Source organism: Strigops habroptila, chromosome 3, assembly GCF_004027225.2.
Source record: "Strigops habroptila isolate Jane chromosome 3, bStrHab1.2.pri, whole genome shotgun sequence".
Lineage (NCBI taxonomy): Eukaryota > Metazoa > Chordata > Aves > Psittaciformes > Psittacidae > Strigops > Strigops habroptila.
In genome coordinates this window covers 68,963,938-69,384,204 of record NC_044279.2, presented here as the reverse complement: position 1 = coordinate 69,384,204, position 420,267 = coordinate 68,963,938, and the positions used below count along the sequence as shown (strand labels likewise).

Sequence of the window (420,267 nt, the reverse complement as noted above, 5' to 3'; positions counted from 1 at the left end):
AACCTTGCAACCTCCCTGCCTGCCCTGCTTTGCCCACCAGTAGGCAGGGATGGAGGCCATCACCTGCAAGATCTTATTGTGAAGGCGACTAAGGAAGTGCTGCTACGAATGTTGAAGCATAGTCCCAGTTTGTACTGAACAGTCCCTTTTCGCCATTTTGCCAGTAGCAACCAATTAATTTTCACCAGCCTTGTGACTTCTCCGCAGAGCTAGATCCAAATCACACATATGTTAGGCACATGCTCATCTATTCTTGAACACCGAGTGTGCCCCTGCAGCACGAGAGCTTGCAGGACTCGCTAACAGGGGTGCAGGAGGCTGTGCACCAGGATCACTGCCCAGTGAGCGTGGGGAGAGAGGAGAAGGCAGAGGGGAGCGGTGCTGTACCCCAGGCAGTGCCGGGGTGGTTGCCAGCGCTTGGCTTCCGGGCAGTGTTCCCAGCAGGCACTGTGGATGGCTCGTGATTGTCCTGTCAGACCTTCACTGACAAGTACTTAAAGTGAGTGAGTTCATCCCATAAAATTTAAGGAAAAAGCGGGAGGACAGAGGAATGAAAAGCAACGTGGTTTTCTTTTAGCATCTCGCTTTTTCTCATTTTCTCCTGAGGTGTCAGCACCTTTTACTGCCCCCCTGCTGCCTGCGTCCAGTCACAAATAGCGAGGTCAAGGCCAAGGTCCTCACTAGCCAGCTCTGCCCTCAAGGGTGTCACCTCTGTGCAGAGCCCTTCACTCGCCTTCCTCTCTCATTTCTCCTTTGCTGTCACATTTGCTCCTGCCAGCTCAGAAAGCACTCGCCTTTTGCTTCCAGAGATCAGAGGAGGTTGAGGGCAAACCCAGTTCCCAAGGTCTGCTGTTTTAGCTTCCATCCTACCAAGAGAACGGCCAGGAGGAACCACACCACTAATTTCCAGTTTCTCACAGCGCACCTCCAAACTGTGAACCACGCTGAGAGCTGGCAAGGTATCGCTCTGCCCCTGCTTCTTCCTGCAGCCCCGAGGAGGGTTGGATAGAAAGGGGTATCCTACAATTCTGCTTCCTGGGGAGCCCCCATTAAGCAGTGTGAGGGTGTTGGAGGTAGGCCGGAATGAACATTAAGTATAAATGTAGAGTTGATAAAAATAGTGAAGTTGGATGAGGATGTTTTTGATGTACCCAGAGAGGAAGCAGTCACAAATGTTTCCGTCAGGTGTGCAATGTACCCATAAAATGTTCCAAATATATTTTCATGCGTTTGCAGCTGGACAAAAAAAAAAACAAACGAAAAAGCCTTACATTTGTCAGCAGTTATTTTACCAGTGAGAAAAATGATGATCTGTTGTTGGACTAGACAGTATGGAGCAAAGCTAGAGAGGGGAATGGTTTTGATACATGTTCAAGTGGCTCTGTGCAGGTGTAACAGAGCTAAATATAACCTGGCACGGCCGATAGGCAGCAACAGCTTGAAAAATCTTGCCATCTGCTCGTCATGAATGCATTTCCATTTACTTCCACGAGCTGAGGATCAGGCCCTGAACCTTTTAAATTCTGATGGCTCAGAACACCTCTGAGTTTCTGCTTCATTCAATGCAACATCAGGAGATGCTGCATGTCAAGAAGAAAGCGATGGCTTCCTGGTCCGATGCAAGACCATCCAGTATGCCACCTGGAAGCATCTGACCAAGAGATGTCAGATCATTGTCACAGAGCTCAGCTTCACTGTGTCTCCGGCAGGGCTGGCTTGTGTAGGGACTGGTGTTTGCCATGGGAATCCAGCTCACATGGGAAAGGCTCCATGACCATTTCTGGTCCTGACTGTGCCACTTTGAGGTGACCAGGTCACCTAAAATGCCCAGACTCTACAAAAGAGCCCTGTAATTGAAATAGGATTTTCTTGAGCTGTTTAAACCTTTCTCAGAAAATAATTGGCAAAAAGTTATGAGAACAATCTGCTCCAGAATTATCCATCATTCACTGAGATTCGAACTTAATTTGATTGCTATTAGTGTATGTATTTTTATTGTCCTCTGTTTGCTTAATGAATGTTGCAGTTGTAGTAATAAGATTATTGGTAATATGAAACAGATTTGCTGAATGAAGAGACGATAATTAGATGATACCTTGAGGGTGATTTCTGTTTAAGACACAGTAACTGTGTCACAGAGTAAATAAACTTGGTGAGGGAAAATATCGATGGCTATTAACCTGAGATACAATTATTCCCAAATTAGCAGGATACACATTTCATTATGGTGAAATACCTGGTGACTGATGCTTAGTCCAGGCTCTTCCATCCACCTGTGAGGCTGTGGGACAAAGCCTTTCCCAGGCAAGCAGGCAAGCAGCCGTGGTTCCCCACAGCCCAGGGTGGGACTCAGCACCCACACCTGAGACAACCCAGCATATTAACAGGATTCCTGTAAATACATTGGGTCATGAACTGTGAAGTTTTGACAAGTCCAAGGGATCAAACTGTGCCTGGCTTTCGAGAGCTCCGCCTTACATCTTGTCCAGCTCCCATTGCCCATGTGTAACACAACAAAAACCTGACAGCACAGCAGTGACAGGGGTGCTTGGCCATCAAAGTCGTAGTCTTACGACCACACTTTCCTTCCTAAATTGATGCTTAGCGACATTTCAGCATAAGCATTACTGGAAGGAATCTGCTGCTGCTTGGATCTGTGATGCTGGCTTGGGACAAAGCAGTTGCATAGTTATGAACCTGCAGATGCTGAGGCTGCCCACCCCGTCCCAGATGAAACAACAGACTCATTGCACCCTTCCTCCCCCCCCTTCTTGGATTTGGAGATGATCACATAACTAATCGTGTGCTGGAGGTGACAAGCCCTGGTGTCATGTGCAGCTGCTTGTGTCCCACTGTTTTAATAAAGCAATGGCAGCTACTGTACACGCACAGAGCACATACAAAGCTCTGCAGCTTGCCCTCCTTCATCCAAATGAACCAGCTAAATTGCTTGCATTTTCAGTATATATGGTGAGTTTCACCAGCTTCCTCGGTGCCTTTAATGGTCTGAGGAATATTTTCCTGCATCTTTGCTTAGATTTTTCAGTCCCTGAAGGACTTTCACACATCCATTTTGATCCTAACTAACGAGAGTTTCTACACAATTTTGAATAGTAATTCTGCTAATAACATTGTCTTCTCTATAGTGTCTCTCTCAGCTATATCTCTGCCAATCACAGTCTGTCTTTTGTTCAAGGTTGGACAAAAATCTGGATATTTAGTTGGCTGTTTTTCTAAGTCAGATCATTAGCCACCAAATCTAATTCTAAGCTGCACCTACTGCATTTGCACATAGGTATCTGTGAGTGGGTCTGGGCCCCCCAAATGCCTACCAGCTGTGCACGTAACTGCAAACAGCAATTCCTGTGAGGAAGTGGCTTGAGTGAGTGTGACATGGCCAATTTCAGCAAGCATTCTTTTCTGTGAATTGAAGCCAAAATCTTTTTATTTACCAGAACATGCCAAAATCACATTTTACTGGCACAGTCGTCATTGTTTCTCAGCTTTGAGCATAGCTTTGCAGCACCACTAACAGTATCTTTGGAGAAATAAGTGCATAACTTAACTCTTGTGCTGTGAACCAGTGAAACAGAGTCCCCTAATCAACTCCTTCAGTTTCTCAGACTGTATTAATACTGACATTGCGCATCCATTAAACATCACTGCACAGCAGTGCTCCAGGTGTTTGCTGCAAGCAGCTAGATTAAGGGCAAATGTCTCTGTGTAATCTACCTTCCCAATGAATTTATATATTTTCCTCATCCGTGCGGACAGGCCCTCCTCTGTCATCTCACCCACAATCTACTCACTTGACTTTTTCAGTTAATGTCATTTATTCATACATTATTTGCATTGCCTAGAATTTTCCATTTTGATTGCCTAGCTTTGTCCTAGCAAGTCTGGCACTAGAAGACACTGTGTTTTGTCCCTACAAAGAAGAACGTGACTGTACCTGTTGTAACATCCTCCGTCCAGTGATCCTACTAACATCGCCTCTTTGCCTCTGATTTAAGGGTAATTTTCCTAAAGACAGTAATTGCAGGGAGGAGGTAGTAGCATGAGGCTAAAGGAGAGAGACTTTTCCAGGTCTGCTCTGTATTCAATTGGGATCTTTCCTGGGTCAGTTTTACAAATGATGCCTTTTCCAATATATTTCCCAGTTTCCAATATATTTTCCAGTTTTGTTCACATACTTCTTAGTCCTTATTAAGCTTATCACTGTCCATTCTGGTTTCTATATTTACTTTCTGCTATGTCTGACTCTCCTACAAGTGTCTTCTAAAAGTATTTCTGGCAACACATTTGCTTCTGTAAAACAGTTAAAAAATAAATGTCCTATTTACTTCCACTTACGCAATTTCATCTTTGGCTGCTATGTTGTACATTTTTACTATATAATTTTCCTCTAAGCAAGCAGTGCTGTCCTTGTTTTCCTTACCCATCCTATATATTCCTTCTGTTTGTATTCATATAATTTTGTAAAGCAATGTAATCCTTAGTATTCCTTGCATCTTTCATCATATAATGGACATTGTCCCAACTTATGTTACCTGCTCCATTGCGCATAAACTGTTTTATATGTTTGACATCTTAAATCTCCTCTTTTCTATGACCTGAGATTCTCCATGTATCTGTAATGTCAGAGCCCTGCCCATCCTCTGCAAGATTCAGTCTGAACTAAGTGGTTTCTGTCTCTTGGCAAAGGATATCTTCTCTGTTAATTCTTAATTGTAAATCTCCTCTTAGAGCTTTAACTGCTTCATTCTTGCACTTATGGTATTTCCTTAATTTACTTTACTCCAGGTACCTTATGGTATTCAGTACTTAAATTACTCTTCCCATCTGTTCTTCGAAAAAGCAAGCAAGAAAACAAAGCAAGCAAAGATGTCACATAAATGGAGTCAGTAACGCCTGTGCATTTTGAGAGCATGGATAGCAGGTTTGTAACTGTGGCTCAAACTGCTTTCGTTTAATGTAAAATACAAGGCTGTTCCAACTTAGCCTAGTTCAGTCCCAGAGTCTTACACTGCCCCCAGCATCATCTTATCATAGATCCTTACAGCAGCATATTAAGTGAAAAGAATGTCTAACCAGTGCAAAAAGCAAAGCCAACCTTTGACCTGACACCAGATCACAATGTGATATGAATTCAAAGAAAATACGCTCTATGCAGTGAAAGAAACTATATGGAATTCAAAAGCAATGTTTGTGTCATAATTAGAATGTCAATTAATAACACATGAATAACAACAATAACATAACAATTTTTAAAACCATATCTCTTGGTAACTTTCTGGCAGTTAAATGCAATGTAAAGCTGTACAAAACCCAAACTAGCTACAGAGCTCATTGAAATACATTTGCTGAAAATGCTTATACAGAGTTTATATAGAAAACATGTTTGGAAGAACTCTAATGTCTTGCAAAACCTAAGGAAGCATTATGTATGACAGGATCTATACCTCCAGCAACTTTTTCCTCACAAGAAGCGTAAAAGGTAGCCTTTGAAATAGTTGAAAGCTGGGAGACAATGAAAAATCTGAATATCAGATTTTATTCTAATTTAACCATTTTAAAAGAAAAAACAAAGTACAGTTATGCATTCACCAACACCTGAAAATATCAAGACCTTTATTTCAAAGACCAATGAAATGGCCAGTAACAATTCATGAACAATGTTCATTGCCAGTATTAGATGTGGGATATATCTTTTGGCAGGGATTGAAGTAGACCAATCTATAGTAACTCAGCAGGATTATACTCTTCCTAAGTGGCCATATTTTGTGCTCCAAAATCCACGATAAATTAATCTTTTAGCTTCTACAAAGATATTTTGCTGGTGAAGAGGCATGGGACTGGTTCATTATTACAGTGATGGATCTTCTCAGCCTACCTTTGCCTGTGACTGATTCTGTTGCTCCCCCAACTCCACCTAAGTAAAAGGATAAACCAACTTGCCACCACAGAGCACTGCCACTGACTTTGGAAGAAGTGAAACTTTGAGCAAACACAGTAATGTGCTGGGTATGCAACCTAAGATGTCAGCCAGATGTGTTCAGTGGGCCGTGGTGATGCACACGATTGAGTCAAAACAAAACGAAAATAGAAGCATTTAATAGGAAACCAACTGGGAATCCTTCTTTCCTTCAAACCGTGGCTGTTGCTCTTTGATTACAATTGCCCAAGGCCCCACTCCATCTGGTCCATGGATTAGGCTGTCACTGCATCAGTGAAAAATGAATCATTGCTACAGATGTAACAGTAGTTTTCGGGAACTCTTCTGAATACAGGATCACCTGGCTATAGGATGTAACCAGGATGGCATATAGCAGCAGCTGGATTTTCAGGTAGGTGATACCTTAATGTAAAACAGGTAAGTAGTATGCAACATCACATTTCTGGACAGACAGAAATCAAGAAACAGTATAAAAGCCTTAAATTTTTACACGCTGTCTCATCCCACTGTACAACAGGGATAAATGGAGAGAATACAACATTTATTTTGGTTATTAAACAATGAGCATTAATCTCTGCCAGAATCAAAATGCTGGAGTGGAGATTCTCATGGTTTAAATCACTCAGATTCTGTCTGCAGAAGTGAAAATACCTGCTTGCAGGTGTGAGCCCAGGAGAGGTTAGGTGTTACCAGCATGCTGGTTGATGGCTACCTCCCTTCCAAAGAGATGTTGCTTAGAGTGGCACACACATTCCATGAGCATGTCTGCACTATGCATCTGATCTCTTTCACTCTCGCTCCCTGTATTGTACTATTTGCTATGCAGTCCTTTAATATGTAGCAGCACCATAGTAACAGCATGAGCTCAGAGATGAGTGGCCTTAGCCTGCATCAGCAGGACTTTCTTAAGGGTCATTTTGTCTGTCGCCCTGCTACATTTAAAACTTAGAGTCCAGGGCTGCTCACCCTAACCACGGAATCACAAAATGGTTTGGGGTGGAAGGGACCTCAACGATCATACAGTTCCAACCCACTGCCATGGGCAGGAACACATTCCACTAGACACTTCCACAATGGCACCTGCATTTACTGAATCCAAATAGGCTGGGAGTGAGTGCAGAGCCTTTTGAAACCCGTCTGTGCTAAAGGAACAAGTTCCTGACAAGATTGCCACAGTGCAATTTAATGGGTTTCTGCGGCTGTTCAAAAGCTGTGAATATCTCTATTCATTCCCTTGGAAAAAAGGTTAATAAACTCTGAGAATCGGGGAATATTTCTATGTAATAGCTCAGCCGTGGGAAGAGGGGGCAGGGCGTAAAGGTGGTGCTTTTTGCTGCAGAAATATGCTAGACACAGACCTGAATTTCCTTCTAGGGAGGATGAAGCTCATGTTGTGTTCTGCGTACAGGAGAGCCAAGGAAAAGCATGGAGGGGAAGGAAGGGGAGAGATTATTCTTGTGCAGAGTCTCTCTGAGTTACCCAACCAAAACCCCCGCCAGTGTGATTCAGGTCTTTCTCCAAGCCAGTGGAGCAGGCACTAACTGCGGACATGACTACCCCAGGGACTCACATCTCCAGGCAGAGCTGGAAATGAGGGCAAGAGAATCCATCATGAACTTTTTCTGCTCTCACAGGTAAGAAGTTTCTCTGATTAGCTTCAGTGGCTGCAGCATTCCCCTCTTTACAAAGGATGGTGGCCAGGGGTGGAACGGAGCAACAGCTCTGTCTGCAGCCAACCTGTGCCCATGGCTTGTGGGGAAAGAAAATCTGGAGGGTGATGTACCTGCAAGGCTGGAGCTCCCATCCCACAGCCTGATCTGGAGAGACAGGCCTGCTGCCATCCTCCAAGGAAAAGGGCTCTTCCCACCTTAAATCATGCTTGGTGTTCAGGTGCTGTAGAATTAAAGCAAAGCAAATTATATCCTCTCTCGCTGGGCCAGAGAGGAGCGATTTAGAGCCTGGGTTTTTTCTCATCAGCTGCACAGACGCTTTACACTGATATTAATCATGTGTAGAAAGAGGACGGGCAGACTACAATCAGAAACAACCCTGCCTTGGTCTGGCAGGAACACAGGCTTACATTGGTGTGACAAACACGCAGCTTCTACACAGCAATAAATTTGGTCACTTTGCAATACCAGCAGCTATTTGCATTTTACTTGTACAGAAGCACCTGAATACATACGACCTCCTTCATGGCAGGAGGTGTGAATGACAGCACTGCTATTTTATACCCTCAGCCCATCCTTAGCTGAGTCACAAACACCAGAATAACCAGCAGGCAGAGGGATCTCAATTCTTCATTGCTGTAAGGACGACAGAATGACTACACTGTCCCTTTCTTTTGTGCATACACAGGCATATGTCCTGCATGCTACCATCATGCAAAAACTCTTCTCTGCGCTTGTACAGTGCTGATACAGGACTTAGTGGAGATGCAAATGGGGTCATCCAGTTCAGCCATATGAAGCTTACATATAGACCATGTGGCTAGAATTAGCTTTCAGACCATGAATTTGAATAAAGTCCCACTGGTACTAAGTGGTGACTGTGAACAGGACTTCTGTTCCCGATCTTGAAGCTCCCACACAAAACTACATATCAAATGATGAAACCAGTGACTTCAGTAAAATGATTACCTATGTTCAATCCCATTCCCAGAGAAAAAACGACAAGAGAAAAACAGCAGTCCAGATGAGTTAGCTGAGGTGAGGACCTGAGGGACAGATTCTGCTGGATAGAAAAGAAGACTAAATCATTCTCTGGCCTGGTCAATTGTAGGTTATTGCCAAGGAATAGATAAAAATCTTTCTATTATTTCACCCATATTCTCTGGCTTAGAATTGAAATGAGATAGTTGAGCATGTGGCTTTCCTAAAGTTACAAACAAGTATGTCCCTGAAGCACAGTCATGTATTGAGGCTTCTTCTGGCAACAGGCTTGGCACTGGTGGTAGAGACAGGATGACATTTTTGCTCTTCAAAAATGGGTTAGACCTGAGCAACATGGATGAGGTACTCACCTGTCTTCACACACAATTTGTGTGATAATTTTAGGTGACACATCACCAGTCAAGTATTAGAGCTGCAGAAGAGCTTTTTGAATGACTTTTTTTCCCCACAAACCACCTAGCAATCAGAAGAAAACAAAACACATACTCTAGCCTCCTCTGAGCAGTTTTCTGAAAAAGGTAGCAGTCATTTTAATTGGCCTACAATACAAAATACAGTATATAATCTAGAGGATGTTCGAGATAAACACTTTATCTTCTCATTTTCTATTGCACATACTCTAATACCTGCATCTATTGATATGACATGCAGAAAACTAGGACAGCTAAAAGAGAAGTACCTGGTACACGCAGCAGCATGGCAGGTGTGATCTACCTTGAGGGTGATCAGACAGCCACAACCAAGAACTAGGACATACGCGTTTGCCAGGAGGGATTTTGGAATGGATGCTGCATCCTAAGTAAAGCCAAGTAATGAGACAAGTGCACAATCTGTCATTGTTGTCTGTAGTGTTCCTGCCTTCTAAAGGCAGTTCTCTTAAAAAAGCCCCATCTCAAAACCACCACTCCAAATTCTCAGATAACATCACACGGTCCCAGAATGGTAGAGGTGGGGCAGGACCTCTGGAGCTCATCCAGTCCAGCCACCCTGCGCAGAGCAGGGTCAAGTCCCTCTGCTACGGATGTTGAAAGACATACATCAATTTGAGCTAAAAGCTCTCATTTACACTAACCCTGATGTGCTTTCACCCATATGAACGTAGGAACATTTCCATTCAAACATCTTAGAGATATTCAGGTCTTTCATACATTTAAGCATTTTTCTGACTGCTCCGAACATGTATTGGCATACTAAAGAGTATTTATTTTAAAAATTCAAGCTTGTTTTGGAAGCATCATTAATAAACACAACTGTACTCAGCAGACTTGGTTGCAAAATAGGAAGTTATAGATGCTTGTAAATTATTTATGGCACCTCATGAGAATTATGAATTTGAAAAGTATTTATTGGCACATAGTATTTTCATAAGCTAAGGAAAGAAGGACGAGAGTACTAGTATCTGTTGCTGTTGTTGCTGTTAGCAGTTGACCACATCACCCGAATCCTCACAAAAAGTAGGACATTTAATCACTCCACATCACCTGGAACATTCAGCAGCACATCAAGCACACATACCCAGCACACTGAGATGCACAGGACAGATGAACCTGGAATATTTAAGGGGGGAGTGATGGCTACTGAATGGGGGTGTGCCTGAAATATTCATCAAGAGCCGATCATTTTATGTTTTTCTTAGAAAAACAAATCCCAAATCTTCTACTCTACAAAATGAAGGGAAAAGAAAACCCAAAACATCATAGGGAAACTAATCCATAGGGTTTAATCTGCTTTCCTTATCACTAACAGCAGAGTGTCTCCTGGGCCATCTTCTGCATCAACTTGACTTTTGTAGAACAGACTTTTGCATACCCATAGTCCCTAATCTGGCCCCAAGCAGCCCCCTTATGGTACCACTCACATCCCATCTGGACAGCATGAAGCAGAAGGATTTGGGCAAGCTTTTTACAGAAAATCCATTTTATTGACTTTCACATTTTTGTAAATGTTGAAAACTGCATTTGGCAAAAGGGAAAAGCATTCTGAAAAAAGAATCTTCTGTCCAGTTCTATGTTCATTCCCCTGACCTGCTGGTCCCTCACAGACTGCATCCTCATTGTCCTGTGCCCTCAAGCCCAGGGCTTTGTCAAGAGGAGGGCTGTGGTCTATAAAAGCAGCGTTGCTTCCTCACCCCACTTGTTTAGCCAGTGGTTCATTCTGAATGGCCCAACATCTCTCTTCCTTTCCCGCAGGACAGGGTCTCTCTGGCTATCAGCCACACATGCCTCCGCTCAGCACTGCTGTGAAATCTCTGAGGCTGCTCACCATTATTTAGGCATCATGGGAAGACACAGCCCGAGTTAATGCTAGAAGAGGTCACCACCACTAGGTTGTCCCAGACTGAGCTCAGGTCACACAGAATCATGCAGAATCATCGAACGGTTGGAAGAGATCTTAGAGATCATCTAGTTCCAACCCCCCTGCCACAGGGGTCTTCTACTAGACCAGGTTGCTCAAAGCCCCATCCAACCTGGCCTCGAACACTTCATCCAGCACCCCTGGAGCCGGTCTTGCCACTTGGTTGCGTTTCCACCTTTCCCTGGCAGGATGTTCATGCCGTACAAAGCTGCACGGCATCCTTGCAAGGATGGTCTGTTTTGGAGACATTTCTCCTGGTGCCTTTGGTCATCCCCTTGGCGCGGCTTAAAAAGCAAACCCCAGGTACTCCCTAGCCAACATTTCTTTAGCTGAATCTTCTGAAATGTTTCTTGGGGAGCTTTTTTTGGGGGGATATATCATGGATATTTCTTATCAGTGTGAAAAAAACACCTATTCACTTTTGCCTTCAGCTACACAGAAAGTCTCCTGCTCCCCTTGCTCCTGGCGGTGGCAGGACCCTGCTCCATGGCTGCGGGTCACATCATGTGCTGGAGGACAGCCACACAGCGAGGCTCGCTGAGAGGACCGGGACACAGGCAGGTGTGAAAACGCTTCTCCTTGGTATCTGAGTGTTGTTTATTTTTAAATTGAGGTAGGGTGCCAGGGCCGCATTTGGGGGCACTCAGGGCCCAAGGCTGGGGCACCATAACATGGATGCGGGATGAGATCTCAGCCCTGCACTCGATGGGGGGGGGGGCAGGTTGGCCAAAGACCCCCCAGTGCCGGGGTCCGGAGCCCCGCCGGGCAGCGACGGCGTCTCTGCGCGGAACGCCGGAGCCGAGGGAGCCGTTTCCAGCCGAGCCGCGCCGGGCTGGGCACCGGGAGCGGCGGCGCGGCGGTTCCCGCCGGCCCTTCCTGAGGGGCGGCCGGTGTGCCCCGGGGCTGGGCGGCATGGCCGCGGCGACGAAAGTGTTGGCGACGCTGAGGACTCACTGGAAGAAAACCACGTTCGGGGTCTGCCTGCTGAGCTGGGGCGGGAACTGGCTCTACGGCAAGCACTGGTAACTGCCGCCCAGGGCCCCGCCGGGGCGGAGCGGGCTGGGGGGCGGGAGAGCGGAGCCGCCGGGCCGGTGCGTGCCCGCGGGCTGCCTTAAGCGGCCGGCCCCGCTGCCGCGTTCGGCTCGGTGCCCGGGCTGCCGGCCCGCTCCGGCGTTCCGGAGGTCTGCCCTCAGAGGGGCTCCGGCACCTTGGGGGGATGGCTCTCCCTCCCCCTCAGCAGCCGTGAGCTGTGGAAGGCTTGGTGCCTTTTTGTGACTTCCTGCCTTAGCCCTGTTGTAAGTTTGGGGTGGTAGTTTTAAACAGAGGCGTTGTCACGGTGGCTTGAGTAGTTTTGGAGCCTGTTGGAGAGGCGAAAGATGTCTCTTTTCCAGTTTAAATGCAGTCAACCAAGTGTGTGTCGTTGCGTTGAACCAATATTATAAGAATGAATGAAACCAGAGGTCCTACACTTGCACATGGTGCCACTGGTACCAGCTGATGGGAATCATGGAAACACAGAATGGTTTGGGTTGGAAGGGACCTTAAAGCTCATCCAGTTCCAACCCCCTGCCATGGGCAGGGACACCTTCCACTAGACCAGGTTGCTCCAGGCCTGTCCAGCCTAGCCTTGAACACTGCCAGGGATGGGCAGGGAAGGTGTGCAGAGCATGGCATCACAGCATAGTGGTCTTGAGCCTGTGGGTTTTCCCTCTTCCATTTTTCTTTTCATGGTGCCATGCACCTCATGAATGATGCCAGATTTGGGCTGCATCAGCACTTGTGCCTTTCTTGAGGCCTGGTACTGGCAGCAGCCACCGTGCACTGTGCCTCCATGGTGTGCCTGCTTTGCTGTTGTCACCCACCTAGTCAGAAGGAGCCTGTCAGCTGCTGTATGAGTTATACCTAGCAGGGTGTCATTTCCACTGTCTGTAGACAACATGTTCTTTATAGTAAGCAAAATCCTCTTGCAATTTTTGAATAGCCAGGCTTATTTTTAATCCCTGTACTTTAAGATTATGGTTAATACATTTCACTAAAATGCAAGTATAGCCAAATTATTTTTAAAACCTTTTGGTTATTTTTGGTGCTGTTCATTCTGTCACTGTCTTAATGTCTGTTTAATTATTACGTCATGATTTTAGCAGCGTTCTTTTCTGCTTATATTAAAATGCTGCCAAAGCCTCAGTGGAAAACTTAGGAAAATAAATCAGTTTATGTTGTTTGCTATACTTTCATTCTTTGCTTCCTTTTGCCTGGAGACTTTTGCATTAAATCAGTCTTTGTTTTGAATGGTACATCTGCTTTAGTTGCTTACTTCTTACCAGAAGCACTAAGGCTTGGTTGGCTGCAGGGCAATCAGCAAATAAACCTCTCCCTCTATACCTTTTTCCTTAAAATTGCTGATTGTAAGGCAGGCTGTGGTAGGATGGAGAATAACTGTGTGAAAGTGGTGGTAACAAGGTCATGGTTTCAGGTGTATGTCTACATGGACCCACAGACAGAGAAGTAGTACATAGTATACTGCTGCGTTGTAAGCAGAAGTACCTGTGCTACACAGGTTGGGGGGTTTTGATGCCTTTATGTAATGTCAGTGGACCCTTGAGCTTGCATTCCACTTTGACCACTTGAACTTTGGACTCCCATAAAATAGCAAAATTTAAATGAGTAATTATGTGAAGGCCTATCATTCTATGTACCTTTTAGCCCAAAGAATAAACTTAATGTACAAAATGAGGAGGAAGAAATTGCTCAGTGGCATTCACATGAAGAGCTGGCTGGTGCGGCAGAGCAGCCTGTGACCTTCCCAGGTACCCTGCTGATGTGAGTGGCTTCTTTGCTGGTCTTCTGTTGCTACAGATACAAATGACAGCAGAGTGCATGTCAAGGTCTGGGTGCTACAGAGAGCTACTGAAATAGAGCATTGAGATGACGACTATATCTGCTCCTTGTGCATATGGAGAGTAGGCACTTGAGGAGGCCTAGGAGCAGCGTTACACAATCAGTCTATCCTTTATGCCTGTTGTTTCTGGGAATTCATGTGCCTGTGTACTGTTGGTTTCAGCTGTATTGATTTCCTGTGCAGTAACTCTGAAAGAATACTATGATCATGGAGAATGTGAAGCGTACCATAGGTGGCTTGGTGGTGAATAAGGAGGAAAATATAAAAGACAAACAAACAAAAGGGAAGCTTTTGGTATCTAAATTTCAGTGCTTGGGGCTTATTTGCACCAAGTTGTAGGCATGGTGCCTTAACCCATACAATGCAGTGGGGGAATTAAAAATGTTTACACATCCCATTATTCAATCTCCCCTCATATTTGAAAGGGAAAAAACAGCAAAAATTGGAAATGCAAGGTAGGAAATCCTGTGGTGACAAATTGCGCTGGGTGACTTTGATGTAGACTGAAGCACAGCTGTAAAGTATTGCTTTCAGAGATTTAAATACTGTTTGGAAAAAGTGATAACCACTTATCTGGAGGATTGTTTTAGCCAGGGAATAGAAAAAACGAGGAGTGACAGAAGAACCTGATGGCAAGAGTGTAAAAATTCAGAGGTGGTCTCAGCAGCCCTATCGTGTGTGGTACGCTATGCACAGTGAAGACCTTACCTTTAGGACAGCAGGGAATAGGCCAGGCTCCCTCACTGCAGCTTGTTGTGCCTCCAGATGTGATAATGGCTTTTGGTTTTTGGGGCTTTTTTTGTACATTCCCTCTTCCCAGTTTTTTTATGTACCGTTTGTGTGGGGAGCATGAGAGGTGCCTTTTGCTCCATGCACAAACTGCTGCAGGCAATACTTGAAGAGGTTAACGGGGGAACCATGTATGGGCTATTTTGGCCCTGAGGCTTGCTGTTACTGACATCAGAGGCCAAATTACTATGCATGAGGCATACTTGCTTAGACTTGTACTTGCCCCTTTTAGAACAGATTAAAGGTTTAGTGAAGTCTTGTGCTTCAGTTTCTGGCATCACTGGAGTGTCTGATGAAGGGGCTTGCTTTTAGCACATCATCAGTTCAGATTAGCCTCTGACTTCTTGGAATTAACTGTCTGAGTTGTTGCTCATTTATTGGCAGCTGAGGAAAATTTTTGTTTCTCAGCCTGCATCCGTCTTCTTCCCTTTTCCATCCTCATGGTTTTCTAAGATATTTCTCTTGCAAGGAAACGATCATTTGCTTTTTTGGCTTCTCAAGGTTCATTCCCCTTTTTGTGTGCAGAGGCTATGATGCCTGCATAAAGTGGAGCTATTGTAAATAACAATGTGTCCTGCAAATAAATGGCAACTCTTCTATAGTTGGTCTCTATGTGCCCATAGGGACAGAAGAGCTCTGGAGTATCTATAAGACTTTATAGGATGCTATGTGGACAAATATGGACAAAAAGAATGTTACCTTTTCCAGACTTGTTCCCCATGACTCTTTCCTGCCTGGAAATGGACCTGGGTGTATCCCTCCTGCAGACTATGCTTTGGGGTCTCATGTGGACATCCTTGTGCTCCATCGCTGTAGAGGAAAGAAGGGCACTGGTGTGTAATGTTCATCACCGGGTTAGTCTAAAGGTTGTGGATGACGATAACTGTAAAGGTCGAGGAGTTTCTTAGTCCAGTCTTGTATGATACTTTCTTCATGTAGCATTTAGTTTCTGGCCTTTAGTGTGTTGGCCTTTCATCTTTGGAGGTGTCTGTTCAAATACTGACTGATTTAAAAATGAAGGGGTTTTGGATGAATGGGAAGAGTAAGAGGGAACCTTCTGCTGATTCCCCCTCCCCCATTTGTGATTCAGCTCTTCAAAGTATGTAGTAGGACAGAAGGTGCCTCCTCAACAGAGACATCGACTGGGAGGTGGCAAAGGTTTTTCATGTGTAAAATGCTTGGTTTTATGTCTGGTTGAACTACTGTTAGCTAAGATCCTATTGCTACCCTTACAAAACCTTAGTGAGTCTTAAAATTCCTTTATTCCTCATAAACAAATATGGTTTAAAAATCCATTGTCTTGCATTTAGGATAGCAAATACTCTTGCAGCATTGGAGAAGTAAGAGGATAAGTCTGTCACATGTAAGATTGTCTCCCTTTAATTTCTCTGTATTGCATGAATTTATGTGTTAGCATCATTTTAATCTATAGTGTATCATACTACAGGTACGAGAGACACTAATGTTCTAGATCAAAACTTAGAGGGTGTGCAGATTGTCAGATATGTGCTCACTCACATAATGTGCTTCTGTTTAACATACACATGTGGGGTTGATTACAGATAAAGGTACTGTATGATTGTTTCAAAATCTCCACCAAATTTGGAAGCCCCTCTCACCTTTGTGTCCTGCGTCACCTTTCCTGAACTGAGCTGCTGCTGTTCCTTGTATGTCCAAGTGGTGCAGTGAGTCACCAGCTGCGTCAAAGCAGCAGAAATTTAATCTCTGACGTGATGGACATCAGCTTAACTGATTGTCAGGTTTGGCCAGACTGTCACAGTGGTGTCACTGGGTGAGTGATCATCACTTTGCCACAGTGGGGAGGGACCCTTGATACTGCGCTGAGGTGGTGGACTCATCAGATACTCAGTTTTGCTCTGCAGATGTTGAAGTATTGACTTCCTCTGTAGAAAATGCTGGCAAGGCATCTGGGCCTTTGACTGCTTGCCAGTAATCTGAGTGTTATTGTTATCTATAATTTGGATGTTAGTCTCTTCTGCCTGTTTGCCAACTGATAACTCACTTTGTCACCTTTTTGCATGTAGTTCCTGAGCGGCTGACTTTATTTCATCAAAACTTTGGCAAAAAAACAGTATAAATTCTGAGTCTTGGGTAAAGCTGATGAGAACGAAGATTTGTCTTTCATTCCCTTCCAAAGCCAAGCTGGAAATAAATGCTAATATCCAGTGAAGAGGATGCTGTGCTCTTGCCATATTGGAAGCAGCCAAAAAGCTCTCTGCTAAGATAAAATCTCTTTTAGGATTTCTGTTACAGCTCTTGAGGAGCGATCCTATATGCACAGCTTTAGTCATGTTTCTCCTCACAAAACTTTGTGTTTTGAGGCAGACGCTGAACATGGGACTTTTTAGTCTGCTTCTTGCTTGAACATACCTAATAGTCTTAGCTTTAATGCTGATAATCTGTTTGAAATGGGATCTCACACATGAGCTTCTTTATACATTTGTATTATGGTCAGTTTTAAGTTGCTTTTGTTGTCTGTAAGACCAAGGCTTACCCTTGATGCAGCTGTGGGCCTCAAACAGCTTCTTTGGTTCAGGTTTGCTGTCTTCTCCTTGCTGAGTTCATTGCTTCTCTGGCTGACTTTTCATGATGGGAACCGACCTTTCAGCCCTGGTCCCTCCTGGCACTTGGGCAGAGGATGCAGCCTCAGCTGGAGGAGCACACGTACTCAACTGTGTGTATCTTCGTGCTTGTATGTAAGAGTGTTGATTCCCTATTCTAGCTGAAAATACCTAGGACAGGAGCAGCGGCCACCAGTCCTGTGCCAGGGATGTTGCAGACAAATCAGAGCAGCCCCTGTTTAAGCAGATTGTACAGATGTCGTGCTCTCATAGCCTGGTGTGTCCTGGCAGCCCGACATGGCTGGCACGTGGTGAGCTCTGGACAGTTGCTCTTTCTTTGTTTCTGTATTGGTTCCTTGCTTTGGCATAAGCCTGCTCTGTTCTCCAAAGACCCTGCACTGCAGTGGCTGCCAGCCTTGCAGGATTGTCTTTATCTTTGTTGAACCAGTTAAAGTTCTGCCTGTGGGTTCAATTTAGGACATCCTCTTTCTTTCATACCCACTGCTACCGCTTGTTCCCCTCTGTCTCCCAGTCTTTTACTGCTTAAGCAAGTTGGCTGGGCTATAAGATGTGTGACCCTTAATTCTCACAGCGGGAAGGCAGCCCTGGGTTGGCCAGCAAATACACTCTGTGTTCGTTTGCTTTAAGGCTGGAGTTGTGTCTGTAAGACCTTAGGGGAAGCATTAAGTAAAAATTGATTTTTAGTTTGCTGTGGATATGGTGCAAGTCAGAAGAAATCTCTTTGTGTTCTTTCAGGCAGTGCAGCAATTTCCCTCAGCCTCCACCTGCTCATGTTCTAGTATGGTTGAAGAGGCTTTGTTACTACCTAATATTAGTCAACAAAGTACAAAAAATCAACAGAATCTTATGTTTATTATTAAAGTCTCTTCTCTGGGTGCTGGTATGCAGCCAGAGAATAATCTAATCTATATTATAGATTATTTTGATAATCTATAATCTAATACATACCAAGAGAGAAGACATTAAGTTACCTTTTTTGCTATTTTTACATTTTTCTAGCTGTATTTATTAATTGGTATGACTTGCAGAGGACTTCCAGTTTCACTTAAGGTACTTTAAGTGAGCCGTATGAGATGAGTGAAAGCAAGAGCCCAATACAGGAGGAGGACTGCTGCTTTCGCAGATACACTCCTGTGAGTGCACATGTGCTATTTTTATTGAAGTGTGAAGATATTTTAAGGAAATAAAAATTTTCCTATTACATGGCACCTTTAGGCCAAACTTGGGACATCTTTAAGCCAAACTCAGATGACTTTGAAATATATGTCCTAGTTGAATCAGTGGAAATGCTTTGAGTATGGCCGGGGCGGCATGGGATTCTGGGTGCTATGCTGCTGGAGAGGTGAGACAAATCACCTGTGAATTACTGGACAGGTTCTTCTCGTCTCAGAACCTAAACTTTTCTTTTTGACACCAAAATGATATATGTCAGGGTAGACTTCTGTTTCTGTAGATGCTTCAGTGCAGGAGAACATAAGCATCTAAGTCTAAGTTTTATGGTTAAAACTCTGATGACTTGAATCAAGCTTGCATCCTTGACATTTGTTTTAAGGGTCTTTGCAGGTTGGGTCAGATAGCACAGTATCTTTTGCTTGCGTTTGAAAAGATGTGCTGGATTCCATTTTAAAGGTGGTTAACACTGCAGCATAAGGTTGCAGGCACCAGGAAAATGTACTGGCTGGCGATGTGACACAGCTTGACTTCTGAACAAAATGACATCAGTGTGAAGTAAACAGATAACATGGATTTGGCTAGAATTTGTTAGTAAGGTTAGGACAGCAATTGTCAACTGTGCAGCCAGCATTTGAGAGTGGGTTTTTCTTGATACCCAGTAATATTTCAACTTCACATACTGAAATTGCAATTGCTTTGTGTTTGCTCTGGCCTCACATAGTCGCAGGTGGAAAAGAAGTCCCTATATGAGGGCTTGTACCCTCAGTAGCACAGTATGGACCTAAGCCTGTCATGCGGTCTTGATTGAACCTGAATTAGCTGTGACAGTGTTGTTTAGCTTGGAATACAAAACCTTCTCAGAGGTAGTTATTGTAACTACTGTGCTTTCATTATATTACTGCAACCAAAACCGAGTCTGTTGTTCCTCTAAGTAATATTTCAGGTGCCTAATACAAATGACTTACTCCTTTTGTTTTAGGGAGCAAAATGATAGTTAAGAGCATTCCTCTGAAGAATTTGTGTTTTTAGCCACTCCAGTTACTTGTTATCCTGTTGAGGTATTATTCACATATTTTCTTTTTCTATGCTTGAATTCTTCCTTTGTCTTTCTATTAGTGCCAGGATAAATCTGTGGCTTTTTTGAGGTAGAGTTATTTTTTCAGAACTGAGGTTTGTATCTCACATGAAGTCACCCTGCTTCTCCTTTTATGGCATTGCAGCATCTTTTGGTGACGCCAGAAAGACCAGCTTGTATAGCTCCAGAAACAGATAAATACCATGAACTCATGGAGCTGAATAGATCACGCTCGTGTTTGGGTCGAGAGGTCTGACCAAGGCCTTGCGTTCTGCCATTCCCATTGCAGGATTTGGCCTGGTGAGCCACACTTTGCGGCAGGAGTGTTCTGCTTTCCGAGTCACTTGTTTTTCCTGGTTGGCCTTGAATCCTTTTAATTGGTGTATTCAATTTGATATGCTGACTGTAATTGGGTTTCTTTTGTACTAGATATTTTTGAGACAATAATATACCGTCTTGCCAATTATTGACAAGGGCATGCTGAAGGAGTTCTTTGGTTTTAGCAAGGAGGGGGAGTGTCTGCTATCTAGAGGACCAGTGAGACTTTGAGCAGTGCAGAACAGGACTCCCTGTTTTGTCTGCAAGGGCATTTTGTGGTCTGGGGAAGAATGGAATTTTGTAGCTCTATCTCCAGTTTGCTTGCCAACTGTTCCCTGCTTGCCACCTTGCTAGTGTGGTCTGTCACCGATGGCAAGCACAAGGATTAGCCTGGAATTTATTTCTGAAATGACCGTCAGTGACATTGCTAATACTTACCTTTTCTTCTTTGTTTTTAAACTTCACTTAGGTGAATTGAGTGATTTTTCACCTGAGTTACTGCTTTGGGCCATGCTCAGACCTGGGTGGGTGGTAGATGCTGCGTTAACATGTGTTCAGCTTACAAAGGAGCAAATGGAGAGGGGAGTTCGCAATTACATTGCACAAAGATTTAAGTCCATGGACTTAAGCACACTTAAGTCTACTCTAAATCCCTTCTATGCTGCCAGAATAGTATGTACCTTCAGTGCAAATAACAGGCAGTATTAACATTGAAAAAATACACACCTTAGATCTGGAGAACAGTGATGTATTGATTTAAAGAATAAATCACACAGTTATACCGTATCTTGTAGCTTATGTAATCTCAGCACACTGGCATCCTGGTCTTTGTTTTCATAGACTCACAGAATCAGAGAATGGTTTGGCTTGGAAGGGATTTGGTTTGAGTTGGTTAAAGATTGCGGGCAGGGACACCTTCCACTAGACCAGGTTGCTCCAAGCCCCATCCAGCCTGGCCTTGAGCACTGCCAGGGATGGGGCAGCCACAATTCCTCTGAGCAGCCTGTGCCAGTGCCTCACCACCCTTGCAGTAAAGAATTTCTTCCTAATATCTAATGTAAATCTACCTTCTTTCAGCCTGAAGCCATTCCCTGTTGTCCTGTCACTACCCGCCCTTGTAAAAAGTCCCTCTCCAGGTTTCTTGTAGGCACTGGAAGCTGCTCTAAGGTCTCTCCAGAGCCGCCTCTTCTCCAGGCTGAACAAGCCCAGCTCTCTCAGCCTGTATCCATAGCAGAGGTGCTCCAGCCCTCTGAGCATCTTCGTGGCCTCCTCTGGACTCACTCCATAAGAAGGTCCATGTCCTTCTTATGGATGTTTTCTGCTTTTCTTTACTATAGAAAGGGTGTTTGTGTGCACATGCAGAAAGAGAATACACATGTGTGCTTAAATGGGTGTGTTTCATCCTTAAAATGTGTTAAATAAGTCTTAACCTGTTTGTTTGTTTGTTTTTGGTTTTAGTGCTCAAAGCGTGTGTAAAATGGGTATGTACCTTCATTTAGAAATGAGCAAACTGTTTTAAGCTTACACAACCTAATGTCCACTTTCTTTTCTGTCTTAATAGCGATAACCTGCTACGAAGAGCTGCATGCCAAGAAGCTGAGGTAATACCGTTTAAAGTGGTAAAATTAGATTAAAATCTCCCTCTTATCTTGGTTGTGCAGGGCTCCTGAGATTTTTCCCAGTGGGCCTTCTCTACATGACAAGCTTTGTAATGGTGCCATCTGTGTTCTTTTGCTGAAGTGCCAAAGGGCGGATGAGGCCTCCGGCCTGCAGCTGGGTACTGTACGTTTTGTGTCCTGACTGCTGTTGCGATGGATGGTGCAGTGTTATCATTGGGGTAATCTTAGTTACTGCTGTAGCTACCCAGACCTCCATTTCTGCAGGTGTATTCTGTTCTGTAACATTGTGGTATGAAGATAATTTGTTGATAAAACGGGAGACTGAAATCTACACTACGATGGGTGTAGTCTGGGCAGAAGCAGTGCAAACTGCTTCAGGTTAGTGCTCAGCTGGAGAGACCTTGCCCTTGTCAATTTGATCCTGAGTGACTTTATCAAGGATACTAATTGTGATGGCTGACCTAGCGCTTTTGAAAGCCCTGCACTGGAACCTTAATGGAGACAACCCATTTGCCGATTACTGACAAGAAAGCTAGTATTCAGAGAGAGTTATTCTCTGAGTATACTGACTGTGGCATTTTGTAGTTTGTCACCTGCATGGGCAACCAGCAATGAACAAATTCCCATACCGTAGTATTCCCATAAATAAATCTTGTCCTTAATAAGCAGTCTTTCAGGGGCACAAGTACTGCTGCCCATGGATGACATTACTTGCTCTGGTTACCTCGGTGGTGTGCTGCAGGGTTTTAGGAGTCTTTCTACCTCCCAGAAATAAAGTTTATTCTAAACTTGCTTCTCCATGCCAGATCTTGGAGATTGGCAGGGTATAACACTGCTCCCATCATGGCTACATACTGGGGCCTGAGAACAACAGTGAAAATTAATTTTCTCATTAAAGAACTTCTACTGAGATTATCCTGCTTCTGTGGTGCACCTGAATAATCCCAGTTTTAGCCTGCCTGCTGTTGAGGGAAAGAGATTCACAGCAACTTAATGTGGGCAGTGGAACTTCATGCCAGAATAGATGTAAGAAAGTCTCATGAAAGAATAAGAAGAATATTTCCCTGATAGTACTGCTTTCATAAAGGGAACTTACAGCTTCAGAATCAAAAGCATTTCCAGTTGTTCTTGACTTATGTTTTCGATATTCATTTTTATTGCATAATAGCAAAGTGATAGAAGTTTTTTATATCACCAAATATAGCAGTTAATACCTTAGTATTTGAAGCATGCTGGCCAAATTAAAAAATTATACAAAAAAAAAGAGGGATTGATGAGATGGTATATAAGGAGAAGTTAAAAATCCTAAGTCAAAAAGGTGTAACTGCTGAGGAAAGACTGTTACAGGAAGATAATTTTGTTGTGGAAATTTTGGCTTTCCTGTTTCTTAATTCCAGCCATTAAGCGATGGGATCTATTCCACTATGGCTTATTTTCATAAGTGAAAGTGCAAAAGCACTGTCAGTAGAGCTTCCTGCAGTTTCAGTGGTTGAAGCCTGGGAAAATATCCTGCAGAAGACTCCTGCATTAGACAGGAATGAATCAGAAAGCCTAGTAATCAATTCTTGCGGTAATTTCCATTCTCACTGATGTGTCAGGGCCTAATACTGCTTGAAAACACAGAGCAATACAGCAGTAAGGCATTAAATGTCTGATATGTTCTTCAGAGGAACAACGATCTGTAATCGTTTGAAAAATGCTACTTGCTTTATAGTGCTGTGTAAGTATTGGGGGAAAAATAGAGGCAGACTCACCCAAGAAAAGGTTTGGTCTGAGTGAAGCATGGGGGGGTGGGGTGGGTGTTCTCTATTATTTTACATCAGATTTCTAAGTTTTTAAGCCTGTTAAAATACCGAATTAATGAGGCACCCACCTTCCTGCTGCAGTATCCTCTATAGCAGTATTTCATGCAGCGATTCCACCATGCATGTCTGAATTAAAATATCAGTTTATGGTGACAGCCTTGGGATGCCAGATGATCACAGAAAGATTCTATAATAAAGAACCCATTTATCATATCTTAAACCTTTTCCACCTCGTTCTGTGGAATAAGCCGGTGTCAGCCGACTGTGGACTTCCTCTGCAAATGTGGCCTCGCTGATTGACCTTGTTGGTGCCAAACTCTGGGCATGTGTTAAAGAGGTCCTGTTTAGCTGGCAATTAATTCGCTCTCTGAAGCAGGGACAGTTTCCTTTAAAGGAATGTAGTTTTCAGAAGGCATTATGCATGCTAACATAAAAAATGCTAACAAAAAGCCTTTGAATAAAGGGGTTTTCATAGTTGCAGAATAGTGATTGTCATCTTAACAGTCCAGAATACAATACCTGGAAGTGTGCATTTGACAAAGAAGTGAAAAAGACATTGACTTTCCAAAATTATACCTTCATATATAGATTTAATAACCATTTTGAATGCCTGGCATTAAGTTGTCTTTCCTTATGTTGTGTTCGGGGGGGGGGAGGATTTCTAGAATGTTACATTATTATTTTTTTATTTCCTGTCTTAAAAATCAGCATTTGCTTTAGCAGTGCCCCTGTATGTAACATAAATGTCTAAGTATATTACATAAAGAGGTGATTATGTCATTACTCATAAATTCTTTATGAGCCTTCTTAGGCTGTTTAAAGCAAGCAAATACAGCACATTGTCCCCCCCAGCAAATAATTAGTTGTTTCTAGCAGCTGTAACATGCTAGAGGGACCCCTATATTTCCCAATTCCTGCCTAATAATTGCAATAAAAGAAGTTGGTCTATTTTTGAGCTGATTTTTGGGTAAAGCTTAAGAGTTACTGATTTGTTTCCCTTTCTTTGAAGATTCCTTTTCTTTCAGCAACATCTCTCATCCTTTTCCTTTCTTGAAGAAGAAATTTGAACATTTTAAGCAACATGGCCACCTTCATGCTTCTTTTAATTGAGGTTTCCTGAGCAAAGTTGGCAAGTGGAATTGATCATAAATTTAAACAGCTGGCAACCACTAAAATCTACTGTGCTTTGCGTACAATGTCTATCTCCTTCAAAGTAAAAATTCCTGCTAGTGGGATAAATTTTCAAGATAAAGGGGAAAATACCCAGGGACAGTTGACTGTGTCTTAGTTCTGTGTCTTAGTTCAGCGCAGTAATCTTTTGTTCCTACTTTATTTCTGGGGCTTCTGGGTGGTACTGCGGAATACGTTGTCATCATTGCACTCAAAACCAGTTTTGGTGTGAAGGCGAGGATGACTTTAGGTGACTTCAAAGAGGTTTACTTTTTCTGGTAATTGTCTTTCGTATCTTCAAAAACTTAAGCATAGAAAATACAAAAATGAGCAAAAGAGATAGAAGAAGTGAAGTACAGAAGTGGAAAAAGATGCAGAAAGAAGGTGGCAGGCAGGTGTATGAGAATTACATAAGGAAGGAAAATCAAGTAACCTTCAAGTCAAGGATAGCTCCCTGGATCTGTGCCCGTGGCAGAAAACCAGAGGTCGACAAAAACGAAATGTTGGTGGATTTGTAAAAATGAGCTGAAGAGTACTTGTGACAGTGGTGTGAGCTGTTGATAAGAGTGCAGGTCTTTGAGTAGGAGACCTGTACAATGGCTAAAGACGGAAGTCATTTGAATGTCATGAGGCTTGAAAGCCCATTGGCATTTGTAGAGATGCATTCTTTTGAAATGTTTTACCAATTACCAAGGTAAATTGAACTGTGCTCTTCTTCTCTTATTTAGGTTTTTGGCAACCAGCTGATCCCTTCCAGTATGCCATTGAAGAAAGCAACAGTGTTCCTAAACCTGGCAGCTTGCAAAGGGTAAAATTCCCCCTTCCCTACTCTCATACGTGAGGCCCTCTTTCTGTATTTTTGCTCTGCCATCCACTATAAAAAACAGCCAGATTTTTGAGCTCATTTTTACCTCCCTCTGATGCCAAGCTGGTGCTGTGTAACTATGCCAAACTTTATTTCACTGAAAATATTGGGATGAGAAATAGAACTAGATGCTTGAAGTGAAAGAGTGATTTCTAAACCCATGTATATATTTAATTTTTCTTTTATCCTGTGTTTTGGCCTTTGTCATTCCTTCATGTGTGGAATTCCCTCGTATTCCTTCCAAACTTCTGTATGTGATGCATTTCCATCCTCAAAAACTATAGAAATAGAGATGACCTTGGTTGCTTCAAGACTTGAAGTTAGCCAGCAGTGATCTTACTTCTTTGGGAACCTGTCCTTGAAAAGGGATGTGTCCACAAACTCAGAGGCTAAATATGGGCTCAGAGCAAGACTCCTGGAAGAGGTCGGCTGCTGTTTTTGCATGCTCATTAGCAAAAAACCAGTAATCTTGGATATGCTGTGTGTCTGTTTCTGCTGATCAGCTAAGCTTCGTATCGCTTGCATCTTGGGGGAGAGGCAGGGAGTTGTTAGTAATAATATGAAAGAAATAATATATCTGACATGGAAGTGCTTGGACTTACGTGCTTGTGTTCAAAACACCCATGAGTGGAAAATGCAAGGTGTTCATAAATTAAGTCTCTGGCTTCTAGACTCATGTTTGCTTGTAAGCAATTTACAGTTAACGGCATAATTAGTTTATTATGCAGTTACAGGCAGAAAATGTATCAGTCCTTTAACAAAAGAAGGTCACATAAGATTTTGCTTCCAAACTTACAATATTCAACAGTAAATATTCTTTAAAAAATGTTTCTGAAAACCTAAAATGGGCTCTCTTTGTGTTTTTGAAGCCTGATGCTCTGAAAGGCATTAATTTTCTAATAAATTTCTTTCTGGAGATCTTGTTTTGTTTTATTGGGTTTTTCATATTATTTTTGGAGAAAGCTAGATAACCTGTTCTGCATTTATTAAAACTCCAATAAAAACCTGGCATCTGAGAGATGAGTCTAGAAATGTAATACATTTGAACCAAATGAAATCTCATCTTCCCTGGCTGGCAGGTTGAGTGACTGATTGTGTAGATTATATGCTCATTTTTAAGTAGATTTTGTGTTCTTATTCATTTGTTTCTTTCCTTTTTAATTTTTTTAGCTACCGGACTAATGGGATGTTTTTTACTCTGTTATTTCTAGCAAAGCCAGAAACCTTTTTGAAACAAATGCTGCTCCAATTTTGCACTTATCTGGCTTGGATGTAACTGTAGTTAAGGTAAGAACTGATAGGTTCTGCTTATATTGATATATTGTCTGCTCTGCTTTCTTCTCTTGAAGAATTGAAATTAAATTCTGGATTCATTTGAAGTTCTCAGTTGTCCTGTAGGCATCTCGTGGGAAGAAATAAATACCGAGTTATTAAGCGAGTACTTAATCTTTTTCTTTTTAATTCACACTTAATTTACAAACTGTGTACTGAGTTTTTAATTTTCAGCTAAAGCAGTACATTTACTTATCTGTCTGTCTAAAGCAGCCCTTGTATAATTCATGTTTGAGAGAAAACTCTCTAAATATTTGAGTGCTGGCTAGTGGTGTGTGCCCATCACTGTTGAAATCGTGAATTCTGCCTGAACTTGCAGAATTCAGAAGTGAGGAACTTTGATGTGCAGTGGACCTGTTTGGAATAATAAAAAATAACCTTTTATTTTTACAATGAAAATATAATTAAATAATTTAACATTCCCACGATGAAGGCAGACCACTGAGCTCTAAATGGTGTGAATTAGCAGGGAGGTTTTCTTTGGAAAGAGAAGAACAAGTAAACATGAAGGATTGTGATGTTTTTGCAGGTTTTTGAGACTGTGATATGTGGATTGTTTAATTGTCGCTGTGTCCTAGCAGTGAAGTACGCTAATACATATCTTTCCATCTTGGAATCTTTTTCACAAGGTTTAATGTTTAAATGATGGTTTTATTAATGCCTTTCTCTGATCATTGAAAATACATAATCCCACTCTAAGAGAAAAAATTATTTTGCAAGACTTACTTAAACCTAATGCTTTGTAGCTCCAGACCTGACAAGTTAGCAAAGCAGAGCTGGGCTGGTAACTGAGGCTGAGGTGTCCCTGTAAAAGTCATTGATCTTGCAGAAAACGTTTTTGATGGTTTCAAAAGTCAGTATACTCTTTACTGATAAACCCCTTGTCAACAGCTTGCTGTTGGGAAGTAGCCTTTTATGTAGTTAATGCTGAGTTTCAGGAGGCACACTTGAGCACTTCAGCTGCTAGAGCATCGGTTGCTTCTGGTTTTGTTGCAATGCAAAACTACCTGGAAATATGATTATGGCTTCAATATTCTATTGAATGAGATTTACTCTGATGTTTCATTTAGCCTTTATATGTGTATATTTGCTTGCACATATTGTATTAGGCAGCAGACTTATTTTGTAAGTTGAAGAAATGTCAGTGATTGTAAGTAATGTACAGTATTGTGTGCCTATATGAGAATAACTATTAAGCAAATGGATAGATGATTCTTTTTTTTCTGTAGAAGAGAAATCCTAGAAATAGTCACTTGAGTTCTCATGTTTGGATTTCTGTTTCTTCAGACTGATTATGAGGGACAAGCAAAAAAGCTGCTGGAATTGATGGAAAACACAGATCTGATCATTATTGCAGGAGGAGATGGCACAGTGCAAGAGGTACTGCAGGAGCCTTGTCCTGGTTTGTTGAGAATCCTAGGCTGAGGGTGCGAAGGTTGAGTCTGTTTCGTGTAGCAACATCATAAGAAGTATTACTAGAGATTTGTCCATTTTAGTATATGTGTTTTCAGTCAACAGTTACAGTTAGCTACAGTTTTATGGGAACAAGGAAACTCTGCCAGTTATTAGTCTAAAAGTGATGATGGGAGTGGGGGCAAAAAGAGTGTGTGACATAACTATCTTCCAGAATTTTATTATAGAATGAGAAAATTATTTGGGGAGATATGATTTCTGTGTAAGACTTTCTGTGCAACGTACCTGTAATGGTTTAAATTTCAACATTCATTCCTATCTGTACTTCCCAAGAGGAATGCATGTTTTGCTACGTGGGAATCAAATAATTTAAAAATTACAAGGGATTGATAACAAAGCATGGTATGTACTTAATAAATGCCCGTTGTCAAGAAGATGAATGACAGGAGCAAACTGAGATACTCTATTTTTCGGTGAAGGCTGGGGGATACTGCATTTTTCAATGAAGGCTGTATTTTATGAAAGCATTTCCTGGGGTGGTAACTACTGGCTTCGTAAGGCAATGGCTAAATGAAATGCAGTAGCCTTAAGAGAAAATGGTCAGAATACATCTGCAAGTTTCTCCTGGCCTTAGAATTGATTGTTGTTAATTGCCCACTGACCAGTATTGCATTATGCAGAGCATTGTTCAGTGTTAAAACATTTACACTGGCATTGGTTGTGGTGCCAGCATATACTCCTGTGCATTCATAACCCTGCTATTTCTACCATGTTCATACATTGAACGTGCCTCCTTTCTCATGTAAGCAACTGTAGTACCTTCCAAAAGAGAAGCTGCTGCTTAAATCTTTTCCGAGTAAATGTGGGTATGAATTTTATAGCTTTCTGCTGTAACTGAAAAACAGAGTTCTCAGAGCTGAGCATTTCCCCTGTTTTTCAGGTCATAACTGGGCTTCTCCGCAGAGCAGATGAGGTGAGGAAGTGTCATTTTAAAAATGTTGTTTATTTCTTAGAGGAAGTGTCATGTGCATCTGTTGTGATCTTTTGGCCTCAGCTGTGTCCTACAGATAGGTTGCTTACTTACCTGGAGCCAGCTTGCCGGGTAGTTGGGTCAGCCATGTCAGTGTCCTGCAATCCTGCCCGTTGTTCTTCATTCCCTTTCTCAGGGAGTGCAATGGTTCCCAAGCCATGGCTTTGGGAAGTTTCCAGCATCAGACCAGGGAGAAGCCAACTGCACAACTTTCAGAGATCCATGGACCAGCTGTGTATGCTGCTTTGTTTGGCAGAAGCATCCGGCGAAAGTACATGTTTTTCTTGTACAGGCTTGAAGCAGAATTCAGTTATGGCCATGCTCCTGTTGCTTTATGATTGCTTTGCTGTTTTTTCTGAGGGGTGAACATCTACCTATGCAGATGGCTGCAGAAAGTAAATTTTAACCTCTCAAGGTGGATCACTCCAAATGGAAATGAGATTTTTCTTTTTGAAGAGGGAGGACAGTGTTATTGAAGAAAGGAGGGAATCATTGTTCCCAAAACCTTCTGGCAGAAGCTGGCAAAAACTCAATTAAATGATCCAGACAAGATTATGATGATATCCTTGGCAGCTAGAATTGTATCTGTTTAGGCAGTCGCTTTGTCTGAATGTGACAAGAAAAACTCTGCAACCAAGCCAGAATGTTTAAAGGGGCGCTGGCTGTATCAATTCTGAGACATCAAGATTTTAAATTTAATATTATTGTAGTTGGCTCCTAAGACTTCTGTAATCTAAAGATCTGGAAGAAAAGTTTTAGAGGTTTTACTGGCTAGTTTTTCTTCTGTATTTTTTTGACTTTTCTTGGATGTAGCTTGGGTTGATTTGCCATGGCGTAGAAAATTCTGCAGCCGGCACTATTTTGGGTGGAATACTTGTATTGTAGTATTGCCACTGTGTAACTTTATGTCTTTGGCCAAGGAGTTCTTCTTGTCCTTCATATCACTTTGTCCTAGGAGTAGGGATCTGCAGTTCAGCCCCCTCACTCTGGCTCTCCTTCCCTTTTGGCTTGGGTATGTCATGCTGCTGTTGCCTGGATAAGAAGAGCCTGTGCAAAAAACGCTGTTCCTAGCAGCCAGGGGAGCAGAGCATGACTGCATGAGCTGCAAACAGCCTGTCATCTGCACACTGTAAAACTATTCTGAAGAAGATGAGAGAGGGGTGTTTGAGATGTGTGAAGACTTGCAGGTGACACAGAGATAGCAAGGGTGAGCATGAAGTGAGGGGGGTATTACTTATTCAGTGCAGATTTGCAGTATCATCGTGCTGCTAGCAGCAGTACCCAGGAGGGAGATGGTACATTGTGATATATGGTAGTGTACATTGATTTGCTGACACGCTTCAAGAAGCACAGCTTATTATGAGGTACAGTATAATAACTTGGTCCTTCAACAAGCCCTTTTGCTGAACTATGGTACAGAAAAATAAAATGGTCAGTGACTTCTGAAAATTAGACCTTCTGCTGCTTCATGATTTGGATGCCAGAGGAATCAATTAATTTCCTTTCCTTAACTGGGAAAATCTCTTTACCATGCAAGGTTATTCTATCAGAGGGGGATTTCTGCAGTGGTAAATGAGATTCAGAGCTTGTGGTGCCACTGTCAGTATTATGAAAGATTGTGGATTGCTGACAGAATCCATGCATTAGTTAGGACGTGGCTGCCAACCTTCATGTAACAATGCTCTTAATGGTTACAGAGAGCTCCTTTGTACCCAGTTGGCAGTGGTGGGTTCACAGATTCAGATGCCATGTTCTGAGTCATTATGTATTACTGCCTCATTTAAGGAAGTGCCTGGCTGCTTAGTGCCAACGGGGTGATACCAGACACAGCTGTGATCTCCACACAGAAAGCTTCGTTCAGCTGATGCAAATGTTAATTTACTCTCCTCATGTGTCCAGGCTGCCTTCAGTAAGATTCCTATAGGATTCATACCTCTTGGAAAGACCTGCACCCTGAGCCATACGCTCTACCCTGAGAGCACAAACCAAGTCGAGTAAGTATTACATGTTTCTGAAAGGGGGCTTTTTTTGGTTTGTTTTCGAGGAGCAGAGCTCCTTGGTAGGTTGATACTTTTTCTTCTATGTTACAAAGAAGTTGACAATCTCTGGGCAGAGCCTGATGATTCTCTGGACTGGCCTGAGTTAATGACTTCCAAAAACTGACTAAAAATTAAAAGAAGGAAATGTATGTATTATTAGAACATGAAATAATTTGCTGTGGCTAATATCTATGTGATTGTGTGATGCTCAGATTGAAAAAAAAATCTAAAAAGATTAAGCCTCTTAGGAATAGTCAAAAAGGATGTTGACAAGGTTTTTGACAAGGATACAGCAAGGATACAACAAAACAAAACAAAAAGAAGTCCTCTTTCCATTCCTTCTCTAGTTTGAGAATTCTGGAAACCAGTCTGCATATAACCTGTTTAGTGCCTGCAAAGTAAGGCATATGGGAATACCTTTTATGGGAAAGGCTGGATCCCATTACTGACTTTTTCAGGGTTTCTTGTTCATCCCTCTGATGGGACTGATGCTGGCAACTCTGCAGCAACCTGAATCTTCTCTATCAGCATCCTGGGTATCATCCAGTCTGGCAGTAATTGCTGCCTGCATTTCAGTTTGTTGTAAGATTGTTTTGTCCACTTCTAAAGTAAAAAGGCTAGTCAACTAATCTTTTCCCTGCATTTCATTTCTTTTCAATTTTTCCCTTCCTCTCCTCCCATACTAATGAATGTATTTCTCCTTGCTCCTGAAATCTGTTCGCTCTGCTTCTCCCAATAACTCATTAACATTCTTCTTTGCGGAACCCTTGCTGGTATCCATCATACGTAAAACCCACGAGTCAACTGGTATACCATCCTTCATTAAGACTACCAGAGTCCTCTGAAGCTTGGCAAGATGGACAAGACTGTAATCAGTAGCTAAGATTAAAATAATAATTTATGTTTGGGTTTTAAAGAAGCAGTTTGAAATGAATGATCTTCTTGTCCCAAGGTAATGAACTGTGCAGGTGAGACTGCAGCATATTGGTGAAGTTGAAAGGAATTTAGTCAATAGACTGCTTAACAACCCACACCAATAACAGAACCAGACTTAAGTGCAGAAGTGATATCGTAACAATAAATATTTGGGGTGTGTTTCCTTCAGCATTATCTTATCTTTGAAGTGTAGGAATTGTACAGGTCTTGCAGAAGGTCAAGAGCTAGGAGAAAAGAAGAGCTGAGGGAAGAACAGCTTCCTCCTCTTGCCTTAGTATTCTATTCCTGAAGAAGTTACGGGCAAATTCTCTCACATGAATATGAGACTGGATCTGAAAGCTGCATGTATTTTTTGGGGGATTTTGGTTTGTTTGGGTTTTTTTCCCCTGTCCAGCTGAGACACTGGAAATGTGTGCAATCTGGAATCTAAATTTTACTGAACTTTGAAAACAGGGAAGGAGTTTTAAGGAAATATATGCCTCAAGGTCTGAACATAGACTTCTTTATAAACTTGTAGTTACAAAATTTTTAGTGCCATGCTTTATGACTTGAAATGAGAAAGTGCCTTAGCTTTGGTCTGCAACCTTATGGAGACCAAAACCACAGGAGCGCTGCTGATAGGTAGATTTATCTTGATTAAAAACTTCAAAACAAATTCACATACTCAGGCAGTTCAGTCCCAGACACGTGAATCGAGACCAGTCTCATGACCATTCCCTTGTTTCCCAGGTTGTTACACTTGCCACCAGTAAAAATAAAACCATTGTTTGGGTCCTTAGTGTGTTAAGTATCCACAATGGCAAATGACAGAGTTGGCACATGATCTGCCACATTAGCTGAAGAAAGAGGAATTTCTGAAAAGCTTAGGTGGATAATTTCCTTTTGCTGTTCAGGTCTGTTGCTGTTCATCATGTGTTGCAGCCACCCAGTTTGCTGTCTGATTTCAGGGAAGTGCTTTGTCAGAGTGCCTTCTCTGGGGTTGTTGTGATTGCGGCAAAAAAGACCCACCTGGACTCATAGTGGGGTTTGCTGGAAAAAAAAGTGTAATTTTAAAGCTTATTATTTTCCTTCTTATTTGTTTTCCTTTGCTTCTTTCCTGATTGTTTTGCAGACATATTACTAATGCTACATTGGCCATTTTGAAGGGAGAGACGATTCCACTTGATGTCTTGCAGATCAAGGTAAAAGCATCTGCTTATTTGGCACGCAGCGTTCCTAAAACTTTCCTGTTCTATATTCTGTTTAGGTGGACTGCTTTTCCTCTGTGTAATGCTGTCATGAATTTTGGTTGATGATATTAGCAGTTCTGATGGCAGTAACTTCTGCACTCTATGCAATGATATCAGATAGTCTAAAACGGAGAAAACCCTAGAATGCCTGAAAATCTTTTTTAGAGGGACAGGGAGTATTGATGAATACAAAACTTACTAACACTGGTATTTCTGTAGAAATGGTGAGAGATAACAATAGCTGTCTGAGCTGATTTAATGCATTCATATGTATTGTGAAGTTAATAGCTTTCTTTTACAAACTGAAAAATACAAAATGGGAAAACCTTTTACTATGCCTGTATGGTTTTTGAATATTATTTTTCTGTTATATTGTAAAACGGACACTTCTGCAGCAAGAACTTAGTGTCACTGTGCAGAGCTCCTTGCTTTTGACTGACGGTATCTACAAAGTGAAATGGCTGTTACTGGATGCACAGTCAAACTCAAATCAGCCTCCTCAAAACTTCATCTCTTATATTCCTCTCTGGGACCAGATGGAATGTATAATGCTTAAATTCTGCTTAGCATTATTGTTCTTAGCTACTTATCATACCTGGTCTGTGAAATTTCATTTTTAGGATTAATCAGAAATCAGTTTTTGTATCGGAATGATATTTTTCTAGCTGTGAAAAACAAAGGTGGAAAGAAAAGAAAGCCATTTTGCAATGTTTATTTTTCTTTACAGGGAGAAAAGGAACAGCCTGTGTTTGCAGTGACTGGTTTAAGATGGGGATCTTACAGAGATGCAGGAGTTAAAGCTAGCAAGTAAGAAAATGCTGGGTTTTGAAACTCTACCTTTTTTTAGCATCTGCTTCCTAAAAAGACATATCCCCTCTCATAAAGAAGTCTTTTTTGAGTGTAGGCACTTGACAGGCAGAGGCACTCACTCTTGTTAGGTCTTGCATTACACACATGGGTGTGTAAGACATTTCAGTTTTTTCGTCATTTGAAATAAGCACTTCTTTAGTGCTGACCTGTTTTTTTTAAGCATTTACTTTCCGCTTGCCTTGTGGTGCCCACTTCTGGAACTTTATACAGGTTGTATAAGTGGAAAAAGCTCTCCCTTGAGTAAAGTCTAAGTAAAGTAATTGGCCATTGTTTTTCATCAGCTGCCAATGAAAAGATGCACGCAGACTCTGTAACTCGATTCCAACAAGGGACATCAGATGCAGTAGAAATGCCCTTCAGTTCCTGCCAGAAATGGCATGGACCGTGCTGTTTGATGGCTGTTCTCTGAATGCTAAACTAATAATTGTTGGGCTTTCTCCAAATGGACATTTAATATGCCGCTGTCTGTGTATCAAATGACTAGCTTTATCTGGTGAAGGAGCAGCAGAGCCAAAGCAGTTCACTTCTCAAACTGTTATGGAGGAACTGCAGCACATGCCTCTGCTGTGCAGCAATACCATGTGTTTTGTAAATGAGCTGCCTTTGTCAGAAAGCAAGAGGTACCAGATCTGGCAAATCTTTGACTAGGCTTGTGAGGTGATGTGGGGTGGGGGAGTAAATGGTCAGAGTGTTTGTCCATGGGAAGCAAGAGACATTCTTGGTAGCTTGTGTAGGTGCTGACTTGGCTGTGCTGCAGGCTCTCCTGCTAGTTACAGCCCCAAGATAAGGAAGTGCACTTCTCTTCCCTCTGCACTCTTACAGCTTTTCTGCCCATACCCTGTTTTTGCCTGGTGTCAGCCTTCACATCTTTTTCTGCAGCAGTTCCCTTTCCATAAGAGTCCTTTGGCTTTGGTCCTGGAGACATGACAGCACCTTTTGTATGTGGGGCAGCACGCACATCCTCAAACCTCATTTTCTTCCATGAATGTTTTCAAACGCACAGAAAACGTGCCCAGCTGGGAAAGCATTTCAGCCACAAATGAAGGGGTGCTCAGAGTGTGCCTGGGACAAGAACCGTGTGTGCTTGCCCTGTTTTTATATTTCTGCACTTCACCTGCTTTTGGTACCCATGAGAGATGGGTTATCGGGCTAAATAAACTAAACATTTGGTGTGTTCCGGTACAATTGATCTTACTCTGAAGAGAAGGCACCTATTACAAAGGGAGTTAAGCCATAAGCCAGAGTTACAGAAATTTGTCTGACCATCCCTCTGCTGAGCACTGTCCTTATGGAGACGTGCTGCTGGTTTACATTTTTGAGGTTTTATTAGTTTACAGACAATTTCATAGCTTGATGGGAGGGATGTGACAGTTGCCTGCCTTAGTAATTAATGATATACTTAGATCTGCAGTACTGTGTAAGCTGATAGTGTTTAATGTGCTTTGTTGACCTTCTTTGGTGGAAGACAGTGATCAAAATGTGTGCCAAGCCTGCCTAAATATAGTCACATCTTTAGATTCTATACAATGCTGTAAGACTGGCAGGATTTTTGTTTTGTAAAACATTCATTTGTCCCAAAGGATTCTCAGATCAAAATCAATATTTGCTGGCTCTGTTCTTTTGTCACTGAAGCTGTTGATTTTTGTTTGTTTGTTTCCTCCAACCTCGTTCTTTATTGCATATTGTGGAGGTGCATCCCATCAGCAGTTAGACAACAGACCTCTAAATCATTTCCAATTGTATCACATAACTAGGTAAAATCCTGCTACTGAGATGTCGTGCTGCCTGTAGTGAAGACTGTATACTGCATTTTGGTGATCTGCAACTTGAGAAAGGGACGTCACTGCTAAGCTGTTGGTAATATGTAGAAACCATCTTACAGTGTCACAAAGCTAAAGGTTGTAGGGGAGCACTGACTTCAGAGGCAAAAAAGTCTGTGAGATCTGACTTCATGCAAGATTAATCCCTTTCCCAATAACAACCCCTGGATATCTTAAAAGTAATATTTATGTTCTTTACTTTAGGTACTGGTACCTTGGGCCTCTGAAAACCAAAGCAGCTCACTTCTTCAGTACATTTAAGGTAAAGAGTAATTGCAAGGAAAGTGTTTCTGTAGTTCGGAAATGAAAAGGCTGACTATGCTTTGTATAATTTATCTGCAAGTTTTTGGGAAGGATTCTGGTAACAATATAAAGTGGGAGTGAAATTCAACTTGTTAAAAACCTACCAATTGACAGACTTAACTTCTGAAAAGATGAAGGGGAGGAGAAATACTTAAAAAAAAAAAAAAAATCGTTTCTTTACTGAGAATCTGTTGCTGGAAGATCACCAGGGGGAGCCAGTAACCACCTTTGAAACTGGAAAGTGGTGGTGGTGAAGGTAACCATTAAGTGCTCTGTCACTTTTCTCAACAGTCTTCCTTATGATAACATTTCATTCTGATTTATTAATCTGGCAGAAGTGTCTATAATTAGACTGCTAAAGCATGTTGATAATCAGGCTTCCATGTTTAATAAAGTGAACATGAAGATTAACAGCTTATATCTCACCTTAAATTTCTCTATTGCTTAAAATTGGTCCTGGAAGGATTAAAATTTGACCTGCATGAAAGGTGAGGCATTTTCGTTCCCATGCTTTTCCTGTTCTCTGAACATACAAGGAGCTTCATGAAAGGCTGTGGAAGAACCGAGGAGCTGGGATGGTAGCTCAGACTGCAGTCCAGCCGTGCTGTCTGTGACAGTGCCAATGCTTCCTTTATAGGAAGCTCCTGTAAAGGGGAGTTAGATTGTAATGCATTCATTAAAGATATTTTTTTTTCCCCCATCCCCAGGAAATTTGGGATAATGATTCTGTGTGCTGGCATTCTAGGTAGGAACCCATTCCTCACTTATTTCCAGCCCCTTTCTCACTTGTGGTGAGTCCTTAGCCTCAGTTAGTGGCTGTAATAGTGGCTTTCACTGGTGAGCTATTCATGGTACACTAAAAAGATCTGTTTAGGCTGCTGAAGGTTAAAGAGAAGTGCCCACTTTTTCTGCTGTCAAGATAAAAAAAGTTTCTGCCTGATCTCCCCTGGTTGTGTTATTCATTGCTTTATGTGCTTCTATGTTACCATTGTATTAATTTCTATGAGAAATGGCTTCAACCTGTTGAGATTAATTTCTTCCTGGCTTTCTTTGCTGCTGTGCACTTCATCTTTTCTGGTTTTACTGTAGCTGTCCTTTGAAACAGGATGACCTGTAGCCAAAAACAGTGTAAGAGCAAAATGCTCACTCCTGATATTGGTAGAGACATTGTTATGCTGCTTTTCCCTTAAATCATTAAAACTTATTGTGTATTGCCCTACTGAGTCACCCTCTGTTTGTCCTGTTTATTATGTAAGTGTGAGAGTGGAGTCTTTCCTTGCTCTCAGAGGTGTGAGGTGAATTTGCTTAACAACCTGTACTATATGATCCAAATCTACTTCTAAAGTTCTGTGTGTAGAAAAAGAATCGTATTGAGTGCATGTGGGCTCTTGGCTGTGTTGTTTTAGTATCTACATTTAAAAAACAATCATACTTTTCCCTCTATAAGTCCCTTGTTTTGAGCATTTCAGAAATTATTTTTAAAACTAGATGAGAGGATATAAACTTTGTCAGCACCTGTGTTTTAGGAGCTAAGCCCATCAGTTTCTGGCACGGGAATCTGAAATATCACAGAGAATAATGTGTTACTTCCCCACCCCCCATCCCAGATGCCTTATAAAGCTCACCTGACTTGCCTTAGGACCTGTTGTATTGCTGTCTATAAGCACCTGACTATAAGGTCAGATCTTGATTGTTTGAGTTGTTGGAGAACAAAGGCCTGCCAGGTTTTAGTGCCCCTTGGCTGCGCACGGCACTGTAGTATTTGTTTGCACTAGACCCTGCTGTGTAGTTCTCTTTGAGGTTGCCTTGTGCCATGCAGAAACCAATTGTGCTTTCAAACATTAATGTTGACTTTGCCCGTTTAGGTTGTTCCCTCCAGCCCCAGCAGCTGTGTCACCCTGCCACATATCAGCAGCAAGAAAAACATCCCTTTACCTTCTGCTTAGAGAGAGGAAAATACCTCACTTCTGTGTGGGGAAGGAATAGATTAGTAGACTTGGGAACTGTGGGTAATATTTTCAAGTTGCAAAAAATGTCATCTCATGTATGAATCTGGAGGCTGAAGAGCCATGAAGTAGGCTGAGGCAGTGGTGGGATCTGGGTAGCTCTGCAGGAGTACTTGAGAACACAGAATAAATAGGCTAAAGGACTAAACAGAATAAACAGGTAGGTGCTAAACAAAAGGCTCTTTATCTTCTGTCTTTCCTTTCCATGTAAATCCAAGGAATGGCCTCAGAAACATCAGGCTGCTCTCATGTATCTGGGTCCAACTGAGAGACCTCCAGAAGAGCCAGAGGAGAAACCGTCCAGACCTCCATTGTATGTGAGGCTTTACAGACGGCTTCGGTTATACTGGTCATCTCCTTCAAAAGGTGAGGTGTGTCTAGTTGGGCATAAACTTACAGGCAGGCTTTACTCTTAATAGATCAGAGGAGGAAGGGTTTATGCTTTACTTTTCTGCTCTCTCATTTTTATACTTATTATGATTGTTGTTGTTGTTGTTATTATTATTTAAAACTGTGACTTTTTCAAGATAGTTACAGTGTTACCTGCCAGAAATGGAGCAGATAGGTCCTGCCACTGCTTCTGGTCTCATAAACAAAAGTGCATTTGTAAAGAACCCAGGGTGTTTCCTAGGCTCACAGTTGCTTGTCATTGCCGTGGAAGCCTCCACAGGTGATACTTGGCACTTACGAGTGAGCTGCTTGAAATCTTCCTCCCACAGAATGACTTCTTAGTGAGCTGTTGAGAGGAGCAGCCCTTGTTTTCCAGGGTGAAAGAGTTGCAGACACAGAGTAACAAATGTTACTTAAAATAGAACAATAAAACTTGGGCCATGCAGAAGCCTGAAGTGTCTCTTAGTACATCAAATTTCTTTCTGTTCCATAAATTTTCTTCTGTGTGCTCTGGCAGCCTCTCTTGAGTTGAGTTTTCAGCTAGGCAGTGCGTGTGACACTGCAGAAGGAAAGGAGCGTGTATTTTGCATAATCTGGTGTGATGCAAAGTCCTTCTCATTCCTTCTTGGCTAGCAGAGGTGATTTAAATGGAAGCATGGACTAAGTGACCTGTATATGAGAACTGAACTGTGGAGTTGCCTCCTATAGAAAATACATGTTACCGCTGCATCCTGAACATTGGATTCTGTTTGGTTTTGTTAGAAGCACTTCATGCGTTTTCTAAATGTTCCTGTAATACTAGCCCAGGAGTCCTGGGTTAATCCCTGGGCATAAGGACTCACAGGGCTGCTATATAACGTGCTTAATATTCTTTTCTGCTACTGTGTGAATGCTGGTGCTATTTTTTTTCTTCAGTGCTCCCAAGCTCCTTTTTTAAAGATTTTGATGTTTGAAAGAAACAGCACCAGTGGTCACAATGGGTCAGAGTGATTTTTTGCAGCCGGCATTGATGTTTCATGCTTCATAGCAGTGAAATAATGATCTGTGTAATTAAATTCCACTTAACCATATCTTCTCTTCTTGATTTGCAGAAATCCCCCAGGAGGTAGCCCCGGAGGACTGGGAAGAGCTGAAGCTGTCCACCGTTGAGCTTTCCATTGCAACTCGGAACAGGCAGCTTGATCTGACAGTAAGACCATAGTATAACTGGATTCCAAGTGCTGCCTGCCCACACAGTTTTCCTTTCTTGCCCAAGTCCCATTCTTGTGTCTGTATAAACAAAACTTACTACCCCATGCAAGGAGGGGTCCATGACTGAATCCAGGAATGGGCAAGTTTCAGAGCCAGTGAAAAAGCACTGGAGACCCATGTAAAATGGAGATGGAAGAATTGCACAACGAGGAGGTTCCACTAGCCAAACAGAAGCTTAGGATTGCTGTGAAAGCTATTTGGATAGATGTCAGTCTTTAATTTTACTGCAAAATGCTAACACTGATCCTGTAGTGGTGAGCTGCTCTTCATGTCTTCCTCAAGGCTGCAGGAAGCCACTGCACCACATTAAGAGAAGGTGCTGAACTTACTGAAACACCAAGGTCCTAGTAATGGTAGAAGACAGAGATTAGTATTGGTTTTTTTAGTGTTTTCTAGATGGCACTTGAACAGAACAGTTTTGGTCGCCAGCTTGGATTGGAGTCAGTGATGTGAAGTAAAAACAGACCTACCAAGAAATGGAACAGTATCTCATTGCCACAGACTAGCCCTTACATCCTTTTATTTTACCTTTATGCCTTCAAGATACCCTTTAATACTGGTATTGAACAAAGAAGCGATGTAGGGTTCTGTCAGGTCTCTTGCATAGCCTAGAGAAATGGACAAGTTTATTTTAGGGACGTTGTACTTTTCTGTTTCTAGAGCTGGAAGTACCTTGATGCTGTATCTTTTTTTCTACACATGTGGACTCCTTATAACTCTCACTTGTGAAGCCATTGTCCCTGTAGCTGTTTAAGCTGAACAACAGCTTTCTGATCGATACCAGGGCATGTCTGCTGAGTATTGTCAGCCACTCCTGCCTTTCTGTCTCACCTCAGATTCGTTACTAGGCTGCCCTATTGAAGAGAAGCTGATAAAGGCATACAGGTGCAGCTCACGCAGTGCCAAGCCTACCTCTGCAGATACAGCAAAGAAATAAAACAAGTGCATTTACTCTTACTTCTGTCATTTGATTGCATCTGCACTGGGACTTTTGCCAGGACAGAAATGTTAAAATAAATAAAAAATGAATTGCATCTTAATCTGAGTTTGCTTTCCTGGCAAAAGCATTACTGTATACTTGGCTTACGGACAGGTTGTAAATTGAAAAGAAGCTAAGTAAGGAGTTTAAAGGAATGATATCAAGAACACTTTGACTTCCAATTTGTATTGTTTAAAATTCTCTTACTGTTGTGTTTAGTGGCAAAATGTTGCATCATTGTACTATTGCTTAAATTCATGAAAGACCCGTTGATTAGAAATCTTTGTGAACAGAAGTTAACCCAAGTGATGTGCTATTTACTGTCTTTGATAAGTGTGAAGTGTAACAAGAAACCAAATGTGTGAATCATCATTTCACTTGCGGTATTTATTGTTGAATAGTCATCAATGAGAAATGACTACTTGTGATTTATAACCCGAATCTCAAGATGAGAATGGAAAAAAGCATGAAATGCAGAAATGCATCTTCTGCTTCCTGTTGTGGGACAAAGGACTGGGCATTGTGTGAGCATATTGCAGTATCATGGGTGTGGCACTTTGAAATGTTAACTGCTTGATTTCTGAATGTGTTTTCTTTGCACAGCGCACAGAAGACTTCATGGATATTTGCATTGAAGCGGATACTGTCAGCAAAGGGCAGTTTGTAAGCAGAGGGTGAGTATGGGAAGGCTGCAAAAGGATGACACAATCTCTGTATGACTCGGAACACTAATTCTAGGAAGTGTGCTGGTTTTCTCTGGTCTTGTGCTGCAAAATTCAGAAGCAGAGGACTACAAAGGACACCCGTCAGTAATGCTTCATGGGCATTACTGAGTCTGTTCTTTAAAATTCTTACTAATTTTCTCTTTCTGGAAACAAGGCAGAGCAGTCTGCCTGGAGTTAGTTCTTCCTCACTTCCGAGTTTGCTATACCTTTAATCTTTTTCCCCATTGCTATTGATCAGTGCTACTTGGATAACACTGTCATAACCGAGTTTTATAGAAAGCCATACAGACTTGTCCCCACCATCCGTTAGCCTTAGCTGCTCAGTGGATTGAGAGGTGAGTCACAGAGCTGATATATTTGTACTAGTGGTGCCTGGAATTTTGAACTACGATTAGACAGTCCCCGCTTCTAAGCGAACTGCTCCCTTGATTCGTAACCCTTGTGAGAAATTAGGTCTGAGCTGGAAGAACTTTAGGAAGATATGAATTTAAACAGAGACTTTAAGCAAATATATTGGTACTGCTTGTATATGGAATAAGAAGGCTGCAGGTATGAAGCGGTAGAATGTAGAGAAAGAAAAAGTGAACATGTATAGCTTCCTTTGTGCTTGGATGTTGACTCATAGTGCACTTCTTCCCCCTGCTCTCACCAGACACAAATATGAGCTGCTTTTTCAAGCTCCTCTCTACAGTCCCCCTAGCAAATACATTGCATATTCAATGCAGTTTTTACCAGCACCAGATTTTCCTACTAAATCAGAGTGCTCTTTTGCATGTTACCTTTTTATTTGCTAATACCGTTTTCTAATCCTAGAGCTCCCTCTAGTGAAAAATCAACGGAAAGATTTCACCACAGTTTTACCTGTTTGTGATCACCCTGATAATTCTGCATTTATATCCTGTATATGATGTTGATAGCAACAGCAGGCTTCTCATTGAGCATCCCATGAGCCTCAGTGGGTATAGGATCTTCTGACCTATGCATACCCAATAGGTCATGTTACCACCTGCAACTGCTTTTAAATTGCATGAGCCATGTGGGCCAAGGTTACTTGGAACTAAAATTTTTGCTTTGAAGGCCAGAGAAGGAAAGGAGGAGATTTCCCACTAGCAGGAATCTGGCTTCTTAAAGGAGGAAGACATAGGAGGTGCTATGCTGGGATGTGGATGAATCTGTGGGATTTAAGGGAAGGGTATTTGAGTGTACACTCACTGTAAAGAATGTCTCCTGTGTGGACTGGACATGCTTCATGCAGTAGTATGTCACATTTTCTGGCTGGAATTGCACTGTCATGCAGAAAAAAGCCTCTGATGAGGGTTAACGTGCCCTTCTGGCTGGAGCTAATTAGAGGCAGTACCAAAAGCTTTGAGCTGCCATTCATGCAAAGTTCAAAGAAACAAGCTCTTTTGATTAAATAGTGCCCAAAAATGTATTGATAACAAAGAAAGAGAAAGAGGGGTGTATGGGTTGGGGAGCAGCAGGAGGGGCCGGTTAGTCCTGCAGTGAGGGCTCGGAATGCACCCTGGTTTTGCATGGCAAAATCAGGGTGTTCAGAGAAGCTCTTCACCACACAATGCCCTTGGGCAGCTGGGTTTGAATCAAGCCCATTGTGAGAGGCTTCCCATTGCTTAGCACCAAGTTTGTCTTTGGAAATGTGTGAAGAAGCTCTTTATTTTTTTCTCCTTTTAAAATGCATAAACACCACCAGAATTTGGGGGGGTTGAAAAGGTTTTTAGGGAAAATGCCTTATCAGTGCAGATATTGAGGTTTGGGGTTTTTTATATTGAAGAGAGCACTGACACAAGCTGATCAGAACTGATGATCACAGATGGGAAACAACATACCCCACAGGAAGCTACTGTGCAGTGTGTGTGTGTGGGGATGCATCAGAGTGCTGGAGAACAACTGCTGTTGGATTTCAAAGAAGGGAGTAGATCATCCCACGTGTATAGAAGTGCCCTCAGGCTGTGGATCAGGTTTGTGTGAACAAAAGCATCTGCAGCTGGGGTGGAGCTGATGTTTAATATAAGGTGGGGGAAGAACAGGTATTGTCAGGCGTTGGTGGTATAGTGGTTAGCATAGCTGCCTTCCAAGCAGTTGACCCGGGTTCGATTCCCGGCCAACGCAGAGCTCTGTTTTTTTTTCCACTGGATTGGATCATCCTAACTGAGATCATAAAACACATGCAGGAAAACGGGGTGATCGGGCCCAGTCAGCATGGGTTCATGAATGGCAGGTCCTGCTTGACCAACCTGATCTCCTTCTACAAGAAGGTGACCCACCCAGTTGATGAGGGAAAGGCTGTGGACATTGTCTATTTGGATTTAAGAAAAGCATTTGACACTGTCTCCTACAGCGTCCTCCTGGAGAAATGGGCTGCTCATGGCCTGGATAGATGTGTTCTTCTCTGGGCTGGAAACTGGCTGGATGGCCGAGCCCAAAGACTGGTGGTAAATGGTATCACATCTAGTTGGTGACCGGTCACTAGTGGTGTCCCTCAGGGCTTGGTGTTAGGGCCAGCATTGTTTAGTACCTTCATTGATGATCTGGATGAGGGGATTGAGTGCACCCTCAGTAAATTTGCAGTTGACACCAAGTTGGGCAGGAGCGTTGATCTGCTGGAGGATAGGGAAGCTCTGCAGAGGGATCTGGACAGGCTGGATCGATGCTGTGGCCAGTGGTATGAGGCTCAACAAGGCAAAGTGCCGGGTCCTGCATTTGGGCCACAACGACCCCATGCTCCGCTACAGGCTGGGGGAAGAGTGGCTGGAAAGCTGGTGGGCGGAAAATGCCTTGAACACTGCCAGGGATGGGGCAGCCACAACTTCTCTGGGCAGCCTGTTCCAGTGTCTCCCCACCTTCATAGTAAAGAATCAAATGGAAACAAAAGAATCAAATGGAAATTATTTCTGATCTTTTTGTACTGGGTCACTAGAGAGGCAATCACTGCAAGTGGAGTTGTGTCTATTTGCTGCTACCAGCTTTCTCCTTTGGCTGATCTTTAACTCCACGTCTTGTGGTTTTGAGCTTACCTTGATGCTATAATTGCATCTGTATAGAGCCTTACTAACCTTCATGAACCAAACCCATCTACTGCTCACCAAAGGGCAATATGAAAGACCTTGTTTGTTAAACTTTGAGTAGGTTAAACTTTAAGTGGGGAATCTTGCTGCTTGTTTGTACAGCACTGTATAAACTGACAATATTGCATGCCATCAATGATTTATAATTTATATTGCCAGGAGGATGTTTAATGCCCTCACATTCACTCATTAATCTTTTACTATATATGTATTTGATTAAAACCAAACTTTCCACACTTAATACTGCTTCCGTCCTTCTCTGCCCTTTCCTTTGGTATCTTAACCTTTCTTCCTTTGTCTTTGTTTATCATCTCCTGCTTCAACCCTCTCTTCTCATGTTGTTTCTCTGGGATTTTCTTTAAGGGGTGCTTGCATTCCTCAGGGCATAGGCAACTTGGTGTATAGAGAGAGTCTCACATGTTTTTGTGACTTCTTTTCTTGGGCAATATTTATGTTCTTTTGTATCAGTCTACAGAATACACAGAAAAGTTGGGGACAGCTGTTGGAAAAATATTTGTAGTAATTCAGCCGTGCTTGAGAGCTGTGATTGTATTAATGCTGTAACTCTGCTGTCCCCTTTGGTACTACTTGTTTGCTGCTGTGTTTTGGGAGAGGGGCCCAAGGTGAAGGGTTACTGCCTGGGGTGTGGTGTCCCCTTTGTCAAAGGTCAGTAAAAAGGTTATGTGTGTTTTCAGTCAGGAGGCCGGAGGCAGGTCAGCATACCCAAGAGCTTGTGCTTACTCTGCAGCAGCACACGTTGGGAAAAGGAATTGCAACACGCTGTTCTTTAACAGTGACAGGACAGCAACCTAAGTCTTGAAAAAGACCATGTGGCACTTGCACCACCAGCTTTCTAAGACAGGCATCTGCCTTTGTGCTTCCATTTGACATCTGCAGAAGTAGGAGAGTAGCACTTCTCTCAGTACATAAATAAGAATTTCACAGGCACCAGAAGAGAGTGAGTCAAAAACAAAACCAGATATATTATTTGGAATGGATAAAATTATGATGTTCTGGGGTTTCTTCACAAGAATGATATAAAAGCAGCTCGTAAGAAATGTTGTGATGACTGGTGTTGATGTGAGATGAGGGTTCTTTGGTTTTTATATGGTAATTTAGTGGTTCAATTTAACTATAATTCTATCCGTGTTTTTTGGCTTAGGATTGTTTAGGTTGCTGGTAAGTGATGTGGCTGCATGGGATATGAGGAGATGGTAGTCACTGCAGGAATTGCAGAGTTCAGCATGTAAGTGAGGAATGCAAACTGTGCTGTATGTTCAAATATACAAAACTCTATGTTCAAATATATTCAGTGAGTCTCAGAGCAGAAGCAGGTTGGAGGCTGTCAGTGCATACTGATATGTATTGACTGCACCAGAAGAGAGAATGTCTATTTTCCCTTCTCACATTTAAACCCACAAATATTTGTATATATGCATAACCTCCAAGTTTACCAAACCACAATGACATGTGATCCCTAAAGATGGCTGTTTCCAAGAGAAACATCTCCTAACCTTACCTCTCTTTTGGTTTGAACAGAAGTCAAAAGATGCGTGACCCACATACGTGCCCTGAAGGGAGTCAATGTATCCAAGCCAGCAGATGCATCTTGCAACTTCCAGAGGTGAGAAGCTGAGGGAGCTGGAAAACTGTCACTTTATTTCCTCATACCAGTTGATGCTACACATTAAGAAATCCTTACTCCAATCTGGGAGGTTCATTTCACTGCCAGTAAGACACTCGGTTCCTCAGCACAGCATCTAAGTCTCTGGCCAGGAGACACATACTGCAATTTCCCAAGTGGTCTGTAAACCCGAGAGGGAGCTTCATTCTGCCAGTGAGTAGTGGCAGACCTTAGACAGCGGTGGTGGTTGTGAAGGGTTTTTTACTCAGGTGTATTGTATATGCACACCTTCTTGTTAGTATTGAAGATGATGTGTACATTTTACCCTAGAAGGGATTGTGCTGTAGAGAAGATAAACATTAGAAGCTTTATGGAGAGGGTGAAACAAGGCAGTGGGGCTCAGATCACTATAGGGAAGTGTCTCAAAACTTTGAACAGATGAGGCTGAAAAAGAGGCCAAAACTGTGTCCGTCTGTGTAATTTAGGTGAGTCTTTTGTTGCCTCTTAGAAAGAAAAGGCTTGGCATGGTGGGGAGAGGCAGTTTCTTGTTTTTACAAGAATGTGAAATCAATTTCTTAGATTTCTTCAGGTGCTCTATCATTCGGCAATATAATTCCTTATTAAGGGAGAGTAGAACGTGCCAAAAGGTGAAAAATTCTCTCACTACCAAGTGAAAATCATGAATTACGATATTATGACTAGCCAGCACCCTCATACTTGCATCAAACTCTTACCATGACAATTTTGTGATTCTGAGACAATACTCTGGAGTGCTGGGTTAAGTACAGCTGAGCCATCAGTAAGGGTTGTGATATAAAATGAGCTGTTCATACTGGTAGCTGCTGCTAAATCTTCAAGAGTGCGTGTGCATGGCACAAAGCAGTGCTGTTCGACTCCGTGACCTAGCTCTGATGAAGGAGCTCTCACCAGCTTTGCAGAGAAGCGGAATATTGATGCAGGTGGACTGCTGTACCTACGCCACTTTCTCTAACCTGTGCTGTTCTAGTGTCTGAGTTCACTTGGAGCTAGTTGAGTATCCACGTAACACAGGCCCTACCATTGAGCCAAGTGCGTGCAAAGCAGTCACCAGATTTGTTCTAGGTAACATCAACCTGCCATTTTTGACAAATGGTTTTTAATCATGGTGACTTCATCAGCATTAAAGAAAAGCTTACGGAAATTCTACTGCTGAGTAATTCCTGAGCCATGAATTACTTTGCATCTCATGTTTCAGATCAATATAGTAAAACAATACTAAAAGATGTTTGGTAACATGGGTTTAATAGGAGTTATTTAACAGGCACTTCTGCAGATTAACTTGTGCCACCACTGGCAGACCAAGATCTAAGTGCATATAATTGTGGTTCCAATAGCAAAGAATCCTTCAGTATAAAAAATGTGGGTCATTAAGGCTCCCTAGCATTTAATTACCACCCATTAGCAACTAACTGAGGTAACATCTTACACAACAGATTCTGAATATATTACGTGAAGGGTAGCTCTCACTGTGTTCCTGGGACCAAATGTTGCTGGAAGGCATAGGGAGGGGGTCATTTCGGTTAACACTCAGCTAGTTATTCAACTAGTAAAACCAGGTTCAGCATACCACATTGCTGAAATAATGTTTGATGTTTAACACTGCTCATACTGTTATCTGTACACAGGGCACTGAGGGATCCTTTGGCATTGATAATGAGGAGTATGAAGCTATGCCTGTGGAGGTGAAGCTATTACCCCGGAAACTCCGGTTCATCTGTGATCCCAGAATGAGAGAGCAGATGCTCCATGCAACAGTACAATGAGAATTCATGTCAAAGGGGCCATGTTTACCAGTCTTATCGGGGTCTCTTCAAGGCACACAAGACCTTGCTAACTTAATTACCCCCACCAGATTAATAAGTCTATTTGTCTACATAGTCATTTGGCTGTTTTTATGTGGGAGGTACTTCCATTGGAAGTGGCTGATGTGGCTGGTCTTAGAGGGGTAAAAATGCAAATGAAAATTCTGAGAAATGCATGTTAACTTGATGGCACCTTTTCTTTTTTTTCCCCAAAGAAGCCATCAGCAGTCATTTACAGCACTGCAGGCTGAGTGCTGTGTGCCAGATGCTACTGCTTTAATGCAATTGTATATTAAAGTAAAATGAAAGCACACTTGTCCTTGTTTTAAGAGGTGAAGTCTACTTTAGTTACCTGTGTATAAATCTTGCAAAACTTGGGATCTTGGAAAAATTATTTTGGGGAGTAATGCTAAGGAAGTCTATGAAATGTTGGAATTGCTACATTCAAACAGGTGATTGGTTATCTACTCTTGTCACAAAATAAATTGGAAATTGATTAGTGATCCAGAGCTTCAGAGGAAGTTAAAAAATCCCCCTGTGTACCTGGGTAAGATATGTTATTTTTCTTCCATCTTGCCAGATACAACAGCACGGCATTCCAGTTAATAATATAGTAGAAATCTATTCCTCTGATCAAGTTTAGCTACATTACAGAGCAGCAAATTGGAAAATGTCATCATTGACCCAAAGCTGTATGAAGTACATGTTTTAACAAGCCAAATGAGTCTTTTTTTTGTAAGTATTCCTTTTATTCCTGTAGTAGAATAACACAAATAAGGGCATCCAAATAACTTTTATTGTTCATTGTGTCTGGTTGCTATTCTCTAATGTAAACAGTGCTCACCACTCCTTACAGAGTCTACGTTCCCTTGAGTCTCAGTACTGTAATTAGTTTTGTTGCTTTTCTGAGCTTTTGTTTATAGCTTTGCTTTAATTGCTGAAAGGAAATATTACTGACTTAGGCAAGGTTATCTGTTGCCCTTCTTATTATAACTTACAAGTTTACATGATTCTGCCTTGCTTACTGGAAGAAGAAGAAAAATGGATTCTTACTTTTCTGATGTGACTGTTGCTTGTACGTAGTCCCTGTGTTACGCTGTGATCTAGTCTAACTTCATCTGTTGATTCTTTGCTGTAATCAAAATAAGGACATTAGTGAATTGCAGCTTTGTTAGACTGCATCCTGAGTGCTACAGCAGCATCCTCTGCTGGAGACTTGCTGAAGGAAAAATGTTTTGTGAGGGGAAGTAGGGTTGATTTTCCACAGGATGCTAGAACCAAACTGAATGCTGTCCTTTCCTTGGCTATACGGTGGAAAAACTAATTACCTCAGCTATTGGGCAAGCACTCATCTCTTTCTTAAGATCCAAGAGGGTAGAAGCCTACTAGTTCCTTTTATGAGTTATGCTGGTGATACGGCCCGAGTTGTGCTCTCTTTTTTTTGATCTGCAACAATTAAGGGTGCTCAGTGGACCCCTGGGTCACTCTCCAAGGAACGTACTGGCTGTGCCACAGAGACACGTGGAAGGTTGCTCTGCAGCCACTGAGTCCTTCAGAGTCAGGGGCAGTTCTCACCCTACTGAATTTTTCCTCAAGCTGATGGTTCTCTAATGAAATCAGCAATGTTGGTTTTCCTTCTGTCAAGTGGCAGGACAGACACAGCACCAGCCATTTCCAAAAGGTACACTTTAATTGCATTAAAAAATACCCATGGTTTAGTAAGCAGTTTCTCTTCACAGCCGCAGGCCTATGGGAGCAGCCACACATCTGCAAGATGCAGACAACATCAGAGCTGTTAGAACTACAACCAGCCTGCTGCAAGAGGTGAGATGGTAAGAACTAGCTTCTGGTTCATCTCTGTCATTTTACAGGGAAAACAACTAATTCTCTTCCATAGGATCAGACGCATGGCTCCCATTGCAGTGTTGATTCCTTGCTTGAGGATAACCAAGAGCTCCCTTCAGAATTGGTATTGTAAATGCTGTTCTCATGTTAAAGTACCAAAGATCACCTGAGACACAGGCTGATAATTAGATATTCAGATCAACGTAGGTTGAGTAGCTTGTATAAATACCATTCAAGTAATTTTTCCCCCCCTCCTCTATAGCTCAGAGGCCTTCCACTATGGGGTGGTTCTAGACCTCTGAATTGCAACATTCGGGGGGTGAGTGTGAGGCCAAACATTAAATAAGCAGGGTCCTGAACCTGCTATCTGCAGTGCTGAGGAAAGGGCTCACTTCTCATGTTTCTGTCTGACAGCAAGACAACTTTGTATAAACTCCAAGACAGGAAGGAGAATAGAATCCTAGGTCGCACTCTTGACAATGCTTTATCCTGGCTTCAACTTACAGTCCATTGTAGAAGGGCTTTTGAATTAAACTGCTAACGCTAAATAAAAAGGAAGGATAACAACTTAAGGATGGACAGCCCAAGGCACCTGTTTATTTTAACCACAATTAAACACTCCCATTTGAACGGCATGTTGCATTAACCAGGACATGAAATCCTGGCCCACAGGCATTTAATACCCTCTGGTTTAGAGAGACATATCATTCTGTTAAGTCAGTACATCCCAGTCCCTTGCAAAAGACATTTATGTTGTCTTCTAACATAATCACTAGACCACTAGATTTGGCAGGGGTGGAAAGGAGACAGCAACTAACTTTGAAGTAAGAGCTAGGATGAGAGAATTTGGTTGGTGTGCATGCTTTGTACCTAGACTTCTGCATTAGGACAGCATGCTCTTGCTCTGCAATTCCAGAAACTGATGCTTTTCCACATCTTGGGGCAAAGCATGCCCTGTCCCTTGTATAGTCTGTCCCCAGGAAGGCCACAGCTACTCCTACCTTTTTGCCCGTTAACTTTGGCAGTTTTTAAAATTGGAAGCAGTATCACAGTAACTGCTTTACAGAATAAGCTGTAGAATAAGCTTTCTCTTGAAAAGGTGATGGAACTTTCTTCTGCCCTTAAGGATGCTGGATAGGTGAACTTATCTCCTGTGACAGACATGACCATTGGCTCTAACATACATTGGAATAATTACTTCATATATGCTAGAAAAGAAGTCTCTAAGCCAAATCTAAACTCTTAATTCAGTAAAATGCCTTTCTCCTAGTATCTATTATAGTTCTTAGTTGTAATTGGCTCTAAGCAGCTTGTCCTAACCTTGCAGAGAGGTCTTCTGCATGATTTCAGTGTCTGGTATGGTATCCCTTGTTCAGATTGAAAATCTAGCTTTTATTTCTCTCACGCTTTACGCTCCAATTGAGATAGTACAAGTAGTAATAATTCATTATTTCTTATGATACATTTCTAGTGCAACTTGAGTTAAGACACAGTTATGAAGCTCTTGCTCTCCTGTTTAAACTCAAGTGAGTACCAACTGAGAACCTGCAATGGCTATACTATGCCTTGGGTGTTAGAAAGGAACATTCCAGATTCTGTCTACCAGGGCACAGGATATACCTGATTACTGTAACCACCATTCAGCCTGGGCTCTGATCACAAGCAACTGACCAGAGGCATCACACCACAGAAACTAAAGGCACCACTGTAAAGGCAAAGTATGGAGAAGAGGATTTTATGGTAATCAGCAATACCCTACCTTATGCCACACTCTTCTGCCTCTTTTAATTCAAAATACACTAAGTAACTACCTCCCTTCCAGCTGCTAGTATTCAAAAAAGCAACTATTAAGTGCCAAGGAGCGGATTTTAAATGTCTCCACTTAACTGTTTTACCTTGAATTATGTCATCTCCTGGAAGGATAAGATTCAGTTAAATTGGTTCCAAACAAAACCAGCCTGCTGAACAAGCCACCATGTCCCAAGCTGTAGCCATTTGTTTGTATTGTGTACCCATTTATCAAGGATTTTCCACATGTGACACCACCAATAGCAGTGTCTGTTAGAAAAGGAGAGAGCAGGTGGAAAGTTCTGCAGTGAATCAAACAAGGAAGGATGAGGAGAGAGAAATCATCTTGTTCTGTTTTCTGTCTGGCAACTTCCTGACTTTCGTAGCGGTCACTTGCCAAGAGAGGCTGTAGAGAAGCAGTATTATAAGGAAGAACAAAACAGGCTGTAACCATCCGGCAGGGATGTAGCACGGATGCTACTTTTACAATAACCTGCTTGGTTTGATGCTTCTGCACCCGCACTCCTGCTGGCAACTGAAGACCTAGTTTCTGGAAAGCAGAAGTTTAATAAATGTCAAATAGTAATTTCAGGAGGTTCTGTCAGTAGGCTCTTAGCAGTGCTGTCTAGTAGATCTGATGTTCTGACAGCTTGTGAACAGAATGCTCTAATGCAAGGTGTTAGAAAGCCTCCAGCTGCAGAGGCTGTAAAATTTCAATGACAAAGGTTTGTTTCTAGTTAGGTCAGCAAAAGAAGACTGGCATCAAAGAGAATAGAAAGTCATTAATAGCTGACCACAGCTCAACTATGTAGCAAACCTTCAAGAAAGTGAGAGGAAGAATTGCTAGAGACTAGTTTCAGTTCCTTTTTTTTGTATCTGAAGGAAGTGACAGCTACACTTCCTCAGGGATCTTCACTGCAGACAGCATGTTACAACTGAAGTGGAGGTTAGGAAAAACCATGGAGACTGTGGCTCACTTTTATACTAGAGATGCCAATTTAGAACCAAAGCCCTTTCTTAAGGACAAGAGACTGGTCTTTGCATTAAATGATACTCAGCTCTGTTTTTAACTCTTTCTCCCTTTTCGCCCCAACCTTCTAAGGCTGATAACACTACAGTTGTGAGCAACTGGCATTACAAGCAGCAGCACGTTTTCTCCTGTAGCACCCAAAAACATCCGAAGCCCTAAAAAAGCTGGCAGCGGAGTGACTGCTCAGAGACAGGCAGATCACAGGAACAGAATATGCTGAAACTCATACCAAGGAACTGTGCAAATAAGCCTTGTGAGGCCCCCGATTCCACTCCGCGCTAAAACCTCTGAATCCACAGCAAGCAAAACTATCCCTTGGCTGCTGATAGCCTTCAAGAAAAAACAGGCCATGCCAGCCTCCTTCCTTCCATAGGGAGACAAGCCACAGAGGGTCTACTGGGGGAACACTTGCTCCACCTGGTTTAAAAAGAATTAGTAGGTGAGACTTACGCTTGAGGCTCTGTCTCATCCTACAAAATGGTAGGATAAATGGATACGTCAGCTATAGTTTGCATTCCTACAAACCACTGAAAGCCTCCAAGGATGCTGAAATCTATTATGGTAGAAGCAGCAGCTAATTAGCTATAGCCATAGTTCAGGAAGAACAGTTAGCTTAAAGCTGATGCTACTACTGACTAAAGGATTTGGGGCACAGCAATATGTCACACCTAGAACCCACAGTACCATTCTTGGATTTCACACGGCAAAGGGCTTACTCTTTACTGGGATAGCCTTCGTGGAGGTAACCACTGGTCCTGCATGAACTGAATCCTACTCTTTCCACAGCAGAAGAAGAAAACACTGTTCATCTGGTTCTACAGCTTCGCTACCCAGGAAAAAAAAAGGCTTGCTGTTAGACATTGCTTCTAGCAGCTGTGCTAGTTAAGAACACCAAACTCAAAGGGAACCTCCTGCAAACTGCGAAGCCATTCTGCCTCACACTGAAAGCCAGGGACAGCTGCAGGCAGTGCTGAAGGTTGCTCGACAAAAAGAGGATCAGCAGACAATGTTAAAGCAAAGGAGTGACAAGTACCATCTGCTAAAAAGGAAGGTGACATTAGTTAAAGCATACTTGGTCAACCCAATCTGGCCTAGCACCCTCCGAACTGAGGCTGGAGAACATACTGACTGCAAGGTGGCTCAGTGATGTTGGTCCCTGTTAAACGGGAGACCATCTTGCTGGTTTGAAGGTTTTAAACCGAAGCAGCAGGTGTGATGCAACTGAAGACCAGAGGAAGTGGTAGGAGGGATCATGTAGAGATGGTGCTCTTCTCCAGCTCTGAGATGGGTAGGTGTGGTCTTTGCCAGTTTATACCACCTCAAATGCTGGAAGTGAAACCGTGCCACTCTGGCAAGCAAAGTCATAAGGTCCTGTAGCACCCCCTTATTCCAAACTTGCTTCTGCCACTGATGAGGAAGGGTGGCTTTATTCCAACTCAGCTGCTAGAAGCTGGGTGAGGAGTGCTTAAAGGAGTCCTAGTTTTTTATCATTGGCTTAACTGTCCCCACCAATAAACATGGTAGGACAGATGTTTTGTGAGACTGAGTTGTGCTGAAGCTCTCTTCAGTCCCCAGGTGGAAAAGCGGATGATAGGAGGGTTTTCCAGTCAAGTCTTGAGAGCTCAGTTACAGCATTTCACATTGGTCCCTATCAGACAAAGTGCTTTCCTGAAGCCTTAAGCCCTCAGGTATCCAGGCTAGGCCAAAACCTAGCTATCACTGGCAACAGCAACGATTGCTGCAAATGTGCCACTGGTCCTATCTAAACAAAACAAAAAAAACCACAGATGAAAGAGAAAGGAAAACAAAACCAACTGACCAAACAAAAAGGAACCTGGAGCAAGTACTCATTGGGAGGGAGAGAAAATCGCATTTTGTTTTAAAATTATAAATACTCTCCCTTTAACATTATTTAGTAACTGTGGCTGTGGTGAGTTCCAGTGATCCTCCTAAGCAATGTCTGGTAGTCTTTAAAAAGTGATCTTTGCTCCCCATCTCTTGCCCTTGGTTTAAGTGCAGCAGGGGTTGTCAATGACTAGCATAACATCAATGCCATATACTTCCAGCAGGTCCAAAAGGAAACTTCGATCTCCTTGGGGATCCAGGCCCATGCCTCGTGCGTGGTCAGCTGTCAGTGTCTTGTCCTGGCTGGCCGACACCTCCATCAGTGTCTGAAATATGCGGTTGTTCTGTTCCATGAAAAACCTATAGGATAAAGTCGCTAAGATGATGGCATTGGACCCCCAAAAAGACAGCGTATTTACCAAACAGGCAGCAGAGCCCCAGAACTGCGTTTAACCCCCTTTAATCATAGATCCCACCTTCTTAGAGCGTCACGCTCTAGTAGTTCTCCACCCACCCTATGCATGACCCAGAATAAACAAAGATAAAGAAGTAACTTTTAATTTACAGCAGTGCTTCTGTCGGGCTGATTTACGGTAGGCATTTGACTCTTGAGAAGCAAGCCACATTATCAGTTAATGTGTACTTTGTGGTAGCGAAGTGGGTACACAAGACCCATAGCTCCCCTAATGCAAAGGAGGAAACAGTGTTGTCATCCATTAGTAAGCCACTGGGTAAATAAATTCTCCATTACTGGTGCAGAACACAGCAGTGAGAGCTACTTCTGACCTAGTACTTTCCTAGGAACGTGCAAGGCTGTTCAGAAAGAGCTCTGACTGTATCTGCACAGTTCAACCGTCAGAGCTCTGCCCCGACAGCCCTTCACACAGCTTCATCCCATTACTTCCCTCCTGCTGCAGACTCTGAACAATAGCAACAGGCATTGAAGGGCTTCAGAGGTGGTAGAGGTGTGGTTTCATCTAATTCCGTACCTCAAACTCTATGCGCAGTTCTGGTTCCTCTGTTTGCCAAGTACAAAGCCAGCCACATCAATGGGCCAATCCTTCACATGCGCTCTTATCTCCACAGTGTACCTCCCCCAGCACAGTACAGTGCCTGCTTCCCACACTCTCCTTTCCTGAACCAAATGTTCTGGCATGAAAGGTCCTATAGTGCTTCAGTTTTAAAAAATGGGAGGAGATTCTTGCATTTCTAATTGTGTTTTTAAAATTCCCTTCTCCCTCCCAGCACTTAAGAGGCTCCAGTGGAGACTTATATGGCTGCATGTGGCTTCTCAAATTGAAAGGAAGACGATCTGAAGAGGAAGGGTCAGTTTGCTTCTTGGATCCCTTGAGGAAGAGAGCTGACTATGGCATTATGTTAACCATGATGTTTCATAATATGCCAAACCAGCGCAACATGAAATCAGTGAAAGAGGCTCCCTGAACCTAACGGAGACCAACTAAGTATTAGAGGTAGCTACTCACAAGATGAAAAGGTCCTCTTCACAGGAGTTACAATCATCACCCACTTCCTGAGAATACATTAACATCTGCCTGAAATAAGGGAGCCAGATTAATTGCACATACCTACAATGAACCTTGAAGCATTATGAGACGACAAGGAGTACAACTGAAAACATCACATCCATTTCTTGGAGACCAATCAGACTGACACTCTTGCCCCAATACCTGAGGCAACAGCATGGTCTTTATAAGGCATTAGACTCAAAAGCAGGCTGTTTTCGGTTGTGGTACTGATCATTGGTGAACGAATGGTGAGTCACAACCTCTGCTTCAATTCCTGCCCTCTGCCTGCTCTATCAGCTCACTGGTGCAGTGACTGTGTGTATGCAGAGTGCCCAAGGGCTCTCATACCAGTCAGCTACAATGGAACCAAAGAGATGAGCTGAAGCAGTGCACAACTCTGAAAATACAAAGTACAAAGGAGCAGTGTCTTCTTTATCCCACATCACACTGCTGTCCTATCAGGACCACCCAGATGTTCATTGTTACCTCTGGTCATTGAGCCGCCTGTACTTCTCCTTGTCAGCATTATTAATTTTCAGGAGTGGTTGCAGATGCTCATGATGCGTCTTCACATTCTGGTTGTCCACATAGACATCATAGAGATCCCGTTTCTCCTCAAAGATCTTTTCTGTTGTGCCTGCCAAAATCAGAGAAGATTTTCAGAGCAGCTTGTTGCTTTCCCAGCAGACCAACTGTTCTCTCCTCCTTTCATAGTTAGTCATTCCACGCACATCCAATTTCTCATCAGTTTTATTCCACAGTCTGGTGTCTCAAGACACTTTACAGCCTGAAGTTAAAAACTTCACACCTAATCCATCATACTTACAGGCCACATAGGATACTTCTGTCTCCAGCATTTCTATGTCTGCCACATTCACATAGAAGAATGGTTTGGACTCTGGGACAGTTCCTCCAAGACCAGGCAGAGAAACATTGGCAAGGCAACAGCAGCAGTAGACTGCAGACAAGAGAAGTACATCCTGAGATGCTTTCACTATTCCCTCAAGGGCATTCTGAACCCCACTTACACAGTTCTCCCCCACGCTTCTCTGAAAACAATGGTTAGAGCTTAATGCCTCTGAACATCTCAATGCCTTGGAACTTCTCAAGTGGAGACATCCTGTTTTGGATAGGTAATAATCAGTTCTCCCACAGGAATCATAGAATGTTTTGAGTTGAAAGGGACCTTAAAGATCATCTAGTTCAAGCCCCCTGCCATGGGTAGGGACACCTTCAAGTAGACCAGGTTGCTCAATGCCCCATCCAACCTGGCCTTGAACACTTAATCCCATGTTCTAGATTCCACAAATTCATTCAGCACAATATTGTCCTCTGCTGACAGGAACTGTGTTCAACAGAGCCAGGTATGTCCTTACCCAAAAGACCTGAAGTAAAGCATTTTGTAGGAAATGGGTAAATGCAGGCTGAATGGTATCTTCACAGGGAATAGTTGCAATGGACACCTGCAGGATGTCTATCCCCTCAGTACCCACAGGCATTTCTGCAATGCTTCAGCCTGCTAGATCAGAGCTCTGCAGTGTCCCTGGAAACATACCTCTATAGCAGACAACTCCAACTGGGGGTGGTGAAAATATCAATATGCGCTTGCGCAGCAGGGCAAACTTCCAGAGGACAAGGATCTGCTCACCGAAGAATTTGATGAACTGAGACATACAGCCAGCAGGGTGTGTGATCTGCAGGTGGAGGGAAAGAGAAGAAAACAGCTCAGAGGTGAAACAGGGACACATGCACAGATGCTAAGTCTAAATGTGGGAGCAAGACCAGCACACAGCAATGACAGAGAACTGCAGCTTTTAACAGTCCAAGTAACAAAATCTTAAAGCAGCCCACAAAGTGCTGGAGTCACTGCTTACATAAAGAAGTATGAGACACCGGCAAGGAGCAGGAGCACACTGGCCATTCCTGCAAGCCTCAGAGCACCTGCCTCACCTTCATCTCTGGGTACATATATCTGTGGATGGATGGCAGCCAGTGGACAGGTTGCTGAGAGTTGGAGGTGCCCTTGCTACCAGGGAGAACTCCTTTCTTGTCATCATAGAATGCCTCTAGATGGGAGTAGTGCCCTGGCATCTCCAACTGGTGTCTGGAAAAGAAAGGAAAAAAGGGGGGATCTGTAGTGTCTCCAGTCTCTACTTATTCAGCGTCTTGCCACCCAGCTAGCAAACGAGCCCTGGGTGTCTCAGCTGCACAGACTTATCCAGGAGGGCAGCTGAAGAGTCGGGAGTAACACCAGCTTTCAGAGCAGCCAGACTGAAGCAGACAACGAGCTGATGTATGCATAGTACTGATCCTGTTTTAAATATGCTTAAGTAGGAAGAGGTTTCCCTTCAACCATCACCATTTCCCCTGCCAGGTCCACTCAACGCAGCTGAAGCACACAGCTACCCAGGATCACCACTGCAGATTTAGAAGCCTTTTGTGAGCCCTTAGTAAAATGGTTTTCAGAAGAACAGTGAAACTTCTTGTCCTCTCAACTCTCCCCGACACTTATATCCACACAAAGTAAGGTTTGGAATGCATCTGACTAGCCCGCTAGCAATGAAGAGGCTGCTGCTAATCAGTTCCTTGTCTCCTTCCCATTGTGAACAAGTAACTCATTTGAAAGAAGTAATCATGCAAGGAAATCACAGCTCAGCGTTGCAGTCAAATTCTCACTCATGCCTAAAACTGCTCTCCATCGAGGCAACTTCACCTCTCCCTGGCCGGTCCCATTCCCAAGGGAACTTACCTGACCTGGTTCTCCAGGAAGTGCATGTACCTATACAGCAGGGTGTAGGAAGGGGACAGAATCCCCACGGACTTCATGCGGGCACCACGCTCTAACTCACTCTCTACAGGCATGTTGGCAAAGCAGGCCAGGCCAAAACAGAGCCCTTTCCGGAAATAACTGGAAACAAATGTTTGACAAAAGGGTTAATGTTAACAAAAAGAGGGAAAAGGAAGAAAGAAAGCTAACTGACCCCTAAAATACTGATTTAGGAACGTAGTTCCTTCTTTAAGGAATGCCCTTAAATCCCACTGTGCTGTCTGAAGGGCTGAGGACAGACGCTGGGTGTCCTAGTCTTCTCAAGAACAAGACAGGATATTCAACGCAGTTCCCTTCTTCCAAGGAAGAAAAGCCTGCAGTGCATCAAGTCTGGAGTATAGTCTAGCTAGCTAGTCATATTTTGGGTGCCAGCACATTGAAGCATGCTCTAGCTGAGTGCAAATGTCCAGTTCACGTGCCTTTGAGAAAGTAACTGTTACTCCTGACCAAAAGGAACTGTGACACTGCAGTTCATTCCAAAACGTTGCTGCATTGCAATACTGGGTTAGTAAAAGGATGGGAACGAAGAAAATTCCAAGCTTATATCTTTCCACTGAAGGAAGGAGCTATCAAAGAAGAAAGTGAGCAAGGACATAGCACAACATTTAAAGGAACCAAAAGCACTGGCAGAACTAAGAACCTTTATCTAAGTCCAGTTCCTGTAAAATCCTTCCCATTTCAGTTCTGCCACTCTTTCCCCTTCTTCCTAGGCCGCTGCTGACAGTCCAAAAAGTGTGGCAGTGAGTATGATCTGCCCGATATGCATTAAACTTTGCACGCCACTGCAAAGCTGCCCTGCCCACGCACGAGTTGGCCTCCACAGCCAAAGCTGTCATACAGCAGATCCTCACAGCTAGCTGGTACTTCATATGATGTTGAGAGTACCTGAAGAGTATCTTTAGCTCAGCTGGATACAGTTTAGCAGCACTTTTATGCAGGACTTAACTTCAGAGGTGTAATTTTTCTTGCATGTTCTGAATTAAGGGATGGTGGTATAGATGTAGAGCTAGGAGAAAGAAGTAATTTAGGTCAGACGTACTCACATGAAATCCGACTGGATTTTGTGGGACCCGCTTGCCATCGATTTGAATTCCACACCTTCCAAATCAATATCTTGGGGTAAACACCACTCCACCATGTTGCCTGCAGTGAAGCACAATTAGGTAAACTTGAACACCGTACTCATTTCCAGAGGGCAAACACCAACAAGTTGCTGCTTTTGCATCACCATTAACAGCGCACTAATGCAACTCCTTAACTCCTAAATTGTCACAGGCAGTAGCTGACATACTATACTCCACACATCTCTTGCGAATGTTACTTATTGCAGCACAACACCCAGATATTGCAGGACTTTTAGAGCCATTTCTGAAGCTAGTGCTATTTTGTGGGTTTATGCTTTATAAGCTTAATCACAGAGCAGCTACAATTTTACCTGACAGTGGATAAGCTCTGGTATTAGTGCTGTTCCTTGCAGGCTGTCTGCATGAGTATCTGATACAGAAAGCATCCGGAGTATAGGCTGCTGTTCTTTAGGAGGAGTTTCTGTGAGAGCTCATACCACCATCAGTATTGTCCTTTGGCTGTGCTTGGCAGGGCTGGTCAAACAGGAACCCCTAAGCTAGCATCCCAGTCACCACTACTTCCCTGGAATTTCTCACATTTTGTTTAGGAAAGGAGGAGTCAGCTGAACTTTATATGGAGGCTGAGGTGATCTGAGTACTGCAACATGTTTGTGCATGCTAGAATGACCAAACAAAAAAGCACATAAATTATAAGCTACATCAAGATTGGGAAACATCTGTCACCTGCCAACCCGGCCAGAAAGCACGCTGTTGTTCAGGGGAAAAGGCCACCCGAGGAGCCTGATCCTGGAACAGATGATATCAAAGAAGTCACAAGGAGTCCCTAAAGCCACTGAAGTCCTGTCCTGCCACTGGCAAGCTTACCACGGTCAAAAAAGGGGGACTTCTCATGATTTCCCATGCCAGCACTCTGGAGCCTAACCTGCTCTCTGGACACTCCCACTGCACCGAGGATGTGTTCCAGGTTACACACAGAGTTTCTGTCCTCTGCCAGCCCGCCCATAGCAACAGCATTTGAAGTAACGTGGCTTAGTTTTAAAAACAATGTAAACAAATGTTCTTCAGCATAATGAAATAGCAGATGCAGCGTGAAGATACATTATACAGGTACTGTCCTTCCCCTGGCCTTTGGGATAAGCATCCCATGGACTGGACATTTGGAGAGCCTTACACCCAGCTGGAAGACTTTTAGAGATATTTAAATATGAGGCCTCATTTCTGAAGCCTGTCTTGTTGTGTCATTACTCATACTTCACAAGTATATGCATGCACTCTCACACAGGAATTCGGGCTTAGCTACTGACATTTAAATGGGCTATTTTTCTTCCCCCATGAGATATCTGTGTTCAGCAGACTTCCCCCAACCCTGCCTGGTAAGGACTTAAAAAAAGCCCCAAACAACAGCATTAAGCATGGCAAAGGAGAAGTTTTTGCATCCAAGTTAACACTTCTAGTGCACAAGCAGACCTCTCCTGCAAGAGCCAGGCTGGCTGGGAGCAGATGCAGGCCTACGTGACCCCTCCGTGCAATCACATGTGAAAACCAGAGCTCTGCTGTGAAGCAGCTTCGCTCTGAGGGCGTGTGAAAGGCTGGCAGAGAAAGCAGTGACATCATGTCAGCCTGCGCGGTCCCCTGTAGGGTTTGCGTATTATATATAGATGTTGGCTTTTGGTTGTTTGGGGTTTTGTGTGTGTGTGTGTGTGTGTGTTTGGTTTTCTTTTTAAAGGCACAAGACCCTTCCTTGACAGGGTGAAGAAGTCAACTCTTAGTTGCTTCTTAACCACAAAGTTGTGGGTAAGGCTAGATCCGCTTTTTCAGTCTTGCATTGCAGAGAAGCAACGTATTGGTTATTACCTCAGATTCGTAGATCCATACGCAAGAGCACCAACAGCAAAGGAAACTGACTTTGTTTAGCTTAGTCACAAACACTATCAGGTGTAATACCAATTACAGAGGTGTTGAAGGGGACATTGCCCAAACAATGCCTGTTCTGCAGCAGTGTGTAAGGAAAATACACCGTGAAACGGCTCCTCGCCCTCTGTGTAAGCAAAAAATCAACTTGCACATCACCCAGCCATTTTTTTTTCCCTGGGATCTGTGACAAGCAGCCCACACCTGCGTTCCCGGCACACCTCACGTCACCTTGCCCCATGGACATACGGGTGACGTGGCACTCGCAGAACATAGGGGTAAAAAAGGGAACTAACAAAGTCAGTCTGGTGAAACGGCAGAGCAAACAAAGGAGAGACTTCACCCAGACACAGCAGTGGCTCCCAGCCTGCCCGAGAAACTGGAGGAGTGAGCAATGTTGTGGAAAAACAGGAAGCACTGCCCTTCCCTGAGCAGAGAGCAGGTCTCGCATGCACAGGAAACTTTCCCAGTGAAAGTCACCCAGCGTTAGGGAGCGGATGAGTGGTTTTGCTGGGAGTCAAATCTGGAGATCTCGTGGGAGCTATCTCCCAGCTCCAGGCCAGGTCAGAAGCAGCACTCTGTTTCTGGTGTGCAAAGTTAAGGATGTTCTTCCTCTTGTATTTTCCCTCTACTGGATTTCACATCCTTACAGAAATGATGGTGGCACTAGCATTTGGTAGCCATCGCCTGGCTCTCCTCACCATTAGATCTTTAAGGTCCCCAGCTGTGCTATACTACCATGTTGTGCCAGGACACAAGAGGCACAAAGTGTGACCTAGCTGTCACTCGGGCTCCGTTTCCTGCATGGAAGAAAGGTGGGACAGAAAAACACAGTATTTGCCTGTTAACTGGTGCAATACATACTACTTCCCTCTCTTCCCTCCAGGTCTCCCCTAAAAGACATTACTCACACCACCCTCTACGCGAACACACTGTGTGGGACCTCCACGAGGTTGACTATCACCATCTCCATCACAGAAAAAGCCTAAGAAGGTTCAGCCTCTTTTCAGCTATTCTGATCTGACAGAGTTGATGTGGCCATGGACTTTGCTTCATTTTCTTTTATCTCCCTCCCAGAGCAAAATTTATTCTTCTACTTTTTTTCACTTGCTTTTACCCAAGACAAGGATGAGTCTCGTAAAGCACACATACTTGAACCTAATGCCAAGTAAGTCACGCTACCAGATGTATCCCCATTGCTGCCCAAGATAGCGTTGGGTCTTCTGTTACTACCTGCCCAAGGGATCACCCACATTAGGAAATCCAGCAGCCTCATTAAAGCCCCCCGTGACCGTGCTCTTTAAGGGGCAGCATTTGTGCAGACCTAGTGCTCACACTTTTTGAAGTGTCAGAGCATTCCCAACTCGTCACTCCCCAAAGGAGGGGGCTGCCAAAGGGCAGGAAGCCATGAGAAGATGGCACAGTTGGCTCCTGGCTGCCACCATTCTGAACTTAATATACAGTTCACTTTCTGCATCAGTGCAAGAGCTGTCTTTGTAATAACAGAGAAAAGAGCTTCTTCTCAAGTGCCACAAGGTTCGCCCTGCTGGAGGTGAGGACAATACCGCTGATTTAGAAGCTGCCTTTGGCTCTTATGTTCAGCCATGCACACGAGCATCAACAAGAGTCCCAGGGCACTGGAATTGTAACAGTGGCCTGGCAACCCCATTACTTACCTTCCTGAACTCATTGCATGCAACTGCTGAGTACACTGAGTTTGTCTGCCTCAAGCCCTTCTAAATTTAGGAGGAGAGCTGTCAGGTTCTTCAGTAGCATAGTTACCACTTCATCCTTCTACGGTAAAACATCAATTGCTTACCTGTATCTGCACAGACATTACCTGACACAACTACCCCTGAGCCACCACCAGAAATTCTGCCTTTCACATTCCTGAGCAAGCTACCAAAGGAGATCTGCTGTGCTTTTCCTGGACAGGAACAAGCAGGTTCCCAGCTCAGACACTGACTGGATGATATCCTTTAAGTCACACACAGGGACAAGATACCCTTAGGACATTACAGAAGTCCTTCATGCCATCTGATGTGTTTGACCCAGCATTCCCATATCCTGTTTCTGACCCTAGCGTGTTCACACCACTGCAGCTTCAAGATCTTTTCTCCAAGTCCCCATTCTCCATAAGGCGCTCTGCACTCCACCTGTGAAGGTGACGTGTTCCTCACAGTGCTACCATGCTCCTTACATTCAGTATCCATGTTGAGGATCAGCGGGAAGCTGAATCTCACTGGACTAGACAGAGTGCTCCAAGGGTGGTGACACCCAGCATTAACTGCACATCAGGCGTGAGAAAAGCTGTTTCCCAACTTTCCCTGGACTTCATTCAAAGCAACAGCTGGTTCAGACAAACTCCTGAGAAAGCTCAGCTTTCTGCCAACCAAGAAAATCTCACCGTTTCATAGAAGGCATATGCTCTCAGATCGAAAGACAACCTGTTGCTGCTGTAGTCATCCCAACGCTTCCGTGTTTTGGATACTTAGGAGAAACACCTCCCCTCCCCATCTCCTGCTGGAAAGATGGCATCAGTCTCATTTTGGATTTTGATGAGTCAAGAGCCTCTAACGTCCAGACTGCAGATACTTCTCTCTGGTGCAGTATGAAAGGGGTATCTTCTTGAAAGCCCTTTGGTGTTTCAGAACACAGCGGCCATGCCATTTGGCAGCATGCATTTCTGACAGCACGTCACGCTTGGGCTCTGTCCTCTTCACTACTTCCTTGGGATTTTCAGTTCAAGACTGGGATTCAGTCTTCATTATCAGGGCCCTCTTGTGAGTGCAATGTCAGTCACCTGCCCCCTGCACGAACCCCGCCATGCTTCACAGAGCTCTTTCCTGTCTCTAGCGCTTTTGCTATGGATTTGCTAATAAAGGGTCGGCATACAGAGGAAAGAGGAGCTCACTCCCACATTGGGATGCAAATGGACTCCTGCATCTCCCAAGCTACTTCCTAAACTTTCTGATGTTACCAGGCTATGCCCCATTTTTGCCTTTGGTTGGTGCCAGACAGCTAAAAGACCCAATGAGCTGTCTTGGGACATCAGCCCCCTAAGCACAGTACCTGTGTTAACAGATATGCGGCGGGTGCTAACATTCAGTGTCACAATGCCCTGTTCCCTGGATACCACTACAGCAGCAAGATTAAGAAAAACAAGTCAAGATGTTTTCTGAAATGAAAAGATGGCTTTTATAAATGAATAAAGGTGGAAAACAGATTCCCTCACTCCTCTGCCCTCCTGGACTGTAGCATCCCACTTCAAAGCACTAAGAGTCCCAGAGATCCCACCAGAGGCCAGCCTCTAAACACAGCGGTCACCAAGAAATACACAGCCGAGCTGCTGCTGCTGGGGATCATGCTCTGTACTCCTGCCAGACTGATGCCTGCCACAGCCGCCATCCATCGCTGACAGCCGCAGGCAGGTCTCCGCCAGGCCACGCCACCGCAGGATGCTCTGGGGATGCTGCTAACAGGTTGGTGCCCCCAGGCAGCGCTGGGCAGCGGCTCGGCCCGAGCGCTGGAGGCTGCGCGGGGCGCAGGGGGTGCCCCGCCACCATCCTCGGAATCCCCATCCCGTGTCCCGCCGCGGAGCTACCCCCGTCCCTGCCCGGTCGCCGCTCTCCTCGGAGCGGCACCTTCCCCGCCTCCGAAGTTCTCGGTGGGATGCAGATGACACGCAAACCTCACCGTCCCCGGTGCCCGGGCGCTGCTCGGGAGGCCGGCCGCGAAGCAGCGCTCTCCCGTGGGGGCCGGGGGCAGTCCGGCTCCCGCAGGCCGCCCTCCACGGGAGTCCCGCCGCCGGTTCCCGGCCCACATCCATCGTACGCCAGCGGCACCAGGAACCCCAGGCCCGGCCACCGCAGGCCCCGGCCCGGCCACCCCTCGCGCCCCGGCCCGCCCGCCGCCGGCGCCCCTCACCCGTGCGGGGGTCGAAGGTGACCACGAACACGGCCACGATCTGGTCCTCCTCCGCCTCCGCCCGCGGCGGCGCCGCCGCCTCCTCCTCCGGCCCCTCGCCGCCCCACGGAGCCGCGCTCCAGCCGCCGCCGAGCCGCCGCCCGCCGCTGCTGCCGCCCGCCTCGGCCGCGGGTGGCGGCGCGGACACGGCGGGGCCCTCGGCCCAGAACAGCAGCGGCGCCTCGTCTGCGCGCTCCCCCATGGCCGCAGCCCCCCGCCCGCACGGCGCCGAGCCCAGCCGAGCCGCGCCGCGCCGCACCGGCCGCCGGCGGGGGGCGGCTCCGTGGCGGTGGAGGGGGCGCGGCTTGCGGCCGGGGGCGGGGCTGGTCGCCGGGGGCAGCGGTGAGGGGCCGAGGGGCAGCCGGCGGTGCCCGGCGCTGGGCTGCCGGGGGTCCCTGCGGTGGGGCACCCCCTGCCCCTGCTGCACCGCGTCCTGCCCCCCGGCCCTGCCTGCCGTCTGTACGGGTCTGTACTGACCCCGGTATAGACCCGCTGCCGTTCTGAGCAGGATCGGTCAGGGGGAGCCCTGTCATGCCCATCCTACTGGGTGAGCCGCGGGAGCTGAGCAGAGCGGCGGGCAGCCTCCCGCACCACCTAACTGCTGCAGTGGAAGCTGCAAGGCACAAATCTGTACGGGTCAGTGGCACGATCCAGCATACACTGGGAGATTTGGGGGGTGTATGTGTGTAGATATATATGTGGTATAGAAGGATGTGGAACAGTTGTCAGAGAAACAGGCAGAATCAGCTTGATGTTGGAAGACAAAGACACAAGTGTGACCAAGGCATCCATAGGCAGCCAACTTTTGTGTAATTACTGTCCTCATTATGTGACCACCAGTGTCATTAAGTGTCATTAGGTTTAACTCGGTTCCCTAGGACTTTCTGATTAATTGAATCACCCAATTAAGCAGGCCACAATTAAAGGGAAGATACTGTCATAAAAGCTTTAATTGCCTCACTTTTTTCCTGTTGAGCAGCTCTGAGTGTTCAATACGCCATTAAGAAACTCATCATCCAGTTTCCTCAGCAGTGGGGTTTGGTTTCTTTATCCCTTTTTCTTTGGTAATATTAGTGTCCATTTGCCGTGAGCTCCATTTCAGACAGCTCTGACTCTGAGTGGGCATTTTGTTTCACAAAGCCCATGAACAAATTTACTTTGCAGAGCTATAAACCGCAGTAGGTGGTGTTTAGCAGATGGAGTCTTTCGTGGAAGGTGACTGGTATAGAAAGAACCCAAACCCTGCACATTATTTGTTGCTGTATAAAGAAAAGCCCGATTCTGCAAATACTTGGCCACATGCTTCACTTTACCCATATAGACAGTGCCAAGCTTCATTTTGATGAATATTTTCTTTGCACGTCAGTGATGCTGAAGTGACAGCTCGTTTCTCTCCTCTCCATCCCCACAGTGGTGCTGGCACGAACGTCAGTCTGTCCCCCAGCGATCCAGGCAGGGGAAACAAATCTGGAATAAGAATTCCTCCACACACACGGGCTATTTGTGGTGCGCCCATGAAAGAGGGAGGGGATGCAGCGAGGAGAGCAGCCTGTGATGGGGAACAGAGGCTGCCAGTGCCGGCTCTGTGATACATGAAATGTCATCACCGTCCGAGCTCTCGGCTTCTGGTGACAAGAGACCTTGTGGCACCAGAGCTATTTGCACTGCTTTGGCCAGCAATCTGGGCCTGCTGAGGGCACGCTCTTTGCTGGACACATGCAAAAAACAAAGGCCACATTTTCTACTTAATTATTTCACCAAATACGAAAAGATGTAGGCCAGGAGAGGATGTGACCCTTTCAGGAGAAAAGAGAATGAACATGTCTCTCAAAACAGAATGAACATCTTTTCCCTCCGACTGAGGGCTAAGAAAATTGTCCTCAGATCTTTCAGCAGTCCTCCAGAAAAAAAACAGAAACAGGGCCTTGAGCAGCCTGGTCTAGTGGAAGGTGCCCATGCTCATGGCAGGGTGGTTGGAACTAGATGCTCTTCAGGTCCTCTCCAACCCAACCCATTCTGTGATTCTATGATAAAATGTGGTGACTTTTAGTTAGAAGATGCAAGATGAACAAGTTGGGCCTTCTTTACACAGCAAGTCCAACTTTTCTCCTTTACACATCACATTCCTCCTTAGAAAATGGACACTGCCTATAAATCCTGAGGGGGAAAACAAAAAGAAAAAAATAATTAATAAAAATGTTTCAGATGGGATTAGAACTGTGGTCTGAAGGGGTTTCGTTGCAGGGTCGTTAATCAAAATGTAGATACAGGGACTAAAAGCATTATTTCTTCAGACTTAAAATGAAATATTCCTATCCAGGGCTTCAAATACCGAACACCTCATTAATACAGTCAGATCACAGCAGTCCTGCAGTGGTCCTGTCCCAGGACCTCAGCTGGCCAGATGCTGCAGAGACAGCTTTTCACAGCAAAAGCAGCCAGCACCAGCACTGCCAGGCTTTTGGGGAAAGGAGTCTGCAGGGCAGCAACAGGCTCTGTGCCTGGAAGAAACACTACAACCTCTGGGCCAGATGCAAGCCATAAGAACGATACTGAGCTCCTGGCATGTCCCCCTGACACTGCTTGGGTGGCCTGTATCAAATGAATTGCTCATCACAGTCTGAACAGGCAACTTCAGAGACCCGTGTGGTCATGTGTTTCATCCAAAGACCAGCTTAGGAGGGCTGAGTGACCTCAGATCAACATGTCCCTTTATTTTGTCATGCGTGCAGAGGAAAGCAGGTGCTGGTTCTGAGAAATCCCTGCCTCCCCTGGGCTGCAGCCACTTCCTGTTTGTGCTTGTCCTTCTAGCAGATCCTCTTGATAGTAAGAAAAAAGGCTGCTGTAACCTCACTCCCGGTTAGTTAAAACTCACTTTAGTCCCTCTTCAAAATGTTGGCTCACAGAGGCACAGAAAGATCTCCGTTTTCCACAGAGAGACATTGACCCAGTCCCCGTGAGCAGCAGAGCAACCCTACCTGCCGGGCTGCCTTTGCCAACGCAGTCAGCTTCTCCTTCCCCCCCCCCTTGAAACCTCACGACGGGAATCCATACAAAGACCTGTGTATGGTCCCTAACCCCCTCCTGAAACGCAGCACGTTGTAAATCAGGCTACTGACCTCTCCATGCAGGCTGCAATGTTTGTCTAAACTAACACGCACCTAAGCGCAGGACGTGAAATTCAGACTTAAAAGAAGGAAGCACAGGACCCTGTTACCATTAGACTAATCACTTATACAAGTAAAGCCCACAAAGACTGCACCTCTGATGGGATCATCATGGAGCGGACTGGCTGTCAGCAAACATCACTTCCCCACAGGCCCTGGGAAGCTGGAGGAGGGAAGAGCATGCAGCAGCAAGAAGATGACTCAGAGGGAGCCCTGGCTCCCTGCAGAGCTGGTTGCAGGCACACCAAATCCACATCCACAGCAGAACCCCTCGGCCACCAGGCAACTGTGCTCAGGTGCTGCCAGTTTCTCATTAGCAATGGTCCAGCTGTGTGGGGTGGTTATAAATGTGCCAGGGCAGGAAAAAGGTTGTCTGTAGGGTATCTGGTAACTGCCCTTGGGTACCCTCTGCTTTTACAGCTGTATGTAGCATGGATTCTTTTTCTCTGGTTGAGAAATTTAAAGTACAAAAGGATGAGGGCTGGTGCGTGTTGTCATTCAGCATATGGAAGCTCTGTTCTTACGTGTGATGAGAATAGTGGATAAGGTATTGGTAGGTGGAGAAGTTGCCCTAGAGGCCTACTGGGAAAGGCAGTGACTTCTGAGTTGTATTAGACTTATGCCAGTAAGACAAAAAGTAAAATCTGTTACATGAGCAGCAGCTGAATGGATTTGTACTTGGTAATTCTGGGATGCTTTTCCTTAATCAGTGCTATCAAGCAGCATCAACAAGTGATCAAGGTTTCTGTGTATGTGGGATTGGGGTGGGGGATGCATGTGATGAGTAGAACTAATGTCTTGATAAGAGGATGGTTACCCTGCCTGTGTAAGTAATGCTCTCTTCCTCTCCCTCTGCCTTTCTCCTAACAAGGCAGGCCAGTATCATACCAGCCCTGTTCTGTTTCATATGGTGAGATGGATGACTGGGACAACAGCGATGAATTCATTCAGCGACTGGACTTTTCCAGCTGTGGTGAAGAGAGTGAAGACAGAAGTATAAATGAGGAAGACACCCTGAGCTCGAGCCCCTCCAGGAGCTGCGAGTTCCTGAAGTGGCAAGGGAGCAGCCCTCTGCCAGCAACCCCTCCGAGAAAGCTTAGTGAGATCTTCCTGAGCAGGACAAAAGCCTGGATGAGTCCTACCCTGGTGCATTCCCCAGTCGTGTGCAAGAGGCCAGGTGATGCTGAGACACCACTGCACATCACCTGGAAAAAGCTGCAGCTCTGTGACACCCCGCACACTCCCAAGGTAATGGCATGTATCCGCTCTGTGCTTGAGCAGGCAAGGTCTCCAGTATTGCTGTGGCATTGCTCCATGGGTGGTGAAGGGACCCATTGCTTGTCTCTACTCTTAGAAACCTGGACCATGAGCTCCTTAGCCATCAAAGGGTTATGCTGTAGGTGTGAATAGAAACCTGTGTGTGGGAGCAAGTGTCTTGAATCTCTCCAAGCTGTCGTTAAAACCTATTAGTTGACATCAGGTAATTCTGAGTCAAAAAAAGAAAAAACTAAACCCAGGCAACCAAGTGCCTTGGCTGCCTGTGCGCCCCTCACATTCTGTTTAGGGGGTGGGCATCTGTAGCATCTATGTAGCAAGGATGTAATGTGCTCCCAGAGGGATAAATGCATCTCCTTCTCCCTTCAAGGAGCTCATCATTCTGAGGGGAACTTGGAGACAGGCAGCTTCCCTGGCTGCTCTGTTCAGCTCGCTTTTTGGATGGAAGCGCATTTTCTCTTGAAAGAGAAATTTGGGAATGGTGTGGTGGCTAGGGTATGCTTTGGTGAGTCTGGATTGTTCCAACCAGCTTGCTGTCCAGTGACGTTCATTCTCTTTTTCTGTGGAGCTGAGCTGCTCAGTGAATATGGGGAAAGTGGGACTTTGCCCTCAGGGTAGCGAATCCCCTGTGAGATTTGGGGTAACAAATCAGTGTGTGCTTGTGGAGGAAGGTTAGCCTGTCTTCCTCTCTGTCACTGTCCTAAAACGTAGCTTATCTGCTGACTTAGTTTCTTGGGAGAATGATCCCGGCACCTGCTTTCTGTGAAATTTCTTGTACAGAATAAAATGCATCTGCTTTGTCTTCTGCAAGCACAAGTGGAGGCTTGGCACCAATTCTCTGTTCCTAGATAGCTTCTGTTGTGTGCACCAGCTTCTAGCATTCAAGACTTGCAATGAAAGTAGCTCTTTCAGTCCTGTCTCCTGCTCTATATTACTGCTCCTTTGCTTAAGTGGTACACAGAAGATGACTCCTTTCAGTACTTCCAAACTAGGATTTGGCTTCTGTTGCCCTCCAGAAAGCTGACTGTGTGGGGAGAAGGATGATCCTATGCCCACGTATGACCAACTGTGTGGCCATGTTTACTGAGGAATGGTCTGTCACCCTCTAGGGGAAAGTGGCTGTATATGGCATCACTCCAAGAATTTTCTGCATTGATCACTTATAAGAAATCTCCCTGAATCTCATCAGAAAATAGGTGAGAGGTCTCCAATCTCTTCCAGACCATCTGGTCTACTGGTAGTGGAGGGTGTTCTGAGTGCATGTTTGTGTAGGTAACATGTTGGCTGGATGCTTCAAGACATGCTGCTTGTGGCTTGTCACCTTGTAGCCCATGAGCAGCAATTGCACTAAATCAACAATTTGTTCTCCTTTGCTGTCTTCTGGGAGAAAGGTCTTGGTTTCCAAGCATGCTGCAAAAGGTGGGCTCTAAAGGGCCTAAATCTGATTATAAAAAGGCTGGGAGCATTGATCTTGGAACACTTGGAGGCAAGAGAAAGGGTAAGAGCAGAGTCACATCCAACTGCAGACAGATGAGCACTGGAGCCCCAGCTAGGATGCATGTGTTTGTGATAAAATATGATTGTATTTTGCAGACTTACCCAATCCTGGAACAGATTGCAAGAGCTAGTTGCTTACACTGTATGGCAGCAGCTACTCTCAGATTATGATACTGGATACAAGTCTGCTTGATTACAAAATAGAGCCCTAGTAGAGCAGATGGGAAATGCATGCACACAACAGCAGGCTACAATGGTATTTTAGGTCCCTTTCTTGTGTTTAGACTAGAACATAGCCGCAGTTCTATAGAGCTTCTAGGCTGCTGGGTAAATTGGGCTTGGACATATACTGTTTTTGATATGTCCGTATGCAGAACTTTTCCGTCCAAGAGCAAGGAGATGCAAACCAGAGCTTGAGAAAGTGATCAGTAAGCACTTTCAGGTTCATAGTAAACAGGTAGCTGAACTTCCAAGTGTGGTATAGAACTAGAGCGATGTCCCAGAAGTAGCTATATCCATGAGTGCAGCATCAATTAGGTGGATGCAGGATACTGCATGCAGCTTTTAGAGAGTTTTATCCTCAAAATCTTTCAATGAGAGAAAGGAGAAACTCTAGATATGATCTTGGAGCCGTGTCTCCACTCACAAGAGTAAGACCATTGCTGGATCAAAAAGATATAGAAGTATCTTGATCTTCATGACAGGGAGAGTTCTGGATTCTTGAAGGGCTTTTAACTAGGAGAGGTATATATTAAAACCCTCTCTAGACCTTACACCACTCTGCTGAAGTCAAAAAACAAACTTGTATTTCAAAAGGTTGATGGTTACTCAAGGGGTAAATCACAGCAAGCATATTTTTCCATCTTCAGATCAAGATGGGGTGCTTCTCTGAAGCTATGCCTTACTCAGCCCAACGCTTTGAACTAGTAGGTGAAACCCAAAGTTCTTCTGTGGGAAGCTGAACTATAGAAGACCCAGAGGTTCCTTCTGAACTTCAGTTTCTGAAACTTTGTTTCCTTCTTGATGAGAACTGTTTTCTGATCACTTTGCCAGCAGCCATATAAAAATATTTCTAGCAACTTCGCCTATGCTAATGCTGCTTATTGCCGGAGAACCAAAAGGCACTTGGGTGATGTTTTATCTCATCTTCTGACAAACCTGTCCTGACCAAACTGATGCAACAGTCCCTGCTTGGCAGAACTGAGCCTTCTATGTTAATGCAACATATGATGTAATGTCTCTGTAGGTGGGAAAGATGAGCAGCTGGCTCCTCTTTAGGACTGTGCTTGCCAAAATGGCTCTGCAGGCCTCACCCATGTGAGCAGAGAATAGAGCCTGAAAGGGCTTAGTGAAGAATGTAATTCTCTGTGGAAAGAGAAGAAAATTGTCAGGACTAAACTAGGGATGCAGGGGTTTAATGATTCAGCTATCCTGAGGAAGGGAGCAGAGTTCTTGATTTGCAGGAGAGCAAAGACTTTATTCTGACACTGTAGCAACAAAAACATTGCTTGCCTATCCGTCCCCTTTTTTTCTTTTTCCTTGACACAGAGCCTGTTATCGAAGACAGCTTTTCCTTCATCTGGGACAAAGGTCCCACCCAAAGGCTTTCGACATCTGAGATTTACTCCTGGTGCTGATTTGGATGACTCTACTCAGGCACCTCTTGTCAACATTAACCCCTTTACACCAGAGTCGTATCGGCAAATGCTCTTTCTTCCTAATGGCAAGCAGAAGACCAGAGGAGAGCTGTAAGTGAACTACTCTTAAATATCAGGCTGGAAGGAGGCTGTTTAAAGGAGATAAGTAATGATGGAGATGTCTAGTGCCTGGACTTGTTTGCTAACAATGAATCATTCACTTCTGTAGTATTCATTGGTGCAGAGCAAACATTAGCAGACACATGAAGGTAGTAGAAATCTAAATAAAGTAAGCTGTTTCCTTTTGTTCAGAAATGTGAGGGATCAACAGCTAACCTCAATGCTATGGCTGTAGGAGAAAATTGTACCTCTCTTTCTTGGACACGGGTAGAATGGAGCTTGATTCTGTTATGCTCATACCCACAACTTGGGAGAAATTACATGCATGCTTGCATGTAATACAGCTTTTAAGGTGGGTGCAGGCTTCTGTTGACCTGCAAAAGCTCCAAATCTCATCTGGGTTAACCAAGACACAAACATAGTCAAATACCTGTGCACTACAACTCCTGGCCCCAACTGTAACAGATGCGCAGCTGGGTATCCTCTTTGAAATCACAGTGGAGCAGTTCTCTTCTTTACTAGGAGCTTGTTGTGCAAGGTCATTGCCCAATGCAGCTTCACCAGGCGGCCAGGAGAATGATGCCCCTAAACAATCATTCAGTCCTGTGAACAGTACTGAAGTTGGTATGTGGAGGCTTTCTAATGGAAACAGAAGGCTTCCTTGCCTGGGACTACAGTCTTTAAGGCCTCAACTAGAAATTGGTTGTATATTAACACTCTACAAAATACATCTTTAATTAAACTGTGAAACAAGGTTTGAAGATTCTCTTGAAAAATATTTTCATTTCAAATCTCAGTTGGATTGCTGCCTTGAAATGATAAATCCAGACTTTCCTAAACCTCTGTTACAGGAGGAATCCTGATCCAAGAAGTCAAACAAAGCGGGAGCTGCCTGCACCGGTGAGTGTCTATTTCTCCCCACAGAGAGGATAAGATGCTTGTAAAGACTTGGTGCTTGATGTAATCTATTCCGCTTTTGGAGAATAAATCATGGTGGCATGACAGAGGATGAATACTTACGACAGAATAATTCCAAGCTGAATGTTTTCTGTTAACATTTGTTTGAGACAAACTTGGAAATTATTTCTATCTCTAAAGGAAACCTGCACTAAAGCAGATCTGACACTTTGACAAGTAAGCCTAAAACCTCATTGATTTTTGGTCAGGAGGTCTTTCTAGGAAATAAAATGTAATTTAGGTCCCTTATGGAGAACTGTACTACTGTATTATTGAGTTGGTATAAATAGTGACTACACCTTTGTGGTCTGAAAAAGCAGGTTCATATGAATCAGTGTACTGAGCATCTTTGGATGCTTCTATATTGCAAATAATACATGGATTTGCACTGCAAAAACACAGGTGTTGAGCTGAACAGCTCTGATGTGGATAAGTACTGAATGCAATGTTTCAATTGCAGTAGTTACAATGGCAAACTTGTGAAGCAAGGCAGCAAATTCTGTACTTGAGTAGGAAAATGTCCAGCTGAGAGGTGTCTGTGTGCCTTGGGGTCCAAGGGAAGGTCCCTTCACAGATTACGTAACTACACGACAGCAAACGCTGTCTTACAACTCAAACCCAAGTTCTCTTGCTGTTGCTGATGTCTATGCTTTGCTGGCGAGTCTCAGTGGTACGGTGTGTTGGCCTGGCTGCATGGGGCAGGGTGTGAGGTCTCATGAACCCCCAGTTGTACTGGCAGAAATAGGCAGCTGGTGTGGGAACCCATATCCTACATCCTTCCCAGTTTTATCTGGCGGAAGATACTCATCCAGCTGGTTTCTGGAAAGCAAGCTAAGCCTGAACTGGATATCTGCCTTCAGATGAGGGAAAAATTTCAATTTTCCTGAGCAGCTCCGTGAAGGAAGTATCTTGTCTTGTGCAAGTAAGTAGACTTGTTCATTGTAGCTGTGAAATAATTAGGCTTACTGGAAGAATAATGGTACCCTCTGGCCGACAAGACTGGTATTGCAGAAAAAATTGGAAAAACTACAGCTGCAGACTAAATATTTTACTAGGTAACATTCAGAGCTACCACAATTTTTTTCTTCCCCAAGAAGAAAGCCTCAACTTGTGACTTACTGAAATATTATTCTGATCGAGTGCTGACTAGAATGGGTATGTAATATGGACACAAAATTGTGTACTAGCAAGTATCTTTATTCCCTGAGCTTTTTAAGATACTATATAATATAGCTGCCTTTATAAAATACAACCTGTTGTGAAGGGTTGCTGGGTTGTATGGGCCATATCTTACTGGCTGTGGGGACCAAATCTTCCACTTTATGACTTTAAGGTCATATACCACATACTACAGCAATCACAGCAGGGGTTTCTGTGGAAACCAATGTGCAACATGAGCCACTGTCCTTGTAAGGGACGCAAGAGGATGAAGAAAAATTACTTAGTCCACTCTCCTGTTGTTCACTTCATGCTTCACTGCTTATCTCTTCTTATCTCCCCTTCAGTTATTTCCCCTGCCAGTTGGCATCACTCTACAAGCAGTACTGGCAGCTCCTATTTCCTTAATGACCATTAGTGTAGCAATAATGATGTTCCAGCTGTTCTGCAGGCTTTCAGCCCTTTGTGGAAAAGTGGCTCCTGGTGAGAAATTGCTGGGAATACAAACACATACACTGAGATCTCCTAATCTGCCATTAGTCAACAGCTGGTACTTCAAACACGATGAGAGCCTGAACTCATGCAGAATGTCCTTGCTGCAGGCAACCTTAGCTGCCGGAGTAAAGCAGCTCTTGCATAGCTGGGATTGCATTAAGCCAACTCGAGCTTCTCTCCTGAGCTCAAAATAGGCAATAGCACTTGTTTAGACAAGTCCAGTACAGGAGTCTAATTCAGAGGTACTGGATGCCCACTTACCAAGGCTGGTAATGAGTTGTATTGAGCCTGCAGTAGCTAGGCAGAAGACAAGTATTTTGTTCTTGCCTGCTGTTCACCCCTGACTCCATCAGTCTAGAAACTGGGCAGGGCTGCCAAGAGAAGAGGTGTGACAGTCGTAACCCAAGGAAGCTTAGGCACATACAGCCAACTGACCAGCTTGGTTAGGTGGTCAGGAAAAAACCACAACATGCTTAAGTGAAAGGGAGCATTTCAAGAAGGAAGTGTGCTTGAATGAACATCCACAATGGGAAGGGGAGCCACATGGGTGCTTTGTGAGAACAAGTGCTACCCAGCTCTAAAAACATGACAGGTGTTATTATCAAAGTATTCAAACTCATACTTGTCTTTGTTTTTGTGACCTTGTAGAGATACCCTCTGAAAGAGAGCAACATGGTTTCCCGTTACAAGAAGGAGTTCCTGGAACTAGAAAGAATTGGTGTGGGGGAATTTGGCTCTGTCTACAAGTGCATTAAACGTCTTGATGGATGTGTTTATGCCATCAAACGCTCCAAAAAGCCTCTGGCAGGATCCTCTGATGAGTGAGTGTGCTAGCTAGAAACTGACAGATGAAATGATGGGCATGTTCTTGGGAGGTGTGATGGGAGGGAGTGTGGATCTAAAGGTATCTGAGGGGTGGCATAAGCAAAAACTGGCTGCTGCTGCACAGCCAAATAATAGCAGGGAGAACGGGGGAAGTTACCACTTTAGGACTATCAGATATAAATGCCTGAGAAAGGGAAGAAGCCACATGCATTGCAACGTGAGATGACAGCTTACCTGAACTCCTCATGTCCATGCAGCTAGTATCTTCAAAACAATAACTGCCAAATAGCTCATTTGTGATATGACTTCACCCTGCTGTGTGGCCAGCGCTGCTTACATCTGTATTGACCAGGTAATGTTGTCTTGCATGCTAAAGCAAAGCCTTTCAAGCTGCCTTTACCTCTTTAACAAGACTTGCTCCGTGATTTATGTTTTTTGACAGCTGCTCAGCACACTGGAGCATGGTTAAGTTTTGCTTCAGCAGCTGTGAGAGCCAGTCAGTCTGCCAAAACCCAAGAGAAAGTCCTAAACACCTCTGCTTTCCCTTTCTCAAGCCAGGCTGCAAACCAGGCTTCCCCTTCTGGTCCCAAGCAGGACCATGTCACCCTGTCACCACTGCTTTCTCTGTGCATGCTTCTCCAGGCATGTGGCACTGCGCGAGGTTTATGCTCATGCTGTCCTTGGACACCACCCCCATGTTGTGCGCTACTACTCGGCGTGGGCAGAGGACGATCACATGATTATCCAAAATGAATACTGCAATGGTAAGAGCTGTGATGTTGTTAAAGCCTGAGATCTTGGAATGGGTGCAGGTACCTGCTTTTGTACTTGAATATGGGATGTTTTGGTTTACAATTAGGCAAGCTGCATTGGGGCTACAGTGCCATGGAGAATACAGTGAGGGCTCATAATATTTAGACAAAGCTCTGAATGATGCTAGTGCCTTACAAGTAGTGAATACCCTCTAATTTGTGGGATTTTAAAACCTGTTCCTCTGTATTGGCTGGCCTGGGAGAAGTATTCCTCATGCTAATGCTTAGAGTTTGTCTGGGACTACTCAGGTAAAACCTGATCCGAGTGACTCAAGCAGGTAAGCTAAGTGCATGTATCTTGGAAACAAACCCTTCTTAATGGAGGGGAGTAACAATCTGCAGAATGACTAGGGCTCAACAGCTGCAGAGGAACAGAGCTAAATAATGAGGTAAACTATAAATGGGGTGCTGCAGGCAGGGTGGTACACTTGTACTTGAGTTTGCCCTTGGCAAACTCCCAAACACTGCGAGACATTGTAAAAGACACCTCTGCTACCAGAGGAACTGAAAGCAAATATGTAGCTCTCATCTTTCAACTGCTCCCGCAGTCTTGGGGCTCAGTGATGGGTGGTGATAGCTGTTTGGAGTAATGACTTTGAATCTGGTGGAGGTAACCATGAAATTGGTGATCATTGCTGCAGCACTGATGCATTTCTTGTATTCTAGAGGATGAACACCTGAGACTAAAGGAAAGGTGATGAAAAGCAGGTTGATGGGGAGGGGGGTCATGGTATGGGCTAGTCCTGAATAGCCAGAGTGCCTTGATGGAGACTCACAAAACTCCGTTTCTGTGTCAAGTTACATTCCTCAATCAAACCTGCTAGTGGGTGCTTAACTTCCTTGCTCCACCACCTACAAACCTGTTTTTTCACCGGTTAGCATGGCAAAAGTAACCAACTTTTCCACTGTTCACATGCAGCAGCATCACTACCAGGTCAGCCCTGGTAGTGTAGGTAGAACTGCAGTTGCTCAGTCCTTGGCAAGCAGGATGAAGGGTGCTCTGAGGCAATAGAAAGGCTGAATAATTGGGATTTTAATTTTTTTAAATTTTTTTCCTTTGGGAGATTTTCTGGATGTCTTGCATGCCATCAGAACCAGTCTTAAAGGTGCCCTGTAGACATTTAGTGAATGGAGAGGTAAGAGTAGATGGGAACTGAGTGCCCTGTATAGCAGTGGGGTGAAGGAGATAAACTGAAATGACCAATACATTCATGTCCTTTACACCAAGTTTCTCAGCTTCTCTGTGGTGTCCTAACCACAAGCACATGCCATAGTATGGAAATGTTAGTTGCCTGGCAATGTTCAAGGCCAGGCTGGACGGGGCTTGGAGCAACCTGGTCTAGTGGAAGGTGTCCCTGCCCGTGGCAGGGGGTTGGAACTAGGTGATCTTTAAGGTCCCTTCCAACCCCAAACTATTCTATGATTCTATGAAGCCTAACAGTGACGTCCTAGTTGGATCACTAGAGCATATGTAGCTGGTCTGGTCAGGGTCTGTCACAAGCAAGCCTGAACTTTCTCTTGGCAACAGTTTCTACTAAGCTTTCAAACATGCTGCTCCACAAAATCTTTGTGAGGTCTGACTGACTGTTTTCACCCAGGTGGGAGTCTCCAAGACGTGCTGCTGGAAAATGCAAAGCTTGGCCAGTATTTCTCAGAAACAGAGCTGAAAGAAATATTGTTACAAGTCTCCATGGGTCTAAAATACATCCACAACTCTGGCCTTGTGCACCTGGATATCAAACCTAGTAAGTACAGTACCCTCCACCTTTGTGGAGGGTTCTCCAAGTGACCCTCCAGGGACAGCATCTGTAACAGGTCCTTCTGGCTGGACCTATTACAATGCTTCAAAGGAAAGAAGATTTTGCCCTAAAAGGTGAATGTCTTGTGGGTTTTGGTTTGGTTTTTTTATCTTGCCATTATTGATGCTCTAAGAGTGAGACTTTGTTGACAGTTGGCAGCATTTTACTTATGTCTTACGAGCTTTGTAATCCTAGCTCATGGGAATTGCTTTCATACTGGTGGAGCAAGTAAGGCTGCTAATGACGAAGCGGAGTTCCTTATTTGCGGTTGTGTTGTTGCACAACACTTGGCCTTTGTATGTGAGAGCTGAGGAGTGAATATTCATTGTACCTACCCTGAGAGATAAAGTTCCTGCAAAAAACAGTACAAGCTTTCCTCCCTGCAGCTGAGGATGGATGCCTCTAGGGCAATGCTCTCCCCAATGTCACACAGTTATATCCTCATAGTGGAGCTCATTTTTCCTACGAAATAGTGCTTCTATCTTGGGGGACAGAGGGGAGGGGTGGAAAAGTTCGTAACACTGGGATATTTTATGCAAAAGATACAACTGTCTTCTGCCAGCTGTATTGCTGAATATGTGAGCTGGGCAGAAAGCAGACTAACGGGTGGGAAGCATGTGTGTAGTTTCTCTGGCTGCAAAGCTTAGCTAGCTTAACTGTGATTTCTTACAAAGCTGTCAGGCTGCTGCAGTCTGGCTGCTGATACTGCACAACTGCTAAACTTCACTGTCTTGCAGGTAATATCTTCATCTGTCACCAGCTGGCAGTTGCGAGCCCTGCTGGGCAGGATGAGAGTGACAGTGAAGATGAATTCTCTTCTGGTGTGGTGTATAAGATTGGTAGGTTTAAACCCACTTTAAAACTGGCTTAAGATTAGGGCTGCTCATTGCTGCTTGATATTACTCTGTCCTGCTGGCTGAAGAGACTTGCATAATAAACTGGCAACATAGTCTTGAATGCCTTTGCTACTTGCCAGAATTAATTTCTTTAAAGAGACAAGTCCTAGAAAACTCATGTGCTTGTTTCCAAGCCCAGATTTGTGAGTAGAGGCTTGCTCTCTTACACAGAACTTCGCAATTGCTCTGCTGGTGCCTATGAAATGCAAGCTTTTATTGATGGACATCTACATCAGTTTGCTACCTTAGTTGCTTGTTCTTTGTCTCAGGTGACCTCGGCCATGTGACATCAGTAACAAACCCCCAGGTGGAGGAAGGAGACAGACGGTTTTTGGCTAATGAGATTTTGCAAGAGGTACTGCTGCTGGCAGGGTGGTGAGGAGTGGGCAGAGACCAACTGTAGTGACATCATTACCCTGACATATTCCTTGTCTTATCTCCTCTTTCTTGTGACTGGTCTGGCTGTGAAATTGGCAAAATTAACACTTTAAGAATAGTACAGGCATGGGGCTTGTCATGAATATTTAACATACCTCAGAAGTAACTTTATCATTAGATTATTGCAACTATTGAACGGGACAAAACCTTTTATCAGTTTGGAGACACTTCATTTATGTACCCAGATGCAACTGAACTGCTGGATGTGATTACTGAGGAATATATGCTGTAGACAAATGCCTTGTACAACAAACACTGATCAGGTAGTGTGGAGAGGTGGGAGGCACAACACACCTCTTAAATTGGCTGCAGTTTTGCCACTCTGGCCAGTGAATCAAAAGGGAATCAAAAGGTAACAACCAGCTTGGATGTATTCATCAGCTCAGGTATTTAAGTGACAAGATCTTTTTGTGTTGCAAACAGATTAGGAACCATTAGGCCCATACATCACATGCAGTCTTTAGTTTGAGTTGGGCATGGCTAGCTTATTGCCTTGTGGTGAAGGTTGGAGGCACACATTTGTTAGGCCACCCTCTGGATTTGCTGGGATGATCCCAATGTGGGCTGCAAGCTCCTTGTGACTGGGTGAAAGTCAGTGTGCTGTTAGTTACCAATACTACCTGCTAGAAATCTTTTTATCCTAAAGAGAAGAAAAGAGTTAACTGGGATGGTGAAGGCAGTGTTGTACATATACTTGTTTGGCTGTTTGTATTTGAGCTTGTACCCCAACTCACCTTTGTTCAGCGCATCAGGATGTTCCCTTTCCACATCTGGTTCTTCTCTCTGCAGCAATACTGCTATTTGCCGAAGGCAGACATCTTTGCTCTGGCACTCACAGTAGCTCTAGCAGCCGGCACAGCACCGCTGCCTCACAACGGGGCCATGTGGCACCATATCCGCAAAGGCAATATCCCACCGATCCCCCAGAAGCTTCCTCAACACTTCCTGGAACTCCTCAAGGTGAAGAATTAGTCTTGACAGGATGGAGGCTTTTCCAGTTGGCATGTGACAAGAGGGAGTGTTAAACCCTGAATTCCTTTGCCTTCCAGGTCATGATCCATCCTGACCCAGCAGAAAGACCTTCTGCCATGGCTCTTACTAAACATCCAGTTCTCCGTCCTTCACGTGGAAAAGCAGTGCAGCTCCAGACGCAGCTAAATGTGGAGAAGTGCAAGACTGCCATGCTGGAAAGGTAGGGCTGGCTTGGGCATGAAGGCAAGAAGACATGGGCATGACAAGTGCTGGTCACCAGTAGTGTTGGGAGATGTAAAGTGCAGAAAGACCCAGTCAGCTCCTGTGCCTGGAGCTGGGAGAGTGATGGGGCTGTAGTGGGGACCTGTAGTGACCGAGCAGCTGTGGTTCACTTCTGGCTTGGAGGAGCTGGCTAAATTAGAGCAGTGAACTTGCATGCTTATGGCAACCACTGGTGATGGAAATTACCGATACAATATGCAGCCAATGGGCAGATGAGGAATCCACACTCACTGAGACAGTGGTCTAGCACAGAAGGAAGAGAAATATCAGGTGGTGGCAGAAATCCTCTTTCCCATTGCTCCCTCTTGCTGCTCTTGGCAGTAACATTTAGAGGTGCTGGGATCTAGGAACTGCCCCATGACTTCACTTAGCGCGACAGTCAGCTGGGGAATAGGCTTTCCATGTAGACAGGACAGAATACGCTCTGGAAGAGTAGCAAGTATTAGGGAGAAAAGGGAATGGAAAAGAAGCATGTGCCTTCAGGTATTTGTGCTGCATGAGGTGACTCTGATCTAAGTTCCACTGTTCACAAATATCTGAAAAAAGAAAAACCCCTAAGTGAGGGACCCTTCAATAGAGATGCCAGTGTGTTGCCGACTCTTTTGTTAAACTTTCAAAGCTGATCTGTTCTGAAGTAGGAACTCTGGAGATACCTAGAGTAATATTCATCTTACCCTCTGGGGTGGAAAGTCATCATCCTCCAGCAATGCTGGAGTACTGCAGTAACCCTCTTGAGCAAGATTGTTCATAGCTTGCTTCTGCAGCTGATGGGGATTTTCCTCCTCTCCTCTCCCATCTCCCCCCTGCAGGGAACTTAAAGCAGCCCGCCTTGCCCAGACCCTCATGAAGGACCAGCCCTTAGGAAGTGTCAAGTTGCAACAGTCTGAAACCTCTCCTAAGCACAACAGCAAGCGCCTGGTGGGAGGGAAGAGCTGTCGCTCATTTAGCTTTACTTTGGGTTACTGAACTTCTGTGTTGTCCAAAAAGCAACAAATGGCTGTTGAATGGCCCTGTGAAAGCAGAGGGTATGCAAAGACCAATGCCCCTTATTAGCTCCCCCTGTCGTGGTTTTTGGTTCCCTCATTAGCTATCATGAGATGTTGGCTGACGGAAGAATGACTAGTTTACAAGTGTCAGATCATAAGATATAGTCCTCTCTCTCTCTCTTACCTGTCTAATTTCTTGAGTAATTGCTCTTGTTCTAGATTAAGAATACCTTTGCTGTACAAGGGAAAGGATGGCATTTCCTCTACTTCCATCTTTGTTTAGTTGGGGCCTGATATCGATGTTTTTGTGGTCTTAATGCTCTGGCCACCTGTGTATCTTTAGAGGGGAGATAGTGGCTGTACATGGGGACAGCATCTACAGCTGGCTGGTCCTAGGAGTGAGGAGGTAGAGACTATGGTAGACAGTTTTAACCACGTATCAGAAGACAGACTGGTTACATAGCACTCCTGGTGGCCTTGGGATGCGATTGGAGAGGCATTTCACTGAGGGAGGACAAGAAGGAAACACTTTGAGTTAAGAAGCCTTACTTGTGGAAGTTGATGGAAAACTTTCCCTCACTCAGCTTCCAGCAACAAGTACAAAAGGCTGTAGCTGGTTAAGCTCTTGCAGACTAGTCCTGGGTGCCTGACTTGTTTTATGCCTGCCAGCAAGGACTCCTTGCCTGAAGTGCAGTAAATAGCTGTGGTGCGCTGGCAGATGGCTCTCTACCTATTTCCCTTCCACTATCTACTATCTTACACATGGTGCAACTAGTAACCACCTGCCTGTGGCCTTCCAGTGAAGAGGGGGAAATCACAAATGGGTTTTTTACGCCGTGTCACTTTCTGGAATTGCCCATGTGAAGTGTGCGCGTGTTGAATCTCATCCCCTGCTAAAAGTGACTTTCTGAATCCTTGCTGGCCGCACGTCTACCTGTGCTGTTACCAGGGAAAGGCTAAAGTTGGTAACTCGGTTGTTTTCGGGTTTTACTTAAGTTTGTTTCCGAACGTCGGTTTTAAACTGTGTTAGAGCCTGCCCTTTAAGAAAGGAAACGTGCAAATAAAGATTTTAATGTTGTTTTATCTCGACAGCATGCCTCTGTTCCTCTTTCCCCGCGTTGTGCCTCCCGCCCCGCCCCGGGCGCTCTCGCTCCCCGCAGGCCGCTCCTTCCCCATACGCAGTGAGGAGCGGGCCCGCCCGCAGTGCGCTGCCCTCTCCCACCCCCCGGGCAGCTCTCCCCGCGGCGCCCCTCAGATCCGCCGGCGGGGGAGCGGGACGCGTTTCCGCCCGGCCCCTCTTCGGGCAGGACCCGCGGCTTCCCGTTCCGTTTCCGTTCCTCGGCGAGGCTGCGGGGGGAGAGGTGCGGAGGGCGGTGGGGTCGGTCAGGAGCGGGCAGCGGGCCGGGCCGGGGCTCCCTCCGCCGCTGCTTCAGCCCTGCTTTTCCCTCCGCAGGGGCGGCGGCATGTTGCGGCGACCGGCGTGGCAGGTAGGCCCGTGCGGGGCGGCGTAACGGTACCGTGAGGGCCGGGCTGCGGCCGTGGCGGGAGCTCGGCCCTGGATTTGTGTCCCCGGGGTGCCCGCAGCGCGGCCGGGTCGCTCGGGGCGGAGGAACGGTGGTCCGCTCAATCGCTCCCGCCCCGGGGCGGGGGGCAACTCCAGCTCCTGCTCCATCTCCTCCCGCCGCGGGGCCTGTAATAACCCTCTCGCCAGGCGCGGGAAACGCGGGCCCGGAGGAGCGCTCCGCTGCGGGGCGGGGCCTCGGCTGTGCTGCGCGGACCGGCCAAGGTTCTGCCCGTGGGAAAAAGTGTGGATTGTGCCGTGTTAGTGCCGGGCCGCAGGTGGTGGTTGTGTTATTTCTCGAGAAATATGTGGCACTACCCATGAAAACAGAGGGAGGTTCTGTTTGCGCTCCTACTCTGTAAACAATGTGCATGCTGGACCTTCATTACTCAGCTACTGAAAAAACGACGTATTAAAAAATCTGGCTGTGCATGGAATGAGTCTGAAAATAATTTGCATCTGCATCAATGAAACATACAGACATAGCAAAGACCTTTAGTTTTGCAGGTTGTGTTTAGCAAAGGACTGTCAGTCTCACCTTCCTTCAAGTTTTGCAACCACTTGTAACAGGAGATGAGCTTTTTTTCCAGTTCCTGCACTTAAGCTTCTTCTGGAGATGTTTGTGGGCTTTTATTTTTCTCCTCCTTTCTACTAGGACATGGTATTTGCCAGCATCAAGTCAGTTCCTTTTCTTTTTCTCACTTGTGTTTAGCTGCAGCACTTGGTTTTTTTGTGGCCTTGATTTGCTGGTTGCTTGGGAACAAGGGGTTATCAGTGCATCATTGTACTCTTTATGGCGGTAGACAGAAGTAAATTTGGGGCACATCTTGTTTAATCTCTGAAGTGAAGCAAAAAGTTGTTAAAACTATCGACCAAAACTGTGTTTGTTTCCAAAAACCAAAGCCCAATGACCTAAACAACCCCTTTGCTTCAACTGTCTCCTGTTATGTGTTACAGAAGAGCAGTAGTTACCATATGTCCTAGAAATAATTGCTGGAGTTGTACCTTTAGGCCACTCCTTTTCCTAGGCAGCTTTTTAACCCCAGTTTAACCAGGTATTTTTTTGTATAATCCTGTTGGCTTCATTTAGCTGAACAGATTTCTTCCCTCAGTCCCTCCATAAGTTGCCCCAAAGGAATGTACTTGCAGAACCTCTGTAAGCGTTTAGAAATTGAGGTGTAAAAGCACATGGATACTGCTCATACTTTGTGTCTTGGAAACTAACATCTGTCTGTTCCTTCAGGTGCTTCGCCAGTTTGTAAGACATGACTCTGACATGGTTGGCTCATTGGTACTCGAAAGATGTAAGTGGGTCTTGAGATGAACCTTTGCTGTTACTCTGTGTGGGTTTTGTCTCAGTTTTAGAATGGCCAGGAGAAAACCAGATAGGAATGGTAGCTCCTGAATGCAGTAATGCTGAATACATCGTTTTAAATAAACCCTCGTAAGTAGCTTCCTATCTGGTCTTTGGCAAGTCAAGCAGTCCCTAAGGGGGAACAGAAAAAAGCCCTCACGTGGAGTGCAACCTGTAAAGGGCATGTAGTTGTGCCTTATTAGTGGTAGTGAATTGGATATACTGCTGTTATATGTTCTCATACCTGCCTTTAGGTGTCTTGTGCTTGTTTCCTCAGACTCCTAGTGCCTGGGGGACTTGTGTGGGTCTGCTGCCCCAGCATGATTTGCTTCCAGGTGTACGCTTCAGACTTTACCATTCAATTCACGTGCTCATTGTGCAAGAGTGATGCTTCCCTGACTTCCTCCAGTTTGTGCTTTAACAAGGAGAAGGAATAAATTGTGTCCACCTAGTCCTGGGTACCATCTAATTTAAAGAATGGGGTGTAATAATGCCATTTTCTTGGTTTTAAGGTACTGTTTTAAGGACAAAACAATGCAATGCCTATGGTCTTATGTCAAGATAAGTAAATACAGAGTAGTCCTCAAGTGACATATGGTTGTGTCTGTGGAGAAAGATGACAAAGAAACAGAAAGAATGAAGAACCTTTAGCTTTCTAAATGAGCTTATTCAGCAGTGATAATGATAGTACAGGTACAGTCAACCATGTGCAGGGCCTGAATAAGCCAAAAGTCACAAGAGCTTGAAAAATGGCTAGGAGGAAGGAATTTTTGTGGCCCTTGACAAAAAGCTGCTAACTTACGACTTGCCATGATTAGAAACCATCATAATTCCGTGTATATGTATTTACTATCTCGCGTTTCAGCCATGAATCGTGTTCAGTTACTTGGTCGGGTTGGACAGGACCCTATCATGAGGCAAGTGGAAGGAAAAAATCCTGTTACCATATTTCTCTTGCAACCAATGAGATGTGGCGAACAGGGAAAGTGAGGTAAACCAGGGAGGTGAGTCTGCAATGAGCAAAGTGCTTCTGCCGTGTTCGAGGTCGTCTTTGTATATTTTGCTAGCACCGTGCTTAGTCTTCAGGCTGCTGTGTAAATCTCTCAGGTGCAGGGAAGTTCCTTTGAGGTCAGCAGAGTTGCTGGGTGCATTTGCGTGTCTCTTACTGATCCCCAGCAGCATGGTACTGAGGAGAGGTCTGCATATTGGCCTTCCTCTGGAGGAAGGGAATGAGTGTTGAGGTCGCAGTTTTTCACTGCTGGGGTTGCCAGAGGTGTAGCAGGTTCCGTACTGTTACTTGTATTCCGAGAGGAGGGGAAAGAAAAAAAAGAATGATACATTTTCTCTTTGGTTCTTCCATCAGCCTGAGGCTACAAATGTCACCTTCTTTCTCTAATTTTTGTTGAATGTGGTGTGTGTGAGGGGGGAAAAAAACTCTAGTATGAGCACTGGGTTCCAGGAAAACTGATCTCTTGGTTTGAACTGTGCTTCTGCACAATACTTCTATTTGGGCACAGATGAGTGGAACATTGAGTTCTAGTATGGAAAGGGAGACTGAGTGCTCAAATCACTTCTCATAATTTGAGAACACTAACATGTTGAAACTAACTTTTGAGATTTGCATCAAAAAGAGGATTTGGCATCCAACTTTGTTATTTTTACGTAACTTAGGTGATATCAGTCAGAAGACGACATGGCACAGGATCTCTGTCTTCAGACCGGGCCTCAGGGATGTTACCTATCAGTATGTGAAGAAGGGGTAAGTGAGTAATAAATGTGTTTGAGGATTTAATGCCTTAATAATCAATGAATGTAATAATTATGGTGACCAGGAGCTATGTGAAGGTAGAAGTGTCATAAAGTAAATTAGCAGACCTGCTTCAAACAACTGATGCCAAAGCTTGTCTATTCAGAATCAGATATAGAAGAGAAAACAGCAGTAGAGTTCTCTGACCAGAAACAAATTCTTGATTTTTTTCAGCGCTCGAATCTTTGTTGAAGGGAAGATAGACTATGGTGAATATACAGATAAAAACAACGTGAGGCGTCAGGCCACAACAATTATAGCAGGTAAGGAACAACACACTGAAGCCTACTTTGACCTTTTGGAAATGGAGATGGGGTGGAGGACCTCTGAAGTAGAGTTTGGCTTGTCTTATCCTCAGTATCATCACCTGGGGATTTTGAAGAGAAAGGAATAGGCCGTAACCACTAGGTGTCCTCTGGCTCCACTTGTGAAGACACACTAAATGAGAGCATGTAGTTGCAAAATGTTGCATCCTTTGCTCACACAAACCAGTTGGTGCAGGAGGTATTTACTGTGTGGAAGGACCAATTTTAAGGACCTCTGTGAAAGCGATTCTATGTGGGGATGACTTAGTGGAGAGTTTAGAAAGACCTCATTCGGGTAGACAGTAGTGATAAGAAGAGCACAGAATGGATAGGGTGTAGACTTATCCCGTGGGTAGGGACAATGAAGAGAACTGGGAAAATCAACTTTTTGCTTTTGTGGAGGGCTAAAATAATGGGGTGGTATAGCAAACATTTCTGAAGGATAAATGGAAGAAGGAAAGAAGGAACAAAAAAAAAAACCCCAACCACAATTCTGGATGTTCTGCTGTGCAGCCTCTATAAAACGATAGTAATCAGACTTCCGCACGAGCAGTTCACCTAGCAGGGCTGTAGGTTGATGCTGATAAACAGCTGTAGGGGAGAAGCAAGTCTCTCTTTTAATTAGTATTTATCCTAAGGTGGCTTCTTTCATGTTCAATATCCCCAGTCCTCAAGATGCTTTAGAAATTACTGAGGCTTGATGAAATACAAGCTTCTGGTAGCCCTGTAGGCTGATGACATGGTTAGCACATAGTGAAAACGGCGAAATAAAAAGGAGATAAGCTGCAACTGATAGAGATCGTAGTCAAAGAATTAAACCATATTTTAAAACGTTTCTGGTATTTTTGGCTTCAGCAGCTTTTCATCAGGTTTAGGACAATTTGTTTTCATAGTATATATGGTTGCCTTGAATTGTTCAGTTTTTTGGGGGTACAGAGCAAGAACCCTGTATCGGATACTTTTACGATCTACTCTGTTCTGAAACACATGTCTTTGCAGGCTTATTCTAACACTAATAAGAGGGCTGGAGCACCTCCCATATGAAGACAGGCTGAGTTGGGGCTGTTCAGCCTGAGAAGAGAAGGCTGCATGGGAGACCTCATAGCAGCCTTCCAGTATCTGAAGGGGGCCTACAAGGATGCTGGGGGATGGACTCTTCCATTAGGGACTGTAGTGGTAGGACATTAGGGGGAATGGCTTAAAACTTAAACAGGGGAAGTTTAGATTAGATATAAGGAAGAAGTTCTTTACAGTGAGGGTGGTGAAGCACTGGAATGGGTTGCCCAGGGAGGTTGTGGATGCTCCATCCCTGGCGGTGTTCAAGGCCAGGTTGGACAGAGCCTTGAGCCACATGGTTTAGGGTGAGGTGTCCCTGTCCATGGCAGGGAGGGTTGGAACTAGATGATCTTAAGGTCCTTTCTAACCCTAACTATTCTATGATTCTATAATATGTTGCCTTTGTGGGTGTGCAGGTTTGCAACAGGACAAAACAATCCTGAAGATTAAATTTTCTTTGTTTCTTTTCAGATAATGTGATTTTCCTGAGTGACAGTGGTATGAAAGAAAAGGTGTGAGGTCGTTAGTGCTTGGACCCAGGCCATTTCATTCCTTCTGTTTTACAGTGCTTCAGAATTCTGTAATCATGTATATTGCTGTAGTTTCTTTAAGAGGTAAATAAAATCTTTGATACCTATAGGGTATCTCTGTGTATTTTGTTATTTTGTTTTTGTTTTCCTGTCTGCTTTCTCTCTGTTCCATCTGGATTTCTTTTTTTGTTCTGAAGAGAAAAGGTATATAGCTGGGCAGCTGTATTAATTCCTGAGCTGGTGAATATGTAAATAGAAGTCACCCTTTGCATCTTCAGCCAGTTTTAAACCTTATATATCCTTGGCTGCCTTAACAATCTCTCGTCTGTCTTATGGGTCCTGACAGCCTCGCCATCTCTCACTGTTAACATCCCTCTGTTCTATAGGTGTCATTCGCCATTTTTCCTTAATGAAATCAATTGGTAAGTTTCAAGCAGAACCACTGGCCTCGATTGGTGCTCACCTTAGAAGTTTCTCTCTCACAGACCCGGAGAAGGCCTTCTGTGCATTTGTGTCTGCGCCTCCACTGATCACAGGGTTTGATCAAATCAGGTGCTGTCATTCACCAAACCCTGTTTTGGGCATGTGCTCAGGTCTTGTTAGGATGCTATGCCCATCGTTTGCCATCAGGAGGAGCTGGAGGAATGGCTGCTGTGGCTGTTCCTTTGAGAAGCCTGCAACAGTGTGTGAACAACATTCCTGGTTCAGGATTCTCAGCTAATGTGGGGGTGGCGTTTATTTTGCTTTAACTTTGTTTCATTGTCAGAAAGACTGAGAATTAATGGTATTGTTAGTAAAAAACTGCACAACTAAAAGGCGTTCCGTTCTATTACATGGAGAAGCAGTAATACAGTGGGATGTAAACAGGGAAAGAAAAACATTAGAGGTGACAATTTCCTGCCTTCAAAGCTGGTGCGATTTTGTATCTTATCTCTCTCTGAGCCCAGTACAGGGCATGCTTATTTATAGTTTTTGCAGCTTTCCCCGCTGTGGAATAATGGTCTTGTTTATGCTTCTCTCTGATCATCGTCAGTACAACCAAAAACTTCAATTCTTTCAGTTCAGCATTTATTTCTGGTTGAAGTTAATGCGCTCACTGGTATCCTAGCCCCTGTCACTGGCATACTGAGGTGTTAGATGTGCTGAAAAAACTTAGCTACTTAAATGGGTTGTTACCCACAGGAGACTGGTATCTTTTTGGACAGGAAGTTCTGACTTTAGTTCCCTTAACTACTACTCGTTCAATCTGAGCCTGTTGTGCTGCTGGGAGAAGGTTGTGATGGTGCACTTCTGTAGTAGTGATCCTGTCGTGGTTTAACTCCAGCTGGCAACTAAACCCCCCGTGGCCACTCGCATGCTCCCCTCAACAGGATGGGTGAGAAAACTGGAAAGGTAAAAGTGAGAAAACTGGTGGGTTGAGATAAAAGCAGTTTAACAAGTAAAGCAAAAGCTGTGCACACAGCAAAGCAAAATGAGGAATTCATTCACCACTTCCCATGGGCAAGCAGGTATTCAGCTGTCCCCAGGAAAGCAGGGCTACATCACATGTAACAGTTACGTGGGAAGACAAATGCCATAACCACAAACATCCCCCTCCGTCCTTTTTCCCCCAGCTTTACGTGCTGAGCATGATGCCATATCTGGAATGTCGCTGTGGTCAGTTGGGATCAGCTCTCCCAGCTGTGCCCCCCCCCCAACTTCCTGTGCACCCCCAGCCTGCCGACTGGTGGGGTGGCGTGAGAGGCAGAAAAGGCCTTAACTCTCTGCAAGCACTGCCCAGCGGTTACTAAAACATCCCTGAGTTATCAAAAATGTTTCCAGCACAAATCCAAAACAGCCCCATAGGAGCTGTTATGTAGAAGATTAACTCTCCCAGCTAAAACCAGCACAGATTCAACAGTTTGTGTTTGGTCCTCACAATTTTTTCCTGTTTGCTGAAAGCTGAGGCTTGTCTTCATCTTTCCTCATATGCAGGAGGCCTCAAGCGAATCTGCGAAGCCTCTGTTTGTCCAGTGGTTATTTCCTTTTTTGCACTCTGCTGTGGTGGTGGAGCTCAACACAGCTTGTTAACAGTGTCTGCTTTGGAGCTCAGGAACTGGCTTTTTACTCTACAGAGTAGAACGGGCAGTGATGATTCCCTTCACCGCTGCACATGGTAGGGCTACAACTGCCAGAACTCCTCTCAGGACTGAGCGGCTGGTGCTACTCTCTGCCCCAGCTCGGGATGGGGACAGAGCATGAGGTATAGGATTAGGGGCCAACAAAGAAAAACATTTGCTCAAGAACTTCAACTTTTCTTGCTTTTCCAGTTGTTCTATTTAAGATTGACCTGCTACAAAGGCACACATACCTACTTTGGGAACACACAGTTTGAAAAGCAGTGCAGTATCTCGAGTGTTCATCACAATTTTGCAGTAGGGTAGATTATCTCAAATGATTCTTCGTTAGCAGTAGGCACAGTTACAGCAAAAATAACCAGTGGCAGAGGTATGTTGTGTGTACACCTCTAACGTCTGCTTTGCTGCTGTGGGGCAAAGTTAATCTGTAACTACTGTTGGTTATGAGAAAATCAGTGTAGCATCTGTGCTGGGGGTTTCCTTATGGCCAAGCACTTGTTAAAGAATGGAAGTGGGATCTACTGAGTTAAATACAGTGATACCTTGTTTATGAGTTTATTTAGCTTGTTCATGAGGCAATGAGTATTCTTCCGTGCTGTCCCTTGGTGAATGGCATTCAGCTTTTGCTTCTCCCTGTTAACCTCTTGTATAAACTGGATTCAGCAAACCCTGATTGCTTGCATCAGCCAGGACATTCTGAAGTGTTTGATCTTAACAAGGAATTTATTTCATGTATTTATGGAGATAAATTAGATAAAAAATAGAGATGATTTCTTTTTAAAATGACAGAGCATTTTAACCAAGTATTTGGAGCATTTCTTAACAGCCCTGAGACAGAGCTATTCTGGTCTGCAATGCAGCTCAATGCCACTCAGTTATTTCCATCAGTCTGGTGCAAGGGATAGGAAACCCTCTTCTCCAGTGCTTGTTTCCGCAGCTGTAGTGCATTGGTTGAAGGAAGACATCATGGGCATCATGCCTGTGTTACACAGCGAAGAACATTTTCAACTTTAATTGATGTGTAGCTTGTATTCGGGGACATATTTCCCCCAACCCCACATAACACAGAGAGTAACAAGAGGGAAGTGAAGTGAGGCTTGATTTCTTTGGCTGAAGCATCTTCTCTTGCTTCTGTTTCACGGCTCATCACTTGTTCGGACAGAGTAACAGGATGAATTAAGAATGACTGAGGGCTTGGACTGGTACAGAATTGCTATAGGTTTTTACCAGCAGGTACCTGCTTGGCTTCTAACTGAGCCAGAAGACTTGCATCCTGGTGACTGCATGGTGCCCTGCATGAGGGGGTAGGCATTTGAGCCCTGTCCCAGCTCTGCTGTGAAGACCAGCAGTGCCTGTGGGAGCACGGTAAGAGCCCATGCAGAGAGGCTGCGAATTGCAAGGCAAGAAAGCTGAATTGGTGCTTTGAGAAGTCCCTGGGTGTAAGAGCTAGGAATATTCTGGTAAACAGAACCTGTGTTCCTGTCAGTGTACCAATTATGTGGTTTTAGTAGCAGGCTGTCTCCAGAGCTGGCGATCCCACTTCTTTCACAAGTATTCATGTCAGAAAAGGAATATAATGCCAGGATTGTGGGAAGAAAACTTCACTATTCTCAAGCACACCTTCTATTTTTAACTCTGAAATTTCTGTGGTAGAAGCCTTTTTGCCAAGCAGTTGAGTGTGTCTGTATGCATGCACTGAGATTTGGTGGCTGTTTTATCTTGGCAATAGTGAGCTTCTCCACACAGCAGTGTGATTTAAATCTCATTTACACAAGGAACTGGCTTTGTTAATGCATTACCAGGTACCGGGTAGTGCACGTAATGTGTTTACACATGACACAAAGAAATCGACTTTCACAGGGTTTTTACAGAGATGTCCTCTTGTGGGAAATGCATGCCGGTGTGTGCGACATTTCTTTCTGCTGCTTGTTGCTTTATGTCCGAGACAAAAAAATCAGCTCATTACCATTTTGGAACAATTTCCAGCAACTACTGTGATTAGAAATTGATCTCTTGGTCATTCCTTGTGTTCTTAGTCCTGAATTTGTGCCCTGTACTCTTTAAGAGGTGCTAAGTTTGTTGAAGAAACCTTCTCTAACAATGGCCTTTTTCTGTGGCTTTCAAGGGTAAGATTTTTCATTTGTAGCTAGTCAAAAATCCAGCAATTGTTATCCTCTTGGCTCTGTTGCCGTTTGTTCTTTTCTTGCTGGCTGACTTCTCAAACTTATTTGAACAGAACAGTGGTAGAAGATGGATGGTTATCTTGATCCTGGTTATCACAAGTCACAAAAATGTCACCTGTAAATATTTAATGAGCCTTTGTGCAACTGACCTGATCTAGAACTGAGTAATGACGCGGTCACAGGAGTCACTTCTGTAACCCGGATCTGCAAGGAAAAAAGAGCACCTTTCATTTGCCAGGCTTTCTGTGACTTACAGGCTTGTATTATTGCTAGCTTTTCTTCTTTAATATTTAAAGCGGTGTTTGTTTGAACCTCTGCCTTAAAAGCCTCCTCTTTCTTAGCTAGTTTGGTTTTCTGTTGGGTTTTCTATATGCTTTTTCTGTGTGGGCTTTTTGTTCCTTGCAGAAAGGCAACAATACTCAGTAAAATAAGGTTGAGTTCAGCTCTGCTCTCCTTGAATCACAGAATCATCGAACGGTTTCAGTTGGAAGGGACCTTAAAGCTCATCCAGTTCCAACCCCCTGCCATGGGCAGGGACACCTTCCACTAGACCAGGTGGCTCCAAGCCCCGTCCAGCCTGGCCTTGAACACTGCCAGGGATGGGGCAGCCACAGCTTCTCTGCGCAACCTGTGCCAGCGTCTCACCACCCTTATAGTGAAGAATTTTTTCCTAATATCTAATCTCCTCTCCTCTCAGCCCTTTCTCTGCAGACAATAACCTCCCCCTCCCCTCCCCTTTTATCTTCTTGTAGATTGCTGGTCAATTTTTGCACTGCTCCCCTGTGCTAGAGAGTGAGTTCAAACCCAGTTCATAAGGCTGGTGAGGAAATGGTCTTACACAAACTGAGAAAACAAAATGCTCTCAGGATTAGATGAGCTGGAGCTTAAAAATACTACTAAAGCTGCTCTAAGAGGAAAGTTATGAAACAGAAAAACAGCCTTGATTTTCGGCATGCTAGTAACTACTGAAATCTACAATTAAAAATCCTCCAAGTAATACAGGGAAAAGCTAGGAGGATAGCTGGGTTTGTGTAATGTCCTTGCTGGTTTTGTGGTGCTTTCCACAGTGCCTGATTTCTGGTGTAGCATCAGTTTGTGAGTAGCAATGCATGACACATTAGACTGCTATCCCATGTGTTGTATCAGGACACTGAATAATTAATATTCTTTGGAAAGGATTAATTTCCTCCACTTTTGTCCTTCTCATTGCCCTGTATATGCTGCCAATTTTTAGCAGAAACTTGCTAATACAGATTTCTTTTCTCTTGAAGAACCAGTGCCGCAGCACAAAAACTTCAGTGTGGTCCATATGCTGTTAGTTGCCACCAGACAGGGTGGTCACATTTCCTTACAAAGTCTCAGGTTTTAGGAGCGTTGAAGCTCAAAAATGAGATGTAGCCTTGAATACTGATCTTAATAGTATGGCAAGAACTGGGCAGGATGCCCAGTTACCAATGTCTGGTTAGCAATATTATGTTTTTTATCTGCGATAAGGTCCAAAAATGGGTAGTCTCTGTGTATCTAAATATTTCAGTGGCCAGTGAAATCTTCCAAGATACTTACAAATCCTCAGCAGCACTGTGTACCACAGCAGCAGCTGTGCCTCAGTACCAGTGTTACAAGACAGTCCCTGGGGAAGTAAAGAGTGGAGACCATTGGGAAAAGCTGCACCCAGGGTGCCTAATTTCCCATGGGTGCTTTACCCAAGGGGGAGCAACAGAAATATGCATTGTGCAACTTGTTCCCTAAATAAGGATTTCTTCCTGAGAAACGTGTTAGGATGAGAAAGCTCAGCCCAGTATTCCTGGTCAAATACTGATCCTTAGGAGACCCTTATCCTCAGCAAGTGAAACGTTTGGCAAATGAAGCTGCAGTCACCCAGTCAGCACCTTCTTTTAAGGTTGCTTTTACTTTCTTGGCTTACAAGGCAAACATGGCTCTCCCTTTATGTTTCTCATATGGGCAAAACATTAATTTAGTGCCCTAGCCCAAAGAAATTGCCTAGTCACAGCAGTAATTGTAGAAGGATCTAATGTCAGCCAGCTATCTGATGGAAAGCCTTTTGTTAAATGGGTTATCACAAGGCCCTGAAAGCTTTGAAAGTAAGAACACATCTAGTGAAAACACAATGGTTTCTGGGTAAGGAACTGACCTTCCCAATTTTCACAATCTGCACCTCGGGACTGGCACAATGTAATTGCTTTGAAAACAGTGCCTGGCAATGCCAGGACGCAAGAAGTTTGTACCTCCGGTTGGGCTTGCCAAAGTGGTAGGTAGCAATTCAGGCGCTAGTAATTTGGCTTTAGATGTTTTCTGTACTGCAGAGGGCATATATACTGGGCTGACCTGTTTCACAATGACTTAAAATAACTTATCTTTGCAGGAGATCTTTGGTTGGGGCAGTTAGGGATTTTCCCTTCATATCCTTCACCAAATAATGTAGCTTTTGTAACTCTTCTAATTATTATTTTTTTTAATCAAACAAAAAAAGTTTAAGAAATCTTAAAGGGACAACCCCAACAAAATCACCATTGTTTTTTGGTCGCTGTTGTGCCTGATGGGTGCCAGGAAGTCCTTATGACTTGGTTTTCCTCAGAGTGCTAGTCTAGGCTCTCCTTAGCAAGGGCTGTATCATTCAGGCTGCACAAGTATTTGCTCTGTGAGTGAATGAAAGTGATGTGCTGCAAGAGATGAAGGCTAAATGGGAGGTCTAGAAGAGAGAGGATGTACCAGGAAATCCACTTACGGTTCATGCACGCTGCAGTGTGGAAATGCCAGTTAGCATTGAACTGATCCACACCGCAATGCCTCAACTGAGGTCCAGGAGCTGAAACGAAGCACTGAAGAATGCCTGGTTTCTTGAATCGTAAAGGTTTGACATCTTTCATTTCTAAAGAACAGTGAAACGGCAGTGTTGTCCCTGCTTGGCATGAGAGCAAGTCCCCCAATATCAGAATTTCCCACTGACTGAGATTGGTTTTACTGCTGGTTCATTGGCAGGCTGGGAATGCTATCTGACAGCAATGGAGTACCCATTGCTGCAAACACCCAAGTTGCACGCAGCACTGAAGTGCAGTTCAAAGCTGAAGCTTTGGAGGCGAAGGGTCTGGAGCACAAGTCTTACAAGGAACGGCTGAGGGAACTGGGGTTCTTTAGTCCGGAGAAGGCTCAGGGGGCACCTTACCGCTCTCTACAGCTACCTGAAAGGAGTAGGGAAAGAGGAGCTGTCAAGCTGCGCCAGGGGAGTTTTAGACTGGATATTAGGAACAATTTCTTCACCGAAGGGTGCTCAGGCATTGGCACAGGCTGCCCAGGGCAGTGATGGAATCACCGTCCCTGGAAGTGTTCACAAACCATGTAGATGAGGCCCTCAGTGATATGGTTTAGTGGTGAGCCTGGCAGTCCTGGGGTAAAGGTTGGACTTGATTACCCTGAAGGTCTTTTCCAACCTAGCTGATCCCGTGATTCACTGTAAAACTTCTGTTTTTCACAAAGTCTGTTCTGACATGTCTCGAATGAACAGGTAAGCAGCACTCAGCCATACCAAATCCCGAGCAGTACCTGGTTTTCCTGCCTCCTTTTTAACTAAGCCAGAAGACAGAGTGCCCGTAACCCAGCTGATGTGCACTGGAGCCCGGCAGCCGCGCTGCTGGTGCTGAAGCGACGGAGGGGCTGGGGGCTGCCTGCGGCTACCCCGGCCGGTTCCCCCGAACGCTCCCCTGCTGCCTGAGGCCGTGGACGCAGCCTCGCTCGCCTCCCACTGGCGCCTCCGCTGGCTCGGAACCCCTTTCTCTGCCTCGGCCCGGTGCGGGCATCGCGGTGGGGAGCCGGGGGACCCGGGCGGAGCCGAGCCGCGGCCGCCCCCCGGCCCTCACAGCACCAGAGGCGGATGGGCGGGGCGGCGCGCGGCGGCAGCAGTCTTGTCGCTGTCTCATTGGCTGGCGCGCCTGTCGCTCCCGGCGCCCCTGTCGCCCCATTGGCAGCGCGGGGCACGCGGGTCTCCCCCCCGCCGCTGGTGACGCGTCTAGGGAGCTCCCGCCCACATTCCACAGCTGGAGCCGCGCGGGGGCCGAGCGCCGATTGGGGCGCGGGCCGCCGGTCAGCCGCGCTCCTCGCCCCCGATTGGCGGCCTCGGCGGCGGGGGTGTGGCGGGGGCGCGGGGCGGTGGGGGCGCGGCGCGCAGCTGGCGGGGTGACCCGCCCGCCCCGGTGTCCGCGCACTCCCGGCGGGGACGCGGCGCGGTGTGAGCGCGGCTCTGCGGCCCATGGGAGCGGGTGGCGCGGTGTGAGCCGGCCGCCGCGGGTGGGCGTGCAGGGGTCAGGCGGGGTGTGTGTGAGGCGGGGTGGTGGTGGTGGTGGATCGGCCGGCGGGGGTGCCCCGTTGCTGGCGGCCGCCATGGAGGTGTGCGAGAGCGGCGGGGAGCAGCCGCAGCTGCTGCATTGGGACCGCAAGCTGAGCGAGCTGTGCGAGCCCGCCGACCCCGACACCCTGCTGTGCCACACGGTGAGGAGCGGCGGGCGGGCGGCGGCTCCGGCCGGGCAGCGCCCCCAGGAGCCGCGGGGAGGGCGGGGTGGGGCGGCCGAGACGCCCCCCGCGTTTCGGGGCGCCGTGGCGAGGGTCGTGCCGGGCGTCCTCGGCCTCCCCTAGGGTGGGTGGGGTGTCCCAGCGGCCGCGGGGGTCGCGGTGCGGAGGCCAGGAGGTACTCGCCCGCCGCCTCTCCCCGGGCCGGACTCCCATGGCTCCGGGCCCGGTGTCCCCCGGGGAGCGAGGTACTCCGGGGCAGGCGCTGGGGCCGTGGCTCGCCCCGTCTGGGCCGGGTGTCACAGGTCCCTCCCTCCGTGCGCAGCGCTGGCGGATCTGGCCTGGGTCTCCAGCCCCTCGCTCCTTCCCCCTTCCCTGGGCCGGCGCCCAGCCCGGGCCTCGCCGCCTCCCCGGGGCCGGCAGCCCTTATCCTGACCGGGGCCCCGCTTCCCCTGCGGCGCTGCCGGCTTCTCCCGGGATCCCCTCGGGAGTCTTCTCCTCCAAAGCGAGACTGTCCCGGCACCGTCCCGCTGCTTGGTGTCCCCCAGCGCAGGAAGGAAGTAACAGAAGTTTTGGTGATTATTTTTGTTTGTTTGTTTTGGCTGCAATCCGCATAGTTGGGACAATCCTATGCAAATGCGTCCTGTTATCTCCGCTCTGTTGTTCCTTTGTGAATCTGGAGGCTTTTTGCAAGCACAGAGATACAGCTTTATACACATGTGCAGGCACAAATCCTAAGTGGAATTGAGCTGGACCGCTTTGGGACAGCGTATGGAAGACTCCTCTAGTCTGCTGTTTGAGCAGAGCACAGGGCAATTCCAGCTTGGTGCAGTTATCGAGCTGCTACTCGAATGCACACCCAGTGTAACATGGTGGTGGTGACTAGCATGTGGCAGGGTGCCTCGGGAAAGGTGCTGGATCAGGCTCTGTGTTTCTTCCTTGTACCTGAGAGAACGATGTGCAAATATCACCTTACAGAGAGGGACTGACCCACCTCTTCTCGTGGGAGCAGGGGTGATTGATTCCACAGCGTGACGTGTGGTGAGGCACCATGCTGGCGCTGCGTGGAGATGTTGGTGTTAAAGCTTGAAAGGCAACCAAGGAAAATCTTACTTGTGTGCAGTACACAGTGGCCTCACTGATCCGGGATCATGTCTGGCACAAGCTCCAAGCCTCGTTTCAGGAGGAAGCAAGCCTGCTGTGCATGTGACTGTCTATAAATATTGTTTGGCTGCTTTGTCTTTGAAAGTTCTTGGGGTTCTTGCGCAATGTATATCTTCTGGTAGATCTAGGGAAAAGCAATCATATTTTTTGGTGGGTTGTTTTGTTGGGTTACTTTAAAGAGCAAACAGGAACACTGAACAATGGAAAACTCTTCCTTCAAACAGCTGGTTTCTTGTGTTTGGTTTTTTCTTTACCAAGATGGGAGTCTTTAACAAGAGGAATGTTGTGAATGAAAGGAGAGGCTCTTCAGAGAGTCCTCCTGCTCAGATTTTACAGTTGTGCTGGAATATTTCCTTCTGCTTTGGATCCCTGTGATGAGAATGGAGTTGCCATTTTTAACTCTTGTTTTCTTATTTAGTGTTCTCATATTTTTTTAATTAGTGTCCTGAAGGAGATCTTGCGCTTGGGCTAGATCTGTGGCTGCAGTGACATGGATATGTGTGTTTTCTACCCTATTTCAAGAAGTCTGGGCTTAAGTGTAGTCTGACAAAAAAGCCATCCTGGCTGCCTGGTGGATGGAAATGCAATGCTTTTCCCTCTGCTCTTTTTCAAGTTTTATTGGACGCTCTAAGCTTCAAATGCTGTGATGATGTGTGTTTTGCAAGAGGCAGTGCAAAACCCCCTTTGTTGGGAGTAATAGTCTACCCTTGATTTGTTTGTGTGGTGGTCTTGTTTGTTTGGTTTTTGGGAGTTAAAGACTTTAGCCACTTGAAGTCAAATAAAAAGGCTTTAGGATCTTGAAGACAAAATAATAAGTTTGAAACAACTTTATCTTTTTGGTTGGTTTTGGAATTCTGAAAGAAGCTATCAGTAAAAAAAATAAAAGCAACTAAATGCTGTGGATAAAGTAGGTATAGTGAGGTATTAAGATCTTTAGAGGAAAAAAGAGAAGTTTTCTGAAACCTTGTCAAGTGGGAGGCATCCCTGCCCATGGCAGAGGTGTTGGAACTAGATGATCTTTAAGGTCCTTTCCAACCCAAACCGTTCTATGAACGTTCTCTAGCGGGGGAAAAAGGCACATGTTTCTGCATCCTGCTGTGTGGAGGAAAATACTGTGCTTGGTATCATGAAACAGAAGTTCTCTATTTACCTCTGTCCAAAACTTCATGGAATCATTTTCAAAAACCAAAACAAACAAACCCTCTGGATAAAACATCTGTTCTTCTCCTGGCTTATGCGTTCCATCTGGGAGGACTGGTTTGACCCGGATGTTTCTGCTGTGTTTGTAAACTTATGGCAGGGTGTTTCTGAAAAGAGTGAGATGATGTGCAGGTAGAGCACAGTAGGGTCCCCTCGAGTGCTGATCACTGTGTTGTCATCTTCAGGGCTGAGGAGCACGTGCCCTATGGCATCTTCTGGTCTTCGTCCACTCCTGAGGTGTCTCATAGCTGGATGCGCAAGTCTGAGTTCAGGGAGACTTCGGAGTGGGCTTAGGAAAGGTGCCTGGGATGGTCACACGGCTCTCAGAGTGTGAGCTGGGCTGGCGAGAGGAAAGAGGGAGATGATGACTGAGGGGAGAGCTCACAAGCAGGAAGAAGGATGAGCGTCCTTTGTCAGTTGGACTCTGTGTGCAGGCAGGTGACAGTGAGAACTCTGCCAGCCAGCTGCCTTGTGTGTATTTTAAGTTATGCTTTAACCTTTTTATGACCATAAAGGCTGTTCCTGGGTCCGGTTGAATTTGAAGCTAGTAGACAAGTGTGAAAGTATGCATACACTTAAAAACTTGACCTCTATTTTAAACTGTTCCAGCCTGCCTTAATTACCAGGGCAAAATCCAGCGCCCCGGGGATTTACATTTCTCTGTAGCAGCTGATGATTTCACCAGCATTCAAAGCAGTGTAAGGAGTGGTTCCCTCACTCTGCTGATGCTGTTGGTGATGTTGTCACCTGTGCCAGGAGAAAGCAGGACCTTGAGTAGTTCAGCTCTGGTGTTGGCAGGCAGCAGTCTTTGAGGTAGCTCATTAACACCTTCATAGTTTATAGTAATCACCTGGATGCCAGATAGCTTTACAGTGGTTATTTTTCCAGAGCAGCTTAGCTTCCCAGCTAAGAAAAGGCTGAAAGGTTTCCCAGAGGTGTGTTCATGGCATATGTGATCTGTCTGCATATATCATCTTCATATGCCCTGTAGCTTGTTATGATTGGGTGTCGGTAATACCATACGCTGGCATTATGCAAGGTATTATTATTATTGTTATTATATGCTTTTCCTTTTTCCTGGCAGTCAAGCAGAAAGGAAGCACAAAGCCGGCTGCTACCCACAGGGAGCAGAAGTGTGGCCAGGTTACAAACTCTTCACCATCTTGCTGCTGCTGGTACTTCCCGTAACACACAGGCAGGCATGAATTGGGAGAGCTCTGCTTGTGGTCGTGGGTCGCTGTTGGAGTTGATTGGCGGTTGTATGCAGCCCAGCTGGGACAGCATCTTCAGTGACAAATGCCAGATCTAATGCAGATGGATGTCTGACAAACACGCTGTGAAATGCCAACTACCTGTCCTATTGCTGGATGGGAGCTGACAGGCAGATGGTTCTTACGAGCCTTTGACATTTAAAACCTCCTTATTTAATATTGAGGAGGCAGGGGTTTTTCCCCCCCCATTTTCATGATTATTTTAACACACTAGCTGCTGGCTGCTGCTTCCAGATGGTAGCAAAATGCAGCTGAATGTCAGTGTGACTGTGATCTTGGCATAGCAGATATAGAACTACACCTGCCCTGCAGGTACGTGAGGGCAACGGCTGGCTTACATATTTAGGACTAACTTCCCACATGTCATGTCCTGAGTGATTAACTGGAAATGCTAAGTAGCCCAAATTGCTTATTCTTTAAAGAGCCTGACTGTTGAACTTGAAGCTCGTGAAAAAGTTGAAATGCCTCAAATATCAGATTGCCGATGCCATTGTCTGAGTGGTGTTTGAGCTCAGCAAGCCTGTTGCCATGTTGCTGGTGATGCTGTGGCCAGCTCAACACTGGAATATAGGCGCAGCGTAGGTTGGAATGAGCAGAGGAGACATCTTAGGCCTTGGCAACCAAATTACTATCTGTCTCCTTGCAAGAGCAAAACAAGTGATCCACCTCCGAAGGTTAGTGTTCAGTGATGGCTTGTGATGGGTTGTGATTGTCATCTTAAGATGAGCTGCGGAAACATTGAGCTGGCCTTATTTCCTGGGATAAAAATCGCCCATTAGAAGCCTCTGAACCTCACTGGGAGCTTGCTGTGACTCATTTCCTCTGCCACAAAAATCATGGTCACTGTTACTTTGTGTTCTGATGACTTCTGCAGAAACGTTGCTTCTGAACAAGCTGCCAGGGATTGCCTCTAGTTTTCTGAGTACGGCACTGGCAATAGTTAATTTAAACGGGTGGCAGTGCTTGATTTTTGCAGTCTGTGTGTATTTAATTAGAAGTTGTGGTTACCACAGCATGTATGGATGTGGAGATGGCTGTATCTTATTTTGTGGCGGCTGCGTGTAGCTCTCTAAAATCTGGTGTCAATATAGCTTGATCCATTTATTTGTTTATTTTGGGGGCAGAAGGTACTTCATTTATTTGAAAGCGGGGTTTGGCCTGCTGCCCAGGAAACAAGAAAGCTGAAATCTCTCCTTTTTTCTTCTCTGTACACCTGCATATGGAGGACCAGACAGCTAACTTTAAGTGAAATATTTATCAAGTCAGTACTTTCAAGGACTTTGCCAAAATCCTCCAGTAAAAAGGGGAAATGTAAAAGTGTGATTTTTTTTTTATTTTTTTTTAAATAGTTATATACAAACTTTGCACAAAGCAGTAGTGTTAAATTTTGAGAATTACTTTCCATATTAAAAAGCTAAACAGGGTCACAACTAATGAGCAGCAGAACTGGTTGTATTCAGTGCCTTGCACTGAAAGCCAGCCCACTTCTCTTGTTTTCTTCCCAAATTTAAATAAGAAAACTATCCCTGTTTGCCAAGGGACATGTCACATACTCATAATGGGTCTAAATGATCTACAGTTGCTCAAAAAGCTGAGATAAATGCAAGTGGGATACTTTGAAACTTTACCCTCCCATTTTCTGACAGTTAAAATTAGAAAAATGAGGGTATTGAGTTGCTGGCTGGTTTCATTTGGACTGGCTGTAACTTTATAGTGAAGTGCTTGATCTGCAGCAAGGCTGGAAGCTGGAAAAAAATCCTACTCTGTCCTGGGACTGACTTTGAAGTGGGGTAGATAAGAATAAGCCAGCTTTTAATGTACAAAACCACTGTTTTTTTTCCTGATGGACGTGACTGATGTGCACTGTCCTCTGTAAATGTTTCCTTACTCTGGAAAGCCAGTCATTAAGCGTGGAGCAGGTTGTGTGCGATAGCTGTGGTAAAAGAATTCATTCACTGCCTTACCAGACAGGGTTTTCCTGTGTCTGGAGTTGTTGAACTTATCTGCAGAGTCCGGGGGAAACTTGTGCTCTTTGCAAGTCTTTGTTTGCACTGTGAAGAGTCTCTTCTTTGGGGTCTTTCAGAGCTGGGGGTTAAGTAAGTTTCCCATCCTGGGGTGGTGGTGTGTGTGTGACCAGTGTTTTATTAAAGCAGTCTCACTACTTAGGATCACCTATGTCTCTGGAGGAGGCTGATCTGACTAGCTGCAGATCCCAGATGGAGATGTGCAGTTTGATTTGATCTTTTTGTGTCCTTCTTGCTCTCTGATGCACTGACTTCAACCATAGCAGTTAAATTGCAGCTTTTTCTCCTCCTCTGCTCGTCTGCCTTGACACTTCTGCTTGTACGCTGTGAGATCAGATCATCTTTGTGCCAGCTGTGAAATAAAATAGTAAAAACAAATACAAAAATAAAGCAAAGAGGCCTTTGACTAATGTGCCACTGTCTGTTTCTTGGTTTGTCTCAGCTTCTTGCTGTGTGGCTGTCACCTATACCACCACCTAGTAAAACCACTTTTTGTCTGAGCTGCCTGCCAGATACGGGAGGGAAGTAACTACTGCAGAATTAAAGTACTTCAGTGCCTTAGGAGCCATTGTGCACAGCAGTATCATGCTGTGGTGACACAAGATGTTGCCTCTAGGCTTGGAGAGCTTCTAAGCCTCCCTTAATAGGCTTTTTTGTGGAGCTGAGCTAGAGCGGGTGTGCTCAGCTTTGTTATGGCAGGAACAGGGAGACGTTGGACTCATCAGGGGAGAGAGCTTTTTACTATGCATGTAGTGACAGGACAAGGGGCAATGACTTTAAGCTGGCAGAGTGGAGATCGGAACTTAGGAAGAAATTCCTCATTGTGAGGGTGGTGAGGCACTGGCACAGGTTGCCCAGAGCAGCTGTGGCTGCCCCATCCCTGGCAGTGTTCAAGGCCAGGCTGGATGGGGCTTGGAGCAACCTGGTCTAGCAGAAGGTGTCCTTGCCCATGGCAGGGGGTTGGAACTGGGTGAGCTTTAAGGTCCGCTCCAACCAAAACCATTCTGTGGGCTTAGCAGCAGCACAGCTCTGATGGCCCTGCTCCTGCACAGGCTGCAGACCTACTGAGGACTGTTAAGGACTGAGGCACCTAGCTTGTACCATGTCTTGCTACTCATTCCTCCAAAGAGGTGTATGGGCTGTGTCACTGTGGGCTTATTTTGTTTTGGTGTCTCAGCTACCAAGGTACCCCTGAGATACTTAGTTATTGCTTTGACAGGGGGGAGCTGGTTCCTTGAAAGCAGCTGTCTCTGACTGGGTAAGTTATCTTGCTGGCTTTACATTTGCAGATAGATGCTGGTTTTTTGTGCTGTATTCAAATACTGGTTATCAGGCCTTGCTGTCTTTTGTACTGTCTGTACTCCTTCCTCCTTGCATTCCTAAAAGCTGTTTTCCAGTCACTTTGTAATACTTGGTTTAAACATCCATCATCTGTTTCCTCTGTCTTGGGCTACTTTTCTCCCTTTTGGAGAAGGATCATCCTGTGGGCAAGACTTTAGCAATTATTGATAGCCAGTCAGATAGGGTGACTAACCTTGCTCGGTGGCATTTTTCAGAGACTGAATTGGCTGCTTACCCTGAGCTTATGAGGTCCTCCCTTTACCTCCTCTGATTACCAAGAGCAGCTCTCCTTTTTCCAAGGGAGATGGGTTCTGAGTGGGTCCCTGAAGGGTTTTCTCACAGTAGAGCTCTGCATCTGGTTTTTCAGGGAGGGCACGTTTCTGCTCTTGCTCCCTATTCATCTCCCTCTGAGTCATGGAGATGAGGAATCAGTACTATGTGGATGCCCTTTGGCTGTGTGTTTTTTCTGGGTGACAACACCTGAACAGTGTGGTTCTGCACCTGGATGTAACTGCAGGCTGTTGTGGCAGCTGCTGCGGAGCTCATCCAGTAAAATGACTTATGCAAGAAATAAGCTTTCAAGAGGTATTAGTTTCCTGACACAGCTTACCCTGTAGCAGCCCAGGCTCTGGTGCTGACATTGAGAGGGCGGGAAGGAATATTTGGCTGGGGAAGGCGTCGTGGAACTGTGTTGCAGATTAAAGGAATGTGCGGTGGGAATAGTCTGGGTAGCTTTATGGGTTGTGCTTAGATGTAATCCTGATGTGTGTATTTATTTGGTACCAGTGGACTATGATTTGGTTGTCACTGGAAAGAAAGGGGATTATCTAGAGGAGGCAGCTGTTCAAAGATCAGTAGGAAAAAGGGTTGTCTGAGAATAATGTGGATGTGTAGCAAAGAGACGGACAGACCTGAGGTTCAAAGAAGTGCTGATGTTGGATCCAGTCAATGGTACTGCCATCCCTCCATGGTACCAAGTGTTGGTGAAAAGTGGAGGCTGTCTTGGATGCTAAATTGTTTGTCTTGTATAAAAGTGACAGAAACAGAGTGCAAAAATTAAGCTTGGCGTAGGGCCACATTTTTGCTGGCAAATGTGTTACCCTTTCACCTCATTTAAGCGAGTAATAGGCAGTAAAGAAGACAGGGCAAAAATGGTGAGGTTTAATAAGGCGTAGCAGATGCCCCTTAATAAGGGCATTGCGTCCACTGTCTCCAGACTGAGCTGCTAAGCTCTTCATAGCAGGGGCTGTCATTCTCTCTGTCTGTGAGCCGTCAAACGCAGGTTGTGACTGCAGAAAAGAGTCACTGAATTGAGTTACATCAGTGCTAAATGTGTGCAGGAAGGATATAAATGCTGTATTGAATAAGGAATGCTCCCTCTCATGAGGGTAACCTGGGAAGCGGAGAAGGCAATGTGAGAAAATAAGGAAAGGCTGGTTAAATGGGATAGATCTGAATTGCTAGAGCTGTCCCCATAGCTGCCATCCATCCAAATGTGTAGCTTAATAGTGCCAGTGACCTCTCTGTGCCTTCGCTGTGTCTTGGAAACTACTCACTACTTTTTTTTTCTGCCATCTGCTGCTAACTGGCTTTCAATCTTCTGTACGTGATCTGGCTCTGCTGTGGCGACAAGCAAAAATCCAATGGAAAAATGTGACACCCACTTCATCTCTTTCCTCTCTGCCAACAAAAAACATTCTCCTGCAGCTGTGCTTTGTCCTTCCACGCAATCTGTTAGTCATATGGGGTGAGAAAAAGAGACCAGGCTGCTCTGGTAACCTCTTAGAGACCTCTGGACAGGCGCCTTAGGGAGCTTCAGGCCTCCTTCCTTGTGAAGTCTTATGTGTCCTGAGCAGAGATGCAGGAGGGAAGTGTGTTGGTGGAGGCTTCTCCCTTATAGCGTAGGGGCAAAACCCAATACTGCTGATACACTTTAGTGGCTCAGCTGGAGCTATGTTTGCTGGGCACCCTCCTCTTCTGCAGCTCTGCCAGGACAAGCCTTGGCTGTTTGGTGACACCCTGGAGCGCTCATTTTCCAGCTCTTGCTGGAGTTGGGCTTGCCTGAAGAGGTAAGGTGTGTGCTCCCTTGTGCAAGATAGGCAAATCTGCAATAGAGAGGGGGAAGGTCACTTGCCCTTGTTCTGCACCGGCAATGTTGAGTGCTGCCCCTGATTTTGGATGCAAGCAGGGTCTTCAGCTGTGGCAAAATGCTTTTAGGCATATGGTGTCTTGCAAAGTAAGGAAAGCATCTGTTAATTGCTGAGGTTTGAAGTATCCTGTTTAATTTTCGTTCTCCAAAGTTTGGATGCTGTGATGCAAAGGTCTGTAGAGAAGAGTGGAGAAGGAGCCAGGCTTTTTACATCATTGCATGACAGGAGGATGAGAAAAAGTGGACATTAACTGAAATGAGAGAGGTTCAGACTGGTAAGGAAAAACAGCTTTCCTGAGAGGATAGCTGAGCACTGGAGCAGGCTGCCCAGAGAGGTGGCACCATCTCCTTCCTTGGAAGTTTTTGAGGCCTGACTGGATAAAGCCCCAAGTTACCTGGTCTGAGCTTAGCACTGGCCCTGCTTGGGCAGGAGGCTGGGCTAGAGGCCACCTGAGTCCCCATCCAGCTGGAGCTGTGCTCTGGTTCCTTCCGCAAGGAAGGACACAAGGCACTGCCTTGCTCAAGTTTAGATACGGCATTGCTAGGCAGTAGTCTGATCCCTGAGTTTTTCATGTCCCTGTTACACTACCAACTGATTGAGGCCACTTGGTTTTGCTGATTTTGTTAGAAAACTATTGTTTCTGATGGCCATATTTTCACAAAAGCAATGTTCTGGTTTGGATTTACTGAAATGGGCAGAAGGAAAACTGAACTGAGTTCCAGCTGTCCTGAACAGATGCTTGTTTCTGTGTGTATGTTTTCTTTCTGTGCAGCACACATGATGTGCAGAGTGGTGTGTTGGACTTGTGGTTTGGTTAGGCACCCATAATTTTGTTCCGGATTTTCCTGATAACATTCTGGGAGCCTTACCTACTTGCTCTTCTGCCATCTGATATGCTGAAATGATAAGAGCCTACACCATTTGTTTCAAGGCTGTTTGTCATTATGCAACCTCAAGCCTATAAGGGCTGGCTGCTACCTGTTCTAATTCCTTTTTGTGGCTAACCCTGAAACTGTAGGTGTTTTGGAGACCACCCTATGTTGTAGCTTGTGTGACTAGCTTGGAGGTTTATATGACCTAAAACCTGGAAAACAGCCAACAAAAAAACCCAAACACCCCAAGCCCTGTATACCAAGCAGGTCTTTGTTCCTCCACTGCTGCAGTAAATTTTGTGCACAAGGGGAAGCTTACCCCAAGGCTGCTTTTTTCCCAGGTGTCCTTATAGATTCTTCTGTTGGCTTCAGTAATCTGCTTGCACTGTTTTGATTTCGTGGGGGTTATCTGAAAATATGTGTGTTCTCATTTATGGAGCTTCTAGTACCCACTGAAGAGATTTGTGTGAGTATGAGTAGAACCAAAACTCAAGAGCAGTAAAGAGCTGAGCTTCTCCTGCGGCTTTTCTTGCAGCAACAGAAGTGATGTGACTGTTGCCTTTGGGGAAAGCCTGTGTTACTACGATTGGGATGAGATCTTCAGGAAGAACCAAGAATAAGAAGGTCATTATTTCTTGCAGCCAGATACCTGGCTTTTTGGATCTGTCCTGGCTAGCAAAGGATGAGGAAAATATGACCTCTAAGCTGTCTGCTTTCATACCTCCTAATATGAGGCAGTGGCTGACTTTCTGCAAAACATCTGCCTTTCTCATCACGGGTGTAACTGGCCTAGTCATCAGCACTGACGGTATGTCTTGCTTCAGCTCCTCAGTGCCACAGCTCCCTTCCCTTTCTCCTCTCCAGCATCCATCCCCCCTGCACAGCTGTGTGTGTGATTCAGTGTTGGGACTGGTGTGGTATTTGGGGCAGGCTGGGAAGCTGTATTTTTCAGACAAAAGACATAAAGCATAGATTTGGTTTTGTTTGTTTTTTCTTTTATAAAGAAAAAAACTGAACTGATCCTGCCTACAGTGTCTGACTGATGCCTCCTGCACTCCCTGGTGAAATGCTGTGGGGACTGAGGGCTCTCAAGGGGCATCCATTCTAGCTGGCTGTGGACCATCTGCCCTTCCTCTCATTGGAAAGCATTTCCCCCTTGCCTCTCCAGACCGATACCTGCATGTCTGCCTGTCCTTTTCCCTCCCAGTACCCTTGAAGGAGCCAAAGCTGAGACTCGCTGGGAGGCTCCTGGCCAACTTTATCAAATCGATAACAACAGCTCTCCAGTGATCCAGGGAATGCAGAAGCAGGTGGATACAGGAGGATTCCAGATGTGTGAGGGTGCTGTGCCACAGCCGTTGGGGTACTCAGCTGGCTCGTCCCAGTGGCAGCTGGAAGGCATGGCTCAGGTGGGACTCCCTGAACAAACAGGCACGGCAGAAATGAGCTTTGGCACTATTTTTAAGGCTTGAGCTTTCCGAATGCAAAACTTGTCTCCTCCTCATGCCTTGGTGCTCTTGCAGTTCTGTTTCTGTTTGCCTGGTTTTTGCACCTCATGGCTTTCAGTGGATGCTGTGACTTACAAGATGGACGAAAAGAGAAAGAAAAGTCCTATTTTTGTACTTGCCCAGGGTGACTTGTGACTTCTCATTCAGCTGTACTAATTCAGCTGAATTCCTATTGCCTATGATCTTTCTGTGCTGAAAAAGCAGTAGGGAGTCTGCTCTGGGACTTAGGAATGTTTCTCCATTGCTGTTGCTTGTTTGTTGGGTTGTTAGAAATATATTGCAAAACTACAGGGGAAAGATGGACTTAATTTATGTAGCTGGTTGTTTTTTTCTCAACTACAAATATGTCTGCAAGATCAAAACCTACAAAAAAGTGGCACTAACCTGGAAAACTGTGCAGTCAATGTCTTAGTTTTTTCTAAAAGAAAATAAAATTAAAGGCACTTCATGTCTACAACATAATTTTTAGCTTTCGTGAAAAAGATCTGGAAGAGAGGCATACAGACAACCCCCTCCTCAGGATCTTGCTTGCAACAGCTTTCTGGCAAGATTAGTTGGGAATGAAAAATCTTACTTGCTTTTAAGATGTGGCTTCAGTGTTTAAGGGGGACATTATAGGATATGGTGGCAGGGATGGAGCTACTGCAGCTACAAGGAACTTCTGGACTTCCTTTATTTTTGTTTCAAATTTGCAGGTATTTGAGGGGAAAAGGGAGGTTGGAAATTACAGGCGAGAAATGAGAATCTGTGGAAACTTGCATTGCTGAAGGCCAAGGGAAGAGACAATTGAAGTTATTCAGTGCAGAAGGCTGTAAAGTCTGTGTGTTGAAGGAGCCAGGGTTGTGACTGAGGATGGCCAAGTAACTGTGCCACTGCCATTGCAGTGATTAAGGTGTTGGAAAGTATGGTCTGGGGAGATGCATGGGAACCTGGGGCTTGTAGGTGTCAGTATGCTATAGTTTGGCTGTGGGCTTTTTAATTCTTGACACCAGATATCTGAGAGAGAGGGTAGTTTGGAAGAATTCAAAGAACAACAGCAGAAGTAAGTGGTTGAAATAGCAGGTTTATGAGGAAAGATTAAAAACCTTAAATACGTATTGCTTTGACAGGTGTTTGGAAGAGGATGTGGAAGCGATATGATCAAAACAGTTTATGTTAAGCTTACATTAATATTATGGAAACTTCTTTCTCAGTTTCATATGATGTGTATAATGTAATTTTCAGTATCAGTACCAGAATAGAGAGTCTGTGAAAACTTTGGTTACAGCTGTGGTTCTCATAACACACAGATAATTAATGTCGTTGTACCCACAGCAAGGTACTTCAGAGCTTTGTGCCTGGAATAAAATTATCATTATCATGAAGGGGATTATGAATCTTAAGCTATCATTATGCTATTCTTTTTTTAAACTGCTAATGTCCTCTGAAAATACCTTTTCTCTTTTTGCCCAAGGTAATACCTACAAATTAGAGAAGAGTAAAAAAGAATCATTGTGAAGTAGGGAGGAGCTGATGATGATCAGCTAGGAATATCCAAGAGGAAATGACGATATTGGCAAGTGTAAGGGTAGAAAGGGAACCTTTTTTTTTTTTTTTAATGGTGTAGTGTGAGAATTAACTATTGCCAGTAATCAGGTTACAAAACTTCTTGGAACCAATGAATCTGGATAACTGGAAATCCAGATAGGCTGAGAGGTCCCAAAGGAGAAGTTTGGCTTGTTGACACTGATTTTCGTTGGGTCATGACATCATGAAAACATTAAATTGATTAAGAAAGAGTAAAGGGGAGGAAATAAAAACTATGCACTGGAGATCCTAGAACCAAACATATTCAAGGATACATGGAATCTTGTAGGATTCAGTAGTTAGAGTGGAAGGATACAGATATGATTTAACTCTGGAAGGCAGGATATTATGAAAAGCAGTATAGTTGGGCAAATCTGATTTCATTCTGTCAGATGAAAAAGAAAATGGAGACCCTTTGCAAGAAATTGGATATTTATTTCATTGTAGTGATTAAAAAATTTTACCATAAAATGTGTGAAATTAAAGGGTTGACTCAGAGTAGTTGCTAATGGACAGTTGGTGTCAGAGGATAGATTTCTTGGGTTCTGCAAAAATGTACCAGACGAGAGGCTTCTCAAGGTTTTCATCCATGATCCAGAAGCAAAGTTATGTGTCTAGGAACAAAAAATGTGTCTGTACCTATGGGGCAGGTGAATGTATGTTGGAATCAGAAATTGGAGAAAATGGTCTAGAGTTCAGAGTGGACAAGTGACTCCATGTGCTCTCCTGAGGTGATTCTGAAGGAAAAATACTTTTTTTGAAAATCCATGTTTCTCAAACTTATTTCTCTATTTAACTTCAGTATACACTGTTGGTGAAACCAGTGCTACTACACAGTGTCCTGAATTCCTGAATTTCAACCCTTAGAATATGAAAGAACTGGAAAGCATAACAACATTAAGAACAAAAAAAAAAAAAAAAAGGAAAAGCTAAAAATACACTTGAGTTGGGGAAAAAAATGTTCATTTCTCAATCTTTGCAGCACAGCCATGTTCTGTTCTAGCAGTTATATTTCAACGAAGAACAAATTATCAGGCCCTATAAAAGGGTACCTCAGGGAAATGGTGGATTGGGACATGTGGAAGGGTCAGGTTGGGAAGGTTTCATAGTCCTTTCTAGCTTTAAATGCTATAAAACTTTATTGCTGGGCCTGTTGACTCTCTGGAGTCAACATGTTCATGTTCAGCAAGGCAGAACGTACAGAACACCCTAAGTGACTCTAATCTGTCCAAATGCATCACAGCATTTGGTCATTCTCCTACACTGTGTTGATTTCAGTGAAGTCTAAACAAATGCTTTAATCTCTTCAAGCTGTTTTGAACTGCTTGTCTTTATCATGACACCTTTTGGCCCATATAACAGTGGACAGCACACAAGGCATGGGGGAAAGGATAAGATTTGTGGTAGAAAAAGGCATTAGTCCCAAAACACAAGGCCACCTTTATGTATGTTCCCTCTTGGAGGTGAGTACCGAACATGGCCTTGTACTCCCTGTACCTCTGTCTGGAACAGACTGGCTAAACCCCACCTGGTTGCTATCAGTTTATGCAGGGTTTTCAGCCCTGGCAGATGAAAAAAAGCTGAGGAAAGGAAGAAAAGCAATCAGTTAGGATGAGGTATAAAGAAAACCCAATAGACTGAACATATAAGGAGGTGGGATGAATACCCAGACAGAAAAGGGAAGTTCAGCTTTCATTTTAAAAGTAGAGCTAGTTGAAGGTGGCAGCTGATATGATCCCAGTTGTAGCCATGGTACCAACTTTTACCCTGACTTTTAAGAGTGGAAGATTGTTGTCCCTCTGCCACTTTTGTCACAATACTACAAGCCTGTGCTTGTCTACACCACCAGCTGGAGAAAGCTTAAAATCCATTGCCTGTAGCAGTCCTTACCTTATCGAGGTCTATCCAGTACTTTTGCAGCATTTTAACAAGCCTGCTAGTTTGTATGTGATGCAGGGTTGGTCTCCCCATGTTTTATAGGGGACTCATGTTTAATTTTAGCACACAGGTTGAGAAAAGAGGAGGAGAGTGCCCAGGATGTTTGGGAAGGGTGGGTAATATTTCTTCCTTAACGTGTTCTGTGTTTAGGTAGCTGGCAGACAGAAGGCACTGCCTTAAACTGCTTCCATGATATGGTGTACCCTTCTCTAGTGCTAGTGTTATTTTTGTTTTACTTTGGAATATGCTGGGAGGAAAAATATTTTATTCAAGTATAGTGTGGACAGCAGATGTGGCTTGGAAACATGCAAAAGCTGTACTGAAAACATGCAAAAGCTGTATTGAAAACGCAGTGATCGCCAGGAGAGTGCCCAGCTTCTCTAAAGTGGTGTTACTTCTCCTTTGGGCATAAAGCTCCCATCGTGTCTGGGATGTTTTTTGGTGGGGGGAGCAGCTGCACTCATGAAGTGGCCCCTTCCTGACCTGCTGCTTGACATGGGGTGCCTCCTGGAGAAGCACTGACAACCAGGTCTGGCTGGGAATGAAGCTCCTCCTCAACTTGATGGTCCTGTTAGACTGGTCAGGCTCAGCTGGGTCTACCAGGAGGGTCTGAGGCTACATGTGCTGCTGGGAGTCACCACACATGCCTATCCGAGGGTGGGAACAGTGAGCAGTGCTGGTCCTGCAGCACCAGTTCATTAGTGGAGCAGAGAGGTACTCCTGTGACTGCCTTTGCCATCCTGCTGCGGAAAGATAACCTGCGGCAGTGGAGCAATAGCACAAGACATGCAATGCCTTAAACCGCTCTAAGTGCCCATAGCCTGGACATATGCTTAACCTGTGATTGATGGACAGCAGGTTTATCTTTGCAGAGCTGCCCTATCTCATTTCTGTTTGGCTTATGTAGTGGAGCTGAGCTCCTCGCAACAGTAGACGCCGCAGCACGTGGTTGGCAGGTTAGGAACAGATCTCTGCTGCTTGGACCAGTTGTGCCCATACAGGAACCACATGGGGGGCAGTTCTGCTGTTCCAGAGTGCTGCCTGCGCCCCAGAAGCAGCCTCTGGGCATTTGGACATGTGGGTTATGGCCAAGACAGAACAGAAAATACAGAAATAAAAGCACAAGTGAGGTGTAAAGTTTCCCCTTTCCCCTCATAAGAACAGTAATTTTTAAAAGACCTTGACTTTCAAAGTATTGCCAGAAGGCCTTGGAGGGGACTTTCTTCAATTATGTGTCCTCTCTTACTTGAACACGTCTAAGGCATTTTCAGGCAGGTGTCCCAAAAATCTCAATCCATGCTTCTGTGTAGATCTCCGACAAGAGGTCTGGTGTTTGAGCCAGCAGGCTGCACTCCGTCAGTTTGGTCTAGCAGCAGGGAAGAATGTGAGTCAAAGGCCCGTGGAGATAATCCAAAGTGAATGAGCACATGCCAGAGAAAATCTGGATCAAGTAGGGGTAGGAAGAAACTTGGAGACAAATGGAGCAAGGAAGTGTAATGAATTGTGTGCAGGCCAGGCTGTGACTTCAGTGGTCTGCAATATGTACCAAAGAGAAATGGCTGTTCAGGACTGGTGCTGGGAAATGGCTCTGTGGCTATCTGAAATGCGTCCATGAGATGCATTGCTTCAGAGCTCTTGCTTTAAGCAGAGATATTTGAAACATCTTGGACTCAAGAGGGTTTTTGTCATGACAAGTTGTACCCGTACAGGTGCTCATCTCTTCGTCTGGCCTTTGGTGGGGAGAGGGGCTTGGTGTAGAAATAGCCCTGAGGTTACAGATAGGTTGGTGCAGTATCTCATAGCCGCAGAGAGGAGGTAGCTGTTATGGTTTTCTTCTAGTCTCTAGACAGATTGTCAAAGATTTCTGTAAAGTACAAGGGCACAATTAATGTAACCAGCGCTTTCAGGCTCCTAACTGCTGCTCTCAGCAGTCCCGTTTGTGATCCACAGAGACACCCGAGCCCCAGCCATCAGTAAACATACAGACAAAACTGTCACGCTTCCCAGAACACGCTGGAAGTTAGTTTAGCAGGGGACACAGCAAAGACCCAGTTCCTTGAGCAGCATCCTCTGTTTCTTCCTGGCTTGGTTTGAGGGGGGGTGCCTGTGTTACATCACTCCTCTGAGCCTCTTCTTGGAAGCTCCGTCAAACCCGCCTGTTTCCAGTTAGTGACACAGTGCTTCGGGAGGCTGAGCCAAGCCAAACAGGGATGTTCCCGCTTAGGGAGTGAAAGGTGAGGCCTCCATACTAGGACCTTATCGGCTGACAGACAGTATATTTAAATGCTCTGCATTAACTTCTCAGAGTCTTTTTAGCAAATAATCTTTCTGTCCTGGTGGTGTTCATTTAAAGAAAAAACAAACAAAAAAGTTGTGAGGGGGAGAGGAGGGAAGGAGAGAGTTTTTCCATCTCTCTCTGACAGTGAGGAAAACAAGGTTATAAAATGTTATCCTTTATAATTTTATGTGAGGAGCAGCTCTGCTCCATTAGGTTATTTTCTCCAGTATTATCTAGTGCACAGTCTCTTAAACAGGTGGACAGGCTTGTGTGAAAGGGCACAGTATAATAACTCTGGGGAGTAAAAAGGGCTTCTAGTATTTTATTGGAAAAGGATATAGCTGTAGGATTTTTTAAGGGGGTCCAGGGAAGGACAGAGAGAAGTAGAAGAGCATCTGAGAAATGCGTGCTCTTTGAGCCAACTCCTTGCCCTAGAAATCATACAGCGCAGGAGGATGGTAAAAGCTATAACATAGAGGGGTATTGCTTCTGCTCCCTACTGGCAAGGTAGGCAAGGTAGGGACAAAATAATGTTGAAATGCAGTAGTTTAGATAATTTTAAGAAATTTTGGAAGCTGTAAGTGGAAGGTGCATCTTTTGCTTAGTTATGATGATGTCTAGCAATAATGGAAAGTGAAGATCTTGCTTATTAATAGTGTGAAATATTGCTAGAGATGCATATGTGAAGAAGAAAATATGGAAGTGTGAAATATTTTGCAGTCTAGCCCTGCATATGCAGTGCCTAAAATGTGACCTATTAACTATTTGTTAAAATAAAATCATTTTATTGATGTATGATTTTATGATTGTTCCCAACCAGCTCTAACCCTACAGTGAGCTTGAACAACGCAGTTGAACCCAAGATGCCATCTAAGCGGCTTGTCCTATTTGTTAGGCATTACTTCTTACACAGGAGGCACAGATTTAGTATCTTGTGGCAAGGCTGGAGCACTAATACTGCTGCAGTGGTGGCATCCCAGCTTGTCACACTGTGTAAATAGGGAGGGAGGGATTCGTAACTTCTGAGTACATCTGTGGTGTGGGTGGGTGGTTACAGATTCAGTGGGCTATGGGAGGGTGGCTGAGGGAATATTTTACTGCAGTTGTCACAACTGTATACAGAAGACCAGAAAAAAAACATTGCAGTGGTCAGGCTGCTTACGAAAAGAGCCTTGGCTGAATTTTCTTTTCCAGTTGCTTCAGCATGTCTGGATTGTTTCTGTAGTAAGAAGCCAGTCGGGTACTTTGTGTCTGATCGATTGATTGATAGCAGACAGTCCAGAGATGAGAAGATACTTCAATCAGAGGCTGCCTGTGGTGATCATAAACGATCATAAAGTACTTTGTCACCTAGTGCAGTCTTTTTTGATGGCATTTAAGAACATCGTATGTTGGAATCAGATGGTTGTCTTCAGTAGGAAGGCTTGAACAGTTGTGTGTTGCTTAATGTCCTCCTAGGGCTCGCAATGGCAGTCTTGCAAATACAACCTGCAGGACTGATTCTTTGATGGGAGCCAGAGCCCAAGCAGGCAGAGGCAGCCTTGTGTGTGGAAGGTGGTCTCATCTAGCAGCAACATTGGTGCAGAAGCAGTGCTCGTGCAGATGGTGGGTTTGTAAGCAGATGTGGCTGAGCATCTGCTCTCAGTGAGAACAAGCCATGCAGATTTCACTAGATTTTAGCCGATACTGCTCCGTCAGGGTGGTCTGTGTTAGTTAAAATAGTGGACCTCAAATCCATCTTGATGGAACTGGGCTGGAGCAGCAGATGTGGAGTTAAGCTGTTATCTCTCTGAGGGAACAGTGACCTCTGGGAAGGATGGTAACTTCTGCTGAACATAATAATAATTCAACACAATTTCTGGCAGGTTATGCCTGTTAAACATTTTTATCTCAAAATTCCCAGTGACACAGCAACACTAGGATTTTCTTGATGACGCTCTTTCCTGTGGAGTACTGATGCTGCAGGAGGTGGAAAAGAGGCTGAGACAGCTGAACCATGCCTTTCAGTGGAAGAGATAAGATGTAAGGTCATGGTGTAAGAGACTGCATGTTTATGAACTCCATTTGCATTTGAAATCTGGTGTGATGGCTTCAAACTCAGTATTGCAGTTGGAATGTGTCTCTGTTGTGCTCAGTCTGAGTTTTAATGATAGAGCTGGCGGTTCTGAGTAGTTTGCATGTGACTGCCAGGACTTGCTCAGTTTTCAAGATGCGCTCTCATCCATTGCATATGGGCAGCATTTAGCCTCTTGAGATGCAAAAGACAGGTTGCCAAAGTATGTTTCATAGCTTGATATTGTTATAACACTCCTCCCTGCATGCTGGGTTTTCAGGCACGTCGAGCTTTTCTGAAATGTGTTCCTTCAGTTTTGTTCGCACTGGTTTGTGTCGTCTGAAAGCCCTACTTTTTCCACCACTACCAACAGCGAAAACTGGCTTCTCTGAGTTTGAAAAAACCCAACTGTTACATAGAAACGAGGGTAAGATAAGGCTGTGCTCACTTAGTCTGGAGGATGTTCAGGGGAAGTTCGGGTTAGGTGTAAGGAAGAACTTCTTTACTGTGAGGGTGGTGAGGCACTGGAAGAAGTTGCCCAAAGAAGTGGTAAATGCTCCATCCCTGGCAGTGTTCGAGGCCAAGTTGGACATAGTCTTGGGCAGCACAGTCTAGTATGAGGTGTCCCTGCCTGTGGCAGGGAGTTGGAACTGGATGATCTTAAGGTCCTTTCCAACCCAAACAATTCTATGATTCTATGTCCCTTCAAAGCCTAAGAATAGGCAAGGAAGCGTGCCATCACAATAGCCTGCCTTATAATTGCTCCCCTTACCCTTCTCTCCCCTGTCCACATAAAAGCAGGATGAAGGGAAGAAGAAAAAGAAGACAAAAAAAGAAACCAACCCCCAAAAACACCCATCCGGGATGGACTGAGGCGGTGGAAGCAGGAGTGTGCAATTAAAAAAAGCTGCGTGCACGCGGCATTCCCAGACATTCCTGCAGCTGCAAGCTCCTGGCATGGTATCTGGGCGGGCTGGACCCTCGCCAGCCCCCTCTCCCGGCAGGGGCTCTGCTGGGGAGCCACTGGCGGATGGTGGGGAGGCTGGGCTTATTGCTCGTTCTCCACAGGGCAGTGAAATGGGGTTTCCAAGGTCCTGCCTCTGCTCAGAAATGTCTCGCTTTCTCTATGCGCATTGGACAGGCTGCAGTGAAGGAAGAAAGAGCCTCAGAAAACTGAAAGGGAAATGGAGCGCAGCTCCCCTCCAGCGGGGAGCCCACCTCTGCCTTATGCCCTGCCTGCACAGTCCCTGCTCTGTGTGCCTGCGGTGGAGCAGTCTTACAACAAGTGTGTCTCTGTTTCATTTTGGGTTGGTGGGGAAGGAGCAGGGGTCAGCGCCAACAGTCAGGCTTTTGAGACCGTGGGAGCCTTGCATGTAACTTTTAAGAAAAACCTGTTGAACCTGTATGGTTTTATTCTGCCAGAGGAATGATGTAAATCCAGGGGGGCTTAACATGTTAGTTACCAGCAGTTAAACACAAAGTGTGAGAGCAGGGCTGGGGCCTTGGTGGGGTGAATTGTGGGGATGCTCTTGCCTCTTTCTTGAAGACAACAACTCTGTGTCTGTGCGTTGAGCTGAAGTAGCTCTGAAGCCACTCTGAGCTTGTCTTTCTTTGCGGGTTTCCAAAATGCGTGTTCTTCCAAGGGCGGTGTTGGAACTGAGAGAAGTTCTATTTACTTCATTTGTTAAAATAAATGGCTTGGCAGCACAGCTCTTGGTGTTGCTCTGATGGCTGAGGGAAGGTGAACAGCTCTATCATTTGGGCACTGAGAATTTTTTAATTTCAAATATGTGTTTTAAAGCATGCCCAGTGACAGTTGTGACAGGGGAGCTGTGGCACAGCACTGCTTATCAGATACATGCTGCTGCCTCCAGTTGTCCCTCCTGCGTCTCTGCTTGAGGCTGCCACGGGAAGAGGTGCCCGGGCCTTATGCTCCAGTGTTTTAGCTCACACCGCTGAGGAAGGTGAGTAGGCACCTGGTCCCTCCTGTGAACAGAAATGGCTGGGGTGAAGACCACCTCCCATCGTGAGAGAGTGATAGTCCTGCAGGGAGCCAGAGGGCAATGTCATTCATCTTAAACCAGGGCTGTTTTTCTGGATTTTTTTCCAGAACTTGTTTGCCTGAGCCTCGGAGCAGTGACTGAAGGGTGCAGGTATCCTGGGGCTAGGTGGGTATCTTACTCCAAAAGCAGCTGTGGTGCTTTGGGTGGCTCTTGGCAAAGTGTCATCACTTTCCCCAGCATCCCCAGGGCTCTTCCCATCACAAGCAGCGTGGTCTTGTGCCACCATCGGCAGAGGCTGAACAAGGTGAATGACTGCATGACCTTTTGGCTGCTGCAGGCTATCTTGCCAAGGACAAGGCTTGGGTATATCAGCAGAGGAGGCTTGCCTGTGGCTGTTCACTCACTGGTTACACAAGTGTCGTCTTGTTTTCAGGTTAAGAAAAGAGTCATTGCCATGGGAACTTAAGTGTTGAAAAGCAAGATAAGGAGCTGCATACATTCCTTTTCTGCTCCCCAGCTGTGTCTTTGTGCCTCTTTTCTGCCTGTCTCATCACTGAAGGCTTTAGTAGGTCAGTGCTGTGGTTCTCCTAAGTCCTGGCTAGGAGCCTCTCTGTCGTCCTCCTTAGCTGCTTGATTTCTTCCCTAAACAAAACACCAACTTCAAAGTGTACCAGCACAACATCTGAACATGTGTGTGGGCATCCCTTACTAATGAGAGATTTCTTACTCTTTGCCTGGGTCTATGGTCAATTTGCTTGTTATTGCTCTGGTTGCCTCTCTTGAAGGTGTATGGCAGTGGTATAGTCTAATAATGGGAAGCATTATTTACAATGATGTCGTATGAAAAGTCCTGTCAAGCTTTTATTCCTGCAGGTACAGCTTTGTGTACAGCCTCTATCTTACCAACAAAAAAAGCCATGAATACAAATTTCTACACATCAAAAAAGGTTGCTTCTCAACCTGTATCCCTATTTACTCCTTGAACTTTTACAAATGGATTTGCATTAAGATCAGACAAATCATCTGCTTAACTAAAAAAATGGCTAGAACACTAAACCTTTAAAAGCATATCAGATTGTCACTGCCTTTATTTAGTATTTTCATTTCAGGTGGGGAATATGTGGTTTGAATTACTATTAGCATGGGCATCTGGTCTAAATCTTATTTCCATGTTCTGTCCTGACCTTTCCTGACTGGGTTAATAAATCCTGTCAAAAGGGGAATAGTTTTAGCTGCTGCTATATGAGCCAGAGATTGGACCAATGTAGACAGGATGGGGAGACCGATGATCTCTCCTTCCCTCCCCCTCTCCCACTCACCTGGCAACTGATAAAATACCGCATACGGTGGTTATACTGAAAGCTGTATGGTCCATTTAAATTTCTATTATCTCCATCTGTTTGCAGGCTTTTCTGAGTGTGGCTGGCTGTCCCCATAAAGCTCAAGCTGGAGATTTGTATAACTGGAAGCTTTCATAGGACAGAGCCATTAGGTCCTTCTGTAAAATGGTCTAGGGGCTCCTTTTACAAAATGCTACCCTACTGGACCTTTTGAAGTGCTGTTAGATATTTTTTATTGAAATATTGGAAAAATAAAGATGACTTGTAGTGGGGAAAAGTGGACAGCTGCTCTTTCCAGAATAAGAGTTGTTATTTCTACATACCATCCTATGCTTGAGTTCCCAGTGTGTGCATGCCAGCAACTTGCTACCGTTACAGGGCAGGTACAATTCAGCTCATGGAAATCCCTGAAGTACCAAGTTCCCATTTGGTATTAGTGTCAACCGTGCTCATTTTGATTCTTGCTCAAGACCATCCTGAGCCATCTGGAACCACAACTGGTCGGTAGAATCGGAGCAGTGATTTTCAACCCTTTATCGGTTTTGTAAACCTAACAATTTTCTAGGGAAGTTGAGGACTCTGCAAACTTGAGCTTACTTCATCTTCTTCAGTTTCGTTTGTTACCCTTTGCAGATCTTGCAACCGGGGAAAAAAAATAGAGGAGAGTGTGCTCAGCAATTCTGAAAACCTGATGATGAGTTTTGGCTTGTTTGAGTGTTTGTAGTGAATCTGCATAAGACATGGTCATTATAAGCCTTGATTTATAAAATCTTCCAGTTCATAGAATTTTGCTGTAGTGTTTGGAGAAGAGAAACTAGTGAAGGGTTTAGAGAATAAGTCTTACGAGGAGCCGCTGAGGGAACCTGGGGGTGTTCAGACTGGAGAAAATGAGGCTCAGGAGAGACCTTATTGTCACTTCCACAACTACCTGAAAGAAGGATGGAGGGAGGTGAGTGTTGGTCTCTTCTCCTGAGTAACAAGAGATAGGACAAAAGGAAAGAGCCTCAAGTTGCCCCAGGGGAGGTTTAGATGGGATATTAGGAAAAATTTGTTCACTGAAAGAGTTGTCAAGCACTGGAACCGGATGCCCAGCCTGAGTCACCATCCCTGGAGGTATTCAAAAGACATGTCAATGTGGCGCTTAGGAACATGGTTTAGTGGTGGACTTGGCAGTGCTGCGTTAATGGTTGGACTTGATGATCTTAAAGGTCTTTTCCGACTTAAATGATTCAATGATTCTATCTCCCTGCGTGCATCCATATACATTATGAATACGAAGCTGTCTTAGAAGGATATCAGAGTGCATTACACAAGAACCATTTGTTCTTGTATGTTAATTCAATGAATAAAAACTTGCCATGGTTTTTATGAGCTTTTATTTTTTGATGGAAGCTCAAGATAGTCCATGGTAACCCACTGAACATCAGGTACCACTTCCAATTCATTGCAGCAACACCAGTCTGGTGCTTGATCTTCTCCTATACTAATGCATGTCCTGAGAACTTGATTTTGTTTCTTCTAATGATGCAGAATTTCAGTGGCGTGAGGTCAGTACAATGTAGCCAACTCCAACCCCCACAGGAAGCAGCAGTTTCAGGATCACTTCTCTTTCTTTTTTTTCTTCTTTTAATTAAAGAACCTTCCTGATACCGCACATTTGTCGGTGTACCTTACACAACACTTTTTTGTATAAAATCCACTGCAAGTTTCACGTTCCTCGAGTCCCATAGCGTTTCGCTCTCCCTCCCTCCAAGTCCAGATGGTCTGTAGCAGATGCTTATCCAAACTGTTCCGCAGCCAACGGCACCGTATAAAAAACCTGAGCTATATTTAATACACACACAGACACACACACAAGCGTGCACACACACAAGTATATATCTCTGTGTATATATAGACTTAACTGCTCTGAGTTATGCATTGCTGGTAAGCAGTACAAAGTTCCGGATTATTTTTCTGGCTACGTACCTGTGTTTCCCTAGAACTGAACAGACTCAATTAGCTCCAAACAGACTCATTTAGCTCCAGAGGAGTGTTTTCCCCCTCAGGTGCTCTCCACTTGAGCTGTGTAATGTGGGGGGCTGCGCTGGGTTGGTGCTTAGCAGCCAGGGTTTTGCATGGCCATGCACCACGGGTATCTTTCAGGCAGCATGGAACAAACCATGTCACCTGAAGTTTGAATGCAGATTGTGCTTTCTGAGCTCCTGAGCTTGCTCTTTTCCTCTTGGTAGCCCTCAGAGCCCAAAGTGGCTGTGTGGGTCTCTCCCTCCAGGCTTCAGCGCAGAGTCCTAGCTCTCTTTGGCACATTTATGATCCTGATAATCTTGGCATTGAATTTGGTACAGTCTTCCATGAAATCTCTTATGATAGGAGAATATCGGTTCATTATTGCCCTTAAGCATAGAATCGACTAGTTTGGAAAAGACCTTTAAGATCATCAAGTCCGACATGTGGAATGAAGAGGCAAAGGGCACCTTTGCGCCAGGAGGTGAGAGGCCCGGGCCCCCTCAGGCAGTGTGGGACAGCACGTGGCGCGTTCAGCTGCATTTCTTTCCTTACAGCAGTGTTGATAGAGCCTGGAAAAAATACTTGTATTTTCTTTCCTTCTTTTAAGCTGTGGGATCAGAGTTACACAAGCAGGGGCTGAGGGGCCTCCGGGGGCTTGGGGCTCATCCTAGCTGGGTGCTGGGACAGCTGCCTCTGTGTAGGACCTGTGTCCTTCCCCAGGCAGGGCCTCTCCCTTCTCTGCAGGCTTACTGGGCACACAGTTACCTCTGAATAGCTGGAGTAGGTCTTGGCTGCGACTCGCAGGGGTCTGGGTTAGTGTTGGCCGGGAGAGTGCGAACGAGTGATTACGTGTGCCTGTGCTTATGCAATGTCTGGAACTTCCTCTGCCCGTCTCTGTCCCTGGGACGCTGGTAGGCTTTTCTGGCAGTCCTGGGAGAGTCGTCTTCTGCACCACGCCACACAGCACACGCTCGCTCAATATATCCAATTAATTAAATCTCAGTGCTGCAAGTGCAAGCAGTTTTGTTTGTGCATTAGCATTTGAGGGATGTGGACTGGGGAAATGCTGCGCAGGGGTGCACGCATATGTGTTGGCTGGAGGTATTGGCTAGAGCACCTTTCTGCTTCAGTGCCAAAAGCTTGTGTTGCCTGGTGGGATTAATCTTGCAATTAATCTTTAAAACAAGATGAAACTCCTCCTTTCCTTTAAGTGCTCCCTCTCCTTTTTCGTCAGCTTTTTGCTTTTAATGTTTTTCTTTATCAAACTGAAGAAAAAATAAGCTTTTCTTTAACATAGGAGCCCAAGTTACCTTGTTCTCTGTGTTTGTTTGAATGGGGTGCATATTACATGCTTGTGTTTGTGCTCTTTCTCAGGTTTAAAGACAGAACAAAGTAACTTGCCTCTGATATCCCTGCTCTGGGCAACCTGCTGCTGCCCCAAACTTGGCAGTTGGGAAGGACCATGGGCCATGGAAAAGATGCCCAGGCACATGCAGCTTTGCTAACTAGGAGACACTGTAAGGGAGACTCGGAAATCAGCAACTACTAAATTTCTTTTGAAGTCAATCCATGTGAAAGCTCCCTTTTAATTCCCTTATGCACTCTGGTATTCCCCTTGTCTGGGCTTGCAGGGAATCTCCCATCACCACTGGAATCAGCCATCTATCAGATATGGTTTGTTTGGAAATTAAAAGTGGACTCTGAAAGTGATCGTGACACTCTGTGCTTGCGAGTCCTTGCAGTTCATTGCAGGCGTTTGTGCTTTGGCGTGACTGCAGCTGCCCCTTTGTTCCTGACAAACAGGTCAGCATCGGAAGGCTAGGGTATAGTTCACATGTGTGGGAGTTGCTGGGTGTTTGTGTCTTCTCTTTGATGGAGAAACCCTGAAGTCCAGTGCAAGCCTGCCAAATTTTTCCTCTGTGACACTCTCCCAGCTCTCTGTTGAGGTGCAGCTCTAGGGGTGATGGCAAGAGGTATGAGGTCTCTCTTCCAGCTGGTGCTAGGGTGTCTGTGGCCTGTGGCCTTCACCAGCCTAGCTTGGGCGCAGGGAGGAAAGCTGACTCACTTGTGTGGTAGGTCTCGAGAACCCAGCCTTAAAAATAAAAGAAGAGAAGAGGCGTTCAGTGGGCTGGCACTGTGGGATGTGCCGGCCACTTGAAGTTTATCGAGCACTCTATTTAGAGTTTGCTTGTGTGTGGTTTAGTTGTGTCTAACGCGAACAACCTTTGGTCTTAAACCTAGGTTCTTGAACTGCGTTCCCTGGCTGCCTTCCTGATAAGGATATCGAGTTATCTGGAATATAGGAATGCAAAGCAGCATCAGCAGGTTTCCCAGCTCCGGGTTTGTACTGGGGTCTCCAGAACATGCTGTCACTCTAGTAAACAGCCTTGTTTTGCTGCGAGAAGGCCAAAGGAAACAGTTATGATTAATTAGTTTAGCCTCATGTAAATCAAGGGCTATAAAGCTTCCCCAGATTGTTTCCTGTTTGAATTCCTGTATATATTTGTAGGGAAACCTCCAGTCTTCAATTAAAGAATGGCTTGGGTCAAAGAATACATACTGTCCCTTCATGATTGATTGTTCTTCCTTTTTTTAATATCGCAACCCTTTATAACCACGATGAATGAATCTGGCTTCAGCTTGTAAACTTAGCTGCAAGCCAGTAGAACCATTCTCTAAGGCTTATTCCCTGTTTCAGTACTTAAAGAAAGTTCATGTTCTGCATTCATTTCCTCTTTGACAAGCAGAATACATTGGTTTCTTCTTATTTTATTATGAGGCAGGATTTCCAGCTCCACAGTGATCCTCTGAAATTTTTCCAGTTGTGCAACGTCCTTTTTGTGGAATTTGGTGGTTTAGGATTGGAGCCCGGCTGTGGCCAGTAGTAGCTGCATCCACCAGGAGTATGGAGAAAATGAATTCCTGCTTCACACCTGTTTGTCTTCTGAAGTCCTCAAACCCATGCCCTTTGGGTTGTGCAGGGGGGGACACACTTGTGCAGCAGGTTGTGTGATCAGCATGAGTCTGTAGTACAAAGCTGTAGCTGGGGTTTGAGCTTTACAGGACGACTTCTTTTAAATAAGAAGCCTCATGTAAGAGACTAGTACAAACAAAAAAAATCCCCTAAATAAGTAAGAAAGGCAAAATTTCTGTAGTACCACTACCTCTCTGCTGTTCTTTGGCTGTGTAACCTGGCACTGGCCCCGCAGCATGGGATAGCGATGTGAGGGTCTCCATTGCTCGTCTGCTCCTGGGACTGCATGAGATCTCAGTGCTCTATCCAAGGGGCTCAACCTGGGGTGCAGTAAGGGGTCTCTTGCATTCAGAGGGTGAGCACACATCTGCAGTAATTCCTCTCCAGGCCCTCCTTTGTGCACGCAGCGCTTGTGGTCCCATGGAGAGTCCTTCAGCTGTATCTCTCCCAGGGTCCCAAGTCCTTTTGAGATCTCTGCTTCCGATTGTCAGTCCTCCAAGCATGAATTGGGGCCTTCTGTTTGCAGAAATAAGATTTATTTTAACCTTCGGCTTTATTTAAAACATGTCATTGTTTATGGATGCTTACCAAGTACTCTGTGTTTTGAGTTTGTGACCTGACGTTTTTATTACTCGGTGCTCCTGCTGATGCTGTGTTATCTGCAAACTTCTGTGACTTTTCCTCTCAGGTCATTGATAAAATATGAGAGTCTGCAGCCAAGAACTGGTCCCTGTGGGAACCCACTGAAAGCATGTGGTGCAATCAGCTGATTTGTGTTTTGCATCTGGAGATTTTTTATTTCTTTATCACACTGAATGTGGCCTGTTGACTTCATATCACTCTGGCTTCATTTTGTATAGCACCATGTCAGTTGCCTTACAAGAGACAAGCGGTATTAAGCTTGTAGTATTACTACAAAAAGATGAAATTTGGGAAGCTCAATTACCAGTTATGGTGGAATTATAGGCACGGGGTTGGAACTAGATGATCTTAAGGTCCTTTCCAACCGTAACTATTCTATGATTCTATAAATTAAATTTCTCTGTCTTTTATTCTTGGACTCAGCTACTCTTTTCCCTTCTCCATCTCTTCCCTTAGTCAGGAATGAACAGTAGGTAGGTTAAATTGTTGTTGCGTTGGTTGCCTTGTTTACACTTAAATATTTACATAGTATTTTTTACAGTCCATCAGTATTGTCTCATACTGAAAATAGTTTCAAGAGCTCCTTAGAAGCTCTGTTTAGACTTTTCAGGTGGAGGCTTTCTAGGTCTGCTAATTAAAATGGGCAGCTTTGCATAGCTGTTGGTTTTATATTCTCTTCCGTTATTGTTGGGATGAAAATCATTTCATTACCATCCTTGTGGGATGGCTGTATCATCTGTTCTCATATCAAAAGCAGTAATTCAGAACCACCCCCTCCCAGGAAAATCAATTAAACATTTTGATCTTCCTCCCTCCTCCCCCAGTAACTGCAGCCAAGCAGTGGCCTGATCTATAATTAACATTCTTCTGCGTCCTGACAAACTCAGAAACAAACTTTTTTCCCCTCTGAATTGTATTTTCCATTAACTCTTTCTTGTTTTCTTGGTTCCGATTTATGTTAATTCCTATTAATTTTTCCTTTCTTCCATTAGTGCAAATATGTAATACTCAGAAGTTTCCATGGTAAGCAGGGTTGTTTGCCCAGTGTGTCTTTCTGTTCACCTGTCGTGGTGAGATGGCAAGGGTTTTGGATTTTAGGCATGTGCTGAAATGTTCGTAAGTTATTTATATCAATCAACATCAGTGCTTTCTTGGTTAAAGACCTTCTGTCAGGTTCTCTCGATCCTCTGTTTTATGAGGAAAGCTTAAAGAGCTTGACCACCTCTTCAGGACTGCAGAGCATGGGCTGAAGGAGAAATGCTCATTGCAGGAGAAGGGTCGTGCAGTGCTGGATGTGCTGGCACTGCTCCTGCAGCAGTGTGCCTCTGTCTTGTTGACTCAGGGATACAGGAATCTTGTTTCGGCCCCTACTGAGTCTCCTTTCCTTCTTGAACCTGCAGTTTGGGTGGGGAAGAATAAACTAGGGGAAGGCCGTAGCAGTCATGAGAATAACCACTTTAGGATTGGGGGTTTTAAATGGCAAGGCACAAAAGTCAGTGACACTTGGCAAAAATACACAGCTGGAGATGGAGGAAGTTCTTGCACAACCTTAATATGCTACTTAACTGCCATAGGTTTATTTTATCCCTTCCAAAGCACTGTGACTTTCCCTCCTCCTCGTGTTGCTTTCCCTCTGCACCCTTGCTCTTCTGGCTCTGTTCCTCCAGAGTCTTTGCCTGCAATTTGCAGCTTCCTTCCCAATTTCACTAGTTTTACATCCTGTGAAGTGATGAGTAGCTTAGGCCTCTTTTTCACCTGCTTGGGAGCAAAAGTTTGGAAATGGAAGGTACAAAGGGAGGTACAGAAGAAGGAGGGGATACTCTGAATGGGGGAGGGCTAGTAAAAGAAGCTGAAATGCCTGTTCACGGGCAAATGAAGGCAACGCTGGTTTGAAAGTCCCCCTGTATTACAATGACTTGTGAGGCGAGGGAGCCAGCACACGTTACTAAATAAGTTGTTCCACTAGTCCCTGCATCTCTAGAAAGAAGCATAGAGGAGAACTGTTTTTGTCTGAGACATGGTCTAAGGACACAGCTGCTTCCATCTACTACTATTTTGGATCCTGAACCTTAAGCCAGTACCACTCCTATTTTATTTATTTTTATTTTTTTAATAAAGTTGACTGAAGTAATGTTTTCTGGCATTGTGACAAAAGACTTGTAGGAAATTGGAATACTGGCTCTCAAGTATGGGGTGTCTTAAAATAATTTGTCTAGACAAATGCTACACATGCTTTTAAGTATATATTTATTTGATCTTGTTCATATCTTGTCTCCTTGTTTCCTTTCTCTCAACAGCTTTCAGTAGAGCTTGAAAACAAACTGGTCTGCCTTTGACACGAGTAAAAACCGAGTGACCACCACTCCTGTGGTGACATAAAATGAAATGCATCTTTCCTCAGAGGGAGGGTGCCGAAGTACTAGCACTGATCGAGGTACTGGTTGATACAAAATGAGGTGCCAAAACGATTTTTGTGGGTTCCTATATGAATTTCTTCAGAGTTTTGGCTGTACAAGTGCAACATGGGTGTCTTGAAGTATCCATCTTGTGGTACGGAGGACCACTGGAGGTGGCTTCCAAATGCAAGGCTTTTTGCTGTGGGATGAGTTTGGGCAGGGCTGGCTCATCCAAAGCAGCTCTAGTGTCACGGATTCAGATACAAGGTAGGCATGTTCTTTCCTGGAGTTGTCATCATCAAGTAGTAAGTATTGCTCCAGTCTTCCTTAGCTTCCTGAGGCAGTAGCTGGTTTGGCATGAAGCATATTGCAAAGTTGCAAGCAGGAAGGATTTCGGCAGTTTGAGATGGGAAGTCTTTGATTATACCTGCTGTTGGGAAGGTATCAGCTCTGTGTGCATCCGCAATGTTTGGGCTTAGTGCAAGTTAATGGGAAGGATGAGAGATATGTCAGATCAAATCCCAGGATGTTTCTACTGAAAGCAAGGTATAGGACTTACTTACTGGAAAGGGGTTCTTTAATGTAGTCGTTTGTTCTCCTGTCTGGCAAGATCACATGCTGGAACAGGATTTAATCAAACTGACTTGTTTAGTGCATGGTACTTAATGTGTAATACTCAGCAACAGCAGGACTGAACACAAAGTCCTGTCTGTGTTGTTTCTCTTTCTGCCCTGATAGTAGATACCTGATAGAGGGGGCAGCAGTTTCTGCTGGGCAGGGTCTAAAACCCGTGGCAGCTAAGGTCGTGACTAGCCAAGGCTGCTGATCCTTGAGCTCTGATTCAGGCAGGGGAGTTCATCTCCCGGGTAAGGTGATATGACCTATGGATTTCTTCACATTTGTTTTGCAAAACCACACTGTGTTTTTTTCTCCTTCCCTTGTGCTCAAACACATGCTTCTCGAGTTCAAGAAGGGGTTATATGCATATGGTGTGTTTTGCCTGCTTAAAACTTTACATGTATCTGCAATTTTAACTGTCTAAAAATGTTAGGCAACATTTATAAAACCCAGCCGAACCCCCCCAGTACAAAAATAAATCTGTAAACCAAGACCTACTCGCTCATTAGTGAAATAAAATGCTCACTCTCTCCTTAAGCTGCCAATACTGATAATAAAGCCTTACTTATTTTATAATAACCAGACAGCTTTAATTTTGACGGGTGGTGTGTAGGTTTGCAGCCAGTGTTAGGAAAAAGAAGGAATGATCACTCCTGCAAGCTGGAACACTGCCATTTAAACTTTGCAGCCATTAAAGAAGTGACATTTTTGAGGAATTAAATAGCGATTTTATTTTAAATGTCAAGTGTCCTGTCAATCAGGCGTGGCAAGCCAGAGCACGGAGCAGAAGTTGTTTCCTACCTACACTGCTCAAACTAATTTAAGATCCTCCTCTGAAAGATACTGGTTTGGTCCTCAGGGAGGAGGCTGTTATGAACACTTTAAATGTGAAACAGCTGAACTGTAGAGCATCTGTGTTCTGCAGGAGGCCCCATGCACTAGTGGGAACCTACATGAGAAGTTATGATTTTGCTGGGCTCTCCTGATGGCATCCTGGCCACTGCGATGGTTATGCTTCTGGGAGATTGTGCCCGTGGGCAGAGGTTGGCAGCTTCTAGTGTTGTTTAGCATGTGGGAACTGTGATGAGACCTTTCAGGGTGAGCAGATGAGCGAACTACCACTGGCCTGCAGGGTAGGTTACTTAAAACAGGGGTGCTGTTTTAAGTAACCATCCCTGAATTGCAGGGTGCTAGTCATCTCTGGGGAGAGGGTTTTGTCTCCATGTAGGCCAGCTGGACAATCCCTGTGACTTCTGACTTCTCTTCCTGATTATCCTTTCCTCCTTCCTGTTATATCTGTAATCTAGGAGATGGACTTGATGATCCTTAGGGTCTCTTCCAACTTGAGATCTTCTCTGATATCTAAAATGAGTGAAAGACCAGTGGATTCTGTTTAAAATACAGGAATTGTGCTGGCTGTGCCCTTCACAAAGGGCTTAGCTGTGCCCTTTGATGAGGGATGCTGTTACATGAGGACTGAGATGAATCTTCTTTGCTGTCATCCCCTCCTGTTTCCATGCTGGGGGAAGATGATAAATGAAACTAAGTGCAGTGCTCTCAAATGTTATAAAACACTGCTCTAATGTTAAGATCTATCTGCATGCATACAAGAAGAAACTGAAGTAACTGTTTTCTTTCAAAAATGACTGTAAGTTAAACCAGCTGTGGAACAACAAAACGTGTTATCCCTGCTGCCAAGCTCTTGGGCAGCAAACAAGACCATAAATGCCCACCAGTGAATTGTAAAATTTGTACACAAAGGTTCAACTCATCTGAAAACTTTCTTTCACTGCTTATTTTTTGGCTAAGCACTGGGTAGTTACACAGAAGACACTAGTTAGATGTAAAACTTGAGGTAAATGCAAGTTCTTTCCAAAGTGCCTGTAGGTGTACCTGGGGCATAACCCAGCAAACTGATAGTATCTCACAAGTATTTGTGACTAGCATTGCATGCCTAGAGCATACCTAGGGCAAAAAACCCAAAGCAACTGCACCTATTCCTTTCTTCACTAAACAGTTTTTAATAACATAAGTGGTCTCTTAAGTATCTTGCCTGGATGCCAAAAATCATCAGACACACCAGTGACTAAGTTTTGGAAGCTGAGCTACCCTCTCTGTCTAGGGTGAGTCATGCTAGCTGGAGGTGGTGGGGAGAGGCTTGCCCCTACTTTTGGTGGTTTGGGGGTTTGCGAAGGGCAGACCTGTCAGTCAGGCTTGTATTGCAGGCTCTGCAGTCACTGATGGTAAAGAATGATAACCCTGCTGCTCACCAGGTGAAGAGAAGGGCATGGGGAGAAGAGATGGAGAGATTTGTTTTTCTGTGGTTCTGCTGCTCAAGCTGGCAGCTGAGAGCTGACTTAGGAGACAAATGAAGTGCATACCAGTGAGCCTGGTGTAAGAGACAAAAAAAAAGGGGGGGAAAAAAGTAGCCTAGACAAAGGAATGAATGCATCTGACCTGAGAGCTTAATCCAGATGCTTGCTTGCAACACAGAATTAATAATGTATTTTGAGGTCTCAGCCAGGGACGCAGATGGGGGGAGCCTTGTTGAAGGGCTTCCAGCTCACTGACTCACCGCTCTGGTCCTTGTGACTCACTCCTCTCTGACTTTGGCTCTTCTGGGGAGAGGGTGGGAAATAGCAAAACATGTGCCCAGCCTATTGAAAAGTTAGACTAGATCCAAGAACTATGCACTGGGGGAAGGGCAGGGGAATGTGAGAAGGATTTTTCTAATTTATGTGACTCCCAAGAGGCTTAGGCTAGGAATGAGCAATAGCATCCTTTTCTCTGCGTGCAGACAGTGGACTTAAGAGACACCGAACTTCAGTGTTGTTTCTCACTCTTATCTCAACTGCACAAAAAGGGCTGCTTTTTTTTTTTCTTTTTTTCTTTCAACCCATATTTAGTCCTAGTTATTATAGAGTTTAATTTTGTGGGTTTTTTAAACTTCTCTTTTTTAAATCCAAAATACTTTTTTTGGAGGAAGGAGTGGGTAGAGGGTTTTAAGAAAATAGAAAGAATATTTTGGAACAAGGAAAGGCAAAGGAGTAAACATGGTTCTTGAAAAATCCCCCTGATTAGTTGAATACATCTCTTCTTTGCTGGTAGTGGGTTGGAAGTACTTGAGTGTTTGCAGCGGAACTGTGTGCATGCATTTGTGCATAATGGAGTGGATTATAAGATTTGCTCAGCATGACCTTCAGCATTTCCAACTGTGTAACCTGAGCAAGTTGGGAAGATGTGCAGGTTTAATTACCATGTAAATCTATTAGCTCTGAATTTCCTGGCATTTGTTTTGCTGATGACGCAACCTGAAAGTTATTCACTTGGTGGATTTTTTTAAATCTGACCATTTTTTATTTATTTATGTTTAAAATGAGTAAGTGCTGGTGTGAGACTACATATTTGCTGTTATGGTGGATCTCTTTACTGTTTGCAAATACCAATTTCATGTTATTCTTCATATCCTCCTGCAAATGAGGTAATTGCAGTGTAGTTAATGACTAAACAGTAGAGAATTTTACAGGAGAGTAAAAGAACTGAGCAACTATTTCTCTGTATCTTGTTTTTTGTTTTTACACTGTAGCAGATAAACACCTAGAAATCTGCCCTTCTTCCCTTGGCAAGTACCTAAGCCAGGGTAGTGTAAATCCCTCTGCTTTGTTATCAGCATGTTTTAGGTGTGACTTCGGGGACTGTTTACAGTCCTTAGTCTCTCTGTTTTCTTCTGTGGCTGCATGTAAGACTTCTTTCCTGCCATCAGAAAGCTTTTCTAGCTATTCAATCTTCCTTCATCAGGCTGAGAGAGAAAAGGATCTCTGTGTCCTGTTTAAGAGTAAGCAGTTAGATATGTCAGCAGTTGCATGCTCAGTATCATGGTCTGTCCAAGGGGTCTCAGCAAATCAAATTTCAGCTATTTCAGCTGTGGTTGCATTAATTTTTTCAAATATTCACTGCCAAATATAGTTGGTGCTCCCATTCCTCACCTTGCCCTCTGTCCCCCCAAATTAATGCAATACCAAAAGGTAAGCACCCTGGTGTATCAAACTGTAATAGGGTACAGCCTTCTGCTCTTCCACTCTTTCTCCCTGTGATGATGTTGGTGAGTGACTATGGGGTTGGTCTTGTCTCTCTTTCAGCCTTCATCTTTGGAATCAAACTTACAAAAAAATACTGTATTGCTGCCAGGCTGTCCTTCACTTCTCATCCTTCTAAGAGCAATGCAGCAGGAGCTTGGATCTGTGCCTTGTAACAGTGATATATCAACACACCCCATGCCAGTAGAGGAGCTCTTCTGTTCCCTGCAGGGCATATGTGAGTGAATTGCAGAGGTGAGGCTACAGGGTTTCCATCAGTAGCTCTTCTCAAAGCTGACAAAGATGGGTATCGCGGGGTGCCACAATATGTGGCTGAGTTTGGAGAAGAATGAGTGGTGGCCAGCTTCCCTGCTGCAAACATAAAGGATTTCTAGAAAGGAAAGAAGTTAAGAGAAGTGATGTACCTGAAAATCTGCAGAATTTGTGTTCTAATATCTGAAAATTAACTGATGCCCAAGTGCCAGTGAGTACCGAGAACAGCAGTCTTGGTTGTTGGAAGCTGGTACACACTGACACCTCCAGTCCATCACCGATTGCACCAAACTTGCAATTGGAAAATCAACAGCACTACCAGCAAGATATCTGGGAAGAAAACAGCTGCCTTCAGGAAGCTTTTTAACCTATGCCTTGGGGTTTAACTTTGGGATTGGGCATGCAGAAAGCCACGGACTTCTCTGCTGCGTTTTCATCATTGGTAGGCTTGTGTGTGCAGTCCTCCACAAGCAGCATCTCTAGGCATGGTTCTTCATTAGCTAAAAGGGGCAGGTCTTTGCTCCAAGACCCTATGGATAGATAATGCGTTTGCAAACCAAGGCAGAGCTAATAGCAAGGTGCATGATCCCTTCTAAAGCTCTTGCCGTGCAGTCAAGTTTAGAGCTCAACCCAGGAAGGCTGACCAGCATGTATGTGTCATGTATAACAACTGGCACCTTGCCTGTATGCCTCAGAGCTTGAAGCCTTTTGTTAGCAACTGTGACACCTACTCAGACCTCCTCAGCTCCTATATAAGCAGCTGCCAGATGTCTGTGAAATGTGTGCTTGGTTCCTTGAAGAGGAGATGGTATCTCCATGTAGCCATGCTGCTTGATCTGTTTGATGCTATTAACTAGAAATGATGCTATCTTTTGTGATAGTTTGTGTTTTATCTCCTATGCACCTTTGTTTATGTAAACCACAAAAGAGCTGCTGAAGAAATTATTCCCTTTTCTCTCTGTTATCTTAATGTGAGAGGAAATGGGGGGGTAGGGGCAGAAAGGAAGGGGCAAATTAATGTCTGTGGTGCACGTTTACTTCCGCATGGATGGGCGCTGGTTTGTGGTCTCTCTTTCCTCTCCTTCATCTTCTCAGGGAGCACTGCCTCTTGTACATTATATGGACTCTGATTCCTTTGATACAGAAGTAAGGACGGAAGTCAGGATGCAGTCCTTGCCCCTCACCCCCCATTACTGCTGCTCAGGCTTTACAAGGGATAAATATCAGGCAGTTTTGTACCTGTGGGTAGATGGTGGGCTTCATTTTTATCCTGTGGGTGTCTGTTGGGTAGAAGGGATGCTCCCACCTGGGCAGTTCCTCTTGTGGAGGGAATATTGATGCCTCCAGGATGGGGAGACCTCAGGGTGAGCCAGGAGAGAGCCATTAACTCCCAAGAGGGGAATATCATGAGTTTGTGGGTGGTTCGCACCCCAGCACGTTGCATGTAGGCTGGCTTGCCCTGGGCTGCTTGGAAAGCAGGGCTTGTTTTGCAGTGTGTCAGGGTGCTGCCACTGCAGCATCCCTCTGGGGTGGTTCTGCTGGAACGGGTGGATTGTGTTGCTGCAGTCGGTATGTGGGACTTGGAGCTAACACAGTGCATTTTCCAGGTTCAGCCAAGCCTGTTACTTGTTTAATAATTCAAATATGAAGTGTCATCTGGGGCTTTTGACTTCTCTTCATTCCTTTATCAGTGAGCTCTTAGTCAGTTTTCTGAGCATGACTGTTTCATTTTAGTCCATGTCACATCTTTAGGCAACTGGGGCTAGTGCTTCTGGTGGGGAAGTCAGCGCTGCCATGCACCTAGCAAAACCTGAGTCTCTGTTTTACTTCAGAGGTGTTCATTTGATGAGACCAACTTTCGTCCCTTAGGCAGAGCTGGAGAAAAGGGCCTTTGTCTGGCAGGAACAGGCAGATGCTGTGGAGAGCCGAGCTCGCGGCACAGCTGGTCTGGAGCCAAATACTACCTTCGAAGCTATCCAAAACCCACTGTGCACCCGAATATAAGGGCTCTTCTCTGTTTGCTTACTGCAGGGTGATGTCTGTAGGTGTTCTGTGTTCCCCAAAAGCACCTGGGATATAGGCAAGAGCAAACGTCCAACCAGATTGGTAGTAGAACTCTGGGGGGCTGCAACTGACTTCCTCTTCTGTAAACAGGAGCACTGCTAGTTTGTTTGTCTTTTCAAGGCTCAGGGGAAAGGGGATGCGGAAGATAAGGTTACATCTGTCCTAAATCCCTGACTTTTTAGAGGTTAAAATCCCAGCTGGACGCATCTCTTTGCTATGTAGAGAGAATAATTTAATAATTCAAGCAGACTCCTTGTACCAACACATGTCTGCAATTAGTGCTGTGACTGCCAGTGGGGTGTGAGGATATCAGGAAGCTGGCAATGGAGCTGTCTAGAGAGGTATTAAAAACAAGGCAAAAAAAAAAACAAACAAAAAGAATAAGAAAAAAGAGGCATGTTTTCAATGCAAGTGCTCTTTTCTCCTTTGTTATTTTAAAGGTGAACTCCCTCGATGAAAGACGCCAAGCTGAAAGCCATAGACAAAGAATTTCTTTCTTTTGCAAGCAAATATATGTACAGATTGTAAGGGTAAAAGTCTTAGTTTCCTCCCTAAAGTGCCCTTTCCTGTTCCTGAGAGCAGGGGGTAGTTGCTACCATGTCAGAATTGAGGGTTCCTTTGTGGCTTTCCAGCCCTGGAAGTGGCTGATGGCTGCGAAGTTGCATGTGGAAGCAGAGAGGGGAGCATGGAGAGCAGCGGAAGGAGGGTTGGCAATGGGAACTTGCTTTGAAGAGACAGGGGGAGCAGCATAGGTGTAGGTGGAAGTTTCGAAGACCGGGAGACCTGGGTGGTTTCTGCTGTAGCTGCTGCTCAGATGCCTTTTCTGTTTTAATTCTCCGGGCAAATGGACCTGCTTTCAATGAGACAATTGTTTTATTAACGAACAAAAAATTTAAAGTGAGCTAGCTTTAAGCAGCCAGTGTGGTAGAGATGTGTAGAACATATGGTAGATTCCTGTAAATCAAGTGGTGCTGGTGGTTTTTTGTGATTGCTGAGTGAGAAGTCCAGATCCGTAAAATTGTCTGTGCGTGGAGTTCAGTAGCTGTGTGGTCTGACCTGAGGCAATTGTTTGAGGCTTCTCTACTGACTGGTGTTCAAATGGTCTGGTATCACAGACCATTAAAAATAACATTAAAAATGATAATGAAACTAGAGAATCGTTAAAAAAAATTGATTGACCATTTATCTGCTATCAGACAATTCTGTTGTAAGTGCAAATTCCTTTCTTCCTCACAGTTTGCTGCTTTGCAGCTGCATGTAAAAAGGAGGAAGCACAAATGCTGATGAACTTGTTGAACATCCTTCCCCACCCCAAGATCCTCTTTCTCTCTGGCTTTGGGAAGTTGAATGTTTGTTTCCTTCTTTGCTTTTCCTGAAGTGGTTTTAGGAAGATTCCCCGTTCAGAAAGGGAAAAATAATAAAAATAATCTAATCTAGCTACCTTAATCAAATGGAAGAAGTAAAATGACATTTGATATGAATTTCTTTGCTATCAAAGCAGTAACAGACAGAAGGCTAATAGAAATCTTTATTTGTCAATTTGCCAAAAATAGACAAGCAGCCTGTGGTCATTTTGTCTTTCAGTTGAGTCTGTTAAATTAGAACATCTGAATAGTGTCAGATTAAATCAACACTTAGGTATGATATTTTCAAGCCTCAGATTGGATGACACTGGTGACACTAGCTGTGTGTAGAAAACAGGGTACAAATACTGTTTTGCAGCCCTAGTTCAGCATCTGCTAGTCATCAGTCAGAATAATGCATGCAAGAACTAGAAAGAGGGAAATACGCAAACAAAATTGACTCTCACCATTAGCCCAAATAAAGTGTGTAGACTGGGGGGAAAAGGTTGTCCTTAAGAAAGAACTGCTTTTTTATAGGTTCATCCTCGACGTTTGTTGTGGTTGGGAAGCACTTCTCTCTCTTATTTGTGCTCTAATGGCTGCCTACCATGTTTTACTCAGTGCCTTTATTGATACACCAGAGTGTTCAGCTATTCTTGAACATCCTATTTCTTCTTTGTGTAGTGGGGAATTGTAGTTTATACTTTCATCCTTGCAGATGTTGGGAGGCAGCCCTGGATGTCATGTGCTAGTGAGTCCTGGTATCAAAATTCAAATAAACAGGTCTTTCTAAGGTGGTCATGACCCTCTTGCTGAGTCATCTGAGAGTTAGTGTTTATTTAGTTATTTAGTAGTGTTATCATTTACAGTAAGTAAATATGAGGCTACAAATCTGTTTTGCCATTTGTGAAGGCTTTCCTTTATCTAGCTTGCTGTTCCAGCATAGCAACTGTGGTCCTCTGTTTACTGCCTTATGTTTAGTAAATATTTTCTTTTCCTTGGTGTCAGTCAGAATTGACTGAAGCCCTATTGATTGTGAAAGAAGGCACAGTTAGCATTCGAGAGCGTCTTGGAAGAGGTGCTCAAATGTCCAGGGGACTTTGTGAGAGCTGGCAGTGCTCAGTGTTTTTCAGCATCAGGCTTCAAGGCCACAGGTGCTGCTGGAGCTGTGAAATGTGTGTGTGTGGGGCTATAAACACACCGCTTCTCTCACGGGTTTGTACAATATTGACTTGTTTAATTCTTAATTTAGCCTTCAGGAAGCTGGATCTTGAATTTCAGTGTTTGTTTCTGCAGGAGAGAGCAAGATAAAGAGCCAAGATCAATACTGCTTGCAAAAACAGAGCAAATCAAACAGACATAGACTTTTGTAGGATCATCCCACAGTCAACAAAGACTCCTATATAGGATGGTAGAGAATGCCTGATTGTTCAGAAAAGCTTGTTATAATTCATTGTGCAAATATTTTTGTACAAAACCAGAATTCTTCGTGTGACTGTGACTAGCAGGAATGGTTTGTTGCAGTGCAGTTTCTTGGTCTGTCAAAGATGTAATCTTCTGACACTGGAAACAGAACCAAGAAGAGTTTTGGCTATTGACGGGAACTGTGTGTGAAGTTTCAAGGAAGTAGATGGCGAGATTTGGTTTGTGCTGATTTTGAATAAAAAAAAGTGGTAATTAGTACTGGCCGTCGGGAGCTTTAGCTCTGGGGCCTAGAAGCTGGATATGGGTTCTAGTCCTAGGTGGAATGTAACTCCTAAAATAGATACATAAATCAACCAGGAAACCTGTTTTATGGCGAATGTGTTAATTGCTTGGCTGGGGATGTGCATGGACCCGTTTTCCTAGAGCGCACTGTATGTTCTGCACAGCTAAAATAGTCTTACGTGGTGTCGGAGTCTGTCTCTTTTTTTCTCCTCTGCTTCAGTGAACATTAACCCAATATGTTCTATTCCGCACACAAAGTGTTCTGGTGATAAATCCTGCAGGATCTTTCATTGCTGTCTGGGTGAAATGTGCTTTCCAGGACATTGTTTTTGGTGGCATGCTGTAGTGAGTGCCTTTGGTGGTGGGGGGAGGAGGCTGCTTAAGGAGACAACTACCATGCTTCTATTTAATGTTTTTGTTACAAGTTAATCACAGGCTCTTCTGTTGTAATGTATGCCTCTGAGAGGACTTTTGTTCTAGCTCTAGCTCTTCAGCTTGAAGTAGTGATTGGAGGAGGAGGTCTTTAGGCAGGCCTGGTAGATCCTGCTGCTGACTGGCACGGGTGCCCCGTGCAGATACTGGAATTGTTCTGATCAATGCTCTGCTGTTGTTGGCATGACAGACAAGCAAGGAGATAAACTCCCCCTCCTCTTTCTTATCTCCACAGCACTTCACAGAGTTCCTGGATGAGTTTTCACCCGATGTCCTAGGCCAGCTCTTGAATGATCCCTTCTTGTCTGAGAAGAATGAAATAATGGAGGTGGAACTGTCTCCGGCATCCCCAGCACCCCTCATCCAGGCAGAACACAGCTACTCCCTCTGCGGGGACTCTCGACCCCAGTCTCCCTTGACCCACATCTCAACTGATGACAACTTTACTGAAGGTAGTACACACTGAGCCCTTGTTCGTTTGCCATCATGATGCAGCAATTAGATGTTCCTGGTGAGGTGATGATGCACTAAGGGTGCACATTAATGCTCTTTGCTAATTGATATACTTACAATGAAATCAGAGAAGGAAATTTGTCCATAGACAGGGAAATTGTGCTTAGCAGAAGTTACCAGCTTTGCACTATAAACATCTTGTATTAGAAGTAGAGTTCCCATCAAAAAGAAATGGGAGAATGGCCAGAAATGCACTTGTTTCTATGTATCTGAATCTGTAGTTGTTGAAGATAAATGGAGACTGATAAACCAAATGAGTCAAATGAGGATCACCATGAAGTCTGGGTACTGTAGAACATGATATGTGAGCAAAAGGATGAGGTGGGTTTTGTTTGGTCTTCTGAGAAAAAGCAAAGTGGAGATCTTATTGCTGGCTATTGCTAGCTGATGAAAGAGTGCAGAGAAGACAGAGCTGGACTCCTCTGAGATACAGAGTCATAGCACAAGGGGTTGCAAGTTGCAAGAAAGAAAATTCCAGTTGGGTGTTAGGAGGATTATTTTCACCGTGAGAGTGAGTCAGACATTTGAACAGGTGTCCAAAGAAGCTATGAAGTCTTTATCTGTGGGGAAATTCAAAGCTGAGCTAGGCAAGACCCTGAGCAACCTGGTCCAAATTGGCCATACTTTGAATGAGGAGTTGGGCAAGATGATCTCCAGATGTCCCTTCGAAACTACATAATTTCAGGTTTATTAAAAACAAACAAACAAACCTTTTAAAGTACCCTTATTTTCAGTAGTGAATATCTGGAGTTTTCTGGTATCCCAAAATGAAAATCAGGTAATCTTATTTATGTTTCTAAATACATGTGTAGGGATGTAACTTCAGCTGTCTTGCTGAAGTCCTACAGACTTTCTTTTCCTTTTCGGAAAATAAAAAAGAAAAAGGGCAAAGAAAAAAATTAATGCCCTTTAAGAAGTTATTGGTGATCTTGTAAAGCCATAACTGCAGTCTTATGGATTCTGTGGTTGTAGGAAATGGTGATGCACATGAAATTAATAAAACCAAGAGCATTTTGTAGCAGTTATCTTTAATTCAGCAGTATAAACATCTGGAGAGGAAAAAAGGGAAATGCAGGAATGGTGGGAGGAAGACATCCGACCTGCTTGTTCCGGTGTGGAAAGTGCCTGCTGGCAGGAAGGGGAGTTCAAAGTGAAAGCTAGTGGTCGGTGGAGGAGCAAGGCGATGAATATCTGGTAACTATTAGGAATAATCACCATGGCAGATGTTCACTCCTAATAATTGGTTTAATGTCTTCAACGTTAGCTTTGCAGTAAAAAGCAGTAAAGTACTAAGCTGCATCACAATAAAAGAGAGAGATTAGTGCTTACTCTAAGCATTAAGAAGCTAAGCTGTTTATGAAGATCCACCAGGACATGAGTTTTCAAAGGCTGACAGTTTCGTACTCCAAAGCACTCTCTTAAAACAAGATGTGTCTGTTAGAGATTTCATGGGGGGACAACTAATAAAACCTGTGAGAAGGCTTTTCAATGGTAACATCATCTATATAAAGCCTTCCCATTTTGTATTTCCTAACCATTTTATGTGAATATCTTTAATACATATAGGGAAATATTAATTGTAGCAGGAGAAACAAGCACAAGAAACTTCCGAAACCAAGTTTCTCTGAAAGTTAACAGGGAGAAGGTTCAAACTAGGCTAAAAGTGAGGGGAGTTTCCTTTGGGGAAAAGTCCTGAAGAAATTCATACTGCTGAGACCACTGGGTAATTAATAGAGCTGTAGTCAAATGGTGCTTTAAAAAGCCAAGAAACATTAACAAGTGGGTTTAAAAATAGAAAATGAATGGAAAGCATTTCATGTTCTGTTCACTCTGCAGAGTGTTTCATAAGAGAGGAGGGGGAGGAGAAGTTTTTCTTGGTCTATAGGATTTTATTTAATCTTAACCCTGGAATCATGTTCACAACCTTTCAATACCTGTCAACTTCAAAACAGTGAAGCTCAGAGAAACACTTGAGGAAACTGCAGAATTACAGTTCACACATGGCTGGCTGATAGGTGTTCAAAGGCATCACCCTGACATTTTTCAGTCCTTGAGTCCATGAGATCAGGATAGTGGGATTTTGTGGGTGGCAATACTGCAGGGTTTCACACTGGTGATTGAAAGCATCTCTGTTGTTAGATGGTGGAGGTACTCAGTGCTCCTGACATCTCTGGTGAATGTCAGTCCACTTGGTGGAGTAAGGGTACAGATATTGGGAGCACCACTGTCCTTTTGGGGAGCAGGAGGTACAGGGTGTGGAGGGGGAGATCCATATGCTCCAGCATGACCTTTTACTGCTGGGGAACTGGGATTGGTTTTGTGGAGTGGCAGGGGCTGAGAAACGAGGTTGGCTGAGGGACATAAAGAATGTGCAAAAAATTACTTCTCCATGTAAGCACCCCACTGAGCAGATTGGTGAGCTGTTATACCTGTCGTGTTTCCATGGCTTTTCCATGGCTAGGCTTCATGATTCTGCAGGACCCTGCCTTGCAGGGCTGAGATTAGAAACAGTCTAGTGAGGATGCTCATCTATGACACTTGCATACATGTTTGCACATGTGCTATGGACACACGTGCTGTGGACCTGCGTGCCTGCAGTGAGCAACAGTGCAGCAGTGTGAGGAGGATGGCACAGAGCTGTTAAGCTGGGTCTGGATGCCGTTTCAGAGCTTGGCCCTTACCTCTCAAAGACTAAGGGGCTGGTGGTGTGCACAAGGCGTGTGACAGGCTTCTTGCTTTGTGGTGAAGTCAGATGATGTTTCTTCTTTGTAACTGTCTTAGCAGTTCTCCTGACAGTGAGTGCTGGTGGGTTATTTCTCAGGGAGTGCAGAAATGCCATCCTTCCTAGGCCAGTGAGCATTCATGGGCAGGCAAAGACAGGGGAAATGCGAGGAGAGGGAAACTCCAGGATTTTCTAGGTCCAGGCCCCTTAGCCCGTATAGCCAGATAACCCACACTTGGAAGCGGCGCCTGTTACACACCTTACTGTTGCTGTCACACCAGCAGTTACTCTGTTAGTGTGACCTGGAGCTGCTAACTCCTTTCAGCAAAGACTTTTCAGGTGCCATGTGCTAGTGTATGTTGAGATGCCAGCTGGCTCCCCATACCACTTCTAACTCAGTGCATGTTAATTGTGTGATGCTAATCAGCTGCTCAGCCCTTGGGTGCCATTTCTGTGCCAGGAGCGGGTCGGTGGCTGCTGAGCTGTGTGCTGGCTTGGCCTGCCGGTGAGTGGTGCACTGTCAAGCGACCATGGGGGACAAGGGTGGCTTCTACCACGTGGGTCTCGGGTCCTAAAAGGAAACCTATCTGCCTGCCTTTAAAAATAGCTTCAAAACCTGAAGTTTGTTTCCATGGTGACAGGCCTTTTGGAGATGTCTAGGAGGCAGGCATGACGGCTGGGGATGTGTGGCCTGTCCTGGGGCAGGGTCCTGCCATCTGCTGCCAGGCCTGCCCCATGTTGTGTTGCTCCACTACCCACCTTTCTGCCCTTCTCCTGCAGTCCGCGCCAGCCTGTTGGAGAAGGGAATTGGATTTTAGGAGTTGTCTCCATCTGGTTCAGTGGCACCCAACGTCTGCAGCAGTTTTCATCTGTGTATTCACAAGTGCAGGGTTCCAGAGCCCAAGAGTATGGGGAAGCTGTCTTGTTAGGCACATGATCTTCAAGGCAGGTTTAAGCCATTCAGTGTCTATTTCCATCTTTGTTTTTTTCCCCCACCATGTCTCCAGCAACCTTACTGAAAATGCTGTTGAATGTTTCCTGTCAGCTGTTGTGGTGCAATGAATGATGACTCTGACTCCATAAGCACCTTCTTGCACACTGTTGCAGGGGAACAGTTAACTTCTGCCGTGAGCTGTTCTTGTTGGTCATTACCTGGCCATTACCACAATTCCTACAGTTGCTAAATTGACCTATTCATGTAATTGTAGATCTTATATAAAGTTTTTTTAAAGAAGTGCTAGAAGTGTAAAGCCTGTCGAACTCATAAGCCTGGGTTTAACTTTTCCAAGAAGTCCTGTTGACCTCAAGGTGAGAGCACATTTATGTGTCCATAACATGAAAGTCCCGACACTGGTTTTCCCCAGTTATTTAGTCTTCCGACTTCACTGTATTGAGGCTATTTCCCAAGCTTTGTGCAGAAGAACTTCCCTGAATACTCACAGCTTGTTGCTAGTGTGGGGTCTCTGAGGGTGTTTGTTGCTAAATCTCTAGTTTGTGAAAGCATTGACAAGAGCAACTATTTTAAAGCACATGTGTTCAAGACATCTGGCATTTAGTTATTTGGTTTCCCACCCCCGAGAATCTATTCTTATATTCAATTTTGCATAAACTTCTAAGACTAATGATACTAGAGAGAGATTTATAGCCTGACCTTCTTGCTTGTAGCTGGCTGACTGTGGACTTCTGTTTGCCTGATCTGGTGAATAAGGCGTCTGGCCTGAGGAGGGCTCTAGGCTGTAACATAAAAAAGGAGGCTGCATCCCATGTACCAATGATCCACACCGGTTGTGCTGTTGCCTCTCTCACAGCAGGTTTCCTCTTTCTAGTTGAGAGCCTTGGGGTTTTTGAGAAAAATGCAGAGTAGCTGTGGAGAAGCACACTGGGTATTTGTGAACTGGAAAATGTTTCTTGGAAGGAAATGAAGAAGCTGGGCAGGGAGGCTGAGAATAGGGCCGATGGATAAGGGAGACCTCTTGCTGTGCCTCAGGGCCTTTTGGGGCACGTGTTCGCTTTAACAGTTGTAAACAGTTAGAGGGAAAACCTTAGTTTTCTATTATGGTTAGTGTGTGTCTATCTTCAGTTTTCTACTCTCTGCAGCCTTTTGGAAAGGGAGGACTGTGGGTCAGAGAGCCAGGAGCAAGGCAAGGCCTGAGTTTCAGCCTCCTATGTGACTTGAGATGCGAGTTTGGGGTCCTTCCCTACCTTCCCATGCTTTGTCTTGCCAGCTGTAGGCACAAACTTTAGGATAGTGGCTGCCCATAGTTTTGGAAATGTGAGATCCATGGGTGAGAGCCGATTACAAGTAATACTGTGGGGCTGCTGTGCAGCAGGAACATGGAGGCAGAGACTGCATGGGGCTCTTCATCCTCTGGGATCAGCTCAAGTGGTGGGGTGGTTCTCAGTGTGTGTTTATGATTTTTGTGTGTTTCACTTTGTGAGCCCAGCAGGGCAGAGACAGTGGGCAGCCAACTAGTCATTTGCATGGTTCCTCTCCTCAAACTGTGGCCAGGTGGCTGGGTGCCTTCCTTTCCTTGTCCCTCGAGGGCTCTGCTTTTGAGACTAGTCTTGGTCCCTACCTGCCCCTCCTGTTCGTGCTTTCCTGCTCAGGAATGCTTTGAAGTTACTGTTGGATTTGAAGAGGCTTGCCTTGGCTAAAGGTTTGACAGAGTGATTGCAGAAATGGTATGTTTCTATTTTACACTTAGCTGTGCCAAAACTGGGCCCGGTCCCAGAATATGATCTGTATTGTTATTGGGTTTTTTGCTGCTGAGGTTATGGTTTCCTGTAATGCGCTTTTAAAACTTAAATTTTGTTTTTAAACTTCAACTCTGTCTCCCTACATGGTTTGAAAAAGAAAAAACAAGCAAGAAACCCAGAGGAGACAAACAAAACCTCAGAGATCATTGTATGTGGCTCCCACTTCTACAGAGCAAATAGAGCTTTCAACAGTAAATGCAGGCCTCACCTCAGGCAGTGCTTTGTACAGGGAAATGCTTGCTTATGTATGGAGTCCACAAGCTATAATCAGTGTCATGTGCTGTCTCTTTGTGTAGAGGCACCTGTGGTCTTCATACATTTTGTATGTTATACACACACATAATATATGGGTATATAGTGTGTATATATGAGACAATATATTATGTGTAGTGGATTATATATCCTGATTTTATTTTTTTGTATAGGCTATATCTAGAGAGAGAGAGATGCGTTGTCCTGCTTCTGCCTTTTTTTATCCAAGTACTGAATCAGTGAAATGAAAATGGAACCTCTTCTGCTCTGACTTTAAAGTGTGGACAAAAGAATTCGTTTGTGTTTTGAAAAGATGCTGTCAAAGCCATACTGATAATTTTTGTGAGCACGTTCCAATGCAACTTTTATCCTGTGTGGGTTTTTATTTTTGTGTGTTTATTTAGGAGATGGGGAGGAAGCCATTTGATGGTGGTAGCCTATATTTGGGTGATTTTTATGTGGAAGGGTAACAGTCAGCATCTGCAGTTTTAAAGGATGAGAAGACTTTTGAACTTCTATATACCCAAGGACTTTTGAACTTCTGTATACTCAAGGTCCAAAATCTCAATGTGTCACACAGGCAGTCAGGCCTGTAACTTCTGCTTGGGCAGTAGCATATCTGAAAAATGCCGGTTTTGTTTTAGAGGTGGGTATTTTGGTGCTTACTGTTAATAATTGACCACTTTATTTGCAGTCAGATCTCCTTTAGCTTCTAGTTCCACATATGAGATCTCCTTATGGCCTTTCTTCCTGCTGGAGCAAAGAACCGTATACTCTTAGAAACCTTTCTTCAGGTGCTTGTAGACTGTGATTAAGTCCCCTCTTGATTTTTGCTTGGATACAGTTTAAATGAACTGCACTTCCTTGGTATTTCTCTACAGGGGCTATCTTCTGGCGACTGAGCGAGTGTAGTTCCTTTCTAAACAAAGGGACATTTGCAGTTCCTTTCCAAAACTGTGTCAAGTGACCACAGAAGCTGATTTCCCGGGAATAGTTTCCCTAATGATGCATATTAGGGGAATACTCCTCCCACTTCCAGTCTTGCTGTTTCTGAAACCAGTGATCTCATTCTCTCTGCAGTGTTGCACTGGGAGTTCATGCTCACTTACTAAAGGCTCTGTGAGCATCAAGTCCTTTTAATGCCAAAGCCGGATTGCTGCCATAAAATGGATATGCCTTCACAACATTCAAATGGGGCATGGGGAGAAAAATTCAGGCGGGTGAGAGAGAACTGTTTTATTTGAATGTAGTGCTTCTGTGGATAATTTTCACTTATCTTATAAGAGGCTATGATTTTTTTTTAGGGCATTTAATAGTATCAAGCTTTAAGGCTGTAAATCCAAGCTACCACCTCAGTCTGTGCCTCACTCCCATATAGATAAAGGGTGATGCTATAAAAATAACATTTTTCTACCCCTCAGTAAAATAATTAAAAACATCAGGGACTGTATCACTATGCTTGGGTAAAGTCTTAGTGGGAAGGGAGGTTAAAGCAGAACCTGTAACTCTGAGACATCTGGCTTGCTTTACGTGACAAGATGATTCTGACTGAAAACTGTCAAATTCTCTGCAGGAAAAAGGGTATTAACCCTGATTTTTTAGGTATTGGAGGAACAATGTGTCCTTGTTTCTATCTTAATAACTTTGATAGTGATACAAGTAATCTGTGGGGTTTAGGTGGACTTCATGCTGCTCAGAGAGGGGAAGCTGGTAAGACTGGTGATCCTTTGTTAGGAGAATGGCTACTTAGGCTGTGCATTGTGATTACTTTATATCACTGCTTCTCATCTTTGCCCATTTATTTAATTCCTCTTTCCTGGCAGGCACTTCAAAAAATAGGACCCCAATGCTTGGTAGTCAAACAGTATCTCCTTTGTCGAGGCTGTTTCAAGCGGTTTGGTTTCATTATTCGTGGTGAGAGTGTGTTTGCATGCTGGGAGGGGGAAATGCCATCTGGAAAATCTGTAAGAGAAACTGTTTGTCAATGAATATGGGCTCTCACCTCACGGGAGATGGGGGATAGCTTTAGTGGCATTGGAGTTCAGCATTTCATACATGATAAACAGGGCTTGTGCCCCTGCAAGGGTGTGTTATGTGAGCCCAAAGCTGGGGACTGGGGATGGTGTGAGCCCAGAGGGGAGACAAGGAAGCAGTTATTCCTCCAGAAACATCTAGTTTGACTTTGGGAGGCTGGAGAGGCTCAGACTGCAGAGCTGAGGGCTCTGAACTTCCCTACGAGTGGCATGTCCAGCAGCACAACCAGAATCTGTGCATCAGCAGAGGCCTCTTTTAGGTTCCCTATGGGGTGTTTCTGCTGACAGAGTTGGAGTGGCCATTTTCCCCAGAAGCAAGTTATGACTATTCCAGAGGTGTTTTCCCCTTGCAGCTGTGTTTGCAGTTTGCAGTTGTATTTGTGTGGCATAGGGCTAGTGGACACCCTTGGATCCTGCTGCTAGCTGTATAGGGGCAGCACCCTCAGAGGTAGGATGCAGGCAAGGACCCAGTGCTTATCGGAAGTACGGCTTTGCAAAGGTGGACCCTTGGTGCAAGTGCAAACGCCATCTGAGTCAGAGGGTCTTATTAACCTGTGATGAGCTGAGTCTGAGACTGCATACTGTTGTGCAGAAGCCATGTGGGCTGTGCATCTAGGCTCTGTGGTTCATGATGGCAGTACAACGTCTGTCATGGACCAGAAGGAATTAGTTGAAGCCCTTTTGCTCAAATCCATGACACAACTAAGAGGGGGATTATTTAAATACGCTTGGCTGGAGAGCAGTTTGACTCATGAGGGATCTTCTTGCATTACCCTGTCCAGAGATGTCTCTTCTGATGCCTGTGCAAAGCACTTTGACCACTAGTCTGTGTGGTCTTCTTAAGTTTCTGGGTTTGTCTTTCTCTAGCTGTTTTATCTGTTGCTTGGACAGTGAACTTGAGAAGGTGAGAGTTGCCTCTTCATTCTGCTTATGCAGATAAACGTATCCCTTGATGCTTCTACAGGTCTTGTTTGCAGGCTTGTTTCAAATGACACGCAGTCATGCATCTGTTTTCTGTGCGATTATAATCTGTCACGGTGGTAATAGTGGTATGTGGTTTTTTCTTTCCCCTTCAAGATTAGGTTCAGTGGTACACCCCTCATGTGGGTTTGTTACCTGGTGGTGCTGTCTTCCTTTTTACCGTAGGGGAAAAAAGGTGAAAATTAGGTTGTTTCTCTGAGTACTTGTGTTCTCTGTACTTGGGAGGAGTGAGGGAGAGGTACAGAGTGCAGCTCTAATTTCATTTATTTAAAAATACGCAACAACTCACCAATGCAGCGTGGTTATCCATACAGAAAGTGTCTCTGTTAAACTTTTTAATGAGTAGTGCTGAAATGAATGCGAGGAGCAAGGCAGATGTTTTTAGTTACTTCATAAGCTCTATTTTGCTGTACATCTATCACAGAGGGTAAAATTTAGTCAATATTGGAGAAGCTCTATTTTTTTATCTGGAAAGGAGGTGGTAAGTTGGACAAGATTGAAGAATCACTTGGATAGAATAATGTTGGATAAAAAATTAGTTTTTAAAAGGAAAGCAAAACTTGCTGGGAACTTTGATATTAAAAAAATGTACAGTTGAACTAAGCATTTTTGACCTTGTTTTCCACTTTTCCTCCCCTGCCTTCTCATAATATTATATGGAACAGGGGAAGAAGCAAAATGTTGTGGTTCTTCAGAGAAGTATGAGTATCCTAGAAAGCTGCACATGGTGTTGTTATGAGACTGTGTTTAATTTTTTACATATACAAAAATGCAGATATGTTTAAAGATGGTTTTTGACAAGCACAGGAGTAGTATACAGTATTTCTGCCATGTACAAACACAGACCTTCTTGGTTGTGTATTTTTCGTGTATGCCTAAATCACACATACTGATTATCGCTATGATTCCAAGCTTTGATGCATAGAGAAGCACTGAAATCCAGGTCTGCTGAAAACTATCATCATAATGTACATGGTGTGCAGCATAGAGAGAAGTTGACTTGGGTGTGCTGTGCACCCAAAACCAAGCACTTATGTATAACTCAGGCTTCATAATAGACTTAAGGATCTTAAGCTTTCATTGTGCAAAATGTTGCATAGCCTTTTCCCTTTTGGGTGTAGTGATCTGGAGAAAGAGAACAGGGAAAGTAAACTTGTGGTATGTTGAGTAGACCCTACTAGCATTGCCCATCTTAACAGCAGATGGTGGAACCTGCAGCAGGATTAGGAAATAGAGACAGAAGACAGAAGGAATTTGCTACTTGGACACCTTGCTGTAGGTATGCATGACGTGCAGTGCTTACACTTAGAGTACTAAGGGAATTATGTCCCATTTTGAGTTTCTCCTCTTGCATTATCATGTACACAGCATTTTAGAACACATAGCTTGTTTTATCTGGGAGCAAGCTGGACTTGCAAGGAGTGCAGCTGGGAAAGAAGAGGACATGTTTAAAGTTTTTCCTATCAGTGTTAACATTGCCCAGTTCACTGATGGAACTTATTTTGGCACTTTGTAAAGCCCCTATGTTTTGTTTTTTGTTTGTTCTTTTTATAGTGGCAGATGCATACTAAACGTGAGTCTACAGGAAAAGTGGGATGATCTTGATAGCAGAAGCGGCACACAAAAGCTTTCTGAAGGAATGTAACTTTAGACATGGACACAGAAGATAAGATCTTAAATGCATGTGTCACAAACCCTAAGTTGCTGTGATGAATGGGTTGTCTGGATGCTTGGGTTGAAACTCTGATGTTTAACTTCTAGAAGTGGTAGTATTCACAGCTGCACCTGAAAACTCAGTGCATACTATATTTTGATAAACTATAGCAACAGTGCTAAATCGTCTGAAAAATCCAATTCCAGTTGTCTCCAGGTGGCTGTTTTAAATTACTAGATACTTTTTGGCCTAAATCTCTCCGTGGCTCACTTGAATTTTCAGGACCTCTGTGGAAATTAATTCAGGTTTGTGAAGCATTTCCCTAGAAGGGAATTAAATAGCCCTGTGGGAACAGAATTTGAATTGTATTGGGTAAAGGAGAGATGAGGCTGTGCATGAGACTGTGAGAATAACAAAACATGGAATAACTCCCCGGTTAGGGGAGCACCATGCATTCTGCTTGTTGGGTAAGGCAGAGGTTCTGTAGAGATGTTGATCAATAGGAATCACATTCCTATTTTTAGGTATATATAATGTGCAAAAGTACACTGAATTAAACCTTCATAAGTAATTCTTAATACCTGGGTGCTTTGCAACATTAATGTTCAGTTAACATAGTTCGTATGTGGAATTTATCAGTTCTAGTTAAATTATTGCACAGAGAAGCGTTAGCTGAGCAAGTGCTGTGTAGACTCCTTAAATGCCGTATTTCGTGTGCCAAAATGCCTAGCATTCATGGCCTTGTGAAAGGGTAAGAAAGGAGAATTCTCCTCTAAACAGTCATTTCATGACAGAGCTCTGAAGTTCATAGGAAGTTTCAGCTGGGAATGGGGACTGGCAGCCTGCATCACTTGTTCAATAGTGAACTTTGGAATCAGTGTTTTGAAGCCTGAGAAGAGATTTTTTAACAGCCAAAGTGGCCATCTTTAGGATGTTGATTTTCCTAGCCATTTGAATAGCTAAATCTCTTGATTAGGCTTTCTTCCCTCTATGTCTGAATGATTTGCAGGCACATTTTGCCTCACCTTAGCAGTGCAGTGTTGCCCTATTCATATCTGTCTAGAATACTGTCACCAAGATAATTTTCTCTGCCTTTTGTTTTGGGCTGTCTCAACAGTTCAGGGGTACCTTCTGGATCATGTCAAATATAAACATAAACACCTTCAATTTCTCGACACCAGTCATCTGCTCTTTCCACACCATGTCTTGCTTGATTTAGAGAAGACAGCACCATTTTCCTCTAGTGGGTCCCTAGAGCCAGCCTCTGTCCTTTCATTTCAGTATTTCATGAGCACCTTCTTGCTTGTTCTGTTTATTCCATGAAACCTCTCTGATGGTTCTCCATACCCCTCCATCTGAAATACTCTTGTTTTGGAGGGTGTGCTGTGCCTCTCAATATGACCAGTATTCTATAGCCTGCTCAGTTTTTCCCATTTGCCTAAATTTGTCTGGTTTTGGCAGAGTAGACTAAGGTGCTAAGGGGCTATTATAAGAATAAACTAAGAATGATTTACAGATAATGTCAACCTCCTGACAGAAAGGAGAGTGGGAAATGTCCTGGTAGCTGTCTTAGAGCAGAGAGTAGGAGAAAAAGTAGGAAGGGGGAGAGTGTCAAGGTGGGATTCTAGCAGTGTGTTGCTCTGTCTCTACCTTTCTCAGGGTTATTCATTTGGAATGAAAGCTGTCACAATGCATCATAACAGGCAGTGTCAAAGAAGTGTTAGATGCAGTTCTTCAGAATTATCTTGGTGTTAAATGCAGTATGTTGCTGTCGCTGAAAGCCATCCATAACCCTGCAAACTGGTTAGACTGGCTTTAAAGCCTAGAATAACTCCAAGCAATTTGTGCGGATCTAAGTGGTGATGGCAGGAATGTCAGGTTAATCAGCAAAGTCAGATTCCAGAGGAGTAAAATGGCCAGCTGAAGGACAGCATATCTTAGTTTTACAGCAGTTGAATCCTCATAATGGGTCTCTGAGTTAGAGGTGACAAACACATCACAAAGTGCAGCCTTAGAGGACATGCCCTGTTTTGCTGGGCAACTACGACTAGATTTCTCTTCTACTTGCATGATGATACAAATCTCAGAAAGTTCAGGGCTAATTACTTGCTTCTCTAATAGCTCTCATTTATATGTAGCCTTCCTTCCCAAAGGGCATCTAAAGTAGATTACAGATGATCGCATTGCCACGTGTAGCTTGCCCCAGAGGTACAAGAGGCAGCAAGCGGAGGCTCTGCACAATGTGATGTGGGGGAGGTTTTGGCAGAAATTATCCAAACAAGCATTTTAAAGTTGCATTTGCCAAGGGATTCTGGATTTCCAGGTAAAGATACCACTTTAAAGCTCTTATCTGAATGATCCTCACACAGCGAGGCAGAGGTAGTCCGCAGGTCCACTGAATATTTCATTGCAGTCAGCAGGGAGGGAGCTGCACTCTCGTGTTTGTCAGTAGAGAGGCTCAGGGAGAGTTGAAAGAGAGCAATGTCCTCACTCCTGAGTTAATATTTAGACAATGCTACCTCTTTTTTTCATAAATACTTCTATTTTTATATTTCTGCATTTCCCAGAAAGCTTTGGGAGTAAACTCCTCGGAAACTTAAATATGGCATTTGGCCCTTGCTGTACAGTTACTTCTCTCGGCAGAGCTGGCTCGCTGTTCTTGAGCTTCTGATTACAGGATACATATTTTTCATTTTTAATTCCTTGGTGTGTCTTTACTCAAATTACCTCCTTCCTTGCCAGTGGTGGAGGTTAGGTCTCACCACAAAGTAATTACTAGCACTGGAGATGAACGTGCTTGTCCTTTCTTCCAGTCACCCAGCTTCTGCCCAGTGCTGTGCACCATATGTGTGTGTGGTCTTAACAGCATGGAGGGTGTAAGCCTGCTCTTATTTTTGTTATCTGTTTGTGGCTGAGCTCTACTGACGCCTCACCAGCTTGATAGGCTCAGATGTGTAAGGAAGGGTCTTGTATCAGCCTTGCAGATTGCTGGTGGCGCAGCCACAGCACCATGGCTCCCTCCCACAGTGTTGATGCAGCATGCGGTTAATTCAAAGCTTGGTTGCTGTTTACTAGCTGTAAGGTGTACATGCTTGCTCTCTGCTTTAATGCCATGTATGCAGTAAATACTCTGTATGAAGGCAGGATAAAACTTTGAAAGAAAAAAATCAAGACTCTTTTCTTTTATGTATATTTGGCCTCAGATTCCAGCTGCTTGACTTCATGAGCGTGCTCTCACAACTACCGACGAGTTGTAGCAGAGGACTGTGCTGCGTGCTGTTGGGATGCAGTACAGCTGGTATAGGGTACTCTCCTGCAAGGCAAAAGAATTTATATGACTGAACTTTGGCAGTAGGGATGGGAATAATTTTAAGGCAGAATTACAAGTGCCAAAAATGCATTTGATTTTTTAATCTTCATTTTTTTAAGTGGGGTTGTAAATAGCCTTGTAGGAGTGTTTTAAAGGTTGAGTCCTTCCAAATTCCTCTTCTATCGTATTTTAGACCTGGGATAGTAGGTCTCTTCTCAGCAAGCCAAACAGTGGCTGCTTCATGAATGGAAATGGGCAGCTATCAACTTGCCATGCCAACCACCTTCCAGTTCTTGACAGTGCAAGGCAAACCTTTCAGCTTTGTTCAGTGAAGAGTTGCATGACTTTCTTCTGAGTAGAGAGCTTGCAGTAAGTGGGGCTAAGGGACAATTCTGCCAACACATGATGCACATTTCATTGCTGTCAGTCAAAATATGCAACCCATGCTGTGACTTCCAGAGGCTCTGGGGAGGAAATTAGCATGATCACCACAGCATTGGTGCTCCTGTCAGATTATCAAAGCCTTTATCCTCTTTTATACTTACTAAATGAATCCTTGGGGGGGAAATTTTGAAGTTAGGAGTGTGAAAAATCCCTTGTTTTTAAAAGTATAATATCGCCACTCCAGCTATTTGACGATTGCAAGCAGTAGAAGGAGCAGAACTCTGGCTAAATGCTGTCTCTACAAGGAGGAATAAAACTGAGTCAGCAGGCATTAGCATGTGTAGGACATAGCTCCCTGGCTGCTTTACCCAATGTCTTGTTTAGTCTTGTTCTCCTATGTGTTAGCAGCTTTTGGCAATGTACAGTGATTAGTGTCCTGTGTCTTTCCTCACTGTGTATCCTGGGGCTAGGATTAGGTTACAGCCCTGAAATGGCATGGTTGTCTGCATTGACTGAGAGCTGAATAGTAAGGGCAGAGTTTTGTTCATAGACTGAAATGTCTTCTGTGTTTGTTTCCCTTCTCTGGAGGAGGAATGACATTATTTTCATTTGTAGCCTTTCTATCTCTGACCTAAACATGTGGTGTCCAATTTCCTTCCCTGGCAGGTGACCTGGAAAATGAGGAATGGTGTCTGGCTACAGAGCTTACTCCAGCAGCAATAAAGGCTGAGCCAGTGTTGTGCGAGACATCAGGCCTTGCTCCCTCAGTCAGTCTCACTGTCACAACCACATCACTGGAGGGGGAACAACCTGAGCTACAGACGGATGCCCTGGTACCTGCAGATTTTCTGTTCTACCCTCTGTGCAGTTAGCTACAGATTCTCCTAAGACTGCGTACCAGTATAGCCTCCTTGATGCCAAAGCTTGTCAAGTCAGGGTGCACGCTGCAGTCTGCTTTAATGGTTTTTAATGTTTGCTGTAAGAACTTGTGCTTCAAAACACCTATCTGGATCTTCAGATCTTAATGGTTGAATGCACAATTTTCTCTTCTATGCCAGCCCCAAAGCTTGGAGCTCATGAGGTTTTAGAAGTATTTAAACAGTTTCTGATGAACTAGTCCCACCTGAACTGACTAACCCATTTGCCCTATTAAGCCTGTGACAAGCTAAGTGTCTTCCATAATAACTTGCTTAAATGCTGCAGTGCCTTCCCCTAATCAGAACAAGACTCCTTGTTTGAAACAATTGGAGAGTTTCCCTTATTTGCCTGCTAAGTCACTTCTGCCAGGTCTGTGAAGTTTTGACAGTTCAAGCTGCTGCTGCTGCTTCCACACCAACCTGCCTCATGAGGAGCGTTTTTGATGCCACAGCTGGAGCAGCCAGTGGGCATTCTTAAGGGCTTAGTTTGGCTATGGTTGGGTGAAGGAGAATGAACTGCTGCAGCTGGTAGCTCACCAGGGTCCCCTGTGAGTGGAGGAAGAAGCATGACTGTTCTCAGTCCCCAGGGTGCGATGTCAGCCCAGGCCAGGTGGAGTTAGTATATGCTGAAAATAAATTTTTCCACTTGGATGTGGATCAGAAATATGTGCAAAAAATTATTTTGTGAGAAACTGAAAAAATTAAACATGAGTTTCCCATAATTCTCTTCTAGTCTGAATGTGCTATCCACAGTACATAGTCCTGCTGTAGTCTGGAATGCCATGATTTGCAAAGAGTATGCTAGGACTAGCTGGCGGCTCATTACCATTGCATGAATTAGTTACACAGTTATTGGGAGAGATTTTGGCTGCATTGAGCTTGCTGATGTGCCAGACCGATTTCCTCAAGCCTGGGACTGTAGCACACAGGCAGGCTCTGGGCAACAGCTTGGCAGCCTAGTGCCCCAGCCCCATCAACAGGGCAAGCATATGACTCCTCCAAACTTCAGTCATCCGTGACTGTCTCTTTTCCTGCTCCTCTACATTGTGAAATGAATTTAGGTCTGATAATCTGGTGCCTCAGTATCTGGCACCTTGTTCTTGCTCCCAGATGACAACACTGCCAGCAGTGTTTCTGTCTCTGCTCGAACAGACTGTGCGGTCCGGCAAATCCTAGCGGCAGCTCTGTTGCTAAGAGAAGTAATTTGAGTGGGTTGCATGCTAGCTTTCAGTCTGAAATGTCATCTCTGAGGCATAATCTTTTATTTAGCTAAATATAGGAGTAAGAAAAACCATAGTGGGAGTAGTCAGGGCAGTATTCTCTGTAGCCTGGTTTAGCAAACTGTGTGAAGCAGTTAAAGCTTTGCCTGTAGCAGAGCAGGAGGAGAGGGAACCTCTCCATTTATGGAGAAGTCATCCTTGAATCCTTCTGTAAAGATTTTTACGATGTGTGCTTTGAGTTTTCATGCTGTTAATTTCTCTTTTCTAGATGAAACCACTGAGCCAGAAAGTTCTTCCAGAGATTAAGTTGGAGCCCCATGAAGTGGATCAGTTCTTGAATCTCTCTTCTAAGGAAGGTCTGTTAATTACCAACCTGAAATGCAGGGGGAGATGACCAGAATGCACAATAAATGTACTTTAGCCTGATTAAATATTTGGCTTCCTCATTTGCCATGTTAATCTTTAGGCTGAAGCTGTTGCCTTCTAGGGATTCAACTCAGGCTGCTGAAGAGCCAGCCTCTCGCTGACCCATTTATGTGTTTTTCTTGTGGAGGGAGCTTGAATCCTTAAAGTACAGGATTATTTAGGCTAGAAATCAATTTGAGGGGACTTAACTAAGGCTTAGAAAACATGAAGAGTGTAAGTGGAATTGTTACTGTAAGAGGAAATGTACTCTGATACAAAATCAGGGATGTGAGTTTATATGAAATTTGAAGTTAGGTGCATCTGTTTGTAGCATATTAGTTTTAGTTGAGTTTTTAAGAATGATTAGGATCCCTTTGCGCTAATCTGTGAATGAGGAAGGAGGAGCAACGATCCCTGCCCTGAAAATTAAACAGTTTTGTTGCGCATAATCTGTTAACACAACAAAAGTTTGAAAGAGCTAAATATTTGGGCTGAAATTTGAGCAGATAACTGCTTCTCATACTTGATACTCTGTTAGTGAACTCATTTGTGTAGGTAAGTATAACCGCTCTAGGGAGAGAAACAAGTGATGTAGCAGGTGGAAAAACGGAGGCTATATCTCAACCCAGGGAGTAGATTCGATTGCTCATTTTGTGGGATTAAGGGCCTTGCTGTTTTTGAAGTGTGTATCTTCTGACAAGTACTAGAGTTCAGATGCTAGACAGAAAGAGCTCATGTGTAATAGCTTTTTTTTGTTACTATTTTTCTTCATTCTTCCCCCACCACCCATTTGATCTTTTCAACTCAAATTTGCAAAGTATAACAGAAGTGGAAGGTGGCAAATTCATCCCTGTATCTTCCTACTCCCAATTCTCATTGCTGTAAATCTGTCTGAGAGAAGAAAATTGCTTAGTTATGGCTGTTTGGACATCCACTAAATTATCCATGTAATATGAGTGGGTGAGACATTGCCCCTTTTCTCTTGGTCCAGACCCATTTGGTCATAACCAGCACTTTGCTTGCCAATTCTAGCACAGGTTCTTTTGGCTGCAAGTGCAGTAGAAGTTAGCTTATGTCCCTGGATAGCACAGTGTGAGAGAGATTCCTGTGCTGGTTGCCTATGCTGCTCCTGCTCCATCAGTACACTCGCTGTCACAAGGTTGTCACTTCCTCCCAGTTGTGCCAAACCAGATCCTTAGGAGGCAGATTATTTCTCTCCTCCCTTTTCATAGAACACCTTGGATGAGATCCCTCCTTTTGAAAAATGCCAGTAGTTTGTTTAATCCACAGCAAAGTTAGAGTAGCCTACTGGTTTTGGAGAGAAAGTATGCTGGCTCAGAGCCCCTCTGTTAATGTGGCTTCCCAGGGACAGGGGACTTGTATTGCAGGGTTATGCTGAAACCTCAAAGCAGTTGGAGAAGAAGCTGTAGTGTAGGTAGAAATGTCTGGAGCATATGCACAGAGCCCTGTTTTGTCTGTTGAGCCTAAAGATAGCTGCTGCATTTCATTCCTTCTTGGGAGACCTACATGCTCTGAAAATCTTACAAGATGCCACTTTTGCTTGATCCAGTTTTTAGCAGACAGTCCTAGACTTGGAAACTGTATAGTGGCTGTGGCTCTAGTGGAAATTTAAATTAGCACCTCAAAACCTTGTGTTACATGTTTCTCTTGCCATTTAGCAGTGGATCCCCTGCATTTGCCTCCAACCCCTCCCAGCAGCCATGGCAGTGACTCTGAAGGAGGGCAGAGCCCAGCTAGATCGCTCCCTCCTTCAAGCCCAATCCAGCTACCAGCCACAGCTAAAGTGACATCGCGCACAGCTTCAGCGCTCTCCAATTCCCCTCTCCTGACTGCACCACATGTAAGTTGGGTTGGCTTTTTCCAGTCTCTCTCTCTCTCTTTAAGTACTGGGTTTGCCATTGATTTGCTAACTTTCTGTTGTTCTTTAGATGAGTTGATCTCTGGTCAAAACTGCACAGCCAGTAATTCTTGCTCGCTGGTCTGTTTTGTTCCCACAGAGAACAGTGTGTGCTGCTTTCTAAGTTGAGACAGGGTTCAAGAGTGTTATTAGGTTTGTCCCACCATGGATTGTGTTTCGCATTAGGGCCGAGCCCTTCTGGGTTAACCTGTCCCTGGTAGATCTGAATCTATCCTCTTGTCTTGTCGAAAGCAAGTGGTGACCTTCAGGAAGGGATTTTCTCATTTGCCTCTTTCCCTGTTTGGGCCAACAGAAGTTTTGCTTTTGGCCTTGGTTTGTGCAGAGCTGGGCCGAGAATAACTGTTTTGAGGGAATCCTGTCCCAAAGGTTCAGTCTCTGAATGGAAGCTACCTAAAAGGTCTTCCAGTTCCACACATTCCCAATTGCAAGAGGCTGCTGTTTTAGTAGGCAGTTTTCTGAATTGGGAAGAGCTGCTGCCTGTCTTCCCTTACACCCTTTTCTCTAGGGCTGTGTGCACTTACTGTTACATCGTTTCATTTCTATAACACTTGAAGAAATTACAGGGGACTGGTCCACTCATCCTGACAGAGGAGGAGAAGAGGACACTGATAGCAGAGGGGTACCCAATCCCTACCAAACTGCCCCTGACAAAAGCAGAAGAGAAAGTGCTGAAGAAAATCCGCAGGAAAATAAAGAACAAGGTAAATGTTAGTTAGCTTTGCCGGGTCATTCCAACTTACTCTTCATTTAAAAAAATGCTGCAACAATTCTGCAGCAATGATCTGTGGTATTGCTGAATGCTGTAAGATGCCTTTTAATAAAGTGTTTTTCTTTGTTCCTAACACATGCATCAAATTGTCTATCACTGACTGTGTGCCTCTGTCTAGGTATTTACCTGAGCACATGGACAATAGAATATTTAGCAAGCAGGCTATCAAGTTGCTGTTGCTTGGCTCCATTTTAAAAACAGGACAATCCTACCCTTATGGTAGGCAAAGACCTCTGTATTTTTTCCATGGTGATGAAGATATTCTTTTCATGTTTTAAAATCTGACTGTGTATTTCAGTGCCCTACTCTTTTGATCATTGAATTTCATGACCTTTAAATAAATAGTTGATACTAAGGCTGTGAAATGCCATATACAAGTCTGTTCTTTCTTCCAACTTGGGGAAGAGCCTATTGATAGGGAGGAAAGCATTTTATTTCAAACCTGGCCAGCTCACTTTTTGAAATTATCGCATATTTGAAGGTTAATGCATTCTGTTATTGGTTTTGCAGATAGAGATGTAAATTTACCCACACTGATTTGGAATTTGATCTTGTAATACGTTTTTGAAAATTTTTGGAAGTGACCTTGTGCATTTTATATACCACTTGCATATAATCAGAGCCATTTATATTGGAGGGTATCTCTGGAGGTCCTTTGGTCCAACTCCTTGCTTTGGAAACAGATTCAGCATAGAGCAAGTTGCTAAGGGACTTGTCCAGTCTCATTTTACTGTCCCAAAGGTTGATGAGTCCCTAGCCAGCATCTCTGGGCAACCTGTTCCCATATTAGGCCAGTCTTGTGGTAAAATCAAATAATATCTAATTGGAATTTTCCTTGTTGCAACTTGTATTTGATGCTTCTTGCCATGTTGTTGTACACTTCTGAGAAGAGTCTAAATCATCTTTACTGCACAAGACAGTTGAAGACAGCAATAGGATTTCCTTCTTAGCCTTCTGTTCTCAAATCGGAAAAAACCCAGCTTTCTCTGCCTTTCCTGATATGTCATGTGCTCCAGCATGCTTATTATAGCAGTGGTCCTCCTCTGAGCTTGTTTCTGTACATCTGAAGTATTTATTTCAGAGCCACAAAACTGTATGCTGTACTTGACTGTGGTCTCACAGGCACCAAATAGGGGGGAAGAACCACTTCTCTTGACCTGCTAGCTACAATCTTGTTAGTGTAGACCCAGATATGGTTGGCTGCCTTTGCTACAGGGGCACATTGCTGACTTACGTTTGAATTGTGCTTCAGGACCCCCAAGTATTTTTCTACAAAGCTGCTTTCTAATGCATGTGTGGCCTTTACTCTCCAAGATGCAGGGCATTGTTGGGATCATCTTTTAGTGTTTGTCCTAGGATATTCTCTCCAGATGAATCTGATTTACTTTTTAAGTTTGGTTCTGTGAGAGCAGGGAATGATCTTTTTCCTGCTACTGAGAGGAGCTTCAGGATGTGGGAACAGACCAAATCAGTGCTTTAGTTGCCAGGAATAGAAATGAGAACAGCACAGAGGCTTGAATCTAATAACGTCAGGGCTTTTTACCAGTTTATTAATTCATCTCTGATGCTTTTTTTTCTACACAAATATTTGGTGGTTTTCTTCCTTTTTCCTTAGATCTCTGCCCAGGAAAGTAGAAGAAAAAAGAAAGAATACATGGACAGTCTGGAGAAAAAGTAAGCCAGCCTCCTTCCTGTTTCAAGCAGGCCAATAGCACTAGTTGCTGGACTGGGAAGGGATCCAGCTGTTGATGCTGGGACTGTTTCTTGCTCAGAGTGCCAGCTGCCATCTCGTGGTTACGACTGAGAAAAGGCCCTTCAGTTTTCCTCTTGTACGTGTGCTGGGGTGCTGCATTCATAACTGTGTCTACCTGCAACACATTGCTAACATGCTGACAAAGACTTTAAACATTAAATAAAGCAAGACGCATCTGCTATCAGCCTTCACCTCATGCGACTCTGTTGGCCTAGTGGGTAGGCAGTGTCCAGGGGAAAATGAATATATTCTGTCTTCTAGTGCAGATGAAGACAAAAATAGGAAATGGGTGAGTCAAGTCTGCCTGGGAAAATACGCAGGATTCAGGAAAACAGCATGTGACCCATTGACTTCCCTTAGCAAGAAAAAGCCAAACCCCCAGTTTGTGATTTATATCCCAAATTAATATTTTTTCCAAGAGACAAACACTCTAGTATTTCTCTTCACAGATGGATCAGTTAACCCCCTTGTACCATCTTTGGCGATATCCTTGATGTAATTTCCTTTTTTTTCTTCTTATATCTTTATAGCTGAGTCTCGCTTTCTCAGTTACTCTTGTGAAATTCCATCCTATGCATACAGATATCAAAGCTTTTTCCCTTTACCTTTTTCCTTATCGAAGCTATTTCACATGGTCATGTTTGTCTTTTTAGGAGTCTCGTATTTTAACTTGGACCTCTTATTTGGCATATTATATCATAATCTTTAGGGAGTTTCCAGGGGCAGTGTGGAAATGATCACTCTATTGGGAATTAATCTCCTGGCTTGTTAGCCTCCATACACTTGAAATTTGAGGATCTGATTTCAGAAGCATGGTATTCGCCAAATTGCTCGGTGCCGTGTCTTAGTAATGAAATGCAAAGGAACGCCTTTGCACAAGATGCTTGCTAACGACATCAGTATAGCATGTTCTGTGACTTTTAAAGTATCTGTCCATGGCCCAATGAACAGAGAAGGCCAGAGCAGGGTCTTTTCTGTTCCTATTTCAAGGGGCAAAAAGTAGTTACAGTCCATCCTGAATGAGCTGCACCTACTAGGAGGTAGTTGAGCAGTGTAAGCAGGTGCTCCACAGCTAATAGTATTTTTTGCAATGTCTTTTACGCTATGAAGTACAGTTAAAGGTTATGATTAAGTTTGATAGTGTCACTTTTCATTAAATATAGGCAAGATCTTAGAGTTCTCTGTGAAGGCAAGTTTGGTTTGCTTTTGTTGTGGTTTGAGCCCAGCCTCTTTAATAAATGACTAATTTTTCTATGTTCCTCTTTCTTTCCTTGCGCTGTCTCCAGAGTTGAGACCTGTTCAAATGAAAATAGTGAGCTGCGTAAGAAGGTTGAAGTCCTGGAGAATACTAACAGGTAAGGTATGAAGGGTGTAAAACGAAACTTGAGCATAGTATTATAGTGAAAAGTGAAAATGTGGAAGTGAAGAGATCAATTGAAATGTGAACAGTAGCGGCATCTAATGTGGTTAATGTCAAAGAAAGATGAGGAAGGCCAATTATTGTGATGAAGGCTTTGATGTCACAACTTAAACTGTTTCCCTAGGCTGTGTTGTGCTTGAGAAACATTTTAGAGTTCTTCCACTGCCCATGGAAACATAATTAGTGATACAGAGCAAACAAAAAACAACAGCCCAACTCTCCAAGTTGTCTTTATTTAGTGCTTTTACAGGAGAGCTTGACCTGGAACATTGCACTTCCAGAAATTACAGTGCTGAAGTCAAGAGTTGTTATTAATTCTTTCTGTGGACTATTAAGTATCATTGCAATTATTGCGCAGCCTTCTAACCAACTCACACACCAGAATTTCTTTCAGTTGGAGGAGGAGAATGAACTTCTTGTTTCTTCATTTCTGAAGAAATGGCTAACTTGGTGGCTTTCTCAAAGGACACATGGCAGAAAATTTTGCATAGCTGAGCTTTTAATTGGAAGTTAGCTGAGAGTGAAGCGTCAGTCTTGGCTTATGCTTGGTGTGTTCTCTAATGATGGCAAATTCCAACAAGTTGGTACTAGATAAGCCTACTGTTAGCACCTTCTAGTTACAGGCATTTGTAGTGATGGTTGAACATTACCATTGAACATGATGGTAGCACTGAAGTGTGGGAGCAGGCTGGATTTTGAAGATAAGATCCATGATCATGGAAAACGGCCCTAGAGCTTGTCTTGCAGCCAATGTATTGCTAATTGAGTGGCATGTGTTGTTTCTAATCTCCGGATCCAATCTCTAATTTCATGGAGCCAGACCCTGTAGCACTGAAATTTTCTGGAGGGTGTCTCCCACACACTGCTCATGCATAAAGACATCTGCTGCTTGTTTGAAGAGAGCCAAGCCATTTCTGTGCCGCCTGTATCTTCCTCCAGGGTTTTACATAAAAGAACCAGGAATTGTTCTGTAGGTGTTTTCTCTCCCAGGATCTGTCCCAGGAGGTGCTGAAGCCTAGAGTTGTTCTTGCCAGTTCAACTGAAGTTGACCAGCCGTTTTAATCTCGGAGTTGTGGATGTAGTTGTGAGAACCGCTTTGTTGGTTGTCCATCCTTTTGGACAGGACCTTTTAGCATCTTCTCTATTAATTCATGATCTTAATTCTCTCACGTGAAATACTCTAAAAATATTTAGCTAAGTGATACTATCTCCAAATCCTTCATCCTTTGGGCATGTGGGATGGTTTGCATTGTTTTCTTGCCTTTGCAATAGCACTGATACTGATTTGTAATCTCCTGCAGAGAAGCAGATCTTCCTGACCCTCTGCACAGAAATTCTTATAATTCATGGCAATGTTATTTTGGCTCTTTAGATACAAACCGTCTCTAAAATCTGTTAAGGCTTCAAATTGAAGTACTGAGAAATTTGTGAAAGTGCCTGCTTTCACCGAGCCTGCATTACGTAACATACCACATTATGGTTTTTTTCAGCTTAACCCCAAAGAACCACTTCTCTCATTGTATAATTGTGCAACTGTATAATTCAGAGAATGGTTCCAGGCCCTTGTTTAACGTATGTTACCCACTTCCTACAGTGAATTCAAAACGTCTGGTTCCTTATTAGTATTTGCACAGAGGCTTGATGGGGCATCCAGAAACTGTTCAGATATTTCAGAACTTGTCTTCACAGCATCCTATAACTGGTACTTCCGTCTCCTATGTACAGTCAGGAATCAAAGTTCAAAGCAGTGATGGTCAAAATTTTGCAGTGTTGGTTTATTCTTGGGTGCCCAAACTTACATGTTTATTTCTCAAAGTACCTAGCACAGAGTCATACACACATGTATGTTATTTAATCTGCTCAAAGCACAGCCCTAGTTGACTTTAGTTGCAATTTTGAGTGTTCAATGCAGCAAAAAATGAAGAAGTCATTGAAGGTATTATCTAAAAGTAGATCTACAAACATTAGAGCTGTTATTTTGTTGTGAAAAATTGTAAGAGTGGAAGAAAGGTAACAGGAAGATAAGAGTTCATGCATTCAAGTGTAGATGAAGACAAAGTTGGTTTTTTTTTTCCTTGTTGGCAAATTAGGTTATAGATGCTTATCTTAAAAGTTCATGCACATGTATGTGCTGTAAGTCAGTTTCATGTTCTTATAGTCTGGCTAGAGTTGAGATGAACTGAGGGGCAATTTCCAAAACATACAGTGATTGAACAGCAGAATTTCCTTTCAGTATGTGCAATCAGTTCTTTCAGAGCATGTTATTCTATATATAGAACACATTTGCACAGATACATACCTAAGACTTCAGGGAAACCCTGCTTGCATTTCAAAATGTGGCTCCAAACCATGGAAACACTAGAATTTCTGGTAAAAAGTTCCTACATTATTATCAGTAACATGAAAAAATATAGAACAATCTTCCCCCAGAGCCTGCCTTAGCCTGAAATTCTGGCTCTGAAAAGATGTATTGTAAAAGGTACAAGTGTGGTCAAAAAATGTGCATCCAGAAACACCTCCCTTGACATTCATGCATCTTAAAAGGCAAAGCAGGAGTCTGGGGATCAAGATGCAAGGGGGTTTTTAATTCTCATTACTCTTGAGTGGGTGACTGCAGCATTTTTGGCATCTTTAGTATTAGAACACTAGCATATGTTTCCTCTCCTAATTTATGTGACTCAGTCCCTTAAAAGAAACTCATCCAAGTTCCTTTCTAGGCAGTTTTCTCAAAACTAAGGAAACACATTATTACATGCATATCCATTATGTCTTGTAGGCACAAGGGAGCCAGGCTCTCATTGGTTCAGAGTAGTATCTGAACATGCAAGGCACTGCTCTTTTAGAAAGCAAAGGATGTGAGAAGAAGCTGGCACCAAGAGTTTAACTGACTTGTCCCAGACACCAAGAAGACTTGATCCACTCATGTTTTGACACTGGGCCTGAAGGCAGAAGCTGCCAGTGATCTGGGGGGTTGAATACGGTCTCTGACACCAGTGTTGTCTATCTGGGAGCCATGGCAATTTGGGCTTAAAGACAGTATTGAAACATCTGGTACTGTGTATGACATATGAGAAGTACTTCTGCTCTTCAGTTCTGTTGAATCTGTATTTCTAAATACACTGATGATCACTTTTCCTGGAGAAATGATAGACGCAGGATCCAATTAGCATATGGGTGAGAGCGTCACACATGGACAATGCATGCAAGTTGCTGTTAAAGTTGCTCCAGTGGAGTAATCTCTAGCAAATTGTGTAGATCACCACTCTGACAGGCACCTTAAAGGCAATGGCTTTATAAATACAATTGGGATGTTCTCCCATTTCTCATGCTCCTGTTCAAGCTATTGTTACAACTCCCAATCATCTGAAGATCAAGTTGCGTATCAGTCTGACCCACCAAGGGCTTATCAGCACCCAGACTGCCAGACTTCGCTGATTTGTTTGGCTGTTCCTTTATTTGAGGCTGGTAAAGTCATTTTACCGAGTCATTTTCAAGGAGTGAAGGATCTGGATTTAAGTTGCAATAAGATATCTTGCACTTCATTTCAAACCACACTTATAATAGTTGACAAAGCATAGCAGCCCTGGAGCGACTTCTGGTTTTCAAAGCAGCAGGATGGTGGTTTTTTATGCTGAAACATCTTTGATGAAAAATTGCTGATTTTTTTTTTTTTTTTTTCTTCTTTTTCCTTCTCAGTAATTCAAATAAGGAAAAATTGTGGATTTTTTTCCTGCTTCGAAGTATTCTGGTGTTTCAGTGAAAACCTTACTTTGGGATTTGCTCTCTTTCCTACAAATAGGACAGGCAGAGAAGGAATCTGTGTGTACAGCTGGAAGATAGAATAATTTTTCTCTCCCCTTAGGAAAATTAGGTTTTGTTCTCACAAAGTAGATACATTCTCTGAAAAATCTTAATCAAAATAAGCAGTGTTTGGTGTCCTCTAGAAGCTGTCTGTTCTGTCTGTCTGTTTGTTTGTTTGTTTGTTTAAATTGATGTTGGATTTTAAACACTGACTTAAGAAAGCCTCCCGGGTGGCCAGGTCCTGTAGTGACAAATTTTCTCTCCTTAATCAGAGTGTCACTGGCAGCAAAGGAGAAGCCTTGACTTGTTCCTTACTCTGGTAGTGAAAGAGGCTCTTCTGAAGATGAATACATCAATGTGCACACGAAAACAAGACATCACAGGCAGAGTGAATTTGCTGGCAGGGTGTGGAAGGGAGAGCAGGAGTGTTCAGTCACTTTACAGCTTTCCTATAAGGTGTTTCTATTGGTAGAGAAAAGCGTGAAAGCAGGTTCACACCTCCTACCGAGGTGACCCTCTAATTGAATATCACTGAGAAATGTGTCAGACACAGTGAAAATAATCCTAGTGGGTGCAAAGCCCCTTATGCACGCTGCCTTGAGATTGCATTGTCTCCTGTTAGGACTTAGCCATAGGCAGTGTGTTTCACTAGAAGCAGTAGTTCCTGCTGCTATTTAGGAGCATCTTAGTTTAACATAAATCCCTGTTTTACAGAGCAGAGAGCTGCTCTTTTCCCCTGTCTTAGTTCAGATAATTCCTGCAGCCATCCAGTAACAATGAAGACAGCTTTTGCATGAGAAAGGAGGTCTTTTTACCTCAGAATCTAGTCTTCCACCATTCCGGATTCAAATAGAGAATAAAAGCACCGAGGAGTGGCAAGGTAAACTGGTATCATCTCTGAACAAATGTGTTTCTTGCTTTTGCCTTGGTTCTTAGTTTGAAAATGAACCTGTAGCTTGTCAACTTCCAATACTGTGTCTTTGTCTGTTGAGAATAAGACAGTAGCTCTCAAACAAACAAATGACTTAGGGGAGAAAGACATTTTATATGAAGATAGTTGATACATAAGGTAGGGGATCAATCTTCCTCTGGGAATAGGACACCTCAAAATAGCTGCCTAATTATGCTTTCCAGAAAGTGAGTCTTTTGCAATCAATTCTCTGGGCCCATTCTGCCCAGCAGGTTTTTAAATTGGACACAAAAAGGCAGAGATGAGGAAAATGAGGAGAATTGCCTCTTCTCTGTTCATTTCCTCACCAGCCATTAGCTGTTTTCTCACTGACGCCTCCACAAAAAGTGGCAAGAATGATCAGCATTTCAAGGCTGCTGCCAGCCCCCGAGCTGGGGAGGAGGAGAGCTCTTTCCTCTTCGCTCTGCAGAGCTGTTCCTTGTTGAGCCCAGTGACTCAGGCCTGAAATGGGGGCAAGATTTAGTCTTCTAAAATAGCACAGAAATTGCGGGGTTAAAAAGGCATTGCTGTATAACATAGCTGGTGACATATGGTGGGAATAGTGTATGCAGCATGTTTTCATGTGCCAGCAAATATATACCATGTACTGAAGTCTTTGTGAACCCCATGCTTTGTAGTGGATAATAGAAGGAACTGGGGAGAGATACAGAAGAGAGCAGGGAATTAGGATGGTCTCATTTACATGATGGACAGTGTTTTCATCTCTTAATTTGCCTGTGGTCTCCCTAATAGTGAATAAAGGACTGAATTAGATGAATCACTTTCTGTTTTTAAATATTGAGTTGCAGAATAAACCATCCTCTCAAGAGCATGAAAGACATCGTTCCTTAATAAGTTGAGAAGGATCTGCTGGCCCAGATAAATCTGTGCTGTGAGCATGGCTTGTGCTCATTTCAGAATGCTTTCCTGAAGTCCTTGAATTCATTAAACCCTAATTAGCAATGAGCATTGATGATAAAAAAAATCTATAATAGTCAGACCAGTGTATATTGAGCTGTGAAGGCACCTCTGGGTCTGTCCTACAATTAGCTTTTAGCCACTTTGATCTTAAAATAATCCTTCTATTTTCTGTGACATCCTGACCTTGCCTCTTACTTTAGCATTTGACGTCACAGCCTCCAAAGCCGTTGCCTGGAGTTTTGTGGGGGTTATCCTCTGCAATAGATTGTGAAACTACAGGAGGAGTGAAAAGTAAAGTTGGAAACAAACAGCAAATTTAACACTGATGCAAAATTGTACTGTACTTCTGTTGAGGACAGGCATTTGGGTTACTCCTCATCTGTTAAACAGCTTTAATGAAAACTGCTGTGAAAACCTTTTATCAATCATACTTTGAGATCATTTCCCACTTAAATGACTAGTATCCTGACTGTAGTAATTGGTGATACAGCAGAAGAAGATCAGCCAGAAAGACAGAAGAATATTCTCCTGGTCTGGGGCTGTTGACTCCAACCAGAAGAGAATTGCCACTGTGGTTGGGACCTATGAAAGAGAGTCAGAGTAGCCACTTGAAGCATCTGTGATTTTTGTCAACTACTGCAGGATTTAGCAAATAACAATAAAGTGTTTTATTTATAGATGATTTTGAGAAATGAAGTCTGTGCCTATGTCTGGCTATAAGACCTTCTCTTTGAAAATGGTCCAGCATGCGGACCACTGTACATCAGGCGTTCAGGAAAATGATGTAGCCATATACTGTACCACCAATTAGAGAAGTTATAAACTTGCTTTTGCATCTTTTCAAATAATGGTGAAACTTCTGCTGAATTCATGACATAGAATCAGGTTGTCTATGCATCTAGCCACTTGCATGTAGAGCAGCTTCAGTTGTTCGTATGCTTACCAGAGTAATTTCTTGTAGAAACACTGAAAACACAGTTTTTATTTATAAGAGCTTTCTGAAAGTATTAAAGTAGTAATTGGTCAGGGATGTCATTTGGAGGAAAGCCGAAAGATCTTTTTGAAAATTCAAGTGTTACTACATGTAAAAACTTTGTAAAATTAAAAATATTCCTTGCTACTAACTTCCAGGAGAGGACTTTAACTATCCATACCTTATCATACATGCTGTATTATTGCCAGGTGTGGAATGTGAGACAAAAAGCTATTTAATGAGCAAGTAGACCAGTGTGTGTGATGTTTGTCTGTTGTCTTTGCTTTCCAGAACACTTCTGCAGCAGTTGCAGAGACTCCAAGCCATGGTTGCTGGGAAAGTGTCCCGTTCATGTAAGGCAGCTAGCACACAGACAGGGACCTGTCTTATGGTGAGTTTCCCTAAAGCTGGGGATTGTGGGGGAAGGAGAATCTCTTTGCACTGCTCAAAGGCACATCCCTTGTTCTACAAAGTCCCTCACTTGCAAATTCTCAGTTTGGGAAACTTCTGTTCATAACTTGACAATTAATTTTGAGGTAGGGGAGACTCCTGGCTGATGAAGATTAATAATTGTGGGAAGGCATTAGGTTCTGGAGGATAGTGGACCTGTGCTTTTGATTAGATGCTGCAGTGATGAAAGAAGCGCTGCTGCTCCAAGTGACCTGTTTTATTATTTCCTACAATATTGTAATGCTAGAAATGTGTGTGGTTGTAAAATGAAAACAAAGGTGACCTACGATGCTTGGTTCTTTTAATACCAGTAAAAATAAAACATAAAAAAAATCTGCTTGTCCAAATAAAAATATGTCCAAAGCTGTAAATCTGTCTCTGTCCTATTTCAATAATAGTAGTCAGGACAAGAGAACTCCTAGAATTAAACTTTCCTGATGTTAATCCTTATACTCAGACAGCCAGTTACACTTAATACTAATTCTATAAATTGATGGAAGTTATTTTCAAGGCCTAAGTTATTCTTCTAGTCTGGTAGCCTCTCTGTCACTTTTAAGCAAGACTCAGGCCACTGGCAGAAATAACCTTTGGAAATTCCTGACAGTGTTTGTAAAACATACGTGGTGGCTGTTTCCACTTTTCAACTTTGGGAGTAAATAAGGCAACAGGCCAAAATGGTGGCAGACATTGAAAGCAAACTCCAGTTGAAATCTGCCCTTTAAAACATGGAATTGTTACTGAATATGCGCCTTTGTGAAGAGATACTGAATGTAGTAATGAAAATAGCCTCAAAGTATTTGTTTTGGAAAAGCGTCAGATCTGTGTTGTGTTAATTTTCAGTTTTGATGTTCACATATGGGTCAAGAGCTAGGGCACTTACCTCTTCCGCATCCTCCCTTTGCCAGATGGTGGTGCTCTGCTTTGCAGTAGTTTTTGGCAGCTTCTCTCAGAGCTATGGGCCATATCCTTCTGCAACAAAGATGGTGTTGCCCAGGCAGCATTCCTCGCCAGAGTCCTACACAGACTCCATTGGTAAGCGACAACTATCCCAGTCTTGCTTCTTGCTCGGTTGTGTTTTGGCACTTGTTTTCCACCCCCATCCCTAGCTCCCTCCTCAACGACCTCTTGCTTTTCTGCTCCTTAGTTTGACGTACCTGTGTTTTTCAAAGAAGGATGGTTTTGCAAACTATGCCGATGGCAGTGGGCTTCATAAACATAGGCAAAGCCCACTAGCCTGCTTGGTACTTCTGTTTAAAGCAGTTTTGTTTCTATTTGTGGAACCGAAGCTAGTGGTCTGTAAAAGGTAGCATGATTTCTACTTGGTAGCAAATATTGATACTGTTAAAATATGCAGCTGATATCAGCTGGCATTCCTTTGCCAGTGTCAACAAAGAGTGTAAGGACTGAGGGGGAAATTCTTAGTGTTACACATTCATAATGAATCAATTGTTTTCAACATATATTATCAAAGCATTTGTTTCATTTCATTCTTGTTTTGTGAATAGTTCAGAGCTTTTTGATCCCTACCTGGACCATTGCTGTGGTATCTTTCCTCAGCTATCAAATTACCAGTTAATCACTATGAAGAGAAGAGAATTTGCAGCTTATGTTCTGCTCTGGAATTTCCTGAAATGACTAGGCTTGTTCTCTGAGCTGCCTGTTTCTAATCTCTTTTTGCCTTCTTTGTATGCAGTAAGGTCAAGGAGTTTGCTAATTTATGAAGAGCCTCACCAACTGGAGGAGTCGTCAAGCCCGATCTCCTTTGCAGATCGCAATGACAGGCAAGCAGACACCTCCAAGTACACAGCGCTGTCCCTGGAAGCCATGCCAGGAGCACAGCAGGATGATATCATGCAGTTCACAATAGCCAATGAGACGAGGCTAGAGAAATCAGTGCTGCTGGGCCTGCAGCAGCATAGGTGAGTGCAGGGTGGTGGGCTGCCTGTCATACGAGTGTCCGGCGTCACTGTCATTTGTGCCTGGAGGTCAGCAGTAAGACTAGGGGCTCAGCGATGATGGGCACTGTGAAACATGAAGTAGGAGTTTGGTCTCTATCAGGAGGGCTTATAGACAAAGTTATTGTTACTCTGGAGAAGTGATTGCAACAGTATCGTAGCATCAAACTCAGTGCTTCTGCCAGGAACCTAACCCCTGTAAGCCTGTTAGTTGCGCTTACCCGCTTTAAGCACTTAGCTCTGTGTCTCCTAAAGGAGTAAGTTTTTGCCGGTTGGGTGGAAGTGTGAGGCTGTGACTCACTGGGCTTTCTATGAGGTTAGGGTGTGAAGAGCTGGAGCTTCTCACAGCAGTGATCTTACTAAAGCATTGCTGAGGAAAGTTTGCAGGACTCTGTCTAAAGAGACAGACCTGTAAAGATATCTGAACTACTTAACACAGAATTCCTGCCTATATTTTTTTTTCTTTTTAGCATAAATTTAAGGTTTTGGGGCCTCTGAAAAGACAGAGATTCACTGATTGAAATATTTGTGTGAAGTTTTCCTTCCACTGTACATTTCCTTGTCCTGCCACTGTCCTGTTGGCCTTGGCCTCTGCAAACAAGCAGTAGCAAGCACGCCAAAGAGTGAAAGATTTTGTTTCAAGGCATGCTATTCTGAGGGCTAGGATGAGCCATATCACCCCAAGCATGCCTTCTAAGTACTTGTGTCAAATTTATACCTAGAGCCGGAAAGGTGACTAATTCAGTGCGTTACCATACTCCAGATGACAAGTACCTGGTAAATACTGTGTGCCTTTTTAGCATTCGCCAATTCAGGCAGGATATGCGCTTTTAAAAATCACTGTTAGCGTTAACCTTTGTTGTTCTGGTTTTTTGTTCCCTACAGAGTCAACTCTGAACTAGAAGGAAATGAAACACTGAAGATAATTGAAATAGATAGAAGAGTCAATGCCACTGCTTAAAAATAAAAAAGGCCTTTTTTCTTGACTTTCCTCTTTCCCACATGTTTTCAACCAAAGTCCCCCTGACTTATCATCCTCAGTGAACCAAAGCACAAAAGAGAGGGAGTTCAACTTCTGCATTGACTGGTGAGGCTGTGACTGCAGATGGGATCTCTTGTCTTTGTAACTCCCTTTCTCACTTCACACACAGTCCCTGTATTTGCTTTTACTCCTTTCCTGTCTAACACTGCAAGGGCAGGATTGAATTATGATGGCAGATGATGCCAGCAGTGTGCTGGTGACTGGTGGGTGTGTGTGTGCGTGCATGCACGCATCCTAATCTGAGCACAAAGACATTCTTTAGAAGAGTGAAATATGCAAACCCGATGGGAGCATGTGGGTGATAGGTTTTCTGGGAGAAGGTAATTGAGAGAAAGAGGAGATGCAGCATGATGCTGCTCAGAATCTAGCCACAGCTCCATGCCTACTGGTCTACAGCACTTGAGCCTTTTATGGGGATTGAGAAGCATGTATGTAGCCTGCTTCTGAAGGGACAAGAAAGGTCCCTGATACTGGGGATGGGCAATGATGCTGCAGAATTGTCCTCCCCTAGCTCTTTCTCTTCTCTCCTCCAGCCTCTTTATCATTTAGTGGGGTGACTTCCTCTCTGGGCCAAAAGCAGTCTTGGTAGGCTTCCTTATTGCTTCCACCCTTATGGAATTTAAGCAAAGATCAGCTGGGGTTTTGTCACACTTTGTGTGGAAGAATTACACTATTTTAACTGAATCTGTTTAGCAAGCAGGTTTTGTTAAATTTATGCAATGTTTTGGGTGGATGTCCTTTAGTCTGCTTAAGGGTAATCCGTTTTGCTTAAATCAGTTCCTTCCCAACAAACTAAATCAATGTAAGGCTTAAACCAGAAGTGCCTCCTGAGAGGACCATATGGATTTAATTTATTGGCTTCTAGGTACATTGATGGAATTTCTTATGTAGACCTGGTCTCAGATTGTTCCGTGTTTCCTTTCCTTGCCATCTTCATGTTACTGTTGTAAATAGTATTTATTAGCTTTGCAAGATTTTGTTCAGGCAGTTGCAATGAAGAGAGCTGAGCTTCCCTAACCCTGCAAGTGGTCTGGGCAAACTGAAATCGGACACACAAATATCACTGAACACCCATTCCCTCCCCACACATTTGAATTGCCCTATAATAAAGCCATGTCTCTTATCTTCCTCTTATCTCCTTCTCCAGAGATGTGATCTTAGACCAGTTGCATAGCTGAAAAGACAGGGGTATAGGTAGCCCCAGCTAGGCACAGTTCAGGCCTCGATAATGTATTAACTGTATAGCAAGACAGCCTCTGATCTGAAGAGTTGAGTGTGTAGGCAGGAGACAAGGCAAAAGAGGGATGAGATGGGCACACAGGGAGGTGAAGTGACTGGTCCAAGTTCAGTGGAAATGCCAAGAGCGGTATTCAGATCCATCCTGGTCCAGTACTCTTCTTCCTGCTTTGTTTCTTCCTTGTCTCATGTAGCTGTTGCTTTTAAGGGTTCTTCCTCTCTCAGTTTATGGTCATGTCTTTGCCCAAGCTGTGCTTTTTGCAATTTCTCCTTGTAGTGATGCAGTTGAACCTACCCCAGGATGTGAGCAGGGGTTTATCTGGTTACTACAGAAGGGCACTCAGACTCCACTGAGGATGGATTTGATATGAAAATCCTAATTCAGCAGGCCAGCATAGCTACTTGACATTTTACCAGAAGAAGCCAATTTAAAAAAAAAAAAAAAAAAAAAGAAAAAAGGAAAAGAATAAAGAATTTTGAAGCTCTTCTCTTTTATTATTTTCCTAATGATAAATAAGGGAAAAACTAACCTAGCCTTACAAGTAATTTTTTACCATGTACAGTAGATATCTCCTGCATGTACTCTATTTTGTAAAATACTGGATTTGTATTTTATTACAGCAGCTGCCACACCAGCTCCTTTCTTGTTCTTCATTATCCTTAGACTTTCTTCCTTTAGTGTCCTATTTGCTAGACTCAAAACTCAGTGAAATGAATGGAAAGAATTTGGTGAATTAGAGGGGGCTGTGGAACGGTCTCCACTGTGCCATTTTAAGAAAGTGTTTCAGATTAGTGACAGTGAAATATGTGCCTGACTCCATGAGCTATTAATGAGTTTTGGTGTACAGATGTGCTTTCTAGGTAATGCCCTATTCTTCTATGCAAGTGCCTTTTTATTATTTTACCTTTAGTGGCAATGAGAGGAGAAATGTGATTGTAGTCTTATTTTGCAAGTGTTCCCTTCCTCTTGGCATGGGTGAGTCTCCTCCCTAAAGTCTCTTTCCCTTCACAGTGATCCCAATGGGTCCTCTGAATCATTCCAGTAGGCACCAACTATTTTTTTGTATGACTTTTTCCGATGATTTAAGGCTTAGAATCATAGGATGGTTTGGGTTGGAAGGGACCTTAGAGATCATCCAGTTCCACCCCCCCTGCCACAGGCAGGAACACCTTCTACTAGACCAGGTTGCTTAAAGCCCCATCCAACCTGGCTCCACATAAGTAACGAACACTGGTGGGTGCCACAAGGGATGGCTGCATTGCTTAGCCACATGAGGTCAGCAAAGTGACAGGAGAAAGCTGGGACTGACCCTTCCATTGCTGTATGGCTGGACAGTGTAAGTGGGCAAGGTCATAGCTCAGAAAATTCTTTAAATGGTCTTTTTTATTTTTCTTCAGAGCATCCATGGTTTGTCACCTCTGAGGGCAACTGAATGGTTAAGTCTTCTGCAAAAGAGGCCCCAAGTTGTCGAGCACGACACTGCTGTTAGTGGTCTTGCAGTTTGCACTGTGTATAAGTAGGAGGCTGCTCTGAGCTCATGCGTGCTATCAGTTAAATGGATCACCTCCCATTGCAGATACAGCTGACTTCACTGTATTAGAACTAAAGTTGAATTATTTCTCCATACTTAAAGAACAGATGATTCTGCAAAAACCAAGCAACCCCGTCTCTCCAAAACCTAGTGCATTAGTCACCATTAAATCTTTGCCCTTTTGTTTGCTTCATTTGGGCATGTCAGTTCAAATCTCATTGGGAGATAGTCATGTTTTCATCTGGAGCATTTTAAGCTGGCCACGATCTGGGTCAGACCTCTGAACTAACTTATCCAAGCTAGTATGGCCTTACCAATTTTTTTTTTACCTGCTTGATAATCTAATTCTATAATCTTAATTTTTGTTATCCTTTAAGTTATTTTTAAGTGCTCTTTCGGGGAATCTCTTAACCTAGCACACATATTGCTTGGGGATTTTTTTATATTAAATATGATTTCTTTATAATAAGGAAGGCTTTACTTTGGTATGTTTGTGATCATTTTTCTTCAGGGGCCTTAATAGAACAGGTTCTTCTGCTAGATACTAGGAGCCAAAGAATCTCCTGTCATCACCTACCCACAGGCTGTTATGTGACAAGGACCTCACTGTTTCCAGAGGCAGTTGATGCCTGTATTAAGTTCCCAGCAGGGGGACAGAGAAGGCAGGACATGTGCAATCACACTGCCAGCCTCAGCAGTCCAGGGGTGACCCAAGTGCAAGTGTTGGTGCGCTACAAACAACACGGAGAGGTGGCTGTATATGCTCCGTGTTAAGGGCGTAGGGAAGGAGTAGTGAGGTGTGTTCAGGGAGGATGCTGGTATGTCCTTTTAATTAGCTTATCTATATCGAGGTCCTAGGCTTCTGCCAGTATACTTCTTTCAGTGATCAGTGACTTGGTGCTGTAGAATAGTGTGTGTGCATAGACAGGATAGGCAAAGGCCTTATGTCCTATTTAATTTCTCTTTCCACTAGAGGACTTTTAACCAATCCTTAGAGTCTTTGGCTGTAACATTATGCTGCTTATCAGCACAATTTTATACACAAAGGAAACTTACCTTTTGGCCTACAGCTTTAAAGTGTGTCTGGATCTGTTGGGTCTTTGCTTCTAGGGGGATAAACTATGATAGAATGTAGGGCATTATTTTTATATATATTTAAAAAGTATCCAGCGCAGGGCATGTGACAGTTCTAACCTTGTTACCAGTGTGTAGATAATGTTGTGGGTTTTTTTTCCCCAGGCTATTTATAGTTCTTTGCTGCGTTTCTCTTATTTTATCTGTACCATTCAATATTTTTCAACAGCACAGACTAATAATGGATTAGGCTGAGGTTCTTAGGCCAGATCCCAGCTGATACAACGCAGCATGCTTCTACTTACCGCTTTGGGAGGCTGCAGGTCTGATGTATACTGTCAGGGGGACCTCTTCCATATCTGTCTATGTAACAATATCTCTCAAAGTATTCTTGATTTTTTTTTTTTGTAATGTAGAGCTGAAAATGAACCTAAAAACTTTTCTTCTTTTTTTTTTTTCTTGATAAAGAAACCAACCCACCTCTCCACTCCCATCCCCCCAAACTATCAGTGGTGAATTCTGTCTAGACACATTTAGAATGTAGGTCAAATAAATGAATGATACTAATTGCTATGCTGGGAGGGATTTCCACTGAGTATTTGGGCTCTAGATTCTAGTTAATGCCAAGAGGCCATGGTACAAAACCCATGCAGCTGAGAACAGAAGTATACAGAGTATTTTTATATTCCTGGTGACTAAAATATTTCTTTCTCAAGTCACTAATTAGGAAGGGAACATTTTGTATTGTGAAGGTGAAATGGTAGGTCAGTACTTTGTAACTACAAAAGTTACGCTAGCCTATTTAAGTAGTGTAGTGCTATGATGTGTTGCCGCTTTGCGCTGTAGTGTTACGGATAAACAACTTTGGGGGTTTCAAAGATGAATGAGCCAGCTTATGTGTAGGGTCTTTACAAATAAGAGGTAAGGATTCAATCAATGGACCAGGATATTGTAACTTTCTCATGGCCAATACAGTGATAGTGGGTGTTCAGGGATATATTGAGGGTGTGATCCTGGTTAGTACTGCATTACTTAGGTGATCAGCATTCCTTGGAGACTTCAGGACAGAAAATGAAATTGCCATTTGTTTTTGTGGTTTTCATGTCAGGCCTTTTTCTACTTTACAAAGATATATATATATATATGAATTGACTTCCTATGTAGAAAAGAGAGCATCTTGCAGGAAGCTCTCATTTGTGATGCTGAAATGGAGTTTGGATTTTCTTTATTAGCAGTAGTCTCTTCTCTGCCCTAAAGCCCATCTCTATAATCTTTTCTCCAAGAGCTGGAACTGAGTAGGTGAAAACAAAACATGGGAAAGCTGGATTTGTAGACCTATTTACAGAAAAGATCAAAGAAATGGCAGGTGAAGGGACACTTGGCATCCCTGGGAAACCTTCTACTTCTTGATTCCATAAATCTGCAATGATAGTCTTTTTCATTAGTTCCTCCCTTGTTTTAGCTTTGCTTTTCCCCTTGCTTTTTAATACTATGCAGTCCTGTTTATGCATTTTTGACATTTGTGGTATATGCCATTTTCCCTTCCAGCAGGTAAAAATCTTATTGAACTTTAGCAGCCCATAATTAAGGGAGAGAGGGAGAAGCAGAGGCAGGTGATCAATTTCTTTTAACAGAACTCTGCTTGTATCTGACTTTGCCATATCAGATTTTAATTCAGTGGTGCTGATGTAACAGCATTTTGCTTTCTTCATTTGTACAGCTAGCAAGAACGAGTGCGAGCATGTGCGTGTCTATGCACGTGTGCATGGTGAGTAATTAAAAACAAAAATAAAACCACAGAGTTTTTTCTTAATGTAGTAAGTGTTGCAAAATAAAGGTATCTACATGAACACATGGGGCATATTCCACCTGGTGCAACAGAAAGTCCAGGCGTTTCTCTCTGTTCACATTCCACATCACCCAGCACTCGTAAAACTGTCCTGTGAATTGCTGTCTGAAGTCTGTCCTATTAGCAGTCATCGAGTGAAAGTTGTGTCATTTGTGTGTATGCATAGACTGTCTTGCCTTTCCGTAGGACTGCTCTGGCTTGGTACAAAAGAACAATTACTTTCAGCTTTTGTATCTTCCGGTGTCATTTTTGTTCTGCAGAATTACGGCTTTGAATGTTTAGGGGTTTTTTTGACAGTGTAACTTAGCCTTAAATGTGGCCCCTGAGAGCTGACGCCTCATGGAACACAATCTATTGAGCTAGTCATCTGGGAGAGGACCTGAAGATCTCCTTTCCCCAAGAGCACTGCTGCCCTAACTGCCCCACAGGCCCAGTAGAATGCCAGTGAGGGGAAGCAGTTTGCTCTCAGAGAGCCACACTGTGATGTAAGTACATCATCGTACATAACAGTTTCCCTGAGATGCACTGGGCCTTCCATGGGTAAATTACCTGGTGTTAGCTTCTTGAGGAAAAATACACAAGCCATTGCCTTGGGCCATGCAAACCAATACCTTGTGACACCCTTAAGACATTTCAGCTGATATTTCCCTTTCCCTCTGTTCATGCGGATGCAGTATGGGTTTGTGCAAGCGTTTAAAACTATCAAAATGAAAAGGAGAGCGATACTAGTGCAAAAGCACCCCCTAAACTCCCCAGTAAACTATATTGGAGCCTTTTCTGACTGCAGATCTTTCTGTTCTTTTGCCATAAGTCTGTTTAGCTCTGTGTACTTGTGCTCAATGGCCTCCCTATTTTTGTACAAGTGCTGTCATCTGGATATGGTCCTACCTGGTTGTTCACACTGCAAACATGTCCATTGGGTGGCAAGAAATTGCTGATTTTCCTTTTTAAATCATCGGCTTGATTCTACAAGAGAACAGACTACCTGCTTCTGTAGCCTAAACATGTATGTAGTGAAGTATGTTATGCTTTTCATTTCTTGCAAATAAATATTTTCTGTAGAAAAAACAAGTACAGCTTGTTTGCTTTCCTGATGGTTGGAAAAGATTTTGTCCTTCGGCTTTCCCAAGTGACATGCTATGCACAATGTGTCCATCTTCAACACGACAGAGCCCGTAATTTAGCACATTGCTAGACAGAGAAGGTTAAAAGCAGTGGCATAGGTTTTTACTGAAGCTGGCTGCCCCTTCCCATTTTTGGGATTAGCGGAGAATCATACCTGTCAATCATGGGTGGAAATTAGATGAAGGCTGATGGCATTTAATAATGATAATGGCACTTGAGTACAGCTATGTGATTCAGCCCCATTAATATTAAATTCTCTCCCTGTACAAATGGCATCCAGGAAGGCTGACACTCAAGGGGGCACTAGCTTCAGCCTAGCGATAGCAGTCTGATAGAGCTTGCTGGAGCTTGATTCATACGGGTCAAATAGCCCTCTGGAAGGCAAGGTCTTTACCTGCGCTGACTTTACACAGTGCCACTAATGGCTTAAACTAAAGTGAACTCTTAAAAGAGCTCTTTCTGCTTTGGCTTTTAGGGCTTGGGTCTTCTGCTGGCCTTGCATCCTTCCCTAACCCTGACTCACCCCTGAGATAGCTCAGGAGCTTTGTCCATCTGGATGCTGCTGTTTTGCCTGTGTGAATGGTGGACATTAAGCCGCACAGCCCAGAAGCAGCATCCAGCCAGGGGACACAGTTGACCTTTGCTGCTTTGAGTAGACATGGAAAAGAAAATACCTGATTTCTTCCCGGTTTGGGGGCTCTGTGGCTTTGCTGGCCACCCAGAGAACTTGGTGATGGATGGCCTAATGCGGATGTGAAAATTACCCTGTGCAGACCTGGCTTCACAAATGGTGTGGTCATTTGTATTATGCCAGTTTTCTACTAGGAAAGAGACCTCATCTGCAAGTACCATGCATCCATAAAATAGCAACCAAGAGCTTATTCTCCACAGGAGATACTAGCAGTGAAAGTAATAGTTCCAGCTTTACTGAACTGAAAATGGGAGCATGACAGATTGCTTTGGTGCCTCCTTTTGAAGGCTTCTTAGAGAAGGCTGCTTTAGAGGCTGGGGAAGGCAGCAGCCATGAAAATTGGAACACTCTGGCCTGCACTAAATTTGTGCCTGATGCAGATTTTTCAGAAGTGTCTCAGTTTGGGGCTAAAGAAGTTAAAGTGGCAAAAGAAATTGGCAGTGAAGATAAAAAAAAAAAAAGCTCATCTCCCCTGAACTCTACCCTGGTGCTTTTAACCCAAGGATTGGCTTTGCTGCCCACCACTATTCACTATCACAAGAAAAGGAAATGGGAATGAGAGGTTTATCTTTGGTTTATCCAGTTGTTTTGGTTTGTTCCATCGCACACGCAGCCTCCATGCAGTGCTGTAACAGAACAGCTCTCCCAGGCAGAGCCTCGTTCCAGCAGCAGGACATATTATCTACCCCCCCATCTTGGTCACAGCAGATGATGAAGCAGCTCTTTCTCACAAAACTTGGCTTCTGTACTGGAACGAAGAAGGTGTGTGATACTTTCTCTTGGAAGGTGGGGGGAGAAGGGCTTTACTTTGTCCTTGAAGTTCTGCGTCCCACTCCTTTTCTCTCATTTCAGATGTTATTGCAGCTGCCGTCTTTTTGCTTCTGCTGGGTGCCCCTTGTTGCTTTTCAAACAGGCAATTTCTCTTGCCAGAACTATTGATCTGGGCACTTGTTAGCAGCACCAAGCCATACATAACATTTTTTAGAGGAAAATCGTTAGATCGTGACTGATTGGAGCAGTTACCTCTTGGCTTAGTTTTAGCTGAGCTCAGTTCCTCCAAGCATACAAAACACCGACTGGTGATTAACGATTGGTTAAGAATCTCCCTGGGTCTCAGAATTACCCTTAAAGCATCACACAGCAGGCGATGCTGCAGGGAGTCTGTGATTAAAAAAGAAACCCACATACAATGGAGAAATGCTGGGTGATGAGCTGTCAGCCTCGCTACCTATCGCCCTCCGGTACACGCTGTTCTTTGAAAAGCATGTTACTGTTTGAGTTCAAGCCTGAATTTTGATAATTGTTTCTCAGGCTGATTCCCGTTGCAGGGCAGGAGGAGGGGAGTCCGAATGGAGCTTGCAGTGCCTCTCACCATGTGGTTTGGGTAGTAAGTCTTCATGCTCTGCTGTTAGCTATTGCTCATACCTGTTTTACAGCAGCACAGACTTTGCCACCCCTGCAGGTATTTCGTGGTAGATTCATTACTGGTGCTCCCTGTCCTGGCTCATTTGCTTTTGGGTTTTTTTAGAAACATGGACCTCATTAACTTAGAGTTTAGAAGCAGTGAGCAAAAGCTTGTACCTTTGCCAGAAAGAAAATAATTCTATAGGAGCTGTGTCCTGTACAGAGCAAGCACTGGGTAGAGACCGAGGAAATGAGCTTCTGGGTCTAGGCCTGCTTATGGCGTGCTGGGGAATTTGGCTGATCCTTCTCCATGCTTCAGATTCCTGGTCTGCGAAATGGGGCCAGTGGTGGCTTCCTCCTCTCTATAAAGAACACTGAGATTAACTGAAGCAAGGTGATCCAGAGGAGGCAACAATTAGAAATAAAAGCATGTTCCAATTCATGTGGAATGAATAATGCCTGTGTGTCTTGTCTCCCTCCAGTTTGTGGAGGGAGTTGAAGTGATTGATTTGATTTCTCATTTTCTTGGTGCTGTCTCTTGTGGGCTTCAAACAGTCCACAGAGGACCCAGGAATGACTTACTTAACTTTTTATTATTGAATTAATCTTCAGCTGTATTTACATGAGTTCTGTATGTTACTATTAAATTGCCTTTTTTGTGTATTGCCAGTAAGGAGAAAATTACAAATTCCGGCCCTTATTTTTGCTGTGTTACAGCTGAGGGAAGATAACCATGGTAGAATATGTCTGATTAGCTCTCTTTTTCTAAATCTGTTTGGTAAAAACCTGGTTCTGATCCATGGTATTTGTAAAGGGGCATCACCCAGGCACTTCCAAGCCAGGATCAGGCCCTTGTCACTTCTACTTGGCAACAGGAATCAGGACGTATTTCTAGCTATGGCAGCCTATGTGCAGAAAGGGGAGCAGTGCTGAGAAATGGCTGGAAAAAAGTTAAAAAGTACTAAATAGAATGTAGCAGAAAGCAGAAACTTGCCAGAGAGCTAATTGGAGCCAGCGCTGGCAGAGCTGCAGCATAAAGTGGCTCTGCCCAATGGAGTGATCTGCTGAGCTGAGGGTGGGTTGCTCCATGTTAAGCCTCAGCATCCCTCAGTTCCTGGATGGGTAAGCCATGTTCTACTTGAACTTCGAATGCTGGCCAAAAGCGAATGTTTTTGTGGACATATCTATCAGCACTGGATCTGGGAAGGGAAGATGGCTGCTTGGTCAGTCATGTTTAAAGAAAATAATAAAATGAGGGGATGCAAATACATAGGTACACACATGTATGTGTAAAAATATATATGGTTTTGTGTGTTTTCGTGGAGGGTGAATGTTGAGGGTTATCCTGAGGATGAAGTTTGTATGACCTTAAGGAATGTGAAGAGTTTAAAGCAGACTGACTTCTCCTTGGCTAGCCTGGCACACTGAACAAATAAGGTTTCCTTACCTCTTTCTTCCCCTCTTCCATTTTTCATATATCCATCTTTTTTCCATTTAGGAATGGGATTTTCAATCCCTCCCACTCTGAATAAAACTTAGCTCAGTGCACACAGCCTGTGCACGCTGGAGTGTTCAAAAGGGGCATTAACAGGCACACGGGTTATGGAATAAACCTCCTTCCCCTGCCTTTACTGTAAAGGCTGAATTCCCTCCTCTCTCTGCATTTCCCTTCTCATTCCCATCATCCATCCTGCTATTTGAGGCATGCAAGAAGTTTCCACCCAGGAAGAGCTCCCCAGCTACTGAAGCTTGTCAGCTCTCCCAGGTGAGCAGGGGAGTCACAGAAGAGTGATGCAAGATGCTCCTCTTAGCCCCACAGCCCAGCCCTTGGCTGAGTTGCCAGCTTAAGAAATTAAATCCTTGCTGTGGGAATTAATGCTTTTGCCAGCATGATGATCCCAGATACTGGCAAAACCTGCTAAAAATCTATTTTTGTGCTCATCCTTTCTCTCCTGATGCAGCGGAACGCCTGCAACCACATCTTGGAGCAAACGTGATGCTCTGATGAAGTTTCTGCTGTTGCTGCCTTTCTCAAGCCACAGGAGTTGACAGCTATGCCCCAGGTGTAATTGTGTAAGCAGGGCTTTCCTTCACAAGCCTCAGATTCTCTCATAATTGCTCATATTTAGGAAAAGGCATAGGAAGTCGATTTAGCACTTCATGTTGCAAATGAGTCATGCAAATTGCAGCAGACTGAGGAAAAACAGGTAATCCCTGAGCACAGGGTAAATGTGGTCATGTGGGCAAAATACTCACTGACAGGCAGGAGCTACAATGGAGTTCATGCTAGAGGAGGAGGAGGATGTGGCTCAGTGGCATGGATGTTTGCTGAAGTGGGGGGGTAGGAAATTCTGATTAGTTGTTAGGCTTTGCTCCAGATGCTGTGGGGGAGGTGGAGTGATTAGCTGGGGCACAGGCCACAGAGCTGTTCTCATGCAGAGCAAAGGCTAAAAAGAATAAAGCTGTGAGATGGCGCATACTGTTCTGCTCTCCAAGTGCAAAATTAATTCATAATTAAAGCATTTTGTTGCACATGCCACTGGCATCTTATAGCAACAGACCATACGGCTTTCCCCAGTGACAAAACTGTGAAGACACACTTGATGAGAGAGGGGCTTGAGGCACTGTTCCTTGTCCTTGAAGCTGGCTGTAGGGCTAGGTCTGAAATGGTCTTTGACACTTCTGCCTCAAAATGGTTTAACTTCTTTCTGCAAAAAATACTTGTCACATGCTCTTAAATTGGATGCTTTCACTAGCAACACTGGCTGCTAATTTCTCTGGAAGTTCCACTGGAGACTTTCCAACCAAGGTCCCAGCTCTCCATGGCAAAAGGATCGGTGGTTCCAGTGGAGCTCTGTGCTAGTTTGCAGATCTCTCTGCAGGCAGCTCAGAGCAGGATCCAGATCTTCTTTCTACATTTCTGTGTGAGAGCTGTAGTTTTGCTTCTAATAAACCATGTATTGCATTGCTTAATTACGCTTTCATCTGTGTGCTTCATTAGTAACTAAAAGTATTTCAGGGTTTGAAGGAGAATATTTGTATACATATTGGGGGAAGCACATGTGCGTGTAGGTAACATACGCATCATTTCTGAATCGGGGTAGAATATAAATTTGAAAGTTGAATTGAAACTTCCAAATGCTTGAACTATAATAAAAAGATCCACTTTTCATCACCTTTGCCTACTGCTGACAAGGGACAGGAAAACATCTGGCTGTCTTGGAGAGCCTGCAGTTACTGAAGTTGAGCAAAAGATGCATACACAGCATGTTCTAAGTATGGAGAAGCTGAATCTTTACCTAGGGTTGGAGAAGGAGAAAAAAATCACAGAATGGTTTGGGTTGAAAGGGACCTTAAAGCTCATCCAGTTCCAACCCCCTGCCATGGGCAGGGACACCTTCCACTAGACCAGGTTGCTCCAAGCCCCGTCCAACCTGGCCTTGAACACTGCCAGGGATGGGGCATAAAAAACCTATTGACTGTCCTAGGTCTGAGCGATGCCCAGGATTTTGCAATGTTTGCCCACTGGTGCATGTGGGTAGCTGGAAAATGCTGTTAGCTGCTTGACTTTTGGTCATGCCATGGGCTGTGCTGTGGCACAAGGACCACGAAGGAGGGGCAAGGCCACTTGGGGAAGTCACTTGTGGAGACAGGGCAGTTCTGAAATCTGTGTCTGTAGGGTTTGTCTTCTCTGTAAAATGTCATTGCTCAACCTTCTGCTTTTTTTGTTTTTCTTACATCCTTCTATTTTGGATCACATTGCCTTGGAGAAGTTTTGGAAATATGAAGTAGAAAAGTAAAAAGAAAGAAAATAAAGCACAATTCCTGCCATGATTGATATATAGTCCCGGACCTTGACCTTTTCTGTGCTTTTCAATTTTATTGTCGCTGTCAACTCGTGCTTAAATAGCTCCATGCTCATACCTCCCTGGCGAGTTTTCCTTGGTCAACGAACAAAAGGGAGAAGTGCGGAACAAGGCGGGAGGACAATCTATCTCACTGAGGGGCACCTTGATGCCTGTGTCGAAAGGCATCTCCCTGGAGTCAGGTGCTTTGATTCTGAGCTCACCAAGCTGAGATCGGCTGGGAAAGAACCGAGAACCTGCCAACACGCTAACAAGCCCGGGCTGCAGGAAGCTTAGTGCGCCGCTGGATGCTCTGGGGCACCTGAACCCGCTCTCAGCAGTGTTTTAACGGTGAAGCGGGGGGGAACGGGGCGCATCTGAGGCCGGGGTCTCCCCGATCAGCGCCGCGGTCCCCGTGGCGCGGCGGGCTGAGGGCGTGGCTTAAGGGGGGGCGTGGCGACGATACGGAGCGGTGATTGGCGGTTGGGCGGCGTGGCGTGGCAGGGGGCGGGGCCTGCCGGGAGTTTCCCACAATGCCCCGCTGCAGTGCGGCCGCCGATGGATGCTGCGCGGCCGCTCTGCCATTTGCAGCCGCCGCGGCTCGCAGCGCGCCCCGCTGCCCCGGGAGCACTGCACCCCCGGCCGCCGCCCCCCAGCGCCTGCAGCCGCCGGCTGCCCCCCGCCTGCCCCCTCCTCCTGCTCGGCCTCACTGCCCCGCCGCAATGAACCCCCCCGCCGCAGCCGGCGGGGAGGAGACCGGGGCGGCGGGTGGCGGCGGCTGCCGGGGGGCCGAGGGTGGTGGGGACGCGGTGGGTGCCGCCGGGGTCCCGGAGGAGCAGGGGCTGTCAGCGGCGGAGGAGTCGCTGGAGGAGAAGCTGCGGAGCCTCACCTTCAGGAAGCAGGTGTCCTACAGGTGGGCGCCGGGCGGGCGGGACCGGCTCCGGGAACCTCGGGGGCACCTCTAGGGCACGGGGCGGCCGCGGGTGGGGAGGCGGCAGGCGGGGTCCGGCGGTGGAGCGGCGGTGCAGCGGCGTCAGGACATCACCCTGGAGGCTCGGCGAGCTTTGATCTTCCTCCCGAAGCCTCAAAGAGTCCCCTCAGATCGACATTCCGCTATGTCAGTGACCTGATCCCCAGTCCCGCCGCTGCCGGCAGGTTTGCGGTGCTGCTCCGGCGCGGTAGTGTCAGGGGAGGTGGGGAGGGGGACGGTGTACGTGGGTGAACTTCAGAGTTACTCAGAGTCAGGGATCTTTCCCGGCTGCAGGGCAGGAGGTTTGTCTTTACGCTTTGCCCTTTCAATAAAGGACGGGCACCCGTGTTCCCGGCGCCTCCAAACGCTCGCAAAAGGCATTGGAAAAACCTTTCTGGTGGCATCGCTGCTCCCGAGAGAGGTTTCTGTGTTGGAGGTCCCCCGGAGCGCCGGTCTCCCCTCCCCTCCCTGCCCGCTCCCCACCCGTGCCGGCAGCCGTTGCATAAGCCCCAGCGGTTGAGAAGATGGGTGGGCTGCTGTGCCCAGCACCCCCAAGCGTGGCTGCGGCCGAGGGCGGGCGGACACCGTGGTGCCACATGACACGCTATAGCCAGAGCAGGGTTTTACTTTCATAACTAGGGTCTTGGATTTTTATGGCTGTTCACTTACCCCATATCTCTGATGTCAAATAAATGGATTTCTTCCGTCACTGCACCTGTGTGAGGGGGCTGTTGGCGGGGCTTGTCTGTTAACACCTAGGATCTGTTAATGGTCAGCAGCTACTGCAAGTAATTGCTGTCTGAGAAGCTACATGTCACAAAGTTTGAATCTTGCCTAATATTAGCTGCTTTCTGGCTGCAAAGCTATGGTGGAGGCAGCATGCCGTCAGGAACTAGTAGCCTAGTGTGCTTAGGGATGAGCCCTCTCAACTGGGAGGGTGGCAAACACAGAGCTGCTACTCATTTTGTCTCTGCAAGGAAAGACTGCCTTCAGCTTTAGGTAAATTTGTTGAAGAATCTCCCCTAACATGGAGATACTTCTATTTAATATGCTGTCAATGTACATGTGAGATAGCTTGGTAATGGTTTGGGTCTCTGCACGTGGTAGAGCTTAAAAATGATGTAATTAAAACACTCTTCATAGCTGAAGTTTTATATAATATTTCACGCATGCAGAGAGACTTCTCCACAAGAGCTGGTGGTCTCGCTGGGAGTGTGAAGTTCGGGATGATTCATACTCAAGAAGGTGACTGATGTGAAAAAAAAACCTTACTGGACACCTAAAGAGCATTCCATCAGTCATCTCTCTGTACTTCTGCATCTCTACTCTGATAGTTTTCCTAGCACATGCCATTTAGGAGCAAGTCCGCTACTCTAGATAGAGGCATATTCTGTAGGTGGGCTGTGAAGAGGCTGCTAATGAGATAGAATTCCTAATGTGTCTGCTCTTGGTACAGAAGGCATGGGGTTTACAGTAAATCTTGGAGGAGCTCTATTCAGGCTCTGTTCATTTATTTATTTTTTTAAAATTCCATTAATTTGGCATCTCCCTCTCCCCTTTTCATTTTTTCTTTTTTTTTTTTTTCTTTTTTTTGGATGCTGGAGGAGATGTTAAAACCTCTTCATAATGTCCTGTTTTCTAGAGTATCTAGAAGTGTATTAAAGACATCTTGAAGTTTTCTGCATGGTTGGTGTTTGTAAGGGTTTCATAATACAAGCTTGTGGGAGGAAATCCAGGGGCTTTTTTCTCTTCTTTCTTCTGCCTCTCCTCCATGTAGGCAAGCGCACAAGTCCTGAACCTTCAGATATAAAAGCCTTTTCCTAAGCATCTCTTGATGACTATTACTCATTCTACTTGACTTGGGTATGCGTGAGAAAGTACATTTTCTTTGCATCCTTGCATTTCCACACCTTTTCTTTTGGAGCTGGTTTCCTACAAATAATGTGCACTTTAATTTATCTGTAATGAGAACAATCTGAGTAGATAGAAGAATAGAAAACTTCCACAAAGGACCTCCGCTGAGCTCTCCACACCTTGCAATCCCCAGGCTCCTAAATTGCTACCATTTCTCTCAGTAAATTATGATGCTGAAACACATTTGTAAATGTAAATTACTGTATTATGTACAGGAAAATCTACTTATGTCGGCACATGGACTCCCTTATCCACTGGTACGATAGAAATTATTCAAGGCTTCATACAGACTTCCAAACAGCTCACTTAGGCTTCTCTGTGCAGGTGCTTTAAGTGAAATACACCCATATATCTGTATTTATACATGCAGAAAAAACCCCACCAGTTGGAACTTGCTTAAAATAATAAAGCTTCATGAAAATGAGAGTTGAAAAATCTGTTGGTGGCAACTGATGGAATGAAACAGGTGGCTGAAAGAGAGGTCATGGTATTATAACAAGGGAAAAAAGGAGGAAGAAAAAGGTTTTCTGTACCAATTTTATGATAATCACTCCTTATTACGAAACTGCCGTTTACCTGAGGCTGGCTTGAAGTATTATCTCTTCCCCCTCCTTCTTTTTGTTGTTGTTAAACAGCAACTGCTTTCATTGTAATGCAGATCTGTTTGGCTGATGACAGTTGTTTCATATAAATAACTTGTTAGTTTCTCTAGCGCTGTACCAAAACCATGAGTAATATAGTTCAGAAAAAAATGTTTTATACCGATGTGGTCAGTCAGTGGCTTACAACGCAGAAACTGCTATATTAAATGTGTAATGATTCTGTGTAATAAATACCAATATAGGCATGTTTGTCCCCATATCGAACCATCACTTGGATAAACTTGGTTTAAACAACACAGGTGTGCCTCATAGTGAGCTCAGAAACTCATTTGACCTTGCCATGTTCCCAGCCATATCCACCATGAGCCTGACATTCACGAAGCTCATTGTCTGCACCAAAAGTTTCTCATTCCGTTAGGAGTAGATGTTTGCTTGCTGTTTTCTTTCTAGTAATACACTGTAATTACAAATACATACACAGTGGGGATATGCCACTTATCTGAGCTTGTGAGTGAGCTAATGGGTTTAAAGTGTGCCTGTTTCTGTGTGTGTGTATGTGCTGCCAACACGCATCCCTTAAGTGGATCTTAATTTGCAGACAGGGCGCCTGACCTGCCTGATGTATTAGGGGGTGCTGCCGCTGCTGGGACTCAGACAGTGGGTATCGCTGGTGCAGGAGGGCAGGGTGGTCTGCAATCTGAAGTGGCAATCCCTCCATGAGGGGTATCTTGCAGAGCTGTTCCCTGTGTAGACTGAGTGAAAGCTTAGAGAAATGGGCTCCCTCTTCTTCATCACACACTTATATGAGGCCAACTGACTTAATAGTTGAATGCTAACATCAGAACGCCAATAGCTAAGCAGTAATTTTTTTACACTACAAATATGGAATTAAGTATGTTGAAGATGTTTTGGCTTTTCTGCTTAAAATCTGAGCAATGGGCTCACAAAATGAAAACTTTTTTTCCATAAACTGACAGAACTAAAAGATCCATTTCCCACCTCACTGTGAGGAAATTAGCAAATGAAAAATTATTCTTAACAAGTGAATTAAAGCTCTACCCCTGCCAAAGAGAAATTATTTCTGCAGATTGGTTCTTAGAATAGTATTTAGCCCCTACATTTCTAGACCTGGTAGAACATTTACAAGAGACTGTGAGAGAAAGCTAGTGGGTAAATTTTTCTTTCCTTTTGATTTTTATTCTTTTGTCACTGCAGAGATCTGGGAGGAACCTCATGGTCTCTTTTGGCAAAAATAGAGATTAAAGTAGCTTTCCCGAAATAATTCTTGAAATAAAGAAAAATTCAGATTATACCAAAGAGATGCTCAGTAAGAATATTTCCACAATAAAAACCAAAGTCTAGAGAAAACCTTGGAAAGAAAGCTCTATCCTGCAGGTGCTTGCAGCCCTAAAACCTTAGCTGAAATGCAGTCTGGTGGTTTATTTGTTTAAGCACTGGGAAATAGCAAAATGCAAAAAGAAAAACCAGAGCAAACCCCCAAAACCCAATGAAAAACCAAAACTACCAACACACTCGAAAAAGCAGACAACTGAAACCATCAATAATGCAAATGTTTTTTTATTTTTTGTTGATTATTATTATTTAGAAATCAGAGGAATATTGATTAGTGGCACTGAAAATAAAAATAATGTTTTAAGTTTTAATGGCTCCCTTGAGAGGTGAAAAAATCGGTGTTTGGCAAACACTTGTCACTAGGGAATAATTTATCTAGAGAAATGCAGTTTCAGTTTGACCAAGTGAAGAAATCCTGACCAAGGCAGTGGGTGGCAGGCTTTGGGATTCTTGCCTGTACATAGCTCAGGGTTTTCCAAAAGCGGGGCTGTAATGAACCATTTCATAGTCCAATGCTGCTAATAAGCAGTGGGTTGGCAGCATGGTTATGAGGCTTTGCCTTTGGTGACAGTGGCTTGCCTGAGCAGGAAACCATGTGTTTCACTTTTAGTAATGGAAGTGGCTGGAGGTACTGGTTTTCTCAACTCATTGTGTCCATTGGCCATCCAGTTCCACTCAGAAATGTCTAAAATAGGCAGCTTGAGTTTCCTTGGCTGATGTTTCTCTCCAATTTGCCAAACAAATCTGTTTGGGATATGCTTTGTGCGCTTTCCTAACCCTTCTGCAAGCAGAAGCCAAGAATCAAGCTGGCCTCTTCTTCCACATCATCAGCAATAACTGCTTGTCAGTTGTAGCAAAAAGTAGCTGAAGTCATAATTAGAGTGCATTTGAAGGGGAAAAAGTTATGGCAGAGAAATTCTGGGAAATCCCTGATTACGCAAGCCTTGTCACTGTGGATGAGCATACACGTACCTGAGACAGTGAGTGGGGCCTTAGACCAAAATAGAAATTTAAAGGAATGGAAATGTGCTCATTCTTTTTGCTTCATTTATTTACAGACATGATAATGATCATAAAATGCACATCGCTTCTCAGTAAACGTTAGAGACAGGATGGTAGAGGTGTCTCCTATTACTAAGACTTAATTATTTTATGAAATATGACAGCATTTACTAGTGTACTGTGAAGCATTATAAATAATTAAAGCTGAATGACATTTGTAAAAACAAAAACACCCAACAAAAGCCTTTGATCTTTTGATTGTGTTGATTTATTTTACTTAATTTTCCTTGAATCTTAATACATCCTATTTCTATAAATGAGTGAGGTTGTTCTGCATGAAAATGATGGATGGATTTTTATCTTCTACCAAATGTTAAGAAAATAATTCTCACTCTTCAGCCTAATCTCATAAGATCTGCTTACAACTGTCTTTGTTGAGAGTTTCGGGTATGTACTGTACAGAGTTGTTAACCACCCACTCACATAACAGTGACTCAATTTACTTTGTCACCCAAAACATCCATCACCATTTTATCATTTTCTCCCAAGGCATATCACTGGACTTTTTTGGTACATGAAGGAGCCTTCATGAAGTTCTTTCATTTGTAAAGCTTTGAGGTGGAAATTCTGTGTTGGACAAAAATGCAGAAAAAGACTAGGACAGTTTATAAAGAAGAATGGCATGGGGAAAACAGGTTAACCTTTGAAGTACCCTCCTGAATTTGAGATGTGGCTGCAAGTCTGGCTGTCAATGTCTCTGGGTCACAAAACGTAAAAGGACTGTCTTTGAATTTAGAACATGTATTACGTTCTCCCTTCTGTATCTGAGGTTAGCAGCACTTTACAAAAGACACACTGTGAATGATAACTCTAAATTAAGCTCCATGTGAGCTGCAATGGAGTTACGTACATACCCAGAAGGAGATAAATGCATCAGTGATTTGAAAGGGAAAGCCTCTGTGAGCATATAGTAAAGCTGTTGTGTAGCACAGGCATGGACCTATAGACCAAGAGTGTCCTGGGACTGTTGCAGGTGGAAAACTTCCTTGCGTAAAAAATAATCAGATGCCACATAACTTTGAGGTGGAAAACCACTTTTGTTCTGGCTAGTCCTATGGAATAAATAGGCAGTTAGTTGGTGGTTCTTGCTTGGGTCAGTCATGGGGCTGAGGGAATGATCTTCTTGAAGCTTCACCAGGCTTTTAACAGTGTTTTTTTGTGGTTTGGTTGGGTTTTGTGGGTTTTTTTGTCAACTTGGCTGAAATGTTGGGAAGGTGATGTGTATGTGCAACAATCTCTTCTTGCTTTTTATTGGTAAACCCAGCACAACCTGGGCATGAGATACTGACAGTCAGCCAAAGGATTTCCCAGATGCGAAGGAAAAGAGGAAGAACAAAAGAAGAGGCATGGGAGGCTCACAGCTTTGTGGCAACCTCATCTAGTTACAGAACTGATGATGAGGAACTTTACCTTGGAGTAAAATGGATGTGGAAAGTTGGAGCTCCTTTTGGTGTCTACAAACAACTCTACAAAGTTGTTTGTTTGTTTTAAAACTTTGTATGTGGAAATTATGTATTAACTTAATTCTACTGATCTCCTGCATGTTCCAATGTTGGTGGTTTTTTTTTTCCCCTCTTGTTTTTGAATGATTTAACCATTTGCAGATCTTAACAGATAAAAGCTGTGTGGAATTGGGTTTATATGAAAAAATGTGTAAGAGTACATTGAGAAGACCATGTATGTATGTACGTATAGTCTACAGGAGCCTCCGTGTGGGTTAGTGTTGGGTATTTGATGGCTATGTTATGGGTAAGGAGATGTCATGGTGAGTAACTTCAGGGCAAAGGAAGGTATATGACAAGGACCCGGGCATGAAGGACTCTGCTGTGTGTTCTTCAGGTTGCAGCTGTGTGGAAAAACCGTCTATACTTTCTACTAAATTTTCATCCAGAAATGGAGTAGGAGACTGTGTAGCGTCAAGGAAGGGGCTGTTTGTTTCTTAACACCGAAAAATCTGGTGTGCTGCTCAGAGTCTCACCTTAAACAAAGAAGTCTAATGCTTGTCCACTATACTTCACCTCAGCTTTTTCCGCCTGTAAGGCTGTGATAATACCTACCTGACGCAAGTACTGTAGGATCCGATTCTTTGTAAATCCACTGTGAGAAACGGAGACAAAAGATAAAGTAACTTATTTAAGATGGCAGAAGGAGTCTGCGTGACAAAGTGACGGATCCCCAACCCTAGCTTTAAGAGTGAGGCCTCTCACCTAGGCTAAAAGGAGAGTGGAACATAAAAGTGAAACAATGACTTTCAGAGAAAACCTGGAATTTGGGGAGAGGCAGGGGACAGCTGTACATGAATATTATAATTTGATCTTGCTTAGAGTACAATAAACCCAAGCTTTGCCTCTGAATTATATGATTTTTAAAGAGCTTTGCTAGCCTGAGGCTACCACAGGGCACTAAGTGGTTCTTCTCAATGTCTCAGCACCTCCAACTAACTTGTTCAAATGGCTCAGCATAAAGATAGGTAAAGTGTTGAGGAGGAAGGGAAAGATTTATCAGCTTGTTCTGAGGAACAAATGGTCACTAAATACTGCTCTTTTGACAAAGTAAGCTGGTGCAGGGCTAAACCTGTCTGTGCTCTGGGGCTGAGCCTGGTAATTTCTCTGATACTTTCTATACTTCATTTTTGAGGAAGATTGGTGGTTTAAAACACTTATGTTAGAAAAAGTCTTGGTAATGAGGTCCTGAACATTTCAGCCCTGGATTTCCTTTCAAATGCAGCTCTGAATGGCACTGCCACAATCCCCTTCCAAATTACAGCTGTTTGAAAGCTTAGTTAACTTCAGAAATTACTCTTCATAATGGGAAACTGCTCTTTTATCATCTGATCTATTCACCCTTTTTTGAAGGGTTATGGTTTCGAATTCTACCTAGAAAGCTCACTGGTCCTACTGACTACCCAACACTAATCCCCATTGTTGTAGACAAACGGCCATGTAGCCAGAGAGAATGGAGGTGTCTAACTGTACTTAGGTTTCAGGCATAGTAGCTTAATGCATCATTGCTCTCCCTGTGTACCTTTGTGGCTAAACAGGAGGTATGAGAAGATGTAGGATGCTATTCTCTCAGGCTGCCAATAAGGTATATGCAATGAACTTATTGGCATTGGGGAATGGTGCTGCTGGCTGCCCTATAGCCTTAGCTAGGCTATAGATGCATTGCAGAGATAAATAATATTGATGTCTTTGGCTGTCTGACTGTAAGAACTCTTGGTGGAGAGGTGTGGGCTCTTTTTGAATGTACAGGGACTTGGAGGAAGGTGTTTAGTGGTGAGAAGTGTAGGTGCAAATAGTTGAAATATGGCTTGTCTTGCTTTATATTTCAGATGGATTCAAAATTATCCATTCTTCCCTCACTGTTACTAAAGAAAGTGTATTTAATATGGACGTCTAAAGTATGCCTGATTAGGGCTACATGATACGCAAGTGTTTGGGCATATGGCCTGATGCTTTTTACAGGAGAAGAAAAAGAAATTCTCATATTTAATATAAACATAGTTATAAGTAGCACTATGCTTGTGTAGAACTTGCTTCAGTATTTGTCATTTCATTAACTTAAAAATATCTCAAAATTATAAAATTTGCTTCAATATTTCTAATTTCTTTCAAATGTTCGTGAATTCGGCTTTTCATAAAAACAAACAATAAAGCCCCTAATAGCTGGATTATATTTCTTCTAAATTCTAAATGACTCACCAGGAAGCTTGACCCACTGGGGAACATTCTCCAAGTGGGGCAGGGATTAAGTTTCAATTGCACTGATTCATCACAAATGATGAGTTGAACATCTTAGAATCCCTCTGTGCTCTGAAACTGCTCCCTGATGCTGTGTAATGTGCAGGAGAGGGGACTGCCTGTGATGCTCTGAGAGGTGCCATGGGGTTTCTGGGCACCATAGGAGAGGGTGAGAAAGCAAAATGACTTTGAAGCCTGTTAGCATTAAAAGATGATGAGAAAATACCTTGCTGTCATCACTTTATTTCATTAGGTTGCTAATGAGTTTCCTCTAGGGATGGCAATGGGGTAGTTCTTATGCTTTTATCCAATTAGTGAATGATCCCAGGAGTATATCCTTTTGTTGTGAAAACACATTGAGTTTCATTCCAACTTGAGCAGTGTATCCTGCAGCTTCTCTGAAGTCAAGGAAATGCCATGTGTAGGTGCATGCTAGGCCAGGTCCTTTGGTTATTAAATGTTGATGTTAGTCTGATTTATGGTTTCAAGATGATGCCCTTGAGGACAATGGACTCTCTCGTGAAAGTAAATTAAATGCCAAAGATGTGAATAAAGTTTCGTTATGAGTTTTGAGGTTAGTTGTAAGTTGAGACACTGAGAGAATTCACATGTTAAAAACCTGTATAGATATGAAAAAAAAGAAGAGTGCCTTTGATGCTATTGCCTTCAGGGATACCCAGTACCAATGTCTTGCCAGCTGCTTGTGCTCATAGGATCCTTTGCTGCTGGCACTATAGTCACCTCCAGGTTTTAGCGTGATTTAAAATGACATTGAGGAAAGAATCAGTAGCAGTACCAATGCAGCTGGCGTTTTGGTTGTGGGTAGCCTTACATTAGTGAGAAGAACTTAAGCACTTCTTTATTTTTAATGTTTTGTCTCTGCAGGTAGCCAACAGTTGCAAGTGTCACTTCTCTTGCAGGGCAGTATATGTGGCTTTGGAGTGGGTAGTTTATTTCTTTTGTACCTGGCCAGTTTTCACTGTGGTAAGATTTCTGGATTTTCTTATTTTTGAGTTGCTCTCTCTCCCTTTTATTACTGTCATTTGCCTTTGTTGCCTATCTTCCTGCCAAGACCCCGGTGTTCTGTGTGGGTTTATGTCTGGGGCTGTGCAGTGCACAGTACAACGAACGAAGAACACAGAAGTACATAAAAAGTACATAAACATTCACATTTACAAGGTTAGATTGAAATTATTGAGCTCACTCCAACAGGTTCTTTTCCTGCCTCCAAGGCTAGTGTGAACTTTGTAGTCCAGTGCTGTATCTCTGATTCTTTGCTAACAAGATGCTCATAAGATGTTTCCTTTCCCCTTTAGATTTGCAGTACTGGAAGTTTTCAAGCCCTACGGTGGTAGACTGTGTTGCAGATGTTGCAAAGTAGTTATGCACCTGGTTTATGTGCAATTTGATGTAAAGATAGAGACTGGCTTTCGACCTCTGCCTGTCAATGTAATGCAAACCTATGGCAAAAAGGAGGCACCAGTGGCCTTCTCCAGCTTGTAAGCTTTTATTTTTTTCCGAGCTTTTTCAGGTGTTGAACTAATGCTGAAATGTGCTTGGTAAGTCCTGCTGATGCATGACTAACAGTACTGGAGCAGACTCTCAGTGGCTTGGATACTGGATAGTGTTGCGATTCCTTTGTAGACTCTTTTTTGGCCTTGAGAATCTTGATTCAGCCTGGATGGCGAACAGCAAAACAATGTTTTTCATTTTCTTGAGTCTGATGTGGGCCATATCGTCATTTGATAAATGCTCTATGATCCAGAGTGAACAGCAAATTTACTGAGTGCTGGGTTATTTGGTCTCTGTCTTGTCAGCTCTTTCTTTGCTTCTCTTCTTTCAGCAGATAGTGGGAGGGATGAGTAATGTTGGCTGCAATGCTGGGGCAGTTACAAGCTGGACTGAGACCAATATAGCAGATAAGATGCCTCCTCCCAAAGTTTGTATGTGGTGTTTAGAAACTGCTAACCTGATGACCTTCAGACAAGTCACCTAGGAGTGTCAGATTTTCCCCTAGCATCCCCTTACCTGTCAAACCTGAACCTTAAAGCTGTGATGGCTGTTGACAGTCCGACTTTGGTACCGTCCAAATGGGAGGGCTGGCTGGCACACACCTTTTACGCTTTCCAGAGAGGATACTGCATGTCTTTCCCTCTGGGAATAGCGTGGGCTCTCCCAGCCCACAACAAGCTTCTGACCAGACACTTCTCGGGGATGTGATGTCCAACAACAACATGCACCAAACATTATGTATGATCATTCAAGCTTTTGGGTAGTCTCAAGCCAGAATCACTCTGAGAAATGTTCTCCAGGGCAGGCTGGAACCACAGAGCTTGTGTGTGAGCTCTGCCTTAATGAATGTGTTTCAGAAAAACCTCATACACAATAATCCTTTTTCTTTTTTTTTTTTGAGTTCAGTAAATTCTGCTCTTTTTTTTTTTTTAATCGTATAGAAGACACAAAGCTGAGCTGTCTCTGGCTATACCTGGTAGTTGGAAGCATGACACAAATATTTTTATTACCTCATGTGTAATCACATAGAGTCACCTATTCAAGATCAAGTAATGCATTCTTCACCTCGTGTCTGGTAAAAATGTGAGAGATCAGGTAACAGGGAATTTTAAAGAAAAGCCTCCTCTAATCCCTTGGTTATTATTATTAATCTCTGGATTGTGCAGTACATTCTTCTCTCCTTACCCACCCCTCCTTAGTGCCGAAATGCAAGCAACCAAATGTGATTCTGCCATCAGCTCTGATGGGACTGTCCCTATGATAGCTGATTACATTTCCAATTCCTTTTTTTTTTTTCAAAGAAAGACTTTGAGTTTGGTGCTTATATTAGTACCTGGTCTTGTACCAAATTCAAGTAAAATAAGTGTATAAAGTGAATACAGAAGAAGAGTAAGCCACAGCTACTGAACCCCAGTGTGGGGGCTCCTCTCTTCACAGCTCCTGCTGTCTCTGTGTGCAAACAGAAGATACAATGACTAGTATCGGGAGGGAGATGGAAGGAGGAGGGGAGCTGACCTGTGGTTGTGAAAGTGCTGGGTTCATTCCTCCTCGCTTCCTAATCGCTAAGGGCCGTTGTTTGCTCAGGGAAAATTGCAGTGCAGGCAGCGACAGGGAAAGCTTTCATCACGCACTGATTATACCTCTCTCCTGACTTAGCAGAAAAAGAAGGTAATTCACATTCTCTTCAGTCTTTGGCCTTTATCATGAGATTACTCATGTCTTTTGCTTCCTGAAAGTTGGAGATCATCCTCTTTCACACGTGAAGTGCCAAGATACCAGATGGCCTTGCCTTTCTGCCACCAATGATCTTATACTACTACCCTTTGCAGCTGTGCATCCTACTAAATAAAGCTGCAGCTGACTGTCTCTGGAGGATGTGGGCCCACAATTGGGTTTGGAGCTCCAGTGTGCCTGCTTCTTCCATCTGCTTGTGTTTTTGGAGCTGTAGGTCATAAAAAGAAGTTTTGATCACTTTGGACCCAGTGAGACTTAGGAGCCCTTCGACTGACCAAAGATAGGCATTTCCAGTGAGTCACTAGCAATTATAAGATGAGATGAGGACAGGAAGGGAGGGTGGGAAGTCGTGCTTAGAGTGCACTAGGTAATGCTTTATAACAGTATTTTTTCCAAGCTTGAAAGAAGTCATTAGGGATGTGAAACAGAGAGAAGAAAAAGAGCAGGAAATAAGCTGTGATGGAAAAATCATAGCCCGACTTCTCCTAATTTGATCCAAAGGCTGAAAAAGAGAAAGATGTGAATTCTGCTCCCATAGAAGCAGCAGCCTGCTGTCTGACTTGTTCCCTGGCAAGTCAGTTCTGCTGCCCACTCCCACTGGAAAATGGGGATAACGGCCAGAAAACATGGGCCTCTCCTGGGTCTTGCTGCAGCTGATCGGTGTGTGGGCAGTGGCCCCTGCTTCCCAGATGGTAGCCCCTTCCCCAGCCACCTCTGCCTGAACATCCAGCGTGAGCTTTTAGTTTATGATTCAGTCACTCTACAAATGGTGTCACAATTTGTCAGGTGCTGAGAATGATATTTGCTTGATGGAAATGTTGGCCCTATTGTGAATCAATCCTAACAGCTTCTCGCAGCAAGGTTGTACGACAGCGAGATGAATTTACTATTCAGGCAGACAAAGCAGCTTCTATTATGTGTGAAAACACAAATAATAGGAGGATAAATGCAAAAGAGTGAGAATGTCTTAGTGTTAGGCGGTCACAGGCACAACAGTGCTTGTCAGCATCTGACTTGAGTGACAGAGGTGTACAAACAAGGCAGTGGTGGGAACAAGCAGGTACACCCAGAGGGCTCGTGCCTGATGGGGCTGAGCTGTGGGTGCATGGAAAAACCCCATGAGGAAGATTTCAAAGACATCCTGTAAAGGGTCTGCATGGGAAAACATGATTGTTCCTTAAAATTAAGTAACCCCTCACTCATTCTAAGTTAAAGGAAAATTGGATGTGGGGTAATACTTGTGAAGGTACCACAACATATGCATTTTCTTGTAATCCCAGTTTTCTATGGTGCAGAAGGGTAGCTGGAAAATGTCAGTGAAACTTTTTAATTTTAGAATTTTGTCGTATTTTCCAACTGAAATCTTCAAGGAAGATGTTAATTTTTAATTAAAAAAAAATTATTAAAAAAAATGAGCAACATGATTATATATTCCTTTTAGTAACTGAAATATAGAATAGTTGATATTATAATTGGAATTTATTCATACTGAGTTCTTTTTTTTTACTTGGATTCAGAAAGGAAAAGTTATTTTGTTTTAATTTGAAATAGGAGAATTTCCCAAAGAATGGAAATGCTAAGTCCTTGCAAGCTGAAGTTGTTATTTGGTGGCACCTGTGAAACTATCTTGGCCATGGTTAATTTTCCATGATAGAAATGTGTTGTAATAACCACATGTAGTGTTAATCAGTCCTACGATACTTAGCCTCTTCTGAAGGACTAGAGACTGAATGAACATGGAAGGTGAATTGTCCTCTGACTGGTAGTAGAAGCCGCTTGAGGTCATGATTCAAGTATATTATCAGGGTAATATTGGGTAGTGGATGGCCATCTACATTTTTTTATCTAAACAGGGAGGTCATTCTCCAGGGTTGTCTGAAAGCTGAATGTACATCATGTGTATGGTTAATGGTGGTGGGTTTTTTCCTTTCCTTCTCTTTCTGAGCATATTCTATGCTTGGAAGTCTGCCTCTGCAGCTACTGGCAGAATGCACCTGGTAATAAAAATGCAAGTTGTCACTTATTGGACACCAATTCTTGTCTTACACAGAGAATGAAATTGTAATGTTAGGGCTGAAAAGGCTTCCACCCCAGGAGGTGTTGACCTGCTCTATAACCATTTTCACTGTTCCTTTCCAACCACGGAGCAGTTGGATCAGCATTTACCCTCTCTCAGGGAGGGGAATCAAAGTGGTGGATCTTGGCTGGATGATGGTCTTTCCCACCACGCTCTGGTTGCTGGGTTTGCACTGCAGTGTGCAAACAGGGAGAGAGTTTTGTAGAAGTCCAATTCCTGCGAGATTTGGCTCTTGGGACTGAGGAGCTCCCATCCAACTAATTTGGGCAGTGGAGAAAGAAGGAGCCAGCATATTTTTAGTGGCTGCATGTAGAGGGTTGATGACCTCCTTCTGTTCAAGACTGAAGGGTGTTGGTAACTATAGCCCAAAAAGGAACATAAATGATAGGCAAAATAGTGAGTGTTTGTTATAAAATTATGTCTGGGCAAAGGATTGCTGACTTGTACAAGCTTGTACTGGTTTTGCTGTTCTCGACATCTGACTCCCACAGGATTTAAGAACTTTCATGGGAAGAGACCATGTGAGTATGCAGTTCTTGCCATTAAGACTAATGCATTTCCTTCTAATGGCCCTGCTGTTATGAATCAGTCCCCATGTGCACACCCTGATGGTGGATGTCACTTCTCACTGGCTCTGGAAAAATTGTGAGTGCTGATATGTGTGAAGAAGTCAATATGAGGAGGGGAGGATTATTCCTGAAGGATAACTTCAGGCTGGGGAGGCTGCCTTCCCTTGATGTCCTCAGCAGTCATTAGCAAGTGAGAGAGTCTTCTCCTGAGGGCCATTTTGCCAGCCTAATTCATGGTCTGGCTCCAAATTGTCCTCCTGAAGAGCCCATCTCTATCGACTGCAGACAGTCTGTGGAGAGCAGTCTTACAAAGCTAAAATTAGTTTTTATGTGGACCCCTCCTACAAATAGGATGAATAGATGTATATGCTTATTAGTGTTTGACAAATGTTTCCAAATTAAAAGAAAAAGAGCAAAACATGGAAACTTTTTCTGTTAAAAGCATGTGTTCTTTTTCAGGGGGTGGGGTGTTTGGATTTTTGTTTTTTTATTCTAATTTTTTTATTGCAAGAGGTAATTCTGGTTTGAAGTGGAGGTGGTGACTTCTTTTAGCAGATACTGGCAAGTACGTCAATTTTTCAAAAGTGCTGCAGTAGCTTTACAGCCAAATAGAGATGTTGCCATTTTGCTTGCTGTGAACTGCATCTTCAAAAGCAACTTCTTTGCCAGCTGCAAGGGCAGCTGGGAGGCACTTGTTTTGTGATTCAGTCCCAATGCAGGAAGTGAAAGTAAATTTTTTGCCCTCTCCATCTCTTTTTCTATGGAATCTGGCCACATTTGTCATGTTTTCCATGAACTACAATAAATTACCTGGAAAGTAAAATGCATGGATTACCCACAGCTCTGCTGGTGTTTGAGGATTGTTCTTTAATGGTTCAGAGCCAGACCTGGCTGGTGAAAGGAACATGTATTTGAGGTGGGGAGGTTGGTGCCTCTGTCCAGGTCCTGGTGTTGTTCCACAGTCCAGCCCCCTGTCATGACAAGCTTTGCTTTTAGCTTAATCTTCCTGCTACCCTGACCGCACTAGAATGGCACAGCCCAAACCTGCGAGGGACAAATCTGTATCTTGAATAGGCAACACCTCCAGTTGTTGACAATGTGCAGAACGGTACTGGGGTGGCTGATATATGACCCCTTTGTTCTTTTCCTTTTCTTCTTTATTTGATTTGTTGGGAGCTTGACAAAGTACAGATGAAATGAAAAAAGACTGGAGAAGGGTAATGTAAATCACTTCAGGCATTCAAGTGTGTTCGTGATTATTCTGCAGGAAGAGAGATGATTGACTGTGGTTATTTAGTTTATGGGTAGAATAAAATATGATGAAATAAGTGAGCTCAGGGGTTTTTCCTGTACTTGCCATACATGATTGTTTTCTGTGTATTTAATGTGGACTCCACTGCTGCACCAGATCATTGAAGGGAAATATTTAGTGGGATCCAAAGAAGGATTAGACTTTTATAGGAAAATGAATCACATTCCTAGTGAGTCTGACTACTGAGTACCCACAATGTCACCAGAGTTGCCAATACTTTCTTGCTTCAGGGAGTGAGAGGATGACCTGCAGGGGCTAGAAAGGGATTGTCTCCATGCAATGTAACTTTCCATCCTTCATTGGGCACATGCTGCTGCTTGTGTTTCTGGCTGTCTTCCCTTGAATTACCAGGTATTGGTGGGATATTCAAAAGAGAGTTCTTGAAGTCTCTTGTCCAGTGATTTGATGAGGCGTGACAGCCACTAGGGACCTAAACAAATAACGAAGAAGCTAATTCTGTTCCCCCATCTCAAATTCTAATCTTGTTTGTGACATCACAATTGGTTGCCATAGGGACAATTGTGGTGTCATAAAAAGAGGATTAATGATGAGTTTAAGTAAGTGAGAAATAAGCAGCTGGAGCAGATGAACTTCTTAATAACTCCTGCCTCCTCTGAAAGCTACCGTTTTGTGCATAAAAATATTGCTCCAAATAAAGAACGATAGGCTGGAAGAAAGTCAGTAAATATGCAATAAAGGAACAGTTGTGCATCCAAAAGGATATTGCTCTAAGCTTCTGGGGTCTATCAGGATACTGTTGTGTAAAAGAAATTTCATTTATGTAAAGAGGTGCTAGAATGAGCAACAGATCTGTTTCAAGTGGACTTTTCCCAGTGTGAAGCCACGCTTTTTAATCCTTCCATGAATCTTTTTGTCATGTTTTTAAGCATGGAAAACTATATGTGACTAGGGTTAATGTTCCACTGTAGTTGATTTAAAAAATAAATATGGGAAACATGATGGTAGTTGATATGTAGGAGATAAATGAATTTTGGAACAATTTAGCTGATTCCTTTGCAAGGGTGTTTCGAATCTTAGTGCCTTGTGTGTTTGGTTGTATCAGAAAATCAGGATTCCTGGAGCTAGCATATTTCAGGATAGGTCATCTGGTACTTTAGCCTTTCTCTGTGCTCTAAAGGCAAGGAGGGCTACTCAACTACATCAGGTAAATGGGGTTCTTGCACCCAAGCTGATGGGATCTGAACTACTGTATTACATTTTTCCATGTTGCTGACTGTATGCAGTTTGTAAAGCAAAGTTTAGAAAAACGCTGAATTACTTCTGCAGCATAATATCAGAGCAGGCACGCTCTGCTTGGCTGGACTGTTCTTGTTGCTGTTCACTGCTCTGACCCGAGCCACTCCAGCAGTAATGTATTAGCAGAAGGGCCATTGACAAGAATTATTAATACATAACAGGGGACAAAAAGTAGTGTGAATAGTTGCGGGTGGTGCTGGGGATGGACTCGCTGGCAAGAAGCTGCCAGAGGGCTCTGTGTGGGTGTCAATGCTTTTGTTTTGTATCTTGCTCTTGTGACATTTGCTTAACGCTTTTTCTCTTCCTCCTTCTCACTCTTCTTGGTGCCTCTTCTATGAGCTGGAGAGGAACGTGTATTTCTCCCCACATGGGAGTGGAAAAACAGGGCTCCTGATGGAGTTTTAGGGGATCCAGCTGTCTTGCTCATTGCCTCGATGTTGGTCCTTGCTGTGACTTCTGAAGAGGAGTGAGAATAGCACCATCTGGTTATTGCTGCTGGGAGTTCGAGCAGAGCTGCTTTTGCACCCACTATTGCAGTGCGTGGGAATCCTTACCACAGTGTGCTCACTTGCAGACAGTGACCAGTACACCAGGTATCCCTCGGATGATGTGCCAGGGTCACCGTCTGCCTTGGAGGGCTGGTGGCAGCTGAGGTTGGGCCTCTGCAGCTCTGGCCCTGTGCTTGGCCCCTCTGAAGCATTTTCTGGGAAGAATGTCAAATTCTAGTGACTTCTAAAGTTGTTTTGAAAACCCTGTACAGAAATACATTGATCCCTGCAGCATAGCTCGGATGGCAGAGGGCAAGCTGTGCTCTTACCACAGGAGATGAGAAATTCGGTAATAAAGGTTAAATTGTGAATTTTCTGAAAGTTTGCTAGAACTGTAAACAGCCATTTCGGGGTACCTGCCTGGGGACACATGAGCTTGAGGCACCTAGGAGACTTTCTCTGTTTTTTAGCCAGCCTGGGGATCTTTCCAGCATTACAGAGGATTTCAGTGGGTGTAGTGCAGATAGGCATGGACGCTCTTTTACTAACTGCTACCTTCCTGGTACAGTTTTTCAGCTGTCTTTTCTCTCCCAAAGCCCATGACCTTTACTCCTTCTGGCTGAAGCAGTATTTCTCCTCAATCTGCCCTGTGCCCCTAGGCAGAGGATCTGATTGCCAAGGATCCTACTTTGCTGTTGTACCATGCTTTGGGAAGAGCAGTTTATAAGTGCTTTGGTAGACCTGCCCTAAAGGTAGGTATTTTACAAAGTGGGAACACTGCTACTCTGAGCTGTGCAGGCAGGTTGGGGAGTTCTGTGCTTCCAAGTCCCAGAGCAGTAAGTGGAGGGCAGGGTGGCATGACAAGCCCAGAGCAGGGCAGATGGATGGTCCCAGCACAGTCTGCTACAACCTGGGCTTTGGCAGGGAGCTAAAACCCTCTGCTGCTTAGATTTGGGTGGTTCTCTTCAGAAACAGATGACTTCTTTGAGTGTCTCACTAGATCACAATAGTAATTCCTTGGGGAATAGCTAGAAGTGCACTGAAAATTTTATTAGCTCCTCCATATTGTGGTGTGCCCACCGTTGAATGTGCAACTTCAGTTAAGTCTGGGATGCCTAGGGAACTACTTCATTAATTTTTCATCTATGCTTATCCAGTGGTCCACAAGCTCTTCCCTATCCATGTGGAGTTGGGGGGCTGTGGCTGTCCCTGGCACACCTCAGCTCAGTGCCAGGCCTCCCTGAGGTTTGTGCCAGGGACCTGGTGCTGTCTGTGCCTGCTCATGGAGACCTGCTGGGACCTCAGGGTGTGCATCTGGGGACAAGCTCTGCCCTTGCTTCTTCTCAGATGCAGTTTTTCCCTTTAAATCTTCTGTGGTTTGGAGACCTTGTCCTTGTAAAATCAGAGGGGTTTTTTTGTTTTCAACAGGCTGCACCACATTCCTCCCTTTTCAGTTACAGCAAAGGCAAGGTGTGCAGCTGGAAGGAAGTGTCCTGGTGGGAGCAGGAGGGGATGAAAAAGTATGCTGTCCTGGTGACATGGTTCAAGTGGGTTTGCTCCTGTGTTGCCTCGCGGATGTATTAGGCATGCTTTTGCTGATGTTGTGGGTTAAGGAGGCAGGATGTTAATATTCCTGAGATAAAAAGAGGGTTGACTGGTTTGATATATATCACTTTGTATACATTAACTGTACTACTGTGCATGTAAAACACTGGATAAGCATACCTTACTTGTGGCTTGTAGATGTGTGCCTGTCTGCAGTTGGCATGCAGTCAGTGAAGGGGCACGAGTATGTGTCTCTGAGCTGGGCAGGAGAACATTATTCATGAATGATCACATGCAGCTGACAAACTGTGGAGATATGTGATAAATCGGACCTTTGGCGACCTCATACAGGAGAAAAACTGAGCCTCGTTCTCCACTGAGTAGTTGCTGTGCTGCTGGGGCTGGTGATAGAGGTGTCCCTTGTGACAGGAGAGCTTACAATGTGTCTCACTGTGGGTGAGGGACAGGATGAGGTTGTTGCTCCTTCAAACAGGGCGTGAAATACATTTGTAGGCTACAAGAACTTCTCTCAAAGTCACCTTGCCCATGCAGAGCTCAGTCGCTGCAGGGATGGGCACTGTCAGTGCTTTTTGCCTCCAGGCAGAGGGTTTTCTAGAGATTCATCCTCCCTGCAAAAATGTCTGCTGAAAGTTCAGGTCTTTGTGATCTCATGAGATGTTAAACACAGACTGAACTCAAAAATGTGTGGGTGCAGCAGGTCTGGGTGCTAACATCTGTCAGAGCACAGAGGAAGTACATGAAGCAAGGGGAATTTTTCTGTCTGTTGATATCGAGGAAGGATTGTGAGCAAAAATGCTTTATTATATGTGTTTACATGGGTGTCTCGAAGTTCCTGCACCCTGCATTCCAAAACAGCCAAGACTGTTTTGCCTGCTGTCAGCTGAAATCAATTTCCAAAATCTTTCCTCTCTTCTTCCCCTGCCTTATCTACTTTTCATCCTATTTAATAAGATGATGATGAAAAAAACCCACCCAAACCTAGTAAAAAAGGTCTAAAGTTTGCGATTGTGGATTTATATTTCTTTCATTTTAGTTGGGAGTTAAGTCTATTACCGCTTGCAAGTTACCTCTGATATCTCCTGTGTGTAGAAGATACAAGTTTGCTCCCAAGCGGGCAAAACCCTTGTTCTGGTTTTTTTTGTGATCTGCATAACTAGGAGAAGGCCAGGCTCTGTGGCTAACCTGGAGATCTCTCAGAGAAAGCTAAAGGCAAGCAATCTCCCAGATCCCATTAATGTCCATAAGATCTGCTCCTCAGCTTCTTAGATTCCTCTGGAAAACTCCTGCAGATGGCTTAACTGGATCCACCTCACAGGAGCCTTCCCAAGGTCAGAGTTGTGTGGCTCTAACAGGGATGTTGAAGCTGTCCTTGCTGTTTGAATTGGGGCTTCCCATGGGTGAAGCAGTAACAGTTAATATCTGGCCTAAATTTGCAGCTCACTTTTTAAGACTCCACTTTTTATGTACTTTAGCAGTATTAAGTAATAAATTCCACTGAAAGTTACGTGTAAATGGGAAATTATTTCTTGATTGTTATTTCATTTCTGAAGTGGTGCTGTTCAGTTTTATCGTAAGGATTTTGATGAAGCTAAATGAGAAAAAGAAACCCCTCTAGCAAAATATCTCTTGTAGGAGCCCTCTTTTCATCCGAATCTGGGAACATGAAAGTGCAAATCTGTCTCTTGCTGAAAAATTTCATTTCTGTTCTAATTTGTAATAGGTCTCTGGGTGCTGAAACAATTTTCCTTTCTCTGCAGATTTATCCTGAGCATTTCTCAATGGTCTGGAACTGAATGAATGTTTAAAGTACATCTTGCTTTCTCCTCTCTTTCCCCTTACATGTAGTACAAGGATATGGCTAAGCCAGTTGCTGACCAAAATGAGCTGTGGAGATCAAAGTGTTAAATGTGAGTCAGACTATCTTGCATTAGAGGGTGAGTCAGCTTTGGTTTTAAAAAAGACATTTTAAAGAAGCTGTTTGGAAAAAATGCTGAAAGGAAATATTTTAGAAGAGTCTCTCAGTCTCCGAGAAAAGATGCGGATTTATTTATCTCCATGAAGAAATGATATCAAGTGTTAAAAGTAGTAGTAATGATGAGATCACTCTAAGTTAAAGGTGCTGGGAGTATCATGCCCAGTGTCCTGCACTGGTCACTCATAGCAGAGGCAGCAGTCATTCAAGGTGAAGTTACTCAAGGTGAAGGTCAGAGATGCATGCCCAGGTTAGTGAGTACCTTGGCACAACTGACAGAAAAATGTAAGTGATGGGATGTCCCAGGAAGGAGAAAAACTGATCTGCTACTTGGCTGAGCTGGTTTAGTGGCCTTTTGAGCTGGGCTTGAGAGCTGAGACTGTGGAGGCTTGTTATCACCCCTTGGGCAGCAAAGCCTGGGAGAGCTGTGGAAGGTGGGATGCTGTGACGGCCTCGTGGGGAGGAGACTTCTTTTTGTGCACACTGAAGCTCAGGCATTTTGGTAGGAGGTTAATAGGTGTAAAGGGGAAAGGTTCATTTAGGGAATAGAAAGATTGAAGAGTTGGCAGACATCTATAAAAAGTTTTTCCTCTCCAGATTAGTTATACCTGCTTCCTGTGTTTCACAGTATTATCTTTTTGGAAAAAGTATGGTTAGCCCAAAGGGATAATCCTCAGTTGTAAAGCTGGAAAACACCAGCAGAGGAGAGCTGGTGATGTGTGACACAAAATAGCAAATGAACCAGCTAAACAGCCATACAAATTCCCAGTAGAAAGAACATATTGATAAAAAGCAGAAGAGTTGTCCTTAGCATGGGATGGACTATTACTGTGCACTGTAAATTAAGTAAATTTATTCCTGAATCCACTCTGACTTTTTGTGTGTCTGTAAGCAAAGCTCCATTTTATTTCTAAGATGAATACAGTAGCTTCTTCCTACATGTGTAAAGATGTCCCAGCAATTCGTGGTAGTATATTATTATTATACCGTATTACAAAGGTAAGGGTTATTATGTGCTTTGCCTGACATTGTAGCCTTTCATAATGAGTAACAACTCTTAGAGCTTTTAGCAAAGCCACAGTGGTTGTTACCTGGTTTAGGCAAAAGCAAGGAATTATTTATTTCCTGCTCTAACTCTTGATGCTCGGGTTCCCTGAACTTAAAGTAAGATTTCTGGAGGATGTGGAAATTGCACGGGTTTTTCTTACTCTGTTTTTACTTGCTGTCCTGACGCTCATTGTCAGGTCCTCCATGGAAAAAAATAAGCCAAGGAGGTTTTTTTTGCCTTTTTTTTTTTCCTTTTGTAATTACTCACGTTTTGACCTAAATATAAAAAATGGGAAGGGAAGTGAAGCCTACTGAATGTGACAGTGGTTCCAGTAACATCTCAGAAACCACTTCTTTCCCTCCCCATCTTTTTCCCACTTGAGTACCCTAGGGCATTCACAGGGCACTCCTCAAGCCTCCCTGGGTCTACTGCTTTCCTGCCATCGTGCTGGGCATCTCCTGCAGTTGGCAAGAAAGACGGGCATTGCGTGCTGGGGGCAGGAGGTGCGGGAGCCGGCAGAACTTCTCAAGGATGTGGGACCGGTGGAAAGACAAACATCCTTGGAACATACGGAGGTTGGAAGATTTCATATATGCTTGTGTGTATATATCTATGTGGTCCAAGTTGTCATGTGTATATATCTGTGTGGACCACCCATGTGGTCCAAGTTGTTGTAATGTGTGTCAGCATGTTGTCCATATATGTACAATAACAGAGCTTATGTAGTACAGTAACAAAGATACTGTTCAAGGTTAAAAGGTTCACCCTGTTGGTTTCTGTCATGGCAATTTGAATGAAGAACTAAAGAGGAATTTCCTCTTTACATGTCACCAAGGACATCTAAGCTTTAGATGTATGGTGTGCAACACTGGAAGTGCTGGGGTGTGACGGAGGACTTTGCAGACTCTGAATAATGCTTTTAATAATTTATGCCATGAAGTGAGAAAATTTTAGAGGGGTTTTGTCAAGGTTAATAGGACCCAAATCTGACCTGCCCTGAGAATGAAGTTTACTTAATGCTTCTGATCTCTGTCATTCTCATTCCCTGTGCAGTCACAGTGTGATGTTCTGAATGCGGCAGGTGCTCTCCACTGCCAATCTTCTGGCAGCAGGCACAGGACTCTGGGCTACCTTCAGACTGCTGGTGCATTGAAGCAAGCTTTCCTCTATGCCTGCCCTTTGATTACCTGAGTGGATAGATCAAGCAGTCATGGTTATTCCCCATTTGGTTTCCACCAGCGTGTGGAATTCTTATGGTATTCCCTAGAGCTGGCTTTCCTGTTATCCTCCTTCTTTTGTTAAAATGAACCTGGGTTTGAGAGCCCCAAAATTAGTAGCTTCACAACCCCTCAAATTTACTTGTAACTCCTCATGGTCAAGATGTTTTTCACTGTGAATGCAGACAAATCACAGTGATTTGGAAGGTAGGGTGATGAGTTTGCAACAGCCGCTGCACAGAGGCTATTAAATGCAGAATAACTTTGTACAAGGGAACCCCAATTATTAGTTACTAAATTTCACTAAAGTCATAATATTGGGTATTGCTCTTCATAAGTGTTATTTAGTTAACAACTTCATTGTCTCTCTCGCCTGCTCAGTTGAAAGATGCAGCCCTGCAGCAGGTTTGGCGCTGCTCCTGATGGCCCATTCACAGGCAGGGATTGAACATCACAAGCCCCCTCTGTCCTGTTTTCTCAGCTATTAAGCTCTCGTGCTGTGAGGCGGTGTTAACCCATCAGCTCACTAATTCCCACTTCTCTTATTCTACCTCTTAGATTTCTTTGAGCAGGCTTTTATTTAAGTCTTTTTCTGTCTCAGCAGCATCCCCATTGAAAACAAAGACTGACTCAGTATTAAAGCCTATAGGACTAATTTATTCAGTTTTGTGCTCATACCATGTCTGATTTGGTATCTGTTGGAACAGACTGAATTGCGGTGATGCCTGCTATTACTGCGCTGGTCTCTATTGCCCAAGTGTCATTTTGAAGGATATTTTCTTTGAACATGTGTAGATGACTGTATAAGCAGCTGTAGCTGTGGCCCAACACTCTGCACCGTACTCATGCTCCTCTAGTATTTTTCAATTTTCATTGAATTTTTATTTTTGACATTTAAGACAAGAGATGGCAGTGTAAAACCTAAAGTAGTATTATGTTTTGTTTTAATTTCCTTGAATGTAGCGTTTCTCTAAAGTGTCTTGCCTAGCTAAGTATACAAGCAGTCAGTATTTGTCGGGTTTTTAAAGTTGGGGAAGGTCTAATACTTTCTAGCAGGAAATCGAATTTTATATAACTGAGTATGATACAGCAAAAATTGTTTTGGGTCTTTCTCATACTATTAAAAAAATAATCCCATTTCATGGTTATGACCCAAGAACCATAAAATTTAGCCTTTTGATGGCACTGGCTGTAAATTTTATTTTTAAAATTTAACAGCTAGCTAGCAGTGAAGATTTTACTAGATCTTTGCTCTGCATGCCTGCTTTTCCCCCGTTGTTCATAGTTATATAGAGTAAGTGCATCTAGTGTTCAGATTTCTTGTTGTGGTACAAGATGAGGAAAATTTTGCTGGCCAGGTCTGTATGCTTTTCTTCAAGCGCTCCTGGGACAGAAAACCTGTTTTCCTTCATCTCAGAAATTGTGCGTATTGGAAATATTTATTTGACCTCTTCCTCTGAGCTAGGTTATGGCAGGGCTGCTGTTGAAAGTGCTGGATGTTTGAGATGCAATATGGTCCAGACCAAGACCAGCAAGATGTGTTTTGGTGGTTTTGTTTTCTCCTTTGGCATATGCTTGCGCTCCCCTTGGCTCTATGAGGAGCTGCAGTAGTTGGGGACTGATAGAGTGACACTTCCTTGAATAAAAGAAGTGAAAATTGATGAGTTTGTGTTTTGTTGGGGGGAGAGAGGAAAGGTCTATTGTATGGCACACTGTATTAATTGCTCTGGGAGGTGATGTTTGTGGATTTTCGCTGTCTGTCTCAGATCCTGGTCTATGGCTGAACTGAAGACAGGACTGAAGTGAGGGAATGGATGTGTCATCTATTCTGACTTTACACAGCGGTGATGATGGCAGTAGCTTTCTTGGAAATATCGCATATGGGGATGGGAGGCTGAAATGCTGCTAGAGACATCAACTAGCTGATTTTAAAGCTGCTGTGTACTTAACCCTCCTGCCCCCAAATATACAACTCCTCCCCCTTCTCTGAATCCCAGATCTCCAGCTCTATTTCAGGACTTGATTGATCGTAAACTTCCTGAAATAAGGGAGAAGGCTCAAGAAGGATGTTAAATTTGGATATTCAAAGATGTTAATTGCAATAGAACCAATTTCCTGATGAGAGCTCTTCTCCACAGAAAAGTCATCTCATCATTGTAGAAACACCACCATAATTAACAGGAGCTGAAGCACTTATTGGCAGCTCATCACAGAGGCTTAGGTTAGTATGTGTCCAGATGTCAGTATCTCTTCTTGCAGGAATATCATCTTCAGGCTCAAAGATGTGGCATCCTGGATTATCTGCTGCTTCCCATCTACTGCTTGATGTCTTAACTGTTCCCTGAATAGTGAAAGTGTGGTTCTTCTGCCCAGTTATCAGAACCAATAATTATAATGATTAAGCATCACTTTGAGCAAAGTAATCCAGCAGCTTTCCAGGGTTTGAAATACACAACCCAATAAAAAAAAAATGAAGAAGTGAAGAAGGTAACCTTCCTCCTGTGTCGTTTCTGCCTAGCTCTTTTTCCTAAGTGTTTTATGTGCAAAGCTTATGCTGCACATTTGGACATGGAGAAAATTAATGCTGTGTGCCTGCCTCTGGGTGAGAAACAAAATGAGTCCAACTCCTGTTATCCAGAAAGCAGACTAGTGCAGGGCAATTCAGAAATCCATTCAAGTGGAGAATGGGTTGTAGTGCAACTAATGAAGGATCTTTCACCCAAGATGGACCATGGTTCAAATTCCCTCCTACGTCTCCAGCAGGGTCACTCGCTTGTGCACATCAAGAATTAGACCTAGAAGCCTTTGCTCAAGAAATACCTTAATGTTGGAGTAGAAGTGGCGCATGTCAAATACAGCTGTAAAGATCTGGAAAAAAACAACATTGAGAAAAAAGCAACAACAAGGTTTGCACAGAAAGTGAAGCCATATGCCTCACTCCAGATTTTTCCAGCATTTTGCCAGTGTTTATTAAATGAAGATGTACAGAAGCGTGCATCAGAAGTGAACATTGTCTCTTATTCAGTACAAAAGTGTGACATCAAATGATTCTAAGAGTGACTACATTGGGTAAAAAGAATGCAGATTCTCTCTTTAAATCTTCTATGTGCACTCTTCCTGCTTTAACCTTCTCCTCAGCCACTTTCCCTACTCCCTCCTGATGCTGCCAGGATTAGAAACCTGTCCCCATTCCTGTCCCCATTCCTGTTCCCATTCCTATATAAGCGACCCGCAGCTCAGCAGGCCCCTTGCCTTCTAAGTCTCTTTGTGATCCAGGCAGACAACTCTATCTGCATGTATCCCTGAATGCCAGGAACATGTTCTCCACTCTTGTCCTCCTTCCACATGCACATCCCACTCCTCCCCACCTGTTGCTGGTAATGGAAAAGCAGGAACAAAAGCAAGTGTGAGCATGTGCGCAGAGCTCTGTACAGCAGCAGAGACGTTAATTTGAGCAAATCCCTTGGCTTTGGCAAAAGCCCATTTTCCCCTTCAGTGCCAATATTTCGATGCAGCTCATGGTCCTTCTACTGCCAGAATAGGCAATGGGACCTAGGGGCTGGAAGGACTCGTCTTGTCTCAGCCTCCATTATGCCTATAGTGACCACCCAAGCACTACTGCCTACAGAGCATCCGCAGTCTAGTGAGAAATTAAGGTACCTGCTGGTCCTAAAACCTGATGAGAAACTTTTTTTGCCTGAAACTTCTTAAAGCAGGGCTCTTCTTGCACGGGACAAAGCTTTGCCATGCTAAGGAGCCAGTATGTTCCAAAACCGGTCCATATCACACCATGACTGTGGTCTGTACGCAGCCTATGGGTCAGACCCAGACCTTCTATGTAGCACAAGCACTCAGCTGCAGCATTGTGGCCTCTCCCCACCATACATCTGGTCATGGCTATCCTTCTGTATGTGACAAGCTTCGACTTTGCTGAAAGCTGTGCTGGGGAAAGAAGACATCTATACTCCTACCCCAGACCTGTATCTACAAGCACTAGCTCACAACGAGGTGCCTGGGAGAAGCCAGGAGTGTAAGTAAAGGTTGTGTTCATTTGGGTGGGTTTTGACTGGCTCTGTCATCCCAGGATGGGGGAGTGCAATAACTGTAGGAGGAAAGTTGGATGAGAGAGGGTGGTAGGGGAAGGATTTTACATATGTGCAGAAGTATGTGCCTTGATGCATCGAGTGTGTTGGAGGTGAGGAACTAGGAAAAGAGAAGTTATCTTAATAAGTCTGAGTCACTGAGAGAGTGGGGGTGGTGGCAGAGAAGTCTTGGCACAGCAGGGATTCATAAACTGAGGAAGACCCTGTGAAAATTTTGCATGGGCTGAGCTGTGGAGAGGAAAGCAATGAAGGGGCTTTGCCAAGCTCTCATGAAGCCCTCAAGTGCTTTGCAATGCCCACCTATTTAATTCTGGTGCTTGCCTCGTGAGTGTGTGAAAGTAGAGCATGCAAACCTTCTGAGTTTAATTTCAAATAAACAGCAAATGATTAATGTTTATTGAATAAATCTCACACAATTTTCCCCTCTGCCCCTGGCCACATATTTCTAGTTCAGATACAAAGTCAGAGGAAGCTCAATTGTTTTAACTGAGTTTCAAGGTTGTGCAGCTAGGAATCTCTGAGCAAAACTGGAGGTGGAGGCTCATGGGGATTGAAGCAGAAGAAATAACCCTCACAATGTTTTACTGCTGATTTGTGCACTCTGTCAGTCTAGAATGTGCATTACAAAAAGGGGCTATCGAAGCCACTTGGGATTCCTGTGTGCACCTCCTCCAAAAAGCAGCCCTCATGGAGAAATGGAAAAAGCAAAGTAGAAGGGGAAAGGAAACTTAGGTTGAATTTAAAAATTGCTTTCCTGAAGAACAAGGACCATGTTTCTTAAGGAAAAGAGACTTCTGACAGGGGAAAGATTAATGTAAAGTAGGAATTTGCAACATCTTCATCCAGAATATGAATAAAACTTTGGTGAACTTTTACTTAATGTTCTTTTATTCACTTGTCTCTTCTTTCTGTTTTTGGACCTGACCACACATGCATAGATATCCCCAGAGAGGGCTGCTTGAGTGCTGTTTCCAACCCTTTTGGGAGTGAGAAGTAGCAGGAATGTCAAGAAGATCCAGACCCTAGGAGATTACAGTTTGGCAGAGTATGGACTAGTGCAGGTAAAGTTTGCATTAGTAGAGTCGGATATTTAAGTCATCCCCTCATTTATGCCTGAACTCTGAACTTAAGGGGCTGCTAATGTAAGAAGGTATAACTCTCAAGAAGCAGGCAGATGCCTAGCTGCAGTCCTGATAAATAGAGGTGTAAGAGCATCCATGAATGCTGGACAAGCAGGAGACCTACGTGCAAAGCACAGCAACGGGGCAACTGGTTGTAAAACACACTGTAATGGCAGCTGCTTCTCTGGCTCTGACTTGCCAGAGCTACTGGATCTTTCAGCTAAATGCAGGCCAGCCCAAGACTTAGATTATCTAGAAATCAGCAGTCCAGCTGCTTTCAGAGTTGTGCCCTTATCCTCTGGAGGCAGGCTGAGCATTGCAAACTCTTCCACGAGAAGAGTGATTCATATGCCAGTGAACAGATGCTGAAGATCCCTGGGTATGCCCAAATGACCCTGAAACTGATGTGTCTGCTATGGTGTGAGGTTTTTCGGTTGTGGTGTGAATGAAGGACTATCTAGTTATTTCAGTTTCAGGTAAGTAGGATCCTGGTTTGCTAGCCTGCTTCAGTGTTGCATGGTAGGGAATTCACCCTCTTGAGATTCCTTTTCTTGCCTGTTCTTTCCCATCTTGACACTGAATTTTCCAGGTCTTTTCTTCCATGTGAATGAACGAGATAGCAACACTATGCCTCTGGATGATATTTGTCTCACTAGAAAGTGTTCTGTGGGGAAGAACAGCTTCAGAATCTCTGCATTTAGGATATGTATATGCCTGCTGAGATGGAAAGCATGGTTAGACTATTGCACATGCACACAAAACTAGGCAGCTTTATGCCTTCACCCAGCATTCCTTGCCACTTCAGTTCCTTGCCTATCTTTCAAGCAAATACATGGGAAAAGAAAGAAAGGTGTCTCTGAGTGGGAGTTACCACCTTCTGAGTATTGGCTTAAGACAAGCTGAAACAAGATTTGCTTGCAACCTACATAATTCTGGCCCAGATCTGTGGTCCATAGAAGGGAAAAAACCTGCTTCATGTTAAAAAGCTCTAGGTCACTGTAGGCACCTTGTCTTTTTGATGTTTCATGTATGTTTAGCTTTCTTTGCTTTCCATTTTCAGCTTTCAGCTCTGAAACATCTTTTCAGGGTTATCCCCTCACTAATTGGCATTAAAATTGCACTGCTTAAGTGCGGTGAGATAGGACAAGGCTGATGTTGGGGACTGTAGGAGGTAGAAGGTGTCATGGGAAGTGCTGGAAAGCTTTCACCTGAAATAATTGGGATTAGGTATCTCTGCCATTGTAGCATTTGGTTCTCAAGCTGTGTTATCCTACCTGTTGCTCTCTGTCTTGGCTCTGCTTCCTCTCCTATTTGCCGAAAGCAGAGGACACACAGGCCTAACGTAACGCTCTGCATCATGGTGGCTGCTTCTGCCAAAATCTGGATTTTGGACTTGAAAAGCTCATAGGAGCTGTGGAGAAGGGGAATAAAGGAAGGTTGTCAAACATATTCTCTTCTTTTCAATCTCTTTTTCTTGGGGAGGGAGGGTTAAAGAGAGGAGAGGGACTGAGCAGCCCATAAAGGAGAGTACTGATGCCAGTTCATTTAAGAAGCGAAACAGATAAAGATTAGGGTTCCTATGGCAACTGGCTACCAGCAGAAACACCTCAAAGATTTGGGGAGGAAGGAGAGAGATGACAAAATGGTTTAGCATAAGGCCCCAACATTTTGGATTAAAAAGACCACTTCCCAGCTGCAGCAGAATCATCAGCTCATTTGCTGAAGAATGACATTTTTTGTGACTGGCACCAAAGGCAGAGGACAAATTCTCCATGCCAGTTTAGCTGGGCCTTAAAGTCATGAGGCAGAGTATTTTACAGACAGCCCTGAGATATGTTCCCTCTCTGTGTGGTTTGAAGGAGAGGAGCAGAAGATGGTAGATGGTGGGAGGGAGATAAAGGGACCACAGAAACTGAGTGGCATGTGCAGAAAAGGCATTAGTTAAGGCTTGTGAATATGATGTCTAGTTGTCACGCCCTACTCTAGGAGGTCCTAGGAGCCATGCTGCATCTCCCAGATCTGACGAAGGTTGGAGACCAGCTTTCTTCTCTCTTCTTCAGACCATCCCATCTCAAAATCAGAGAGGATAGGTATATGTACAAACTTGCTCTTTCAGCAGAGAACTTCAAATCTCAGTTTTGTTTTGTTGGTGCATTAGTGGGGTGTGTTGGATTGGTTTTTTTTGCCACAGCGCTGAAGTAGCTCCAAGAGCCTTGGTGCTTGTCTGTGTTCTCTTCTCGATGCCAGCCTTCCTGCTGAGAACAACATCTCTCACCAGGTATTGTGGTTTTCCCATTTGGAGTTAAAATGGCAAAGCATGTAGTCATTAGATTCTGGGTGTGAGAGGAGGCTGAAAGAGGTTAAGTACAGCTTTTGTTGAGATCAGCACTGCATGACAAATAATCATCTTTGTACAGCTTCAAGGCTTTGTATTGAAGGTCCTGCTGAATGGCGCCCTTATCAACTCCAGCCCTGTGAGACTGAGTGATTTCCTTAATTGGATTTTGTTTGTTGATCTCACTTTCTTGATTTTTTAATTTTTTTAGTAACTAACTAACTCATTATAATCATGCCCTTCTGTCTACTGGATTAAAAACAACATACCTCACACTGAGAAAGAGTTGTATTTGTCCTTTGGCATCTGGTGGTTGGCATAGCTTCCATCAGAGCTCATGTTACTGCTGAGCAGTGGATACAAGGCAGCGTTCCCTGCTCATCCTGGAGTATGCACACACAGATATACACCAGTTTATGCTGGCAAGGGTGTGACAGAGAGCCTATCAATCAATCTGCTACTGATATCTGAAATTGGGCTGATTTTGGTATTCATGGAGTAAATAGCAAGTTGTGAGCTTGTCACACCAGAAAGAGCCGTTGTTTGAGTTGTGTGATACAATGTGTGTCTGGTTTCATGAGCATTGGCCATCTAGGGTTAAACTGTATGGTTCATCCCAGGTTAAGAGAGCACAGGGAGGATGAGTGACAGCAGAAGACTGCATGTAGCGGGACTGAGGAATGTGTAGAGCTCACAGATATGTAAATAGCACAGGGGGATTCAGAGGCTTTATTCTTGATCAGAAAAACTTATGTTCAAAATTTTAATAGGTTAAAGCTATTAATAAGAGGACTTATCCTACTGTAGTTAAATGTGGAGAGGGTGAATGGGGAATGATTGGGGAAAGGAAAAGGGTAGGAGATGATAAATATGCAGTAACATCATGAAGGGAGCATTTGAGCCTAGAGAAGGCTGATACAAGAACCTGAATAGAATCAGGAAAATGAAATATAATGAAGAGTTTTGAAACTGGGTCGTGGGGAGAAAGGCACTATGCATGCTGTGTGGGTAGGAACGAAATGGGGGAGTAGGAACTGAACAGGATAAAAGGGGAAGGGGGGAATGGTTAGTGGAGAAAATGAACTGAGTAAGAAAAGGAGATATTTGTAAGGCAATGGGAAGGAGGAGGTTTTAATGGAGAGGGTGGAAGAAGGAAGGTAGGCAAAGAAAATAAGTGTAATGAGAATACTGAATTAGGGATATGTGTGGGGAGAATACCAAAAGGCGGGAGCAGGGAAAGGAGAAAATATCCTATTACCTGGGGAAAGCAAAGGTTTATAGAGAGACATAGCATTCCTTTTAAAGTCTGGGAGGAAAGGTGAGAACTAAGGTTAATTAGAGAGCTGCAGACATCAAGAAAAGATGGACAGGAAAAAAAGAATAGAGCTATTAAAAAAAAAAAAAGTAGGAAAATAAAAGGAAATGGAGGGGGCGGAGGGGGAAAGAAAAGCCAAGTGTGACAGAGTGTTACTGTGCCATTAGAAGCTCCTGAGATGGACATGTTCCTGTGAGCCCCCATACAAACTTTTCTTTGTATTCCCTGTGAACCTGTAAAAACCCCCATATCCCTGGAAGTAGGCAGCCAGGGAAATGCCTTTCCCAAAGGAAATTGAATCTCCACAGCTACACAGTATGCCTGTCTTGACAAGCTAAGAAAAATGCCCTGCACACTGCCTCTGTCCGAACATTTGCTACATAAATTTAGGGTTAAGGCACACTTTAAATCAAGTGTTTAATGTGTTTCTGCTGTTCAGAGAATGCCCTTAGTGTGTAGAACTGGGTAGCATACATGGTTTTGAGTAATTTGTACAAAGATCTGACTTTAAAGGCTTCAATTTGGTGGTAGGAGCTGATGCTGTCCTCAAAAAGCAGATGTGATCTGCGTATCTTGAGTGGTTGACAGACTGAACCATACGGTTCATGACCCTATAATGCTCAAAACTTGTCCTGTGACTAACATCCAAACTATCTTGGGAGGGAGCCTGTTGTCATTCTCTTGCTTGTCTTGGCTGCCCCAGGGCAGCCATGACAAGCTGTGGCAAGCAGAGATATAGGGAAATGCCAGTTAGCTCGAGCTGCCCAGCCAGTAATGGTAGAAACCAGGAGGGTGTATGGGATTCTCCTGTAAATCCAGAAGATTTGTTCTTGCAGCAACAATGATGTGCCTAGAAATGCCACCACTTTACGTCAGACCTCAATGCATCTTGTGCTCTGAATGAATTCATGAGTGTAGCCTGCAACAAATTATTTCTCCCTTGTTCTGCTCTGCCTGCAAAACAGTGTATTAAGGAAAGCTGTGATACCTACCCTAGGCACTCACTTGTGGCTAAACTTTCAGAGAGAGAAGTGCCAAATACATGCTCTGATTTGTAAGCACTGAGAAGGAATTCTTCTAGAGGGGATTACAGCCATTCAACCCCTCCGCCTACCAGACCTTTTATAAATTTTCCATTTATAGCCTTTATCGTCAAAGATTGAGTCAACAGAGTAAGTGGTGGACAGGGTGAGGCCTTGGGGCATCTTCAGCCAGAGTTGTTTGTGTGGAGTTTAATACTGGTGTGGCTACATTTCTAAGCAAGGTTTCTGTTTCCCAGCCTTAGTTTCAGCCTACCTGATGTCTCACCTTGCCCCTTCTGACCTCCAGTCAGAAGATTTCCTTCTACAATTGTCACTGTCAGGAGCAGGTTTTAGTGCATCACTCCTCCAACTTTTACTAACCTTTTCTTTGTTTTTTCTTGGGAAATTACTTTTTTTCATTCATTTGGAAACATTCCATTCCAGTGCAGATTACACAGAGGAAACTGGGATTTTGTGTTAGTTAGTAGTAACTTCTGGATGTTCAGCCTTATTTGAAGTTAAATTAGGTGTTATATTAGAACTACATCTGAAATGCAGAATTTCAGTGGTGGGCTGAACATGAGTGGAAATCAATCACACCTTTGCCTAATCTAGAGAAAAATGCCTGTTTATGTGAGGTGTGCAGGCTCGTGTGCCTGTCAAAAACCCTATTTTTAAATTTTTTTGAAAGGATGGTGAAAAAAACAATAGAGATTAAAAAAAAAAAAAAGAAAGGGAAAAAAGTGGGGAGAGTTAAGGCTTGGATGGGACTGTGCTGGCCATTGGATTCTGTCCCTGTGGTCACAGGTAACCATATAACAATTTCACAGTCTGGATTTGGGAAGGAGGAGGAATAAATTTTGGTGTATTGCAAATCATAAGGAACACTTCCATCCCTGTAGCAAGATTAAGCTCTTTATCACAACTTTTGAAAAACTCTTCTGTGCCACAAGGAGCCATCTGACATGTTAGACATTGCCAGTCTCCTGGGTCCCTGCAAGAGTGGGAATTTGGGGGTGAAAATACCCAGATGATCTTGGGGAGATGCACAATACCATCTGTCAGAAAGAAAGGTGGGAAAATCCCAATAGCTTCTGCTGGTCTGAGCTTGTGGGAAAGCCATTCCTGATCTTGGGGTGGTGATTACTTCAGTCATGGGTGTATGAGTAAGACACTAGTCAAGAAGCTGAGGGTTTGACTGTGTGGTTAACAGCACCAGCGCCCTCCCGCTGACATCTCAAATAGTGGATTTTCATTGTAAGGAGGAGAATCGGTACAGAAATTAAAGGAATGTAAGATGGTGTTTCTAGACTATGACATCCATTAAATCTATTAAAGTAAGCCAAGAGTTATAAAGGAGGTTAATTTGTTCTCTTACAGAATCTCAAAATAATAGCATAATCTATTGAGACTCCTAGCACTGATCTCTGCTAAACTGCCTCCCACTTTTTTGGTGATGTTAACCATTTTGTGCAAGTGTAACAAAGACCGAGAAGGTTAGTTGTTCTCCACCTGATCCCTGGCTCTCTGCTACTGTAAAGTGAACCTGTATCCTTTCATGTCTAAATGGGCTTTATCTGTCCTCAACTGGTATTGGTGTGTGTAAAACTTTTAGCGTTTTACTTGTGAGTGCTGCTGGTTTGTGTTGAACCAGCACTCTTGTTTTGGGAAATTCTCTTGTTTGTTTTGGACATTAAATATTTAAAGCTTCCATTTTGGTGTGTATTTTTTGGCTGGTGAGAGGAAAACTGTTTGAATGCTTTTCTTCTTTGTGTCCCCAGTAGTGTGCTTGCCCTCCAGCACCGGCTAGGTAAGCAGTTTTATAAAAGGGAGGTTTTCTCTTTGGCTCCTGACGCAGCTTTTCTTTGTAGCTTCAAGCTACAAGTTTCTCGAGATGAAACCTCCACCTTATGCAGATCTCTGGAGCTTTTTAAAGAAAAACTCCTCCTCCCACTCTCAGGCTCGTGTGGCTTTGTACCACTGTTCTCGCTGTGTGCCTAGTGCTTGTCACAGAGCTGCATGGAGACTTGGCTTAGATTTTCTTTGTTTACCCCTTCCCTATGGTCTAAGATGCTGCTCTTGTGTCATGACTGGGCACTGTCTGTGTGTGATAACAGCTTCGTCATAGTAAACTGTGAGAGACACAAGGTTTCTCCAGTGGAAGTGCCAGATTTTCTCTGTCTTAATATTTGATTGAGAACCAGGACAAATTATTGTTTTTTTTTCACATAGCTGTACTCCTGCGGTCCAAAATAGCTTTCGGACTGAGATTACCACCAAGAAAGAAAATGAGAAAGACCTGAGCGCATATGTGAGTTCATCAGCTCTGAAAAAGGAGGTAGCTACTGTGAGGATGAAGCCAGTGCTGATCCTCAGCACGTGCTGAGGCAAATGCTTAGCTGCAGCTGCTTTCCTTAGGCAGGAGGAATTTTAAACTGCTGCTTGCCTTATTTGTACTGATGAAGCTTAGTTGGCTGTTGGTAAGTGGGACCTGGCAAACAGAAACAGCTTGTTATTAGTGTTAGTAGTGGGAAGGCACTAAGAATTTCCAGAAATAAGCATTTTACATTAGGGGGAAAAAGAAAGTCTATCTGCAAAGCGCAACTGGACAGAATGACTAAGACAAAAATAGAAAAACGTTTGCCCTAATCCAAGAACAAGTAATTTTGCAGCTTACACCATGTTAGGGTAGCTTTTTGTAAAAGGGAGACAAAATGCGCAGAGAGTGGCACCTGCTTGTGCCCGACTTCCACAGACAGAGGTAGAAATGCACCAAGGAAGCTTTCTAACAGCATTTTGCCCCTGAGTAAAGGCAGCAAATACCACCTGGTTCCTGAGAGGCAGGTTGCTCGGAAAGGCAGGTTATTCTTTATATGCTCTGCAGACTGAATGTGGAAGGGATGGGAGGTGAGATGTGCAGGGGGGTGAGCCTTGCAGGTGAATCATGCAAAGGTAATCTCTGTACTGCAGGACTGAAGAGGGCAGTCGGGAGGGTCACCAGCAAGAAGGTGTAGGCAGAAGGCAACTGCATGGTGGAGTAGCATATCTCCTCCATCCTTTGTTGATGGGCCAAGCAAGACAAAGGATTTTCCAGCTGGAAGCCTACCTCTGGCGTATGGGATCAAGGGCAGGTCAGGAGGTTGCCCCAGAAGTGTCCAGAACAGCCAGTGATAAGGCTGGAGGTTTTGCTGCTGACTCAGTTCCTGAGGCAGCCTGTGCCTCCTGTCAGTCGTGCAGAGGCAGCTGTGATGCCCCTGCACTCGCCAGCTGGCAGCCTTTGCTCTCCGAGCTCCCGAGTATGAGCACTTACGCTTTGCAGAGATACCTTGGGGCTTAGAGCAATTGAATTTTGCTTTATTCTCTGTCTAGCTCCCACACGCTGTGCTCAGCAAAGTGATCTTGTAACCCTTTTCAGCCCTGCTGGCAAAGACCCCAGCACCAGCTAAATATTTTGAGCCTCATGGTTGCCACTAAAAAAAAGGAAAAAGTAAAGGTTTTTAAACTGTGCTTTGCAAACTATGCCAAAGGTTTCATAAAGTGAGTATTTTTAGTGTGTCATAAAAATATAAAGCCCCACTCTTATTTTTATCCCTTCAATCTCTGCAAAATTAATTGAAAGCATTTTACCTTGTTCTCCTTTGCTTCCCTGACTTTCAGAAACTAGCTAACTTTAGGACCCAGGAGGGAAGGTATCATCAGATGTTGGCAAACACTGGCCATGTTGTGTGTCTATTTATAGCAGGTGTGTGTCTAACCACCCTGTTGTTCTTTTTTTAGCATCAGCTGGACTAGCTCAGCTATCAATTATCCATGAAGCTAATGATAATACAAGGAAAGCTATGTAAAGCAGGTGCTCAGAGGAGAGAGAAAAAGGGGAGGTAGGTGATAGGACAGAGAGAGATGAGGTTTTAGGAACTGAAAAAGATCCTTTTGCTCAGCCTGAAAACCCTTATTATCTGTAATAATTATTAATAACAGAGGTGCCTGCACAATGTACCTGCTTTCAGCTGGTACATCCCTCCCAAATGTTATTTCCCTCATTTATTTTCATTGTGTTGGCAATCAAAAGCAGTGGGTTTTCTCTCTTTTTTTTTTTTTTTTCCAATCCTTTCCTTCTCCTTTGCTTTTACTAGACCTTAAGCTGGCTGTTCTCCTCCCCGCTCTCTGTCCTGGGTTCTGATATTTGGGTTGGTAATCGCAGGTTCTAGTTTTCCTGTGGAAAAACCGAGCCTCTGGTATTTCTCTCACTTGGAGAGTCTGTTTCCTCTTTTGCTTCCATTTCAGAGAGGATTTTGCCTGTAAAGACTTTGGCTCTGTGAGGAGAAGAGAGCAAACAAAGGGGCGTCGTTGCACCCATTGCCAATGTCGAAACTGATTGCCAGCTATTGATCAGCCTTTTATTTTTGGCTTTTTTGTTGGTTGGTTTTTGTGGGATTTCTCCTTTTTTTTTTTTTTTTTTTTTGCTGGCTTGTCTTTGCTGCTTTCCTCTCTAAGCACAGAGGTGCAGGACAGTGTGAACTCTGGCCTTGACAGCAGCTCAGGTTCTGACACCATCTGCCACCTAATCCACTTCCAAGGAAGGGTCTGACGTCTGTGTGCATGTGTGTGTGCATATACCCTCCCCATGTAGCCATACATCATCTCAGCAGACTCATCCTGACCAGCTCGCAAGTGCCATTACTCTTACAAGAATTGGCCTTTGATACTTCTTCTTTTCTTCCTCCTGCTTTAGATTTCTCTGATCCAGTTTGACATACTGTGGTGGGAGGTAGGGGAAGGGGCTTATGAGTTGAAACTGGAGAAGATTTCCTCAAAAATTAATCACCTCTCTGTTTTCCTACCTAGCCTGGGTCTCTGAGGTGCTGGACTTCCAGATTTTGATATATATATATTTTTTTTATATATCTATATAATATATATATTTTTTTACTTTTCCTACAAGTTATGAATGTGGGATGCATGGATTTCTTTTGCAAAAGCAGCAGGAACCAGAACAGGTGTAAATTGTCTGTGCCAGGCTCCTTGGATAGCTGGTAAGTGGGCTCTTGCAGGAACTGTTGAATTTTAAGCTTTTCAGTAACATAATGGCTGGTCTTGTTTGACTGCCAGCTTCAAGCACTTAATGTGTTTCAAGCTTTATAGATCTCCTTCCTCTAAAAATATATGAAGAATGACAGTTATCATCACAAATGATGCTGTGTTGTATCTGCTGATGTTTTTAGATGCGCTGTATTCAACACAGTTCACTGATTGTACTGGATCGTGTTTGCTCATGGCATTCACTTCTGTGCACACGCAGTGCTGCAGAAAATGGCTTGAGAATTGAGATGGGAATTGAAGAGGGGCTTTGGGAAGGATGGGAGGGATGGGACAGTATGCACTCAGAAAGGACAGTTTTGGTTGTAGTCATCAGTTATGCCATTTTTCTGGGCTCTGGTAATGAATGTTTGAATAAGCTTCTGGAAATCAGTAGCTCTCTCTACTGTTGGGTGGCTTTCACACCCAAGTGTTGTGAGTTCTTCCTCTTGAGCGCCCATGCATAACCCTTTCCCCCCCATTTGAAAGGGTCTCCATTGCAAAAATTGTTTGTTTCGTTTTTACCTGGCTGAGGAGGAAGGAATAGTACTCTCTTCAAAAGTTAGCACAGTCTTCGGAAAGGCATCCCTACCTCTGACAAACAAGGGGCCAGGAATTCAACTTGCCTGCAAAACTAAGCAGAGTTCTGCCATGCAATGCAGAGGGCTTGATCCAGGGCTTCCTGATGGATCTGGAAAGACTGCTATTGTCTGCAGGGGGCTTTAGATCAGGCTTATTTACAGCTCTTATTGGTTCCTGTGAAGTTCTGCTTGGCTCTGTAGTTGTATTTTTCCCCCCCCCGCCTTTGTAGACTCTCTCCCTCTTTTTCCAGCTATGTGCTAGTGGCAGGAAGTTATTTGCCTGCGTGACCTTCACAACAATTTCTGCATCATATTGAGCATGGACCAGAGGAATCCTGCTGTTCAGTTGCACTTCATCAATCACTCTTAAACCGAAACAAAAAAAGTTTCATACTGATTAATGCTCATTAATTGGGAAAGAAAAGGAACTTCATCATGTTAATTGGAGATAGATTTCTATACAAAAACTACTTAATCAGCAATCTTTGCTATTCTTTTATTCTTATTCTTTTATTCTTCTTGTAACAGCAAAATTACTTTCTGACTCTTTGAGATTACTTGTGGAGGTATTCAAAGAGAGGTTTATATTCATACCATATTGACATGTATTGATGAAACCTGAAAACTTCTTTCCCTTTCCCACTGCAGAAAATTGCTTTCATTTGTCACTTCTAAAGGAGGCAGGGGAATAATTCTCCACCCTCAGCTAGCAATTTAAGACTGATCTGATGAAGACAGAATATTTCAGACAATCGATTGAAGAACTTTTCTTCCAACCCTAGTTTCAGCTCTTGTGTAGGATTGCATCCTGTTTGCAACAAGACACTTACAAGCTTCAGGTTATTTTTGAGAATGGGTTCTCCAGAACAAAGTAGTAGTTGAACTGGCAGAACCATGTGATGTTGTAGTTTCATTTAGAGGACGTTGTTCTTCACATCTTTCACTTGTCCATGTAGGGAAAATAGCAGTCTGCACATGGAGGAACTGGACTTGTGAAGTTGCACTTCTTGTTTGAGCATTCAGTCATTTTGCAGTGAAATATGTACCTACAAGGCAATGGAAAAAACAGTAATAAGTGTTATGTGTGTGAGAATTATGCATTGTTTTGCATTAATAGTATTTAGAAAGTCGTCCCTTTCCCTAGTATGTTTTCCAATAAAAAAATTCTTCTAATAACTACTACTTAATACTGATGTATTGGTCATCTAAGATAAAAACAAAACTCTCTTCACTGCTGAAATATCTCTAGGGAATTAGAAAACACTCCCTTCAGTACTGGAAAGTTTAGTGATTTGTTGTTTTCCAGTCTAATCTCTCTTCCTCTGTGTACCTACCGTTATATCTCAGCATGGGGACTGTCTCTCATGAGCATAAACGTTTGCCAACCTTCCCTTGAGATTTTTACAGACCTATGCAGAGAGGGATGAGGAATTCCCTTGGGCATAGATGTTCCCTTTGTGCCTCTAGCCAAGAAGCAAGGAGCCCAGGAGGAAAGCTGGTTTTCATGGGAGGTGCAGACTGATCTTGCAGGCAAAACCTTGGAAAATTCCAAATAAACTCCTGGAAAAGCATGAATGCTTGAACCAATTTCAGACATTTTGGGGTTCAATTTCCAGAAGGATTTCATGGCTGTAAGTGCAATGTTGTCTGAATGCATGCTTTCAGAACTCTCTTTAGTCATCTTGTAAGCTTGTTAATCAAGCTTATCCAGCACTATTGATGAGCTGAAACCCTAAGAAAAAAGCAAAAGCCTGAGCAAATAAAAAAGAGACCTGAGAATCCTTTCCCTTTGTAACAATACTGGGAGTAACTGTAAACCTTGGAGAAAAGGGGCAACAGGGAATGCTGAGCATGCTCCTGGATCTGACAGTTCAGAATAATTCTGTCTTTTTTACCAATATCACCTGTTTGGATGACTTTAGTTGTAATATTCTCTGTGGAGAAAAATGTTTTGCTGCATTTTTTGACTGTGTTAATGAAAAATTACGTAATTCTGAATGCGCATAAAATTTAAAATTGGGTATATTATTGCTTTCTAAAAAATATTGCCCATATTGAGCCTAAAAAGCTAATTTGCTAAGCTTGAGTGCAGAGTCATTTTTGAAAATGTCCCTTTCAAGTCAGTGTATTTGCTGAACTTTTTACTTCAAATTAACTTTTAAAATGTAAGTAACAGAAAGTGGCATTTTCCTTCTCCCTGTTTTGGAAGTGGTGGATACAGCATATGTTTGTTGCCTCATCTGTAAAATGCATACATATGTTAGGTATGGCCAACATTAATAAATTGTTTTTAGGTTGAATATTTGTAACACTTTGGTCTCCTCTGATTAAAGGTAAAATCGCAGGTCAAATTAGCTGCAATTGGAAAGAATTTTTTTCCACTTGGTCCATAACTAGTTTGCCATAGCTTCTTAAAGGTGATGATAGTAATGATTGTAGCTTGCTTTACACTGGAAACTCTTGGACTCTTGTGCCAGTTCTTGGTTGTCCAAAACCTAGATTCATGCTGGTTTTATTGTGTGGTTATTTTTTTTTTCTTTCTTTTTTTTTTTTTTTATTTTGGTTTTTAATGAGGGGAAGAAGTGAGGAAACTAAGTCTGATGGGCATCTTTAGTTTATGAGTATAGCTTGACTCTATTTTCATATTTCAAAATTTTCAGACAGCAGCAGTTTGCAGTCAAATTCAGCGTGGCAAACTCTGATTTGTGTGTGTTTGTGGTAATCTGGAGGGCATCTTCAATTTTCCAGTACAGTTAAACTTAAAATCAAGTTAACCTCATATGGAAATATTTGTGGCAAGCAAATTTGAGACTCTTACATCAGGAATGAAACAGTACTCTGTATTACTTACTCTTAATACTCTGGGGGTTTGATCTGCACGTGCCTGTTTTATATAAAGCAACTTGAGAATCTGAGAGGTGGCAGATCACCTAGACCGGATGATACTTGTTTTGGGTTACTGCAGGGAATCAAGTGTGAAATAGCAGAGGTACTGATGAGGACATGTGATATATCCTGAAAAATCAGCAGCTGTTCATGACAATTTACAAAGCACCAGTGTGGGACCTACCTCCAAACTGTAGCAGCAAGGTCCCAGAAATCAGAAGATGGGCAAGCTGCTTTGTCACTGCATGGGGACTGAATAAGCTTAGGGTGATGGCCGGTAGGGTGTAATCTAGGATCAAATTGCCATTTCATTTGGAAAGAGGAATCTTACACCTGTTAGACTTTGTAAGAATTTTTTTGTAAGAATTTTGTAAGGATTTTGTTCATGTGGGATTACACATGAACACAGAATAATGACTATGTAGTGCAGCAGACTTGAAAGAAGACTTTTTCTTTGAGTAAGTTGCATGTCAGCAATTGGAGTACACGTCATGAAATGGTGACAATAACAATTAGAAAGTGAATGTAACTTCTGCCAGCTCTCATCTCTGTCCTGCCAATGAAATTCTCATTTTAGATAGTTGGTTCTTAAATTTCTGTCTGTTTTGATCTGAAGCAGTCTATACATTTTATATCTCACCCTGGAGGTGGATGAACACAGCTCATCAGGGTATCCTTATTCTTTGATTTCTGGGAGATCTCTGTGCAGCGGGCTGCTTCATTGAATGTTCCTGACACTCAAATAGTCTCTAAAAACCCCAATGCAACCAAACCCTCTAAGATGAGCTCCATCAAGACATGTTCTCTTAAAACTCCAGATGGGTATTTGTCCCCAAGCCAAATGCCGCAAGCACACGAAAGCATGCCTACAGAGTACTGTGGCTTCATTTAAAGGAGTCTGGGGGCCTCTGCATCACCACTCTTAGATGCCACCTCAACTCCCTTCTCTTAGCACTGATCTTACATGGCAATCCAACTGGCCTTTGAACAAGGGGAGATGAAGAACTCCAGGGACTTTAGATCCTGAGCATTGCCTTCCTTTTTTTTTTTTGGGAGAGGGAGGAGGAGAGAGCGCTGTAATCCCTTTACACGATGATGTCAACACACTGAGGTAAAGCTGAATGTAGGAATTTCCATCCATTTGCCAGCCTGTGTGTTCTTTGGAGAAGCAGAGCATTTCATACACCTGTCAGCAGGGCAGTTTTTATTTGCAGTAAATTCATATTTGAAAAAAGGGAGAGGAGAAAGTATTTAGTAGAGGCTGTAAAGGATGACAAAATCTCCAAGTAGATTTTGGTGCACCAGGGACTATGTATCACAGTGACGTTCTCTAAATGTCAAGCAATGCGTGCTGGCAAAAATGGTCTAAATTCACATATAGTGATGTGCTTTGGAACTGTGGAGTTCTCCAAGGCATAAAAGTCACTGTTGATGTTTCAGTGAGGATATTTAAACAGTGTTACTGTAGTTGTGGAAAAAAAAAGGAAAAAAAGACAGGAGAAGGGATTTCTGAGGAACACAGAGGAGGTAAAGCAGAAATTTAAGTGGCTATCTGGGTTCATCCAGGTCTTGTGTAATTTCTGAAGGATCAGCCTCTCCTGTAATAATCTTATTCTACTTTAAAATAGTCGATGAAAGAGCACACTTTCACTGTAATTAATCAAAAGCAGCGCTGAGGTAGGAAACCTTTGCTTAACTCCTACTCTTGCCTTGCCTGCACCGATCTTCAATAAAACTCACCAGGTGTTTCCATATTTACTGAGATTCCCTTAACTCAAAGTTTTCCCTCAGCTTCAGGGTAGAAAATGTTGGTCTAATCATTCTGAATTGTGAGTGAATCACTGGAGTCCTTTGACTGGAGAGGAACTCCTAGGAGGAGCACAGTGCTCTACTGCCAAAGGTCTTTATTTGTTATGTCAATTTAGAGAAAGCATCTGAAAAGCTTTATTTTGTTACTTCTCTGCTCTCTTTTCGGGTGAATATGTATGTAATTGTGAGGAACCAAAAGCAGCTCATGTGGCCCTGTGTTTGAGGGGGAAACTGCTATTTTGAATGAAGTTTGAAAAGATTCTTTTAAAATTGGGATGGTGCCCTTAGCAAAAGCATTGGAGATGTGGGGACATGGAGACAATATAGAGATTACTATGTTTAACCCTTTAGAGTTATGGGTTGGGATTTAGGCCCCTTCACAGGAGAGAAATAGCCAGTTATCTGGATATGTTGGAAAGACTGGGATACAGGGGCAGAGCAGATGATGCACGGCTCAGTTTCTCTCTGTGAGTGTAAGGTCTGAGATGCTCACAACAGGAATGTGTCTCCCATTGCTGTATTCAGCAGGTAGTGTCAAAATGAGTGTGGCTGGTACAAATTAGTACTAAAAGCACTCAGCAGTTCCTGATGGCAAAAATTTCTGCCCAAAGGGAAAAGTGTCATATTGGTGCAGCGTTCCCTTCACCTGAGGTGAGTCTGAAAACTAACTCCCATGGGCCAGGTGAGATGGGGTAAGTTAAGGCAGGAAGGTGAGCAATGTGAGAAACTCTGGAAGCTCTTGTTATTCAAACAGGTGGGTCTGATGTCTCACTAGCAATATTGGCAATTCACCAGCCTGTCTCAGGAAGGCTGTTGGGCCTAGGCATGTAACTGCAGCCCTTGGGGTTTCACTTCTCTTTTCTTGACAGAGAAGGAGGCTGTCTTGGCGCCATATTTATGTGCTGCCTGGCATATTTCAGTTCACTTTCCTATTCACTCCTGTGTACTTTTCTAGGTGGATCTCATCTGCTTCAAAGCAAAGCAGAGAAGGACCTTCTTGCATAGCTACTTTACCTAATATGATCTCTGTAGGATGTTTCAGGTGAGAAAACCAGCATATAAAATTGTTAGCATTGTTGTATTATTTAAGAGTTGGGGGTTTTATCTCCTTGGGTCTTCATATAAATCACTCTGTGCCAGCAGACCTTGTGTTTGGATGTAACTTCAATGAAAGATGTGCCTAAAATTAGTCACAGAACAAAACTAATTATTTGCTATTTACTGCTTAGAAGCTCATTGGCATTTGGGGTCAGTTCATGTTTTGGTGGACTTGCAAACACGTTTATTTCCTGTATACTGAAGAATAAGTATTATCTAAACAAAGTAGGACCTTGAGCAGTTTAGGATTACATTCTATGGGAAAATACAAAACTGCTGCCATTACAGAGTCAATAAATCCTTGAATTGATCTATACTGATGTTTTTCCAGGTTGCATCCTCTTCTTCCATGTGCGAAGGAAATTGTTTTCTGAAAACATTTCTGCTGATATTAGTGCTGATGTTCCTAAACATAGAACAAATCCATATGTTCTGGGATTTAGTTATAGCCCAGCACTTCTTGGTCCTGGTCAGTATGAGTCTCAGTTTTTTATAAATTATTGGGCATGCTTTTGGACCTCTTTCTCAGTTTTACATCAGCCCTGCAAAGGGGTAGGGTTCAAACATAGCTAACCATGGTACTTTCTATTCCACAAGGTGTACCCAGGTTATAGCTGTTTTATTTAGCACAGTGTGGGACTTTTTTTGTTGCAGTCATGTCCTATTTACAGTTTCCAGGAAAAGTTTCATGTCTCTGCTACTTGCACTAGAAGAACTGTGCTGGCAACAATTTTTGCCTTTCATGCGTATGAGAGGGACTTCTTGCTTTTTTTATAACTATTTTGCATTACTGTTTAAATATATTTCAGTGGAAAACAAAATTCAGTCTTTATTGTCCTTTCTGTGATCAAAATCATTGAGACAGAAGATCTGTAGTTATACTCTTCCTCTCAGATCTGGGATACTGATACTTTTAACGGGAGAAGGTAAGAAAGGCTTTGGAAGTGCACTTTAATTTAGAGGTGCATGTGAATTTGAATAGATTTACAATGCTTCCCTTAAAAAAATGCAGAACTGAAGTCTACAGGGCTTGAAATTGGAAGAAGTCTGAGACAACAAATGGAGTTATTGGGCTGTATAGAAAATGATTGTCTGCACAACCCAGTGAACTGAGGGGAATTGCAGGAATAAAAAAATATATGTAGCTGATTTCCCAGACTTTTTTCTTCATTGTGAGTGCTTCTTAAGAAGCCTTACTAGTGGGCTACAATAATTTAAATCTCTTTGTTGGATTCTCCTTAGCAACCCAGTTTCATGCCATAGAGGCTGTGAGCACCTTCGCTTCTCATTTGTGCAGCCATTCCCAGTTTTCTGTGGACACCTGAGACATGCTGGCCTCACTGGTGAAGTGGTATAGGGCAGTTACTGTCAGACTTAAGTGGTAGCTGAAAGGCGGCATAAATGTCTCACCAGTCTGGTGGAAGCACCTATTGAGGCAAACTTTGATTGTATTTAATCTGCAAATATTTAAATCTATTTAATCAAATAGGCTCAGAGAAAACTCTGAGTAATGCCTGCTACGTCTGTGTTTTATACAGTATTTGAGCTGTATCTGTAAGAAAGGAGGATATTTATTTTGCATGTTGTTAAGGCATGTCATGCCCTTGCTTCTCAACCTCCAGAAATGTTCCAGGAATTATCAAAACTATTGCTCTTTTACAACTACCTTCTTTGGACCACCAATAAATAACCTGTGAGCAAGAGCTGTGGTATGTTACAGCTTTAAGGGTGAGTGTCTCGTGCTTTATTTCCCATACATGTGGGCTTTGAGATAACTGTGAATCCCCTAGGGATTTGGATTTACTATTGATATGCAGACAAATCCCTACGCCTGACTGTAAAACTGCTCGAGGCTGGAGATGGGCTGAAGTGGCACTATTTAGTCGCACTACTTCTGGTTCCTCTGCCAAAGCTGTTTATTTTATGATCTGATTGACATAATGTATCTGCATTTGCTGCCTTTTCTGTATTCTTTCTGAACAACATTCTTCTTAGTCTAGAAGAAACTAAATTGCATTGATTTGTGAGTGAAGATTCTTGGTCTAAAAACTGATTAAAGATTAAGCCTAGAGGCAAGTGATCAGTTTTTGATTTAGAAGGATGCTATCAGGGATTCACTTGGAACTAGAGTGGTTGTTGCTAAACGTGCTTCTGGAAATTGTTTGGAAATAGGAAATAAACTATGGGGTACTGAATCTTGTCTCTAGGCTACTTAAAATGAGAATTAATCGCAGACTTGCAAAAGGATCACTTGTAGTGAATGAATTGGACTATAAAATGTGGGTTGCAATTCTGTATTGATAGGTTGCTTTTCTCCATCTGCATTCCTTTGCAGTTAACTCAGGCAAGGATGGACTGTGCATTAGTTATTACCCATTTGGAGAGAGATTTAGTAGTCACTGTAGATAATTCTATGAATATTTCTGCCTATTGCTCAGAGAAGCAAATAGAAGTCAGAGAAGGCAAATAGAGCAATAGTAATGAAGTCTACAGGGCTTGAAATTGGAAGAAGTCTGAGACAACAAATGGAGTTATTGGGCTGTATAGAAAATGATTGTGATCAGTGAAATGGAACAGTTTATGGGTGAGAAGACTTGATAGAAGAAGTTGTGCTAGCTTGAATGGCATGAGAAGCAAGCAGAAGGCAGGTAGGGAGGGCTAATTTAGTCTTTCATACGATGTAAGAGCTAGAGAGCACCAAATAAACTTGTCAAGCAGGTTTAAAAGAATTGGAATTATTTTTTTTCACAATTCAATATTATGTGGTGGATCTCATTGCCACACAACATCATGGAGACAAATATACGTTTATATAAAGACCAGGTAATTAACATTACCGTTAATCCATTGGTGAGCACGAAGTGGAAGGATTTGACACAGCCCATCTCAAGGAGACTGAAGATTTGCTTTGCTGAAGGCAAGATGTTAAAGGCAATATACCTTTGTGCTTGCCATGTGCTTGTGCTAGCTCTATAGCATCCATTACCAATTGACTATGGGAAAAAGCTGCTGGCTTAGGCAAGCATTTGGTCTGTCTCAGTCTTAGGGTCTGTCTACAGGAGACAGTGGTGAGATTATCGTACCCTTTGCTCTGAGCTAGCACAGGCTGTGAGCTTGAGCCTGAAAACCAGCTCACCATATTGACATGATTCTGAGACTGATCCAAACCCTACTAGCAGGATTGCTGGATCCTGCTGGCTCAGAGTGGCTCAGCATGCTGAGTGAGCTGACATCAATCCACATGAGGTGTTACAGACACGGAGGCACTTGCTATTGCAGAGACAACAGGACTGTGTGCAAATTTTGAGCTGAGATGGAGACCACCCTTGCCACACTCTCCTAGCATCTTCCTATTAGCCAGCTTGGTTGATATGTTACTTTACTCTCTCTAAAATATTTTGCAGGAGTGTGGGGACAGTAAACTAAAAATGTGTATGCCTTACAAAACTCTGCATCAAAACACATTAATCTGCTTCTGCCTCAAGCTTTTTTTCTGGAGCATATTTGTTTTTATGGATGGTTCCTGCTACGTTTCAGTGTTTCAATTTGTGCTGAAAGCTGAAATTTTAGCTCTGTTTGTGTGTGGTTTAATGGTCTAAAGCAAGTTAGGAACTGCAGAGAAAGTTCGCTAAGCTTGAAATAATCCATTTACCCACATGCTTCTAGTTTTGCTCTTGAAGACCTGTAGTCCGTTCTCAGAAAAAACCCCAAACTTCATAACTTAAATCAGTCTAAGAGAAGGACATGGTTACATCTGTCAGACCTCTGTTGTGTTTGCACAACCTCTGTTGTGTTATGTTTTTTTCTTGTTTTCCTCACTTTCCTGATGCTCTAGTCTACGTTGCAGAGCTCTACAGCACGATGCAGGCCATTGCACACCGATGTTGCTCTGTTGTGCAGTTTTGGTTTATACCAGCTAAAAACCTGATCTGCGAGGAGTTCAGCAGCTGCTTTTATGTCAAAGTTGTAGTGAAGGTTTTTTGCAAGGCAGTGTCATTGACTTCTGTGAGCTCAGTTTATATCCACTTGTCCTTCAGCATGTGGCATCCTAGAGATCTATGCCAAAAAGTGATTCTCTACAGAAGCTGGCACAGAGTTTCCAAGAAAAACAATGAAAAGTTCTTTCCAGTTCCTGTATATGTGTACACAGTGCCCTTCACCAGTCCTCTGAGGTTTGGCTGTTACATTAAGGAAGAATAATGTGGTTTAAAGAAAAAAAACCTTGGCTGCTTGTAAGCCTCACCTCTTTGCTGCAGTTTCCAGTTCAGAAGTCTTCTGGTATTTTCCTTCCTTAAAAAAAAAACCCAACAGACAAAACACTTTTTTTTTTGAGCATCTTGCCTGACTGGTTGTAGCTGGGGTTGAAGGAGAAGTCAAGGTGGTCCCCTCAGTCATATGACAAGATGCATACAACTCCCATGAGGAAAATGAAAGTTGATTTTTCAGGTACCTTAGTCTATCTAACTCTGATACCTATGATCCCACTCTCTTCCAAACTTGAAAGAAAAAAAGTGTTTTGCTTTGCCTATTCAAAGCAGTTTGTGGGGAGGGGAAAAATCCCTAAATACCCCCTCCCCAAACCCATCCCAAAACTAAATAATTAAAAAGAAAAAAAAAAAAAAAGAGAAACCCCAAACCAAATCAACCAACAAAAAAAAAACCCAAACCCAAACCAATGCCAAAACACAAAATATGGGGAAAATGGGCCTTAGAAGAAGAAATGTGGGGGAGAGAAAAATATATAATCTGAAAGAACTAATTCTTAGCTGTGTATAAAGTACCAAAACTAAGGTGCATGGGAGCAGATTTTATTGTCTCTGATTCATTGTTCATTCCAAGGAGCTCCTCTGTGCCCTTGTGCAGGTCTTTTGAGGTTATCTTTGGCCATGGAAAATAACCTTTCCTGGTACTGACCTGGTGGGGAAAGACTGAAACAAATGGTTTCCCATCCTCTGCACAGACCAGGACTCTTGGACTTGGAATGTCCCCCATTAGCTTGGTGACTCCTGCTCAGTACAGGCCTTCAGAGGAGTGAGTAATGTGTGGTGTGGAAATAGGAGCATTGGGTGAGTGGAGGCTGGTGCTACGCAAACTGTTTCTGTCCTGTTCCGAGAGCAGCTGAAGAATGGTGTGGGTGGCACCCACTTAGTAGAACAGGTCTTGACACATTCGTGGATGCAACTACCAGTCAAAGGAGCAGCCAGTGTCCTTTGCCTGCTCTCATGTTTCTCGTACATCTGTTTGGCACCTCTCACCTCTCTGTTCTAAGCGGTAAGGGCTTGGACAATGATTGGCTTATTGATTTAGCTGGCTGGAGAGATGTTTTCCTCCCAGTGACCTCAGCCTAGAAAAAGAAAAGCTATAGGTCCTGTCAAATATCACTCTCATCTAAGATATATATATATAAAGTTTTGGGGGAGTTTAATTATTTTCTTCACAGTGGGGGTGCCAGCTGAGTGGGATTTGTTAGTCATTACTAATAAGGATATTCTGGTTTGCCTGAAATGATCAACCTGGAAAATTCACATGAAAGATTGATTACATGGGGTTCCCTCTCTTCTGTTTAAAGTCTGTAAGTTCACACAAGGACCTGCCCTTCTCCTGCTTGTTTTCAGAATGCTTCTCAGGTGTACCCAGTGCATAAAGCAGCCTCCCAGCATGTTATATATCATAAAGTAATGCTTCAAACTGAGATAAAATAGATACTTTGACAGAAAGTTCTGCACTTAAAAAAAGCAACATACCTCCTTGCTTCCAATCTTTGTGGGTAGGTGCTTAAAAAACCCCCATTTTCCCACAAAACCAATTTATTGCTAACTCTATACCACCAAAAGTGGGAAATGTAATCATTGTTTTGAATTTGAAAGGTCTGGGAGAGATGAAAGGTGGTACAAGCAGTGGGGTTTGTTAGTGATTGCAGTTGGGTAGCTATTGCCATGTTTGATTTATTTTTGTTGAAGTGCTCAGTTCTGTTTTCTCCTACAGTGGTTATACTTCTGCTCCCTCTTTCCCCTGCTTTGACTCTTGGCCCACATGATAAGTGGGTAAGGGGAACAAAAGCTATGCTTACCTACCTTTCCATAAGTAATGCAGGAGAAGGCGATTTGAAAGGGAGGAAGATTTAAGCTGGCACAGGAAGTAAACTAAGAGGATACATAGTCTAATCTCTGTAGTGAATAACAGGAGTAAAGTAAGGAATATAAGAGGAATATTCCAGTCACTTATGTTTTTAGAGGGAGCACTGGTAGAGAGGCCTATAAGGAAACTGAATCATGCTTTATAAAGCACTTTTGACATGAAAAAGCACATCACGTGCTAGAAAGATTCTATAGGCGATAATGGATTTCATTTCAATTTAAAGCAACTTGACAGGCCATATGTGTGTTTATTAAAGATGAGAAACTTTTTTTTGGGAGGGGACACATTTCATACCTCTAATGTGATACCTGTATTTGTTACTCTTTCGCATGTGGAAAATTCATTAGAGCTCAAAGTGCATAAGTAGAAAATCAAGACTTTTTATTCCCGGTCTCTTCAGTGGAAATATCCTTTCCCTTCTTCTACCAGACCCATATGGAATTAACTTTGTCTGAAACATCCCAAAGGGATAAGCTAGGACTCCAACAGATCTTGCATGTCAAAATAGTTCTTATATTTTCTCTCTCATTCACATTACCATTGCAAATATTTGTGTTCTTTGCTCTTCTTCTCTAAATGCAGCAGGAGATGCTTTATTTTATGGAGTTTTGGAGGTTTTTTAATTTTTTTTTCTCGAAGCTCCAAAGAAAAGAGGAAGTAGAGATGATTTAGGAAACAAATTGTTTGGCAAAGTAAGGTCATGCTGAGAGAGGAGGTTGTAACACTTTAACTTCTGAGGTAAATTTAAACTTTCAGTATTAATCTGAACACTGATATTTCTACTGACACTACTTTTCTTGGTATACCTGTAGCTAATCAGGGTGAGGCTTAAAGGAAATATTTAAATCCACAGCCAGGGCTTCACACAGGGGGTGCACTCTCCTGAGACTTTTACAAGAATGGAGCTTTCCTGGGTGGACACAGACAGGTAGCAGCTGAAAACCCAAACCCCTAGGTGTTTAAGAGGTCTCACTTTCTTGTTAAAACCTGGTGTCCCCATGCACTGTTGTGGCATGGGTGAGGAGCTAGCATCTCTCTAGTACACTCTGCAGCAGTTCATGGAGGTGCTGAGAGCTGTCAGGAGCTGTCCTGGGTTGTCCCCAGAGTGGTATCTCCAGGACATGGATGGATAGTGGCTGTGAGGTCAGACTGCTGTCTGGCCACTGCCAGGCTTGAGCCTGTCACATAGTCTGTCCTTCCCTCCCACCCTCTGTGTCCCCATTGACTTCCTTTACCTTGACTTGTGCCCTCTTTGACACTTGTCTCTTGCCTCCGCCCTCTATCTGAAGGTCTAACTCTAGGCTTGACTGCCAAATCGTGGTGATTGCACTCAATTCCTAAAACTATTTTTAGGTTTTCAAGTCATTCATCATTTTTTAAAACTGTACTGTACACCTCTTTCAAAATAGTGCCTTTTATTTTAAAGCTAACCAAATTGTTAACCAGGGCTCTACTGCAGTAGAATCACAGTTCCCTCACTTAAACCACCTGATAGTAGATTAGGTACTGCTGGAAGGTATTTTGTAACATTGACTGCCAGATTCACTTTCTATATCTAGTCCAACTGTTAGCATGAATTGTTAGTGGTAGGCAGTGGTTGTATAAATAAATATAACTGAGGGCACTAGCCCCAAAGCAGTTAATGGCAGCAGGTTGAATTAATGCTGAAGATGAATTAATGTCCTCAGCAATGAGGACATGCATCAGCTGGCAGATGGAACTGGGATGGAAATTTTCTAGTTGTGCTGGGATTTTTCTACTTGTAACAGAGCTGTCACTAAGAATCATTTCCACTATTGCTGCTGTCTTGTGTTTCTTTTAAAGTAGTCTACATGGACCAGCAGCGGAGGCACGTTTCTGGGGAGATTCAGCCAAACTGCTGTGTTAGAATTGATGCCCCAGTGTGAATTAATAGTTCCTGCAGCAAAGGAAAAAAATCCATTTTTCATGGGATAATCTCAGACAAAATTGACTTGCAGCACAAAGACACTTCTGCTGAACATATTTTGTTGTTCCTTAGTCTGTTGCTCATTGTACTTGTTATAGTATGGAGGGTTGGTCAGCTTTGGCAACAAACCTGCAAACTGTTAGCTTTCATGTACTGCATACAAGGGGATAGGGAATGTTCTGAGTAAAATGTGTAATTAATTGATTTAGAACAGACTATGATCTATTAAAATGGAGTCTTGGCAAGGCTATTGCACATATTACTGTGTGTATGTGTTAAGGTAATATGATAATTGTCCTAAAGTGTGTTTTGGGAGGAGGAAGTGGATCCATGGTATCCGTAAAGCCCTAGAGATGTATTTGTTTTGGTGATCTGGTTTGACCTTCTGCTGAATTTCACAAGGTGGTTTTGGCAGCATTATGGGTCGATATAAGACAGGTTTTAAAGCACAGGGAGAAGGGTAGACAGACAGTCACCCATATTATGTAGATACTAAAACACATCCATCTATGGCAATGTAAAGAGATCACGCTAGGAAGATGTTTTGTGTCGTACGTTGTTTCTCTTCCCCTCTCTCAGTACTTTTTGCTCTGCTTTTCTCCTGGGACTGACTGATCTTAATCGATGTTCTGTTTTCATGGGATCCATAGCTTGGTTTCCCCAAAGGAAGACTTCCAGCTAATCCTAGTTTTATCAGCAAGATAGGGGTGGCTTAGTGATGTGCTGTACCCCAAGATTTTGTTTGAGGATGGGTTGTCATTGAGAGAGAGGGGAATGAGACATGCTACCCAAGGAAAACTGGTTAGGAAGATGAGAAGCAGGGAGTGGGAGCAGAAATGCAGCTATTCCTAGGATGTGCTGGTGTTCCATTTCTTGATATATCTGTTTTCTGTTCCCCCTGCTCCTCCACATGCATTCAGGGCACAGGCAGAGGAGGTGAAAATTACGAAACCTGCTGTATAATAAATTAATTTTTCACTTCTTATTAAATAACACTTAATATCAAACAACGGGATGAATTGCAAGCTTTTCTATAGGTAATCCAAATTTAAAATGTTCCTTCCTCCTCTCTTTCTTCTGGAAGTGAATAGAGTACAGTCAGCCCTGGAATCCTCGAGCCATTATGTTGGCTTTGAGGTGGATTAATTTAAACCAAAAACATATATCTGCAAGAAGAGGAAACAATGCATATCAACAGCCTCTGAACTGCTCATGCAGTGCTTCAAATGGCATAAACAGACTATTGGAATCCAGTTATTCATTATCACATATTTTGTTGGCAGGAGTTATGGGAGGAAGGTGGAGAACTGGCTTGAACTGGAGCACGGCCTGTGAGCTGAGTTAGGTGATTGCAGCCAATTTAAATACCTTAAAAGGAGACACAGTTGAAATTTTTCATTTTTTCTTCCTCTACCCCCTCAGTGATGCTGCAATAACACTTCGACAGCTTGATGTTGGAACCTGTTCCCTTAGTGACTGACCTTCTCTGGGTTCCCTTCCTCTGAGTTACTGCAAGTTGCTTGTGAGTGCTAGTGCTTGTGCACTAGCTACAATCTTCTTTTAAAGGCTATTTTTGCCGTATCTACCATTCACACTGTATTTATTACATTTCTAGTCAATCCTTTGCTCGTAGAAATTGGCCTGTTCTTAGAATTCCTTTTCAAGGTATTTCTATAGAGTGAGAATAAAACTGGTTTGGGCTTGGGCGCTCTCCCCAGTAGCAGTACTCCAGGTTACCACTGTCCTTGCTGTGATCCAAGGCTGGATCACAGCTGATGGCTGCACCTGCAAGGAAGCGGTTCAGAAGGGTGCTACCATTCCATCTGGGGAGCACAATGCTGAATTACAGCCCTGAGTGTTTGTTTACATACTGGACACACATTCGTGCCCTACGAAAAAGAGTGCTATGAGGCCTGCAAAATCAAACATGCAAAAGTTAGGCAATACCAGGACGTTAATTTTCCCACCCGCTTGTGCATGTGCATTATGATTCAGTCTTTAATTACACAGTTGCATACTGTTTTTCCACAGAATTTCTGCTTCCCTCTGTGCACAGGTTGTCCACGGCTGTTTGAGTGAGAAGCTATTTGATATTTTGTTTTCTCCTTATTGTTTCTCTTGAGATTATTCAGGCCATGCAATGAAGGAGGAATTACTGGTGGCCTTATGGTTTTGTTTTCTTGCTTGTCTTCACCACACTGTAAGTGGCCAGAGTTTCGTGAACACTCTTTGCAGCGGCCCGGTCTGATCCTGGATGCTGTGCTGGCCCCATTCATGAACTGGGAATATGAGAACATTGAGTGTCTGCCTTGGACAAGCAGCTTTAGCAAGTGATTCTGATTTCCTTATCTCTATTATCTTATAATCCTTATCCCCAGTGTCTCACTTTAAATCCCAGTCCTAGGATTTTCCTCCTTTCCTGCCTGGCTTTAGTTCTTGGTATACCTAAGTTGATTCTCCCAGTGAGCTGGTATATCATCATATCTTCATAAAAGATCTTTGTCTTTGATGCCTTTTGGATGTGGCTAGAATTATGAGCAGCAGAACAGAGACAGGCTGCTTAATTTCATTTAATTTCACCAGGGCCTGGATTTAGCAGCCTAGACTGGTAACTGTAGGGAAAGACCTGTTCAACCTTGGTGCAGATCTTTGGGCAGTTCAGCTCTAATGCAGAGCAAACTGTGGAAGGCATGAGAGACATATGAAATTTCAAAAGCTTGGGCAAGTTCAAGCAGATTTTCATCAGGACAAAAAAAAAAGGGCTTGTCTGTCAAAGAATGCCCTGTCCTCTGCCAAATCTAAGTTACTGTGAAAAAAAATAAATTGAAGTAAAGGTTTCTGAATGTTTTAAACACCAAATAAACAATGTGTTCTTCTGGTTTTGTTTTGGGTTACAGCTAAAGTATTTTTGTTAAAATTGAAAAAAAAGCCCAACCCCTCATCATCCTGAGGCAGCAACCGTCATAGGAAAATTCAGCTTGTATGTTTAAAGGATAGCATAGCCTGTATGCAATAAAACTAGGGCCTTGGACTGGGAAGTTTTGTCTGGCCTATCAACAGCTGAGTATGATATAGTAAACATTCTAATTTTTCTCAGTATGGCTGCTTGATGAGTCCTGATTTGATTTTATCTTTTTTGCAGTAGTGTCATTGAAGTTAAATATTTCAAAATTCTTTTTTTTAACCATTTTATAGGTGCTATTTCTGTTCCTGATTACCACCCCTGCTCTCCCACTAGGTGCACTTGAGTGAGCTTGGGCAGGAAGAGAGGTGCTTTCTGCACCCTGTCAAGAGAGCTGCCTTCACAGCAAGGATTTGTGTCTTTGGGGAATAGGGTAGTAAATGGAGTGCTCATTTCTGCTGGCCATGCTGAGATTAATTGGCAGCTAGATGCAACATGGGTGGTGTGTGTATATCATGTGGCACAGAGTGATGCAAAGGCACAAGCAGCTTGGTACAGGGTGCAGCACAGCTGTGTTACAACAGAGCAATTCTGGGCTCCTTGGCAGAGGGGGTTATGCCAGCCAGAGCAACATGCCAACACATCTGTATGTCCTCAGTTCCAGAACAAGCTCTAGCATCTCAATATAGAACAGCATGCTGCAGTGTAGACTTAAACTGAACTCTTGAGGTGTTTGTCCAGTAGCTTGCAAAAACAGTTAGATAAACTAAGTTTGGACGAAGAGTAACTTTCTTTGAAAAACATCATTAGTGCTTTGCTATTTGGACTTTTTCTCTGGTAGTTGAAAACCTGTCTTCCAAACACAATTGACAATAATATCATTAGCCATTTGGTCTTTTTTGTTACTTTACCCCTCAACATTCGTATCTATGCTATTTGAGTGCCATAATGGATTGCATGTTTCTGATTTTCATTCCAAAGACTGTGCACTAGATTAATGCCCGCTTTCCTTTACTTGTTTTTTTTGAAGTAAATTGATATGTTAATTTCTTCGTTTCATTACCTGTATGTGGTTTTAAGATATTTTCTGGAGATACCCTCTAGTAGAATAGAGCCCCAACTCTGCTAAAATTAATGCTTAGAGAACCACAGGAGAAAGAAAAATTAAGAACAGGAAAGGCAAAATTATTTTTGCATCCACTTCCCATCTCCTTTCTCATAATGCTTGGTCTTGCCTGCTTCAGTGAAATTTCTCCATTTGTTCCCCTTAAGTAGAGCTTTGAGAAAATGCAAACACCATCCATCAGCTTTCTTTAAGTTGGTAGGTTAGCACAGTGCTCTCTTACTGATAAGCAGTAACAGATGTAGAGAATGTGTGGATGTTCTGGCTTCAGATAATGGCCTAAGAGTCTAGCTTTGATTCCCCTCAGTGTTCTGGAGTTTCTATGGGGAGCTGAACAAAGCACCAGTGTATTCTTATTTCCATTTTAATTTCTAAAAGTCAAAATATTATTGTTTCTCTATCATGGTGGCACTACTACAAAAATCAATAAATGCCGGAGGATGCTGAAATACTAAATGTGGCAAAAGCCAAATAAGTTGATTGTTGTTTTACTCAGCTGGTTGCATTTTAATTGATTTACCAGTATATTAGCTTCAAAGACAATCCCGGTATAAAATATATTGACATGTAGATATAGCACCATGATTCATACATTTACTGTAATCAATATCACAGATTGTGTTTAATGTTTACATTTTGTATCTTCTCAGAGTTTACCCAAAACATGAAGCTATTTCTAGTTCTGGTCTTTATGTAAAGCTGAGTTTTGGAGTCCGAGTTGGCAAAGCACTGCTTCTTTTGATTGGTATAGTCTAGAAAAAAAAGAATCAACTGCATTTTTCCTCTGGGTTAAGTACTCCATTTCATCAAAGTGTCTTGAGAGTCTTATTTCAATGTCATGTTGTTAGGTTACTGTCATCATGACTAGGCTTCAAGCTGATCACTAGCATCATGGTTGAAGTTTGGTGGTTGGGCCTTTGTGGAGGTTTTTTATTTGACCATATTTCAAATAAAAAGGGAAACATCACAATTGTAAAATGAGTCTCTTTTTTCACCAGAACACTTTTGTTGCAGGTAGTATTCTATGCATATATTATAATGCATATTATTCTGAAAATTATTCTTGTTCTTTAGATTCTAGTTCTTTATACAATATGCTGTAAATATATGCAATCTGAAAAATGATAATTGTCTCCAGATTAATGTGTAGAATTATTGCAGCATTTGAGAAATTCTGTATATAAGATACTTTTTTTGCATATATTTTCTCTGTTTATGGTTCACAGTGAAATCTACTGAGAGTTTCATGTCCAAACAAACCTAAAAACTCTTGAATGTTTGCTAGTCTTTTATTCTACTCTACGCAAAAAAATCACCTTTGGCATTCCTTCTACCCTCTGGTGCCCTGAGCTCATCTGGGGAGGGGGTGAATGTGGGCAACACTTTTGTACAGAATTGATAAAAAGAATTCCACACTTCTAGATCTACTGCCCCAGACCTTCAGCATTTGACTTCATGGTTTGTCACAGTGCGAAGGACCCCAGGCTGGCCTCTTTGTAGACTAACTTGGAGCCATTCTCTTTTATGGATCTAAATTTGGGATGAGAAAGGGAACGTTTTTTCCCCTTATACAGTCTCTTTACAGCTGTGCATGCCTAGAAGAGCATGCTATTCAATTAAGTCTGATTTTCATTTTCACAATGTGGCTTCTATTCGTCACGCCTGCTTACAGATCCAGTCCTAATTTCACTTTATTGGTATTAATTCTGTGTTAAAAATCACAAAGTTCAGCATTAGTTCCCAAGAGAATAGTCCCAGTGACCCCTCAAGACACCCATGTTCTGAGCAGCATTGAGCAGGAGGTAAAAAGTAAGTGAAGATACTTACATCAGAATAACCATGAAACACACTGGGTTTTGGTATCCCTTTTTCATGTCCTGAAAAATAGTAATTTAGCAGATATTTTCTCTGCCAAATATACACCTGTGTATGACACGTAGGTTCTGTTTGTTCTACACACTGCTTATTCCTCTCTTGGATCTCAAGGCAGACTGAAGGGTTTCTCTGGTCGAAGTATGGGGGTTGTTTCTGTGACACTTTAGCACCTGCGTGCTGGGTGATGTTTCTTTGCCCAAATCCTCTCCTTTGGGTGGGCACTGTGCAAACTGACCTTGCATATTCTTTGCTTGAATCCTTTTAAAAGCTCTAGCTCTGCTCAGTGAAGAATGGTAGGATTGCAGTTAGGACAGATGGACACTGACACAAATGAACGAGGAAAGGGATATGACTTAAGACATCTGCTATTCATATCTGCCAGGTTAAAAACTTTCTCAGCACAGCACAGAGGCAGTGCTATCCAGTGGCTGAGAGACACAATGAGGGTCTTGGGGAAACCTGACTTCTCTTGTCTTGGCCATGGCAAAGATTGAACCTGGACAAGTCATTTCAAACCGCTGGTTCCTTTCCACTCACTGTTAGACCAATAGCTTTTAACAGCAGGGTCTTTCACCTACAGTGTACTTTCCTAGCTCAGCAAAGCTTTGATTTTTGGTTTCAACTTATGTTGTAATGGTGATAATCTCGAACATAGCAGTCTAGAGTGATCCTTTCTAGTCTCCAGCCATGGGTGGCAGGGCTAGATAAAACCGAGATACAGACACATTGCGAGGGGGTTGGAGTGTGGCAACACATGTATAGTGTTGCTTTTATTAAAGCTGCCCTTTCTTTCTCCTCCTCCTCTTCTTCCTCCCTCAGATGATGATGACATTGTTTTATTTGTTTTACTTCTATAGTTAGCAAACTTAGTTAGCAAGCCAGATTAAAAATAAAACAGCAACCCCCTTCTCTGTTCTAACATTGTGATAGCTGTTTCTGTCGAAGCTTTGTGATTGCAAAAGGGGTATCAAGTCCTACCCCTGAGGGGGAAGATTGTGCTCTAGATTGACACACTGTTGAGTAGCTGGTAATTTCTGTCCTCTTTCTCTCTTTTGTGTGACTCCAGGCAGCTGATCATTAATGTCATCTTGGTTAAGGAGCAAGGTCCCCATTTCCATGGAAACATGGGGAAATGGTTTTGGAATCTTAAAGGTCCTGTATTTATTGGGTAACATTTTCTCTCTTGTTTAAGCATTTAAAACAAAGAAGCCTAGAGTGCTGAAATCTTTTAAGAGATAGCGTGTTGAGTCAGGTGGACAGTTAGAAAAATGACATTTAACTTTGCTCTGTAATCCTGTAACAATACACCAGCTGGTGAAAAATCAGGCTAGTCACCCTGAAGCCAATAGAACTAGACCAGTTTACAATAGCCAGAAATTTGTACCAGAGCTCTGGTAATCTGTGGGTTAGATTCTCAAGGGGAGCAATGGAACTTTTATCACTTGAAAGTCATAGCTTGACAAGACAAATCCTTGAACAGGTATTGGAAGTATTAGTTCTACTTCAACTGCTAAATGAACAAAATCATCTAAAACATTTTCTAATTCATTATTATGCTCATGGATTTCCTGATGCAAGATTTATTCATGTCTAAATGGCTTAATTTTTTCACATTTTTTAGTGTTAGAGGAAGCCAGTAACTGTGTAGACATTTTTTTTTCTGTACGTCAGTATTGGTAGCCATTTAGTATGAGACACGTGATACTACGAATGAATGTTTAAATATAATTTGGATACTGCGAATGTTCAGGCTTGATATATATTTTATATATTACATATTTACTGTAAAAGACTAATAAAATACTTTATAAACATACTTGGTGCCATGAACAGTGCATGGAAAGAGGAAATGAACAAAAGGCAAAGTAAAGAATATGGTTAAAAAGGCTTAACTAGTTGCACAGGAAACTACAGCTTTTAACATATTAAGAGAAGTTGAGGGATAAAAGACTGATCCAGTCACTGTCAAAGGTAATGTTATACATTCCCTGACAAATCGCCAAATCATTTCCACCTCTGAGTCAAGTCCCTGTTCTGATTTAAAAGATGTCCTCTGTTTCTCCACTTGAATAGAAGCTGTTCCTGTTTATTCTGCTTCTGAACTTTGTTAATTTCTGTCACAATCTTTGGAAAACTCTCCAACTGCAAATATTAAAACCTGTTTGGCATAATGAGAACTACATATATAAATGTCCCTTGTCAGACTGTCAAAGAAACAATGTAGATAATTAAACCTAAAATATGACTAGATACCTGCATGATGTTTCATCTATAAATAGTAAAATGAGAATACAGAGGCAGCTTTGGATTTAGCAGTAGCTTTAATTTTGTTTCCATCTGAATCCTTCTCTTATACTGCAACCTTGACAAAGTCATGTTTTGCCTCTCTGAACCTTGCTGATGAAGGGAGGTAACATAATTTCACTTTGAGCTCCCTGAATGTAGGACATCACATACCCAGCTGAACTAAAGATGGCAAGTGTGTTTGCATTTATTTCAGTGTCAGGCAGCTCTTAAAAAATATGAGAAGCTTAGGGTGTATAGGTGTCTGGGGGGAAATATTCCACCTGAGGGGATTAGCACCAGACTTGTCCCTTGGTCTTCGGTGCAACACAGGAGATTCCTAAATGTGGGGATTGCAGGGAGAAGCTCAGGGCACCTGCAGCAGACCTCTTGCTTCTGGGCAACCTACTTTTCCTGCGCGTTTCTGGTTTGCCTTGTTCCTTCTGTATAGACTCTGGCTTCCTTTTCTTGAGAGTGTCTGCCTGTCAGATGAAGTTACTGGGAGAGATGAGGTTGGTGAGGAGTTCAGTTAGGGGTTATCAGCACAATAGGAAGTTCATTTTCAAGGAGCTTTTAGAAGAATCTAATGTTAGAGGGACAACTTATGCACATGAGTGTTGAATAAAAATTTTCTCCTTTCTCCCCATATATTCCCTAGAAGTATTTCTCAGAAAATAGTTTATGCTTTCCATTCTCATTTGAATTTCAAGCCAGTGAAGATGGACATACTAAAGTGAACATGATCCCGGAATAATATCTTGTAGAGATTACCACAATAAATATTGCTCTAAATTTAGGATGCAATCATTCAGATGAGATATGATGATAAATTCTTTTTCTTTGTTTTAAAAGAAAAAAAATCCTAATCCTCAGCATCTGTTGAAAATATTAGCAGCTCTGACCAAAGCTGATTGAGATCCAGAGCAATGTGGGAACAAATTATGGCAGAGGAAGATACCTCTTTTGGTTCATATCTACAAATGCAAGGCTTACTCCTTGATTTATAATGTATTTTAAAATCTACAATATGAACAACTCTATAGAAATGAAATTTTAGAATTTACAGTGCTGTAAACATGCTTTTTACTGATGACCTTAATATTGAGGTTACAAATAAAGTTACTTTAGTTAATGGCATATTTTGGCATTATAAATTAACACATAAGATAGAACAAATAGTTTCTCTCAAATCTCAATTGCTCTTTGTTTTTCTGCTGCTGCATCTGCAAAAGCTTCTGAAACATTTTATTGATGAGGTAATGCGCTCGCATGTGTATGTAGTACTTCCGTAACTCCAGCAAAGGTTTCTGGTGGCATGTTAGACCATGAGAACAAAGCTCAAATTTATTATGTTAGCTCCAGATGAAATTACAGTCTTAATCAGTTAATACAGCATTTCTCAACTTTAGAAAGTTGAATCCTGACTTGTCAAGAAAATGAAGCTTACAGTATTGCTACTACCAGCAATGTTGCTTTAAAAGCCTATCAAAATGAGCAGTCACTCAAATAGCCTGTGTAGGTATTCATCTTCATCTCTCTTGTATGCTTTGATTAGTAGCGCATTGTCAACAGCGTTGAAGTAATGCCATTGGCATTTGAATCATGACCCTTTTATAAGCAAAATTACTGCACCAGTTTCTCTGCAAATTGAGGTAGGTGTTGCTGCATTATGGATGGGCTGTGGTTTCAATATTGCTCTTTGCAACCAGGTTCCTTGAAAACCAAAGCAATCAGAATAACAAAATAGGTGTGAGAATCTGAATTAGTATTCATTACATGACAGATAGTACAATTTTTATTATTGTATGCAATTTACTGTTATGTTTTTCTTAGAGCTTTACTAAGTGGGAAGTTTGTATTTGATCTACATACCAGTGTGAAATAAATAGCTCCAGAGCACCTACAACTTATGTAAACACTCCCTTAGCAGTTTTTTAGGTTAGCTTATGTCCAAGGGATGCAGATTTGACCTCAATTACAATAACACATCATTAATGGGAAGTCATTTCCACATTTTGATTTGCACTAGTAAGACTAAAGTAGTTTAAAAATTAATTTAGATTGAAGCACTGCAATTTTCTCAGGTAAATAAAATGTTTGTGTTCTATGCTTTTTTTTTTGGTGTGGGTTATAATGTTCTAGTACATAGAAGTTATCCTCTTCTGTGCTTCCAACAGCAATGGGAATTTGAGAGTTTTTCTTGTTCATTTTAATTTTCCCTGGAAATGCCTAATTTTTTTTTAACTCAGTCCTTTACTTTCAAATAACTGATTTAGTATGTTACTGTTAGGAACATCTAATTCGTGGATAATGCCTCAAGTGATACAAAGCGGTTTTGCTTCACCGAAGTCCAGAGTTACACCACTTTAGCTGTGCAAGAGCTTTAGTGTAGTATTTGCTTTACAGAAGTTACCTGTCTGTAATTGCGAGGACCCTACTGGGTAGTTGCAATTGCCTTCCCAGTGGATTTTTCTCTGTAGGAACTTTTCTTAACCTTTCAGTATCACTTCATGGCTCTAGAGCCTGAATGTGGCTGTCAGGAAGCAGTACTGCCTTTGGAGCTTGTCATGACACCCTGCTGTGCAAGCAGCCAGCAAGGATGGGTCTTGTGTTCATATTAACTTTGCCAGTTAAGTCCTTTTTTTTTGCAAAATTTGGAAGCAACGGTTTGCCCTTCTCTGTTGCTATAGTAGATGTGTTGGTATGTGAATTCTTTTCCAGCTGTACACAACAGCACTGTACTTCTGCTGGTAATGGTTCTGGCCTGCAGGTCCTCAGTCCGTACTAGTAGTTCCTCTGTGGGTACCTCTCCTATCATCATCACTGAGTGATTGTGTTCACCTTAAGAGCAGCAAAAATCAATACTAAAAAGTACATTTTAATCCTGGGTAGAGCAGAATTTGGGCACACTCCCCTTGCCATTTGATGATCAAGCTATCTTTTCTACGGGGCATTGGTTTATGTTCTTTTCTTCACTGTGTTCTCTCTGTCCTGCTCTGGTAAAGGCAGCTAGGAGAACATAGCTGGAACAACTTGGTGCAGTAGCATGCTGGGGGTATGTGCATGTAGCCTCATTCATGTCCTCCTCCTTGTGACTCCTGTGCTGTGGGTCAACTCCCCAGGTTGCTTTGGTTGAGCTGTTGCCTCTCGATTTGTTATATCAACAAATTGAGTTGATTTGGAGAGCTGTTACCTCTCCTGAGGAATGTCACTAGAAGAAGGGCAAGGATACAATTACAGTAGCACTCCATGAGAAATATTTCTTCTTCCACCTCTCTTCACTGTCCACTAGTATTCTGTGAAGGTTTTATTTATTTGAAGGATATACAGGATGGATTTCTTTCTCTTTTTGAGGTAGATGTAATACCAAAATCAGTGTAACACCTAGTGATTCAATGCAATTTTGAGTGCTGGGGAAATGACATAAGAAGTAACCATAAGTAACCTAGTCGTCCTGTGCCTGGATGTTTTTCGCATACATATTACAATCTCATTGGATCAGATGTTCTAAAGTGGTATGGATTTCCGTGCTAAGGAAAGGTCAGGTTTTATCTCTCCTGAGTTATACACATGCAATGAGCTTGCAGAGGGCAGCCTGGCCTGGCATCTTCTGTATCCATCAGCAGCAAAAATCACTTGGGATATTTTTTGCTCATTTGTTGCAGCAATGGCCATTTTATTGTCAAGGTTTGATTTTGTTCATCAGGTTACTATCTAAAGAAATGGTTTCCTTCTGTGTGTGCTTTTTGAATAGGTGATGTAACATCAAAATCACTGAAAGAAAAAATACAGTAAGTTTATTTCTGTACCTTACTGGACTTTTGGTATGGTTGAGGTAATGAAACAAGTTTTCAAGAAAAGTGTTATTTTTTAATTCAGAGGAATTGTATTATTTTTCTTTTAATAACTCTGTATCTGGAGAGAGTGACAGTTCAAGGCATAATGATCAGTCCACTTTCTCTTGCTGATTTTAATCAAGCATAAGTTAGTTCTAGCTGAAAACACTATGATTTAATGACTATTTAGTCATGTGAAACTGTAAAATGAGGTGTCATTCCCACACAGGTCAACTCTTAGGGGACATGTATTTTTATTGTGTGCAGGAGGAAAAGGACACTTGTCTCTCTTCTTAAAAGCCTCAAGAAAAGATGAGGTCAAGGTTGGATTGAACTTGGCTATTGATGGACTTTCTCACTGCTTAAAGTGTTACTTCTGCATGGAGGGTGAGGAGCTCCAGGGTAAAAGTGGGCAGGAGGTTTGCGCAGTTGATACCTTTTGCTCTACTAATTTTGTGGTAAAGGATTTTTGCGTCTCATGATGTCAGTTATACTCACATCTTAATGCTCACTGATAGAAGCCTCAGAAGCTGGTCTTCTTATTTCATAATAAAACCAGTGCATAAACAGGTAATATTTTCCTTCAATTCCGTGGTGGTCTTGTTCAGTGACTTCATTTCAGATTAGTATTTTGACTCCAGCAAATAAGTAATACATCAACACAAAAACTATGTGTGGCATTACGAATCCCTTTTGTATTCTCAAAATCTCTTGCAGATTAAATTGATGTGCAAGTAGCATGACATGCCCTGAAATGAGGTTAATGTCAAGATCTCTTCCAGCTCTAGGTGGGCTTGAAGAGGGAAGGCTGCTATCAGGTCATGGTGTCTGAGGATTTATCTGACCCTGAAGGAACAGTAGCAACTTACAGTGTCTTTTCCTGGAGCTGTATAGGCACTACAGAAACAGCACCCAGTATTACTGTAGCCAAAAAGAAATGAGAGGAAAACCAGATCTTCTTCCTCCCTGCTGTTTTCTTGTTATGTGCATTTGACGGCGCTTTGTATTGTGTAGTGGGTTATTTTTTAGCCTGCTTATATACAACTAGTGAGTCAACAGAGAGAAAGAAAAATCCCATATGTATATTTTAACAGAATGCAGATGAAAAAAATAGATGTTTAAAAGGCAAATCTTGAGAAAAATGAGCATTTTTGAAATTAGTTCCAAGAGAAAAAAAATACTCCAGTTACAGCATCTCGTTAATTAGATTGTGCAGAGCTGCTAATGAGTTCTGAAGCTTTCCACTTTTCAGCCATGAAGATCAGTGGTCTAGCTCATGTACTGCCTGCACTTTTCTGCCTCGGTATCCCACTGGTAGCTTTCCTATTCCAAGACTGAGACCTAGGCGTGACTCCATGATAGCTGTACTTTGGGGTCTGGAGGCAGGACAATAATCTCCCTCCTGACGGAGCATGCCTTGGACCCTCCCTGCAGCGTCATTTTAGTGGCTGCTGCATGCTGAAGGTACAGGCCCTCAATGGGATTCTAGTGAGATTTGTACTTTTGCATGATGTAAGCGATTTTGTCATCACAATCTGACGCGAAACACTCCTCCAGGCAGAAATGTCAAGGTTTAGTACAGAGACTGATTTTTTAATTTTTTTTTTTTTTTTTTTTTTTTTTTTTTTTAATGGTTACACATAACTCCAAAGTTGATTATCCAGAATAAATTTCAAACTAAAGTATTTTTGGTAGACAACTCGTGTTTTATTCAAGGCTAAGTAAGTACGAATTGATGTTTTATAAACACACTGGGTATTCTGAGGTTAACACCTCAGAGCAGGTCTTGAGAAAGTTTCTCTTCCAGTTCTGGAAGTTTATCTTAAGCTGTTTCTTAACTTCTCTGCTTTCTGTGCATTGAAGGAAGATGGAATATTGTCACATCAGGTGTATTTTTTTCCTTCTTTCTAAATTGCCAGACAATTGTTGGTGATGGAAAGAGGGGAAGATTTATTATAGATTTATTAAAGATTTATTATAGTTTATAATTTCCACCCAGATCCCTTATTGCTTGTTTAGTTTTCTGGCTTGTGTAAAGATCTGAAAATTCATCCTGAAGCCTCCAGACTTTGGTCCTAACACTTGTTAAAAGTAACCAAAACCTTTTGACTGAATTTGAACTTTGGATGGGGTCCTCCAGGAACAGGTTGCTACACAGACTTGTTGGGGAATTGTCACTTGCTTTTCATTTTCTTCATCTGCTATTCACTTAATGCAACACATCCTCTTTCTCTGCCCGTTACTAAAGTCTTTCAGTTTGTTTCAGACCAGAGAAATTGGAAGTGATGGACACACGCCTGTTCCCTTGTGACTTAGTCTGGTGCATAAAAACTGTGACAGAGAAAATGGAAGAAAGTCAGCAGTGGTGTGGAGGGGACAAAGGTGCAGGTATTTGGAGCATGGTAGTGCTTGTCCAGCCTTGCTAGGAATTAGGTGCCTGTTGTCCCAGGTGCTCAAACCAAGATCTTTTAAACACAGCAGTATATGGTATTGAACTCTACAGTCTTGGTAAGGAATGAAAAGAAAAAGGTACTGAATTTTTGGTGTCTTTGTATCTCATACAGTCCTGGGGAGAGAAAGTGAGAGATAAAACCTTTGTTTCTGGGCTTCCTGCCTTACAGAGAAAATACAATTTATTTGGTTAGTGAATGGTAGTGAATTTTTATCTACCTTTGTCAAGTGTCACTCTAATGAAAAGTAAATGTAGGATATTCCCCCTTTCCCTCCCCACCCTGAGCTATGCAGGCAAAGCCTGAACTCCCTTTCCTGCTCTGTTACCTAGACTTCCCTCTTTCTGTAAAAATTGTGTTTGGAATTTGCAAGTCTAACTTGCTTTTCAGCAGAGAGTATTTTTCTGTCCTGTGTGCTTTTGAAATCTTTTGTTAGAAAAGAATGTTATTTTTAGATTGTTTTAAATCTGGATGTTGTTCTGGGTCATTCCTTGAGTCCTAGATATTTGTGCATCTGGGAGGAAGAGAATTTGATTCTTGTATCAATACTTGGTAAAATTATTCTAGTATCATATACAATATTCCCTTTTTTCTTTAACCCACAGTCTAAAAACTCTTGAAGTATTCTTTACTTGACTAGTGATATGGATCGTCATTACCATTTCAATTTTTGTTTGCATACTCAGAAATGGAAAACTCTATTTTTAACCTGTTTTCTAAATGGAAGCTTATAATGGGGAAAAAATGTGTAGATGGACAGTGAGAATTTCCAATTTTTTCCATTTTCAAGGAAAAGAGATATTACACAAATAAAGAAAAGGACACTTAATGATTCAGGAACCTGGAAACAGGTTCAGAAAAAAACACATTTGAAACAACTTTCTGAAGCTCAGTGCAAAACTGCAAGGCACACGTTTGATTTATAGAAAAGAAGAAAATCAGAATACTTCATTATACAGTTTGTGTGAGGCCAAATAGTTCTTGAGTTTTAATGACATTTCAGCTTGTAAATAGCTTATGACAATGGAGGATCCTGGTTTGATAAATTACCTTAAATGAAGTTATTTTTGAAAACAATGTGCTAGCATCTGAGAAGCAAGAAAACATTTCCAAGATTAATGTTAAACAATAAAAATAACTCCTTTATTTGCTGTTCTAAACTGCTGAGGATTTAATCCTCTCTCCATTCCTTTCTTGTCTTACTTTGTTTTCCCTTCTTTTATCTTCCACATCAAATGAAGATTATTTGATGCCACCAAGATGTTAATTTTCTGATTTTTTTTTCTGGTTATCAAGAGTTGTGGCGTATGAAAGGCACGGACTTAGAGCATCTTCATGCAGCCAATCACTTTATTGCCTATTGCTCTAGCTTTTATACCATTCTAGCTAAAGATATTTTTAGCCTATTGCTCTACTTTTTATACCAAGGTAGATTTAGCACATCATATTTAGTTCCTGGTTTACAGTTTTGTTTTTTCCAACATTCTTCGTCGTTTCACAAATGGTCCCAAAATAACCAGTTCCTTATCTTTCTGTTCTCCTGCTCCTGTCCAGCTGGGTTGCTCTGCTTAATCACACTGCGTACTTTGCTGCTTCTTTAACTCGTTCTTCTCTAGCCAAGCAGTTACTTCTCTTTGGCAATAATCAAATAGTTTCCATCCTCTCCTACAAGAGTGATAACACAGAATATCTGCACCATTTTGAAAATCAGTATATATTATTTTAGCATATGATGAAAATACCCCCAGACTACATGATCATATTGTGGTCAAGTCCATCCAATTAGATATCATCATGTTTTGTCTACACTTGAACTACAGAATACATCTTCTGCGTATCCTGTGATTTTATCTGGATCAAATGTATTGTCGTGAAAATATTTCCCATTCTGACTTCCTTTGCTTTTTGAAATAGTAAAAACATATCAATCTTCTGTAATGTTGATGTCCAGTCTGCGATGCAGCTGGAAATCCTTTATGGTCAGAGTTCCCTAGAGCATTTTCCTTTTTTACTTGGAAAGACAGTTATTAAATTTTATCATCCCAGGTACTTGATTGATTCCAGAATCTTTGAAATGTGAGCTTCCAAATCCCTATATACATCTCCATCCTACATAATCTCACTCAAAAGGTTTTAACCCAAGGCTTTAAAGATTTCTAGATCAAGGCTTTCGGGTGTCTTTATTGTGTAGAAGTATCATATAAAAACCATTGGGTGTCAGTTCAACTTTACTCTTTGGATGAAACATGATAATTCTAGTAATAGAAATTTAAGGAAGGTTTGTGCAGAGGGATGCATATTGGACGGAAATTACAAAAAAGGATCTTAATGATAAGAGTGGAGATCTGGCATAGCTTCTCAGTTGAAATAAGAGAGGAGGAACAACATGGACCTTGATAACTTTATGAATTCAAACAGATGATAAGTTTGCCTGAAACAATGAATACTAGATTTCATGACCTAGAAGGTCTTTTCCAGACCTGGCATTCATAGCTGAAGGCTAAAAAACCAAATAAAATGCCTCTCCTAAAACAAATTGGTTTTGACTGCAGAAAAATCAAGCAAAATAATTCACTTCAAGAAAACATTTGTATTTTGTTCTTGCTTTCACAGGCTCCTTTATTAGTCTCTTTCTTGGCCAAATACAGGGGTAAATGATACTCTTAATCTTTATTGCATCACAAACTGTTTAAACTTTTTCCTTTCCACCTTGAACAAATTAATACTGACATTTCTGTTGCTGCAAAGAGTCCTCCAAGGTCTGTCACTTTTTTCTGGTAAGAGTAATCACCTCATTTGAACATATCTTTTCAGAAATAACATTTAAACAAAAGACTGGGAAGGACCCTGTTTGTCTTAAAATTTTGTTGCCTTCTATCACAGTACCCTATAAAGGATCCTTTAAAAGTACCCTTGATGTTTTTTCCTATTTAGAAAGAAACCTAGGGAATAAATTATGAGTGAAGGCAAAAACACCTGAAGTGAATAAAAGGAAGACCAAGAAATGGGTGATACCCAGTGATATATATATATATGTATATAAATCTGAGCTCTGATATGAGCTCAGAGACTCCACATGACTTTGACTTTTTCTTATAATGAAGTATCTGATTAATTATCCAACTCTTGGATTTAAGGCTTTTTTAGTTTCCACATTGCAGCTGAGGATTGTTATGGGGTTTCAAGGGGAAATGGCTAGACCCAGGGCCTGACCAATGCAGGCATGCAGGAGCAAAGTCACAGTGATTTTGACGCAATCTAGACTCTGAAGTGATTTATAGATCTAGGCCAAAATATTCGTCCCATTTATAGAAATTAACATGAAGGTATATGCTTTTTCCAACTTCTGAGAAGATGAACTCTTGATGTAAAACAAGATTGAAGGGATTGGGTAGTTTAGCACAGCTCTGGATCTAATTGCATCCATGATTTACTTTCCAGAAGGTAAAATCCGTTGCTTAATATATGCCTACTGGTGATGATAAGCAGAGAATAGAAAAATTAAAATACTACAGATATTTGACCAGGACTTGGACTATTCTGACTTGTGTTGTTTTGACACTAATCTGAGATCCAAGTATAACTGCAGGGCAGTAATGATTTGCATGTCTGCATTTAAGAAACTGTAAACAGCTATTCAGGACACAACTTCTGAATGCCTCTTAACATACAACCTGTTTCATGAATCTGTTTTGTCCTTTTGGGATAGGAAAAGTAACCTACCACTCTCACACCCAGAGTTGGAATGGATTTCCTTTTAGAGAATATCCCTTTTGTGTGGAGAACACAGAAACACCTGTGAACTGCAGTGTTAATTCAGAAAAGACAACATCATGAGGTAGAGGCTCTTCCTCTGTTATCCTGATCAAACTTTCTGCAGGTCTTATACTCCTTCTGCTTTGTCTCATATTTCCTTTCATAGGATTCCTGTCTTTTCTTGTGTCTACTGGATTTCTTTAATCAAGGAGATGGTTGCAGAAAAGTTAGGAAAGACTGTTTTGTCTTGGACCTCATCAATAAAAGCTGAATATAGTGTTTGATGTGATAGATGCAGATGCTCCTGCCAGAACATATTTGGGGAGTTGATGTACTGTAGTTGCCTCTCATCTCTGAGGTTGCTGTTTGAAGTGCTCGGTAAGATTATTGGTAGAAATTTGTTTCATTGTCTTTCATGTTTGTCTCTAGTGGATGTAAGCTGCATATTAGGTACAGGAGAGATAGGCTTGAAGCTGAAAGCAAAGCTGGTCAGAGCGGCAAAGAGCTGCAGTGTTTCATGGAGGTGTACTAGTTTCCATGCAGCTTTTATCAAACTGGTCTGTGTGGTGATGGATTGAGAGGGAGGGAGGAAAGATCTGTTGGGGTCTTAGAGATGTTGATGTTGGGTGGCTGGGAAGCTACCCAGATCTTTGCTTTTCCATACTCTGGTTCCTTGGGCAGGCAATGACACACATAAGTGAGTATTTCACAAGGAGTTGGGTTTTCTAAGTGCTAATTGAGTTCCTTGCATCAGTGTTCACTGCTGAGGGTGCCCAAGAATGTCTAAGGCTGAGCCGCTATTTGTGTAGATGAACCCAAGGAAAATGGGAAGGTTAATGTAAGAAGCTAAAGACCACATTGACAAGAGAGCCATTAACTAATCACTAGGATTTGATTTTGTTGGAATTGATTTTGATGGCATTCAAACAATAATTTGCTGAGAGGGCTTTATAATAGCTCCCTTAAACGAGCTCCAGTCTTGAAGCGGTGGGGTGGTCACATTGGGGCTCACAGAGTGCTGATGGGGTAACCCAGCAGCAATTTTTAATCAGGTAAACTGGTAGAGCTGCTGATAAGATGCAGGATTAGCAAATGCACAGCTGAATGTGATGTGCTGGAGGAGAGCCAGCACAGCTTTTCCTAAGGAAGTCAGGTCTTGTGAATCTTGCAGGAATTGCTGACAGAGGTACAAGGCCCATGAATCGAGATGGTCTGGCTGAAGGGGAGCACATGCAGGCTTTCAGAAAACTTCTAGTGAGGTAGAGAAAAAAGCTTTTGGTGCAGAAACTAAGGCTAAAAGGGATGATGTCCATGTGGTTAAACTGGGGATCTGTGATGGAAGCAGCACTGCTCACAGGCAGCAAAGTGTGAAGGAGAAAAGCTTGTTGCTGCTCTGCATAATTAATCAGGGAAAATTTGCAAAAGGATCTTACGATGTTGAATGACTGCAGCAAATCACAGTCGAAATGTGGGATTGATGAAGGTAAAATCACAGAGGGGGGAAAAAGCTTAAAAGTTTGGGCTTGGTATTACCATCAGGGACTGGTTGGAAATGTGACGCTCCAGGGCAGCCTTGGCTGTAGTGATCACGAGATGGTTGAGTTTGAGATCCTCAGGATAGTGAGAAGAGCATGCAGCAAGGTCACTGCCCTGGACTTCAAGAAAGCAGACTTTGGCCTCTTCAGGAACCTGTTTAGTAAGGTTCCATGGGATATAGTCCTAGAGGGCAGAGGGGCCCAAGACTGCTGGTCGATATTCAAGGATCACCTGCTACGTGCTCAAGAGTGTTGCATCCCGACTAGAAGAAAGTGCAGCAGGAGGGCCAGGAGACCTCCATGGATGGACAAGGAGCTGCTGAGGAAACTTAGAGGGAAAAAAGAAGCTTATAGAAGGTGGAAGCGAGGACAGGCCACCTGGGAAGAATATAGGAGCATTGCCCGGGAAGCTAGGGACCAGGTTAGGAAAGCTAAGGCCCAGCTACAATTAAGTTTGGCAAGGGATGTGAAAGATAACAGGAAAGGATTCTATAGATACATAGCAAAAAAAAGACAGACTAGGGACAATGTGGGCCCTCTCTGGAAGCTGTAGAGAGAACTGGCTACCATGGATTTGGAGAAGGCTGAGGTTCTTAATGACTTCTTTGCCTTAGTCTTCACTAGCAAATGCTCTGACCACACCACCCAAGTGTTGGAAGGCAGATGCAGGGACTGTGAAAATGAAGACCTTAGGCCCACTGTAGGAGAGGATCAGGTTCGAGACCATCTTAAGAACCTGAACATGCACAAGTCCATGGGACCTGATGAAATCCATCCACGGGTCCTGAAGGAGCTGGCGAATGAAGTTGCTAAACCACTGTCCATCATATTTGAAAAATCCTGGCAGTCAGGTGAAGTTCCCGATGACTGGAAGAAGGGTAATATAACCCCCATTTTCAAGAAGCGAAAGGCAGAAGACCCGGGGAACTACAGACCAGTCAGCCTCACCTCTGTGCCTGGCAAAATCTTGGAGCAGATTCTCCTGGAAAACATGCTAAGGCACATGAAAAGCAACGAGGTGGTTGGTGACAGCCAACATGGCTTCACTAAGGGGAAATCCTGCCTGACCAATTTGGTGGCCTTCTATGGTGGAGCCACGGAACTGATGGACGGGGCAGAGCAGTTGACGTCATCTATCTGGACTTGTGCAAAGCGTTCGACACTGTCCCGCATGACATCCTTGTCTCTAAATTGGAAAGACATCAATTTGATAGATGGACCACTGAGTGGATAAAGACCTGGCTCGATGGCCACACACAAAGAGTTGTGGTAAATGGCTCGATGTCCAGTTGGAAACCTGTAACGAGTGGTGTCCCTCAGGGATCGGTGTTGGGACCGGTCCTGTTCAACATCTTTGTCAGCGACATGGACAGTGGGATTGAGTGCGCCGTCAGAAAGTTTGCTGACGACACCAAGTTGTGTGGTTCAGTTGATACACTGGAGGGAAGGGATGCCATTCAGAGGGACCTTGACATGCTTGTGGGGTGGGCCGATGCCAACCTTAGAAGTTTAACCAAGCCAAGTGTAAGGTCCTACACCTGGGTCGGGGCAATCCCAGGCACTGCTACAGGTTGGGCAGAGAAGAGATTCAGAGCATCCCTGCGTAGAAGGACTTGGGGGTGTTGGTTGATGAGAAGCTTAATATGAGCCAGCAGTGTGCGCTTGCAGCCCAGAAAGCCAACCATATCCTGGGCTGCATCAAAAGAAGCGTGACCAGCAGGTCGAAGGAGGTGATCCTGCCCCTCTACTCTGCTCTCGTGAGACCTCACTTGGAGTACTGCGTACAGTTCTGGTGTCCTCAACATAAAAAGGACATGGAGCTGTTGGAGCGAGTCCAGAGGAGGGCCACGAGGATGATAAGAGGGGTGGAGCACCTCCCATATGAAGACAGGCTGAGAGAGTTGGGGCTGTTCAGCCTGGAGAAGAGAAGGCTGCGTGGAGACCTCATAGCAGCCTTCCAGTATCTGAAGGGGGTCTACAAGGATGCTGGGGAGGGACTCTTCCTTAGGGACTGTAGTGGTAGGACAAGGGGTAATGGGTTCAAACTTAAACAGAGGAAGTTTAGATTAGATATAAGGAGGAAGTTCTTTACAGTGAGGGTGGTGAGGCACTGGAATGGATTGCCCAGGGAGGTTGTGGATGCTCCATCCCTGGCAGTGTGCAAGGCCAGGTTGGACAGAGCCTTGGGCCACATGGTTTAGGGCAAGGTGTCCCTGCCCATGGCAGGGGGGTTGGAACTAGATGATCTTAAGGTCCTTTCCAACCCTTACTATTCTATGATTTAGCATTCAGGAAAGGGATTTTGGATAATTACAAATACTTCTATGAAATGATTAATTTAGTGCTCACAGTGATAAAAAGGCAAGTAAAAGGCTCATAATGAGGGAGGGAAAAAAGAAAACAATGCAGATAGTACGATGACACCACTGATAAACCTCTGGAATATTTGTTTTCATTCTGGCAGTCCTACCTCAAAAAAGATATAACGAGCTAGAAAACATTGACAAAGATAGAACAGCTTCAGTATCAGCAAAAGCCAAAATGGTCTAGGGTGCTTCCATTTCAGAGGGGATGGTGATGGAGGGGTATATGAATAGATTCATAAAATCACAGAAGGTGTAGAGAGGCAAGTGATTACTCGCTGTTCTGCATGATATGATACACCAATTGAATTATCAGGCAGAATTTTAAAAACAGACAGAAGTAAGTACTTTACACTGCCCTTAATTAAATTGAGGAGCTTATTACATAGGCGGCTGTGGAGACCAAGAGAATAAATGGATTCAGGGAAAGACCAACACATTCCTAGAGTAAAGAGCCATTACAGGCTATTAAGCACAAAGATCTGGAAGCAGCCTCCAGCTCAGGAAGTCCTTAAACTGCTGATTACTGGAAGCTGGGACTGGAGTATATCAGGGGGAGGATCACCCAATTTGTGCCAGTGCTTGTCTTAAACACCTGCTACTGACTGTTATTAGAGACGGGATACTGGACTAGATGGATTATTTGGTTTGACTGAAGTTGTCTCATTTTATACAGAATGCAGAAGATTTTGGAATTTTGGTGTTGCAGTGAAATAGTCCTGAGCCTGTGGTCAGCTTGAAGGGAGAACATTGCATGCTCAGAAGACAAGCTGGGAACAGCAGGTTGCAGTAGCGCTATGCAGTCAGCAGAGATGTGTGGGGAAAACCTGAATTTAGCCAGTACATTTTGTTCATGACTCTCATAAGCACCAAATTGCAGGACTGAAAACCACTTCCAAATAAACCCAGACACATATAAATTGTTCATACAGTGTTCAGGTATTGTCTGGCCTTGTACAGGGATTTTTCAAGTTGTGGTTGGCAAAGCTGAGAGTTGACAGGTGTAGGGTTTATTTGCATTGGATATTCAAAGAAGAGCAGAACTATTCTAACTTAAACATTGGTATACAAACGACTGTCCGATTAACTTTGAGAAAAGACTCACAGAAATCTCTCTCCTGGCAGATATCCTAGCCATAAGATCTGTAGAAGCCAGGCTCTGTGTTTTTATGATCTCTCAACCTTGCAGCTGAAAGACTACCCCAATGGTAATTTATGCCTCTATGGGAAGAAGGGAAACAACCCCAGCATGGAAAGGTGGCTACTCCAACAGTTGTGCCAACTAAAATGTCATTCAAATATGTTAACTATGTGCACCACTAACTTACTCTTTCTTTTTCAAATAGATTTTCCTAACGTTTAAATAAGCTTCATACTATTGACTAATTGTCTTTTGTGGTCTTTGCGGATTCAGGCATAACTATTCAGTCTAAACAAATCATTGGAGGATTTTTACATGCCTTAGGTGGAACAAAAGGCCCAGTAAAGCCAAAGCCTGCGATATAAGCTCAAATCCCCCCTTATCAAATATGTATCTTGATCTAATAACTAGGTTGAATCTTGCCTGACTTTTCAGTAAAATGAAAACGTAATGCTTTTTTAAATTAAAAAAAAAAAAAGTTGTTATATTTCAATATCTTGAATGTCTGATTGCTTTTGGTTTCCAAGACAGTCAACTGCTCTGAATTTCCTTAATGGTATTAACTGTGGAATTAGTATCAGATCTTTTTGTTTATTGTATATTTAATGACATACACTTTAATGTGCACCCATGCTTGTTCACAGTGGTGGTTTGTTAGCTAAGTTGATAATAACATCTAAAAATTACTGGATATGAAAAAGTAATTATCAAAATACAACTCATTACTTATCATGTGACATTTCCTTGTTGGTTGCTACATCAGCAAGCTGGCTGGTGTGCCCATTTTAACAAAGTTGTGGATTTGTAGTCTGAAGAATGGAATATATCATGAAAGCACAGTTTCACTTTTTATGGCTGTCTCTTATCAGGAGAACAGCAATTACTTTTGCTTCTATGGGAAGGGCTGCCTGGCGAGCCTGTATTTTCATTCATGCACTCAGAACAGAAGAGATGAAATTGCTGGGAAAGATAAGTAAAAGCCACTGGTGTTACCTTGCTATTGGAAAAGTGCCAGGTGGTGTAATCTGCTAGTTAAAGTAATATGAGATATGATCACCTGGATACTCAGCATCTCTTCTGTTATCAGATTTCTGCTACCTTCCCTTCCCCCTATTTTCCCCTCTCTCATCTGCCTTACACTTATTAGAAGGCCATGTGTTTGCTCTTTAGCCTGACCTCCTTTTTTTTTTTAATGGGAAAGGCTTCTGCAGTGCACACAGTGTGTTTTGACACTCTGTCTCTCTCTGTTCTGAGACAAAGTTCTGATAAGAAGCTGTGTAAAAGTAGACATTTTTAGTTTGTCCCTGGGCCTAAGGGTCACTTCTGGCTGGTTCATGCAAATTTGCAATCCCTGAGGTCATTTTAAGGCTTTTACATTAAAACAAACCTGAAAAAAAGGACATTATTGTCATGTCTGTGTTTCAGACAAAGCCATAAATCCAGGTTCCAGCTTGGCATGCAGAGGAAGGGCAGGCTGTTGGCACAAAACAGTGCCAAGCCTCCCCCAAAAGGCTCATCAACCTCAGCTTGATTTTGAAGGAATGTGGGCCAAGTCTTAGGTTCTGCTGCAGGAGGCTTGCACATCTCCAGTCTGACTTGAAATTGTATCCAAGGCTTGATGCTGAGATGCCTGTAGCCATAGATTAGGCATATTTACCTTTTAAGTCTCTGCTGAATTTTCCTTCCAGCTAGAAGCCTTGTCTGAAGACTGGTCAGATAAATTTGGTCTTAGGAGTACTCATCATTAGACTTTGCTTTAGTAAATTTGCTTAGTGAATGCATGTAACTTTACAGGCTGTATTGCTTAACAAGTAATAGGCTGTAAGCCACATTGGCTGAAAATTTTGGCATTTCTCATCAAATAATAAATTGCTAATGCTTTATTATTCAGCCACCTTTGCTTAAGAACTGCTGTGCATGAAGTGGGTGCTACCTTCCTCTGTTACCAGGGCAGGACTAGGTAGGTTTATCGCTGTCAGTGGTGCAGGGTGGAAAATATGATACTGCCCCATTTCCACCAAAACAAATTACCACATTAAAAACCATGAATAGGCACAGAATGTACTCTTGTGCTGAGGAAGAACTAATAACTAAATTGATATCCAAAACAGCATGGAAGAAAACTGCCAAACATTGGACAGTTTTCTGGAGATATATATATATATAGTGTATTTTCTTGTGGTTTATTTCTTTAAGGCCTTAATCCTGTCATTGAGATATGTAGTTTAAGTTGTACTGACATACATGGCACAAAATCTTTCTTGCTAAATTGTTCAGTCCTCATATATTGCCTAGTAGTGCAATTCATTTCCTTGGGCTCCTTCCCTCTAACAAGTTTTTGGCAGATGCAAAATATTTTGGAAAAACCCTTAATGTCAGTGTCTTGCCCACATTAAGCGGAAAGGGGGCATTAGATGATCAGAGGCTGATGTTAATGTTCTGAGTTGTTCATGCTACCCACAGGAAAGGGAATTTAAGAGATTCGGGTTCGGCCCACTGGATTTTTCCAGACGTGCACTGTGAGCAGTGAGGTTTCCAAGCTCATTTACTGTGGATAAATATTCCACTGTATATTTTCAGGACAATGAAAAGATTTATTTAGCATATGGCTGACCTGGATTGTCATCACTGGCTCAATTGACCTTTATTGCCTTGGGACAGTGGTAAGATTAAGATATGCTATAAATAGCTGTCGCACTGTGGGAGTGGTATCACAAAAATGCACTTAACACAAACAGACTGTCATTTTGCTTTGTGGGGGATGAGTGTATTTGGCTTACAAAAGGAGATCTCTCCTTCAGATGTTTTTGTCCTCTTCTGAATCATTGCAGCTGAAACTGTGAGATCGCTTCAGCCACCACCAAGTGCTAAAATATGCAATGCAATAATGTTATGAAGCTTTATGAAACCTGTTGTCCGAGTGCAGCTGAGCTTTATATCAGCAGTGTACTGTGCTTCTGCCTGATGGTTCACTGTTCCAGGGGGATATGGCAGGACTGTGTGCCTCCAGGGAAACAGGCAGTGGATATACCCTCAGCGCTCACATGGCTCCAGGAGGGTTTCTGGTCACCATCTGTGAATCGAAGGAGGCCATATCTGTGCCTCAAGAGCTGATAGAATGACTTTGGACCAAAAAGAGTTGAAATATAAGTGGAAAGAAACTGTAATACCTTGATGGCTGCTGATACAATCAAAAAAGGTATTAGTGTATGACTCCCTGACTACGTGGTGTCCCTGTGTCATCTTGTAGTTGGATACTGAATAGATGACTTTTCCCAGCCTATAAACTAAGTAAAGGCAACAAATGTTGCGCTCTTCATATAAGCTCATATTTCATTCCTACAATAAAGGCTGTTTAGAATTATGTATAAATTGATTCAGCAGGTTCAGCTGGTAAGTAAGGAATAGGTGTAACAAATAAGGACTTCACTGAAACTGGCAGACAGAACCATGTGGAGTCCACTGGATTTGATATTTCAGCTTAGTGCCAGATGAGTAACTGATCTTCATTAAACAGTAATTTTCAGTGATCAGATTGCGTTATTCTTTTCCTAAACTGCTTTAGCTGGAGATGTCATTCAAGCACCATTTCACCCAAGCTGAAATTAGATGCCATACTGACTCTTCTGATTTCTGGAGAAGGGTGGGGTGGATAATTATACTGGGTAATTATATCAGATATATACTCCATTTCTTTGTTTGTTTTTGTTTTTTCAATATGCAGGAAAGCAATCTCCAGGTCAGGCCTCCAGCACTTGGCGCCTGTGCATTCTGTCAACATTGCAGTCTCCAATGGACCTGTGAAGGAACCAAGAGCAGCCTTAGAGTGGACTGTAGGTATTTGGTTTTTTGGCAGTTAATTTGAGCAGTATCTCTCACTAGTGCTTTCTCCATCCTTAAATCAACACAAGACATTGTGTTGCTATCAGAATTAGTGCTGGTCATTAGGAACATGCTTCTGTTATGAAATGAAACACAAGGGGGAGATGGAAACTTGTGGAGACTTGAGCAGCACAGGATAGAGCTGTTCAGATTTTCCAGCTTAGGAACTGTCTTCTTACATTTGCTCACTGCCTTCTTGCCATCCAAAAATAGACTTATTTTAGCAGAGCAGGGTTTTGTACCTCTGCTTGATGGGCCAAAATTTAAGGCTGAAGACCCAGGTCTAGTTGACTTGGTCTGTAGAGTAGATAATGGAAATATTTGGTCACAATACTTTGTAGATAGGGCTAGATTTCTTTTGGGCCCAAGCTGGTTTGTAGGAAGAGAACATGTTTCCATCTCTCCCATCTTCGTTCTTTTATGCTTCTGGACTACTATCAAAGGGGCCAGTTTAGAATAGAATAGAATATTTAAGTTGGAAGGGACGTACAACTATCATATAATCTAACTGCTTGACTACTTCAGGGCTGACCAAAAGTTGAAGCACTTTGTTAAGAGCATTGTCCAGATGTTGTTAAACACTGACAGGCTCGGGGCATTGACTGCCTCTCTAGGAAACCTGTTCCAGTGTTTAACCACTCTGTTGGTACAGAAGTGTTTCCTAATGTAAAGTCTGAACCTCCCAGACACAGCTTCGGACGATTCCCATGCACCTTCCATTTGGTTATGCACTAATATGTGCTAAGAGTAGTTTGAAAGCTTACATAGAATCCTCTTGAAAGACCAAAGTTTATAATGGGTAGTGAATGTCAATAAAGGAAAGAGTTAAGTTTTAAATACAAATGTTTAAAACCAAATGTATATTTGGTAGAGTGAAAAGATATTTAGATCAAGATGTGTTGGGGCCAGACATGAAGTTTTTGTGTTTAATCACTGGAAGGCAGCATTAATCACTGCATGGTGTATCCCTACCTATGTCATCCTGCTCTTCAGTATTTCTGAGGGTGATTCTCCAAGGATCCATGATGGGAGATCTTTCCAAAGTCTAAGTGACATGAACATAGTTGTCACTTGACTTTGCAGTAGAAAATGATTCCTCCCTGTTGTCTTCACAGTAATAACTAGAATTCCCTGGCTATAGTCTCCATTTTTGCTTACTCCTTCCAGGCAATTTACCACTATCAGATGGTCTTGTGAACAGGACACTGATTGAGAGAGTGGGATATCCATTCTCTGCGCTGCCACTTACCTTGTGAGTGAGCTCAGGTGAATTCCGTTACCTCTTGATACCTCAGCCTCTCTAGCTGTAAAATGGAAGTGAGGATTCTGATGCTTCTGAAGTCCTTTTACATAAGAAACAGTATTCCTTTATTATTGTTGTTGCTACTAGCTATCATCCCTGAGGTTTCTTTTTTTCTAACAGACTTACAAATGCCCAGTTTCATAACATTTGCTACACCTAATTCAAGTTAACTTGTAACTGCTTTGCCTAATTTAATGCTATCTTTTCACAGCAGGGCCATAGAGAATATATTCTGTGGGGTACGTGATGTTATAGCCAGAGAGGAATGCAGAATATGCCTTACCATAAAGGAACCACCTCAAATGCCTGTCCCTGTGATATATTTATGTGTAGCCCCTTCTCCCACCCTCCACCATTTAGGCATCACTCCCATGTGTTAAATGATAAACTAAGCCCAGATTTGGACTGAGATTCTAGCCCTGTATGGACTGAGCCAACTCATAAAGTGCCTGTGTACCACCGGGAATCTAGATATTTTTATATATTCATATTCAAGGCAAATAACCATAAGCTTTTGCACAAAGTCATCCTCTAATTTCCTTCTTAAGTACTGCCTTCTAGGTCTTGCCTTATTTGGTGCCTACAAAAGTCTTGACAGCCACTAGCATATTTGTGCGTTGAGCTTCCTGCTGGTCAAATATATCTCATTTTTTTTGTAATGCATTTTTCTGTTGATGTCTACTTCTTGCCTTCTCTTTAGCAGGCATTTATAGTCCATGACCACAAGACTTAAAACCCTGGCTATATCTTGTAAAGAATCATTTGAAAACATGCAGCTTCCATTCTTGGAGTTCTGTGAAAAAAATGTGAGACTGATTTGTGCTTTGTATTCTGTGAATGCACAGTCAGAGTTCTCTGGATGCAAGTTGAATGTTTTTCAGAAGAGAAATATTATAACCTTATACCATAAATTGTATGTGTAAAATAAAAAGAATCCTATAGATCCTAATAATAATAGAAAACTATGTGTTTGAGGAGAAGCTGAAAACTGGCATTTAGCAATATGTGGAAGCAGGGCCAGGCCCACTCAGAAGGACTGTAGAAAGCACATGTATGGGGTAAGGAAAGCCAGACCTCATCCAGTGTTGAATCTAACAGGATATGAAGGGCAACAAGGGTTTCTGTAGGCATATCATCAGCAGGAACACTGGGAAAAATGTTGGGCCATTGCTGAAGGGAGCAGGGGATGTGGTGACAAAGAACCTGGAAAACCCAATGTGCTCAATGCTTTCTTATAACTTCCTTTTTTACTGTAAGACCTGCCTTCAAGAATGCCAGGTCCCTGACACCAGTGGCTGGACCAAGGAAGATTTACATTTGTAGAGGATGACCCGGTTACAGAAGGCTTAAGTTGAACATACAGAAGTCTATGGGACCTGATGAGATGCACACATAAGTGCTGAGGCAGCTGCCTGATATAATTGCAAGAGCAGTCTGTTGTCTTTGAAAGGTCATCATGATCAGAGGAGGTTCCTGAGGACTGCAAAAGGCAAATGTCAATCCTGCCTTCAAGAAGAACAAGGAGGCTGATCCAAGGAACTACAGACTGATCAGCCTCACTTTGATTCCTAGGAAGGTGATGGAGCAAATATTTCTGGAAGCCATTTCCAAAAATATTAAGAATAAGAAAGTGATTGAGGGTGGTCAGTATGGATTTATGGAGAGGAGATCATGCCTGACAAACCTGACAGCCTTCTATAATTAAATGACTGGCTTGGTGGATGAGGGGAGAGCAATGGCTGTTATGTTGACTTTTGCAAGGCTTTCAACACTATCTCCCATTACACCCTTGTAGACAAACTAAGGAAGTATAGGCTAGATAAATAGACAGTGAGAAGGCCTGTACTAGTGAGGTATTTATAATCAGTGAATGTGACTTTTCAATGCATTATATTCTGGGTCTTTTTGGCATTAGTCCGTAGTGCTGTACACTTACTTTCACAAACAGTAAGTGTTTATAAGTGCCTAGTGATGTAGACTTTAGATAATTAACATGCATTTAATATGCTAATGTGTTCCACATACGATGAAATATTTCTCTCATTAATGTAGATAAATGCATTTCTTTTCTTTGTGAAAGGTTTGGCTTCTGTATCATCAGTTCCTAAAAGCTATACTAATTTTTACGTTGAAGGATATTTCCCTTCCATTAGAGTGTCTGCAGGACTAAGTTTTGTAATTGGGAACTGAGTATTCAGTTGAAGAGATCTACATTATGAGACGCTCATATGAGAAAGGAGAACCCTGGGATATGGGTATCTATTAGTCACACAAAAACATGTAGAGGTGCTGGGAGCTTTAGATCCACTTAAATAATGAGTGATGAATACAAGCTCCATGTACACTTAAAATTTAATGAAATTTTGTGTGCAAATCACAGGAAACCATGTGTTCAGAATCAGTAGTCCTACTCTGCTGTTGCTTTTTCATTGAGGTTTTGAGAACTAGTATTCTTTCCAGAGAGATTTAAACAGAAAAAGGAGGGTTGTCATATTCCAAAATGGTGTCCATCTCTATTTTTTTTTCCCCAGAAGTATAGAGGATGCAGTAATATTACAGAAGATGCCATTCTTGAAAACAGGTATTTTTTCCCCCTTAACTTCAGTCCTTTTTGCAGCAAAGCTTTTGTCAGCTGAAGTAATGGTTCATGAGAACATAGAGAACCATCATCTCAGTTGATAGCATCTGGACATTGCTCCTCTGTGAAGACAAACATTGTTATTCTGCTTCAGCATACAGATGATATTTCAGATGATGTTAATCTCAAAAGGTCAACAGAGAATACAGGAGTAGGTAACTGATGCAGGGATATTGGAAAGCGTGGTGGGGGAAAAGAGAATAGCAGAATAAGCCAGAGAATGTGGTGAACTAGGCCTAAAAGTCAAATGATGAAAAATAGTTCTGAGAGTTGGAGCCTATGTAGCTGCAAGTTTTTTCGAAGTAATGATGTAGTACTGCATCTCCATGATGTTTTGCTTTATGTCCATGTATTATGTTTGTAATAATGAAAGAAAAGTTGACTTCTACATGAATAATATTCACAAATTAACATGTGCTAAATTGAGAATATAACTCAACAGAAAAACATTTAGGGCATTGCTGTTGTTTGCAACATAAGCATTACAAACTCTGGAATTTCAGAGTTAAGGGTAAAACACAACCCAAACGTAAGACACACACATTTGGGAAAAAGATATCCAAACAAACTTCTTTCTGCTTGATAGAGACCTCATGAAGAAAAGGGTTAAAGATAATTTTTGCTTACAAATATGTTTAATTAAATTTAGATTGATGAGCACTAACTTTACACTAACAAGTTTATGACTCAAATGTATATTTGTAAAAAGATTAATCTCTCTCACTGGAGTGTTAACAAGGGAAAAAAATTCCTAATGGCTTATTTTAGGAATCTGTCTTACAATTTTTTTGCAGAAGGCCAGTCATGGCAGGAGTGTCAGAGTGCTTCATTCTTCCTATTACAATTGCAGTTACAACTCCTTTGAACTAGAAAGTTGGACTGACTGTTGTGTTCATTTGAATGTCTATAGCTGCTTGTCATGGCAAATTAAATTACTCGGGTTTATCTGCATTGCTTTTGAAACCGTGCTGACTGCAGCCTGAAGAACAACGAGGTATAGAGGTGCTTGAGGGCTTTAGAAAAATGGTAATACTTGCTCTGTCATTTAACCATGCTGGGGCATTTAAGAGAAGAAGCGTAGTTAAATTGGTGAAATGTGCACAGCAAATGACTATCATACACATGTAATTACATTGTTCCCAAACTCCTAGTCCTTGAATCCCTGTTCCTCTCTCACATTGGGGAGGGGAGGGATTGTGTGTGCTTTTTGTTTCATATGCAAGGAATGTTTGCTGTACTGAAATTATTTTTGTTTGCTATTAAGGTAGTAATAGATCAGGAGCAATCAAATGACAGGTCTCCATGTGGGAGAGCCTATTGAGTTCATGTGTCCGCTGTGAGGCAGACTGCATCTGCTAGGAAAGCACTGCTGCCTCTGCTTCAGCAAGCAGGGGCTCTTTCTCTTCACAGGACACGGAGCTCACACTCTTGCAAAGGCTGGGAAGCCAGGCAAGGAAGGAGAGTTCCCAATTTTCTTTTTAACAGCAGAATACTAGACCATGGTCATTGCTGTTTTATCCATGATGACGGACAGTATCCCTTTCCTACATAGCAAGTCAAAGCAAAGCATGTCAGCCTAAAAACATGATTTGACAGATCAGTTAAACTGCTCTAACACTGAGTTGGTACTAAAAGCATCAAGTCCCACTGAACTAACCTTTAACCTATCACTCCTTCTGTCAAATCCAGCAGTTATGTTGTCCCAGGGTGAGTCATTTTGTCTCACTGATTTAGTAGATAAAAGTTATCTATTTTTTTCCATTAGTTAGATTGATTCATGTGTAGCTTCACAGCCACTAGAGCCAGCATGAGGAAAATGGCAAAAGCATAAGACTGGGGTTTAAGGGGTCAAGGACAGAAAGAGGACAACTGCCTCTTTAGTAACCATTTACTCCTAAAGCCAAACATAGATGTCAAGTGCAAAATAAACCAAACTGGCAAAGTATTTATGAAAAGGTTGCTGAATGCGGAACTCAAAACTGTTGTGGGGAAAAAAATCTGTATCAAAATATCTAAGTGATGTCGTAGCCTTTCTTGTGCTTTAGTTCTGTGTTAAACAGGAGATAGTGCCAGAGGTGATCCCAGAGACCTTCTGTCAGCTTATGTGCTGGTAGATGAAGTACCCTTTTCTCCTGCACATTGTGAAATGCCGCCTGTAAATTTCGGAGTAGAAAATGCTGATTTGCTGAATTCAAAATTCTTCATAGAAACGTATTGATTTTTGTCAAAATTTACTATTAGAATTGAAAGGAAAATTGGGTTTAGAAAAGGTCAAAGCATTTTCCTTTGACTATATCATCTTGATTCTCATAAGCGGCAACAGAATGTCTCATCATATAAACGACAGTGCCCTGTAAAATTCAAAACAGCAAGGTTCAAATAATACCCTTTCATCTTATTGAGACAAAGTAATCGACAGGCAAAGCTCTTTTGAGAGAGGACATTTCATCTTGGGAAGTCTCAGCTCTTTGCTCTGATTCAGGGTGAAAGAAGATTTTTTTCCAAAGTCGGTTTGCTGGAATTGAAATCGTGAGTTTTGACACACAGCACTGTGAAATTGTTTGTGGCAGCAGGTATCTGGAGGTGTGCCACTTAAGTCATATCAGGTTATTTACATTTTTATTATCTAGTCTTGTCAGAACTCTATCATAGCATGAGCTACAAAGGTCATCCTTGTAGACTACTTACTGATTTTTTCTACACTGCGATGTAAAAAGTCAGACATGTGAATCTATGATACAGTCTGGAACAGTAAAGAACAAAATCAGCCAAAACTAGGTTATGGAAATAGGCCACTTTATCTTTAGAAATCCTGGATGACATGTTATATGGACATGGTCTGAATGAAGGGGTGTTAAATCTATTTTTTTTTTTTAATGTAATTTTGATTCCTCATTAAAAACTGTGTCCCAAGAGCTGTGTGCTTTCTTACTTAGCTTTAACAGTTGATCCTTCCTAAACATCTCTTATAATCTGTGAAATTTAGCTCTGGGTTATAATGTTGAGTTTGCACTGTTTCAGCAGCAAAGAATGTGCTCAGGTCAAAACTTTTTGAGTTCATACCCTCCTGCTTTGGTCCTCTTTTGTCTGGCCCTTCATAAACCAGACAGGAAGTTAGTATGTTGGGCAATACTGTGGGCATAGTAATTTTATTAGTATGCTGTAAAACTGGTATAGTTCTTGTCAGAGAAAATTGCTTTAATATAAATATAAACTTGAAGGGAAAGAACTTACAGTCTGAATAATTTACCATCTGCGTAAGGCTTGAAGAATTTCTTAAACTAGTTCAAGTCCTTAAAAGTTATTTTGCATGATAAAAGTGCTCAAAATCCTCACCTAAACTATTGTGCACTGAACTGTACAGTTCAGGAAAACCTCTGTCCCAGGGAATCTATATTTCAGGTGGACAGGCAGACAAAAGGATGAGAAGAAATAGAGGTATAGAACAGTGCCACAAAATGAAGACTAACTAGGGTGCAATGGCAGTAGACTGGAATTCAAGTCTCACTCTCATCCAGCCCCTTGTGCCGAGGGATAACACTGAGTCTGACATCAATGGGAACATCTCCAATGAAGTTAGACCTGTGGACAGGTAGACATTTTACCAGAACCCCCCTGATGTTGTTCTTGTCCTCTTGATTTATTTGAAGTGAGCACCACAGTTGTGGTAGGCACCACATGCAGACTTGCATAGGTTTTGGCTATTGTGGCTGTGCTCGTACTCCAGAAGGCAAAGGATTTTGCTGCTTCTGCTTCACTGCATTACCTAAGAAATCTGCATGGCAAGAGAAGCTTTCTCATTTCAGCGCTTTGAAACTGTCAGTGGTATTTAAAATAAACTATTTTAACCAAGATGGCTATTTCAGAGCATCCTGCTGTCGGACGCCATCTGTTTGGTAAGCGTCATCATTTGTGACTTCTGCAGTGTGGGAACCAAATGTCAGAGACTGTCAAAGCGTTTTCCATCGTGCTCTAATTCTGGCTGAACAGAAATCCTGTTTATTCACTTTGCTCAGGTAGCGTACAGTAGGCTTCTTAGGCTTTTTAGTCAAGCCAGGATTACATTCAAGTGAAAACTGTAGTCTTTACACAACCAAATTTCCTCAGAACAAGAATTTTTATAGAACTGAGGTACAGTTTTGGTCAATTTAAGCTGTCAAAGAAAAATCAGATGTTACCATGTCAATCACTACTAGCTGTGACTGTGCTAGGTAGACTTTTTTTTTGAGAGTGTTCTCAGTTTAATGTAGCATTATTTCAGGTATAAAATTGAAGCCTGGTCTCTCCTGTCCACTTAATGATTTGTTGATGTTTTTGTAAATATACAGTGCTGATCCAGCCATTCTAAAGAAAGCATTTTTCCTTGTCTAGACTATCCCATCATCCTAAAGCTATAGTCAGTACGTTATTTTGCACTGCTGGGCCTGGTTCTCAAACATTTGGGCTTCTCCATTTCAATGTTCAGTAGTTGTGTTTTTGTTTACCTCTCTTGATTTTCTGTTTATTTAAAATTCTGTGTGTATGTCATACAAGAGCCTCAGTTAAATGATGCAGCATGTGTGAAGAACATGGGCAAAGTTTCACTGAACTGTACACAAAAATTCTGTGGTTCTGATTGGTGACACATCATTCATTGTATCATCAACATCTTTTAAGCAGTGTTGGTCTCCCAGGGTAATACTGTTACAGCTTTTGGCTTTGTGTTGCAGAAAAATAGAACAATGTGTGATTGTGTAGTTGTGGGTTTATTTATTTATTTATCTTTTAAATTTGTGGTGAAAATCAGATTGATTTTTTTTTTTTTTTTTGTTTTTCCTCTATAGTCACGCATCTGAATTTCACAGACCAGATTAACAATCATCTTTTCTCAGGAAAATGCTGTGAATGGAGAGCATCTGTGGCTGGAGACAAATGTTTCTGGGGACCTCTGCTACCTGGGGGAGGAAAGCTGCCAAGTCAAATTCTCAGTGAGTTGTTTCCACTTTTTCTTGTTTCTTTTTGAGGTAACAAGCCTGACTTCAGACTGATACAGTAGTCAGACTTGGGAGCTTGAATTATTTGCTGTCGTTGATGCTTGTGTTCCAGAAAGAATGCAAAAGGGGCAAAGAGCTGCTGGATGAAGACTTTGTTGCTTGGGGAAAAAGCCCTGAGGAATTTTGTGTGACCTAGATTATTTACACAGAATGGATTTAATGAGTAGCTTTATTGTTGTGGCAAGGGAAAAAAGGATTAGAATATTGAGATATTTTAGAAATGTTCAAAGAAAGTAGTCTATTTTATTTATATATACAAAAGTCTCTAAGAATAGGATCTGATCAAATTTTTGTGATTTTAATCTCTGCAAGGATTTGAACTGAGTTTTCCAAACTCTTGAATACACTCATTGGTGCACTCATATTCCAGTGTTTGCCTTCTCCTATTCAACAATATTTGAGGTTTGCCTTTTTGTATTGAAGATTTTCTGCTGCGTACTAAAGAAGTTTCATTGGGTTGATCTCTAACCCATGTGTGTCTCTTCTTTGACTGGGGAGTTACTGTTATACTTCCAGTCTGCTTCAGCAACTCTTCACCTAGTATTTTAGTTAAACTGCTTCAGCGGAAGAGAAGAAAAAGACCAAACCCATCTTATACCAAACCCCTCTTAAACTGGTATTTAGGAAATGTGGTGAGACAGTAGGAATCCTGTGTCCAAGACCTTGCTTTGAATCAGTGCTTAAGGGAGCATCCTGGCCTTGAACTGCAAAGTATAAGGGGAGTCCCTCTTCTCTGGGGTGTTTCTGGATACTGCCTGTGGCTCTTCACAATATCATCTTTTTGCTTTTGTTTAAAAACCAAAACAAACCTCAAGCCCAAACCTCAGATCACTTAATCCAAATCGGAGCATTTTGATTCACTAATCACCTCTAGTTTTCGGGGCATTTTGATCCAAAACACTAGTGCTTTCCATAGCTCAATTTTAATGCCCGCCCCCTGAATTTCTCAAGCAAATTGGTCACTGTATGGAATATAATGGTAAGGCCAAGCCCAGGAAGCCTATGCCTGCTTACAAAGAATGCTGAAGCAAAGCCCCACCAGTAACAGCCTGCTGATTGTGGTGTGGTATTCAAGGGAAGTGGTGGATTCCTCAACACTGGGTACTTGTAAGATTCAGCTGAAAAAGGTCTTGGGTCGTCTTATCCACACTGTTTTTTCCAAGAAAGGTTTCTTGAAGTTTCTTCCAACCTGGTATTTTATGAAGTGTCATTCTGTGTTTGCCCTGCACTTATACTAGTCCTGAGGCACTAGACTTTGGCAAAGCTGGAGACAGGATTTGTTTGGCTGAGTGGATCTTTGGTCTGACCCAGTATGACTGTTCTTATGTTCTTAATAGAAGTTTGCCTTTCTAAAACTGAATAAATAATTCCTGGATATACAACCAAACCAAAGTACTTTTCCAACAACAGATATCCCACACTCTCCCATGGGCCAAAATGTACAAGACAAAAAATGGGGAGTGGGGGATACACACCCTATGAATGTTCTTAAGTTTTTGAACCTCAAGAAATTGATTTATTAGGTTCTGTTAAAATGGATGAATGTTTGTATTTTAATTATTTTTGCACATTATGTTTGTATTTTTCCCCGAGGCGTCTTCCTGTTTCTTCTTGAGTTTATTTACACTATATTAAAAATTATAAGGAAAAAATTATCAGAGATTTAAATGAATATGAATAAATTGAATGTAAAAATCTGAAGCAAATCAGTCTCTACTTATTATGTGTTTATAAACTTTTTGTCCCTCAAGCACAAGTCTATAAGTCAAACTTCTGTGAAAATTAATTTAATCTGGTTTATTAAATTGAGTATATGCAAGAAAAAAAGGTAAATGTATTTCCTCTCTCTCCTGGATGCACTCTCTTGCTTTTGATATGCTTTGGTCGGGGGATTCAATTGGAATTATTTTAAAAGCCCTACTGAAATTATTAAAACTAACCAGCATAATTAGGTTGAGAATTTTGTCCCTGCTGTAATATTTCATAAGTATTAAACAACATTCTGTGAGGTTATGACTCTCTGCTAAATCACCCGAGTACTCAAGTATTTTTCTGCAATGCAATGGTCAGCCCTATCAAATTAAATATTATATGATAAGCATGAAAGGACATACTCTTCTGAACTGGTTCGAGTTCTCTGGTTTGCATATATGGTTTTTCTCCTCTTTTCACTGTCTCCGCTCATCATCTTCATAGGCTGCTCCCTTTTGGAGTGGTGATCTGCACTGTTAACAATCTCATCTGCTACCTAAAGGGAGTCTTTTACTTCTAGTTCACAAGCTGGAGTACTGGGGGTCTGTCTTTTCCACAAAGCCCAACTCTTAACTGAAAGAGCTGCAGACCTTCCTTCAGCATACGGAACAGCTCAGAGCACCAAGAGAGGAAAAGATATATGTTGCACAAGGAGAGAAACACCTTTTGTTTCACAGCTTTTTTACCTCTGGGAATAGCGCACCTCTATTCACAGTCGTCTCCTTCTCCTCTTGCAGAAATCTGCTCTGCGGAGGAAGTGTGCTGCCTGCAAGATTGTGGTCCACAATGCATGCATGGAGCAGTTAGAGAAGGTAAGACATTGCCATCTTCTGGAGCCTGATATGGACAACACTTAAATCTTACTGAGGTTTCAGTGTGGAAAATGCCATATGTCAAGTTAGGTTTTCTTAGCTGTTTTACCACTATATTTCTTGACTTTAAATTCCATCTTATGTTTTAAAACACATTTCTTTAAACCCTGTGAACCATTAAAAAAAAAAAAAAAGGAAAGAAAAAAGGAAGAAAACACCAAAAACCCAAGCCAAAACCCAAACAAAACCCAAACAACAAAACCCCCCATGGAATGCTTTCACATTTTTTATGTTTAAAAAATAATTTCCCTCTACTTCTAGATTGAAAATTGAAGCTAGAAAATGCAAAATCCTGTCATATACAAAATGGGACTCTCAAAATTCATCAACTAAACCCAGCATAATTCATCTTACGACAGCTATATTTGTCACAAGCAAAGCAGCACAAGATGCTACTATGAACATTTTTCACGGTATTTACTAGACTGTAGTATTTTCTCCTCAAAACTTTGCTTTTTAGTACCAGCATTTTTTTGTGAGCATCTGTCCTGCTTCTCAGTTCCTTCAAGGAGCCCTTGTCACCCCCAAGCACTTATAGAATATCTGTCATTGACTCCAGTCTTCCCCACAGTGATTTGCCTTCATTAAGCTTAACTGGTAATGTGTTAAAGAAATCTCCCCCCACCCATTTCTTTCTTGGTGGGATATGTGTAAAGAAATATGAGTGGGAATATCCCCACTGATTTCATTAGAGCTGCGTTTTCACTCCTGTATGTTTTGCAATGTTGTCCTTCATAAAAGAAAGAAGTTAATGCATGACAAATTTATAGCAGCAACCCTTTGGAAAGAGTTTTTTCCTTTCCAAGTATTTGCCTTGTGTTGACAAATGTCATAGTGATTGCTGTAATACCAACTTGGAGAGGTACCATTTCCACCCCCGATGCTTTTACCCACAGTGAAATTAGCATTAGCACACACTTTCAGCATAAAGTGTTACCAGTGAATTTTTCATGACTGACTTCATCATCAGCAGTGCTCATTGACTCTCCATAGCCCAGCGAGCTGGTGGCATTGCCAGCCAGAGCAAATGAGCACTTAGATAAAACCCCATTCTGTTGAGCTTGTTAATGCCATTCTGAAGACCATGAAATTTACTTCTTAGCAGAAGATTTTCTAAAGTCTACATCCTTCTTAAAGCCTGTGGAGTTTAAAACTGGTACGTAAGTCTTCTGCTTGGCCCTCTCTGCAAAGGTGTACATTTGTAAGTAAAATGAACGTAACCTGGGGGTCTTTAGAGGCTGCCGCAACTCCACAACAAAAAAATGAATAGCAATTCCAGGTGAAGAACAATGGAGAAAGATTAATATTGCTATGTCTTTAGTTTCTTCTTAAGCAATGAGTATTTTGTTTGCCTTTTTTTTCCTCCTTTGAGCTATTATTTTGAAGGTCATTATTAAACTTATTTATATGGGAAGGGTTGTATTTAAGTTTAGGGAAACTTCATCCTTGCATTTTTGTAACAAAAGCATAGCTGAGCAGTTTCGTTTAGTTGTTTTATTCTTTGAAAGATAGTCACCTTAAGCTTGAATCTATTTAATTTAGTGTATCCTTAACTCACATATCCTTTGGTCTTTTCCTATGCCTCTCTCCAGCATATTTTTTTCTCTGTACACTGGGATTTGCAAAAAGATCTCACAGAGGTTAGGTTTCCAGCTCCTATTAACTTTTGAGACTGCAACTTAAATCCTCTTTGATTGCAAATGACCTTTTTCAGAAAAAACAAACCCAACAAAAAACCCTTGCCAAAAACCCACACCAAACTCCCCAAACCAACCAAAACCCCAAAACAACAAAAAAGCCAAAACAGATGAAATGATTTACTTCTAGGCCAGGGGGAGACAGTTTACACAGTTGAGCTAAGCAGGTAGCAATAGCATTAGTGAAGATGAGGGTTGTGTAGAGGTCTAGCAAGGAGAATTATTATGGCATATGAAAAGAGATTTGCTGGCATCCAAGTAAGTTATTTTGTTCAGCTAGTGAAGCTAATATTTTAGTAGATAATAACAATTTTAGAAACCTGACCTAGATCAACATATTGGAATAAATTCTTTCTTCGCTCGTTTTCAGTTCTAACTGCTTTATTTTAATGCCAGATTAATTTTCGCTGCAAACCAACTTTCCGAGAAGGAGGCTCCAGATCTCCAAGGGAAGTAAGTAATAGACAAATGAAGATTGCCTTTCATTTGATTTGTGTGCTGATCCACCTGGTGCAGACCTGCAGCAGTGCTTTTAGATTCAGAGGAATCTCAGACAGAGTATTGGTTTCCAGTGGGACATGTTGTCCTCTCCAGAATAAATGTAAAATGAATTCTAGCTGAAGCACTCCATTACTTACCCTGACAGAAACAATTTTATCTTTCTGTTGTTTCTTTTTCCATTCATCCAGCTATTCTGTCTTTTTTTTGGTTGCATTTCTATATTTTTTCTTCCTTACCATTGAACTAATATTTTTTTCTCTATTTACCTCTCCTTTCACTTACCTATCCCTGCTTTTCTTTCTTTTCCCTATAAGCATCTCTAGTATCCTAAGACTTTTTCAGTAAAAAAAAATTAATTAATCAAACATTCAAAACTCTTATAATTTGCCTTCAGCAACTGTATGAATTCAGATCCTTTGAAGGTGCTGGGTATTTATTACTGTTATATTTATATATCTGTCTTACATAGTTAGAAGCCAGTGTTTCAAAAACACCTCTTAACTTTTATAGTTGATTTGGTGGCCAGCTTGCTCTTAGCAGAGGTAGCTCAATTCCCTTCCACATCAATGTTTCAATGTTGGCTGGTACAACAGCATGGCACAGGCATACCCCTTCTAACCCCCTTGCCTGCACAGTAGCAGGGACAGCCCACCTCTTGCTGCCATCCTGGATGCAAGTAGTCCAAACATGGAGAAAACACTGCTTCAATGACTGCTTCTTCTTCCCTTCCTTCCCTTCTCCTGCATTGACTTGTGATTTTTTGTGTTACAAGGTTGTATTGCCAAGCAGAAGAGTGGGGTCCCGTATTGTGGCTGAACACAGCAGTGGCTGGGCACTTCTGCGCTCTGTATTTAGGTGATGATTATCTTTGCATCATATGATGAACTTCCTTCTTTTTGTGGAAGAGTACCAAGAGAGTAGTTCTGGCCACACTTCAATATGGATAAAGAACACCATCTCATCCTTGTTCCTCCTCCAGTTTTGGCTGTGTCTGGGGTTTCCCATCAGGGCTGCTGAATTTTACTCCAGAGATGATTGCATTGGCTGAAAGGACCTTTTCTTTGGTGTCTGTAAACTAATTTCACACAGATGGTAACACTAAGTCCAAACTGCCATTGCTTCCTATAATGCGTCTTTTTGTCCTTCTTTTGTAGAACTTTGTCCGCCATCACTGGGTGCACAGGCGGAGGCAGGAGGGGAAATGTAAGCAGTGCGGAAAGGTAAGATTTCCAGTGAAGCACAACACCAGGCACTTATGAATTCAGGGTAGCCAGTTGGTCCTTCTAGTCACTGAAATCCTTCTATCCTAAACACTTGGCCTCTTTTAAGGGCTGACGACAAGCCTAATATGTTGTGTGGGAGCAGCCCTGATTCCCATGTGGGAAAAGAAATGGCAGCTGCATCTGCAGGAATGAGCACATCATGTGTTCCTGGGACATGTTGCTTCACTGGCTGCTGAAAATGAGGAGGAGGAAGGCTGTGGCTCCTTGAGCTTCTTTCTTCATTAAGCTAAGCCTGTGCCAATATGGTGTTCTTGTAGTGCTTTCCTCTGTGCCAAAATTGTGACGCCCTATTTTTTCAGGCTTTTGGAAAAAGAAAGCATGTTGCTTTCTTTCTACCCTCACAGACTCTAAGATTTGTGAGACTGTTCCACATTTCCTCTGCTGCACACATTGTAAAGGTTTATTTCTAAAAAGCTACAAAAAGGGGGTAAGAAGTACCTTACCCACCGGAGACATTTCTTCTGAAGTATTATGAAACCCTGAAATCTGTTGAGAGGTATTAAAAAAGAATCTAATTAACACAGGGGTTTAATTTCCTTTCTTTAGCACTATATTATACTTTTGCCTTCCTCTTAGCACGAACTAGTAAGGCTGTGTCTCATCAACATGGCACAGCACTTAAGTCAGTGGAAAACCAGATTTGTACCTGGATACTGATGTAGGTCATCAGCTACCAGCTGCAACAAGGTATGCATTAAAACTGTGGTGTCCTTTTGTGGCAGTTAGCATGGGAACAGTGCAGCATTTGCTTGGCATACAGCATTCTTATGGTCTGGCTTTTTCAATGGTATTGCCTTCCTCCTCTGCAATTTTGGCCGGGATCTCCCCTAGAGGCATTAGGAGTATTGCCTTCCTCCTCTGCCATTTTGGCCTGGATCTCCCCTAGAGGCACTAGGAGTTGATTTTGCAATAGGAGTACTTACTGGCTATCATATCGAAACCTGTGCTGGGTACATTCATGTGGGCAACATGACTAGTACATCTTAAAATTCCTATCAACCTTGACTCATATGAAGAAGTTCACAGTTTCCCCCTTAAATAAGAAATATTCAGTTAAGACTAATATGGGTGTATTTTAGTAGAGTTGTTCTTTGTCAAGAAACAGAAAGGATTAAGGAAAACGATGACAAGAAAAAATATCTCTTTGTATTTTTTGGTTAAGCAGTCTCCCATTACAGCAAAATACTTGCTTGTCTTGTGCTCCACTGTTACATTTTTTATACATCTGAGTGAGAACCATCTTTTATATTCTCTTGTCACACAAGAAAAAAGGAAAAAAACTATCATTTTAATGGAGTGGCAGTAAATTTAAAGCAATAAAAGAACGCATTATTCATGGAATACCTAGTGATTCTGGTAGGTCTCATTGTTGTGTAATATTAGTCCTATCCCATGGCTGGAACTGGATATTAAGTATTTTAATGATCATTAATAATAATTTGAGTAAAGAAAGTATTTTAAAAGTACCTATCTCATGTTTCAAATCATAAACATTAATTAAGGAATTAATGCTTCCCAACATACTTACGTGGCTTTATATGAGTTGTAAAAATACCTGGCTTTCCTACAGTAATGTTATATTGGAATATCTTTGAGAGCATTAAAAAAGGAACAAATATCATCAAAAAATATGAGCCAAAAAAATATTAGTAGCCCTAACACTGATGTGAAAATACTCTTTAAAGATAAATATGTTTGAGAATATAACCAAAGCATATTGGAGCTAGTAATCCCTATGTGCTCTGTTTGCATGCATGGGTGTCTGTTAATGTGGACTTTGATCCTGGTTATTTAGACAGATGTAATTGTCAATGCAAGATAGGGATTCAGATTCCTCAAAACATATTTCCTCTGGTATGCACCACTGGTTATTTCTACGGGAGCAGGTCAAAGCATGGGTTTTCATGTGTTATATATGAATTGGGTGCCAGTGAATCAGGGCCAATCAGGTACTGTTAGGCTGCTATTCTCACACAGCTGAAAAGAATTTTCTATCCCAAAAATTCTAAATTTGTGCAGAAGGCCTCCTTACATGATCCAGGAACAATATAGCTGAATTTTAGTTTTCCTTCTCACGGATGGAAGGCGGAAAAGATAATTTCTGGTGAAATATGGGGGGGGGGTCCGCATCAAATCTCACTGTGACCTGCAGTGCATCGCTTTATTAGTTCCTTTATTTGTAAAGCTAGCTTTCAAATAATTGCTATCTTACCTTAAACATGTATCTTTAGGAAGAATTAGCTTACATTTTAAGGCAATTTGAGGAAGAAGAGTGGTATTTTATTGCTGCTTGTCATTAATATGTTTTTCTCTAATGACTCTCTAAAAGCCAAATGGCTAACTGAATAAATGAAAAACGGTCCATCCAGAATCAGACAAGCTGCTCAGTCCATATGTTTAAAATACAAAACTGATGGGTCGTGGAATTAATGTACTGAATTTTAGGTTTTTATTAGTAAAGGCTTTAGGAGAGAACAATTTCTCCCTTGATTGTTACAAGGCAGAACAAATCAAAACGTTTCATGCCCATGAGGGGCTGAAATAATTTTTTCTTAATACGCTTTGGGACAAAAAGAGTGAGATTTGTGAGAAACATTAAGAAGCACTAGGATAAATGAATAAGATTAGACCATTTTGTCCACTGCCAGACCTCTGTTCCAGCACTCATATCATACTTACTGTCACTTTGTTCTTGTGTCCACACTTAATGGCAGACTAGATCTGCTCAGCCAGAAGCAGCTGGCCGGTTTGTCTATGTGAAGCCATTTGACCATGTTCTATTACTAAACCTGAATATACCAAATCAACATCGTTATGAAGAATCTGTTCTTTAAATTTCTGTGGATGTAAAACCTGAGACATTAGGGGAAGGATTTAAAAAAATTAAAAAACTAGGCAGAGGTGACACAAGCCTCTTTAGGAACAGGCCGTAGTTGTTGGTGTGGTCCATCTGCAAGCTGTAGTCGAGAGAGGCTTGATAAAAGCCAATGAATAACAGATCCAGACAACCGCAAATCTGAAATTTAAGCAGTGATGGTGACTATGACAAACTGTTCAATGACGTTCTGGACTTTCTGCCTCTGGCTAAAATTATTTTCTTTTCAATTCTTTCTCGGGCTAAAACAAGCTTTAACCGAACACAAACTTTTAGGCTGTAGTTTACCATTTGTTGTCTGTGTTATATGCAAGAAGGGTGTACATGACTCAATGGTGTTTTCCAGCCCTAGAATTTAGAGCAAAGTGATATGTCTGCAGAAATTGCATTTGCATTCTACAAAATGAAACTTCTGTAGGGGAATAGAATCTCACATCTGCTGGTAATGATGGGCTTTTTTCTTTTTAAAACTATAAAGAAGTATTTTCTTTTATCTGTTTGATCTGAATTGGGCCATCTTGGTTTTTTGGAACTTACTAAAAAGATTTTGGTCTGAGTCAGCTCAGTAAAACAATAAACTTAATTCCCCAATCAGAACGTTTCCACACAGACATTCTATTTGATTCCACTCTGTATTTAAAAAAAAAAAACCCAAACAAAAAAAGCATCCCAAAACGCACCAACAAAACCAAATTCTTGTTTGTATTTAGAGAAAACAAGACTGCAGTGAGAGAATGTTTTGTTCAACAGAAAATCTGAATGTCAGGTCTGTATAAATCCATTACAATAGGCATTCGTACTCTATTTCTTCTTCCATTGTTTTTAACTGTAAAATCTAAGAAGCAGCATAAAATTTTGGAGAAGTGTTTTTAAAAGTGTGAAAATGCACCAGTTGAAGAGCCTTCTCTATGAATCCTGTCATCGTTTATCCCCCAGAAATCCGTTTGGTGGTTAAGAGCTTTGAGGATGAACCAATGTATCTGACTGATGAATGGATTTAGCCTGGCACACTCACCTGTCAAGAGCTAAAGATGTGAATTTTCTTGTTGTCAGAGGAATTTAATCCTTTTTTTTCCTGCTTACTCTAGGGCTTTCAGCAGAAATTCTCCTTCCATAGTAAAGAGATTGTGGCCATCAGTTGTTCCTGGTGCAAGCTGGCGGTAAGTGAACAATACTCAGGGAGACTGGTAGCAGCTTCACTGAGTGGCCACACTGCAAGTAATTTTGTTTTTCATGGCTCTCAGGGTTCCCTCTCTGTGTATCACCCCCAGTTTTGCTGTTTCTGTTTCTTTCCCTCAAAGACACCATAACACCACCTGGCTGACACAAGAAGAGTCTTGCTGAGCAACATAGTTGCTGGTTACCTCCATCGGCACCCTGCCACTGTTAGCTCAGACAGCCGAAGGGCTTTTAATGCATACAGCTGCGTTAGACTAGCTTGTGGTCTTCAATCTTTGATCTGTATTTAAGTAGGAGTGATTTTTTGTAAGAAGGTATGGGAAGATGCCTTTAGGGAAGATGATCTTCAGTTATATGTTCCTAAAACTCCGTGGTTTGCAGGGCTTGAAGACGGTAGAGTTGGGAACATTCCTCTAGTTTTTGTGCCATCACCCTCTTCTTTCTCTCCATGTTTCCTCTTTATCTTTCCTGGCCTTCTTATCCACTCTACTCTTTTCTCCTCTTCCAGTTTCATAACAAAGTCACCTGTTTCATGCTACATCACATTGAGGAGCCATGTTCCCTGGGGGCTCACGCTGCTGTCATTGTGCCTCCAACCTGGATCATTAAGGTGAAGAAACCTCAGGTAACTGCATGCTGATGTCTGTTTCTGAAGCTGTATGGCTGTGCAGGGCCAACCTGGCTTCGCTGCTCGGTAATCCTTAACTAAGGCATGCTTGTTCAACCCTGAAACCCAGCATACATCCATGGTGATTATGAACCTGTATCCTCCTGCCCCTCCATTCAGCCCTTCAGTAGATTTCCCTGTTTGGGATGATTAGCAACAAATATGACTTTTGTTCTGAGCAAATCCAGCTCAGATTTATTCCTGTAACTGTGAGTTCAGTGAGCATATTGCAATAAAATCCCCTGTGTTGTAGGCAGTCAAGCATGTTTCATTAAATAGAGCTGAGCAAATACAGGGAAAACCTGTTCACAAACATTGACTTGAACTGCAGTAAGAATTGGCTGTGGCTGAACTGGCATCCCTCTGAATTTGCCATCAATGGACATTTAAACAATCATGTCTTATTTACATCAGTGCTTGCTGAAAGTCAGCAGTAAGCCCATATGCTCATTTAGTTGCAGGTAATGAGCATTAGACTTCAAAGCTTTTGCAATGGATGTGATATATCTTGGAGAAGATAATTCACTGGTGAACACAATAGGGATCCAAAAGAGAGCTGGCCAAAAATTAAAACAGGATTCACATCATGCAAGAAGTATTATATTTTATTTTTTTTTTTCCCCTTTGGAAGTCTGTTTTCACTTCAGACTGAACTGAAAGAAACAAACACTGAACAGGGAGTCAGAAATGCTGGTAAAAGTTTTATTTCAGAAGCACTGAAACAAATCTTTTTTTTTATTTCTGAAATGAAGTGTCTAGGATATTAAACTTTCCCACTTATGCTTTCTTGTAATTTTCCTCCACTGACAGGAATGCTGGTTTTATAGAGTAGTGTTGTGTGGTTCTTAATGTCAGTGTGTCCATCCTTGGGAAGTGACGCAGGGCTTTCTGGCTCCGTGTCCTGGTTGTCAACAAGAAGCTGAGAAGTTCAGGCTGTAGGTAAGGCATTACAACAAAATCAGTCCCTTGAAACTGGAAAAAGGTCTTAAGTGGTGACACTGCTCAGTTTTTATTTCTAGTCTAGGGATATGGCTGTCAGATTTGTGCATAAGTAGCATTTCTAACAAGCTGGATATTAAAGATGAGGGGGGGAGGAGAGAGAGTAAGTGAAAGCATATATATAGAATAATCAAAAAGTTGACTGAAAAGACCACTATTTCTTCTTTAGGCCCAGAAATAGTAGGCAAGATTTCTAGACACCTCCACTCTGAGAAAACAGGTTTATTTAGCATTTGTATTTATTCCCCACACTCTTCTTTCTTTGTTAGTTTTACCCCAGCCTCCTCCAGAGAAATCTTTTTTCCTCTGTTGTTGGAGCACCTGTGTGAGTTCTTGGCAGGGACTTAATCTCCTTGGCTAATTTTCAACACCTGTGTGGTATCTGATAGGTGTAGTCATGTCTGACCTTACTAATAGTAGCCTTTCTTAGATCTTTTAAATTTAAGTTCAATTTAATTTTTAGGGGGGAAAAAAAAAAAAAAAGAAAAATTTTGACTCTTGTAATTTTCTTTTGATTTGGCACTTGGCCAAAGCAGAGTACCTTCCTTATAATATTTTCAGAAAGTTTTCTTTCTTGTCCATTATTTTTGCACAGAAGTTCAAATAAGAAAATAAATCTGATCTAGTTAATTATGATCCATGGGAAAAATGCTTTTAAATAAAGGTTTAAAATGCGACACTAAAATAATATATCTGTTAGAATTGTGTGCCTGAGTCATAAGCAGAGAAGGAAGTACTTCAATCTAATATTCCCTCTTCATCACATCTCAAGTCCTTGAAATTCATGGTCAGTAGCATGCAAAAACCTTATCCTGAGTAATTGAAGCATTAGATAAATCAAAATGGTATTTAGCACAGACAATGGGCATATTGCCATGAAACTTATTAACAGTACCCATTGCGATATTAGTTCTGGGGAATGCATCCTTATTGCTGTAGAAAAAACTGATACATCTTTCAGATGTGTTTTCAGATTTTTGGCAGAAGTCTTGTTTACTTATTTATTATTTTTTTAGGAAATATTTTCTCCTCTCCTGCTGTTTCTGGCCAGCTCTCCTTCTGTGTATTATGACCCTCTTCACCCTGTATGAACATTTGGTAAACACTATGAAATATTCACTGCATTCAATCCACAGAATACAAACACAATATTCACTAATTTTTGTAAATTCAGATAGTAAATAAATGTGCAAGCAGCAATCTGTTTTTCATATATTCCACAATTGGAATAAATCTGGCTAATAGCATTTAATTATAAAATATTTCCTCAGCTCTAATTAACTACTTACATCAGTCACAGGCAACTCCTGGACTGAATTCCCTACTCATATGAAATTGATTTTAGTGGTGCCTTCATCCTGTTTGTTGGTTGTTTCTTTTAAGCAAATAAGATGGCTTTTTGTAGCAAAACCTTGCCCTGATTTTTAATTTTTTTTTTCTTTTTATTGCTACAAAAATGGGTTTCCATGCTTATTTTATACAATGTGGCTCACTACCTTTCAAATATTGGACTTGAACGAAGAGCACACTCCCCCTCTGATTACCAGCAACATTGTGATAGAGAAGCATCATGCTGTAATTGGTTAAGGACAAATCTCTGCTGATGACCTATATTCTAAATGGGGAGCTTTTGCTTCTTGCAAGCAATTGATTGCAAGATGAATAATCAGAATGGTTCAAATAGGCTTGGAATTGGTGGTAGCCCTGTGTATAATGAGCCATTTACATGAATGGAAAACTCCCAATACCTCTTCCATATCATCCGTATTGTGAGCCACTTCTGTAACTTCTTTACTGATTTCCAATGTTTCTGTACTGCATTAGCAGCACTTTGATACCAGTTCTAGTTTCCTGGGGTTCAAATCAATTCCATCTCCTAGTTCACGAAAGCAGGTCACACCTGTTGACTGGTGGTATTTTTTTTAAGGTGAGGTTTGGTAGCCCAAAAGGTGTTAGGTCTGGGAATGGACTTGCTATATGCTTGCACTGTAGGAGAAAAGTGATTATTAAACAATAATAAAGAGGATCTGGCTGATGTACTTACTGGTTCAGCCTGCCTTCTCTTTGGGAAGGCAAAGGCAGTAACTGTAAAAGTCCAAGTTTTTCTCTTCAAGGTAAGCATGGTGTTTTCTTCTTCTTCTCTTTTGAGGATGTTGAAAAAGTGCTAGTGAATATTTATATTTCCAGGTTTATTTCTTTATTGTATCAATTGCTTAGTACAGCTGGCTTGTTCAAAGGTGGTTTGTGAACAACCAGAAGATGGTCAAGATTGACCTTCTCAGAGGCTGTTTGTTATTTGAAGTCATGTGAAGCCCAGCATGCTGAAAACCTTTGAAAATGAAGGCTGAATTTTTGTAAAGGAAAAGGCTGAAAGGGTCCGTTGGATTTGCTTGAGGTAGTCTGTGGCCCTCATGCCACCCAACACCATACAAGGACTTCAATTCTGTTCATCTAGCTAAGCTTGCTGATAACTATGCTGACCATTCAATAATTCCAAAAATCTTTTTTCGAAGATGGCCAAACTGACATCCACAAAGGAGAGGTTTCCTCTCTAGAGGCAAGTTAGGATTTGCATATGGTGCCCATTTAAAGGTATGCTTCGCTATCAGGTACTTTGCTGAATAACGTTTTACGTTCATAAAATACTCATCACCTTGTTATGTGGACAAGGTAGTATGCATTTATTTCTTCAGTGTGCAAAGGCTGATGATTACTCCTGGCTGTTATTCTTCTGCATGTTTGCAAGAGAACCTGCATACATTTTAAACAGGTTTTTTCACCTTTCATCTGCTATGGACATGCAGTTGCAATCATTGTAGCAAAGCTTTAGGTTCTCTTAACACTAGGTTAAAAGTTGCATGGTTTAAAAAAAAAAAAAGGTGAAATAACACAGTTGTGACATAGCATATATTAGTGCCATTTTGAGTGTGGAAATTAAGATTGGTATAATAATGAATGAAAGCTTAGACTAAAACTGTTTCTCTAATATAGCTGTATGCCTCTTCCTGCGCCAGTCATAGGCAAGAGAAAAGATATGTCATAATGGGATTTAATGATGACTCCATTTAAACATTTTCTATTCTTTAAAATTAGTCAGGATTTTACTGATCTGCCTTTGCCCCTTCCAGAAGAACTTCACTGGGTTTAGGTGCATCCATTGTGGAAATAGAATAACAAATACAGTCCTTTTTCCAGAGGTAGAGTTAAGTATTCGCCTAGTATGATACCTAACTGGAGCTACAGGCTAATGTTTTCCAGCAAAATTCACTGCACTTTACCAACAGGGTCAGTGTTTTGAATTTTACCTGGAGAGACTGGAGCACAGGGAAAAGGCTTCATATGCCCATGACCTTTCAGCAGACTGCTGGCAAGACTTGTAGATAGACTAGATCTGCCTCTTTGTCCTGTGTTTCACCCCACTCCAGGGAGAATCCTTCACCAGAGAATAGCTGAGGAACTAGGCTAAGACACCCACAGGAGGCAGCTTTGAGTGTAATGTCCCAGTGTTTCTATTGACATAAAGACTTCTGTCTACAGACAATCAGATTACTGAGGTAGGCCAATGACAGATTGAGCAGATGATATTGTCAATGCACTTGCATAATCAGTGCAGTCTTTGTGGTTTATCATGCTTTCAAGATCGCTTTGTATCTGGATAGAGAAGAATACGAATACTTCTTTAGGTGTTTTCTCAAAATATGGTATAAAAGGGCAAATGTTGTGTAATTGCTCTGCAAGCTATCTTGTCTTCAGTAGTTTCAGTAAGCAACAAGGCCTGACTGTATCCTGGTCCACAAGGAATTTTGTAAGGTGACAAAAAGCATGGGACCTTGCGCTCTGCATCAGGCTTTTCTTTGGGTAAAAAAGGACAGTGCCTTTAGGTATTTAAGCTAGATAGCTGTTTTTTTTTCTTAACTTCTCAGAGATAAAGAAACATTAACTTCCGTATGTGGTGTGTTGTATTGAAGTCTTGAAATTCTGAAAGTGGTTCTTATGTGTTAAACAGAATATAGAAGCTATTCTTGTTAATGTTGGTTAGCAAGCAGGATTAAGGACAGATGTCACTGCTTACAGATTTGGTCATCTCTGGTCATCGATTCTTTTCATTAGTGGTATACTTTTGAATAAGCTCAGGACAGAAATGAACTTTTGGATGAGCTGAGTGGATCTTGCTTCCCCTCTTGAAGCCAGGAAATAAAAAAATCAATAAACTTTCTTCTAATTCCCTGTGTTACTTTATTTTCTGGTGATGTCTAGACTAGAAGTTGAAATACTGAGAAATTATTTACAGTGTTTCCTATAATTCAAAATTTCAATCATATAGAAAGGGTTAAGATTTCCTGTAGGTATGACTTGAGTTACTGAATTAAAATAATTAAAAAATAAGATTAAAATTACCCTCTTCAGACTGTTTTTATCACATCAGAGCACATTCTGGTTCAGTATCATTGAGCAGGCTATTGCCAGCCTGGAGAATAGCTTTGATACAAGTTCTATTTTAATAGGTTCTGCAAAAATACAAGCAGTTTTATGGTCTGTGTGTCTCCCCCCACCTTCCACTGCCCGTGTAGTTAAGTGATATGGTTATTTGAAAACAAAACAAACAAAACCCCCACAAACACCTCCCTCACCCAACTCCTTAAATGTTAACAACTCAGTTTGTTCCTTAGCAGATGATTACACAAGTTTCTTGATAGGCTGGAACTGAGTCCAGAGTGCCAGCATCATACGCCATGGTGGCCTATGTTATGTTGAGTCATAGTGGTTGCCAGAGCTAAAACTTGTTGTTTTCTTTCCTGAAAAAAAACATGAAAAATATCTCATTTATCATGTTTTTTATTACATCTTTATGCAGGTGGTCTCCATACCAGGAGACGAGCCTGATTGGGCAGGAGACTGGAGCCCCGAAGGGGAAACGGGCGTCTCCTACCCCTATTGGGAGGGTTGGCAGGTACAACATGTGGTGTCATGTGAGTCTATGGGAGCATCTGATCTTTTTCCCCCCTCACAGCGTGGGAAAGTTTCCAGTTCCAAAGCACCAGTCTGGTCTCCGTGTGTGGCTTTCTCCATAAACGGTGGTGTGGAAGTGTGAAGCATGCAGCGCATGTAACTTAAATCTCGAGCATGTGCCAGATACTCTTATCATTCTCCAAGTGGACATGCATGGAAGAGCTTCATAAAGGGGCTCTGTCTGGGCCTGTCTTCTAAATTTTGTTTTGCTTTTCATGTATTCTTTTTTCTTTTGATGTAGAACTCATTAAAGACTTCAACGCGGCGAAAGAAGAGAACATCTTTTAAAAGGAAAGCCAGCAAAAGAGGCAATGAAGTAGGTATTCAAGTGCTTTGGAAATCAGGCTCCTTTTGTTTAAATGCCAAAGTGCAGATGTTCAAGTTTAATTTTTTTAATACAGTTTTTTCTCACTGGAAAAATCTACACAGTTGGATTAGTCATGAGAGAGATCAGTTTTGGTAAAACTTGTATGAGAATTTTCAAGAAACAGTATCTCAGAGTCCAGAAGGACCAGCAGCCTAATGAAACAGCATTCTCTTGGGATGTAAGAGACTCAGCTCAGACCCTGGGTTTCCAGTAGGCAGAGCAGGGGTGTGAAACTGGGATTATGAAATCCATGGTGAGTGCACCAATGCAAGGGTCTGGTCCAGTTTGAGGGTGTCTGCCCCAGCAGATCTCATATTGGAAATATTCTGTTTGTGTGAAAATTGGCATTGAGTCGAAGAGGGGGAGAAAACAGATGAATGATATGATGGTTTGATTTACCCTGTAGCTTATAGAAGACTTTGTTTCCAGAAACTGCCTAGTGGATTAGTTATACAGATGAACAGCCTCACGGGAGAGGTGGAGGGAGGCTCACCTCTGTATAGACAGAGCTCTCTGGTTAAGGTTCTCGCTTGGATCATGGGAGAACTGCAGACCAGAATCTTAAATCTGTGTCTGCCACATGCCAGGAGAGAGCCCTCACTACTGGGCTCTCTTGTGTCCCGCAGGATAGGGAGGCAAATAGTTTTCTCATTGACATTTCATGTGGCATTTGTTCAAAGATGGGAGGGCAGCAAGGCCAAGAATTCAAGAGCAGACCATCTGCAGATAAATGCTGATAGAACCTGTCTGTTACTTGGAATTAATGAAATAAGTAGCTTATTCTATTTTCCACTGGAATATTTTTCGCATTAGAAATAGCACTTTATCTGTCTGACACGTTAGGGCTGTATGAATTATTGGGGTGCTTTTTGAAATAACATTATGTAAAATTTTAAAATAGTTTTGGGCTGGCCTGAAGGGATATTTTCCCCCTTTTGTTTTCTTACTCAGCTGTCCCAGCTGGATAAATTAGTCCCAGCTGAGCACCACATTAACATGGCTGTACTATTTCCAGTACCTTTGTACAGAGGTAGCTTTGTTAGAGCTCAGTTAGGTCTCCTGCATGTGTTATGTCAGGGAAACATTCATAGCTTGTACTAAAGCTGTTGCTTGGTTCTGTTTCTCAGGATAACAAAGGTCGGCCATTTGTGATAAAGCCTATCTCCTCTCCGCTCATGAAGCCACTGCTGGTCTTTGTCAATCCAAAAAGTGGAGGGAATCAGGTAAGAACATCACCTGGATCCAGGTCACAAAGTTTTGATTTAACAACAGTGTTTTTGCAAATGAGACCAGTTTTTGGTCAGTCAGATAGGAAAAACTCTGCAGTCTTCAGAAGAGGTCCTTGTTGTTTAATGCCCTTTCTGATTATGGGTAGATGGAATGGATACTAGAGTATTTGAGCAGTTGCATTCCTATCTTCAGATTGTTGAAAGGAATCTAAAATGGTAGTTCAGAGGTTTTCAGAAGACTTAAACTTTCCACAGAAAATTTAGATTGCCAATGAAGTGTCAGACTTTTATCCAAAAAGTGGTTTAATTTTACTAGGAAAGCCTTGTGAAGTTAATGAATGTGAAATGACATGTTCCTACAGCATTTAAAAAAGATCATTACTGCTCTTGTACCACAGAGAACCAAGTTTCAGTAACTAACACGCAGAAGACTTCTTTCTTAGAGTTCTTGGAATTAAACCTTACCCAAGTGACTGTTTTGCAGCTTAGTTCTGTCACTTTTTGAATTTTAAATAATCTGAGTACTTTTTGATAAACAGAGCCTTCTAATTGAAAAGATTGATGCAAGGTCCAACAAATGCCTGAAGAGCATGGAGGTTAGCATAGCCACTGCTCACTTTCTCCTCTGTTAGAAGAATTAGGGAGGATATCAAATGAAAATGTGAAGACTCTGATTCAAACCAAAGAAAACAGTTGGTCCTTCTCAAAGTGTGTAGTTCAGCTGCAAAAACTCCTTGCAATAGGATATGATGTGTGCTAAACATTTAGATGGACTGAAGGAGAGCTTTGGAAGGGAAAACCCTGAAGGTTCCTAAAGTCCTGAACTGCAAATAGTTGAGGCTGGGAAAATACGTACAGCAAACATCACATTTATTTTCTCTGTTCTTATACCTTTTCCTAGGCACTTTGACTGCTATTCTTGGTTCTCCACTTAGGGGAAGGTGTTGGATAGAAGCACCATCCTTCTGGAGGGGGGGCTATTGAAAATTCCTGACTGGCACCTCCCAGGCCGTGTCTGAACCCTCATAGGATTCTTAGCCCTCTTCTGCTAGTACGAGATCCTGCCACTTTGTGTCTGGGCAGAACATGAAGGAAGGAAATTGAATGTCTGGAATATGAACCTAAGAGTTGGAGAAACCAGGAATTATATCCTTAGGTGATGGGCTGTTCACATTACACTGAGCCGAGGGAGCATTGGGGCAGCTGTAGCCCCATAGAGTACTCGCCTCCTGCTTCACTAAATGGTAAAGGGGTACAGTTATGAGTATTCATAACAGTATGGTGGTCATGGTGGAGGTCAAAGCAGCCTCATTGCTTGGATGTTGGGCAGGACACTGTTCAGTGTTGCCCCAAGCTTGTTCAACATCTTGCTGCCATGGATGGCTACGGGTGGTGTGGGATTACAGAGGTTTCTTTTTGTTGCAGTTGGTGAGAGGCAGGAGAAAAGGTTGCTGTGAGAACTGAACCTTGGTCTGAATCCAAATACTCGTTCTTGTGAACCATTAGTGATCCGTGTTGTTAAATTTAGTTCCTATGTAGGCATGTGCACCCTACTCAGATTGGTGGGCTGCTATTTTATAGAGCGGTCATCTTTTATGGCTCTTTCTAGTTTGTTATTTTCTTGGGTTATGGTTGCTTTATAAAGCATGGAAAAAAGAAAAGCTATAAAAATATAGTGAATAATGAACATTGTTATTTCTAATAATCATTAAACTATTCACAATTTCCATTCCTTTGATTTTTCTCTCTTCCCAGGGCACGAAGGTTCTCCAAATGTTTATGTGGTATTTAAATCCACGCCAGGTCTTTGATCTCTCTCAGGAAGGGCCAAGAGATGCGTAAGTTCTTAAGCCTTCAGTGCTGCGGACCATAACTCTTTCCTAATCAGAAGAGCAGACAAAGGTCTAGCTTAGGTAGATTAGTAGACTGTGTATGAGTTTTATGCATCCAGGTTTTGGTACTGGGGGGGAGGGCTGCAGTGGTGGCTTCTGTGAGAAGTCCAACTATTTGCTATTCAAGACTCCCAAGTTTTTTATTATTGCAGAAACACCTCCACTACTGATCCTTTCATGATGTATAGAAGTTTTAAGGTACACGTAGAGTTCTCAGAGCTGTGTAATAGAATTAAAGGAGGATTAGGTTCTGTGGTCACTCAGCTCTCTACATTTGAATGTGCCACCTCCATTAGAAGGTGTTTCATTATGCCTGTCTTTCAAGCAACTGAAGGAGTGTATATCTTCCAAGAGTGTTGTTTTGGCTCTCCCATTGGTATCTTAGATCAGCTATCCAGAGAAAGAACTCTGTTAGATGTACTTGCCTTCTCTGGTGTTAAAATAAAAAACACCCCCCCCCCCCCAAAATTACTAGTTGAAGCAGTTGCCATGTTCTATATGCTTCAGAAATGGTGGTTGGGCAAATCCTGATAAGGAACACTATTTTTTGTTTAAAAACCTCAATATCTGTATTTGTTTGCTCTAGGATAAGAAAAATTAAAGATGTTGGCATCTCCAGAGGGAACATGAGAATGTAGCAGTTCAGGTTTAGCATGGGAACATCCTAAACTGATCCAATACTTCTCAGGATGTGCTGTATAACCATGGAGGAGGGCCCCATTTCACGTCTTAGTGGTTTTGTGTGTGTGTAGAAGATATGAAGTGAGCCACAGGGCTCAGGTTGGGTTGGGGCTGATGCTGCCTGCTGATGTCTCCTCACTGCCAAGGCTTTTTCTAATGCTAAGGGTGTTTTTGTTTATTTGTTTTTATTATTATTTTTCTGCTTCCACCCACATCCTTAGCAAAGAATATTTGAAAATGTACAAAGTGTCACTCCACACAAAGTGTCACTCCACAAAATGCATAGAAAGTGCCTGCCTTATGGTTCTGACTTTTTTCCCTTTCCCCCCCCTTCCTTCCCTTGGCTAGGCTGGAGCTGTACAGAAAAGTGCCAAACCTGCGGATTCTGGCCTGCGGCGGGGATGGGACGGTAGGTGGCCAGCGCCTGGCAGCCCCGTGGTCATCAGCCAAGTGATTAAATTCCTTGCCTTTTGCAGTTGTGGGTTTCCCACCTTGTGATGCCTGCAGAGCCAGAGAACATACGCTTGTGAAATCTACTTTTTTTTCTTTTTCAATTTGTTGCGTGGCCTGACCTGTGTAGTGAAGGGACCAGATCCTAATGTCCAAAGTCCTATCTGCTTATGCATAAAGATTTGGTACAGCTTAAAAAAATAAAGACTAACTTTGCTGGCTTTCTCTCACTATTTACACAGATCTGAGGGTCTAGCAGGTTAAGTCAGTGTCTGGAAGCACTGAGTCTTAATTTCTGGTCCTTCCTGTTATTGTCTCCATGATGCCCAAGTACAGTCAAATAATCCTCTGTACCTAAAGAAAGGAAGTTTTCCCACTCTCTTTACAAAGCATCTGTGAGGAAAAATATTGCAGTGGTCATACTACTAGCCTGGGATCTGAAAGATCCAGATTCGGTATTTTTCTTTGCTACTGAATTCCTATGTGTTCTTGGATAAGCAAATAGGGTCAGATCTTCAAAGTGTTTAGTCACCTTCAGTTGGAGGCAGGGTCTGAAGGCCATGAGTGGTAACGGAGTTATTACAACATATTACTCTTTGCAGTACTTAGGGATACTGTAAATCTCAGTCTGTGCCACCGAGTACTCAAATGCAGTTGAAAACTGGCCTTTAATCTCTGCGAAGCTCATTTCCCCAAACATGCATTTGATAACAGGTGTAACAGTAAGTATGGTAAGGAAAATGCATCGCTGTTTGTAAGGTGTAATGACTGGCCAGGATGGCTATATGTAGATGTTTGGGTCAAAGGGAGGATTTTTTTGTTGTTTGTAGAGAGCTGAATCCCTACCCTTAACCCATCACTGCTTGAATTGCTGGGGGAACTTTCTGCTCAGCTTCTGTGGGTTCTTTTAAACCCCCGGCTGTAGGGGTTATTCATACCACTATTTCCTCTGCAAGAGTGAATAAAGACCCCCATGGTGACACTACTGTCTTTCCGGTACCTGGGAAAATAAGATGTTACTAAATTGTGAACTTTCCTTGAGAAAGATGCAAAAACATTGCTTTAGCAGGAGACATAAGCGGCGAAAAAGTGTTTCAGTCTGTTTCTGAAAGTCTTTTTCTTCCATCTGAGGAAGCCAATATTTTAATAGGAAAAAAATTTCATCCCAAAAATAAGAAAATAGAAATGAATGCAACTACACTGAGTCTGACTATCCTGTTTTCCCTTTCAGCAGTGCGAACGACAGGTGGCAGCACCTTCTCATTAGTATGAGCAGCAATCCACTGTTGCCTTTGCTGCAGCTCAGTTTGAAGCAAATTAATATCTAGTTATTCCCAAAGCCATTACATCTAGAAATAAAAAATCTGGCTCAAATGGACTTAATGAATATTCAATGAGACCAGATGTTACCTTGCATTATTGAGGTGAACCAGAACTTATTGTAACTTATTGTAACTTTTCCATCATAGCCGCTTGCTGTTCCTTTCCAGGGCGTAAGTGAAAAGCTTTGCTTTCACATCAGTCAGGAACTTTCTGTTTACAGGGAAATGATAGTTTATGTCATCTGTGATTGAAAACTAATGTGCAAAGTTTAGAAATGACCTCATGTTAACTAGCAATATTGTACTTACAAATTAGTAATTCGAATTTTCTATTTATCAGTTAAGAGCATTTACAGAAATGGTAGGTATTGTAATGATACCTGTACCAGTGGGAGGCTGAGGCACACACAGATGTATGGATTAAGTCAGTGGCAATGACAAAGATCTAATGACAAAGGACTCTTCGAGAAGTCCTGGCCCCAGTGAAGTTGCTGAGACTATTCTGTGTCCCATTATTAATACTGAAGGATAGATTATTATTTTGAAAGGTAGAGGATTACTTACCTCTGAAAATCCCTTAAGGACTCTACTTAGCCCTGATGTGGGGCCTGTGATAGGCTTAAGTACCTTTTGGTGATATCCAAGTTCATGAGTTGTAATTCAGATGACAATGAGCTCTAATATGCGATTGCATCTCATATGGATGCTTTAATAACTAGACAATAAGTCTAATTAAATATCTGTCTCATAAATGCTATTTATACAACATTAAATTTTTCCATCAAGAGACTTGTAGAAAGATAAATCCTAGAATAATGGATACGGTGGTGGTTGCTATATTCATCAGGCTACCCCATCTGAAGTCCTTCAAATTCCAGCTGTTATTCCCAATCTCCATGTTAGGCTGGATGCCTTTTGTGAAGCTCCCATGCCATCCCAGTTTGGGTTAAGAATCTATTTGAAACCATATTTCAAATAATTTTTAGTAGAGACTGCATCTTTGAACACTGGCGTCAGGAAAAAAAAAGTAGATTTTACCATTTTATGTTTCTTTTTTTCTCAATTCTTTATTTAAAAAATGCAGCACAGGTTCTTTCACAGATTGTAATTGTTTTTTAAAGGTGAGAAATAATTTATGAAATAGTCCTATTTTCTTGTAGCAAGAATTTCAGTCATAAAGGTTTGATAACATCTTCAGAAGCAATTCTTTCCCTCTTGGAATTTAATGAAAACAAAATATTTTACAGTAATTTGTTCCTTCTGGCTAGATTTCTGTTTGAAAGTTTTGTGTAGTTCAGAATAGGGTCAGGAGAGAGAAACAGCTCTCTAAAATAACTAATAGCTTAAGATAACAAAAGAGCCAGATTCATTGTTCCAATCCAAAGCCTTCAACCTTAAGGATTAGATTTTCTCTTTTATTCCAGCCTTTTGGTCTTATATATATGGGTACATACATATGGCAAGAATATATATATATATTAAAAATACTTGGCCCTGAGTGAAATAATTCATCAGTAAGATCTATTGTCTGGGGAATGGGACACTTGTGGGCAGGTCCATGCCTGACTTCGTTTGGACCCTCTGTTCCAGGACATGTTCTGTGATACCATGCCATTTTAGTGTGCCTCGCATTTTCTTTCATAACACTTGTCAAAGGTTTAGTTTTCTTTAGCATAATGGCAATTTAAAAAATTATCTTTAATTCTCCATATTATCCTTCACTCATTTTTACATACAATATTTTTCAGAGCAGTATTTAGGCAGCCTTATGATACTAGGTATAAGTCTGTGTGTTTTCATTTCCTCCTTAAAGAAAGGCAACTTATGTACTCCCTTTCCTCGGTATCTCTGTGTGCTGTTAAAGACGGCTACCTCCCATTGCTTCTGCTTGCACAGGAGCTTCATGAAAACTGCTGTACCTTTCTCCAAAAGGTGAAATCTCAGATGAGGCAGTTGTAGACTTAAATTTCAGGTATTGTAATTTTTCCCTTCCCCTTTTTTTTTAGTTGATCAGCTGTGCAACGGAGGTACCATCAAAATATGTCTCTCTCTTTTTTTTTTTTTTTTCCTTCCACCCCTTTTAATCTTCCTGACTAACGGTTCTCTGCATTTCCCATTTTATAGGTGGGCTGGATCCTCTCCATCCTCGATGAGCTGCAACTCAGCCCCCCGCCTCCTGTGGCTGTCCTTCCACTTGGCACTGGGAACGACCTTGCCCGCACTCTCAACTGGGGTGGGGTAAGCGCTAACTGGGATGTACCTTTATATATGGGTTATGAACTTGCTGCTCTGGTTTAGTTGTGTAGGCTGGAACTTCATTTTGGCTAAAACAGCAGGCAGGGCTGTGTCCAGGATCTGCTTGATTTAAGCACAATGGTTTGGTTCAATTTCCAGTCTGGGATCTTGAATTACTAATGATATATTTATTGTAATGAAAGTGTACATAGATGTATCTGTCTTTCAGGCCAAGTAATGAGGAGGATATGCAGGCTTCCAATTGAAGTATAGTTTACATTTTATTTCTCTATATTTATCCTTGACTGCAGCACTGGAGTTATTCCAGGCATGGCAAGTACGCTTTGAGTTCCTCTCCTTATAACTTTACTTTGCCTGCCCAAGACTTGTGTACCTCAGCAACAGCTTGTTAAAATGCCTGGTATATCAAAATTCAGCAATATTTTGAGGTATTCTTAGGAACATTTGATCTGGTGTTTTAGGCCTGTGTGAAAGGAGGGAAGTAATTGGTGAGTGGCTTTCTTTGCTTTCACTATCCATGGCTGATACTCTGCTGTTAGGGTTATACAGATGAGCCAGTGTCCAAGATCCTGTGCCATGTAGAAGATGGGACCATTGTCCAGCTGGACCGCTGGAATCTTCAGGTTGAGCGCAACCCTGATTTGCCACAGGATGAGCTGGAGGATGGGGCACGTAAGGTTAGCACCTTCTTTTTCCCACAGAGGTTGTAGGATTCTTAAGAGCATCTTTGGGTTACACTGTAAGCTGCATGGGTGGGGAAGCTCTAAAACTTTTTAATTCTCTAGTTGCATCTCTTCTTTTGCAGTTCTCATGTGTCAGTGCTTCCAGAGGCAGGCAAAATATAGTGTATATCAGCCATCTATTTGTTGTTTTAAGCTCCCAGGCATTGAGCATTTATCTCAAGAACTAAATCCTGGAAAAAAATCCCCAGCATTTTATCTGAAAGGTCCTTGTTTTTTCTCTGGTTTACCTGGGGTGGCAGGAGATGCAACTCTGTGACTATCATCCATCTCTAAATTAGACAAAACTAAAAACAGAATGTAAAATTTTATTCCACTAGTGTATCTTGATGGCTGAAGATTGGGAAAATTGTCTGGTGATCACATTTATAGTAATGTGTAATTTGGACTAGAGTTGTTGAAAGTGTCAGGATCATAAAATATGATTCTGTGAACCATTTTCCTCTTAAGTTGTAATTTCCAGCTTATCTATCAGATGCTACTGTTCTCTCTGTGCAGCCCTGCTGGGCACGTGTAATGATGAAGAGGCCAGATGTGTGCTTCCCTGCCTCATGCATCCTGAATAGAATTAGGGCTTCTTGTCTGGGACTTGTGTTGCTCCTGGTTATATGGGAGCAGGAAAAGCACATTTTGAGTTTCATTCACCATGCTGAGTTTGAAGTGCCAGCAATTACGAAAACCTTTGTATTGACATGTTAAGTGGAACAGCATTATGGGAAATGTCAATGACAACATAAGAAATCCTTTGATGTGTTTACAAAGATACATATATGACCATAAAACACTGTAGATATGTTTGTGTTCTTTGGGCTTCTGTATGTGATCCTCTTCCACAAGCCATTACTAACCTTCAGAGCAAACTTCTGCATATGTTTTCCTGATATATTCCACTTTCTTCTTCATAGGTTTTCATGAGATGCCAGGTTTAAAGTAGTTAATTCCTGGTGTGTTACAGAATGATTAATTCATGTTATTTTTGTATATCTTTTTATTATCTGATTACAGCTTCCTCTCAGTGTCTTCAATAATTACTTCAGCCTTGGATTTGATGCACATGTTACACTGGAGTTCCATGAATCTAGAGGTAATAGAAACTTTCTTATTTCCTTAGCCTTGGGAATGGGCATTTATTTTATGAATTACAAATGGGGTTCAATTTAACATCTTGTTTTGTAATTCAGAAGGAAACGTGGAACATAAAAACCTAAGGTACATACAACTAGGAAGGAAGTGATTGTACCATGAGTTTCCAAGGGACTTCATGTTTTTAAAATGAAAAAAAGTACAAGGAAAAATAACATTCACTGGAGCAAAAGGGATAAAAGGGGAGCTCTTCAAAATTATATATACCAAGTACAGTTATAAAAGAAGTTTATGCTGATGCAGAAGTGTCAGAGTAAGAGCAGAAAGAAAAACAAATGTAAGTCAGGTGCAAGTGTGGAGGTGGAGGGAGGAGAAAATCTGCTAGGTAGTAGCAGGAGGATAATTGTGTTCTCAAACTGAACAGCTGTTACCCATGTATGAGTACAGCATAAGATCATTAGATTTGGTACAGACCCAAAATGTGTCTATGCGAGTGAAAGGTTTTAATGTCCACAAAACTGTCAGGAATTTGAGCTGTTGTAGCATCTTTTTTGTCCCCTTGCTGACGGCAGTTGTATCACCCCAAACAGATCCAAATGTGGCTTAACAGGTGGGCTTTGGACTGATGGGAACTATAGTTCAGGCAAGCATTCTTATATAAACAGACCCTGTTCAATTGCCTGTGTTCAGCTTTTGGTTATTTCAGCTTCATATGCAGGTATTTTTTCGAATCAGCCCCTCTTATCTTCACTTTCATACTGTCAGTGTCATTTCAAGATGAAAAAACAGCATTCTAATGCAATGCTAAATAATGAGCAGGATATATGATGGAATGAGCTAATGCATATTTTATAATGTTTAAGACTGCTTCAAGCTTTAAGAATCATAATGAGGGGCCACAAAAGGGCACAGGAATGAAATGGTGACAGCTGTATGCATTTCCTTATGAATGCATATCACTATGCATTGCTAATGTGACTGTGAAAATACTGTATAGATGAAATGCATGGCTACTTTCTCACTTAATGGAGACATTACTTAATAATGAACTTATGGAGCCCTATAAAGAATAGATGTTACTCCAGAGATGCCAGTGTTTTAAACATTTACATGGGTAAAAAAATACTTGGCGGAGCAAGCTATGTTTCTGTGAGTGGGTATGTGTGGCCAGGAGCTTTTCATAGCCCTAGTGTCTGCTCTTACAAGTCATTACTGCTGGTCTTTCTAACCTTCTCGAATACTAAAGTATACAAAGTGAGTTCTATGTATTTTAGGAGAGAAAAGCTTATAGCCTTGAAGGTGTTGCTGGTGTGCGGGTTTTATGGTTTTTCATGTAGAATTGGGGTTGTTCAGCCTGGAGAAAGGAAGGCTCTGGGGAGACCTTATTGTGGCTTTTCTATACTAAAAGGGGGTTTGTAAGAAAGATGGGGACAGTCTTTTTAGTCAGGCCTGTTGTGATAGGACGTGGGGTAATGGCTTTAAAATAAAAGAAGGTATATTCAGACTAGATACAAGGAAGAATTTTTTTTGTGATGAGTGTAGTGAAATACTGGCACAGGTTGCCCAGAGAGGTGGTAGATATCCCATCCCTGCCAACATTCAAAGTCAGGTTGGACAGGCCTTTGAGCAACCTGATCTAGTTGAAGATATTTCTGCTCACTGCAGGCGACTAGATGACTTTTAAAGGTCACTTCCAAACAAAACTACTCTGTGATTCTATGAATTAAGCAGTGCAAAATAGCTTCTGATCTCATTTACAATTTACGACAATCCAGGGAAACTTCAGCAAAACTTAAAGCACTTTCACAGCTGTAGCACTTGGTCCATTAAGATAAGCGGTTGTATGCAGTTGCTTATGTGGAGCTGTTGTAATCACATATAGTATTAAACCAAACAAACACCATGCCCCCACTGCCCCACCAAACCAAATTAAATGAAATTCAACTCTCAGCCTGTCATGGCGCTTTATGCAATAGAGATTGGTCAATTGTATTTGGAATAAGCAGCGATTGTGATACCTCCGAGGAACCTGTACATTAATGTGGCCTTTTCCATGACAACCTTTACACTTTTCTTGTGACTAATCAGATTGTGTGTTGAGGGTTGGGTCTCAGCCTAACGTACTTAGCTCTGCTTCTTCAGGAAGTGTTCTGGGTAGAAACTCTTTCCAGTTTCATCCCGTGTTATCCCTATGCTTTGGTGGAGCAAGAGAGATGGAATTTACTTTATCCCTGTTGATATGCTGTTTGATCCCTTGGCACACAGGACTGTTCATTTGCAGGACACCTACTCCCTTACACACACCCACAGTCTAACATGTTTCATTTCCTAATCCCTGGATGGCTTGAGAATGATGAGGATGGAGTGAGCCTTGGATATGCAGTCGGTGATTTACTTCTACAATTAAAGTTGCAGTCTGATCAACTTTAAGCTCTATTCCACATCACAGAAAGACTCCTTCCTCCCTACTCATGCTCATCTGCTATGCCAGAAGTAAAACTCAGTGTATTGAAGGACTGCTGAGTCCCTAACCTCAGAAAGGCTCCTTTTTTATTCTAAACTGGGGCTTTGGTTCCAGTCAGTATTTGTTGTATTTTTCCATGTAAAAGCCAGTTCTCTTGTGGCTGCTGCCCAGAGCCATCAGGGATAGCCACATCAGAGAATGTGCAGCACTGAGCCTTCAGGAGCATCCTGCCTCTTAGTATGGGGTGTTGAGACTTTTTGTAAAGAGCTGTCAGCTCAGTGAGTGAGATGAGATTTACTTATGAAGTTAAATTGATCGTTTGAAGAAGAGGTGACTCTGACTGTGTTCCAGGCTCACCCATGCCCAAGCAAATGGATGATACAGTAGCTGGGTAAACAATCAAACAAGAAACACAATGTAACTCTTACAGAATGGAGCCTCATAGTGTGAGATGTAGTGGCTTCAAGCAAAACTAGAAACATTGTTCCAAGTGATCATTTGAGAGTAGTAATTTGGAAGTGTTCACACCAGTGTAATATTTTAACCGGAAGAACTATCTTGATAGTCAGATGTTTTCACTAGAGAATAGTAAAAACTAGAGAATAGTTTTTGCTAGAGAATAGTTTCACTAAGCAAGTGCAAGTGGTTGGTACTACTACTGAATATGGTGTCAGAAGGACTGTTTCTGAAATCTCTGCATGCACAGACTAGGAAAGCGGTTTCCAAGAAAGGAACAAGACTGAACTGTATTCTGGGAAATGCACCTTATACTGGAAGATTAAAGGAGCTCCATTTAGCTTATCGGAAAGAAGGCTAAGAGGCGATTTAATCACTGCCTATAAGTATTTACTCAAGGAGAAAACATCTGATAGTTGAGGGCTCTTTAATCTGACAGAGAAATATAATAAGATTTAGCAGTTGGCAGTTGAAGTCTGAAAAGTTCAAGATGACAAAAAAACTCCACATTTATTTTAACAGTGAGAATAATTAACCATTAGATGTGCATTACTACTAGACTATTAAAATTCTCCATCTCTTGGAGTCTAATCAAAATGAAACAGCTCTCTAAATAGGTTTTAGAGTATCCACTTATTTTTTTGCTGCAGGAATATTTGAGCAGCGATGACTATTCCTCAGTCCCTCTTTGTAATGCGTCAGAATTTAAGTGTCTGTTTCATCTTGTAATTTACTAATGTTTTACTCCTGCTTCAAAGCATGGGTGTTTCATGGATTTGTAATAACTCTTAGAGTTCTGTTCTGCGCTGGTAGAAACAGAAGTCTCACAAATGATACTGAGGGATCAGAGATGAATAGTCTGAGAGGTGCTAAATAAATGGGTTATATTCTACTTACCTCTTTGTTACGTTTCTATTTTCACTCTACAGGAAAAGGGAAGAATATTAATATCAATGTTTTGAGATCTGATAGCAGATAATGGAACAGAGGGGGGTCTCTGGACCCCCAGGAAAAAATATATTTATGTTTTCAGAGTGATGTGTGCTAAAAGCACTATGGTGCTAGCAGAGAATGTGAAGGTACAATGGAGTCTACTTGTTTTATTAGGGTGTTCATATTTTTCCTTTTTATCCTTTCACAGAAGCAAATCCAGAGAAATTCAACAGCCGATTTAGAAATAAAATGTTTTATGCAGGGGTGAGTTGTGATTCGTCTTACAGAATGATGCTTAGTTGATTGGATGTTTTCTTAAGTACCTTTCCCCTCCCTTTCTGACATCACGAGCCCATGCCAGTTCATTTTGCCTGTTGCAATTTAAAGTGCACATATACTGTTTCTGTATATGCCACACACATGTCTATCGGAAAGTGCCTGAAGCACTGTTGCTTTACAGAGCTTAGCAAGTAAGAAACATGCCACTTGTCTGGACATAGTACTGGTTATGTCTTGGTCCCTCTGCTTCTGGCTTGCAAGATTCTCAACAAGCCAGTCTGCCTTTTTCAGGGTTTGGGAAGCTCGTTGTGATCGACTTTCCTAGAGAAATTCTGTAAGTGTTGGCTTGTATCTTTGTAGCTTTGAGGAGCTGTCTTGGGTGTAGGGTCATGGGGAGTGGAAGGCTGAGATCAGCTATTTGGAGTGATTAATTTTCATAATTAATTATGAAAATTAAATAAAATTACCCACTTCTGAATTTAGGAGGTACATTCACAAAACTTTATTGTAAAATGCAGTTGAGAGAAGCACTTATTTGATAATGCATGATATATAATGTCTTTCTGGATGATGACTCCCGCTGTACCCATGTGCCTTAAATACGGAAACAAATATGTGAGAAAGAATTTGCATCAAAAGAATGGCATTTTGGTAATTAGCTCTGTGGTGGGAAGAGAAATAAGGAAAGAGAAGAGAGAAAGTGCTGATGAAAATTCCTGCACTTGTTTCTGTTGCAGGCAGCCTTTACAGACTTTCTGCAAAGAAGCTCAAGAGATTTATCCAAGCATGTTAAAGTTGTGGTAAGTATAAGAAATTGTGTCATGGTGTTGTGGGAAGAGGGGAGGAATGGAGAGAGAAAGTGAGGTGAGAGTTTAATGGCTCTGTTACTTTTCAGTTTTGAGCATGACATTTGCAACACATTCCAAGGAAAGTCTTGGGAAAGTTGTTACAAAGCAGCAACACTTCTCTTGTCTGTGGCTCCATTCAGCAATTTCTCTGTGCTCTGTCACTTTGGCTTTGTAGTGTGATGGTACAGACCTGACTCCAAAGATCCAGGAGCTGAAGTTCCAGTGTATAGTGTTTTTAAACATACCCAGGTAAGTTCAAGACAGATGCTTGCTTAGTTACAAGTTGTCCTAGACTGGGTCGATGTGCAGGAAGTGTATTGCCGCTGTGCTGCCTTCTTGAGAGCTAGGTGCTTATAATACTTCTAGTTAGCAAAGTGGAATATTCTGATACAGAGATAGTAGAAGTGATTGGCAAACAAACTTTCAAAAGTTGTACACCTAGCCTGCAAGCAAGATAGTAAAGATGCCTGGACCTTCACCGAATTAGAAGCAAAGTACAGAAAAAGCGGGGGAAAGGAGGGGAGGCAGGAGGGGAAGGATCAATATTTTTCCAGTAAAGAAATACCTAACTGTTGAAAGCAATGCTGTTTTTTAGCACGTTAAAAGGTGTCCCAAATAGAAATACAGGTGTATTCTTAAAAGTTGTCTATCTCCTGCTCTCTAGAGTGTAGTCTCAAAACTGTTTTTGACTGTGTATCCCTAACAGTAAAATAATTTTTAACACCACCACAATATACATATATTTATTTATAAATACTGTACTAATATATTATATACATTATAAAACATACACAAAAATAGAAATTAAGAAAGAATGTGATAAAAATGGAACAAACATCATGTTAACAATTTTCTTATTTATTAAAAGTACAGAAATATTTTCTTCACCCTAATTGTCTTGTCAATTGTATATTTTTATTGCGCACTCATTGTGGTGTATTCATCGCACTTTGGACACCACTGCTTTAGACAACCTACCGCTTTGCTTCATCTAAAGTCCCAAGCACTTGATCTTTCTAGTTCTGCACTTTCCTCACTGCAAGCTTATATCTACCTGGTGTCGCCTCTCCAAAGTTCCCCATTCTATCACTCTCAGATCACTTTTACATCTATTCTTTAATGGTAGGAAAGATAGATGCCAGAGCTGCATCTGCTCCTGATTTTTATTTCTCCCTGCCTCCTGAAGCTATGCAACATTTTGTATTCCTCGTGTTGTTAGAGCTGCTAAGCCAGCAGGGAGAGAGGAAATAGAGCTCCAAGACTGGAGCTGTTGCTGCAGCCCCGTGCCTGCCTAGCAGAGGGACTAAGCAGCTTTCTGGCTCAACAGCTCATCTGCAGAAAGCAAAGCAAATGGGGAGAATAAATTGCTGCTGCTGTTATCTATTTCCTGGTGTTTCCCCATTTTCCTCTCACAGAGGATCCTGCTGAAGATTATGATAGATACATTTATGGATGTTGTACAAGCTTGGAAACAAGAGGCAGGTTTTCCCTTTTGTCCAGTCCTTGTCACATAACTTTTAATTGTCCCTGAATTAAATCTTGAAATGGATATCTGGATAATTCTGGAGGACAGCAGAGAAGGCTAATAGTCAGGCTTCTAGTCAGGACCTATCAGAGCAAACTTCTTTCTTAAATCTCGCTTTCCAAATCTCTTTCTGTAGGTATTGTGCTGGCACAATGCCCTGGGGAAACCCTGGAGATCACAGAGACTTTGAGCCTCAGCGCCATGATGATGGCTACATTGAAGTCATTGGGTTCACGATGGCCTCACTGGTGGGTATATTGCAAGTGCTTCCAGATGTGGCGAATTCTGTGGGCTGTGCTAGAGTGCAAACCACCACGATTCCACACATTCAGCCAAGGCCAAAACATGCTTTGCTGTTAGATGAAGGAGACAAATTGTAGTTTTCTAACAAAAGAAGTGTTATTTGATAATAAAAATATATTTGCAATATACGGTTAATTTGCACGTGCATTGCTCCCAAGTTAAACAGCAGAATTATTACAGAAAGAACAGCATGCAGGCATGTTTTTACTGTGGCAATGTTCTGTGGTCAAATAATTACTGCTGTTTATTTTTAGCTTTTGTATATTTCAATCTATGGCTTAAAAGTTAAAATTTTTTTTGTAAAACTGCCTACTGGAAACAAATATGAAATATTATATAAAATTATGTGACCATACAGTTTCCATATGCCCACTAAAAATATTGTGAAGGTCTAGTAATAGCTGTGGAAAATTTAGTAATATTTCTGGCACAAATGTTATCTTGCCTTTTTGTTCTGCTAGAGAAAAAAACAAATCAACGTGTGTTTTCTGTCAATGCTGTCCTTAAAGTGGATTTAAAACTGAGTTACCATAAAGCAATATCACTGTAAATACTCTAGTGTCCTTCTATCACAGTAGTCAAACACAGTGACAATCTCTTCAGAGGGTGATTAAGGACAGTCAGAGAGTTGATAGCTCTCCTTGTGCTGTCATTAATCTATTTAAGGCCCTGCAGCTTAAACTTAATATGGTCAGCAGAGGAACATAACCGGGCTTCCTGGCAGGTTTATATAGATCATGCTTAAAGTCCATACTCAGGCCTTTGTTGCCGCTACGTCTTGTGTGGACTAAGTTAGAACTAATATGGATAAGCCTGTTTTCACTAAACTCACATTTATCTGTGGTGTGACCTGCCCTCAGTGCATATCACTTTCAGTTAATACCCATGACAATACTGTTTCTTTCCTCAAAGAAAAATTTAGACAAATCTAATTTTCAAAGTAAGCAAAAGTAAATGATGGTCTTTATCAGCAGTTGTTTCTTTGAAGTCTGTCTGGGTTAAAGATTCTTTCTTGACCTCTCTTTCGTTGGATCTAGTGGATTAAGGAAATAACTCACAAGTAAGAAAAATTTTGTTAGCCTAGTAGATCTTGTGGAATGAACCTTTATTACTTCATTTGTGAAGATTTTAGTGCATGCTTTTGAAAATGCTGTTGGACATACTATTTAGCAGATACCAACTGGTAGTTTTCAGTTGGAAGCTTTTTTGGGTTTGCCACTAATGTGACTCTAGCTACTTGCAGTGGCTAGGGTGATCTCAAAAGCTAACAATTTTAATTGGGACTGATTTAAGTAGTAGGGCCCTTTGAGCTGCTGTTTCTCTGTAGTTCAGAACTGAGAGTCTGCAAGTCTACACTGACTGTAATGCTGAGGAACCACTGTAAACCTAGACTATTGATATAATCCTAACTTGCTCTATATGTCTCCCAGATGTGCTTGGTCATAATCAGAAAGGTCTGTGAGACCAAGGAAGAGAGGTACTTTATAAGAAGTATATATCATGAATATTATTGATCATATTATTAGTTGGTCCATTATATTAAGCACAGAGAGCAGGATTAAAGTCTTGACTTGTATTTAGGCTGTTCTCTGTTAATAAAGGATTTTTTCTTTCTGCATCTGGTAGATGAGAGTTTATACTCACATAATAGTCATACTAATTAAAAAAATACATTTCTGCCCAAACATGTCTGCCTAGAACTTGAAGGATCTGGTCATTGCCTTCCTTGTTTAATTTCTTTCAAATTAATTCTTGAACATTTATATAATTGTTTTTAATGAGGTCCTTCTGCTTGCTCTTTTCAGCCTGTCTAGTCTTGAGGTTGAGTTGCTGTGTAAGCTTTCATGATAATGATTTTAAATTTATCTAATTCACATTAAGGACTCTGTTCTGTTCAGGAAGGGAAAATAATTTTTCTGTCTTGCAGATGTACTTGATTAGGGTTCTCGTTTTAAGGAGCAAATAATTAGTGGCATTACTGTTAATGTAAAAACAAACAAACTAACCAAAACAAATTGAAACCTTTAAGAATGAACACAGGTATTCATTTGCGCATGCACATGTGTGTGTGTATGTGATGAGATGTGCAGTGCATATGGTTAGATATGTTTGTTGCCCACCACTTTTGTTTGTAAAGTTTTAAATACTACTTTGCAAATCTTAAGTGAAAATACATTCATTATGCTTTGTTAGAATACTTCATGCATGGAACACTGTGGAATGGATGTTGTCAGTAGTACTGCGTTTTGGATTTATTAACTGCCTCAACTATCTGTTCTGAGTTATCTTTTCTTTCCTGTTTGTTGAATTGTTTGTTTGTCTTCTGTTCTTTTGCAGGCTGCTCTCCAGGTGGGTGGTCATGGAGAGAGGTTGCATCAGTGCCGGGAGGTGACACTTTTAACGTACAAGTCTATCCCCATGCAAGTGGATGGTGAACCATGTCGATTGGCTCCCTCACTCATTCGGATCTCCTTAAGGAACCAAGCCAACATGGTGCAGAAGAGCAAGAGGAGAACGTCTATGCCTTTGCTGAATGAGTGAGTTGGATATGTGCATGTCCTAATGGCAGGAGGCCTGTTTGTGGCAGCATATTCAGTCACGGGTTTTGCATGTACTGGACTTGCAGTGCATTTAAAAAAAAAATAAAAATTACTCTTTCTGATCTCTGAACTCTCTTTCCACTGTATTGTAAATATCTGGTTTTCTTTTATTCTTTTATCTTCTGGGTTACCCTCTGTCTTGCTTTTAGAAAGGTGTTGTATCTTTCAGTTATTTATTTAGAGAGGTTTGTGCAGGCTCAGCAGTGTGCCTCTTAGCTTCTGACAGTTCTGCATATGTATGTTATTTGCCCTGGAAGTTCTTTGGATTCATTTTCTCAACTTTATTGATCTGCATTTTAAGCTCCATTGGAGACCCTGTAACAAACTATCGAAATCTAGTTTGTCCCTTATACAAAGATACTAAACTACAGAGCTAAAGTAGTCAAGGATCCCCATTCCATTCAAACATCCATGCACCAGGGTTTTATTTTTTCTGGCAAGGTGGGTGGAGGATTTTGCTGTTGCAGCTGTAATGGTGAGGCAAAGTTTATGATGAGATATAATGTCTTTCATTGGACTAACTTATGTACCTGGAAAAACCAGACAAGGTCTCAGGCTCCCTTCATGTATCTTAAGGGTTGTCTGTGTCTTTCAACAGTATCGTTTAATGGAAGATATTGCTTCACTTCAAACTTTGACTCTAGCCCTTTAGAGCTTCTTGCCATCTACTGATTGTCAATCTGTTCATCTAATCAAAGCCTCCCTGGTTGCTTTTAATGTCTTCCTGTTCAATTTAGCACTCTGTGTTCTCTTACTGAGACTAATGCTTTAAGTTTCAGTAGAAGCCCATATCTGTAATGTGCAATTCCTATTTCACTGGAAAATACATAAGGTATACTCATCTCTCTTGAGCCATGAAGAATAGCAGACACTTGCCTGTGGGTAGCAATGATCAATTTCATTCAACCACAACGACTTAATCATTTGTGAAAGCTAGAATTGAGCAGAGAACAATCCTGGGGCATCTTTTTCTACACTGAGGGAGACTAATGCAAATATAAAAAGAAAATTCCTGGTGTTTCAATCTGATTATTAGCATGGTTAGACTTGGATTTTGAGGTCTGAATTTAAAATGTGGTAGGGAAACACAGATTCATAGTATATGCCAGTTGTCAAGAGGATATTCTTTGTGGTTTAGCTTGATTTAGATGTGCTGTGGTAGACTATGCTGCTGTCAGAGTCCTTTGATTTGGCTGCAGACTTTTGTTTTGGGAAAATACAAACGATCTGTTAGGAACTGTAGTCTCATCTTCATGTATTGGAAATAGTATGTGTGTATATTTATATCTACATCTATATATGTATATATGTACTTTGTTTTCAAGTGTTAAAGGGGAAGGAGAGAGGAGAGTTGAATTTCCTGGTGTGGTGGAAAGTAAATCGCATGTTAAAGGTTAAACTCTAGAAAGCATTTGAGTATTGTAAGAAGTTCATTCAATATGATGCTGATTTGCTGTATTTCACAAGAGAGAAAATTTTCAATTACATATGTTTATCTATATTTCTTAACTTAATATCTGGAATGTATTTCCCTATTCCATTGAAATCTCCCAAAAAGCCTTATATTTCATTGAACATGGTAGATTGTTGTGACTATGATCTGAATGTTAGATGTGTGAGATTAGTAAGTGGGTCTGGAGCTATCCCTAATTGTTAGACAGCTGTTCTTGAGCAACTTGCCAGGAAAGTGATTAAAAAATTATCTGTGTCACAGTAATACAGAGTTGCTGTTATTGTTGGCATTGATATTTTTGCTAGATAAGGAGAGCAGTAGGATCGCTCTTTGGAGTTTCAGCTAGTACCTTGTCATAAGTAGAAAAAGACTTAATTTGAAGAAGTCTTACACTGTTTTTCTGTCTTTTTACCCTGCTATCCTTTGTTTCAGAGGTTTTAGGAAAGGGGTTTAGAGAGGATAGTGAGTTTGTTGTTTGCCTTGTTGGATGCACTTGAGTTTCCATGGAATAATAGTATTTTAGAATTGAACAGCCCATATGTAATGTAGCCAAGTGAAAAGAACAGAGATTTCATGCTTCTCTCACTTGGGAGCAAGAGGGCTTTAGAAAAATGGTTCTCTTCCAACTGTAAGAGTTGCCCATCTTCTTAGTTGCCACTGTTCCTCAAAACCTGTAGATGCTTTGAGAGGACACTTTTTGTCATTGCTGGGTGAATTACTGGCAATTAATGTTTTAATCACTTATTTAATCTTTCACTGCTGAATTGCCTAGAAACAAATTTCTCATTATATTAATTGTCCCCAATTATTCATGGACTAGTTGTGGCAACTAGTGATGTCTCTTCTTAGTGTTCATCAAACATTCATTTTTTTTTAATATTTTCTTTTGGAAAGTTAAGCTGTTTTGATGTGCCAGAGAGATTATATGATTACTCTTGTGTAGGTGAAGATGACTTATTTATGGGTTATACTTTTCTGATAACTTTAAAATTTTGAGTTGAAGCATGAAGTTGTTAGTTGGTAAATACAGTTATGGTGCTTCTAATTTGTTTCTAATGGAGGCTGTTGAAATGTGAAAGGTAGGCACAATTTCTCCCTCATCCTATGATGCACTGTTCTGTAATTGAGATAAGCAACAACCCAATAAAGTTTTTCAAGCCAGAAACAACTTCTTAAGTGCAAGGAATATATAGGATAAGGTGATGCTGCTCACACTTGGTTATGGATTAAAACAAAGCAGACAGTGGGGTTGTGGGGAAAAAAAATGTGGGTGTCTTTTCTCATGTCTTTTCTATTTGTACCAGCAAAAGCAAATTTTTGCTACATTCAGGTCAGCAGAAACATTTTTTTTTTTTCTGCAAGAGTCAATTATGTTCTTATTGTCCTTCCTTTAAAAGACTTGCTGGCTAAGATGTCATTCCTATTCTCCCCTGCTGCTCAAGGTAACATGTGAAAGAGACAACATATAGCTAGTTTTCTGTGATCAAGCCAAGAATGTGGTTCTTTTGAGCTATAAACAAAACGTACACGGAATAACAAGAGAAGTTGTGGTTCAATTTTTCCAGGAGTCTTTTTCTGATTAGAAACTACAGTTTAGTATGCTTCCCAGTAACTTTCAGTTAATGATCACTTTATGAACGTCAAAGGACAGTATTCTGATTTCACTGGTGTTTAGTTTGGTTTGAGAAAGAATGTTCCACATAATGGAACAGAAAGAAGAAGGAAGAGCTTATAAATAAAATGTTTTCCATATGCTTGAGAGAAGCAAAGAGACCATTTGAGTATAAACACTACAGGAGTCTTGGGAGTCACTATATGTAAAATGCATGTTTCCCTAAGGTATATGAAAGAAGAAAGGAGACAGCAATTTGTCATTGTGGATACAAAATCTTCAGTAAGGGTATTTTATTTTTCTTAAACATTAACTAAACCTTTGGAGACAATTCCATCCATTCAGATATTGGCTTTGATGTTTCTTTGCATTTCTGGTCATACTTCCAAAGTCTTGAAATTTTTCAGTGCCTGTGAAAAAAGTCCTGGGGCTCCTTGTCTTCCTTATATAGCAATGTGCATAGTTTCTCATTGATCCTCCTCACTTGTGTCTAGAAAGCTCCTGTGTGTCATGTAGCAATGATTTTCTCCATTTGCATGTCTTCTGTTGCTCCTGGATTCCTAGCGTGAACTTGGAGTTCTGCATGTGTCTTCATTCAACTTCTATGTGACACATTCCTTTTGTTTCTGTTTAAATGTTGTATGTCTTCTCTTTCTTTCTTCTCTTCTACTCTTTCTCTCTCCCTCACCTCCCCTTTTCCTTGTCTGTCCACACTCTGTGCTGCCTTTCTCCTGGCCACTCATTTCCTGCTGCCTATAGTATTCATAAAGTGCAGTCCGCTGACCTGAGGAGAGTCTCAGCTCCCCCTGATTCCTTCACTGTGTGAGTACTTGGCTTTTTCCTACTTTCAAAGTTCATAGGTTGTGGTTTGTTTTTTTTTGCTGTTACCCTGTGTGTGATTCAACCATTTCCAGTGATAAATAGGAAGCGGGAGCTCAGGTGATGGCATCGTAGGCACATGACAGTGGCCTTACCAGAAAAGGCACAATTCCACAGTAACTGAGTAAGATAAGCAGGGCATGTCTGGTGATGGTGACCAGGTTTAGCCAAGAGTCTGGGTTGCCAGACAAATCCATAGCAACAGGTAGGTCTGAAGTTAAGTGCCAGGCACCATCCCTGGTAACAGTTGAGACGAGAGGTTTCTGTCCTTTGGTTTTAGTCAAAAACATACTGTGAACAAACTCAGCCATAAGTCATATCTCCAGATGATGCTGATCAAAACAGGAAATGAGTCCCCCAGAGGAGTGGTGTGACACTGGCTGCAGCTGCATTGAAGATGGACACTCCCCTCTCCACCTTGGCAAGATCATGATGGTCAGCAACTTCGCTGTACTAACTTGCTAGATAGCAGATAAATTATTCAAGACCCTGATGTCTTTTTTAAAAACCCAAACAAAAACCGCAGCTTGATATAATATGTCAACTGAGGCAGTGTAGTTTGTCTTCAAAAATACTTGGTTGACCATTAGTCAAAACCCACATTTTGCTTTGTGTTGTCATCCCTTTTGTCTTCTTGCTTTGCCACTCTTATGATGGACATCTTTTCAAATGGGTTAGGAGGATCAAAGAAATAAATTTGAAAATGAATTGGAAAATATTAAATTTCAGAACTATAATCCAGGTATTAAGAGCAGATACTTAATTCCAAGAGTTATTCCTACTCTATCACAGAAGAAAGTCAATGGTATGTGCTAAAAGAAAACCCACCAATACTTCTCTGTTCTAAAGACTGAGCCCATGCAATAGATGGCTCATAAATGTTCAACAAACCAAGAGTTATTTGAGAAAACTGATCAATTAATTTAAAGAGCAAATTTCAGCTTTGCAGAAAAGGATCTGATGGTCCTAGTGGACACCCAGGTGACCATGAGCCAGCAATGTGCACTTGTGGCAAAGTAGGCTAATGGTATCCTGGGCTGCATTAGAAGTGTTGTCAGTAGATCAAGAGAGATGATTCTGAGCCTCTGTAAAGCACTGGTGAGGCCATACCTGGAGACTGGGTCCAGTTCTGGGCTCCTCAGTACAAGAGAGACATGAAGCTACTGGAGAGAGTCCAGCGAAGGGTGGTGAAGATGACTGAGGTGCATTCCTCCTATGAGGATAGACTGAGAGAGATGGAACTGTTTAGCTTGGAGAAGGCTCAGGTCAGTCAGACGCTTCATCAGTGTCCCAGGAAGGTCATAAAGAAGACAGAACCAGGTTCTTTCCAGGAGTGCCGTTTCATAGGACAAGAGGTGATGGGCACAAACTGAAACACAGGTTCTCTCTGAACATCAGAAGTGTTTTTACTGTAAGGGTGACTGAGCACTGGCACAGGTTGTACAGAGAGGTTGTGGAATCTCTATCATTAGAGATACTTCAGAGCTGCCTGGATATGGTCCTGGGCAGCCTGCTCCAAGTATTCCCTCCTTGAGCAGGGGGTTGCACCAGACGACCTCCTGAGTTCTATTCCAACCTCAACTGTTCTGCAATTTGGTGAAATTTAAGAAAGCTGCAAGTTCCTCATTGTTATTTTGCAAACAAGGAAAGATTTACAGCTCATTGTGCCTTATCCCTGGGTTGTATTTGCTGTGCTCTGCTGAGGAGCAGGAAGTAATAAAACCAACTTCTCTCAGTGATCCAGTAGCTAAGCAAGCCTCTAGGAAAAAAGTTGAGATAAGTCTTGTTGCTTACACAGAACATTAAGCTGTGCATTTGGGAGAATGGGTATTGTTTCCAAGTTGTGGGATATCCCTTGGAAAATGACCTTCAAGTTTTGATACAGTTCATTTGAATGTCCCATTTCATATTAGCTATCAAGATAAGGCAGGGGAGAGAGAGAGGCTCGTAAGCCCCAAACTAATTTGTAAGTCAAAGATGTTCTGTATCTTAAAATCTGTAAAAATAGATTAAATATGCTGCTGCGCTGTGGTTGCCAATTAATGTTCCTGGCAAATTAAAATAAGAACCCATGAGGTATTAGGGAAATTTGATTTAGATTATGATGGCTTTGAGATGGAAATGTTCCTTTTTTTTTTTTTTTTTTGAACAACGTTGAAAGGGGCCTGTGTTCCAGTTAGTACTGAACAGCAGGGCGGATTCTGCTGAGATCTGGTGATGTATACAGCCTATCTCAGATAAATTTCAGGTTTTCTGCAGCAGGATATGCATGGGAATTTGAGGCAGCCAAAGGTATTAGGCACATATGGTCTTTGTTGCCTAGACGGTTGAAATATAGTGTGATCCATTTCAAATATTTACACAAAGACCATAACTAAATACAAGTTTTAATTGAGGCTTTTTTAAAAGGAAGGTGAAGACTGGCATTTTACAGCTGGATGCTCAGAGATGAGAAGGATGCACAAGGATGCACATTTGAGAGTACTTTTGCATAGTGTATAGTTGATGCAAAGGAGTCCTGAAAAAAATTACCATTTGAAAAATAAAGCGTAGTTAACTTGCATAGCTCCTATCATCCTCTTACAAGTGGAATAAGCACTGTACATGTGCTGTGATTATTATTTTTTTTTAACTTTTAACTTCAAAATCTGCATAAATTATCAGTTTATTAATAAATAGTACTCATAGAGTTTACGGGGTAATGATTGCAACAGAGTATGCATATAAAATCTGTGTGAATAGCAAAAGGGAAATAAGAAATAAACTTTTGCTTTTAGAGATCCAAATGCCAAACAATCAGCTGAATTTGGGTATTGTCTGTAGGAGGAGAGTCCAATACAGAACAGTAGGAGACAAGGCATAAGGGGGAAAGTGTTAGAAAGTGAGCTCTTCTTCAAATATGTAGTTAAGGATGAAAATGCTTAAGTATATCTTCTTCCTTTTCCCCATTACATGAATTACAGGGAACTGAGTCTCATCTTTTCTGACAGTTTTTCCGGTTTAGCATGTGGGCTTCTGTTTAAGCGGGATCATTATTATCGGAGAATCAACTGTGCCCAGAACTGTGCAAGAGAAATACAGCCAGCATGGGGAAGGAGAAGGAAAGCGAAGACCAGGATTCTACCTGGCACTTCAGCACGTTTTGAGCGTATGTGTGGGTCTAGCCTTCAGACAGCAAAATGTTCAAGCACTTGCAGCAGGAAAGTACGAAAGGGTTCAGTACAGTTGGGTTAGCCTGGGTTACCTGGGATAACAGTTACCAAATAGAAGAAAAAAGAATATGTGCTTCAGCTTATATTTTTAGGGGTAATTTTTAAGTAAAAAGCTTAACGAGAGCTTTGCCTTAAAAGAGCAGTGGACTTCTGTGGAGCACTGAAATTTGTCTGTCTGAAGTGGCTAGATGATTCTGCTCTGTTGTGGCAATTCTTACGTTTTAAGTAGATAAATGCTGTGAAAGCCATACTAATTTTTAATGTATCATTTGCAAGCTCTGCCAATACAATCTCAAAAGTAAGGTAAATTTCTTTTTCCCCTCTGGCTGCTGCTTTCCATTTTACAATTGTTCTAAACACTGGAACATTTAATTAATTTTGTGTGTTTACGTATTCGCAGGAGATAGGTGATTCATTAATCTGTCACTGCACGCATGCCTCAGAGGAGTGTGATTTTTTTTCTAAAGTTTATCTTTTGCAAGGGAGGGGCAATAGAAGATTTCTTTTTCCTTTTCTGCTTACTGAATCGTATTAAAATCTACATGTGTGAAGGCTGGTGTAGGCTGTATTCTAGAAGGTCTTTCAGAAATTTGTTGCTGGATTCTGTAGAGTTGTTGGACTGTTTATTACCACTATTTTCTTTCTCTATGCAGACACAAAGCATAAGAAATGGTTCACAGGTTTCATAAATTATTGATACAGGGATTAGGGCATGTATAATTTAAAAGTCTATCTTCCCAGTTGAATCAACCTGGTGGCAGGGCAGAAGTGTTATCAGGTTGCTGTGCAGGAGTGTCAAGCCTTGGGGAGGACCCAAGCTTGTTCTGCCTGTTTTCTTTCCTGGGTGACTGGAGGCAGAAGCATGTTTCCTAGGAAAAAACCAGCTGTGCTCCAAATGAGTTGGCTGGATGCTGGATTGCATGATTAATAGGGGTGAGAGGAGGAAGTCACAGCTTCATCAAAAGCTGAGTATGTTTTCTTAGGGAATGAAAGTAGATCAGGTTCTGCTGGTGGTCTCAATAGGTAAGTGTGGCTTTGCTTCTGTGGGTTTGAACCACAAGTGGTGGAATAAAAGTGGTTTTTTAAAAAAAGCAAGCCCTCCTCATTTTTTCCTGTCAAAGCTCTGGTTTTTTAGGTTTGGGCATTTTGGTTGGTTGTGGGGGTTTTTTGGGGGGGTGGTGGTGATGGTAACATTTCTAGAATCTCCAAAATGCTATAGTTCAGGCACACAAGGGAAACAGATGCATATTTCTTCTTTGGTAAGCAGTTTCCAGCACTGTGGTGGGTGTTGTTAAAAATGTCTTCACCTTATAAACAATTTATGTAGCACAAAGTTGACTTTCTAAGACCTATCCCAGTAAAAAGTGTGGTTCTGATTCTAACATGTAACCTGGTGTACCATGGGATAGGTATCTTCTCACAGAAAACCCATAAAAATTAAATTAGGATTTATGTTAAAGAATGCCTACAAGTTTTAAGAATTTCCAAGAAGCATGCCCTTTTCCTTACAATAAGAAGTATTCAATATGTAGGTGGTAATTTGTATTCCTTTAGAAAAGTCAAATGCTGGTTTTCTGCTAGAAAGTAATGCAATTTCCTTGTGCTGTTCAGCCGTTTTGCAACTAAAAAAGGAAAGAAAATAATTCTCTATTACTGAAATTAATTTTTTTATGAGTGGAATAATTTTGAGAGGACCTCATAACATCTCTGTAGAATCTTTCATAGTTTGTTCCAACTAAATAATGTGCATAGGTTTTTTACAAGGCTCATTTCTTTAATAATAAATAGGCTTATGTTACTTAATAATGCCTTGAATGTGCGCTGCTGGCCCATGCTAATCAAAAGTTCATCAGATAAAATTCAATATGGTAAACTAGCCTATCTGTGCTGCTGATTTGAGAAGATTGGTTATTTAGGTTTGTGTTTAAATGAAACCATTAAAGCTAATCAATATGAATGAACAGAACATTTCAACTGACCCCAACCTGTATTTATGGTCTCATGGGGTATATGACCTTTAGGATGTAGTTCTGTGGATTAGTGAGTTTGAGAAATAAGGTTCTTAATTAGATTCTTTAGGAGGTAGTGGAATTAATTAGTCTGTACTTTAAATTACTTTTCATTGACTATGTAATACACTGTTTTGAAGAATAATATGCATAAGAAACTTAAATATTTTAGGTTGAATTGCAGTTCAGCAATCTCCCCAAATTTATAAACAAATTGTCTACTGCTCTATCTGGAAAACTTTTCTTCCTTTCCTTGTAATTGAGCAAGTTGTTTTATACCGTGTTTAGAAACATCCATTTCTATTAATACGGTACTAATAGTTGCTTTCAGTGACACTCATCACCCTATTATCAGCTTTTGCATGGACACGCTTATGTACTTAATCTTTGTGGTTTCTAAATATGCTGAGTTTGAATAAGATAAATTGTGCAATTTGTATAATAATCTGGATTATTACACAGTATCTGTGAAGACTACAGAAGTATTCATAGTGGAAGCATTTTGCTCAGCTGCATTAAATAGAACTCTGTACGGTGCTCATGAGTTCTGTGAATGAACGAGTTTATTTTTTGGATGGTGAGGACAATATCCTTTGGTGTCAATTGCCAGTCTGATAGCATAAGGAATTAATATCCACATAGCAAATTGTAGAGCCAAAGCTATGTTGAATAGGTAATAGAATTTAGTGAGACATTATATAATGTCAACAAACAACTGTATTCTGACAGAGCAAAGAGTATTTGCAAATAAATCATGAACAAACCTGTCTCCTCATCCCTTTCCCTCCCAGCTGAGTTGAAAGAAATAGAGGTAATTCACAAGCAGTCCCTTCCTGATACCTACCAACAATCCCCAGGTTGTGAAGTGGAAGCTACCAACAATCTGGAATCTGTGAACTGTGAACAATCTGTGAACTGAAAGCTATGAACAATCCTCAGGTTGTATACCTGGAAGACTGAGCTACCGTCATCTAATGTGCTGTGGCAGAACATTATGGGAAAAGCAACATAGCTGCTTCTTGTCTTGTACCAGTGCATAAAAGACTTCACTTTTCAGAGCTGTCAGTCTGTTTTCATGAACCCTACTACATGCAGTGAAAGATTTCTCTTCTCCCCTCAGACAAAGACTACATAGTTAAATTCCTATGTTTTCTGACTTAAACATTTTCTTGTTATTTCTTGGCTAAAAATAAAATCCCTTGTGATTTTCATTTTTGAAACTTGCATTTTAAGAAATTGAAAGGAACATAGTTCCCCAGACTACGTTCATTTCTTCAGCCAGTGATGTGACATTTAATCTTGTTTTAAAAAGAAAAGAAAAGAAATAAAGAACAAAGTGTCAGTGCAGTTATGTTCTTGTTCCATCTATGCACCTTTCCCCTCCATTTTCAGGCACTTATCTTCTCCGAGTTGCTGAGCCAACTGTAGAGCCTGCAGGTGGAGAGTGCCATTCTATAGGATGACATAACGGCACCTGGGTTGAAGCTGCCTCCTGAAGCTGTTCTGGAAATACCACGCCAGGTGTCTGTCATCAGACTGCAAAAGCTTGTCTTAAATATGGACAGTTTTCTGATATCTTGGGGCACTTGAACACAACAGTCCCTGTCAGGACAGGGAAAACATTTGGTAGCCTATATGGTTCTGAGTGTGTCAGTCTTGCTGCCATAGGCATTCGTGATTTCTTCTAGGCTATTCTTCATGTGTCTTAGGTTCCTTTTCATCACTGATATAGAAACTCCTGTTGAGAACGTGAATTTCTTCAGTGCAGCTTCTTCCAGCGTGCTGTCTTGCACTCCAGTTTTGGAAGTACCCTCAATTCATTACCCTTATCACTTTTTAGGCAAAGAGCACTTGTGCCAATAAGGCTTTTTCTAACTGGGACTTGATTTTCAATGTTTATTTTCATCTGTTCAGATGTGACAGAGCTGTTTATATCAACAGAAAGAAAGCATGCAATAAGATACTACTGAAATAATTGCTAATTACAATGCCAGTGGCTCTACCAAGGGATGGCCACAAACCATGTGTTTTGTTAGGTCTGTAGTATTTTCTAGCCAAAAAAGAAAATGGCTCACTTGTTTAAAAAGAAAAAAAAAAAAAAAAGTTTTTCATTTGTGAGATGTGGCTTGTCCTGCATGAGCAGTGAAAATGCTGTAGGTCAAATATTTTAAAATTGAGAAAAAGAAGTGAGCATGCATATTTATGACAGTGCACATTTTAACTTTAAAAGGCAGTGTGTATATTAGGCAATAATACCACTGACAGAGTTCTGTTACTAACTAGATTAAAGCAGAGAAAATGGATGACCTTTTGTGGAAGCACAGAATCTTAACTGACCCAGGGACCAGTTTCTATGGGACAGACATTTATCATGTACATTATAATACACAGGTTATCTGTCTTTCTTTAAAAGTCGAAAATGCAAATGTGGCCAAGTTAATTTACATAGTATTCAGCTAAACTTAAGAAATAAAATAATTGGTTAGTTATAAGGTGGAAGCCATAGTGAAATCAAAACAAAGCTTTTCAGGGCAACTTTATCAACACATTGACACTTAAGTTTTAGATAGGGACCTACTGAGTGTTTCAAAATTATATAGACAGTTGAAATACCTAGATCTGGCTGAATTCTGCAGAAATTAGGTTCCTGTACTGTTACTTGCTTTTAAAAGTCCTCCTGGATTCTATGTGTTGGACTCACTACTTTGGAAATCCAGATCTTTGCCACGTTTCTGTGGCCTGTTTCCCAGAACACAGATGCTGAATGAGGATCCTCCAGGAATGAGGGTGGATGTTCTCATGGACAGAAGAATGGTTGTCCTGAGAGACTTCCCGAGAAAGCATCTGTGTCTTGAACCACAGCTTGGCAGATCTACTGGCTGTGGTAGGGGCCAAGAGATGTACAAAAAGGCAAACTGCAGAGGGGAGGGGTAGGTATATGGAGATTAGAGAACTCAGGAAAACCTTTGCAATTCCAGACCACACAGCCAGCAAATGGGATTTTGCTTACTTTTTAAGGTGTAATGTCTATGTTGTGCAGTGGGCAGTCATAATCTCAAATGCAGCAAAGGACCTATGAGGACTTGGCCTAGCTTTGAAGAAGCTTGCTCTTTTTCTTCTTTCATTATAATGTTCAGAAAACGTTAAAATGGCTTCATATCCTGTTTTCATTTTGCTCTTCAATGGAGAGCTTTGTCTAAGAAGCTTTCTTCTTGTCTTGCAGTCCTCATTCCATCCCAGATCGCCTGCGGATCAGAGTGAACAGGATCAATTTACAAGAATATGAGGGGCTACATTATGACAAGGAGAAACTCCGGGAAGCTTGTAAGTTTGAAGAAGCTGGGTTGTAGCTGCTTTTGGTAGAACATTCTGTATAAATCTTGCATTAACCAAAACCCCACCAAAACCAAATCAGTAACAAAAACCAAAAAACAACCTAAACACAGGATCAAGCATACATTTTGGAATGTTTGTTCATCTATTTGTGCATATGCACATGCATATTGTCTCTCTATAAATAACGTCTCTATAAAGAGCATATATTGACAATGCACCTGTTTTCTTAACTATGCCTTCTATAAATTGTTTTTTTTTACTGTAAAATAGGTGTTTTTAACACCTGCGGGTTTTTTTATTCATGTCATTCTGTTGATTCTTTTGTGATTCTGCTAGTGTATGAAACTATTCCAGATTTTACGATTAACATCAAATTTGAAACAATGTGTGCAACCATGATAAATTTCATATTAAGAATGTGCTCTGACCTTGAATCTGATTCTTCTTCAGGTGCATTTATCTTGGGAAACAAATCTGTCTTCCTCAGTCTCTTTTTCTTTAACAGCCTTCTGTTAAAGAGAATAATCACTGTTTTGTTTCCTCATGTAATGGTTTAATTTTCACGTACAGGGGTAAGTCAAAAGCAGACAGTGGTTGCTTTGGCAACACTGATGATGACAATCCACGCTTAAAAATGGAGTTCCTTTCCTTGGTGACACACAGAGTCATTAATCAGTGAGGGACATGGCTGTTTGTGATAACAATTTAATAGTCTTGTTCATGCATCTGGCTCATTATTCATATTAAATTACAAGCATAACAGTTTGTTGTGCAACAAAGCTTCAGCTCCCTCTGTAATACAGAGCATGCCGGTAATTACGGGATGACAATCCTTTTAATTGGTTTGCTTATCTTACTATTGGTAGATAGTTAAACTGTTTCAGTTTCACTCTTTTAGTCCCACCCTTGCTTATTCTCACAGCTCACCTTCCAACAAAAGAACTGAAATGGCTTAGATTTTAATATAGGTTCTGACGGCCTTTTATGAAGCTTCTAATTAATGGATTTTGCTCATAGTTAAACTAGTCAAAACCTCCATCACTGGACTGAGAAGAATGAGGTTTATGGCTCAGTGGAGAAGAATTTTCTTCAAGTTTAAATTGAGAGTTTGACCTTAAATTGAGTAGATTTCAGGCCATATTGAACCCACATCTATCCAACTCCGTCAGAAACAATCTGGTTTGTTTGATGGTTCTTCCTATGGTTTCCCATATGAGGAGAACTATCCTCATCCATCCTCGCTATGGATGTAAAATTGATGTATGTGTATTTAGTATTTCAGAGCCATTTACATAGTCTGACACAAAATATACAACTTTTTACACTGTTTTCACTGCAGTTATAAATGTGTATTTGTTGTCACCTGCAAAAAACCATAATGATGATGAGATAAAAAAATGCCAGATGATGACCTAGCACATCTGAGATTTGGTTTTAGGTTTTGAAGACATCTGTTCACGTGCTGGATGTGTGCTGAAGAGGTTTTCATTGAAAAAGTAGATGTTGGTCCATCAACAGTTAAAATGATTGCTTTTGGGTATTGGCAGGTAGTTTGCAGTAAGTGTCTGACAGAGCTAATTGGATAAATTTTAAATTTATCCTGGCGGCAGGCCTATGGATTAGTACCTGCCTGACTCTGTCATATGCTAAATACTTAAGTGAAATAAGTGTTCTGTCTACATCTTCATCAGCAAATCATTCCATGGAACATCGTCACTGGAAGTTACTTGGCTAAAGAGAGAAGGAGGGAAGTGCTGAGGAGGGAGAAGCAACTCTCTTTATCAAAGAAAGATATTGAGGAGGAGTGGAAATGAATAAATTTCCATGTCAAGTGAATAACTGAAGTTTTGTCAGTCTGAATTGAAAGTTTAAATGCAGATAATACTGGTGCACTTGCAAAATACAAGAGCACTTTTGTTCGCCTTTTCCTGTAAGTGTGGTTAGCTTATTTCATCATGACTGTAGCTCTCAGGTGCATGTACGTCTCACTAGGTGTTTGTAAGATACTCAGTTTACATATCTGTCCAGGCTTTGGCAGAATATGTACAACTGAATTCTGGAATACTGTACTTAATATTCATTCCCTGTCCACAGGATTAAAAACACTTCTATCTCCCTAAGTAATTCGAAAACTAAACCAGAATCTCACAGCAATCTGAACAGGAAAAGTCAGTCAGTTAATAATAAGTTGTCCCTGAAGGAAAAATAGCAAAGATGCTACAATCATTTTTGCCTGTTATGTGTCTCCATAACAGAGTTTTGAAAGCTCTGACATCATTGTAATAATCCCTATCATTTTAACCCACAGTAAATAAATTTCACTCGCCTTGTTTGCTTGAAATACTGATTTGATTCTATCAACCACTTCACCTAAAATTGCACTTCCTGACATATAACAACTTGTCATACAAACTGTTCCGTCAAGATTAATCTTCACTCTGCTGGAGGTAGACACCTCATTTTGAAAGCCTCCTGAGCAATTAAAGAATGTCATTTTGTCCCCTGAAGGGCACAACTGTTTTTGCCCATTCTCCTTCTATTGCTTTATACTTTCCTTGTCACTGCAGCTGGCATTTAACCAAGATGCTGCTTCTGAATTGTCCCTTTCTTCCCTCCCCATGCTCCTTCTTTTCTCCTTCATTCTTTCTTCTGTCAACATCTCAATATTGCCTGTGGGATGATTGATGATGGTACAGAAGATGCTTATTGATCCTTTGGCAAGGAGGGGTGAATGCTTCCATGCACCCTTTTGAGAAAGAGATATATGTTAGCATTTTAGTTATGTTGTAATGTTCTTCTCTGCAAATGAAGCTGTTTTCTCTAACACCTCCCTACACATGCCCCAAGCACTTATTACATGCTTCACCACTTCTGCACAGTATGATAGTTGTACATTACATTTCATAACCATAACCAAGACGCATATTCAAAAATTGAGTTGGACTTATGTTTCTAGATGGACAGAATGTAATTCTGTCTCTCTTGCCTGCATATGTTCTGTGCACTCTCTCTAATTCCTTGTTATTGCAGGCAAGTGTGATCCAAAGCAGCACTATGGGGGAACAATTGAGTTATTTTTAAAATAGCAAAATCTTTCTATTTGACACTCTATTATCCCCTTTCCAATGTTACTAAGAAATTCCTGACAATGGAAGTATGTGCAGAAACTAATCAAACAAACAAAAAAAAAAAAAAGGCAAAACCAGCAAACCAACAACCATAAACAAGTTCGTGACCATGTAGTCTTAAACCCTTTGCAGTCCTTCCTGCCAACACTATTGTACATTTGCACCATGAAGATGGAGCAGTGAAATAGCTCGCCATGAGCAGTAACAGCACAGCTGTTTTATTTAAAATAGAATATGTCAGTTCTTACTTGCTCTAATTTCTTGTTTTGTGTGCCCTAGCTTGCAGAACAATCTTAGTTTGCTCAATATTACTAAGATTAAGGACGAATCATACCCAACTGATAAATAACTCTCAGCTCTAACAGCTCCAGGTTTCCCACACTGTCTTTTACACAGAGGCAGCTGTTCCTTATCTCCTCTTGAATAAAATGGTACACTAGATTAAAAAGCAATTTTTGAAGAAAACAGTTTCATGTGTATAACAATTGAACTATCTGTAATCTAAAAATCCTTTTATCTGCAGCCTCCTTGCTTTGTGGGTGGGTGGGTGGTGTAACATGACATGATGTTAACCTTGAATTCTTGTCTCTCCTTGATTGTATCTAGTCAGATATCTATAGTGCATGTGTGTCTGCTTTTAATTTCTGTGGGTTATCTGAGGGTTTTGGGGTCATCCTAGGAGTTCTTATCAAGTACATGGAGTGACCAGCTTGTGAGTAATTTGGGATGTGTACCTCTGCAGAAATACTATAGCTTCCTCATACCAGTGATGCCCTTACCACAGTCTGAGAACCATAGAATCATAGAATGGTTTACGTTAGAAGGGACTTTAGAGATCATCTGGTTCCAACCCTCCCACCACAGGCAGGGACAGCTTCCACTAGACCAGGTTGCTTAAAGCCCCATCCAACTTGGCCTTGAACACTGCCAGGGATGGGGCAGCCACAACTTCTCTGGGCAACCTATTCCAGTGCCTCACCACACTCGTAGTGAAGAATTTCTTCCTAATATCCAATATAAATCTACCCTCTGTCAGCTTAAAGCCATTTCCCCTGATCCTATCACTACATGCCCTTGTAAAAAATCCCTCTCCAGATTTCTTCAGGCTCCCTTTAGGTACTGGAAGGCTGCACAACCCCAGCTCTCTCAGCCTGTCTTCATAGCAGAGGTGCTGCAGCCCTCTGATCATCTTCATGACCCTCCTCTGGACTTGCTCCAAGTCCATGTCCCTCTTATGTTGGGGGGCCCAGAGCTGAACACAGGACTGCAGGTGGGGTGTACAAAAGCAGAGTAGAGGGGGAGAATCACCTCCCGCGACCTGCTGGCCACACTGCTTTTGATGCAGCCCAACATACAATTGGCTTTCTAGGCTGCAAGCATGACCTCGCTAGGTCATTTTGAGCTTATGAAACGCTTGATCTATGAAAGGTGTTCTGGTTCTTTAAACCTCAGGGATATGACAGGATAAGTTAATTTGGAGAATATACCATGTGATTTCTTTATACACTAGATAAATAAGGAAAGGATAATGCTAAGGACTTGGTGTTTACATCCTGAATACCCATAATGTAAAGGGCAGAAGAAATCATAAGACCTCCTTCTAGGTGGTATGATGAGGGAAACCTGAATTAGCAGATGGAATCGGGACATGGAAGATTAACCACCTAAGTTCATGTGCTTATTTCAGGAAGCAACTTTGATCTGCATGGATTTAGGTGAGACAGGTTGTGTAGCTGCAAACCTTCTGTTCCATCTTGTAAAGGAAGCTACAGTTCATGCATTTCTCTGTCACAGTGATTTAATAAGTTTTGAAACTGAGAGGGTTGGATGGGTTGCTTAAAGTCACCCAGCAAGATGAAACCAAGAAGGTTAGAAGTCAGGAGTGACTTAAATACTGGAAACTGTTGCCACTGAGCTCCCAGATTCTCATGCTGGTGTATGTAGATGCAAACCACTGATAAATATTTGTAACTGAAACAGAAATTACAAAAACAAAGAAGAAGCTGCCAAAGGCATTGTTTGTGTCAAAGGACGTATCTCTTTTTGCTGTTTGATGGATGAGACCTTGTGGGCTTTGTCCAGAGAGCACAGTGGATTACACTTCTTGCTTTGACACACACACAAAATCTCTCTCTTTCTCTTAAAGATTAGAAAGACACAGGAGTCCAATAGAAGAAAAAACATGGTTGGATAATTAAAGGCAGTAGCCTTTAATTGAATGAATATACACACAGGTGCTAAAATAGGCAGCTTTAACCTTGACTTTTTCTAACTTTGAGATCTTGATTTTGTAGTCATAGCAACACTCATTTAACAGGGTATGTCATTGCCTGGATTTGGGGGAAAGAGTAAATCTGAACCATTGAAATGTTATCTCGTATCCTTGAGTTATAATAGAATCATAGAATGGTTTGGGTTGGAAGGGACCTTAAAGATCATCCACTTCCAACCCCCTGCCATGGGCAAGGACACCTTCCACTAGACCAGGTTGTTCAAAGCCCCATCCAACCTGGCCTTCAACACTGCCAGGGATGCGACAGCCACAACTTCTCTGGGCAACCTGTGCCAGCGTCTCACCACCCTCACAGGGAAGAACTTTTTTCCTAACACCTAACCTAAATCTGCTCTCTCTCGACACCACATGGTGCATATCTACATTCAACACAGTCAGTCCTCTGTCTTTTGAGCTAGTGGGGAAACTGTCATCTTTAAATTTGTGATCTCCTTTAAGCTAGAAGAGATGGACACTATTCTAAATAGGTATAAATACATATTTACCTTAGAGGAGTGGGAAGACACAAGAACATTAGGTTCCATTTCAGACTTCCCAGGAAATCATGCTATAGTTCGTATTTTCTGTGAGATTTTTCTGTGCATATTCTACTTCTCCCATTTCCTTTTCTTATCACTTTTCTGATTTGTTTTCCTTTTACCTTTTCAGTCCCAGTTGTCCCCTTTGGATATCTCATCCCACACATGTCCTTCCTGCCTGTCTTAGTCTGTTTCTACAGATCTCACAGCTCTGCTTCCTATTCTTTCTCTTAATCCTAAATCCTTGTTAATTGTTCAGACAGACCTCTTCTTTCAGCTCTTAATCCCAATATCCACTCCCTGCCAGTTTCAATTCTCAGCTTTTTATAGTTTTGTTTTTATAACCTGTTCTTTTTTTTTTTTTTTTTTTTTTTTTTTTGTGGTGTTTTTGATCAGTTCTCTTTTCATTTGAGTTAGAGAGCTTCTTTCTTTTTGTGGCAGAGTATTGGAGAAGTAACTGAGAGCCTGAAGGGGATGATCATCTTCTTAAAAATGGTCTGGTTTAGTCTGATAACTTCCACTGTGTTTTGCTTCCTGACATGTGAAGATTTTAAAAGTGGATCACTAGTGCTAAAATACCCTAGCAACCAACAAACCTAAGAAGGGTTAGGTTTTGTGGTACAGTAAACAAAAAGGATCTGAAGGGACACATGGCTTAGATTTGTCTGGTAAGAAAATCCTTTTGTACAAACTTAGTTGTATTAAAACCATACTATGAAAGCCAAACCTCTTAATATAAATATCTGAATATTTTAGAATTCTCTCCCAAGAATTTACTTGGTCCTTCATGTATCTAATACCAGTGGAAACCCTTCAGGACAACGACATTCTTATAACATCTTCAGTAGTGAGGATTCTTTATTTGCTACATTAAACATTTACAGCCCAATGTCTAATCTCCCCCGTCCCCTGACATATGTCAGACTCCAAATGAGTTTTTGTGGCATTCACATCTACCTTAATGATCTGTCTTCAGGCTGTTTTGTTTGGGATTTGAGTGGGTTAATCACCGTGTTTAGATCACAAATTGAATCTTTTCATAACAATAAATGGGGAAGTTAATTGAATTTTATTTTTTCTTTGTGGTGCCATATGCAGCATATTCAGGATTCTTCCATTTCTGTCCTCAATAGTATTAAAGAGTTCTAGCTTTAAGTATTCAGCATAATGGGCAGTTAATAGGTGGAAGATTTGTTTGTTGTTTATAAATTTGTTGTTTATAAATTCCATAGCTAATAGCATAGAGGACTTAGGAAATCACTACTAATCTTGCAGTTAATTAGAGCATCATGCTAGCCATACTGCTGCATCTACCGAGCCCTCCTCCTGCTGATATGTGATTTTGGTTAGTGTTGCTAGGAACGAAAATCTTTCCACAGTACCAGTTCAGAATATGAAGCAACTGTCTGCATATCTGATTTCCTGGGGTTATTGCACTGCTGCTCATCACTGCAGTGTTAGAGTCTGTATCCACAGATCCTGGACAAAGTCCTTTTCATTGTTCAGGGGGGGCACAAAAAAACTGGAAGCTGGATGCAAGTGGCCAGAAGAGCAAGCACCTTGGGAGAAAAATGTCTGGCATTTGAATGCTGTGGCTTGGCTCATGATCTGAGACTATCCCTTATTTTTGGCATATTCCCATGTGTGGATGTATCCATATATTCACAGGAGCCGACAGTGTGTGGGTGTATGGGAAAGTTGCTCTGCAGTGCCTGTGCTCTTAATGTAAGACTTTGTCTTCTCGTCTCTTACCTGGCATATTTAGTAATCACTATGTCCCACAGCACTGTTCTGTACTGTCCACATGCTCACCCATGCACAGCTAGGTGGAAGCCTCTTTGCTCCTGGATGAAAGCATCCACAATGATATTGAATGTCATGTACATTAACTTTATGCCTTTAACTGATTTATTATAACTTAACTCATTTTGCCCCTATTGCACAGCACTGCCCTATATTTAGAATGAGCAACAATCTCATAGTTTCAGTCCTATTATCAATCATTAATGATTTGCTTTTTTTTTCAAATAGCAGCAGTGAAGCACTTTGAAAATCTTGGTTGTGTGGTGCATTGTGCATACTCACTGTGGTTTATGATAAAAATGAGGGCTGGGAATGTTGCTTTTTAAGGACAAAGTCACTCAGCCCAGAATTGTTCTATAACCACATGAATAGATGGGACATAATTAAACTTGTGAATCATGACTTTCTTCTTCAATTGTTAGATGAATCCCATAAATGTCACCACTAAGCTATCTATTGCATATTAGTGTTTTCTTTTCAGGCATTTTGGTGAATGTCTTTACAATTCCAAATGTTCATAAGGTCCTTTTCCTTTGGGCTATCAGGAATGGTGATAGTTAAGGATTTCAGTTCTGTGTTAGCTGTGTTGTTTTGACAGGTCAAAGCTCTAATTCCTGTTAAGTGCATATCTTCCTCTATGAAGGAAGGAACTCAATAGAAGAGAGACATCATCTGTGGGGACAGTTTATGAGCCAGTTGTGTAGCTCCCTAGTACTCTGTAGCTATTGGAGGCATAGTTGTATCTGCTACAATTCACTTTTTTAGTGCTATAAATAAATTTAACAAATCCTTCTTTCAGTAAGGGCTGCAGAGGGGATCTGCTGAATTGAAACGAGATAGCCATTAAGTAGAATCTACAAAAACCTTAAGGGTCTCCTGTCAGAGCAGGTTAAGCAATAATAAACACTAAGCAAATTGAATCGGTCTATAACCCGGAGCACCAGAGCACATGAAGCAAATCTTGTGATTGACCCACCTTCCATTCACTGGTGTCTCAGTCCCTATTTTGTAAGGAAAAATTCTGGGAGGTCACAATGAGCACTGTTCCCATCTGACCTTTCTAAAAATGTGCAGGAGGATTGGCATCACTCTTGGATGTCTTTGTTGCTTCAGGAGAAGCGTGAGCTCTTCTCCTCTTCCCGCGTTCTTACCTACCTCTTCTTTATATTCTTGTATCTCATTCCAAGTTTTTTCCCCTGCCTCTAGTTTTCCTGGGTTCATAGCTCTTCTGTTGTTCAAATTGCTTTCCAAACACAATGCTGGCAGCATTGTAGATGTGTCCCCAGTGTTCTGCACTGGCCTCTGAGGCCTGTAAGGACTTTGACTGTAATAGGTGCTCCTCTGCTCTCCTTTCTGAAGCCTCTGATCTTCTCTTTGTGCTTCTAGCCTCAATGGGCCACAAAAATAAGAGCCATGACCCCCATTATCTTTTAGCGTTGTCTTGTTCTCGTATCAGAAATAAGAGCTTCTCAGTGGATAAATCTCTCTTCCTCTTAATCAGTTTCTTTCAAATGGCAGGAAGGTCTGCAGCACAGTTGTTCTTTCTATTTGTCTCAGAACTGTTGGTGACTTTATGCTGCTTCTTGTTCACAAACCAAAATAGTTTCTGAGTTGATATTCTATTCTCCTTCTGGGATACTTCATACGAAGATTTAAATCTCTTTCCTGCCACTCCCCTACTTTTTTGTGCTATTGTTTGTTTAAAGATCCTCCAAGGAGAAAAAAGAACTTCATTCAGTGATTCAGTTTTAGATAATCAGGTACTCAAGAGATTTCACATGTTTTCTTTTAATTTAATGAGATCTTAGTGGGCAGCTCTCTTGGTACTTTCCTTGTGGACTCACATACAGTTTTTTCTCTTTTGTTCTTTTTGTGGGTTTGTTTGGGAATTTTTTTGGCTGCAAGAATAGAATGGCTGTGGAAACCTAAATCCCCTGTTATAAAAAAATGCTGCCTGAGGGATATTATTTACTGTATTTTTACAAGTTCTCTTCTTCTCTCTGAGAAAATATGGAGATGCATCAATTTTAAGTGTAGATGAAATAATGTCTGTTTTGGTTTGAAAGAAGCCTTACATCAAAATAACGTGGTGCTGGACAGCTTTCTCTGAAATCAGGCCTTAACTTTCACTATTTTAAATCATTTTCGTTGACCTTTAAAAGTTCTGAAAAAGAAATCTCTCTCTCTTATTTCAGTGTATAAGAGCAACCCCTAAACTCTTGTTCTGGGGATGTTCCTTTCTTTGCAGTTAATAACTGATGTTGACATCAGAAAATGAAGTAAACAATTTAACTGAATCTTTGGTTTGGTATGAAAGAGTTGGTATGAAAGAGTTGAAAATTGAAATCTTTGATAATTATAAATGGGTGAAACTAATGATGAATAATATCTTCCTGCTTTTAAATATCTGTTAAGATTTAGATAGTAGAAAACTTTTCTGAGAACATTAACCCCCCCCTCCCAAAAAAAACCCAAAAAAACAAAAACCCACAACAAAACCTTGAAGACTTCAGCTAAAGAGGTTTTTATTTGCTTTTGATTTTCCAGCCATTCCTCTTGGAATTATAGTTGTAAGAGGAGACTGTGACTTGGAGACCTGTCGTATGTACATTGACCGTCTACAAGAGGTGAGATTTTGAGGATTTCAGGTATCATTTCTTAATCTATATTAAGCTTCTTCCAGTTCTGAGTGTAGAGGTTTAATAGTTGCTACAACCATATATTGAGAGTATTGCAATTTGCCTACCACCGAAAGTGAAACTTTAGAGTTATTGCATACAATAATATACGGTGTATGATAACATACAACGTATGATAATAAAAGCAGGAGTAGCACGGAAAAATATTTTCTAAAAAGGAAATGAAAAGTCATACTGACTCCTTTCAAATCATAACAAAATTGACGTGGATGGGCATGTTTACTTCTCCTTGAACTGGAATGGAATACTAGGACTTTCCACATACCTTGCTGAAACTATATAAATTATTGATTAGAAAGTGTAACATGTAAGGATACACATCATGGTATTCAAGTGGGTCTAATTAAGTAAATTTCATTCTCTGATACTGTCATGGAGCAATCTGAGACACCAATAAACGCTATAGATAACAACTAAGTCTTTCCAAATATACGGAAAAGTATACTCATGCAGCTAATAATAATGTTGCCCTTATTGTCTTGAGAGGTCATTCAACAATACATTCTGGGAATTGGAGACTTCAAATGCCCCATTACCTGAATAATTTTAAGTGTGTATACCTTTAGTGATAAAACTAATGGATTTTCATTAACATATTGCCTCTGGTTTTAATCTTTTACTGATATCTTTCAACAACATTTACATGTGTAAAGACATTATGTAGTTTTCTAAATAGGTTGCCCAGTTTACACAGGAGCTATGAACCTCATCTCTCTCACTGAACTCTTTAGGAGCCACTGGCTTCCCTGCGGTTTTGAAACTCTGCACTTGCAGCCTAAATATGGGCCTTAGTATTTCACTACAGGCTTTCACTTTTTCGCATGTCAGCCAGGATTCCCTTCAGCAATTGCATTTCTGAATATTCAGACCTGAGGTGTGGTATTATTATCAGAAATAAAACCATATTGTAAGGTGATACCTACCTGAAGTATCTGGTGATGGGAAATTACAATGAAAGAATTGTGATGATGTTCTCAGCAGATTACAAATGTGATCTCATACTGCGTTCAGACAACTTAATGGCAAGTATCAGGTGGCAAGTAGTTGTGCTACCCTGGAGTAAGCAGAGGTAGAAGTTCTGGTTGAATTACCCATAGTGGTTGTGGAGGAACTGTGTTTCTCCAACCTTCTGCAGGGTTTGTGCTACTTTTTTTTTTTTGTGTCCTGGATTTGGCTCAGACCCCTTTGCTGGGAATGGAGGCGCCAAGGTTTTCTGCACTCTGCCAACTTTCATACCAACTGGGGAGCTATGGTCTGTAGGCCAGGCTTCTTGGTAAGCTATGTCATGAGCTAAAACTGTTTGTCAAAATCTCTATTAAAATAATTTAAATTCTTGAACCCTGCTAAATATCAGGGTCATTCTGATATAACCTCCCTGACATGAGGTTGTCTTAAAACAGGGAGAACTGCCAGTGGTTTTCTTTAGTGTGTTAATTACTTATTTGGGGGAAAAAAAAAATTAAAAAAAAATATAGATTTTAGCATGTTTTGTTTCATTTTTTTGCTAATACTCTAAATTTCGATAGTTTTCATGGAATAAATACCTCTGTGATATGGTAAAGTGCCATTAACATAATCTCTATATTTTAAAACCTGTTTTTTTGACCAAATGCATACAAATTTAAACTTTAGGTGAGCTTTCCATGACTATTTTGTGATGTTTGCTTCATATGCTTAAAACCTGTGAGAAATACTTGCAAAATTATTTGTGTTTTCCCAACTATTTCAGATAGTAAAACTGCAAGCAGTTCTTGTTGCTTTAATTTTTTTTCATCATTGCTGTGTCTTTCTTCCTCCTGCTAGGACCTACAGTCAGTAACTTCTACTACACAGAGAGTTCATTACCAGGTAAGATAAACTTTCCTTTTAGTATCAGAACAAAAAGAGGGTTACCAATGTGGACTGCACTCTTAGCATTTGAACCCAGGTTTCCTTTTTGTTAGATATCTGTATGTTAGATGAGTTTCTGATTATCATTTACCCTCAAATGAAGGAGGCTCATTCTGCTTTCCCTCGGACAATCCTTTTCCTTGCAAGCCTTATGGAATCATCTTTAAAATTAGCACAGCATGATGATGCGAGTGGTATTGCAATAGCAGCGCCTTGCATACTGAAGTGAATGAGAGAATGTGTCCTGTGAGACAAATGACAAAAGTAAATGTGTTTGTCTGAGAAACTGAACAATAGCATGTTATATTGCATAGCTGTAGTAATAAAATTTATCACTGAGAAAAAATGTGTAGTAGCAAGTGTAACCTCTTAATAATTGTGTGCACCACAGTCATCTATCTTTAGTTTAACATAATCTTCAGAGTAGTTTTTTAATCCATCCTGGGCAGAAGTGTGCCTTTTGCATGTGACAAACAAGTCCTAGTTTTAGGTGGCTAGTTTTTAAAATTGCTCTCTTTGTACATTTTACAGCCTTATTCTACAATTTATGCAAACAGAACTTTCCTTTACAGTTGGAATGATTGTTCTGGAATGTATATTTCTCTCAGTAAAATATTGCACTGCACAGTGCTTAAATTGGGAGTAAACTAACTCAGACTAACTCTACTAGTAGACTCCTGAGCTGATCGGACATTGGCATTGAGACTTGACACAAACCATGGTCAGTTGACACAGCGCCTAAGATCACAAGACAAGTTTGCACAGTGTCAGTAGCCATTTCCTAGATTTAACAATGCAAGTCTTGTTTGGGAGCCTCAGGAATGAGTTCACTGGGAAAGCATACAGACATCCAGCTGAGAGGAACCCACTGCAGTGAAATTGCAAATAATTGCTCGGGGCTTAATGATTACCTGGGTGATACAGAATTCCAGTTTAGCAAGAATGCCTGTAAATGTCCTGAATGCATAACGACATTATGAGAAAATGCAATTTGGCATGTTTTCCTGGAGTTGCTGCCTTTATTCCAGTTCATGGTTTGTTTCTGTATTTCCCTGTCCAATTTTAACCTCATATTTTTTGCTTTTGTATCAATCATTGCCCAGGAACCAAGTTTCAGAGCAGTGTTAGTGTCTAGTGAATTGGCTAATAAACCAGCATGTATTACTCTTTTCCACTCATTATAAATTAACCTAAGTGGTTGTTGACTGCACATGTGTAGGAAACCGCCTGAGGTAAAATGAAGAGCTCAATCTGTGTGTATGGAGAGGGCCAAAAGAGAGTATAAAATGTCAGAAATCAGCCTCGTACTTGGCTCTAACCTCTGCAATCATAGCAGTATATAAATTAATTGCCTAGTCATCTTTTCTGGTGCACAGCAGTGTGAAATCCCTAATATACCATCATTTTTTTATGATTCTTCAGTTTGAATGCACCACCCTCTGTGTCTTGTCTTCAGTACTTGTTTATCCTGATCCTTCAAACATTGGTTTATTCTCAGTGGGTCATTTCTACAAACTATCTTGTTAGGTTAATTTGAGGTTTGTTCCATGTTTGTTGGTACCCCTCTACATATTACAAAAAGGGGGGAAAACCAGGAGATAAAGAGCATGAATATGTACTTGAGTTGATGGCACCATCTTCTTACCTCACTAATAAGGTGTCATGGGTACTTTTAAGACTCATAAATGCAGTTCTCTTGTGTGATTCCTCTGCAGCTTAAAACATTGGGAGTCAGCAGAAACATCAACAAGCCCAGAAAAATTATGCTAGAGTTGGTTTTCATTCTGTTTTGTCTTTCTAATGAGTTTAATGCTCAAAAAATATCATTCTTGCAGGCCCGAGACTTCTTAAGCTAGTTCTGCAGTTGAACTGTAATGAAGTATTGGAAGTAACGTATCACAATATGCAATTTGTGACTTGAATTTACATTTATCAGCATTATCCCTATCTATCTTCATTTTCCTAGCATTATGTACTTTGTTAGGTCTATGAATTTTCACTCATTTCTCCTCTCTGTATAATCTACCTTTTTAGTACACACTGTTGTCTTTCGATGTTTTCTTCTTTTTGCCCTTTGTATCCCAGTGCTCACCTTTCTGCAAATGGTAGGATAAATATTAAGGTACATTAAGCTTTGTGCATGTAGATACATAGACATTAGGTAACCTAGTGGATTTCAGAAAACCCTCGACTCTCCCACATACGCCTCAGTTGCCATACAAGCAAACCCATAGCTCCATCCCACAACTCCATAAGCCCATATTAGAGAAAGACATAGATGTATTTTAATTCTGATGCTTAAACTGCTGAGATATGTCATTTGGATCACTTTATGAACGGCTATGTTGTCATTGTCTTCATCTCTCCTGTAATGCACAGAAGTTGGAGACAAAAACCTGTGCAGAAACCTGAGCAAAGTTTATGGGATCAAGTAAAATCCATGAGTCTAAACATGGGAAAGAATTGAGGCTGTTTTATTTTTGCCAGGGTGGCTATAGACACAGATATCATGCATCAGAAGATAAATATGTATATATATTTCTTTAGCCTAGCATAGACTGTAGGTTTCTGCAATAACATTTCAATCAAGATCTGTTGCCAGGACTATAGCCAAACTGTAGGGCACTGAGGAGACAACAAATGAGTCATCTGGAGCTATCTTTGCTTTTCTGTCCTGTATAACCAGAAAGGAAAGGCAGTAATAGATAGTTCCAGTCAATCTCCGGGGCAGAAGCTAATAAGACGAATCTTGCAAAAACTGTCATGATACCAAATGAAATTAATAACAGTTTGTAACAGCATCATGCCAGGCACTGATATGCATTCACCTGGCTGAGAAATGAGTGTCCATCAAAATGCTAATCATTATCAGAGCTGCTTGAAAAACAACACATAGTGCATGCAGGCACCCTGGTGACCAGGAAGCTGGGGAAGCTAAGAACTGGTACATATCTGAAAAACATCAGCATGAGCTCATTTTTAATCAGGTGGCTGAAAAAGTGTCAGATGTTTCTAAGTAAATCAAAGAGCAATGTCTGCTTCTTAACATATAAGGGCATTATTTGCTCTGTATTCAATTTGGAAATTGTTTTACCAAGTCTGACTGAAATAACAACTTCCTTCAGTGTTCTCTGAGATTTTCCCCAGTTTAAGAAAGCAAACTACTTCTTCCCCATAGTCTTACTGGCAGCCTGGGGAATTGAACGGATGAAACTCCCATTTTTCTGTTGATACATTCTTTATTTTTTTCATAACTTTTTCTCACACATGGCTACTCATATAAGAAGTATTTTAGAAATAAGTCAGTTCTGCAAAAAAGTAAGATTAATTTCTGAGAAATAGCTATTGTTTCTAGATTTTTTTAATGGTATAAACACTAGGGAGTGAAAAAAGAGGAAAATACATAGAGAATTTGTATGAATGTTCCAGATGTGTTGGTTTGATACACTGTAAACTTTAATTTTGTGGTGTTGTTTCTGCACTTTTTCTCTTGTACACAAAGCAGCCTGGCTTTCTCTTTCAAATCATACATGGTGCCAGCTGCCTGAGGGAGTGGTAGGGTTTGTTACTTGGAGTCTCGCACTTAGACTTCTAAAGGGTGCCTTTCTAAAGGTCTGCTACAGGTCAAGCTGGAGTGGTGAATTTCTGTGTTATGCCAGGGAGTTAAGCACTCATAGCCCCATTCTCCCTCCTGGCTGAAACCCCATGATTGTTTGAAATCTCTTTTTAGAACTCACTCTTTCAGCCAGCCTTACTGTCTGGTGTTGGACCTTCAAAAAACTACTGACCTGATATAGCTGTACAATTTCCAATACAAAAGTTGTTTGTCCTGCATCGTGCTGTCAGGAAAGGTGCTGGGCTCCTGTGTGATATTCTAAGAAGCCACAGTGAGATATCTTTGTATTCTGGTCTGTTTTCACCAATCTATGCCCATGTTGTAAATATATGCCTATATGCATTATTCACTTTCTGTGCTCAGCAATACTTTTTTCAAAGGTACCTTTCCTCCTCATTTCTTCTTTTTCTTTTCTTGCCTTGTAGTTTGGTATACCATTCTGTGGTCTGTTGTCTGAAGGAAGAGTAAAGTTTAATCTTGAGCCAGTTTTTGCCTGAATTTACATCATTAGCAGATGTGCTGATTTTACTGCATAAGATGTAAATAAGGATAGAATCTGGCTTTATACAGATTTTGGATGTGTGCCTGAGATCCATGCCGTTGTGCTTAGCCCTGTGCAAATCTATTTGTGTTTAAAAGTAATGTCCCAGTGGCTTTAGGATGTTGGCTGACCATTCACTGAAAGCATGGAGCAGAGCCATGACCACCCTCTGCTTTACGAGATCCCTTCTGCCTCTCCAGCTTAGTGAGAGCTGAATAAGCAAGGGGCAGCTGTTTGACTCCTTGGTGAGTACCAGTCAGGAAGGTCTTTGTTCCTCCCCAGTCATTCAGTTTGGTTCCTCAAGTAATGTCTGTTGACTCTCAAGGAGCAGGTGTTTCAGCCGGAACGGGAATACACTGATGAAGGATGTTTGGCTGGTTGGTGGTGGTCCTCAGGTCTGCACTCTTCTGGGTGTAGAAGATAATGCTTTTTTTTCACTTTTGTGTGCATTTGGGACACACCAGCTACAGGCAAAGTGGATAATGCTTTGAGTGGCAGTTCAGTAGAGGAGGGGAAGAGTGTAAAAAACCTGAACTAGAATAAAGGAAGGTGACAGACACACAAGAAACAAATATAATTGAAGTTCATGGCTGTTTAATAGTGATGTGTGTCTTTGACTTCTTTTAACTCTCTCTGTTCCTGTGTCCCCACAAATAAGTGGGGCTGTAGTCAGATGAGAAAGCTGGTTTTGATGCAAATCTTTTTGGTATTGCTGAGCTGAAAGGAAGGGGACAGCTGAGGATGTGGCTGAAACTAACTGTATCAGTTTACCCTTTTCTATATTACAGCCAAACGTTGGTGTCAGTGAGAAGCAAATCCAGTGGGCTTGGGTTATGTAGGTTTTGCACATTGTCCAATATCAGTAGAGCAAAATGAAAAAAGAAGAGACTAGAAAATAGCGTTTTTTAGAGGAAAAAGAAGTTTGTTATTTTTTATGTAATTTCTCTGCCCTATCCAGGACCAGGAAAGCTCTTTTCCCAGAGTACTTTCTGTTCAGAGGCTCTCTCCTAGATGGTGCTTCCTAGATGGTAAGTACATTTCCCATTTCTTGTGCCTAGAATGCTACTTGCTTCTGGTCTGCACATCGATAGTGCATCTAAGAGTATTACTATAGCAGAGTAACTGTTCCTGCTTGTTACACTGAGTAGGTGAAAAAGGAACTAAGTGCTCCCCTTTCCCCTCTGAAAAACAAAACAGGCTCTTCATCTAGCAATCAAAATGTCTGCTGTAGCTTTCTCACCCCAAGGAGACATGTTCTGCTAAGGCTGATTAGAGGTTTAGGGTTTAGCATCTCTGCTGTATTGAGCAGCACTTACTGCATGGCATTGCCTGGAATCAGAGTGCAGCTGTTTGTGGCAACATGCTGCTTCTGGTAAGGCTGCGTTCTTCACTGGTTTCTCTTTAAAGTATTATAGTGTTTAGGTACTCTAGGTGATAGAAATGTATCTCCCTTATCCTGCAAGGTTGCGCTTGATGTAACTCCCTGGAGACCTGCACTTGTATTTCACCCAGACTTTGACAAAGCAGACAGCTTATCTGGGCTTTAATCAGGCTCCAGAGCACTGAAATTAGCAACTAAAAGCATCTGCTTTTGCAAAAGCTTCAATGTGGGGAAACTGAGTTTGTTATTGTTCTAAACAAAAACAATTTCTTCTTTGTGTCTCATGAGGGAAATTGACAAAAACCATACTGAGATTCTGGGTTTTAGGGAAATCTGTGTGGATAGATACATTCAGGTTTTGTCTTTAGGGATTTGGTATTCTCTTGCAGTGCCAAAACCTACAGTGCTACATCACTGTGCTCTTATGTCAAAACTCTACAGTGAATGAATCTGATTTTACTGCCCAAACTAAATGCAAAGCAGAAACAAACAAACAAACAAAAAGATATCTGATGAAGCACATTGTAGGTCAAAAAATGCTTTTGGTTTAGTAATATAAATTATGTGGCAGTGATAAAATTCATATTAGGTTCTTATTTAGTGAATTTCCCCTATTTTCATGTGAGGTTTTGTGAGTAGGATATATTTTTCCATCAGTGTATTGTTAATTCAGAGTGAATATTTGTGGCCATGCATTCGATTTACAAAGAGCTTCCAAGCATGTTATTGTTCTTTAGATGCAAAATTTGAATTAATCCTATTAGAACCATCCATTTCATTATATGTTTGCTACACTCTCATCAAAACAATGCAGCATTTTCTGTCACATATTTTAATGCAATCAATTATTCTTATAAGCCTGAAATCCATTTTAAAATTTAAAAAATATTTATTTCAAGTTAATAATTTCACTCAATAATGTTTTTTAAGCCTAACCTTTAAGTTCACCATTTAAAGGGATAGGAACATGGGCTTAATGAATGAATCAGATTATGTTTTTGTGAAACCACTGTGACATCGCTGACAGAGAGGTTGCCTTAGTGGTAATGATGTTAGTTCAGCCCATCTTGTCCATGCAGTTTGACTCAGATCATTTTCTTCACTGCAATTTTGTTGTTTTTCTGTCTTGCAGCAACTTCTGCTGATCGTTTTTACCGCATTGACAGATCTCAGGTAAATCTTTATTCAGTTACTGTTTCTATAGGGTTTTTTTAAAGCTTTGTCAAATGCAGCTTAAAATGAATTATCTGCTATTCTTCTTGTGCGTTATAAAATGCTACTAATGTCTGATGAAAAGTAGAGAAAAAGTTCTGGGCCATTTCTCAGTTGATGTAATTCACATTGTTTCATTGAAGTTTTATATCCGCTGACAATCTGCCCTTCTATTACTACTAATCTGATGTACACATCAGAATGTTCTACGTTTGTCATCCTTATCGGATCTTACCAAGGGCATCTATGTGGCGCCAGGGTATTTGAGTTTATCTTTTCAGTGATGCTTTTAGTCACCAGATGTCTTGATCCTGTATGTGTAATGTGAAAATTAAGCTGATGTTACAAACTGAGAATTTCAAACACAGCTGTATCAAATATTCCCAAGGAACCCCAAAACAGAGTGTAGCTCTGTTAGATTCAAACCTGTGGTATAGATTTGACAATCTGAATACATTTTCTAAAAGACACTGAAAGTTTTACAGAGCTCTTGGTGTTTCTGATTTGTAGCCAGAACAGGCCAATTAGTGGCTCAGCATTAAGCGCAAACTGTTGATTTAAGACAGTGGTCATTTGTGTCTGGCTCCCCTGAGAACTGTGTAAGCTGTTTCTGAATCACATGAACTGTTTCCTAGCAAAAGCAGCTGGTGTTTTAGTTCAAGCAGAAGGAGCTGTGGCTTTAGTTCAGAGGTCCCAGGTTCAGTGTCTGCATGTAGCCACCATGGGACTTCTTTGCACAGTGATATAAATGCTTTGATGAAGTTGTGCTTTAACATTTGGAAAACAAGGATGAAGCAGATGCCACTACAGGTTAAACTGGGGGATATTACTCTGTTTGGCTTATTTTGCATTTCTTCAATACTTGGCTCTGTACAAATGGTCATCTTTCCCTCCTACTCATTTACCCTGTGTTTCTGTGATGGAAAAGATCAATACTGTGTGATAGTCCCAGTGCACAAATGATGGGAAGTTTCGCCTACATAGGCAAGCCTACTCACACTTGGTGTTTTTTGAAGGACAATGAGCCTTCAGTGTCAATAACAAAAAAAAGAGGAATTGAGAGAGTGAGCTTTGGTAATGGAGAGGTGAAACCAGAATGTAAAAGCAGTGGAAGTCTGGGAGAATACCCCCATATAATGAAAATTTCTGTCAGCCATCATCAGAGGACAAATGCTAGATGTTCATCCTCGTCTTGAAACGCAAACTTTGGCTTTTTGGGTAGGCTTCCAGTTTCCAGCTGAATGACATATAGTCACTGAGTAGCAGCCTTTCAAGTGTTGTTGTGAGTGTGAAGCTTGCTGGTTGAGAGTCTTGTTTGGCTTGAAATTGATGGAATATTTATTGGTGACTTCGGTGGCATTGGTTTTAGTGTGAGTGCATGTGTGTGCACTTAAATAAATACACAGACAGAGTCCCATGAATGCTCTTCAGAGACCCTGATGTGCATCCAGCTTTCCTATAGCCATCTGGGTGCTCTGAGAGGCCAGTAATGCTGCAGGCTCATTATTTGTTCCTTCTATCACTCCAACAGGAACATTTGCACTTTGTGACGGAAATTTCGCAGGACGAGATTTTTATTCTGGACCCAGAGATGGTAATGTCACAGCAGGTGGGGACGCCACCAGGAATGCCTGATCTGGTAGTGGAGCAGGCCTCTGGGTGAGTGGTGCTGGGATCTGGATGTGTTAGGGTTGGACATCTCTTTTCTAGTTCCCTCTTTTAAAGGACTGAGAGATGTGTGAGGGCAGATCTTTGGTGGGGAGCTGGTGACAGGATCAAATACAGCCATGGTAATGACAGAAGTAGAGTGGAATAACATCTACTCCATTAGGCATCCTGGAGCACATAGCAGGACTAATGGACTTCGACACCTTTCAATCTCCTCACACCCCCTGACTGTATCTGCTCCACCATAAATCTGCATCCATTGAGTTAAACCCCCTTCTCTGCATGGTCAGGGCTCTGATACCACTGTATAAAGCCCTGAAGCCCTTCTACCTAAGCATGATGGTAAAGTGTCTCTGTTTCTTCTCATCCTCTGGGCAGACAAGAAACAGTCCTGTTTGTCTTTAGTAACAGTCTTATACCCACAGTGAATTGAGCTTGCTATGGGCTGAAAAGTGCTGGGAACCAGTAAGCACAAGCCAGCTTCAAAGTGGAGAATGCAAGGTGCTTTCTGAGGTGTAAATGCCTCCCTTCCTTCTTCCCTCCCTAGAATACCAGATCGGTGGAACCCTGCCGTCCGAAAGAGGATGCTGAGCGACAGCGGCCTTGGCAAGATTTCCCCACACTACGAGGTACCTGACAAACAAAAGGACGCCAGCCAGACACACATGCTGCAGTAAGAGCCCTCTGCATTTCTCTTCGTGATGATACACTGTCACCATTACCACAGACAACTTCTAACGGTTCCTTTAAGCTTAACAAATTGTGCAGATGTGCTGAAATTATGAAAGTTCTTTTGCTGCTTCTCTTTTGCTCCTCCCTTCTGTTTCTTCATATTTCTCCATTATATGTTCTTGCCTTTGTTGTTTTTGGGGTTTTTTTGGCTTCTTTTTTTATTTGTTTGTTTTTTTTTCCTCTGTGGCACCCTGCACTCTTAATAAACCTAGATGCAAGTTTCCAAAAGTAAATATGTTATTTTGGATGCCTGAAGTTCCAGCTAATAGAACCTTCATGGCAACTGGCTATGAGAAAGACCAAAGCATTCATCCTTAAGGTAGCTCTGATGCAATGTGACAAAGCAGAAGCCTCTACAATTGCTGCTTACTTTCAGAGATGTATAAAATAGTTTTCATATAATCTTGAACCAGAGATACCATTGCTGATGTAGGATGACTAAAAGGTGGTTTTGTTGCTGATATTTCCTACCTGTAAGAGATTTCTACCACCACAATCATGTTTGCGATGTTCAGATTTGTCTAAGAGTATCTCTCATTCTTCTTGCCTGTTTCAGAAGTAGTTCTGAGTTTTCTGGTCCTTTTGCTTTAGATTTTCAAAACCAGCAGTTGATCCATAAAATCTCTATCAAAGTTTAGATGGGAGGCACTTGTCTGAACTCTACTGCTGGCTTTGAAAATTTCTAGTATTTTGGGGTTGTTTTTCCCCCCAGGTACATAATCTATAATTCTATATATCACTTCTCCTTTATGTTTCTAGTTCTACTGTATCTGAATCCCTACGGATGGGTTTTAAAACTTAGTACAGAAAAATTAGAAATAGTGACCATATGGTCCTCGTTTCAGTTTGTCTTTCTGTCTTGGATGTGTGTGGCAGGGGGCTGCAAATGTTCTTGCTGAGTACAGCTCTAGGGCAGATGCAGTGTGGATGGGAGACTGCGTAGCTGTGTGGCTACAGCCTAGAACTTCCCAGCAAACTGGAAACTGCTGGCAAGAGGAGGAGATGGTATGGCAAGAAAGGGTGATCCTCATAGCACTGCCAAGAGACACTGACCTAGATTTCTCCCATTACTCTGAGTGATTCTGTTCTTGTTTTTATACTCTGTAATGTGAAGGATAGTGAATTCAGGTTCAGTTTTCCACAGACTGGAATGGCAGGGCCTGAAATTTGGAGCTGGCAAAGCTGGGAGAAAAATGATGCTTAGACACTTTTAGGCAGTGTGAAGAGATGGTGGCAATATGTGGACTACCTTCTAATTGATAAGAGGAATGTTTTTGTTTACATCAGTGCAACTGGAAATGTTTGTTTAGCTGGAACAATTATTTTTGGTAGATTTATTAATTACAAGCAAAGTCAGTAGCGCTGCCCAGAGTAAATATACCTGTCACTGCCTACTATAAGAAATTTTTTTCTTTATAGCTTCTCTAAGCTTTAATTGTTTTGCCTGAAATTTTTCATGGTAAGACTCAGTCTTTGGCTGATTCTTTCTCTCTTTCTTTTAGTTAAAACTTCGACAGAAAGCCAGTTGTTTCTGAAGACAAGGTTTGTGGGAAATGTGCTGCTTTAGATTACCGGGGTTGTTTTGTTTGGGTTTTTTTTTTTTTTTTTTTTAATAAATAAATCCAGCAGTTGTATCCTGAGGCGTTTTAGTGCTGGTAGTGGAATGAACTTCATTAGAATGAAGTTTTGGAGGCTTGACATTTAATAAAGTGTCACCATAATACCAGGGAGATGCCTTTTGCTGTCTGGAGAAAAGTACCCCTGAGTTTGCCCTGCTCATGAGGTTATTCATGCACTTTGGAGACACCTCAGGTTCAAGAGCTTTGCTTTCTAAAGTTTCTGTCTGCACATGCTCATGGAGGTGTTATGCCCCTCTGTAGTGGAAGAAGTGATTTGAAAGAGTGAAAGGAGTAGAACGAAAAATGGAGTGTGTGCAGGAGCTTGGGGAGTTAGGAGGTTGAAGCGGGCAATTAGGAGCACAGGGGATGTAGAGATGTCTGGGAAATCAGATACTCATCTGATAGTTATCTGATAAAGGAGGGCACGGATTGCAGATAGGTAAGAAGTGAGTGAGACAGGTCAGGGATATGGGGGAAAGAGTCTGTGGCTGTTTCTGTTGAAAATCTGGAGTTCCAGGCAGATGCAGATTATTCAGTGGGCAAGCTCTGAAGTATGTTTAGACACTGCCTCATATACTGGCAGGCTGAAAGGTGTATAGTAAATGAGGTGGGAGATTGCAGTGGAGAAAGCAAAGTATTATTACAGTTAAGGCAGGTGAATGCTGCTCTGGAGGATTGGCTTCTGCCCTCAGTTTTCCCAAAAGAATTTCTGAATGATGCAGATTTACAACAAACTTTTCACAAATGGCCAGTAACAACAGGCTCCTCACTCTATGCATGGCCACTGTGAAGTAGGATGGGTTCCTGGGAGGCCATTACAAGAAGACTTTGAAAGAAAGTGGAGAGCTGGAAACCAAGAAATAGGCATTCTGTGTGCCTGAGGTTGTTTTACTAAAACTAGTGGAAAGTTTGTGCCTGCCTTCCTTCTGAATCTCTTTTGCCCAGCTGCAGAATACAGGTAATACTGCATCCTCACCTTAGAGGAGAATAGTAAGGGTGAATTTCATGGTCACAAGAAACTTGGATACTATGGGGAGACTCTCTTGGAGATGCTTAGGAGAAAATTAATCAATAAGTTTTGGTCATGTAGGATAAATAAATCTTGAGGCTTGACAAAATGATGTCAAGCAGGTCTCTAACTGAAGCAAGAGTCCTGTAGAAGAAAGTAACAGGTGGCAATGTGATTAAAGGTTGTCAAAATGTGCGATAGGGCTGAAGTATGATGCTCAGGTGACATGAGTTCTGGCATTTCAAAGCTTCTGGATGCTTGACTTTGCAACCTAAGAAATCTTTCTAACCTGTCACTTTAAAGGAGAACTTAGAAAGTACTGTTGTATTTTGGCAGCTGAAGTAGCTCACAGGTTCCTTACCAAGGTTTGTCCCTTCAGAAATTATTTTTCAAATAAAACTTGCAGAAAGAATTTTAGAAAAATTCCAAAAAAAGAATATGGCAGAGCACAGAGGGGAAATTCCACCTGTACATGGAGTTCTCAAGGATCTTTGGAGTCATCAGTTGCCAGTGTTCTACATCTAGTCGGAAATATAGTACAGCACTTCTATCTCAAAGTGCAATATCCTACAGCCTGTTACTAGGGCAAGTGACAGGGGACTTGCTGCGAGAGAAAGTGGCATCAGTTGACCCACTGGGGCTGTTTTCTAAGTGGTCATTATTTTTCCAAACAGAGGTTGGGAGCGGCCCTCCTCAGACGTTAGCAGATTAAACCATACTGATCCTATTATAGCTGTGGTCTCCTTAGTGTCTCTGGAATCACTATATATACATATGTGTGTGTGTGTACATGAGGGTCATAGTAGTAGGGGACTCTACTTTGAAAGGCACAGAGGCGCTCATCTGCCAGTCTGATCCAGTCTCGAGGGAGGTGTGTTGCCTGCCAGGGGCTCGGATCAGGGATGTTGCTGAGAGGCTGCCTGCTCTAGTAAGTCCTGCTGACTATTACCCCCTCCTAGTGGTCCATGTGGTTGCTAGAGATATAGATAGCAGTAGCCTGGAAAACATTAAGAAGGACTACAGAGCCCTGGGAGAGGTGGTTAGGGGATCTGGAGCTCAGATAGTTTTTTCATCGATTCTCCAGGGCAAAGGGGAGGACCTTAAAAAAGCTAGGCGTGTCTGGCAGGTTAATAAATGGTTAGAATTCTGGTGCCATAGTCAGGGGTTTGGCTATTTAGAACATGGGGCTCCATTTGGGAGGCCAGATCTACTGGAGGCTGGTGGAGCTGGTCTGACAAAGAAGGGGAAGAGCTGTTTTGGTAGGAGGCTTGCCAGGCTGGTCAGGAAAGCTTTAAACTAGATGTGTTGGGGGAGGGGAGCATTGATCCATCCCAACATTCCTGGTCAGTTGCCAGCACCTGTAATAAGTGCTTGGAGCGATGTAGAGATGTTCCAGCTGCCCCAGCCATTGAGTCGGCTTCATTTGGAGCTCGGCTAAGGTGCCTCTATACAAATGCCCGTAGTATGGGGAACAAGCAAGAGGAATTAGAGATGTGTGCAAGGCTACGGGAATATGATGTCATTGGTATCACAGAAACATGGTGGGATGGCTCCTATGACTGGAGTGTCGGAATGGAAGGTTACAGGCTGTTTAGAAAAGACAGGCCAGGCAGATGGGGAGGGGGCGTTGCTATCTGTGTCAGTGATAGGCTAGAGAATATGGAACTCTGTCTGGGGACGGGTGATGAGGTAACAGAGTGTTTGTGGGTCAGGATCAAAGGGAAAACAGCAACAGGGGACATTACGGTGGGGATCTGTTACAGGCCGCCTGATCAAGAGGACTCTGTGGATGAAGCGCTCTACAGACAGATAGGAGCAGCCTCACGCTCGCAGGCCCTTGTCCTCATGGGGGACTTCAACTATCCTGACATCTGTTGGAGGGACGGTACGGCCCGGCACAAGCAATCCAGGAGGTTCCTCGATTGTGTGGAAGACAACTTCCTCTTTCAAGCAGTAGAGGAGCCGATGAGGAGAGGTGCCATGCTGGACCTTGTGCTCACCAACAGGGAGGGACTGGTTGGAAATGTAACGCTCCAGGGCAGCCTTGGCTCTAGTGATCACAAGATGGTTGAGTTTGAGATCCTCAGGACGGTGAGAAGAGCGTGTAGCAAGCTCACTGCCCTGGACTTCAAGAAAGCAGACTTTGGCCTCTTCAGGAACCTGTTTAGTAAGGTTCCATGGGATATAGTCCTAGAGGGCAGAGGGGCCCAAGACTGCTGGTCGATATTCAAGGATCACCTGCTACGTGCTCAAGAGTGTTGCATCCCGACTAGAAGAAAGTGCAGCAGGAGGGCCAGGAGACCTCCATGGATGGACAAGGAGCTGCTGAGGAAACTTAGAGGGAAAAAAGAAGCTTATAGAAGGTGGAAGCGAGGACAGGCCACCTGGGAAGAATATAGGAGCATTGCCCGAGAAGCTAGGGACCAGGTTAGGAAAGCTAAGGCCCAGCTAGAATTAAGTTTGGCAAGGGATGTAAAAGATAACAGGAAAGGATTCTATAGATACGTAGCAAATAAAAGACAGACTTAAGGACAATGTGGGCCCTCTCCAGAAGCTATCAGGACTGGCTACCATGGATTTGGAGAAGGCTGAGGTTCTTAATGACTTCTTTGCCTCAGTCTTCACCAGCAAATGCTCTGACCACACAACCCAAGTCTTGGAAAGCAAATGCAGGGACTATGAGAACGAAGACCTTACGCCCACTGTAGGAGAGGATCAGGTTCGAGACCATCTTAAGAACCTGAACATGCACAAGTCCATGGGACCTGATGAAATCCATCCACGGGTCCTGAAGGAGCTGGCGAATGAAGTTGCTAAACCACTGTCCATCATATTTGAAAAATCCTGGCAGTCAGGTGAAGTTCCCGATGACTGGAAGAAGGGCAATATAACGCCCATTTTCAAGAAGGGGAAGGTGGAAGACCTGGGGAACTACAGACCAGTCAGTCTCACCTCTGTGCCTGGCAAAATCTTGGAACAGTTTCTCCTGGAAAACATGCTAAGGCACATGAAAAACAATGAGGTGGTTGGTGACAGCCAACATGGCTTCACTAAGGGGAAATCCTGCCTGACCAATTTGGTGGCCTTCTATGGTGGAGCCACGGAACTGATGGACAGCGGCAGAGCAGTTCATGTCATCTACCTGGACTTGTGCAAAGCGTTCGACACTGTCCCACCTGACATCCTTGTCTCTAAATTGGAGAGACATCAATTTGATAGATGGACCACTCGGTGGATAAAAAACTGGCTCGATGGCTGCATGCAAAGAGTTGTGGTAAATGGCTCGATGTCCAGTTGGAAACCTGTAACGAGTGGTGTCCCTCAGGGATCGGTGTTGGGACCGGTCCTGTTCAACATCTTTGTCAGCGACATGGACAGTGGGATTGAGTGCGCCCTCAGCAAGTTTGCCGACGACACCAAGCTGTGTGTTTCGGTTGATACGCTGGAGGGAAGGGATGCCATCCAGAGGGACCTTGACACGCTTGTGAGGTGGGCCGATGCCAACCTTATGAAGCTTAACCAAGCCAAGTGTAAGGTCCTACACCTGGGTCGGGGCAATCCCAGGCACTGCTACAGGTTGGGCAGAGAAGAGATTCAGAGCATCCCTGCGTAGAAGGACTTGGGGGTGTTGGTTGACGAGAAGCTTAACATGAGCCAGCAGTGTGTGCTTGCAGCCCAGAAAGCCAACCGTATCCTGGGCTGCATCAAAAGAAGCGTGACCAGCAGGTCGAAGGAGGTGATCCTGCCCCTCTACTCTGCTCTCGTGAGACCTCACTTGGAGTACTGCGTACAGTTCTGGTGTCCTCAACATAAAAAGGACATGGAGCTGTTGGAGCGAGTCCAGAGGAGGGCCACGAGGATGATAAGAGGGGTGGAGCACCTCCCATATGAAGACAGGCTGAGAGAGTTGGGGCTGTTCAGCCTGGAGAAGAGAAGGCTGCGTGGAGACCTCATAGCAGCCTTCCAGTATCTGAAGGGGGTCTACAAGGATGCTGGGGAGGGACTCTTCCTTAGGGACTGTAGTGGTAGGACAAGGGGTAATGGGTTCAAACTTAAACAGGGGAAGTTTAGATTAGATATAAGGAAGAAGTTCTTTACAGTGAGGGTGGTGAAGCACTGGAATGGGTTGCCCAGGGACGTTGTGGATGCTCCATCCCTGGCGGTGTTCAAGGCCAGGTTGGACAGAGCCTTGAGCCACGTGGTTTAGGGCAAGGTGTCCCTGCCCACGGCAGGGGGGTTGGAACTAGATGATCTTAAGGTCCGTTCCAACCCTTACGATTCTATGATTCTATGATTCTATATGTAACACCTATTAACTATTTCTAGTTAATTTCCTCTAATTCTATTTCTAGTTAATTTCCTCTAATTCTATTATTTCCTCTAATTTCTAGTATTTCCTCTAATGGAGGAGTGTAGCTAAAAAGACAAAGTATGCAAATAGAAAGATGTGTTAAATTATTTCAATCAATGAAAGTACAGAAAAGAATGTGGTCTAAAAATAATTATGATATTTGGTGTTGGTTTTGATCACAAGCTGTTGGAGTAAATAGTAATTTGTATGTAATAGTTTTGAAGCAGGAGTCTTTCTGAGAGAAAATTACCACGTTTTTGTTTCTAATTAAGAAAGCTTCATGTTAGTTATTTTCCAGGTGGTTTTTGATTAATGGTATTTTATGTTTTACTTCCTTTCTGATGGCTTTTTGGTGTGTCACTGATCTGTGGGGTGGGCAGAACATGAAACAGCATCTTAATGCAGCAACCAGGAGCTGGGGCAGATCGTAACTTAACAGGGACATCAAATTAGTGTGAACAGTACATACAAAAAAAAACTCCCAAACAATAGGAAGACAATTACTTGGACTACTGGTGCTTGATCTTGAGGAGAGCTAAGTATTCTGGTTTGATTCCACTGAAACATGTATTTGGATTCTTCCTTTGAACATGAGTTGGCTCATCATCCTGATTTATCCTACGATTAAACGGTGCAGTGAGATAGGGATGACCACGCCCTCATTGCCTGCTGTAAGCATTCATTGTTGGTCATGTATTTTTCTTCCTACTTACATTTTTGTCACCCTGTTATGTGATGAAAGCTGAGAAATTAAATAAAATAACAAAACACAACAGCATGCAAAATTGAAAAGATGACTATACCTTGGTAAAGGTTTAACCTCCATCTTTTAATTGAAGTAATTAATTTTCCCATTTTTGGGGGCCGAAAGAACCACTTTTTTAGCATCTGTCCAGCTGCTAGCTGCATCGTCTGAATTGAACGCATGGCTTGTGAAGGGTGGGTGAAGGTTGGCCAAAATGCCATCTGGTCCTGTCAGGAAGAGGAAGAAAAAATGCCTGTAGAGGCTGGAAGGTGGCTGCAGCCTTTTACACTAAATAGACATTAATTAGCTAGTAATACCACCCAGGCACTGCTTTAGGAGGCAATAATAGCCTAGTTCCTCAGAGGAAAGAAGAAAACAGCTAAATGCCAAATGTTTTAACTCGGCTACAAGAATCAGTTCATTGCTCAGGAAATCAGTGCGGATGTTACAAGGTGGTTTAGGGTTTGGTTTTATACTATTTTTTTTTTTTTTTTTTTCAAAATAAGTGTTTGAGTGGTACAAGGTGAGAAGAGCATCAGAGATGCAAGTTTGCATGAAGAAAGGAGGAGGAATACTCATCTAGTGAAAGTTCAGAAAATATAAAGAGGATTTGGACATGCTAGGGAGGAGCTGCTGCCTATTGGTAGTGAACCTTTAAAATTTCACAGGTTGGTGGAAACTTGAAAAATCAAAATGCTTCCCTGAAATACTTGCATTGGAAAATGCAGTATCAGCTCTTAAATAGGCAGGGTAGTCTGCCCTGGTATGTTTGATACCAAATTTCTGACTTAGTTTTCTGGTTCAAATTTAGTTCAAGCTGCCTTCTTTAAGATTAAGCCACAAGAGTGAAGCACGTATGTTTTAACCAGCTATTTGTACAGCTGTACAAATTACTTTCTATTGCTTAAAATCCCAGATGAGGCTTCATGAGTACTGATTGCTTTCAAACAGTTCTTATTTTGAGTGAAGGCATAAATCACCATCTCACCTTCACTGTATGCTCCTGTGTAGTCCTTATAACAGAAAAAGGGCATAACCAAATTCAGTGCCTGTTTATGCTCAACTCTTCCTTTTCTTTCTCTTCTGTTGTTTTAGATACGTTCACAAATAGCTTGCTAGGCACCATTCTCACTACCTTAAAGTGGAGCATGAGAAAATTTGCCTAAAGCAGCCCTCCACCTCTCGCTAGGAAAGTGATATTAAAAAGGAGAGGGTGTTAGTGAAAGGAAAGATGTGAACTTGAAGAGGAAAAGTAATGTAAAGAGAACAGAATGATTCAGGGAAAGGTAAACATGGCTTTAATAGGGGAAGTACTTTGAAGAAAGAAAGAAAGAAAGAAAGAAAGAAAGAAAGAAAGAAAGAAAGAAAGAAAGAAAGAAAGAAAGAAAGAAAGAAAGAAAGAAAGAAAGAAAGAAAGAAAGAAAGAAAGAAAGAAAGAAAGAAAGAAAGAAAGAAAGAAAGAAAGAAAGAAAGAAAGAAAGAAAGAAAGAAAGAAAGAAAGAAAGAAAGAAAGAAAGAAAGAAAGAGAAAGAGAGAGAGAGAGAGAGAGAAAGAAAGAAAGAAAGAAAGAAAGAAAGAGAAAGAAAGAAAGAAAGAAAGAAAGAAAGAAAGAAAGAAAGAAAGAAAGAAAGAAAGAAAGAAAGAAAGAAAGAAAAAAGAAATAAATAAGAATATAGAAAATAGGTAAGAAATTGTTTTGAGGGAAAGTAAATTCCCTGAGTGAGACTGAGTGGGCAAAACCGATGCATCTCAGTGTGGGGACTGGTCCTGTGTTTTGAAAGCTCTCACTATTGTCAGCATGATGCAGTCACAATATGTAAAATCTTGTGCACATTCCAGGTAGAGACTACAATTTATCCACCATTAGGAAATCTTTTCTTCTGTTGCTGCTTAAATCTTTCCCTACCTTTATTTCTGAGACTTCCTTGACAAAGAACATTCTAGTTCCCAAGTGTGGTAAAATAATGTATTTCATGTACTTTATGCTCCTGTTGTGGATATTAATTCTCTCCAGATACTTCAAGGTTTTAGCTGCCTTCATTGTTTTTAGAGATTTTCAGTGAGGAATAAAGGAATAATTATTGGTTTCTTTTGGAAATCTATCTTAAGGATATGTGCCTGTGGATCTGAAGTTATAATTCTGCTCTTTTTCATTCCCTTAAAGCTTACAATGTAGCAATGAGAAACTAGCAGAATTTTGGTATTGCTTGAATAAGTGGTCTTGAAACTTCATTTCTTGCCATCAAGAAAAAAATCTCATCCTGACAAACTATTGAAAGCCTTTTAAAAATGGTGGAATTTGGCTGACAAAAAGGAGTGTATTTTCTTTGTTAGATCCCTATGTTTTTAAAATCAAACCCTTCCAGAAATAGTTTGAATCTCTTATTTTGTCTGTATAGTCAGTTCAGTACAAAGCTACTCAAAACCAGGATATTTATTTTTATTTTGTGGTGCAATCATTGAATATGAAAACAACCTGGAGACTGTAGCACTGCAGACAGCAATACTTCCCAGGGAAATTCATACTCTTTCCATATTGACAGCAAAGAAAAATCTTGTTTAGTGCCCTGTGCTGCTTTGCAACCTTGGGATTCCGAAAATTTCTTGAAGGACAGCTACTGCTGCTGGTATCTGTTACTATTTGGGAGATAATTTGTGTGTCCAGCTTTTACAATTTTTCTTGAAGTTTTCTTTTTCTTTCCGAAGCTGCTTGTACGGCAAACTCAAGTACATCTCTAGATACAGAACATATATATGAACTTCCCAAATGATTTGTCATGAACCTGGAAATAAAACTTTTACCTGGATAAATATTAATTCACAAGTTAATTTTGAGCCTCTCCCACATTGTCACTTAATCCATGTCCACTTTCCCCAAGCAAGGTCTCTAGTTCTAGTGATGTTCATTCCGGTCAAAGCCAGGAGAAGGGACTCCTGGATTAATAGACACACCTTGACTCAGCTGCAGAAAAAAGGAATACAGTTTAGAGAGGAAAATAATGCTAAAGTCACAGCGGTGGAGAGGAATGTTGGCACCAAATATCTTTTCAAAGACTAGCCCTCACGAGATATGTCTTTGGTATATCTTAAGTGTATCATGTACAGACTGTGTATGTGAGGTAAACACAAGAACAGATGTTTTTGGGAATCAAGAGGATTTGCGTTACTTCAGCCATGTTGGTACCAGCTTGAGGATGGTTCTGGTTATGGGAAGATCCTGTCATTTTGCTCTGATGTCTGATGATATGGAAGCAGAACTAGAGGAAGTGTCACCACATACAGTCCCTGCTCATGTCAGGGGATGAGTCATGGCTCTACAGTCGTTGCACCCACCAGGCCTAAGGGACCTTTGCAAACAGTGAGAATCAGATGGTTCTGGAAACTGCTTAACATGAACTTTCAGCAATCTTCTGGTGTCACTTTTAAGTGACCGAATACATGGAAAACCTTATTTAATCACCTCTGCCCCTGTTAATTAGTAGAATTTTTATGTCACTACTGCCAAAATCTGGCCTTATCTACAGAGAACTGGAGTGTAGAAAAATAATGCTTTTTCCTTCTTGAAATTTCTGCAAGTCATTAGTAATTGGTACTTAAACACTATCCTGGTAACCCCTCTCACAGTAATACTGATCTTTAATACATCATCTTTTGCTTCTGCTCTTGTTAACTGTAATTGGAAAAGGAAGAAATTAGAATTTGGTTTAGTTTTTCATGTGTATGGCCTTATTTGTTTATGTAAGTGCAATGCAAATAGTATTTGTTTTCTTCCAGAATTAATTCTCCAGCCTTTGCTGTTGAGATGCTGAATTGCTGAGGGGTTTTAGCAACAGTAGGCACATCTGATGCGGGTTTGTGTTTCTTCCCCTTCAATATGTGGTGGAAATAGAGTACATCCCGTACTGCATCCTGTAGGATGGGGTTTTTTTCTCATCAGTACTCATTACCAAATAATTTTATTATTCAGAATGTCGCTCCCTAGAGTGGATTGGGTGGAATTTTAGTTTCCTTTTTTCCCACCCACCTGCCCCTGAGCCCTCAGAACGAGGGCTCTTGATGATTTTTGTAGCATCTCAACACCTAATGCGCAGCTGAAGAAATTCACCCTGCTGACAAATTATTTTGGCAGATACTGACATGCAAAACACTCCCACACACCATAAGACTACAAATTGTCTTCTTTAGAGAGATCTTGCTTCTTGACTGGCATCCTGCTTTCCAAAAGGGAAATGCAAGCAGTCCAGCTCTCCACTTCAACTTCGTCTGATTTCAAGCAACAGAATATGCATGTGCTTGACAAAGGGACCTTCCCAACTAGATGTCGAAACAGTCAACTATCACCTACCTTGACAATGCTTTCTGAATAGTTCCAGTAGATAAGAGAAGGAAAAAGAGTTTTATGTGTGGAATGTAAGGGTTTTTTGTTGGTGGTTTTGGTGTTTATTTTTTTTCTTGTTGGAGTATGTTTAAAGGATAAAATTCACGTGGACAGAGTACAGATAGCTGAGTGCCTTGGTTCTCTTTGAGTGGTTTACCATAGCAGCTATAAATCTGCTTTCCACTTTCTGGCTGATAACCAAGGCTGATGAAGCAGTAGAATTCATTCTTTTTACTCTTTTCTTGTTACAATTCTTTCTTTATATTTTTTTCCTCTTTGCTTCCATCCTTGTTTGCTTACTTTAGCCCTTGTACTGAGAAGCAGAATCTGCACTGAAATGTAAAGCAGCTCTACAGCAAAGAAGGCAGGGGAACATATCAAGACAGTCACTTCTTGTACCCTTGTTTTCCATTTGGCTGGGTAAAAGAAAATGGCATTTGGTAATTCGGTCTTTAGGGCCGACTGCTTTCCTGCAAGTATCAGGCATATGGTAACTGCACCTGGCCAGAGAAGGGTAGAGGAGACACGGGAGCCAAGGATGCCGCTATAGAATGTGAATATCCCTCTCTTCAGCTTTATGGAGTGGAAACAGCAGACCTATGGCCCCCAGTGACATTAAAGGCACTGGAAGAGGGGCTAGCTGGGTTTACTGGGCTGATATAGGATGCTTGACAGAAAGAAAGCATGTATTCTTCTGGGCTTGCTTAAGCACTGCTATAAATATAGGCTGGATATCTTTCAGCATGGCAGGCTTCCAGTCCAATAAAAGTTGTGAAAGAAGTGAACCTTGTAGTTTTAGATAATATGTATGTCTGTATTTGTGTGTACTTGTTACTTATTTGTAAGAGTTGAAGTAAGGAAAAAACCCACCAAACCATGCCAGTTCTTGCTTTCTGTGCATTGCACAGGAATAGCAAGCCTGTGTCCACATGCTCTGTCCCTGCCATAAGGAGCTGCCATCTGCTCGGAGATGAGACTGGTTCTTAATGTGCTCTCACTCAGTACCAAACTGTCTTATCAAAGACAAAACTAACAAGCTTCAGGGCATGGGTATGAAACAGAGTCCTGTACATATGTAACACACATTGGGATACACAGTGTGTCCAATCTTTCACACTAGGACATCTCATAATATGCATTCAGACTGCACTCTTTCACACTAGGACATCTCATAATATGCATTCAGACTGATACCCTGTTCGTATTCTTAAGTTCTTGTTAACATGCTTGTAAAGAGAATAGAGATGTAGATTGGTAAAATAACTGCTGTAGACTATCACACAGAAGTGCTACTGTGCCTGAGTTCACATTGTTAAACTCCAAAAAGTCAAACCTTTGCTAACTTTCTCTAATTCTTTAGATAGCTACATGTTCAGATTTCGGCTGTGGCCGGAAACGAGCGTCAAAGTACCATGCAACAAAAAGCTAGAGACAAAGCATAGTCATGTGAAAATAGGTCATCTTTTGAAGTTTGTGATTTAGTATTTTAGACTCACAAAGTTCAAGCTTTTGGATGAGGCTGGGAACAATATTTTTGACATGACCCTTTGCTTGACTCATTGAACAAAAAGTGAGGTTTTTCACTAGGGCTGCTTGAAAAATATATTGGTGAGCTGTTTTTACTTGGCGGATGTGTGCATAGAAGAGGTTTATTTCTTCTGGAAAATGTTGCTTGAAACAGAAACTACCCGTGAACATGAGCTGGGTTTGATGTTCTTGGGCTGGGGATAGATTCTCCGGCTCATGTAGGAACTGCTGAGGGACAGAGAGCACGTTCCCCAGGTTGTGCATGTTGACATGGCTGCTCTGCAGGGAGCTGCCCTTGCTCTTCCATGTCCAGGGTGTGTCCTAGTCCTCTGGCTGCAGACTTATATGCCAGGGTGTAGGAGGTACTGTCTCTTCTTAAAATGCCTGTCAAAGGATTTCTCGTGTGAGAAGAGAAACTTCTGAAAGCTCAGAAGTGTTCAAATGGGAAGGGAGAAAAGTTGTTCCTGCTTGCTGCTCCTCTGAGCTGGGAAAGGAGCACTAAACCCCACAGCTTTGTCTTAGTAGCCGAGATTGAGAGAGCGTTTAGCAGTGCTGACACAGAGGTGTGTGCAAGGGAGAGAAATAATGTGGAGCAGGGCTGTAACACGTAGCCTTGCTGAGGTCCTTGGCAGTGTTGTTGCCCATGGGCAAGCAGGGACAGATGGACCTGGCTAAATTATGCCAAGAGCTGAAATCAGAGAGCCAGAGATGGCTTGGAGCCAGTGTAACCCTGACTCCTTGATTCTTGCTTCTGTGCCAGGCATCTAAAAGTGCAGTACAAAACCATACCTGAAACTCCCATCACAAGTTTTATTCTCCATTAATTACTCCATAGCAGGAGTGTAAAGGGCTCAGCACTTCTGCTCTGTCTAGGACCTGTGTGTTGTGCACATTAACTGAGGTGATCTTTTTATTTTTTTACTTTTTTTTTTTAAAGATGGCAAGCAAGTAAGGGTTGCTTAGTGCTTAGCACTTGTGAAGATCAGGCCACTTGTTTATGAACATAATTGCAAGATTCTACTTCTGAGGGATTCCTGTGATTTGATCTGACTTCCCCTAAAACCACTAAAGGCTATTTATCAGGAGCAACTTGTTTGCTTTGTGGTAACAAACACACCACTTTTAGGATAGCTTCTAGATTGTTTAGAAACCCGAACTGGCCTAAGATAGTTTGGGTGGTATCTCACGATACCAAAGAGCTGGGTCGCTTCCAACCCAAACTATTCTATGATTCTATCTAGCCTGAGGGCCAGCTGGGGATGTGTCTTCTGAATCAGAGTATACCTGCTGTGTTTGCAGTGTGGCTGTCATGACTTTGTGATTACCAAAATAATTACTTTCTCTGGGTTAAATAAAAAGTTAAAGTCATAGCAAAATGACCTCTGGGTTAATCTTTTCCTGGAAAAAGTAAAAGCACACAGATCTATTGTTGAGGAAAATGGCCAGATAATTTATTGCCTGATTGCACCTTTTTTCTTTTTAAATGTAGAATGTTAAGGAAGTGCATATACCTAGCCTGTTTAGTTCCTGTTCCAGGTCTTCTTAATAAAGAGCTGTTTTAAACAGCATCCAGTGCTTTGACATCCAGTTTGTTGTGTCACCGAAGTATTACATGGTGTGACTAGATCTCTCTTTGTTTCTTCTAGGATTAGAGCCATATCAGCTACTGCCTTTCCTTTTTGCCTTTTGACCCCCAAATTTGTTAAGCAGTTGACAGGCAGGTCAGTGGGGATTTTGAAGATTTAATTCAAATCTGGAAATGGAAGAATAGCATTCCAAAGAAGCTTGGATCAGGCCCTCTTCAAAATGAATGCCTTACATTCCCCTGAGATATTTTTGTGTCATGTGGTGATAAGAGAAAGAAAGACCAAGTATTTAAAAAAACCCAACAACCAACAACACACAATCACCCTACAGTGATCCTGCCGGTCATTTGGAAACACTTTCTTTTCCAAGCATATAATAAGCCAGCTTTCTTAGGTCGTGTTTTGACTTGGATTCCAAGGTAGAACTATCTTTTTCAAGATGAGTGTGTTAGAACATTTCTCTCTCATCCTCTTTCTTTTTTAAATCATGATTAAGTATGTATGGGTTTACAGCTGATTTTGCAATAAAATCTTTTATTCCCTTGTTAAGCAGCAATTCCCAGGCAACTCCTCTGGGTGTCAGTACAACTTCAGGTATAGCTGCATTGAGGTGTCCTAAGCCTTCATTCAAAGTACTGTACAGTGGGCAGAGAAATGGCAAGAGATAAAAAGTTTATCTAACTAAAAGGTTAGTTAGATAAAAAGAGGTAAAAAATGAGAAAAAATATGGAACAATATAAGGGACACAGACGTGTCTGAGACACAGCAAGGAATATGTCTGAGTTGTTCTCCTAAGAAGCACCAAGCAACATTCCTGTATATTGGACTGCTCGTGGACAGCTTGAGGAAGTGGTTTTTGTGCAGGTAGAGACTGAGGCTGCTGAAGGAAGTTAAGGAGATGCTAGAAAAAGTACTGATCTTTGCTTTAGCAGAATTAGAAAAAATCAGGCTCTCCAGATTGTTGTTACAGATCAACAGGACATGCCCAAACATATTTCTGCAAAATAATAAGTGAGTAGGATTTTTTATGTTCAGGAAGCATTGCTGGTCAGCATTTTCCCACGTGTGTGAGACAGTATGGCCACTGTCCATGACAAATACTTCAGAGTAAAGAATGACAGGAAAGCTGGGATAGTAAAAGCAGAAAGCTTTGTAGAGATACTCAGGTTGGGAAGGGCTTCTGAAAGTCATCTAATGCAAACCTCTGTTCAAAATAGGTCCAGCTAGATGAGGTAGTTCAGAGACTTTTCCAGATGAATTTTTAATGTGTGCAAAGCTGGAGATTCCACAATCTCTCTGCAAAGCCTGTTATTCTGTTGATTATCCCCATGGTGAACTTTTTTCTTCCTAATGTCCAGTCTCAATGAAGTAACATGTCCCACCTTGTTACTGTTGCTTTTCCTCTTATTTCTTCAACTCTTCTTTCTTCGAGCAGGCTCTGGCTCTGTCTTCTTTATTCCTTCCCATTAAGTAGTTGAAGGCAGCGATAAGATTTTCCCTCAGCTTTCTCTTCTAACTGAACGAACTCAGGCCTCTAAGCCTCTTCTCATATGCCCTCACAATCTCTGCAGCTCTCTGTGGAACTCAGTCCAGGTGTCAATGTCTGTCTTGTTCTCAAGTCTCACAAGCACCCAGTAGAGGGTAAAAATCACTTCCCATCTACCTTATGGCTGTGCTTTTGCAAATACAGCCCTTTATGCCGTTGGCCTTCGCTGTTGCAGAGAACTCTGCTGACTGATGGTCAACGTGTACTCTGTTATCGCCCTGCATCCTTTTCTGCAAAGCTGTTTTCCGGCTGTCAGGCCTTCAGCCTGTCGTGTTGCATATTCCTTCTGAGGTGCAGGACTTTGCATATGCCTTTGTTGAACTTGCCATATTGCTGCTAGCCCACTTCTCTAGCCTGTCAAGGTCACTCTGAATTGGGCATGTATAGGGTCAAAGTGGAAATGTGGGGAAGCTCTCAGTAATTCTTAGGCTTTTATTTTTTATCAGGTGCCATGGCAGAAAATGGTGATGCCCTGGCTGAGCATTATGTTTAACTCTTACTGGGCGCCTCCAAGTAGAAGATGCTGAGGGACCAGGAAAGCAAGCAGATCTGCCTTCCTGCCAGTAAGATACAGGGCACATTTGGCAGCTGTGGCTGCAAGGGACTCCCAGTACCAGAGGCATTGATACAGATTGCTGAATGAGGGCTTTTCCTCACCTTTATTTTAAAAACACTTACTGTTCTAATAATTTTCTTCAATTACTATCGGGAATATGCAAATAAATCCAACAGGGATGCCACATTTGATTCTGAAAAGATGTATCTGCAAAATGAAAAGGAATGGGTTTAATCTGAAAGCTCTTCCCCTCTCCTTGTTACAGGCGGCTGTTAGACTGAATTAGAAAGTTTGCAGAAATACATTGCTTAAGCAGGGAAAAAAGGGAATGGCCATAAAACCCAGCAGAATTGCTGCACACAGATTGTTATTTGGCCTTTAAATTGTAAATGTCTGGTTTTAAATAGGCCTGGTGCAGATGGTTTCTGCTACAGGTTCATTGATTAAAATAACTGCTTTACATCAGCTCCGGCTTTGTTTCTCCAGAGGCTTTTGTCTTCATGAGTAACGTAACCGATTGCTGAAATTTTTTTAGATTTCATCTGCTGGAGGCTGGTTGTATTTCTTGAGGTTCCTAAGCCTCGGCTGACTAGGCTCAAAATTGTGACAGTCCCTGCCCTTCCTTCCTTAGAAATGAATATTCCCTCTTCCATCCTTCCAGTGCTAAATAAATCTATTGCTTGCACATTAGAGAGAGCACTTGGAAACAGCTGTGAGTATTTTGCTGTTCGGGGAAGGCTTGTATGATATTGAAGGCTGTCTTGCTATTCTGAGGAGTAGATTTTTGCCAGAAATTGATCCAAAGCCTGTAAGAGTGACTGGAAAAATTCCAATGAGCTTTGGATCAGACCATTAATTCTGAGGCACAGAGCTGTGCTAGGTGGGCATGTCTCACACCTTCAGTATCATAAGTCTTCCAATTTGCTGGAAACATCTAGTGAATATGTGATTTATTTTACATTATTATTATGGCTTTTTACATTATTACTATGGCTTTTTAATGCATTTCTAAATATGTGTACCTCATTTCCTGGGACATCCTGTTGCATTTTGCGTTAAGCACAAAAAGTACTGGTTTGCTTGCATAGGGAGTAGTGGAATACGTAATGCACAGCTTCCTCTTGCAGGTTGAGGCTTGCAAGTGCTGTTTCAGTTCTGAGTAGAGCTTGCTACCCTGCAACAGGAGAACACTACTGCAGGACCTATAGAGAAAGGAGGAGTATGAACAGCACAGAAAGTAAATGGAGGTGATAACACACTTTTCTTCCTCCTCCCTTCTGATGCCCTTCCCTGTCGTCATAGTAATATTTGTCTTTGCTTTAACTAGTCATACAATAGCTCTTCATAAAGCATCTGTCAAACCAGGGCAGTATGAAAATCAGATTAATATCTTTTGTGAAAATACTTGAAATTGGGCTTCCCTTTTACATTTATGCATGGGAAAACAGTGTTGTTGGTAGAAGAGCTAATTTAATCTCATATTTCTGGAAATGTAGCCAGTCAGAGACAATTTGGCCTGTCTTTACTCTCTTAGGGAGGTGATGAGCCTTTCTGCAAGTTAATTTTACACCAAGATAAAACCAGAAAAAGCTAGCAGTTCATATAAAAAATAAGCTATTCTGTTCTGAAATGGCTAAGAACAGGATATTGCAGTGTCTGAACCTTTTCCTGAAGGTTTTGGGGGTTTTGTTGCTTAACCAAATGAAAACCTCTTCAAGATTTCATTAGGCCAAGTGTTTTGGCCCAGGTGGGACCACAGATCTTGACAGCATATTAGTTCTTCTGAAATATCTCTGACTTATCTCTACTTTTTTTGAGGCATGGACATTGTAAGATGACTTGCCTCTTTATTGACAGTCAAACACACAGCTAGAATCATACTAGGAGGGCAGCTGACAGGTGCTAGATAGATGGTTACCGTGGATGTTAGCAGCTGAGAATCCTCCCTTCTCAGGACACCCATCTCGTGACCAGTGCTGCCACAGCATATCCCTCACACTTCTTACAGACCTGAGAGAAAGATGTGTGACCAGAAATATGAGCATCCACTTGATTATTTTTTTTCCTGTCAAGAAAGCCCCCTGTGCCTGTGGAATGAGTATATGTGGTTTAGAGCAGGTCATTAGACTTCTTTCTTTCCTCCCTTAGAGCCTGTGATGAGCATGGGGTAAACCAGACAATGCATAAAACGCCCGACATTATTAGTGTGGACTTTTCAGCAGCCTTACTTCCTTACATTGTAGTTGCAAGCAAGACTCCCCTTGGTGTAGTTAGGCCAGTGCTTGCACGGTTTGGAAAACTTCCCCCCTGCTAAAATCTATGGCCTGAAATTGTAGGAGAATGTTGAAAGTCCTCTTTGCCTTTTGCCACTATTTTATGTCAATATTGGAACAAAGGAAGCCTAGTTTATTGTGATTGAAACTTTGGTATCTCCAATAGTGGAAGTTCGCATTGAGGCTTTCCTGTGGCTGAGATATTCAAAACCCTTTGTGACTTTGCAGCTATGACAGAAAGTTTGAGCTTATGCTATTGTATTTCCTTGGGAAAGCGGGAATTGGGTCTTCAGCCCCTCTGTTAACAGTAGGTGAAATGAGCCAGCAAGCTCAAACTTTGCTAGGGTGAGGCAGAAAGGTGCATATGTACATATCAAGATGTGTGATTATATAAACCTTCTTTTCTCGGGATACCAGGCTCCACAGTTCCAAAAGATGCTTGATGAAGCCTTTCAAATGATAACACTGTCACTAGCAACAGTGGTATCTGTTAGATTTCTTTACTTTTTAACCACTGTGTTAAAGGCATAAAACAAAGGTACATGACAGTAGTATTTTGAAAAATACATAGTAATTTGGGGTACTTAATATGAATTATCATAATTTTCATCCCTCCCCTCAGTGTTTTAATTGAGAAGGCAGTAATAGTATGTCTCCTGTTGTTGATGCTTTAAGGAACTAATGACATCTGTTTTACCAGCATAAAGAAGAGCCAAATTGTAGGATAATCTTTATTGTTTATTTTATTGTTTCAAATAAAGATTGGAAAAGTGATGAAACTGTGCAATTAAGAAGCAAACCAAAGGAAGAAATTCTACAGATGCTGTAGGATACTGCATTGTCAATGGGCGGAGAGCCAGGATACGTGAGCTAAGGAACCTGGCATGACTCCTGCATGTAAAAATATTTTTAAGTACCTAAAAACTTTCTCCTCTTGATATGGGCCATTCTGCACTTTTTAACCTTGTAGGAAACACTGTGTGTTTTGACCTTCAGGAGGGCTTCTGCTGGGGGTTGTGCAGGAAGGCCTGTAACTAACTGATCAAAGCAGTGGGACAGAGTCCTAATGATGCCTACTAATCCTCTGGGTTACCTGTATTCCTACTGTATTTCAACAGTCATGGCTGAAGTATGAGGGCAGAGCTGGCCTGGTTGGCAGCAGAGCAAGATACATGCCTAGGATGTTCAGCAGCAATCAGGGGATTTAATGGGAGTAGAGGATTAATTAATTCTGATCCATACAGACACATTGGCTTCTTGCACAGTCAGAATCTTAATTAGGCAACCACATTTTTTCCTTTCACAGTGACCATTGCTCCAGCTGTGCTGTAACTCTTTCCTCTCTTTCTTTGCAAATCTCTCTTTCTAAACTTAAAAATTTGCATACCTCATTAGGAAAGTTTCCTTCTTTTCTTTCCATCTTTCCTGTTTGCACCTACATATTTGCATATGTGCTTCTGAACTCCTATAATCCCTCAACCTTCATTTTCAGACCTCTGTTATGGAATGAGATCATGATTCCTTCCTTAGCTCCTTTATTCCTCTAAATACAGGGTTTCTAACCCTCCTGTTCCCTGGTCCAACCCTCATCTCCTGCTGACTCAGTTAAATATACATGTGCTCTTTTAGCCTTTGTTCCTTCTTTTCCTTCATCCCTCTGTGGCTGCTTTTCTTATGCCAGCTTTGATCTGTTTGCTGGCAACACTAATGTTTTTAAATCTTTGGTAATTTGTTATTTTTGTACATTGGTGCAAAATTAAATATAACTTTGAAAGGAAGCGTGGATTGTCCCATTCACCACAGGAACAAACTCACTGTTACCTGGGTGGGAAGGCTATATATGCAGTTGAGAATCTTTGCTGGGGAAGTGCTGAGGCAATGATCCAATCCACTGTGTGCTGTTAATCTAGTCTAAACAACCAAGGCACAGATTTGGCTGTACAATTAACCCCAGTTTTTCTAAGACAAGCTACTGCAGCAATGGGGAAAATGGAGGGCCAATATTTTACAGCTTTTTATATTAGTTTATTGTGAGTGCTGACCAAAATGATGAGGAGTGTGATCCTTAGTAATGGGAGCTGTGACACAAATCCCTGGAATTCAGTGGGGTCCTTCTGCTCATCACTGCATGCACTGAGAGGTCCCTTAAGTTTTATAACCCCCCATTCTCTTGGAGTATTATGAGAAGCTTAAGCCACTGGTTAGGGAATCCTGTAACTCTTATGCTGCTACTATTATGCTGCTTTTTGCTATAATTACATCTGTCCAAACTTGTTTGTTTGGTTGGTTTTTTGTTTGGTTTTGGTTTGGTTGTTTTGTTTTAGGTTTTTTTTGTGTCTGCTTTTGTTGCTTTTGTGAAGATGGCATGAACTGTTATGGATTATGAATAGTGTTTTATGCTAGCCACTACATTGACTTGTGGTAAGAAAAGTGGCCACCTTAATGACTGTGAGTTCCTGTGAAGCTATAATTTCCTCAGCCATCCTAGTTGTGAGGTTTTCTCCTGTCCCACACTTAATTATTGTCCCTCCAATAATATCAGGGGTATCAGGACTTTATTACCAGTAACATCAGCTATTTCCAACAGCAACAGTAGTAGATAAGTTTTTTGCCGAGTACCTACAGACACTCTTGGCATGAATACTTAATAGTGCAGCTGACAGCTGCCTTATGGACATGACTCCATACGGCCATTCTGGTCTGCAGAGCGTGCTGCTAGAGTAGGTCTCTGCCCTTTTCTGCTCTTTTCTCATCAAATGCCTTCCAGCCCTCTCTTCTAAGGAATAAAGAATAAAGCCTAAAAATAAAACCTTCAAGTTCCTCCATATCACATTCCCCACAGTGACACTTGAACTTAATTGTGGCCTTTTCAAACCAAAAGATTGACTGGACTTTGTTGTTTTATTCCAGGTCACCGGTCTCTTCAGAAGATCAAGGTAAGATCTGTTTTATAGATAGTAAGAACATATTAAACATGAGACTAAAGCTAGTATGCTGTTTTTTAACACAGGCTGTGGTGGAGAAAAATTACTTTATAAAAATTAAACTTTGATGTTGTTCAAACATTGTTGACCCCTAGACATCAAGTGCTTGTTCATTTAGTTGGGGCTGGCAGAAGTTAAGCCTGTGTTGAATTATTTGTAAAATGAATCTTGTTCAATGAAATGGAACTATTGCAAGTGTTTGCAATTTATTCACACAACCGTGTAGGGCTTCATCTCTGGAAAATTATGTGTTGGCTTAAAGAACGATATATGTTTTTTGTGAAGGTGAGCTGATCTCTCATGACTCTTACAGGACAGCACCTTGTAGAAGAAAAGTGTGTATTATGTTTTAAAGGCTTGAACCCACAATGTCTTGGGTTATCACTAAAGTCAGTTTGGTAGCACGGTATAGAATTTAGCACAGCTAGGAGCATCTACATGTAGAAATCTCATGGCTGGAGTAGCAAGAGTTGCAGGTTATGGTAGTATGCTTGTTCTGAAGAACACTGAAAGATCTGATCTTTTTCTGTGGATGAAAGAGGGGTTTTTCAGTGACTAGCTGATTAATAACTTAACCAACTTAGGTGCTTAGAGCTAGGTGGTATAATTATCCCTCTAGACTATATTAAAGTATGGTTGCATTGGTATGAATTCCAGAGGCATACTGCAAATGAGGTGGTAATTGCACTGGCAGAGTTGCACAAGGAATGGGGAAAAAAAAAAGAGACGAAAGAGACTGAAAGGAGAAAGATCATCTTGTAGGTCTGAATCCGGAACATTATTTTGGACCACAAGAGAAATAAATATCTATTTTCTTCTGGCATTCAATTTGTATGCAATTACACAATTGCATACAGAAAAATTTTTAGACAGTACAGTAAGTAGTATTCAAGAAAGTTCCAGATGGGGAATAGTAAGGATTGTAGCAAATGGAGATGTAAGGATATCCGAGCCTGGAAGTGTGTCACTGAAGTACGTTCACTTGGAGTGTGGAGTGACTAGTTAGGTATCAACCTACATTATTCTTGGCTCCAGCCAAGATCTTTTTAGTCCAGTATAGTGGCTGTCAAATATACTGTCATTAATAAACTCTCTTCCATCTCCTTGATGTGTCATTTCTTAGTAAAGGAAGTTACAAGAAAACCACAAAAATGGACAAACATGTCATATCAAAGATATATCTAGCCCATCTAGTCCATTCCTAGTGTCTGATAAGAGTGGATCCCATGACAAATAAGAGCCCAAAATGGCAGAAGTATAGTTTTAATTTCCTGGTGTACCTGGTGATTTACAGCTCATTGACGCTGTGAACCAGAGGTAATTTTCTTATTTAATAGTTCATCTGCTTTTTCACTATGAACACAGCTTCTTAATATAAAGTACTGGAGGCCTGTAAGAAGTTAACGGTATACGCCATTTACTCGATCCTCAGAAGAAATTTGAAAACATTATGGTCTAATGCACTATTTCAAGACCTGGACTCAAGCTGCTTGTCAGAGCATAAGCTTGTTCGTGATAGATTGCTCTTGCTTTTTCATTTCCCTTGCATTTATTCTATTGCTCCATTTTTGTCTATTAATAGAGCAATAGACATTGTAAATGCATTTTCTTGTGTATCTTTAAATTTTAGTGTTTCCTGCTGTCATAATGATTTCCTTCTTTCCAGTATTGCTAAAAACTGTTCTAGTTTTTAGCAAAATCTTCCTGTTTGCCATCTACCATCTGCTGCCAGGGTCTGGTTTTTCAGGTTTGATAAACATCTCTGAAGAGCCTTTTCCTTCCCGATTTTCCCTTTCTCCCATAAGAAACCTTCTCTGAAATGCAGACGAAAGGCCTATGTTCCCTTGAACAACTAGTGACGTGATAGTGATAGTTGTTAGTTTTGTGTTTCATGCCTGTGGAGTATCTAACCAGATTTGTTATCCATACCTCAGTGACTTTTCAGACAGAGAGGTCTAATACTTGGATTTCCTCTCTTCTGCTATGCCACATTCAAACCATGGTAAATGAGCACAGTGCTAGAAGGAAAATGTGAAAAAAGTGCTGCAGCATGAGCTCTTTTGAGCCTAGGTGCTTCTCGGTCCACTTTATGCATGTGTGGAAGCATCTTAAATTAGTCTTGAATCTGAAATCTCTTGTCTGAACAAAACCAGAGAGGGGCCAGGAGAGAGCTGAAAACTTATCTCTGAATTGCCTCTTTTGTAGTGTTTATGCAGACATCTCCTGGTAGATTTTTCTTGGAGTAGGTATCCAGGCATCAGTTTTGAGACTCTCAAATTTTTGTTATTAATCGGTACTCAACTATGTGCCTATTTAAGATGTTAAACATTCACATGTAATTTTATAAGGTGATAATGCTTTGGGGTGCACAACGGGGCAAGGTCCAACTGCAGAATAACTTACCCTCCCTGGTATCACTCTATGTCCTGTGTTTCAGCTGCTTTTACCTGTTATGGGGCACCTTTCTAGTGCTGGTTTTCTGATGACATGATGTTTTGGCCATTGCTGTGAAAAGGCACTTTCTCTGCTGTGTTGGATCTTTTGTTTTAACTTCCCATTTAGTTTCTGATCTTTGTTTTGTCTGCTGCAATCTTCAGTCCTCATTTTTTTTCCCCTACTATTTCTGTGTTGTTTGTTTTGTTTCTTTCTGTCTTCCTTTGAAATGTCTCTTTCCCATTGACTAGGAGGTTGCATTTTGCATAGATTCTTGTACTGTGCTCCTCACTTTGGTTTCTGAATGTCCTACTTCTCCTCCAGTGTGGACTGCCTTCTTCAAGCATTAGTTGCATCTGTAGTGTAGTAAGAGCTGCTACGAGCATTAGTGTCTAATGTGAATGGCACTTCCGTTAATTCCTGTTGGGACAATGCATTATTCTGTCTTGAAGAAAGGGTGAGGATAAAGCACCATCTGTCTGGAACTGGGCATCTATTGAACAGTTGTAACAGCACACAATGCTCCTTGTTGTGGACATGTGTTAAAGGCATCTTTATCAGCCTTTATCAGAAAACACAGCCATTTTAATTGGCACAGAAAGGGAAACAGTACTGCTAGAAAATCCCAAAACCTTTTAAAGATTGTAGAGAAGGTTTGTGTCTTTGTTCTTGGTACAGGTAGATGCAAAATATGTAACTAAAGAGTGAAATCCATCTTCTTCTTCTCTTTTCTATTTTTTTTAATTAAAAAAGAAAAACAAACCAACAAAAAAACAAGCAAAACCACACAAAGGACAAAACCTCTAGCCTCCAAATTCCCTAACTAGCTGACAAAATGGAACAAGCTAAGTAAATACCAAAGCATACTCATTTAGACAGGAGATTAGAGAGATGGCTCTGAAGAATGAAATGGAAGGTCTGCCTGTTCAGTCATGTGTGCCCTAGTGCAGTTACGTGACCTGCAGCCTTGGAGGAGCGTCGTCGTCTTTGGGTGTTGGGACTTGATGAGAGTCAACAGTGGGCAAACAGCAGGGCCACAGAAGACCTGGTGGATGTCATGAGATGGAGAACAGGCATCTCTACTGTTAGTGAATGGTGCCACTTGCTGTATTTTCACTCTATAAAAATCCCGGTCTTATGCTCAGGACGTCTGAAGCTGTTGGAGATTAGTGAAAAAAACCAAATCCATTGTTTCTAGATCAGGTGTGGTATTGTTATGGGCTTGCAGACTTCTGATGCATTGCCTGGCTGGTACACAGTCATTGCCTGATTGCTGTTGAGTGAGCAGTTGAGGTTTACCAAACTCTTCCTTCATCCAGCACCTTTCAATACTGCTCTGTACATTGTTTGTGTGCTAGATCATGTCTTGCCCACTCTTATTCGAAGCTGGCCTGCAAAAAGTCTGTCTACAAATTTTCCAATGCAAATGCATTGAATAATCTTACAATTTATATTAGCTTTGGTCTGGCTTCATCTGGGTTATCATTATCATTCTTTGGTTACCTTGTGTAACTGAGTTAGTTGTTCTTCATCATCACCTGAGCAACTGAGGAAATGCTCTTAAAAAGAGTACAATGAGTTCTATTTCCATTTCAGTCTTCTGAAAGAAAAGCACCAGCAAACTCTTGAGTGTGCTCTTAGCAGCGCGTGGCCATTGGCATATTATTTATCTAGTGGCAACTTGGAGTTGTTGCAGTTCAATACTTGTTTGCCTAACTTCAGAGGAACCTTGCCTTTGACGGAACTATTCAAAGTTTAGAGTGGCTATAATAATACACCTCAAGTAGCAGTCAACCTCTGTGCTTAATCCTTATGCATTATGATCTACAGACAGGAAGCTCCAAAGATTTGTCTCTGTTCTTTTGCTCTTCTCATTTCTCTATAAATCCATGAAACTGGGCTTTTTGCCTTGTTTGCTTCCAGCAGAAATGCTTTTTTGCTGCATCAGCATAATTTCTAGGAAGCTTTGCTGTGATTAAGCTCTGGGTTTGTGGGTTTGTTTTGGTGTGGGTTTTTTTTGTTTGTGTGGTGGTTTGGGTTTTTTGGGTTTTTTTAAATTGTTTTTTTGGTTTTTTTGGGTTTTTTTGGTTTTTTTTTTTGTTTGCGTTTTTTTCTCTGTGGGGCTTTTCTCCTGCAATTAGTTCCAAATTCATGAGGGAATAGGGGATGACTGAGAAATTAAGATGGATGAATTAATATTATACAGAAGATGAAGGACAATTTTTCTGCTTGGAAAGACGAACAGCGACACTCGAAGGTCTTTCAAATTCTGGCAGATGGTAATTCCATGATGTAACTTAGAGTCATCCTCTGGATGTCCTGTCCTTAGAAGGGATTTGTGTAGAGCCAGGAGTGTTTTAGCAGTGAAGTGGGTTTATAATGGTGACCTTCAAATTAGCCTCTATTAGAAGACTTTTCCACAGGGATTGCGCCCTCAGCAAGTTTGCCGACGACACCAAGCTGTGTGGTTCGGTTGATACACTGGAGGGAAGGGATGCCATCCAGAGGGACCTTGACACGCTTGTGAGGTGGGCCGATGCCAACCTTATGAAGTTTAACCAAGCCAAGTGTAAGGTCCTACACCTGGGTAGGGGCAATCCCAGGCACTGCTACAGGTTGGGCAGAGAAGAGATTCAGAGCAGCCCTGCAGAGAAGGACTTGGGGGTGTTGGTTGACGAGAAGCTTAACATGAGCCGGCAGCGTGCGCTTGCAGCCCAGAAAGCCAACTGTATCCTGGGCTGCATCAAAAGAAGCGTGACCAGCAGGTCGAAGGAGGTGATCCTGCCCCTCTACTCTGCTCTCGTGAGACCTCACTTGGAGTACTGTGTACAGTTCTGGTGTCCTCAACATAAAAAGGACATGGAGCTGTTGGAGCAAGTCCAGAGAATGGCCACGAGGATGATAAGAGGGCTGGAGTGCCTCCCATATGAAGACAGGCTGAGAGAGTTGGTGCTGTTCCGCTTGGAGAAGAGAAGGCTGCGTGGTGACCTCATAGCAGCCTTCCAGTATCTGAAGGGGGTCTACAAGGATGCTGAGGAGGGACTCTTCCTTAGGGACTGTAGTGGTAGGACAAGGGGTAATGGGTTCAAACTTAAACAGGGGAAGTTTAGATTAGATATAAGGAAGAAGTTCTTTACAGTGAGGGTGGTGAAGCACTGGAATGGGTTGCCCAGGGACGTTGTGGATGCTCCATCCCTGGCGGTGTTCAAGGCCAGGTTGGACAGAGCCTTGAGCCACGTGGTTTAGGGCAAGGTGTCCCTGCCCATGGCGGGGGGGTTGGAACTAGATGATCTTAAGGTCCTTTCCAACCCTTACGATTCTATGATTCTATGATTGCTTTCCCCAGGTTCAAACTGGAAGCTTGGGGCATAATTCTGTCTCTAGATATCTCTCAGGATAACAAGAAAAAACAAGAAAACAGTTTGCTCCATCCACGGAAGACTTTGGTCAGCAAATAAATGCTCAAACTAACTTTCAGATTGTTTAGTCCTACTGCGAAGCCCTAGCTTGTTGAGGAAGAGTTACTTAGATATTGCCAGGCAAAGGCACTGCAGCCAGCCTTGCAGTGGCAAAAATCTGAAAGGAGTGTGGTAGGAGTGCCTGTGGTAGTAATGGTCCACCAAGTCAGGGAAGGGGGAGGAACAGCATGGCCAACAATGGTCCTTTTCTTGCTATCCTTTTAATTTTTAGATAAAAAATAAATGACTGCTTAATTATTTTACCTAGAATTCTCTTCCTGCCAAAGTAGTGCCACTCTATTGATAAAGTGGCTGCATTAGTCAGCCAAAGTCTTCCCTGCCTTGTGTTCTTGCTTAATCAGAGACATTTTCGTCCACTACATCGCTCCTGAAAATGACATTAATTGTTCCTGTCTTGGCTTAAAAATAAAAATAGAAAAGGAAAGAAAAAAAAGAGAGGATGTCTGCCAGATGGTACTTAGTTTATCTGCAACTGTTCTTTGGGCTTTTGGACCATTTACAAAGGAAGTCCATTTTCTTTTTGGACATCCCTTCCTTTTGTAAATCTGAGTTAAACAGTCTTGCAGGAAAAGTTTGGCGTTAGGGTCTGTATATTTCCACTCTTAACTATCAATTGCACTCTCAACTCAGCATCAGTGCCACATAAACAATTCAGGGCGGACTCTAATTGGCATCAAAGTACCTTTAAACTAGTCTGACACTGCAAATGGGACCTTAAAGGCAGCTTGAGTGTAATTTACATCTGCTTGAAAGACTCTTTATCCTTCCAGAGTTGCATGAAGGGATTTCTGTGTAAGTGAGAATTTAGCTTTTCTTTCCCTCCAGCAAGCCTGCGTGGTTATTTTTACTTTTTTTCTTTTTTTTCTCTCTAAACAGTGGTTTGATGCTGCATGTTGTTTGAATCTGAAATTCTTAAAAAAAGTCTGTAATGCATATTTATAACTACTTGAGTAATGGATGATTTTTTGCGTGTTAAAATTTTTGTCTTATTCCCAAGTTAGGCAAACAGGTGCAGTCTAAACTATCTCAGTTCTCTCCTTTTAATCTGCACAGGACGCAGTGCTTTTGTAATGAAAAGACAACCCATGAATGTTTTAGAAGAGTTTTCTACCTTTTTGTGCAATCCTAGAAATAGATGTTATTGAGGTATGACTTAATCAGATGGCCAGCATGCTTCAAAAGTGTCTCTCAAACCACAGGAGAGCGCTTGATTATGCACACATTTTCCTTTTCAGATAGATTAGGTCGAGATAGTGTGTGAAGGCCTCCATAAAATTCCCATTGCTGAACAGTCATCAGACATCTGTGTTTGGCTGCTGTTCAGCTGATGTGCTTTTGAGCTTTTGGTTGCAGCAGGTTGCCGCGCTGACGGTTTTCTTCATCTCTTGGGAGCATTTTGAGCTCTCAGGCTCTTTGTTTGATTGTCTTTCATAGAAGTAGTGCCTCACAGCCCTGCTGTCATGAGCTACCTAGACTCGTGCCATTGGTCTCGGATTTCCTAAGTGGCATAAGCCTTCCCAAAGCTGAAATCCTGTGGGAAAATCTAGTTTACCACCTGTTTCTTTAGGACAGTGGCGGTAGCAGTGAACATGTATATTTTGGAGGATTTTAAAACATCAAACAAAACATCAAAACATCTTGTGCTTTAGGTAGCACAAGAGATACTATGTTCTAGGCAGGAAGCCTCTAAAATGCACATATTTTTGCAGTCATACTTCCATCGTGGTTCTTATGTTATCTGTAGGCTGAGGCAGAACTCATCTAGAAATTCCAGGAACCTTTCCCCATTCCCATGCTAGTCAGCTGCTTCAGACGCAGACCACCAGCATCTTCTTTCTCATGGCTGATGTTAGAATAGAAAAAGGTATCACTGACATACAGGGCTAGACTTTCTAAAATGGCTAGTGAAATACTTTTTTCTTTTTAAGCTATAACTATGTTTATAAGTTGATGTTTCTACAGGCTTACTGGCAATCAAGTTCCCCATCAAATAGCCCCTTGTTCAGTTATAATGCATCCTCTTTCTTGAGCATTGAAATGTGAGACTGATTCTCCTGGTCGGTTAGCCATTTTTTTGCTGAAGATGTTCAATTTGATTGCTCAACACCAAATATTAAAAATAATGCAAAAATACTCTTCTGTTTGGTGTGAGAATTTTTTTCTTTTACTATATGTCAGCTGTAGTTCTATGTGGAAGTAAAAATCAGCATAAAAAGAGAACAAGATGTAGGCTAACACCTGACACAGATATACCGAACAGTCTTACCACCAAAGCACTAGTAAGTACAGCACTAGTAAGCTTTATGATCAGGCAGACTCCTCATCAGTACGTGGGCTGTATTTACAGGGTGTTTTCATGAATATTGACTTTTTTTTCCCTGAACATAGCTTTTCCTGTGCATAGCTGTAAGGAAAATTCAGTCTTGATGGTTATAATAGAACCAAATGTTTGTGTCCTTATCTTGACATAACTGATATGTATGATAACAGGCTCTGAAGCAGGGAAGTGTTCCTTATATGGGCTTGGTACAACTTTTATTTTTTTTTTGCCTAATCAGTTAGCCTATTCAGGCACCTTTGCCCTGTTCTATCAGGAGGAAAATGTGGTTGAAAGAGTCAGACAGCTGTTGGTTATAAAGTCCTTTTTCAGTGAATACAGAAGTAGTGATTTTCTTGTACAGAAGTTCAAGCAAGTCTGCATAGTGGGTGTTTTGCTGCTTTTATTTTTGCTAGCCTTTTGCCTCTCTTATACCCACACAAAGATTTAACCATTTATTTCTGGGTTGGTTGTTGGGGTTTTTTTGTCAGCACCTAGGAGACCCCACAACACATAAGGCTTAACTTCCATTTACTTTTTTTCATGGTCTTCAGTAGTTGCTTCAAGTACTCGCAGGTGCATGAAATACATGAAGAAACATTTAATTGCTCCTTCCACTTAGCTTAGCTTCAAAGAGAAATGTTTAAGCATCATCAGCTTCGGAGAGACTTGAGATTGTCTGCAGATCAAAGACTTGAAAGTTCACAGTCATTCCAACAAAGCGTTATTAATTTTGTAATTTAATTTCTCAGTTATGTAGATAGTTTGGCATACATATTTTTAAGTTGGGTGGTTGGTTTTTTTTTTTTTCTGTAACTTTAAAAGCAGATTAAATACTGAGAACAGGTAAAGGGTTTGTAAAAGCTCAGATGCAGAGATTTGCAACCTTTCTGCACCATGGATCTCTCAAACTCTTCTGTAGGACTGTCAGACCCTTCAGAAACATCAAGTATATGTACTGCTTTATATCTTAGATGCTAGTTTTTTACAGTTATTTTGGAAGTAGTCCACAAACCAATTCCCCATGGTGCCCTCCACCCTCATTTGCAGGCCAAGGTTAAAGATCATGACTAGAGTAGAAAAAAAGTCGGTTCTGTACATTTCTGGGTAAGTTATGTTGCTGTCAGTTTTTCATATTAGATTTGATCTTTACTAGATTGTACAAAGCTATTACAAGCAAATTGTTATTTACAGAGAAAAGAATGCATTTCTGAATTATAATCTATATGGACTTCATATTCAAGAGGGTAGCTTTTTGAGTGATTGAAATAGAAGTTATTATTGATTTCTATAAAACTAGTGGGAAGTTGAGAATGAGGGCTTGTTTTCTTATCATTTCTATAATGCTGATCTTTAACAGCTCAAAAGACTCCAGCTGTGTAAAAGCACTCTTGAAGTCAGGGTCAGCTTTTAATTTCTCAACATGTAAAAGAGTAATTACTTCAAATTTCTGACTCTATGAATTTCACAAAGTCTACAACAGAAATAAAGAGATAGAAATGTTCTGGAAGGCCAAGTTACATTTAATAACTCAAGAAATTTGGTGATGTCATCTTCTTCTGTAGTTTCTTCTTCATTATCAGCTCAGCAGGGTTTGAGTGAAGCAGTATTTAATGAGGTGTTCCTTAAGAGTTCCCCTGAGTAAATCTAGCAGGAGATGGTGGTGGACAGTGAGGCTCAAATTCTATGAACTCCACACCAAAGCTCTGATGTCTAATATTTTTTTATTAGTTGCCTCTAGCTGGTAAGAAACATCCAGCACTGAAATGTGGATGGCATATCAATTCCAAGCACTGAATTAGTGCATTTGCTGTGTCTTAGAAAGGACCGGACAGTTGCAGGCACTGCCTGATGAAAGAGATTTCTACAAGTCCTGATCACTTCCAATCAACTGTCTTATTGTGTCTTTTGAAAAAGCTAAAGGTTTTATGAGCCCTAATTCTGTTGGAGTTGTAGTAGTTGAAATCTGCTATAATTTCCCATGTGCTTAAATGTTGTCATACACTGAACAGGTGCATTGTTAGCCTGGTATTTTTTAACCCATGGTAAGATGCATTATTGCAAATAATACTTTGCTCTCACACTGTATTTCATTCTTAGATCTCAAATTGGCTGCATTTTAATGATGGATGTGACAATTCATTTGTGTGGTACTTATTCTTTAAAACATAGTTTTAAATAATTCTGCTCCCTTCTGTGACAGTTCTTAGACCCTCACTAAAGAATTGCCTGGAGATGGTGAGAGCTTCAAAATAGCCATACATATTTAATAGCATTCATCATGGCTTAGTTTGCATAGCAGTAGTGAGTGCAAACTGCTGCCCCTCTACTCTGCTCTCGTGAGCCCTCACTTGGAGTATCGTGTACAGTTCTGGTGTCCTCAACATAAGAAGGACATGGAGCTGTTGGAGCAAGTCCAGAGGAGGGCTACGAGGATGGGAAGAGGGCTGGACCACCTTCTGTGTGAAGACAGGATGAGAAAGTTGGGGCTGTTCAGCATGGAGAGGAGAAGGCTGCGTGGAGACCTCATAGCAGCCTTCCAGTATCTGAAGGGGGCCTACAAGGATGCTGAGGAGGGACTCTTCCTTAGGGACTGTAGTGGTAGGACAAGGGGTAATGGGTTCAAATTTGAACAGGGGAAGTTTAGATTAGATATAAGGAAGAACTGCTTTACAGTGAGGGTGTTGAGGCACTGGAATGGGTTGCCCAGGGAAGTTGTGAATGCTTCATCCCTGGTGATGTTCAAGGCCAGGTTGGACAGAGCCTTGGGTGACATGGTTTAGTGTGAGGTGTCCCTGCCCATGGCAGGGGGGTTGGAACTAGATGATCTTAAGGTCCTTTCCATCTCTAACTATTTTATGATTCTATTCTATGAAATATGGTGTAGAAAGGGTCAGATCAGATATGGAATATGACTGGTAAATTCTGGAAGATATTTATGGTTTATGAATAACTTTTCCTCATGTAAAAAGACACTTCTGTACCACTGACAGTAGCAGACTGCAGATCTATACTTTCCTTGGAGATACTTTACAGTGACAGACAACTCGTCTCACTGACTCACTAATGATTATTTAACTAACTTACTAAACATCTTCCATGTCAACTCGCTTTCAACAAAGAATCTTGTGATCCTGAGATGTTGCTTACAAGGGTTTATAAGATTTTTTTTCTCCATGGTCTTTCTGAAAGTATTTTAGCAGCAAAATTCTTCCATGATAGTAGCCTGGTGCTGAGCCCTGCTTATGTCCTTGGAGTTCAGCTGATCAACAGCTTTGGGATCAGGAAGGAGTTTTCATGCAGGGCAAATGGGAAGTGGTAGTTGTTGGTTGAAGTTTTTCTTCCTTGTGTTAATTCTAAGAATTTTCATTGCTTTTGAAGTGAGTGAGATGGTAGCAGTGACTTCTGCTCCTCTCCAGCTGTTTTCTTTTGATATGCTGAAGTTGTGGGCCTGTCTTTGTTAGCCCTTATATATATGAGGTATTTTCCTGATGTACCTGTATGTTACACAGAGAGCTCCCAAAATTTCTGAGACTAAGACCATTGCCTGGTCCTAGGAATATCATACCTTGGAAGGCCTTAAAGAAAAGGAGAACCTCCATTTTGCTCTTCTTTTGTTGTCCTTCTCACAGGTGATCAGACATGTCTTCTGGCATGATGCCATTCTGAAGGATCCCCTCTCTGTCCTAGTTTGTCTCATCATTTAGGTATTGTAAGTTAGAGGTAATTTTCCCCAGAACTTCTATAGTCTGTGAAGGGAGATGCACATCAGGAACCATTGCAGGGACACCAGATTGCTTTCTATGGAGGGTTATTTTCTCCTCTGACCATCCAGACAGCCCTGTGAGACCTCCTAGGCATCTTGCAGTCTCTGAAGTTACTAGATACAAATATCTCCTTCGTTATCTGTTTCCCAGTGTTTAATGACTGATTTTGCAGTGCTCTTTTAATGCTGCCGACTTCACATGCAGAACCAGAGAGCAATTGTTATTTAGTAGGTTAATTATATGGCTGGGAAACAAAAATGTTTACTGTAACTTAGTGACATTAATGTATATTTTTAGAATGCGAAATAAAAATAGCTGTTTCCAATAGAGGCAGTGGGCACTAACATAAAAATGAAGAGTGGCACATGCCACAGGAAAGGTATTATTTTCAGCATGTGTAGGTGTGCTAGTAGTTGTTTTTCCCATGTCTCAAGCTGCAGTAGCTTGCAGCATTACCAGAATTTAATTTACAGTCTTTTTAATGTGGCTTTTTCTTTTCCTGTTAGTGCACTATCCACCTGTAGCTATTCAATATTTAATTTCTAAGTCAAGTATAGGGGTTTATTTTGTTCGTTTGGGGGTTGTTTTGTGTATGTGTGTTTGTTTTAATTGAGGTTTCTTTTGCAAGGTGGCCCGCAGGGGTGGTTAGAACCCCATCTCAAAATTCACCCAGTGGAAACTGACAGTTTGCTAGTCTCTAGCAGTTGTTACACACATAGTCTGCATATGGACCTGCTGTCCATATCCTAGCAGGTAATTGTTTCTGTCATGATGCATCACCCTGGGCAGTGACTGATACCTTTGCTGGCAGTTCAACAGAGTTCAGTGATAGAGCAGGTATGGAGCAGGGGCTGCCCGAAGGGGTGTACTGGTAGAGGGTTAGGGTTGCTGAGCTTTGCTGAGAAGGGAGCCTGGGGTGTCTACCACCATGGAAGACCAAGCACTTCCTCATTATACGGACAGAGCATTTCAGTCTCCAGTTTTGTCAAGCTGTCATCTTTCATCAGCAATAAATCTGCTTGCTAAATAAATGAAAAAGGTAATAAAACATTTTTATTAGTCATGACAAATCCTTGTCTTGGGAAAAGCTGAGAGAATAATGACTAGATTTAAATGTTTATTAAATCAAGTTATTTTTGAGCCATCTTTAAGACCTGAAGGTATTTTATGATATGATAAAACAATTACATAACTCATGTTATATATTACACCAGTGGTGCACTGTTGCTCAGAAAAAATAAAACCGTTCTAACTTTAATGTTTTTAATTTTAAGCTAGCCTGGCATTGTGTGTTAACAGCATTTTTGTTCAATTTCTCAGTCTGCTCTCTCTCGTCAATGCCATCTGCTTGCTTGTTTTACTACCTCTTTAACAACCAGGTGATTTTTGCCGTCTTCACCCTCCTTGTCAATATGTCCAGCAGTCTCATTTGGGTTTATGGGGTTAGTGTGCTAAGCAATATTCATATGTTTATGTAAATGTGTTCCCTATACTAAAGAACCTTTCTGCATTTCTAGTTCAACAGCTTCTAAGTGTTCCAGCATCCTGGCTTACAGCATTGAATTATTTTACTGTAGTCTAATCTGCTTCTTATGCCAGCTGGTTTTGTTGAGCTGTAATGTATTCATTTATGCAATAGGTTCTACTCTAGGAAAGCACCTAAGTGTGCAGGTAGATTTGGTGAAAGAATGTGATTATCTCAAAGCTAAGCACCTGCCTTAATGCTTTGCTGGATTGGAGCATTAGGAAAGAGAGGAAAAGATTGGTCTAATTATGTTGAATGTGTTTTAGAGCTGCTTTATCCTAATAGCCTTATCATCAGACCAACCTCTGGTTATGGATACTCAACATGGAAGATTTCTCGCGGCTTGCCAGGCTTTTCTTTTTACTTCATAGTTTTCTAGATGTCTTTCCTGGCTTTTCTGAACTATAATCTTAAGTATGGTTTGCATAAGAAAAGGTATCTCTACCTTTTAGGAAGTATATTCTGGGAAGCCATATCTTAAAATACAAGATGTAGAAGGCAATGAAAAGCTGGTGTCACCAGTTCATTTGATTTTCATATGTGTTAGAAAAGCAGATTATTTAATACAGTTCCAGACTGTGGCAGCTCACAGAATATATGTGGCAGTGAGACCAGATCAGCAAAAAAGGAGGAAAAAAACAAAATGAATGGCACAAGGGTTAAACTTTGCTCCGCTATTAATTTGAGCTAAGGCAGTATTAGAACTGGGGTGGGGTGGGGGGGGGGGGGGAAGGGAGGGAGAGGGAAAATAAAGGACTTCAACCACTGAAAATGAAATCTGAAGAAAAGATGTAGATGTATTTTTCCAGTTCTAGTTTTTATCTGCTGGTGTTTGTTTTTTTCCATTCCTCAGATCTGTGTGTTCTCATTCCCACAGATGCCAGGGGGATTTGCAGGATTTAGTTTAATTCATGGTCGCTGTAAAATGTTACAAGAATTGCTGCTACTGCTTTCCCAAGTCAGAACTTAACTGGGCTGGGTTTTTGCTTTCCTGCTGCCGCGTAGCCAGGGCATGAGGCATTGCTGAGACCAGAAAGCCACACGCAAATGCAGATGTTTTCAAAGAAAGGGACATTTGTTGGGTTGTCTGCACACCCTTCCTCTTCTGCAGTGGTTAGCTTGGAGGTGGTGTCATTTCTGAAGCCGTAACAAGCTCCTTGTGGAATTCACACTGTGCAGTTTCCTGCATGTTATTTTTCAGAGGCAAGGCTACACTGTGGTTCTCTTTTCCCCTTGTTCCTCCCTATGTGAGCTTTTGGCATCTTTATCAAGGGTGGCACTTCAGCAAATGCTTAACTTGATTGCACTGCCTAGACTCGAAGATAGAAAAGGGCTTAGGCACTCTTGAAAAGTATGAACTGAGGCAGATGTTTAATGCTTTCTAAGATGCAAACCAAATAAGTGCTTTCTCAGAAAGATTATTCATAATTGTTTTTTACTATATATATCATGACAGGGAGAAGGAGGAAATAGCTGCATAGCAGTAGATTTGTAACAGCTTCTCATGTTTATGGTTGTCACAATAGTGTTTTCAGCTGAATGCAGAATAGGGCAATGCTGGATCCTGGGCTTGTGCCTTCCTTCTTTTTAATGGGCACGGGGCAGACAGTAGTGGGTGGTGAGCAGCTCACAGCTCTGTGCACAGCTCTGTCCTGCCTTGCTGTGAATCTTTGTTCACTTTGCCCCTCTTTGTCTCTTTTTTCTTCTGTGTTTGTTTAAACTACAAAGGCTTCAAAGGTGGGGGCTGGCTCCTGCTCTGTGTTTGACCCTGCCTGAAAAACCTGGGGCACCTGCTGCCCAATGGCATGTCAAAATGTTTTTGTAATACCAAAAATTATTAATAAATTTCTCATTTGCCACTTAATCATCTGCATCTTGGGACTCTCAGTCTATTTGAGGCTGACTGACCACCATCAACATGAAAAGTCTGAGAGGTCTGAGGATACTTTCAGGTTCTTTGTATTTGTCATTGATGTCTTCAGTGATGGCTCAGGTGCTGGAGATTGGGGCCCACCTTATGGACACTGTTGAAAGGTGCCTGAAGTGTCTCAACTGAAAAATTCAGATAGAAGCATGCAGTTCCAGGGCAGCATTAGAAATGCTGGCTTGATGTCCATACAGCTTTAGTACAGTGTGGGCAGTCTTCTGCCTTTCTAATGTGTATCAGTGCTGGTTTTGCATTGATTTTGGTAGTATATGAGAATGTAAGTGGACTGAGGCATTGGCCTTAACTTGCACAGACTGCAAGCTATGTTCTCAGCTGTGAGGCTATATGCATAATACTTTCTGCCTGACATTAGTTTTCTATTTGTCTTTTGCAGCACTTTTACAGGCAGTCATAGCTGGTGATCTGCTGAAGGTAAGTACAGAGCACTGAGTGTCCCCTTTTTCACAGCTTTTTGCAGGTCTGATATACCGTAAATTTTATCACACCTCTGCTCAAAACATAAATAGACTGCTGTAAGGACTGCTAGCAAGTGCCATTTTACAGCCTTTCCAGGAAACCCTGAATATAAGGGAAACACATCAGTCAGGTGAGGTGTGAAATTCAAGTGAATAGGATCTGGTGTTAGACAGCACCTTTCAGCCCAGGATTCATACTGCACTGCACAGAGCAATTTGTCAGTTGCTAACAAACAGGGAAATTACTATACTGGCAAATGCAGTGCTGAACAGCAGGGTAGTTCTGACACAGCCTTACACAGTAAAGGATATTTTATGGCACTGAGGTTGCTGGCCAAACCCCTAGAGTTGCTGGAGACTTCTTAACTTCTACTAAGACAATTGCTAGACCAGGTAGAATAAACCTCAGCTTGCTGTTTTATGATCTGGTGGATGTCTCAAAACGTGTAGTGTCTTGGTATTGTTTGATATTGGGAGAAAAAGGTACCCGTGCAAAAATGTTTTGTGCCCAGAGTCTGAAGTTCCATTTCTGACAGTTATTCAGGCTGTGTTTTTCAGTAGCCAAGTCAGGATTTGAAAACATGCCCTCAAATTTGGATGGAGACTGTGATTAATGATTGCAATTTTATCTGTGAGAAGCCAGCTTGGAGCCATTTGTAAAAATGACAGTACTGTTAGGCCAACTCTTTGCCTGCAGGTGCCCCTTCTATACCTTTGACACTGCACTTGTGTCTGCAGCATCTATGGAGCAGTCCTTCAACCAGAAGTCATAAAAATATTGTCTCCTTTCTGCTGCTTAAAAACTTTTTCCCTGAGTTTGCTTTGACAGGGAAACTTCTTGAGTTTCTTCAGATGTACTGCACCACAAACGATGTCCCCTCTGTTGCAATTCTCTCCCTCTTCTCTGCAGTGATCTGCATTGCATTTCCCCTCCTCCCCTGATTTTGCAGCATTTCTGAGGCCTGGCAGGTTGTTGTTTCCTGCCTGTTCTTACCCAGCACAGTGCTTCCCCCTCTGCCAGCCCCAGGCAGGGGGCAGAAAATAAGAAGGCGATGTGGGGCACCTGAACCCCACCTCCCTGCAGATTTTTGAGTTGGAGTTGTCTGGTTTAGTCAGAAAGTGTTTGTCTTCTGTGCTGAGGAAAATTGGAATTTTCAGTAGAGAAGCCAGAATTTTCTATCAAATACGTATATTCTAAAACATCTCAACAGCATCACCAGAAGTGGTTTGCAAGCATTGCTAGCAAGCAATAATTCATTGCCAGTGGAGTCGAAACGCCTCATTGTTTAGAAAATACAAAGCACTTTTCTTAACTCAGATAATTGTCAATACTTCTAGTTTCACATATCTTTTCATCAGGGCCTAAAAGCTGGCTTTTTAGTAATATTTTATTTCACTTTATTCCATTTTTGTACTGGCCTGTTATGAAAATTAGTTAATAATTTGTCTGCAAATTTGTTTTTCTGCATCTCACATCTTATCCTTCTATGTGTCTTTTTTTTTCCAGTTCATAGAATGCTGTAAAAAAGGAGCCAATTTGTTAATCCAAGGACCTGATCGCTGCTCCTTGTTGCACCATGCTGCCAAAACAGGGCATAGCGAGATTGTGAAATACATCCTGGAACATGGTGAGTCACAGTGGGCAAATCCACAGAGAGCTGTACTTTGGCCAAGTGTCAGTCAGGCAAAACCATGCCCTGCGGCTGGAAGTACCCTCAGTCACCTGTGATCACCCTCAGCAAAATGTCCACCTGCGGTGCATCGTGAGCAGGAGGCTAGGAATGTGTCATCAATGCCAGTGATGGCTCCAGATAGAGGGAAAGTGTGGAAATGAAAGTAAAGACAGCTTTTGAGAAGAGTGGGTGTTTTCACAGTTGCATCAGTTGAGGGGCTGTGAAGAAACAGTGTGATGCTCTAGTTAGAACCTCTAGCATAGGAATCCTCTGAATGATTTTGTTTTCAATTAGAGCATATATTTTAGAAAGCACCTAATCTCCACTAAAACATTTACATCAATGGAGAGCCCGTGCAGCCATTGGTATGTTATTCCAGTATTTAGTAACATGCTGGTTAGGAATCTCTGCATTTATTTGTAGACTGGATTAGCTTAGCTTTGCTTCCAACCCTTCATTATTCTGTCTCTGATAGATTCAATAACAAAGTTATCTCTGTTAGACTTGATAACGAAGATTCGTGATCTCCATTCCATATTTATATGTATACATATTTATGTTTATGTTTATGTTTATGTTTATATTTATATTTATATTTATATTTATATTTATATTTGCATTTATTTATATTTGCATTTATTTATATTTTTATATACTTATAGGCTGTGATCATGTCATTTCCCTTTTTTCCTTTTGATTCTTTTAAACTTTGTCAGTAACAGCACTGCAGGCATCCTTACACAGGCTATGCAGCACTTTGTGGGTGTATATACATTCGAGACAGTCACATTTAGGAGTTTCTGCCTATTGAACTACCATAATCTTGTTCACTGATTGCTGGAGAGTAGCACAGTAATATTGTTGCTAAAGTCCCAGTCATCAGCCTCCTGCACTATAGGAAATATTTTCTAGTCTTTTAAACATTCTCGTAACTCTTCTCTGATCCCTCTTCAAAATACCAATGGCTATTTTGACTTCTGGATGTCAAAATCAGCTATGTTATTTCAGCAGCAGTATTAGCTCTAAACACAGAGACTGCCTCTGGCAATTGGAGTAAGTGTTCGCTAATGCTTGAAAGTTACTGCAGAAATTGTACAGGGAGAAGAAACAAGCACAACTCACAGGAAGGAAGAAGCAATAATCCATCTGCTAACGTTTGTGTTAATTGGGGTGGAATTTAGCTTGAGATTGACTCCTAAATTTATTTGCTAAGCTATATGTTTACATACAGGTGTCAGATAACCTGTAGGTCTAAGTTCCTGTACTGTCAAGAGAGATCTGTTCATTTGCACATGTATGACAGAGATACTAGAGGAGACCTGTCCTCTTTCAGTGGAAGTGAGGAGGGCATCTTTAATAGCAGCAGACTTCTAGCGTGACTAGCTCAAGGGAGACCCTAGTCAAGGTAGTTACTGGAGCCCAGCAACTGATTCAGCTGACAGTTACCTGTGCACTTTGTTCATTTGCTTAAACATAACTATTTAATGTCATTTCCCTTGGATACCCAGGACATCTGCATGGGTCTACAAGGTAACACATAAGGCATGTAGGAGACCCATGATAGACTGGCAGCTGAGGCCAAGCAAACATCCCTCTCATTCCAAATGCATCCCAAGGCTTGTCTGTAGGCATATCAAATGGCACAAAATGTCTGTGTGTGGGTGTCCTGGATTCAGCTGTAACAGTTATTTTTCTCCTTCTTAGTAGCTGGTGCAGTGCTGTGTTTTCGACTTTAGTCTGAGAACAATGCTGATAATGCGCCAGTGTTTTTAGATGTTGCAAGGTAATGCTTACTCCAATCAAGGACTTCTCAGGCTCTCATGCCAGTGAGGAGGTGCATGAGAAGGGAAGAAGCAGAGACAGGACATCTGACCCAAACTAGCCAAAGGGGTATTTCATGCCACAGCATGTCATGCCCAGTATATAAACTGGGGCATTTACTCGGAAGGCCCAGATTGCTGCTTGGGTTGGGCTGGGTATCGGTTGGTGGGTGGTGAGCAATTGTATTGTGCATCACTTGTGCTTATTGGTTTTTTTCCCTTTCCTCTTTTAGTTTTATATTCTCTCCTCTTGCTATTTTCCTTATCATTATTATCATTGTTACTATTAGCAGTAGTATTATATTATACCTTAGTTACTGGACTGTTCTTATCTCAAACCATGGGGTTTACATGCTTTTGATTCTCCTCCCCATCATGCCTGGAGCGGGGGAGGGTGAGGGAGAGTGAGTGAGCGGTTGCGTGGTTCTGAGTTACCGGCTGGGCTTAAACCACGACAGAGGGCAACCGGACTGTGCCCGAAATACCACACTGAGGGTGGCTGTATTGCTCTTTTACTCTTGTATGTATAGATGCCTACATATAGGTAGCTAAATTGGCCTTAAATCCAAATATTGGCTAGTTTTCTTACCAGTTGTAACAAGCCTTACCAGTGCTAACTCTAACTCCTATTTAACTTCTCTGGATTATGTCATTAGTCACAGTGATTATACATGCCTCTGAATTTTGTAGACAGACATAATTTCACTTAATTTTCTTACTGCCTCTGGTCTCTTCTCACACTGCATGTGACCTGTGTCAATTCACTGTCATGGCTGCTTTGCCAGGAATTTTCTTTGACGCAGATACCTTAACTTAGTCACAGTCTAACCCAGTCACCATTTCTTTAGTGAAGGTTTAAGATGAGATCAATTAATCTCATAAGGATGTGAGCAGGCAATCCATGGGAATTTTTGAAGTGAATAGAGAAATGTGAGGGATTACGGACTGTTAGACAAAGACAAATAAAAAGGTTGAGCAAATGTCAGCTCAGTTCCTCTCTCTCCCCTTTATCCCTAAGGATGGCAGGAAGCTTTTGCAGCTATCCAGACATATGTCCTCTGGGCTTCTCCAAATGCATTGTTTGTTTAACATTCTCTGGGGATCAGAGAGTGCATGGGACAATGCTCTAACAGAGGCCTCTGCTCTTCTCCAACCAAGCAATTAATGAAACTCATTTCTACCCTGGGCACTTAGTCACAAACAAGCTCTCTTGCTGAATCATCATCATAATGCCCTTGGTTTTTTTTTTTTTTTTTGTTGCGTCTCTGGTATCTGGCATCTTCTCAACATTAATTCTTGTATTAGACCCAACACTACTAATATCTGAGGCTTTCCCTGTGTCCAGCTTCTAATTTCTCCTCATATCCACCCTGGATAAAAATGAGACTTACTCTTGTTCTGGCAGTTACCTCTGCCTGGCTACACTTCCTCTGTAGCTTATCTGCTTCCCATACATGGCTGGAGAAAGTTAATAGGAGTTCCAGTGTAAAATACCCTCCAGCACACAACACAGAAAACCTGTTATTAATGACACAAAGAAAATCTTCCAAATATCTTTAAAAAAACACAGCAACAACAAAATTGCACAGGAGAAAAATCAGCTCATCAGGAATTTGAACTGCCTAGTTTGAAAATAGCAGAGTAAATCAAACACGATACAGCAGTGAGGCCCACAGCACTGGGATTATGAAGGAGGGAAAATGCTGTAGTGATGCTGAGGCTCCATACAGTGGAGATGGTTTTATGCTTTCCGCAAACATGCAGGGTATGTTAATATGAGAGCTTATCCTGTGATCTTGATGAGAATGATTTCAGATGTTGAAGGGAGGAAAATAACCCTTCTTAAATTAGAAAAAGCAGAGGTGAGTCATACAAGGAGACTGCTGTGCAGTATCGCCAGATACTTATCACTGGACTAGCTCAAGCCTGGAATAGCAGCTGAAGCACCAATGTAGTAGGTGTCACGACAACAGCTGCTTACTGTGGCAGGAACAGTTATGTTGGCTGCTGTTCCTGCAAAACAGTGCCTCTCTATTCCCTGTGCAGGAAGGGCAGATACGTAGACCTATCTGTTGTTCAAAACTGTCTTACTAAATTAGGGGTCTTTTGCTTGTAGTAGGAAGGTCACCTTTTAAGATCTGTCTGTAGCTGGGCTAAGAAACACAGCTGGAAACCGTGGGACAATCTCAGTAGGTATCAGAACCACATCTGTTTATTGCTGCAGTCAGCAACTGTCTCACACCCTAATGCGTACACATTAGAGAAGAGTTAACCATTTACTTGCTTAACATAAACAGGATTAAGGAAGGCTTAAGAAGCTCCATTAGAAAAAGGACCTCCTAAATCATCATCTGTATTTGGAATTGAACTTGGCTTTGAGTCTTCACCTGGCAGTTGTGAATTACTTATTATTTATAACCATTAAACAAGACATTCCGTTTGCCTCTTCCTCTTCTCTAGGGGCTCAAAAGACAAGCAAGAATTCTGTATTTCATCTAGGGTATTTTAATTTTGAACAGGAGAGAAGAAAGTTGTTTGCAGTTGCCTTAGGAGTTTGTTGTGGGAACTTCTGATAGAACAGTCAGTAAAGCATCCCATCCTGAACATTTCAAACCTCAATGTCCTTGCTCCATTAGATAGCATCCTCTGATAAGAAAGTCTTTTGTTACTCTTAGCACTATAAAGTTGACAGTGAAGAGCTGATAGTGAGTTTGGATTTGAATCCTGACCAGATTCAGGAGTTTCAAAGAAAGCTTTTGGAAAGCAGATTTTGCCATGACAGACACATATGTCAGGAACAAAGTCTGGATAGTCATCCGAAAGACTGAAGAAGAGTGCGTTTGCCCGACTCTTGCTTGTATGTCTAGATTTGCAGAATGATTTAAGGTTTGTGAGGGTCCTAAGCAGAAAACAGCTTAGTTTTCTCAGAAGGTACAAGGTATAAACCAGTCTATTTTAATTTGCAAGTTTACCAAGTTTAGGTCAACATGGTTGAGAGACAATTACGATGGAAGGCATGCTCCCATAACCCGACTACCATCTATGTTACACAGGAAATTCTGAGTTAACGGGGACTAACAGTACTAACCAGACATTGTTAATCTTCACGTTGGGTAAAAATGAGGAGTGTGGAGTGAGGGAAAGGCTTGAAATAGTTCTGACTTTGCAGATTACTGTTATTTTAAAAACACTCCCTCTTTGAAGATAAGGAACCGAATTCAGTTTTGTCCCCTAGATAACAACCTCAATCAAGTTATTAAGCAAAGAAAGTTTTGACAGATAAGCACCCAGAAATGCTGATAATGTCCAACATTACCGCTTTAAAGTAAATACCCTTCTTGCCCAGTTCTATGAAGGACTGACAGGACAAGTGCCTGGTAGGGGTTAATAACTGTGGGTAGCTATAACCACATCCACTGGAGAGGGCAGAGTGTGCTGTTGTCCTGGAGGCCTTTTGGACTGCAGGTGCTGTATATTTTGGAAATGTCTCTGAAATATGGTCATTTAGTCTCTCTTTTATGTTGTAGTGAGCTCAGCTAAAGAGCAGCTGCTTTTGAACGTCTCCTTGCCTTCCCTCCTCCTATCCCCAGCTCAGGCTGCTTTGCCTCCTGAGAAACTGGAAAGGGGCTTTGGTGAAGTGAAAGGGGGCAGAAGGAGAGAAGGAAAAAAGTTAATAATTCTACACAGACAGTCTATCAGAAATGTTAAGGAAAGAGTGTGATCTCAGCTGGGCTTCCCCGCAGTGTGTCATGCTTTTCAGCTCCTTTCATGCGAACTTCTCCCCCCTGTCCCCGTCCTGCCATTCTTTAGCCTCCCAGACTCTCTCTCTCTTTCTCTCTCTCTATTTTTCCTCCCTCCACCTCTCCACACATTTCTATCTTTTGTTTTTATTTCCCCCCCTGCTGTTTTCCTTGATAGAAATCTCACTCATGCATTTCCCTTCCGGATTTCTATTGGGTTATTTTGTCCTCTCTCTCTCTGCTCCTTGGTCCCCTTTTCTTTCTCTGCCTCTTGTCCCAGAGTAAAACAGTCGCCTCCCCGCTGGGCCAGGATGACAGTGCCGTTAGCTTTCCCAGTGCCAGCCCTTCCCACATCTGTGCAGCTTTTGTCCCAGGGCAGAGGGGGATTTGGAATGGTCGGTTGGCAGCGCCAGGGAGACTGATGTAAAAATGAGGTCCAAAAAAGAGGGGAAAGGGAATTAGGAGGAGGGCGTGAGATGGTTTAAGAGAAGCACAAGTGAAAATAAAATAAAGGAGTAAAGGGCACAGCTCAGGCCATGTGTGAGTTGGGGCATTCCAGCTCCACAGATAGGCCAGAAAGAATGAAACGAATCCTGGTACCATATTGTGCTGCTAATCGATTAACTCCAATATGTGGCCCTTATGTATGACTAGGATGGAGTTGGGGTACTCCCACGAAATGTTTTATTTGGGACAGTAGCCAGGAGAGCACCCTTCACACACAGGAAGGATGTACCTGACACCTCCTCAGGTCTGTACTCACAGGCTGCCTGCTCAGTCCTCAGTACTCAGCTCCTCCGTCCTAGCCATGCTATTTCTTCCTGCTCTAGACCAGTTTTCCTTCACCCTTGTCCTCCTATCTCTCCACACCCATTCTGCCGCATCTTTTCCTCTCTTTTAGGTCATGTTCTTCTCACTTCTCTCTTCCTCCAAATGTTTGAACATCTTTTTTCAACTACCAGGGCAAGTACCTCTATGCCCAATGCAGCCAGCACGCCCTGTTCCACCTTTGCATCACAATCTTCCATGTCCCATCCATGAACAGAAAATAGTTTACTTGGCAGTATCTTTTCTAACACACTGCAGGCTATTCTTGGTTACATATTAGTGGAAAGTGGCATTGCAGCAAGCCATGGGAAATTGCCTCTATTTTTGAGAGAAAATGGGTTTCTCCTGTGAGACGTAAAGCAGTCTTTTTTTTTTAATCTGTGTTTTTGTTTTGGTTTTCTTTTTTTTCTTTTTAGTTGCACAGGCATTATCTTTCTTTCATATCAACAATGGGCCCTGCTTAGCCCCCTATATCCTTCTTCGTGCTTATAGGAGCCAGGGGTCATAAGTGATTCTTCACTTTGGTAGGGAGGAGTGAACACAACTGTGGAGATGAGGATATGTGGCAGTAGAGTCAGGGTGCTGTGCATTAAAAATTGACGGTAGCCAAATATTTTGGAGAACTGCCATGATAGGTATGCAATGACCTGTGCACAGGGGACTGAGCATGCTGCTATTTTGACCACCTCTTTCTCATGATGACAGAAGGTGAAGTGAAGGAGTTACCTGCAGCTCCAGAAGCCAAGGCAGTCAGCTGCCCCCAGTGATACTGAGTGTGTCTGTTGTAAAAGCAGTGAGGGACAGGCTGCTCTGATACATTTTGACACAGACTCAGCGTGAAAGGAGTGTAGAGGCTGTGTGTAGGCCTTTGTAAGCAAGAGGTGTGAAATTCCTCAGTTTCAGGTGAGATTTGCTGTAAGCTCTTGAGGACTCTTGAATTTCAAAGTCAAAGCATGCTGAAGAGAAATATTCATGCATAGGAAAGAAAATTCATGTAAAGTTTCCATGTTCGCCTTGCTAACTGCCCCATACCAACTGGCACTACGCTTCAGAGTAGTGGAGAGAAGAATAATACAACAGACTGCAAAGGGAGAAGTTTTTCTTGGTTCAAATGCTATCCAGATCATAGCATTTCCATATCACTGTAATTCAGTGATGGAATTTGCTGCTATAAACATCTGCCTGTAGTGAATATCAAGGACAAAAGAACATTAGCATAAATGCATCATTTGGTCCCACTTAACAAAAATCTTTTCTGTTTTTCTTAATCTTACTTTCCTGATCATTGCTAACCAGCAGAGTACAGGATTTGCATATCAATATAAAGACCGTTGGGACTATTCCACCCTGATCTACATTCTGTATAACGCTATTAAATGGAGTAGCAGAGGGATGTCATTCAGGACAGAATTTGGCTAATTTCAACTTCTTAATGACATTTTCCCCCTAGTACTAACAATAGATTTTAACTTGCAATATATCAGGGTTTCTAGTATATCAGCATTTTCAATGCCCTGTACTTACGTGAACCACTTAATTGAGCAAGGTGAAGAGCAAGAAAATAAACTTCATGAATATTCATTCCCAGTATAATTTAGAGGCTGCTACTCCCTAATGCTGACACTCCAGCAGTGACTGTGCATTCAGAATTTTGTTAGTGCAAGGGCTTGTTCAAGCAAATATTGTGTTGAAGTTTGGCATATTTGTGCAAATTGTGCTTTAGTTGGCTTCTTGTTCATGTTTTCACCAGGAACCTTGTTATGGTAGTTGTACTCTTCTAGTCATGCAGACAAGTGCTATATGACATACCTGGCTGTCTTTTGCAGGTCCATCTGAATTATTGGACATGACAGACAGTGAAACGTAAGTACAACCTACCCCGTCCTTCACATTATGTTCATTAGCCTAGCAGACTTGTTTTTCATGTGCAAACTTTAAAATAAAAAAGCTTCTAAAATGGCACAGCTCTTCAAAAACAAGCAAGAAAATAAGAATCCCCCTAAACCCAAACAAGAACTACTTCATACGTGGCTTTCCTGGACTAAACTAAATGTTTCTTGTATTCCGTAAAGAACTTCCTCTCTATCGCTTCCCTCACCTTCTTAATCTTTCTAGGGGAACACAAGCCCTGCATTTTGCTTTGATGTTTCTGGCATCCAGTTTCTGAGGGACCAACCTAAAGAGTAAATTCCAGAAGTCAGGAAATTACTTTTCTTGTTCTACACCTTTTCTTCTGTCCCTTCATGATTCATCAAGGGTGCTCTGCCTTAGCTGTCCCAAGTAGCCACAAGCTGTGCAGTTACGATTTCTCTCAAGCAGTTATAACCTGAATCACCTCTGTTATTATTAAAAAAACCCCAAACAAACAACCCAAAACCACCATACTTTCCAATTCCAAACTGCTCTATGTCTTGTTGTATAATCAAGGTGTCACATGGAGTGTGTAAGGGAAGCATGAATCATCCTGGGAAGCGTATGAAATACATGGGAAGCAAAAGTTGCCTTTGTCATACGGGTTAAACCTACCATTCCTCATCCCACAGTGCCCTCCTCTGCTAATGAAAAACACCAGAAAGTTTCAGTACAAGATGCATGTGTGCACTCCAGGAGTGATGGAGTCTGGATGAACAAACTGTTTCTCTTCATCCAGTAGCATAGCACAGCCTCTGAAATAAAGAGCAAGTGAACACAGCTATGAGGGCTTCCCTTTACAAAAGTCCCTCTACTGCTAATGCTTGAAAAGGGAAGATTCAAGTTGTAACTGGCAGCATGAATCAGTCTTTTGATCCTCAGGGTGAAATCAGACAGTATCCCATTCTGAATCTAGTCCTCATGCAGCAGAGGCAGATTCATTACAAGGTTGCCTGTTAATATTTCAACTTGCCCTGTTGTGGACTGAAGCTGAAATTCCTTTATGCACTCCCACTTTCTGGGTAGGTAGGTAGGTAGGTGTAAGATTTGACCTACCACACATATTTCTTCTCATTTGGAGAAGAGTTTATTTTAGAGGTTGTGTAATGGCCCTACCTGTTGGACGCTAGTATTAAGGACACCTTTTCAATCCACTCAAAGCATACTTTCTTTATCTTCCTAGGAAAATCTAGATAGGTTTCTTTAACCTTTTTACTACAATCAGCCTCAGAATCCTATTACTCATAGTCCCAGCCTGAGCGAGGAGCTTCGCAATAAATCTATTCCCACAGCTTTCTCTTTTGAAAAGCCTGTGTTCAAGCTTCCTCAGTAGCTTAGTAGTCCAGAGATGGAAAACAAAAACACAGCTCTTGCTCTCATACATCCAAGGGCAGGGTATCATAACCAGGCCACCAAGTGCACCAGTCATGCCTTTCGTGGACAGGATTTTTCTAGGAAAGAGTGAGGCTGAGGAAATTGAAGGAATTGAAGAAATTGCAGGAAGAAACAAACACTGGTGCTGTTTTGACTGCTGTGAAAAAAGAAGGTGGCTAGTTTGCCTTTGTAGCAGTTAGCAGAACTGGTGGTTGGATGGGACATTCAGTCCTTTGAATACATAAAACCAGTGCATGTTTCTTTCCCACCCTCAGAAGTTCTTTGTCTGCCATTTGTGCATTGCAGGCTTTCCTACTGAGTCAAAGGATGTAGATGCTAAGGGAGTGCACAAGTCTACCTCTGCCAGCAAGAGGGAAACTTGCAGAAATACAGCATACTTCTCTGTCTGTCCTCTGCACCTCATACTTCATAAATGTAAAATGGTGTGATGTGTCTCACTGCTGGTTTCTGTACTTTGGTCTAGGGGTGAGACAGCATTACATAAGGCAGCCTGTCAGCGCCATCGTGTCATCTGCCAGCTCCTGGTGGATGCAGGAGCCTCACTGAGAAAGACGGACTCCAAGGTAACCCAGCCTCATCAACCAGTTATAAAATATTGCAGCCAAGTGGGACTGATCAGCATCCATCCCTGCTATTTGCATGATTGAGGCTTCCTCGTGTGTGCCAAAAGCAGCAGTTTTTATAACAAGCCATTTTTTTTTTTTTTAGAAAACTCTATTAATTTAAACAAGTATAAGAGACTTCAGTTCAGAACCCAACTCATGGGTCATCCTCACCATAATTAGAGCCTGGCCTTAAACTCTATGGTGCATTGGTTGTGAATGAGGCATCTCTGTGGCACAGCATCCTTCTCCTCCTGTGTGGTCAGAAGAGAGGCCTATGGGCAAGGACCACCTGGGGGAGCCTTGGTTTGTGATTGCATAGTGTCTGTGAGGCTTCATGATTGTGGCTGCCTTGTTTTGTGAGGATGGTTAACCATTTTCTTTTGCCCTTGCTTACCCCTATGCTCACTGATGTGACACAACCCTCTCTCAGTGTATACTTGGCTGAAAAGGAAGCCTGGACAAAATTAAATCCTAGGAACATTCACTTAGGAACATGGTCCAGAAGCTGCCCCTCTGGCATTTCTAAGTGTTAGTGTTCAACGGTCATAAGTGAGAGGTGGTTGTATCCCTGGATTCCAGAGTCAGAAGCACCTTTGCTGCAACAAGACAATAAAAATCAATTCCTACCATGTTACGCTGTATGGGATCACCTCTAAGGGGGACAAAGACCACCTCTTCTTCAGATGAGAGCACTGTACATGACAAAAAAATAATTCCTGCAACAGCTGAAATCCAGAGAAATGGCTTCTGACTTGTTAATCTTCATCTGCCCAGAAATCCAAGGAGCAGGAGTGTGTTACGTTTGTTACATTAACATGTTTCCAATATTTTTTCATAGTTCAGGATCAAGACTTGTGGTCCAATTTAACAGTACCTGTAAGGTAGCTCAGATAACAGCGTAGCAAATTGATGTACTGAAAATTGATCAGTACTTGAGGTAGAATGAGACATGTTGAACTCATCTCAAATGTTGGGCACATCCTTAGCAAAGTGTGTAGTCTCTGAAGTGTACTTTTCAAGTGTTAGCTACAGTACTGTGAGTCATATTCATTCACTTAAGGATCGGAGCCATAGAATGAAAAATCAGTTCCAGCATGTGAGCCCTTCCACGTGATTTATCAAATAGCATCTCCTTGCAGAACTGCATGATTTGTTCTAAACCACACAAGGACTTTGAAAATCTTCAGAATCTTGTGACTGATAGAAAAACTTAACACCAACCTGTACAGCAAATAAGTAAATTATCTAAATTTGTTTCTGTCCTTCCTGTAGTAATTTCTCTGGGTCGTGCTTTCATCTGTTTTAAATATGTTAGCACAAGACTTTCTCTTCGTGTTTCTTTATTATAGGGTAAGACCCCTCGTGACAGGGCTCAGCAAGCTGGTGACCCAGATCTGGCTTCCTACCTGGAGAGTCGACAAAACTACCAAATGGTTTCCCATGAGGATCTGGAGACGGCAGTCTGATGTCTGAAAATGTCAAAGAGGATCCTTGGAAATCGCAAAGTGCACCTGAGGCACTCGGGCATCGTGTGAGGAAGAAGCTGATGGAATCAACGTGTCTCTCGCTCTCATGGAAAATACCTGAGGACATGCCACCAGTTTCTAAGGGCTACTGAGTCTTGCCACGGAACGGTTAGGTTCCATAAGTTAGCCCAGGATGGATAAGGCGGGACACTCAAAGGTCTGTGGAATCCATGGGCCACGGAAACTTAACTTTATTGCTTCCAGCAAGTAGCATGAACTTCTCCCATGTTCATCTGTACAATTTATTTAAAAAACAAAAGAAAAAAAGGAAAGAGAAAAGAGGGTGTGGGGGAACCAAACTTCCTGGGACATTAAGACACCCAACCAAGTTTCCTGCATTCCTTTCTTTCTTCCATTCCCCTCACTTCTCATCAGTTAAATAGTACCTGTTATCTCTGAGTTAAGCCTTCACAAGTGGTCAGGCAGTAGCAAAAAATTTGAGGAGCTCTGGATGCCCTTAGGAAAAACTCAGTGGTTTTACTGGCTGCATTCCCTCCCCTGCTGTTCTCTCGGAAATTGTGTCCTCAGTGCTCAACCACCAGGGAGTTTTCTAACTTTTGGAAAGGACTCTGCCTATTGCCTTGTTTCCCAGGGTGTGGGGCACAGTTATATTTAAAGCAGTAACAAAACCTAATCTCCACATTGTTGCTGTGTACACAGTTATGGTATCCTAATGAGACAGTCATTTGTATGGAAATGATTATATGGGATATACCATGTTGTATGGCAAAGCAGAAAGTTACCAGTAAGGTTTCTCATGCCACTATTGTGTGTATAATGACTGACCTGGTTCAGCTTTGGTTTCAGGCCTGCCTAAAAGTTGATAGATATTTTTTAATTTTGAAGAGATGGGTTTTACATTGGGGAGAGATCCATCAGAATCCATCAGTGCAAGATGGAGGGGATTCTGATGGACTGACTCATGGACCCAGTCCCCTTCACATTATGGCTGGAGTTAGGAAAGAGACCTAGAACATCAGTGGTCAGCCTAGGCTTGCTGCTGTCAACAAACAAATGAGCACCACCTGGTTGTGTTTGGAATAGAAAAATCTTCTTTGTCTGAACTTGTAACCTGTCTCATTCCCCAAGGGAACAAAGTTTCAAAGAAGCTATCTCACTGGAGAAGGACAAGCAGCAGCTTTTTGCCTTGTTACCCATTATAGGCTCAGAAACATAAAGTTGCTTAGCCACTGTAAAGGCTAGCTGTGTCTTCTGTACTCATCTGTTGTCTGTCTTACCTCAAAGACTATAACCATGAAAGAAGAGAAAGCAAACATACATACATACAGGCATACACAAAATGTTCTCCTTCAGGTTTCAGGTCTCCTTCAATCACTACAGACAACTCAACTGCCAGAAGTAACAGAGCTTCCACTTACACTTTGTCTGACCAGTTCCCACTGAGACACTCATGGCACACTTTTGGCATAGTTCTTGCAATAGTTTTTCAAATTTTACTTTGTTGTTTGTTTTGAAAGATACACTGGTGTTGGTTTTCATGCGCCTTGCTAGGTGTAGGTTTCTGATAGGTGGTGATCATCAGGATTCCATGCAGTTTGGAAACTGTGAAAATAACTCAGGTCATTATTCAGATAAATTTTTCTTCCTTGATAGAAGTGGAAATGAAACTAAATGAATGCAATCCTTTTATTTTTTTTTTTTTTAAACAAGAGTGATTGTTGTGGCAGAGAAGAAGGAGCTAAAAATATGGGGGTTTAAATTTATTTCTGTTTTCAAAAGTTCATTTGATATGAGCAAAATATTTCTTTAGCATTTCTTCATCTGGAAGGAAACTATATATTTGTAATCTATAGATCAATGGCGACATGAAATGTATTTTGTCTTATTTTCTGTCTTTACATTTCTTGTTTAAAAAATAAAATATGAAAGCCAAATTCCTTCCCTTGATAATCATCCAGGAGCTTGTGGCGAAGGTCAATATGTGTATATATTAGAACAGAATTTGGCAACTGTTAAAATAAAAAACCCCAGAGTATAATTTTGGTGTATGTGAAATTTCCACGAGGAAGGTCCTCGCGCTGTGATTTCATGGTAGGCCTTGCATCATTTCCCAGCTGTGAGGAAAGACATTACTGTAATATTACTATATATTTGGTGAAAATAAGAATTATATTAGTATCACTTTTATCTTTTTGCTTTGTTTTACTGTGAGAAATGGAAGAAGCTTCAGCGACACCAGGGACTTGGTTCTGTTCTGTACTGAGGCCAGGCTGGTGCCTGATGGTCAGTGAGCCCGCTGCAGCTCCCTGGTTCTTTAGTTCCATGAAGCAGGTGGAGCAGTAAAGGCTTGCTCTAATCACAGGCTCTTCCAGGACCCACATGTGAATTATGATAAGGGTCTGGTCCTCCTTTCACTGAGACATCCCTCATGCCTACGGAGTGGCTGCAGCAGAACTGGCTCTGGAGCAGCTCTTCAGGATGGGCAGATTTCCTGAGCTCCTTTGTGCCATTTGGCTTGCTCACATGAGCTTAGAGCACCCAAGAGAGTCTGGCTTGCCTTTTTCACTGATAGCTGGAATACGATGCTGTGATCAGAGCGAGCCTGTTGTGCCTCTGGAAAGCTGCCTGTGCTGTGGGGTCAGCAGGAGACAGTTACTGCACGATGAAAGTAAAACCCAGCACTGGAGATAGGACAGGAGCTAGCTGTATGTAGTGCCTTTAATATTCAAGGTGTCCCAAAGCAGTGCACATGTAATGCATTAGACAGTGGTGATGCATTTCATTTGTAGATAACAGAGCATGCATACCATTTTCTGCAATGGCTCACACACAGCCAGGGATATCAAAAGTTGGTTCACTGAGGGAAGGAGATTGGGGCCAGGATGCTGCAGGATTATTCCTTACCCACTCCCTTTCAAGTGCAATGTGATTCTCGATTTTGGACAGCCACCAAAAGCAGGCAGACTCTGCAGGAGTTAGAGGTGACGCATAGGTATGTATTCAATCTCTTGAGCATTTGGGATCTAGCTTAGTACAGTATCATTGTGCCTGCACTGGGCAGGACCCAAATTTCAGTATGCAGATGGGAACCCACTTAAATTACATGTAAAACATTTTGATTTACTAAAAGTGCCTGTTCCGTGGCTCTGTTTATTTATGTGTGTACATTACTATATATATGTGTATCTATAAATATAAGTATGCATATATATAGATGGACACACATATGTGCACACACTTAGAATTGTTCCATTTGAATGACAAAGTACCTAAAGATGCTCAGCTACTGAGGTTGCTGGACTGCCAAAATGTCATTTTTCATTTTAATTTGTTATTTAAAGGGGACCCTTTTCAGTAGAACTGAGGAGCTCCTGAATTGTTCCATTGTACTGGTTTTACTATCTCATTTTGGAGTTAAATGGAGGGAAAGAAAATATTTATAATGTTGATAAAATAAACTTACTTTTGTTATTTAATAGCATCAGTTACTCTTATTATTTCATGTTTCAATGCTAGAGGTATCTTTCTGTGTTACCCAAGACATGGCAATGTCATACATTTCTCACTAATTATAGCATCTCTCAATACTGTGAGGTGTGAGGCTGAGTGACTCATGTAAGATGGAGTTCAAGGCAAATTTTGCCTGTTACAAAACAAGCCTCAGACTCCAGTGGCTCTTTCATCCTTTCATGTGATGGCTTGTCTGTGTTTTAGCATTTTTAAGATGTCTATAGATGTTTTTACTGACACCTGTCACCCTTGATTTTCCCCAGCAACAGTAGAAATGTTCGGTCTCAACTTATGGTGCTGTAGCCTTGATTCAGTCTACATGAGATGTCCCCTGCTTCATGCAAACTGTCATATAGAAGTACCATAGACAAAGAAAATAGAACAAAATTGATGTTTTGTTGCCATTGATCTTCCCAGCTGTATTTGCAGAGCTGGTGCTGTTGTGGATGAATAGATGGGGCACATGCTTTTTTCTGATGATGTGGCCGTGGGAGTGGTTCTGATGGTGTGGCCGTTTGAGTGGTATTTATTGGCGTCTTTTGCTAATGTTTGTCTTTGCTGTGGCAGTGACATGCACAGTAGTGAAAGTCACTAACACAACCTCACCTAGAAGGTGGTTATTTTCCTTTCAGCCTCCTCTAGGGTATGTGTTGACCCTTCAATATATCAAAAGCATGTTGAGATGATCTGACTCTGGCAAAAGCTATGAAATGGACAATGAATCAGTAGCCTTAAGCTTGCTGAGAGTTTAGTGGTAGTCAAGAAATGTATGGACATGCTGGGAATATGGACACCTTGGAAACACTCCAATGACAATTCTGTCCTTGCATGCCATGTACTCCAAGAAGGAAACAGTTCCTCGTGCTTATCCATTTGAGGTCTGTCATTTTCTTTCCCCTACTTTTTGTTTCTTTTGCACCTGACTAATGTCCATATAGAAGTATTTTATAAGAATGGTGTTTAAACTTATTGAAAGTAACATTTATATCTCCATTATACCTATTATTTTCTATTCTTCAGACATTATTTCATCTCTTTCTTTTCCTCACTATATCAGAGCCAAAGTGATATTGGGTTATTAGATCTTAATTAATCTAAAGCATCAAATGTGAGTATATCTTCAGTCATTTCAGCAGTCCTGGAGACAGCTTATCATATTACCTGTGCCTTTTCTGAGTACCTGTGGAGCTATAGGACACAGTGTTACAGGGTTCACTGTGGTACTCGTGGTCTCATTTTGCTTTCTTGACAACAATGTAGGCAACTATTTTTCTCAGTAGTGGACAGCTACAGCTTTAAATCCCATGAGGTGCCTGCCAGAATCTGTTGATTGTAATAGCAACTCAGTAACGTGCTAAAAGTGACTTGCTAGCATATTGAAAAAGATCAGAATTTTATGTGGAGGATGTGTCTTTGGCTTCAGTGCTTGAATTCCCTTTGGAAGGGCAGGATGCAGCTCATGGCCGCGCTGTGGAAGTGACTCAAGAAGAGATATAACCCAGCCTTGCACTCTGTTGGTGTGAACAGAATATGTGGAGGAGTCAGGATGTCTCAGCCTTTGCTGAGGAGTTAGCAGTACAGACAGACTGCAGCAGCTTGGTGCTTGGCTTGGGCTGCCCAAAAGTAGGTCAAGTACTTGGGCAGTTTCTCACTCCTAATTCTACGTAAAAACTGGCTTGGGAGGGATGGATTACCCAGCAGCCAAAGCAGTGACCGCGGCTAAGTGTACTCCAAGTTGTGCCATGGCACCAAGTTTCTCTGGACTGCCTACCTGAGATTCTCTGTGGGGACCAGAGCTCAGGGGCTTCCTTTACCATCCCCAGTGTGTTTCCAGCTCTGCTGCCCTTGGCGGTGCCCACAGAGAGTGGCATTCTCTCATCCACTGTACATGTGCACTGGAGCAACACCCCCTGCCTTGGCCGAGGGATTTCCTGGCCTGCGTATGGTGCCATTCCTGTAAAGAGGAAAATTCCCTCCCTCAGGACTTGATCACACCAGTAAATTCATTACATTTGACTTTAGTGATTAGGCAGGCTTAGAGCTGAATAACTTTACTGTATTCAGCCATCAGAGTGCATCTTGTCTCCTGCCTTATTTATAAGGTGCCACATTCCAGTCTCAGCAGCAGTTTCTTGTTTCTTATACTGCTTTAAAAAAAAAGGACAACCTATCCTATGCAGTTATGCAGTACACATGTATCTAGTTACTCAGGCGCTGGGGAAGACAAGCAGCTCATTTAAAAACGCCTCATTCTGATGTAGCACTTGGTGACTTTTAAATCTAAGCAGGGGGATACCACGCAACAAAAGCATTTGTTTGAACATAAACACAGCTATAATTCAGAAAAAGTTTTGATGCTTAGCCCTTTAAAAACAGTCAGGTTATGCTCTTGGATCCCCTATATGAAAGAGATTTGTGGAATCCAAGGTAGTGATTCTCTTGACAGACACATACAAGAATATGAATATCTGAGCAAGCGAAAGACTTACTTTCTTCAGAAATTAATTTCTATTATGTTGCCCTCATCTACTAGAAACAAAAGCCTGCTTTGGGAATGCTATTTCAGAGTTCACCAATATGTTAACAGTTCCATCATTCATACACAAAATATATAGAAGCTGTAACATCTGGACATGCAAGAAATAAGCACTACTTCATTTAGCAATATAATACTGTGTATGTAATTGCTTCATCTAGAGCCAGCCTCCTTTTTCAGGCAAAGTGTAACACCTGGCTCTTCAATTAGTTCCTGTCTGGGAGGCTGCTTGATGTGTAACTCAGTGAAGTGCGCGTGGTGGCAATCCAGGGCTCTGTTATGAGTGCTGCAGCAATTATCCGAGTACTAAGGCATGAACCACAGTAGCAATTCATTTCTCAGTATTACACTTTATTTTAACGAGAAAAATGTCTTTCTGGTTCCAACTGCCTTAATGACCTTCAATTATTGCTTTTTCCTCAGCCTATGGCTGAGTAGATGGAGAAGACAGTCCCTGTTCCCACATATATTTGAGAATCCAAATCCTGTCTAGGAACTGTAGGAACCTGTTAGGTTTGTAGGTATGGAGAAACAGCTCAAGAAGCTCTTATGCCTGATGCAGCAGACATGAGTGATTTCTACTTGGTTAATTGGGCTCTAATAGTCCCACTTTTCTAGGGCTTTTATGACATTCACACAAAAAATGAAACAGGGCAAAATCAGAAAAAAAGCTAAGCTGGCCTCTGGGAATGGGGATCCTACAGAATGGCTTCCATAAGCATTGCTATTTTCTGGGTAGGGACGTTGCAATACTAGCTATTGAATATCACTGTAATGAGTAATTATGTACCATAACTGGATGTATCTACTTCTAATAAAGTAGATGTATCTACTAAACTAAATGTATCTGCTTCTAAAACATTTCTTCTCCAAGCTCACTGCTCCCAATATTTATGTCATCCAGCTTCAGGGGGTATCCCATTCTCCACTGCACAGACTGGTGGGGCACACCCTTCTATTTGCACATCTTGAGGCTTCAAGAAGTGAGACATAAGCCTTAAGTTATGCGATGACACACTTCTCTGCTCTTTAGCCATACCGGAGGTTTTCCTTCCAAATGACTGGAAACAATGCCACAAAAAAAGAAATGATTGGACTATAGGCCACAAAGTGAATAACTGTTTGTCTTCTCCTGTCTCCAGCTTCAGATCTTTTTCCAGTACCAGGATTATTTCTTGATCAGAATGGGAAAACTGTTGTTGATGTGCCTGCTTTAATAGGAGATGGGTGCAGTTGCATGTTGTTTCCCCTGTGGTCTTGCTACTATTGTAAGAGTGTCCTTATCTCCACAACGTGCAGGGGCAGTGTGTTCATGTCAAAGCTAAGAAAAGAGTGAACTTGCTGGCAGCTAATGGCAGGAAGGAAATGCAACATAATTTTGTTTAAATTTGATTTTAAATAATCTTCAATGCTTTTTGCTTTTCCTTCCCTTATTTTTTTTTCTCTGTCCTTTTCAGACTTTCCTTACTGAAGGCTTTAGTCTTTGATCACCTCTTTTTTCCTTAGCTCATGATATCTTCATTTTTGACTGGAAAGATCAAAATCCTGCTCATGTGCTTGCCTCTGGAACACTTCTGCTTGACCATGCAGATGGTTAGATCTCCTCTGCCCATGCCCAGGCATGGGTAGGCAATGTTGAAATTCTGCTGTACTAGGAATAAGTTGGATGTGCAGTACTAAAGGCTCCTCTGAGGGCAGTTGTAATGTCTCAGGATGAAGCACATGGGAAGCATGATGGACTTAGGTATTTCACACCTGAGGAGTTGATTTCGACCTTTTCAGACCTAGTTTTAATATCAATAGGAAAAAATATTGCCTAATCTAATGTTCCTTCCCTTTCTGTTTTTCCTGTAAAATAATCTTTGCCTAGGCAAATGTGATTGTGCTGATCCATGACGTGCTTGTGAGAAGTGGCAGCTGCTTCCAGTGGGTGAGCAGGTGTGCTGGTCTCTCATGTGAAATGGCCGGCCCTGCTACTGTATGGTTTTCTGCTCAACATGTATCTCAGAAAAAACACAGGAAGATGGCAGAGGCTTATCAGGCTTTTCGTTCCGTTTACATGTCACTGCAGAGTGATTCTCCTCCGTCTGTCTCCTTTGATCAAACAACAGCTTTGGGAGAAAAGAAAATAAGTGGCTGAGCCTTCAAAGCACTAAGCAGCTCTTGGGACCTTTGTCTCTTTAGCTTATTGCTGCACCTCACAGATCTGGGGAAAGGCAAAGATGTGTCTTTCTGCCTTATGTGCAGAAAGATGCATCCATCACCTTACTGGCAGAAGTAACAACTCCTTGGAGGCTACCTATTCCAGACGCCCCACCATGTGCCAGGCAGAGTGTAAAATACATACAGACATCAGAAAGCCTGTAGGAGCTACTTTCCTTTCTTAAGGGCTCTTCCATGCTCTTTTTGTTTCTCTTCCTGTTGCCAGGGCAGGGGGCAGCCTCAGGATGAGGTTTCCTGCCTGTTTCCTCTCAGAGCAGCTGGTGAGGGTCTGCCCTTTGTAATGGGTGCCATCTAGGTGCTCTCACACTGTGGGTTGCATATGCTTAATGTACTGTAATTCTACTGCAAAAATTAAGGGTTAAAATCCCTTTCCAAATGGACTTCGGAGCTGCCAGCCTTGGCTGGCCTGTCGGGGTGCAATGCATCGGGGAGGGGAACATGGAACACGGAACACAACTGCCAGTGTTTCCCTGTAGAAATCTCAGCAAGGTGAAACATGCTTTCACAGTGGGAAACGAAGGTTATTTTTCTTCTGCCCTTATTATTTTGTACTGTAAACCCTGTGCCAGTCATTTTGCATGCAGCCAGCTTTTGGGAAGCAGGAGGCTTTTGAAAGGTGTTGGAAAATCTAGCCAATGATATAGCTGAGGACTCATGCTCTGTGTCTCCCACACAAACCCTCTGGCAGTCCAAAACTGCTTTCAGTGTCCTCTCTGAGTCAGTGAGCAGAACACTTTGCTACAAACTAAGGGCCTGCCTTTGTACCACTGTTATTGCTACTTTACTTCTTCAGGTACAGCTCTGCAGGCTTGTACTGGGAAAAACCAAATGTGTTGTGGAAAACATGATTCTCCTGTGGACACCAATACTCATCAAGCTGCAAGTGCGTGATAATGAAAATACAATATATGTAAAGATTGAACCTCGTTTATGAGACTGCCACTGCTAGGTCAGTGGGAATTTATTCTGAGCAAGAATTGGCCTATTTTACTGCAAAACATAAAGGTTATGCAATGAATTATAACTTTGTTTAATGATGTGCTTCTGTCTTATGCTAGTTTGCAAGCCTAACTGTGTCACATGGTTGTGTCACAGAATAGGGAAAGCACTTGCTGTGTGTTATAACTCATCAGCACATCTTTCTGGAGGTACTGTGGTCAAAGGGGTAGAGCAGAAGGTAGCAAATCAAGGGGTTGAGGTTTTATTCCTTCCATTGTCATCGAGCCAGTTTGGGTAAGTTATTTAACCTTCCCATGCCTCAGTTTTCTTATCTGTATAATGGGGATAGTACCACCTCCCCATACATACATAGGTAATGTGCTTTGTGTTGTGAGGCCAAAACCTGCTGTATATTAACTATGAGGTTTTTTGTTGTGCCTTGTAATGTTACTCTATAGCATCCTACTTCTTTTGGAACCATTTTTTGAAGGATGTTGGGAGTAGCCCTGTCCTAGGCTTTTTAGTTAGGTGGCTTAAACTGAGACAGTCAAGACTGCTGGAGGATACAAGTTTCTAACAAGCTAGTTTCTACTTTTTGTGCTTGATTTCCATGCTTGAGCTACCTTGTATTAAAAATTTTAACTTGGGTGATATTTCCAGTCAATGAAAGCATTCTGGTGATTGCCCTTCCTCCAGACAACAGTATTTTGCTGAATTTTAGAGTTGTATTCCATCACGTTGAGTTCATTGAACACAGACTGTTTCATTTGGGAGAACCACTCTCAGAAATACCGCTTTCTGTCATCTCTATCCTGTCACTGAGGTACCACAGTATCTTTTCCAACAGGCCAGAAATCACCACCTGAGTTTGTTGATGCGAAAGGTTCCTGGGGATCAAATCCAAGCACCTGAGAGAACAGGCTCTCTGACCTCCATGCTAGCCAATTGGCAAATGAGAGAGGAAAATTGATAAAGAACAAGGACAACAGTTAGCCAAGAGTTGGGGAACTGGAGATGTCTCCTGCAGAAAGGAACAAGGCTATGAAGGAGTCATTGTCATGTGGGATAGTGATGAACAGGCTCATGATAGAAGGCTGCGTTTCCATCAGGCTGTATAGTGATATATAGATATTCACTTGCTGCTTCCTGGAGATGATGGAGGAAGGACAAATGACACATCCTGATCTCCTCTGCACTGAATTCACTGCAGGCAAACCAACATGTGACAGAGGTCAGAATCTGGACCTCTCCATAATGTGTTTAGTCCCCTGAATAGAGCAGTAAAGCCAAATAACAAATGCATATATTCAGCCAACATTTCATGGGCATCCAGAGTTCCAGTATTTGTACATATCCTACTATCTGAACCCACATCTGTTCCAGGAATTATAATAACGTCACAAAGGGCTCTTTTATGCTGCCTGACCCCATGCATAATGCCCCAGAGCTGTGCATCATGAGGCTGCCAGCTGGCAAAAGGAATCAGAGGCATGCAGCAGCACCCATGAAGTGAAACTATATGTTTAACAGAGAATCAGGGTCCAGGTAATCAGCAGTGAAGGGGAATATGGGAAGGGGGAGGGTGTTTTTGTAACAAAGTGAGAAAGTATTTTCTTCCCTGATTTTCTTGCATTTCCTATTTATACAAAGTATCTTGATCACTGTGTTGTTAAACAAGGAGATTTTAAACTGGGGAAGGAGGAAATCTGCATACAGTGAAAGAGATGGTTACTGTTCCTTTTGGACACTTTTTCTGTATTGTCACTTGTGTGGAAATGTACAGAATAAAAGTGAAGAAGCGCATACCTTGGCTGGGCTGAGTTTCCTTATGTTGTTTGCCAGTGGAGCTGGGTCTCTGTTTCTGGCAAAGTGAAAAGACTGGTGTGACTTGGAAGATGTGAAGAGTTAGGGGGAGTGGAGCAAAGGGATGCAATGGTCAAAATTCTGCATGTGCGTGTGTCAGTGCAGGGGAGGGTTGGGAAGGGAGTGGTAAGCCTCTGGACAAGCTAACTTCAAGCTCATGGTAATGAAAAAGGTTAATGAAACCTTTAATATTTCCAGGGAAGTCTTCTCAGTCCCTCAATAAATTCAGATTGTCAGCACAGCCCTCAGTGCCTGCAGAACAGATACAGCAGAGATTAGCAGGACTGTAATGTAGGCATATAGGTCACCTCAGAGTCTTAGTTATGCATCTCAGGGGCATTTCTTGAGTGTACATTCTGACTCACCCCCTATTATCTTAGGTTCTCAGTTCAGCACTGTTTTAGACTAACTCATGAGCATATAATGGCTGCATTTGTTTCTGCCCAGCTGTGTGCAATTGAAGAAATTTCTGTCTTGGCCATTGCTTGCTTTTTTGTCTTTAGTAGCTGCCCTCCCTGCTTCTGCACCATTTCTGACACCAAGTTTTTGTGGTCTTTCTCCCACACAACTCAGTATTTCCTAACAGCTCCCTTGCCTCTGCTCTCCCTTCCTGAAATTGTATTTCTGAATAATTTTGTGATATTTCCTTTGCCCTGTCTCTCTGGGACAGCGCCTGCCACAAAAACACCTCTCACACATGGTTCTGGCTCCCTCCTCCATTCCAAGCCCTTTGATGCTTACTGCTGCTGCCAGCAGCCAGCTGTGTGCTTGTCTCTTTTAAAGGATATCTTAAGCCCCCTTTTCCTGCTGTCTCAGACAGCCTAAGAATATTATTATTAATAATAGTAGTGCTAAAAAGACTAACTATTCTGCCTGTGAAGGACTGGACAGAGCTGGATGAGGACGTAACCTAGTTGTGACTTACACTGCACAGCAGAAAGCACTACCAAGCACAGCTCTGATGTTCATAAGCACTGTGGTACAAAGCACTAACCCCTCTGGGGTCCTTCACAGTAACGAGCTGCACCAAATGGCTGCCAGCTGCTCTCTGGGAATGTTCTGTGGAGGAGATGCTTTTTGATGTGCTCAGAGCTGCCCTCACAGTAACATCTGGAGGTGTTCCACCACCTGCAGGCAGAGCTGCTCCGTGGTGCATTTAAAAAAATGAGAGTACAGCTTGATATCCTACCAGTTTTGCACCCCAAATTCTTGGATGTGTGTGGCCTTGCACGTGCATGTAGTTCTAAAGAGAGTCCAACTGTTGCTTCACTCATCCATTGCAATTTGCCCTTGTTCCTCAGCGTTTCAGCTATGTTAGCTGCTTCAGGGCTGATTTCTAGCCAACTTACCCTGCAAAAATATTTCATAAAGTTGGTGAAATGAATATATATATACACACATATATATAAGTATCTTTCTCATAGGCTAATGCACTTTAGGTGGGGAGTTCCCTTTTTCATGCAACCTTTTGCTACATATGAAATGTAATAACTTTGTTTCTTTAAAAAGCTAAGCCTTTCATAGTAAGAATGTAACTACAATGAAAACAAACAAACAAAAAACCCCAACAAACCAACTCCAAAACCCAAAACATTTTTTGGAGGAAAAAAGAAAAAGAATCCTGACAGGAATCATTTGCTTTGAAAAACACCCCAAAGCCCTGCAGTTTCACTGCAGCCAAGTGACTTCAGTATTTCCCTGCAGTTAAAATGTGGTTCTCACTCACAAGGGATCTTTTAAGCTAGCTAGTGATGCTTGTAAGAGATGTTTCCAGGGCTGTTAGGTTTAAAAAGAGGTAAATGTTGGAAGCAGTCCCATAATTTCAAGGTGTTGGGTCTTATATTTTTACGTTGAAGGGTTGATATTGATATATGAGTATTATATTTGCAGCCATATTTGTTCACAGCAGGCATAGCACAGGACAAAGAAACCTTCAGAGTGGCTCCCTCTTTTCTTCTGCCCCATCTGTCCATAATCTTAAGTGGCACTAGGGATGCGTGTGTGTCTGAGTGTATGTTTGTCAGGAACTGGTTTTATTGTGAATGTGAGTGAAGTTGAAGTACGAGTGTCAACTGCATGGATCCTGCTGCTCTCATTCAGTAAGGCAAGCAATCCCGCAGGTAGGAAGGTGAGCTGTGAATCCCAAGACCCAGAAAAATAAAGATTTTGTGTCCCATGGATATGACATGGGAGCTACCTGCTGGGAGTTAAGCTCAGATGGACAATCTGTAGCATGCTAGGAAGCCAGGCAAAGCACTGTCTGGTTAATAGCTGTAATCAATTTGCTATCTAATCAGAGAGCTAACAAAAATCAGTAGCACTGACTGTCAGAAGAACTTTTGACTGTGGCCTCATTTGTTCTACATTTGTCACTAAAGCACCAAATGGCCTGCAAGAAATTGCATAGGGTAATTCACTCTCATTCTAGAGGTTTCAATTTTTAGATGCAGCATTCTTCAGAATTTAGAGGAAAGCAGGTGGCTTCTCATCAAAGGGTGGGTGTAGATCAGCTCTGGTGGATGTTCTGTTATGCTGGACAAAAGGTGGAGGTTTGTCCTGGGTTCAGCTATAGCAGTCATTTTTCTCCTCCTTAGTAGCTGGTGCAGTGCTGTGTTTTTTAACTTTCAGCCTGGGAACAACGCTGATAACACCGATGTTTTTAGTTCTTGCTAGTACTGTTTGCTCCGACCAAGGACTTTCTCAGTCTCAGGCTTTGCCAGGGAGCAGGGGAAGCTGGAAGGAAACAGAGACAGGACACCTGACCCAAACTAGCCAAAGGGGTATTCCATAGCATGGCATGTCATGCCCAGTATATAAACCAGGGGGAGTTACCCGGAAGGCCCAGATCACCGCTCGGGTCAGGCTGGGTATCGGTCGGCAGGTGGTGAGCAATTGTATCCTCTCCCCTTGTTATTTTCCTTATCATTATTATTATCGGTGGTAGCAACAGTAGTTTTGTATGGTACTTTAGTTACTGGACTGCTCTTATCTCAACCTGTGGGAGTTACATTCTTTTGATTCTCCTCCCCATCCCTCCGGGAGCAGGGGGAGGAAAAAGGGGGGGGAGTGAGTGAGCGGCTGCGTGGTTCCAAGTTACCGGCTGGGCTCAAACCACGACAAGGTTACATAGTAGCTGAGGGCCTTTTTGTTGCTGTTGTTTGGTTGGGTTTTTTAAAGAGTGATATGAAAATGAAAAAGAGATTTAAAAATGAAATAGATTAAAAAGGTAGTTCTGAATGGTATTTTGTGTCCTGAAGCCCCATCCAGCATGAACCACCATGAGTCAAACAACTCTGATATGTCATTCAGACTAGTGTTTGGTGTCTAGAATTTGGGGGGTTTGTTGCTGACATAATTAGCCAGCAGCCTGAGGATTGTGTTTCTGAGAAATAGGGTGTGATTACCTGCCTGCTTCTGTTAATCCATGTATGAATCACATAAATTTCTTTGCTGACAGAACTGATGATGTTCTAAGAAGCTCTGGTCTTTCTCACTCCATTTATGAATATATATTTAGCTCCAGGAGTATCTGCGCTTTGCTAATGGGTCTCATTATCATCCCTGAAGTAGGTAATATAGGGATGTAAGGCTCCATATAAATATAAGGGGTCATTATTCTGGCTGTTCACTCTTTTTCCTTGTTTCTCCCTTCTGCCTTTTACCAAATGTATGCTAGAAGGGCAGATATAATCAGCTATGTCCAGTTGAATGATTGCAGAATAAGGGGTCACTGGATAACTAGCAGTTTCTTGGTGCAACACAGCTATTAAAAGTTCTCCATAGTCTTTCCTGTCACTTTAGGTTTTCCATATTAATTTTCAGCTACGTGCCATCTAATGTTGCAGTGAGGGCCTGAAATTTGGTTTATATTCATAGACATGACCAGAATTAATGTTCTTGTGAACTAAGAGTCAGCCTGTAGATTAAAGCTTGTAGTTTGAAGTTTCCCGTAATACAAAACCATGTGAGCAGTACATCTGTAGCTGCATAAGTGAAGGACTTCACAAGTCACTCTGAAATTCTTACACTGGATTTCCAGTCAAGCTGAATTGTACTTATATTGTCCATCTCTAAAGTAACCTCTTCCTGGGAGACCTAGTTCAACACTGCAGTGCTCTGCAGACCATTTGGGCCTTTCTTTCACCCTTTAATAATGAAGGAGGTCAGATCTGGAGCCAGAAGTTAAGCATTTGCATGTGTGAGAGTAAGAGAGTAAGGTCTAATTAGGACTACGAAAAACTCTTTGATTTAAAATATGAGTGCTCTCCAACCTTCTCATGTTTAAGATTATTACTTTTTCTTTTTAAGTTTCTGTAATTTTCTGTATTCTGATTTTGAAAAGTTGGCAATACAGTATCTGGATTTTATATAAATATATATATATTAGCAAACACTGATATTAATCTTTCCCGAAGATAGATTCACAAATCCTTCTAAATTACAGACTTTTTCAGTATCTCAACTCAGTCATCCAAAGAAAAAGACATCTGTAAAAATTACTATATGTATGTATAAGGTGAAGGGTCTAGACAACAAGTCTTACAAGAAGTGACTGGAGAAACTGGAGTTGGTAAGTCTGGAGGAGGCTGAGGGGAGATCTTTTTGCTTTCCACAACTACCTGAAAGGAGGTTGTAGTGAGGCAGGTGTCAGTCTTTTCTCCCAGGTAACAAAACAAGAGGAAATGGCCTCAAGATGCACCAGGGGAGGTTTAGATGGGATATTAGGAAAAAATTCTTCACCAAAAGGGTTGTCAAGCACTGGAACAGGCTGCCCAAGGAAGTGGTTGAGCCACCATCCCTGGAGGTATGTGGTGCATAGGGACACGGTTTAGTGGTGGCAGTGTTAAGTTTGTGGTTAATCTTGATGATCTTAAAGGTTTTTTCCAACCTAAATTATTCTATGAAGGCCTTGGATCAAAGGACTTGGGAATGGTGAATAATTCAGGAACATCAGTGCTATTGGCCACTGCCAATTGGTTTTTCTGCTTTTCTTGCTACCTGTGTCTTGGGGAGATGAAGCTTTTTGATGTCAGAAATGAACTTTATGCTTCCAGATTGTAATGCTTAGTTGTAATTGTCTCAGATCTGCACTTTTGTCTTTCCCAGACATATTGAACCTACCTGCTGCTGCTGCTTTACTCCTTTTCTAACCAATATGAGAGTTTTTTGCAGCTCTTTGCTATGTATCCTCACTAGATCACAGAAACAATGCTAGCAAACAAAAGCAGGTGACTATGGGCTTTCTTCAGGCACATTGCAAGAGATGTTTTTTCTACTCACGTGGGAAAAAAGCTCACTTGGGTTCTGCAGCCACAGCATTTAGTCAACACTTGATCGATTGTTTCACAGGAATGGGAGATGGATGCTACAAATTCGGTATATTTTCTGGTGGCTGTTTGCTCAAGGCAACACATGCAACATCCTCTTCTACTAAACACAGCAGATCTTACTTTCAGGGGCTAAGGACTTTTGCTCAAGGTTTCCAAGTCTGCCACCACTGGGAGGCTTGCTCAAAGCCTTTCCAAATCAGACAATCTCTAGTTGGTCTACTGCAATTACCTTGGGGAGGCGAAGAAGGGGCTAGCTCTCACTTGAGCAAGTGATTGCCTTGACAAATTGTCTTTGCTGTTCCTAGATATCTCACATCAGAAACAGGCTTAACTGCACCCCCTGTTTAATGTGAGAGATGGGTTATGGCTCACCAACTGTATACAGATCTATGAGCCTGCTGAACCCAAGATGGGTGTGGCAGTCATCATAAGTAACATCCCACAGGAAGACATTTGGAGCTCTAGAAGGCTGTCTGAATCCCAAAGCTGCGGTTTGGCAATGTGCAGACTTTCATGACAAACTTATCTGCTTATTAAAACACACACTGAATTTCTGTAGCAGTGAAATATAAACATAGGCTAATTTAGGTTGGTGAAGACATCCAGTCCAGCCCCCCACTCAAATCATGTTCAACTTTGAAGTTAGTTCAGGGTGCTCGGGGTCAGATCCTTGTGTTTAGGACCAACATTTAGGTCTTACCAAGGTTTTCCTTAGGTTTATATACAAACAAGAAGAAAGAAATAGGTACTTGCTGTAAAGAACTGGGGAACATGAATAGGTAAATGGACTGTTATTTGCCCCCACTTTGATAATCTGAGGCAATACGAAATCTGTGTGACTTGTAGAATCGGGGACTGAACACTCTACAGCCAGCTAAAGAGAGGTTTCTTTCACTTACTCAAAGGCACCCAGGAAATAACTGCTAGGAAAAGAACAGATGTGCAAGTCCTCTGGCTCCCACTACGTTAACTTCACATCTGCCAAATTTTATTGCACTATGTGTCTCCTATTGAATTTTCTAGTTTCTGTAGCTGCTCTTGTGATGAAGGTTTTTTTATGAACTTATGCACTTCGCTGTGAGTTGTTGGGGTTTTTTTGTCCCCTGAAGCTAGAAGTTGCATCTCTATTGTGCAGAAAATAGGAAACAGATTTGTTCTTCTCAAATGTGTTTGGCCTTTAAATGGAAACTGAGAGGAGAAGGAGGGGACAGCCTGCAGCCTTACCACATTCTTTCCATTGTTACACGTGACACCAGGCAAAAGTCTGATTCTGAGCCCCTAAAACAATAGATATGGAAATGTTTTCTCTTTTTCTTTTGTCTCTTCTGAAGCAAGCACAGTGTTGAAAAGCACTACAGAGCCCCATCTAAGGCTCATGTTCTCTGTTAGTCCATAGAATAAGACAGAGTTGCTTACCCAACAAGTTCAAATACCAGCATACTGGCCAACAACAACAACAAAATGGTCTTATCTCAGTGTGAAATCAGTGTAACAGTTAAAAAATGATCTGCTTCAGGGTACAGCTGTGTTCATGCTTATATAAAAATGGCCACGGAGAAGCAGTGTGCTTGACTGGAAGGAGAAAATGTAATTTCAACACAAGCAGGTTATTCATTCCTCATCTTCCTGACACAAAGGTATGAGGTGTAGATTCCGATGCAGGTGTCATGCTGTAGATACAGTTCAGCAATCTGAATCATCCCCAACCACCGCTGTCTTTCAGTCATTTTCTTGTCATCATTTTCTTGCAAAATCATGAAATAAAGGAGACTAATGAAGTCTGCTGTAGCCACAAGACAGAAGAACAAGCTGTGCTACTGCTGTTTGCCATGATGAGTGGGCATAATACATGGGCTGAAACTCTGGTGGCAGAGAGTGTCCAGTTCATGTCCCACATATGCACACACAGAGGCAAGCTAGCATCCAGAGGCTTGAACTTAGACTCAGCATTTATTCCACTTATTAATAATAAAAAAAAAAAAAAAGTAAATACTGGATTTAACTTTTCTTCACCATCGGTTTTACCACCAGTATACAGCAAGCAATAATATTGATGAAGCTTTTGGTTCTCAGAGAAAATGTGCTACAGCTATTATTAACAATTGCATAAAACTAATCATACTTAAGGCAGAGCTACCTTTTTCTCATTCACCTCAGCCTTTCAAACTCATCTTATTGAAATAAATATGCCCATTCTTAGCTGTTGCTCTAAAGTATTAATTAAAAAAAAACAAACCAAAAACCCCACCACAAAAACTTGCTCTCCACCACAAAAAAACAAACTCTGAGCAAAAGAGACTAATTTAATCTGCTTTATACGTTAATTAAGCAAATGCTTTTCAGAGGTCATAATGCAAAATTTGACATAAGAATCGTGGTCCAAAATAGCAATTCATTCTTGTCTTATGTCTAAAGTATTGATGAGAAACAAGACCTCTTCAAGCTGGAGGACATTTGGTTAATGACTTTTACAGTTATGAATGTTAGCATTTTCACAGTGTTGGTCAAGTGATTGTGCACACAGGCAACAGGAAATCACTTTCCGTTTTCTTTAATTTGTCTTCATTTTTTAGACAGCCTGAGCTTTACAGTGGTCTGTAAAGTCTGAAGTGGTTCCAGATACAATGCTCTTCTTCTTCTCAACTGTCCCAAAAAACAAAGCACCTGAATGTTAAAATGGTATTGTTGGCCTTTCTCAAATTCTGTTCAATAATCTTAGGGGGTGCGATTTGAATTTTGAAAGGTTGTAATCGGTGGAGAGTTTGAATCAATTACGGTTTTGTGACATCTTGATGTTCACTGACTCTGAGTACCTATGATCTTAAAGTTTTCTGAACACACTGTTATCACATCCTGAGAAGGTGTAAATTCCAATGGAATTGCCTGTTGTGGGTTTTTGTGGTGGTTTTTCGTTGTTGTTGGGTTTTTTGTTTGTTTGTTTGTTTGGGTTTTTTTGGTGTGTGTGTGGGTTTTTTTTTTTTTTTTTTTTTTTTTTTTTTATAACAATAAACCCAGAAAAATTTGCCTTAAACCTCTTTCCTAGAACAATTCTTCTAGCAGAGTGCTAAGTAATTTTTCTGACTCACTCATGCAGCTCCCTCAATATGTCACTCGGGAAAATCATAGCTGAGAATAGGTGCCACAGTGAGGGGATTTTGAATGCATGTCTGCCTACAGTCTGATCTGGGCATTTTTTACGGAATGAATCTGAGTATTAGACAGGCTGCGTGGGAAAATCCAGCTATGAGGTTTCATATAGGATTGAATAAAAATGTTGTCCCTGTTGATAAACCAGGATTCCCTCAAGGATGACTTTTTCCTGGACAGATCAGGTAGTGTATCAGTTTGCAGGGACTTCTCCCATCTTCACTTTTCAATTTCATGAATAAAAAAAGCTATGCTTGTTAAACAAGTTCATAAATTCCCAGCACTTCTTTCATCATCAGAACAACCAGGGAAAAAACACCATATAAAGAGCACTGAATTACACTTCTGACCTGACCTGGTCCTATGACTATGCTTCAAAATTAGGTGTTTCTCATTTTTCTGACCAACACTGTAGGAACAATTTGAGACATAAAGGGAATATCATTTTACCACATTCCAAACCAATCTTTCAGTTGGAAAATGAATGGTACCTGTAGGTGCTAGAGTAAAGACAGGCAATTCAACCACGAAAGTGCTCCTCATTTCCTATCCCAGACAGCTGAAATAAAACAGATGTCACACACAAAAAAGTTAATCAAAATCTAAAACATGTCACTAAAGAAAGAGTTCAGACAACAACAATGGTGCAGGGTCATTGACTCATACAAATTCCTTTTTAAAGTCTCATGTTTTCTACCTCCTGAAAAAAAATGATGGAGGAAATATAAATAGGCAAATTATACCAGGAGCATGAGCATTTTGTTAAATATTACAAACATTTCATTAAAAGTCATACTGCCTTTAGGCAGTTAACAGTGGTTCCTAACACAAATCTTGGATTGTTTCTGCTTTCAACTCCTTGAGGATGGTGCAATTTCTAGATATGCATTATTTACGCTGTCCTAATAGGATCTTATATTAGCATCATTTAGACAAAGAGAAGGATGCAGGTTATTTAGAGAGGGTGGGAAGAATACTGAAGAAGGTGGAGATGCAGAGAGGGAAACAGAGCTCAATCTAACTGTTTGGAAAGGTCTACTTTGCAAAACCTTAGTGTTTAGCCTGGATAATTAGAAAAGGAATAGCCTGCAAAGACAAAAACGATTCTGAAGAGCTCTAAGTTGAAGTATATGCAATCTCTTGTAGTGTTGAAAAGCAAGTTGGAAAAATGAGAATATTGCTACTGAAGTACATGTTCATCTATCCTCTTAGGTTCTGTGAGCCTGTTAATATAATTTGATCAATAGTGGCATACACTAATTAGCATTAATACAAAAATTAGGATGAAAGAGACTATAGAGCTTAGCTAGGATTGTGTTCCTTTGTTCTAAACATTGAATATACAGTACTAAAAGATCACAGGATCTTCAAAAGACATAAAGTTCCTGACGGATCTCAGAAGACAGAGACCCTACCGCTTATCCATTTCTCAGTAGAAATAATAATCCCAAAGAAAAAAAAAAAAAGCTGTAGATTGTACAGAGTTACCCTGATTGATTGTTCCTGTTCCTCAAAGTAAAACCAAGTATGTTTGATAAGATCCTCCTGCTTTTAAAATCTCTATAATTTCACTGTAAAAATGAACGGTATAGACAAACTATTATCAGCAATATCTATAGTGGTTTTGTCAAAACGACCCTAAAATTAGGAATGTTTGAGTCATGTCAGAATTTATTCTGTACGGGAAGACACCTTCCCCCTTTGAATTCCTGATGTGCAGCAGGAACCACTGAAGTGAAGAATGGGTTGGAGGAGAAAACAAAAGAAAACAACATATAATGTAAGCATAGCTATTTTCTTAAGTCTTTCTCACTATATCAACAGTTCCAGGAGTTCAAAAATGTAAAAAAAAATCTCATGAGACAGGCTCAAAATTTTAAACACTTACATGTTTTATGTGTTATAAGTTCATGTTATAGAATTTAACACATATTCTGAACATTTTTATTAACTTTGGATTTTTTAATAGCCTTTTAACATTTATATTCTGAGATTTTCCTATAAAAAAGTGGGAGTGGAAGAGTCAATACTTTCTCCCCATTGTTTGCTTGCTCACTTTTTGCTATTGAAAACTGCATGTCTAATGCAATCATATAATGCTGGGAATAAGGTCTTTGGGCAAAAACTCCTATCATTGAGCAAGAAGTGCTAGCATTGCCCATAGTAGTGCCCATACTTCAACATCAGTATGAAATCTTTAATGTGGATGTTAAAAGGTTTTAAAGGATTTTAACATGTTCTTTTTTTTAATAACAGCCAGTCCAGGTCTAGGTTTGCAAATGATGATGCCATGTTTTGTTAAACTCCTGAGTGCGAAAATCTAGATCAAGCTGACACTGAAGCCAACAGCATCCCGCAGGAGTTTCCATCAAAGATGTATTGTGCTTTATGAGGGCCATGAAACTGGCTCAAATCTCAGGCAAGAAATTGCCAGTAAGTTAAGAACAGATGTACCTGATTTTGTTCTTATGGGGGGAAAATCATGGCCATTACATTAACTAATGAGGCATTACACATGTGCAGGTTTTAGCTGTTCGTCTTCCAGTTCCTATGTTTCTAACAACAGACCTTTATGTTGGTGTGTGTCTGTGTCTATACCTATACATGATATATCTCCTAAGTTTACCATTTGCCATGGTTATTTCTAAAAGTGATAGCAGGGAAAGGGTAGTACTTAACCTTAATACAATTTCACTTTTTATTTTATTCTCTT

General features: G+C 42.1%; 6 protein-coding genes and 1 non-coding gene across 13 annotated transcripts; 6 read left to right on the top strand and 1 right to left on the bottom strand.

Annotated features, from left to right (window-relative positions):
* Window positions 1–7,152: 7,152 nt before the first annotated feature.
* Window positions 7,153–49,236, top strand: AGK (acylglycerol kinase). 2 transcript variants are annotated; one of them, XM_030481087.1, is made up of 16 exons: window positions 7,153–7,590; window positions 11,415–11,544; window positions 21,402–21,441; window positions 25,163–25,242; window positions 26,511–26,586; window positions 27,919–28,011; window positions 28,985–29,017; window positions 30,974–31,068; window positions 33,161–33,230; window positions 34,006–34,085; window positions 36,173–36,230; window positions 38,496–38,643; window positions 39,759–39,856; window positions 41,501–41,571; window positions 46,245–46,329; window positions 47,994–49,236. In XM_030481087.1, exons 4-16 carry the CDS (start codon window positions 25,193–25,195, stop codon window positions 48,129–48,131), a joined length of 1,095 nt encoding a protein of 364 aa, XP_030336947.1. In that variant the 5' UTR covers window positions 7,153–7,590; window positions 11,415–11,544; window positions 21,402–21,441; window positions 25,163–25,192; the 3' UTR covers window positions 48,132–49,236. The 2 variants fall into 2 exon arrangements, with proteins under 2 accessions (XP_030336947.1, XP_030336945.1); XM_030481085.1 differs by lacking the exons at window positions 7,153–7,590; window positions 11,415–11,544 and adding an exon at window positions 11,803–12,005.
* Window positions 43,678–43,749, top strand: TRNAG-UCC. Its single transcript has one exon. It is a non-coding gene; the product is annotated as a tRNA-Gly (tRNA).
* Window positions 49,237–50,583: 1,347 nt separating the features above from the next.
* DENND11 (DENN domain containing 11) lies at window positions 50,584–66,287 on the bottom strand. Of its 2 annotated transcripts, XM_030481083.1 has the most exons (9): window positions 65,955–66,287; window positions 60,075–60,174; window positions 58,954–59,112; window positions 58,155–58,308; window positions 57,760–57,898; window positions 57,031–57,162; window positions 56,691–56,841; window positions 56,163–56,231; window positions 50,584–55,038 (listed from the first exon to the last, which is right to left on the bottom strand). In XM_030481083.1, the coding sequence occupies exons 1-9, from the start codon at window positions 66,193–66,195 to the stop codon at window positions 54,843–54,845; spliced, it is 1,341 nt and encodes a 446-aa protein (XP_030336943.1). In that variant the 5' UTR covers window positions 66,196–66,287; the 3' UTR covers window positions 50,584–54,842. The 2 variants fall into 2 exon arrangements, with proteins under 2 accessions (XP_030336943.1, XP_030336944.1); XM_030481084.1 differs by lacking the exon at window positions 58,954–59,112 and having other exon boundaries at window positions 65,955–66,275.
* Window positions 65,275–84,287, top strand: WEE2 (WEE2 oocyte meiosis inhibiting kinase). The gene is made up of 12 exons (XM_030481082.1): window positions 65,275–65,509; window positions 70,032–70,408; window positions 73,481–73,680; window positions 74,541–74,589; window positions 76,948–77,120; window positions 77,767–77,888; window positions 79,535–79,681; window positions 80,473–80,574; window positions 80,901–80,986; window positions 81,859–82,029; window positions 82,119–82,261; window positions 83,133–84,287. Exons 1-12 carry the CDS (start codon window positions 65,497–65,499, stop codon window positions 83,287–83,289), a joined length of 1,740 nt encoding a protein of 579 aa, XP_030336942.1. The 5' UTR covers window positions 65,275–65,496; the 3' UTR covers window positions 83,290–84,287.
* Window positions 84,288–84,589: 302 nt separating this feature from the next.
* On the top strand, window positions 84,590–90,046 carry SSBP1 (single stranded DNA binding protein 1). The gene is given in 7 exon segments (XM_030481081.1): window positions 84,590–84,796; window positions 86,114–86,174; window positions 87,090–87,173; window positions 87,176–87,232; window positions 87,896–87,983; window positions 88,206–88,294; window positions 89,864–90,046. Coding segments are annotated over 7 exon segments (450 nt in total). The 5' UTR covers window positions 84,590–84,772; the 3' UTR covers window positions 89,911–90,046.
* An 8,229-nt stretch (window positions 90,047–98,275) lies between these two features.
* On the top strand, window positions 98,276–179,865 carry CREB3L2 (cAMP responsive element binding protein 3 like 2). Of its 2 annotated transcripts, none has more exons than XM_030481079.1 (12): window positions 98,276–98,725; window positions 140,219–140,435; window positions 155,256–155,422; window positions 156,995–157,082; window positions 158,811–158,992; window positions 159,625–159,771; window positions 161,455–161,513; window positions 162,879–162,947; window positions 169,948–170,047; window positions 171,012–171,138; window positions 171,800–172,025; window positions 172,947–179,865. In XM_030481079.1, exons 1-12 carry the CDS (start codon window positions 98,618–98,620, stop codon window positions 173,020–173,022), a joined length of 1,566 nt encoding a protein of 521 aa, XP_030336939.1. In that variant the 5' UTR covers window positions 98,276–98,617; the 3' UTR covers window positions 173,023–179,865. The 2 variants fall into 2 exon arrangements, with proteins under 2 accessions (XP_030336939.1, XP_030336940.1); XM_030481080.1 differs by having other exon boundaries at window positions 98,429–98,725; window positions 158,814–158,992.
* Window positions 179,866–186,399: 6,534 nt separating this feature from the next.
* Window positions 186,400–401,482, top strand: DGKI (diacylglycerol kinase iota). 4 transcript variants are annotated; one of them, XM_030481043.1, is made up of 34 exons: window positions 186,400–186,772; window positions 266,673–266,781; window positions 275,595–275,738; window positions 278,294–278,368; window positions 280,522–280,578; window positions 281,781–281,846; window positions 285,873–285,944; window positions 286,472–286,588; window positions 292,485–292,580; window positions 292,881–292,955; window positions 294,134–294,229; window positions 295,991–296,073; window positions 297,157–297,217; window positions 300,705–300,818; window positions 301,376–301,513; window positions 302,582–302,660; window positions 306,721–306,776; window positions 307,529–307,591; window positions 307,815–307,888; window positions 309,301–309,412; window positions 311,805–312,004; window positions 324,456–324,556; window positions 334,858–334,937; window positions 336,813–336,857; window positions 342,015–342,084; window positions 343,570–343,610; window positions 345,181–345,308; window positions 345,865–345,990; window positions 368,550–368,575; window positions 384,466–384,503; window positions 386,055–386,175; window positions 394,435–394,471; window positions 396,378–396,477; window positions 397,869–401,482. In XM_030481043.1, the coding sequence occupies exons 4-34, from the start codon at window positions 278,351–278,353 to the stop codon at window positions 397,983–397,985; spliced, it is 2,607 nt and encodes an 868-aa protein (XP_030336903.1). In that variant the 5' UTR covers window positions 186,400–186,772; window positions 266,673–266,781; window positions 275,595–275,738; window positions 278,294–278,350; the 3' UTR covers window positions 397,986–401,482. The 4 variants fall into 4 exon arrangements, with proteins under 4 accessions (XP_030336903.1, XP_030336904.1, XP_030336902.1 ...); XM_030481045.1 differs by having other exon boundaries at window positions 186,628–186,772; window positions 275,643–275,738; XM_030481044.1 differs by lacking the exon at window positions 292,485–292,580 and having other exon boundaries at window positions 286,472–286,573.
* The last annotated feature ends 18,785 nt before the right edge of the window (window positions 401,483–420,267 follow it).

Excerpts from the sequence above, each read along its gene's own strand:
- AGK (XM_030481085.1), top strand. The coding sequence starts at position 11,896 with ATGGCCGCGGCGACGAAAGTGTTGGCGACGCTGAGGACTCACTGGAAG. Across the intron at positions 21,442-25,162 it reads CTGCATGCCAAGAAGCTGAG|GTTTTTGGCAACCAGCTGAT; the intron begins GTAATACCGTTT and ends TCTCTTATTTAG. Across the intron at positions 36,231-38,495 it reads ACTTCTTCAGTACATTTAAG|GAATGGCCTCAGAAACATCA; the intron begins GTAAAGAGTAAT and ends TGTAAATCCAAG.
- WEE2 (XM_030481082.1), top strand. Across the intron at positions 80,987-81,858 it reads CTAATGAGATTTTGCAAGAG|CAATACTGCTATTTGCCGAA; the intron begins GTACTGCTGCTG and ends TTCTCTCTGCAG. Across the intron at positions 82,030-82,118 it reads ACTTCCTGGAACTCCTCAAG|GTCATGATCCATCCTGACCC; the intron begins GTGAAGAATTAG and ends TTTGCCTTCCAG.
- DENND11 (XM_030481083.1), bottom strand. The coding sequence starts at position 66,195 with ATGGGGGAGCGCGCAGACGAGGCGCCGCTGCTGTTCTGGGCCGAGGGC. Across the intron at positions 57,163-57,759 it reads TGGAGTTGTCTGCTATAGAG|TCTACTGCTGCTGTTGCCTT; the intron begins GTATGTTTCCAG and ends TCTTGTCTGCAG. Across the intron at positions 56,232-56,690 it reads AGGCGGCTCAATGACCAGAG|GCAGATGTTAATGTATTCTC; the intron begins GTAACAATGAAC and ends CCCTTATTTCAG.
- CREB3L2 (XM_030481079.1), top strand. The coding sequence starts at position 98,618 with ATGGAGGTGTGCGAGAGCGGCGGGGAGCAGCCGCAGCTGCTGCATTGG. Across the intron at positions 140,436-155,255 it reads TGATGACAACTTTACTGAAG|GTGACCTGGAAAATGAGGAA; the intron begins GTAGTACACACT and ends CTTCCCTGGCAG. Across the intron at positions 170,048-171,011 it reads AGACAGGGACCTGTCTTATG|ATGGTGGTGCTCTGCTTTGC; the intron begins GTGAGTTTCCCT and ends TCCCTTTGCCAG.
- DGKI (XM_030481042.1), top strand. The coding sequence starts at position 186,582 with ATGAACCCCCCCGCCGCAGCCGGCGGGGAGGAGACCGGGGCGGCGGGT. Across the intron at positions 278,369-280,521 it reads GCATGGAGCAGTTAGAGAAG|ATTAATTTTCGCTGCAAACC; the intron begins GTAAGACATTGC and ends TTTTAATGCCAG. Across the intron at positions 301,514-302,581 it reads TGGAGGATGGGGCACGTAAG|CTTCCTCTCAGTGTCTTCAA; the intron begins GTTAGCACCTTC and ends ATCTGATTACAG.